The sequence below is a fragment of the Cuculus canorus genome, chromosome 1, assembly GCF_017976375.1.
Source record: "Cuculus canorus isolate bCucCan1 chromosome 1, bCucCan1.pri, whole genome shotgun sequence".
Taxonomy (NCBI): Eukaryota; Metazoa; Chordata; class Aves; order Cuculiformes; family Cuculidae; genus Cuculus; species Cuculus canorus.
In genome coordinates, this window is record NC_071401.1 from 191,537,612 (window position 1) to 192,114,327 (window position 576,716).

General features: G+C 41.3%; 8 protein-coding genes and 1 long non-coding RNA gene across 19 annotated transcripts; 4 read left to right on the forward strand and 5 right to left on the reverse strand.

The window, feature by feature from the left end:
- Positions 1-9,418: 9,418 nt before the first annotated feature.
- On the reverse strand, positions 9,419-90,391 carry GRAMD4 (GRAM domain containing 4). Of its 2 annotated transcripts, XM_054063009.1 has the most exons (20): positions 90,252-90,391; positions 65,074-65,284; positions 54,721-54,841; positions 40,127-40,247; positions 32,604-32,665; positions 30,545-30,677; positions 30,030-30,055; positions 27,915-28,006; positions 26,358-26,449; positions 25,310-25,358; positions 24,385-24,456; positions 23,001-23,044; positions 22,792-22,901; positions 21,513-21,667; positions 18,236-18,253; positions 17,564-17,711; positions 16,995-17,088; positions 15,844-15,928; positions 14,325-14,393; positions 9,419-13,322 (listed from the first exon to the last, which is right to left on the reverse strand). In XM_054063009.1, exons 1-20 carry the CDS (start codon positions 90,278-90,280, stop codon positions 13,221-13,223), a joined length of 1,833 nt encoding a protein of 610 aa, XP_053918984.1. In that variant the 5' UTR covers positions 90,281-90,391; the 3' UTR covers positions 9,419-13,220. The 2 variants fall into 2 exon arrangements, with proteins under 2 accessions (XP_053918984.1, XP_053918991.1); XM_054063016.1 differs by lacking the exon at positions 18,236-18,253.
- Positions 90,295-106,419, forward strand: LOC104056058 (histone H2B 5). 2 transcript variants are annotated; one of them, XM_054063030.1, is made up of 2 exons: positions 90,295-90,628; positions 105,459-106,419. In XM_054063030.1, exons 1-2 carry the CDS (start codon positions 90,295-90,297, stop codon positions 105,866-105,868), a joined length of 744 nt encoding a protein of 247 aa, XP_053919005.1. In that variant the 3' UTR covers positions 105,869-106,419. The 2 variants fall into 2 exon arrangements, with proteins under 2 accessions (XP_053919005.1, XP_053919012.1); XM_054063037.1 differs by lacking the exon at positions 90,295-90,628 and adding an exon at positions 95,218-95,356.
- A 29,399-nt stretch (positions 106,420-135,818) lies between these two features.
- On the forward strand, positions 135,819-309,782 carry CELSR1 (cadherin EGF LAG seven-pass G-type receptor 1). The gene is made up of 35 exons (XM_054084092.1): positions 135,819-139,002; positions 204,638-205,276; positions 226,776-226,998; positions 231,248-231,363; positions 234,361-234,449; positions 257,467-257,624; positions 258,797-258,960; positions 260,327-260,452; positions 266,788-266,954; positions 267,981-268,166; positions 268,484-268,597; positions 268,920-269,094; positions 269,818-269,959; positions 271,913-272,033; positions 273,200-273,383; positions 274,211-274,312; positions 275,808-275,902; positions 276,207-276,416; positions 278,984-279,167; positions 281,454-281,597; positions 282,798-282,996; positions 283,324-283,491; positions 285,866-285,992; positions 286,728-286,928; positions 292,396-292,570; positions 297,074-297,186; positions 298,458-298,537; positions 299,835-299,961; positions 301,889-302,014; positions 302,322-302,458; positions 302,968-303,071; positions 303,899-304,066; positions 304,953-305,195; positions 305,482-305,746; positions 307,571-309,782. Exons 1-35 carry the CDS (start codon positions 135,819-135,821, stop codon positions 307,593-307,595), a joined length of 8,781 nt encoding a protein of 2,926 aa, XP_053940067.1. The 3' UTR covers positions 307,596-309,782.
- A 3,385-nt stretch (positions 309,783-313,167) lies between these two features.
- Positions 313,168-331,736, reverse strand: TRMU (tRNA mitochondrial 2-thiouridylase). 4 transcript variants are annotated; one of them, XM_054079022.1, is made up of 11 exons: positions 331,600-331,736; positions 330,887-331,052; positions 328,537-328,643; positions 327,873-327,995; positions 326,810-326,982; positions 325,808-325,861; positions 325,216-325,282; positions 324,311-324,411; positions 323,046-323,190; positions 322,731-322,813; positions 313,168-316,338 (listed from the first exon to the last, which is right to left on the reverse strand). In XM_054079022.1, the coding sequence occupies exons 1-11, from the start codon at positions 331,682-331,684 to the stop codon at positions 316,267-316,269; spliced, it is 1,176 nt and encodes a 391-aa protein (XP_053934997.1). In that variant the 5' UTR covers positions 331,685-331,736; the 3' UTR covers positions 313,168-316,266. The 4 variants fall into 4 exon arrangements, with proteins under 4 accessions (XP_053934997.1, XP_053935012.1, XP_053934990.1 ...); XM_054079037.1 differs by lacking the exon at positions 313,168-316,338 and adding an exon at positions 316,345-321,957 and having other exon boundaries at positions 330,958-331,052; XM_054079015.1 differs by lacking the exon at positions 313,168-316,338 and adding an exon at positions 316,345-321,957.
- Positions 331,737-333,261: 1,525 nt separating this feature from the next.
- GTSE1 (G2 and S-phase expressed 1) lies at positions 333,262-346,267 on the reverse strand. Of its 2 annotated transcripts, none has more exons than XM_054056913.1 (12): positions 346,208-346,267; positions 344,688-344,771; positions 343,976-344,039; positions 343,283-343,895; positions 341,940-342,110; positions 340,437-340,581; positions 338,896-339,273; positions 338,644-338,716; positions 337,984-338,232; positions 336,703-336,880; positions 335,349-335,489; positions 333,262-334,484 (listed from the first exon to the last, which is right to left on the reverse strand). In XM_054056913.1, the coding sequence occupies exons 2-12, from the start codon at positions 344,764-344,766 to the stop codon at positions 334,401-334,403; spliced, it is 2,175 nt and encodes a 724-aa protein (XP_053912888.1). In that variant the 5' UTR covers positions 344,767-344,771; positions 346,208-346,267; the 3' UTR covers positions 333,262-334,400. The 2 variants fall into 2 exon arrangements, with proteins under 2 accessions (XP_053912888.1, XP_053912889.1); XM_054056914.1 differs by having other exon boundaries at positions 346,022-346,231.
- Positions 346,268-355,166: 8,899 nt separating this feature from the next.
- On the reverse strand, positions 355,167-361,072 carry TPRKB (TP53RK binding protein). Of its 3 annotated transcripts, none has more exons than XM_054082600.1 (5): positions 360,960-361,072; positions 360,277-360,421; positions 358,617-358,739; positions 358,153-358,329; positions 355,167-357,171 (listed from the first exon to the last, which is right to left on the reverse strand). In XM_054082600.1, the coding sequence occupies exons 2-5, from the start codon at positions 360,415-360,417 to the stop codon at positions 357,085-357,087; spliced, it is 528 nt and encodes a 175-aa protein (XP_053938575.1). In that variant the 5' UTR covers positions 360,418-360,421; positions 360,960-361,072; the 3' UTR covers positions 355,167-357,084. The 3 variants fall into 3 exon arrangements, with proteins under 3 accessions (XP_053938575.1, XP_053938566.1, XP_009555563.1); XM_054082591.1 differs by lacking the exon at positions 360,960-361,072 and adding an exon at positions 360,805-360,865; XM_009557268.2 differs by lacking the exon at positions 360,960-361,072 and having other exon boundaries at positions 360,277-360,673.
- An 81-nt stretch (positions 361,073-361,153) lies between these two features.
- Positions 361,154-371,449, forward strand: ALG10 (ALG10 alpha-1,2-glucosyltransferase). Its single transcript, XM_054082570.1, has 3 exons — positions 361,154-361,329; positions 362,022-362,219; positions 366,323-371,449. Exons 1-3 carry the CDS (start codon positions 361,165-361,167, stop codon positions 367,376-367,378), a joined length of 1,419 nt encoding a protein of 472 aa, XP_053938545.1. The 5' UTR covers positions 361,154-361,164; the 3' UTR covers positions 367,379-371,449.
- Positions 371,450-468,259: 96,810 nt separating this feature from the next.
- CPNE8 (copine 8) lies at positions 468,260-558,345 on the reverse strand. 3 transcript variants are annotated; one of them, XM_054056477.1, is made up of 20 exons: positions 557,769-558,343; positions 546,285-546,325; positions 539,486-539,532; positions 529,903-530,006; positions 526,662-526,701; positions 521,381-521,457; positions 514,780-514,843; positions 512,759-512,862; positions 510,870-510,974; positions 504,752-504,793; positions 500,376-500,451; positions 494,579-494,632; positions 492,882-492,943; positions 486,880-486,926; positions 485,945-486,126; positions 484,028-484,155; positions 480,353-480,455; positions 478,126-478,183; positions 475,133-475,206; positions 468,260-470,196 (listed from the first exon to the last, which is right to left on the reverse strand). In XM_054056477.1, exons 1-20 carry the CDS (start codon positions 557,906-557,908, stop codon positions 470,008-470,010), a joined length of 1,737 nt encoding a protein of 578 aa, XP_053912452.1. In that variant the 5' UTR covers positions 557,909-558,343; the 3' UTR covers positions 468,260-470,007. The 3 variants fall into 3 exon arrangements, with proteins under 3 accessions (XP_053912452.1, XP_053912455.1, XP_053912454.1); XM_054056479.1 differs by lacking the exon at positions 468,260-470,196 and adding an exon at positions 471,986-474,497 and having other exon boundaries at positions 557,769-558,345; XM_054056480.1 differs by lacking the exon at positions 475,133-475,206 and having other exon boundaries at positions 470,030-470,196; positions 557,769-558,344.
- Positions 558,346-558,737: 392 nt separating this feature from the next.
- Positions 558,738-572,385, forward strand: LOC128850948 (uncharacterized). The gene is made up of 3 exons (XR_008448214.1): positions 558,738-558,874; positions 559,826-559,905; positions 560,459-572,385. It is a non-coding gene; the product is annotated as an uncharacterized LOC128850948 (long non-coding RNA).
- Positions 572,386-576,716: the final 4,331 nt, after the last annotated feature.

Here is a 576,716-nt window from a genome sequence, read left to right on the forward strand (position 1 = left end):
ACCTGCACACTGATCTGTAGCCAGATGCTATTTTCACTTCACTGCTGGCAAGCGTGTAGAAACTGCTGATGAGCGGATCTAAAGCAATACAGTTCTTCTGGGTTCCTATCCTTCATTATTAAAAACCAGCAGACAGACTCAGCTCCAGGTTGTACCCAGCCATGCCCAGGGCTCGAGGAGGATGCGAGTCCTCCCAGTGAGTTGAATGCAGCAGGACGCACCACGTGAGAACTCACATGAAAACACATTGGTTAAAATACCTACCCCAGAGGTCTCAGAGGTGCCCAGCCAAGACTTCCAGCTTCAGCACAGCACAGCAATCCTTGTACCACATAGGCACGAGGGATTCTTTACCACCTTCCCCATCCTTTGCACAGAAGCACGTCACCCTCACAGCTCAACAGGCTCCTGTACATTACCCACTGCAGCAGACAACCGTCATGTGCTGGTGACAAAGGTACCTGTTGCTCACTAAAAACATATAAAATTAGACAGATTATAACGTAGCTTTTCCTAAAGAAAGCATCAAATCCAACATCTGGTAAATGCTTTTCAAATTCATCCCCTGCAAGCGGTTCACTTTAAACTGCTTAGAAGTCTCATTCATGGAGTTATAGAATGCTTTGTTTCGAAACGGACCTTATAGAACATCCAGTTCCAAAATCCCCTTGTCATGGGCAGGGACACCTTCCACTAAACCAAGTTGCTCAAAGACTCACCCAACCTGGCCTTGAACAACTCCATGGGTGTGACATCCCTGGGCATTGCCCCTGGGCAACCTGTTCCAAGAGCCTCACCACCATCACAGTAAAAAAATTCTTCCTAATATGACATCTAAATCTCCCCTCTTTCAGCTTAAAACCACTACCCCTCTTCTTATCACTGCACTCCCTGACAAAGAGCAGTCCTACAAGCTTTCTTGTAGGCTCCCTTTAAGTACTGGAAGGCTGTTATAAGGTCTCCCCAGAGCCTTCTCTTCTACAAGCCAAACAAGCCCAACTCTCCCAGCCTGTCCTCATCTGGAGTGGTCCAGCTCCCCTGGTCATCTCTGTGGCCCTCATCAGCTGTATTTCAGCAACAAATTAGCAGAGAGAATTAGGTCACCACGGCCACATCAAAAGGAAAAAGAGAAAAAGAGGGTGTCACAATCCAAAGCCTGCCTGGCACAGCACATTTCCCTGGTTCTGCTGGCAGTGCTTTGGGTCTGCTGACTTGGGCTCCAAAAAGGAGTGATCAGGTAGTTCCTGCACTTCAGGAACTACAAAAATCAGACAGAAACAGTTACCCTCATAATAGAGGACAAACTGTGCAGGCAAGACTGTCCTCTGTAATGGTGCCATGCTCTCCTCATCACGGCTACTCTCATGACCTTGGCACAGGCACAGTGCAAGCACCGCAGTCCTTCCTACGCAGAGCTGGTTGGCTAAAAAAATAATGGATGTGAAAAAATGTAGAACAAATGTGGAAATGAGAGTATCAGCCTAAACAAGTACTCTGTTTTGCTAAGAGAAAAATTCAGTTTCTGACTGAAACCTCTCTGGCTGCAGCCACAGGAGAGAAGAGTAGGACCACTTCCGCCTCTGCCCACCCACTGGTGGCTTGGGGGTGGCACTGGCCCAACATGCCAGTTGCCACAGGTGCAAAGCCCAGGCACTTCTGCCACTTGTGCCAGCTGGGACAAGCTCAAGTGTGATGACTTTCCTGGCCAAGACGATAATGAAGCAATGACTTGCACCCATCTGGGAGCTGCAAAGGGACAGCTCTCTTCGGGCTGGGGGGACCTGAGCTGCACCCCCCACCTCTCTGTACAGCTGTGCACAAAGCTTCAGCCAGCTCTCTGCATTTGGACAACTGCAAGGCTCAGTGCCCAGCAAAGGAGTTTTAAAGCACTGACACTTGGGATTTAATCTCTCTTGGAGACCCAGCCTTGTCAGAAATCAGAAGTCTGAGTTTGTAACCACCACGCTCGCCCCCGTCTGCGTCCCATTGCACAGCATGCAGCATCTCACACTGGGTGCTCAGGTCTTCTCTCATTGGCCAATCTCTTTCTCAGCAATCTGATGCAATTGCCAAAATGACACTGCTGAAAGCAGGGGAAAGTGTCTCATCAGGGCTTTCTTGATAAGTAATGAGAAAAACCTCATTCGTAAAAACAAGAACCGAGACTTAAAAGTAACTGAAACCTGGCACCTATATTTTGATTTTATATTCACCAACAAAAATGCTAGCAGCAAGGAATCATAGATAAGGAAGATTATAATAGTGTTATGAAATGTCTCAGTCATAGAATAACATAAATAGCTTATAAAGCAAATTGTGTAATGTGTTTTCACATGGAGCTTACAGGTCAGACACCCAGAGCTATCATGAGAACCTCTCAACAGCCGCAGTGCCTCAAGCTGCAGACAGTGCCAAGCGACAAACCAGACACTTTGGCCACAGCCAAACGGTCTCCGTGCCTGTCTGGTGCAGTGAGCTCCATGAATCAGACAGTTGATGCTTGCAAAAAGCAAGGGAGTAAAATCAGAAAGAAAAAAATAAATACAGCAGACACTGAAATAACCGCCACCAGTGCAAGGACACAGATCTAGGCGTGCTTACCAGTGAGACATTATATTCTTTACACAGTAAGCATGCAAAGGTGTACCATGAGCAGGATGTATCCAATCTTAGAATGTGAATTATGTCGGTTTTAAAAGTACCAAGTGTTAGAAACTGTATGGCTGAGAAAAATGCTTGTGCAGGTGTGTGCTGAATGCAGCTTGGGAAGCCCGAGCTATTCCCAAGCAGCCACCACTGCCGGTATAACCAGTACCGGTTATACCTTGCAGCTTGCAAGTCACGGATGAGACTTTGTGCAAAGATTTAAGACACCAGTACCACCAGCAGCTTCCTTTTCACACAGGCTGACCACCTGGGCCTGTATCTACCTGCATTTTATATTATCCCATGTCTGAACTGCAGGAACTGGATCAAGTACAGATGTTGCACCTTCTGGGGGGCACTGCAAGAAATAAGATAAAGCCATTTCTGTCAGTTACTCTCTCCATTCCCTTTTGCTAAAGGAGGCACTGTTACTTCCTTCTGGCAAAAAAAACCCCGCATCCCAGACCCAACTCTCTAGAAGCCTAATTTCTCAGCAGATTAATCTGAAAAGAGATTAACCAGCTAAAGGAGGCAGGAGACTCGCAGCCTTGCAGTATCGCAGATTCCAGGCAATGCCAGAGAAGTCTCCCAGTGACAGGAACACCTAAGCAGTGCTTTTCCTATTTAAATTCTTTATTTATTTCAATTTAACAACATCCAAGATCCTCATTTCTGATTTTTAGGAGAACATGTTGCCCTGCAGATGACAAGTCTGCTCCTCCTGCACAGGTGCTCTCAGACAGCAGCCCCTACTTGCCCCTGGCTTCCAACGCGGTGCTGCCGCAGAGCCACAGCCCCCAAGACAACGTGCTCAAACAGAAAGCCCGTGACATCCCCCGGCCACACTTCCTGGCTTCCTTACAACCACCTCTGCTCTGGTGGCAATGAACAAAAAAAAAACCTATTACAGATGAGCAACTCATCTTCTTTTTTTGTCAGCAGTGGTTAAATTTTGAGAGAAGAAGCAGAGGAAAAGTCAGTACTTGAAGGAATCGGATTTAGCAGATTAAATGTAGCTCTAACGACAGCATATCAACTCTAACACACAATCAGGTCTTGTGCAGAGATAACTTGCACACACAAATTTTAGTTTTAGCTCAGTTTCTTTGGCCTAATCTTTCATCGGATGAACTCAGGACTGGCCTTTAATGTTTATCCAATCTGTATTCAAAAGCTGCCTCTGAAATCTGATGGACATCGCAAAACTGAAAAGGGGAACACAGAAGCATTTATACATATCAGCTCCTTTACAGTCACCGAAAACATAGCATGGGCTGCAGGTCCAAGGGCTGCTAAGCCAGGCTCTAACACCTTATTGTGCTGGAAAGGGGGATGTATACTGCTCTTCTCATCGCTCTCTAGTCCTCTGCTGAGTTTCTCACATTTCAGGAAGATCTGGTGAGCCCCAGTGCTGGCACAAGGTAGGCAGCAGGAGGCAGTGAGATCTCGGTTTGGTATGAAACCGTAGTCAGCTTAAACTGTTGCTGAAGCACAGGTCAGAGTTTGGGCTTTTCAAAAAGGAATTTGGCCAGTCAGACTTTGAGCCTGGCATACCTGTAGAAGTAGGTGTCGAAGAGCTCCTGTCATTTACAAGTTAGTAGAAAGCTGTACATTGCACGCTAAGGCCACTGAGCAGTCTACATTGTCTGGAATATAAACAATAAAACCACCTCAGCTATTAGGAAAAAAAGCATGATTTAGTAGAGCAGTATGTCCAGATTGCTGAGGGCATATATGATCCTTATGTGTATTTTCCCCAGAAGTCACCAAATACAACTGATATTTGCCACAGTGACCTTGCACAAAGACCTTGGTGGTCATATTTGAAAATGGCTTTTAAGGCAATACAATAAATCCACATTCTTCGTATAAACATCCTTTATAAACTTTTGGTATATTTAAAAGCAGAGTCTTAACATATTTATGTACTTTGGAAAAGGAAAGGAGACGCTCACTTCAAAAAGCCCTTCTGAATTCTGCTCAGCAGCCACAGTCATCACAGGTCCAGTTTTAGACTCAAAGCTGCCTGTCCCCAGCATCCCATCTATCTAACCTTCCAACACACACCACTTCAGTCCTGGATCACCTAGACCAAGTCTAGGGCTCAACTTCCCTCCGCTGCACTTACCTTTTCCTTGGAAAGTGTGCAGAGCCACTTATGTTGCAGGATTTGAGCCCAGACACAGATGCCACCATTCCATGAGTCAGGGTTGCTTATTTCGGGAAGTCATAAGGGTCAACGCACCATGAGAAACAACCAGCAGCTCCATCTCTGAGCAAGAAGCACTCCCCTGCCAGGTGAGCATTGTGAACAAGGATGATGCCCTGTGTAGCTCTGGAAATTTTCCTAGAGCACGTGTGCTAACCAACACCATTCATACATTTCCTGCAGGCATCCAAAATACAGGGTATTGCAAGAAAAACTCATCTGAATACAGCAAAGCCCCACATCAATATACCAGACCCTAACCCTAAGAGTAAAGGAAAATAAATTCTACCATTACGAACTCCACAAGGAAATGTCAATTTGACCATTTGCCCTACAACTATTTCTGTAAAGAGTTTTTTTATTTTTTTCCCCCAAATGCTTCTCAGACAGCATCTCTGCAAATTTATAGACTCGTGTGGTATTTTTAGAGATTATTTGGTTTAGAAACAGCTCATGTGAGTCTTATTCCTCATTCCTGTTAACAGGAATGCTGGTTAGCATTCGTCAGTGGCTAATGACATTTCTGGTCCGAGATGTTTTTCTTCAAAAATCAAAAGCAACAGCGAATACAGTTGCTTGATTTACAGACTTCATACTAGGAGCACTCCTTCCTGAATATTTATGTGACCTAAAAAACTAGGGAGCAGATTTTTAGAAGTTCTTACTGACTTATCTGTAAAAGGTTAAAACCTCACCCCTGTGCTGAGGAGTAGCATGGGGATGCCTGAGCAAATACTGGCTTAGGTTGAGTCCTTCCCAAATCCTATTTTGCAGCAGGCAGCTACTTCGACATATACTTCTCTATGAAGATATTTTACTTTACATAGGCTTGCATTAGTAAGAAAACAAGTTTTGCCAAGAAGAGATTGCTTTGAAGAGCTCGCTCAATAGTTTCAAACAGCATTCCCTCCCTTCAGTTGTGTAGGAAGGTCATCAAGAGCAAAGACACGGCACATCAGTGTGAGAAAATGGAAGCCACTGAGTAATCCAAACCAGCAGAGATAGTAATTTAGTTCCAATTTACACAAAGTGGAACATGTAAGAGCTACGAGACAGCTTTAGTGAACTTGTGACATGTTCATCAGCACATGGTCAACGGGTATTTCTAAATAATCAGGACTGAAAGTATAAGGGTACTTTTGCCAGAGGAAGAAAACTGGAACAACATTGAAGCAGAAAAAGCCAGGTGTGAGAAAACAGAAGAAAGCTGTCAATTCAAAACAGGAGTAGTCACAGAGACAGCAAACCAGAAATTTGGGCAACTTAAGAGTGAAAAAAGAGCAGCTTCTTTTTGGACTTAATTCTCCTAGACTTTCAGCAAGGCTGTAAGGTAAAAGCCAGCCACAAATTACTAAATGAAGTGAGGATGAAATTTCTGGTCTAGGCATGCATATGCTAGTAGAATTTTATCCATTCACACAAGGTCATCCAGAGACGAAATAAAGAGCAGAGGATAAAGAAAAGGGATACAATAAGCCAAATGGGCAAAATGGTTTGGGAGGAAGGTTTGTATATGCACATGAGAAGCAAGGAAAAAAACATAAAGGAAAACAAAAGTAGAGAAAGAGGGGAGGGTGAAGCATAAAGCAGAAGTTATAGAAAAAAAAAAGTTATTTAAGAGAAAAGCATAGTGGACAAGGAAGACCAAAGGAAATAATTCTCCACGTACAACTGTTTTGGGTGAACCTACGGACATGGGTAAACCAACAGATGTAATCTATCCAGACTTCTGTAAAGCCTTTGACACAGTCCCCCACAACATCCTTCTCTCTAAATTGGAGAGATATGGATTCCATGGGTGGACGGTAAGGTGGATAAGAAACTGGTTGGATGGTCGTATTCAAAGAGTAGAGGTCAATGGCTCGAAGTCCAGATGGAGATCCATGATAAGTGGTATCCCTCAGGGGTCTGTACTGGAACCAGTGCTATTCAATATCTTTATCAATGATATCGACAGTGAGATTGAGTGCATCCTCAGCAAGTTCGCAGATGACACCAGGCTGAGTGGTGTAGTTGCCACACTGGAAGGACGGGATGTCATCCAGAGGGACCTGGACAGACTGGAGAAGTGGGCCTCTGAGAACCTCATGAGGTTCAACAAGGCCAAGTGTAAGGTACTGCACCTGGGTCAGGGCAATCCTTGTTTTCAGTACACAATGGGAGATGACATGCTCGAGAGCAGCCCTGCTGAGAAGGGCTTGGGGGTGCTGGTCAATGAGAAGCTCGACATGAGCCGGCAATGTGTGCTCACAGCCCAGAAGACCAACCACATCCTGGGCTGCATCAAAAGAAACATGGACAGCAGAGCGAGGTTAGTGATTCTGCCCCTCTCGTCCTCTCTTGTGAGAACTCAACTGGAATACTGTGTCCAGTTCTGGAATCCTCAACGCAAGAAGGATATGGAGCTGTTGGAATAGGTCCAGAGGAGAGCTACAAAGATGATTGGAGGGCTGGAGCACCTTCCCTAGAAGGGCAGGCTGAGAGAGTTGGGCTTGTTCAGCCTGGAGAAGAGAAGGCTCACAGGAGATCTTATAGTGACCTTCCAGTACCTGAAGGGGCTACAGGAAAGCTGGAGAGGTGCTGTTCATAAAGGTTTGTGGGGACAGGACCAGGGGGAACAGGTATAAACTGGAGATGGGGCAGATTTAGAAGAGACATCAGGAAGAATTTCTTCACCATGAGAGTGGTGAGGCACTGGAACAGGTTGCCCAGGGAGGTTGTGGCTGTCCCATCCCTGGAGTTGTTCAAGGCCAGGTTGGATGGGGCCTTGGGCAGCCTGATCTAGGGGTATGTCCCTGCCCATGGCAAGGGTGTTGGAACTAAATGATCTTTAAAGTCCTTTCCAACTTTAACTATACTATGAGCCTAACTATTTTCCATGGAAACTGGCAAGTGATAGGGCTTCAGTAGAGGGTTCAAAAGCAGAGATTTTGCTCAATTCTCATCTCAATATAGGCTGCAAAGCTCAAAAGGTACAGAGATGAGCCAGCTATTTAAACACAGAAATACATATTTATCTTCCCCTCTACCTGCCAACCAAATCCAACCTGGTCACATACAGCATCCGTTCAGGCTAAATATACCAAAGGCATGTTCACAACTACATCTTTGAGGCACTGGATTAAACCAATTTAACTTTTAGAGCATCCACAGCCCAGTAAGGACACTGTTGCAGCAAGGGACTGGTCCCCTTTGCAGTGCCCTGATTTCTCCAACACAGAAAAGGACTCCTCACGTCTTTAGTACGTTTTACTTAGGATGTAGGAAAAATATTTATAAGGCCATCTGCTCATCTGCATTCAGCCAGCATGTGCTGGTGACACCCTGCAGGCCACTGCCAGCACGCATCCTTTCCTTGCACAGGTGCCAGAGTTACACGAAGAGCAGGTAAATGACTCATTCCATTCTATTCTATTAATTCCATGGGCTACTAAAGGGAGCTTGAGAAAATAAGTGGCATTTTCAGGATGATTGTCCCCTCCTCCAAGTGCCAGGCAGTCTACGGCTGAAATGAGATTTCCAGGCTCCACACTCCCCACAATTCAGGCAGGGTTGAATCCAATCTCTGTGCTACAGATATAACTACCTTGTACAAATATTTAATGAAAAATGCACTAAAGTAGCAAAAGTGTGAAGTTAAGTAGTCTCAGAACACATAAAATACCAGCTTAAAAGCACCATTCCATTGCCAGATGCATTGCTGCCATAATGAGAAAACTAAATACTGGAATAAATAGGGCAGCACATATTCAGGACTAGAGGATCAGTCACAGACTGATCTATGTCAGCTGAGCAAAACACAGAAAGGAGCATTGTAGAGGCAAACAAATAGGTCTGGATTAGATGACCATGCAGCTCATACCTGGTATTAGATTCCTAATTGCAGACAAAGGCCTGTGTACCCAGTGAAAGAGCGCTGTGCATCCACCATGGATAAAGAAGCCCTGCCATTTATCCCCAGCAGGGTTACAGGTTATGCAGAAGTACAGCCAAAGGCTCGGCAATTCAGTACGTGTCCATGTGACCAACGAGCCAAAGTGACCACAGATGCTGCAGAAGAAGCTGTGTCTGGGTATGCAATACTTCTGCTGAAAACACCTCCTGCATACCTCTGGGGTGGAAAAGGGCGTATTCTTATCTCCAGTGCCCATCTGCAGCACAGCTTGCAGTGATTTATTTCATGCTCTGGCAGATACAGGTTTGTACTCCTACCAACAGTCTCATGCGACCCATGCCCTTCTGCAGTGGCAGCATCTCAAAAATCCCTGGTTGCTCTTCCATCCCCTAAATTAACTGTATGATGGCAAAGTGACAGATGCACTTACAGACAAAGATCTAACCAAAAAATATACATACACTCTCCAATATATTAACAGGATTATTTAAAATAAAAGCATGTTCCTCAGGCTCCAAGCGCAGTGGGAAACAAACCCCACCCACCTCCCAGCCCAGTAGTGGAGGTGTCTATGAATTTGTCAAAAAGCACAAATTCATCTTCTTTCAAGAAATCACACAGTTTTGATAGATAAGTTATAAAGTTTGTAAAAAGTGTTAGCACAAAGCATTTTTAGGTTTATTTAAATAAAAATTATAATTTATACAAGACTTTTTAACAAACAAGATTTTCTTAAAAAATGTACAGGGCAAATCATTTCATTATTTCAATTCTTCGTACAGTATACGTCTTTTGTCAAACAAAAGTTACACTGATAATGAATTATTTACAATTTCAAAATATAGACTCAAACTTCAGACATAAAAATTTTAACATCCATTATCTTTCAATAATTAGTAGAAATTAAACATCTGCCAAAATGTACAGAATTCAATAAAAACTACCAGTGTTTTTAATACAAGTTTAAGTAGCCCAAAAAAGTACATCCTTTCATCTCTTCACAATTGGCTAATATCTCTTTCCTCTTTGTGTGCAGGAACAAGGGTAGGGTTTGGCTGCTGGCATCCTGTGTGATGTTGCTACCAATAAATAGCCTTGTTTCATTCAATCTTGCCTCACAAAAGCTACAGTGCATGGAAAGGCATGATTTCATATTTCAGCTTTTTTTTGTGGTTTGAATTGAAATGGTCACTGATAAAGAATTAACGCAGTCAGTTTTCATCTCCCTTTTTTGTTCTCCTTAAAAGGGACTCAAACTAACCAATGCACTTCTAAAGAAGTTAAATCCAATTACACGTGAATGATCCAGCAATGAACCACAGACATCAACAAAACCGCAAATATAAACAGCAAACAGACGAAAGACAAGAACATCACCTTCTGCTGTTAGAAAGTAGCACTTCACATTAAGTGGTATGAGGGAGCCTGCTACTGAAGGACAGTAGGCTACACTGTAAAACTACATATGAAGACTGGAATTTGACTTCAGTGTAATAATACAAGTTAAGTGTGTATTTGCTCACTGCCCATCCCCTCCCGCCCTCCTAACCTCGGAGGGTGTCACAGGAGGAAAAGCACAGGTACCTGTGAGCAAACACACCAAGGTTATCTTCTATGATCTCCCACACTACATACGCCACAGGAGCAGTTCTGTAGCAGGAACCTGGACAACCCAATGTAAAGTGAACTTTGCAAAATATGTACAGATGTTTGTCAGTTATATTACAACTCTATTTAAAAAAAAAAAAAAAATCCAGTCCATTTTCTATATATTAGAATGAAACAATGTTGCATTGCAGCTTGCAGTAGGTTTACTGCTTTAAGAATTGCTAAGGTTTAAGTCCACACTGTTGAAGTGCAGATTAATTTCAAACATCAACACATTAGATTTTATAAAAAGTTTCTAATTTCTTCATCCAGAAACAAAAACGTAAGGGTGTATTGTATGCATGGGGCATTTCAGTCTGGGAAAAGGATAATGATTTTTCTCTCTCTCTCTCTGAAGCCTAGTTATGGTTAATTGTCCTAGCACCATCAGCACAGGACCTACAGCTCCTCTAGGAACCAGAATCTAGGACAACTCTATATACTAGGGTCAACCAGTGAAGGGTGGGAGGGGGAGAAGGTAATAACTCCAAGTCAACTGATTTCCTACGAAACTCCTGTTATGATCAGAGTGAAGGTATAAATTACACTTGAAAAATGATATAAAAATAAGAAAAAGAGCATGCTCTCTGTAAAAAATATATTTTTTGTTTCTTAAAAAAAAAAGAATAACTTGAAACACACTCAATGTTTTTTTCCTTAAGACAAAATTAATGAATCTGATTAAGATTTATATAACATTAAGCGATTTTAATGTCTATTTGTTAGCCACACATACTATTCAAGGAAGTTTCCAGAAAGGAAGCCAAATTATAATATGCAGCACTTACAAAAAGAAATTAACTGATTTTAAGGTAGGTTTGATGAGAAAAATTTAAGATAAAGGATTTTTACTTAAACAGAAAATCTGCATGTGTAAAATGAAGAAACCATAAACTGTCAAGCTACAGCCATATCAGATAGCGGCAAAATGGATTTCCCACCAGCTTCACTTATATTTTAAGTATTCAAACACTGAGTATTCTAACACCTCCAATACGTGAGGAGGTGTTAGAAATTCACCCCTTTTTCAGGTCACAAAGTCATGCTGAAGTGCTGCTCTAAAGGGAGAACTCAAAACTAGCCTTTTAGCCATTATGGTGGATTCTCCCCCGCTCTTGTTCATGTTTCTACCCAGGGCACAGACTTTTGCCCCATCAGTGCTTCCCTTTACAATACCCAATACAGATCACAGTATCCAACAGCATTTCTTCATAACAAGTTCATATTAAGCTCTTCTTACCATACCTCTTCATGACCAGACTGAAATAAGGTTTGTACAGTTTGATTGCCACCTCCTTTTATTACTGCTGCATTTGTTGAGTGACTTAAAGTAAAACTGTGCTGAGTTAAACACCCTTCAGTGCTTGTCTCCACTCTCCCTTCTTTCATCTTACCCCTTTCCTTATAAAGAAAGAAAACCCCCGTTTAAAAAAAGAGAAAAAATACCTTGATGAAATTAAGTCCTATTTTTACAAAGTATTTGCATCTCCATTGCTTTTTTTGGGAACATTCGCATAATGTCTGGAGACATCCATACTACTCAAACTCAAAAGACACAGCAAAGGAAAAGGCATACTGGAAGGCTTTGCATAACTCCTACTGTGCTTTCATGAAAATGGAAATAAAATTCTAAATCTCTCAGATGGGTGCTATTATATAGAGTATAAAAGCTTTCGAATATTAAAAGACAAAGGTCAATATGTGCTTTGCTGTTAGAAAGGCCTGAGAGAGTTTAGAGAAGGAGTACAACCTTCCTGTTCTACCTGGCAGTTGGTTTTAATTGTTAGTAAAATTTAATTTTGCAAGGGGAAAGACAGCAACATACCAATGCCCCTCAAATTATGCTCTGAAAAGGAACTAATGCTTTCAGCTGTTACATTACAGTGTTATTTTATTACAAGGTAACTCAAGAGAAAAGCCAAATTAAAGAGTCGTATCTCAGTTTAGTTTAATTATTCCCATCTCCCCCAAGTCTGCAAGTCTTTTATGCACTAACATACAAACACCTTGTACATACAACATGTACAACAGTTGAGCCCTTCTATGACAAGTATCTATAGAAATACAAATATATGACGCCTAACATTTTAGGAACAACATTTTGGTGCCCTCTTTTATAAAAAGTATCTGCCTGCCTTCCTTCCTCTTACTTTGGATAATTAGGAAAGGAAGATATAGTTACAAACTTTCTCCTCCAGTTTACTGTATAAGCCATTTAAGTGTCTATGCTGGAAGAATTGAACCCAATCAAACCAGTAAAATATCTTTCTGCATAAATTAGCAAGAAGGAGTTATTTTAAGTGCAGTTATAAATATGGAAATACCAAGACGTTAATACTTCATTGGTGTTGCTATCAGCTAAGAACAAATTAAAAACTCAGAGCTGAGGAAAGAGACTTCATGCTGCTGCAGTCATCTCACATCTTGGGGAAAAATAAATAAGATAGAGGGACAAACATATCCCTAGTGATATTGGTGGAGTTAAAGGGTTCAATCTATTTCACTTCGATATTTAGTCAACTCTCAAGTATCTTCCCAGCTTTTAATGTCAGCAAATAAACATTAAAAGTGCTTAATGTGCAAGGCTGATAGTGATGATAGCACTTTCACTCTTCTGTTTCATTTTGTTTTTTCTTTTTTTTTTACAAAAACCTTAAAAACAAACATGAAGGCATATATAAAATACACTTGATTTATGTAACAGATAGAATATAAACCACCAGACAAGAAAAATTATTGCAAAATAGATGAGGATGCTCATTTTTTTTTCACTACCAAGTTGTAAAATAAGAAAGTTTCCTTTATATCTTGTAAGATAAGATACTAGCTCTCACTGCTTGATGATGCAGAGGTTATTTTCACATATTGGTTGAAAATAGTTTCAAAAGCTTCATCTCTGTGTACCATGGCACCAAACACCAAAGGCTAAGTGAAAGAAAAAAAGATCATGTCAGTTCAGAAAAGAAATATCTTCCTCTAGGTATAGTTTTGGCCAAATCAACAGGAACAGGAGATTAACTGTACTCAAAGTAAATCAATGAAGACATAGGAATAGCTTTCACTACTAAATCCTTGGGTATATGGCGGAGTTTTTAGTATTTGTCACTTTTCCATCTTCTTTCTAAAACAACCATGGCATAAAACGCACCTGCACAGAGTATAAGCAACTAAGAACACTTCAACTCTTTCCCCTCCATCTGCTCAGGACACAAGGTTTTCATGATTGACCTCTGCCTCCATTAAAGATTTTTAGAAATCTTTTTCAGCACTTCTTCATTTTTATTCATAGAGTATTTACTCAGGTAGATGAACATTTTCAACCTCGTAACTGAGAAGCACTTCTCAATATCAAACAAAGAGCAGAAAGCCTGGTACAAGAGTCATGTACCTTGGAGAAAAGTTATTTATAGTTCATTAGTTTAAAATAAGGTTCAATCATATGTTAAGAAAAGCTTCAGTCACCCAAAAGGTATGTGAGACTTAGAGAAGCTTAAATCTTTAGCGCCATTAGACTGAAACAGGAAAACTGCATGAGGATCAGGCCATTCCACCCCAAAGCCTCCTCACGCACAGATATTCTCAAGCCATCAGCTTTTTGTTTCAGGCTGCAACAGAGCATCCTCTCTGCTCCTTACGAAGCATGCTTGGGAATGGTCAACGGAGGTCGTGAAGTAATGGAGCAGAAAGGATGGAGCAAATCTTTCTGAAGTGTTATAGTCAAGATGCAGCAGAACAAGCTAACTGTTTAAATCATTAAAATTCTGAAGTTAAATATACTAAATAAAGAAGTGAATTAAAATTTAAAAAAGAGCCAAACACTGGCATAAGGGGAAAAAAAACCCAAACAAGCCTTTATGTTGGTGCTAGCCAGAGAAGGAAGACAAAAGGGGCATGAAGTCAGGCACAGCAATACCGCCAGCTACTTACTTTTTGTGTAGATGGTGTTGATACAGCAATACCCATCCCTGATCCCGGGAGAACAGAGAGTACTTTATACTAGAAAGAAAAAAGGTGCTGAGGTTACAGAACTTGTCACCACTGTCATCAGCCACAACTAACAAGCCCCTGTTAAAACCAAGGACAGGCAAGTCGCTGTTCTTTGACCCTGGAGCCAATGGGTACAGCACAGCAAGAGCCTGTCTTTCCTCTTCGTCTTATGTGTATATAGGTACATGAGAGTGTCCGGTGCATATAGCCAAGAGATTTCTCTAGAAGTAACATCCACAAAACTTCTTTTTCAAAATTAAATAAACAAACAAGGTATCTATAGGTTGGTTGGGGTTTTTTGGCTTGTTTTTTTTTTTTTTTTTTTTTCAAGGAAGTCTGTAATGCTAAGAAGAAATATAGTTGGCTGAAATCAGGAATATTCCCAAGCGGGAAAAGACGCCGAATCTGGCCTGTGTTTCCCACCCCGAAGTAAAATCAGGCACAGCACATTTTTATGCTTGGCTGCATGATCCCTGTCTCATCTTCATTAAAAAAACTACAGAAGTGCAAGAGGACCTTTATTGTAGAAAAGACTTACTGAACAACGAGCCAACATTACTTCAAGTATGATATAAAAATCCATCAATATGAATTATTAATTCCAACAGGAATGTTCAAATTATTCATAAGTTGTCTGCTTTATAGACATGCCATAAAATAGAATGAAGTAATCTAAAAATCTGGAGGTACTTCAGCAGCAGACACGGGCTGAGGTGCTTCTTTGGAATCATGCTTCAGCATAATTTAAGCCGTGGCACTCACAGCCACAAGATGTAGTAGAAAGCAGAAGTATCTGCATTTAAGAGTAGGACAAGTTCAGAGAGGATAACAGATAGTGACATTAAGTGCCATATAGAGTGCTGCAAGGTACAAATAAGCCGTTGTTGACTGCAGGCAGATAAAACTCAGAGGAATTATCATATTATACTTGCCATGCTTCCAACCATCTACTTCTTACATTTGTTACTGATGGAATCCCAACTAGACAAAACTCCAGCCCGATCCAGTCTGGCTATTCCGATGCTTTACCCTTCTCCACTGACAATAAACCCTCATCCCTCTAAGGTATCTATGTTTAAGACGGCGCACCTACAGACATGGACACCCAAACTAAGATTAGTATTATACCATTCCTGTTAATAGCAAATCTTCTTAAAGTCTACACAGTTCTAGTCAACACAGGATTTAAGGAATAATACAACTTTCATTTTAAAATAATTCAGGAGTGTAGGGGTTTAGTAAACTACCTTGGGTTTATGCGCATAGTGAGTTTGCTTGTGGGGTGTTCAAATGGCTAAACAAGCAGTTCTGGGAAATATTCTTGATCAAAGAACTACACCTTACTTATAAAATGATCAATGGGATGTGCTTTCAAAATAATCTAAGTAGAAAAGCAAACATGACTAGATGAACAGAAAAATCAACTTTCTCCCCTACTTCCAACACAAAACAGACATACCTTCTGAATATCTGTTATGTCCGTTAGCTTTATGACTTTATTCCTTTTAGATGAGCCGGATTTGGAACTTTCAAAGCACAAGTAACTGAAGATAAGGAAATGAAAAGCTTGTTTTGATACAGTATTTCAAACCAAAGCTATCAATATCCCTCCTGTCACTTCTAAAGTTTAAAATCTCACAGGTTAAAATCAGCTTCAAAAAAAAGACAGAGGCGTACTATACAATTGAGTTAGTTTCTCATTTAGAGTGAACATTCATAAGTTCTAGCAACTGGCTAACTTGTCTGAAAGCCCAGAACATACAATATGCGTCCCCCCAATATTCTTATAATTATATTAATGCACTGAACAGTTAAACCTGACAAGCATTTTGAAGACACAGGAAACGCATATATCCTTACACAGTGGAAATATCAAATCTGAAAAGGCTTATAAATCTTTTACCATCCTAAAAGAAGATTAAGAGAAAAAAAGAGTTTCATATTATTGTGATGCAGACAAAAGCTCAGATTTCTAAATGCTGGAAAAGCTCTCCATCAGTAGGTGACACTGCATACAGATGAGCTTTACTTCCATTCAATACACTCCAAAGGAATTTGAGTGCAAGACTCAAACAGTAGTGACAATAGCCTGGGGAGCCCAGGGGAGTAAGTAGGATTAAAAACAATAATAAAAAGAAATCAAGTACTAGTTTTGAAACCAAGACTTGACTTTCTGGTTTGGTTTTTTTGTTGTTGTTGTTGCACATTGTTTCAAAGACACTACACATTCAATTTACTTTAAAAAAAGAAACTAAGAGTACCTGCCAAATAATCATTGAACACAACTCTCAAAATACACTTAGCTTTATAGGTTTCTTTTTTAGTGTACATACATAGTTAGTATATTATCCACATCAAAAATTGCAGCTACTAACAACTGACTATATAGAGCTACTCAGACCTTTCCAAGGTAAAAACCACATTTGTTAAGTGTTACCACACCCCAGATTCAGCCTTCTTTCTCTCCTATGCTTCTTTTTTTGAGGTTTTAAAGCATCATGAAAAGGCACTTTTGTTTCAAAATATTGTTAAAGGATTACTTTTAGATTCAAATTTTTTAGTGACTGTTGCACTTCCCTCCTAAGAAACGTGTGCAATGCAATGACTCACTTTTCTGTGACATAAAGAACTCCATTCCTGATGTAATCTGTAGGCATCTTCCGATCTCTGTTAATCAAGCAACAGCGCCAGCCATTTTCACACACTGGAAAAAGTCGTAACAAGAAAACTTACTTTAAGAAAGAGAGAGGCCTTACCCCCAACAGCTTTCTTATAAAACAGCAGAAAATAGTCAAAATTAAACTTTAGATACCTAAAACTAGAGCTGTTTACACAGAAAAACCTAAATAAGGTGGCTTTAGGCTTCACAACATCTGGGTTTTGTGTTTTGTTTTTTTTTTTTTTTAAAAAAAAAGCAAACCAAACCACCCACACAATTATTCCTTTTAGCTTCACTATTCCATTTACTTTACCACAAAAGGCACATCAGACTCTGCTTTCTTTCAAAAAGCTGTAAGGACGTAGAATGAAAGAAACAACCTCCATTCATCCTAATTTAAAGCAAGTCTTTTTAAGCAAAAGCTTGTACCTGTACATTGTAGAGAAAGGGAATTCAGCTTTAAGCTACCCTTGGCTTTTTAGAAAATATTCTATTAATAAGACTTCCTGCTGTGCGATACCTGCCAAAGGACGCTCGGTTTCCGACAGATTAAAAACTTCATGGAAATTCCCTCTCTTGGTGGTATGAAAACGACTTGTGTCTTCATCTTTACTTACTCCAGTTGGGGTGCTTGAGCCCACATAACTTCTGGACGCTGCTGTTTGAAGCTGCAGCAAAATAAACATGATTCCAAAACTTGAACAGCAATATTTAACCTGCTTCGCTCTTAAAAATAACTTGGTTAACTATTTTTTCTAAAAAAAAATAATAGATCTGTAATGCAACAATTTTCATTAACTACTTCAATAAAGTTAACTTTGGACTATTGTACTATACTACTGCTACAGTAAAAAACTCTAACATGCTATCTTAACATAACCTTTCAAAGTGCTGCCTTTTGCAGAGGTGAAAACACACCTATCTTAAAATATAATTTTTCTACAGTAAAGGGTCTATACATACAGCTAAGTCACAGCACACAACTCCAATTATTATATAGGTCAAACTAACAACAGTTAATATTTCTAGTACATGGCTTGTTTTCAAGAGAAAGATCATGCACAAAATATCATTGAACAAAAGTTTAGAAAGAAAAATGTGCAAACAAAGAAAAAGCCACAGAAAACTGCATTAGCTCATTATGAATACCAATGTTGAAACTGAAAGAAGTTTTCCACGCTACGATCCATACCTTTTCATGCCCTGACAGCTAGCAGGAAAAGAAACAAACAACACAAATGTGACAGTGACAAAAGAAAAAAAGTGATGTCTGTTTAATAGTATAGTACATAGAATAAAACATGAACTGAGTGAAGCTGCAAGATCTTGCTCACAAACCAAGAGAATACACACAATGAAAGCAATTAAAGAAAAAGAAGAGTTATCAGTGGTTAGAGCACACCAGTTCAATTTATTCGTGTTGCATTAAGAGCCATTGATCTTTCCTTTGCTTTGAAGATGCACTGAATTTTGAGAGTGTTGACACATGAAATAAAATAGGAATGGTTGTCAGCATCCTTGCAGGGGGGGAAAGGTAGCATGGGGTTCTTAAATCAAAGTACTCCAGTAAAATCTACTTTTAAACAGAGTTCCTGAACCTCTGGAAGACTGCCCTAGCAAACAAGTCTTGCTTCTGAAAGGAAGGTAGACAGTTTCTTTTGGAAAGCTAGACTTCGTTTGCTTTTCATCTTGGTGGGACATCACATGATTCCAAAGTCTGACTTTTGTCATCAAAGCATTAACATCTCCATTCTTAGCCCTACCATACACATGCAGTTACACAACTGGCAAACTGACAACATGCAGATTCAGGACTAAGCCCTTCTTCTGTGAAGGCCTGATGCTGCCGGAAGCCAACCAGTCTCCTCTGCGTTTTTTTGCACATTAGTTGGCAGCATTCAACACTTTGCAAGATTTAGTGCTAACAAAAGAAATCCAAAGCAAATGAGAAAATCTGCACTGCGATTGCTGACTAGAAATCAGACTGACAAAACAGGCACAGTAGAGGGCATTTACTATCCAGCTTGTTTGGGTAACAGTAATACAACCATGCCTCGGTAAAAAGAATAAAGGTGGTTGACATGGAAAGCAAATGGTTGATAACTGTACTATTGCTTCAGTTATTGCCTTTTTGTGGTGTCCTTAGAAATGATTGAGCCCCTGGAACAACGTATGCAAGTAAAGATCAGCTGAATTTTTGGAGGGCTTTCTTGGACAAGTTATTTGGCTCCGTACACATGCAACGAAATGAAGCTCCATGGCCCAAAACACAGAAACGGTCAAGGCAAGAGGTCTAATGCCTTTAGCGCTGGAATGAGAATTATTTCTGCTCTCTGCTACACTGCTTCCCACCTACCTGTTATATAAAGACTAAGAAAAGGTGTTTATATTTCAGTATCACATCCCGTCTGGTGGCTGAAGATGCGAGAGAGTTCTACCCTTACTTCTAGTCTTTCCTAAAACAGGCAAGTGTTTCCTTTGCCCTTAAAAAGAAACAGCTATTTTATCCATAACCACCCAGGCTTGAGACAACCTACAGTCGATTACTAAAAGCAGTGCATCCGATTTTGACAAGCTTAAATCTAACTGGAAGCGATTGGACTTACAATGCTGGAAGAGTCCTGACTGTCTAAAAATGTCACCGACAACCTAGATGTAGAAATACCCGGAGGTATTCCTTTTCACTTGGTCTGTCATCAGCTTTTGACATACAAACTTTACCCATCAGATACCATTGCCAAAATTGTTCTTTTAAGGACACTGGGTAAGAGTGGTGCTATAGGCAATGAATACTGCATTGTACCTACGTTTACAGCACCTTGTATGCTCGTTAATAATAAGAATCTGAAGAAAATGTGCACACGCTGGCCCTACCTGCTTTTGTGCTCTGCCTTTTGTATGAATAAAAAGCTCAAACCTACTTGTTTTTACCTTTTTGCACAAAAATCTAATTTTTGTACTATAAGGTTCCCAGAAATCTCTCCACGAGTAAGAATGTTTGTCTAAAACTACTGAGAAGAAGTTAATGTTTCCCAGGACATTCGGAAGCAGATAACACGGTCCTGCATTTTCTTTCCAAGGAGTAAAGCTGAGCCCATCCAGTCAGACGCAGCATTATCAAAACCCTGGCCCACTTGTCAAAACTTAAGCCATAAAGAAAATCCAGAAGGGGCTATTACTCTTTAAGTTTATGGATTTAAGTTCAGTAATTCAGAGCCTTTCCGCCCCTAAGGCAGATTAGAGAGCAACTGAGCAACAAGCTGCAACAAACACCACAGTGTGAGCAATAACCTGTAAACTCAAGAGGCACAGAAACTTTTAAGCCCATCTTCTGCTAGCAACAGAAATACAGGCTACAAGCGGCTCTGTTCAAACATTCATTCATCTCTCTCATTCCCAGGAAAACAGAAGCAAAAGACTCACATTCAGTCAGACCTTCTTCTTCTGTTTTCTTCTGAAATATTCAAATTATGCTGCAGTTATCATTTTACCACCAACTGCTCCACTTTCCCCAGAACCTCATATTTCTTCTTCTATTTGACAGGTCAACAACCAATGTCTTTACCTCTCCTGCTCTCCAGCTGTATCATGTATCTCCAGGCTGAATTATTGCTAAGTCTCACACATTTTAGTCAGGGAGTTTATGACAGTGCTTAAACACCCTATGAATGCAAGCAGATATTATGATTGGAGGCATTAAGCAAATGCTATTTTTTTTAACTAGTAAACACTGACAAATTCAGGGATATGGAAGTGCATGACTTGCTTTTCGTTTATCGTGCCCAGCCCCAAAACAATCTGCAAAGATGCACAAAACACAACACTTAAAGATTTAACTATGAGATATTAACGAAAGAAAAATTTACTGTTGGAGTACCAACATAGTTAAAAGTAATTCAACACCACTATGCTAAAAGGTGACCTAATGCAAATAACCATGTAAGACATAATGCCTAAATCTGGAAATTACTTCATTACCTCCGTTATTGCTTATCCCATTAGTAAGCTACACATTATACTCACGCCTTTATTTTTTTTAACTAACTGTTCTTCAACCTCAACAAGAATTTTAATTTCCACTGGAAAAGAATTTCTGAGAATGGAGAAGTGGAATAAAAAAAAAAAAGAGAGTATTTTGACAATAAAATCACACAGAATGTACATTACAGAAACTGATATGAATATGGAAGGTGTTATTTTTGTGTGTGTAGCTTCATAAGATTTCTAGTATCTATAAATACATTTACATACACATTTTGATAACAGATTCTGTTCATACAAGAAACTGAATCCATATAAAAGCTCTGCGAATCTTGAAAATAATAGAAAAATAGAGCTAACATTGACTGCTAGGATTTAATTAACTTTCTCTTTAATGTGCTCTAGTCACTGGGGAAAAAGGAAAGAGAAAAAGGGATCTGATTTTCAGATGTTGGGAACAGAGGGACAAAAAGATTTATTACCCTTACCCGTCTCGACACTGTAGCATTAGATCTCTCTTTAAGCTGAGGATCTGTCGGGAGACTTGTCCAGATGATATAAGGAGTATCATACTTAGCTCTTAGTCTGGGGCATCTTTTGAAGATAAAATCAATAAGGAAAAACTTGATTCCAGCGTAGAGTCCTGAAAAAAAGGTCACCTTAGTAGGCAAATTGAAAGGGCATTAAAATACCATTGTTTAGATCATGTTTTAATAAGTTTATGAATGAAACCAAATTCTCTATCTTCAGTCATAGTGATAAGCCATTCTCTTGGTTTTAATATTTTGATTCTTCTTTCAAAAACAGGAAATTATTTATGTTTTCCTACTTTGCCCAAATTCCTTCTTCACCATTCTCAGTTCTTTTAAACTGCCTATGTAGCTTCTTATTCTGCTGAGGAACATTAAAATAATTCAAAGATACATTCCTTATTACCAGAAGCATTCTGAAAAACGTAACATGCTTCCAAAACAGAAAATACGTCAGAGCATTCAACTCTGCAGCTCCTTGCCAGAATTTAAATGGCAACAGAGGGCTCTCACGTACTACAGTAAACTCTATCTTCCAGTCCAGCATGCCTTCTTATTTATACAAGCTATTTCTTTGCGTTCTGACACATTAAAAAAGGGCTTGAAATACCTTCTCAAAACTTTACTGAGGCAGTTCAGATCTCCTTCTAAGAGTCAGAGTAAAAAAGTAATTCCTCAGATATCCAATTCAAGCCATGTCAAGCAAATTTACATTTATGTTCAAGCTAGCATAATTTCAAGTTCAGTGTACACTAAAAATAATACTCATTTGATTATACCATTACTTCAATGAAAAAAAGGAGAATTCTTCGTTCACATGACGATGCTTCATATCATGTTCAGTTTTTTCCAACCCTGTCATCTTCATGCCTTCTGTGTGGTCCCACATACTAAATTTGCAAGGATGCAAGCGAAAAAAAACTCCAAAATATAGGATTTCGTGGAGGCCTTATAGCTGACAGTCTGAAGAGCTCTGCTAACAGCTCATCATAAACTTCCCCTCCTCAAGCAGTGAATGCATTATCCTGTCTTTTTCTATCATAATATGTTTCCAGAGGTGGTTTTTGAAATACACATGATTAATGATGCCAAGCAAAATGGAAACACTTTAAAACACTGCATTATTTATTAACGCAGCGTTTTCTTGCTTAAACTCTAAATTCTTCCTTTAAAAATCACGATAAGTTTTAACACATTAAGTCTAGACTGTAACAGGTTAATTATTTATTGTGATTACCCATTGCAAGCCCAATAATCCTGTAGGGCAAAAAGCAGGACGCAATAAAAGCTGCCCATAGAGTAATGTAGAGCTTCTGTGTTATTTCTGGCTGGACCCACATGAACAAGCTGAAAACAATAAAAGAAACAAAATTTTATTACTAATGTTTGAGATATTGGTCAAATCTTGTTTTAACAAGAAAAAAAGACTCAGGTCAGATAACTTACTTTTTAATTTTTTCCAGTATGTCTGCCATCTTACCAAAAAGGTTCTGCATAAGAAGCAAGAGAATTAAAACCAAGTCCTGCATTATTTTGGGGTTTTGTCAACATAACAGAAAACAACAGTTATTTTACGGAATAAGCAGTTCCCAGAAGTGATTTTTTAACCCATTTTCAGAAATTTATGTACTTCACAATTGAGTAAATACAGAACAGAATAATTATTTATTAATGCAGAGTTTTCTTGCTCAACTACTTTCACCTCATTTAACATCTTGTTCTGTAACTCATGACTGACCGTTAGAAGTGAAGAAGCTATTTGAACACACTGTCACAACTGGAAAGCGTTTACATCACTGCAAATATTTTAAATTAAGCTGTCAATCTGAGTTAAGAGCTTCTGTCAGTAGGTAACAAAATGGGAAGTTTCTCCACACATTGAGCACTGAAATTTCAGGAAGTGGTTACTGAGTTCATCAAATGCTGGATTGTAGCTTCTCTTGGAAACACACCACTATCAGGCTTTTATAACACACCCTTGGAGTTACTAGATTCCACATAGTTTCAACAACTACTGTTGCAAACTGACCCCTGCTCTGGACTAAGAGCCATCTTCTGACCGATCCTTGCTGCCACAGCACCCATACATTTTACCTTCCCAACAAGTTTCCAAAGGTATTCTTATAAACACATGTACCATCACCAGCAGAAGGAAGGAGATGAGTGTACACAGTTGGCAAGGTAAGCAAGCTACTTTCAGCAGCAGCACATTGTTAGACACGGCACAAGGCCGCCGTTCAACTGGATGGTGGAGTCACTCAATTACTAGAGTAGCTCATCACACTGATGGAGCCGTCCTTCACCCTCTCTCACACAGGCAGAAGATTTCACGACTTAGAGAGGGGATGATGGTGTTTAAAACAGGCTATTCAAAAGATGCCACACAAACAAATGAATTAACACAGCTAAACAGTGGCCTTCACGTAAATCTTGAAGGAACAGGGTCTTCTACACCAGTTTTGCAACTAGCAGATTTGGGGTAGGGATCCAAACTCCAGTAGAGATAAGATTCACCACCTGATCTACATTATCAGAAGCTCATACACATATACTGCGGGAAAAACTGCCAGAAGCTCCTTCTGTTCACCTGCCGATCTTGCTCAGAGCTGTGACTGGAGAACCTCAACTAGTTCTCGGCATCGTGCCATTTCAGAAGCTCCACGAATCTGACTGAGATCTCTATTGCTCGTAAATAAAGATCCCTCCGCAAGAAAAGTATGGCTTGAGTGTTTGTTTCAACATACTGCATAACAACAAGCTTTGACAACTTGGACTGTGAACATTCTTGTTTCTAAGGAATCAGCCAGAGAGGTCGAGAGCAGCACAGTACCTGTGCCTTCTGAGCCACGTCTAGAACAAGCTGAAACTTTTCAGACACAGTCAGGTCCTCTTTCGGGGGTTCCTTGGGCAAGAAAGAGACAATCTAATTAATTTTCAGCTCAGCTGAAACTGCTATTTGACAAAACTCCTTGTGACAAGGCAAGCCCTCAACTTTCTTGGCAATAGTCTTCTCAGTTTAAATAGTCTCTAAATTCACCAAGTTCTTCCTTTATTTCAAATCTACTCTTTATGTCTTTCACTGCTGGCTACCTTTAGTTCTCAATGCTTTTCCTCCACGGTATATGCAAACATATTGAAATGAGGCTGTGAAAGACACAGTAAGTCTTCGGAGCAGCACAGTTACAATGGCTTTCAATCTATGACCACAAGCTTACAAACTGACCTGGTCTAGCACAGAAATGCCATTTTTGTTAGAAATTTGACACCTAGAGGTTTCCAATTTATTTAATTAAATAGATTATTGGCCTTTTAAGAGTAACAAAATTATCCTGGAAGGAAGGCCTCCCTAAGACCTAGTGAAAGGTCTGAAGTTCAAAGAACTCTATCTTACATTAACACCCAAAAATCTTTCCTACTTAAAGAAGTGTGTGTAAACATTAATTTCAAAATTTTACCAAGAAAGCAGAATGCAAAGCTTCTTGAAGTTCCTACAGGATCTAACCTGTTCCAAGCCCATATATTAACACTGATTCCAGAAATGTGATTCAAATTTGGAATAATTTAGGCTGAAACACCCAATTCTAAGTGCTGTTAGTGAAGATTTCTAAATTGCAAGAGAAAGAAACAAAGTTTTTATGTCTTTATTTGCACCTCACTCTTCCTTCCTTTCACAACTACCCACGTAAGCACACAGGAAGGTTTCAAAGATGCAACTTTTAACAGAGGCGTACAGGCTAAGCTGATCAAAGACCTACCATGGGTTCAGAAACTTCAGGCACAATGCTCCACTGTATTCTCCAACCCCTAGAAGTTACAGAAATAGTTAAAAAGAGCAAGTACTTCTTCTCCACCTGCCAACATGGATTATTTGTAAGAAGTTAAAAAGCAGTTTTCTGCAATAAGCACTTAGGGCTTAAAAAAATAACAAAATAACCCCCAAATTAACCAGGAACCAGAACATAAAAGCACAAGTTGCCAACCATAGACAGCTTTAAAGGTAAATATATTTTAAAAAAATAAAAAGTTAGCTAGGTAGATACTAAACAGAATCACTGCTTGTGGGTTTTACAATAGAAGTGAACTGTGTGCACAGAGTAAATAATTAGGAACACTTTTTTTTGCTTTTTTCATGTAAATAAAATCACATCAACTTATACAGCAGCCTATTTGCTACCAGCAGTTTTCAAAGAACAAAGTGATAGACAGTAAGTATCAATTAAGAAGTCAAAGTTATTTTAAAATATGCATATTAAGCTCTTCTCCACTATTTTAAGGGAGAAAACATCATCAGCCTAAATCAGTGTTTTTACAAGATCTTCTTAGTACAGAAAATGTACATTTTTTTAAAAAGCGTTAGTTTTTAATAGAGAGTGAATTTAAAAATGGAAGATACTTTGGATAAAGTATGCCAAGAGCTACAAAAAAAGACAAAAAGGCAATTTTAGACCTAGGTGAAAATTCTCTCCAGGGAAAAGCAGCAGGCTTCAATATTTAAAGTGAAGTTCTCCACTATTCTGACTGCTGCAGAATTTTATTTTAGAATGTTCATATGCTGAAGGAGTTTTCTGAGGACATGCAGCATCATTTATGATGACCCAAGTCACATGCTACAAATCTAATTCCTTAGAATAGTAAAAAATTATACAAATTGAGCAATTAAATTAAGGATATTACAGTTTGAATTTCACTTTATTAGATTTAACTCACAACATTAGAAAAAGTTACAGTTTACAACTCAATATAAGAATAATAAAACATATTTCAAGCAAAGCATTGTAAGAAATCTAGTATTTAAGTAAATACCTGGCAATGAGGTAATTTAGGGACAACCTCAAAATTGCTAAAAATAAGAACATAGGAATGGCCCAGCCATGCCATACAGCATTCATGTAAATCTGCAGATTAAAAAGAAGAAAAAAACAAAACAAAAAAAAACAAACAAAGAAAAAACACACGAAAGAAAAAAAAAGAGATGTGGATTATAAATGGAGTACAGTGAGTTCCATGAAATGTTGCTTCTCACTGTACTACTGGATTAAGAATCATGCAATTCAGATCACAAAAATTAATAATTTTTTGTCACATCATGACTGACAACAGCACTGTATTTATGAATTTAAAATTGAAACTAAGATTGAACCAGGTCGCCAGGGACAACACTTAAGTAGTTCTCAGCTGCTTGAGAGAGAGCATAGAGTATTTCCAACACTGCAATTACATAAAGGGGTAGGAAAAAGTATACCCTAAAAAGTCTGTGACCTCACCTCGTGCAGTTGAAGCGATGTTTTAGTAGGAGAGTTATAACAAGTAGCCGCATACAGAGCAACAGAATAAACTCTCACTATTATTTCAGGTAAATTAAAGTCCCTATTTTTATAAGCATAAAAAGATTGCAAGAAAACAGGTTTTATTTTACCCAACAAGTACAAACACGAAGTGCTTCAAAAGGTATTCTGAACCTTCCCCAGCTTCTGAAAATATAGAGACTACAGCCTCCCTGATTAGGCTTTTTACTGACAACTCCACAATGAAGCATTGCTCCAGGTCCCAGAGCTTTCTGAACAACAGCTGAAGTTTCTTCTTTCAGCTTGCATCTGAAGAATGGGTTTGTTGGCAGGGGCAAGAGAAAAATTAGTAGATTAGAAGAAGGGACTCACACAATGCACTGGCGAGGGGGGAAATTTCAATATTTCTTCAGCTGTTCTGTACAAGGTAGCATCAGGATTTTAACTTACAGGGAGGGATCATTTAATGAAAAGGTGTGTGACATTTTCATCAAATGTGTTCATTTAGCTACAACTAACAGTAATTATTTCCTTTGATATCAAAATATTTTATATGTGCCGTGACAAAAACAATTTAGATATAGAGAGCATGAATTTAGGTAACAGACCTGATGCTTGCACACTAAATTATACTCAAATCAAGACATTTTGTCTCTCATCAGTAAGTATGATCCTAATGAATGACAAAGAGCATTGATGGTAAACAAAAGTTTCTTATCAAACATAGCTGCTATCAGCATTTCAGGCCTAGACAATGGGAGATTTTGAGGCTGAAGTAATCATCAAATCACAGGACTGGGAGACAGGAAACAAGAAATGAGAGCACAATGACCAGATTGTTAAGGGTTGTTTTCACAGTAACAAAACCACTCTACAGTAAACCCAGAATACACAACATAAGTGGCTCCAAAATATAATTAAAGCGACAACTACTGGTATTGTGTTGAATGAAATTACACTATTGCATTTGACTTAAACTGTAGCACAACCCCTACTCAGACATGGCAGTTTCAAAGAACTTTAATAAATAATACATTCCAGTTCTTACTACTCCTGGAGAAATAGGATAACTTACAATAAAGGCAATAGCAGAAGTGTAGATAGAATACCAGTCTGATAAGGCAGAAAGATTCTTCACAAAATTAGTAACAGGTTTGGCACCTCTCTCTAAACAGAAGTGGAGAAAAATCACAACTATTAGATTTGGCTGGCAGTGGTTAAATTACTTGTAAATGACAAACAACCAAATTAGAAAACTAATAGGAATATTCAAGACACGTAATGATAAAAAGGTTTATCTGAATTAAGAAAAAGTAAACCTATCAAAGTAACTGAACAATTAGTTAAGGAATGCTTTTTCAAAAACTAGCGTTACACGGGACAAAAGGTTACATCTAAACTCTTAAGTATAGCAAAAAAGCTAAACCGAACTCCCAAAGATCGATATTCTTTACAAGGGTACCCTGGATGCTGACAGCAGTGTGTTCTGAATCATGTTCAAAGTACCATACTACCCCAAAGATCTCCCCACAGGTCTGTTCATCCCACTATAAATCAGCCTGACTACACTCCAAGCCACAGAGAACAACCTACTGCTGCTTGACCAAGATAGCATAAACCCTGGCTAGATCTGTTTGCTGTACTTCTGCAGGAGTTTGCCCACTGGTAGCACTTCGCTGCTTATAAGCCAAGAGATACAGGACCTTGCTCTCGCTGTCACTGCACAGGAGACAGACCTGTGCCAGAAGAGGAGGCACTCTCACTCGCAAAGCCCACAGCCCGTCAGAGAAAGCAAGAGGAGCATTTCCACGGCTCTCTAAAAACCACTTATTCTCCACCCTTCCTAGTCCTCTAAGGTCTTGTACCACTTAGGCAAACTAGCTAGGGGATATAAGAAAACAGGAGAGGGCTGCTGCAAGACCACCTTTGCTTCCTCTGCTAGAACACATGAAGTTTGCCTTCCCTGATCACAAGACTGAAGACTCCACTTGAGCAGGGGATCCCAGGAATCACACATTCTCATTTGCAGTACAGCTTACAAATTTGAAAGCCTTCCTTAAGGCAGCCTGAGACTTGCTGTCCTAGTTCCCTTAGCTTGAAATTCAGCTATCCTTGATACATTCCCTATGGGAAGTAATTAAACAACTAGGACTAAATTTCCTTGAGCATCAGTGGCACAAACAAAGCAGCAGATGAACTAAGCAGAAAGGTAAGCTCAAGGCACTGAAAGAGGTCAGGGGCTCAAGCACTGCTCCACTATCCTACACCAAACCTGAAGGGAAGGTCAACATCTGGAACACTGTTGGCAACAACAGGAACGTTGAGCAAACAAGGGTTTCGTGAGCTCCTGGTCATCAGACACCCCTCGACAACATGTGTCTAGATTTTGTTGTTCACTTAGCGGAAGTTAAGAACCACTCAAAGCTTACACTTAATACTGCTTTTTTTAAAGCTGTTCTGAAGGCAATGCGTGTCCATCACAGAGAACAGGTCACAAGTATTCTCCCAAATGAAACTAGACTGAACACTAGTATTAGAATAAGGAGAACAAAACTGACCTTACATGGAGATTACAGACCCTCATTTCAACTGTACCTTATCCTCTACAATAATTTAACAATTTGGAGTACAAGTTTGACAATATTTTTTTCAGGCTAGCAATTTTTTACTGGTAGAACTTCGGGAGAGCTAAACTACTGTTTAACTTCCTGTCTTGCATCCTCCACCTTCCAAAAGAATTTATCAGCTATCGAAGAGAGAGAAAAGCAAGACGCACTCAGGATATGCATCATCCACATCCTCCTTCTTTGAAAGCCTCCTTCTTTGAAAGCATAAGATAACAGACTAGCAAGCAAACTATGGGCAGCTCAGGCATAACTGTGTGAACACTATTACTTTTGTCATTGGACAAATACTCTGCTGTCATTTATTACATGTTTACATATTTTAATTAACATTACATTTTTAGTTCAGAGATGCTCTATGTAATTCAAGATTAAAGGCAAGTTTCTACCACTGCTCCTCTAAGTTACTTTCACTCCAAACACTAATTCAAGGTTTCAGAATCATTTCTGCTTATGAGCTGGGAGAAGTATTTCAAAACACTGTATTTTAAAATGCAGCAACCTTCCCAATGAAGTTACTAAGAAATATTTCTACTTCCAGAAAATAAATACTGCTAAATACTTACTTAATCTTCTCATATTTTCAGTCAATCTGAAAAATAACAGAAAAAAGTAACTTGTTAAATAGGCAAGTAGAGCACAGTTGTGTACATTTGGTCACTGAAATACTGCTCACAGTTGTAAACCAGATGTTTGTGCACAAAGCTTCCTTCTTGCCTGTTAGGAATGTGTTTCTAGAAATTAATACAGCCTACCTTGCATCAGACCAAAAATTGAAACATAAAAGCTCTCCAATCTAACTAAGACTTTGCTCACCGTTTTCAAGAGGCATATGACTGAGCCTGGTGAATAATATAACACGTTCTACTTCAGACAGCAGATGAGATTCAGATTTCATGTTCTGACCAAAGCAGTCACAAACCTTGAGGTGGTTCTGCAATTTATTTTTTTTTTTTTGTTTTATTACATGTTACGTAAATACTTGCTCAAACCATGTAAAAGGTTAAAAAAAAGAAAAAAGGAGCAAAAAAGTGACTTGTAAAGAAGCCAACAATTTCTCACAATCATGTTAGAGATTTACCTTCTAGCACTAAGTGGCTCTTCTGTTTCCACTGTATTCTCTTCTGGCTGGAATCTGAAGTCCTCAACATACTCCCCAAATTTGTCACAAAACCACTTCTGGAGTCTCGAACAGACTGTGTTACTACGCTTATCTAAAAAAAAAAAAAAAAAAAAAGCACTAAGTATCAGGTTAATACTAGAATACAACTTCATACAAAGCCTGCCTATGTTCCCATACACCCTATTTCATCGTGAAGCAGACTTTGTGCTGCTTTCCTGTCCTTCAACACTTCACGGAAACTCACCATGCAATTTACTTTTGCCATTGCACAGAAAACCCAACTGCATTAAGCTGGTAAAGCAAGACTAAAGGTGATTCCTCATTCGCTCTGAGCATGGCACATAGAATCAAATTATTGTACAGAGATTATTTAAACATCCTAACAAATGAGATTTTTTAGCAAACATTGTAAATAAGTTTTCTGGTTAAGAGCTTCCTATAAACAAAAGACTGATGCAGATCTTAGCACTCCTGTTGTGCTGAAGGGTCATCTCAAGAAAAGCAAATGTAAAGTAAAACACTCCTGAGCAGAGAGCGGGACAACCACCTTGCAGCCACACAAGTTTGGCAGGAAAGGGAGGTGGAAACTCTAAGCAAGATTCTGCAAGAGGCATTTTTACTACTGCTTTCCAACCATATTTAGGCTGTAAAGATTGTGAATATGTGTATACAACCACAAATAATATATATTAACATTATATATATATTATTATATTACTGTTTATATTATATATATTATACATTATATTATTTTTAAAACCAGGCTACAGAAATTATGCTGTATGTGCCACTTTATATATATGAAATATAGTCATAAAACTGCCTGGCAAAGTAATGAAGCAATGCACACTTCCTGTTTGTGAGTTTCAGTGGAAAAATATAACACACGAGTACAGAGAAACAATATAAGCACACCAGCCTTTAGGCAGTGCAGGTGAGAACAAAATCACCTTCTGCTTTCTCTGTCACTCAAAAGCACTGGCTAGAAGGAACAGACAGACTATTCTGTGGAAAGGTAGGTCAATACAGCCATGTCATGAAGAGGACAGTGATCACAACCATTGCAGAACCAAACTTAGTAAAGAACTCTATAAAAATATGATTAAACAGAGGCATGAAAGATTAATCAGCCAACTTTAACAGCCAAAATGATGCCTTTATAAAACCTGTGAGAAAAAGCAACTTGTGCTCAGAAAATAGAATAAAACCATTAATGAATGACAGTGTTCTCTAGAAAAATAAGAAATTTTAGTAACCGCTTACAGCTGAGACAATACTTCCATTTGAAAATTTTAAAAAATGTGAATTAGCTTCTCACGTGGAGCTTCAAAAAGTACTGAGAAGGAAATTTTGAGTGTACAAGCCCAAAAAATGGCAGGCTGTAGTTCACATAACGGAAAGTACTGACATTACAAGTGTACGTACAGGAAAGTACAAGAGTATGTACTGAAAGACCGAGAATCTGCCTATTGCCTTGGTTCTTACCGAAACCACCGTATTATTGAATGAATAATAAGCAGCAGCTTGAGAAATGTAGATGACTGTGTGCGTGTACAAAATATTAGTAACTCATAAGCTTACTCCTTCTCCAGAATGTCTTTTCTTTTAGAAAAGAGAAGAAGCAATACAGTTAATGGCATAAAAGAGATTTTGCAGTTGAGAACAAAATAGAACATCTTTTCTATGCACTACACCTGTTTTCTGGTAAGTCAAGGATCATCATTCTTGCATGCCTTGATGAAGTCAGGCAACAGGTTTCATCACATTCCTAAAGGCTTTACAATGCACAATAAATTCCTTGCTCAGGTGTGCAAAGTCAACTACAAAAAACAAATGTCGAATCGTGTACAGAGTGGTAAGAAGCTGCTCAAATGGTTTTTCATATTTGGCTTCTTCAAAGACCTGCTTCAGGACCCACCAAGATTTCCAGCAAAGTTTGATCTTCTAAGGATCAAAAGAGAGGGGTGAAAAACATCCAACTGAATCAAATTGGTAGTAGAGATCTGACCAAGATTACCTGTTCCGTTGGCTTGTGTCTGTGGCTTTGCAGGTTGCTGAGCTGCAGGCACCTCTTCCGCTCTACAAAGAAAACCCAAAAAATGTGAAGTGTTACAGATTATTTTTTCCCCTTTTAGGTATAAAGAGCACCAGCACCTCCATGGTTTCCACAGCTGAGATAATACAACCATGACTAGAGAAAAAACAAACTTACGTCAATTTGCAACATTCAAAATGCTCATTGCATATTGCACTTTGGATCCAGGGAAATACTGCCCACTGGAAAGAGAGGTATGGTTTAACCATTTCCTGTCACTGACAGCTCAATTCCACCTTACAACTACTACATAATTTAGTATCAAAGTTGCTGCATTACTTATGCCTTTGTGTTGTATATTCATATTCAATGCCTGCCAGGAAAACTCTTCAGAGCCCCGGCTTTTCCCACAGTAATAAATGAAAAGGGTTCCCAGACTGCAAATTGATAACCACAGTAACAGAACAAAACTATAATCTAATGGATGAACTTTGACTTCTTCCATCATTACCAGAGTCAAACACCACTCATCTTCAGGAGAGGAACAGGTGTCAGGAATTATTTAAAATGTTACATAGTAAGATCTTGAAATGCACAGATACCAACCAATTTTAAAAATACCTTTGTGACAAAAACTTCAAAATTTAAATAAAAGTCAAAAACTTAGACAAAAATGTTCTAAAAATATATGGCAAGTAGCAGGCATCATTTGTCTCATCTTTCAAAACGAGTCAAAAATAATATTCTCATCCATTAAAAGTGAACAGATTTTGAAAATCTTTTTGCCATTCTGCACCTGTGCAACGCTTCAAATTACATTTGCACTATCCACAGCCTCTACCTGCCAACCTATCTTGAGAATACTTCAGGCTGCAGTCCAAACGTCTTCAGTCATCATGTAGATATCCTACAGAAAGCTTTCTCTAGTAAAGCAGGAGCTTTGACAACATAACACCAGCCACAGCAAGCTTTACTTGACAGGGAGTTGTATGATTGAAAAGATTACTGCTCTAAACAAAACCCAGCTGGTTGTGCAGTTTCATTATCACTCATTTATAGGTGCTTTCAAATGTTCCCATCTTCTGCTCCTCAGGAAGGGAACCAAGTGGGATGCCAGTCAAGTAATGGTGAGCGAGAAGAGGGATCCCACTGCACAAAGAATTCACTGTATTGTCTGCACATGGGAAAAAACATTATTAATGTGTGCTGCCTCAACATCAGTATACGTCAATGAGTATGATGGAGTTTCTACAGAACTAAATACTTCCCCTCCTTCCTAAAAATTCCCCACATTGAATGAGCTTTCCACATACTTGTCCATTTCTAAAAGAAACATTTAGAAATAATTTCCTGATTTATAAATTATGACTGGACATCTGTCAGTGTGCAGTAGCTAAATTCAATGGTTTCTGCTTTTAAAGTCACTTGTTTTCATGTTTCTTCAGGACTTTCCCATATGGCTTCTGTATACGCAGCAACTTTTCAAAAGCCACTTGAAATTCTACCAGTTTATTTTTTCTAGCTAAACTTTAACTTTGGTTTCTGTGCCATTTTTCCTCAGTTTCTATTCATTCATCTTACCCATTTCCAGCTCTGTCTCTCTAAAGACAAAAAGACATTAAAGTGGTCAAATTTGCACAAACTATCATGCAGCAGCGTCTTGATTTCCTCTATCACCACATCACATGGTTACACCACACAGGTGGACATTTTCATTTGCAATTTGCCACTGCTGTCGTGTTTCATTGAAGCTGAAGACACATTTATGTAGAATGGGTTTAGTCACTCACAAGCAGGTTCACGCAGGCAGGAGCCAGTTACTCCATCCACTCCAGTCATACAAAGGCACTGGGAGGGCTTCTCACACCTGAGAGGCTTCAGGGACAGAGCAGAGATGGGATTCCAATACTAGCAGTTGTCAGAGCCTTCAGACTGGGTCTTCCTTTGACATGCTGGGATATATTTTCAGAAACAGCAGTGTCACTACTCCCCATGTTTCCCAGGGAAAATATCCAAAAAATCTCATGAAGGATGAGTTTAGGATAGCAGTCTCATCAGAAGTACATGATGGTTTGGCTTTCGCCCTTCCTTTCTGTTTCATTTTTTTGGCAGCGTCTCATTTGCCATCTGTCTGTCACTACTTCCCCATGAAGAACCTGACCTTTACGAATCATCAGGTTAATGACAGCTCATTACTGCATCTGTGAATCAGGTTATAATTAGCCACTTCAGACAGATTTGGGCCAGGAAGCTCAGAATTCATTGTTTAGGCTTGCACACCCAATGGGAAGCTCATCCCCAAACCAGGTCATGTTGAACCAGCCAATACACCAAAACCACTGACAGAAGGCAGGAATTCTCTCTCTACAGTTTCTGAACCACTCTTCAAGCCAGAGATCACTTAAAAGGCTGGAAAACATAAATGGTACCCCAGAACAACTCAAAACGCTGTTTCTCTGAAGGCTTCTTAAGTGCAGCCTGCACCAAAGAAAATGAACTGCGTGAATTCTTCTGGGAGTATGGTTTCCACCCAGAAAAAGAGTATGATGGACAACACTAACAGATCCCAATTCCTGAGGCTAGCACGTTCTTAGGTAACTAGGGATTGCACTCATTTAAAAGCTGATTAAAATGTGTAACAGCAATGAGAAGACAAACACAAATGTGCTCCCCCTCTATTTTTTTAAGTATACTGAAGTATATTTAAATGCAGTGTCCACTCAGTACTGCCCCACAGAACACCGCCAAAGTGGTTTTTTGTAGCTGCAAATATGACACAAAAGTTAAGGGAGCCTTGACTCTGAATGCCATTTATCTTAAATAAGCATTTTTGGTTTGTGTATATTTGGCCTTGAACACAGTTCCAAATTGAGGTGTACATGAAACAACAGACTCGCCCCCAGAAAAACTGCACAGAAACCAGACTTGCTGCATACAACAGTTACAGTTACTGCTGGGATGTTCTCAGCCACATTAAAAGCAATTGTCCTACAGGCTAACTTCACATTCACAAGCAAACCAAAGCAAACCATCATCATTTTTTTGACAGTTCTTATAAAAGCTGGTCAAGGCTGTTACATCTTTCTTACTGCTCAAAGCAACATGAACTTGTGGATACTTCCATTCAAAGCACCTCCCAACCTCATAAACGCAAAAATAAACATAAAGGAGGTATTTTCACAAACTAGTTCAAAGATATATCAATCAGGCGTGCATTGCTTCTTAACCTGAAGAGCTGTCACAAAACTGAGTTAAACCATTTTCATATGCTTTACATCTCCTTCCTATTAAAATACACCAAACACTTCAGAAACCTTTGGGCTTCTCATCCACATTTTACATGGCTAGCATCCTAAATTTGTAGCTTCAGAAACAAAAGGCTTCCGAACAAATGTCAGCAACCCAAAGTCACATAAATGTTCACAGGCAGAAAAAAATTTAAAAGAAACTCCTGCCAGGAGCTACTTCATCAGCAGCCCGTCACCAAATCTACTAAGTTAAAGACATGCGCGATGTAGAGTCAATTGGGCATATCAGCAATCACAAGTGTATGTCAGGAAGCCCAGTGCAGCACGACAGCCAGATAAGAAACTTTTGACTCATGTCTCAGGTGTTTGCTACCCTGCAGAGTCCCAGCTTGTCAGGAATCCCTTCAGGACAAAAGGCTTCCAGCCTCCAGAGCAATCTCAAGCTGAGGCATCGTCTCAACAAAGTCAGTCATGCTCAAAACATCCCATGTGTGGGAGATGATGTCATTTAACAAGAGTCCAAGAAGAGCTAACCAAGACAAGCGGCATAGAGAGACAGAGGCTTATGCAGAAACATTGTCTATTTGCTCCTCTTAAAAACAGTTCACAATGATACTAATAACAAATCTGCATAAATCACAACTTGTTGGTAGATCCTGTTACAAACCTATTTTTGGGTTTGTTGCTTTTTTCTTCTGTGTGATGGAGCTAGCTCACAATTTGTAAAGTAAGGCAGCAAGAGCCCACAACTTACGCCAAGCAAGCATAGCTCACGCAACTATTCCAAATTATTTACTCACTGTTCCACTAGCAAAATGTCACAAGTTTCAGCTGTCATACCCAGTGCTGGAATGTCCCAAAGTGCTTTTATGGAAATCGTCAGCTGATGCCACCATGATTCTAAATACTCAATACAGAAAACAAACACCATGACAAACAAAACCACTAAAAATCCTCTTATTCATTGCTCCCTCCTCCCTACGCACAACTCACTGAAAGAAGCCCACGTTCTTCACAAAAAAATTATAATAATAATAAAACCCTAGACTGTTAGCTTATTGTTTTCTACTCATTGAACACTTTGAGGCATGCATTTATATAGCTAAATCTATTGTTCTACCTCACAAATACTTTTCAATACTCCAGCTACTAATATAATTCCCTCCTCCATAAGCTATAGCATGATTTGTTTCCTATTAGTACTTAATTTCTGCAAGCAAAAAAAGAGTACATGCAAACATGCTTATATGCATGTGTATTTACAGATTACGTGAAAAATTAGCTAGCTGAGAAGTAGCAAAATTTGAGTGTGTTGACACAAGTGAAGATGACTTTTTGCTGTAACTTTGCTTAATAAAATTAACTTTCCATCAGGTGTAAGTTTGGCCTATTAGGTATTTTATTGTGTCAGCCAACATTTTGCCTGTAGTCTTAATAAAAGTATTTTAAAACGTCTACAGTAAAGTGCAAAAAGAAAAAGCAGTGAAAAAGAATTTCACACAATGGAACACAAGATAAAAACACAGGCAACCTGCTGCTTCTTCTTCTAAGCAGAAACTGGGAAAGTATTTTTTATTTGTTGAAATCTTCCATACACCTTCCTGCCCCAAAAAGGCTGGACTATTAGCAAAGCTAGTCAGAAAAAGACTCAAATATCTGGAATAACTGGGTGAGTGCAATATCCAAGCTAACAGGGCTACTGTGATCCTTGAGATAGCTAAACGGGAATACAGCATTGAAGCAGAGAGGTCATGCTATCTTTGTGTAGCAGTTGCACGCCTACTAGAGATTTGCTACTGCCCACAATCCAACGAGACCAGATGTTGACACTAATATTGATAAACAAACACCTTCAAACACTTTTTTTCTATAAAACACATGTACTCATAAGTCATAGTGGCCGTACCAGACCCTGGGCCATCCTCATTACTCTGAAATAGGAGAGGACAATGGGTACCCTTCCTGCAGAGGTAGGCAGCTCCTCATCCTTCTCCAGGACTCCCAGCAATGATGGGATCACTCTCCCCGTCCCCACTCTCTGGTGTAAGATCTAGAGCCCAGGCACACCTGCTCTTGGGAGAAAACCTTAAGACCTACACTAGTATTAAAGGTTTAACTTGTACTGTACTCAAAGACAAGTATGTAGAATTTACATCTCAAATGAAATCTCTGACTTGAAGGCAGCAAGTCAGAGACAGAAGGTATCCCGAAGTGTCAGCTTTATCTACCAATAGCAGAACACATTACCCATTGTTTCATACTGCTGTTATGGAGCTAACAGATACTCTCAACATGGGGATGGGTCCAAGTTTGTCCTCTTCGACTGTCCTCAGCAGCCCACTAAGCCGGGCAACATCAGTCAAGATGGAAGTTATACGTACATAGAGCCATGCCAATCAGCATAGCCAATAAAAATGTACTCTCACTTCCCACTGTAAAAGCAACTGTAAAACATCATAAAAAAAAAACCCAAATCAAAGCTGTTCAGATCAGCTTCCCAGTGCATGGTCACAGGGCTGGCCAGGGAACCTGACTCCTTTGCAAGGACCTCACAGTGCCCCTTTCAAGCATGCAACTTGGCAGCTCAGGTCAAGAGGGTACATGGATCAACCTTGCAAGGAACCACTGATTTTGGAAAAACGTGTGTAAACATTAGCCACAAAAATCCCACTGTACTGAGTACCGGTAATAAGAGGGAAGGCCTAATTTATCTTCTGTGTAGAGCCTTGTTGAACCCACACTTTGAATACTGCATAAACTCAGGCTCTTCATCTTAAGACAACAGTTAAGGAATGGCAACTGAAGTGATGAAAAGGATGGAGTGCTCTTAAGGAGACACTGGAAAAGCTAAAACTCTTCCATCTGGAGAGGAGAAGAGCAAGAGAGGAAAGAACTGATCAATGGTGTTAAATAAGCTGAATTCAGAACAGTTATTCACCAGATCTCACAATTTTCTAACTATGGGGCCCTTCTTGAAACCACCAAGAAATCTGTTATAAAGGAAGGAAAATAAATTGCTTCTTTTGAGTCAAGAGAGGACTTTGGAGAGTAGTGCCTCCACAGCTTCCAGTGGTAGATAGTAACAGATCTTTCAAGAGCAGGTTAAACAAATTCGTGGTCTGTGGACAGGGAAATGAAAAGGCAGCAATGTACCTTCCGATACCCTTAATACAGTGTTTGTGGATGCTATAGAAATAAGAGGTAATTAGACCACAGAAAGTAACTAGACTCATGTTTCCTGTGAATGGCTGCTATTCCCACTGCTACAGAACACCAGGGAATATGGCCTACTGGCCTGACCAGAAAGGCGTTTTTACTCTCAGGATGAGTATAGAAGCAACTAATGGGCTGGGAAGAGCTTGTACGGCACTGAGAAACCTCCTACCCAAGCAAAAAGTTTCACCTGTTTATTCCTGCTTGTCACCTCTAAGTAACTGGCTGTGCTTACTGCGTGCAATTACCAACTCAGCCTGCACTGCTTCCTGATGACAGTGAACCACAGATCCTATTGCTCAGCCAAAGAATCTTAGCTACAGCTGAGGAAGATTACACAGGCAAGTGCCCTAGACCAGCAAGGCCACCAGGCAGCTGCTATGGTCTTAAGATCTAAAACGCAAGCAGCTAGGCAGACTAAGGAAAGACAACATCAAATGTGATGTTTTGCATCACCAAGGAGCACATACTCAAGGCTGAAAGAACTCAGGGGTACAGGGAAGCATGTTTCCATTTTTCACTGCAGTGGCAAGGAAGGCCCAAACTCCAGTCATTCCCACATATTTAGGATTCCACTGTGATACTGGGACAGCTTTGCTGCAACTAGAAAAGGAGTAACAAGGACTGGACAGCAGGCAGACTGGAGATGACACAGCTTTCGAAGAGTCAAGCTTATGCAATGGCACGGCAAATGTGCTGGCATTCAATAGCACACAGGGCACATTGATAAATCCAGGTAAGCGAGAAGGAGTGCATCAGAGAAGCTAAAATGAAGAGTACCCCAACTAGATGAGTACCAGGACACCTCTGTAGCTAGGGCAGTGTGCATGGTCAGTAATTCAGGTGCACATGGGAATACATGATGTACTTTTATAGGAAAATATAGACAACTTATCTCTCTGTGAGCTACTAATTTAGTTGAAGAGACCCTTGGCTGGAAACATGCTTTCACCAGACCTCCTCAGAGAAAGTAAGAGATCTCAAGTGGCTTTTGGTTTTACAGTGAAAACATTTATCTTACCTTGCTTTAGATATTTCTCTTACCTTGCTTTAAGTACTTCATTGACTTTTTGTTCTAGTTCTAATCTCCTCTGCCGTTCTTTTTCTAGCTCCTGCCTTAAAGTTTCAGCGTTTGTTTCTTCTCTCAGCTTCCTGAGCTCCTCCTCTGTCAGTTATGGAAGAACAAAAAGATTTAGTTATCTTGAAGTATTTATATAAGAAAATTAAAATCCAGTAATGACAGATTAGGTGGTGTTTTTTTAACCTGTGCTATACGAAATATATTCACCAGAAAAAAAACAAGAAATCAAGAGCTAGAAAGACCTCACAAAAAGCACACAGCTCTATCACATAGAAATTGTTTAGTTACAATTGTTAAAGCAAGGAGGAAAACAACTTTAAAATTTTGTTTTCAAGAGGCAATGTATCGAAAATAAGCCCTTGGTACAAGCTACCTTTATCTACACACATTGTGATGTACCCTTCATTCTCCCAAGAAAAAACGAGCAGGAAAGTCTGCCTATTACTAAAATCCAGTGGTGATACCAAGAAAAAAAGTATCTACTTTCTTCCTCCATGCTTATGGCTAGGAAAAAAAAAACCCAGACATGCATTCACATAGTTATATGATACCATATAATCCTTCATCCACCAATTCCTGGCACCCATGTATTTTTATATGTCAGATGGCCCCATTATGGACCTGAGTATCTTACAGTTTTAAGAAGTGGTTAAGAGACAAGGAACTAAATTCAGATTCTTACCCTTTTATGAGGTTATAGGGTGCCCTATTAACTTCCACGTAACAATTTACGTACGAATATATATATACACACACTCATATATTGATTTATTCAAACACGTACAGACTTACAACTTTTTCATGAGAACTTATTATCAACTATGTGTAAGGCTTTTTTGTGGCTAATTAGCCTTGCTTCTCTGTCACTGGCAGCATCCTTGTTAATGACTTTATTTTTATCTAGAGCTACAATGGGGTCAGTATCACAGATCACTTTTCCCACTGGTATGCAAGAGGCATGACAAAAACAGGATTGGTCTCTGGGCTGTTTTTTAAGCTCAATCTTGAGAATAAATAGTAGACCAGCAGGTGTATTTCAAGCTTAAAACAAACTAGAACAGAAAATACTTGTTAGTTTCACTATTGCAACAGACACCAGGGGCTCAGACTTCATGCCATTTTAGAAGATTTATATATGATGTTCTCCAGCAACCTCTTCTATTTCTTTCCACGTATTGCCTTCTAACTCTTTGATAATCAGATAATTTTGATTTCTGAGTCTCTCTGACTCCAATTACTACATGTTTTGAGAAGCTCTGAAGCCCTAGTGCAAATACTCATGGATAGGGAACTTTCACTGTTTCAGCAGGTATTGTCTCTACTGTAATTAAATGGAAAGTTATGAACATAAGGGCATACCTATACATGGAGCTGTTTCTAATTATGTGTCCACCAAGAATTTTAGATCCAACAAGAAAACTGCACTTATAATTAGCTTACCCTGTTTTCAAGGGCTCATCTTGTTTCAGAATAAGTGCGTGGTCACAGCCAAAGGGAAGCATTCAAGAGCACTGGAGCTTGTGCAATATCATGAAGGTATCACAAAAAGTTCCAGAGCTTGATAGGAATGTTATCTTCTCAAGACCATTTAAGGGAAAAAATTCTTCATTAAGCACTTTTTTTTTTTTTTAAAGAGGAAGTGACTATGCATTGTGTGTATATAAGAAGATCACAAGCAGTGTAAATTAACCTCAAAGGCACTGAAAGTCTACTCAGATCTTCCAGCCTCCGTGATTCTAGCTCTTCTGACTGCACTACCTCTTGTTGTATTAAAAACAAAACAAAACAAACTCTCTAGAAACTTAACCACTATGAAGACAAGGAGTGCAGAATTTAAGTTGGCCTCTTTGCATAAAGAAAGAGTATAGAATGAATTAGGCAGAAATCCTATAAAAAACCCAAAACTATAGCATCTCATCATTAGGGATTTTCACAGCTTCACATTTCATGGCATTTCTTAACTGTCAAGTACATGACTTTGAAATTGAAATCCACCCCAGTATGACTGTTCTGGCCCCTCCAACTCTTTAAAGCAGTGTTTGTTGCTACTTTGGCAGCAGTGTGGTCTGACATTGTAAAGCCTCTGTTTGGTTAAATACATTACATTTGCTAAGCAACAGAAACCACAGAGGGGGATCAAAAAAAAAAAAAAAAATAGCGTTCTTCCTTGCTCTCTCCCCTGAAATAATCCACAATTTGACCAAGTTCAACTTGGACATTTCTCTAGCCCCGAGGGGTCCTCCTGCAAAACGAGTGAAGTTGGCTACAAAACGCAAAGGTCACAGACCCTTGAGAAGAGTCTGTAAGAACATTTCACCATGGTATTCTACCTACTGTGCTTTACAGATGAGTCTCATCCTTGACAAAGAGAACAGACTGCTCCTTGGATTTCATCTTCAGATAGTCAAAATTCAAACATCTTCCCCCCTCCACATCCACACAAAAGGGTAAAACATGAAAGGTCAAGCTGCTGCTACAGATTAATCATCTTCCACAGTTTCCCTCCCAGGTATATCAACCTCAGCTCATTATCTCCCACTAGCCAAGAAAATTTAAAATATTACCAGAGGCTCAGTGCATGTTTTAGAATCATAGAATCACTTAGGTTGGAAAAGATCTTTAAGCACAAACCTAGCACTGCCAAGTCCACCACTAAACTATGTCCCTGAGCACACAACTACACGTCTTCGAAGTATCTCCAGGAATGGTGATTGAACCACTTCCTTGGGCAGCCTGTTCCAATGCCTGGCAATCTTTTCAGCGAAGTAATTTTTCCTGATATCCAATGTAATACACCCTTGACACAGCTTGAGGCCATGTACTCTTGTTCTATCACTTGTTACTTGGGAAAAGAAACCAATACTACGACCTCACCAGTGGTCACACCATTTCTGCTACAAGCCAGGATGCTTGGCACCTGGCCACTCAGCTGGCTCATGTTCAGCCAGATGTCAACTAACACACTCAAGTCCTTTTCCACCACACAGCTTTCCAGCAACTTCTCCCCAACCCTGCAGTCCTACTGAGGGTGCACTCAATCTCCTGGTCCAGATCTTTGATAAACATATTAAGCAGAACTGGCCCCAACACTAAGCCCTTGGGTAATACTGCTTGTGACCAGTCGCTAACCGGATTTAACTCCGTTCACCACAACTCTTCGTGCCTGGCCAGTTTTTCACGCGGCGAAGAGTACCCCCACCCAAGCCATGAGCAGCCAATTTCTCCAGGACAATGTTGTGGGAAATCGAGTCAAAGACTTCATTAAAGTCCAAGTAAATAAAAACCACAACCTTTCCCTCATCCACTAAGAGGGTCAGCTTGTCATAGAAGAAGAATCAAACAGAATCTGCCTTTCCTACACCCATGCTGACTGCTTATAGAAGAGGGAAAGAGGTTTGATGAGGGATTCCACCAGCTCCCTCAGTACCTCAGTACCCATGGATGAATCCCATCTGGCCCCACAGACACCTGTATCTAAGTGGTGTAGCAGGTCACCAAACATCTCCTCTTGGATTATGGGGGCTTCATTCTGCATCCCGTCTTTCAGCTCAGAGGGCTGAGTACTTGAAGAACAACTAGTCTTAATATTAAAGACTGAGGCAAAGAAGGCACTAAACCTCAGTTTTCTTCATCCTTTGTTATTAAGTTCCCCCCACCCCCACATCTGATAAACAACAGAGATTGTCCTCAGCTCTCCTTTTTTTGCTAATGCATTTATATAAACATTTTTTATTGTCTTTTATGGCAGTAGCCAAATGAAGTTCTAGCTGAACTTTTGCGTTTCTAGTTTTCTCCCTGCGCGACTTCACAGTATCCTTGTAGTCCTCCTGTGTTGCCTGTCCCTCATTCCAAAGGTCATAAATTCTCATTCGTTTACCCCAAGTTCCAATCAAAGCTTCCTGTTCAGCTAGGCTGGTCTTCTTCCCTGCCAGCTCATCTTCTGGGCACATGGGGTCAGCCTGCTTCTGTGCCTTTAAGACCTTTTTCCTTGAAGATTGTCCAGCCTTCCTGGATTCTCTTGCCTCCCATGGGACTCTGTCAACCAGGGTCCTAAACAGGCCAAAGTCTGCCCTCCAGAAGCCCAAGGTGGCAGTTCCGCTGCCCCTCTCCCCTCAGCTTATTTATCTGAGAACCAAAAACTCTATCATGTCGTGATAGCTGTGCCCAAGGCGACCTCCAACCATCATATCACTCACAAGTCTTTTCTGTTTGCAAACCAAAGGTCTTAACTGGATCAGCCATAAAGGTGACCTGGTTAGAATGGGAAAATTACTAAACAGAAGAAAACATCTGCTGAAATTATAACAGAGAAAATGCCTGCCAGCCTGGGAACTAGAAGCATCCTTAAAAAGTGCAGCTGCCCTCTTAGAAGTACACAGTTGGGAACCCAGAAACTGGAAACATAGAATCATAGAATCACAGAACCATAGAATAGTTACCGTTGGAAGGGACCTTAAAGATCATCTAGCTCCAACCCCTCTGCCATGGGCAGGGACACCTCCTACTAAAGCAGGCTGCCCAAGGCCCCGTCCAACCTGGCCGTGAACACCTCCAGGGATGGGGCAGCCACAGCCTCCCTGGGCAACCTGTGCCAGTGTCTCAACACTCTCATGGTGAAGAAATTCTTCCTGATGTCTAGTCTAAATCTGTCCCATCTCCAGTTTATACTCATTCCCCCTAGTCCTATCCCCACAAGCCTTTATGAACAGCCCCTCTCCAGCTTTCCTGTAGGCCCTTTCAGGTACTGGAAGGTCACTATAAGATCTCCTGTGAGCCTTCTCCAGGCTGAACAAGCCCAACTCTCTCAGCCTGTCCTTGTAGGGAAGGTGCTCCAGCCCTCCAATCATCTTTGTAGCCCTCCTCTGGACCCGTTCCAACAGCTCCATATCCTTCTTACATTGAGGATTCCAGAACTGGACACAGTATTCCAGATAAGGTCTCACAAGAGAGGAATAGAGGGGCAGAATCACTTCCCTCGACCCACTGGCCACACTTCTTTTGATGCAGCCCAGGATACGGTTGGCCGTATTTAAGTTTAAAGACTCAACAATTCAAAAAGTTTAGCTGATGCCACGTAATCATTAAAAGGCAAGCTATGTACCATTTTGTTGCATCATCATATGTCATCAGCCAGCAAAGCAATTGAAAAAATTTCAATTTGCTCCTCAGGATACAGAAGCTTGTAAGAAATGTTTGATAAAAAATACTTAGTTTAGGTGAGAATGAACAATAAGTATCTGGGTAGTATTTAGAAAAGAAGGATGATGCATCAGGCTGGAAAGACGTGGCAGCAGATTGGATTTCTAATTAAATACTGCATGTGCGGTAGAGAGGATGTCTCCCTTAATACTGGGATTGGAAGTGGATTAGGGAGTCTTCTAATAGCTGTTTTACATAACAGCATTCCTTCGTAGGCCTACAGGTACACTGCAAAATCGCCCCAGGACAAAATGACAAAAAAAAAAACCCTTCCAGAGCATAGAGAGAGACTACAGACCACCGACTTTAGCTACCAGAGCAGTTAAAACTAAGGAGACACAGTCAAAAACCAGACATGGCAAAAAGCATACGTGCACTCTGTCATATATACATGGGGAAACACCAGTACTTAACAAGACAGAAATAACCCTTCTACGTCTATGTTAATTATGGCAAATCTCCCTACGACCCATTGAACGTTACCACAGTTCAAGTATGTTGTTTAATTGGTACTAAACGCACTAAATCCCAACCACACACCGTTAAACTGCATCTTGCCAGCCACGCTGACAGAGTCAGATGTCACAAGTTTTTTCCAGCGCAGGCAGCTTCTACACTTGCCACACTCCCAACTCCTACAGAAAGCTAATATTTTAACTTTGTCCCAACTAAATCAACTATATGGCATTACTAACAAAATGTCAAGAGTCTGAAAACATGTCTATTTTCATCAGCATAGACATTGAAAATCTTCTAGTCTTCATCTTAAATACCTCCAGCAAACAGCAGTGCTGTGAAAGAAATGGAATGGCTCCACCACTTGTGGTAAAGCAAACACATGCAAAGAACACCTGACCAACAAGCAGTGATGGAGGAAGAACCCACAAGAGAAATTCCTAACTTGTTTTTTTCCCCATTTACATTATTTCCTAATTTGTCTACTCCTTGGGAGGTAAGTTCACAATTCATAGCCATAACTGGATACAACTTAGTTGCGTACTTTGAGTTACTGTTTGTCTTCTAATCTCTGAGCTTCTCCAGAGCTTATGCCCTTTCCACCAGTGACTTGAGAACCACGGAGACTGCCAAAAACTTACCACAAATCTATCCAAAAGACTTCAGACAAAACATTAGCCTTTGTTCACAGACACTGTATGTCATTCTATTTCTTTGCATGTCTGACGCTTGGGAAAGAAAAGGACTTGTCCAAGACATCATTTTAGCAGCTCCACTTTATTAGCTGTCCTTTCTTCTTTAAATCACCTCTTAAGTTCATGTCCTCTTTCATGCTTGGACTTCTACACTTCACTTGGGAAGCACGAAGCTCGCCTGCTTGGGAGGACTACTCTAAGCATTTTAAGAAAGAAGAACCTAAAAAATCTTCCTCCTCAAGCCCCAAGCTCCAAGCTGACTGTCTGACTCTCCCTTTGTCTGGTGTGGTTAGGTGGTCACTTACAAAGTGGGTACATTCTTGTTCTTCACAGCTCTTCTAAAGCTGGACAAAGATTGGTCTGGAGTCACCTCAGTAGACAGACAGCAGCAGCGGTGGGAAGGGAGTGAGAGAGGCAGCTTGACTGTGGTGTTATATGATAACAGTTTTAGAAAGTCATTCCTACTATAACAATAATTGATACTATTACAAAGATGATTCAGTACAACACCGTAAGCTGACTGTATTTTAAGCAAGAGTTTTTCATGCTGTTTTTTTCTGGACACTATCTTCACAATCTTTTCTGGAAAACTAGGAATCCACATTATTTTGACTCTTAAGTCCAGCAACACTTTCACAGGCTAAAGCCAACCTATGTTCCTACTCTAGATTCTTACTTTTCTATTCCCTTTAATTCAAATGAGTGAGCTGGGTGATGCATAATGATGGGTTTCAGCATTGCTGATCCCTCTTTCACCAAGTGCTTCCTCAGAGTTTGTTTTGGTACCTATGTTTTATGTGGACTCTATGCCATACCACCTAGTTAAAAAAAAGTACATTAAGGAAGGTCCTGTTAAAGCGCAGGCAGAAGCTCTCAGACTTTGTCTAACTCAGAGGTGATTTTTCTTCTCAGGCACAAAGATGAGAATAATTTTATTTTTCTCTTTATCTTGCCATACGTATTCTGTGAAACAACATGAAAGAGGCCAAGTGTCTTATATGAACATTGGTCAGGAAAAACTACTCTTCCACTGGCACAAGAAGACGGTCTTGCGGCAGTACCCTCTGAACTATCACGTGCCTGCAGTGCAGGGACTTCCTCTGCCAGGGATGCTGCACACTGCTAAGAAGTGGAACTTGTTAGAGCAAGTTCAATGTTTTTTTTATATTACAAAATTACAGCAGTCAATGTTAGAGCACCACAGAGAGTAAAACACACAAACTATTCCCAATACATTGCAATTACAGTTTCTTCTTTCTAAAAGCATAGTTCAAGGTGCCAGTGCAAGCATTAGCTACTTGGAAAGAAGAGAGCCATTTATAAGCCCTGATTCACCTCCATAACCTTTAGCAGTTCATGTCATAGTGAAACCCCCCACAGCAAGAGTGAACTTCTGTCACATTTTTTGTAGCATTCAACAACTTATTTATACAGTGGCAAGCAGCCCTAGGTAAGCAAAGAAATCCCTGTACAGAAAAAGTAAAATCAAGAGTAAGTGAAAGAAAAAGAACTCTAAACCACCCCAAATCTAACCCCTCGCAATCTACTACTGTACAGGGATCAAAATGTTTTGTCCAGACCTTCAGCTGCACAACTAATCCTCAATGAACTCTCATTTCTCCTTGCTCAAAAACTTCTTTGCCTATTGTTCCAAACAACTAATCCTGAACTACTTTATCTTCAGCTGATCTCTGCTCAGCTATGCTGTGTATAAGAAAATAATGCTAAAAACATAGGAAGTGGGTTTTTTTTAACCAAACCGGTCTATGGATGGGGACAAAAGGTAAGACATCCAAATGCTAATTAGATGGGGGGAACATAACACAAACCCCAAAACAAGTCAGTAAAGAAGGAAAACTGAAGGAAAAGCTATTCTAGGTTGCTTTTTTTTTTCATTCAAGAATACTTTGCTTTATCAACTTAATGGTTTTCCCTTGATGTCAGGCCTCTTGCTTGCTTGCACGAGTCTTTCATACAGATAAAAGGAGAAAAAAAAAAGGAATTTCTAATAGGAATGGTGTCATAAAAAGCAAAAAAAAGCAGACAGAAACACTGAAGATACCCCACATTTATTGAGTGCATATCCTTTCCTTCTCCCTACCTTGTTTTATATAGGCATTTTGATAGAGAAATTAAATGGCTAAACATAAGAAACACGTGCACTATAACCTTTCTCCAGTTCAGTCTGGTTTACCTGCACACATCAAAACAAATGGTGACCCGCTGTATTCAGAAACAGTAACACAAATTTGCTTTATGAAAAACCAAACAGTTTTGGCAGTTAAATAATCCTCACTTGGGAGTTAAACAATCTCTCCTTTTACTTTTTTGTTTCCATCATTCTGTTGCACCTCTCTTTGCTCTTTCAAAGGCAAAACTCCTGCTCCAGTACTTACAATAAGCATAACTTTTGAAGACCAATTTTGGAGTCTCTTTGCATACGCCTACAGGGTGGGGAGTAGCATGGGCTCCCTCTACGCCAATCAGAAAAAAAGCCACCTCTGATCCAGAAGCACCAGAGAGAAGGCTAAGTCTGAACGATCATCATGTTTCTCCGAGCAATTAACATTCCCCTAGTACTAGTCTCCTCACCTCAGGAGCAGAGTTTAATGTGAAGTGTTCTTCTATTTCCTGTAATGGAGAGTGAGTTACAAAGCACATCATATTTGACAAGACGATCTTCCTCTGTGTAAACTGAGAGAGGATGCTAGTCTTCCTTCTTGTTATATCCCACTTTGAGTGGCTGAGGTTAGAAAGATGTCATTACTATGTACAAAATACTTATGTTAATAACAAATTAGTAACTTCGCATCGACATATTGTACTTTCAGTGGACCTTTATTGTGTTATAACAGACACAGGATCATTTCATTATCTCTACAGAAGGATTTTAAATTAAGCTTCCTGAAAATATCTGAACTACATTAAAAATCAATTGTTTACCGAGACACATCCTCTTCTCAAAACGTCAAGTGGGAAGTTTTCTGTTGCTAGATATACTTTTGTCAGCTTAAAAGTCATGAAAAGAACAGCTGCTTTATGAATTTTCAGAGATTAAAAATGCCAGAAGAGTTGCAGAATCCATTTAAAATGAAGAGAACTGCAAAAATTCTGTCATTATTGCAGGAACTGTTTTCACTCCCTGTGGTTGGCAGAAGTGAAACAGGCTACAAACACATTTCAATGACTGTCTTGGGAACAGCAGTAGGCTCTTCCAAGGCTTTTACAGTACCAAGTTGGGAAGGGCATTTTCCACATGGGGTTCCTGAAATCTCCAGCCCAATTACATAAAAAGGACAGGCACAGCAGTGCTGACTGCTGCCTCTTCTGAGTTTTCACACCAACTCCACAATTCATGAGGCCCCAAAAATGCAGAAGAGTACACACCACCTACATAATGCAATGTGTAGGCGGTATCTGTTTGAGCCAGTGGAGGACCTAAAACAATACCAGCGTGGTGGCGCACTTTGGTTAATCAGCCCCACAACAAGGTGGCATGACAGCATGTGAGCATTCTAGTCTGGGCCCTCCAGCATTCTGGCATCTTCACACCACCACCATTCACATGCTTTGTCCAATGATGATAGAACAAGGACACGCCTAGGACTCCAGCTTGATGCCATGCTGGGCTAGAGTTGCATCCCTTCCCTCTCGCCTGGTCTCAGAAAGCTTGTGCCCTTGGCAGCCAAGTTGAGAGCAAGCAAGGGTACCACTCATTCTCCACCAGTTAGACCAGAGCCCTTGCAGAGAAGTGGAGGTCTGAATCCTCCTCTATCTGTACTGAGTCCTTCTAAACTCCAGGTGAGTGAGCTAACCTGGCTCATTATTGCCTTTTCCAACAATACTTCCAGGAAAGCTGAGCCAGAGCTTTGGAGGGTTTTTTTTGTCCAGAAAGGACATGTACTCAATATACATGGTATGTGATGTAAGCACCTCTGGGTACAAGCAGAACCTTCCCTACACCTCTTAATAAACTTTCCCCAGTTTTATGAGATGCCTCTCAGTCAGAATTCAGATGCAGAAAAACTTCCGAACAAATTTGTTAGTACAAAGCAAGTGTATTTGCTTTTCACCAGAATGGCTCTGGTGAACAGACAGTTCCACAGCAAAGCTGGACTCCCATCTTTTTCCTGCAGTTTCTCTGGGTGTTCAGGGAAAACACTCAAGAAGATTCCCCACCAGTCATCACATGTAAACCAAAGCCCTCAGAGGAACAACGGTGAGGAACAGGTGCAGATATAATTTCATGAGATCTGTATTCTGCTAGGTTGGTCTTCTTACAAAGAATCACCAGTTCATTTATGCTGAAAAACAGTACTCAGAAAACACTATGTGCCTCACATAAATGGTTTAAAAAGGCACACGAGAATGAAGAGTGGGAAGCAAAAATTTCAATGGGAAAGTCACAATCCTGACTTTTTTGTGATGCTGGTTTAAAAAAAACACCCAGCAGTTTTGTAAACCCCTTGTGACTCCTGCCAGAGCCTGCTGTGGAATGCAAAATCCTTGTGGGAAAGGACCTTACTTCATCCTAAAGCTGTTCATCATCACGTGGTGTTTCTTTTGCTTACCAGTTCACAACTAAAGCTCCTCTCTAACAGCCACCTGGTTTGTTTACTCTTAGCTGATGCTACCACTGACTCCTCTTCCCTGAGCTGCTAAAATTAGCATTGCAAAAGGCTTTAACATCCTTAAATGACAATTAGCTAATACTTCACATAAACCAGAGGATACACGTGTGCTTGCAAAGCACCTTATAGTACCACAGGACAGAGTGCTGATATTGGCACAACTACCCTCAGTAAGCACAAACAGTAATGCGAAGAAAAGCAGAACATGTACCTCAGAGAGGTGCAAATCATTGCCTATCATTTTCGCTTTCAAATGCAAGAACAGCAAGCAAGCTTTTATTCCTTGCTCCAATACAACTAGGTTTTGAAATGGAAGCACTAAAACCATTAATCTTAGCACATAAATCTAGCTGCCCCAGTGCAGTAGCTGCCTCCCAAACCTGAGTGTTCAGTTAGCACCAAAGCAGTGTTCACATTCATTAAAATCAAGGTTATAATAATAACAGTCCTTTAGCAATGGACAATTTCTACGGTGACAGCTCCAAGACAAAGCTTTATTATCCATCCACATGCATTCAGAGGTCCAGCAGTCTGAGCTCTCTGAATTTCTTGTTCAGCAGGCATTAAGCCTTGTTCTGCAGGAACCCACACCAATACGGCAGTATCGCCAGATCCACCAGGCATTGAATGTTTTTAGTGTTCCTGTACTACAAGGAGCCATTAGATTACGGAGATTAAAACCATTCCCATACAGACAGGAAAAACAACTTTAGCCCTTTCTGGTTGGAAAAGTCAGCTGATCCCTCCCCTGCTTAAGACATCCTTATCCAAGATCCCCTCCTCCACATGCCTCATCCTCCTGTCAGTCTGCAGCTTAAACTCCTCACATTTCCAGTCACATTTTATTTGCATTTACAGCTATGCAACAATTTGTCTCCATCTTCACTTCTCTGGATGCTTAGATTATCTCTTTGCTAGGATGGAAATTCAACTGGCATCTTAGATGAAGATATTTCCCCTTTAGTTGCAACCATTTGCCTCCAGTAACTAAACTATTTGCTCCAGTTTTCTTCTGCAGCTTGTAGAGGCTCCAGTTTGGATTGGGATGTGTTTCACTGAACACACTGCTGAGCCAAACTGCACCTTTACTTGTGCCTACTAATGGCTGAACAGTGTTCAGGGAAGAGCAACAATCTGCTATTCCTTTAATTAGGCACTTGCAGCTACAAACCCACACTAACTTGCAGCTGTGTTATATGTTGTGCACACAGTACACAGCTGGGAGGAAGTCTCTCCTTTTTAAGCCTCCTTGCTAATAACACACCTATATAAACAAGAGGTATAGAAGAAGCAAAAATAAAGTTACGGGTCAGGCTAATAACAATTAGAAATGCAATACACTAAATAGCAAATGCATGGAACTTTAAATATTTCCCCACATACACTCGCAATTGCTTTGATTTTTGCACACCTAGGTGGAGGAAATGGCATAAAAGGAAATGGCAAACAGTTTATGTAAAAATACAATTATAGCAAGGTGTCCTTCAGGAATGTCATAACTAAAAATAGTATGCAAATAAAGCTGAGTGCCTAGCCTTCTTCAAAAACACCTATTGCAGCAACAGTATTTTAAAATATATATATATATATATCAGGCTTTCTTCCAACAGTAAACTAAAGTAAACAAACCACACATTTCAAGAATGTTTTTCTGCTCACTTTTGAGAAGAAAAAAAAAATTAAGCATTTCCAGTATTTAAATTACTCAAACAATGCAAAGAGAAGATGGAAAAAAACAGAATACAGGAATCATATTCAGAAAGTGATCTTCAACTTCACTCCAACTGACACACACAGTTACACATTTCAGCCCAAAATTTTGACCAGGGTATAGGAGAATAATGAATAAGCTTTTCTGTGCTAGTTTCTCCATCCGATTATCATTCTTTGTCTTGTTTTTACATACAGAGTTACAGCCAGCTTGCCAGGACAATACTACAATTGCAGCCATAGCAAATGTCAGGCTTTGCTGAAGAGCTCTTGACCTAGTAGTAAGGGCTGGAGACACCCAGGACTGGCTGACACCACTCAGTTGAACTGCTCTGTCGGCCTGAAACTCCAACTATCTGCTCAGAGTTTACATGAAAGGGTGAGCTTCATTACCCTTTACCTTGGAGACTGCTACAAAGGTCTGTACAAAGGAAAGAGATGCAGCTAAAAGTGGTAACATAGTTGATCAGAAGGTTTTCAAAATACAGCATGAACCTGAATAATAAAAACATTCACAAATATTCACAAAAATGTTTTTATGACACAAAGCATTTCCTGGTTCAAACCAGAAATCAGTTCCTGGAAGTCCTACTGTTTGTGTTATGCATCAAATTACATCAACAAATCACAACTGTTCCATCTAGTTTATAAAACAATTTGATAACAAGTGCTTAAGCAATGTATCTTTTAGGATGGAAGGAGTACATTGTAACTCTGTGCTGCACAGTTAAATAAGACTTCAAGTAAATAACTGGAACAAAACAAACAACAAAGGAAGTCAAACAGAGCCTTCCATTTTCGCTTGACATTCGAATCATGATACCTCCTCCACATACCAGTGGAAGCTGATAGCAGCTTGCTATAAATTCTTGCCCAGTCTCCTTTATCATGATTCTCTCTCATACACATGGGGAAAAATATCAAAGAAATATTGCTAAATGATAAAAAAGTTACAGAAAATTAATTCAAAATCCTTGAGAATATGCTGATGATAAAACACAAGTCTTGTTGTTATATTATAATTGGGAAATGAAATAGAATCTATAGCCTTGTTATTTCTACCCCTTAGAAAATATCTGAAAAGCTCTGAACACACAAACACAACCCTCATTCTGAAGTTTGAAAATAATCCATTAAAACGTCCATTTGGAGAAGCAACTGAACAAGAACTTTCATTGATTTATTAGAGTACTCTACTTCAATCAAGGTAAAGGAATGCTTGTCTTCCTTTTTTTTTTTTCTGTCTTGCGAGTGAGCACTTCAGATCTTCTGAGATAAAACTCCAGAAATTTTACAGGTGCTTCCAGGCATAAAAGACAATTTTGTCTTATGTATACATATATATAAAAACAAACGTGTAAAATCAAACAAGTAACACTTGAAGTCTACAGATAATCTCACCTGTGTTTCTTATACTATTTACCAGTAACTTAAGTACTCTTAAGAGAGGCATCTTCTAAGATGTATTATTTATGGAAATGGCTACCAAGTAAATGCATTGGTCACCCCTTCAGAAATCTCTTCCTTCTTACAACTACTACTAGACAAAACCCCACCTACTGCAACCACCACTAAGGCTGAGTTCATCCTAAAATAACCTGAAGGTGTCAACATCAAGACTTCAACTAAGCAGCTTTTGTCATGTAGTGATCTACACTGTGAGGAATGTAATGAGGAAAAAAAATATCCAAGTGACCCAGAAACCCTGGGAACACTTTTAAGTTCCTCCTAGGGAAGTGTCATCCCACATGACATCCATACATCAGCATACCTCAAAATTCTGATGCCAACTTCTGCAGTTGAGAGAATGCTTATTTCAGCAGGCTTAAGCCCTTCCTTTCCACAGCGCACTAATTTTATACTTACGTAAAAAGTGTTTTTCCAGTAAGGCTATTTCCAGGTGACCTTTGATCTCATTCAGTCTGTCAGACTCTGTTCTGTTAAAATCCTGGACTCCTGAAGCCATGATGATGGTCCCTGGACCAGCCTATAAGAAAGCCAGAACACATCAACAGCTCAGAAGCACATTTCTTTTTTTATTTTTTTGTCATTTAAATACATCAACTTACTTCTGGGGCAGTAAAGAAACAGTGAGAAACATGCAAGTATCAACAGCTCTGCATGCCTCTTATTCAGCATTAAATTACTGAAATAAATGAGTGAAAGCTGATCAAATGCATAGCAGCTCTCCCATGGGAGTTTACAGAACACACCTCATGGAGTTACAGAAAACAGAGATATTCCCCACCCCCTTAGAATTCTGCATCATCATTTAGCCTTTCTTCTGCTGATTTAAAAGACATACTTGTACTACCCCTGTCTTCTTTGCATTAAATGAACGGTGAATGCAACATACTTTACATATAAAATTGTGAAGCTGGCAAAACTAATATTTTTCTAGATATTTACTAAGCTATTAGAAAACACATCTTGTATATTTTAATATTCATTTATGGAATTAATAATCCTGAAGACCTGTGGTCTCTCTGCACAGAAGATCAGCACAGGGGTCCTCCACTCCCCCACTCTCCACACAGACCTTTTATGGCGGAAGGATGTGGCTGGTGCCCAGAAGTTCACTGTGGCAGGCCAGGAGAGGGGGGAGTCAGGAGATTGTGCTTTGACAGATTTATTAGCACCCTTCCAATGAGCTGGGCACTGGAAATATCACAAAATGCAGGCATTGAGGAACAACTTTATTAGTTAAGAAGTGCAGCAATAACTGCCGCTTCCACAAAGTGAGCACAGAAGGATCCCAAGTCACCACAAGCAGAAGGTGAGTGATGCTGTTCTCCTCTCAAAGTCTACTTTTTCTGACAGCAGGGAAAAGGGTGGGTGAGAGCATCTCCCAGGTAACGGTTATTCAGGCACTGTGTGCAGTCCCCACCAGTTACAAAGTCTGTCAACCAGAATTATAAGAGCTTCTCCAACAGTACATATTCCAAACTGAAGCACTAGATTACAGATGCCCACACCTAAGAAATGATCTCAAGACAAAAACGGATTTATTTACCTGTCCTAACCACTCCCCCAGCCCTTGCCCTGAAAACATAAAGCAACTACATTGCTTTCAAAAGTCAGCTCGCATATATTTAACCATGGCATCTTAAATTACACACATATATAAACTCAACTAATCTACAAGAGAGTTAATTAAAAGACATTTTCTATGTTTTAGAAAAGATGTACTGAAAACTCACTCAAAGCAAACTACCTTCACTACTGGGAATGATTTGCTCTTCTAAGATAACACAGCATGCAGATACCTATTAAACAGCTCTTTTCCTGTTTGAGTTGAGCAGATGCTGAATTTAAGCCTTGGAATTTGTCTACACAGGCAAATTAGCACTCTGTAGGCCTTTACTGCATGGTGTTTACCTGGCAGCAACTCGCCACCTGGGCTTGCTCAATACAGCACCAGGCAGATATGCTATTTCAAGTCCCAAAAGCAGCACAGTTACACCCCCACAGCACTCTGTCAACACTGCCAGCTCTGATGAGCAGAAGCTGTCAGCTCAGCAGCAGCCTTGTGCTGCTTCCCGTTTTGGAGCCAGCATTAACCATGCCACAGCAGAGACCGACAGACCCCAGGGCAGTCCTTAGAAGGGGACCTACAGCAATTTGGAGCATCTTCCTCCCCATGCTCCAAATTTCCCATTCACACATGCGTTTAGCCAGAGAGGTGCAGTAAGACATGCCGTTTGCACCCACTCCAGCCACTGCTGAAGAATAACAGCTGCCTGTTTTCAGATTAACCTTTGCAATGATTTCTTATCTATAGAGCTAGGTCTTATTTATATATGTGGGAAGATTTAATGTTATCACTTGCCAGGCACTTAGCCCCAAGAAGGAAGGTGCGGCTGAAGTCAAACAGCAGCACCTTTACAACATGCTCTGCAGACAGGCAAAAGGAAAGTGTTATTATTATATAGATTACTGCCTAGGCATTAAAGCATGGCTTTCTAAATTGTACACCCAAGTCTAGTACAAACAGACAATCTCTGCCCCTAGCACGCAGCACTTCATAGAGTGCTGTCTAAAAGAAACAGTGTCATTGCTTAAAATTAAATAAATAGTTAACTAAAATCTTAAAAAAGATGTTGTACTCGTCAGGAATGCTCTCAAGCTCTGTGCATGTATTGGGTTTGTGTGGCAACGTTTTGATAGTGAAGAGCTACAGGGGTGGCTTCTGTGAGAAGATGCCAGAAGCTTCACCCAAGTCCAACAGTCAATGCCAGCCAACTGCAAGACAGACCCACTGCTGGCCAAGGCTGAGCCCATCAGCGACGGTGGCAGAGCCTCAGTGATAACATATTTAAGAAGGGGGAAAGTTGTTGCACAACAGTAGCTGCATCAAGAGAGAGGAGTGAGAATATGCAAGAGAAACAACTCTGCAGACACCAAGGTCAGTGTAGAAGGAATGGGAGGAGACAAGGCACTGGAGCAGAGACTTCCCTGCAGCCTGTGCTGAAGACCATGGTAAGGCAGGCTGTCTCCCTGCAGCCCATGGAGGTCCACAGCAGAGCAAACATCCACAAACATCCACCTACAACCTGTGGAGGACTCCATGCCAGAGCAGGTGGATGCACCCAAAGGAGGCTGCAACTCTCTGAGAAGCCTGCAAGGCTCCTGGCAGGACCTGTGATTCCCCAGACAGAGGAGCCCACGCTGGAGCAGTTCTTGAACTCTAGCTTGTGGGAAGGATTCATGTTCAAGAAGTTTGTGGAAGACTCTCTCCCGTGGGACCCCACACTGGAGCAGGGAAAGAGCATGAGGAAGAAAGAACAGCACAATGTGTGATGAACTGATCACAACCCAAGCCAGCATTCTGGCTCCCACCCAATCAGTCCTTGGTCCCCAACGCCCAGGCTGCAGTGCAGACAGGAACACAGAGACTGAGGTAAGAGAAGACAGGAAGAAAGGGGCAAATACCTAACCATATTCAAGTTTTCATCCTCACTGAAGATACTAAAGGTATTTTACCAAGAGATGAGCCACATTTCAGAAACCCATCTAAAGAACCAGCTCCACTTTTACTTCTTCAGGGATGTTGAGTCAATAACTAAAGGCCAGGATATCTTGACTGTACCTCTTAAGAAGTAGGAAAAAGCAAAAGATGCCTAGGACTGATGAGTGAGTGACATGGGTGAACAGAACTATTTCTGAAAGTTTTCAAGTGTGTCTATCTGTTAAAGCATTGGACCCAAGAAGTCTGACATCAATTATCATGTTAAAAATCATAATTAAACTAAGCTCAAAAGGCTACAGTGACCTTCTAAGTTAGAGAAAAAAGGAAAAAAAAACATCCACTAAGTTAAATCATAAGGCTGCTTGCTAATACTAGAAGCAAGATGATGCAAATATTGGATCATAACAAAATTATTTAACCAGCATAGTAAGATACAGTGATACAACGTTGGTGGAAAACAAACATGCAATTTCCAAAATTAGAGACACTATAATGTATTGATGAATACAAGTCAGAGGTATACAGAAAACTGAGCATGTCCAGGACAGTGATATGGGAGACTTTCAAGTAGATACTTCTTTTGTCCCAGAAGATTTTCCCCCACGCCAACACACCTCATGGTGTCGAGGTGTTAACAGGCTAAAAAGATAATAAATAAGGTCTTTACATTTGCTGGAGGTCAAATGACTGCCTCTGAACTCATAAGTACCTCTGTCTAAAGTTAGTATAACTGACTCAACTCACAAATTAACAAAAAAAAAAAAAATAAATCTTGTATTAACTTCAGCATTAACAGGGTAATGTCTCTTTCTCCTGCTGTCTCTGCAGGCTAGTGCTGAGACTTCAACTGGATTACCAACACTTAAACTGCAGGTGTCCTTTCTTGCTTCTGACTCACAGTAAAAGCTTGAAGGCTTCCACAGATTTCTGCTTTTCCAACTTCGACAGTATTTAACACAGAAGCCCTCTTAAAACATTGGCAATCACTATTACTTAGCAAAGATCAAACACAAGGCTTGGCAGTACCTAGGAAGACAGCAAAACACCAGAGCTGAGCACAGACAATCAGAGCCAGAGGGGTTAAAGGAAGATTTCTGATGACGACAGCTTGCCCCTAACCCACTATCAGAGCTCAGAGCTGCTGCTCCAAGCCACATCCAGCTCCGGATATAAAAAAACACATCTACCACAAGTGTGTTTTTCAAGCCATGTGCAGTTCAGGTTTTTCATAACAGCACCCCTCCCAACCAGAGCACTCTCTGACTTCCCTCCCTAAACCCTCTTCACTCGGCGAGCCCTGAGGTTTTGTTTTGTTCACTGAATACCAACACCACCTTCACTGTACAGGCACAGAAAAGGTCTAAGTCAATTCTTAACCAAGCAGATATGCATCTGTCCTCTCCATCTACATCACAGCACATCTTCAGCATCACATAAACATATCTGGTGAACTCCCTCCTATTTTACTTGCACATCGTATGTGGATGATTTCTCTAGCTATATCTAACAAAATGCTGGTCCCCTTTCCAAGTTTGTAATTAACTTTGGAGCATTTCTCAAATATGGAGGGCCCGGAGCAGCAAGGACACAGCATGCCAAACCCAGGGGTATAACCATCCACCCAAGGTACTCCTCAGGGCCTGGCAATTTTAAATTGCATTCATTTGAGCAGTCAAGAGTGGGGTGAGGGAAGAAAGGGAGGTAGAGCCTGCAGTGGTGAAACACTGGAACAGGTTGCCCAGAGAGGTGGTAGATGCCTCATCCCTGGAAGCATTCAGGGTCAGGTTGGACTCGGACACTTGGATGGGGCTCTGAGCAACTCAATCTCCTTGAAGACGTCCTTCATAATTGCAGGGGGGGAGGGGTGTGTGTGAAATCACAGTAGATGACTTTCAGAGGTCCCTTACAACCCAAACCATTGTATGGTTCTTCAGTAATGCAACAAACCACAGCTTGTCTAGAGAGGTCAGTCTCCTGAGTGCCTCAACTGACACTTCATGTGCATTTCTTCAAGTTATGAAAGGGTTCCCAGAGGCTGCTGCATTCACCCATTGTGAGGAAATGGAAAACCCAGCAACACCGCTCAAGAATTAAAGCATCTGCATGAACAGTTAATCCTTAGCAGCAATTCTGGGAAGCATACCCGTATTGGCAAGCTCCTAACACAAAGACATGGTTTACACATATTTAAAAAATCTAGTGCTAGACAGGTTTAGAGACTTTAATACCTTAACCTGTAATGTTTGCATTGTGCTTTATATCTTCCAATCACTGAAAAGGAGGTGACAGATACAAAAGTGTTTAAGATTTTAATTGACATGTTTCAGGAAAAGCCAAATTTTACTGGAACAGCAAGTAAATTAATGTTTTCTGTACCACAATAACTCAAATTTAATCCTAGCACGCTGGCAGGAAACTTGCATAAATAGATTAGACCGCTTTCAGCACAATATGCCAGGTACAAGAGAGCTTCAATCTGCAAGGCTCACTGCCAGGTTAGCGCAGAACCTCCACAGGTTTAAACACAAATTTGTTCTTTCTTCTCCTCTGCCAATGGAGACATGATCCTCCTCTGCATTCAACTCCTTCACATACATGCACATAGAATCACAGAATAGTTTGGGTTGGAAAGGACCATCTAATTCTAATCCCCCCTGCCATAGTCAGGGACATCCCACTAAATCAGGCTGCCCAAGGCTCCCATCTAATCCAGCCTTGAACACCTCCAGGGATGGGGCAGCCACAACCTCCCTGGGCAACCTGTGCCAGTGCCTTCCCACTCCCATAGTGAAGAAATTCTTCCTAATGTCCAGTCTAAATCTGCCCCTCTCCAGTTTATATCCGTTCCCCCTGGTCCTATCCCCACAAACCTTTACAAACAGCTCTTCTCCAGCTTTCCTGTAGGCCCCATTCAGGTACTGGAAGGTCACTATTAGATCTCCTTGGAGTCTTCTCTTCTCCAGGCTGAACAAGCCGAATTCTTTCAGCCTTACTTGTAGGGAAGGTGCTCCAGCCCTCTGATCATCTTTGTAGCACTCCTCTGGACATGATGAGGATGAGGTCTCACAAGAGAGGAATAGAAGGGCAGAAGCACTTCCCTCGCCCTGCTGTCCATGCTTCTTTTGATGCGGCCCAGGGTACAGTCGGCTGTGAGCGCACATTGCCGGCTCATGTCGAGCTTCTCGTCGACCAGCACCCCAAGTCCTTCTCTGCAGGGCTGCTCTCAAGCACATCATCCCCCACCGTGTACTAAAAATGGGGATTGCTCCGACCGAGGTGCAGGACCTTACACTTGGCCTTGTTGAACCTCATGAGGTTCTCAGAGTCCCACTTCTCCAGTCTGCCCAGGTCCCTATGGATGACATCTCGTCCTTCTGGTGTGGCAACTACGTCACTCAGCTTGGTGTCATCTGCAAACTTGCTGAGGGTGCACTCAAACTCGCTCTCAATATCATTGATAAAGATATTGAATAGCATCGGTCCCAGTACGGACCCCTGAGGGACAGTGATAGTACTGAACATTTTCTCCTCTTTTATAAAAACAGGACATTTGTCACATTAAGAGTACATAAATTCACCTACAGCACAAAATGAGGAGACATAAGTTAAAACAAGGCAAATCATTGCAGACCTGGCAAACACGAAGGCAATCTATGATTTTCAGGGCACAGTCCCCATCCCTGAATAGTTACATCTTAGTAAATCAAGTTGCCAGAGCAATGTTTTAAAGCTTTTTTTGGTGCAGAATTGTGATCTAGCGGGAACAAATCCATGTTGCATCTACAGAACAGAAAACTATGATGGTACTGAGTAAAGGGGACTTCACTGAGCAAGTAACATTACCTGAATTTCCAAGATCACAAGACAAATATTAATTTTTTCACTATTAGCAAATAAGAATCAACCAGGTCACCCCACCCACCTATTTCATGATTGTGGTGTTTTTACAAAACAATGCAGAGATAACAGCGCCAGTGTCCTTGCTTTAAGAAAAAAACCAACCAACCACCTACAGGGAAGAGGGAAGGGAGGAAGAAATCTGGGAAGCCATTCAGGAACTGAAAGAAATGCTTAGCTAACAGTTAACTTGTTAACCAACACCGCTGTCTTGGAAACAGGATCAGGATCTGATCAGAGTGTATAAGTACCCTTAAAGACCTAAGAAAGTATCTGCGATCCAAGAAATACTTGGTAGTCAGGGCACTTAGAGAGGGGAAAAGCAAACAGCTAGCCTGTAAGTTGAGACCAAACTAGTTCAAATGAAGGGTAAAACACCTTTTGAACAGTTCTCAGAAACCACTGAGAAGAATACGAAAGAAAACAAGAAATCCAACCCCAGAGCTTTCCTACTAGGAGCTAGCTGTGTGCTTTACCCAAACAGGAGCTGGGATGTTTTACTGAACTAAACAGTTACTCACAGTTTTAAGATAAAGAATCTAAGATGACCTCATCTGACCTCGCTTCTTGTCCTTCCACAGGGTGTAAATCTTGCACGTACTACTCTAGTAAGACATGTGAAGTGCTGGGACTAAGTCTCACTGCTGTGTCTGACCTGAGAATGAACATTTACTTCACTTGTTGGAGATGTCCAACAGAGGATGCTTTTCTTTGACGGTCAGGACTCTGCAATCACAAGCTTTTATGGCAAGGCTTTTTACTCTAAAACTTCCATTTGTGGCAAGTTTTTGCACACACTTGTCAAGTTCAGACAAAATATATAAAGAAGAGGCACCTAATGTGCACATTTGTAAGTCCAGTAGTTATCCTTGAGGCACAATACAGAAGGGCCTTTCATTCATATGACTGTGCTGTACTGTTCTAATAGACAGAGATCTTTCTTTAATGGCTCTATAATGACTGATACACCCGAGGGGAAAAAAGAAGTAGAGAAGGGCAGAGATGAAGCCTTTGTCAAGGGAATGGCTGACAGTGGAGTCAGAGACGTCTGCGTATTGAGGAGGCGGAAAAGGGGACCAGAACTCAAATTTTGCCTATGCTCAGTTCCAAGCTACCAATCTTGCTCTTTCAAGCCCATGAGTTTTGTACTCAGATCTTAACAGAAACAGTGAAGCAACCGAAATGGAAGCACAGTACAGCTCACATCTATCTGAAGAGACGTGCAGCCTAACTCCAATATATGCACAAGACTTGCATTGACTTTTGTAAGCTTTCAACTGTTCCCCAAACAGGAAGAAAGCAATAAGACACAGCCTTCTCATGAGCAGTGTAACAAAAGTATAATGCTAAGTTTCTTATAGAACCTATAAGAGAAAACTACCTTGTATAAGCCATTTAAGATTTGAGTTTAAGTCGTTGAATTAAAAAGAATTCAGGCACAACTGAGCTGCAGGAACCTCAATAAAAAAGGCATAATCCAGAATTGCCCTGTTCACATGATCTCAGCCACTATTTCAATATTGCCTTAAAATTACAAGCATCACTTCCTTTACCTCTGACACCTCTGCAGCACAGGAGATTATTTCTTCTCCCTTAATTTTATGGATGCAGTCATTGCTAATCACCCATAATTCCCATCTGAAATTCATTCATTCCTTATACATCAGATCTCTTTCCTTGTAAAAGTTTGCTTATTTTGCTCATAACTAACACAGCTGTTGCTCTTAGGCTGTTTCAGCATCACACTGCATTTGGAGCTCCCAAGCAACAGGAATAGGGCAAAACAAGTCTGATGCTGTTGCTGCTCTCCTCTCTCCATTTCTCCCTATTTTTAAAGAACTATAATCAACTGTATCCTAGGGACTGAGATCGCGACAGCCTACTTAACAGTATGCAATCAGCCAGGAGGCAAAGTGTTTCTTCAAATTACATTCTCAGCACATACAGCTCAACAATTAGAGAAACAGAGACCATGACCACAGGTGGGTAACTGTAAGGCCTTATAACTAGTCAAGACCGCAGGTTTACCTCGCTATTCCCTCAGCCATACCATCCTGGAGCTGCTATCTTTCTTAAGAAATACAGAGCAGAGTTTAAGACAGATCTTTCTGTAGCCTCTAGCTCCGCCATCGAGATCTTTCTTGCTTAGATACAATGCCTTAAGTTTAATGAAAGTACGCCAGTATTTACCTGCAAAAATACTCAGCAAATATCATGCTGGAGGGGCAGCAGCACAGATTTGTCCCAGGAAACACAACATGTACATCTTAAGTAACATATGTCTTCAACAAAATAAAAGCAAAGGAAAAGCATTCAACAGACCTTCCTTGTCTGAGGAGCATGAGCATTTGCATACAGTAGATTTCTTGTGTCTGAAAAACACTCTTTCATTACCACTTGTTTGCTCCATGATTTCAGGAAAAAAAATCTGGGAAATGAGGACTGTGATACCATACAAGCCCACTTAAATTTAAAAAAACCTAATGGCTACAGAAGAGTATACAAGCTGCCAATACCAAAGGAGATGCGTAAGTGCATAGAGCTTGAAGTCTTTTAGTTTAACACTTGCAGTGAGCAAGCCCTGTGCTTCTAGAAATGAGCTTTAAGACAATGGCCTGACCACATTCTGGGAATAAAAACTGCACGGTTAATTTCCAAATAGGGTGGTACAAATTCTGACTTCCAAGCTCAACAGACAGATCATAATTTAGATTGTAGCATTCCAAGCTCAAGGATCCACAGCCATTTTTTTAATGGTTAAAGCAAGATTAATTTTTTTAACTTTTCCTGAAACAGTTGTCTTTTTAAAAGGCAGGTCTGTTTGAGGGCTTCTGTTTACAATCACCAAAAAGTTTTAGCAGCTGAAGAGTATTACTCACATCCTGGATAGGTTTAAATCAGCTCTATAGCATAGAAGCATTACTGGATACAGCACTGTAGTAAAGAACAAGATGGTAATGAAGCCACCAGAAGTCTTATTCTTATAGGCCTGGCCAGTGCCATTTGAGCAGATCTGAGCTTCTCGGACTGGGAAGAAGCCTTCCTTCAGATATTTTCATTAGTAGTTAAACAAAACAAATAAAAAACCAGACATTATTTGGAGGCACACACAAGGTTAACAAACCAGTCAACCCACAACATTTAAAATGAGCAGGAACAGGGAACCCCAATACTAAGAAATTAATTTGAACTTTCCACAGAATGGAAGCATACTACTGGAAGCTTACTACCTAGCCCACAAAACTTCAAGTGTTAAAGCCAAGACATAGGGACAAAGAATCATTAAATTTCTGTTATTTTTATACCCAACAAGTATATAAAAAAATATAACAATGCTTAAACCAAGTACTTACAGGGTCTCTCAGCTCTTCATTTTCTCGAGCTGATGTTCGAGGTATTTTCACCGGTATTTCATCTCCACATTCAGTGTCTGAAGCATTTGGAGACTCTGCTAAATCAAGGAACTCATCTCTCTTGTGACCTCTGAACCTTATTTTGTCCAACTTCTTTAGCATGTTCAGCACTGCACTTTTCTGCTTTACCTTAACATGACGGTTGGAGTCTCTGCAAGGAACAAGACATCAAAAATACTTTAGAAAGTTTGCAATAAAGCTGATTACATGCATTCTAATCACTAGCTACTTCTAACCATCTTTGGAGGGCTTTTTGTTACTTTGTAGGAAAAACATGCTGCAGCTTAGCTTTTTAACAGACATTTTTATCCACAGTGTAACAGATGCATGCGGTTCAGTAGTTGATGATTTACCATCTTCCCACACTATTGCAGTTTCTTTCTCACGGCTATTTTTAAAGCCAGTCAGAATGGGCAGAGGCTAACAACCTCCACTCCAAAGAAAGATCAGGAAGTCAGTTCTTAACAGGTTACTTGAAACAACAACAAAAAAAAAAACAAAATCGTTCAGCTGTTCACATTCTTCAACTTGCTGATACTTGCAACCAAAGACATGAAAATCCACTAAGCTTCACAACCATGCTTTAAATTCCCAGAAAAATTGGAGCAGAAAAATAGCGAGGCTATCATATCTCCCTACTGCTTCTGGCAAAGAAAAAAAAAACAGTGTTTATTGAAGAAAGCTACCAGACAGATCCATGCAGAAGATCCTACTAAAAATTAGAGATTGTTGAAATTAATCATAAACCACAGTCAAATGTACAGCCAAGATCCTTAAAATTACCACTACTGACAATCTTCTCTACCCTTTGCTAGATTTTTTTATTACTCCCTTTGAGATGTAAAAGGAAACTGCTTCATTAGCAATGCTTTTGGTTTTTTGGTTTTTTTTTTTTTAAACTAACATGACCAAAACTTTAGTGTCAGAGAAAGAGCACAGCCAGTACTTTTGCATAATGTGTAGGTGTCACGTCACCTGGAGGAACAAGAAATGCCCAGGACATTTCACTTCCAGAGAAAGTATTTAAAATGACCAGTACTTAAATTATAAGTAATAAATTGTACTGGGAGAAGCACTTTTCTTTTTAGAAGACAAGAGAAGAAAGCTTGGTTAATGTACATAAACTCATTGTAATGGTAGCTTTCCAAGACATCACACTGTATCAACTCTGATTCAAGCCAGACCTGCCAAACTGCTCCGATTCAATATTCTATACATATCAGAGTCTGTACCCAAAGGTCCCAAGCTCCACCTTTTTTTTAAAAAAAAAAAAAAGTTAATTCTTTGATCTTGCCACTCCAGCAAGCTACTGCTCTGGCATTTTACAGCAAAGACAATTTTCTCTCCTACCATCTCTGTTCCTCATCTCAGAGCATTCCATCTGGAGAGTGCCGCAACTGTCTCCCAAATGGACTCTTGCAGTAGTAAAAATTTATTTTGAGGCACTCATTCCTGTTACTATCCTTTTTTTCCCTATGGCCCATACTGCCTCCTTCTTTGTTAAAAAACACACTTAGATCCATGGCACATCATTCCAGGCACTGGTGTGAGATAAAAAACAAAAGGCAGATCCAGACATGCATCACTTCAGGTTTATAAATAAAGGGCAAGAAAGAAGAGCCTTTGGCTACTTGGTTCCCACAGTCACTGCACTTGAGGCAATTTTCACCTCCTAACGCAAATCTCTTTTCAACAGAGATCTTCCTCTATCTCTTGCAGAGTCTCCACTTACCCTAACACTTTGGCAGTGACTGTTCATACCAAGTTCAAACCAGATAGTTCCCTTAAAATCTGCCTTAGTTTGCATCCTCTGCCAAGGTTTATTAACACCCTTCATTTAAACACAGAAGTTTAGAACTCATGTAAATCCCCCATAGCGCAGCTGGCAAAAAAAACCAAACCCACAAAACTCTTCTTTTATCAGGGATCCTTAAAGTTGCAGCCCTGTGTTTAATAAATTTCACTTAGAGAATCACTTGCGGAAGCTCACACCAAGGTTTTTTTCTACAAATAGCTTTTCTTTGAAGTTCTATTACTTGTCAAAGCTGAGTTTGAAAATAGAAACACTTCTTGCTCATTCATCGACTATTTGATGAAGAAACTTGTCAGCTATCACATCCAGAAGTATCTCTAGGCCCTACTATTAATAGTAAGTACAGAACAAGTGCTATCAGGGAAGTTTAAACCTCTGATAAGCACCAGCACAATTGTATCACGCTCCCTCCCTTCTCAAAAGATCACCATCTATGTTCAACCAGTTTTATGTACCATGTAAGTCAGGCCTACAAAGCAGTTGCAAACCAAACCCAGTTTGTTCATCATCCAACACTGTCACTCCTAATGATACAGCTATACAAAGAAGTAAGAAGGATGGTAGAGGACTATCCCTTTTCTGACTGGCACTTATCAGCCCACACCAATGGAGGATAAGCCTGCATTCCAGACCTTCGCCATCCCTCTTACAGATGGAGCAGCTAACTCAAGGCTGCAGATGAGTACTGCTCTCCTGGGCAGAATCTGGAGTCCTCAATGTTCTCACATTCACCTATCATTGACCAAAGACCAGGCCTGGATTGAGACCTCTTTTTACAGCCTGGCATATACAATACTTCAATGGACATTAAGATCCGAATTCAGTTCTCCCCTTACGGAGCAGATCCACAATCATTTGTCACACAAAAGAAGTGAGAGGTAACAAAAACGTCTTCAGAGAAAATACTCTCCAACCTTTCTCTTCAAGCTTTGCCTTCAGGCAGTGAAGAACTAAAGACCCAGGAGGCTGTCCAGCAGTGCAACTGCCTGTCTGGACACAGAATCACGAACTCCAGCCTCCTCCTAAGATGATGGTTCATGCACTTCAGCCCTAGTCACAGTATAACCTGGCCAGAGGTACCCATGAACACAACTGTGGTATTTGTCACTAGTAACACTGATGTACCTACCCTTGAGTGTGTTACCAACTGGTCTTTTAAAAACACAAACCTTTCATTAAAGCAGTAACAAATCACTCCAGTCAACACAGTCACTACAAATTCCTTAACACAGCAGCCAACAAAAAGAAATGTCATCAATGTCAACACTTTTAAAGTATTATTCAGTAGGTTGACTATTCAAAGAGGAAATAGTAAAAAATCATGTTCCTAGGCATTTTTAAGTGCTTTCAGTACAAGAAGCTGGTTGTATAAAAATATCAGCTCAGTTATAACTGAAAAATAAGATAATTTTGTCTAAAAATTTTTTGGAGCATACCAGGCTTCCAGATTACTTACAGTTGCATTTGATTAACCTAAGCTCCTATAGAAACTCATTATCTGGCCTCCAGCCAAATGCCTGATCAAGACAGGCTTTTTATGTCAGCAGCCTGTTCTTGCAAACAGTAACAATTTTTTTAGATAAAGATCAATAAATATGGCAACATTTTAGCAAGAATCTGACTCAGAAGTAGCTTTACTGTAAAATACATTAACTAAATATCAAAATTACTTGCTTGACTATCATCGCTATTCAAACCCTGACCCTCTCCCAACTACCCATCCACATCCTGGGCTCAGCTGGTTTGGTTCTGAGTTTCAGGCTGCTTCTAGCAACTCCCCATACCAGAAATGGCAAAACAACAAGTGGTATTGCATGTGCAGAACTCAAAGCATGATTGTAGACCCACATCTCCTTCTGCTTTCAAAATAACTGTAAACAAATACTATGAAATCATAATAAAAATGTAACTATTAAATCCATGCATTGTAAACACTCTTGCTTCCCAACACCATCTTACATGTGCAAATAATTGTTCTCACTACCATAGAACAAACAAGCTATAAATAAGAATTAAGACTGGTACCATGCTTGCAAATTATTAACTTGAGCAAATTAAATAAATTTCATCCTCCCCGATCAAGTTTATTTCTCCACACAAACACCCTACCATTAATGTAAGTAACAGAAGATCCTTCCCACACCCAATGCTGTAACAGCAAGTGCCGCAGTACACAGTAAGGCAGATGCTGACTTTGCAAGACTGATTTAGGTCCAACTTCATTGCACCTCAGTCAGATCTAATAATACTAGCACGCTCTCTGTCATAATATAGTAAGGATATCTTACATTAACATGCTTACAAACAAGGCTGTTCAGGCATCCAGGTTTTAAGAAGGTGGCTTTGTTTCTCGTGTTGCAGTAGCAGAGGTCAAACCAGCAAAATTAAACAGCAGCCTATAAAAATCATCCTGAAGTCCCAAGCTGTCTAGCAGAAACTAGGCAACAGTTTCTACATACAGGGCTTGATTAGTAAAAAAGGTCTGTATTTTCCACACTTTAAAATAAAAAAAACGACAGAAAAACCCCAACAAACCAAAATAAAATAACCTTTGAAGGGGTTTTTTTGTCTTTTTCTTAAATTGCCACACCCAGTTGATAAAGCAAATCCTTTAAGGCTGAAGTTTCATTCCTTCTACAGGCAGCCAGAGAAGAAATGACTACATTTGAACCTAGTATGAAAATGCTCAGTTGACCCCCAAATAACTCTCAGACGCTCAGTTTAAATGAATATATCAAGACCCAAAACTCCAAACCAACACTCTGAACTTATGCCAAGCAAAGAAAAACCAAGTTTTCCCAAACTTTCACATAAAAATCATAAGGAGATCAAACACAGCTTCTTGTGCCTATGTTTACAGAGAGGCTTCAGCAAGGAGACAACGAGCTGTTGGGGAATGACAAGAGCCAGCCCACTAACGCAGTCCAGAGGGGTATCATTTACAAGATTACTCCTACTGACACCCCCCCTTCCTGCCTCTTCATGCCACTGCTCCCCCCATGCTCTACTGTTGCATCAACATGGCAGAGACTTGGATGCAGAAGGGAGAAGGGAACTTGAGGAAGGGCAGCATTCATTGCATCACTAATGTCTGAAGCCTTAACTCACCCCAGAGTCACCCACAAATGGCTTACAGGTTTGGGCTTTCTGTTGTTGCATCTAATTTTTACACAAGAATATGCTGAATCAGAGTATGTGGCCTGGCAGACTGGGCAGGCATTGAACAGATAAATCTTCACATGCACTTTGTCAGAGAAAGAACCCTGCTTTGCAACATGGCAACTCAGTTTTCCTTAGCTGTTAAAATACAAACCAGCTACACAAAGTCACACAGCATTGTCTCAGCAAGTGCTTATCTGGAGCCTGGAGGGAAAAAACAACAAAAAAAACCCCTCACTAAATCATGGATGAATTTCACCTTAGGTCAAAAAGACCATACCAGACTATGACGCAGCACAGTAACCTTCAAAGCACTTGTGTTCCTTTTGCTAGAAAAAATGGCATTTCAGAAAGCTGAAGATGACATCAGAGTTGAAGGAAATCTAGCATACCCCTAGTTCTAATCTTTACAACTCATCTCCTTCACATTCATCTTTTAGTCTCAAAATTACTTTCAGTAGAATTCCTAGGTAAGAGATCTGATATTCAAGAGAAGCTAGTCTGTGTGGGGGTGAACAAATACAGACATGGTGTCAACACCAGGATGTTTTGGTCTTACCAGGAAGGAGGGATGCGCAAACTGAGGAAGTGCAAGGTATCAGTATTACGTTAGGTATTCATTACTTCTTCACTGAAATGCTCCTTCATATTATCCTACAAGAGTTGACAGGAGAACAGGAACACAAGAATATACACTAGGCCATCCATATATCAGCTGATACTGAAAGCAAAGCTTGGCGTGTTTTTTTCTAGGCGTGTCTAAATAAAACTGGAAACCTCAATGAGTGTATCTAAGCCTACAACAGATTCATGGTCCAGCTCTATATACTGTTCCGTGCAAGAAGTTCCCTCTTGCTACATGATTTTTATCCCCGTGGTTTCTCATTTTAATAGACAGAATCTCAAGTCACTGTCTGAACATTTTGTACTGATTAATATTTAAGAAACCAACCAGAGAAAGATCGATTTACTGCACTTCAGAGCTCCTTGTCTGCTAAGCTTTTCTTCCCCCTGGGCACACATTTCTCCCAATTTGCTCTCCAGTAGGCTCACATCTGTGAAGAAAGCCAAACCTGACCCACAGCACCTCTTCTTGAGCAACGGGGAGTGGGTTTGTATAGACGAAGTTGGCACCTTTCAGGAAGCCTTTACATCAAGTTCAACTCAACAAGATGCTTAAGCATAGAGAAGGTACAAAAACCTCACACAATGCAGCCCTTTCATGAATGGCACTGACATGATATAAATCACGCAGGACTACACAATATGTGAAGTTCTCTGTATCGAATGATGTCATCATTTCTCATTAGAAACCAAGAAACAGCAATACTTTGGACCAAACACCCAGCTGGACTGGCCAAGAGCAGCTTAAAAACACTCTCCAAAAGTTACAAGCGTTGTGCAAGTGCCCTTAATTTCCTAAATCAGCAAATACGCAAGGCTTGACCTTCAGAGCTGAGCTCTCCCCATGCTTAACCCATCACAGGTTCATCCTGAAATTAGTCATAGCCTTAGCATCACAGTCTGGTAAAGTCTTCCTCCAACTACATCATCCTTTGGCTCCAGGGTTGTAACATGATGTAACGCATACAGAGCAAACTGCTCTCTAGTTTTGAGTAACATCTACTAAAAGCTCATGATCCTTTCAGGCTCAGAAGTCCTTAAAACTCTAGGGATAGACTAGACTGGATAGGGCTAGACTAGGGAAATAGATTTAGTTGGTTTGGGTTGTTTTCATGAAATATGAAGTTATCAGGTTGCTTGTGGTGTGGAGAAATACACTTAGTAATTCAAGTTTATATTTCCCTTGTGTTTAAAGGGAGATGAACAAAGAAAACCCCAACAGAATTAACTCGTCTGTGTTACAGACTGCTGGCAGAAGCAACACTCAATTAACACTGGTCGGAAACGAGCAGGAAGCTGTGCTCCAGTGTTGCAAGCTTAATTAGATGCAGCTATTAATTAAGCATCAACTCTGAAACAATTTAAATTGTCCATTGACTGGGGGAAGGATGGGCGGGGAAAAAAGTAGAAAGCTGTGTAACATGCGCTACAGTACAACAGAGGAACTGAAGACAGAAGTTCAAGGTACCAGTCTTGCCTGTCACTGTCAAGGTTGTCACAGCAACCATAATGCAGCTTCATGAATATGCATTACACTAAAATCTATTTTTTTCCCAAAAGATACTAACATGTCATTCAGCTCACAACATGAAGCTACATGGGAGACAAATCATAGTTGTACAATAAAAGTATCTTGTCTTCAAAACCTTCAGCTCAGCTGCTGCAGACAGGAGAGACTGGGGGAAAAGAGGAGACAGAGCATGGTGGCATGGGGCAGCAGGACTCTTCTGTACCTGCCTCAACCAGAGGCAGACATATTTGTCAAACATTTTAACACAGAGGTTCCCAAAATGACTTGTTCAGTCCCTGTAAAGTTTCAGACCTGTGCAAGGCATCAGCCTTAATCCTTTAGCCACCTAGGGATAGGCCCTTCAGCAAGCCAGAGGAGGAGGCACCTGCAGTGATCCTCCACAGAACAATGGAGAAGGAGGAGCTGCTGCTCCCACTGCTAAGGACAGTGCCTAAGCCAGATGAAACTGGGGGGGTTGGCTTGATCATCACTAGAAAATTGTGGGTGGACGGGCCGACAAAACACAAACCTCACACGTGTACCTGTACAGGTCCCAGAGGTGTGGCAAGAAAGAAACCAAGGACAGTGACTATTTCAGATAAGTGGCTGTGGGAGGTATACTTTGTACTTAATCCCTCACCAGAAATATTTTATGTCCAAAACCACACCCCTTCCACAAAGACGTCCACATCCTACAAACCTCTGTCTCTCTTTCATCACATAACCTAAAATTCCCAACCTATGTTAAATTAATTCCTCTGTAAACCGGGAAACTCAAATTTTAATTCCCAAAACAGGAAGATAAAAGCTCAATTTTTCCTTTAAGACACCTGTATGGGGGGGGGAAAAAAAAAAAAAAGCAAAACATTTATTATGCCATCTGAAGAGCAGCACAAAACAACCCTGGCAAGATTATGACTGCCTTCAGAGGGAAGCTCAAGCAGCTTGCACAGACTGGAGGAGCCACCAGCTCAAGCCATGGGGCAGCAAGCAGTTGCTTAGCACTGGTGTTTGCCAGCCACTCTGCCTGGCAGATACCCCGTGAAAGAGTCAGCATGTAGTGATAGTAATAAAATCATGCCACCCTCTGTGTGAAACTCTCCCCTTCCCGGCCACCCACTGCGGTCCCCCCTTGCAACACCAGTCCTCCCTGCTGTGTACCCACCCTGATCCTGGAGGAGGAATTCAGCCAAGCCTGAATCCCACTTGATCACGGGCTGACACCCAAGGGAGCAACTCTGTTCATTTCTGCTATGGCCTTCACGTCACTTGACCACTCATGCAGTTTATCAGCTCATTGCTGATACAACTGATTTTTGTGTTTGTTTTTTGGCAAGGTCAGTCTAACTGGAGCAGACAGCTACGCAGCCCCACTCATGGTTGCACAAGCTATTAGAGCTGTTGTGTCTCCTGCACAGAAACGTTTCTAGTCAATAGGCAGAGGGAGCAAGAAGCATCCTTTTACTGCAGCCACCTGCTGTGAAGACTGTTTATGAAGCTGCCACGAGGCATATTTCAGAAATCATTCCTATGTCAGAGCTTCAGTCCCTCCTCAGAAGGAGAGAGGAAGAGCTTGTCACAGCCTGCCTTTGACGAAAGGCTTTTTTCTGCTTCCTCACGCCAAATTTTGTCTGCTAGCGAGGGCAAAGACAGGAGGATGAACATCACAGGGTCAGCAAGAACCTCCATGTTCCAGAAGGCTCAGGCAGCTCAGGTCTGTCTGGCCTTCACCCACGTAAGAGCCAGGGCACAAAGGAAGCACTGCCATAAGCAAGCACTACAATTTCTGCCTATAAAAACAAAGAGACACAGGGGTGGTGGAATGGGCGGAAGGGCGGGACACGATTAACCCAGGGTAAGATGAGGCTATCACCGCACCTATCTCCTCTTCCACTGTTCAAGTGGGGTTGTAAGAAGCATAGCTTGACATAGCATTCAGGATAAAATATGTATTCTACAATCTGCTTTAAAATAAATATTTGAAGTCAGAAGTAAACATACTAGCATGGAACATCTTATTCAGACTAATGAGCATATTGTAGAAGGTGATCACTAAACTGTTTAGAAAGTGTGAGCCCTGTCAGCCCTTAAAAAGAATTTTAATTACATCCTTTCAACAAAAAAAAAGTGTGAATTATTGAGACCAATGCAGTTATAACTCTTTGATGCTGACTGCGTTTTTCAGTATCTCAACTGCACTTTCATCATCTTTGGATGATACAGACAAATCAGAGAATGGGGATACTGCCAAAAAAAAACCCAAAACCAAACCGTAACATAGGCTTAGAGAAAGTCACTTTGAGAACACCGTTCCTAGGTCTATGCAGAATGGCTTGGACCTAGCACGTATTTCTTGAAGACGCCTCTCAGCAGCCGGCAAGCTCTTCATTAGCTAGGAGCAGTCACCCTGAGCACACTCAGCAATCTTCAGAAACAAAACAAAGCTATAAAACATGGTCTAGTTTTGAAGAATTACTACATACTCCTTTTCTGATAAAGATTTCACCTTGCTATTCATTGGGGTGAAAAGGGAAACAAGAGGTACACATTTGAAGCAGCCAACATGGCCTAGCATGGCCAACAACAGTAGCCTGTCTCTGCTGACCTCCATGTGGTGCATGTACCCCCACTGAGCATGGCTGAGTCTTGCACCCATCGCTGAAAGAGAAGACTGCCCCAGCCCTTACCAACAAATACCCCCAGCACCACATGTAGGCAGCCTGCAAATCCACAGCGTCACAATGCCAAGCTACCTATGCGTTAGTTTCAGTTACATCAAAACCACGCAGAAGGAGTTACTAAAGCCATCAGGCAAAAGACTACAGTCCTACAATTGCTGTGTTACATATGCAATAATAAAAAGAAACCTCCCATCTTTGTGGTTCACAAAGCAATCTCAGGGCCACATTCACAGTCCCCAAATCATTCAACTATCAGGGCATCTGTCTGCAAACAAGGCCAAAAGCCAGGGTACAACAAGCTGGTCTATCTTGAAGGGCTTCCCTCGGTTTAGGTAGACAATTCAGCAGAAGCCAATCTGAACAGCTCTTAAACCAAGTAACAGAAGTTATCATGAAACCGCCTAGATGTCAGTTTTCAGAGAACGATTCCCAGGATGCACTGAGTTTATGCACAACACTTCATAATTTGCTTCTGCAGGCTTCAACCATTCCACTGCTGAACTGAGAATCCATTAAGGCTTCAAAATATCTATGCTGCAAAAATAAACCATATAAAGGGAACAGTTAAGTGTGGGAGATGTCCACCATTGATTTCTGTAGTCAGCATACAGCCAATGGAAGGAATCTAGTATTTTAGCAAACACCAAAAGCTCTCCAATAGCTACACAGAAAAAATAAATTAATAATAAATGAAATGTTTTAACCTTTCCCCTCACGAGTAAAGAAGTTCAGCATTTTTGGTACACGAAGAACTACAAAGACATAGCTAGTTCATACAGAATTACAACCACCACCACAATTAAGAACCTTTAATTTCCTTCCTATATACTTGTTTATACTTGAGTTTATAAAGAACGTCTATAATCCCCAAATCCTGCACATTTCCATGCAAGAAGCAGTGCTGCTTACTCTGTTCCTTCTCCCTTCCCCCCCAACAAAAACCTGAAAATGCTCCTCAGATTAGTGCTACAGGCACAAAATGTATAGAGCAGAAAAAAAAGAAATAATTACTATGCGGATTACGCAAGTTTGTAGTGTTCCTACATTCCTCATCATGTCAACTTCTAAATGAAAAGGTATGCAGGATTGCGTAAAAAACTTGCACGGATAATATGTAAATGGGCACTGTGTGAAAACTGCTCTGCTGCGCAACACACAAAGGAGGGATTTATCCAAGCAACACACAGAAGTAAAGGAGAAACTGCAAGTTTCATACAGTAAGTCTGGCTTCAGACATCAGTTTCATTTCTGGCACTTTTACTACAAAACTGCTTGTAAAAGCCATGAAACTATTCCTTGAAATCTTATCAGAGTAAGAAACTCAAGGTCAAGCTCTCAGCAGACCGCCAGAAATGCAAGCAGCAGCTCCACTGCAAAGTGTCACTCTAGAAACAGCCTCCTCCATTCCCACCCACACAACTTGTCAAATATGAGGGATATTTTTCTCCACAGAGCAGAGTATGGAAATAGCAAAGGAAGTTGCATGACACAGGAAAGCACCAAACTTGTCCTCTAGGTACCACAGAACTCTCCTCCATCTCTTCAAAATGTAATTCTTTACGTAAGTCCATCTGTACTGTCAGCACATTTGCTATAAACAGGACTGAATTACAGCACTCAAAAGGCAGGTTTGATTACTGGATTGCAATTACTTGTTTAAATGTTTTGGCTATTTAACTAACTTGTCTTAACATAGAGAAATGGTAGGCTCGAGGCTGAAAGGCTCTGCTGTTCAAACTAATCTCCCCCACAGGAACAAACCTCTGTTCCCGTACATTTCCAACTACATCATTATAGTATCATAGAATCATTAAGGTTGGAAAAGACACCTAATTTCTTCAAGTGCAAGTGTCAGGCCAACACCACTATGCCTAGTAAACCACATCCCGAAGTGCCAGAGTACCTGCTTTGGCCCCATGCTTACAGCAGTAATCCTGAATTAAAAAACACCACCACAAACAAAACAAAACAACTACCAAAGCTGTAAGTTTAGGTTCCAATAAGCTGGTATAGCCACACCAGGCAGCACAGTATCCAACCCTATGAGAAACTGGAAGGGCCATAACGAATATAATCACCATCCCGCACGTTAGCTCTTTTGTTTAGAAAAATGCCCAGCTATTCTGCCATAACAGCAGACCTTTTATTTCACATGTTGTTTTTAACATGCTTTGGATGGCAAAAATAAGTGGAAATGTTTGGTGTTGAGCCCAATTCCCTCAAGAGTCACAGTCTGGGCATCTCCTCCATGCTCTTTCCCAATAACCTTTGTACATATTATCAACTGCTGTTAAAATGATATTGGTGACATCTCTAACTGCTCTACGTAGAGGATCCAAGAGGGGCACCAGTCCAGCCCAAAGAAAGGCAGCCACACAAGTTCAGCAGTTGTGACTGGTTAAATAGGCAACTGACAGAAAAGTTGAAATGTAAAGCTGAGCAGAGGCTGTCCCCACAGCCCACCAGCAGTTATCGACAGGGGAGACAGCATGGGCCTATGCTGGGAAGTGGAATAATCTCAGAAAGAATGATAGGGCCCATGAGCCAGACAATCCTAGAAAAATACATGGGAAGGAAATAAATAAATATATAAATAAATAGACTACATTCCTCCAGTTGTTTCCCATGCATTCTCATCTCTTCTCTAAAATTGTATTAGTTCATTAAATACTTCATTTTGCAAACAAAACCAAAATAACAAAATACCAAAATAATTAATCACTCAAATCCCACAACATTGCCACAAATGAGCTCCAGCCAGCAATGGTAACCCACTCCAGATATCAAGAGTGCACCTCAGCATACACAGCTGCATGCATGGCTGATGGAGGAACAGCGAGGAAAGATGGAGATATGCAGCCATATGAGCAATTGCAAGGCTTCCTTAAAGCACACAGAGTTGAGGAAACAAACAAACAAAAATATTTCTATAAAACACACAAATGATGCACTACATAAAGCTGGAAGGAAGGTACAAAGCCTATTCCTAACAAGTAAACCAGTCAGCTGAGGCTGTTACCATAAACTAGCCCAGTTCTTATGAATTTGGCCATATTTGTAGAAAATTAACATTTTAATGGTGCTTGTTATAGCCTATTTACAAAGGCTTGTAGTGATAGTGATAGGACTAGGGGCAATGGGTATAAACTGGAGAGGGGTGGACATGAGGAAGAATTTCTTCACCATGAGAGTGGTGAGACACCGGCACAGGTTGCCCACGGAAGCTGTGGCTGCCCCATCCCTGGAGGTGTTCAAGGCCAGGTTGGATGGGGCCTTAGGCAGCCTGGACTAGTGGGACATGTCCCTGCCCATGGCAGCAGGGTTGGAATTAGATGATCTTTAAGGTCCCTTCCAACCCAAACTATTCTATGATTCTATTGCCTCATAACTGCAGACAGCTGAAAAATCATACAGAGGAGTTAAGAACTACAGTTTTGAAGCTGCTTAAAACAACTGGAACAAGATATCCCAGAAAAAGTCTTCGAACAAACCAGGGCACGTCAACATACTCAGCTTCCCTCCTCTACCAAGCATCATAGAAGCATAGTTACGTGTTTCTCCCAAGACAAGCCAGCTTCTCTCTTACAGAGCTATATTAGCCAGGTTTCCACCATGTTTAAACATGAGACACACTGGATACAAGGACAAGGCAGAAAAAAAATCCCTGCCAGTTTGAGATTTTTTTATACTAAACGTGGGGTAACCTATGAAACCAACAGCATTCACACTTAATGGAGCGGCTCTTCAGTTTGTTAACCAAGCCTGTAAAACCACTCCGATCTACCCTACTTTTTGCATGCTTTATTTCAAAACAAATTATTTTCTTATCTCAATATGTCACAAATACACGTGAAGATTGTCAGGCTGCTAAAATGATTCAAGCACAATGATAGTAAACAGCAACCTGGCACACTGCTGAGCCTTCAGACTTGAAATAGATTTAAATTAACACAAAGATAACAGGATGGAGAGTTTAGTAACAAAACCAAGGGAGAAGAAATAAAGTTATTTCAGTCATCATTTCAATCTGACTAAGCATCTTAAAAGCCAGCTACAGAACGGCATTTACATCTGCCTCTCAGACTGGGATGAGGGACAGAATTACGCTACTTGAGCTGACAGGTTTATTTATGCCATAATGACACTTCAGTTAGCAACGATAAAGGTCCAAAGGTCAAAGCACTTTAAGAAAAAGAGACAGATACACACAGTATATCTTTCTGAGCAGTCACGGTTGGGGTGGGGAATGAAGATGCAGGAAGCATTATTCCCTGTACAAACTCACCTACCCCACAAGCCAACGTAAAACCCCTTCAGCTGTGCCCATTACAAAGCTTCTTAAGTGCACAAAAGAGATTTCTGTAGAAATCCATCCTTCTTCATCCAATCACTCCTAAGAAACAGTTTGGTTTTCCAAGTCAAAGGTAGAGAGAAGCCAGTGGTGCCTCATGGCAAAATTGAGAGGCAACATCACCAGCTGAAGTCCGAGACAACCCACAGACCTCCAAAAGACCTCCCAAAAACTCCGGGGAAAAGAGTTGAAATGAAGTGTGAGAGCAATATTTTTTTTATATTTCCAGGAGTCTCTTAACTAGGATTGCTTCCAGCCCTAGCTTATTCCCAATTACTTTATTAATATTCATATAATAAAACTTAGAAATTTGAAAACTAAACTATGGATTTCACTTTTCAAGAAGGATTCTGAAAGCTTAATTATCAATTAAGCGCAAATCCTGGTTTGGGGATATCAAGCCTTTTGCTTGCATTACACAAATGTTTTAACAGATACAGTCTCTGAAAGTCATGGAAACTTGGAATTCTAAAAGTTTTTGCATTAACGACAGAAGTATGCTGAGGATTGCAGGAGATGATCAAACCACCAGCTAGTACTAAACTCCCACCAACTTCTGATTTGCTTATATAATTGCCATCTATGTTAAAAAAAGAAACAAAACCATTAAAAAAATTATATGACATTATTCTTGAATATTTTAGGGATTCCAAGAGGCTCCTATCTGTGCCAAAAAGCAAACTACAGAGCATCAAATTTGCTGAAGGGAAAAAGAAAGAAAAAAAGAAGGACAATATCTTTGGATTTCTTTGTTGCAGGCAAGTAGGGTCTTCATGCAGCTGCATGATCTAGGCAGGCTGACTTGGATGGCTGTAAATGCCAGTCTGTTCTAAGCAAGCCCTAAGTCACAGAAAACAAGATGACAAGAAACGGGCAGACTGTCTTTAGGGTGGAAAAGAAAGGCTGTTAATACACAACAAGAGGATAGTTCATACCCTACCAATACTCATGACAAACCCCCCTGTTCCTAGGATAGTACAAAAGTCTTCAGAAACTGAAGAGCGGTCTTAAGCAAGGACTGTTCTGGGGTTTTATTGCTGCACTCAACTTTGATGCTCCACAGCACGCCAGAGGCTGCAGGACTTGCTGTACTGCAACAAGCAGAACAAAAAAACACACTCTGCCACCACCTCTCCTTCAGAGGAGGCAGCCACACAACCTGGAAGATACAAAAGCAAGTTCATTTTTTTTTAACTCAAAGACTGTTTTCCAATGAGTGGCAAAATTTCTGGGTGCCCAGGAATCACAAGAAACATTAAGATGGGAAAGCTGCATCTGATTTGTATATAATCAGCCCTAAGACCTTTGACCAAGAGCTTCACACGTACAAAAAAAAAAAAAAGACACTCTGCATTTGGTATGTAAGTTAACAAGGCTACAGAAGAGGTAAAACCACATCACACCGGCATTCCTACGCTCAACTGCATACAAGAGCACATGGGGGATGGAAGAAACAGTCTCTACAGGAATGTCAGGACTGCTGAACTGCACAAGAGTGAGTGCCTTTAGTGGCTTGCTTTAGTGCTTTCCTTAGTGGACTGGCTAGCTGGAGAGCTTTCCTGTCCACCTCGCCATGCAGAGCATTTTGCTCTCCTCCCAGCCCCAGTTACAATATTCACATTACTAGCTACGACTGCATTTCACAAAAATTTCTACTTTCAGAGCTAAATCTACTCATTCATCTTTATTTAAAGAGAAAAATAAGTTATTTTTTAATTATTATCAACCTGTGAGAAAGAAAATCTGCATGCTTGTAGCTAATCTACTGCAAGAGTTGGTGTTGGCATTTCCTCCACAGTTTAGAAACACCAATGATGCATCTGCTTCCTAAACACAATTTCTCGTCTCTCATTTCAGATAACGAGCAACCTGTGGCCAGACAGCCATCTTCAAGGTCCAACCCCTTCTTAGCATTTTCACCTAGCATATCTGGTTTTAACTACTTTTCTTCTGACTTCTACACGAATACAGTATTAACGTCATTGCAATTAAATAGCTGAATTTTAAAAAAGGTCTAGAAAATACCAGTCTATATAACAGCAACACTTGTTTCAGCTGGAGCTTTTGAAAAGGGAGGAGAAAGTAAAAGAAGCAAATCACCGCCTTTAAAGCAAACAGACATTCTCTTTTGTCAGTCCATGTAGTGTTTCCAAAACTCATCCAACACAATTGTTCAACAGTTAAGCACGCACATGAGATTTTTTGGGTAATGAGTGAGATCTGCTGTACTTTCGTATTAGCTCTCAGATATTATGATGAACTTTCAGCCAGCTGAGAAGAAAGCCACCTTCAGGGTAAAATAAACAGATGTAATTGGCTTCAGACAATAAGGAATACAAACTGCAAGGGAAGATTTTCCATTATTTAACAAAGATAAACTGTCACCAACAGTAGACTAATGAGTCACAGACAACAGCTTAATACTTAAAGCTTCTCTCTGAAGAAAGAAATACTAATGCAACTTCAAAGTATTAAAGACAAAACAGAAAATTAGTTTTTAATTGATCCCATAGTCTCCAACCAGGATAGCTGTGTGCATACAAGCAAAATCCAAAGTGGATACTGTACACAGCCAGGCTTATGCTCTACCGGGAAAACCTAACTGAAAATGCCAGCCATTGTTTCTCATTCAAAAGCATATGCTGTCCCTGCTCTGCTTTAACCGGACTGCCAAGGGCCGCAGAGCTTCACCAGACAAATTCAACTGCTAAGCATTCATATTCCTCCTGTAAAATATTCCAAGAAGTGGTGTTTGTTCCTCACTTGTTTTCAATACATGCTGTAGAGGAATAAGTGTTTCAACACTAGAGGAAATCATTGTTGGCAGAGCCCTCAAACTGGGGAAAGGTTGCTGCTGGAAGAAACAGGAAAGAAGCAGAAGTTGCTTTAGAATAAGTGTTAAATGCTGTAAAAATGCTTCCTAATACAGTTTTCTGCAGAAGTCAGAACTCTTGCACTCGGGCTTGTTTTTCCCATAACTGAAAGTAAAAATAAGAGTTGTTGAATTGCATGTACATTGATCAGTCTCACAAGCAATTCAGCTGAGGAGGGAAGGCAAAACTCTTCAAAACAGGCCTAGATCCTTTTATAAACATCAAAAGCTTTATATTCAGAATGTTTCTCTGAAAAAAAATAGGGCTATCTCCAGGTAATCTGGAAGAGACCATGGTCCTCATTTCTGCAGTGTTTTGCAAACTCTTGATGTTAGTTTTATTACAGCAAGTTTCCAGAAAGCTCTGACAGCTGAAGAAAGTCCTGGGAGCACATCACCCTGCAGCAACTGGCAGTTCTCAGAGGATCAGTGTACCCAGCCAGGTTCTCTACAGCTTGTTGGGAAGGACAGCCCTCATTGCACAATCCCAGGTGATCCCACAGAGCTGCTGAGACCACGCAGGGTTTTTACACAATACCAAGCCACACTACATTTTCATACAAAAGGTGATCTCGGACACTCTGGGATATCTTTTGAGTTGCTTTGTCAAGGAGTGCAAAGATCTTGGACAAAAGCATGAAGACCTTGGACAAAAGCACTGCAGAACTGCAAGGAATTATAAAGTTAATCAAATTAAAATAATGCTTAGAAGTGGTTTAATGCTTTGAAAAGTCAGACTACATAAAGGATGTAGTTATACAGACTCCACTTATTCCTACTACTTCCCATGACATGATCCTTGCAAGCTGATGTAACCAGTCTACAGAGCTGGTTTTTACTATTATCTGATGATCACAATCCACAGTCACCCTAATATTAGTCACACAAGGATGCTTTGCCGCTCTCAGGCCCCTGCCAGCTACCTTTGCTCCACACAGGGGGGTACAGCTACCTTTGCCCCACACAAACAGGACTGCAGCTGCTGGGAATCAAATCTCCCAGCTCTATGCAGCAAGAGGAAGCAGCGAGGTTCTACAAGGATAGCATGTGCAGGCGACTCCCTCAACATTCCTCTCCATTTCACAAGGGAAAAGGTGAGGAAGACTAAGAAAGCCTCAAACGAAGAAGTGAGTTCAGAGATAGGATTACAGACTACAGATAACTTACAGCTTAATTTTAAGTCAAGTAGCCCAAGTTATATTCATCAAGGGCTAAGTGCAAGGAACATCACATTGAAGGTACACTACATTTCATCCTTGGATGCTGAACTTGCTATTTTTTTTCCTGTTGCAATGTGCTATCTTGTTGAAAATCACTGTCCATCTTCCAAAATGCTCGGAGTCCAGACTACTGGTCCCTTCACCTTCAGAACTGGTCACTTCTCTGCTGCTCAGATCTCTAAGGCTTAAACTGGGCATGCTATCCTCTCCAGCCAACCCAGAAAGCATAAACTCACCCAGTTTCTGGCAGCATGTTTTCCCTAGAACAAAATCTATTACTGCTAGTGGTCCCAATGCTACAGGAGTGTCTCGGGAAGCAGGATATGCCCAAAGAACACAAACATACAGCTCCCTAGACTCAGATCTGGAATAGATTACAGTAAATTACAGGGTTCAGACACCCACATCAGTCCTAACTCCTCCTAAACCTAGGAGGAACCCTGAAGCTGTACAGCTACAGACATCAGCTGGCTCTACCAAGAGCAAGATGGAATAAAACATACCCTTGTCAGGCTCATAGCACAACATCATGGACTACTCACAGCCTTCAAACTACGATTTAAGAGCTCTTTCTCTAGAGGTTTTCCATTTCCCCGCCCCCATGGCTGTGACATTGCTTAAATACTGCTGACTATTATAAATCCTCACACCTCTGTGTAGCCCTGCTACATGTCCCCAGGAATTACAACATGCTGTTAACCTTGAGAAGTGCAGCAAATTATTTTAAAATGCAGTTACTGTACACACCTGGAAACACAGAGATGAAATCCAGAGAGAGGGGAAGAAAAACACACAAGCCATTTCCTGAACATAGAAAGAACCTGGAACCTCAGTAAAATCTGCAGTTAGAGGCTGGAGGACCTTTTTTTCATGTAGCTCTAATAAATGTAACTCTCAATAAATTCTCTTTTACGTATGTGTTTCTAACTTGAAGAAGCTACTCCTCAACATTTCAGCAAATTATAAACTTCAGATTATAAAATAAACTCTTCTTTCAATATTTAAAGATGCTTGTGTATCCCTCATTGAAAAATCTGGTACTACCTTTCAGCCTCTGAGAACTGCTTGGTTTCCAAACCAGTGAATTTAAAGTGCTCTGTATATGAGTAACCTGATACCTGAAATGAATACTGAAGGAACAAGTGGCTTTTACAAAATGGTAAAAAATGCCAAGCATTAGTAATGCCAGACACTAATACAAACTGCTGACAGTCCTATTGAGAGCTCTGATAAGACAGTTTTAGCAGCTGGAAACTAATCACACTCAGTCACTAATTACATACATCAGGCCAGCATGCAGTGCATCGCTTTGTGCTCTTTAATTAAGATAAGTATAGACCTCTTATGCTGTGTGGTTACTTTCAGGGGAGTACTACAGAAATTTAAAACATGTCTATTAACCATTGTATTTGGACACAGAGAAGGCGAGCAACTGCTAACCACTTTTCCCATGCAATTTTGCCATATCCTTTAAGAACCGTTAAAAAAAAAACAACCAAAAAAACCAACCACCCACCTTCACCAACTACACACACAGGAGGGGACAGGAGGGGACAGTCAATGGCCAAGAAAGAAGAGTGTCTCCACCCATAAAGTTTGAGAATCACAAGAATAAAGTGATACTCTTTGCTTTATGCCTTTTTCTTGTTCTACTCTCTCCCTCCTGTCCACAAGCAGTGTTACTGGCATTACACCAACAGTTTTACTCTGCACCTGAAGAGATGACCTAAAAATAAAACCCCTGTTTACAAATTCTATATTTAAAATCTACTACAGAGTTATCCATATAAGCATACAAAACAGCTGTGGTAGAATAAAGATGCATCCGAACTTTACTCAGTTTAGTTTATGTGAGAGATGCTCACCTTCAGACACCTCAGAAGGAAAATGCAGTACCATAGAAAGAGCCCACAGAGCAGACAGGTCTGCCCCAACAGAGCACAAAGCAGCACGGGATGGCTGCTGGAGAACCAAGCCAGCTCACAGCAAGGATGTACCCTCACAAATGTAAGCAAGCATTTCCTCAAAACAGAAATGAGCTCCGTTTCAGACAGCAGTCTGTATGAACATACCCCAAGAAACACACTTACCCCAGTGACTCAGCATCTAATGATTACACTTATGAGGCATGTGTAGCCAGCAAACCCCTTAATCACAAGTCAAAAGGGTTGCCAAAGACCACACTGACAGGATGAGGAGAAGGATGAAGTCTGAGGGTTTTTTAAACAAGAAACGTCAGCTCTTGCCAAACAGCAAAACTACTCAGAGGAGCTGCATCAGTGACTCAGAGCTCCAAAGTGACCTCTAGAACCTACATCCTGGGGAAAAAAAAAAAAAACAACAAACCACAACAACTTCAGAAGTTTCTTGTTTTTACAGCATACTGAGAAATACATTAAGGCCACAGCTGGAGCGCAGCTTCCAGTTCTGGGCTCCCCAGTATGAGAAAGACATGGACATACTGGAGAGAGTCCAACAAAGGGCCACAAAGATGATGAAGGGACTTAGGAGGAAAGGTTGAGAGCTGGGACTGTTCAGCCTGCAAAAGAGAAGGCTCAGGGGGGATTCCATCAATGTATATAAGCACCTGAAGGGAGGATGCAAAGAGCATGGAGTCAGGCTCACTCCAGCGGTGCCCAGTGACAGGACCAGAGGCAATGGGCACAAAGTGAAATACATGAGGTTCCCTCGGAACATCAGGAAACACTTTTTCACTGTGAGGGAGATGAGCACTGGCACAGGGTACCCAGAAAGGTTGTGGGGTCTCCATCCTTGGAGATACTCAAAAGTCATGTGGCCATGTGCCTGGGCAACTGGCTCAAGGTGGCCTTGCTTGAGTAGGGGATTGGACCAGATGATCGCCAGAGGTCCCTTCCAACCTCAATCATTCTGAGAAATAAAGAAGCTAGTTCACATCAGTCATTTGTGATACACCTAGAACAAGCTCTACACTAAGTTTCACGCACTCTTGTTAACACATATATCTAGAACAGACAGTGTGGTCTTCAAAGACCTTCGCAAAGCACTTGCTGTGCTAAATCAGGATTTATAAGAAGCTACAAATAAATGGAATTCCAGTTTCTACTGAGATGCAGACACAGCTTGTAAACTAAAAGAGACAATATTAAGTACTCTCAAAACGTGTTTAGAAACTACTGCCACCAGTTTTTTTTCCCCGCATTAATACATGCAAGTATTAAACACATACGGTGAGCCAAGATGACAATAGACAAGATTTTTCAAACGCAACTGAACACATTGGGAATCCTTATCTTCCACTACTCTCAGAAGCAAATAACTACATCTTCAATCATTTAAGCACTTCTGAAGATCTGGTCTCGTAAGTCAGGCGATTAAATCTACTGCTACCAGAGCGTGCATCAGGAGAAAGGATTGGGTGTTAAAGAGAGGAGGGGAAAAACAGCAGGAGCACTCCTAACCACAACTAGGGTATTTTTGTTTTGCATCCGATAACTGCTCTCTCAGTTCAGCCAAGGCAAGAAGATTTACTGTGCAAAATAAAATGTACTGTTAAGGCGAAGAAAAACATCCAGAACTTACTCTCTGTGAAAACTGCAGAGCTTGTTAATATTTATGAAGTCTGAAGTGGCTTCCAAGACTCCCTTCTTCATTTTCTTACATCATAATACAAAGCAGCACTAACTCATAAATTTTTTAGGTGAGTTCACCACTAAACTATAACTGGTTTAATAAATTCTGACCTCCTAGGAAAAGGCCTAACTTTCTTGGTCTGTGTGTGTTTCTGTCCCCCATATCAATAACAATGACCATAAGATGAAAAAAGAAAACTCGTATTCGTTCCGAAACTTGAAAGATCAAAACATAGAAACCTTAGAAGTACCCAACTTTATGACCCAAAAGCTATATCTGACAGCTGTATTTCTGTGCTAAGATTATTTTACGGATTAACATCACACCATGTGTGGCCAGGGCAGTGGTGAGAGACAGAATCTCTTTTGGAAGTCCCTGATTAAGCGCTTGCTGTCAAAAGCATTCCCTCTGATCAAACTCTGTGTCATAAAAATAATACATTAGAAGAAATCATCTTTCCTCCTAGCATGGATGCCGCCACACAGATATTATTTCACTGAGGAAAATGTATGTAGGAAAGAAAAGGCAACAGTGTTATAGGATAAAGCTAGAAAACTGTGCACTTCATTTGCACCTGACACCACCAGGTTTGAAGAAAAGAGCCTCCGATTTCGGATGGCAGATTTTTCCACACGAAATACTGGAGTATTTTGATAACAGCCAGGGCTTTGGGGACTTCAAAGTTAAAAAGCATCACTGCTGAACCTGATAAATACTGGAGGGGAGGAGAGGAAGAGACCAAGGCAAGCCATTACATAGCTTTAACCCAAAAAATCCAGCAAGGTACATGTTGCCCTTGACTCATGCATTCCTGAACAGCATTTGTTTTCCAGACTTATAAGAAATGAAACATCAGGAAATATGATCTAGTACTACTTAAATAAAAATATATTCACCATAAAACCATTGATGGGACCATATGTTACACAAAACACAGTATCATATCTTCTAGGAATCCCTATGGATTTGGGGGTGACCGAGTCAAAAAACAAAGTATGACTTCTCAGCAGAAAAAAATAGGGTGAAATAGGGTCTTTTTCAAACAGATATGTCCTCTGTTTGGAGGTCAAACAGTTAATGCTCCTCCTTAGCACTGAAGTCTCGGTATCAAGGAGTGAATACTCAAGTATCAGAACAAAGCTGAAAACACGTATATGTAGTATCACACATATATGTCACAGGAATCCACCACGTTCCATATCCCAGAAGTATAACTGACCTTCAACAGCAGCACTAATCACTTCTCAGACACTGAAGAAGTTCCCTTGCCAAAATAAAATGTTATTTTTTTTTCCCAAGTTCTCAAACTATATTGAATCTCTTGGGCATTCACTACTCCCACAGCCATTCACTCTTATAATAAACTTCAGGTCCTACGAGCTTTAAATATCACGTGGGGGGAAGAAGCGGTAGGGCCAGGGAACAGCTTTGGCACTGGCTACCTGTAAATCACCAAGAATTATTTTCCAGCCAGGAAGCCAGCAGGGCTGTGTGTCAGCCTGCTGATTTTGCCTCCTCAATCGGGATCTCCTCCCCAAAAGTCTCTCCAAAACCAGGTCTTGTAGAAGAGCCGAGCCAGGACAAGCTTTTCCCAGCTGCTGTCCTTAATTCCTCCCTCCCCCACAAGCACTGACGTCAGGTCACCAGGACACAGCGATGCTGGCAAGGCAGGCTAGGAGGGAGGTCAAAGCCTGGATGATGCCTTCACCCAATGCAGAAGCTGTACTGTGCCTGGGAGTGGCACCAGTACATTCAAGCAGCAGCCACTCCCCCCACCACTGCTCAACAGAAATGACTCTAGAAATGCTGAGCTGACCAGGACTTACTAGCTACAGTTAAATGAGAAAAAAACCCAAACTCGTCAGTCTGACACTTTAGCTCAAGTTAGTCCCACCTGCCACCGGCCAAGACCATCTCCAAGAGCTCACCTGCAGAGCTGGAAACACGACATGGCTCATCTTCAATTCAGTCTGGCACCTCAGCCCCAAACCACCTTTATTCTAGCAGAGAGATGAGCCAAACATACTTGTGGCTAGCATACGAAAAACAGTGAAACATAACTCAGGCTTTCAGGAGTTATTGCACAATTTGCCATCCTAACACCATCAAATTAATTTTATATTTTATCTGTTTGCACAGACTAGGACTAAAAAAAAGCCGTCTGTTTCTGAATAACTAGATATGGCATTTGATAACTAGATAAGGCATTAAAAAAAAGGTTTAAGACAGCTCACATCTGTAATTCTGAGGAAGGAAACTATTTAACACATGTTAAAAACTAAGGCAGGCTACTGTCAGATAATGCAGAGCGCAGGCACCTGGGATCCCTACTTTATTAAATACTTCCCCTCCCCACCCACATCTCGGTCACCACTGGAAATGCAGTACCCGAGAACTTGTCCATCATTCATTCCACGTTCACACCAGCTTAACAGTACCACATCTACTCAACGTAAAACTCCGCAGCTGCAGTAACGGAGCATGACATAAAAACATGATGAAAATCTGTTATTTAGCATTAAGCGCAGCGATGACCCACAGAGCCACGCAGGAGGCTTGTGTACAAAATCCGTACACAGCTACTGGAAGTTTTCTGAAGGAATCCAGGATGACAGCCTGGACAGTAAACAGCTCTTTACCCAGCATCACAGGTCTACCATCCTCTCAGTCTCCTTGAAAGTAAGCTCTCCAGCAGCATTTCCCTGCCCCTGCTCCCCCAACCCTCCCGTCCCCCAGTCCTCACCGAGATACACCCCGACCCCGCAGGCTCTGAGGGATCGCTCCGTTGCTGGCTGTATTTAACCTGAAGGCGCATCCAGCCCCTCGTTCAGGCGGGCTCACCTAAACCTCACAGCACAAACGATGCTGCCAGCTGTTATTTCCAAGCCGGTCGCCACGCAGAAGCTGCGCTGCCCAAGGAGGGGGGCTTGGCAACCCGGGGATCCCTGCGGGAAACACCGCCGCGCGGCCCGAGGCAGCCGGGACGCTGCTCCGTGAAGGTGTGACCTTCGCCAGGCTCGCCGCCCCCGGCCCGCAATATGTTTACTCCGGCTCCACGGCTCGCCGGAACGGCGGCGCCTCAGTGCCGGGGGATGCGAGGGGCCCCCGGGCAGCCCCGGCCTCCTGCGAGCGGATGAAGGCCCAGAAAGACGGAGGAGACGGAGCCCCCGCCAGGCTCCCCGCCGAGCCGGGGACGGAGGCGCTCGGACACAAATAAAGGGAACAGATAGTCGTCGTTACCGTCTCCCCCGCAACCCCACCCCGCGGGGCACTCACCCCACTCGTAAATCGGAGCAAACTCTCATCCACGCTCCCCGCGATGCCGCCGGAGCCAGGCGACGCCCTGAGAGCCGCGCCGCGGCCGCTTAGCCCCGGACAAAGCGCGGCGGGCGAGGGCGGCAGCAGGTGCCCGTTCCTCCGCCGCGGCCGCGCCGAGCGCCCTGCGCAGCCGCCGCCGCAGCGCGCACCCGCCCCGCCCCCGCGGCCCCGCGGCGGAGCGCCCGCAGAGGCGGGGGCGGCCCGGGGGCGGGGCGGCGGCGCAGAGCGAGCCCGCAGCCCCGCCGGGTCCCGCGGCGCCTGCAGGCTCCGTGCGGAGCGGCCCCGGCGCGCACCCGCCCCGCGCTCGCCTGCGGAGGAGCCCAGACGCCTGGCAGGCAAGATCCTCCTCCCCCCCACCGCGCCGCTGCGCTCCGCTCCGCGCGCCCGCGCGGTCCCGCTCGCTGTGGGGCTCGTACTGCGGCGCTGGCTGCGGGACCGCGGCTTCGCCGTGCTCCGGGCTCGGCCGATGCGCAAACGCGGCAGCGGCTTCTGCCTGTGCTTGGGTGCAATGATAGGAACCGAATCGCTGGCCGCGGTTCGCCGGGGGATGGAGAAGCACGTGCCCGAGCCCGGGCGAGGCGGTGGGGCTGCTGCGGGCTGCGGTCCCGGCGGGTCCCGGGCGGCCCCTGCCGCCTCCCGGCACGCGCCGCGGAGCTCGGGCCGCGGGGAAGGGCTCGTTCCCGTCTGTGTCGACACTACGTGTGTCTGTTAATTGTTTAGCAAACGTAGGGGGCTGCACAGCGGCGTTCGTGCGGCGTTTGTCGCCTGTCGCACTGCTTCTTGTTAACCCTGGTCTTTTTATCGTAGCCTAAGAAACACAGGGAGTAAATGCCGTAAGAAACCCTTTTATTTCTCATTCCTCTCGCGTCCCACGGACTGGGTTTGGCGATGCGGGCACTGCCTAGCGGAGCAGCTGCCGCGCAGCGTAAGCAATATTACACAATTTTGTAATGGATTTGTCCACCTGGAGCGCGCCTGTAGCGCCGCAGGGACGAGCCCTGGTTTGCTGCGTGGCATCCCGGGGTTGGAGGGGACAGCCCTGGCTCCGCTGCTGTGCTCGGCACATCTGGGCACCGATGGCACATTCTGCTCTCGCCAGACTCCTCTTATTTCGCATCATCTTGTGCCCTTTGCATGCCGTCTTTGTAACTCTTTTTTTTTTTTTTTTTTGAGATGAAGAATTTATGAATCAAAAGATGGGGGAGTGGAGCCGTGTGGAGGCTGAGTCAGATCGCGAGGAAGGGAAGCCAAGTGAGAGTGTGCAATTGCATATCACATTTACAAACATAGTTTCATTCATCTCCATATGCTGCTCCTGTTACTACTAATAAAGCTCTGATTTCTCAGACTGGTGCTACCCTGGGAACACCGTTTGATCTTCCTGGGGTTTATATTCTATAGCCTCCGTAGTATTTGTGTTCGAGCATGTTATTTTCCTGATTATGTTTCTATTACCTTGAACACAGGTTAATAACAGAAAGAATTCAATAATAGGAATGTACTTCCCACACTCTCCTCTCTTGTCTCTCTTGTTCCTATTATTCAGTGCACAAAGGAGTGACAGATTATTTACCAGCAGCACTTTTTTTTCTCTCTTTGCTTTCCTAATTGCAAGACAAAAAAAAAAAAACAACAAAAAAAACCCCAAACATTTTCCCTGAGCGTACACTCCTTTTTGTCTTTCCGCATCCTGCTAATGATGCCCACCTCCGTTACTGTAATCCTCGAGCTACAGGAAATCTGGCTTTGTCTACTCAGATATTTCTATGGAAGCCTCTATAGGCAAAGGGAGCCAGAGAGCAAGGTCTGCTTTAGGCGTAATGGTGTCTGGGGTTTTCTTCCTTGGCAGGAAGGTGTAACTGGGGAATGTACAGTAATTAATTTAATCCAACACTGGGATAAAAGGAGAAAGAAGGATTTTATTGGAAAAGATAAGTGATTTTTAAAGTTTCAGATGTTCAGATGTGAGATCTAAGTGACAATTTCAATGACCGTCATGATTTCTATTTTAGACAAAAAGCAGTAACCTGGTGCAGTGGTATCGTTTGTCTTCTCCTGGCCTCATCCTTTGATCTCCTTGGGTTTAGCCTGTCACTTCCCAGGGATGACTGTCCCTCATTGGGTCAGCAGCACCTCTCACCCCTGACTGTCAGAAATGCTGTTCTGGCAAGTGATCTTTTTTTTCTCCAGCTGCTTATTCCACATCTTCTCTGCTGTGCAAGGTCTTTCCTTCTTTTGACCTTCTGCGTCTCTCTGTGTCTTATTTATGCCTCAGTATTTCTGTTCTGCCCAACATTGTGCTGGTTACTTTACCTTGCCCCTTCTCTCTGCTTTTTGTCCCCTCATACCTTAGTTTTATCCCATTTCATATATCCTCTCCTTCTCCTATCTTTTTATTTATCTTCTTCTGTCCTTTTTTTTTTATATCCTGTCTTTCAGTCTCCTTTCTGACATCTCACTTCCATTCACTGCAATACTCTGCCTTCCTCCTGGCACTTTTTTTCCACACTATTCCTTTGGTCATTGTCCTCCATCCTTTCTCCTTACTTACATTTACATGTATGTTCTCCTGACTTACATTTACATATGTGTGTATATTCAGACATCTCCACTCCAGACCTTCCATTCTTCAGCCGAAACAAAAAAAATTACTTATGCTGATAGTCTGATCCTATTGCATCCCTTTCTTAGCACCTGAAATACGCTGTTCCTGTCCATCTTCAAACATGTGTTGGGTAGACTGAGGAATTAAGTATGTGGGAGATGTTTGTAAATTGAGAAGTGAACTTGAGAAAGCAACTCGCTCAGGCTGCACTGTGAGCAGAACAGTTATTGTGCTTCCACTGACAGTACCAGAGGAGGATTGTAAGTTCCCTCAACTCAAGAATCTGATGGCATTTTCTTCACATTTCTAGATTTCTGATTTTTGGTAATGAAAAGTCTATAATTTTAGGTAAGGAACACTGCCATCTGTTTGAATTATCCTTTAGACTGATCAACAATAAGACCCCCCACAATGCTTTTCTTTTTTTGCCAATTGTTTTGTTTTATTGCATGAGAAATGCTTTTCTCCTCATCAGAGCTGAGCTCTGCCTCCATAAAGGGCACTGTGTGGGGTGAGGCTTGGATCTCGGCTTACAAGCTTCCCTTTTTTTCTGGAACCAGAGGGAGAGAGCCATGACTGTAGCATCATACGCGTTGGGTGGGAGATGGAGAAATAGATACATAACCCAAAAAATGCTGCATTAACCTCCAGGGGTGGGGGTGGAGTTGTTTGATAGTATTTCCTCTTGACTGCCACTGACTACGAGCAGCATCATTGGGGATCAAGGGCAAATGTTAGGTTTTGCTATTTAAATAAGATGCTTAGTTTAAAAAAAAATCTGATTTAATAATTAAACTTTTTTTTTTTCCTTTCAAAAAGCTTACTACTATCTGGCTGGAATAAAAACAGCTCCATCCCACAGATTCCACCTCCGCTTTCTGGAAGCTTACCTGACTCATAAAGAGGGTGGGGGATTTTGTATGCCACCTACATCAACTCAACATTTTCCTTTGTGGTGAGAGTTAATCACCACCCTTGTCATATTATTTCACCGACCCTCTTGATGCAATCTGTCGGGGGGATTGTTAATTTTTCAAACCATCCTTAAAACTTCTTGTAGAATAGGGTTTTTTTCTGAATTTGGTTAAAATACACAGGCAGGCCATTGCAATAAAGTTTTCTGTGTTATCTGTTAAAAACTGGTGTTTATCCCAGGATCAGGGACAAGAGAGGTGCTGTTTGCAATGGACTCATCTCTGACATGAGATGTGCCACCTGGAGAGTTGAGGACCATCTCTGAGGTAATCATCGCAGGAGGTGTGCACTGAGGAAGAAACTGGGGAGTTGGAGCCTTGATGATCGAGAGTGTAAGAGGACAAAGTTTTGTCTGCAGAGACAATGTTTACGTTAGACCAACAGACAGTCAGGAACAATGGACACACTTAAAAAAAAAAATATATATATATATAAAAATTTTCTAAAAATTTTTTCATAAAATCTCTGCTTATAACCTGTTCGTATAACCTATGTGATCCAGTCTCTTGTGAGGAGAGTGACTGTATGTGTTAGGCTGATATTTGTCGAATGGAAATACTACAGAAATGAAGACAGGAAGATAGGAATGAGAACAAGACACAAAGGTAGCAGTACAATAAATACAGTATGCTCAGGATGCAGTGGAAGAAGGGATAGGAAGAACTGAAAGTGCACGTCTAGGAAGTTATTGGGAGTTATGAAGAGCACGTGAGTTACCTTGGAAAGCAAGAGGAAGATTGAGCAGAAAAGCATGTGACATTTTTGCAGAAGAAATTATTTAAATGAGTTGCAGGGTGGGAGGAACAGCTGAGACCACTCTGGAGCTCAGTGCTTAGAGAGCAATCTTTGTGTGTAGGAGGGCCTTGGGGAGCATTTGACAAGAGTTTCCTCAGTTCTCTGTCACCAGGTCAGACAGAATCGAGGAATGGGGAGGAACAAGGAAAACACAAAGGTCTGAAGTGAATCACTGAGGGATGTGGGTGAGAGAGGAGTAGGGAAGCTGCTGCCATGTTGACAGAAAGGCAGAAATCCTCTGCAACCTGGAAGATGATTGAATAACAAGTGGGGTGCTACAAGACAGGATGCAGGGCGCATCCCATCACAAACAAGCTGTCTGACTGTATGCAATATAAATATGACAATTCCATTCTTGATGTGTGTAAGACTTAAAATGCATTGCAGATACAGCAGCTCTGCCCTGAAGATACAGATGCTGCAGCTGTCTGCCCATTCCTGTCACACCTCCCTTTTTCTCTGCCACCAGGATTAATTCACATACTCTTTCCTTTTCTGCACTGTGGGTCCTCAGCCAGGTCTAATCCTCGTCCTTATAGATTGCACCTGCATGATAACTGGGGCACAACTCAAGATAAGGGCTGAGGAGTCACCCACAAAGATATGCTTCGTGAAACGGAGGCACTAATGAGCTCTGTGGAGGGTGCATGCTGAGAGAGGCACCAGCAGGGAGGAAGAAGAGCAAAGGGTGAGCATTTCATCTGAGGCAGAAAAAGGTTGGGAAACCATAGCTGTGGGGAGACTAAAGGTGTGGGACCATCAGGAGGAAAGTGAATGTAGGAGGATAGAGCCACGGAGGGTTAAAAGTAACGGTGTCATACAGATAATGTGGCACTCCACTGGCATTTTAAACCTCCTGCCTTTCAAGTCCTTTTCGTATTTTGAAAAGCAAGCCCTACATTTAGTTGTTCTAATTGCTGCTGACCAGCCAGGACTGCTGACATTTTGGGGCTGTCATTTTGTCCAGTAACCAACATTTTCTTCACTGGAGATCTAGTGATTGCAACAGAGTCTTCAGCAGAGAGGTCTGTGCACCCCTCCCTGATATAAATATTGATGTATCCCTAAGTATGCTTTGATTTCTCTGAAAGGGAGATAGCCTTTTTTAGCTTGTATCAGTATGGTGACTAACACACTAAGTCCATGTGATAATGATGCTATCACAAATTGGGGCTGACTTAAAACACCATTGACGGGCAATTTGTATGATGAGGAATTTGGGCATGGGCTAACCTGGCCTGAAAGTTGGTTTTTTTCGGTGTTTCTGGAGAACTGCAAGCTTTTCAACCCCGTGGCTGTGCAAAATAATGTGTTAGTCTCTGTGCAAATATTATATGTTGGATGGGACCATCTGGCAGCAAACCTGCTGGGGCTTTGAACCTCCTGGCACTTAAAATGGATGTGAGAGGAAGAAGGAAGAAATAATAGAGAAAAGAATAAAGGAGAGAGAAGTGCAAAGTGGAGGACCTCTGTGTGTTTTGATTGCAATTCTTAAGTAGCACAGCAACATAGGACAGAAAGACATTGTCTGGTTAATGTAGAGTAGTTAGTTGCTTTTTTTTTTTTTAAAAAAAAATCAAGTTTTGTTTTTGAACTATGGAAGATTCAGGGTTTTTTTGTCTTTCTGGCCTTCTCTGTTGCTCTCATCCTCCCGCTTCCAAGTAAGGATGTAAGTGAGGTTCCTTCTTTTCGTCTCTAGAGCAAATGTTTCCACGAACATTTTCAAATGGTTTATTGTCAATTCTTGTGCTGGAATTACTTTTACCTTCAATAAATCTTGTGTCCCTCTTAGGTGGAGCTTTGCTGTGCTGTCCCAGCCATGCTTGTCTCCTGTCTTTCCATCTAACAGGCTCTCCATTCTCCTGCTTCCTACAGAAGATGACCTCTAATGCTCAGAGGACTCTCTGCCTGTAGTAATGCGATCTAGAGGCTGCGGCAGAGCAAGGTGTCAGCAGTCCTGGATCATATTCCTTTTCTGGTTATTGGATGATGTGAGAACCGGAGAAGGACATTTATCTTTGTTTCCCTGTAGGCTCCAGTAGTAGTCACACATCTCCACTTTACAGTGAAATTGCTAATACTGTGCCAAATTATGTATTGATACGCACTTTACAATATTTTCAGTATCCTGTAGCAATGATGCCCTTTAGCATGGCATCCAGGCCTTTTGGATGTACCTGTGTGGTACCCACAGCTCCTGCATTTACACTGTGCTTTCCCAGGCACCCATGCTTTACAGCCATGGTTGAGCAGCTTTTGCATATCCCTGACTTCTTCATTAATTGCGTGCTTTCCGCTAATATTTTTAGTCACTTTCAAGACTTGCTAAAATGTGAGTGATGTCACTGGGAAGCAATGATTACAGTTAGAGGCTCTCATTTAGACTAAACATCAGTCATGACTAATTACAGCTGCACGCATCATGCCCTCACTTGGCTCTTTCTCCCCCCATAGGAGGAGAGTTGGTGATACTGCCCAGGTCTGTTGAGCGTATGTGCATTAAACCGAGATACATCACATGAAGCTCGTTAAAAAGTTTTGGTGGGATGATTTCACCCATGCCATTGAGTATATGTGGTAGTACTTGTGTTGTGATGTACTCATCACGTCACTCTTAAAAGTTATAATGACCTTGATCTGAACTTCAGTTTAATTTGGCAGCACAGATTTCCACTTCAGTGTGGTTTTATATCCGTACATATTATTCCAGTCAATGTGGTATGGCTAGAGTAAACATTTTAGGCTATGACCTCTGCTGTCGTCCTGTTTTGCTACAGAAATTATCTGGAGCACTGGAAAAGGTCACTGAAACCTGGGGGTGGAACATGTCGGAGGAAGAACTATCATACATGTCTGCATGGTTCCCACGTAACTCCCCGCCTTAACTCAGAAGCAGCTCTCATCTCTTAGGGCTTCTTCTCCCTCTCCTACCCACTCTGTCCTTATGGCTTACAGATGCTGGCCTGTAGCTTCTGTCATATTTTTGGCCATGGCTGAATTAGCACATTTTCAATGGATGACTTTTTCAGCACCAATGGAAATAGTCTAGAATTGTGGTAATTCTCTGTTGCTCCATAAAAATCCATTAAAATAGTTTGCTTAAATGCCATAGCAGTTCTTTATGTTTGTTATCGTTACTAGTTTAGAGACCGTGGCTCCGTTGTAGAATTAGTTATTTAGATATAGCAGATTCAGTGAGTTCGTGGTATTTTGCTTTTCCAGAGAAATCGATATGATGAGGTCAACGCTCAGGTGATTTTCATTTTTGATATGGCACAAAGCAATTTATTTTGACCCTGCACTTTTTATTTTCAATAGCACAGGGCCTCATGGAATAAGTAAATCATCTTTATGGTGTGTAACAGGTCATTAGTTTCAGAGGCCCCATCACCTATGATTTTTGTTCTCACACCCATCATCAATAGTCTGTATTTTGCAAGTCTCCAAGAAGATATGTAGAGCTTGTGATGCTGCTGAGTAGCCAAGCTGCTGTGTGTCTTGCTTGCTTCTGGCCAGCAGGATTGTTCCAGGTCAATTGGGGATCATCTGCCAATACGTGGTTAGCAGGTTCTGACGTCTCCTTGCCTTCAGAGCAACTTTGCTGAGTTAGTCTAAAGACAGGAGCAAAACCCTACACCAAGACACGAAGTTGCTACAGAAAGGTTGACCCCCAGTGAATCCAGTTGAGTCCAAGTGGGATGTGAAGGGAACAGAAGCCTGTTGCTTATGGAAAGGATCCATGGTAAAAGAAGCAAACCCTCATGACTATGAAACTTGGAGAGGAAGCTTGTGCTGAAGCTCATGTTGTGTTGAGGTTTTGACCTACTGCCAAGACTCCAGGAAGGGAGTGAGCCTGATTGTGTTCTCAGTTGGACTGTTAGTACTCGGGGCTTTCTAAGGACAGCTGTGATAATACAGGTCTCTCTTGAACTCTAGTGCTCGGTGGGAAGCCTGACTGGAGTGTAATGGTAGCAGATGCTGGTACTGGGTGTACCCTTATTAAACACTTAACAGGTATTGATCTATAGAAAGCATAATTTCTCCTTTTTGCATTTATTAAATACTGTTGGTCAAGAGTGTAGATCAGAGATGTTCCAAAGCAGATAGATAATGAGTGCTCTTCTAAAGAGGAAATGAAACTCATGCTAATGCTTATTTAAGTAATCTGTTATTTATTCACAGTAACAAAATCTTGATAAAACATGGAGTCTGATTTTTATAAAGTACTCAACCTTCTGAATTCCAGTGGAAATCAATGTTAGCTGATGGTGCTAAGCATCTCTAAATATCGTATTTGTGGTTTCAGACCCAGGTTAAATCCCCATTGACTTCAGGCACTCCTTTAATAAGAATAAGGACAGCAGTATTTAGCCTCCTGACAGTCATTCTTCTTTTAGTACTGTATCTCTCTGTTGCTGTGCTTGAGTCATGGATAAGATTTTCTTTTCTTTAAAAATTCAATATACGTTCTCTGCAGAAAGCTCTGATCTAGTGTCCTGTTCCTTACATGGTACATAAGCATCTCTGATTGATACCCCCACAATCCTAAGAAGTATTTACGGCTTGGGCAGAAGTAGCACAAGAAAATACAGCTGTTGCTGCTGATTAAAAATGTTTTTTTCTAAAATTATAAATGGAAATGCTAGAAAAGATTTCTCTAGGGAGTATTCTGTACTGAACTGCCAAGCAATGTGTTAACAAAAGCGATGGTAAGGATCAGTCAAAGAGCTAGGATGCCAGCGAAACTCAGTGGTCTGTTCTACTTGTATTTCTTCTTAAGAAATCTAAAGATCACTTTGAACATAGTGTATCTGTGTCAGAGATTGAGTTAGTAGCATTTATTTCTACGCTAAGGAGGAGTGGGCATCTTCAATTTTAACATACATTCATGGTCCAATGTGCAAGCCTGAATATCTTGACTAGAAAAGTTGTATGTCTATATCCAAAGTTAAATATTAGCCATTTAAATGATAACTTTACAGGAGCAGTCATATAAAATGCAGCAGAGCATGTGGAATTGGAGGTAGGGAGCCTTAGTATTACCCAGGAGGAGACCTAGGATCCCAAAATTGATCTCTGCCCTCCTCCACCATGGGAAGAAATCGGGCATTTTAGACTAGTTTATCTTATTCCTGGAATTTCTCCTTCTCATTACTTCAAAGCAAATATTACCTCATTGTCACATGCTAGACAACATACCAAGTGAAAAACCCTTTCCAGTCCAAAATATGACTATCAGTTTTTGCACATGAGGTAGCATCACTGATGCCTCACGGTGACTCATCATGCTTCTGATCCACTTTACTACCTAAGGCAGAGCTTACTGCTAAATAACTGTAAAATATCTGCTGCTTTCTCCAGTATTACTATTTAATGGAGCCTGTTGAGTGATGAAAATCATGTTTAATAACTTGCAGGTAGATGGCTGTACATTAAAAAAGAGCATTTGCAGTTTGTGGTTCCCAAATATGCTGTTCCAACAACCATCATTTGCTGACATCTGGTAATTTGGGAAGTCTGGGTACCAGATCTGCTATCAGCCAGCCATTAGAAAGCCTTTTCCTTTCTGTGGAAATGTTCCCTAATTTGTTGTCCTTCTTTGTGCTTAAGAGTGAGTAAAACAAAAAGCAGCAACAGATTTCACTTTACATTTCTTGAGGTGTAGGATTAAAGTCAAGTTTTCTATATTCTATATAGCAAGAGAAACTAAGGAAAGGGACAGTAATTGGACCGAACTAATAGGATGTCCCTATTTAAGGGGCAGAATAAACAGCAAGTGCCCATTGGCTCACATTTACTCTAGAAAGGGTTAAAATAGGTCATCAGAAGATTAGCAAATATCAGATGTCTGAAAGATGAGAGCTTGAGTTTTTCCTACAAATATTTAATTATTCACCAAAACCTCCTAAGAGCAAAGTACTGATTCTAGAAATTTAATATTTGTGCTTGGTTAGGAAATTACAGCACGACAACAGCCTGATGCTGATTTATAGTGGATGCTCATCACAGCAAGGACAGATTTTGATAGGAAAAAGAAGGAAAGAATCCAAGCGTTGTTTTCCACCCTTGCATGAGGGAAGGTTCAGAAGGCCAGCTAATAGTCCACCCATGGCCACCCATGCACGCCACTGGCACCAACTTGGTACTAATCCTACAGACTCTGCGGCAAAGCCAAAAATGTAAAAAAAAAATGCTACAGGAGCTTCCCTGCCTGTCTCTCTCTCCATCAATATATCAAGGCCTAGGGAAAACAGAGACAGCATCAGGCTTCACGTGGGATTTCTCAGCAGGGCTCCTCTCCCATCTCAGATACGAGAGTCTGCGGTAATTTGTATCTTTGAATCTGTTTTCGGTTCATTTTCCTTTTAATGATACTGAAGAAAGGGGTGTCAACACAAAGGAAGATGTATCTGTCATACAGCACTGCTCTGTTTTTCAGCAGCAGGCAGGCTGCTGTTTGGAGCTGGTGAGGAAAAATACTGTGGTTGGTTTTGTTGTTGGTTTTGTGAAGAAGGAAAAAAAATGCCAGCACTGATAACCGATTGACCCATAGCGTGCAAAGCCATAAATTAAAAAATATGCCCAAAGGTTTTTCCTGAGAAAGCTGAAGCTTTCCAGATGTCACTGTGATGCTTGGGAGTAGCTCCTCTTGTATGGCCGTTACCTGTATCACAGGGACCTTGGTGTCTGCAGATAAGGACCATCTCTCCTCGATAGAGGTCCTTGTGGGAGTCTCTGGTTGCAGTATTCCATAGGAAATGTCCATCGGGGAATACGGCTCATAAAGCTTGTTCTAGGGTAGAGGCACCCAGCTTCAGTCTCCAAGAGACACAGAATGGCTGAAGCAGGAGGTACTTCTGGAGAATATCTAGTCCAGCCCATGCTCAGAGCAGAGTCTCAGCCACTGTGGGTTACTCAGAGCCACAAGCAGTTGGATTTTGAGTAGCTCCAAAGATGGATGCTCTGCAGCCTTTCAGAGCAACCTATGCCAGTGCTTGGTCACCCTCACAGTAGAGAAGTCAGTCCTGATGGCAACATTTCCAAACACTAAACCTAGTAATTATTAAGTTTTTAACCTCTTCATGGTTTCGTGCTAGGTTTGGATTGCCTTTTTTTAAAGAAAAGAAAGAATTGCAACTTTCTTTTTAATTAAAAGAACTCCGCATTTTTTTAAAGGTCACCTAGTTTTTTTCTCAACAAACTTTCCACAGACAGCTTTAAAATAATTGATTCCACTACTTACTTTTGTCTTCATACAAGAGCAGCACCTATCTGTGGATTGCGTTGCACTGTTGACAGAAGGGTTAGTGATATGTTGACCATTATTGACATTACTTATTTAGCACCTGGCAGACACAATCTAGCTCTTTGTGCTAGGCACCGCCCAAACAAACTGGAAGGAGGACAACCTGTTTCCCAGAGAAGATGTTATTTACCTGTTAAGCGTAGCTGCAAAGAAATGGGTGGAGGGAGGCAAGGATGCTGAAGCTTTTGTGAGATTTAGTGTTGTTTCCCTCATTGCAGCTGTACGTGGGAGAAGATCGAGATCCTGAATGCACTACCCAAGAGTGTTAGCCAGTCAAATGGACAAAGATGTCCTATAGGTGTGATCTTTTCTGAAGACATACAAAATCATTCTGGTTCCTGTTGTGTGCTGTATTAATTTTTTAAAAGCTGCAGTACCAGTGCACTTAACAATTAATGCATATTAAAATATGTATAGGGGATGCACTTTTAAAAAAGCCTGAGAAATAGTGATTTACATTTTTCACTTGATGGGTCTTTCAGTGAGGAAATTAGTTCATTAGAGAAAGAAGCAAGTACACAGTTATTTCCTCTCTTGGAAAAATGCCTTTCCATTGAAAAGGCATATTTTTGAGTCTGCAAACAGGAGCAGTAGGGGATTTCTTTTCCTGATATGGATTCCCAAGTAGGGGGAGAAAAATTGTGGTTTTACTAGAGGAAGAAAATGTCGTGGTTAAGGCAGGGAGAACTCAGAGTTTTGAAAGGTGTCCAGGACTTTCGGAGCAGTACACCACCTGCCCTTCCAAATGCCTCCATTGGGATGAATGCCTAGAAAAATTAATAAAGTGGATGAGGTGGCAGGGTCAAGTCCATAGCGAAAATCATACCTTTGGAGATTTTAAGGAAAAGGTAAGAAATTGATCAAGCAGGGCACACCTGGGTACCCTCAAAGCAAAGCGTGGAGCTCTGAGGCTCCTTCCAGCTGCACACTTCTAGCATTTCTGTGACACTTTTTCATATGGTCAAACTGAGCTTTTTGCTGTGCCAAGTCTGGAGAGTCCACTGTTCTCTGAGCATCCTGCATATCTCTGGACATGGTCTTTGTCTGTAGTTTTCCATCTAGATCAGCTCACTGGGTCATGAAGCTTCGCCAGGGACTGAGTTTACCTGAAGTAGATCTCCTCTGACAATATGTCCATTCCCTCCCTCTATCTTTTCCCTTAACTTCGAAGAGTTAGCAAAATGTGTTAGTTTATGATTACCAGCTGGCATACGTTGCGACTGCAGGTTTCCTGAAACTGGGAAAAAATATTAATATTCATAAACCAAAGCCAAGTAGAAGAATGCCTCAACAGCTTTCAGTACATGTGTTTGTTTTTTTCATCTTGTTTTTCTTCCTAACCTCCATACCTGATGTGAAATTGCTAGTTATTCTAGGGATTTGAGAGAGATTTATACTCATTTACTCAGATTTGGTGAGGTGGTTTTAATATTTGTATGCTTAGTCGCGAGCAGTTTGAGGGAGAAGTTAGTGATGTGCTTGCAGCCGGTTACATGACATTTTCCTCTATGCTGGCCTTTTCCGCCTAGTTAGACTTTATGCCATTTTGGACAAAATACTTCTTTTTGCAACACGAAGCGAAAGATACTTGAACAGGTCTCTCGGGCCTCACAAATTCAAAACTCCCATTAAAGCCAAGGAAGACTGCTTGAGCAAAATCTCAGTGCTGAGGACACTGGGGCCAGCTTTCATTTTTAGCCAGGCAGACGTTTTGGAGGGTTGTGGTGGAAATGTTGCCTCCTCACTCCATAGCATCCCAAGCAGTGCCAGCCTGCCCTTCTACACGAAATGCTCAGCGTTGCCCTTTGCCCATCACCTGCCTGACCATGTGGCCGCTGGAGCCCGGCCGTGGTGCCTCAAGTGGTAAAGCAGCTGGCAGCAGCCTTAGTGCTTGCTGCAGGTTGAAGGCAGCATCTCACATATCAAGAGTTTGGAGCTGTGGGAGTTTCTCACGCAGTCTGGAAGTAGGAGCTGGTATCAGCTGAGACTTGGGCATGTAAATCCAGGCTTGCTATGGAAGGTATCTGCTCCCAAAAGGAGCAGCCAGGGACTTTTTGAAGACATGGTTGCAAGTCAACTGCTGTCTCTGGCTTTGATTGCAGATGTGGACAATAGTGGAGAAACCAGGCCAAGATGGAGGGGGGCATCTCATTCCTTCCCAAGGATGAGAGGCAAGGCTGAGGATGCAGTTGTTGCTTTGGCACAGGCATCATTTAGGGCCCTCTCTGGTGCTCTGTGTGCAGACCATATGTTGCATCTGAGATTTTTCTCTCGTGGTTACTTCTATCCATTTTCTGATGTGCCATCAGCCCTGAAGCTCTTTTTTCTCTTCTAGTCTCTCTTGCCAACAGCCTGTAATTCATAGGTCAACTTCAAAGGAGGTGCAGAACATAAAAGCCTATGCCCTGGGGTGATCCTGGAAGCTGATCCTTCAGCAAAGCCTGGAGAAGCCTTGCCTTCATAGGAGCACTCACAGTGTCCTCTGAAACACAAAACTCTTTACAGTTACCACAGAGTTTTTCCCTTGATACAGGTAGTAAAACACATGTGAATTTGTAGTAGGAGAGGCACCCAGTTTTATGACAGGTTTACATCCTGTCCTTTTGTTACTGCACTTCTGGATGACAGCAGTCAGCTGCAGGTCAGGGCTCTGCAGGTTGTGGCCTAATGAAGAAACACTCAGAGAGATAAGGTATCTTTGATATAAACTGCCCAGTGAAGGCCTGCTCTTCTGCACCAAAAAGGAAACAATTTCAGTCTATGTAACCTCTCTCTGTTGACATGTAATACAAAAGCAGTTTGATTTTTGCCTCCTACCTACATTTCTGTTTCTCTGTCAGGTGATTTCTGGCACTTCCTCAGATTTTTTCTACCCTCTGGTATTTTTGCTAGCGAAAGTGAATACTGAGAGATTCCAGCAGCTCATCTGGCTAGCGTTAAACTACATAATTTTTATGTTCCACTGGAATATGTGATGTAAAACAATAGCCACAGAAATGGAGGCACTCTCAAAATAAACTTTTACCTAGATGAAAAGAAAAGGGTCTGTTGGAGTTTGTAATAACCATATAAAATCATCTTGATCAGACTCATATAAAGGTGGCTTCAGCAATATCTTTAAACAGTCTCTGGCCCTTTCCAGAAAGACTTAATTTAATCCATGCTGCAGTTAGTGTTTTCTTTGGAGCTGCAATGTTCTTCTCAGAAATATGTTCGCCCCAGCCCGTATTTACTAAGTAGATGCCAACTAGGCTTGGGTTCAGGGATGTTTGTAAGACCAGTGGTATAGGGATTTAAAGAGAAAATGAGAAAACCATACAAAAAAAACAGAGCAGTTCTCATTGGCTGTTCAAAAATGCTTGAATGGGGTCATACTGTGTTTATCTCGGATTCAGAGATGTTGCCTGTGTGACTCAGACTCTCTCGGTAAAACTGTGCTATAGAACAAAAAATAATTTGATTTTTTGGTGTTCTTTCCAATCAGCCTCAAGACTCAGAGAAAGAGCTCTCAGGATGCCGGAGCCAGCAAAGTCCACCTCTGCCCCCAAAAAGGGTTCCAAGAAAGCCGTGACAAAGACCCAGAAGAAGGGTGACAAGAAGCGACACAAGAGCAGGAAAGAAAGCTACTCCATCTATGTCTACAAGGTGCTGAAGCAGGTCCATCCTGACACTGGCATCTCCTCCAAGGCCATGGGCATCATGAACTCCTTCGTCAATGACATCTTTGAGCGCATCGCTGGAGAAGCTTCCCGCCTGGCTCATTACAACAAGCGCTCCACCATCACCTCCCGGGAAATTCAGACTGCTGTGCGTCTGCTGCTTCCAGGAGAGCTGGCCAAGCACGCTGTCTCGGAGGGCACCAAGGCCGTCACCAAGTATACGAGCTCCAAGTAGCCAGACCCCACCTCTTCAACAGGACCATCAAGCACCGGAACCTCCGCACAAGCACAGGTAGGCAGCCATGGTCTGGATAAACATCAGAGCTATTATCCACAGCAATTTACAGCCTTGGTACGGGCATGAGAAGTTGTCAGGTGGAAGAGGAGATGGTGATCTGGATGTCAGCTGATTTTCATAGTTGGTTCGGGACGTGCAACGAGTTCTGGGGGGCTGATGGAGGCAGCCTCTGCTTTCACATCTCATCCAAAGGACTGACCAACTGCAGTATATCCAAACTCTCCTCTATGCTTGGCAAACGTGCATGTTTTGTGCTGTTGAGGGAGACCGGCAGTGGCAACACAGGATTGCCATCTCTGAAGTCTTCCTGTTTGGCTGCTTTCTCACAGTCATCTGAGACGGGCACCGAGAAGGCAGCCCTGGTATCCTCTCCCTTGCAACCTGGATCTGTCCTGGTGTATAGCAGCATAGCCCATCCTGTGCTGGCAGAAGTGTCATCAATAGCCACCAGACGTGGGCTATCGAATAAAGTCCATATTGATTCAACAGCTATCTGTGCTTGACCACCTGTTTTAAAGAGCAAGTCTGGCGAGTAGGCAGGTGCCCAGGATGATGGGAAGTACTGTTCCTCCTCATTGCTCCTGATGGATGAACCATCAAGCAGGCTGAACATGCCAGCACTGGAGCTGCATGCTACCTCCCACCTTGTGCCAAGGTAGACAGACAGACGGACAAGGCAGGATGTTTGGGCTGGGTCTCCCCAGCTGCTGCTTTTCCTGCTTTAGGACTTGCTTTGATGTGCAAGCTGTTGCTAATTCTACTGCATTTCAAAGACACTTTCTCCCTCAACACTGCCTAGGTGCTCCCTTCCATTGTAAGTGTGGGCGAGACAGGTTGGTGGCTGAGGGGGTCCCTTCCCTGCAAGCGCTGGGGTGGTACAGGACAAACAGCACACAGGTGTCAGGAGGGGACTGAGGATTTAGGAAGGCATGTGGAATGAGAGCAGAGGTGGTTGGCACAGTCCAGGAGAGAGGGGCAGGCTCCCCAAAGAGACTGCTGCAGGTAGCTCACCTGGCCTTGCCTTCACTGCTTCACCAGTTAGAAAGCAAAATAAAAAACTGGAGCTGGTTGAGTCTGTAGGGACATTTGCCTGCTTTCTTGTGATATATTAATGATGAAATAATTTTTAACTACTTCAGCTACTCCCCACGTCTTCTCAAAGTCCACAGTGTGGTGAGCAATAATAAAATCCTGGTAAAAGCCATAGAGATTAGTGGAGGGATGTCTCATTTGCAGGTTATCTTGCCCAAACTGCTGGATAGCAGAAAAAAGCATGTGTAAAATTGGTGTGAAGTTGAAGCTTCCTACTCAAAACACAAAATTAGCCAACATTTAAAAAAAAAAAAAAAAAACCACAAAATCCCTGGTAGGCAGTAGCACTCAAAAAATATTCATGTCTTTAAAATAACAACTGCTTTCTGCAGTGTACTCTCTAAATAAAAAATAAAAAGAGCAGCAAAGACACAGGATCCAGAACCAAGCGCAGGTTCTTGCCAAACTCCAGGACCTTGTTTTTAATGCAAAGGTGCATTCATACCCCAAAATAACAACCTTGCAATACATCTCTCACTCTCCCTTGCATTTGCCTTTATGCTGTTTCTTTATTTGTTGAGAATGATGGAGACTTCTAACAAATCTATGTTGCTTTTGGAGCTGTAGGACTCCGCATTTTCTGAAAATTCACTTATTTCTTGGTTTTGTAACAGTGTTGCAGACCTTTTGCAGTTGATCTGCGGAAGATCAACTAGGCCTACTCAACCGAGAAACCCAAGAGCAGCATGGGGTCCTAAGTGGTCTCTGCAAGAATGAAGGTGAAGTTTCTTATGGGTTGCTCCCATCCCTCTGCTGCAGCTTGGAGTTTGAACACCCCACAACTGAAAAGGGGCTTTCCTCTCATACTTTGCTGAGTGATAGCACATTCAGCCACGTTTCATACTGTAATGCCAGCACTATCTTTCAGAAGGAGCAAAAGCCAGGTCCCAGGTGTCCGCACCCACAATGAGCAGCTCCTAGCAGCAGTTCCTGTACTTTGTAGTGTTGGTAACCTGGACCACTTGGCCAAAACGCTTTGGAGGTCACAGCTTAGCACTTCCTTTTGTTTTCTAATCGAATGGTCAAAATAAGATACCAAAGATGAAAAAGTACTTCCAGTGGGCCTAAAGCCACCGTCCTTGGGCCCTCTCCTACCAGAAGTCAGACAGTGGATGATGTAGAATGGGAATATGTGGAGTGAAGGACTGGCTGGTAGCACTGGAGCTTTTTCCTCCTGTCCCTATGAGCTGAAGGTCAGAATTCATGCCCCTGGGAAGTCTCTGAAGGTAGGGATTCAGGGTGGAGTAAATCTGCTCCAATTCAATCTGTGTGTGGGAGCCTGGACACACATCTCCCAGGATTACCCAGCACAGCCTGTAAAATCCTCACTCTTTCAAGCAGAGAAGAGTCCTGCTCCAGTGTCAGTATTCTGCAAGAAGTCATGAAAATAAAGTTAAGCATTGTCTTTCCAGTGTCTTCTGAGCAGCTTGTGGAGCTGGGAACAAGGCTGGGCACTTGGACAAGAGCTGCTGGCCCCATACACATACTCACAGAACTGTTCTCTTTTTCCTCTGCTACTGTTGCCACTCTCTGTTTTTGGAGATTATTTCAGAGAGAGGAGAAATAGCGATTTAAGGCTATAAAAATACTTGAAGACTTAAAGAGGATTTTTATATTGTCTAAAGAGGGGTAACTGAGACTTTTTGACTCCATCCGTTTATAGTTTAGGCTGTCATTTCACACCTCATTTGCTCTTCCCATTCCCATGATAGCTGTTTTTTATTTGCCCACAACAATGTGGAGCACAGGATTTGAGGAACTGATCCAGGTTATAATAACTTTTTTTTTTTTCCCTTTTCTTGCAAGCTTCATTTTAGCCCTGTTCTGGTGGCTGCCCTGATCTGACACTGTGGTACAGGCACTGTGCCAGCCAAGGGAACGGCTGATCCAAGGCAAGACTGGTATAAGCTAGGACTGTCACAAAAAGCAGTTGGGAAATTAATGGCCTTAGTGTCAAAGGAAAAATGAAGAAAGGAAATCTATCTCCTGCAATGGTTCAGTTAGCAGAAAAAATATGGCTTTTAAATACACCACTGTGGGTGTCGTCCTTGTGATGTCCCACAAGCAATTTCTCTGACAGTCCTGACACTGGAAATCAGACACATCCCGTTTCTGCAGTTTCCAGAGAACTCAAGTGTTACACAAGGTAAAGGGAGCAGATTGTGAAAGGGATTCTGCTCCCGTTCAGCCACCAAACTGTAGCAATCGGAGGCTCCTTGCTCAGTAGGCAAAGAGCGTGCCCTTCCTACAGCTGCCTGCTACTGTGGAGGCACATGCTTACAGCAGTTTAATGGGAGTTATTTTGACTGTGATCAACTAGACTGAGCGTTAAAAGTAGACCCAGTCAGCTAGTGTGTGGCATATTCCACAGTTGCCTAGTAAAAGAGTTTGCTGCAAAAAAGGGCTTCAGGACTTATGCCTTTAATTTTTCTTTATTTTCAACTCTGGAATTGATAAAACATTTTAAAAATGAAGATAATATGTTGAGCCCCACTGTCCCTACCTGATTCCTACTGCAATCCCAGAAGCATCTCTGGGACACGCGTGTGCTTTGCCAATTAAAAAAAAATCAACTGCGGATTGAAAGTTTGAAAAGGAAGCTAAAAGAGAGTAATACAGCCTTGATACTAACTCCATAGTAACCCCATGGAGGTCACTGCACTGAGTTATTTGTTTTCTTGTATAATTCAAGAGATAAAATTAGTTGCTATAGATCTACTCCTGATTTTTCACACTGCTTCCCTAGAAGGGCCTAAAGTCCACCTGCCCTTCATGGCAGACCTCACCTTGCAGAAGAACCTAGTGGCCATGTGCACAGAGGTTTGTTCCTGCTCAGAACAGGCAGGTCTGTAGTCCAGTATGGCGAAAACGAGTAAAAACAACTGTGAGGGCTGAGTGCCTTCCCTGGGCACTGCTGCATGTCCTAGGAAGGGATGCATGAGCTGACACCGCTGGAGAGCCCTGCCCCTAGGAGCTATGTGGCTGTGTGCACTTCTGCCCTGGTGACAGGCAGCCATGTGGAGGTAGCCCCAAGTCCCAGCCACCCCTGGAGTCAAGCTTGGCATGGCCTCTGCACAGCCCTGAGCGTTTGTCCCGTCATAGCATTTCCTGATGGTTTACATCCAGACCAAATTGTTTACAAGGAAAGGAAGAATGTGAACTAAACCATAAAAGTCACTTGCTGCCAGAATTTTGGGAGTTCCCTGGGACCGGCACCTGGGGAGCAATCTCTCATGCTTACTCTCCATGCATGGTATCTTGTGGGCTTATGTACACAGGTTTTCTGACAGTGTTACATTCAGTATGATCTGTTATATGACTGCTGTTTATGACCTACCTAGTTACCTGTTTTCTGTTACATGTATAAATAAAATGTAAATGCCAACCTGTTGAAAGTCAGGTGAGACCCAACTGTCAGAGTGTCTTTGCTTCTACCATATCACCAGGGCCCTCCCAAGCCCTGCATTTCTCTCTCTCCATCATATTTCCTCCTGCCCCGGAGTGAAAGCAGCCACCCTTCCAGCAGCAATGGAGCCTGACTGGTCCTGGTCAGCCAAAAAACAGAGCAGCCCCTCACTGAGGGCACGTCACAAGCTTCTGCTGTCACTCCTTGCAGGGGTGTCACTAGCCCCAAACATGGGTGCAACATGAGGGTCTGTGTGTTTTCAGGTGCTTCCAACAAGCTTGCCCAGGGCAGAGCCAAGCCTGCAACCCGTCCTCACCACACTCCTGCTAGGGCTGTGCTCTGCCTTTTGCCCATCTTTTAACTTCTGAAGGGGCCACATTTTTTACTTGCACAGACTGAAACACCATGAGATTCTGTGGCTGGAAAGGGCTTTATGCATGTTCAAAATTTCTGGTTATCTGAATTAATGATTGCTGCCACTAGAAACATCTTTCCCTGGAATGTGAGATGTTTATAGGCAACACACATGAAATAAGATGTAGTGTCTGAAAACCTTAGGAAGAAGACAGTCCTTTTGAAGAGGAATTGGTAAATACACTCAAGTGAAACACTTGCCTGCTAGACATCAGCGTCAGAATGTACTCACTGGAGTGCATGTGCTGTGCTATACACTGTGTGCTGGAGAAACAAGCTAAGACCAGATATGGCATATAACATAAATCAGAACTAAAAAGATTCAGAATCTCTTTAGATAGACTTATAAGCTTAGTATAATTGGGAAAAAGGACTATTTGGGGGGGGGGGGGGAAAGCAAAACTCTTATAACTAAATGATCTGAAGTATTTCTTTCCAAATAAATAAATTATGCTACTTCTAATTCTGATTTCTGTTTTGATAGCTCTTTGTAGAGCAGCACTGACAAAGCACTTTCATAACAGAGCTGACACCTGGGCTTTGAGAAGACCCAAATCAGGTTACTAAAGGTAGAGCATAACCTATGGTCATGATCCTTCAGGATGCTGGGAGATAAATAACTGTTTTTTAGTTATTTGGTTATTGTTTAGTTAATATTAACTGATTACTCAAAGACCATTAGCTTGACTCAGTTGCCACATGGCTAAGGCTGTTGGCAGAACCAGATACAAGAACACAGGAGCATCAGAAGAAACTAGGAGAGAGCAAGGTTTAAAATAAGTAAAAGGGAGCAGCACTTAACACAACAAGCAGTCCAACTGTTGAACCCTTTGCCAACAGATGATAGAGATGCAACAGTTCGGTTCAAGAAAAAAATAATGGAGGAGTAATCCATTAAGAGCTGCTAAACACATATAAACTATATTGAAAATTATTAGAGGCTGAGAGAATAGAAGGAGGATGTTACTGTACGTGTCTGCCATATTCCTACAGCCTTCCTTGCCTGTTTTCTCCTGGTCACTGCTGGAAACCAGATTTTGGGTTGGATGCACCAAAGGGCTGATCCATGTTGTCTGCATAAATTCAGGTAATGTCTGCCTTGTACTACCCAGGAACTGTGGAGGGTCTCAGGCAGTTTTCATAGGCCTCTGACATTTAGAAGAAAAGCATGAAAGAAAGCTTTTTATCTTCCTTTCCTACATGGCTCCTGCACTTGCCTTGACGGTTATGTCGATATGGCTTACATGAAAGACGTAAGAGATGTTTTGTTTCTGAAATAATCAGAGTTAATAAACACAGATGGTGTAAGAAAGAGAGAGGAATAGAGCTTCTGCTTTCTCATATAAAGGAAAGTTGTCCTCAAAAGCATTACTCATTTGCTCCCTTGAAGCAGTTGATTAAAAAAAAAAATTATACACAACTTCCTGCCTTTTAATGTCCATAATTGTAATTCCATGCACAAAAAAAAAAAATCTGTTACTAATTTCTTACAGAATTCATTCAGGAAAATAACTTAGAGATTTATCTGTCTTCTGAAGACAGAAGATTGCAATAGTAACAGAAATGGGAAGATCGGTAAGAATGGAGAAGGAATGGCAGTGGCTGGATATGAGGTAGTAGAAGGGGCCACAGGGAGGACACTGTAAGTGAATGCTGTAAGAGTGGCAGGTGCTGATGGGAACTTAATGAGGACCCCACCAAGATGCCAGCACACATTGTGTGCAGCTGCTCAGGACACAGTCAGGAAACAAACGGCAGGGAAGAATAAATCCTGGTAACTCTCAGAGGTGAAGCAGATGGACAGTGTAGTTACTGCCAGCAACTAAAGAGTACCAAAGGCATATTCAGAGAGAGCACATAGTCACCAGTCTAAGGGGAAGCCAGGAAATTTGATGAGGACATGATGGTACCTCACCCTCAAAGTCATCGCAAAGATGGACACACACATCTTGGTGTCTGCATTTCGGTCAGACAACTTGGATGCACCCATCTGGCTAGTACGTGGGTACAAAAATATGAAGATGAGTGAGTCAAATGGTACTGCTTTAAAGAAAATTCATTGGCCTGTAAGGTGATAAAGTCATCCTCCTATAGGGACTTGCATTGAGTTTACTATGTGGTGTCTGCTCATCAATTATTTGGGTACATTCGACTCCTGTGCACCTCTCCAATTTGTTGCCCATTGAACCTCTTCCTATGCAAGTGTGGAGAACTTTATACAAAGTGGATCCATATTTGCCAACACCGGAGAAAGTGTCCATCACAACTTTTTAAATAGACCAGGAGATGCTTCTCACCTAACATGTCTCTGAAATACAGAGCTATAGATAGGAGAACCACAAGTGCTGTCAATATAAGCACTCAGTCTCCTCTCTTCACCAGAAACCATCTGAGAAGACCAACAAAAGGCTGGGAACATGAGTGCGCCATATACAATTTCACTAAAATGAAGGAAATTTGAGACTCCTGTTGCCATTTACCATCTTCTTTTTGTAGGCTTTGTGTTTCTTTGGAGTGCTTCCAAGTTCCCAGGAAGCCTGGTCTGGCAGAGAGTAATGGAAACAGGTTATTGGACTGCTCCATCTTAATAAAACCTGCCTTTGCAGAAAGCTTTTTCAGTTAAGGCCAGTTCTAGCAAAGTGGGAAGTATGTAATGGCAACGACTGCTGGCAGATAGTTGCTTTCATCAAGAGATTACTTTGTTGGAACGAGTCTTTATCCCACAGCTACTTCCTCCAGTCATCAAGGCAATAAAAGGTCACATCCAAGTTCTGACTTTGGAGATGCAGCATCCTTCCCTCTCCTCTCACAAACTCCCTGCAATGCCACATCTGTATGATCATATCCACATGATCTCACATTAAGCCCATGCTGCTCCCATACTGACATGTGCTCTAGCCCAAACTGCAGCTTTAAGTGGAAAACTCAGTAGGAGAGCAATATAAGAAAACACATATTTATCCCGTAACCCTTTCTGCAGCCTGTGTTAAGAGGAGAGGAGAGGACGCAGACACCTCTTGCCACAACTGATCCTGTCTAACAAAAGATCTGTCCATGAAGTCCCCCAGCAGCACCTGGCCACTTAGCAGGAGAGAGCCAGAGCTCTTTTTAGCCCAGATGATTCAGCACAAAGAAGCCTTTATAGCTCAGCAGCAGGCATCTCACACCTCTTCTTATCACGCCTCTTCTCAAGTTTTAAATACAAGGGGACAAGAGTTCTTACAAACCCCTGATTCTGTCAATTCCCTGAACATATGTCTGTAATGCTGTTTCTGGCATTAAATTACCTTTAAATGGACAAGATAGAGCTTTTAGGAATCACGAGACACCGCAAGCACCATCTCTCTTTCAGAGCCAGCATCTTCTCTTGCATAAGCTAATCACCATGTGTGATACTCTGCATTTGAAGGGCAGGATACTGAATAACACTGAACGGTAGAAGAAAGTTCAATGCAAGCAGCTGCACACCATGAAGGACAAACAGAAGATCCTCCATGCCAAAGGGTATCACAGCAACCAAGAGCCCAGCATATTTTAAAGGGATTAGATATGCATAGATGGCAAGAAGAATTTTAATAACAAAAGGCCGAAGAAATGCAAGTTTGCACGCAACAGGAGCTCTCTGCTTTATAGCAAAGTTACACTAGTTACAAAGGAACAGCAGGAAGAAGACCACTGCCAGCTGCAGTGAGACTTGTGGCATCCTCCGAAACAACTCATTCCTGCTGCCTCTGGCAAGGAGCCTCTGCTTCCTAAACCTTCTGCTGAGGTTGTGCAACTATTTGGGAAAAAAGAAAATCAAGGATAATACATGAAGGAAGAAGCAAGTGTTTCTGAAGTAAGGAACAATAGATCAGCACGCTAAAAACTGTTTGCTGATATCCCTTCAATGCGTAATGAAAAAGGTACAGGTGACTTGGGCAGGAGTCCATTCCCCAGCGATTACCATCTCCTCCAGGCTTGGCATCAGGCACGTTTTCACTTTCTAATACTTCTGGACAAGATGTCAATCTAGGAGGGAAGCAAGGGTGAGGACCTCTTGGAAACTATGCACAATAAATCGTCCATGCATCTAACACAGATATGTGCTTCCACATTGGTGGAAATCCAACCCCACTTCTCATTCTAGATTCAAAGCAGTAGTCTTCTTCTTAGCTGTGTCTCAAGATCCGAGCACTGGTCATAGCATCATCTCTTGCTGTTGTTATCAACCTTCATAAAAGGTCTTTTACTTGTCCTTACGGAGAGTTTAATAGTGAAGCTCTCGGTAGTATTTTAGCACTGAAAATAGTCTCCTTTCCATATCTTGGTTATGTAGTGTTCCTGCATTTATCAGATGAAGACTCTTAGAAGAGAGAGAAGCAATATCACACAGTCATCTCAGTCCCCTACAGTCAGAGAGGTATAAGGGTTGATAGAGTATTATAAAAGATTTATTGGAAGACACATGGTTGAGTCGACATCTCTGATCACTTGTGGGATTTCATGGCACAGCACATGTCAGCTTTTGTTTCACTGTGCAGGGCTGCTCTTTTCCCATATTGGCATCACTCTGGCTCTGTCACTAAGCACTCACAATCGAGATTTAAGATGTAGATGTGTATTGTCTAAACCATACCAAGTGTTACATCATGTGTGTCTCACTAGAGGCCGAGCCACTGTGCTCAGTAAGCTCCAGTATGAGATCCTACTTAGATTACTTGAGATTTTATTAAGAACTGAACTTATTTCTAGCAAGGTGGAAAAAGACCTTTTTCATCTTCTGAAACTCAGTTCTTTCCTTCAAATCAAACAGCTAGGACACCTCTACCAGGGTGCTGAGTCACACATCCTGTGACGGTAGCACCTTGTCCTTACAGAAATGGGTGTGACAAGCTGTATCACTAAGACATCCAAAGGGAAAGAGACCTTGAGCACTGCAAACACATTCACCCACAATCCAGTCCAAAGCCCTGACCCTGAAGGACAAAACACACAGAGCTCCTTCCAGAAGCTCCTATATGAGCTGACTTAAACCTGCTGCTGACAGTTATTTTCATTCTTGTAGATAAAGATAAGCTGTGGATATGGCAGGGCAGTATTCAGTACATATCACTCCATTGAAACTGAGCCAACTTGTGTCAGGGCTGAAATAAAACTGAAAAGAATAAGTCATCCATCCGAATTATTTTATTTTTATTTCAGCAGTGCTAAAATAATTCAAATGAGAGCAGACCTTGACAGCAAAGAAAACTGCTTCTGTGCCAGAAAGCCTGCTCACAGGCACAAGGAAAATCTGGCAGGACAGGGCACGGCAAGGAAGAGCGCACAAAGGGCCCTAGCCAGGCACCAGACATGCAAGGAGAATGTGAGTGCCTGTCCTTGCCTCTGCTGACCTGCCCTGTTTTTCACCAACACTTTGCAGTCTGTTCAGTGTTTGGCAGGTCTCAGCAGTGTCGAGTTGATGAGGTACAGCAACACATGCTCCAGGCTCATGGTGAGAGACTGCTGCAACACTGCTGTGTGCAGCCATTTGTAGATGATTTCAGACAGCGCAGATTTATGCCTGATGCTTTGGTCCACTTGACATAGAAAAAGGCTCTTTTCTAGGCAAATATAGCCCTATAGGGTCTTGTCCATGATCTCTACTCCCATATTTCATTGTCTGCTGTAGCAGCAGGCTGTAGGCAGGACCCAGCAAGCAGGGTGTGCTGGCTGTTCTAGTTCACTGCTAAAACCAGAGGGAGCCTGGGGCTAAACCCAGCCACCTCTACCTCAGAATTCACAGATGCTCCTCTCTGATTTAGCACTGACGATCTCAGCCCATTGAGGAAGTCTTCAGAGAGGACCCCGGTGTCTTTCTTCATTTAGTTTTCTGCAAGCCTGTAATTGTGGCATGGCATCAGTTGTTGCAGCCTGCTCAGTCAACATAAAACCACAGTGCCGATATCTGCTTATATCCTACCTCGTCCCTGACAGCTTTCCAGCTTCTCCAGCAAAGTGCTGGCCTCATCAGGTCTCTGTTAGTCTCAAAATCCTTTCTGCAAAATTTCTTCAAGCCTCACTCGCTTTCTTTTCCTCACCACAGGTTGCTTTGGCCAGCTCTTCCCTAACAGACAAGGAGGTATCATATCCCTTTCTTTCTGAGCCTTGCCTCTAGAAGTAGACTAAACTTGAAGAAATGAGACTTCTTACCTGTTTCAAAGCCCCTCACAACAAAGCACAGGTGAAAAGGCCTCAAAGGATCACTTATCATGCTGCTGCGAGGGAGGAGGCTGAGCAGTTCTGGTGCAGTTGAAAGGGGAGTTGCAGTCCCCACATGTATTGGCAGCAGCAAAAATCTAGCACTGATGAAATAACTTTGCTTTGCTTTACTCTGCTCTGGATAAGTAGCGCGGGTGCCAGTATCTCTTGTCTTAAGAGCAAAGAGCAATTTCCGTGCTGTGAGCCAGCTGACTTGTGTGACCTACAACCCGGGAGTACACTTTTCTCTCATTTTACAACGTAGGGAGTCTGAAAACCTTCCTTGAAGACCAATTTCTGAAATTAGGCAAGTTTGTAATAGATAGGACACAGCACAGGGGGAATACAGACCCACAAAGGGCCCACCCGGCAGTGCCTGGTGGCTGTGCACCCCGCAGGATATCAAACCCCTGACCCTCTCACCAGCAGTCATATGTAGGCTATTAACTTCACCGTGGCAGGCCGCTATTCTGAGAGATATTGAATCTCATCTGATCCACCTCAGCATGCTAAAGCCCAGGACAAGGTATGCCCTCTCCAGAGACCAGGAGCTCACCAGAGTCAAGGACATATTCCAACCAAACGCCCTTCCAGAGCTGCAGCCCTTCTGGGCCTCTTTATCATCTTTGTGTGCTTTAAGGCAAAAACCGTGCCTGAGCCACCTCTCAGAAGAGTTTATCTGGAAGCAGCCTGTCAGGTACTTGGGCTGTGCCCTCATAGGCAGTGGAGAGCTCTTTGAGAAGATTATGACTGTAGTTCTGCTCTTCATCACCTGCTCAATGGGCAGAGCCGCCTTACCTTGCCCATAGGAAGCCTTTATGCCAAAGGGAAAAACTCAGCATTTGTTTCTGAATCCCACAGAGACCAAGACAAATCCACCTGTGAGGAATAAAAAGAAATTAAGCGTCTGTAAATTTTGCAGGCAGCTTTTGCAGGCACCTGTCTTCAGTCTTCCACCTCCATGCTGCCTGCAGCCACGGCCAGAACAGGTGTTTCTGCTCTTTGCAAATCCACCCTGGAAGTGGTGATGTTTCTGCTGTTCAGAGACGGTGAGCACAGGCAAGAGCTTCCAAGCTCCTTGTCCCAAGCTTGAACTTCAGGATTTTCATCTTTACCTGCCTGCCACATAGATTTGACAACAAAAGGAAATCCCTAAGCCACCTAGCTGTGCTTCTCTTTCACTGAGCCATGGCAGGAGCAGAACAAAGCGGGGCAAATTCAGCCAATGGCTTCTCAGGGACTGAGTTCATGCCTAGTGCCAGTGGTCATGAAACAGCCCAAACACACCCTTCTGTTTTCTGGTTAGAAATGAAACAGAAAAAATATCCTTCCTCTCACCATGTGTCCCATAAGAAAAGGGATAAGGAAAGCACAGATCTCCTGAAGCTTAAGGAGGGTGGCAAATATTGATGTGGACTGACTGAACATTGTATTCAGCCATCCCCACTCTCACTCCAGTGTTTCTTCCACTTAATGGTACTGGTCAAACCCATGGTGCCAATGTGGGTGTACCACCACGGGAATATTCTGCAGCAAAACTTTTATTCCATTGTGTGGTGGGTGTTAGCTTCACCCAGTATCATCAGTTGGAAGGCAGGAGCACAAGTTCTCTCCTCTACTGATGTCTTGGAGATGCCCTGAGGCACACAAATCTGTGCACTTGCACAGAGGCAGCAAGAGTATTAGGGATGGTTATTTGAATCCTGCGTCACTTCTCCCCTTGCAGCAGCGTGGCAAGGACAGCAGGTGTTTCAGTTTGGCTTCCCTTAGCTGGGAAAGCACCGTGCAATTCTCATACAGCAGAGCAAGCTGTGTTCCTTCAGTGTTTAGATCCTGGAGATCTGGGTTCTTTTGATTTTTTCTTGCAAGTTTTATCCCATACTTTGCAACTAATTCCATAAGGTACTTGTGGGAACACATCTTTCCCTACAACTAACATGATCCTGCTACGGTGGGAGTTTGAGGGATTAGTAGCACTTAATTACACAGTTCTTTGAGCAATATGAATCCAACTCAAACACAGGTTGGAAAAGTCACATCTTAATGAGAAATATTTGTTCTCTTTAATTACATGAAGCGAGGGAGGACAGCTCAACTCCCTCCAGCTTACATCCTCCATTGCGCTGACAGCTTCAACACCACCTGCTCTTGGAGTAAAGTGGACACAGAAAAAAATCCACGGTCATTTTCGGACCAGGCATCACAAGCTTGTCTTGTGGGAGGATACACTTTTTTTTTGAGCACCATTAAGGACCTTGGGCACACTTAAGACATCAATGACCTTCCTGGTCACTAGTATTTTAGAAGGTCCGCCCCTAGCAAATGCTTCCCGGCCCAGGTGAAACAGGGAACTAATGCATTATTTTTTTGTCACTGAAGCATTTGTAGGTGTTTTAAAACTCAAAGGCATCACTGCTGTTTTTCCAAAGTCAGACAGAAAGAAAGGGCACAGGGCTGTAGCTGTTGTCAGTTGTGAAACACTCCTTGAGGTGAAGGCAAAGCCATACCTGACAGCTAATGAATAGTCTATATGGCTCCTTTGGGCATCTATGGGAAGAATTTTGAAGCAGCTATACACGAAAAAAACTTACCAGCAGTGGGCAGATGGACATCAGCCCCTTTATTAAAGCAGGATGGTTTGTTGTGACCCATGTGCCCTCTGGGCACAGGGAGCTCATCCAGGCAAAGCAAGGGCACTTTCCCATGCCTGGAAATGTTCAAGGTCAGACTGGACAAGATTTTGAGTAACCTGATCTATTGAAAGTTGTCCCTGCCCATGGCAGGGGGGACTACATGATCTTGGAAAGCCCTTTCCAGCCCAAACCATACTGTGATTCTAAGGGAGCAAAGGCAGCTCTCATCTGCATCTCCAAACCACTGACCTAGCAGCTGTCAGCACAGGACCCTCTCATCTTGATGTCATGCTCATAGGCTTAAAAATAGGGGGTTTATATGCAGTTACGTGGCTGAGACTTACCCAGCCCATCCTGAGCCTCTGCACACACAGGGTACTACCGCTGGCACTTTGTGTCACAGCTCCCATTTTAGGATGTGTCCGCTTCTAGATAGCAAGTCCTCAGGCTGCTCAGGTCTTTTCCTGAGGCTTGGTTAACCTCATCAGTCCAAAAAGGCTGAAAATCAATCCTTCTCGTCTCCCCTCTGGGCTGCCTTTCCTGTACACTGCTGTTATTCTTCACCACCATTCCTCCAGGTCTCCATCCCTTACAAGCCTCATTGCTGAAGCTCCCTGTGGTGCCGGGACCAACCTCGCAGACTCCCACTGCTTCCACTTGCTCTTCATCTGTAAAGGACCGCTGGAGAAACCTCCCCTGCCTCCCAGGCTCTCTCAAAAATGGTTTCTACTCCCCAGCAGCTCTTCTCCTCCTTGTCCTCCTACTCATCGTCGTGTGTTCACCCCACTCCTTCATTTGGGAAGACATATAAAGCTTCTCTCTGATTCTCTCCAGCCTAAAAGTGCTGGATCATCTTGCTACTGAGTTCACTTTTCAGACTAATTGATTTTCAGCTGTTAGTGGTAAATCCCATTATCTCATCTCTGACTCTGTTGGCCAAAGGGTCTTATAAATGTCTTCTTGGAAAAACAGAGCTTCTCACTCATGTCAGGAGAAGCAAGCACTGATAATCCCTCTTCTATTTTGAGAAGGAAAAGGATTTCTTAAAAATGTACTGATACTTGTACAGAAGAAAACTCATAAATTGATACAATGACATCACTCCTGGACATGGGGCCCAAGGTATTGTTCATCTAAGTTGTACTGCAACTGTAATACATTTTTAAGGCTTTTGGGGGTTTTCATGGTTTTGGTTTTTTTGACTGGTGAATGAGCAGTTTTGTACTCATTCAATTAAGGGAGAGAGCTGAAGATCTACAACTCTGCTCCTCCAAGACAGACATGGACTATAAGCTGTTTTGTTCAAGCTTATACATGAATAGTCTGAGGTGTAACGGAGTCCTGATCCACATCAGGGCCTCCATTGAGCTCCTGCAAAGTAAATCATAATAGGTACAGCTGACGTGTAAGGTCAATTAAAGATTTGTCTTTGAAGGACTAGGATTGATGCTGTTCCTGCACAGGGAATAAATCACATATCAAAATTTTGACCTTGGCAGCCCAATGATTCACATTTGCTGATGTTTCTCCTCCTTACAAGTAACCCTTGAAAACTCCTGGAAACAGTGTGAATGTAATACAGATAATGTTGTGTATAATTAATATTTAATATCTTTGAGTTTCAGTACTAAGACTTGCCCTTTTTTAAAGACTCTCTTCATAAGGGCAGATTCGAAAAGACTGTGATTTAGAAAACTTTTAATGAGCAAACTATTAAGTTTTCCTATGAAAAAGTAAAGACTTATAAAGATTTTTTTTCTGGATGCTCTTTGAGAGATCTAACACTTACTCTACTGTTTTTATCATGGTCTTAAAAGGTAGAGCAACTCTACTACAATTAATTTTTCATGTGTTGGGTAGGCAGGGATAATTAGAATGTGCTTCATACTGATTGTCTGCAACTGCCTTCTAATTAACTAATTCACTGCAGAGCTTATTAGATTAAAAATTAATTTTTATATTTTAATTTGGCCAGACCTGTTTTAAGAACCGTGAAGACAAATTGGTCAGAAGCTTCCACTTAATGTCAATCAGATGGGTATTTTGGAAACACATTCTCTCCCGGGTAGCTATTTTACAATGGCTTTTGCCTCTACCTGGTGGCTGGAAGATGAATTGCATGATTCACAGGTTTTATTTGGTGGGAGACTGGCAGTCTTTTTTGGATAAGAATATATATAGAAACATGAAAAACACTGAGTTATCACCATCTAGGGACTCTCTTATTTCTCTCCTATTCCACAGTTGGGTAAAGAAATTATTGGAAAGGATTGGTGGTGTAGATATGTGAATAGATATGATACATTCATCACATCATCAGCAGTCATGATTCACACAGCAGTAAGAACTCTTTGAAAGCATTGACAACTGCGCAGACAAGAGAAACCCAAGAGATGATACATTCAGCTCAATTCTCAAAAGGCATTGAGGAAATCCTTCAACACCAGCTTGTAAAGTAGCTGTCATGGATTAAGAGAGGGTGTCTTCATGTGAGCAAGCAACTGGCAAAAAGCAGGAATACACCAACAATATTCACAGGGAAGAGGAGTCCCAGCTGGATTCCTATGCTGGCTCGTGCTGCAGCTGCTTGAGCAACCGATTTCTGAAAAATCTATAAAAGAAGGTGAATAATAGACCTTCAGGGATAACAGGTGTAATCAGTCAACTGCACACAACTGCACAAAGTAATAAGTATGAAAGTTACTTCAGCAGCTTCAAAAGGCTTTCAGAATACCCAGAAAATGGACAGTAAAATAGGAGATGAAATTTTCAGATGAAAGTTTATATCAAACCCATTAGCAAACGCAATTCAAACTTCCAATATGCAGACATAAAACCTGAACTAGCTGTTGCAAATCAAAACACAATGAGCAGTTCCAGGCCACCATTTCAAAGCAAATATAAGGGGAAAAAAACAGTCTAGAAAAACATTACAGCCATTAACCCTGAAACTACATAACTGGGGAGAGGTCTATGACGGCTGCCTGTGAAGTCCTCAGCAGGCTGAAGAAAAGGAGCAGAGGGCACTGTCTGAGGGTGTCCGAGGTGGCAGATTTTATAGGGGTGGAAGGGGAGGGTTTCATACAACACACACCAAAGCTGCACAACAGCTGGTGGGAGTATGCCAAAGATTATAAGGTTCAGAAAGCAATCAGAGAAATTAGAGGAAGAAAAACCCATTTGGCACTATAAAGCCATCATTTCTGCTCCGGAAGTCTTTGGACCAATCTGAAAGCATTTTTGGGAAGCACCAGTACCTGATTTTCCTCCCTTTACACTCTGCCTGCAGGACCTGCTACCGGCCACCGTCAGAGACAGAGTAACAGCCAGGCAGCCCTTTGATCTGCTTATTCTTGATTTTTATGTATCACTTGCATCCGGTTCCTTCCACACTTGAGAAAGACCCCAAAGGCTAATAAGCTTTTCCTGAAGCATGTCATCTCCCACTAGATTACATTTAAAACCTCAGCAGGAGCTGTTTATCTGTAGCGTCCATGGTAGGGATGGAGAAATATAGCCAGAAAAGCCTCAACTAAATGGAAAAGAGGGCTAAAAATCTTTTGTATTAATACGGTAACACGTGCTACACTAAGAAACTGCAAAATACTCCTATAATACATGTACTTGAGGAGGCTGTACAGCATGCACTGGTCACCTCAACTGAGAGTTTAATTTTGCAAAGGCAGTAATGTTCATTTAATTTGTTCTGTCCGTGTTTTTTGAGTGAATCATTACTATGAATAATTTATAAAAGCAGTAATGCTTTACATTTGTACTCATTTTGAAATTACTCTCCTTTAATGGACCCAGAGTGCTCTGTTCCTGTAAATGGAGGCAAGGCCTATGCCAGACAGACCCGGACTTGTTGGAGGGTCCTTCAGTCAGATTGTGTCTCAGGGGTGTCAGTGCTCTTGCAGTGCTGAACCCTCAACATGGTCTAGGATGACCACTGGTGCTTGATGGATCTAAAAGAAGCTGAGCACCTGCTGCTGTGGCCACCCCACCTGCAGGCATGATCCTCACTGCACGGGTAGCCTCTGAAAGCACCAAGAGCTAAAAGACAGCTCTGTGTTGCTTTCAGAGACACTGGTGGGTGCCAGACAACATCTTGCAATGTCTGTACTAATAACAGTAATACAGTGGCAATCCCATCCTAGCAAGGAAGCTGGGCTCAGACCTGCCAGCAGATAAAATGTCAGCTATGATTATCACATTCCGGCGTATCTCACTTAGCAGAACTGTCAGCGGATAATTCAACAATCTAAATGAACATTGTCAGTGAGGCCTGCCAGGGAGGTCCAAGCAGCACTGTGTGTGTTTGATGTGCCAGCTTCTTCTGTTTGAGCATTGCAGCACTGCAAGTTCATGTGCCAAAGCAGCTCCAGGTGCTGGGATTCAGACTCCAAGTAGGACGGAAAAGCACAGAAAAACACTTGGTTAGGAGCCACATCTCTTGGGTCATCTTGCCATCACCTCTGCACATCCACAGGAATCTTCTGTGTCTGTACCCAGATGATGAATCATAGAATCATGGAATCACTCGGTTGGAAAAGACCTCTGAGATAATTCAGTCCAACCATACCTGTCCACTACTAAACCATATCCCTGAGCACTTCACCTACCTGTCTTTTAATACCTCCAGGCTTGGTGACTTAGCCACCTGGGCAACCTGTTCCAGTGCCTAATAACCTCCTTTCAGGTAGTTACAGACAGTGACAAGGTCTCCCCTCAGCCTTCTCTTCTCCAGGCTAAACAACCCCAGTTCCCCCAGCTGCTCCTCATAATGTTTGTTCTCCAGCCAAGGGCAGGCATGAGACATACTGGGCAGCTCTTCTGGCACATGCAGTTTCCACTGGCTCGGTGACACTGGAGGATGGGCTGACTTGGCACAGGCTGACTACAAACCACTGACAACCATCCCAAGAAGCTCAGTATCAGGTAGGAAGTCTGCCAAGCTGTGAGATAGTTACCATTTTCCAGTTTGCAGCCACTTTCTACTGCAACACTATATCTCAATAACTCCCAAGAGATACTGGTCTCAGGGCCAGAAGAGGGGAAACACTAACCAGTGATCCATGCCGGCAGTCTTGTCCTTCTCTTCTGCTCTGCCTCAGTAATTTGCCTAAATCCATCTCTCTTGCCCTGTTTTATCCTGCCCCTTCTCCACTATTCATTGCCTTGTTTTGAATTACAGAATTTGAGAATGGTTGATTTTGGAAGGGAACTCTGGAGATCATCTGGTCCAACGCTCCCCTGCTCAAGCAGGGTCGCCTAGACCTGGCTGCCCAGCCACAAAGCCAGTTATCTTATAAACATCTCCAAGGATGGAGACCCCACGACCTCCCTGGGCAACCTGTGCCGGTGCTTGGTCACTCTCACAGTGAAGAAGCATTTCCTGATGTTCAAAGCGAATGTCGTGTGTTTCATTTCATGCCCATTCTTTCCAGTTCTGTCACTGGGCACCACCGGAGCAAGATTGGTTCTGTCTCCTTTGCAGCCTGGCTTCAGATACTTATATATGTTGAGATCCCCTCGAGCTTTCTCTTTTCCAGGCTGAACAGTCCCAGCTCTCTCAACCTTTCCTTGTAAGTGCCTTCATCATCTCCGTGGCCTTTTGCTGAACTCTCTCCAGCATCCCCATGTCCCTCCTGTAATGAGGAGACCAGAATTGGACCTAGCGCTCCAGCTGTGGCCTCACCAGTGCTAAGCAGAGGGGAAGGATCACTTCCCTCAGCCTGCCGGCAATCCTTTGCCTAATGCAGCCCAGGATACTGCTAGCTCGCGTTGCAGTGAGGGCACATCGCTGGCTCAGGAGTCCTGGCCTTGGCCCAGGCCATGTGCACAGTAGGCCAAATTCTGGTTTCAGCTATTCCCATGATTTAAGAGGATTTCCTGGATGAGGCTGAGTTTGGCTCTATTAGCTTAGTCACTATAACAGGGTAGGCAGAGAAGCAGAAATTTTCCTGTGAGTTCATTCCTGGTTGACACATTCAGTACTGTGTTTCAGCTGAAAATTTAATCAAAATTTAATCAAAACCAAAACATTCCTCATGAGAAGCAGCAAGAAAAATGAAGCAAAGAAACACTCCGCAAAGTCACAAGCAGAAAACCTGACAAACAGCACTTTTCTCACTGCATGGGATCAGAATAATGTTGCAGAGCTTCCCTGAGAAGAGAGGTTACACTGGATGTACTGCAATAGACACCAAGTCCTAAGTAACTCATTAACAAGGGTGACTCCTTTTTTGTATTTTAGAAAAATGCCGTCTTAGAGGTAAGCAAACCATCTGATTAAAAGTTCCAGTATACGAGAAAAGCAAAGACTTTTCAAGAGAGCCATATGGCAGTACAATGGCTGGGGATCGCGGATTAGAACAGGGAGCAATCTTGGCTGTATTAGAATAAGACACAGTCACAGGGCAATATGTATTCACTAGTCCCAGATGCTCTGGTATATGCAGGCATACATACAACATGCAGTTGGGTGAGAAAGCAAAGGGAGAGTAGGAAAATTCCCTCTCTCAGACAAAAAAATCAAAGGCTTTCCTTCACCCCCTTCCTCAACAAGCAACCCACTAGTGCCCAGTGATTTCCACCCTTGCGATGCTCAGCATCACAGTGCCATGCCGCATGAATAACCTAGGACCTTTCTCTATTTCTGCCTGTGCTGACAGCATGATTTGCTGGTTAATTTTTTAGAAAAAGCCAATTTTGACAACTTTTTTCATCAGTGACAGTAGCAACTGCAGGAATATTTTTAGTTCTGAGTCTCTCAGCCTCCTCAGAGTTCACAAAATATTTCAGCTTTTGCGCTGTGGGTAGAAATGGAGACTAGTGCTTCCTAATGTTACAGCAATGCTCTAATGGTGGTGGGAGTCCTAATGCTTTGCCCATGGACAGCAAAACCCAAGGGTACCTTTGCATTTACCTAACATGACACTGCAAAAGGTGAAACTAATTGTAGAGGCAAAGGCTGGGGGTGATGCTGCACACCCCAGTATGAAGGTAGAGTGATATTCCCAGATGACATTTTGCACCTGAAAACATATTTTGTGCCCTTGAGGACAAAGAAATCATCAAGCCAGCTTTTATCGCTGTAGGTTAGCTCTGGAGAAGCAAGCAGGATGCACATGGTGCCATTTTGGCTCTGCAGAGCCCTGTCTTGTTTATCTAGGAACTGCTGCTGGGGCAAGAGCAATGGTGGGATTTGAAACCAAAGCCACCCCATGAGAAACCATCTTGCGTGACCCTTGTTACCCTGAGGACTGTGGGACCTGTGTTTGTAGGCATAGAGAAAAATGTCTTGGCAGTAGCGGTAGGAATGGAGTACAAGCCTGACAGCCTAATGACCCCCCCCCCTCCCCCCAGACAGTACAACTGGTGATTATTTTTCCTGACTCTTTCCTGACTTTTTCCTATACTCTTTCCTGACTACAGCTTCCAGGCTGGAACATCTGAATATAAGGGTATTTCAGGGAATGCCAGGTAGAATAAGAAATGACCCCTGGCTGCACCTGAACAACAAAGCTGGTCCCCTTGTTTTCACGCAGCACATCCTCCCCCAGCTGCTGTGGGGCTGCCGGTGAGACTGCTGTGTGCAGAGGGGCTCCAGTCACTGCAAACAGGCTTGGCCAATTTTACTTAAAAGCAGAATTTGGATGATTTCCCAGATTATAATTACCTATATATAAATATAATGATAATTATGCTACCTAACCAAGACCTCAGAGCACAAAGCTGACAAGTGATGACAACTAAATTCATTAAGAGTGCAAATGTTCTTCCTCTCTTTTATGAAACAATACTGAGTGATCCCTGAAGAAATCCAGCAATCAGAGACATGATCTACTAATAAGTGCTGAGCTCAGTGAAGGCTGCTGGATAGGCAGAACAACCAATACCCCTCAGGAAAAGCACTGGTGCTATATAGCAAATAGAGAGGCAGAAGAGTTGACAATGGTTTTTAAAAATGTGGTATATTTCATGCATTTGGAGTGAAAACTATCTTTTCACTTTGTTTAAATTAGGAAATAAATCAGGGCAGGGGCTGTTTATTAGCACAGAGGCCAACTGGAACAGCATGGCTTACACACAGAGAAAAGCTTTTTTGCTTTTCCCAAAATACAGAGGGTAATCACATCTAAATTGCCCACAGGGCACAGTCCCAGAGCTGTGCTAAGCCGAACCTGGTAGGGAGTAGCTGGGAGAGTGAGCTGGCTTTGGGCAAAGCTCAGCCCGAGAGTGCAGGAGCCACACAAGGTCCCGCACTAGCACCCAGGCCTGACGCATCTGGGTGTCTGCAGGAAGGTGTTTGCATATCCATCCAAGAGCCAGAGATCCCCTCGCAATCTTACTGATGATTTTTAAAGTGATTTGGTACACTGATTTTTTAAATGCTTTTTCTTTTTGCATGTCCAGAAGTGCCAGACCCCAGGGATGATGACAAATCCTCAGAAATAAGGGATGGAATGCATCTACAACAAAATAATTACTTTTCTAGACCTCTTGGGAAAAGATGAAAAGTGATTTTAGTTCATGGTGTGCTTTCAGACCAGGACTAGAAACCAAGACTATATCTTCCCATCAAACTCTAGGTATGAAATAACTCTAAGAAATGGGAGAAAACAGTAGTGGCCATAATAACTCATCTGTAAAAAATACAGTGATTAAAAAAAGTGCTGAACACCTACACCATCTTCTTGGTCTTTTTAATGCGACAGACACAAACCCTCAAACCCCAGTGTTATCTGAGCAATTTGTTATGCGGACTTCATATTCCCAGATTAAGCATTTCAGCTGATGTTTTTTTGTTTTTCCAAATCCACTGCCTGCAAGTGCTTCATTACAGCTGTGTGTTTCTTCCCTGAGTCTGAAATTTCTTGTCTTTGAATGTATTTGAACTTCTGTAAAAGGAACAGCTTAGACCAAAGTCACAATGTCCTTGGTTTCACTTCACCTTCCATGTCCATCCACCAGAAGCTGTTTGAATACTCTTTTATAAACAGTTGAAAGAATTTCCCTCAATGGTTTTCCTGTGCAAATGTTGCTGTGTCCAAAGAGCCCACGGCAAGCCCATGGAAAACAGGCTACAAAGACCCACTGCTGGGAAAGAGCTGAACAGAAAGCTGACTGAGTGTGTATATGTTACAAAAATAGCCAGGTTTGTTGGATCTAACAACTTCAAATCTAATCGGCTTCTGGAGGGCTGAGGAAGAATCTTGTGGTTCTGCGTGAGTGGGCAGTATAATGGCAGGTAGTGCTTGGTGCTAATAAATACAAAGTAATGGAGATTGGAGAAAAAACCCTAATCCTGTCTTTATGCAAGCTATTAAAAGTTTGGAAAATATTAGCTCACTCTGAAAAAAGATATTTTGGAGGCATTAAAAAATCTGGAAAGCAAAATTTCAATACTAAATGGGTGTCAAAAGATGAGAGAGAGCTTAAGGAACTACTAGGGGAGAAACTGGAGCAGGCTGAAAGTCTAACAACATGTGACAAATATTCAGGTGTAGTCACCGATGAGCAGTTACTGATGGTGGTACAAGGACATTATGCCATACTCTCATGTGAATGCAGAGCATGCCTACCCCATGAGCACGCTGTATAGTCCTGCAGAAGGCTGCTTCAGAGTCAAAACCATCTCTTTTGGTAGTCAAACCGTACTACTCAATCTACTTATCTTCCGTGTCATCTCATTGCTCCTCAGGTTCTTCTACCACTATCAGTAACTACTTGTCGATAACTGCACTGGATGTTTGTAACATGTTGTTAGACGCAAGCATGCTCCAGTCATAGAATCCTAGAATCATAGAATAGTTAGGGTTGGAAAGGACCTTAATGACCATCTAGTTCCAGCCCCCCTGCCAGCCCATAACCTGTCCCTTAGCCAAGGTTGACATTTCTATCTTTTGCACTCTTTTCTTAGTAGTTAGTCTCCCTAATCCCCTGGGTAAATAACAGAAGTTGGTAAAACAAGGAAACCTGTCCTGCTGCACCTTTATTTTGATAGGCTGGCAGCAAACTTTCAGCTGAAACCTCTTGGGCAATGCCATGAGAGCCGATTTCTTAATCTGTTTGTACAACGTAGGGTAAGACTCTGCAAGAGACAAAGGGCGAGTTCTGCAAAATAAACGGTAAAAGGTAACTTCCAAGGGTTTGTCTTTCACACAGTACCTCTGTTAATGTATAGGAGATATCTGAAATGAAAAGAAAATCTCATGAATCAATAGACCTGGGCTTTCTGCTCTGCTTGCTTGAACTGGAGCATTAGTTTTCATATACTAGTTTGTTACAGAGTTTGTTACAAAGCTCGTTAGTTCATGGGACTGCATTTCTGATGCATTAGCTTCTGCATCACTTTTCCCATAAATAAAAGTGGAGCCATATTCATCTCTTGTTTGCTCTTAACCACTGTGCGATTTTTGGGCATGAATTTTGCTCTTCTATTGGTTTATTTGTCTATTTGCATGTTGTAACTAGTGGAGCTTTTAGCTAACCTCAGTGAGGAGGGAAAAAAATACCCAAACCAATTTAGAGTGAGGAAATCCACAGGCAGTGTTTGAGAAGGGTGGAGCTGAGCTCCTTAGGGTAAATTATAAGTGGATGGTATTAAGTCTAAGGATATAAACAAGTTCCAACACCAAATCACTGCTGTCTGCACAGAGGATTTTAAAAGAGGCAATAGTATGATTGGCTACAACAAACTCTCTAAGAGCTCGAAATTTTTTCTCCTCTTACTACAAAAAAAAAAAAAGCTAAAAAAAAGAAGCTGCATACAGCCAAGAAACCTTGAACATCATTCCTGCAATAAGTATCCTAGCATTTTGGATTCTCTTCTTGGCTTTACGAATAATGAATGTTAGCAATAAAAGTATTTCTGAAACGTTTCCAAACCCATGTGGTTCCTGCAATAGGTGAAGGTTCAAGTTTCACCTTATGGAGCTCAAACTACTTCTTCTGTTCTTCAAATAAACTCATATGAAACATGAAAAAAAAAAAAAGTAACAACTTCTGCTCATTTAGGATTTTTTGCACTGAAAGTGGAACAGATTCATATGGGGTTTAGAAGTTCAAATGCCTGTTCAGAGAGAAACTCACTATCATGTTTCTTTCTGTGGCTGGAGAAATTGTCTAAAATCCTAGTTTTGTCTCATTCTAATTCACTGGAGTGACACTGGGATTCAGCTCTGGTCCTCAGACCAGTTTGACACTCTGCACAGGGTCCAGGTCTCCTGTGGATGCTTTAGGGTGACGGAGACCCTCACAGTAAAGCCCAGCCCCAAAACACCAGGGAGGAGTCAGATGGTGGCAGGCAGCCCTGGGCTCCCCCCTGCCTCCTGGCACAGGCCAGGGGAACATCAGGCAAGGCTCACCTTCCAAACTGAGAAATTCCTCTTATCTTACCCCTCTCTCTTTTAATTAGTCTTTTTCAGGGATCACAGAAGACTGATCTCTGGTGACGTGCAGTCCCAGATGATGAAGACACCAAATCCCGAGTGCAGGATGTAACAGCAGCCAGCACAAGTAGCCTAAACCCCAGCAAATTATTAGTTATTTTGGGTATTCATGTCTAATTTGTTTTTAGTTTGTTTGAAATCATGGATAATAAATAACATTCCCTTCTTAGATCCTAGTTTGTTCCCTTCTGACATATGGCACAAAACTTCTAGTTTCTTTCCAGGTGCTGGAAAATTGGATGGCTGAAGCATAAAGTGTGGTTAAAGACTGCTTTATTGCTGCCTGTTGTGGTTTCTCAGATTATTTTCTCAGTGTTACTTTAGCAGAAACAGATCAGGGGTGCCTTGTGAAGTAAATAATGCCCTTATGAATATGCGTTACATGTATCAATTTCTGTTTAACACTATGTATACAGAGATCCCATACAAGATACAGTTTGTGTTACATGGATGGCTAAATTTGAGTATATTTTTTCTTTTCATGCATAACCTCCCCCCAGCAAGAGTTTAAGAAGATAAACCCACTGGTTGATGGGATGTGGGACAGACTACCTATCATCATCCACAGGGATGGATATTACACTGAATCTCTTCATTCCAAACCTTAGAAATTGTTATCCAAACTAAAAGCAGGCAACCTCCACTCCATGTTCTTCCTCTGGGCTACAGATCTCACAGCAAAGTTTCGATTAGAAATGATTCTTTGTCTTTTCTCTGGTCTTGTAAACATCACGTTTTAAGAAAATCCCATTAAATTTAATTACATATTTTAAAGCTGAGCACTGAAGGAACCTGAGTAACACTGCTATCCTTTTCTGGGCTTTTTTAGCTTCCTGGTTTTGTTTTAAATTCACTTTGGAAAGGAACTTGAAATACTTCACTCCTAGACAAGTTGAAACGGATTGGGTTTTGAACTGTGAAACGAATATGTCATCGATTGGTACCAAGGAAACAAAGGGTCAGGCAAAACCTCACCCACTTGCATATTTTTATGGACATCGCCCATCATGGTGATGTCAGTGTGATTCTTCTATAGAAAAAAGGTGGAATATACCATAAAATCTGCAGAATCAGACCCAAAGGGAGTATCTGATTTTCTTAGAGCGATGAAGGATCAGCATTCATCAAAAACTTGCCAGTTAAAACATGAAACAGATGCAATGACGATTCCCCCCCCTCCACCTCCCCTGGAGTTGCCTTTACTATCTATTCAGCTTCACTGTTGCCTTCTCCAACTCTTCTGGACCCACAGAAGCAGCAACAGAAATGGATCAGGCCAGCCTCGACCTCTGAGCAGCAATCCCTGTTTCTGTATGGAGCAATATTGGGACAGGTGGGAGACACCTCAGCATGCCTGAAAAAAGATTTGAGTTGCCAATGTGTTAAATAACTCACTCCTTTCACTAGGACAACAAATTGGCCTTGCATTTCAATATCATATCCAACTTTTTGCATTTGAAATCTATTTTTTACAGTAAAATTATATGACAAGTAGTGTAAGGTGTGAAAGAAACAATAGAGATTCCACAGCTGATGAGAAAACAGTGAAACATCATATAAACAGGACATATTTAACAGAAAATAGAGGACAAGTCATATTAACAGGAATAGGATGGAGGATTTTGTGTAATTCTCCATATAACTAGTTTCATGCAGGTGTTTTTACAATATCTTCCCTTTCCAGGTCCAGGCATGTTGCCCTTTGTTGCCATAAAATGGCAAGAGAAAAGTTCAGAATGTCTATTTTATACAGTAAAAACTCCTGAAGCATGTACTTGGACCTCACTTCTAAAAAGCCATAAAAAAAGATTATTTTGTAATAAGATCTAAATTTTTAAACTATGGGCATTCAGTATCACAGCAATAAAAATGTAGAGAGAAGTGAAAAAAGTGCAGACTTCAAGTAGGGTTTCTTATGCAGATTCCAAACTAATATTAACAGGATTTAAACCAGCTACAGAGTGACTTTCTTGATTTGTGGAGTACAAAAGAGATCACTACATCCACTCAAACTTGATAAAGGAGAGATTATGTTTATTTTTTTTTAACCTATTTCTTTCCTCTTCCTTTTCTGGAACTATCATTTTCATTGGGGGATCTGAAAAGCCAACTAAGCTTCTAAATTCCTTTATAAAAAAAAAATCTAATTGAGTAAAGCTGAATCAGCTCAACACCTTCCAAAACGGCAATTTATAAAGCTTTTTATCCCCTGACAGACATTTTGGCATTAATCCAGGTGGGTTTTTTGTATCCTTGCAATAATATAGTTCCGGGAATGGAAAAAAAAGTTGAAAGAATCTGCGTCTTTCCACAGTCGTCTCGTAAGTGCTGAAGAACCTGACCTGACAGTAAGACTGCTCTAAAAGTTGCCTTCCAGCTCCTCCAAGGCACAGTGTTTGGCAAAATTTCAGGCAAGCAACCTCTGGTGGCTTATTGCTCGCCACCTCTGGTCTTCTTTGGGGGCTGGAACTGGATGATGTTTAAGGTCCCTTCCAACCAAAACCATTCTGTGATGAGATGATTCCTCACGGATAAAGCTCTTGTACGCAGGTGCTGGGCTGATGGTTGGACTTTATGATCATAGAATCATAGAATAGTTAGGGTTGGAAAGGGATCATCTTAAAGATCATCTAGTTCCAACTCCCCTGCCGTGGGCAGGGACATCCCACGAGATCAGGCTGCCCAAGGCCCCATCCAGCCTGGCCTTGAACACCTCCAGCGATGGGGCATCCACAACTTCCCTGGGTAACCTGTGCCAGAGCCTCACCACCCTCACAGTGAAGAAATTCTCCCTAATGTCCAGCCTAAATCTGCCCCTCTCCAGTTCATAGGGGTTCCCTCTCATCCTGTCCCCACAAGCCTTTATGAATAGCCCCTCTCCAGCTTTCCTGTAGCCTCTTCAGGTACTGGAAGGTCTCTATAACATCTCCTCTGAGCCTTCTCCAGGCAGAACAAGTCCAACTCTCTCAGCCTGTCCTCGTAGGGAAGTTGCTCCAGCCCTCCAATCATCTTTGTAGCCCTCCTCTGGACCCGTCCCAACAGCTCCATATCTTTCTTATGTTGAGGATTCCAGAACTGGACACAGTATTCCAGATAAGGTCTCACAAGAGAGGAACAGAGGGGCAGAATCCCCTCCCTCGCTCTGCTGGCCACGCTTCTTTTGATGCAGCCCACGATACGGTTGGTTTCTGGGCTGCGAGCGCACATTGGCGGCTCGTGATCTTAGAGGTCTTCTCCAAACTTAGTGATTCTATGACCCCTGCAGATTAGCCCCCACGTTTGCGAGGAGAACCAAAGGGAGGTGTCCCACCCCTTCTGCCCCCGGGAGGCACCGGGCGGGCTGCGGGTCCTTCTCGCCGCCCCCAGCAGAGGCCACTGCAGCCGCGGGGATGAGCGCGCCGGCGGGAGGGAGCGGGGGAGAAGGAAGAGACGGGGAGCGTTCAGCGTAAATTCAAAGAACGGACTCTATAATCGCCGGGGCAACATTTACGTGCGGACTTTGGCTTCGCTTCTTCCCACAAACTCCCCAAGTCTGCATCTTGTACGTGTTTGTTTGTCACTGCCCCAAAGAACCGCTTGTTTAGGGGCTCGGGATCCTCCGCACCTGCCGCTCCGCGAAGCTCCGGGCAAAGCGCGACCGCGGCGCCCGGGCTGGCCCCGAGCCGGGCGGCTGATGCCGATGTGGCCCTGAAAAGTCATTTTACTTTTTTTTTTTTTCCCCTCCAAAAATCAGTTTAACTTTGTTCGGGACGGCGGATCCGAGCCGACAGGTGGCGAGGCCGGGGTAAGGGGAAGCGACCGCGTCCTCCCGCAGCCCCTCGGAGCGCCGCGGGCGGCAGGACCCGCGCAAACAACGCACAAGCCCCGCGCATCCCCCCCTCATTCCCCCGCGCAAACCTCCCGCATCCCCCTGCGCAAACCCCGGGCATTCCCCCCCGCGCAAACCTCCCGCATCCCCCTGCGCAAACCCCGGGCATTCCCCCCCGCGCAAACCTCCCGCATCCCCCTGCGCAAACCCCGGGCATTCCCCCCCGCGCATCCCCCCGCGCAAACCTCCCGCATAGCCCTGCGCAAACCCCGCGCATCCCCCCGCGCATCCCCCGGCCGGAGCGGCAGCCCCGCTGCGACGCAGGCGGCCCGGCCCCCGCTGCCGCCGCCCGGGAGGGGCCGGGCGGGGCCGTCAGGAAACCCCGCCCCGGGCAGCGCCCGGCGGGTGCGCGGAGCCGAGCGGAGCGGAGCGGGGCGGCAGCGGCGGGACGGGACGGGACGGCTCCGCCGTGTCGCGCAGTCACGCGGGACCCGTGGGGCGGCCCCGCCAGGGGGGGAGGCTTCGGTGTTTGATTGTCCTCTTTTTTTTTTCCTGTGGGTTTTTAAAATTTTTTTAAATTATTTCTTTTTTTTTTTTTTGGCGAAGGAGAGGAGCAGCAGGTTTATGATAATCACCTTCTCGGGAACGGCGGCGGGAGGAGGAGAGAAGCCATTTTGAACTCATTTCAAAGTTTAAGGTGGAAAAGTTGGAGCTCCGCAGCCCGGTGCCTGCGGCCGAGGGCGGGGCGGGGGGGGCGAGCCGGCGGCCGATGGATGAGGACGGGCGGGCAGCCCGGCGGGTGGATGGATTGTGCGGCAGCGCTGCGCCCGGCCCCGCTGCCCGCTGAGCCGCGGAGATGCCGCGGCTGCCCGCCGCCGCCTGCCTGTCCTGCGCCGCGCTGCTCTGCGCCCTGGCGCCGGCGGGCGGCGGCGACCCGCACCCGCCCCGCGCCGCCCCGCTCCTCCACTCGCCCCCGGGGGCCGCGGCGCGCCGCGACGCCGCCGAACCGACGGCGCTGCCGCCCGCCGGGCACTTGAGGGCGGCGGGTGCCGCGCCGCGCCGCGCTCTGCCCGCCGAGCCCCGCGGCAGCCCCTGCCCGCGGCGCGCCCGGCAGCGCCCGGACCCCCATCCCCGCGGAGCCGCCCCCGATCCCCGCGGAGCCGCCGCCGGCTGCGCCCCGCGGGAGGGCGGCGGGCGGCGCTGGGCGCGGCGGGCGCGCAGCCTCAACAGCCCCCCGCAGTTCCAGCTGCCCAGCTACCAGGTCTCCATCCCCGAGAACGAGCCGGCCGGCACGGCGGTCATCCTCCTGCGGGCCCAGGACCCCGACGAGGGGGAAGCCGGGCGGCTGATGTACTCTATGGAAGCGCTCTTCGACGAGCGCTCCAACGACTACTTCTCCATCGATGCCGAGACGGGCGGCGTGGTCACCACTCGCAGCCTCGACCGGGAGACGAAGGACACCCACGTGCTGAAGGTGACGGCCTCCGACCACGGCTCCCCGCGCCGTCGCTCGGCCACCACCTACCTGACAGTGACCGTGAGTGACACCAATGACCACGAGCCGGTGTTTGAGCAGCCCGAGTACCGGGAGAGCATCCGGGAGAACCTGGAGGTGGGTTACGAGGTGCTGACCATCCGTGCCACTGATGGCGATGCCCCGGCCAACGCCAACATGCTTTACCGCCTGCTGGAGCCGGGAGCTGCTGATGGGGTCTTTGAGATCGACCCCCGCTCTGGGGTTGTGAGGACCCGAGCGCCGGTGGACCGGGAGGAGGTCTCCGAGTATCACCTGGTGGTAGAAGCCAATGACCAAGGCAAGGATCCGGGGCCACGCAGTGCTACTGCTATGGTGCACATAACTGTAGAGGATGAGAATGACAACTACCCTCAGTTCAGCGAGAAGCGCTACCTGGTCCAGGTGCCAGAGGATGCTCCAGTGAACAGCCAGATACTGCAGGTGCAGGCCACAGATCGGGACCGGGGCAGCAATGCCCAGGTGCACTATAGCATTGTGAGCGGCAACCTGAAAGGCCAGTTCTACATCCACTCTTTCTCCGGTGCCATCGACCTGATCAACCCTCTGGATTATGAGACTATTCGGGAGTACACGCTCCGGATCAAAGCCCAGGATGGGGGTAGACCTCCCTTGATCAACTCCAGTGGCATGGTGTCGGTGCAAGTTGTGGACGTGAATGACAATGCCCCTATCTTTGTAAGCACTCCCTTCCAGGCCACAGTGCTGGAGAATGTTCCTCTGGGCTACTCGGTGCTGCACATCCAGGCTGTGGATGCTGACTCTGGGGAGAACGCCCGCCTGGAGTACAAACTCATAGAGATGGCACCATCCACTGGAGGTAATTCTGTAGCGAGTGAATCTGGGTTCCCTTTTCAGATCAACAACAGCACGGGGTGGATCACAGTGGCTGCAGAGCTGGACCGAGAGACTGTGGAGAACTACCACTTTGGGGTAGAGGCCAGAGACCATGGTGTGCCGGTCATGACCTCCTCAGCCAGCGTGTCCATCACTGTCCTGGACGTGAACGACAACAACCCCACCTTCACAGAGAAGGTGTATCACCTCAGACTGAACGAGGACGCAGCTGTGGGCAGTAGTGTCCTAACCCTGACAGCAGTGGACAGGGACGTTAACAGTGTTGTGACTTACCAAATCACCAGTGGCAACACTAGGAACCGTTTTGCCATCACCAGTCAGAGCGGAGGGGGGCTGATCACACTGGCCTTGCCCTTGGATTACAAACAGGAAAGGCAATATGTGCTGACGGTTACTGCCTCTGATGGCACTCGTTTTGACACCGTCCAGGTCTTCATCAACGTCACGGATGCCAACACACACCGTCCAGTCTTCCAGAGCTCCCACTACACAGTGAGTGTCAGTGAAGACAAGCCCATCGGCACGTCTATTGTTACTATCAGTGCCACCGATGAAGACACTGGGGAGAATGCGAGAATCACTTACATTTTGGATGATAACATCCCCCAGTTCAGTATCGACCCTGACACAGGCACCATCACCACCCTGATGGAGCTTGACTATGAGGACCAGGCCTCTTACACACTGGCCATTACAGCCCATGACAATGGCATCCCTCAGAAATCAGATACCACGTATGTTGAGATTCTCATCCTGGATGCAAATGACAATGCGCCTCGCTTCCTGCGTGACCGCTACCAGGGCTCAGTTTTTGAGGATGTGCCCCTTTCCACCAGTGTCCTGCAGCTGTCTGCCACTGACCGTGACTCAGGCCTCAATGGCCGTCTCCTTTACACCTTCCAAGGTGGTGATGATGGAGATGGAGACTTTTACATTGAACCCACTTCTGGAGTGATACGCACACTGCGCAAGCTGGATCGTGAGAATGTGGCTGTCTACAGCTTGCGGGCTTTTGCTGTGGACAGGGGCAGTCCACCATTGAAAGCCTCTGTGGATATCCAAGTGACCGTGCTGGACATCAATGATAACCCCCCTGTATTTGAGAAGGATGAATTTGATATCTTTGTGGAGGAAAATAGTCCCATAGGCTCTATTGTGGCACGGATCAGTGCAGCTGACCCCGATGAGGGGACCAACGCACAGATCATGTACCAGATTGTAGAGGGAAACATCCCTGAGGTCTTCCAGCTAGACTTGCTCAATGGAGACCTCACAGCCCTGATGGACCTGGATTATGAGAGCCGGACAGAGTACGTGATTGTGGTGCAGGCTACTTCTGCCCCTCTTGTGAGCCGTGCAACAGTGCATATCCGCCTTCTGGATCAGAACGATAACCCACCTGTACTGCAGGACTTCCAGATCCTCTTCAACAACTATGTGACCAATAAGTCTAACAGCTTCCCCACTGGTGTGATTGGCAAGATCCCAGCTCATGATCCTGATGTGTCTGACAGCCTGGCCTACACCTTTGTGCAAGGCAATGAATTAAACTTGCTCCTTTTAGACTCTGCCACTGGGGAACTCAAACTCAGTCGTGATCTGGACAACAACAGACCCTTGGAAGCCCTTATGAAAGTGTCAGTCTCAGGTAAGCAAGTGTTTGAAGCTTGTAAAATGTGTAATTCTGCTTTGGTAGGCCAGTACAGGGGCATGGGCAGAAACAACCCACTTGCAGTTTAGTGCAGAGCTTTTGGTTTCCTAAGGTAGCAATTTATCTGAAATTTTTGGAGAGGAACCACAAAAAAGTATCAAGCCCATGTGCTGTGGGTTGAAGTGGTGCATTGAAGTTGTTTAGTAAATGTGGATCACAAGAGTAAATAAATACAAGTGTGCATGGAAGGGTATATACACCCTCAGTTGAGGTAGTACCTTGGCTGAAGCTTTTCTGATGTGGTTGCATAAAGGTAATAAATGATGTACTTTGCAAAGATGTAGGGAATGCACACATGGCTTTAATGCCATCCCCCTCCCTCTTTTTTTCCCCCCATTCTTGAAAAAAACAAAACAAAAGAGGAGTTGAGATTTGTTATCTCTGCTTTTTTTTTTTTTTTAGCAACAAAACATGTTTATTCCTTCTGCATACCTGGAGTTCTGACTGGTAGATCCTTAGACCTCGGGCCAGTTCTGCACTGGTGTGGCCTGGGTGGGTGTGTGGAGCTGCACTGGTTTGCATTGCTGACGTGTGTTCCTGTGGGAAATGGTGAAGCTGAAAGCCATGAGTTATGGCTGTGTAATAGCTGTGTAACGCTGCTAATTGCACTGGAGGTGCTTTAGTAGAGCTAGAGGCAGATACCGGCCAAATACAGCCCCAAAATCAGCGCGGTTAGGGGAGGGAGGGGAAGGGAGAGGGAGGAGTACTGAACCATTAACTTCCTCAGAGGATTTCTGTCTCTGTGTGTGTGAAGAACTGTTTGGTATCGTCCATACCGTTATATGAGCACATGTGCTCTTAAGATATTATTCTTTTTTCTGCTCGGCTTGTTTATCATGGAATTACTTTTTATGCCTCTAATTGTGGCATCAGTCATGCAATGAGTAATTTCCTCTGCAGGTGCCACTTTATAAAGTTTACTGTGGACCTGATCCCATACTTCTGTTGACTTTCAGAAGTTTAACCAGATGCATTCTTTGCCTCCTCTCTCTGCAACCTAAAGCTAATATTTGTATTCTTTCTGGGAAAAAAAAAATAGCTGAAAGTACTAGGTACATAAAATGACACTTTGGGAGATGCTTCATTTTGGATGATTGTATTGAAAAAATTATAATGAAACTGTGGCATAAGCCTGGCAGAGCTTGTTTTACTGTAAATAGTCCTGGCTTGCAGCAGGGCCTCGGGGGAGCCTGCCCTGCTCTCTCTTGTGTTTGCAGGCTTGAGGGCTTTTTTGCTTCAGGAAAATGAAAGTGATGTTAACTGAACTGATTGAATTTACTGCCGTTTATCACCTGACAAGCCACTCCTGTTTCTTCCAAGATGCTGGGGGGCAACTAATGTGGTAAGGTAGCTCATAAATGCCGTTTCCATGTCCTGTGAGGACTTGCAGAAAAAACAGACAGTTGGCTTGTGACCTTAAAGAAAAACATTTGGATTAAGAAGCAGGTGATTGCGTGGTCATTGTCTGAACCAGTAGCTCTTTATCTAGCAGCAGAAGATAAGAACTCAACTCGGAGCAAGAGTCTTGGAAAAGACCTTTTGTTAGACTAGATGAGGAGAGTGTTCAGAACAGAAAAATAAGTGACATGAACTAGTCCTTTCTCAGTCTAATGATTTACAGAGTTTAAGTGGATGAAATCTCAGGCAAGAATGGAGACCTCTGTTTTCATAAGTAACACGAGCTTGATCGTTCCTGCATTGTTTTCATATTTGGTGAAGGTGTGAACTTTGAAACTCTCTTGTGATGTTGATCAAAACTGACTGTCTTGCTGTATGTCTTGAGAGATTTGAAAGATTAAAACTGTTTATGGGTAGGATTTTGAAAGAATTATGACAAGCACTGAATTCATTTGATGTTAATTTAGAGAAATTTCTTCTTTGGAAATTGAAAGAGCAGAGTTTGGCTGTGTGTGATTGTGTCCCGGAAAGTCTCACCTGCCTGCTTTCTCTGGTTTATCTGATTCAGTCTTTTTAAAAAAGCCGGAGAAGAAGCTCAGACAGAAGTACTCCACAGGGTTATCTCTCAGTGTTGCAAAATATCTGCAAATCATCTGCTAAAATGACCTGCCAGTTAGCTGTAAAACGTGTCTGTGGAGTAGCCATTAACCTCTCAACCCAGACAAAGACAGAGTCCTACCCTGCTCGAAGCCGGTCTTCAGGTCAGGGAAGGATTGGAGCTCTTTATAGACCCAGGGAATTCGATCTCTATACAAGTCGGAAGTCACACTGCTGCTATAAAAATCTTGTTTCCACCTAGTGATGTGTTGTGCTATGGAGGCATGTGAGAGTGTGAGATGCTAGTGAGAAGCCGTGCTACTCAAGTTTAATTAGTTTGGGACATCGATTCTTGGTTAAAACCAGCATTTTTTTTCATTTGATTTTGGGATTATTCAAATAAGCATCATAATTTTGGCCCTCTGGATAAACCAAAGCCTTAAGAATCGTGAAAATCAAGCAAATGAAGATAACAGAGTTCATAAAACCTGAGAACAGTACACTCACTGTTTAAAACTTACACTAACCGTCTAAACTTTGTCAGATCCTACATGGGACGGTGGGCAGCCCTGGGCAGGCTCGGCACGTGTGTGGTTCTGCCTTTGCCCGTTGCTGTACCATTGCTGTGGGACCTGCTTGGTTGTGCCTCCGCAGCTGATCAGGAACCGACCCAAGGAGAAGAGGGAGGAATGTGGGTGTTGTGGGTATTATCATTTTGCTTTGGATTGGGAAGGAGCTTTTGAAGTCAGTCTCTTTTAAAGTGAATCTTTCTGAGTGCCCCTCTGCCCGTGCCTGTGGACCATCTGAGTGAACAAACCAGACCCCTTTTGGAAGAAACTAATCTAGATGTGCTCCAGGGGTGCTCATGGGGTCCCTTAAAAGGCACATTCTCCTTTTTTGTTGTACTTTCAAGACTCTCCTACAGAAAGACGGGGCGCATTGTGTTGTTAGGTTTCTGTTAACAACTCGGGTGAAATCTGGACTCTGCTGAAATCCTGCCCTTGCTTTCCAGGAGGGCAGAATTTTACTCTGGACTTTTGAAACAGGTGGTCAAGAGTTGGATCAGCCTGTGATTTCTTAGTGTTACTAGTAAATATGTGGCTTAAATTGACAGGATCATTAAAAATGATTACTTTTCCTCACAGTGATGTTCATAATTAATAATAATATTAACTTGGGATTTATTTGGTAAAAAAATGGGTTAAACATTGCTCAAGTCACATTGCATTTGCCCATGTTAAACATTATACCACGGGCTCTGCTGGTGCTGGGGAGGAAGGCTGGTGCTAGCCTCAACTTCGCACAAATGTTGCACAAGTTTGTCTGGGTATCACATTGCAAACACTGCTGGCACCTGCTTGGCTGTACTGCCACAAGTAGTCCCACTTATCATCAACGACAGCTTGCTGGGATACAATAGTTGTGTGTGCAAACTCCTCTGGGAACCCAGCCCAACTCACCAGTGCAGACAAAACTCAACCTGACTGTATGCTAGTTTTCCAGTAGTCCAGATAAACGTATAACATGGTATAACATACAATTTTGGGAAGGTGGTGCTCCTCAGGAAAGCTGGTTTCTTCACTGAGGGATAGACACTCAAGCATTTTTGAGGGCATGCAAGTTCAAGTATCACCTTCTACATTTCTTTGGCTTTTAATCTCCATTGCCATTGGGTGAGGTTACTATCAGTAAATACAAATTAAGATAGAGCTCATTTGTGCTGCAATGAACTTGGGATTTTTACTTAAGGCTTGTTAAAAGATCTTCATTATTATTGTAAATTGAAAGTTGTTATGCTAATGAACCTGGATTTCCAGCTCTGTGCCTTCCCTATCAAATGTAACAGAAGATGCAGTACTTTGGGTTAGCCCTTCTGATAAAGGTGAGGCCATAGCTGTGCCTGAAATGAATGGTATTGAGGCATTATTTGGGTGTCTAAAGAAGATTTGAGCTCAAAGGGAAAAAAGAAACTTGAGAGAAAAGGCACCTCTCTAATCACAGGGTCACCTTTTAGTGCAGAGGGCAAGTGCAGGGCAACCATTCGGGATGTATTCCAGACACCTTCGCCACACTGGGATGTACCCTGGCCTCATGTCCCTGCCTTTGGGGAGCAAGAGGATGCTGAGGCCTTGTGAGATTTGGGGGTGGATTTGCAGAGCAACTGGTTCTTTGAGGAGTGATGTTTATGGCCGCCTACAGGAACTTGCTTTCAAGGTCAGCAAGGGGCAGTAAGCACCCAGACTGCTGTCCATGGCTCTCCTCCCAAGGAATCACATTACTGCAGGCGACTGTGGTGGGATCCATGTGGATTATACTGTTAGGAGATGGTGGAAACAAACGGATGGGTGGAGGCTGCTCTGCTCTCCCTCTCTCCGGATGGGAGGAGGTATGTCAGCATGTCATGTGGCAGCAGGGTTTCTGCATGCTGGCATTCCAGGGGCCTTGGGTGCTTGTCCTTGGCATGTGAGTCCCACACTAAGGTGAGGTGAGAGAAGGCAGCGACTCAAAGGCCATGGAGACCAGGGAGGCAACAATGAGTGACCTCCTTGAGAAAGCTGGTGTGATACCATGAGCTGTGGGGTTGCAGCCCGGGTTGATACTTGGTGTAGTAAATGGAGCTGAAGTGAAGGATGACCCATAATGGTTAGTAGTGATGGTTTTAAACACTTTGGTTTATTTTCCTAAAATCAAGAGTAGCACTGGTCGTTTTAAAGTTAGAGTAGCTCCTGGATCTACTTTGGCTACCTCAGTCCTTAATTGCATCCATACAAGTTCTACATTCTGTTCCGTAGGTGAGATGCTTTTTACATGTGCATCCCTCCAGCCTGCAGGAATGTGACTTTCCCTTTTCAACTGTATGATCTGTTCCAGCTGATAAAAAGCGGTGGTTGCCATTTTGCTTTTGTATGTGCTTCCTTCCATTTCATCCCTGGATTTCATAGGAGTGGTGTATTTTTGTTTCAAAAGACAGGAAAACGTCTATGGCTATGAGAGGAAAATATTTAGTGGAAGGATGACTGACAAAATAACTTTTTGCTGAGATAAAAGCTATCTATCTTCTGCATGGAAATAAATAAAATAGGGAGTTATCTGCAGCTCAAGCTGCTAAAATGCTTATCCCCAGTCATAAAAAAAAGAAATGTTTACCATAGCACACTTTAGAAAGTAGATGAGGTGTTTTATCTCAGTTGAAAACTATTTTGTCAGTCAGCTTCTTCCAGAAAATACTACTATGCAATGTGTCTATCACAAAAAAATATTTATTTCTCCTTTTTTTTCTGTCTTTGTGCAGTGCAGGCTGTATATTCCCATTTTTCGTTACACAGTTTTTAACAGGATATTTCTATCTTAATATGTCTTGATGGTTGAATCATGCACAGATGGCACACCTTAACTTCAGCCCACAAAGTGAAACTTCGAACCATAAGTACTAGAGGTCAAAATCGGTTCCTGGAGAAAAAAAATGAAATAGTGTATATCAAAGCCCGACATAACCCCAAATTCAGCAGTGCTGTTTTAAAACCCATGTTTATATTTGCGGCATCTTCTTGTTAAGATTTCTCTACGAGCTGTTGGATTGCCTTGATTGAGAGGGTATGAGAAATGGCTTATTGAGGTTGTGTGTGGGGGAGTGGCTTTGTACACACCTTGCTTGGTATACTGATATTTTTTTTTCCTAAATGTTGATGCTTTTCTTGGTGATTTCTGGGAAAGAAGGAGACTTCAGGATAATACGGAGAAGGTGTAAGAATTGAGACTGAAGATGTGAGAGGGAGGAAGATCTACTAGGCTTTACTTGATAATTCAAGTCCCAAGGGATAGAAGTTAAATTTAGGAAAGTATGATGGTGGGATTGTCTGGAAAACCTTTTTCCGCTGTTTTCCAACTATCTGCAAATGAGTTGATAGTTGTAATAACCTTTTTTTTTCCAATTGGATTAGTAATTGTTTTATATTTTCGATTACTTTTTAAGCTCAAGGTGTACTAATTAATGGTTTTCCTTGGTGTATTCCCTTGTTGTGATTAACTCTCAGCAGTCACTGAAGTGCTCTTCTGACTTGCACTTGTCAGTTGGGGAGAATTCTTTTTTTATTATGTTGTTCTTGTTACGTTTCCTTGCAGTTCAGAATTCGTTTAGGCTGGGGTTGCAAACTGTCCAATACAGAATAAACATCAAATTGTTGTCAGGGGTAATGACAAAAAAAACCCTTTATTGAGAATACAGGAACAATTTTGTAGGTCTGGATGTTAGGATGATAGTAAACCTGCAGTAGAATTAATGGTGGGGGAAGTAGATGATGCAAAGCAGTGGGATTTTGTACTTCATTATCTCCAACATCCCAGGCACTGCCCGAGGAAGTGACTGTTTGCAGATAAAGTGTATAAGTTTACATTTGCTCATTGAATGGTCCGATTTCGTTCAGTGTGTATACTTAATATCTTGAAACTCCATTTCATCATTGGCTCCCATCTTTGAGCTGGATGGTTTTGCTCAGACATCCCATGACTGAGGAAAGTAATGCTGGATTTTGAAAGTAGGATGGAAGGTAAAGGCAGTTAGTGTGCTCACCGGTCTTGTGGTGAGGGCTCTTGCTGCTGGGACCTTTAGCAGATGCTTGGATGGGAACCCAGGCATCCATGCATTTCCACGATTCTGGTCAGGGCATGGCGCTTGCGTCTCCAGGCATCTTCGAGAAGGGGTTGGGGGACAGTCATCAGTGGTCTCCTGCCTCCTCCTCCTCCGGGCATGCTGCAGGTCTGCCAGACACCCCTGCAGCTGATGGGTTGTCTTTGGCATTTTGGCTGTCTGGGTGCTCAGGGTTCATGGGTTCAGGGGCATGTGATAGCACGCAACACCTATGACGGTATTTACAGTTCAGCTGAATGTGTAGCTACTGCATATGTTGGCATGTCTGAGCTCACATTCATCTGGTTATTTTGGATACAGACAGCAATGACTGCATCATAGCGGAGCTTTGGCTTGTGATTTCACTGAGCCCTTTGATTCCTTTGTGGGTCAGGTGAGACCTAATTGTGGTAAATTGTGGAGATTGTGGGAATGTGACTGCTCTAAAAGTTGGGAGCAGAATTATGTTCTGGGCAGGAAGCAAGCAACTGACTGTGAAGTAGAAACCTCTTCTGAACCTACATGCTACAAATACCTTTTCAATATTTAGCAGCATAGGCAACGCTACCTGTAATGCTCATGCATGGAAGATGAGTAGGGGGAAGATCAAATGTCGACACAAGATCTATGCTCTCCTTTCCTTCTGCCTCTCTTTTATAAGCACTCAGGGTTTTGAGAGCCCTTGGTGGGGACACAGTTGCTACATTTGAGTGCTGGAGATAACAGCACAACTTACCTGCTCACCTTAGTAATGCCTGACTTAGAGGATTTGGGCAACTCTTGGCTTCCTTTGGCATACTGACTTGTGGTTCCAAAAATTTCTATGGAAAGTCTCTAGGAAATGTAGGAGGATTAGATGATCTGAAGATAGTCAGATCAGATCTAATGACACTTTTTGGCAGTCTTCCATGTTATAATCTTTCTGTCCTGGTTTCTGTGAGAATGATGGTGTTTTTAGGTAAAATAGTACTCCAACTACTCTGATAGTGACTTTGCTATTTAATGAACAAGTATGACAGTGCTGTCTTTTATGCGTGGTAGGGTTTTTGTTTTCTGCTTCTTTTTAAAAGATATTTGGCCAAAAGATTGCATAAATCAGAGTGCAGTAGAGGTTGACGGGGGACTCCGTTCTTCAAGGCCTTATTCACGGTGGTCATTCACTTTAAAGAAAGAATGTGAGACCTGATTAAATTCCCTTTTGCCACTTTATGTTTCTGTGACAAGCTATGATTTTATTATTTTTTCTCCCTGCTCTTTTTTTCAGTGTTGAAAAACGCTAAACTATTTATAGATGTAACACAAGTTTCCAAAAGGATGTAATCTTCATGGAAAATTTTGAAATCTGCCATTGTGCGATCTCTTGTTTGTTTGGTGAGGATTTACCCAACACCATTTTTGTAAGACCTGGTGCATACGATTCAGTTGAGATTTCATTACAATGTGTTAATTGTGTTAATTTTGTTGGATTGAAACAGCGTAATCAAAGGAACGGCTTGGCTCTTATGGACAGATCTGTATCACCTAACGTGATCTGCCTGAGAAATCTCTTCGAAGGTGGTCGTGTAGGTTGCAGTCATGGTTGATAGGCAAGAGGGCTGCTGGCTGGAGTTGCCCGTCTCACCCTACTGATTACAGAGGGAACATAAGTGACTGCTTCGTTGTTAGGTGGCTAGAGTTCAGTGGGATGAACCCACCCTGAATGTATGTGCCAGGATGGAAGGGTTTGTTTTCTTTAGTAGTGATGATTGTGCTTATTTCTGTTACAGCAAGCTACTTGTACTAACAGGCTCAGCAGGCTAGATGGAAAGGATGGTGGAGACTATAGTTTGCAAACAGGAAAATGTTTTTCCATTAATAATGTTAGGAGAGACTTTAAATATTTGTCAAGAGTTGGAGTGAATGAAGAGGGAAAGTATGCTTTTATGGGGATTTGGCATTCAACAAAGAAATAAAAATTTAAAATACTTCAGAAAGATGACCTCTGCACTTGGAAAAAAAGCAATTGGACAGAAAAGTAGGATTTGCCGGAGAGAAAGGAAGGCTTCTGGACTTTGTTTCAACAAGTCTTTAATGCTGCTAAGCTGTAACCGCCTTCATATTTATTCCAGTATTTACACTTGACAAGCACAAAAAAAAAAAAAAAGCAAATAAATGAAACAGTAAACCTGTAATAAATCCTCAGAGGACCACATAATAAACATAGACATGTTACACTTATCACATACAAAGGAAAGTAATCTGTTTTCAGCACCATTTGCTGAATGTGTGATAGATGCAACATTCCGTCAGCTCTCCAGCACTGTTGGAAATTATGGAGGGAGGAGAGGCCATTGTTAACAGCCACTGTCAACACAGCATCTCCTGCCTGCTGCGGAGTCTGCGGACTATGTCTGGTTTCAGGGAGAAGCAAAAGCATCTGGACCCCACCAAAAGGGGCAAAGCAGGGACTGCGTTGTAAGACTTGAGTTTCACAGACATGTGGCCAGCCTGCCTTTGCTGTGAAATTCCAAGGGGCTGTTAGGTTTGGAGCCAGACATACTCAAGGTGATTCTCTGTAGCTGCTTTGCCACTGGATCATGTGTTGTGTATACAAAGAGCTGCTGGATCAGTTGAGTTTGCTCTTTCCTTTCACTACCTCTAGATCAGACTGCTTGGCCCTATTCAAAACTGATGTGTCTTTCAGTTTATTGAATTGCAGTCATAGCACTTCTAGACTTTCTAGGAACCAGCCCAGTCCAGCCTCTCTGGACCCATTTATTTGTGTGCTTGCAGCAGTGTTCATGCTGGGTCTGGTTCTAAAGGAGACCTTTTAACGTTCAAGCTGTGATGTTTATGTTTTATTTTTCTTTATTTATTTGGCTGTCAGAATTTTGTTTAGATCATGTAAAAACTGTCCCACACTAGTGCATTGCCTGTTTCAGCAGTGTGGGGTTGCCATTCTCCAGACACTGCTCCAGACACTGCAGGCACAGCTCAGCATGGCTAGGAGGAGGCGTTTGGCACCTTGCACAGCTTAGGTCCAGTAGAGAACTTGTATCTAACCGTCAAATGCCCCGATGCCTCACTTGTAGGTGCCTGTTCCCTGCAGCAGTATCCTGTTTTAGGCAATTAAGTGTCCTTTAAAGTGGGAGTACTTGAAATACCATCCCGCTACAGCTCGGGCACTTCACTCAGCACGGCAATCAGGACACTTGGCGAGGGCAGAGATGGGCTGGGCTCCAGCCCTTGATCTCAAAGCTCTTACTGTGCTATACATTAAAGAAGAGCCGAATAAGGTACAGAAACACTTCTGAGACTCACGTTTCCCATCTCTTAGGTAAGTGCCATAAGCTACGGAGTCATGCTCACACTTGCAGAGTGCCAGAGAGGAGGCTTTCTGGCTCATATTCATGTATGTGGACACCTACGCTTCAGCTGAGCAGCAGTGTGGGCAGTCTGGCTTTGACCCTCAGCTGCTGGATTTTTTTAGGGTGTAATTAAAGCTGGATCACAAACCCTTCAGGCCATGTTGGGACTAGGTCAGTTCTAGTAGTAGCCAGGGACTTGGATCTTCCCATCTTGGAACTCAAAGGTGAAATAAACAAGAAACCCAGGGCTTTCCCAGGAGTAGTTTCCTGTTGATCAGAGCTGATTTGTTTGTCTTCTGGCTTTACCTATTTGTAAATGTATTTTGCTTTTATGTGGAGAGGCCTCCAGATGGGCAGAAGGGTCAGTATGGAAGGATTCACGGCTCAGACTTAAATTACACTGCTAAATATTCAGAGTTCAGCCCATCTTCACCTACTGTTTAATCCTCTTTCTCACTGCAGTTAACCATGATGATAGACTTGCTTGTAATTATCAACATGTTGCTGCTCGTCACTTGGATCCTGTGGCTTTTCCAGCAATGTGCTGGTTGATGTTACAGCTAGCCAACATTGTCCTGATACATACGGTAAAGGTCTCTTGGCAGCAATGGTGGAACTATCCCGTTGGTTGACTCAATTTCCCTTCTCATGGAGTGTATTTCTGATGCTAGCCTCCTTTTATTGACACAGTGTAATTTAGAAATGTATGATCTGCATGATGAGCTCTCCATCTGGCAGGTAATTACCTGTTAGTTTAAATCCCATCTTAACTACAGTTTCTCGAGATCATGAAACCTGCTGGTGCCTTCTGGTTGCTTTTGCAGGCTGTCTGCAAAAGGATTTGTTATCAGTGAAAGCAGTGTGGGTATATTTCTGTGAGTTTTTAAGAATGTTAGGTAGGACAGGTTGACTTGTCGGTCCTGCTTATGAAGCTACCCAGCATTATTTGGCATTGAGTTGGTGATCTTAATGCTTGAATTTGTTGACCAAGCTGCCGGCAGCAGATTGTTTGCACTGCTTCTTTGCTCTATTTATGCAAAGTGGGAACCTTGGGTACATTTTAGGACCTGGTGGATGCTGACAGCTTGTTACACAAAACACACTGGTGTTCCTGTTTCCTTCTTGCTTATCTGCTTTTCCCTGCTCCCTTTGCATTCATTGGATGTGTTTGCCATGTGCTGTTCTGCAGCCAGCGGCCACGTCTGTGGAGTTTGCCTGCTGCAAGTTTATACCAGGCTGTGTGCAGTGGAGACCTCATAGGATCCGCTTTTGTAATACCTGCTGTAAATAGCTAGGATAACCACCAGACACCAACTAACAGCCTTGTGAGATAGCCAGATAGAGATACAGATGGCAGTGCTGGGGACTTCCCTGGGCCGAGGTAATGGTGTGTCTGGCAGGCACGGGGAGCCGGCTGGCAGCTGCCCACCAGGCATAGTGCAAGGTCGTGCAGTGTCGTTCTCAGGGAGGTGGAGCTGGTTTCTCATCCACCCCTCACCCTCTTCAGAGCACTGTGCTATTACTTGCTATAGGTGGGTGCATTGGCCCAAGGTGAGGGTCAAGGTCTGTCCCTTCCGGGAGTGCCCTGTGAGATGCTTCCAGTTAACCAATGACAGTCATTGCATTGCCCATGCAGCCCTCATACTTCCAGTGGCCATTCTGGAGTTGGCAACTCAGTGGTGCTGGCTGCTAGATGCAGCTCCCTTTCACAGAGTCTCAGGGGGAACAGCATGAGATGGTGATGGTCGCACAGAGGTCTTTCTGCCCGGCACGGGCACTTATCGCTGTGGCCGACCCCAGGTCGCAGGACACACTTCATCCACACTGAATGTCAAAGCTTGTCATCTTTGAAGTCTGGGGAAGCAACACCTGTACCCATAAACTGGGAATTTGGCCCACTTTTGGTATAGATGGTTTGGTATTTATTCCTATCTCTGTTTATTCCTAGATTTATTCCTATCTCTGTGGCAAGTTGCAGTGGCCTTTACTAGCTGTTTCCTTCATGCCTCAGCTTCCTTATGGCTCAGTAGTGTCTGGGACTTTATTCAGTTTTAAGAGGCTTTAAACTAATAAATGCCTATTTTCTATCAACAGCATTGATAGATATGACCGATTAATGGCAATAAACTTGGGTGAGAACTGAGAGACAAGGACATTCTTTTCTGTCGTTTGCAGTGAACTTGTTTATTTTGTATGAATGAGTTTTACGAACTTTTGTACAACGTGCTTTTGAAATATGTCCCTTGCCAAGTGGTTGGGGATTTCTTAAGCAGAGCTGACTGACTGACTCCTTGGCACAGCCGCTATGCATCAGGCTGCGCTGAAGCCAAGATACTGAGATGATCAGATAAAATTACCTGAATTCTTTGTGCCACCCGTGGCAGCTGAGCATCTATCCCTTCTTTTACTGTGTGAAAGTCCTCCAGGAGAGGCCATTTCTCCTCCTCTGAGGTGATGTCAGTAACTCTCTGGGTTCTTGTGCTGCCTGTCCTTGGTCAGACTTTAGCTGTCAAAAGATCCTGTTGCTCTGCTCAAGGCCTGAAGGAAGGGTAAAGTGAAAACTTTCATGGCTGATTTGAAAGCTTTCTCAGACTGGAAATTGTCCCACGGGGTAAACAACTCTGTTCTTACTCTACACATGCCATACTGATCATATAGGATGGCAATTTACTGGCTTAGTGCTGTGTAAAGTTGGGATACTGTGCATTTTCAGGTATTTAAATGAACTTATATTAATGAATAATGATAAGAAAAGGCTAATTAAATTTTTTTCCTGTGCTGAAACTGAATTTTAAAGAAAACACTCTGAGATTTCAGCAGTTGTGAAATTTGCAGTGTTGTTCTTTGCACTGTAGAGCCTTTGTGCTTGCTGCTGTAGTCATATTACATGACATTGCCTAATACTCGGCAAGGCGTATTCTTGGCTCATTCAGCAGGTAATACTCCCTTAGGGTCACTGAATCCCTCTAAGTACTTAGCAGAGAGCTCAGCCTGATGATTTTACAGCCACGTGTCTGTGTTCGCATTTCCAGTGATTTTTCCTTTTATTTGCAGTAGTTTTCCCTTTTACAACACAGTGGTTATTAAAGGAAGGGCTCTGACCGATTTTGTGACCAGTGTCATCTGGCTAATTTGCTGGTGGCCTGTTCTCGCGATGGATTTTTCGCTGCTGAGCACTCCCTCCGTCCTCATGGTGTGGTGGGAGAGGCTGACTGGTGTAGGCACCTTCTGGGGATGCTCAGGTCCTGGGGCAGGGGCTTGAGCTTGCAACTGAGAGCTGGTCCTCTAGCAAATGAGATGCTGATCCATTAAAGCTGCAGGGTAATTTAATCACTTTTGGAAAGCACAATAGTTAATAATCCCACACTAAGGAACTGCTACTGCTTCTGTTCCTTATTGGATATCTTAATTAATTTCTTTTCCATTTCTGTGTAGTATTTAATTTTCTCTACTATAACTTATGAGTCACAAAATGTCTTGAAACAGATTTGCCTCCATCTGATGGTGTTTCAGCACCTCTTGTGTTTACTTTGGTTGGATTATGTGCTGCTGCTTGTTTAGAGGCAACACTGCTGCTTCCTGAAGGAAAACAATATAGTTGTCTTTCTGTGATATGCTGAGACCACACTGCTTTCGCTTTGGGAATGGGCCCTCCAGTTACTTATGTAGTATTTGAAGTGCTTATTAAATACCAGGTGGAAAATTATTCTGTTTTCTGAAATGACACTATTTGGGTGACTTTTCTTGTCCAGTCACTCACTGTTTGTGTGTTTGAGTAGGTTCAGAAAGATGGAAGCAACGGATCAGGTGAAAAATGCGTTGACGCATGTGGCTTCCAGCCACAGTTTTATTAAGTGTGATCAGTTTATTAAAGAAATGAGGTATTACATACTGCTGTACAAGGCGCTGTAAATATCGCGTGTGTGTACTATTCTGATAGTTCCTAGTTAAGATAAATTAATTTATAGTGTAAAGAGGACAAGTTCTGGAACAGAGAATTTGTTTCACTGGAGGTATCGTTCATGTTAGAAGGCTGCAGCTTTTGTATTACAAAATGAAAACTGAAGAGGACTGTGACTGCTACCTAACACTCTGAAGTACTTATGGAAAACAAAGTGAAAAGAAGGGCAGTGTAAAGGAAAAAATGAACTCACTAAGGACCAACTCTCAGTAAATTTAGTTGGGATGTTGGAAGGCAGTTTGAAAACTGTAGGGAGGCAAATTTCTGGAACAACCTTTCTGTGAAGCGATCCAAAGAAGAGTAGCTGGGTTTAAGATGAAGCTTGGTAAACTGATGAGCAGTTGGTGGTTTATAAATAGCATTATGTATATACAACATACTTCCTTGAGAAGCTTCTTTGAACAGAAAATGGAACTTGGTGGGAAAATTATTTCCCATTCTATTTTTTGCTGCAGGAAATTAAACACACATATTAACAAATTGTAAATGCATTAGCCCTTTGAACTGCCTCATCTTGTGTAAGTTGTTGTGTGGTGATAACAGCATTGCTATCGTCTCCTAAACTTGGTATCAAAAGAAGATAAAGAATCCACAAGGCAGCGTGGTTCAGCAGATGAATGAATGGGTCTGGAAGTTATTTACAAATGTCATAGCCTGCAAGTTGCAGCAAATCTGAGCCAATCTAGCTTCTGGCTGTTACAGTCCTTCCCTTCCTAGCACCTGTATGACTGTGCTGGGCTGTTTCCATGCACAAAATTGCTAAAAAGCCAACCTGCCATCAAAAAAAGTAAAGGCAAAACAAACTTCTGACTTAGGATGAAGAAACAGCTCAGTGCATCAAACATATATCAGAGTGCAAGAGAGTATGAAAGCTGATAATAAGCCAAACTACTAGCGAAAACCAAGCAGAAGAGTTCTGCCTATGGGCTGCTATGGATTTGCAACCAAAGCCTGAAGAAAAATACTATTTTTTGTTGTTTTTTGTTTGTTTGTTTGTTTGGTTTTTGAGTAGGATTTTTATTACCTTGTGCTGGAACAGTTCAGCACATGGTTGGTCAGGTAGCACAGACGGTGTAAAAGAGAAGGCAATAATTAGTTGGGTTTAGGCTCTGCCCTTAGCTTAGTGGATTCTGTGCTGCTGCTTCTTTGAGAAGATTATATATGTTTGCTCATGCATGCATTTTGTCCCTTCATACGTGTCAATGTATGAAAAGGTTGTGCTGTCCCTCCTTTAAGCCTGTGTGACCACATTGACTCAAACTAAGGAGAGCTTGTTCCAGTGGTCTGTGCATGATCTCGGCACCTAACCCATGTAGGCAAGTATGTCAGCAACCACCAGTCTCCTCTGTGGGTACAAAACTCCCAGTTTTCATTTGTATGAAGTTCTGCCACCTAAAAGTTGTAGCGCTACCTGAACATACCACAGATAGTGTGATGGAAAATGCAGCTATGTCATGTTAACTTCAGAATCATAGGAGATGCAGTAAACCTCTAAAAACACTTGTCTTGAAAACAGAGAGCACAAGAAAATATTGTAATAAATTAATGCAAAAATGAACAACTGAATATTTTTTTTTAGTTCTTAATTCCCTGTAGATTGCTGCCTTTCTAGGTTTATTAATTTTAAAAAATAACAAATTTTGATTAAAAAGGTATGGTATTCTCTGATAGTAAGGATTTTGTATTAAGAAAATGCATGTATTCATGAGCTCTGGCTCAGTCCTTTGAATTATCTAGGCACTACTGTAACTGATAAGTAAATGCTGATAACCCTGTTAATATTTCAAGGACTCTTGCAACTGTAGGGGAGCAGTCAGTAACTATCACATTCCTTTGCATTGCAGGACAGGCTTTTTATTTGCTATGTTAATAGTGTTATATGCATACATTTTTTTTTTTGAGCTCTGTTCACCTTGTCTCACAGCAGCTCCTTGGCAAGCAGCCTTATGAACTCTTTAAGATGCTTCTTACTCACAGAGGCTGGGCTCATTGCCTGCCTGGTGGTGGCTGGGATTTGGATTGCAAATTCCTGGTATGAACAAAGAGGGGGAATAGAAAAGGCTGGTCTCTGGCCTCTCTCACACTTTAGGAAACCTTGCTGGCTTCAGAGAATTGTACTCCTAACTCTGGCTACACTTCAAAAAAAAAAAAATCTTCTGTCTTTGCAAAGATGGGTGCAGCCCCACCAGTAGGCTCGTTGCTAGAAGAGGGAAGAGAGAGGTGGCTCCAGGGAGGCTGCTGGGATTTCAGGCACCATCTTATCTAGAGTTGCCTCAAACCTTGTCCACACTTGTTCTCATTTTTTCTCCCCCTCACCTCTCCTTGATTCCTCAGAACCATGGGGCTGGAAATCTGTTTTTAGGAAACGTGGAAGGTGGACAAAAACTTGATAGAGACAAACCATGTATGCAGGATGAATCCACATGGCGTTCCTTCTCTGTGCTCATCAGCTGCACCCATAGGCCTTACAGTCCAAGAAGCAGCTTGCTGTAATTGCTTTCACGAGACAGTATCAACTGGGTAGGATTTGACCTGTACTGGCTTGCGTTCGGCGAGCAGCAGAGGAGATGAATCAAACTAAACAGGGTGACTCATTAGAACTGGGCTTATGCGATGGTTTGTATGTATAAAAGTGCTCAGAGTTGGTAAATGGGCTGTCACGTTCACGAAATCATTATCTCCCTTTGATTTGCTGCTCTTCAGAGCCACTGAAGAGGACCTGTAAAGTCTGCATTGGCCATAGTCAGAGCAGAAGGTGGCTGTGCTTGACTGGTATCTAATTTTCCAGGGGCTCTGGGCAGGAACACTCCAGTTACTGGGAGGCAGCCACCGAGACTGCAGTTGTGTCCTTGCATCTAGGGTTGCCTTTCTGCTGCCTGTGGCACCAAAGCTGCCACAAAAGCTCAAATCATTCATTTTTTGTGGAAACTTGCATTGAGGACTTTGCACAATAGGTAGTGCTGACCTAAGCAGCCTGTAATTATTCATTGGTTTGGTTTAGAAAGGCTGGCAATTGCTTCCCTGAAGCCAGGCTTGTGTAGTGTGATGAGGAAAGCTGCTTTCATGTCTCCTAAGCTGTTTTGATTTGAAACCAGCCTCCTTCTTACTCTTCTCTCAGGCAAACTTGTGTTGAAGTTATTCACCGCACAGTGAGATCTCCACCTGTCTTGTGGCATAAAGTCACAGGTCTTCCTTTTAAAGGAATAGGAGGAGCTGCGTGAAGGCATGGAGAGTGTGACCATATGGACACCAAGATTACTCTACTGCTCGCCCTGGGTTTTATCAGAGGAAAGCCAGTCAGGGATGCTTTTCTTCTGCATGAGAAACCCTCCAGGTGAACTGAAAGTTAGACCCAGCTGTGAAACCTTGAGAGAAGAACCTGGTTTGATCTGCAGATGAGAACTCTTGCAGATGCAGAGCCAGTGTGGCGGCCAGGAGCTGCCACAGAGGCCTGGGGGCTGTGCTCCATGGGAAGGAGCCGTGGGGCTCCCTCACACTGATCTCTGCAGTTGGGAACAGTGTCTCATAAATTGTTGTCTTGAATATAATATGCACGAAACCAGCCTCTGGGAAAACCTAGTGTTCCCTGGAGAAGTTTTTTGGGTGTATCCTGCTCTGTGAGTGAGTTATGATTTCTGTGAGGTACAACACACCCTGTCTTGGATGTATTTGTTAGTCAAAAAGTACACTTAACTTTCTTTTGTTGCAGGAGAAGTGAGTGAGTCTGAGGGAGAGGCAGGTAAACAGTGAAAGAAGATCTCCTGGCACAGCTAATTTTAGAGCTAGGAGGCTGCACAGGGGCTGAGTTTTAGCTGGGCTGCCTGATTCGGCACCATGTGTGGGTAATTAGGGTATAGCCCCCAATTAGTCTGAGTGGCCCTTTTCCTGATGTGTGAGATCAATAAGCCTAACTGCCATGCAGATAGCAGAAAATAGTCTGGACTATTTTAACCACTGTTTTGCATGTTTAAGTAATTTAAAGTTAGAAAAGACCTGCCCTGCTAATGTGTACAGAAGCTCATTAAGCAAGGCAGGGATGCTTGTCTGCCCTGGAGGCTAAATGTCAGAGTCTGGCTGGACCGCACGGGTCCCTCAGCTTGGTCCCCTCCCGGCATGGCCAGAATCCATCCCTGCAAGCGAGCCAGCTTGGCAAGGTGCTACTGCACCAGCCAAAAACTGCACCAGGTCCAGCACTGACACTGTTGCAGGTGATCTTACACAGTGCCTTGTTTATCTTACTACCATAAACCTCAGACCTGCTAAATCGTTTGAGACCAAAGGAGTGTCTAAACTAATATCCCCACTCTAGCTCTGCCTAGTAACAAATATTAAAGAAAGAGTATGAGAAACAGGACAAGTACAGACTGGTTCTTCCCTTCTTGCACTGACCCAGCTCCCAGCAGCTACATGTTCAAGGGCTTTTGGGGCTACAGGCTTCCCCTGGATCATGCTGTTTACTTGCCGTGGGACAATGAGGATGTTTAATCCCTCTCTGAGACTTCTGCTTTCCCCAGTGCCTGATCACAGTCCCCGCTGTATAGATGGACGTGCTCACAGAGAGTGTTTTCTTTGCTTCCGTTAAAAGATGTTGTCTGATCAATGTCACTGGGTGATCTCCAAGTTTTTAAGTTGTCACGGGCAGGGATTATTCATTCTTTGTTCTGCTTCTCCTTGTTGTGATTATGTTTCTTTGTCATGCCTCTTATGAGCTATCTTCCCATACTACAAGGAGTACGCCTAGTCTTGTAATATACTGTGGAGATGACTTCTCCAGATGTGCCTGACTTGTCCAGGAGGGTGTAAATTAAAGCATCCTGCTGTAAATGAGTGTATTTATTCCCAAACCATTTCCAGGGAAGGGGCAAATTACACAGAGTAATTTTCTGCTGTGTTCTCAGGTGCTTTGAGCTTCATGTTTTTCTGCAAAAAAATTACTGTGTTTACATCATTCTTTAAAACTCCTTTGCAAAACTGCTAAGCTTTGACCAGAGAAATACCCATCCCTCGGTGGCTGCAGCTGGCTGCTGTCTGAAAAGCAGTGGGATGCCCCATCTAGTTTTTTGTTATTCTCTTTGCTCATCCCTCTAACTGGGGTGTTTTGGATACCCATTTCAATACACAAATAGTAGCTATATTGCCTCCCCATTCAGGTTAGAGCAAAACTTAGTTATATGTTTCAGAGAACAATAAAGAACCAGGTGCAGCGAATGTATTTTTACATTTTTATTTGTGTTTGTTGGCACTCTTTTAGCCTGCAGATTGCCAACAGAAACAAGCTCTGCCAAGCAGGGTTTGCTCTACTCCCTATGCTACAGGTGATACAGGATAACCAGAACCTGGGATGAGTTTCTTGTCAAAATTTAGATGTTTGTCCCCATTTGACTTTTGATTCCATTTGGGCCCATCTCTGGGTAATTGCTGGTTGTGAAAACAACCATGAGAAGGGGAGAGTGGGAGATAACCCATGACTTCAGAGTCTCTGCTCACCTTAAGCCAGCATATGTGTATCACATCTTCTGACCTGGCGGTTGCACAGGGATAAGGGACCATCAGCCCTGGAGGAGGAGCACGACTCACGCTAAACATTTCACCCTGTTTGCCTGGGTTTTTTTAATATCTATTGTGATACTTTTGCTATTAAAACAACATTAACTGGGAGTCATCTGAACCTGATACTTTAATTGTTGTATGAATCACCTTTGAATCTATAAGGAAAATCACTGTTATTTTCCTTTAACAATTAATGCTGCCTTCCTGATCATGGTTTTGCTCTGTGGTGGGATGGATACGGCTGCCTGGTTTCTTAGACTCCTTGCTGAGCCCTTTGTCATTGAAAGACACTCACACACTCTCCTACAAAGTGAGTGTATGTGGCCAGCTTTTATTATATGTTGTCCTTCCATAAAATCAGAGCATGCTGAATTTCTTTACTAAGCCAGAATCAGTTCAGGAAAGATTTCCATGGGCTTCAAAACAAGACCAAAGCAATGAGAATATTATCTAGATAGCCTACAGATTTCAGGCCTTCGGGAGCCTTATGCTGGGGGAGACGCTCTTCACAGGGGCCCTGTTACCAGCCTGTCAAAGAACACTTTTACTCTAAATGGGACCTCAGAGCTTGCCTCAAGGCTAATTACATTGGATGCATATTATTTTTAGGCATTAGGTTTAAATTTGTCTCTATTTACTGTTTTAAAAGAAGGCAAAGCCTAAAAACCCCCAAAAATCTTCAGCAACATTGTTCAAAGGGCATCAAAAGGAAAGTATTTGCTGTTTTTCTTGTGTTTATTATTGTAGTGCGTAGGGTCTTGGTCCCATTTTAGATTATAAATCACTACGATAAAATTATGAAAAAAGCCAGCAACTCTGCTTTGCCTTGCACACAAGTATGATGGAGCATTTGCTTTATGTAATTTTTTAAAGTTTTCTGCATATGTTTTTTACTCCACTTTTAGTAGGTGAGACTTAACTGGAATCTTACTGGTGATGTCTCAGTCACAGATGATTGAGCAGGGAATTATTAACCCAGCATAAGAGTTAACATGAGGATTACTGGAAAGTTCCTGTCTGCGTCAGCTTTAAGTGAACTGTGTTACTGCAAAAGCTGTAGAAAGTTCAAATTGCTTGAGATCGTGCCAAAGGACTGTCAGTGGTCTTTTGTTAGATGCTGACCACCTCAGGCAGGGCTTACAAAGAGAGCTTATTTTGTTTAAACTGAGCAGTGCTAGCTCTGTATTTGAGATTTACAGCCTAGCTACCTTCCCTGCATCAGTGTCTGGCATATTAAAACTGATTATCAGTGTCTCTCCAAATGCCTCCAGGAGGGAATCTGGCAGCAGTGTGACTCAAGTTTTCCCAGTTTTTTTGGGAACTTACTGCAAAGTCTCTGTAGTCTTGTGGCCTACCTCCATCTTTACCTGCGTCATAAAACTTGATTTTAACCAAATACTGCTGACTGACCCCTCCATATGGCTGGTACCTGGGTCATTGGTCCTAAACTGGACATCTCTGCTGATGTTGGGCATTGCCAGATTGATATACCATTGAAATAAAGCAATAGTTTGTATCCTGGACAGTCAAGATGAGGCTCTGTCTTTTCTTCAGCCATGCAAAGCTGTGATTGAGACATCTTCAATGCCCCTTGTGTGATTGAGATCTCGAAAACAGTTCTCCATAGCTACCAGTTCCCTCCTCACTGTTGCTGAGAGATGCCCTCTCCATTACACATTCTTCCTCTGTACAGCCCATGTAGCTCTGGGAGATAGTTCTTGTGGAGCAGAGGAGCCTGCAATGTCATCACCTGCACTGAGGAACAGGGTCTCCAGTGCCAAAAGCAGCCAAACCTTTCTTATCAAGTTAACTGGATTTGGGAGGCTGAACAACCGCCCTTTCTTGTACTGTCGTTTAAAGTATCCACCACTGTAGAAATTGTCTTTGATGCCAGTATCTGAAACATCTGGATTTTAGATCATTTCAGGAGGAACTTGTCTAGGTTGACAAACGCTGGGGAAGTGGTGCTATCAGCAGAATCAGGAACTGTTCTTCACTGTCAGCTCCTGAAGAGATCAAGGTCACCCCCCAGGAAAGTGGAGGATGTTGAAACTTGTACCTTGCGATGGGAAACATCTAAGTGGTTCCTACAAGAGGCCAGTAACAGGGCAGAGCAGTGAAGGACTGGAGGGGTTTCCATTAGTTTCCCACATGCTCACATCTACCAAGCGGTACATTGCTAGCAGCTGCCCTGCATATGTGACCAAGGCATTCCCATGTATTCCTGGAGGACATTGAGAACACCAGCTGGAGATCTGCACACCCTTGTTGCCAGTGGAACTTGGTGCTCTGACACAAGTCTCCAAGCATGAACACATTTTGTTGAAATAACCTGGTTGGTGGCATTATGTTGGTAAAGTTTGTGAATTTCAGCTCTTGCGTTTTCACCTCTTTTCTGGATTGATTGACCCATGTCTTCATCTTTACCTTGGGAGATGTTACCTTCCGGCCAATTTATTTTTTTCATCGGTGTCAGCACATCAATGGGGCTGTGCCTGACTTTCTGCACCTGTGCCTCCGTTGACTTTGATGGATGCACGAGTTTGTTGCTGTTTGAGCCATTCCCAGCTTGGCCAGCATCCATCCTGGAGGACTAGACAAGGAGCACCCATTGTCTTAGCTGAGATACAACATCATATATGTTCAGAAGCTATAGATAGCTTGGAGCTAAATGCACGCTCACATAGCTCTGTTGCACTCAGAGCAAGAGGCTGCATTTCGGGAAAGTAATTTGTCAGTCTCATAATTACACAGAGAGCAGCATCACCAGTCCTGCCCCATTGGCATGTCCTGCCCACTCCCAGAGGTCCTCATTAAAGGGCTTTTTTCTCTGTTTGGGGGGCTGTGGACACACAGCCTTAACTGTGTCATGTCTTGCAGAGGGATCTGGCTGCCAGTCTTTTTACTGATGTAATTTTTCTGACAAAGCTTATTTTCATTAGCCAAATGTATGGGCATTCATTAATGTTTTGTAGAGAAATTCCTCAGATCCCTTTGCTGAACACTTCAGAGCTTAGGTTTTGGGGTTTTTTTTTCTGACAATAGCATGGCAGAGACGCGACAAGTATTAGCAGTTACTTGGTGGTTTATATATTCTAAGAGATCTGTGGATATCCTTATATTGCAACATTTTTCATGTTTACTCTGTGTTTGTATGTTAACTTGTTCCAGTATATGACTGCAACTATTTTTAAGGTCAAAATATTGAGACATCAACTATTCTTCTGATATTTTAACCCATAAATAGTGGCAGTAGCATGAGAAAAGATCTTGTATTAGTTTGACCCTTTCAATTACTTTCTGAAGCAACAGATCCTAGCGAGAGTCACGGGCACAGATATACAGGTCTATATTGATTCTTCCAGAAACAGAGGCGTTTCCCCAACCATTTTATTTGTTGTGGGTTGTATTGTAACATCTGTTTTCTTACAACGTACGTGCTGCTTCTAAATGAGGAGGCTTAGTATGGTAGTTGTACTCTTAGCAAGTTAAAGACTACCCTGCAGGAGCATAGTCTACTCAGGCACATCTTACATAAAATTGCCTCCTTTCTTTTAACTATTATATCTTGTATAACACTGTGTTGTTATTGCATTGAACATTGAAACTCTCTTTTTTGTGTGCATACCTACATGTGTGAAGAGCACCGCTGCGGTAAAAGTGAACAGTTCTTGCCACATGTTACGGCTGTCAGCCACTGGTGCAGGTGGTTGACTGAGTGCGTGTATAGCCTTTCCATCCCACAGATTCAATAGCAACAGCTGCTAGGGCTTTTGTGCCAGATATGGTTGCAAAACTGTTCTCTGCTGTTTCTTCCCATGCTGATCAGCCACCCCTGCAGCAGGCTACATGCAAGCTCTTGGTAGTGAGACCATTTGTACAGGGTGAGGCTCCAGAATACTCATTTTGCACTTCAGCATCTGCTGCTGATTTACTGCAAGCTGTTTTAGTTGTGCCACACACATAACCTGCGTAAATTTATTTCCCTGTGAAAGTAGTAACAGGTCAGAAATCAGAGAAGAAAATGAGGTCGCTGGAACCTGGCTGGATGCAAATCCTCCCTGAAAGGGAAAACTGGACAGCCACATGGCTGTAGACCATCCCATGGGAATGCAAAGCCCCTCAAAATTGACACTGGGCTGGAACTGCACTGTGAATATTGAAGAATCTCTTTTATTGTTATTTCCCATGAGGTAATTCTTAAGGAATAACATGAAAACACTGATGAAAGGGAAACCCTTTATTTGCTTATTCTAGAGAGAGATGGTAGTGTAGTACAAGAAATTCTCTGTAAATATGAATTGTGAGAAGTGGTTGCATTTGATTTTGTTGCTAGAGAAATAGCAGAGATTTAGCAGATAAAGACTGACAAATGTTAAAGGATCCTTATTGTGGATTGAAATAAAATGCAGGTATGGAGAGGATATCTTATGATCTCCTTATCTGTCCCTATACAATGCATCTTCATAGGCTTGCAAACTCCCAAGGCACCAAAACCGTTAGACATCAGAAGGCCCATTACACAAATTATGCTGATGGCAAATTGTTTTTATTTTTCTTATTCTATTGTTTTTCCCTTTACAGCAGGAATCTTTTGGCCAGCAATAATGCAAAATTCCCAGTTCTTTTCGAAAGCTGATGTTTGCCAAAACAGTAACCTCATAGATTATTTTCTTGTCGGTAGAGTTTTTAACCACAGTTTTGGCAGAGCCCTGAAACATGCCCTTTCTCAGGAAAGAGTTGTCTGGGCTAGAAAAGCATTGGCATTAAAAAGAGGTTGTCATAGTGATTGAAACCTTCTTATAGACATTCCTCAGGAAAAGTAGGCTGCAAGATGCACCTTTGTAGTCCCTTTTTTAAGTAAGGGACCCTTTAAATTGAAGAGCCTATTTCATTGTCTAAATGCAGATTTCTGTCACTTGTGAAACAATAGGACTCTGGAGTGCTGTTTGTGTATCAATGCTTAGTTTAATTACTTTCTACAAGAAATGACTCAATGGGAATTAAGTTCCAATTTTTTGCTATTGCAAGGCTTCAGGATTTTAGTTCTAAACCAGGACCACAGCTTGGTTCCCTGGATTAATAGGAAAAGATTCGAGGAAGACACTCGAACTGAGCCCTCAATGACCAGCTCTGAGCAGGCTTGAAAAGCACAGCCTGGGAAATCTGTCCTCACCGATATTCCGTCTTTTGCCTGAAAAGACCTAAAAAAGGTCAGGACTTCACTGTTGTCTCCTGAGCAGGCAGGTCCACATGTCTGACCAGTGTGTTTGGGTCTGGACAGAACCGTGTCTGGATAAAAAAAGAGAGAATTTAGAGTATGAATAAATTGGTTTTATACTAAATCTAGAGCACTTAATTGGTGTGTTTTTATATAGATACAGTTATTAATTTCAATCACTGTTATATCTGAGTTACATTTCTGTTTACCACAAGAAGATGAGGAAACACGTTTCTAGGATAGGACCTTCACTGTAAAGGAAAATTAAATGCATACTGGATAGTCTGGAAGAAGATCAGAGACAATTAAGCTAGGAATGAAATATGTCCAGGGAATATGGTGAAGTTGTACAAGTGTGCTGGCAGTTACAACTTTCGATGCTTGGAGTCTCTGGATGTGCCTTATTCCATACAATTACTTTCAATTCTTTCATAATATGGTACACGCAAGGAATATTAATTAGATGAAAACTAAACTCATGGCTAGCCCAGAGCCATCTGTTAGAAACCTCTTTTTTTTTTTTTGTCTTTACCTTGCTGCCCAAGAAGAAAGCTCTAATCCTGAGACATTCGGAGATGGTGGCAGAATGAGAGGTGTTGATGTGAGCTGCACTGGATTTCAATGCCTACTCCTGCAACAAAATTAACCCCAAATTCCAGTCCTGTTGTGATTAAAGGAAGAGGCTAAGAAAGAGACCTTTGGGAAGATCTTGTTATTTCTGGAAGTACCCAAAGCCCCGCTGGGAATGGGGCCTAATGAGAACCTATTATTGTTCGTATTGTTCTCTCTGAAAGTCAAAGGGACTTCTGCAATCAACTTGAAAGGAGCAGGACCTAGGAGCCATTTATTTTACTTTCATCCCCTGTGTGAGAGTTCCTCAGTTCCAAAATAGTGACTTTGGGGTTTAGGGGTATGGGAAAATCCATGTAAGCGAGAAACAAGGGCTGGTTTTTATGTTGCATCAGGGTGTCCAGGGAAGTGGGCAAAGCTGCAGTGTAGTTTAAATCTGTCTCACAGTGGGTGTATCTACGTTACCATTTTAGTTCAGATCACAAACGTGCTTTTGAAGTAGATCTGCTAGTCATTCACACTTACTCCACTTTGATGTGCATCGTGCAGTGCCTAGAAGGACGTGAGCTGGGCTCCTCCCAGATGAAACTAGTCCAGAAGATGGCTCTAACATCTGCCAGCCAGTCCTCGGGACCGAGCCAGGCCAGGTGAGACCAGGAACCACTGAAATTTCAGTGTGCAGACAGGTTGTCAGACCCTGCTCTTTCACCCTACAGTTTCTATTACACTGCCATGTCTACGTTATGTGCCTGTGCTGACACAGCAGCCTGGAGGGGAATACGTGCTCGACCCTGGGTTTCCCAGTTGACTGTCCTTGCCTGGGTGTCAGGTTGTAGCCTGGAACAAGTTTGCAGGGTCTCACTAGATGAGGAGAATCCACAAGAGGGTCACTGAACTTGCAAGACCCTCAATAGCAGGAGATGGGTTTTGTCATTTCAGCATACAGCTCTGCTTCCCCAGCATCTTCCTTTCTTGCTCTCAGGAATCTTCAGCTGGCACTGAGTTGCTGGTTTTGTAGAAAAGTTTTTCATTTCACATAAGCAGTTGATTTAAAACACAAAATATTTCTGTGCTCATTGAAATATGTCAGGTAAGAGGTTTTTAAAGCAGCGCAAGGTGATTGGGCTTGGAGTTACACTTGGCAAAGCAGTTGCTACAGGTGATCTGTGGTTGAAACAATGTTATGAACAATTTTTTGTCTGCCCTTTCTTCTTGAAAGCCCAAAGGTCAAGAAGGACCAAAATCTGGATCCAATTCAGAGTTTTGTGGCTGAAGTTCCTCTTACATGTTATTCTCCATATGAGAAATTAATGTAAATGCTCATTCAAAAATCCTTTAGGAAGACTAATAAAGGCATATAGCAAAATTTGCTTTAATATTCCCTTTACAGCAACACCCACCAGCTACAGGTGTCTCTCCAGCTGCAGTTTCAGCTTGGCAACTTTTCTGCTCTGCCTTCCCTGGGGTTTGTTATGTACTGCAGCCTTTCATCCCTCATTGCTTGCCGGGCTAGCGTTAGGGACCTGGTGGGAGTGCTGGGTGTATGCCTTTGTCCCCAAGTTACTCATCAACTGGAGGGGCTCAGGGGGTGCCTGGTTACTGTGGTTACTGGCAGCATCGTGCTCTGCTTGTAAATGTGATCTTTGACCCTAGCCACTGCTCTGGAGGAATTTTCACAGCTCCCGGAGAAGACAAAACTCCGGGAGCTGGGAGGTAAAAGGTTATCTGATACAAGACGGATGAAGCGCAGGCTTGTTCTGTGGGAAAGCGAATCCCTCTGCCTTGCAATGAGGGAAACACTGGAAGTTTTTAAGTTTCAGGCATGTTCCTTTGCAACTATGGTCTTGTTAAATTTGTTTTCTTTCACTCTGGTACAGGGGTCGTGCATGACAGTGGGGCTTTGGTTGCTGGCTGTTTGCAGAGGTATAAGGTCACTCAAAATTGTTCTTGCACTTATGTGTTCACAGCAAGAATATTTTAATGAGTCTTTCATTGGTAGTAGCCAGATCGTATCTGCTCCAGAGTATCACTCCTCTGGCCCCAGCAGAATTAACATATTGAATGCCCTGAGCTACATGCTGAATTTGCAGAAAAGGAACTCAAGAATTTGGCTTGCGTAGTCAGAGCAACAAAACAGCAGCTGAACTTGAATTGTCCAGGATCTAACAATAAATGCGTTTTAGCCTGAAAGGTTGTGGTCACCTGCATGTGTGTGAGGGTGTTCTCAGTCGAGACTTTTTTTATTTTGTTCCTGTCTGCTGCAAAAAGATATGTCACTGGATAACAGAAATTGGGGCCAGGGCACTGGGGATGCAATAATACTGCTTCATTTACCATTGTACCTTGTCTTACATTCACTGTTACATTACTTTAATTACCTTATTTTTCAGAGGAATTTGTATCCATAGACCGTATGTCTCTTTTCCATGTTGCATCATTATTTACTTGAATTACCTGAAATGTTTAGTTCCAGGCGTCGATGTAATGAGGGGGAAGGGGCTGGTGCTCCCCAGCACTGCCCTGGCTGAAGGGGAAGCACAAGGGATGTAAGTGCTAGGATTGCCTTCCTTTGCTGGGACTCTGCCCCCTCCTACCTGCTTCAGACACTGTTTTTTTGAGCTCTGCTTAGGATTTTGGGAGCAATTCTTGCTTCTTATCATTCCTAGTACGTGCCTGGAGTTCAGCTCTTCACTTCTTTTATCCTTTCACTGCTTACATGGAAAATACACCTACATCTGTGCAGTTAATGAAAACACCGAAGAAGTTATTGCCTGCCTCAGTATAAACTCTGCTTCATGGCTCTGAGCAGATCCTCAGCGTTTCTAGTGGGAAGATGGCAGCTTGCAGCCAACAGTAGAGGGTGAGCAACTGGTCAGTTTTGGATCATATCAGGAACAAACCCAAAGGAATTAATGCAGTTAAACCTGTATCCATTTTTCTCTCAGTTCCCTCTTTGCTTCTGGGGAAAGTTCCCAAACTGATATGATTGAGTGGAAACCAGCAATCTTTTTTTTGAAGATGCTCACATTGCACCATGAACAGAATTGCAGATGCAGAACTGCAAGAATGGTGCGAGGAGAGATGTCCCAAGACAAAGTGCAGGTAAAGGCAGTCAGGGTGGTATAGCAGGCAGGGGCTGTGCGCTGCTGCAGGATTACAGAGATGATAGGCCAGATAGAGTTTCACTGAGGCTTGTTCTGTGGCATAAAGGATTCTTTTTTAGTGCAGCCAAGAATCCCTTTAGCCTTTTCTTTTCCTGAACAGCCTGTCTTCTATCCATTGGCAGTACATTTTGGTTACCTAGCATCATATGCATATAGTGCGTCTTATGTGGTTTAGCTGTAAAATGCACCTCTTTACATTTACTCACATTACAGTGAAGTCTGTTGCTTTACTACAACCAGCTCCCGCAAACCTTAGTCATGCAGAGTGTGCTGCCTGACTCCATGGTCTGTTCTCAGCAGGGAGGTGAGCAGGATTTGGCGGCTTGTGTGACCACAGCCTGCCCAGCAGAATCTACATTACTAAGGGCATTAAACATATTGAAGAGATTCAGTTGGTCTGTAGTATGAAGCCTAAAGGCTGCAAAACTGCAGTGCTGTGATCATGTGAGGTGTTTGACTTGATAGGAAGTATTTTGCTTCTTCCTTGTTGTTTTGAACATCTATACCAGTGTTAAAGACAGAAATCCCCCACTTCTTCCTCCTGAATACACAGAGAAAGAAACTTTTCCTGTGTCATAAATGTTATACCATCTATGTGTACCCTCTAGTTCCTATGATTTCACGTCACTCTGGACTAGGAGTTTGAGAAAAATTATTCGTTACTGGAAAGACAACTCAAAATGTTCAACTTTTATGTCATCAAAATTTTAATAGTAGATATTAGGCAGTACCGCTCTTAGGTTAGTAGCTTTAGAGGAAATCCATCCTATGAAAAAATTTTTATCTGTATGTAAGAGTATCTTAAAACTATTTATATTCTTGCTGAATTACATTTGACTGGTCTTTCTGCTATGACAGGTAAATTTTGATTTGGTTTCACTTTTTGGTGAAGGTCTTTTAGTTCCCATGTAGATACCAATGACTTATAACTAGTCCTGCCATCACACATCATCACAGAAAATAGACTCTCCAGTGCTGACTCTTCAGTATAAATTGCTTTGAGAAGTTGTCAGAAAATAGACTATTGCAATTAGACAATTTAGAACAGTGCTAATGAGGATAAATCTGCAGGGATACTCAGCATGATTCAGTGTGGCTAGCAGCAATGGCCTCTGCTGCTCCTGCCCGAAATACTAGAATAGACGTAATTTGGTTGCAAGTGGTGAAACAGTTTTCAGGTATAGACAGGTCAGTTCACTATAGAGCACAGAGACACAGAAGCCTATTATAAAAATTTTGTAGTTGAAAAATTCTGTCTATCACTCATAAACGTCTCTCCAGGCACGGACACTACAAATTCTTCACTGAGTGAGCTGTCTTCTCTTCCTTGAGCAATTTCATTAACTTCACTCATAACTACCTGGGTAGGAAGAGGTTTGCAAGACCAGGTCAACAGTTTGACTTCCTTTCCCACAGGGTGCTGGAGTTTATTATAACAGATCAATTTGGCCATTTTTAATTAAATTTAAGAGGTTTTTTTTTTAGTAAGCTTTCTAGTTCCTGCTTTTTATCCTCTTTCCGTAATGGATTTTGCCTGCCTGGGGATTTTGTAATATTTTTCCTCTGTTGTTTTCTATTCTTATCAGAATCTTCATTTTGGTAAAAGCCCTATGCTTGCAGCCATTTGCATGCCTAAAATGCTGAGGTCGCCTGTACAGTGATACCATTAGGTTTCTGTGTCTCGCGTATTTGTCTCCCTGTCGGATTAACCATTTTTGCTTCACTGAACACCGGGAACATCTGTCAGTCTTTTCTGCACTGTCTGGCAGCTTCATTAAGGTTCTCAACTGCAAGTAAACACCTTGAGGCTGAGGCTGTCTCTGACTTTCTCTTAACCAATGCAATGCATTTCGCCAGTGCTTAACCAGCTACAGTTCTGAGTAATAATGACACAGACATTACATGAGTACTCATAAAAAGCAGAAAATTCATCTTCTCATTTTGAAGGGCTTGGGAACCAGCCAGCCACTCCCACAAAGATTTTTAGGGTAGTGGGAACTCAGACTTTACTATATTCAGTGTCAAGTGTAGTTTCTCCCTAAAATGCCTGCCTCTTGGCATTTTTTTTGCTGTGGAAAATATGTTATGTTTTCTGACTTGAATCAAACAGTTCCCTAAGGCACAGTATCAAGAAGACTGCTATATTCCTCTTGCAAATTTGCTGAGGTCAATAGAGTTTTCCTGCCTGAGCCCTATGAACTGACCTTACACAAAATATAGGTGCTTTATCTTGGCTGTGATTTCTTCAGGATAGGTGACGTGGACGAGTTAACAGCAGTTAAAATAAAACAAAAACCTCCCTCCCATGAATTCAGATCGCAAATACTCTCCTAAACTTCCTTCTTGTGTTACTGCTGATGCTGCCAGTGCTAGCATAGGTCTTTGCTGATGAGTTCCCTCATGGGACCTTTCTCTTTCCCATTGGGTGTGATCTAGGAGAAGGACTCCGATGTAGCTCACAGGAGAGTTCATTTTGCTTTTCACTGTAGGTCAGTTTTTTCAGCTTTAGGTCAATCTGTTTTCCATGTCACACATTTGGCCCGGTTCTGAATAGCATACAGGCTTGCATTTCCTCTGTTTATTTTTCTGTATATGTTTGTAACTGTATTAATAGATGTTTAGGTTTCTCTTACAAAAAAGTTCTTATTAAAAAAAAGTTCTCCTATAAAAAGCTCCATAGAATTTTTTAAGGCAGTGAAAACTACGGTGTTATTAAAAGACAGAAACATGGCGCCTTGTTCTTATATTTAGCCCAGTTTATAGTGAGTGGAGAGTGATTTAGTAGGGCTTTGAAGATGTAATGAGTACATTAGCAGCCTTAAAAAATCTGTTTGTGAATCAAATCCTGACTCACGCACAAGAACTTTTGACTTGCTGCATTGGTCTGTTGGATTTCACAGAGCCAACAAATCCACGAAGCATATGAATTATTGTCCTTTCAGCAACTCCTTTTTTCCTTTTTTTTTTTAAATATGTCAAAATTGATAATAGTTAAAAAGTTTCTTTCATTCTAAGTAGGGATATCTCATATTATAAAATAATTTTGGTAACTGTAGACTCCTAGTTGGCATTTTAGTTTCCCTTCTTGGTAAAACAATGCTCAGGTTTCCAGGAGATTTGCGTGGACACAAAGAAGCATCCAGGCTCAAAGGGCTGCAAATGCCTCCTGCACACAGACTATGCATCTCCTCCTCCCTCCAAGCTGCTCTTTGCTCCTTGAGGAGTTGTGGCATGGTGAGGATGGCCAAACAGGTTCCTTAGCCAGAGGAGAGTGCTGGAGACATTACCGTTTGTTTTTTTTTTTTTGATGTGGAGTCTGTGCAAGCAAGCACATTTACTGGTTCTCTTAATGCCTTGACACCGGGGGCTCTGCTGTTTCACAGCAACCTGTTTCCCATTTTAAGAAACATGATTTTCTTCTAGAGAAGCTTTAGGAGCCACCAGTCCCCAGTGTCATTTAATGGCCTAATTTAACAGCACAAATACTAAGATACCAATATTTATTTTTATTTAGATAAACCTCCTTTTTCTTTTTGAGGCTTAGCTTCTGATCTTTGAATACGTGGCAAATATAGTGAACAATAGAATACTTCTGTAAATGAATTCTCTTGGGCTGCAAGCAGGGACAACTAATATATTTACATTAGCATGGAAGCGCCTTAGGCCTTTCTTCTTTCTCCTTTATTGATACCATCTGAATCTTTGGAGTCAGGTTCTAGATTCATTAAGTCTGGGTTTATATGGGTGAGACATTGCTAATGAGCCATCTCACTCAGTTTACAGTAGTCCAGCTGACACCGCTTTTCATGGGAATGTGTAGAATTATGTGATTTATGTGTATCACTAGAAGCATGTCTCCCCTTGCAGCGCGTACAGTTTGGCAAGGTCACGGGGGTTTGCCAGGTTCAAGCACAGAAGGCTGGGTGACAGGCAGCAACTTCAATCATTGCTGGAACATGACCATGCCTTGCTGCAGCACCTCTTCTCAGTGTGTAGTGTGAGTTTGATTAACATGGCTGTAAAGCTTCTCTGACGATTTGAAGTACTGCTGTTGCAGTTAACGGGACTCACACTTCCTAATCCTTTAGATCACTTTGAGTATCTTAGACTAAATTTAAAAAAGAAAAACAAGGGAGAGAAAAAACAGTGGTAAGCTAATGTTAAGGATATAACTTAAGCTCTCAAAAAACAAGGGGATTTGGCATCGTGATCTCTGCCTGTTGTTCTGGTGAATTACTGCTGTTATGATCCCTTGTAAGAAGAACTCTGACCTTCATGAGATTGAAAGCACAGGTGAAAAAAATAAACTACTTCAATGAGCAAATGTTTAATAGCTTTAATATAAGATTTCCCAACCTGCTGCAATTTCGTTTTAAAATCAGATGTTGTTATGAAAAAGCCATACTCTGACAGTTGTACTGCATTTTAATAGAGTCCTACGGCCTAATTCTGCCATGTTTGCATTAAGCAACACTTTTTTTCCGGGAGCAGTCATATGGCAATTACCAGGAATAGGTTACTGCACACCAAGAGTAAGTATGTGATTTAATTACCTGTGGAAGATTCTCATTAGTGTAAAAAGAAATATTGACCTTTCTGTAGTATAATACCTGAAGTTTAGAAAAACTAGATAAAGCTACTTTCTATCTAAAAGCCAAGAGGATTCATTGAGCATTGGGAACTTCTTGTAAAAATGTGATGGGAAAAGTTGGCTCCTGCTTTGGAAGAAGTGCAGGACGGGCTGGAGCCTGCATCATTCCTGGGGATGGGAGTTTTCCCTTTGACTTGGCAGAGAGCAAGATAAAGATCACTTTGATGAGCTCTGAGGGACCAGTTAAACAACTCTGGTGTTGGTCACATTCTCATGGTAAACCTGTGGACTAAATGTACAACTACTTCAACAAGTGAATGCCTCTAAATTAACACTGATAAATTAACTAACCTAATCCTTTACTGCAATTAATGCCTGTCGTGTGCCACATTTTAGCATGTTGGGATCTGGAGAGTTTTATAACAGAAGAGCAGAATATGTGCTCCAGTGAGGGAGAGCAACAGTCTGTAAACACACCTTACTTTTGGGGATCTTACCTGGGCATTAATCAGTATATGCTTTCTTAGCGCAGTTCTCCTCTCAAGTCTATTTACGTACAATACTCGTCGCCTTTCATCAATTTCTCCTTCTGGAGAGCAGAAAGCATCTCTGATGACAAAACTCATCTTGGTGCACTGTGTTTGCAGGTAGCTTGAAGGAGGGAGGTACATACTGCAGAGTTTGTTCTCATCAGGCAGACATAAAGATAAATCAGCTTGTCGCTCACATGGGGTTTTTTTGTTGCTCTTCATTTAATGTCTTGATGGTTTTGTTTGAAAGATGTTTTGCTGCCTGTAGCTATCTCTATGGTTTCTTGCTGTAGAACTGTCCAGTTCAGTTCTCAGCTAAGATTTCTTCTGATTCTGGAGGTGCATCTTCTCAGATGATGATTTTGAAGTTGGAAGCCAAGGGAGCAGAATGTGTATGCTCACACAGACCTGGACTGGTTCTGACCAGGACGGGCGCTGGGTGTAGCTGTGGTGTGACAGTTATATTGGCCTGGGAGGAAACAGTGCTGTCTCCTAGGAAACCCCAAATTATGTGTGGTTTGCTTCTGTTGGTGGAACTCATTTGGTGCACTGAAAAGATTTAGAGCAGCAGCATTAGCCAACACCATTTCACAATTTATCTTGTAGTAGTTAAAGTGGTGTGTTAATGGCATGAGGAATCAGGATCTGCGTCCTTTTCTCACTGAGTCCTTTCTCATTCAGAGACAAGCCAGGCTGCCTGTCTTATTTTCTCCACTTAACCGTATTGCAGCCACAATTGTTGCCCGCCCATGCCATGGTTAAGAAGTGGCATCAGGAAATACTATGACGTGAAGAGCAGGGACAGCCACTAGCTGTCCAGAGTTTCCATTGCTTCCCAGATCACAAATCCTTAGTGTTACACAATGTGTCATTTGTTTATTGTCAGAAAAATTAATGTGACTAGGGAAGTTCATAAGCTACATTTATAATTTGATTTATAATTGTGTTTATTCATAAATATCAGCCTATTCATTTTGTTTAACTTTTCTGACTTTATTTTGGCAAATAGATATCTGCAGAGGCGTAGATCATAAATACCTGTAGATGCTATATCTTTTTGAATAGCGTTTTTATCAGGGTCTTACCTTGGCCTTTAAGAAAAGCAGAGAGAAATTGTACTCATAATTAACCATATAACATCTGCTCAGGTGACTTACTGCCTGACTTGCAGATGTGTATGCATTCATATGCAATGTTGGTGTGTTTGCTTTGCAATATATATGACCAAATTGGTCTGTAAACTTGCTGGAATACAGTAGACATCAAGTCTACCATACCTTCTGTATAGTGCTACTGTCATATGGAAGGTTTATTTCTTGTGCCACAGAAATATCTCACGTAGTTCTCGTTCTGGCACAAGGGAAATAGGTTTCTTATTTCATTACTTTTGCACCTTCATGAGTATTGAGGGAAGACCGTGTGTCAGGCAGCATTGAAATGTTGAAAAGTAGAAGACAATAGAAGGGAAAAATACATTCCTCTCCACAGCAGGAATCCATCTCTGATCAAGTAAGCAGAGAAAGAATTAATCCATAAATTCCCTTTTAAAACTTCCATCTATTCAAATAGGATTATTTGAACAATATAGTACAGGAAGTTTTGTAAAGTTTTTTAATGATATGCCACATACCACTTTCAGTTTTCAATAGAGATCTCTTTCATTAATTGCATTTTGCTGTTTTGATGAGTAAGTGTTTTTATCTGAAGACGATGAGTGAAGACTATGAAAGTTTTGGCGAAGCATGCGTCACTCTGGCGGAGGAATGGCCCCGGGCAGGCTCAGGACGGCACTTCAAGTAGGTGCCCATTGCTCCTGAGGTGTATGTTGGAGCTGCTTGCAGGGAACATACTGTTTGACTTCTCACCCTGGTAGCTGCCATGCTGCTTTAGTGAATACTGCAGTAAAAGAGCTCAGTTTATGCTGTTTTGAGTAAGAGCTTGATCATTACAAACCTTATTTCATCAAGTTTGTCTAGTTAGACCAAGACCGGAGTGTTTCTCTGAGATGTAACTCTTACAAAGGTGGACCTGAGTTGACTCCTCTGGCATGGTCTGTAGCACCTCATGGTTTAGGCCTTGCAGTGAGATTCCTCAGGCATGGGAAAGTTTCCAGAATCAAAAGTGTAGATTAACATAAAAATGTTTAATATGTCTATTTATTAACTTTCTGGCTTCTCTTTTACTTTCTTTTCTGGCTTGCGGAGATAGATCACTAAAGTGACTGTAAACAGTATGTGTTATACAGTTAGAGGTATGTATCAATCTCTCAGCTATGGCACATGGGGCAATATAACTGTTCCCTTTGGTCACTGCTCATTGTCTTCAACTCAAAATGTTACCCCTCTTATTTTTTTGTTTTTGTACTGCTTTTATAAACCTTTGGGCAGGAGCGCATTCTTGGCATTGTTAGCTGGTTTTGGGGAAAGCAATTCCACACATTCTTAGCTTTGGGAAGTGATCAGGCAGAAAGTCGTGAACTAACGAATGATTTATCATTGTTCCACCAGAAAAGAGACACAAGACCTTAAACAACTACTGATTGTGTAAGCCCAGAAAGTTCTTTTACATAGGGTTGTTTAAACCCAAAATGGGAATAGTGACATCCTTGCATACTGGAAAAGCACACTCCAGTTTGTTTAAAACTGAAGATGTTATATATATACTTACATGTTAGTTTTGATAATGCAATAATGGGGAAAAGTCTGTAAAGGAGAGATTTGCTTTTGGGAAAAAATATTAAGACTGTAAGGCTTCATATGTCAAAAATGTTTGGTACTTTGTTCACTCCAGGAGGTCTTTGTCTTTGTGTTTGTAACAATGGTCATCTCTAACCTAGGATTTACGTTCATTGATGTGCTGTCTTGGTAAATGAAGAACTCTGTTTCTGTGATGCTGAGAGAAAGAAATCAGCCTGCTGTGCTGAGGTTCTTTTATTAGATCCAAAATCAGTTACTGGACATCTGATCTTATGTTCTTTAGTGATTCCTAGCAGAGACCTTGCGTTTGAGCTCTTTTTTTATTCAGCTGTGTATATTGTATATAAGAAATAGGCTAATTTGAATACAATAGTTGTGAAAGGAATATGTCAAGTACTGTCTCAACTTCACTATCTCCCAGAAAGCACTAGCAAATAGGCAGTAAATTGTTATAATTTGCTTATGAATTCAGTAAGGATTATCTACAGAGCCATCACACTTCTAAGTTTTCTCAGACAAGCCTCCTTTCTCTTCTCAGCAATTTTGTTCAGGCAGAAAACCAGGACTTTGCCTGTATGAAAGCGCATATGTCAGGCCCTTGGATATGTACTTGAACTGTGTGAAAAATTTGCCTGAGGAGATATTTGATAATTAGGCTAATTAAAAGCAAGCACTAAGGCAGATTGGCTAAAGGTATTTATAGGAGTTGTTTCTCTGTATAAACAGAAAGAGAGAAACAGGAGTAAGAAAAAATTCAGAAGTAATTTACAGAAGTAGAGGGTGAACCTTACTGTAATGTACAGCTATTAATTAGGTTTGCTTATTTTTTTCCCCTTCCTTTACACAGTTGCTGGACATTTTCATACAACAGTGATGCAAAATGACCCACCTTCGCATTTGTCTATCTTTCATGTCAGAACTGTTGCTTAAAAGGATGAAAGCTTTATTTTTGCATCCTTCAGGCGTGAACCAGAACAGTAGCTAGCTGGGCTGATACTTTGGCTTTAAAGATAACACTACTGTGAAGACTGGTCTGGTTTTAGGTACGTAGTTTTCTGGGTGATAGTCTTTTGAAGTTTGTGATGGACTACTTTGTACAAACACACGCATGAAGTGTTTCCAGCCCTGGGTCATGATAAAGCCTCTTTAAAAGAAACCAAGCAGAGTATTTTGTTCTGGTTCACAAAAGTGTTATTGAATAACATATTGAAAACCTTTGCTGCTTAATGAATCGGGAGAGAAACAGCAGCCTGGCCCTGGTGAGAAGAGAGTCGTGATGTGCAAAGCCTTGAGAAGGTGAGGTCCCTGGTCCTTTGGGTTTATATTCCAAAAGAAATAAAGTGCATTTTCTTTCAGAGACAAGACAGTCTAATTCTGATTTCCTTCAAGCAGGAACCACAAACAGAGACAGGGGGTGGCAATGAAGCAAAGCAGCCCCCCCAGGGTGGGAGAGTGAGAACTGAGGGAAGTGTGAGAGGGAGGAGAAGGCTATTTGTTTCAGGAAGCTGCTGGTATTGGACATGCTTACTTAGTCCTAAAGTTTTTCCTTTCCTGACTGCCCCAGAGTTCCCTCCCAGCCCTCCTGGTTCAGAAATACCTGGTACCTTGGACCTGGCAAAATGTCTCTACAGGCACGGAGATTCCTGTTTACAGCTTTATAAAGAGAGCGAATATGTGGAAGGGGAGAGTGGGAGGAGAGGAATATGTGATGGGTCTTGGGAAACTTCTTGTGTTACTGAGCGTGTGAAGGACATGGGAGTTAAACTCACTGCTTGGAAGACATACTTGTCAATATATATGTTTGTCCTCAATCCATCGTATATCTATCTATCTATCTATCTATCTATCTATCTATCTATCTATCTATCTATCTCTGTGTCTTATGTTGGAATTGTATATGGCAATGCAACTTCCAGTTCTGTAAAGAGAGTGTTGAGTGAGAAAGTGGCTGTATTGTTATATAATTACTTAGTAGCATTTGGACAAGATGGAAAATCTTGAACAAAACACTTCTTTGAGTTTAAAAAAACCACGAACAAAACAACAAAGAACTCCAAACAAAAAAAAAAAACCCAATTCCTATAAATTAAAAATTATCATATTCAGCATCTGCAGCTGGAAATGGTTCAGCTTCAAACCTGAAAGTGAAAACTCCTTAAAATGAGGAGTTGGGGAAAAAGAAAAAATCATAAACCCAGAAATGTACATTTAATTTTAGAAATCTGGGCTTTAATACTCTGAGAAAGGTGAAGGCATTTGTCTTTTAGCAGTATACATACATATGTGTCTGGTTTCAGTTGCAATAGTATAACTTTATCAGACCCACTAGAATTACTTCATGTTGGCATTTGTGAACATGAGAATACTGTTTGGCTTGGGCTCCTAATATTTTGGCCAATCACCAGAACTCAAATCCGCAGGTCAAACACACTGATATTTTCCTGTGAAAGCGTGAACTCACAAGGGAAAAAAAATGAGCACATGGAATGATATTGTTAAAGTTGAAAGCTAAAGAGAAATTGTGCAAAGTCCTAAAGCACAAATAGTTGGGCTTAGATTTGCTTCCATTAAACCTAATGCCAAAACTCCTATTGTTTTCACTGGGAGCTGGATTAAGACTTTTACTGATATCATGCCAGTTTGAATTCCTTCTCTTATTCTTGATCTTGATCTTGATCTTGACAATCAGTTTTTCCATTACAGTTCCATTAAAGTTTTAAAACACAGTATAGTAAAAGTCAGTGAAAAAAACCTTATTGCACCCAAATTATCATGCAAATGGATACGAATTTGAAATCATTCACATAATTCTAGTTCTCACTGAACAACAGGATTTTAACTTTATTCTTTTCTCTTGCTAATCAATTTCTAGTTCACTTTTCCCTCCACTCCCCAGGGGTTTCTGGGGTGTCAAAATAATTGAAAATTACCCTTGTTTCACAGATAGGACTCGGATAATTAAAAATGAAGCAGATTACAGACGTATTTTAATAAAACAATTAATTGTTATTCAGGGCCTCTATGGAGTGTGCCTGGCAGCACTCAGACCCAAACCGATGGAGATCAGACCAGATCACAGAACTGGCCTCTGTATTTTGGCAGCAACTGAATTGCTATTATCAAGGCTCCACAGGGAAGCACAAATAAAAAGACTGAACTGTCCAGTTTTTTCCTGGGAGAAGTTGCTGCAGCAGAGATTTGGAAGCCAGGGCAGTGCAGAGGCTGCAGGTGTCAGAGGAAGCCAAGTCAGGCTCGTCTCTTCTTCATTCGCTTTGGCATTTTTTCTGAGATTGAGGTTGAAGTGTCTATCTTAGGACCGTATGTAGACGTAATTAAGTAGCCCTTAGTCTATATCAACACAGTAAATTCAGTCACAGGTGACCTCAATATAGTGACTTCCCATCATATGTATTTACATAATTCTGAAAAATTATAAACTTGATTTTAAAGACTATTTACTCAGAATTTGCCTGTAGAAATGAATGGGTATTGACCAGAGCTGCCGTTGGCTTTCAGGTAACAGCAGCTGTTAATTTAATGTCATTCAGACCAGTCATGATTTATTTTTATTTATTGACATGGATTTGAAGATATGATACAAAGATATGGTTTGAAGAAAATTGATGCACTGTGTCTAAAATGTTTGTGGTGGAGAACCAAAGCATTTTCTCCCATTTTGGTTGTGGGTCTCCATGATGTGAGTTCATTTCCCTCCAGTTTTTCCATAGGATTGCTGTACTGTTTTACCACTTCATTTGGCAAATATTGCAAACAATTAAAGACAGTTGGAAAAAATGACTGTATTTTTCAGATGTGAAAGAGCTTTTGTGAATAGACAAGCTACTTGTCCACAGTCAATATGCAATACAGCTTTCATATTACACCAAGTAGTAGGGCCTGATGCAGACAAGGGAAGTTCTGCAAGTGCTGACTCCCTGCGAGCTGCCAGGAGCTGAATCCATTTTGGGACATTCCCACCACTTATCTAAATTCACAGGGTCTGCAGGTACTGTGTACAGATCCTGAAGAACAGGGTGGAACAGTAAGAGGCATTGTTCCCTCTTCTGTATATAAGGGCATACAAATAATGGATTCAGAGACTTAAGTCAGTTATGGCAGCCTGTTGTTCCCTATGAAGCTCAGGCCAGTACATATGCTGGTCAATGAATCATAGAATCATGGAATGATAGAATCACTGGATCACTAGGTTGGAAAGGACCCACTGGATCATCAAGTCCAACCATTCCTAACACTGCTTAAACCATGCCCCTCAGCCCCTCATCCACCTGTCCCTTAAACACCTCCAGGGATGGTGACTCAACCACCTCCCTGGGCAGCCTGTTCCAGTGCCCAATGATCCTTTCTGTGAAAAAATTTTTTCCTGATGTCCAGCCTGAACCTCCCCTGGCGGAGCTTGAGGCCATTCCCCTTGTCCTGTCCCCTGTCACTTGGGAGAAGAGGCCAGCTCCCTCCTCTCCACAACCTCCTTTCAGGTATTTGTAGAGAGCAATAAGGTCTCCCCTCAGCCTCCTCTTCTCCAGGCTAAACAACCCCAGCTCTCTCAGCCGCTCCTCATAAGACTTGTTCTCCAGCCCCCTCACCAGCTTCGTTGCTCTTCTCTGGACACACTCCAGAGCCTCAACATCCTTCTTGTGGTGAGGGGCCCAGATCTGAACACAGTACTCAAGGTGCGGTCTCACCAGTGCCGAGTACAGAGGGAGAATAACCTCCCTGGACCTGCTGGTCACGCCGTTTCTGATCCAAGCCAAGATGCCATTGGCCTTCTTGGCCACCTGTGGGCACACTGCTGGCTCATGTTCAGTTGGCTGTCAACCAACACCCCCAGGTCCTTCTCCTCCAGGCAGCTTTCTAGCCAGACTTCTCCTAGTCTGTAGCACTGCATAGGGTTGTTGTGCCCCAAGTGCAGGACCTGGCATTTGGCCTTGTTAAACCTCATGCCATTGGTCTCAGCCCATCAATCCAGCCTGTTCAGATCCCTTTGCAGAATCTCCCTACCCTCCAGCAGATCCATGCTTCCACCCAGCTTAGTGTCACCTGCAAACTTGCTAAGGGTGCACTCAATGCCTTCATCCAGGTCATTGATAAAGACATTGAACAGGGCTGGACCCAGTACCGAGCCCTGGGGAACCCCACTTGTAGCTGGCAGACATATATGGCCTCCAGAAGTTTTGGCTGTTCTTATGACAGCACAGTTCTTTAATAGGGATAACATGGGGCTAGGGAACCTGTCCTGCTTACCCGTGCTGGCTCTGTAGTGGCTGTTAGGGAGCATGAGCATGTTCATGTATTTTCCCTGTGTGGTTGGACCAGGAAAAGTAGAGTAGATTAGATAAACCCAGTTAATGGAAATATTAGAGACACCTTATACGTAGGTATTCCCCCTTCTTTTCATACATTTTATTCTACATGCATTTCAAGCAGAATGAAAATTGCCAAAAGGGAACAAGCATTGTGCAGGAACAATGAAACCTAAGTTCAGTAGCCCACAGCCTGCCGAGGGCTGGGAGCTGGGAACTGCGGCATTCACGGGCCGCCAGACCGGGTAGGCTAGCCTACATGCAAATCTTGATTTCAACTGTAAAAGCACTTTGGGGATAGGTCTTACTGGGACAGGCTTTCCAGATCATTCTTGTATTCCCAGGGAGAATAGACATTTTAGCAGCACTTGTAGCAATAGGACAAGGGGTAATGGTTTTAAACTAAAATAGGAGAGATTCAGACTAGATAGAAGGCAGACTTTTTTTACAGTGAGGGTGGTGAGACACTGGAATAGTTTGCCCACAGAGGTGTTAGAAGCCCCATCCCTGGGAGACATTCAGGGTCAGGTTGGACAGGGCTCTGAGCAACCTGATGTAGCTGAAGATATCCCTGCTTACTACAGTGGACATGGACTAGATGACCTTTTATGGTCCCTTCCAACCCTAACTAGTCTATGATTCTGTAATTACTGCATTTGAATGACACTTAAAGAGCTAAGTGAGCTTTACTGTTGAAATCAGGGATCCCAAATTCTCTCCTCAGTAACAGTTCTATAAACCTCATCAAAATCAGTGGAGTCACTTCGTATTGGCATCTTTGGCAGTGAGGACATTGATGTTTTAGCTTCCCTTCGGACATCAAATACACAGATAAAATGGGGCTGGTTTCTTTTGCCTTGCTACAAACCAACCAGCTTTTCTCCGAACAGATTTGAGTGGTTTTGGTGGCACAAGTCTTTTATTCATCATGCAGAGAGCTACAGTATGAAGTTTCTGTATTCAGGCTCTCATGCTCCTTTGCTTTGCAACAGCTCTGTTAGCATGCTCACAGATGAGATGATTTGCTTGGAAACATTTTCATTCTTGAAGTGTATTCTAACCCTCCTGCTAAGAGTCGAGGATAAAATTGTCCTTTCTCTTCAGATTTAGAAAAATCTCTCAGCTCTAGTTCAATTCAGTTTGCATTATCTAATGGCACATGGTGAGAAACCTTAGGTGCTGCACAACACTGGAGTGTCTTCTGCACCTGTGGCTGGAGAGGCAGCTCCTGCCCTGATACCCCTTCAGGGCAGCAAACAGTGCTGCCTCAGTGCCACCTACCCAGCCCCAAACAGTGTTACTGAATTTCTCTAGCAGACTTTTGGTATTTTTTATCGTTTTATGCACACACATATTGAAGAATTTATTTCTGTTAATAACAGTGTAGTTTTATGGGCTATGCAAAGGGATTTCCCAGGATATCTTCTCTGGAGATTTTCAGAATCCACCTGGACACATTCCTGTGCAGTCTGCTGTAGGTTTAGCAGGGAATTTGTATTAGATACTATCACCAGAGGTCCATTCCAACCCCTATCATTTTGTGATTTCACTAAGGAGGGATTCTGAGTGGGAAGGTGCTCGTCCGGGCTGGTGCACCTGCAAGGATATCAGCAGAGCCATTGCTGGCAGCTTTTTGCTTTCTTCCTTCAGAGGCAAGGCAGATACTTTCTGGGGCCAGGGTGGAGTGTTGCCTGCCTTAAAAAAATCCCCTGGTCCCTCATGCTTTCTGTGAGGCCTCACAGGTGGGTGAACATGAGCTTAGTAGAACAGAAAAGCTCAAATAGTAATCAGGTGGTTGTTTGCATAGTAATAATTTTTTATCCTTTTCTTCACAAAAGGCTTCATCAAGGTGTGGGTTACTTGTTAACAGCTGAAGTCAGGCAGTGAAAGGTGAATGTTTTTCTCTATTTACACAACACAACACAAGAAAGCTGTGTTTTTTAAATAGTCTGTAAGGACTGTGAAAACAAATATCTCCACCCTTCACAAACAAAGGCTTTACTGGAAAGGCAGCTTGTCATGTATAGAGTAAGGAAAAGGAAAGTAAAAAAAAAAGGGTAAAAATACCCTCTCGATTGAAATGAGAATCCTGGCCATTTCTCCTGCAAACACATCTCTGGCAATTCCATGAGCTCTGCAGAGCTGGGCATGAAGGAGAGAGAGAATAGCTTTGGGGGAAGAAGTCTTCACATCAACCATCTTCCAAACCAATGCTTTTCTGAAACAGGTTTGAGAAGAGGCTGATGCTGTTTGGCTCGTCTGTGAGTTCCTCAGCATAGATTGCTGATTGGGGGACTTAGTTTCTGAAGGTTGATACTTCTGAAAGCTGATGCTTGACTATACCTCACTTATATCCTGAAGATATGCTACTGTGCTTGTTAGTTACCAGTATTATATTTTGTACATGTTAGTTACTGCGTCCCAAGCAACCAGAGGTGTACCACAAACAGGTGGCAACAAGACCCTTTAAAATGCTGAAAGGTTAGTATGCAGCAGCTGGGATTTTCAACACGTTATAAAAAAACTTGTAAACCTTTTATCCCCAAGTTTTTAACGTATGTTTCCAAGTGCATGTGTATCTTTCTAGGGAAAAAAATTACTTGAGGAGATCTAGAAGTATAAATTTAACTGTATAATAAGTTGGGAAAGAACATCTTGAGACTCTACCATTTTTTAAATCATGCAGCAGGATACAGGAACTGGTAAGGATTTTTCCAGTTGCTTACTTTTATTCTTTTCAATATGGCTAGTTTTCTGTCTGCCTCCCATTCTTAAAAAATGAGGTTTGATATGAATTGGGAGATATCTCAGAATATAGGGTATCTGAGCTCTACATCAGCTGCAGTTGCAGGTCTTCTTGGCATCAAAGATCCTGGAAAGGAGCATTTTTCTCTCTATGTCCATACAGAGCAAAGGAACACATGGTCTTCTTCTTCCTTGCACTGAAAAAAGATGTGCCATAGAGGCTTCGTTTACAGAACAGAAGGCTGTTTGAAGTCTCAGTCTCCTGTTTCTGAAACAGTGGTCTGCAAAATAGCACAGAGAGACAGGTGCATTTCGGAAACTCTGTAGTGTTCTCAGTTTCACATTTGCTGTTAATGTTGCATTTTGGTGTTCAGAGAAGTCGGGTGGCCCAAAAAGCATGGACATTACTTCTGCAAATCTTATCTAGAGGCAGCTTTATAAGGTATTAGGTGAGGCGGTGCTCAGCACCCCACAGTGTGCCAGAAGCAGTGCATGGGCAGTGTTTGCGTGCATGGGGCAGCTGATGGGAAGCAGAGTGGGAGATGCCGCTGCCGTGGCCCTGTGTCCTGCACAGGGATCCTTGTATGTGGGACATAGGATGTTTTAGGCAAGTTTAGTGCTGAAGTGCAAAGGAGCTGAGCAGCCCAAGTTGGGAGCGTTAGAGGGAAGGAGTGAAGAGCAGTTTAGGAGTGGACTGTGCTTGCTAATAATAATAAAACGTGAACTCCACACGACACAAAAACCCTGCAAGCTATTTAATTTTCTTTTTGTAATCTTTTTTTTATGTGCTGATATAAACAGTGGAATTATAACGTTAAGCCAAAAAAGCTGTGGAGGCAAATGAAATAACCATTATAAATGAAAGGCTGTTACATTGGCATTCCTTTTTTTCTGTTGAAATGTGTTTACCTTGTCTTTTTGTTCTTGAAATTGCATAATTACTATGTTCTGTGAAGGTATTCTTTTACTCAATTTATTATTCCTTAATTTGCAAGGTAAAGTTTCATTTGGTGCCAAAAGGTCAGCAAACTGATCTTTTTAAATTTTTAGTTATTTAACTTTACTTTTAAGAAGTCTTTCAGTGACCAACATCTGCAGCTTAGCTTTGCTAATTCCTCGAGTTCTGTAAGATAACTATTGAAATCAACTGACTAAGGTAAGGAGTAAGAAGCAGAGTAACGATCAATAAAATTTATCAGGTGTGGGGTGCCACTGTCTTGACCAGACCTAAACGTTATCAGTCACAGGGCCTGCAGCATGTTTCCCCGTGCAGAAGCACCTTCTCCAAGAACTAGCTTAGTTTCTCTTGGCAAAGGTAGTAGTTTCTGAAGCAAGGCGGAAGAACATTCTCTGGGTGCCAGCCTTGAACGGCTACCGTCCTCTGAGCTAGCCTGCCTTAGTCTAGTGGAGACAGATCAATGTGTTTCTCCTAGCGTGTTTTAAAAGTGTTGCTAAAACCTTCCAGATGCTAGTCTGTACAAGTTAATCAGCTGAATTTTCTCCCTTGTAAGTGTTATAGGAAGGCAATGCTGTATGTGTCTGAGCTTCACCTGAGCTTGACTGTTTGCTCTGGTTTGGAGCAATATGAGAATAACAGATTATATACATTCTTTCTCACAAACGTATTCTTTTTTCCATACTCCTCCTTGAACGAGCTTGTGCCAGAAGTTGCTGAGATGTTAGGAAGGCTCCGGAACTCAGTAATTTGCTCACTTAGAACTCCACAAAAGATACCAATTCTTTGTATGATTCTTACCATTTAAAGGCAAATTTAATTAAGAAATTGAGTCAGTTTACAAATAGGTCATGGATCGTGTAATCAGCTGCAATTGTTGACATTTATGGAGGCTTTTTCTCCCAAACACTCTTTATGAAAGGCAACTGGCAAAGGCAATGAGACAAAAACTGCTGTAGGCTCCTTTTCTGGGCAGCTTTCTGCCTCCCCAGCTCCTCCTTTCTTCTTAGAGTAGCTTTTGAAGCTCCCTTTTAGTATTTTCATGTATGTACATGTGCTGCACTTCAAGTGGTGCAGTAGTTGATTTTCTTGTACTGAGAGCTGTGGGATGTTAATTGCTGGGCTGCTTTTAATGGGGCTGGGTTTCACCTGAATGCTGGCTTTCCCCTGGGAAGGCTGCAGTGCAGGTCCGTGATTTTAGTCGTTGTCCAGGGCTTGGGAGAGGCACCCAGCATGGGTGTCCCAGGCCATGTGCAGAGTGTCTTGTTGAGCTGCCAGGTGTCCTGCGGGACCATCACCTTCACCAGGTCAGTATGGAGGTCTCCAGCTGTCTCCAGCAGCACAGATGTTTGTGAATTTCAGCCCCGAATCAAGCTCTGGAACAGCTGTAGGTGCATGTATGGTCTTGCTCTTTGCAGGAGAGCAGGTGTCAAAAGCACCACAGCTGTTGCAGGAGAGAAAGGGTCAGAGTAGAGCCTCTTCTTGAAGCACCCAGTAAATTAGCCACTAGGTTTTTCTTACTTCATTTCCCTGTGAATTGCATCCCATTCTTGTATCAGAATCATCTACTCCAGTCAGAGGCAGCTGATCTGAACTGAAAAAACTCTTGCTCAAGGCAAAATGCATATTCTGTCTTCATTACCCACACCAGACTGGTGAGAAAAAAACGAAGGCAGGGAAGGCAGGGAAAACCAGATGAGGAAAAGAGTTGAAAGACCTGATGCTGAACTCAACCCTCATCTGAATTCAATTTTTCTCCCGTGATCTTGTGTACTCAGAGGTATGGCTAGTTGGATTCAGGAGAAGGAAAATAAGGGTTAGCCAAGGAACAACCTGGAGTGGAGCTTCTCCAAAACTGGCAGCATTGGGTTGGAAAGTTGTAGTTCAGCCCCATTGGTCAGGAGGTAAGGACACAGCCAAACAGAGTGGAAGCTGCATCCTGTGGGGATCTTCGAGGAACAATTGCATCTTTCATACTCCATAGGTATAAAATGCATGAATCAACTCACCTGAGGCAGGAGAATTCAGGAATAGCTGACATCAGCTGCAGGAGCAAGTCGCTCATTCTTTTGGGTTTGGCGCATTTCCTGACCTATACAGTCTGCAATCTGGAGGCGGTCTCCCTCCCTGCCTGCTGCTACGAGCCGGGGATGCATGTTTTATATACCTCTTTCATTGTGTTGGGTGACTCACCACTCCTGCAGAGCCCAGTGTGTGGGAGCCCAGTGAGAGGCGTGGGTGAATGCTTCTGTTGCTGGACATAATGCTAAGCAAGAGGCGTTGTGTCATGTCCTTGGTGCTTCCTCACCTAGGTACAGTACCCTCACCAACACTCCTAGGGTGTTGAGGAGAGTCCTACTCCTTGCAGTAGGCACGAGGCACAGCGTTCCTCTCCCTCCTGACAGGCAGCTGGGCGTCAGTGTGCCGGGCTTGGCTTTTCTGTTTGAATCCTGCGGATAGTAGCGTCACTAGAATTAAAGATTCTCCTGTTGTATTTGGCAAATCACTTTCAAATATGCTGGCTGCTGTCTTCATTACTAGCCCATGACTACTAAAACTACCATGTTGTTGCATCACTAGCTAGTTCTTGGTTTCATTTGTAAGACTTCTCAAGTCTCATATCTTGTAATTAGATTCCACTAGTTCTGTACCACAAAACTGTTATATAGCTCTGCTAGCAGAAAATAAAGATATTTTTGTTACTGTGAAAACACGTACTGTGTTAAAATTCCTTACCTCTTTACACGATGTGAAAAGTCAAGCAAGTTTATATTATACTGTGATCTTTTCTTGATGTCAACCTTCAGTTGTCTCTTACAGTTGCTTTGATTTTTCACCCCGTTTATTCAATCTCACGTTTCACCTTTCTTCTTCTGCACTGTTCTGGGGTTTTTCTTTTGATAGCAACATCCGGCATTGTATCACCCACCCCTCTGCCTTTGTGTCTGTTCTCTCTCTCCATTGCAGGTCCAAGAACCATTCTTCTCTATTTAGTGGTGTTGCCTAGGTCACAAATTGCATCATTTATTAATGTTTCTACCATAGCTTGCCTGTTTTGCATACACTCTACATTGTGTGGGGGCACTTTAATGTAGCTGTCACCGAGTGCTTATATTGCATTCTTTCAGCTAATATTTTGACTTTTGAGGGATTTTTAAATCATAAAGAGTGCCAACAGAGAGTTGGATTTGCAGAGTTGTGTATTACAGAGCCATTCCCCCTGGCTTGCAGGAAATCTGGATTACATAGACCTGACAGGTATGTGTTAGGAAGATGTTTACGTACTGTGGGGCTGACAGCAGCAGAGGCAAATCAGCATACGTGTGGCTTAGCTTCTTGTAATGTGTATTGCAACGTGCAGTTGTAAAGGGAGAATATATATTTAGGAAGTTAAAAAAATAATTCATTTATCTTTTCCATTATGTTGGAGACAATGATGTGACCTTTGAGCCAAGTGTCTGCCCTGTGTTTTTCCACTTATCTTGAAGCTCTTGTGAATTGTCAGCTGTGAACACAGGGAGGCTAGCACCCTCTTTGCCTAAGACCATTTAATCTTAGTGCTAGCCATTCATCGCACAAAGCACCTGTGAGCCCTGCCGATGCAGGTCCATTTCTGTGGCACTTCTGTATCCTTTGACTGCTGTGCGGTGTCTGTGCTGACCTGCAGTGGGTACCAGAGCAGTCTCAGAGAGGGCTTCTCCTTCGCTTTTCTAGTTTCATGTTTCTAGCATGATCCTGTTAAGCATTGACTTGCCTGCTGCTCATCTCATTAGTTTTCACTTGAAAATACTGACTCAGAAAATTCCCCCGTTTTCCTGAGGTGATCTTTCCTCCATACGTTTATTATATTAATCCCATCGTAGCTCCCAGAAGGCAGTATCATAATCCCATTCTCAGGGATGGTTACAGACCATGGATCTGGCACTTCACCATGAAGTGACCAGTCACAGTCTCTTACTTCCTCTCCTGGCTTCGTCTCATGTTTGCTTCTTGACTGTGAGTTTGGAGAGTTTAGGGTACGCGTGTCCTTTTACGTTTATTTTTCTCTGTGGGAGCTGCAGCTCAGTCAGTCTGAGCAGTCGCTAAGCCCACACAGTAAATTCTCCTCAAACATATGCACTGTGACAAATCCTTTCGTGCAGAGATGCTTCTGCTCTGTTACTGTTATCTTCTTGTGTGCGAGCAGCCTGCTGAGACCCAGAGTAAGATGTACAAACACAGAACAGACATCCATCCCTTGGGGCTGACAAAAGTGATGATAAAAGTTTTTAAGGTTTGCCCAGGGTGAGAGGTGGTTGAAGGGCAAGGCCAACAGTCAGCCATGTACATTCACATCTACATTTATGGTTGAGACCCTTCCTTATCCAAATTAGCTTGTAAAAAGGTATCAGTAACTGAAGCCCCTTGTGCCAGCTCTCACCTGCCATCACAGGTACCTCAGAAGAGAGAAGTTTACACTAGGAATAGGAGGTAGGACTTCGAGGAGATGGAGAAAGAGGCAGACACGAGAGAGGAGATGAAATCCAGTATTGGGAGATGGAGCGTCAGCAGGCTATCAGAGCAGAGGTAAGTGGCAATTCATCATGAGTAGAGGCAGCAGAGTGGCCATAGTGGTCCAGAAATCTCAATGCTCCGTGCCTGCAGTCCACTTGTATGGAGGACTTCCTACAGTTCCCAGTTTTCTTTTACGTGAGCTTTGCAGGTCTTTTAAGCATCTGCTCCAGACAAAGGCTGGCAGGACTTGAGCCCACACTTGGTAGTACTGAACAAAAGCCAATACGTAGTTACCCTTGAGTGATTAATTTTCATATCTGCATTCATGGTTTTCCCCTGCATGTGCTTCTCTGCTTCACTTCTTTACTGACTGTTAACAATTTGCATATGAAGTAGTTGGCATCAGTATTAGTAGATGTTTTGTGACAGTTTGGGATGCCAAACTGGGCCTTGTTCACCTCCCCAAATGCGTGTCTGCCTCCTTGCCGTGCCTTGCAAATCCAGCAGCTGAGGAGAGAGGGATTAGCCTCTCTAGACAGGGCTTTCAGAAACAGACTTTAATTAAAGGTGCAGAATGCAGCTCAGTGATCACCTCTGATTACTGGTGCAAGTGCTTTAAGAATAGAAATTAGAGCAATGACATATTAAGAGGTGGGTTCTCAGGTCTTACTATCTCTAAAAGTTCAGTCTTTTTAAAGTGATTTGGCCAGATTCTGCCTTCTGGTACCTATGTGCAAATCTGGGAGTAACCCCAGTAAAACAAAGATGTTGCAGGGCAGGGTGGTTACTTTACTCTTTCAGGTAGAGACTGTTTTGAGTTTTAGTGTTGCTGAGTGCATTGCTTGCTACACACTGATAAGTGGTAACAGAACTATTCTGTGTTTCATGCTTGTATAAGCTCGTTGTTGTCATGTTATTTCTTACAACATTACTCAGTTTCTGGTGATAACTTGGGGTTACTGTTTGGTGTTTTCTGGGACAGTATAATTACTCAAATCTCACCACTTAGACACACAGCAGTGCACTACATGCATGGAGTGAGATCAGTACTGTTGAGGTAATTACAGAAACATCATGGCTTGATTGGCGAGTTAAAATAGTTGTGAAAGGGAGGGTACTAGATGCACTCAGGAACCTAAGAAACCCCCCTGACTTCCATGATCTCCAAAGTGTCCTATGCTTCCCAGACGTCTCAGTCAGTAAAATGCAGCCCATGATAAATGATGCTGTATATAAATGAATTCCAATATCCTATCTGTTGGCCTTGAGTGTCTGGGTATGAGTCATGAGCCTGTACAAATAAAACCCAAATTCTGAATACAAGTGTGGCTGTAAGAGAAAAAATTGTGTATTAGGTAGTTAATATTAAAATATTTCCCCTTTTTAGGTGCTGACTTAACTTTAGCCACATGTTACAGCATTTTTTGCAGCCTCAGGTTACTGCTGTAAAAACAATATGCAGGAGATGTCTTGAGCCAACTGAGAAAGCAAGTCAAGAGGGGTCATTTTACAGAGTTTGAGCTGTTTTAAGAAAAAGTTGCCCAGCACGAGAGCCCGGTGTCACCGCACAGCTTCCTGTTGGCAAGAGCCTCTTTCAAAGACAAATGTGAAAGGATTTAGCTATTAAACATGCAGCCAGCAGCAGCCCTGGAGCAAGAACATGGAGTTGGATTTCTACAAGAGGAGACTATGAAAAGTCTTCACCAAACAGGTCTTTGGAAAAGAGGCAAAGACAAATTGATAATTTTTCAGGACTAAAACATTTTAAGTATAAACGTTCTTTGAAATTTTAGTGCTTATTTTTCTTTTAATTATACATCCATCCTTAATTATAAAGGTGTTCTTTTTTCCTAAAGGAAACTGAAGTAGAAGATAAGTTTGGTAACTGGGAAAGCACTTTTAAATTTTAGTGTAACAGAATTAGAGTAAGTTAGAGGTCTTGAAGTCTCTAGTCTGGCTAAACAGACCCCAGCCCGCAGACTTCATGCCTATGAGCTGTCCCCCCCACCCCCCCCAAAATGCACTGTCAGCATTTGTTTCTGCTTCACTGCTCAGCGTAGATCACGCGTATGAACTGTCCTGCTCCACCTCCGCCTCCTTGTAGTTATAAATGCAGCATATTGTTTTGACTGAGAAGGCAGAAGAAAAAAAAAAAATAGACGAGTAAAAGCCAGCTTCTCTGGGGCCATTGTCTTCTCTCATGGGGGTATTGAAGGAAGAGCTGCATCTGCCTCTTGTTAGCAGCCATGGGAGCCAGCTGTAATGGGGATAGCCTGAGCTGGAGGTCAAGAGCAGGGACTCTACATGGTCATCCTTACCAGGATAGGATTTTGACTTCTATCTAGATATCAAAATATATATACAGAGTGGTAGAAATTATCTAAGTCATTCACAGTGAAAATCTCACTGGAATGGATATGTTTCTGTTGATTTATATTGGTGTCAGTGTCATGATATCGTGAGATTTCAGGTAGAGGTGTGTTTTCTCCACTAGATGCTCTCTGCAGACATTGCAGCCAGCTGTCATGATACCTTTGTGTGCATCTTGCTCTGTGTTCATGTGACATGAGGGATGATGTCTGCATGACAAGCTGTGGAGCTGGGTTAGGTGATGGCTGAGCATCACTGCTGACCACCACACTGACCGCAGCCCTCCTGCTGTGCTGCCTCTGACCTGGAGTGTGCCAAAGCTCTTTCCCTTCCTGGCACATGATTATGGGAATTTTGCTGTCTTTTCCATTAGCGTTGCCCCATGCTGAGCCGCTGCTCGGGCACGCCAGCAGCCCTGTAAAGCTCTCCTGATCTTGGTTGCAGCTGCTTTGCCTTTCTCCCCATCACCAGCTGTCACGTCTAGAGAAAAATACTTCTTTTTTTTCCACACAAATGCTGAACCTCTGCTTCCCTTTCCCAAAAGTACACCTGTGAGACATTCAAGGAAACTAATGCTTCAAGCAGCCAGCACTGTGAGGTGCTGCAGCTGTGGACCACCATGGGTAGGATTTGGCCACCTCAGACATCAGCGGGTTTATTGCAGGCTGAGAGGCAGAGATGCGTTTCTGGTGTGCCCTGTGGAGAAACATTTGCACAGGTTATTAACCGAATACAGTGACTGTGGGTGTTTTAACTGGGTTCCCTGTCAGCCTTTAGAAGGCTCAGCTTGGCCAAGTACAGTAATATCAGCGTAAATCTAAACAGTACTGAAGAGGTTTTTGAAATTTGAGGAAGTTTTAAAAAATATCTAAAATACACTTCTCTTCCAAGAACTGTGTCACTGGATTAAGGCCATGACTTAAGTGTAATTTTATTGGTAGAGAGAGAAGTGGCTGCACTCAAGGGCACAGTCCAGAAAGCCGATGTCCCATCCGTACAGATGGCCCCAGAGCTCAGGTGGTAAAAGAGTGTACCCTAGACTCTGTAATAGCAAATCCTTTCCACTAATTAAACTTCAGCAATTATCTGAGCTCTTGGGAAATGGCTACAGTATGAAGCATCCTGCGGGAATTCAGATAAGTTCTTTGCAGAAAAAATCCTGACTTACAGGCAGCTGCTTTTCACAGCGTGTGGTACAAAATTTTAAAAAGGAGGATTTTTTAAAATAAAAAATTAGTATTTATACCCATTCAGGGATAAAATTTATCCCATGTTGTGTGCCCACAAATGGCTGACACAGGGACTGGTGTGCTTTATGGAAAGGTGATAGGACCTCTTCTAATGCATGGTGAAATCTTGCCTTTCTGACTCAGTGGTTTCTTGGGAAGCCATGGTCTCTTGGTGTCAGACCAAAGCACAGTCTGGGAGCTCAGGCTGTAGGCTTGTCCAGCAGTTCTCTAGTGCTTAGTCTCTGCTGATAACAGTGGGACTATATGAGTAAGAATTCCTAGAATAAGGAGTTTCATGTTTTTCCCAAATGATTTGCATTTTAAGGCTCATCATTAACACTGACAGTTTTTAAGGCTATTTTGCATCGGCTCAGTAATTCTGTTTTTCCATAAAATACAACTAAACCCATGAAAAATAATGCCTTTAAAGATATTAATAGCAATCTACTGCTGCTGTGATGAAGGAAAGTTATATATTCATTAAAATTTGTAGAAAATAAAAACAGCCTTTAGAAAACTTGTGTACAATGAAGTTTTTTTTCCCATAGGTAGTTTATTTTGTGGGAGTCAAAAAGTGCTTTTTCCATGGCACCGTTAAGATCACCATATGTTCAGCTTTCACTGAATATGTCCTGTTTTCCACCTAGAAATTTTGCCTGGATTGAAAAAGAAGGCTTTGCTACTAGATGTCAGGATGTCCAGCGATCTTGTAAGAGTGATAGTTTCAATGGGATGGCTGGAAATGGTGGATAAATTGTCACTGCACTGGTAAAACTTTGTGCTCTGCATGATGCACATGACATGTGGAATCACCCTGCCCTGCCAAGATGCGCTTGCCCATAGTGAGCCTCTGCTTGGCTGTGGGATATCGTGGGCTCACCAAATAATGCGTGTCTGGATCATCTGCAGCCTCGGCAGAGTAGGAAGGAAAGAACCATCACCCAAAAGAAAAAAATACAGTCATCCTGCCTTTGACCAGAAACACAGGACTGCTGGGCAGAGTCTAGCCTAGTATGCTCCTGGTGGTGCCCTGCTAATGCTATGGTAGGATCAAGGATGTATTGAGAGCACCAATGTTTTCCTGTGATATCCAGTGTAGTAAATTCCTTTAAAGATAATCTTTTGCATATGGAAATTGTTGAGTAGCCTTACATTAGTTCTAGAATACAAAATATCTGTTTCCCTTGAGATCTGTGTCTTACAACATGTCTGGCAAAAGTTTTTTTCTGATTCTTGAAGAAGTGAATCATGTAGTTTTGAATCCATTTCTACAGCTCAGCTGAATAGAAATCATTAGATAGGTATTTGAGATTACGGTATCATTTCTGAAGATCAGTGTAGTTTCTGCATTTTGCCAGTAGCTCCAAGTCACTGATGTTACCCACTTCAGTCTGTCATAACTCGACCTGCCCTTTCTCTGTATCAGCTTCCCAAGCAAGCGATAGGAGGCAAGCTCTTGCATTCCCTTGATTTTTGTCTGCGAGGCTGCTTTTCTGTTTGGAAAAGTTTAGGAGAGAAAAATAACTACTGGAGGTTCAGGACTATAGAAACAGGAAACAAGTGCTTTGTCTGTTTTGATTTGTGTCCAGCATAGTAGTTTTAACGGCAGGGATCCAAGAATAATCTTCTCAGTTGACCATGCGGCCAAAACCACAATGATCTCATTGCCAATGGCTAGTGACACATAGATGGTTACCTAATCAAAGCAGGTTTTTGAGTTTTGCTTTGGGTTTTTGAAAGATTGTGTGGATTGCCTGTCAACAGAGAGTCTGCACGAAGTACGTAGTTTTTTCTGTAAATATAGCCTGTGCCTGGCAAGTCTTTTCAAAACTACAAAAGTTTGGTAATAGTGTTTTTGCCTGTTTATTTTATCTTTCTGTTCTAATTTCTTTATTTTAATTACATGATGCAAGCAAATATCTTTTGTTTACATTCCTTATTTTTTTAAGTTTATTTCCTCAGGTTTCTTATTTGCTTACTTACTTCTTATTCTGCTTCACTCAGCAGACCTCAGTTAACAGAAGAAATCAGCAAAAATAGACAGTTGGAAATCTAGTAAGAAAAAAGAAAGCGTGTTCTCTTTTAAACCAAAAATGAGGGAAAACATATTTTGTGGAAGAAATTATTTTCATTCTGGGTATTCCTAATTGAGCTAAGCTGATTGAAAATCTCAGTTCTTCTGGCTGTGAGAGGTGGATGTATTTTGTGTCAGTTTCCAGTGGATGAACCTTGATGCTCCCCATTGCTTCTCTTGATTTTGGTCTACTTCTTATTAAAACCTCTTAAACATTCATTGCACTTGAGAGAGAAAGAATGACAAGAGAGAATTACAGCGGTTCTGAAACCTTTCGTTTAGGACACCATGTGTTACAGGTGGGACATCTGTGCCCCAGTCATTGCTCCCATCAACAAATTTGATGTGAACTGAAGCAGCATGAGAGGGTTATTCTGCTTCTGTGGGTCCCTTTTCTTTGAGCATGTTTGAATCTTCTGGGGCAGAAGGAGTAGCTGAACCAGCCTTTCCCATGCCCAGTGCGTGTGGAAGCTGCCACATAGCCATCACTATTTCTCCTTCTCTGGATGGCTCGCCCTCTGTTTTTTCCTTGTATTAATTTGCAAATGGTCTTAGGATGACTGAAACTACAGAGTACTGAAATAAATGCACATATGCCTAAGAATCCTGAGAGGGTTTCGCCTAAGAATCCTGAGAGGGTTTCTTGGGCTGCTTCAGCAGAGCAGGAACAGTCAGCAACTTGTTGAGCTACCACAGCTGAATTTTTCTCGTGGTTTTTTTCTGTTTCAGGGAGCTGGGCAAGTTTCTGCATTGCCCAGTATACGAATAACTCTTTCAGCTGATACGTAGCTTGGCTGTAAACAGAAATGATGTCAGAAAACTGTGACCATCATCTCTTTTCATTGTTTCCTTCTTTGATTTCCAGTCAAGATAGCAAACTTGAACTCCATCCAGTGGGAAGCGTCCCAGTGATCTCACTGTGGGTCACTGCAAGGAGCAGAGTGTATCTCTAGGCAAAAGGAACACGGAAAAATGGAGACTTTTAGATAAATAAGCTTGATGGATTTTGTTTCGCTGATACTGTTTTGAAAGCATCCCTTTGAGGTTACTAATACGTAGTATGGATGCAAACACTGAGGCAGAGGAGCTATTTCCTTATCGCTAATCCCAGTTTTGAAACTTCTAAGCCCCCACCCCAACTTTTCCCACCTCCCTTGCCATCCCTGAAATAGTTTTTATCCAACCCTGCTTTAAAACTGTAGAGAGAGATTCAAGTGGAGCCCTGGCTTGCCCAGGGATTTCTTGCTTTAATCAGAGAATAAAAATGTTTGCAGAGCTTGTGTGGCTACAAGGAGAGTGGAGGCTTTTGTAGGGACCCACCAGTTGCTCTCTGGCAGCATGGCTACGCACCCCGAGTGAGGCGTCTCTTTCACGAGAGACACAAGTTGGGTTAGTGACTTAAAAGTGTGTCTCAGAGTAAAGACACTGCTGTTATCTTACTTTGTACAAACTACACTGTTTACTTGAAGACTGTGTCCTGACTGGAGATTAAGGCTGGGGCATCCCATGACTGCAGTTTACTTTGTCTGGTGCTCTCATGGATCTTTAAGAAACCTGTTTTGAGTTGTATATACAACTCATTACACCTGGGAAAGTAGAGATGCCCATGAATAGCTGTTTGGCTGTGGGGTGAGCAGGTGACTGTGCTGCTCGTGCCCAGACTTACGTACCCTGATGCCCGCCAGCATCTGCCCCTGCCCAGCAGTGCCCTGTCCCTGCCACTCTGAACAGCCTTGCGGTGCTCTGCGAGGTGTGGCTGTGAGCAATGTGAGACTGCTGGGAAACCGATGGCTTGTCTTTTAGCCATGGACATTTAGCTATGCATTTAATTAGAATGAAAATGTAAATGATATTAAAGCCCTCTCCCTTTGAAGTCCAGAAAGGCTTAAATATTATTATGGTAGTTATGCAATAGGTTTGATTATATATGAAATGAGATCAAGCTTTATGGGAGGTGGCGGAGCCCCCAGGAAGTCAGTCTGTGAATCTATCTGGTGTAGCAATCTAAAGTGGAGTTTTTCATCTGAACTCGTCTGATGAGTCCTATAAGACACACAGTCTCTGTAGACATTATCATGAAATGGAAAGCTGCCTCTTCAGGTGGAGTTTAAAAGCTGTGTTGCAGCTGATGTACCAGTCATAGAGCAACAGCAGGGTGGGCTCCTGCCATCCAAGGGCCTCTGCATCTGGGAGCTGGTGAAGCCAAGCAAGAAGACCGCCTGAGCCATGACACTGGGGTAGGCACACCCCTGGTGCCGAAGAGTCTTACCAGTCCTTGCTAACAAAGAAAAACAGCTGAGGTACACGGATATGTGCAGAGCCCAGGAAGGAAAATGAGTTTGCATAGAAATCTCATCAGTAAAATGGTCTGGAGGGAGCTAGTTATTAGCATGCTCATGCTATCTTCCCACGCATCATACTTCCTTCTAAGTATCCTTCATCCTTGTGCTTTCTGCTCTGGACAGGGTCTTGTTTCCACCTGCCTGCCTTGTCACTGCTGCATCCCTGCCAGCTTCCCCTGCCTGCAGCTCATCCCCCGCGGCAGTTATACCCTGTGTGCATTGGGTACCTGAAGAGCAAGAAGTGATGCTGCAGGAGCATGTTGGGGAAGTTAGAATTCAAGAGTGCTTTTTCCTGCCAGCAGATCCAACCTGCCTTACATCCCACCCTCCGGAAATATTCCCCCTGAATAGTGTTATCAACCCAATTAACATTTCAAAATTCTCAGCTTGCAGGTACTGGTTTCAGAAAATCTAATGGCAGTCTTGTACAATGTTGAGCAATACAGTTGGCATCAATTTGTTCTTAATCCTCTGTTCAAACTATAAAACAAAATATGCTTTTTTTTTTTTTCTTTTCAGTTTTGTGTACAAAGTAAATAATCCTGAACAGCCCAGGCTCTGTTAAAGATAATGATGCCAAAATTAGCCTAGTCTTTTTTTCTCTTATACACGTCAGGGATTTGCAGTTGCTTTATGCATAGTTTCTCCTCCCACATCTTGGGTTTATTTTAGCTGTCTGATTTAGCTGGTACTGCTGTGGCTGCTGCCGAAGGGACCATGGAGTGAGAGCTGCCGTGACTTGCAAGCCCACCTTCCCTGGCTGTCCCAGATATCCATCTCTGTCAGGATGAAAAGATTACTCATCTTGAAAAAAGAAATACATGAACGTTTGATTTCAAGTGTTTTTAAAGAGTGTCTGCAGCTTGTGAGCATTAGAGGTGGAGTTTGGACAGACTTGTCAGGGTCCTTTGCTTGCACTGACCCCAACATCATTTCACAAGTTCCTGATGTGGCTCATGCTGTCACGGGGCAGTGCAGTGGCAGGGCACAAGCTGGCATGGCCACAGCCCTGGTACGTGCGCCAGGGCAGACCCCGGGAGTGCTGTGAGCTGCTGCAGTGGCAGTGGGATGGTGCTGGAGGCAGTGTGGTTAACACTGATGTAGGGAGAGCTGGTGCAGTCATACATAGGCACTCACTCTGTGCCAGTTTGACTGCCTTGAACTGCCAGTTTTCCAGCCTTGAACTAGTTAATTCTAGATACTTTTCCCCGTAAAGACGTGTTTTCACTGGGGTGCTTCCCTCCCTTGTAGCTGGGTCAGGACTGAGCCCGTGTTGCTGGTGCACTTGCATACACCACAGAGCTCAGCTGCCTTCTGTTTTACCTCACCCTGTGATCTAAAATCCCCCCCATAGCACCAGGTAACACATCTTTCTCTTCTTCCTTAATCCCCCCATAGCACCAGGTAACACATCTTTCTCTTCTTCCTTCCTGTGACCCTTCCAAACGCTCTTTTTTCCGAAGCGGGCTGGGCAACACTGGACAGTGTTTTCAAACCTGAGCATCTGCAGTAGGGGGCCTGCAGCTGCTCATCCTTCCTGGAAATTTAGAGATGTCAAGCTACAGATTCAGACACCTGATTTTAGGAAAACCCTGACAACCTGTACAACTCATACTATGCAGTCCATGTTGCATGTTTCAATTGTCCATATGCTTGTGCTGCTCACCCCTCATCTTTTGCTCTCTGCTCTCACTGTCCTGATTTTCAACCCTCAGCCTTTTCCTGGCCAGACTGTTGCTCTTGTTTGGGGCTGCCAGGTCACGGGTGAAGCTCTGCGTGAGTGCACTGGCAAGGACACAGGGAATTAGGCTCTAAGCCCAATTTTGGCCAGGAGCAAAGCCCACTGAAGTCAATGGGACTCTTGCTGTTGACACAAAGGGCTTTGGAGCAGACCTGGGCTGTGACGTTCTTCAGAGCAGTGGTTCCAATGTGAATCTTTGGCACTGTGTGAATAGTAGATAATTATTTTTATATATCCTATCCAAAGCCCACGACTTGTGTTGGCAGTTACTGCTCCTAAATGCGCAGCACTGAGACTGGCAGCCTAAAACAAAAGTACAAAAGGAATAACATAAGCTTCCTGTGGCCAAGGGGAATCATTTCCATGTCATTTCATCCAGCTTGTAGAAGGAATTGTTCATCAGCAGCCTTCCCAGTTCTAGGGAGGGCAGGCTTTGGCAGTTTAGTGCCTGTCTAAAAATCAAGTATGTTATATAAAATATTTTATGTTTTTCCAAAGGGAAGGGATGGAATATATTTCTCATGGATGTTACTTTTCTGTCATTGCATCATTTAATATCACTTTTCTCTAGCAAAAGAGAAATTTGTATTTTCATCTGTCTTCACTCAAAAAAGGGAGTGCTTAGGGGTGCAGAGGAGACATTTGCCACTGCTCATTGCTCTCGCCTTTTAGAGACCTAAGACCAACACTAGCCCCTGCATCCTTTGCAAGGTGCCCTGGAGGCACTCAGTTTCTGTCCTGAAACAATTCTCCAGGGTGGCTGCTCACTCACCGTGTAGTATGGTGTCTGTAAATTCAGTTACACCTATTTTCATTTTCTTTTTTTTTTGTAATGTTTTCTGCTGTTTTGGCAAAGCATCTTGCTTGGGTTCCTACACACTATTTTATGTGCAGTTTACTTTCAGGATATTTTCTCTGTGCTATAAGCTCCTGAACTTTTCCATAAGGGAGAAAATATTTTAAGGAGTTTGTCTTATGGATGCTCATAGGCTTCTTATTTCTACTTATAGAAGTGAAGCTTTGTAGTGTCTACAGCAGTGTTTTGGAAGGGACGATATTAATAATCTGATATTTTGTGCATTTTAAAACTGTTTGCATGGTGTGATGGAAGCACACATGCAAGGGGAGGACATTGCACTGCAAGACTTGCAGACTTTCTAAGGCAAACTAAAGCTTAGCGCACCACTATACGTCTTACTTTTATGGAGATCTGCTGATTTTTTTACTGCTGTTTGCTCACAAACAACTGCGTTGTTTGGGTTCCAGCTCTGCTCAGGCAGGCAAGTATTGCCTGTGGTCTCCATTGCTACAAGCTGGTGTACTTACATGCTACTGCTGTCCAAGTGGTGGAGAGAATGCTAAAAGCATGGCATCCTCATCATTAGTTCAAGACTTAGTACTGAACTAGGTGTATATTAGATCCCGTATGTAAACACATGGCTGGAAGCAATGGGGGATGGAGGTTCGATAATTAAAAGGCACGTTACCAGTTGATGGCTGCTACCCGTGGGCATGTCTGCTCTTATGAGCTGGGAAGAGCAACCTATGGAGTGTCCTTATTGTACATTTTGCTAGCTGAGTTTGCCTGTGGTGAGCTCTGACATCTGCTGTTTCTAGAGGCATTATGGAGTAGAATTAGAATACATGTGGGTTGGGCTATCCATGAAAGAAGGTGCTGATGCTGAAGTATTAAATAAAATATTCAGCTTTGATATGCACCCCTAAGATCGTCATATAATAAACCAAAAAAAGTGGTAGTTATTTTATTTCTGCGAACTTAAAGAACAAAAAGGTCCTTTCTGGCCAGGTACTGCCATTGCCAAATACACATTTCAGTTAAACTTTGCTGTGTTTACATTTCTATATAATAAAACTATTTGGTTTATGGACTGCCAGAAAATAGAAAGGTGAGATTAAAGTCTGAGATTGATTGAGTTTGTTGTAAAGGGAAGGTAGTCATGAAACAATAACTATTTAATAAATTCTTAGTTATTAGTTTATTTTAGAGAGGCTTGAGCTTTTGTCAGCTTTACTCACTCCTCTTTTCTTTGTCAGGGCATATAATTTCTATTAAATCTTTTCATTAGTTTGATGGAGGATGAAGATGAGTAGTTCTGTTTTTGAGGAGCCTGTTCAGCACTGACAATGGTGCGAAAGACAACAGTCTGCTTTGATTTCTACCTTCTGGAGTTCTTTTTTGTGGAAAGCATACATAAACTAGTATTGCCAGGATATAAATTCAGTGTGCAAGGACTATGCTTGTAGTGCATACTCTTTGTCCCGTGTGCCTTCCCAGCCATCCAAAATCCTCTTTGTCCATTCCCTGATGTGTTAGTCATTAAGAGTCTTTTTTTTTTAAATCTTTCCACCTTGTTGTAGGTTAAACTTGTCTGCAACAGCTTTTGAAAGAACCCTTTCTGATTTGTCTAGAGTATTTATGTTGCCTTCATTACTGCACTATCTCAGCATTTCAACATCTGCACCCACTGCTCCACAATATACCTGTAAGTGCCATTATTCCTGCTTTACAGAAAAGAAACCTGAGGAGAGAGTGACAAAAGCCATTGGTACAAGGGTTTTAGGAACCAGCCCTGCAACAAGACAGATCAAATCCTGTCTTCCTCCTTGGTCAGTCCTGTGTTTCCCTGTTCTCAAGCTATCCAGGTGGCAGTGGCTTGGGCTGCTAATGTCCAGGCTGTCTGCTCAAGCCACTCTTAGCAGTGTGCCTACGCATCCCATCTGCCAGCATGACTCATGCTTTTAGAGCTGCTTCAGGAGACTCCTGCATCCATCCGCTTTGCTGAGGCCAAGCAAACGATGGCTGTGAGGACTGGTGATAGGTAAGCCTTCCATATGTGTATGTATTCAGCTGCGCGAAGGTCTGCTACAAAGAGCAAAGCGTAGCCAGAGTTTCTCCTGTGTAGCAGCACTTGAAGGGTGCTTCGCGCTCTAGACTGAAGCCATCTTGCATCTGCCAAAACCCACTGGAGACTTTGTGTAGCTGTGTCATAAGACCTTTGAAAAATCAGATTGTTAGAGCAGAATAGCAGATTGGTTGTGCCTCTCTAATAAATAGCCACGTATGGTAGGCATGTCAGACAGTGAAAGGACATGAAGTATTTCTGCTCCATGAAACACTACTTCCTGATACTATTTTTCTGGTATTTCTGGCAGTAAACATTTGAAGCGTCCAGAGAGTATTTCGCCTATGATTCACAAACACATATATTATCATGTATGTCGGGGTTAATTCAATTCCAAATAAAGACAAGGACAAAATTTCCACTTTCTTTATTGCACTTGTTCCAGACCCTCAAAGTAAATGTTGTCTATTGAAAGCAGAATAGATACTAATTTGGGCCCATAAAACCACAGATTGTTTCCACTTTCCACGAATTTCTGAATGAATAGATGATTGGATCCCATGATGCTGCTCTCAGACTCGCTGGTGATATGAAAGAGGCGCTTGTCCAGCAGGCTGTATAGCCATTCCGCTCTTTTGTTGCCTATACTACACATGCTCAGCTCCTTTTTACTCTCTCTCTCTCTTTTTTTTTTTTTTTTTCCAGTGCTCTGCAACAGGGCTGCACAAAGCTGGACTGGCTTTTAAAACTCAACTTCAGTTTGCATCTATATGTCTGTGCCCGGTTTTCTTTTGTGCTGCCTGCAGAACAAGGAGGCTGTGTGGTATCTGACACCGGGCTTTTTGCAGTGATTTATTAACTGTGTCAGAATAGCTGTTGTGAATGCTGGGAAGCTCTTGCATATTGTGACAGTTGATATTGATTATGACAGTTTGTAGACTCTAGTGCGTTGTCAGACAGTGGATTGTATTTTGTCGTCTTACTATACATACCATGGGCTATAGATCATAGTGTTTTCTTAAGAAAAGGACCCATTGTCCAGCGTTCTCACTGGTATGAGGGATCTTCTGTGGTGTATTGTGCAATAAATAGCAAAATAGTTCAGGCACCCTATGGAACAGGCAGGAAAATGTCAATTGCTTTAGGAAAAAAAAAGGTGAATAGTTTGTGCTGCTTCTGGCCTTCCAGGAGAATGAGCCATGCAGTTGACAGAAGTGGGTAAACAGTCTGAGGGTGTCAGTTATGAACATATGTTTGGCCAGAAATCCACAGACAGCACAGGAGAAGGTTGCAATGAGGATTTTGGCTACCAATCATTTTTAAATGTTGATTTGGGTCTTGATGGAGGTCAAAACTACGTGTTTCTAGACTTAACCTGAGGAAGAGGAGATAAAGATTCCTTTAAACTTGGAAGAAAGTGAAAGTCGGCACATGAGCTGCTGTGAGGAGCACATCAAACAGACCACCCCCATTGTGACCTCTTTTGACTATTTGGTTTTAGCTAGGCAGTAGGAAAGTAGCACACAGGAGAAAAGATTTTTCTGTTTGCTTAGAAACTTTTATAGCGTGGAAAATAGTCAACAGCTGAGCTTTTACAGACAACCTGATCAGGGGGAAGGAATCAAAAGCCATTTAGTTAATTATGGTGCTGTAATTTACTATACTGCTACTATGTTATTGAGGGGAAAGTCTTCCAACAATACATTTCTTTTTAAAACAAATCAGCACTTGAGGTGTAGTGGTAACAGTGAATAGGAAAGGAGCTATTCTAATTTTCTGTTCTTGAAAGACCTTTTTTAAGTCACCATAGTGGGTCATAAACCTACAGTTTGAGATAATAAACCTTACGAAAATGACCTTTAGCAATCCATGGTATTAGAATTTTGATCTCACACTGGGTTTGTATTGATTGGAATGCTATTTCTGCTGCGATTTTACATTGATGTGATTCAAAATCCATTTCTGCATGTACCTTATGGTTTAATTGAAATAAATGCTATAGCAGGTCACTTGTGAAATGGCACTGAGCTGGGACCTAAAGGAACTGGACTGAGTTCTTAATCCCCCTGTGGGCCTGATATTGGCCATTGAAGACAGTTCATCTCGCTCATGAGATGAGCTCACCCCCATTTCTGTTTGATTATTTACACTGTGAGATCTTTGAGAAGGAACAGTTCCTGTCAGAAGCCAGTGTTGAGTTCTCCTGGGATTTCTAGATGCTGCTGTAATACTAACAGTATTTTCTGTAATGTGATCTGTATTTTCCTAATGAGTCCTAAATGTTAACAAGGAGACAGAATTAAAGTAAGTGGTTTGTTTTCAGTGATGATGCAACTTCGCATTCCATGCTTACAATGAATTTGGGTTCATTATAGCACTCATTGTGTCATAATTATGTTTCATAATGATAGAATGCTCTAGAGTTTGTACATTCATAGCCCTGCTGTAACTCTCAGGGTGTATTGAGATTTTACAGTGGCATCTCTTAGTCTAGGCATAAGTGTTCTATTTTTATATTTACGGGTTTTACTGCAGAACATCAACAGCAACGTCAGAATTGCTTTAAATGAAGCATAAATGCTTCTTTTCATTACCGACATATTTTATTTGATTTTTCTTCTTTTTGTTAAAAGTTTTTTGAAGAAATTAGGTATGAGGAATGAAGAAGCTCATGTGTTCAAATGTAAAGTCTTGTTCCCATAGGTGACCTTTCTCTAAAGCTCTGGCAACAATTCTCTGTCTGTGCATAGTTCTGGCTTCTTAAGCCTGAGACCATGCCTGGAGAAGATAATTTTAGTGTTGTTCTGTGAAAAGTGGCAGCTTCCTAGCACCGGTTGTAGGCTAGGAGTGACTTGTATGAAGATCCGTTCAGTTGTTATCAGGAGAGGCTCCTTCCCCTTGGCCATCTCAGGGCTATCTGTTTGCTCATTAGCCCTTGCCTGTGATGTTCTCCAGGTGTTCTGGGCTCTTCAAGATGTCTCTGGTCCTTTGAGTTGCAATCCTTAAAAGGATTTTGTTTCCTGAGTAAAGGCATCCACCATGGAAGGTGGATACATCCTCTCTCCCATCCCAGTGCCCTAAAATGCCACACAGGTCCATTTTGTTTCCAGGAGAGTGCAGAAGCCACCTTATCTGTAGGTTGGAGACAGCTTTCTGCCATTGCTGATACCTTTCTCTTTTCCCTTCAGATGGTGTCCACAGCGTTACAGCAGTCTGCACCCTGCGTGTCACCATCATCACAGATGACATGCTCACCAACAGTATCACAGTGCGACTGGAGAACATGTCCCAGGAGAGGTTCCTTTCTCCCCTCCTGTCTCTGTTTGTGGAGGGGGTGGCAACAGTGCTCTCCACTGCCAAGGATGGCATATTTGTTTTCAACATCCAGAATGACACGGACGTCAGTTCCAATATCCTGAACGTGACCTTCTCGGCTTTGCTCCCTGGTGGCATTCGAAACAAGTTCTTTCCCTCTGAGGACCTGCAGGAACAGATCTACCTCAATAGGACCCTTCTGACCATGATTTCCACACAGAGGGTGCTGCCCTTCGATGACAACATCTGCTTGCGTGAACCCTGTGAGAACTATATGAAGTGTGTCTCCGTCCTGAAGTTCGACAGTTCAGCCCCGTTCATCAGCTCCAACACCGTCCTGTTCCGCCCTATCCACCCCATCAATGGGCTGCGGTGCCGATGCCCCCCAGGTTTCACGGGCGACTACTGCGAGACGGAGATCGACCTCTGCTACTCCAACCCTTGCGGGAACAACGGGCTGTGTCGGAGCCGAGAAGGGGGCTATACTTGTGAATGCTATGAGGACTACACTGGTATGTGTTTATCTTATCTTTGACCCATGATTTATATGTTAGACCATCAGCCAGGGCAGCTCTGTGTCAAGCTGAAATTACTGACATTCTTAGTCAGAGGGAGAAAAACTCCTGGCTCTGCCTTCTGGTCAGGAGAAGGCTTGTCAGTGTCATGTGTCACTTACGGTAAGTCCTGTATCTCTGTGCATGCATGGTGGTAGGAACCATGACTTCTGTCAGGAAGGAAAGAAGTGTTAAATATCCTTGGTTCGTGGTTTTGCACATTAACACCTTCCTGACCCCTTAGCAGTCCCCTTGTACCAGGGGATAGTGGGGATGCATAACCTTGCCAGGATGTCATCAGCCCTTGGTCGTCTGCAAGCGTAGAGCGTGAGGATGGTTCATGGTCCCAAGAAACTGCAATAATACACATTTGTGGGAAATATTGCAAGTCAGCTCCAGTTTGTAAAAGTCCAGATAAACTCCAGAAGAACATAGCTGCTTCCAGGCCTGTCTCTAGCAGGCTGCTGAGGAACATACTGTGCCTCATCATGGACTTGACAGCTAATAAAGATCAAAGTGCTGCTTCTGATATACTCCTGAGACATTATGAAAGAATATTAGCTGAATATTTTCAGGCACTTCGGTAAAGTCAGTGAGATTATTTATGTATTTGAGATTGCACATGCAGTTAAGCGTGCTGCGGTGATGTGCTGCCAGCTGTAATTTCTGCTGGTGGCTCAGCAGTGTCTTCTGTGACCCCCACAAACAAGGGGTGACACAGAGAGGGCTGTTCTCAATGCTGCTTCTCACTCCTGAAATTACAAAAAAAATCAGAAACATCAATTATTTAAGTCTCCATCGGAAAAAATAATCTGAATAATTTGCATGTTTACTGGGCTGGATCCATCCCTCTAAGTAGAAGGGAGTTCCTTCACTTTCCGTGGCTTTTAGCTCAGGGCTGTAATTAAAAATGTGACAGTGGAAGGAGCAAGCAGTCAGTGAGCAGGGACGTGGCAGCAGCAAGGGCAACAGGAGATGATCCCCAAGATCAGAGCAAGGCTTAGGACAGCAAGACCTTCCTAAAGAGATGCAGACAAGCTTTTTGTCTGACCAGTGAAGCCCTGAACAGAGCTGTGAGATGGTTGGGATATTTGGTCTTCGTTGAACAGTTATTTCCTGCCAGACTTCTCATAAATGACTTCCACGATGAAATACATTATAAAGTCCATTATCTATTTTGTACTGCTAATGCAAAATACGTGCAGGATTGAGCATCACCAAATAGATTTTATGACCAGTTAGATTCATTGATATGTTTATGTACTGTTATACTGTAAATAGGAATAGTTAGAAGTAGCAAGTTGTGTTAAACAAAGATATACATATAAGTAGAGTTATTTCATCTATGTCTTAAGTTTTGGAATGACACGCATTCCTACATCACATCTTGAGGGTCTCTTGCTAGAAATCTTCAGAGGGAAAAGCTACGTGTACTTTAAAAATGAAAGAGAATAATTTTATGTTAATAATTGATGAACATATTTAATAATTAAAGCTGTAGTCAGACATGGTACATATTTAGAGGAGAGGCACCATTATTCATACACAGAGAAAGATTTGATCTGTAACTGTATTTTCAGTCTGTAAAATTATCAGGATATTGAAATGAAGTTAAGGAATGAGCTCTGCTTATAGCCATGCCAACTTTAGGTTTCAGAGTTAACTACATTTGACTGAAACACTTCATTATTTAGAAGAACATTTTGGGTCATGATCACAGGCAGGTTCACCAGGGGAAAACACACCCAGCTGTGATCAAGAGGCCTCTGGAATCCCTTATCCTGTAAATTGATACAAATATTATTGAATATTTCTGTTTTATTACTGAAGAGTGCAGTAGAAACTTAGTATCTACTCTATGGTTGGTTTGTGTTACTTTAGTATCTTTAGGTTCATTGTTGCATGACAATGTTTTTTCCATCAAACCTGACACACTCACCCACATGTGGTGGTCATTAGTTGGTTGATTTTCATCCCATTTACAGAACAAGGTGGAAAATGCGATCAACAAGTAATGTATTACCAGAAATATTTTATGAAGGTGCATTATTCAATCTTGTCCCAATCTCCTTTAAGAAATACTATTTTAACTATGATTTTTGACCTTTCTTTAAATACACTCATACCTATTTGCAAGTTCAGTTTATATTTGTTAATCATAATACTGTGTTTTCAGCTTGTATATAAAGATTGTTTGTTTACAGCAATCTAGATTTTATATTTATTTAATATTTAAACAGTTTAGGTTGGTTTCAGTAGCAGCAGTGTGTATTAATTCACAGAATGCAATGATCATAAATCAGAATGAGCTAAAGCTGAAAGTTGGGAGATTCTGGTGCTACTAAACTGTTACCACGCAATTAATTCAGTGTAGTAACATACCAGTATGAGGTCCTTAGGAATCTTGAAATTAGTTGTAAAAGATGAAATATGAATGGCAATGGTCCATGAAATGCAGCCTGCTCTGGGAGCTCTCGTGTTTCCATTTCCCAGTTAAGAGCCTACATACAAAAATAATTACACAAAAATACTAAGATCTGTCATCTCTCTGGGGAACTACACTGCAACTCGATGAGAAATCACTACACAATCATAACCCTGTGCTGAATCTATCCAAATGGTTACCTGTTAAGTATAGAGTGTTTGTTTCCCGTAGAAGATAATTATGTCCTATCTTAATCGGATGGAATTTCCCCCCATTTTTCCACCCTGCTTTGAAGCCCTCTATTTGTTTTGATGTAATTGTTAGTCATTTATACATGATGAAAGTTTCTCTGTCTTCAGGAGTCTTCTGTTACGGGTAAAATGAGCTTCTACAAGATATTTCTGAAACCTGATTACTGGCTAGTTTGGGGTCATTTGGAATTAGATTCACTTCCTGTGATGTAAGGAGGTGAGTGAAGAAGGACATATATACTTCTAGTCATTTTTTTTTCAGAAAAGCTACCCATTTAACTTCTTTTCCGTATATACGAATTAGTGTAGAGAAGTGAACAATGTACACACTAATAGTCGTGCCAATAGTGGCAGGGAGCTATATGCATGGCAGTGGGGTTAATGGATGTAATTTAAGCTAAGCAAACAAATTTAATGAACTTGAACACTGTGGAAAGCCCATGTAATTTTTCCATCTGTATTTCGTTTATCTTTGAGCACTGGAGAAGCAGCTGAGATGAATTGTAGGTGAATGATTGTTGCGGTGGTTTCCACATGAGCTGAAATTTCAGCCCCATCCTGGTGCCTCTTATGGGACATAGCACTGTGGCTATGCCATCACCTTTTTGGGTGTGAATTCCCACAATTCCTGCACTGCTGTGGGCAGGTGGTTCCTGCCATCGTTGAATCCTCCTGCAGCTCTTGCCGCAGTTTGATGCCCACGGTCATTCTGCTCAGCAGCCGCTGCACTGTTCTCCTCTGTGCTTGTGCTCCCAAAAGTGACATCTAATTTGCACAAAACAAAAGCACTCCAAGGGGAAAATTAAACCCAACCCCTGAAACAAGGAGGAGATTTAATGTTCCCACAGTTCTCCTTAGCACAGGACATTGTCTCCTTTGCTACCTAACCCCTGCCAAGGAGCAATTTCTAGGGAAAAAGATCATCACAGAATTTCCCATATCCTTTGCATCTCTCCTTGGATTTCACTTCAGAGAACAGAAAAATCTTAAGTGGTTGTAAATCTTCCAGTAATCAAATACAGCAATTAAAGATCTTTTATATGGTGCACTTTTTCCCTCCTAATATATGTTTGTGATACCATATTGAAATGAGAAATCATGACATCTAACTTGGCTGCTATGAATTCTTACTTTGTGTCATAAGAACGTAATTATAGTTGTTTTCACAGCATCATGCCAGAAGTTACTATTCATATTGTTTAGTAGAAACTCAGCATTTGGCTCTTGCAAATGACATATAACAGTAAAAGTAAACATTATGATTTGCTACTGCGTTATCTTTACTTATGTCCATTCTTCAGGTAATTTCCTTGCTTGTTCTGATACTAGATTCTCATTTTCCAGGTCAGAGAGATTTATTTGGGAGAATTTCAGCTTTCAAGTAAAAAAAATCTGGCAGCGAGGGTAGCTGTAATAAGAGGTTTTATCTTGGGTGAAAGGGTCTGAAATTCCACTCTCCATTACACTTCTGCAGCTCTGCTGGAGTGGTGGCATCACAGATGTGTAACACCCAAAATCCTGTGCAGCAAACCTTCATTTGATTCCTTCAGGTTTGTTACTGCCTCTTTAGCTCCTTGTTTAACTAATGAAAAGCCGTGTGTGACAGAAAGGCTGAGCAAAGATTGTGGGCATTTCAAACAGCTGTGACCAGGTTCAACTTTAATACAAAACACCAGACAAGAAATTCGGTCCCCAAACACTCCCATAAATGTGGGGATGTTGTCCGTGGCGTGGGACAGCTTTGTGGGTCATCTCTCTGTGGTACCTCATTTAAATGTTAAGGCAATGCAGTGAAGGTACTGAAATATTTTGTATCATTGATGCCTTAACAATGTACTGTGGTCCAGGTCTTCAAAGTTATGCTACTGGATTCCAGGTGTATTTAGATAAAGAAGAGACAAAAACAGCCTAGGCAAGGTCTAATACTGTAGAAAAATTGTATATTCATTTTCAAGACTTTAAATATAGTTACATTCACTAGGTGTTGGCTGATTTGCACCATTTTCAGAATTTAAAGGTTGCATATTTTCCCATTTTCAAGTAGTCTTAACAATCTTTTTATGAAGTTTTTCTGCTGACTTTGGATGCAGGAAAAGGCGAGGCAGTGTGCTGACTACCAAAACTATAATAACTTCCATTGTTTCTTAGTTGCCTCAGAGGAGAATACCTGGTTGCCTTTCCTTGCAGTTTCTGTATAGCAGTACTGTGACACAGCTTATGGAGAGTGGTTGCACACCAGTAAATGTCTGTATAGTGTTGAAGGTCTGGAATTTTTTCTTATTTTTTAGTAGTGCTACGCCATGCCATTGTTTGGATGTTTGTAGTGAAACTAGGTCTTCATAATCCCAGCATAATTTCCTGTTGATTGTTCTGAACCTGTCACTCTGCAGCTGAGATGAGCTTTTCACTCTGGTGGGAAGATAAATAAAAGCATGCTTACAAGATGCTTCCTTACAAGTAGTACTCCTCACTTTGTCATCTGCACAGATGTCTCAGCCCAGTCTTTTCCATCATTCTTCAGTTTTCTTTGTCTTACCGGCATGAAATTTTTGAGAGACAGCCCTCTTCTGCCTTTATTTGAATAATCAGACGTGCATAGATGTAGACATACGAGCCATGTCCCTGCTGATGGCAGCAGTCGGGTACAGTTGGGTACCTCTCCTCCGTCCCAGCCTGTGGACTGTTCCATGCCCCCTGAGGCTCCAGATGGTTGTTGAGGACCCTGTAAGCAGTGCAGTGGACAGTCCAGAAGCAGAGCTTAACTTCTCCAAACATTTTTCAGGGCATAACTAGGGCAAAAGCTGGACAAGCCTATTTTTTTCTTTTTTTTATGATCTTTACCACTCAGCTATGTACTGTGAGACATACTGTCTCATAAATCTTACTGTTGGTGTTTGAAATTTCACTGTAGTCCATTCCATTACCCATGCCAAAGAACAATGAACCCCAGATGTTGCCTTGTGAGCTGACTTTATATCTACACATATAAGGAACCCATCCAACCTATTCTTTGCAATTAGCCATGGATAATAAGTCTTCTGTTGGTGCTTGGACAGTGCGTGCTGCATTTGAATAGCACAGCAGTCAATTGTGATATTTGCTTTCCTTTCTATCCTTTTAGCACAATGTCAGTTTTGTGTTATGAATTCCTGAAAATAAGTATTAGTTTTGCACATTCAGATTAAGAGGTATCACCTGGCAAAGTTCTTGTTTTGCCGTCTGTATATGCGGTCAGAGAACTATTTCTTCAAATTGTTACAAACTGTACCTTTACAAAACACTTTTCGTCCAAGGATTGCTGTGGACTCAGCAAAAATTATTAATAGCAAAGAAAGCCCGAGAGACATCCCTTTGAGGAAGAAGGTGCTGTCCCCCTCACCAAGGGGGTGGGAAGCTGAGGCACAGCATGTTCATCTCTTCCAGGTCACATAAAAGCAGTCAGCGGCAAAGTCCAGAGCTGCTGAGGCAGCTCTTCTGTGCCATTCCTGGGCTGCCCATAGCTGGAAACCTGAGGGAGATCCCCATGAAAGACGTTTCTTTCCTGACACAGACTCTCAGCAGAAGCCTGTGTGCCCACTCGCCTGCTGTGTTTAACTCAGGGATTTATTGTGCATGTTAAAATGGGTCCTTGCTTGTTTTTCTGGCAACGCTCACTGTTAATGCGTGCAGGGATGGGGCCAGTGTGCCGGACCCAAGTGATGATGGATTGAATTTGAGTCTCTGGCCTAGATAGCACAGCTGCATGACGCCTTGCTCCAGCAGATAACTGAAACAATAAAATGTTTATATAAAATAGTCAAAGCTGAAGTCTATCAAACTTCCAATTACTGTCATGGTTCTGTTGACTTTATTCCTGTCCATGTAACAAAGTCACAGAAGGTGAATGTTGGGAATCTGGAGTTTATGTCAGATTCACAGGACTCAGTGCAGACGTCTACCACTTCTGTAAATTGATTTTTATCTGAAGAATATGTCCTTTAGCTAATCTTCAACCTATGCTTGCATGTCAGGGTGCAGAAAGCCTTTTCTAGTTGGATAGCTGTGATGTGTTTGTTGACAGTTTAATTCTTGAATAGTGTAAATGGCCTGAAGCCTTCACATCAATCTGTCGTGCCTTTTCCTAAACCCAAGCAGAGAGTTTTATCGTCATCCTGATGTGCATAAACAAACTACTGTTTAAAGTTTGAAAGTTCTCCAAGTCATGTTTGAACCTTCCCTTGCCCCCCGCCTCAAGATGCTGCATGTGAGATGATCTTTGATTCAGCCGAACTGCTGCAAATGCTGGAGGTCGGATGCCTCTTCTGGAGCTTTGCATCTTATCCTTCTTCCCCGTGGAAATACTTAGGCTGATCAAAGTCCTTTGCTGTCATGGGGAAACCTAGCTACAAACCTACTGTGTTTGTTTTAATTAGTTTAAGAATGGTTTGACAAGACTTCTGTTCTTACTGAGTGCTCCCGCAGTGGAAGTGTGATGGGCACTTTGTAAAAGCAAGTAGCAGATTACACACCAGCATAATCCTGGCTTCAGAAGCTACGTTAGAAATTCATCTCCAATATACTTTCGAATTCAGTCCCTCCAAACAGCTCAGAGTCTAGGAAATCCTACTTAGTCATTACAGCTTATCTTGTTTTGCATCTTCTTGAGACAGCTGTCTAACTGGCCTGTTCTTCTTTTTTTTACTTGCTCCTCTCATTTGTCACTTGTGGAGTTTATTATTGATGATTTTACGCCTTCTGTCCCATTGTTGATAGTTTCAAGTACCATATAGATAAAATTCAGTGTCCAAATAATTTGGACAATAACCTATTCGAGGATGGTTCCGTGCTTGGTATTACATTTTTACAGCTACTTGCTTTTAATGCCATTCATGTCTGTTAGATTACTTCACAATACAGGGAGAAGGTAGGTTCTTAATGGCAGGCTGTACAATAAAGTCCAAGAGCTTGCAGACACGAGGTCTGTGAGCACACACTGCAGCGTTATGGCATTGCAGCTGTTGAACAAGTGATGCCCAGCTTTTCTACAATGTAGGTGTTTACCCTAATAGTCAGTTATAGTTGTAGGATCGTAGGATGGATTACGTTGGAAGAAACCTTTGAAGATCATCTAGTCCAATCTTGTTAAACTCCTCATGTGAATATGGCACATTTGACCCTGAAGCCAAGCCAAGCTAAGCTTGTGTTCAATGTCAGGCAGCTGTCTTTACATGAGCAAGGCAGATTGTTAACCTGGCTTGGGTACCTGCCTGCCTCTGGCACCTGACCTCTGCTTCCTACCTCTTGGCAAGAAAATATCCAATGAGTTTATCGGCTGGTGGTGTTCAGTGGGAGAGAGATACCTGCTGAGCATCTCAGGTTTCCTATTGGCATTCTGACTAACAACGGACCAGTCTGAATTTAGGATTCTCCTTGTTCTAACATACATAAAATCTCTTCTATTGTTTTTAACCTGTTGTACATATATTTAGGTTTTAATTTTCTTTATCAATTTTCAGCAGTCTTCAGGCTGTTGGTTTGTAGGCCTGGTTTTATATTGATAGGATTTCTGCTATTGCACCTAAATAGGAGTTGCAATTCTCTCAGGCTTTTTGAAAACCTTTGTTATAATGCATTTGCTTATCTGGTATAACTAAAAAAAAAGTAGAAAGTGGAATGTAGGAAGACAAAGTGGAGCTGTTTGGTATTGTAACTTTGTAGGTGCATGTAAAACCCATCCTCACTGATGTAGCTATATTCACACACACTGTCATAATTGTGAACATATGTATGCATTGCAGAACATAGATCTGAGAGAAACTCCGCACACTGAGATTTATTTTAATTAAAAGATTTTAAATAACAGTTTATTAAACAACAGCCAACTTCTCTGTGATTGTAGTTTACAATTGGGTTTTTATTAATTAGGCCAAGTTGAGCCCTGTGTAATGTAAGACTTGGGTTTTTTTCTCATAGGTTTCGGGTTTTTTTTAATATCAGGCGGGTTAGCTGGATAACATTTTAAACTCTGTGTAAACCACACAGATGCATTCTAATACATCACAACACAGGCTTGCTAAGTGTCAAAATATCCTATATAATATACAACCTTTTACATGTTTTTTTTTGCCAGTGCCTAAGTGTGTTGGTTGTTGTTTCCTACTGAAAACAAATCAGGTAGGGGAAAAAGGAGAAGAGAAGGGAAGAGAAAAAGCCCAGCAACTTGCCTTTAAGTTATTTGTGGAGAAGATAAAATCATAGTGAGATAGTATTTTTTCCAGTATGCCTTATGTTCTGGAAAGCCCCTTGCATTTTTCACAGCTATTTTCATTTTTTCTGTGTCAACGGATTAAAAAAAAAAAAATCCAGGAAGTCTCGAATTAAATGTTTTAGGTCTTCCAGAGCAAAAAAGAAATATGACTTCCAAGGAACAAACCCGGGAACCGCCCTTACAATTCAGTAAAACTAAGCTATAAAGAACCTATTGGCCTTCTTTATGTATTTATGATTCCCAAGTTAGACATATTTATTTTCATCAGTAGGTAAACAACAGGAAAGTGGCAGGAAGAGTTGGATGCAGAGATGAAGGTATCAGGATGATGTCCTGTTAGGGAGGAAAAAAGTATAAAATAGTTTCTTGTGTGTCTGCTCTTTGTGTGTTACATGCATTGAAAACTTCGACAGTTGAGCACCAGATTGAGACACTTGGCCTTGATCATCAAGTTAATTACAGTTCTGCAATACAGTTGTGCAGAACATGGTGGGAAACACAACTTCATTGTTGTTGCAAATGCTCTTTTGTTTAGAGCATCATGGTTCAGTGCCTGTATCCCAACTCCTGCTCCTCCTGGGACAGGTTTTGTTCTGCAGCCACACTCTACAATCCCTGTGAATCTTGGCTTCCTCAAGCAATCATCAGCCCAAATTTTCACTTCCTAAAAATCAAGGTGAAGATGCTTCACTTAGAACTGCCTCTCATATTCTCCATGGCTAAGCATATGAGAGCTGTTACACAGCATTTTCCAATATAGTAATTAAACCCCATGTTTTAATTAGATAAGGCCACTCAGCTTCAAGGGGTCAGTGTTAGAAAACTTATTATGAAGGTGAGTATCTTGTATTAATAATTAAGCATAGTCTAGATGACACAAGGAATTATAGTAACAAGAAGGTAATTATTTAAGTAACTTGAAACAAAATTTTACAAAAAGGCTGAATTTTAATCTACTAAACTCTTGTGATGAGTTAAGTACAAGCTATAGAAGCTGATTGGATTCATTTTTGCCGAGTCTGTTTAAAAATAGAAAAGAAAAAAGTAACTTTTTAATTTCTACTGAAAAACACGTTGATTTTGATATTTTCTGTGCAAGATATGTGTGACATTGTCAGCCCTTTTTCAGGAGTCATTAGGAAGAAGTCAGTTTCCCTAATTAAGTTGGTTTTTGTTTTCGGTTTATGTTCCTGATGTGTGTATGAAATGGTTTTGAGGCTACCAAAACATAAGATTATGTGATTATCTTTTTAACCCTAATCCTTTTAATTTGACAGAAGGGGGCATTTTCAATTTTTTTCGAAATTTGTCTTTAATATATAACAGTGGAAATCTTGATGAGCATCAGATTGGTTTTGCCAGTTCTATCTACTCTGTCAAGCGAAACCTCTGACCTCCTACAATTCTCAATGAAGACAGTTATACAGTACTTTTAAGTATAATTTCCTTTTAGCCTAATATTTTTTGTATAAAACTAAAATATAAAGCTCTGAAATCCTAGCCTCCTAAAGTGTAATTACAACAGTAAATTTTACTTCTGCATGTTTTTCAGTTGCTTTGTTAAGGTTTTATGGCTTCTTTTCAATTATTCTCAGAAATTGGCAATTGTACTTCTTTCCACTAAATCTTCTGGGACCACCACGTTAAGGGGGATGATATAGTTTGAGGTTTGTATATTTCTAAATGCCATCATTTTTACTGTGACATTGGGTTACACAGAAGATATGAAAGCACGATTTTTCTTGTGAAAACTTATAATTCATGGGAAATACAAAATGCAGGCTCTCATCTATCTTCCTTTAATAGATATGTGCGGAGTTATCTGCTTGTGCAGTTAATGGGGCTGCTGGGCACCAGGGCAGATGGTTTCTTCTGTGCTTTGTCTCTTGTTCTGAGCGAAAACATCAAGTCTGTAGCAGCTACCTGGAGAAAATTAAACTGAATTTAGTGGAATAAGGGCTGAACTCTCCTAAAGAAAATAGTGATGTTTGCCATTGACACAAAGGGAGGGAAAGTTTTTCCTCCTTCCTTCCAGTTACAGGCGGTGACATTGTAATAAGGATCAGATGGGTCCGGCCTATTAATACATGGCTTTGTGGCTGATGTCACCACAATAACTGTGGGGGTTTTGACAGTGGGATGGCCTACATAGCATCAGGTTTACAGGTATCAGATAGGAGTCACCTTTTCAGAGGTGGAGGAGGGTCTTTGCTCAGGAGCTTGCAGGGCTCATTGATAGGGTTTTAAACTAGATGTGAAGTGGCCCTGGTGTTGGAACTAGGTGATCTTTAGGGTCCTTTCCAACTCAAACCATTTTATGATTCTTTGATTGAAAGAGAGACCTTGATCTCCTTTTTCCCATATTCCTGAGCCCTTTTCTTTCTTCCTTCCTCTCTTTCTGAGGTCAGTTATTTGCAGGTATGTTCCCTTTTTCAATTGCTTGAAGAGGTTAACTGTCTCAAAAATAAGTGCTAAAGCATTCACCTTCCTTACCAATGTGGGAACTGGGAGTTGCAGCCCTTTGGTATCCTCTTCTGTGGAAAGCAGCTTAGGAAAAACAAACAGAAAGTGAGCGGGAAGCCTTACGGTGCTTGGGAGCACGCCTGGTTTTCTGACCCCCGAGTTTCTGTTCATAAAAGATGTTATGGCACACACACGCCTGGCACAGCCACCACACCTTGCTTGCTTTCCTCGTTCACATAAATAATGTAATATATTTTGAGAAGCCCCATGTGAGGCCAAAACCCACCTGTGGATCAACAGCCTTGGGTAATTAATGTACCAGTGGTGATATTCAGTGCCCAGTAAAAACTATAACTTTGCATGATGAAATAGTCTCTTTGGTCATCTGAGCAGAGTCATACCAAGGCTGAAAATGCTCCTTTTCTTTCTCACTTCTGCCTGTGGAAGGACGTGAGAAGTCGGATTGGCAGTTAGTTCCCATCCTGAAGTGCCTGCAGATGCTTGGGCATGCAAATATGGACCAAACTGTGAAGGATGTCTGGAAGGGAACGTGTCCTGCAAGGTGGGGTGGCCGCTCCAGCCTTCGATTCCATCCATGCATCCCTCCAGTAATGCTCCTGGAGATGAATCAATGGGCAGAGAAAAAGAATATAATATCAGTGTATATAAAGTAAAGGTAAAGGATGATTGTTTCTCTTAAAAATAAATGGAAGGGGGATATTCCTCTGTAAATGAATATCAGTATGTTATACAATGTGTTTTGGTTTTACACCCCCAGGTTTCTCACTGGTTTTAAGATGGAATTTGTAGGGAGAGATTTTTTTCTAAGTAAGACATCATGCAAATTGTCTGCATAATGGTATAATCTAATTTGGATTTTATCTTTGACATCTACAGTAGTGTTTTCCCCCTACTAAATGATATTCAGAGATGAAGCTTAGGGTTTTGAAAGGTGCTGCTTCATTACCACATTACCCCAAATAAGTGCAATTTGCATTATGATAAATTGTCTTACATATAAGCCTGCCACATAAACTGGAAATCTTGGTGCATTTCTTTTTCCATTTGCATAGATTTGTGCTGTGTGTAGTGCTGGGTGAGAGACAGAACCTAAAAAGGTCTCTAAAGCTCTAACTTCCAGGTCAAATGCAGAGGGAAATGTCACCTTGTAAGGACACTGTACATTGCAAGAAATGGTTCAATAATTTACAGAGCTTAGAGATAGCTATAAAATCAGCCAAGAGTAAAGATAAAGACATTAAGAAATTAGCTGTTGGGTCCCAGAGAGCAAAAACTATTCGTAGGTAGCTGTGGCAGGCTGGAGGCATGGCTGTTTTATTTCTCATTCTCCTCCACCACATCTAAAAAATTCCAAAAAAAAGGTGCTTTTCCTCAGCATTTCCTTAGAAGCCTGGGGGTAATTGGGTCCAGTGCTGCGGGAGCAGGTGGAGGGGAGAAGCCATGCACATTGCGTGCACTTCCTTTTTGCTGTAGTGTCTGGCTCCTTGATCATCAGAGCACTGTAGGGAAAAACTGCAATAGCTGCAATAGTTGTTGGTGTAGCGCTTTTCGTGTTCATACCACTCCTGCTCTTGTTGCTGGAAAGTGAAAGGTGAGCTATGTGGAGTAGACTGAGTGGAAGCTTAGTGAATGAGAATTGTTAATCCTCAACAAATATACAAGGAAGAAAGCACGGGTATTCAAGGCTCAGTTGTGACTTTTGTCTGTGCTCTGTTCCTGGCAGTGCTGGTGGAAGTAGTGTGGGAGGACAATATCCAGTGACCATTCAAATTGAGCATATATCATCTTGAGAACATGCTCATAATTTCTAGAATCCACAGACTAATTCATTCCTCCAACAGATGTGCCCCAAATATCACTAATCCTCCTCAGTATTGTTTCTTTTCTTTCCCAATTATTCCTTCTCATTTAAATGCAAAATACACAAAAAACCCAAATCTCAAATCATCCATTCATCCACCCATCCCTGCAGGGTGTCTTTTGTTTTGCTTTGTTTTTATGTCCAGGGAAGGGGAGGAGACAAGAAGAAGAGGAACATCTTTGCTCAGGCTGGTGCTGTGTATAGGATCCTTGGCCTGATTTTGGGCTGCCAAATAGCTGGGTACCATTTCCGTGGCTGACCTGCATGTGCAGTGCCTCAGTGGTCACAGCCCGAAGTAGCCTGTGAAATGGAGTCTTGAGCTTTCACTGCTTTGCTTTGTTAAAACCAGATTAGCTTGCTTGCTGGTCAGGAAGGGTCGATAAAGGGGATGAGGTCCTGGCCTCTGCCTTGCTTGCTTGGCCAGGAAGTTTTTTGTCATGGTCCTCTTCCTCCCAGGAGCTTGTGAGACCACAGAGTGGCCACAGTGCAGATCCTGTCTCCAAGAACCCCAGCAAGAAGAAGATCTGGGAAAGGTTGAGGGACATCTTGCTATTGGACTAGGAGTGGGAATGGGTGCTCCATCAGAGCAGCCAGTTTCAGTCATGTGTTCGGGGCTGGGATTTGATCACCGAGAGCTCTCACATGCCTTGGGTGCTGTAGGTGCCACCCACAGTTTCAGAGGCAAAGAAAAGAAAATAAAAAGCCTTCCATTTCCTTAGTTTTGGAGCATCTCATGATTAAAGTTCTCATGACCTTTACTTAGCTGAGTCTCATGATATTTGAAAATCTGATTTGTGAGTTATCGGGGATGCCCCTGGGGGTAACTGTAGAAGGCACAGGAAGGGGTGAAGAATAATGGTAAAGGCAAGGAATGATACATGGCTGAGAAGGCAAATAGCAGTTGTACCCTCTTTTCCCACCAGCTCAGATCTTAGTGCTTATGCCTACAGAAAAAATAAACCCGATCTAGAGATAAAACAGTGTTTTCCCAAGTATCTTGTTATAGATCATTTTCTATCTATCACCTTTCTTTTCACCTACTTGGAAAGCTATAAATGCATATATAGCGAGAGAAGTGGTTTTGTTGTTGTTGTTTTGCTTAGTGATTGTGAGTGCTTGTGTATTTATGTATTATTTTACTTTAGCTTGTTTCTCATAATCTGCCTTTATAGTGGAGTAAGCAGCGAAGGGAGTGGAAAGCAAAGGGGAGGAGAGAGACCCCAAAGTGAATCTTCAGCTGGTGTTTCTCTGAGAGGGCTGGGGCGGATTTTAATTTTCCTAAATCAGTTCCAATTCTGAAAACATAAAGGAATATGTAAAAGGAAAGACCAAAGTATATTTCCAAATTTGAACATTTATTAGCAACATAATGTAGAAACCTCACAAAGTGATGACCATCAGTGTCAGTATTGAGTCTAATGAGCGCGTCTGCACGGCCTCTCTGAAGTGGCTGTAAGGGTTTGGCCATTGATTTCAAAGCACTCAGATTTTTATCTCTGCTCTTCAAATGATACTCATAAGTTATCTGTGTAAAATGGTACACGAGTATAGTCATCCTGTAATTAATCATGGTGACTATTAAAGCTATGGCACCTAACTTTTCTTTGATCCAGCTTCTCCTCCATTCAGAATGACTTTTTCTGGGTGTCTGCGCTCTAACTTCTCTCATAAAACCAGTGGATGTTTGTTTGGTTGATTTTTTTCATGCAGTGTTTCATGAGTAAGTGGTGTTTGCTGGGAATTAAGGCTGACTTCTCCTAATAGGTTCTGAGAGTAGGCTCATGCATGACAGAGCCACTGAAGTTAAAAAATTCCCTTTATGGGCAAAATCCCCAAATAATTTTAATTATTTGACTTGCATCTGTGTTTTAGGCACATTTTCCTGCAGTATATCCCTGCCTGATGAATGGAGAGAGGTGGGTGTCTACTGAAGATATTGATCCAGTTCACCTAAATGAAGGATAAATGAAGCCACTACATTCACACTTGAACTATCTAAAATGGCTTAAAGCTTTATTTCCTTAACAGTTAGACAATGCTAAGACCATTCCTCATTCTTATTTCTGGGTGCATGGTCCTGCCTCTTTCCCTTGTGCTGACTGTGCTGTTCATCCGATCGGTCCTAGGAGGGACCTTATCAGAAGACCAGTAACCCTACAATAAAGAAATTAATGGCATTTTGCCATCTTCACTCCGCAGGTCAGTCAGCTGCAGGATTGCATGAATACCAACGCAATGAGTCTAGGGAATGGAGAGGACTATGGTAGCTGTCACTCAGCCTAAACTATAGTGAGCCACCTCTAAAGTGGGTGTGTTGGTTCCCAACTGATCTCCTGTCCCAGTAGAGATTTCCAGGCTGCTTCTGCAGCTAATTTGTTTTCAACAACTTTCTTATTACTTAGTGCACTGATTTCACTAGTGCTGATTGTCATTTCCGGTTAGTAGTGGTTTAGTTACTAGAGGGGAAAAAAGGATTGATTGACCCATAATGTGCAAGAGAGTAAATACATTTTTAATGATAGTTCGGTTTTTATTAGGGCAATGGATCAATGGGAATTCTTTGAAGAATTTAGTTGCCCTATTTTTTGTTGTTTCTACTTTCCACTTTGAAGTACATCATTTTGGGGTGGTTGCTTAAATCAGCTTCTCAAAATGCTTTTCATTCTGGTGAAGCAGCTACAAACATGGAGAAGATTAATATGTATCTAGAGCAAATGTCGGGATGGAGGGAAAAAGAGAAGAATGAGTTCAAGTTAAACAATTGCAGATACAGAGTGAAAAATTAACATGTGTCTAGGGAAACTTGAAAAAAAAGAAACAAGAGCATTAGTGCAGGTCTGATTCTTCATGTAAATATACACTTAATGTAGCATCTCAGTTGAAAACAATCAATGATTATGATTAAGTACACTTCAGTGATTATGTATTTATTCCAATGCCATCATGTTGTTTCTAGCAAGCTTTCCAATGTTATACATTGCCTGTAGTTGTAAAGTCAAGTAACTCACTAGCAAAACCACAGACAGATTTCTGCAAAAACCATCTCACCGATGCACAGCAGCGTGCTTTTTCAAACCCATAATGTTTGTTTCACAAGGTATTTTTTCATTTGTCAGATAGCTTATTTGTATTTCCTTTGATTTTTTTATAATCATTCCTTGTTTATTCATTTAGCCCTGCCATTACTTTACTTGGAACAGGTCAGAGGAAGTCCAAATCTTCTAGCCAGTCTTTTGCTTTGCCTGTTCTGGTTATGCTACACCTGATAGCATGTTGTCCTCTCTTGAATAAAATTAGTAGGAGAAATTTTATGATCAGTGTCTTTGTGAAATTAGTCCTAAGATTGGAGAAGCCATATATGATGGTTAAGAGTAGGAAGCCGTGTTAAAAGCAGCTATCACATTGTGTTCTCAAGGGCTTTAAAACCAGGAAGCACTACCTAAAGGGCCGTGTAAAAGCCACAGGACTCATAGCTTTAAGAGTTGTCAATATTAATTGAGAGCATATAAGATCACTTACTGTCCTGTAACAATAAACCGTTTGCTGGCTAGGGCCAGAATTTTTTCAAAGCCGAGGAATCTGCCAGCAGATAATAGGCAGCCACGGTTCGCGTTATCTGACAGTGCGTGCTTTAGGTACAGCAGCTGGAGGAAATAATCTTCACGTCTCTTGCCTGGATTTCAAAGAGTTGTGATATATAAGTAGATTTTTAAGCGATTACTAAAATGCTGGCCAATGCAAAAAATGACAAGGAAATGCCATGAGAAGCAAAGGGGAATTTCATAGGCTTGGTGAGGGGGTGAGCAATGCCAGCATTGCCAGCACTGGAGACTGACCCCAGGCTGTGTGTAGCAGCTGTCTGCACTGTGCTTTTATCACTCCAGCTCCTCCACACTCTCACTGCACAGCAGCTCTCTCTCCTTCTGTACTATTTTTTCCCACTAGACTGCAAGGCATCCCCTCCAACAGCTTGTCCCAGCCCTCTGACCTTCAGCTGCAAGCAGGCACACAGGCACTTTTCATTCAGAAGGCTGGTGGATGCAGATCCCTTCCTTTTCAGATCTTCAAGTATCTCTTCCCTTAGGGCCTTCTAACTCCATCTCCAGCCAGCAACCAGCTCATCCTTCAAGCCCATGCAGACTTCTGTTAACGTTTTGAGGGTGCTTTTCAGGCTGTGCCTCAGAGCTCCCACAGTGCAGTGCTGTGGAGTGGTGATGTGTGCAGGATGAAACCCAAGAGCCACACAAAGGTATGTTGTGTGGCCCAGAGGAGTTAGGTGTTCCTCATCAAAGCCCTGCTTCAAATGTTTGCTTGGATGACTACTTCATAAAGCCAAAATGACACATTTCTAAATACTTTCAGACTTTACTGCTGGAAAAAAGGATAAATAGGTATTTATCAAGTTCCTTAGTAGACCTTTGTACCTTGAAGCATGGTGATATCTTGGAGTTACTGTAGAGATTTCAAACCCATTGTTTTAATATATTTTGGTAAACGTACATAAAATATGAAAATTCAACATCAAAGAATGTGTATCAAGTGCAGTTCTCATTTGCATTACAGACTAAAGAGAATTCAGAATAAATTCAGTAACTGGGACATCAATGGTGCACTACAGTTGAATGAATATAGGATAAAGGAGCTTATCTAAAGTTGAACTGCATTCTTTTAAATTACTTTTTTTAAGTATCATAATGAAAAGCAGTAATAAACATCAGTCAGCAGAACTTTTCTGGTTGCTTTCTTTTTTCCTAAATAGTTTTATGCCCATATAGATATCTAAATAAATGGTCTATACATTCTTGTTATATCACAGAATTAATACAGAACTTTCAATGTCTTCTAGCTTGGGCTTTTATGTTTCTTTTTTGTATTGCCATGACATTTCCACAGCATGCAACAGTGCCAGGAATCTCTCCTTTCAGCTCGCTCCTTTTTCCTTCTGTGTATTCAAGCCTGCGTGTTATTTGCTTTTGCCAAATACATCATTCCGTTTTCAGAAGGCCTTGAAGATTACATTCCTAGCTAAGTTGGAGAGTTATTTCACAAAATATCCTACTACTTTTTTAAAGTGACAAACCTGTGTTTAGTCTTTCTATGGGAGTTGGGTTTTTCCAGGGTTTTTTGAGGGTTTTGCTACACAAGATATGTCTGTTTTAAGGGAGATTGGCTGTGCTTATGCAGTGCATCATCAAGAAGCTCCTTCTGTAGTGTCCTCTTACAGCTTTGTTTGGCATATCCAACACACTGAGGGAATTTTCTGTTTTGGATAATATATACAGTTTGACCCAAAAGAAACATGTTATAAAGCATTTTGAAGTATCAAGGAAGGTGTATTCACCTAATCTTTTTTGATATTCACGGATAATAAATGGAAACAGGAAGATATTTATCAAGTGGTTTTCACATCATTTAATCTTAATATGTTGAAGTGAGACTGTAGGAACATCAGTGCTGAATCAAGAGAGCTCTAAGCATAGGCTTGGAGTTAAACTCAGCTATATGGTTTATTCAGAGGTTTTGGCTTGCGCTCCCTCCAGGATGATGGGAAAGATTTATTTCTTAACTATTTAGCTATGAGAATTATTATAGACAAATGTGTTGAGCTTCCCTGTGCTTTGTGTTACATCCTTTTTAAATATACTGAATGTTACAGTTTTAGCCCCAGCCTGGCTAAAATCTTAGCAGCTAAAACAGTGCAGTTGGTCTCCCGAATTCCCCCCCACACACACCTTCAGGGAAAGGGGAGAGGGAAATGAGAGGAAAAAGACTTGCGGGTTGGAAATTGAAACTACGGCTTTAATGAAATGATAATAATAATAATTATGAAAATAATTGGAAAGTCATAAAATATATACAAATATATGAGATCGCACGCCTACCCCTTGATGTCTATATGTCACCACTAATACTATAGAGCAGACATGAGGGAATGGGTCCATTGCTAGGAGGGAGCTGAGCTCAGTGGATTCAGGAATGCGCAGATTGAGGATCAAACAGAGGAAGTCCTCACTGGTCATCAGCTATCACAGAAGAGAGGTGAGACCCTTGTGATCTCTCAGTTTTATGTTGAGTATGATGTATATGGGATGGAATACTCTCGTTCATCAGTTTAGGGTCGCCTGCCCTATTTGCCCCTCCTGACAGGTGTAGCCCTTTTCCACCATCTCAAGGATGGCCTTGATTACTATAGGGATAAGTATAAGCATTGGCCTTTTTGCATACCAATGCCTTGCATTTTCACTTTGGAAGAAGAACACTGTCTCAAAAACATGTGGTTAGCTTTCAGAGAATTAAGTTACTTACAGCAACTGAGTTAGTCACAAAACTAACTCTAATTTAGCTCAAACCACAGCACTGAAACACCCCAGTATATTGTTTGCTAGGAGATACTCAAAAAGGCATTTGTCAGGAGGCAGTTGTACAATGGCTCTGCTTATCACAGGGAACACGGAGCAGGACCGGAGTCGTCTGGAGCTGAGCCCGCCTGGATGGGGCACGCATTTGACTGGCTGCATGATCACAGCACTCTTGTATTTGCTCCTGCATTTTGCCAGCGTGCATTGTACGTGCCTGAAAGGCATGCGATGTGAATGTGAGAGGAGAAGGGCAGCAAACTGCAGGGCTGAAGCAGCTGGACTGTCTCCCTCACCTTGTCTCAGAGATTGCTACCCCTGGGGCAGCGGCTAAACCAGCTGCAAAACATTGCAGTTTACAGTCTGGCATAGAGAAGAGTTGCAGATCCAGGCAATGCTGCCGGCTGCAGCGTGCCACCCAGCACAGGTGGCTTCGGCATGGGAACCTGTGGGAGCAGAGCTATGGGGGCAGAGACTGGAGCAAAACTTCCCATTTTAATTTGCTTTTGTTTGCGAGTCACTGCCTACAGCTCCTGCTGCTTTTACTTTCCTCCAGGAATGTGTTTGCATGGTTTTAACTGTTATTAACTTGAATTAATGTAATTGTGTAACCTAGTAGTGAGTACTCATAGAAATATCAAAGTGTTGGAAAGGTATTCATTCCTTCAGCTGGCTGTGTTGTGTCATTTTGCTCTGTGTTTATTTCTCAGACGTTGTTACTGGGTAAAATTAAACTATAAATGCCATCTTCAATTTCTCTGAACAATTTTAAATGCAGGATCTGAACACCCTTTATATCTTAGGAAGACACATGCCAAAACATAGATGTTAACTAATTAACTCACATAGAGGGTTTAGCTCTCTGTACAGTGATTAATTCAGCATCTGCTTTTGTCCCAGCTGCAGATTTTTTAACTGGAAATCCTTGCTACATTAACGAACACGAATTATTATTATTATTATTATTATTATTATTATTATTATTATTATTATTATTATTATTATTTGAAATTATGATTCACTCAGATTTTGGGCAAACCCAAGAAAAATTACAGCATACATACAAAGCCAGACATCCGATTCTTTAGCACTTGCATCTAATACATCTTGATACAGACTTTTGAATAGAATAAAGTTGAGGCATTTGGGGGCAAAACAGCCTCAGCAGGCAGTACACAGAATCCTTAAATTCTGCAGAGAGTTACTGTGCACATCTCTGAAAGGTTCAGAAAATGGCTATCACCTACAGGATACATGGTAAAATGTGGAAGCAATACATATGTCACCAGCACCCTTCTTATTCTTTCTATAAATGTTTGTGAGTGTCAAGCTCAGCTGTACCCTGCCACCACCATAGGCAGCAAAGCCAAATTCCACTCAAGGCGAAGTGCAAACACTTAACTGTTTACACAGCTTCCAGCCCATAGTGAAATGCTGAAACAATTCACACGTATTTTGGTTGACAGGGAGCATGCAAGGTTTTAACTGGTAGTATTACCTCCTCACATATAAACCTGTCTGTCACCAGCTTTACATTTATCACTGGGTCCAGAAGCAGCCAAGGAATCTGAACACCAGGGTTAACATTGTTTGATACTTGCAAGAGAATTGCTCAGCAGATCATATCTTGCACCTCCCCAAAAAATTTAGAGCTCAAAGACGATGCAGCATCCTTCATCCCCTCCCTGGCAGTTACAGGCTCATACCTCAGTTGTGGAGGGGTCAGGTGCCAAGTTTGGAAGCCTTTATCAGAAACACTTGGGTAGCTGACTGTCACAGCTTACTGCTGGCATTAAATGTCATCTTCCCTGATGCTTCCTTCTTCCCTTGCAGGAGAGTACTGTGAAGTGAATGCTCGCTCTGGCCGCTGTGCTCCAGGGCTGTGTAAGAACGGAGGAACCTGTGTGAACCTGCTCATCGGGGGCTTCAAGTGCGAGTGTCCCCCAGGCGAATATGAGCGGCCGTACTGCGAGATGACCACCAGGAGCTTCCCCCCACAGTCATTCATCACCTTCAAGGGGCTGCGGCAGCGTTTCCACTTCACCATCTCCCTCATGTAAGTCCCAGTAGGGAAGGGACTCTGTGGCTGGTGGCTTTTCTTCTTGAGCCTGGGGGTGTTTGTTAAATATTGTCACCAACCACATTATCTACACGTAGAGGTCACTGTGAGTATTTCTGACAGTGACTACTGCAAATGGTGCAGAACTGTTTGAAAGCATTTGGTTTCTGCCCTGCTGAGAATGCAGCTGAGGTGCTGCTGCTTACCTGCCTCTGCTGCAGTGCAGTGTGATGTTGTGGAGAGAGGGACATCAGGACCTCTCTGGATTCCTCCCAACAGCCCTTGGCTGGAGTGCCATGACGGGGCTGGTAGATTTGCAGCCTCTTGAGCATGTCACGTGTTTTTCTTTTTGTGCCTGTCGCCTCCTGACGTTCATGTGGCAGGTGCTCATTCATGCTGTTGGTTTGGGAGCACTTTTCCTCTCTTCTGTTTTCCAGCCTGTGAGAGGACATAGTCTCCTCAGACCATGGCTGTGCACACACCGGTCCTCCTCAGGCCTTTTCTCTCCACCTATTCCCAGCCTTGGGCTTGAGACAACCCCAGCTGCCCAAGTTCTTTGCCTCCCTCCTCTTGGCCTTCACACCAAGCTTCTGCTTCTGTCTCATCCTGGCTGCCAGGCACAACTAGCCTCATCACCATCTCATCCACTCCCACGTCAGACAGTTTTCCTGGGTGAGCTGTCACTTTTCCCATGGGGGTGCTCAAGGAGGTGAAGGAAGCATTGAGGGCAGCCACACTGTGTGAACCAGGGCTCTCTTCCCCCAGTTTACACACCCTCGGGGAAGATAAACCTCTTCTGGAGAAGACTTCTTGGGTCAGGTGTAGGGCTTGCCTGCCGAGGAGCCAAAGCTTCAGGTAAACACACATGCCTCTCCTCTGGAAAAGGCGTGGGTTCACAGCTTTCCCATGGTTTAGCCTGTCAAGATCAACCTTTGGTTCTCCCTCACGGTTGACTGTGAGTAAATAGCACAAAATGTGTTAGCCCTGACCCCAAAGGGCAAGGCCTTTGATTTGCTGGTTGTACAACAACAGCCATAGTGAGAGACATGTTTGTGCATGCATTTGTCCAGAAGAAGTACTCAGGGAGGACACTACCAGGCATGCATCCCATTCAGCACCCAGCAGTTACCTACATCTATCAGGAGCCAAGCAGCTCCTTCCCATTTTATTCTTCATCTTCCTTAAATCCTAAGGTCTGAAATTTTATAGAATCTTGATATTTTGATTAAATTAGAAAGTGCAGGCATGGTTTGCAGACAAGTCAAGGCAAGGAAGAGTTGCACCTGTAAAAATCGCTCTAGAGCATCAGGTCTAAGTACATGGAAAAGCTGAGGAGCAAAAGGCTCTGTTGGACTTGTCAGACTTTAGAGAGTGCAAATAAAAGAGCAGTCTGGGCTGTCTGCCAGCATAAATTACCTGCACTACCCTTGGCTTGTCCCCTCAGCCACGTGGTGTCATTTTTCAGGCTTTCAGGCAGAGAATTTTGACATGTAGGGTGCTTCAAGTTAAAGTGACCGAAATGCTCTGTGTAGGGGTTATTGATGAATGGCAAACTACTGTAGGAAGGTAGTGCTTACAACAGAATTTCTTCACCATCTTTAAAAGCAAGATGGCATGTTTAGTTATGAGCTAAGCGCTGTTCAGTCCACTCAGTATGATTATAAAAAATCTAGACCGTCATGGGGTTCATCCCACACTGTCTGGGATAACAACACGTTTAGCTTTTCGTACTTGAAATGTACTTTTATTTACACTGGTTATTTCTTTGGCTTTTATTATATTTTTGTGCAAGTCAAAAACATTATGTGAGGGTAAGCAAGACAATGATTTGCCATTATGTATTTTCTGACTTGGGAGCATTCATAAAATCCCAGGGTGTCTTGCTTCCCGTAGCGTCGAGTTACTCCTGACCTGCTTCTGGCAAAGAGCAGGATGTGTGCATTGTCCAGTCTCATCGTTGGACTCGATGATCCAAGAGGTCTTTTCCAACCTAGTGATTCTGGGTTTCTAAAATGTCATGCTTTTAAAAAAGTATTTAGGGTTCTCACCAGATAATGTCTTTCTGCTTGCAATGTTACATATTTTCGTTGCTTCCTTCCAACACTGGCTACTCCTTCACTCCAAGAGACACTGTAAGTGGAGAGGTTTTCTCACTATTTACTCAAAATTCTTTCATAAAGTGTCTTTTGTGTCCTATGTCCTGAGATTAAAAATATCCCTTACATTAAAAAAGAGGGTTTTTTCCCCTGATGGTGATAACCAAACAAGTTCAAAAGCAGTAGTACTTTAACTATTAGTATAATACAAAAGATGCTTTTGGCTAGTGGCAGAGAATGAAACTGAGCACACACGGAGTAAAGAAATGTAAAAAATAGATTGATAATTTAATAGTTTAATAATTAAAATGATGGTAGAGAATTGTAACCGTATCAGAAAAATAGATACAAACAGAGCTAAGGTTCCTGTTGTAACTGATCAGACCAAATCTTTCTTGTCCCTAACTCAGCATCACTCATATTCTCATTTCTTTTTCTCATTTATGTTCTGGATAGACCTGATAACTGTTTCTTCAAAACTTTTTTTATCCACTGAAAAATGCAGTCTTGGGAAATGCTTTACAGGAACTGTATTCTTCTGGATGAAATGTTTGATGGTGAAAAGTAAAAACTAGATCTGTGTTTTGATAATATTGAAATATTTTTATAATAGTGTCAATTCATTTAGTTTATGTTTTACTGCTATGATATTATTTATATTATGTTAAATAAATTCAGAAATAAAGATATATTTTAAAACTGATTAAAAGCATTCAAATTGGTTGTATAGTATTTTGATGGACTGTAATGGATATTCTTTGGAGTTTTTATTTTATTGGAAGTATCGTGATTTTGACTTCTTTTTTTTTTGAACAGAAAACAATTCATTCTCTTTCGGAAATACTGCGAAATATATGGAGTAAAAAAGTCCCATTTCTGTAGCTAAAATTAAGGCTTTTGCTTCCAGAAGTTCTCTACTCAATGTGATCTACAACATACATGTGTCTGACAAGCAACTTCTGTTAAAAAATATTTACTGGTTTTGAAATTTTTTATTTCAAATACCAGACCTTGATGTTCTAAAATACTGTGTCTTTCACATTCTTTGAATGCAAGTTTTGTTGCATCACATGAGAGTCTTACTGGTAGATGTGACAGGGCAGGCACAAAAAAAATTTATTCTGTCTGTGGAAGGCAGTTTTCATTAGTTCTGTTCAGCGTTTGAGTCATTTCAAGGGAAAGTGGGTTAATTTAAATCAGGCATATTTTCTGAAGTTCAAGATACAAAATCAAACGGCACTGCCCTTTGGAAATACAGGAAATCCCCATGGTTTCTCTCTCTTTCTCTCTTTTTATAATATTAATCTTTGTTAAAATGTTTGTATAAAGTGTAATAATTTTTTTTGCATTTCTAAACAGATGAAAGCTCATATAAATCCCCAAAGATCATAGGAATTAAAAATGAAAAAAATGCATGCAACATGCAGAAATTGGCAAAAATTTGGTACTGACGAAATAAAATCCAGGCTTTTTTCAGAAGTGCCTCTTTCTGCAGGAAAGATGTGATACATCACATATTAGAAGCACAAGAAAAATAAATAAAATAAAATAAAATAAAATCCACCCATAGGCACTGAGTTAGGGGAATCATTTAAGCATTTATCTTCCTTTCTGATAACTGACTGATCTGTTGATTGATGAAACCTGATTGTCTACATGGCATTATTGAAGTAACTCTTATCTTTCTTTTTTGCCTTGCCTCCCCATCAGGTCTTTTTAATCAGTTGATGACTCTCCTTGTTCCCTGTAGCATTTAGACAGCAAGAGGCAGAAAGTATCCCCCCTTTGATTTGAAAACGCTTTCTAGCTTTTAGGCTGTTTGCAAAGTGTAAGTGCTACTGTGGTGAGTGTCAGATACTCACACTGCATCGTATGTCTGCCTAATTTTACTCTTTGTGAGGGTCAACATCCACAGCAGATTTCTGCAGAGTAGATTTCTGTAATTTCTGTCTCGTTTGTCTCTGTTGATTGTGAAAAAATAGATTTATCCTCTGGCTTACTCCTCGGTTTTATGATTTTCTCTCTGAAGAAAGATTCAGAGGCTTGCTTTTCTGCTAAACACAATGCCATCTTTCTTCTAGGCAGCTTGACTGTCAGTCATCAATTCATAAGCTGTTAAGCACGAACTAACCCTTGTCTCTGTGTTCTAGGTTTGCAACCAGGGAGAGGAATGCTCTCCTCCTCTACAATGGGCGTTTTAACGAGAAGCATGACTTCATTGCCTTGGAGATCATTGAGGAGCAGATCCAGCTCACATTCTCTGCAGGTGAGGTGTTGCTTGAGTCAAGCATTTCTGCTTGCAGTCAGGAGATCATCTCAACCTGTTTGGAAGCACACTTCAATGAATTTATACAGCTATTTACTGCCTCATTAATTGAGTAACCTGCCAATAATGTACAGTGAACAATTTATGCCAGGCATTGCAAAGTACTCCAGATTGTAGCAGTTTGTGGTGGTGACACACACTATCGCAGGAGCTTTTCAATATATCAGTTATAAAAGCCAGAGTTTATGACTACTATAAAAGATTGTCGCTAGCCTGAAAGTTGGCCTGCCAGCTGATATTTGCTTAAATGAGACTTCATTTTATCACGCTGTGATAAACGTCTGTTGTTTCTGTGTTTTTACACTATGCAATCAGTGAAACTAGGTGCGTAAATGTTATCTGAAAAATACATGCAAACAAAGTAAAATCTAGCAGTGAAGTGAAAACTGTCTGCCTAGTTGTTAGCTAAGGAATTGGTGAGGAGCAATGCTATCACTGGTATCCATGGCTGTACAGTAGAAGCGTGTCCCCTTGGAAAAAGCTGTAACCCACAAGGAATTTAGGAAAACTGAACTGTCCACTTCATTGCTACAGTGGGCTAGGAAACAAAAAACGGAGGCCTTGGCATTTGTTTGCTCTCTGCAGTAAGACAAAGCCAGCATCTTTTGGTGTTTGTGGAAGCAGAGGGGAAGGCAAAGGAAGCTCAGGGTGGCAATTATCCCTGTGTCTTGGCCTTCTCCCAGGGAGAGGTTTCCTCTAGAAAATTAGCCCTGGCAATGGCAAAGCTCTTCCTGATGAAAGTGTGATCGGAACAAACCCTGCACAGTCCCAGCCTCAGCAGAGGGGTGTTTCCCAAGTTTCATCCAAAACCTCATGCCCAGCTGTGCTAATTTCCATGACAGAGGTAGCAGGTGAAGCTGTTAGCATGCAGATGTACAGTGTGGTTGAAGCACGTTGCAGCCACCAGTAATCACCCCTGGGCTTCAGTTGGCTTGCTGAGGCTCTTTGTAGACTTCTTGGTCGACCACATGTGTCCCTGCTGCAGCCCAGGAGTTGGTCTGTGAATTCAATGGGAAGGCTTTGGTGCTTTTGCTAAACCTCAGTAGGGCAGACAACTTCTTGTCACAAGTTTAGGGGATGTTTTCCATGGGGACAGGAACAAATATCTGGGAAGGGCTGTTGTTGTGTAGGTCAAGTGGAATTATGTGTAGGTCAAGTAAGACATTTTTATCTCAGCACTAGGCATGTAACTGAGGAAATAATCCTGTTATTTCCTGTTATCCTTATTCAGGATAGTCAACTCTTACTTTATGTTTTGTGAAAAGTGAGACATTGCAAGCAGTAAAGCAGTAGAAGCAAAGGTGCAACACACGTCGCTGTTGCACATCATCGCCAGTGACAGTCACTACCCTCAAACACCATGGTAAATCCTATGTGACCCTATCGATTTACCACTGATGCGAAGTGCATATCTGGGCCCTTTGGGTTGAAAATATCCGGTTTCATTTCCCCTTTATTATCTCAAAGTTGTCCAAATTAGATTTTAAGGCAGGCTATCGAATGGATTAGTGTAATGAAATAACATACTGCAGTCAGAGAGATGTGCTTTCTTCTGTAGCTCTATTCTGCCTGTCTAAACTTGAATCAAATTGCTCGGAAGACACCCTGAGGATGAATGAAAAAAAAAACAACCTTCTACTTGTACTTATATGCATTTAAATGCGGAGGAGCTCCTTCAAAATACATGGAACTAAATTTAGATTTGCACTCCTCCACCTGAGAGCAGGTCTGGTCCTGTATATTACAAATGGTGTTTTCTTTGGAAGGAGAATGGTTTGTGTTTTATAGTTTTAAGTGGCTTTTAAGGAAAAATACAAGTTTTGGACATCTGATCTGACTGTTTTACCTGTCGCAACAACTTTTTCACAGAAAGCAAAGCAAAAGGATTGGAGACCGGTGATCTTCCTTTTGCAGAAACTTTCTGGCTGAATAAAAAGCCCAATTTTTACTACAGATTTTTTTATCACTAGATGATAAAAAACATTAGAGCAAGATATCAGACATGCTAGGCTGAAGTCTGTATTGTTTAAATAATAGAAGCATATAGAATGGGAGTTAAAGAAGTGTAAGGGACATGGGAATCACGGAGACTAAAGTATTTATTGCAGATAGAGAATAAAAAGTACACTGTACGCTTGACAATACTGCAGACTTCGTTAGCTTATGGGAGGGAGTTATTCTTTCCTGTGGTTTATTATGTAGACTTTTCCAACTGTTAAAAAAAAAAAAAAAAGAATAAAGGGGAAAAAAAAAGTTGAAACCCTACAATCCCTTGTCTGTGCCAGGCCTTTTTTCTGCTTTCAACAAGAATGTTTATTTTGCTGCTGCCTCAGAATATGCCTGGTTACTGAACTGATTCTGCTCACTTAGACCTAACTTAAAAGCTTCAGCTTTCCAGTCACAATGGCAAGGTCTTGCTTTCAAATTTAAATTACTGGTAAAATTTTGCCGAGACCAAAGTTACAATCCATATGTTTTATATTAGACTACTTTTGGATTTCACTTTCTCAGCTCTGACAAGGAGGAGGCTGCTCTTCCCTGACAAAATATCCCAGGACAATACTCATAATTTTAAACAAACCTCAAAGTGCTGCTTTTAGCAGCAATGCAGAAAAATCCATGTAATTTTTTTCCTCAGTTGACTACTTCAGCAACAGCTGTATGTACCCAAGGCACTGCTACTGCACTCTGTTGAACCATAATAAAAAATAAGATAATTCATTGAAATGTGCTAGAAGCTATTTTTGTATTTGTACACCATAATAATTCCATGGAACTGGGGTTACTGTCTCAGAGGACAAACCCCCAAATTCCTACATAATGAAATAAGACAGCTGCATTTTATGCCCAATGAGGGTCTCTCCATGTTTTGATTTAGTACAGAGTAGAGTTTACAGTGATGTTGACTTATTTTTTCCTTTCTGCCTGCCCGTGCAGGGGAGACAACCACTACGGTGGCACCATTCGTTCCAGGAGGGGTGAGCGATGGGCAGTGGCACTCGGTCCAGGTGCAATATTACAATAAGGTAAGGCTAATTGTGTTGGTGATAACCGTATTATATGTGAAGTAATAGAGGTGTGGGTCATTGAGCTCTGACCTGATGTATGCAGGTGACCTGAATTTTGTTTATTTAACCAGGCACATTGCTGCAGCTCTGCACAGATGGTACTGGTCTCACTTACCCTGCCTGGGACAAAAATTTCCTCTGAGGGTTTTTGAATTTTGTCTCAGGAATGCAAAACCAGACCTAGTACATCCTTTTAAGAAGTACTGCCAGGGAGACCTTCAAGTGCTTGGAACTATTTTAGTTTTCAGTTCTTTAATTCCTCACTAATGTCAGTGTGTCTATAGCAACTAATTAACTGATTTGGATCTTTTTAAAGAATTGTGGGTGCAGGAGCCTTCAGTGTAGTAGCTACAAACCACTAGTGTAGAGTTTTCTGAAGCAAAGCAAAATCCTTCTCTGTAACCGTGTTTTCTTGTGTAAAATGACCAGTTTAGCTAACACAAGGTTCTCTGGTTTGGAAAATTTGGTTATTGACACTCTTCAGTAATCAAGGGCTATCTTACTACGTCATTTTTTTGACTGCTGTATAAAAAGATGAGAAATGCAAAAGCATCATTGTGCACAATGATGAGTCCAAGGCACTCAGGGGTGGACTCTGGGGTCCCTGTCCCACCACTGTGGCCTTGGTAACCGTCAAGAGCAGGTTCACTTTGACTGAACCAGAGGCAAAGGCTTTGTCCAAGCCAGCCATTTTGCGATGAACCAAAAGGCAGGCTTTTAGGGTCTACTGTGTCACTGTTTACAGACAGACACCAGAGCTCTTCTATAGTCTATAACAAAAATTACAGAATTCATGTAGTTACTGAGAAGCGTTGGTTTTAAGTCTGACATGATGGCATTATGGGGGATCACGTAAAGAAATAGAGCAGCATTGTTGCCTGTTAAAAAGGAAACAGGATACTGGTGGAGGAAACTGAATGGAAGATGAAGGATTAATATGATCAGCAAGTTCTTTATTTCCCAGTGCTGCATCCTTTCATCACAGATTGTGTGGCAGTTTGAACGGGAGGATTAAAATTTTCTTTGGACTCTTAGATAGGTCCTCCTAGCCAAAGGATATTTTATTGAGGAAATAAAAACCTTTTTTATTAGTTATTTTATATTAAAAATAAAAAAGTAAACTTATTTTATAAGTTTTGTACTTAATATGCTCGCTATTATCCAGAGCTCAGAGAAATAGAAACGAAACTTGGTGTGTCACCGTGCATGCATCTGTGGACACTGAGGGGCTCCTCCTTACATCTGTGACATGCCATGTTTCCGTAGTCTGCGTATTTCTTAGTGAATCACTTTAGCAGAATAAGCAGCACTTGCTGAGGCAGCGGAGGGACACTCGAGCTTCCAAGCTTCTCAGTGGACAATGAGGGGACTGCACAGCCACTGGAACTGCTCACTGAAGTGCTGCTGAGCAGATAAGGAGCCCAGGCAGCCCCAGGACACTCTTTAAAAGGCAAAGCAATCTGACACGGATGTTAAAAATAAACCCATTCTTCATTTTCTTGCTGCTGTTCAAGCAGACTGGTACGTGAGCAACGTTAGCAGCTGGTGCTTTCCTATCGTTAACACGTGGACCCTGTCATAATTTTCTTCTTTTGCCCCAGTTTTTGAAAGGGAAATGAGACGGTCCCCGCTGCACAGTAGGAAACTCAGGGCAGAGAGGGAGTGTAGAGGGCTTATGGCAGGAAACCACTGACTTCACTGCCTTTGCCACTTGCATGACGTAAAGGTGATGAAAAACAGGGTCACTATGTGGAGAGCAGCTCTGTGCCCTTTGCTGTCTGTGTCAGACTGAGGTCATCACCTTCCTCTTAGCAGTGTTTATTCCGGAATGGTTAAATTTGGGCTGATAGAGAGGACCTCACAACATTGAGTAAACGGCACAAATAGGATATGCTAACCTTTATGTAGTTAGCATGCTCTCAGGACTTGCCAGCATGTCTGAGAATTGCATATGTTGGCACCAGTTCTCCAGCAGTGAAAGAAGGAGCAGACGCTGCAGTGCAGCAGCAGCTGGAGGCGGCTCCGTAGGCCTGCCTGTCAGGCTGCCCACCACAGCCTGCCACAGGGTTAAGCCTTCACCCCAGCTGGTATTTGTAAAGCAGTTCCATGGGTACTTCATGTTTTAACAAAGCAGGAAGAAAAGTTCCTGCAAAAGGGTTGAAAAGACAGAGAGAATTTGGGGATTTGAGTTTTACTGAAAACTCAGGAGTTGGCTTGAATTATGCACTCATATTATTTTGCAGGTATTGCATCCTTCCACTCTTTCCAAAATCCTGCTGCACACTGTCAAGTCCTCATCCCATCACTGCTCAGCCCCTTTGCTCCACTCAGACACTGCACAGCCTTCCTGAGCAGGCAGAGACCACTCAGCTGTCTTCCTACTCCCTGCCTCCAACTCATGCTTGATCCCCACCTCCAGCCCCTTCTGAACTCCCCTCCCTTCTCTCTGCCTCCAGCTCACTCTGCACTTGTGCAGGAGCACCCTGTCCCTGCCTCCACCAGCATCCCCACGGGGCTCTTTGTCCCATTCTACTGTTTGCCTAGGGAGCTTCTGATCTTTGCTCCTTATTAGACATCTCTTCCTGATGCTGTCCGTGGAAGTGTGTAATTCATCATCACGGATACCTGTAGAGATCTGTTTTGTTCATTCGTCTGTTTTGCATTAAGAAGACCTTAAAGAGGTATTCATACCTGTTCTTTTTTTACCCCTCATGCTGATTTTCACCTCACTCCATCTGCCTTTTGCTCCATCAGCAGGTTTTCTTTATGTAGTAAATAATCACCTTTGCCTCTCAATTCATAAGGCCCTTCCTATGTCACTTTGTGCTTTTTTTGCACAGCAAAACCCATACAGACTTTTTGAACTTCTCTTATTATTCACACTCCTACAGCTGAGCACTGCCAGGCTGCTCGTCCAGCTGATGGGGTCATTACAGGTGTGCCTGTCCTCTTTCTACCCACCACTGTGTCCTCAGGTAGTGAAAAGGCTTCTTTAAGCTGGACACTTTCCTCCTGCCTTGGAAACACGAAACATGCTGTGGTACAGGTTGGAATAAATAGCAATTAAAAAAATTCCTGTTGTGCTCACAGCAAGTATTTGGGGTCAGGTACTCTCTTAGCTTCATCCTCCTTTCCCAGGTCCTCTTTTTATTAAGTTTCTTTAAAGTATCTTTTTGAAAACTAAACTAGAAACTGTTCAGTTTCTTTCTGCATTTGTGCAGCATCTAGCAAGGAAAAGAAAAGGATTCAGTCTTTCAGATAATGCTGAAATTCAAATAAGGAGTATGAGGTTTCATCACCACCAAGGTTAATTTTTCATCTTTTGTTTTTGAGGAGAATGATTAACAAGCTTTGATACGTAGTCTAAATCACTTCAGTCCAAAGCAACTTTTCATAGATGAGTTTTCACAGCTCTGAAAGCTGTTTCTGCAATCAGAGTTGATCGTTGTCAGATACAAGCAAAGGTTGAGTAAGTTTTGGCACCTGCAGCTCTGTGGACAATATTTGGCTGAGCATCACTGGAATTTGGACTCCAGGAGTGAGTGACTTGGATGTGAGGGGCACCTCTGGCAGGAAACTTCTGCAGCAGCTATTTCCTTAATACAGCATGCAGGTCTGTGGGATCCTGGTGATGCTGCCATCCTGCGCAAAGTCAGTTTGGTAATAAGGTAATGAAATAAGAAGCAAGTGTAGAAGTGACTCCTGTAAAGTATTTTCTGTACTCAGCTCAGCAATTTGCTTGGTAAAATTTATCTTTAATATTGAAAAATGTTCATTTATAATTAACTCTGTATCAGGAGGGTCCCCTGCTGCTTAGGAGCAAATACTGGAGCTGTATTGGCAAGAGGTGAGTCCAGAGCTGGCTTTATGCCACTGTGTTTGTAGAGAAGCATCAAAACAATTCTCTGTCAGCTCAAATATTTGATGCTTTCTCACAAATGCCTGGTACGTAGAGGCACTGTGAAACGTTGCAGTAATGAAATGGGTTATCTCAGGGGAGGAAGGGAAGCAATGTCATCTCATTTACTGTGCAGTGATGGAAATGAATTCTTCCTTCCCTGGTAATAGTCGACACACTTGATTTCAGTGGAAGTGCCTAAGGGAAGCACATGGATGTTGTACTAAGGAAGTCTTGGCTCTGTATTGAATTTCTGCAAGGGAAAACACCAAGGGGAAGGGATCAGTAGCTATAAGAGAGCAGCAGTGAACTAGGAGTGTTTTATAACCATTCTGTATTTTCACTTACATATTATAATCTTTTCAGGTACTCAGTATCAGTTTCCCTGTTAGTAGTGTCGCTTGCCATTTTAGATGTTTGCTGGCAGTTGGGAGAAAGAAGGGAGGAAAGATACTCACTGACTCTGGTTGTTTAAACAAGTTAGTTTCTGGGATCCTGATCTCTCAGCCATTAAAATCAGTGGGAGATATTAAATAAAAGCACATGATCTGCATTCTCAGGAGGTATATAAATTGATAAGAAATTCAGAAGAAATGTGATTTTTTTAATTATTTTTGTAGGAAAGGTGGGAGAAGGGGGAAGATTTCAGCCTGGCAAATAAAACTGATAAAAAAAAAAACCTGTAGAAACAACCTGCTGCTTGTTCACAGGGTTGCTGGTGTAAGGGTCAGCAATGATGTGAGCTGCCCCCTTTGCCTTGGCAGCTGCCCCCTTGTGCCTCCTCCCCCACAAATTGCGCACAGTTGGTCTCTGATGGAGTGTGGTCCTTATCCTTTGGCTCTCCTGAGCCTGCCAGCATTAGTGACGGTTGATAGGCTTAGCAATGCTGGTATTTGTTTGGAATAAGTTTGCAGGCATACCTTGGAGATACTGCGAGTTCAGTTTCAGACTGCCTCAATAAAGCAAATACTGCAATAAAGTAAGTCACACCATTTATTTTTGTTTCACGGTACATATGAAAGTTGTGTTTATGTGATACTGTAGTCTGTTAAGTGTGCTATACCATTCTGTCTAATAAGCCAACGTACATAACCTAATTAAAAAATATTTTATTGCTAAAAATGGTGAAATAAAAAATGCAGTATCTGCAAAGCACAATAAAACAAGGTATGCCTATAAAACCATCAGGTTGTCTGATGGTAACAATGCTCAGTATCAGTAATATCATATGAACTATCTGGCATTCATTGCACATACAGATTATGTATGATTGTAGTCAGTGTTTGGGACAGGAGATTTTAATGAGCCCGGTTGTGGGTGGCGTTTTTAATTAAGTAAAAACTTCAAGTAACTCTCGCAAACTTATGATAGAAACACAATTTTGTTCAGAATTTAAGATATACCATCAAATTTATGCTAATGTTTTACCTGACTCATTACCTCAGGGTAGAATTCATCATTTGGCAGAAGATAAAATGTTTTAAGTATGGACATGTTTCTTTAATTACAGAGGGTATGTACATGTATATTTATATACTGTGTATCTTATATGTTACTTACATATATATATATGACATCAAAGTCGCTTAAGGACATCACTGTTCTGTAGGTGGAAGTTCCTTCTGCATCTGTTTAAGGGAGCACAGGATAATTTTGCCTAAATGACAGAAAACCTGAGAAGGACAGAGAGAAACATGCTATCGCTGATGTGCAGTACAGTAGTTCTGGGGGATGGGATGAACAGATCCCTGAATGACTCACAGAATGAGTCACGAAAGAAATGACTGTAAGACTGGGCGGTGTTTGTGTGTATGTCTGTGTGATCCTCCTCCATGGCCAGGGAGTGCAAAAAGGATGGGTGCCTCGGATAGCGTCGCAGCTGTACTGGTCACTCGAGCCTGCAGACTCCTAGGATCAGATATTCAGGGCAACCATTAACTTTTATTCGATAACTAGGCTTAGGTTTCTTCTCGCATTTGATAATCTATAGTAAGCTGACGTTCTTTCACTCCTTCCTTGCATGTCTTTAGACTAAAGAGTGACGTGGTTGTTATTTCAGATGTTTGACTCTCTTAACTTTCACCATAGTTGCAGTTAGCAGGGACCTGTTGACCCCTGTGCGCTTCGTACCCAGCAAAGCCCAGACCTACGTTTAGCCTGAAGACAGACACCGTAGAAAACAGGCAAATTCTTCAGTTAGAGATAAACTAAAAAGAAATGAGGAGTGCTTGGGGCTGATATTCTGTGTGGTTTGAATTCGAAGTGCATCGCTATGTGCATTGCTCTAAATGAGATTCACATATGCTTTTAAAAGTCTTCTGCCTCTGGTAAGTGATGGTTTCTCTTGAGTTAACTGGCCTTCCTCTGGGGCAAGCTGGAGCTTGAGTATTGCCGAAGTCTGAACTAATGCTGTAGAGATTTAGCTCTCATCCCACTCATGCACTATAATTTGCCAGTACCTTTTCTTCCTGGAGAGCTTGGGCCCATCCCTCACCCACTGGCTGAAAGCTGTTTCAGGTGCCAAAACATCCTCTGATTCAGTGCCAGGACCCATGCTGTAATTGATTTTCTGTACCTTGGTGCGTGCTACAGCTCTCCTGTTGTGCTGGCTTTGCAGGCAGGTTAAGGTGGCAGCTTTCTCCCTCGCCTGTGGGTTCCTCAGCCAAAGTTGTTCCCAAAGGGTTATTTAACCATTCCTGTACAGTTATGGTACGGTGCCAGCAAGACCGCTTTGAGTCTGCATCCACAAATCCTCCCCACTGCAGTTCACTAGTAGTGCCCCACAAACTGATTGTCAGTGCCGGATGGTAGCACAGGCCTGGGCAAAACCTACCAGCTCTGTATTAGGGGACACCTCAGTGAGCCCCAGTTGCTTGTGCAGTCTCAGTGGTGGCTCTGCAGCACTGCTGGGCAGAGCTTGTGTGCCCTGCTGGGCTCTGGATGGAGTATGGGGCAGCGTAGAATCTTGAGGGTGATGTGGAGTTGAGACTTCTGCCAGCCCAAAAAGCCCTGGGACAGAGGATCAGATCCCATCTGCACTTGCCTAGGACTTGGGAGGGAAATGAAAGGAGTGAAAGTTTTAGGGAAGAAAAAAGCAGCCCTGGGCCAGGTCAGGGCTTTGCTTGCTGCTGTTCCTGTGGTTATGCAACGTGTTGGTCAGAAAGTGGAATGTCATGTGGGAACTGTGTGCATCTAGGCTTGGCTGTAGGACTTGGGAAAGGCTCCACTTCTGCTCACCTTCAGTATCCAAGGAGCAGGTCTGCACCACCACTGTATCCCCTGATACCACTATTCCCTGCTGAAATCCTGCCCTCTCCTATGACCATGCAGAGATTGAGCTTCAGCAACCATCAGGTCCGCTGAGTTTGAGAAACCATTGCCGTCTTCCAGTGCCTCAGCTTCCTGGTGTTCTCACGCAGGATTCATAGTGGGCTCCACATGGGCTGGAAAAATCAAGTCCTTTAGTGGTGGCTCATTTGCAAAAAGGATGTCCTGAAACATGTAGATGACAGCATTCCAAGAAAAAAAACATGAGAACAAGTGTTCTTTTTAAAAAAAAACCCAGATCTGGGGGTACATCCATCTTGAGGTACTCTACTCTTTTCCCCAGCAGCTTGTTTATTTTGGCATGCATTTTACACTGGTCTTTGAGACAGATTCAAGGAGCTTCTCACCAGCACAGTTTCGTGATGGCCTTTCATGTTTTCTGGCAGTCCAAGCTTCTCTCTCCTGGTTTGCTAGAGCTAAGATTCCTCAACAGTCACTTTTCTGCCCATTTTTCGGTAGGTGTCTGAATAGACATAAATTGAGAGTTTACCTAATGGGAGACGGTATCTACAGTAATTGTGGTTGAACCTGCTGATCTTAAGGGTCTTTTCCAACCTAAATGATTCTGTGATTTTATTCTATGATTCTATGAACTGTCAATGCTTTTACTGTGAAAATAAAATGTAAAGCATCTACAGGTCTGTTCCAAATCGACCACCTTCACTTCATGCACACTCTCCATCTTCATGTGCAAACTTTGTCAGTTTCAAGTGTGCTGATTTTGAGTGATAATTAATTAAGTTAATTTTCTTCATAGTAGCTAGTATGGGGCCATGTTTTGGATTTGTGACCAACACAGTGTTCATAACATGGATGTTGAGCAATGCTTACACAGAGTCAAGACCTTTTCTGCTTGTTTTGCCCTGCCGGAGAGAAGGCTGGAAGTGCAGAAGTTGTTGGGAGAGGACACAGCTGGGACAGCTGACCTCAACTGACCAAAGGGATATTTCATACTATATGATGTCGTGCTCAGCAATAAAAGCTGAGCGACGAAGAAGTACGGAGGGGGTAATGGGACACATTTGGAGTTATGGCATTTGCCTTCTCAAGTAATCATTATATGTGATGGCGTCCTGCTATCCTGGAAGTGGCTGAACGTCTGCCTACTGATGGGAAGCAATGAATTAATTCCTTGTTTTGCTTTGCTTGCGTGCATGACTTTTGCTCTGCCTATTGAACTGTCTTTATCTCAGCTCACGAGTTTTCTCACTTTTACCCAATTCTCCTTCCCTTTTTGCTGTCAGGCAGTGAGTGAGCAGCTTAGTGGGGTTTAGCTGCCGACTGGCATTGAGCTATAATGCTAAGCAAGAAATAAGAAGCACTTTACAATAGGCTTGGTGTTTAGCAACTTCAGGATAAAGACCTTCTATAATGGGCAGGAGGAAAGGCCTTAGGATAAAAATTGTAACATTTACCTGGACATCTTGGCGATGTAAAGAAAAATTGTTGGGCTTTGGGTTCCTCCCCTCCATTATCTAAATGAAACAGAAAAACTAAGCCAGTTCATTTGCTTGAAAGGCTTTTCTGCACAGGTGCCTTCCAGAGCTCCTGCCCAATGGCAGGTGTAGCAAAAAGAGAAGAGTGGGTAAATATATGAACTTGATAGGAAGCCTGATGAACCCACTGAGCTCCCAAAGAAGACATGAGCTGGGAAGTAGCATCCTTGCAGGGCAGCTGCAGAGGTGGTAGGAACAGGGACTGTGGCCCACCAGCAGGTATGAAGGGGACAGTTGCACACTGCAGCAAAAAGATGACACAGATTTGCCTTAGACATGGTGTGTCCTGCTGGAGTGTGCCTTGCTCATGCAGTACATCTGCTTCAGCTGACGTGTGGTGAACATAAGCTCTTGGGTTCAGTCTTGTAGACTTGCATTTTCTCTCTTGCATTTTCTCATTCTCTTACACGCATTACTCTTGCAACTCATTAGCAGAATTATCTTTAAGATTATCTTTATAGCAAATCTGTAACATCCATCACTGTCTGTTTTACTCTAATCACAGAATGGTAGAGGTTGGAAGTGACCTCTGGAGATCATCTAGTCCAACTCCCCTGCTAAAGAAGGTTCACCTAAAGTAGGTTGCACAGGAACGCATCCAGGGGAGTTTTGAATATCTCCAGAGGAAGAGACTCTACAACCTCCCTGGGCAGCTTGTTTCAGTGTTCTGTCACTCTCAAAGTAAAGAAGTTTTTTCTTATGTTAAGGTGGAACTTCTGTGTTCCAGTTTGTACCCATTGCCTCTTGTCCTATCACTGAGCACCACCGAGAAGAGCCTGGCCCCAGCCTCTTGACCGCTGCCCTTTAGCTATTTATAAGTATTGATAAGGTCTCAGTCTTCTCTTTTCCAGGCTAAAAGACTGACCTCACTCAGCCTCCCCTCCTGATGCTTCAGTCCCTTGATCATCCTAATGGCCCTCTGCTGGACTCTCTTCAGTAGTTCCCTGACTTTCTTGAGCTGGGGATCCCAGAACTGGGAATGGTACTCCAGATGCAACCTCACTAGGGCAGAGTAGAAGGGGAGGATAACCTCCTTGAACCTGCTTGCTACTCTCTTCTTAATGCATCCGAGGATACCACTGGCCTTCCTGACCACAAGGGCACGTTGCTGGGTCATCATGAACTTATTGTCTGCCAGGAGTCCCGGATCCTTCTCCACAGAGCTGCTTTCCAGCCGGTCAACCCCTAACCTGTTACGGTGCATGGGGTTGTTCTGCCCGAGGTGCAGAATCCTACACTTGCCTTGGTTGAACTTCATTAGGAACATGTGTCACGCAACTGACTAGTCGTGACCAGAGACAGAGCACTTCTGAAGAACTTAAGGATGCATACACAAAACTTCTCTGTTGAAAACTCAGGTCCACCCCTGTTCTCCCACCCGTGAGCCGGATGGGATCACGTTTCATCAAGCTAGCAATCACTAGGGGAGTGACACAGCTGTATCCTAAAAGTCTAGACATATAGGCCTCTGTGCTGCTGTGTTCTTGGGCACTTGGAAGCTTGGTGGGCACTTGGAAGCTTGGTGGCCACTTGCATTCCCCTGCCATGCGCAGACAGGACCTGGCCTTTGATTCAAACCCCTTGCATAAGCTAAAGTGGCACAGGCAGTCACAGGCAGTGGGAGTAGTGCTGGTGGGTCTTGAAGAGGTTAATGTAGCACTTTGTTTTGAAAAGGGTGGGGTAAAATACAGCAACCTCTGACAGTCTGCTGCAGAAATGAGCACAAACCATGCTGCCCATGGCACATTGCCCCTGAGCTGGTTGCCTGTGGAGCTGACAGATAGTCTACCTCATTTCTTTCTGAAAACACAGGCCCTCTCTAGTGGTGGCAAATTCACCTCTTATGGAAATATAATTATTCTTTATTCAGGACCAACAGTCAATCTCACCCCTTTGCCTTGGGGTGGGGGGAGGCAGATATCAACATTTTAGTGACACTTATATTATCACAATCGTGTCAAAAGACATGGATAACATTGGTTACTGCTTTCTCTCCTATAAAGGGGGCTAGTTCTCATCAGAAGTGCTGGCTACACAGCACCCTACCTCCCCCCCAGGACTGACAGGCAAACAGCATCTCACTGCAGGCTTCCCTGTGCCACCCCACTGCCGTACTGCCCCTCAGGTGGGGGGCTCCCATTCCAGCATAAAAGCCTTGTTTGCTCAGCTCCTGGTCTCCCTGTCGAGCCTGCCAAGGAGGCTGCCAGCACCATGGGTGACTGATGGGGCAGGCACATGCCTGCAGATGAATAGGGATTGCCAGCGCCTTGGAGAAAAGCCATGTATCTGCCACCAGCTAGGCATAACTTGTAGTCATTGTACCCAAGGTGAAAGACATTGCCTTGAAAGTATCCAGGACGCCATGCAGTATCGTTTACTTCTTAATGGAATGGTCAGGAAAAGCGGTTGGCAATTAAATTCATAGGTAGGTATTAGGTATCAGACCGTGTGCTGGACACAGCTCTCACACCGGGCTATGGTTGTCCCTGCCGAGTGCTGCATTTTTTAACTTGGTTGGAAAAGACAGACCTCAACAGAAGTCAAATCACTGCAAATGCAATTAGTAATAAAGGCTGAGTATGACTTATGTAAATATCTATCACTCGTGCCATCTGAGTAGATGTAATTGCGATCTGAGGGAGAATTTCTTAAGTTAATCCTCCCGGTGGCTTCCAGACTAATTTGTTAAGGGATTGAGGGAGATTTTCTAAATAAACAATGCAGTTGTTGAAGATTATGATAATGCCACTGTTGAGCAGATGTGGGCCCCGCCAGAGTTTGGGTTTTGCTGGCTCAGAGTGACTTGCTGTGTTTACAGCGTCTGTGATCAACACAGGCCTGCTCTAGCATTGCTTGGCATTGTTTGGTAAAGGAAAACACAGAATGTTAATTGCAATCTTAAGCAAATATCAGCGGGAGGGGGAGGATACTGTAAATACAATACTGAAAATGTCATTCAGTTAGGAACAACCTACTTCTCTGAGCATATTTTTCCAGGAAGAAATACAATTTTGTGGATCTGCATTTCCAAATCTAAATCCATAAGATCTCTAAGAAATGTCAATATAGCTTTTAAAGGCTCTTTCAAGTATGCAAGGCAAAAAGTATGTTAAGATTTAGTGCTTCCTCTTAAAATAAATCACATATTCTTACTTAAGATTTAGCCGTATTTTTAATTTTATCATTTATGTATCTCTCATCCCAGTGTGAATATTTAATAGAGGAAGGTTCTGCAGGGTTGTAAAGGCTGTTGGTGGCATAGCGAGGAGGAGGCAGTGGACAGTGCTAACTTCTAGCAGAGCACTGATGGTATACTTCACCAGATCATCAATTTGTACTGGATTCCTTTCCTTCTACGGTGTTTTCATAGGATCAAAACTTCTGTCGTAATTTAAGCACAGAAAAGTTTGCAGGACACCAAAAACATAGGGAGCATGACTGCAGTCAAGTCATTAGCTCTGATTTTGAGAAGGACTTAACTGTGGTTACATGTGTTAAGTGTGGGGCCTCTTCTTCACAGAGAAAGTTGCAAGGGTTTCTTCACTTATACGAGGAAGAACAATTGGAAAAGTCACTTTCTTTGCTAGCCACAACTGAAGTTTTTAACCAGCATCCTGAAAGACAGGCACTTTTCATTTATGTTTCAATTCAAGATGTCAGGGAGTTTTTGCTGTATTACCAACATGGTTAGTCAGATGCAAGTTATGGTAGTTTTTTCACAACTTTTTTCTAAGAACAAAAGTTACAGTATCAGCAGATAATCATTGTTTTTGTGTGGTAGGTGATCATGCAGGCTCGTACATTTGTGAAGCACGCAGTAGGTAGTGCTGGAGGCACACGTACAATGTGGGGGTATTAGGAATACGTAGCTATGCATTTCTGCTATTTATCTATACTACATACTTTTGGTGATATTGGGCATGGCCATTTAATAAAAAAAAAAAAAAACACAAAAAGCTAGCAGTTAAAATTGCAAGCAGCTAAAGGAAGGGAAGGAAATTAGATTTTCCACTGCTGAATGCTTGCCAGGGTGTTACATTTGAAGCTCAAAATGTTGTTCTAGTCAAACACATAAAATATGTTCATTGCATCTGAATGCAAAACATATCATTTTCTACATGCTCAGAACTCAGTTTTTAAAATGCCATGAGAAAAGGTAATCCCTGCAAAAATAGTTCATTTGTGAGTCATTTCCTGGCATTCTGGTGGAAGATTCAGAGATTTCTGTCCTTGATGAGGCCAAATTCAACCTCTTCCACCCAAATCCAGAAGATGATTAATTTAAGTCCTGTCTAGGTAAGACCATAGATTTCATATATAGAAACTGAAGATTGACAAATTCTGATTAGAAATAATATATAGTGTCATTGATGGTGAAGGTATATAGTCTGCACGATAATCTGCCCACAGTTTTTATGGTCTTGCTGGCCTTTAAAATCTTTAAATCAATTCGGTATTTGCCTTTCTAAAGGAGAATTTTAGCTCAAGTGCAAGCTATGTTTTTGAGGCAGGACTCACTGAGTGAGGTTTTGTGGTTGAAGAAGGCAAAAGGCTGATTAGAAGATAACATGAGTCCCTTCCATCCATAAAATGTGGCAAGATGCTGTGAAAACCTGTATCAGGCTCTGGCTGTGGTATTGCAAGTGGGAAGCCAAGAGGACAGAAGTGTTGCATGTTTGCCCTCTGCCTGTGCTCTTCCATGTGCACCTACCACTCCCTCAGCGGGACTTTGGTCTGGCCTGTGGCAACCATTTACATTCCTAACATCTCCTGAAAAGCACTGAAGGGCCACCTGGCTAATATTTACTTTTTCTTGGTCCTGCTTGGATGTGGTTGCTGAGCCCTTGCAGGTGGCAGTGGGTGTAGTGAGTGGGGTGGGGGGAGCTGATCTGCCCTTGCAGAACAGGCACACATGAGCCTGGACTTTAAAAGTCCCCTCCCTGTAATTCTACCAGTATTTATTCATGTGGATTTCAATTAGTAGTAATTGTTTTTGTTGATTTTGTGGGGTTTTTTTCTGGTTGAGGGTAAGTGCAAAGTGACTGATATCTGGGAGAGGAAATCAGGATTTGGCGGCGGAGCAACATTCCGTTGTCTTGACATGAAATAACAAATAACTCACCTCTAAAGCTGTGTCTCAGGAAATGAAAGTGTAAAACAGTGAAAGTCATTTAGAGGTCATTGAGATGCAAAGTGTGTCCTGCTCTACAGCCCTGAGTTGCTCAGCTCTCAGTAATGCTGGCAGCTGGGGAAGCGCAGGGCAAGCCGGTACCTGGTGCCCAGCTTTTTCTGTCTCCCACTTGCTTTTGGAAGTGATGTTCTTGCAGAGTTTGCTAACATCACCTGAAAACACTCCTTCTTGTGGCAGTGATTTTATACGCAAATGCAAACAGTAACTTTTCAGAAACCATCCCCAGGGTTTTTGTTCTGAGTGACAGTAGGGGCCATGCCGTTTCAAAATCAACCTGAGCCTCACTCCTAGTCTAACAGTCTCATCTTCAGCAAGGCTGCTCAAAGCTTACTCCTCTCACTCCTCTCCGGTTGTAAAACACTCAGTTACAGCCATGATGCTTCTAGGTTTGTGCCCACCCCACACCTGAGCTGGATCTCAGCTGCATGGTTTTCCCATGGTGTGTGGTTCTCAAATCAACCTGGGAAGGTTGGCACCTAGTGGTGCTCCTTAAGACAGTTTTACTTGAGTTGAGCTGTCTTAATACCTCCATGCTGCAAAAGTGCTCAGAGGTTTAGTGGTACCTCCCAAAGTGGTGATTTTCAGGTCCTCCTGAAGTCTAAGGAGATGTGAGGGACCTCCACGAGAGCTGTCAGAGTCTGAATGGCCATTGGCTCACCATAAGCACAGCCTGGCAGGGCTTCTGCAAAGGCAGCAGAGTCATTGAAATGGCACCTCAGGAATTTGGTGTGGGGGCTTTGAAGTGCAGTGTTATCTCCATTTAATCACACACTAAATCTACAGTAACTCACTGATTTGCAGTAACTTTTCAGGTATTTTGCATCTGTCTATGGATTGAGGGGAAACAGCACTTTGGAACTACATGGCTGTGCAGGAGTGAGTGCGTGGCAGGAGACCCTTATAAAAACCCAGCCATGGAGAGAGTAGCTCATAAAGCAGTGTGATATTCCTGGATTTTATAGACCCATTTCTGTTCCCATCACCCATACTGAGCAGCAGTTTGCTTGACAAGGTGTCACCAGGGATGAGTCCAGGGAGAAGGAGTTAGTTGCTGTGACTAAGTGTCAGGTTGTGCTATTTCTAGGTATTTCTTGGACTCTGAGAGCAATGACATTTGCATCCTGGATGCAAAATTTAGTCGCAAAACATACAAGATTTATATAAAGCTGAAAATTTTTCGGAATGATACTTTGGAAGGTAGATAGGGACAGGTAGCAAAGGGAAAAGGATTTTCTGAAGTGGGAGAGGAGAGCACGTGAAGGAGAACAAAAATACTCTTCCTTCAGCATTCCTTCAGCATTCTTCACGTGCTCTCCTTTTCCAGTTCTCCAAGGATGCTGGAAGAGCATCCTTGTTGATTGAACAGTTGGTGAAAGGGAGAAAGGCAGCAAAATAGGCAGAAAAAACGTTCAGAAGGCAGGGAGAAGGTGCACCAACCAAGGGGGCAGATCAGAGGAGAGGAGAGGGCTGCAGAGGGCAGACAAGGAGATCTGCAACAGCAGAGCACTGTGATGAATGGTGTCTCACACATGGAAGGCTTGAGGAGTGGGTGTGGTCTCTCACTGCCAAAACAGATCCTTCTTGCTGTATCACTGATTCAGCATCGAAGAGTTGAGAATCATCTGGGAATACAAATTTGAGGATAAAATTTCCATTTACAGGTAGGGAGAACTAATTCTTCCCATCAGCACTACAGCAGCCTTTGCTAAAATTAGTCAAATCCAATAATATACAATTTGAGGAGCTGGATATTTGTGAAGATACTGGTCACACTCTGTGGAGGGAGGTCATCTGGATGCTGTTTGTGTGTAACCATGGCTTTTCACAGCTTCAGCACACAATTGCTGCGTGGTGGGACAGAAGACCTGCTCCCTGTTTCTACCCTACCACTGAAAGAGCAGCAGCAATTCCAGGAGTGTGGTTCGTACGTGCCATGTCTCATAGCTGCCCAAAAGCTTTGAATATCAAAGTTTAGCCTCTGGATGTGGCTGTGAAGGAGATAAATCAGGCTAGTAAAACTCGCTTGACTTTGTGGCTCACTGGATCCTAAGATCGGTGTTGCAGGGAGTTTGTCTAGGAAAAGGAACTGGTCTGGTGGCTTTTCAGGATTTGCATTTTTCACTCACCAATGAGAAGTTTTTGGTTTTCCTTTTTACTGTCACAGGCTCTCAAGTTTCTCTACAGGCTGGAGCCAAGTTTGTATAAAGAAATACCATTAAAATATTCAGGTAATAAAGGAGATACATACATCAAAGGGATAAGGGGTTTATGTGAAACGATTTGTCCTGCCTTTCCCTGGTGACTAGTCAGAATGTGTAGAAGATTCTCAGTTCGTCACACCGTCTTATTTTAAAGGTGCTCTGGAAAGCTGCAGGGAGAAAGTTTAAAAAGTAGCGATTAACATTAATGGTTTCTCTTAATCTGGACTAATTTGGGGCTTTGTGATTAATCAGAATGATCTGCAAGTCCAGCGCTGAGTTTCTCTGGCATTTCCCAGTCTCTCCCCCTGGGACTGCAAGCATGGTGCTTTCTCCATTAGGTTTTTTTCCTGTTTATTTATTTATTTTCCTTGCGGGGAGGGGGCTGGGCTCGGACGCTTGCCCGGGGAGACCACTGCCACGACAGGCCATTAATGAGCTTTTTGACCACTGAAGCAGCACAGCATCGCCTGGGAATCAGAGGGGTTTTCTCCTTTCCCTGTGTTAGATAGCTGAGCAGAGGCCGGCAGGTTAACGAGGGAGCGAGGGGCGGCTGGCGGGCTGCCTAATGAGCACTAGGGAGCCGACGAGGGGAGACCCCAGGCGTGGCTGGAGTCCCATCAGCAGCCTCCGACGCCAGTTGCTCCATTTTTTCCCATTATTGCTGTAGCTGGAAGCATTGAGAAGCGAAGAGCCCCAAAGGAGATGAACAGGAAGAATTTTCCACCCAGCTCCTTTCGGAGTGGTGGGGTCTGAACCAGCACATTAACAATGCAGAGGAGTGCTTTTTTTGTGTTAAAAATAACTAGGAAACAGATTCTTTTTAACCTTTAACCACTCCAAACAGTCAATAAATCACTAGCTACTGATTAACAAAAACAGAAGGGTAACTTATTGTACAGAAAGCAAACTCTTGGAAGTGCTGAAAGGCTGGCACTGCCTTCAGGATGGCTTTTCTTTTTGCACATTAACACTTAGTAAAAAGACAACGAACCCAAGCACAGCATATTAAGCCATGCTGCACAAAGCGTTTTTAAAAATACCAGCTTTCTAAAACAGATGCTTTTTTTTAACTTGTACAGTGAGCTGAGCAACTGCAGTATTTATGATATGCAGCTTTATTTCTGTCCCTCAAGAAAACAGGTCTCCTTGGGCCAAGCATATGTGGGTTGTGTCTCATTTGCAAGGGTTCCCAGTTTGTGTTCTCAGAAGTCTTGGCCATACTAACAGTCTGCTGCTGAATTGTCTCCTCAGCTGTCAGCTCCTTCCAAATACTCAATAGGTGGCTACAGCAGGCCGAATTGTGGCTGAGGTTTGGGCTGGACAGTACAGCTTTCAGTTTGAGTCCAGGGAATATCTGTGACTTTGGAGCAATTTCTTTCTTTCCATCTCTGTGAAAAGTTAAGTGGCAAATTTTTATCTTAGAGTGGAAGTTGGGAAAAAGTGAAGGAAGTGCTTGTGGGACCTTTTGAAAAGCCCTGTTGTCTTGCAAATTAATTAATAAAAGGACGCAATCCAAGAATCTTAGTGTCATCACTGCTGCTGTTTGACTAAACAGACGTTTGGACTTTTTAGTATTGGTACTACCTGTACAGTCTAATCTTGTTTAATTGAAAATAAGTCTAATGAAGATTGAACTACTTGCTTGAACTTCTCCGACAGTTTTGCATCATGTCTCTTGAAAACAGTAGTATTAATAATGTAAAAATTTAATGGTTAAGTATGTAAAACAGGGCTTCTATCATCCATTAATCTGTATGTCTTTTCCATTCACTGTGTATTGTTAGACCATCTGTGTCCTTAATAAGTAACAGTGCGGGCTCTCACAGTTTTAACTATTTACTTTAAAATAATAGAAGATCCAAATGAAACTGAGATACCTGAGAATATGTCTCTGATGTTTTAAGTGGAATGGGAGTAGATTTGTGCAGTAGATTTGCAAACTATGAACAGATGTGTTTTGATGACCTTCTTTCCTCTGTCTGGTCTCAGTTTATAAAACGCAAATTTGCAGATTAAGTTTCTCAGGGTTTTACATGCAGCTGGGAGAATCTACATGTGCCTCTTTCTGCTGAAGTTGTGGGGACAAGTCCAAACAGTTCATTGCTCTATACTTGAGTTCCACAAAAATCAGATTTGGCGTTGCTAGTGAAATACCTTCATGGTGGTGTTCTCTCACTGCAACCTGAGAAAGTCACTGCAGGTGTCCAAAGGCACTTACACGCACCTTTGCAGCTTGAGAAGGTCACTCCTTCAGGTTAGCACAGAGGACAGTAGAGGACTTTTATCTCCACTGTGGTCAGAAGGGGAGCTGCAGTTTTCAAAAGACAGCCTGGCAGACTGTCATTCCTGCAATTGCAGTTCGCCTGTGACTCTGTGTGGGCAAGGGAAAATGTCGTGGGTTAGACCCAAGATTCGAGATTGTCCACCTGTAGATCATAACGACTAATCTCCTTCATGAAAGCTCAGTCAGGCAAAGTTAAGTTTCTTAACATCGTGTACAGATTTAGGTACTAATTGCCATAATTTGAGGAACAAAAATGTTCCTTGTTTTAGATATAGAGAGAAAAGTAGGTGGCTTCTGCTCTCAGTTGTGGATCCTGAGTCAGTGCTGCTTTTTTCTGTTCTTCAAGTGACTCTGTACGCATTTATAACGAGCAAACATCAGAGTCAATACAACAAACAACCTACATCAATAAGGGGTACACAGAATATTTGAAGGATCACCATGTGATGGTGATAATACACTGCAGCACTCAGCGCTGGTTGGTTTCTTTTATTTTTGAGTTCAGGATGAATCAACTTCTTTCATAGTTTATTTAAAGGAGATCTAATTTCTCTTGCAGGCACTTTTTGGTACCTCTTCTTGCTACTCACTGTTACAGCATGTGGTCTTTGAAGTCTGACTTCCAACCTCTTTCTGGACAAGCAGTAAATAAAAAGGCAGCCTTTAGAGTTAGGCAGTGCAAGGTAAATTTTCAGCCCCATGAGCAGGAACTCAGTTACATGCATTACTGTTAATGGGGGTCATGCTGGTAAATTCCTATACACCACATTGAACATTTACTCATGAGTGCAGAATTGGCAGAGCTAATGAAACTTGCCTTTTGGGCAGCATGGTGTTTCAGGAGATGGGTTTGACAGGCAGAAAGGAGGGCTAAGTACCCAGATGAAAGTCTGGCTTTTAACTCCTTGAACATATTTCCAGAAAATAATAGTGTGAATTAATGCTGGTTAGTATTAGCTATTCCTAGTGTTAGGAATCAGTCTTGCTGCAGTAGGATTCCACAGAGACAAAGATCATGCCTGACATGTAAGTGTATGTGTGATATCATTTAGTGTTGGCGATTTGCTTTCTTGTGTGTTTTCCGGGTACTTCTTCGTGTTACTTATTTTCTTTCAAACCTAGGCTAGTCCTCTGCTAACACCAGCTTCTATAATCACAAACAAATTAAGTTCTTTCTTATAATTTCCACCCCTACAGCTTTCTCAAAGATGACCCATTCTATGGCTGGGTACCACCTGGTGATTTCCAGCCTGCATTACTCATGGGCTTCTTATCTTCCTTTGTTCTTTTACTGTGTCCATTACAGTGGTAGCATCTTCTCATTTCCCTTCCTCAGCCTTTACTTTGCTGGGCTAATAGTCCTTTTTGTTTATTTGATAAGGAAAGCTTTCCATTTTCCTGGCTGCAGTTCTGTGTATCTGCTCTAGCTGGAAGTTATTTTTTGTAAATTAAATCAAAATTGCCCGCAATACTCTGTCCTGTTCAGTGTCACCAAATTTCCCTCATACTCATCTTTTCAACAACCAACTGTTGAATTGCTTTTTTTACCTTTTAATCACACCATGGTTCATAATTATTTTGTAATCAATTAATAGGGTTTTTTTCTTATTTTTCATCATTTATAGTTGATGGTTTCTGAGCCTGCACTAGGAAGTCAGGCTCGAGTTTCAACAAGTTCCACATTGTGTGATTCTCTTTCTAGTACTCAGCTATTCAAAGTGATTCTTTTTTTAATACATGATGCTCTAAATATCCTTTGCATCATCAGCAAACTGTATTTAGTATTAATCAAGATATTAAATGAATAAGATCGGTTTCATGAGTCAGTTCTTAAGGTCTCCGAGCTTAGGCTTCCTCTCTTCAGTCTTTTATTTATTTCACATTATTTCAGGTATGAGGTATTCCCTAGACTTGCTGCCGAGAAGATGAGTAGCGTAGTACTTGCCTGATATAAGAGAAAAATGAATCCACATCACATTAAATCACTCAGAAAATCTTACTGTTCTTTCCCAGCAACATATTCTTCCATTTCGGGAAAAGCCTATTCTGTCAAATAGACCTTTTAACGTGGTCAGAAAATCACTACTAAGTATGGCTTGAACTACCAATAGGTCTCTCTTCATTCACCAGAATACTGCCTTTCTTCTTCATCAGCTTGTGGTTCTGTGGGGCTGTCAGAGCTGAAGGGATGTCGAAGGTCTGCACTGTGATGACCAGTTAACATCTAGAGAAATTTCTATGTTAAATAAAAGTGGTAGGGATCGGGGTGGGGGGGAATCAATTTGCCACTGCAGCTAGTTGACTGTGAAGGAGCAGCTGCAAACTGCTGAGTCTCATCAGGTTGCAATCTTGATTAACACTGGGCAGATCTCCCCTGCTGTGAGAATAAATACCCTGCCTTTGTCACGACTCCCATGAAAGAAACAATGGGTTATTTCAGTGAAGCACAAGAACATAAATGTTAATCGAATCATTCGTCCAAATGGATTGAAGTAGCACCCAGAATGTAAACATTTTAATTTTGGAAAGGAAGGTCTGCCTGTCAGTTGGTTAATTTTCTATGTATTTTTTTAATTTCCTTTGAAAAACTGCTCACTAACATTATCATAATTACATATAAAACCATTTTCAGCACTGCAAATATGTGTGCTTCCTGTCATTCCAAGCTAGGCAGTATCGGAAAAAAGAAAATCTGCCTTAATATCACTCAAGAGAGGTCAAAACCTTATACTGTATAACTGCCAAACTATGTGATCACATTAGTTCTTGTTAGAGGAAGTGGAAAATACTTTCCACCTGGAATTGACACCGGGAAACATATTTTAAAACTGAGTTTTATACATCGGGATAATTACCCTTAGAAACAAATCTGTATCGCTTTACACATGCTGAAGTGGCTTTAGGTATTTTAACAGATCTATGTGTTTACAAGCAAAACAGAAAGAATAGGCTTTATCCCCTTACTGCTTCCTTGTTTGCTGTACAAATAAGGGATTTCAGTATGTAGTTGAGCAATACATGTTTTAAAGCAAGTGTACAGCAAACCACAGTGTGATGCCCAACAATCTTTCATTTTCATATAGTTACAACTATTGTTGATCTAACACATCATAAAAGTGTCTCTGGGCTTTCAGTTGTGCGGCCTGTCTGTGTCAGATCCTGGTAAGATGACTTCTGTGGGGTGTCCCTTTGGCTGTAGAGAAGTAGCAGCAAAGCTAGGGGTGTTCAGCTCATTGCTTCTCTTGTACTCAGAGATTCTGCACCAGTGGGAAGACTCTGTAGCTCTTATGAACGTTGAACATGGGAAATGGTTTTCCTGCACAATTTGCTAGCAGGCTGATATGCTGCTCTTTGTACATGCACCGTTTTTTAACAGTCATAATGTGCTTTGCCACTGGAGGAATCTGTCTTGAATTTCTGCATAGCAGATATCATCTCCTGTCAGTCACACTGGGGTACACCTCATCAGTTAGAAAATTAGTGGAGATGAAGGATATGTTTGTGGTGGAGACTCAGCTTGGTGGTTGGGGTTGGATTTCTAGTGGTAAAACAGGCTTTCCTGTCTGTCGTGTTCTCTGAGTTTCCCCAGTTGTTGGTAGTTGCTGAAGTGGGGAGAACAACACCTGCCATCAGGGTGATTAGCGGAGTGAACCAGTAACTGGAGGTCTGAAGCCGAGTGTGATAATTGTAATTTTGTGGCTCATGTGCACTAGGGCACATTGTAATTGGGTGGGTATAACTTTCTTACCACCCGGGTGAAGTTTGGCATCTCTGAAGGGCAAGCCTGAGCATTTATTGCCACTCTAAAACACACTTTCTTCCTGTCTTCCTGCACCGCCCTTGGTGTCAGTCTGCTTGCCTGAATCAAAGAGGCTGCATGAGCAAGCTCAGATCCATCCATTATTTTTGATTGTCCAGCTCCAAGGGTCACTGATCTCTATTCTCTTGTGACTTGAACCAGGGAGTTCTCAGCTGGCTCAGCAATAAGCAGTGGTTTTCTGTGCCCTCCATCTTATAGCTGGAATAAGCAGTCTTCGTCTAAGTTGCTTTGCAGTGATCAGACAGCCGTTCACTGCAGTCTTTTTAGGAACCTGCAGTCATTTCCTGGTGGCCTTGGGAGAGTACCCCATCAGAGAAAATTTTATTTAAGCCTTTAGCTTTGCTTGTGATACATACATCATGTTATGGTTTTCAGTCTTAGGGCAGAAACAATGTTAAAATTGAAGTGACTTCATTCATATGAAGTGAAGAATTGCAGAATCAGCAGAATTTAGTAGTTTTCTGTGCAGAAGAAACACCTCTTGGAAGTTATTTGAGCTGAAGTGGTTCAGCAGTGGAAGAGACCAAAGCCACTTGTGACCATGCTGTGAATCACATTGAGCATGTATGAACTTCCTTTGAAGACATCTGTTTGGGTTTTTTTCTTGCCTAGAAGTCATAGGTAAACTTAACTTCTGTTATTTTATTTATATGTCCTGTTTTAGCTAGGAAGAAGTACGTTGTTGAGTTGACTGAACCAGCATTTAAACTCTGTCTGCATGTAGCATTATATGATGTATGCCATGTTATTTCTTGAAGCCCAACATTGGGCGATTAGGAATTCCTCATGGGCCTTCGGGAGAGAAGGTGGCAGTGGTGACCGTGGATGACTGTGACACGGCAGTGGCTGTGCGCTTTGGGAGCCTCATTGGAAACTACACCTGTGCTGCACAGGGGACTCAGACCGGTTCAAAGAAGTAAGGATTCCCTACATACGCATGTTCCACTCATTCTCTTCTTCCAGGAGAGACACAACAGTATGTGATTAACCACTAGGCAAACTAGGTTAGAAAAGCAGTTATGATTTGACAAGAAAAAGTGTCAAAGTTTAGTTTGGTATATGGTGTTTCTTGGAGGCTACTGCAAATGTCAGCACCCTGGGTGAAATGCACAATCATGTGACCAAATTACTTGTAAAATGCAAAAAAAAAAAACAAACCAAAAAACCAAAAAAACAAACAATAAAAAAAAACTCTATGTAGGTCAGTCTGGATGCCCCCCAAAAAGTATTTACCTAGTATGAAAATGTAGAGAGCAGGGCAAATAAAATGTTATCGACTTTATTAATGAAGGGAATGGCTGAAGAGCTAATTACTTCCATCATTTGAGTTAACAGTCCTATCTTGATAAGGGATAGAAATAAAGGAGGTGTAGAAAAGGTCACTGAAAACCCATTAGTTACCAAAAAAAACTAAAAACCAAAAAACTTTCCTGCCTGTGAGGAAAGACCGAAACAATTAGTAGCATTGAGTTTAAAGAAGAGATGGACAGCAAGCAACATAGCAGAGATATAAAATTATGAGTGATAGCAGAAAGACTGTTGATATGCACATACTGCTCTAAAATCCCAGGAGAATGAAGGACCATAAAAATGAGGGTTGGTTCAAACTGACCAAATTATTTACTTGTCACACAGTGTGGAGTAGCTCAGTGGAAGCTGCCTCCAACAAATGTTATTAAGACTAAGATCTTCAGAGGATTTAAGGATGGTTGGCAGTATATAATAATTAAGTCATTACATGAAAATCTGCAGCGTCTCAGTCCTTGTGCTGAGGAGCTTAAGGCAGCCCCTGGGTGACAGGAGTCAGAAAACAGTGGCATGTGGCTGCGGATTTTTTCATAATTTTAATTTTCTTCTTCATATTGACCACATTTAGGGACAGGTCATTGGATTCTGTATGCTTAGGACAGCTCTTAAGTTACGATGTTTCTGAAAGGTCTTTTTATTACAAACTCTGGAAGTGCTGATGTAGCAGAGGCGACATGGGTAAACTAAACACCTCAGATGTGCTTATGGAAGCAGTAAGATAAAGAACAAACCAAAACAAACTATATGCAAGAAATTATGAGCATATCTTTGTTTCTGCAGGTCTTTGGATCTGACTGGCCCTCTCCTTCTTGGTGGTGTCCCGAACTTGCCTGAAGATTTCCCGGTGCACAACAGACAGTTTATAGGCTGCATGAGGAACCTCTCTATCGACAGCAAGCCGATCGACATGGCTAGTTTCATCGCCAATAATGGCACATTGCCAGGTATGAGTGACAACAGCCTGAAAAGTCAACAGGAGAAAGCTTTGTGCCATAGCTGTATGTGTAACAGGGCTTGGGATGTTAAAGGAGCCAGCACTAGGGGAACCCCAGGAAGGGGCAGGGGACAGAGGGGCCTGAAACAGCCTTCGTTCCCCTGTTAGCATCGCTGAGTATGAAGCGTTTGCGCCAAACTGAGAGGCGGAGGCTGGAGGGGCTGCTGGGCATTGTGCTGCCTCCACGTCAGTGGCGTGACTACATCCAGACCTCATGTGTTTGAGCAAGGTGCAGTCTGCACCGGTGCCAGGAACGCACACAATAGTCCATGGCACAACACACACTTACAAGATTAAGCAGCACACAGAAAAAGATAGGGCTTGTTTAGACTTTCTGCATTGCAACAAGTTTCACCCAGGAGTTCACTCTTAAATGAACTTTTCCTCTTTTTTTTTTTTTTTAATTACCTTTTAAATGTCACTTTGATCTGAAAGCCAGTGAGATTAATTCGTAAGAAAGGTAACATTTTTAATGAGTTTTTCATAAATTATGTTTGTTCTGTAAATTAAATTCTGCAGTCTTCCAAATTTGAAACCTGCTTTATGAAGCAGCCTTTCGGAGTTTCTGATTTGGTTTTCAGTACCTGGATCCCTGATAAGGATTAGTTCTGGGGTACAAAATATTCTCATTGTCTTCAAGCTGGCCCTTACACACAAGACTAGCAAGTCCCTTCCTTCCACTCTCCTGAAGTTCTGCGTAAGAGCTGAATTGTGATTCTTAGGTATGTTGCATTGATTGTGGATTAGAAAGAGAGTCATAGTATAAGCTTCAAACTGCTCTTTTGTCTTGCAGCCCTTTTTTAACAGTTATGTCATATGGCAATATGCATCAAGAGGAGCTTTGAGTGTTTTCTTTAAGATGGATTTTTTTTTTCCTTGTTTTGAAACATGTTTCCATGTGGTTTAAAGCAATGATGTACAACAGGCACTGTGTTACACTGCAGATTGACTTTCCCTGTGTAGTGTCTCAGTGAGATGACAGTAAGTTGCAGACTGTGGATGCCAGATGAAGAGTATAAAAGCAGGACCAGTATGCATTGATATTTCCTAAAACCTTTCTTAGTCCCCACAGATACACAGCTCACTGACTGTATGTAATATCCCTTGTTAAATTTGTCTTTATGAATTTGACACTTGCTCAGCTCATATAAACTTCTTCCATCTACATTTTGCTTCACTGACTTCAAGGATATTATAAAAGAATGCCCCAAATTTATAATGGTCATGCCTTCTTTTTACATAAAATCTCAGATACAATCATTCAGAGCCTTTTTCTTGTTAAAACCATGCAAAGTAACTGTTTTCTTGATTTTCAGGCTGTGCAGCACAGAGAAACTATTGTGAAACCAACTGGTGCCAGAATGGAGGCACATGTGTCAACAAGTGGAACACGTACATCTGCGAGTGCCCTGTACGCTACGGAGGGAAAAACTGTGAGCAAGGTAGGATGCAAAGACCTCTTCATGTGTAGTCATGTGTGCACCTGTCATTAACATCCCATAGCATGTATGTCAAATTGTAGGGATTAAGGAACAGGTAAGGGATAGGGATAAGTAGCAGAAGATTGCAATTAAGACTGAAAATCACCCATTATTTATTTGAAATAACTTAGAGATTGTCTATATAACAAACATGATAGCTGGCATGCTGTCACAAATAACAGCAGCTTTCACTACTTACATAAGCAAAGTAATTCCACAGAACTTGGCAATATTTAGTGATTTGTTTATAGTAAAAAATGCTTGATCCTATGCCCCTTCAATCAGTGGAAAGAATCCCACTGACTTTATGGGTTTTGACTCAAATCAGGGATGAATGTGCAGCTTTAATCACCACTTTCTTGGCAAAAAGTCAGTCTCTGCTGAATAAGTGCACTTTCGGTTTTATTGGTTTTCTCTTTGAATACAATGTAGGTAGATGTGTAAAACCTCAATAATAAAGGATGAGGAAGGAGCAGCAGGTGTGTTTTATAAGGCATGAAGAATGTGCAGCTAGTTTCTCCCCAAGGAAGTGAGGAGTTGTCTGCATTAGGGGTCCCATGGGGTCAGTGCAGCGGCAGGCTGCCTGCTGTAAGGTGGCATCTCCATGTCTGGTGGAGGGTTGCTGATTTGGAGTCTTCCTGAAGGCTTCCAGGAAAGAAAATATGCTGAAACTAGGCATGACTTTCCTAGAAACAGAAGGACAGATTCTGGCCTCTGATGCAGATGTAGTAGGTCTTCATTTTGGATATTCCCCCATGACACTTAGCACAGAATACTTTGCAGTGTGATCAAGGATTTTATTCTTTTGCTGTATTCACCACAAATCAGATGTTCTTGATGATTCTCAGCAGGGTGTGAACCCTGGAACAGCAGGTCTCCAAGATGAAGTGCACACAGCATGGTTATTTTGCAAACCATTTTTAGCACAGTGTACCTCAGCCAGGGCCAGATCTAGGTGGTGGAAACTGTTGTCCCCTTGCCTGAGAAACAGCATCTCAGGAGGTGAGAATGCACAGTTAAGTTTCTGGTTTGGAAATAACAGTCTGCAGAGAAAGGGACAGGGGAAAGGAATGGTGGAGCCCTGTTCCTGTGTGCCACCTCACACAGCCCAGAGCTGCTATTACTGCCCCTACCAAGGCACCTGCTTTCTGTTGTAGCTCCTCAAGTATTTTGAGCACTCCAGCTTTGTATGAAGATCTAATTCTTCCATGTGTCTCATGACAGGTATCTGTATTAGTGAAGTTCTGGTGTTTTCTTCATTATAGGCTGGTCTCTGTGGTAGAAATTCATGCTGATGCATCCTGAGAGAGTGCCAGGGCCCAACTGTGGTGTGACCTGTACTGGAGTAAATAGGGAGTAGTGCTATCACATGCGGAGATTGTCCTTCCCTCTGTCTCTATCTCAGTTTTGAAATGGAATTTCAAATTTCTATCAAATATATCTTTTATTTATCATTTTCTTATCCCACACTCAAAATCAAAACATGAAGTTTGAGATTTAGAAATTCACCTCAGAAAATCACCTGCCCATTTTTAAAAAGGGTAGAAAGGACGACCCTGAGAACTACCAACCTGTCAGCCTCACCTCTGTGCCTGGTGAAGATCATGGAACAGATACTCCTAGAAGCTATGCTAAAACACATGGAGGACAGGGAGGTGGTTGATGGCAGCCAGCATGGCTTCACCAGGGGCAAATCCTGTCTGACCAACTTGGTGGCTCTCTATGATGGGATAACCGCAGCAGTGGGCACGGGTGAACTAACGAATGTGATCTATCTAGATTTCTGTAAAGCCTTTGACACGGTCCCCCACAACATTCTTCTCTCATATCTGGAGAGATATGGATTCGATGGATGGATGGTACAGTGGATAAGAAACTGGTTGGATGGTCATATTCAAAGAGTAGTGGTCAATGGCTCAAAGTTCAGATGGAGATCCGTGACAAGTGGTGTCCCTCAGGGGTCTGTACTGGGACCGGTGCTGTTCAATATCTTTATCAATGTTATTGACAGTGAGATTGAGTGCACCCTCAGCAAGTTTGTGGATGACACCAAGCTGAGTGGTGTAGTTGCCACACCGGAAGGACGGGATGTCATTCAGAAGGACCTGGACAGACTGGAGAAGTGGGCCTCTGAGAACCTTATGAGGTTCAACAATGCTGAGTGTAAGGTCCTGCACCTGGGTCAGAGGAATCCCGGTTTTCAGTATGTGATGGGAGATGATGTGCTTCAGAGCAGCCCTGCAGAGAAGGACTTGGAGGTGCTGGTCGATGAGAAGCTCAACATGAGCTAGCAACATGTGCTCGCAGCCCAGAAGGCCAACCGTATCCTGGGCTGCATCAAAAGAAGCGCAGCCAGCAGGTCAAGGGAAGTGATTCTGCCCCTCTAGTCCTATCTTGTGAGACCTTATCTGGAATACCGTGTCCAGTTCTGGAATCCTCAACATAAGAAGGATATGGAGCTGTTGGAATGGGTCCAGAGGAGGGCTATGAAGATGATCGGAGGGATGGAGCACCTTCCATGCAAGGACAGGCTGAGAGAGTTGGGCTTGTTCAGCCTGGAGAAGAGAAGGCTCACAGGAGATCTTATAGCGACCTTCCAGTACCTGAAAGGGCCTACAGGAAAGCTGGAGAGGGGCTATTTGTAAAGGCTTGTGGGGATAGGACGAGAGGGAACAGGTATAAACTGGAGAGGGGCAGATTTAGACTGGACATTAGGAAGAATTTCTTCACCATGAGAGTGGTGAGACACTGGCACAGGTTGCCCAGGGAGGTTGTGGCTACCCCGTCCCTGGAGGTGTTCAAGGCCAGGTTGGATGGGGCCTTGGGCAGTCTGATCTAGTGGGATGTGTCCCTGCCCATGGCAGAGGGGTTGGAACTAGATGATCTTTAAGGTCCCTTCCAACCCTAACTATTCTATGATTCTGTGATTCTAGCTGCCCTATAGCCATCACTGGAAATTAGTTTAAAGTTCAAGTAATACAGGTGACGACAACCACAGCATTGCTGTCATTGTCGTCATTACGCCCGCCAGCAGCGTCCAGTGCATTTCATTCCTGCGTGTCCCCTTTGTCATTTGGTAACCCTGTGTTCTTGCTGGTGCCTCAATTTGTGGGGTTTTTTTATAGTTTCAGCACAGCAGGCTGCTTCCTTCTTCAGTTTTGTTTGTGGGGCAAAGTGTCCCTAAGGAAAAATTGCAAGCCAAGAAAGAAAAGACTTTTTTTCAGGATCCTTAAGTTAAAATCAGGAGGAATCACTGATGTGATACTCCTGGCTTTCAGGTTGCTCATTTGGGTGCTCAGATATGATCCAAACAGCATTAGCTATTATTAGGCAGCTATTTGTTAAAAAGTCTTAGCTGCAATACTTGCGTTCTTTTGTAAGAGTGATTGGCTGATGCATTTCTTCAATCCCTTTGGGAGTGCTGGATCTGCTTACAGTTCACAGTCAGCAATGGCTTTGACAGGTCAAGAATTCAACTTTTTCAACTGCCCACTCTTCAGAAACTCTGGTACCTGGTCTGCACTAGTGAGGATGGGGTGTTTTAACTTCACCACGCTCCTAAGACCGTCTGACTGTACTTTCTGGCAGCTCTTTCTGCTTGACATATACAAGGGAGATAAAATTAGAGGAAAATTATTTTCACCTTTGTTGTAGTTTAATTCTTTAAAAAACTGAGCTGCTGCAATGCTGTGAAGAAGATCTAGCAGCTGTTCCCGATTCACTCTTGGCTGGCTGATGTCATTTTGCTGGCCTTGGGCTGAACACCACAGGTGTGCACCAAAACATAAGCAGTCACATGTCCTACACTCAAACTGGAAGTGAAATCCCAGTGTCGGCAGTGTGTTTCTCCAGCCCTTCTGCCTCCACAGTGAATAGTCCTCATGTCTTTCTTGATGTTTTTTTAAATATAGGTGCCTTTAGAAGTGTCTGTAGACACACAGGCAGCTCTTCAAAGTGACAAACCCTGAGAAAACCATTAGTTTGCATCACTGCGTCACTGATGGCAGGGAGATACTGTGATTGGAAGCCCGTGCCTCTGTGGTGACAGGGGTAGTCGGGTCCTGTGTGGGTACATCAGATGTGGCCACCAGCCCCTCCATGGAGACCATGAGTCCCAGGCACGGGGAAGGGCTTGGAGGAAGGGAGGTCAGAGGAGGCTGATGGATGAGGATTTCTGTTTTACTAGTAGGGAAGGGTGCACCCTGGCCCCGGGGAAGGGAGGGGAGTTGGGAGGAGGTGTGGGAAGGGAATGGTATTTGCAATCACTGAAAGTCACCACCAGTGAGAAAAGGAAGAAGGTGGTTAATTGCCATGATAGTCCAGCTTTCCCAGGAGCTAAGCTGAAACACTTGCAAACAGAATTCCTAGCCTCCAGCAGGTGGGAAGCCCACAAAGTTTGCATCCTGGCTCTGCTCTCCAGAGGCAGGCAGGCTTAAAAATCGGAGCAAATGGGGTAGAAAACCAGTAGCAAAGAAGTTGGGAGTTGAGGTTAATGTGAAGGTCAGCATGGTACAGGAGGAAGGAGAGGGCTGACTTTTGCAAAGGAGGAAATGATGGTGCTCTACACTGATGTCCCAGTTACTTTTACATAGATGTGGTGCAATGCGGGCTGATGAATTGTGCCGTGGCCCAGACAGCCAGAGATTGAGCACCTGATTCAAGTTTTAAGCAAGCTGGGAACATCTGTGTCTGGTGGCAAACCAATAAATCGCTGTCTGGGTTTCAAGAGCAGGCTAAGTTTCAGTTGTTCTAGCACATGGCCCCACTGGCAGTCTTGGAGGATTGAGTGTGACTGCAAGGGGGAGATCACAGCCTGAAGCAGGAGGGACAGGAGCTGCCTGCACTTACCCCAGGGTGAGGTGGTTGAGTAACCACATCTTGGAGAAAGACAAGTCAAGTTACACCTCTAGCTTGGCGGCAGTAGTCTACTAGTCACTAACATCTTGTTTCTTACAAAAAGGAAGCTGAATGTCTTACAGACAGCACTTTCCTCCAACCCCTGCACACTCCCACACACAGCCTTTACCCTTATAGAGACCAGCAAATCAAAGATATTAGAATTTAGGGTTTGAGGTTTTTTTCTTCCAAGGAATGCAACTTCATACGAACCTGACTCCATTTCTGCAATGATGTCATCCCTCTTTTATCCGTTTTAAAGTAGCACGTACATGTTTGTATGTACATGATCTCTCTTACTACAAGAAAATCCAGAAGGGTCAGCAGATATGGTAGTGTGGAGCAAACAAGGAAAGAGATTTAAGTCATGTCATCTCACTGCCCATTCACACGGCCTCAGTGCATAAGGAGATACAACACTAGGTGCCAATCTGTGGCGGTTGCACCCAGTCTCCAAAGCCTGCTTCCGCTTGCAAAAAGCTGCCATGAACTTCACCAGCATGTCCACGAATGAGGACACCGGGCAGGGGCTGACTGTGGATCCTACTACAAGGTTCCACGCGTGGTGGAAGTGCCATATGACATGCTACAAATATCATAGAGGTCCCATAGCTTAATTTGTGCTTCTAATCAGTGGGATCAACTAATACATGTTACTGTAGCTCCTGTTATCCCAGGTAGCTACTTTATGAGTTCAAAGGATGGATATTGCCTTATTTTCCTTTAGCAATGTGCTTTTCATTGTAGGTTATCATCAGTGTCTCTCTGTAGGAGCTGCATTCGTGCAAGGTTTGAAAGGAGGGCAACACTTCAGCTGTCACCTCAAGCTATTTAAGACAGATGATTTAGGCAATTCCACACGATCTTTCTCCCTGTGAAAAGGCTGCATAGCTGAGACAGCTGAATAATCCAGCTCCGGAGTAGGAGTATTTATAATTAATTAGTATATCCTGCTGCCTGCCAGCTTTTTTCCTCTGTGTTTAATCTGTTAATTTGAAGCAGGTAATCAAGGCTATGTTGAAAACATCTGCAGCAAGTGTTGCCCTCGTACTTCCTGCTCTGTCCACCCACTCATCAGCAGAACAGTAGAGATCCTTAGTTTACCTTTCTAGGAACATCTCTTGCCTGTGTAACACCATAGCAGTGTGGAGATGCTTCCTTGGAGTGCATGCACTGAAACAAGGTACCTACCCCACAGTAAGGATAGTTTGTGAGTTTACGGTACTATCAGCTGGTTCATAGTAACTCCGCTAGACTGACTCTTTATAGTAGAGGAAAAATACTTCAGTGGAAGAGGGACTAGCCTACCTTGCACCATCACTGCTATACAGTGTCATTTCTCCTCTTAACCTTTGTCCTGAAGGATATCAACTGTTTCTCTCCTGTCTTTTGATTTACAGCAATGCCTTCTCCTCAGCGTTTCAGTGGTGAAAGCATTATCATTTGGAGTGACCTTGACATTACCATCTCTGTACCGTGGTACATTGGGCTGATGTTTAGAACCCGGAAAGTCAGTGGCATGTTAATGCAAGCCAATGCTGGGGCTGCATCCAAGATCAACATTCAGGTAAAAATGTGGCTGCCTTTGGTTAGAAAAGAACTAGGGAATTATCCCCCATTTCCATCGGTGGAAGCCCACATACATTCCATCCACCCAGCTAAATGCACATCAATAAATACAAATTATTTCTTCAGTCTTTTGCAAAGATCAAAAAAGCAGTAATAAAAGATCATTGTAAAATTCAGATTTGTTGGTGTCGTGGTTCAACCTCAGCCAGCAACTAAGCACCACACAGCTGCTGGCTCACTTCCTCCTGCCAGCAGCATGAGAAGAAGAGAATTGGAAGGGTAAAAGTGAGAAAACTCATAGGTTGAGGTAAGAACAGTTTCATGATAGAAATAAAATATAATGATAATGTAATTAAAAGGCAAATAACAAAGAGAGAGAAATAAACCCCAAGAAAGACAAGTGATGCAAATGAAAAATAATTGTTCCCTACCAACCTACCTATGCCCAACCAATCACTGCGCAGTGGCCCCTTGGCCAACCTTCCCCTGGTTTTATTGATGAGCATGACTTCATGTGGTGGTCAGGTGGGGTCAGCTGTGCCTCCTCCCAGCTTCTTGTGCATCCCCAGCCGCCCCAATAGTGGGGTGGGGTGAGAAGCAGAAAAGACTGACTCTGTGTAAGCACTTTTCGGCAGTAATGAAAATCCCTGTATTATTGATGCTGTTTTGGTCACAAATCTAAAACATAGCCATGTACCAGCTACTATGAAAAAAATTAACTCGACCCTACCCAAACCCAGCACTGTTGTTTTAAGAATATTTTTTTAAACAAAAGTAGTAGTATACTTTAATTTAGGTGAAAAAAATGTCTCTTGATTTTTTGAGTGTTTGGTATTTTTTTGTCAGTAGAGGAAGTTAGAGTCCCAGTGTCCAAACTTATAATGAGAAGTTATTGCAAGTGTTCCTTTCTTTACTGTTTGGGCTTTTTTCACTTTGGACTTGTCTTAGGAAATGTTATTATCTTACCCTTTCACATCACATACAAATACATAGCAAAAAATAGACATGTTTTTTTCTTCAACAGATACTGAACAACTACTTGCAGTTTGAAGTGTATAGTGGCCTAAGCCAGGTTGCTAGTTTGAAGATGAACCAGTTGCGAGTCAGTGATGGGGAGTGGCATCATTTATTAATAGAGCTGAAGAGCGCTAAAGATGGTAAAGACATTAAGTATCTTGCAGTCATGTCCTTGGACTATGGGATGTACCAGGTAAGGCAGCATCATAGCTTTGCCACTAAGCACTACAGAAAAGTTTTTAGGAGAAAGTAGGATAAAGATTGTGGACAAATACTGTGAGCCATGTTCTGCAGTGATTTGTGCCTAATGAAGTTACATTAATTTATTATGCCTAATGATAAGATTTTGAACAAGTCTGAAAAGCCACATTCAGATGTCTAGCTCCTCACTGCTTTGATATTTTTTCTGTAATCTGCTCTCGGTTGCTGCTTGACTTCATCACTAGAGAAGGTAGACTGTCTGTGTTGCAGAGGAGGGTAGTTCTTATGGACTGTCCTTTTCGTCAACAGAGCACTGTGCAGATTGGAAATCAACTACCTGGACTGAAAATGAAAAGCATCATTGTGGGAGGTGTCTCTGGAGACCAAATCTCTGTTCAGCAGGGATTTTATGGCTGTATGCAGGTATGGAATGAAAAGTGTAGCAATGAACTTTGAACTTGTAAGAAAATACCGTGTGATTATGTGGAGTTTTCTTTTTCATTCATCCCTGAACATTTCTATTTTCTCTATCAAAATACCTAAGGATCCAAATATTAATATACAGCCACTTTCCCAGGTACAAATCTTGTCTCACAGGGGAACAGCATTTCAAAAAAATCTAGATTTGGCTTATCAGGTGTTATTTCTTTAAAACATAGCCTCGTGTATTAATGGAAGTAGTGAAACACATAGTACTGTATTCTGAATGAAGGCTAATTTAAAAATAATTGTCTTTTGTCACAAGGGAGTAAGAATGGGAGAGACATCTACAAATACAGCTACACTCAACATGAAACAGGCTATCAAGATCAACGTGAAGGATGGCTGTGAAATTGATAATCCCTGTGATTCCAACCCGTGTCCCCAGCACAGCTACTGCAGCGATGACTGGGACAGCTACTCCTGTATCTGTGATCCAGGTAACCCAATGACCATCCTGTGCACTCATCCAGGGGCTAGATCACATCTTCATGCGCTCATCAGAAGAGCAGCAACAGCAGCAGTCTTGCAAAGTGCTCATCTTCTGGTTCTTCCTCTTCCAGTCAGTGTTATCTTTCTCAGTCTTGCCATAGCACACTTGAAACTGCAGTCATGGACTAAGGATCATCAGTTCTAGTCAATGTATCTACCAAGCTGAAAGACCATTTCTGGTCCAAAGGGCTCTTTCTATGCACCTCCCCTTTTCTTTTTGAACATTTTCTTTTTTTTTTTTTTCTCCTTCTTTCCCAGCCTTTTCTGTTGGATTTCAGTCTCACACCCTGCATCCTAATCGAGATACTTTGAATGTTTTCTCTGTTTTGGTGCATGTAACCAGCACATGCTGTCAGCACCCAGCACAGTCACCTCCCATACACACAGGGAGAGAATACAAAACTATTTGTAACACATGCCCCAAATATGAGGCTGGAAACCAAAAGCACAGAGGTGCCTCAAGCATGTTAACAGATTGTCAAAAGGAATAGCCCACTATCTTTTTTGCTGAGGGGGAAAAGAGTACTTTCTTTCTAACAGTATCTCAGGAGGAATCTACTGATTATTGAAGATGTGTTGTTAGTGTATGAGCTTAAAATATATGGTCTTTTGGAGACATGCAAATCATAAATTACAATATTTGCAGTACTTTTATGACCTTGTCTCCCCAGGGTACTTTGGAAGAGACTGTGTTGATGTATGTAACTTGAACCCATGTGAGCATGTCTCCACGTGTGTGCACAAACCTAGCTCATCCCATGGCTACACCTGCGAATGTGGACAAAGCTACTATGGACAGTACTGCGAGAGCAAGTAAGAGAATTAGTTTTGTTCTTGGTTTCTTGACCTTTCCAGATACCTCTTCTCCTCAGGCAGCAGTCCTCCTGCGTCCTTTTCTGCTTTGGTTAGCTTTCCTGTTACAATTTGAGTGTTCATATTTGCAGGCTCCCTGCCCTTTGGCACTCCTGAGCTCTCTTCCCAGAGGCCAGTAAAACTTCTATGTACTCTGGGACCATTTTTCTTCAGGAGGAGCTCAGGGGCTAGACCAGTTGTTCTGCGTTATGCAGCACTGCATCTGACCTGTACCTTGTGGTGGGCTTGGCCCGAGTTTGTTCTCTGTCTCTCCTTCAGCTCCCCCAGCACACACACAGAGTGATGCACCCAGTTACGTGGCCTGTGGCCAGATAAAATGGCTTTGCAGTTTGGTTTCAGTCCCTGGACTGGCAAAAAGCCATCTCTTTGAGATGGGGGGGCCTATGTCCTGTTGCTATGTGGGGAAAATGGGCTGATTCCCTTGTCACCAGCTTCCTGGTGTCAGATAAGCATTCAGAAAACCGCCTCCTTTTACCCCAGAGACAGCACTTTGATTTACTGTAATGTGGGCAATTCATGATGTGCAAATGGAGTGCATTTGTCTGCCCATTTAGAAACTGCTCATGTGATGTTTCCTTCCCTTTGAAAACTGCAAGCTTCTTCCTCTGCCTTTTGTTGTGTGGGCTTGCAAATGTTGGCTGTGCTTTTCCTAGGTTCATCTTCCATTCCTCTGGATTAGCAACGCAGAGATTTTTGTCCTGTGTCATTATTTGCTGACATCATGTCAAGTGCCACATTATGCTTTTTCATATTATATAGCATAGAAGTACAAATCTGGCAATTACTGTAAACAAAATTTGGTGTGGTCTTTGAAACGGACAGCAAACAGCTTTTCTTTCCTAAAATGAACAGCAGGGAGAGGATTCCTTGTGCATTATGCTGGTCACAGACTCAACAGTGTCATCCTTCAGACTATTGCTTGACAAAGACTTCCAGATAGCAGAGACTTTGATCATTGCCCTCCTCCCTTCCCAAAGTTCTCTTTGTGAACAGTAGTGTGAGGCATCTGTGGGACAAACCTGCTGAGCTCACCCAGAAGAAACAGACTAGTGAAAACAAGGGTTGTCCTTCAGCAGATGCAGCTTTTGGGTTGCTGCACAGCCTCCAACCGGCTCTACTGCTTCACTTGTGATCTGAACCATAGTCTTTGATTCACAGCCTGGATCAAAGCTGCCACCCTTCCCTCTTCCATGTCCCCAACCACGTGTGTCCTCCTCTTCCTTCTCTGTGGCAGAGAGGGGCTTTTCAGAGCCCATGATGAGAAAGGCAGGTTGGCAGAAAGCAGTGACTTTTCTTCATAGGGTGAGCGTGCAGCCAGCATTGCATCTGAGCTGGTGTCCCTGCAGGCTGAACAAGCACTGCTGCCCATGCCAGGGCTGGGACAAAATCCCATGGGATATGAAGTCATGGGGAGCTGTGTCCTAAGGCTGGTTATGGTGGTACATAAACCAGGGCATGGGCTTAGCACTGCCTGCAGTTGCCTGAGCTGTTGAAGTGCTGCTCAGCACAACACAGGCTCTCCAGCCTTCCACGGTCAGTGCTTTCCTTGGCAGGCGACTGGGGCTGGTGGGGCTGGAACTGTTTCTACTAGGCAGTGTGGGCCCCACCACCCTCTTCTAGAGGAAGGAGGGCAGATGTATACACCTTACATAGAGGAGCTGATCTTGAAAAAATTTAGAGAAGCTTTCCCTCTAGGGTTTTATAAGCACTGATAATCTTTATTTCTTTTATTACAGTGTACGTGTAAATGTATATGTATTGCTTGTTGGCTGAAATGCATTACGTTCCAGAACCTGATGGAGCTGAGTGCAGATTTGGCCCAAAACCGTTTTTCCCTACCTCTTAAAAGGAAGCTTAAAATATCTTTCTTTCAATTTGATTTTTTTTTAATAGGAATGACCTGCCTTGTCCCAGAGGCTGGTGGGGAAATCCCATCTGTGGTCCGTGTAATTGTGAAACTAGTAAAGGGTTTGATTCTGATTGCAATAAGACCAACGGAGAATGCCGCTGCAAGGTAAGCAAAAGAAGCCAGTTTTAAGTAAAAATGTATTTAGTTTAAAAAGTAATTGTACCACTAGTTAACTAGAAGAAGTGAGTATCTGAGACAAAGTACACACAATTGTTCTTTGTATCATGCATATTTATGTGCGCAGTGTAGTTAATCTTTACCTAAATCATTTTGCTGGCACCGCTTTTCACAAAATCATATTATGCAGCTCTTATCTTTCGACTGAGAGGATGAAAGCTTGGCTCTGATCTCGCTAAGTACAACCTAGTTTATCGAGGAGATCAGACCTGGGCGCAAAGGAGTGCCAGTGGTATTTTGTATACCACAAGTGAGTAATAGCCGTGGAACAGCTTGGGACAGCTGAGTGAAGCTCTCCGCTGTGCAATGGCCAGTAAAAGGCCTAGCAGCTGGAGGGAGGTAAATAATACGAGAGTCTAAATGCTTTCCTCAGAGCAGATGGGGGATGTGGGAGGGGAGGCGACTCCATCCTGAAGGTTTTACAAAGGACTTCTCACAACAGGTTTTACAATAGGCTTGAATGACATCAGAGGAGCTGTGCCTGTGCAAACTGGCAGCAGCAAATCTGACCCACTAGTCCTTTCCGAAATGCCAGCAGGACACGCAGCTACTGTTGCGTTAAATCGAGTCAGTGGGGTGCCAGCAGCATGCTCTTGTGTAATCGTGTAATGCCTCAGATCAAAAGCATTTACAAATGCGATTTGAATACGTGATCATTGGTTGCTCCCTGCAAAAATGGATGGTGCAAGAAGTTTATGGCTTGCTCGTGCCATACAGGAGTGGAATTGCAAAGCGGAAAATATTGTAAATGCTCCAAGAACACATTTGCTGCGCACTGGCAGCAAGTTACATGAGGAGTAATATGGGCCCTCTGCCTCCACTGCAAATGAAGGTCCAAACCCCCGGTCGCTGGGGCACAGGGCAGCCCAGCCATCCCCTCAGTGCTCAGCTCTGCTTCTTTACTTTACTGGGGCTAACACAGCACACTTCTGGTAGCTTTTACGTGTTCCGTTAATAGTAATAACATTATTATACTCCGCTTTTCAAAATTAGCCCTTTCACGGTGCACATGCTACTAGAGCAGGATTTCAGAAACACAAGCCATTTGGAATACAAGTCAAATACCTCATGTCTATCATTTTGTTTTCTTCTAGGCAAATTACTACAGGCCCCAGAGCAGTGACACCTGCTACCCCTGTGACTGCTTCCCATCCGGCTCCCACACGCGTGCCTGCGACATGGAGACGGGACAGTGTCCTTGCAAACCTGGTGTCATAGGGCGGCAGTGCAACCGCTGTGACAACCCGTTTGCTGAAGTTACTGTGAGGGGCTGTGAAGGTACCTCCTGTCCAGCAAGTGCTGCTGATAAGCTGGGCTGTAGTGGCAGAATAGGACGTGCTAGCAGTGGGCAGATGTGGGATGCACAGCAGCAGGCACGCAGTGCATCCTGGGACGCATGTGAGCCCGTTGGGGTGGCTCCAGCAGAGGCAGCAGCCTAAACATGCATCTCTCCTCCTAAGTCTGTGCCGCTATGACTCGTGGGAGCTAGGAAAAAAAAAAGAAAAAAACCTCATATTTCTTTAATTTTTATCAAATGGAAATACAGCTAGCTGGGTTGGGAGGGTGTGGAGCAAAACACTAATCTGGGTTTTGCTTGAAACCTGAGTTATCTGCCCGTAGAGTGTTGCATTGCCGTGCTGTAGCTGGAGAGGCGGGCAAGAACCCTTGCACCTTCTTCCCACAGAAGTTATGCTGTGTGCACAGTGCTTTCTGGCTTTCTTCCCAGTCTTGCTCATCCTGCCTTTCCTCTCACCCACCCACCCTCCCTCCTCCTGTGATCAGCACAAAGCTGCTGCAGCAGCCGTATCCCACAGCGTGTGGGTGAAATGGAGGGGAAACATTTTCCCACAATAAAGGAGAAGGCAGGGATAGGTAGGGCCAAAATCTAGAGCCCTAATCATCATGAGCTCTCCTCTGCCTGTACGTGTCTGCCCGCACTGCTGGATAAGGAGCAGCTGATGGGTTACAGCTTGGAAGGCACTGCAGAGGGCACGTATCCTCACGGGGCCTGCAAATTACAGGAAGGTCCTTTAGGCAGATTGATATATCTCTTTGTAATTTTTATCTTGTCAGAAAAACTGCATGATTTCATTTTCTGCTTTCAGTAATTTATAATGGCTGTCCCAAAGCTTTTGAGGCTGGTATTTGGTGGCCACAGACCAAGTTTGGCCAGCCAGCTGCTGTGCCATGTCCTAAGGGATCAGTGGGTAAGTTCCCTGGCTAAAACATTAACTGTTTAAATGCATGTTGGGTGTTTTTGGGCGGGGGGGTGGAGTACAAGGTAGGGGAAATATGTACAAAGGGAATGATGTTAAGTCATTGAGTCTGAATTACAGCATAGCTCCTGCAGGTTATAAACAAGAATGTTTACCTAGCTGACACTCAAGAACTGTTAAAAGAAATTTGGAATAGTTGCAAAAAATAAATACAGAAGTGCAGCAGATAAATACGTATAAAAGAACAGGAATTCTATATTGGTATTTTCGAAAAAGCACAGTCCAACTTTCTCTTGTCTCTGTCAAGCAGTTCTTACACATGAAACTTCTGGTTTCTAGCGACTTATACAAGATCTTTAGCAAAACAGCTCCTTTGGGCAAAGATAAAATGAGGAAAATCATTTACGTGATGATTGCTTTACTAGCATTGCAGGCTAATAAAGCTAAGAGTTACAACAGAACTTGTATTTCCACCCAACATCTTTTCTCTAACGCATAAGTCAGATGACTGAAAAACGTATTTTATGAAGTGCATGAGCTGTGTCAAGCGAATGACAATCTGCTTTTTCACACGTCCCTGAAAACAGTTATCTACTGGAATATCAAACCAGACTTTTTAAAACAGAGTTCACAGTCTTTCCCAAAGTCTCTTATGTGGGACATGAAATGTCTGCCTGATTTCTGAGTCTGGTAACTCTCTGCTGTGAGCACTCCTCAGGCTCAATGAGTTATAAATGGTTATACGACTTCCTCAAATATTACCAGGGGAGGTCACTGCCTGTAGGTGTGCAGAAGATTTGTGGTCGCTCAAGCTCTGTTTCTGTGGATTTTAGGAGATAAAATGATTTTTTTTTCAAAATTGACACCTGCAATATGTATCCACTTCAAGTTAACTAGGACAGTATAAATTTCGAATGTGATAACTTGCACTTCACTGTGAAGGATCAACAGCCAACAGTCACATTTTAAAATTATTTGACAAATAATACAAAGTAATAGGCTAAATTAAGCAGTAAGCTGTTCACAGACCATTCTCAAGTGGCAAAAGGCAGTTATACATGTTGGCTGAAGTGTTTACCGTGCTGCATGCAAAAGTGCTAGCATGTTTTGACATTTATCTGGGAGGCCTTCCTATATAGAATAGGATATTGCACAGAAATCTGAGCAGGGGTGTTTTCATAGATATTTAGGAAGTACATGGTCTTTTTCAAATTTGGTATAAAAAAATTGCTGAATTCATTAGAGAACTTTAGGGGAGTGAGGCTGAGAGCAGTTGGGCAAATCTGAAGCTTGCATAACTTTTCCATAAGGCCCAGGATAAAATGTTTCATGAAGAACAGTTGGTTTTAACTTTTGTCAGATAGAAATGCCAGTCTGGAAAGTGAAGTACGTGCGTATCTACAAAGTCTAGGAAATTTAAGATCTATGAAGATTTATCCAGCACAATTCAGAACATTATTTACCATTAATGCTCTGTTTCCTTTAGGAAATGCAGTTCGCCATTGTAACATTGAAAGGGGCTGGCTGCCTCCTGAGCTTTTCAATTGCACCACCAACACTTTTGTGGATCTAAAAATCATGGTAAGTTGTGTTTTCTCATTTCTGCCTTTATTATATAAACAATCATCAGTTCAGACTTCATTTTGATATCCCTGCTCTCCATCTTTGGATTAAGTCCTTGAACCCCCTCATTTCCCATCTGTACCCTTGTGCTTTTCGGGCTGTCAGTTGCCTTGTCCACTGAGCTGTCCTGTCCACCCTTTCTCAAGACAAGCACTGCTCTGATCAAACAACTTTGTGCCAAAATGATGATTGTCTTTGTAACTAGAATAAAAAAAGCGCAATCCATCATTGGGTTTTTTCTTACTTCTTGTCTCTGATTCAGAATGAGAAGTTGCACCACAATGAGACCAAGTTGGATGGACATAAAACCATTCGGATCGTGAGAGAGCTGCAGAATGCCACCAAATACACACAAAGCTTGTATGGCAATGATGTGAGGACAGCTTACCAGATGATGATCCGAGTCCTCCAGTATGAGAGCCAGCAGCAAGGATTTGACCTGGCAGCCACGAGGGATGTGGAATTCAATGAAGTAAGAGAGATAATGTATATTGTGCTGAGCCCTTATAGTTCCCTGTGAAAGTTCTATGGCAATGGATAATTGACCAAGGTGAAGCAAATATCGTATCATTCCTTAATATGTTTCACAAATGAGTCAGTCTTCTCAATTTAGAATGAGAAGTTGGTTATGCTTGTGTATACACACACATAATAAATATAGTGTTAACCAAAAGCAAAATTCCCCAAATGAAAAAATAATCACATTGATGTGCTGTTATTCCTGGATAAAGTAGCTTTGTGTACCATATTCAGTTTTGTTGGAAAACCTGCCTAGTGTGACAGTCTTCATTTAAATGTGCAGTGAACGAACTCTGAACTAGTTACACACTCTGAAGGTTTCTTATAATTTGGTTTGGAAACACTTGGGTCATGTGTATTAAAGAGTTGGTGCATTGAAAGACCACACTGTACTGATATTTTTAAAGTGATGCAGACACATACAAAAAAAGCATGCCAGAGAGCTTCTGCTGGTCAGAACATTCACGAAAGATCCAGTTATTACCGAAGACCTGAGAAGGTCTAGAGAACAAGCTGTAGCACCCTCCCCGTCTAGCGGTAACACATAGTTGTGGCAGAAGAATGTAAGATGTGGAGGAAGTCGGGAGTTTTCTGTGGTCTGAAAATGTGAAGGTTGGATTAAGCCGTGTCAGGCTTGTAGAGCTCTCCTTGTTCCAATGTGTGCTGCAAGACGCTGTTTTGCACGCTTACCGATACTATTTCCAAGATCCCAACCAGCACAGAGTTCAGTCTAAAATGTCCTGCTGTACCTATGCGAGCAGAGCCCAGAGCTCAGGCAGCAGTGTAGGAATGCTTGGGACAACCCTCCATGGGCCAAGACTGGCCTCTGTGCTTGCCAAAGGTAGTCTGGCTCCCTTTAAAAGTATGCTACACTTATAGTACTTCAGGAGGACCAGCCAGGTCAGGCAGACTTCGGAGTGAACTTGGAGACCCTGTGCAAGGCCAAGCGGTACCAGGGGAGGACATCCTTGGAGAGGTGGGAGCAGGAGGAAATGTGACAGAGAAAATTCCCTTCTAGATGCACCAGATTTTAAGAGATTAAATTTTTCCTTTCCTAAGTAGGCACTGTGCTGACAAACTTTTGCCTGCAGGCAGTGGAGTGAACGAATTCTCCCATTCAGATCTTGAGAACAAACTTCATTTTTAGCAAGTTCTGTTAAATAAAAACAAGAACAATAAGCAGAAAAAGTGATTTGGAAACCTCTGCTTTAATTTATTATTCTCTGCACTTGGCATTTAAGCTCATATAGATAATGTTTTCAGGAACTCCCTGAATATTTTTAGGATAGGTCAGGTATTTGAAAACTAATCAGTAAAGCTCATGAGAGAAAGGGGTAACGTCCTTGGCTGAGGGAGCGTAAGCGGAGAAGGAATTTATTTTTTTTAATAGTTTCGGGTAGAATTCTAAAAAATAGGTAATAAAAAACCATAAATAACATTCACAAACACCAAGGAGGCCTGGTACCAAGTACAGCACATGTCTCCTGCATTCCTGAGGAACCACATGCTTCTTGCCCTTGATAAAGGTAGTCATACTGGCAGCATCTTTTATCTCAGACACAAGCTTGCATCATCAGACAATACTTAGAAAATATAGCATCTTCCCCTCTGCTTCTAAGTGAAGGGTTACATGTATCCAAATATTTACCTTGGCTAATTTAGACCTTGAGGTGATTAATTCCTACCATCATTTAAGCAAATTTTACCTTAGTTAGGAATTAAGTTTTGACACAACAGTGTAATTCATGAGTACTCCAAGATTAAAAACTTCTTAGCACCTTTTCCATTTGAGCCATTTAACACTCTTGCGATCTTCTTCCATTCAGCCTGAGGGTTCTCTTGGATATCCTTGTAAGAAAGGGCAGAAGAGGCAGATGCTCAGCTAGAAATTCCATTTTAACACCATTTGTAATCAGCATAAAAATAGGGGCAGAACAACATAATTTGAGTTTTTGTATGGATCTTCAAGTTTCTATATGCGAGTTAATATTTGCTCTGTCATTCTTCACAAAGTAAGTCGTGTGGGCCATCCAGAAATCAAGAAAGTTAAAAAAAAATAAATAAATAAAAGAGAAAATGATATTGCTATCTATGGCTTTAATTTGATTTCGAACATATAACATTATTTTGATTTCTCTGGAGGAGTTATTCACTGTATACACCAAGCACTCTGCTTTTCTTGTCTCTCATCTTTCCAAGAAAAAGAAAATATGGTTAGATTTCCCTTCTACGCTTTTCTTGTCTTAAAGGGGAAAGAAAGTAGGCAGATCTCTTATGGCCTCCAGTTTTGGCTTACTCTGCTCATAAAAAGTTTGGAGGGATTTGCTTTATGTAACAAAAAAACCTCCAGATGAGTAACTGGTGTGCATATTTTCATAAGGCTGCTGTAGAACATGCCTGCATTAAAATATTTCATTAAACACTCACCTAAGGCATTAATGCCAATAATTTTCAATATTCCTCACTTGAAACCCAGTGCTCTGTTTGCCTCATAATTTAAATTTGTACTTCATTTCTCAGAATATTGTCAAAGTGGGTAGTGCTCTACTGGACCCCAGCAATAAGGAGCACTGGGAACAAATTCAGCGAACAGAGGGTGGCACCGCTCACCTTCTCAGGCACTATGAGGAGTATTTCAACAACGTGGCCCAAAATATGAAGAAAACCTACTTGAGACCTTTCGTCATTGTTGCCACTAACATGAGTGAGTATCTGTGTTGAAAACTGCCATTTTGTATTGGAGCTTTAAGAATGTGATGGATAGAGTTGCTAGCTGTTTGTTTTAGTAGTAGCCACTAAGAAACAATATGCTTGGATTTTCTAATCTAATCAGTGCATTCATTTCAAGTCAATTGAGCCTTGATCCATATCTCTCAGTTGCCATGGGGGCCTCGTGAGAGGTGTCTGAACTGCTTTCCCCCTGGGCTGTGCCACTGCTACATGAGGCATTTTGTCGCAGCTGTGGTACTGTACAGATGGTGGGAAGGACAAAGTTTGTGAGTAAAGGTAATGCTTTTTGAGACCACCTACTATAGTTGAACACAAGTAGATCATGTTTTTGAACGAATCACACCACCACCACCTGAAGAATCGCTGCAGTGCAAGAAAAAGCCCTACTATTGATTGTATACCTCTGATTTTCATGTACTTTCCTACCCTGGAACCTATTCATAAAATCATCTTCTGTAGAAATACCTGTGCTGAAAGGTGTTTTCTGAGAATCACCCATCCAAGACTTTGTACATGCTCCCAGCCTTGGAAAACCCACCATCAGAGCAGAATGTGTGGGGTCCAAGATATCCAGATGGGTCTAAACTGAGAAGGAACATCAGACATACTCAGATAATTTCCCCACCTATCACAGTAAATGCCTTTTCTGACAACCAAATAGCAGCTTCTGCACTTGTAGGACTGTGATGTACTTCACAGATGTCCCTGTGGCACATGCAAACAAAACATAGCAACCACGGCTTGAGCAGACTCTTTCCCCTTTTTCTCCCCTGCCCTTTCTATTTCGCTCTCTCCCAGGCACCAACCATCTGAGCTGATCGGGTATCAGTGATAGTCCTGCTCTGAGTGTGAGGTGGGACTGAGTTGGGTGACCTTCAGAGATCCCTCCCAAGCACCATTGCTATCTAGTTTTTCTTTCAGAGGTGGTCTAAATTATTATCAGCCTGAACTTATGTTTAGCTTTTCAAGCTGTTGCTTTTATGTCAGACCTGAAGAAGGGCTTATGTACCTAAAACCCTGTCTTATTTTCCTAACTACCCCCATTGGTATAAGAAGTGAATTTACCTTTGCCTACAAATCTTGCCCTGAGGACTCTTCATGTCCACGGTTGTAGGGGCATAAAAAAGCAAAGGCATGAAACAGTCAAGCTACAGAGATTATAAAGTCCTGCATTAATTCCAGGGGGATCTATTATTTTTGAACTAAGCCAAACTGAAATACTTCGATTTCTGTTTAATAAACCAAACAATATATTTCCTTTTGATTAAGGACTGACAGAATCAAAATATTTGTATCTTCACACTCAGAAAAAAGTAATGCTCAGTATTTTAACCAAATTCAACTCAGATAAATTAAAAAAAAAACCAGAAATTTCTTGCAGCTTGTAAATCCTGATTTTTTTCAGACAGCTCTTTCTCAGTACAAAGGTGTAAGCATGAGAGGGATGAGGCAGCCCTGGCCTGAAAGGGGTCTGTTTTCTTTTGAACAGTTTTTCCAGGTGAACATGGTGTTTATATAGTTTCCTAATGGCTCATCTGGGAGTCATTTAGAGACTAGGAAAGAAATGGGAATTTGCAGATCTTAACTTGAATATTTCTTCATATAGAAACTTGCAGTGGATCACAGCTTTCAGTCTAGGGTTACCCCCAGGACTTCCATATTCTCTCTTTTATTAGAACATCTAAGTTGGCACTCAATTGACTTCTCTTAAATGGGAAAGTTCAAGCCAACTCAGCTGCTTTTAAATATTTTGGCAGTTAGACAACTGATGAGGTGAGCCAGAGAGGAACTGCTAGTGTAGAGGACGGAGAGCTGGAGGTCTAAAGAGTAGTCTTAGGTAAAATCCAGATTATTTTCTTCCTTAGCTGACTTTGCAATTTAACAGGCATAGAAGTATACTTCTGAAGCAGCAGAATTTGCTTTCCTTGCAGGAAGAAAGTCTGAAATTGGAATGTGCTATTTATATATTCCCAGTGTTTGCGGTAGTGTTTTTGTAGTGTTAGATACTATTTTGTGAATTCCTTTCCACTGCATAATAAATCTATAATTTGATAAATGTAACATAATGCTGACAGTGAGCTTTTAGTTGTCATTTAAGGTATTATTGAGAGAAATTAAATTTGACTTTGCATTTTGGGGTTTAAATGTCTTCTCTGCATTGCGGAGATATTTTAACCTTTCAATCATGTTTCATTTTGTCACAGTATCATATTTGAAAGCATTGAAGTTAATTTTATGGGGAACTTTTTTTTTCCCCCAGTTATTGCTGTTGACGTCTTTGACAAGTCTAATTTCACGGGAGCTAGAATACCACGATTTCATGAAATTAAAGAAGATTATCCAAAAGATCTGGAGTCATCTGTTGTCTTCCCTGACACTTTGTTCAGACCTTCAGACAGGAAAGGTAAAACCCTTCTGCTGCTGTTCAGAGGGCAACTGTGACTAGCTCCCAAGGAGCATGATTGATCCTTGTGAAGCAGGATGGTACTAGGGTGAGAGTGGGGCAACTGTCTACACAAACGAACATTATTTAGGGATAGAGCAGCTGTGCATGCTTCTGAGGCATTTTGCCTGCCGGCAGGAATGGGAACATGGGGGGCTGTGTAACTGGCTGTACCTGTCTGTCAGGTCTCTTTCACAGACCCTCAAACAGCCCTGTCAAAGCTGGAGAAATGCTCTGCCTCTGTTCCCACCGGGCTGGAACAGCTGCCTGGAGCCTGCAGCCCCACAACCACCTTCTACTTGTCCCTGCAGAGAGGGAGGAGGCAGTGTAATTGATGGAGAATCCAAATCTGGGAGCAGAAATATGTTATAAGAACTAGACAGCAAAGAAAAAGTCTTGAGCTATGTAGAGAGATGGGTGATAAAGGAGAATACACAGGGAAGTGCCTGCTTCCCAGTGTTTTTAAAGTTCCCCAAGATTGCTGAGAGGAACCACAAGTTACCTTGGGCAAAGCAAAGAGACATAGGGCAACTCAAAATGCAGTAATTACATAGATGCCATGGCTGAATATTATCCAAATGGGGACATAGTAACACTTGTGAAAATAACATGTAATAATTAATAAACTAATACAACTTGATGACTTTTTTTCCTCAGAAACAGGCCACTTTATTGTATGACATATCTTTTCTGTAAGAAAAAAAAGTGAATGTAAATTTTAAGAGATACTGCCAAAACTGCAAGTTCATTATATGACAGAATTAGCAGGAGGCAATCCCATGTCAGTAATTGATGTATTCATAACACAAATTTTGTTGCATCTAAAGATAAATGCAGTTTAATAGCATGCATGTTTCTTAATATCCTCCTTAAATCATGCACAGAATATTTATATACTTGTGGATCTTTTATCCTAGAAATGGCTTATTTTCTAGCTAGACTATGTGGTTATTCATGGTTCCATGTTGTATGATTATGAGCTATATAACTATGAAATGTGCTAAAACTTTTTTAAGATGTCAAATACAGCATGCTCAGTGCTGTAAGCCTAGAGTTATAACAACAGTAACATCTCTCTGTCTTTGCAAAGCGAGACTACCAAGTTAAGGGGTGGCCTCGAAGCTGTGTGGAAACAATTTAAAATTTGTGTTAATTCCATAGCAGTGCCTACAATGAAGCCTTCAAATCAAAAATCATCCTCTAAGGTTAACAGTGCACTAAGCCCTGAAAGTGTTTTTGCAAAGAGAAAGAAGCGGCACCCGGATGACTTAACACATCATACTGTAGCCATGGTCGTTATATACCGATCCCTGGGACATCTCCTGCCTGAAAACTATGATCCTGACCGAAGAAGCTTGAGGTAAACTTCAAACCTGTTTGTGAACTGTGCAGGCCTCTTCTTCCACTTGCTCTGAGTGTGTGAGTGAGGCAGAACAGCTTTTGTAGTGACAAAATGTCATCTGTGCTAGAAGTGTCACCACAGCACCTCCTCTGGCACACTGTGGGAGAAAAACCGTGGTAGCAATGCCTGTAGCTTTTGGAAACACAACTGTGTGGAAGGCTGATGGTGCATCTGCTTCATTTTCTGAGTGGAAGCACCTGGACATCTTTTATTTGCAGAACCTACCAAATCAGTGCTTGGTATTGTAACGTTTAGTTGACTGTTCAATTTTTTTGCCTTCTGCAGATTGCCAAATCGCCCTATTATTAACACACCTGTAGTGAGCACGGCCATTCACAGCGACGGGGAGCTTCCTCCTAACCTGGTGGAAAAGCCCATTGTAGTGGAGTACACAATGCTGGAAACAGAGGAGAGAACGAAGCCTGTCTGTGTCTTCTGGAATCACTCTATCACGTATGTGTCCTGCTGGTTTAAAGGCTGTGCCTGGCAGCTCTCTCAGTATCAGAGAAGTTCCTCCCGGGAACTTTCTGGAGGAAAATCCTTTTTGCACGTTTTATTCAACTGGCAACTGATGCCTGGTGAAATAGAGCCCACCAACCTGACAAAAATGAAAACAATTATAATAACTGCTCAAACAAAGGATATAGTTTATAACAACACAGCATCATCGTGTCTTTCTGCAGGGTTCATTTGCACCCATTAATAAAAAATCTCACAATTTCTTTGTATTTACTCGTGCTTTTGGCCAGCAGATGTATATCTGGACAGGCATAGTCTGACGTCAGTGCCTGAAAACATGGGTCATCTAAGGTCCCTAAGTCAGGACTCTCACTGCGACCTGCCTTCTCTTTAGGGGAGTGTATCCAGGAGGTAATTCAGTTCTTACATGGCCTTCATCTTCTCCTGTTACACTCCAATGACTATGGACAAAGTACACGGCAAGCAGGCATCCACCCTGGATGCCTCAGCCAGGACCAGCACAAACAATTACAAAACCAAGTCTTCACACTGTTAAAAAGGACTGAGGTTTTGTAGGTGAAATTCTATGAATAAGCATTATACATTTTTTAATCTCAAATTTTTTAATCAGAAGTCAACCCAAAGAGAGTTGCACTGATAAGAAGCAACATACCTTCCCTTCCACCAGGTGTTGTGGATTTGCTTTCACTTGTTTTAGTGAAGAAATGGAGGGAGAAAAAATAGCTTCTTTCAGACCTTAGACCTCTTCTAGTTGTTAGGAAGCGATTGTAATACATAAGCAGAACATAAGCAGGGAGTATTTGACTCTCTGAGAGGGAAGTGTGTGGGAAAAGATGAAATATTGTGAAAATGGCTCACTTAGGTCTTTTGGATTCAATTAAAGTCACAGACATATTTTTCTTCAAAAATGTGAAAAATGTTAAGAACTATAGATGCTCATAAGCTTTTTATCAGATTTCTGGCATTGTGGAAAAGGCACAGTCCTATTGGAGATCTTTCAGGAGTGTGGATAAAACAAAAGAAAATGTGTTGAGAGGTAACTACATGCTCTGCATGTTACAATTTTACAATATTGTAACTATTGGATATATTCAAACATAAAAGCAGGTTTACAGTGAGAAGATGATATTGTCTGCCCAAAGAAAGAGGAATAGCTGTTACTCATTTCCTAATGATCCAGAAACTCTAGTACAAAAGTATGGAAAAACATATTAAAAGGCAATATTCTGTGCTGGATACAAAAAAACCAAACTGACCTTGGAAATGTTTGCCTCCTAGTCAAAAGTTTCAGGACATTATATTGTTGAAAGGATTGAAGAGGCAACAGAAATCTGTTCCATTAGCAATAACAGACTATTCTCTTTGCCTGCATGTAAAGTAGCGTAATTGCTGCTGAGTACAGATGATTCTGCCAACTATGAGGGAATGGCAGGTCCTTTTTCATAAATTTTTAATCATCGTACAGGCCTGCATAAGTCATTAGCTCTAAAGTGATTCATCTATCAGCTATTTGCTGGCAAATACCATGGCATTATAGTCTGTGGTACATCTTCCTACAGCCACAATTAAAAAGCAGCTCTTAAACTGCATGTAACAAAGATTTTTTTCTTAAGGTGCTTTTCAAGAGAAAGTAAGATTAAAATTGATTAATGAATATTTTATTACTGAATGAAAAAAAAATCCTGTACTATCTAATTAAAAACTCTTTCAGTAACAAGAGTATTTTTATTGCTCATTGACTTCAGAATAGAATAATTAATATTGATACAAAATAATTTCTGGAGTCACTGGAGCTAACCAAGGCTGAACAGGGAACAATTTTTAAGAGAGCAGTTTCTTCCCAGTGTTAATACAAGAGATATCCTGATAGAAAATAGTATTTACTGTTTTTAACTTTTCTTGTCTACACTATGATAAAATTTTATTACTGCTGAAACGTATTTCACTTAAGAGTTTCACAAGCAGTTTCCAGAGAAAGAGATATGACTCAAAACCATGTGTATCTTTGGGTTTTGGATTTTTTTACCTTTGTTGGGGCCAGTTTGCTCTGTGCATTCACTTCTCTGTATTGCTTGTGTGGTTACTCACCCAGAAGCAATGACTTTTTTTTTTTAAAATTCAAAATAAATTGTTATAAAATGACAAAATATGGACAGAAAGCCAGGTGTCATATCAGAAAATACTTCAACTGCAGGCTTTTTAAGTTGATGATATTCTTTCAGGCAGGTGACAGCTGTAAATATTTCTGTCTTGGTACTTACAGTCCTCTTTCACTGTGGAGTAAGAGCTGCAGGAGTCAAGGGGAGATCAGAGGATGGTTCTCAGCAATGTCTTTTTTTCCCTGCAGGAGTGGTGGGACAGGTGCCTGGTCCTCCAGAGGATGTGAGCTCTTTTCCAGAAACAAGAGCCACATTGCTTGCCAGTGCAGCCATCTAACCAGCTTTGCTGTCTTGATGGACATTTCGAAACGAGAGGTGGGTGATGTCAGACTCATGATTTCTGAGGGCTCTGGTTTCCAACGGATTTTGTTTTCATATAAACATAGAATCACCAGGTTGGAAAAGACCTCTTGGATCATCGACTCCAACCATTCCTATCTGCCACTAAACCATGTCCCTAAGCAAATTTCAAGAGCTTTGATTCAGAGCTTGAGCTTGAACTTTGAACAGGACTCAGAGCTTCAGCAGCAGATTGTTCCCATGTTACAGTGTGTCAGGAGCTTGTTGCCCTTGTCTGACAGCACCCAACATTGGGTCTGCTGAAAGGAGCTTCTTGCCTAGTTGGTGCATGGCATAGCTGACGATGCAGAACTGCGCCCGACTGTGCTGCGGAGAGCCGTGCAGAGAAGGGAGTGAGACAAGGATTACAGACACATGGTAGTTGCAACATCGCTTGATATTAGGTCCACCTAGAATTAAGAACAATGACATAAATGCCATAGTTTTTTCAGCATCTCGGGATAGCCTCAACAAGGGCAATACAACATCAAATTCACTGGGATTCTTGCTTAACTCTCTGCTGCCTCTAGGTACTGCCCATACACACTGAATGACATAAGAGGTGGCGTCATCCCCTCCTGCTGATCCTAAAGCAAGTCTATATGTTGACTTAGAAGTAATGAAAATTGATTTTCTGAGTAATAGATTTGTTTGGAGGAAAAAGAATGAAAAACTCCCAGAGGTCCTATCAATCTGTCTTTCTACATACAGAATGGGGAAGTGCTTCCTCTGAAGATTGTCACTTACACAACCGTATCCATCTCACTGGTGGCTTTGCTGATCACCTTCATACTGCTGGTCCTGATCCGCACACTACGTTCCAACTTGCACAGTATCCACAAAAACCTGGTGGCTGCCCTTTTCTTCTCCGAACTCGTCTTTCTCATTGGAATCAACCAGACTGAAAACCCGGTAAGAGTTACTCTGTGCTTATTGCTAGAGCTGTTGTCAAGCTTTAAATCGGGTGGTTCATACCGCAGATTTTATCTGCTCACATGTATTTCACTTTCTGTCCTTTTTGACTTCTGCTTGGCCTCAACAGTCATTTGAAAAAAAATCACTTTTAATATATTTTTGTGTGTTTTACATGATAAATAACAATGCAAGGAGGTAGGACTATATCTTATTTTCAGAGAACAAATGACTGGAGCCCTGTTGAAGACTTATTGCAGGAACTGAGCCCTGAATACTGATTTCTTCCTGCCTTTCCATCAGTATGTTTTCTGTCTTGCTTTGTCTGTTCAGTAGGAGGCTCTCCAGTTTCTCCTGCAGCAGGTACCTCACAAGTCCAAACAGCTCCTGGTGCTGACTGGTAGGTTGTCAACTATGTATTGCCATGCAGGGTGCTAATATGCATGTTGCGCTCCCACCATGGCCATTCTGGAGAAGCCACTTGCCAGGCATGGGGCAGCTTGCTACATCCAAGAATTAGTAGGAAACCTGTCGCTTTGCTTTGTGCCTTCCAGCCACAGTGATTGTTGGCTTCAGCCCATCATAACTGTTGCCAAAGCTTAGTGCAGGCACCTCCAGCATTGTGCATGTCAAGAAACACAAACTACGAATGGACTGAATATGATATACACACCACGTATGAAGTGTGTGTGTTCTGTACCTAGCACGTCATTGCTATCTTAACTATGTAGCATTCTATGTACTACTGCTGCTAATTCGTAGTAGCATCCATCTCAGAAGTCGTGGTTACCATGCAGTAAGGTAGGAGACAAGCAGGCAAGGGTTCCAGCACTGCCAAGCCTCACAGTTGCCTTTACCAGTCAGTAGACAGATGGATGACATGCAATAGAAAGTACATCCTTAACAGATACGAAAAATATTCAGAATGTTAGTGTAGGGATTCTCTGAACACTGTGAAGAAAATTTGTTTCATAGAAATGCTTTACTGTGCATGTTTCAATCTCAATTTTGAGAGGAAAGTACAATCATGAGATGAAAACACACAATAAATATAATAACCACACTGATCCCACAGCGTTGTCCAGGCAGCAGAAATGTGAAAAACCACTTGCATTCAGTGGGTAGCATCGCTGTTCTGGTAACGACACCATTGTGCCTGAACGTGTAGCCTTGCTTACTGTATAACTTAAGCCAAAAGTGTCACCTGGGATTCTGATATCCGTTTGAGTTATAACATGCATTTTAGAAAGTATCTGACCTTGACTTAGAGATTTGGTGCAATGGCACTGTCGCTTAGCTTTGTTAGTGTAAAGTGTCTTATCCCAGTTAAATGTGCTGACAAATTTTGTCTGATTTCAACTTCCAGTAGGTGGTTGCTGTCAAGACCTTAAATTTAAAAGACCACTCTTCTAAAAATTGTCTTCTCTGGAATTCTCTGTTCGATAGTATTTCTTTTGGAAAGCTAAATAAAATTAAGATACTAAATTCTTCAATTTCAGGTTATTCTGTTGCCTTTTTTCTGGGCTTTCTTCCCCAGTTTTCCTTTTGGGAAATTGTGAATGCTAAACTGGACAAAGCCTTCTAGCTGGTAGTGTGGCTTCTAATCCCATATTCTGATATTCTCCTGCACTGGGACCTCCGCTTATCTGCTGCTGTGGTGAGGTCTCCTGTAGTGACCTGCCCTTTGGGATATGGTCTCACATTATGTGTGCGGTGTGTTGTCTTTGTTTCATGATATATGAGTTTGCATATTAAAATATCTTTGCCCAAATGAACTCACCTTGCCAATTGATCCACAGCACTCTGTGTGACTTGACTTTAGCACTATTCATTTCTGGCTTCATTTCACTAGCAAGGAGTTATACTCTTTTAGTTCTCCAATGTGAATACTGAGGAGCAGGGGGCCAAGCCCACGTCACTGCAGGATCTTATAAAAAAATATGTTGTAAATGATGGGTCCACATTTCCAGATTCCTTTCATAGTATCATGAAGCACCAAGCAAATGTTTCTAAGAGTAGTAAAACAGTTCATTATAGCAATACCACAAGTCCTGATGGTCATACTTGGTGAGATTTTTGTCTTTTGTTCCTTCTCATTTTTATGCTTTTGGGCTCGTGGTGTGATCATGTCATGTACTGTTACCAGGACTCAATGAAACACCCCAAACCTTTAACCCACTTACAAAGATCTTTACATTACAGAATATATTTCATACAACAGAAGGCCGCTCCTTATAGCCTACCCAGTCAGTTTGAGAACTTAGGAGGGCTGTAAGCCATGTCTCCTTGAGACAATTATTCATCTGTCTGTATGGAATGAGAGTTGTCTAACGAGTCATGCACTGATGAACATAAAGAGGGAAAGAATGCTGGAGCACAAATAATGCTGCACTGCTTGGCATCCAGCCTGGCTTTTATGGGTTTCTGTAAATTAACAGTCACATTTCTGGGCGAGGTTTTAATCTTTCCCTAGACTATTGATAGAAAGTGATTTATTTTCTTTCTTTTTTCTTACCTAAAAAAGGTAATGTTCAGGGCAACAGTCTACTCGTATGCATGTGCCAGTAGGAACAAAAAAGCCCTGCTTACATAGAGGGAAGAAAAGTCATTTATTTGGTGAGCTACATTTTCAATAACACTTGCTGTTATAATAAAGCTGATGCAGTAAGTGAATCCAGAGAGTTGGCAGTCTTTATATAATTTCTTTGCTCAGCAAAGTTAAACAGGGAAACTTACGTTTCTGAGCATTATACTGTAAAAAAAAAGCACCAAAAAGTCATGCCAAAATCTGAAAGCAGGATCAGTGCTGCATGGAAACAAAAGGATCCAAAACACAGTGTAAAACACTTTGAAACAAAGTGCTTTTAGTTCAAGCTTATCAGCAGATCCTTGGTAAAGGTTTTGCTTCTGAAAGAAAGAGGTTAATTGTGAGATTCCAATTCAAGTGTCAGATGCTTGTGGTCATTCCTGTCTTCACCCATCAAACTTCGAAGTTGGGAGGGAAGGTTGGTTAGCAGGTATGACAGAAATGCAGGTCTGTGAAGGTCAGTGGTTTCAAAGTGGACATTTGGTCACAAAGATGACCTCAGCTACCAGTTTGCCCACTGCAGTTCTTACTCCTAGTCACACTAAGGACCCAGTCTCTTTTGTTTCAGCAGGCCCTTCGTTTTTGTTGGCCTGGCAGACCTGAGTGGTCTTGGACCGTTTGTCAGTGCTGACATAGGATAAAAAGCAAATCCAAGCCTGGGACTGGAAGCTTCGGATTCCCTTGTTCCTAGCCAAAGACATGAACTACCTGGCCAGCACTAAGCTGCTTTCTCTTTGTCTTTATGACTTCAGTGCCTGGCTGCAAGTAACACAGCCTCAAGTGCAAAGTGGAGCCAAGCATTTCTGGATCTAGAATACCCTACAGCCTAGCGGTTAGGGTGGTTTTCTGCAGTGGACAAGAAGGGAGTTAACCCCCCCCCGCTGAAGCCAGGTAGACCCTAGAAGCCACTCTGCCACTTTGTAGTCACAAGGATTTTGACATCAGGTAAAAGGTTGAGCTGCAGAATAGGTGGTGATCTGCATCATTTTAGTCTAATCATAATGCCAAGGCATCCTCCATGGCTTGTTGAAGTATAGATGTGCAAGATCTGCAGGATTCATCAGTGAAGGGCAGAGCTGCAAGGACTAAAGAGACAGCCACTGCTGTACCCCGTGGATACATCCATGCTTTTGCTTCTCAGTTCATTTTTTAAAAGACTCTCAGAAAAAGATGTGTAGACAGAACATACTTTTTCAGACCTATGACACAGTAGGGGCAAAATGCTCTGCTGTCCTTATGCTAGATTGTAGGGTCACATCAAATTTTGCCTGTTTGTGAGTCAGCGATTTAATTTCATGTCAAAATTGCTCAAAAAAAAAAGGTGTATTTCTTTGGTTAAGGTCTATAGATAATCTGCTGCTCATGTTCAGTATGCTTGCTATTCCTGGCTTGGAACTTCATGGATTTCTGTCCCCAGAAATGAAGTTTTTCAGAGCAAGGACTTTCTCGGGGACTTGTCCTAAACTGAGTACCAAAGATCTGTCTTGCACCTCCCCTCGACCTCTGCCAAACAGAAGGAGTGTTTCTTTGTACTTCTTTATCTACTAGTATCAGGCACAAAACAGTGTCTACTTTAAGACAAAACAAAACTGTACCAAAATTGCACACTTTCCTGGAGGGAGAGAGATCTCTCTCTCCCTGGAAGGAGCGAAGTAGCAGAAAATCCCCATAGGATGGTCCTTGATATGGAAATGGGAGACACCAAGTCAGTGCAAGGCTAAGGGTGGCCGTTCTCAGGAGGAATTTGTTGGCTTTGCAGTGAGACCATTTTAGCTGATGCAGTTAAACACACTGTGACTAAATCCACTGGAGTGGCGTTATGCAGGCAAGACTCACATGTGAGGTGTAGGGCAGAAGGTCTGAGACTCCCTGGGGGCATCCCCACATAGAACCATAGAATAATAGAATTATAGAATCACTGAGGTTGGAAAAGACCTCTAAGATCATCAAGTCCAACCATCAGCCCAAGACCACTATGCCTACTAAACCATGTCCCGAATTGCAGCTCTGTGTGCTTTTTGAACACTGTCAGGGATAGTGACTCCGCTTCCCTGGACAGCCTGTTACAATGCTTGACTATTCTTTTGGTAAAGATTTTTTTCCTAATATCCAGCCTAAACATCCCCTGGCACAACTTGAAGCCATTTCCTCTCATCCTATCATTTGTTACTTGGGAGAAGAGACCAGCACCCACCTTGCTACCACCTCCTTTCAGGTAGTTGTAGACAGTGATAAGATCTCCCCTCAGCCTCCTTTTCTCCACTCTAAACAGTCCCAGTTCCCTCAGCCACTTCTCCTAAGACTTGTTTTCTAGACCCTTCACCAGCTTCATTGCCTCCTCTGGACACACTCCAGCAACTCAATGTCTTTCTTGTAATCAGGGGCCCAAAACTGAACACGGTATTTGAGGTGTGGCCTCACCAGCACCAAGGAGCCTCCTGCTCTGCATCAGGAGAAAAAGGCAGGAGCTCTGCCAGTCTTGCCCCTCCTGTGAGCAGAAGGAATTCAGTCAGAATAGACAAAAGTCTCACCTTTGTAGCAAATATGCACAGAGAAATTAGCTACAGAACATAAAGGGCAAGGGCAGTGACCAAAAGCATGTTGGTTTGATGGAGTAAAGCTGAACCAGACTCAGAACAGGCCACATAATTAAAAAAAAACCAAACAAACAAAAAAAAAAAAAAAAAAACAAAAACCACCAACCAGCTTTTGCAATATGAACTTTTCTGAAACTCTGAAAAACTTGATTAATGGCAGTACATTTGTTCTGCCAAAACCTTCCTATTACACTTGCTTCTAGGTTCATGGGGGAGATGGTGACTCACCAGGTTGTGATTCACAAGAGCAACTCTTAATTTCCCTGCCCTTTCCCTTCTGCAGTTTGTGTGTACCGTGATTGCCATCCTCTTGCATTATTTCTACATGAGCACCTTTGCATGGATGTTCGTGGAGCAGCTTCACATCTACCGGATGCTGACTGAAGTGAGGAACATCAACTTTGGGCACATGCGGTTCTACTACGTCGTTGGCTGGGGCATTCCTGCCATCATAACAGGTACCCTCAACCACCCCTAAACAGCTTTGTTTCCCTTCCCTGACATCTTGACTGGCAAGATTCAGGAAAGTTACCCCGTCCAAGACTGCTGTGGGTGCACTCAACTACTGCAATCACTTCAGTGTTTTTCTGAATGAAGGCAACACCAAATCAAGTCTAGAAGTCTGCCTGAATTTGGCAGATCTGTGCACCAAATGTCTGTTGCCCCAGGTTAAGTGATACTAAGGGTTTTACAATAACATAAACATAATTGTTCCGATATTAAAACGGAACTTGATAACATTGCTTGGGAATAACAGTAGTTTTATTTTAACAGCTTTGCTGGTAGCCTTCAGAAGTTTTCCTTCCCTCTGCTAGAACCTCAGGATATAGACTCATGGTCTCTTGGTGTGGTAGCTGCAGTGGCTTCAGAAGAGATGCTGCCCATAGGACATCACTGCCCTTCACTGGGCACTCCCATTGCCTACCCTCAACCAGCAGTAAATGCTCCCTAAAGGGGATTTCAGTGGTTCTGTTTTACTTGGCATAAAAATGAACTGGGAATACTCAAGCGGCCTTTTACTTCACATCAGATACAACAGCAATAATTTTTGGTTGAGGAAAAGTAATGCAAAGCTGGAGGCTGTAATCTTTTAAATTGTTCCAGGGTGATCCATAGGACCATATCCATCTCCACCCTCACTGTGCCTATTTTTGCCATCAGACATTTCCAGCGCCACGCTGAGTACATGGTGCTGCGTTAATTCAGGCAGACAGCTCCTTGGGAAGTGCACTTGGCAGAACAGTTGGAGTAGGGGGTTTCTTGTTCAACTGTTTCAGCATGGATCTGTTGCCATATGGGAAATCAGATCATAGGCAGACAGTTAACTTTTATCCAATTATTTTTATTCTTACAGATAGCAACATACTGTCATCAACACCAATGCTTTAGATGTCTCTCACATCAAACAAATAGCTTTCACTCATATACACTTGGAAAAATACTATGGAACAAGTTAGAATTTTAAAGATACATGGGTTTTTTTTCTATGTGACTTAAGAAAGTGTAGTGCAGAAACATAACACTGGTTAGTACAGGGCAGCTTTCATTCTGCACGGCTCGTAAGTTTTTTTCCATATCACCTTGTGCATAAATTATTTCTGCTTCTATCAATTTATCCAGAACGCAGTGGAAGGTACAGCCCAGAAGGCCCTACCACCCTGGATATATCTCTGACTTTTTAAGTAGAAGCAGTCCTTGAACTTCTAAAATATTTCAGACCTGCGTAACTTTTATCACTACATACAGGACTACTGCAATATATTTAGGAATGTTCAAGTGCCATCAGAGAGTTGGCAGCATCATTTCTGGTAGAAAAGAAGTACCATTAAAAAGCAGTAAATTATTTGCATTTCAGAGGACATAACTCTTTAGAAGAGTTTTGTCAGAAGGATTTTCTATTTAATGTTTAGTTTCTCTCCTGAATTTTAGATTAATTCAGACCTTCTTTAACAGCAGTATTATGCAATCTAAATATTACAAGTACACTATTTTTACATTTTTCTACTTAGATATTGTTCTCTGGAACAGTGGAATAATTTTGCACTTTTAAAACTATGAGTTATGGTTTCAGGTGGTCTTCTGTAATTTAAACTCTGAATCTACTCAATTTGCAGTTAATTTAAATGAAAAGTCAGATCTGTGTTACTGAGCAAGTCAGAGGATATTTTGAAATGATGGATGAAGAAAACTAAGCCTCTGGTTTGCCCTAGCACATTTAGAAATCATCTGCAGAGAAAATTATTTCATTATGAATAGCGCAATGCGGGATTTCTTGCCCCTGGAAAACTTTGTTTCTGTACATGTACAAAGGTTCCAACTTTATAACATGCATATTAAATGCAATTTCTTTTAAATTGTTTTATGAGAGAAGGATTGTGTATGTTTCTTAGTATTGGAAATGTCTGGATCTCTGAAGGGATTTTAGTCTTGACATCGAAAGGACTTGTATTTTTTATTTGAAAGATAAGTATCTAGTCCATTTCATCTTCGTCATAGCTATCCTTAAAAAAAAAAAAAAAAAAAAAAAAGAACCTACAGTAGCAGTGACTTTGCTTTGTTTTGTGTATTTAGTTTTTCTACTTTCTGTACTCAGACTGACATTCATTTCAAGCTGGGCCTTTGTGGTCCTAAGGCATCTCTGATGGGACTACTTGCAGAAGGGAACCTTGACCTTGGGGCCAGCGGGGGGAACTTAGCAAAATGTTTACACAGGGAAGACTCAAGCAGCGGAGAATCACATTTAATCACAACATAGAAAAGCAAATTGCCATAAATAAAAGTAAAAACGGAGATTAGGAGAAGGCTTACAGCCTTCAAAAGAGTACAGATCTTTTGATACTGGAATATTGCTCCTTGGGGAGTGATAGAGGAACATTTTAAATTTGCTTTAAGCTTGCTCATTTTAAAATGCAGTTTGATCAGTCTAGAAGAGGGATTTTATAACTTCCTTGCATCAGGAGCAAAGGGCTGGATTTGTCACCCAGCAAGCCCCCTCCAGTTCTGCATGTCTTTGTGGCAACACACTAACTGTTTGGCATATGTGTGCTGTAACTGCCTTACTATGGGGACTGCAGTGCTCATGTTAAAACAGGTTCGTTCTTAGCCCTAAAAGAAATATCCCCGTAGAAAAAGGCACTTTCTGAATCTGCTCTTTGCTGTGAGTCCTAAGCAAAGCAATGAGTCAGGAGAGGGTTGAGGCTGACACACAATCACTTAAGTCACACATGGCTGAGCCCACAGAAGCTTAGAAGGTTCAAAACATACCCCTATAGTGCCACCTCCCCACAACATGCTCTTGACATGTACCTGGGATGGGTGCTGGTCCCCACAGAATGCTCGGCGCATCCATAGGAAATAAGCCTACACGCTTTGTCTGTTCAGAACAACTAGTCTGCAGCATTTAATTCATGTGCCAAAAGGATTCTCTATATTGTGTTACACTGGATTAATTCTGCCTTTAGGTAAAGTGTTATTTCACATATTGTTAACTCCAGTAAGATTTGAGCTGTGTACCTGAAAACTGCAATTTGCCCCACTTGTTTAATGGAGAACTTTAGGGTAAGATTTTGAGAGTGAAAAAATGTTACTGTCTGCCAATTACTTTAGAGCCAGATGTTTGGTCAGAACATAGTTTAAGTCACGCTAATGGGGAAATCAAGTCCTGGGAAACAGGCTGTATCCATAGAATTACATCTGTATAAAATACTTTATGGTCCTTAAATCATTTATGGCTAATTCTTTCTGGATGGCAACTGCTGAAGGGGGCGATGGAAGGGCTAATGGGAGCAGAAAGGGAGACCAATCCTATCTCATTCCACACTTCAGAGAAAACAGATCCAATATCCACTGCTTTGCCAAATAGCCAGTTTAATTTTCATAGACCATAGGCTTGCACCAGATGTGAATATTGGCTGTGGGCCAGCTTTAGGCAGTGAGAGTGAAACGCAGCTACCTCTCCCTTTTTCAGTGTCTTTTCTTCGAAGAACATGTCCTTCAGTTAAAAAAAAAAATGGTGTTTATTAATGCACATAAATTCTCTTTGCAGAGAAGGGCACGGCCATCAACCTTGGCCACCTGCTTGAGTCAGGACATAACGCTCAACGCAATAGATGTCTCTGATGTTCAGATAACATGCTGCAGCCATTTACCATATGTCATTGACCACAGGCCTCGTAAGGATCAATTTCTGCTTCTTGAAGAAGAAAGTATTTTGCAGGTCAATGGCAGCAATCCCAGTCTTTGCCATATGGGCAAGGTGTAGGTCACTAAATAAGACAGCACTGTAAATCAGCATGTGGAGGTTGGGCTCAGAGACTCCCCTGGAATTGTCCAGGCTTTGAAAAATAAAACAATAAAAGGTGTGTTCTTAACTGAGTTGCCTTGGAGGCATTAGCAAACTCCATTTCAAACAGAGCTGAAAGCAAGGTGAGGTACCTGGGATGGCAGCTGAAAATGAATCCCACCTGAGCTCAAGTGGTTAACTCCCATGAGTTCCCAGGTTCCTTTGTCTCTGGTGTTATTTTAATGACAGCAAGCTCACGACAGTTAAGAATGCACTTTTTTTGTAATATAGACATCTCTTCAGTTATGATTCATGTCATTCTGCTGCATAGGCTTATTGAAATTCCTCAGCCTGTCACTCATCCTCAAGGCTTCATCACACTGTGCTGAAGCAGAATTAATTTGAGTCTTGCATTTATTGTCATTTTTATGCAGCTGAGCTTGGTTCTGGTAGGCAAAAAAATCCTACTATCATTTTATATGGAGTGACCAGCATTAAGGTTTTGATTTACAGAAGTTTTATTTCAATATTTGCCTTTATTTTTACTTCCTAGGCTGTCCTGTTGAACAGATGTTGCCATTATCATTTTTTTTGTGTCAAACAGTGATGAGAAAATGTTTCTATATATACAGGAGATCTCAGCAGTATCTTTCTGATGTACTTTAATTTTGTGACCCAGGGCTTGCTGTTGGTCTGGATCCACAAGGCTATGGGAACCCTGATTTCTGCTGGTTGTCTGTTCATGACACCCTTATCTGGAGTTTCGCTGGCCCCATCATAATTGTTGTAGTCGTAAGTATGGTAGAGTTGGCATCCTGCGCAGCCTCTTCCTTACTGCTGCCTTTTCCGTTGTATGTTGTCAACCAGTAGTCATAGTGTGAAGCAACTGTATTCATTACATTTAAGGCTGAGGTACTCAAGCTTCTTTAACTTTAATAGTTAAGTCACGGAAATCAGGGCTGATTGGCAGTGTGAAGGTTGCTTGTGGAGCAATGGCTCTATATCCAAAAAACTATTTATTTTTTCCCATTTGCTTTGTTATGTGTTTGAAGAGATAATGGGCTTAAAACAAATGAGCTATAACAAGTCTCTTAATCCAGAAGTCCTAAAGGAATATTAAATAATTCCAGTTTCAGGAATGTAAAAGAATTGGCTGGTGTTAAACCTCTCCCTTAAAGCATCCTTCAGTAACAGAGCACCAGAAGACTCGTACCCATGGTGTGACTGTATCTTAAATCCCAAGTCTGGTTTTCTCATCTCAAAAACTATGAAATAGACCTGGAAGTGGTGTATGACTGGGGTCACAAGTCATCAAATACACGGGACAGCCCCTGCTGGAGGAGCTATTAAGTGGACTAGGAGCCTTCAGCCTAGAAAAGAGAATGCTGCAGAGCAAGTGTTAGGGAGAAGATTTGTAATAGCATGGTGGTCTGGAGAATATGACTGTGGAGCCAACCATCCAGTGTCTCCAGCACAATTAGTAGTAGGAAGTGGTGGATACAGAACAAACAGGACGAGCTACATTGTCACTCTACAGGGAGTTAATTTAGAAACTCACAGAAACATGAGAATGGTGGTGGTAAAGCTCTGCATGGTTTCAGAAAGCAACTGGACAAATTCCCAACATTGATATTCACAACGAATGATTAAGTACAAACTCACAACCCCACCTAGTACATCCCAGCTCTGGAAATCTGTGGAGGCTGGAGGAGGAATTATTGCTGTACCCTTGCTCCATTACTGTGTTCTGCTTTGGCCTAAGATGCTGGGCTAAATGGATTTTCATCTAGACATCAACAGTCATTCTTGAGCGTTTGTGTTTCCCTTACGCTGCTTTGCTTAGGGCTGTCTTATGGGGTTTCTTCCAGATCAAGTCCCAGAATTTTCTTAACTATGTTAGCTTGAAACAAGAAGAATCTTGGAACTTAGGGACATGTAAAGTGAAGGAAAAATATTCTTGGCACCACAAACCATTTTAGGATAAAAATTGCATTGTCATTGAAAACTGAACCCTAGCAATTTTATAGAAGGAATCTATGGTGTTATTTTGATTTCCTTTTCAGGTAAACACTGTCATCTTTATACTGGCAATGAAAGCATCGTGCAGACAAAGGCAACGTTCATTTGAAAAAACTGGAGTCGTGTAAGTTTGAGTTCAAAAACCTGTAGAGAAAGTTCTGGCCAGGAATAATAAAGGGAAAAGATTGCCTAACAGCAGGTGTCATGGTGGGAAATCAATAAGATATTTGCAGGGGATGTTCAGTGCTGGTAGAGGGGAGTGGAGCTGCTTCACCAGCACCTGCTTTTGGGGTTCCCTTGGAGACTCTGTACCTCCACCATGGGGCTCTGCACCAGTATCAAGTGCAGAAAGGAAAAAGGAGGGAAAGATCTGGTCTCCAGATAGTATCGTTACAGTCCTTCCAGATCTTTCATTATACTCCCTACTGTACTTTACTTCACCTCCACTGTGGCATGGCCTGGTAGACACAGTTCTGGGTCTCCCTGTGTTCACTCGTGGCTTAGAAAGGTCTCCCCTCATGAATGCCTGGGTGAACAGCCATATCATGGCAGAGACCTTTTGAGGATCTCGTGGTGAAGGCCAGGTTCCCCCCATCCAGCTCCCTGTGGGACAAGCAGAAAGCCTTGCAAGCTGCAACCTGCCACCTTCCCGAGCTGCTGTGGAGCCTGTTCCCATTAATGTGTGTTTTGCCCAAAGCTCAGAATTTACCTGTGAACTGAAACGTGATTAGCTAGTGGCAAGACAGCACACACACACCCTTTTTTTTTCTTTTTTTTTTTTTTGTGCAGAAAGGTAGCTGTATGAGATTTCAAAAGGCTTCTTCTAGCTATGTATTCAGCCCTGGCTGCTGGGTAATTTTTTAAACTTCTTTTTTTAAATTTCCCTTAACGAATGGAGTATAATTGCTACTTAATGGCAGCTGTTTTACTTATAATGCAAAACTTTTACCACTAGAGTTGTGACCATCTTTTGAAAGTATCTGTGGAAATAATGTATTTAAGCAAACAGATATTCCTCTGAGTGCACTCCTTCCAAAACCTTGGGCTGTAATGCTGAGAAGGAATGTGAAAGTGAACTCAACAAACAGAAATGAGACAGACGTGGCCATTTACTGCCCAGATCTCTTCCTCAGAATCAACAAGGGGCTGAACAGCATGGCCTGGGCGGACCGCCTGGTTTGTGTGAAGAAAACCTTGAAAATCAAAAGAAATCATCTTTTTTTTTACCTAAATATGTTAAGTCACTGAGTAGTGCAGTGAGAGAGTTGGGAACTAGGAGCTGGTGAACACTGCCTTAATTCTCCCAAAGGTCTTTCCAGTTGGCGAATCATCTCAGCACGTGGCACTGCCCATGCAGAGAAGTCAGGCTATTCTCTTGTATCCTGTCGTGCTGCAAATGCACATATTTGTTTGCTTTACAGCTCTGTCCTGCGAACAGCGTTCCTGCTCTTGTTGCTCATCAGTGCCACGTGGCTGTTGGGGCTGATGGCCGTGAACAGTGATGTCATGACGTTTCACTATCTTTTTGCCATTTTCAGCTGCCTGCAGGTAAGTTAGATGGCATCTTATCTGAGAGAGACCTTGATGAGCATACTGTTGCACCCAGACCTCCAAACACCTGCTAAACGTGACCTGACTGAGGAAGAACAGAGATGTTAAATGCAGCTTTTGCTCTCTTTTCTCAAAGTGAAGGTTCTTTTCACCAAAACCATAACTTTGAGTAATTGCATCTCTCACTTCTAGTCATTCTAAAGATATGTTCTACTATTATAACCTGTAACAAACAAATAGCAGAAAGCAATTATACCTCTGTCTTTTTGGAGACAAAAATGTTTGTTACTGTGTTCTGTTTGCTCTTTGTTAACAGTTGTTCTGATGCTATGGCAGAAAAGAGACCTTTGTTTCACCCAGAGTGGATGGCTTCAAGTTCAAGGCTTTTGCAAATTAAGTTACTATTTAAAGAAATGAGCCAAATAATGATTTCCAATTACTGTTCATTGTATTAGGGATTTACTGGGTTGCCTGTCCTAGTGTGCACACTTGTTAATTAAAGATGCAGAACTAGTTACTTGTAGGAGACCTGGCATGTATGTAGTCTCAAAGCTTCATTTGGTTCACAACTTGAATGTGACCAAGGATAGCAGTAACTGTCATGGCAAGTGCCTGCAGTATTAAACCAGCTGCTGCTAGCAGGCCATTCTTGTCAGCTGCAGCAAAACAGCCACAAATTGCAACCACAGTGTGAAAGTCATTTGATGGGTCTCCTCTTGGAGATGACTGTCCGTGCCCTGGAAACGCACCACATAGGCCAGCCTGGAGCAAGGTTATTTTGCCACTGCAGCTGGTGTGCTCTGAAATAAATACACCTACTCAGGCTATAAAACCAAGATTCCACAAGCCTAAAATTAAATTATATTAATGTAAACCTGATGAGAGGGAGGGAAAATCAGCAGCTGGAATTCTCCATACTTGCCCAGAGAGGCACAGTGGTATGTGACGTTTCGCGTCATTGCCTTCTTTGAACTTGTATTTTTAAAGAGATATTTTTGTGACTTTTATTAAAGAATAATCCCAAAGTAGTAATGCCAGCTAAGATCGCATTTGATTTAATATTTAGAAAGTGAGCTTGGTGTTTAAAGTTTCTCTAAGTCAATTGCCTTGGCTGAAATCATGAAATTCAGGCAACTTGTGATGTTGGTACAGCTGCAACTTTATGAGTGATTGGCTTCTATATACTGTATCTCCAACCAAAATTGATTACAATTTGGCAGCTGCATGAATTCCCTCAGAGCAAATATATCTGAAAGCACACACGTGTGCCCGCTGCCCCCAGTGAAAGCTGTTAATGGGTGTTCCTGACAGCCAAGTACTGCCTAGCCCTGAGGATTTCAGTGATTTTCCCACCTGTAGTTATTGCTGAACTGAGGAACATGTAGGACAAAAGTTGGGACCTCTGTGCCCTCAGTATCATTCCCCATCTCCCAAGGCTTTCTAAAGTTCTCTAAGCAACAACATAAAGGACACCTGCCACAGCAGTTTTCCATTTCCAGAGGTTTTCATTGAAAGCTGTGGTATTTTAAATCTGCTGCTATTGATTTTTTCTCATTATCAGTGTAAAAGCTCTAAAATCTTAATGCAAGTACAACCCTGAAACTCCCTTCAGTGTCTTCCAATGGGACGCTGAGGTCCCTGTTAGGTATCTTATAAATCATGGAAGAACACATCATTGTCTGTATTTTTCCAGGCTCGTTATGCACATTTTAACATGGAAGCCTATTATGAATAAGTCCTAGGAGATCAATCAGTGCCATTTCAGTCAAAGACAGAAAATAGTTATTGCTATTCAAAACATGAACTACAAAATAGAATTCAGGAACTGTTTCAAGAAGGCTGTTCTCTAGTATCTGATTTTATTTGCAGTTTGATAATAATGAATCATCCAGATCTTTTTCTTCCTCTCTCTAAAATGATCCAGGGGCTGTTTATTTTCTTCTTCCACTGCGTATTTAACAAAGAAGTCAGAAAGCACTTGAAGAACGCTTTAACTGGAAAGAAACCTCTTCCAGATGATTCCAACGCAACAAGAGCTACATTATTAACTGTAAGGAAAAAACACTGAGAAAAAACATCCAATTACTGGTAGAAGTTACCTAAATACACTTATAGGTGGCTTGCCTGTAGTTATGTGAATTGTCTGATTGATTTCAGTGACTTGTGCAAAGATTACTGATGGCCTCTGTCAAAAGTTTTGATTACTGTTTTAGTTAAAACTTTTGAAAGGAAGTATTCTTTTTCCTTGCCATTAAAACCACTTGGTTTTCCTTCAAGGCTTTTAATGCACTTATGGATAACATGGGGGTTTGGTAGCATCACTTACTATTGTATTGTGTCTTTATTTTTCCCATCAGCGATCTCTGAACTGTAACAACACATATATAGAAGAGCCCAATATGTATCGTACAACTATTGGGGAATCAACCGTGTCCCTGGAAAGCACCGTCAGGTCAGCCAAGAGCCACAATAGCTACCTTGCTTATATTCTCAGGTAATCAGGTGGCAGGTGCATGGCTTTCAGGTGCTTGCCCTTCCCTTTTCATTGCTCCTGTGGAAAACAGAAATGTTTTGGTTCAAATGCTGCTTGTTTCATGTCTTAACAGTTCTGGTTTATGTGACTGTCATTTTCTGCTGTGCATTTTCTTTTGCGTGCATCTTCAATGGGGAGTTCTAACAATGCAATGGTTAACATAACTATTACCTTCACTATGTGGGCTGTGCTGCTTACCTGGTAGAATTCAGTCATGTCCCAAGGAGTGCGATGTAGCTTGTTAACTTCAGGCTTTTTCAGAGTGTGATTCGTTTCGCCAAAGGCAGACAGCAACATTAGGATAACCAATATCTTGCTGTAAAGTGACCACATTGACAATCAAGCACAGGCTGGCTAGCATCAATTGCAGCTGTCTGCATTTGGCTGGAAGAATCTCATCTATATGTCTGCCTTGTTGTTAAGAACAGTAAAGTGACCAAGAAAATTGTACCTCGTTTATATTCTCTAAGGGATGAAGCTGCTCATAAGCTCAGTGGATCCTCAAGTCAAGCCAGGGCTGGTCAGACTGAAGCAGATTCCTCCATTTTTCATAGGAATCCATCAAAATCTAATGGTAAGAGTTATTCCTAAATGCTTTGACCCATTTGTTCACCTTTTCCTTCTCAGCACTTTTTCAAAGGCTTCTGTAGTGGGAAGAATAGTTAGCCTAACTCGGTGTGTCTGACTGTCATTGTGCTCTTGGCATAAGGAGCTATGCGATGGTTGCTTTACTAGGGGATCTTGGAATGGAAATATCATGTATCTACTTCTTATGATGGTTCAGTTTGAATATGACAGCTGTCACTGCTATTGAAATTTTCTGGCGTCCCTTTTCTTTCTCACAAATTATGGGCTGTTGGTCTTGATTTTTAATTGGAGATCTTTTAACGTTTGAGACCCTGAGGCAATATCCTCTTTTACTGCTATGTGTTTTGTACAAGAATATGGAAAGTGTCTCCTGCATGAATTTCTTCCATTTGGGGTCTTTATGTTAAATCTTGTTGCCTTGTAGCATTTTCTAAGAGTGCATTTGCAGATTCTTGATATTTCTAGGTACCTTAGTTTGCCTGTGTGATGTGCTGGTTGAAGTCCTGTAGAATTACTGCTCTGCATAATGAATAGGGTGAAAAGTGCCCCCATTCTGTTCTGCACCTCTTATGCACGTAAAAGTTCCTCCCCGCCATGAAGCCAAGCAGCTGTACTTCCCAGAATTACTTAGATGGATGCCACAGTCCTTGTGAATGAATCCGGTGTACACTTACAGATAGATGCAAGAGCTCATCCCTGGCACAAGCTGAACCAGACACCTGCATTTCCTTTCTGCTTGTGCATTTGTCAGATAGATTTGTTCCACTCCTGTCTGCACTCTCATTGCTGTGTTTTCCCTTTCTGCATTTGTAGAGCATGATTCAGACTCCGACAGTGAACTGTCGCTTGATGAACACAGCAGCTCTTATGCCTCTTCCCATTCATCAGACAGCGAGGAAGATGGTCTTGAGCCGGAGAAAAAGTGGAACACGTCCACTTCCAAAAACAATGAACATGGCCCACTCCACAGCACACCCAAAGGTACTCCCAGTGTGATGGGACAGCAATGGGCTTATTCCCTTCTTTAAAATAGCTTTAGTGTGGATGGGACAATTTTGCCAGGCTAGCAATACAATTGAGACAGCGTTCCTACTGCTGTCCTTTGCTTTTTCTTCCACCCAAGGGCTTGTTCACGGGAGTGACGGCAAGTAAAAGAATGCTTGCATAAATCTGTGACTTATGGTCCTCAAGCACCAATCAGTAGGTTTGCAGGTAGGTGCTGCACAGCCAGGAAGGTGCCATATGAAGGAAAAAGAAGACTCCCATGATCATCAGTAAGGAGCTGGTTATTTCAAGGCAGGGGAAAGAAGTAACTGCCTCTCCCCACACAATGCAGACATACAGATTTAGTGAGGTCGGGGAAGTCATGAACCTGAAGAGTGGGAGATTGCTGGCCATTGATAGCAATACTCTGGCAGAGTGCAGGCGTTTCTAGTCACAGTTCATCTTGTTCTAAAGATAAGACAGTTTAGAGTGACAAATGTCCAGGCTGTGTGCTGGTGCTCTGTACAGACACAGCACGAGGTGCCTCAGGTACCCTCACCCTTCAGAAGCCGGCATCCCCAGGGAGCTGCTGGGGTTCCGGCCCTAGAGAGCTGAGAGAGCAGGTTTGACTTACTTTGCAGTAATGGAGCCTACAGCCCTAACCTTGCTCTGGGAAGGGTTTGGACACCCTGCTATCCTACCAGGTATGTTTTGTGGGTGTTTTTGCACCCCAAGGGTAGTGCAGTCCAGCAAGGATCATCTGAAGCATTACTCTGATTTGACACACTGCTCCTCGCCAGCCACAAGGAACAGGACTAGCTGGGCAGAGACTGAGAAAACCTATAAAAAGTGGGTTTCGAGCTAGTGTTTTTTTCAATTGCAGTTGATACCCTTCCCAATCACGTGAAACCCTATTGGCCCACAGAGTGCATAACAGCCAGCGACAGCGAGGACCCCAGCGGCAATCAAAAACTCAAAGTCGAGACCAAGGTCAACGTAGAACTTCACAGAGAAAACCAGGTGAACCACAGCAATGAAGCACCCCAGGACAAGGAGAATGAAGGGCAGCAGAAGGAGAACAGACCTCTCTCCCACCAGAATAACCAGCAGCCGGAGCAGAGGAAAGGTAGCATGGCAACCCAGCCTCACAGCTGGGCTGGGAGATGGGATTAATGAGCATTAATTAGTTGATATGGTATCTCTGTCAAGGAAGAGGACTTGCCAAATTACTTCAATCTATGTAACCAGTAGTAGGTAGTTGCTGAAATCTAATATTTTGGATTTGAAATAAAGTGACAAACTAGAAGTCTGATTAAGAAATATGAAATGACACTTGTTGTATGTGTTCAGCATGATAGATGAAATTACTCATACATTTCAAATTTCTCATTATTCCCTCTTTTCTGTAACAGGCATCTTGAAAAATAAAGTCACCTACCCTCCCCCACTGGTGGATAAGAATATGAAGAATCGACTGCGAGAAAAGCTATCGGATTACAATCAGACCACAATCTCATCCAGGGCTACTTCCTTGGGGACAAATGATGGGGTCCGTTCTCCCTCGGACTCGGGTGTGACAGTAAAAAATGCTCGGAGGGAGCAGTCTCGAGACCAGCTCAACGGCATGGCTATGAACCTCCATGTGGGAACAGGACATGCTGACACTTCAGACTCAGAGTAAGTGCCACACCAGGATGCCCTGGCAAACCTCTTGTGGCTCTGGCCTCTCTTTTTACTTTCCATCACCAAACTCCCACTGAGCAAGGAATTCACTGTACTGGGTGGTTGTCCATACTATGTCCACAAGCCACAGTGTTTCACTGGTGAGAAGGCCAAAGCCAGGTATCACGAGCAAGGTGCTGGGACAGTCACCTGTCGCTAGTCACTGTAGTGTGCTCTGAATTGGCGAGCTGCTGTGCTACTGGCACGCGGGGGACTGGAACAATCTAGCTGTGCCCCATCTCCTTGCTGTGGGACTTGCTACAGTGAACTTGGCATGGTGAACTTTGGTCACAGTGAACCAGGCTCCCACATTTACACGAATTATCTATTCCCTCACTGCCTGGTGACCTGCCAAGGTCATCGCCTTCCCCAGCCCGTCACCACAACAAGGGTGGCTCAGCAATGCCCACCCATGGCCTCAGGAGCCGTGTGTGCCGTCAGGGGTGCTCTGCTCAGACCTCATTCCTGCTTCTCTGCCCTCAGCCCCTTGCCTTCACCCCCCTTGGACCATGGGAACAGTTGGTTTTAATTCTTCTACCTGTCCTCCCCTTTTGCAGCAGGGAGTGTGTTTGGGGCCATTAGACTTACCACTAACCGGGTACAGTTAATTATAATGTCGTCAGTACCAGGCACTCAAAGAAGAGGATAAGTGCAGGGCAAGCATCCAGTAAGACCAAAAATAGCTGTTGTGGGTGTCCGGCAGCCAGCGTGGAAGAGGGTGGCTTAGGGCAAGACCCCAGTGGAGATGATTCCTGAGGAAGCCCATTGTCTTAGGGAAGAAAGGCACAAGGCTGAGGGGAGCAAGGAGTGGGTGTCCAACTGGGTGGAGGGAAACCATTGCTGGGGCAGGAGATCCAAAGTCTGCAAAGAAAGTGCCATATAAAACTAGTGACTCTAAATTACCAGATGAGCAATTCCCACCCACTGCACAATGATTGATGTGTGCATTTACCAGTGTAAACTAGATCGAACATTAACAGAAGGCTGAGCAAGCTTTCAGCCAAAGGGTATTCTCAAAAACCTCGCTACTCATCATAATTCTCTCATTTAAAATGAGGACAACAGCCATACATAAAGTCTGCACAAACATTTTATGCATATAATCTTTCTTGTAGTAACACAAATAATACTCTCATTCTTTTTACAAATCAAGAGAAAATTTCTCAGCCAGCTTTAACTCTGACATTGTCCCACCATTCTTTAGACACCCTTGTTGTCTGGGTGCACAGACCATTCCCAGCTCACTATAATACATCTTTGGACTGCTGGGAACTGGCTGTTGAAATATGTCCTGGTTAGCCAGTAAAGAGATGTCTTTAACAAGTAATAACTGCTTGATGCTACCACATGAGACATCGATCGCTGGAAAATAACTAACCAGTTTATACTAAGCAACTGTTTTATGTCCACACCCTTTATGTACTGTAAGACTCTGCTGTTTGACAGCAGAATGCATTAATCTGTCTGAAATACCAGGTTTCTAATACTTTGTAAGATTGGTGCGTGAACCTCACGTCTTCATCTAAGCACTAGCCCAATACAAACCCTCCGTAGTGCTTCCTCTAAACAGTGCATCTGTTCCATGCTGCTCAGAACTGTTGCTTCCAGCTGACCTTCTCCTCCAGGGTAGCATCCCCCTTGCAAGCACTGGCTTGGCAAGGCATGGTAACTTCAGGGAGCATGAGCCCTTACTAAAAAGGATTAGGTGGTTTGGGGTGGAGTGGTTTGCCTCTGCCTGTTTAACCCTAAGCCTACATGGTTACTTCTTCTCACTGACAGAGGCAGTAATGAAACTTCAATTTGAACCATCAGGAAACTGTGATCACTGCTGCGTGGTTCTGGACTCCTTGCCGCGGGGTTACCGCCTGCCTGCCTCAGACTTCATCGGAGTGGCTGCACAGCGAGGAAGAGGTGGGCATTGATTCCCACATGGTTTCATGTTATGGCAGACTCCTGACCACTCGTGGTGGAGACACAGTATCCGATGTGCCTGCGATAAGGCTGCTGTGTGGTATGCTCCATGCGGCATGAACCTGTGCCAAAATGCATGGAAATGGCCACAGGGATGCACTGTGAGGGCTGGATACCTGCTTGCAGTGTGGACAGTGCGGCAGGGATTGCTTATTACTGGGGAGAACCAAGGAAAAACACATTATTATCTCAGTGGACCTACAGTAAGTCCATCCATCAGTCTTAAGACAAGCACCAGGAGGCGTCCATCATGGGGTTTTGTCCGGCTACAGTGTGAACCCTTCGGCTTGCGGGGCTCTTGGGAGGAGTATCCCAACAAGTGTCCTTTTGTTTCTATGCCAGCATCTCTATCCACCCTTTTATGGACATGTTGTCTTAAGAAAAGAAATCCTTTATATATATATAAAAAGTGTAGATACTTTTATATATTTTGTATGGTGTTGCTAAAGAAAAAGTTACTTTGTATATTTTACATTTATACTGATCTTCTTAATTTGATAATAGGAAATCAATTAAAAGAGGTTTTGATATTTTTTATATGAACATTGCACAACATTACTTGAATTTGGCATTTGATAAAGTAACTGAGGTTTGCGTGGAAGCCACCTTAAAATGCCATGCTGTTTTCAAAGTAATACAGTAAAGACTACATCAAAATCCACGACTTTAATTTATATGTTTTGTAGACAAATTTTGGAATACTTTAAGGACATGGTATGGGTTTTTTTGGAACCTCTTCTAAAACCCACAAAATATGTTCTGTGTTTTCATTTCTTGGTGTTTTGGCCTCTTCTCTCAAGTGCACTGAAATGTTCAGCAGCTGAACTTCAGGACTAAAAATAAGTCATATCTTCTTTTAAGATTTCAACACAGTCCTTGTCTGGAAGAAGTCAAATCACTTATTTCCTTTACCAAGACATGAAAACAAGTGGTGTCATTGTATGGCAGGTTTTGACTTTGGCCTGGGTCTGCGAAAAAACAGTGCTCTGTGTGTCCCATGAAGAGGGTCGTCCTCCTGTGGGGCAAGTTCTGCCGTAGGCACAGTATTTTATTTTACTGTTAGTTTCTTTCCCACTGTAGTTAAGTGTGTCGCTAATCAAAGGAGATAGATGATTCTTTAAGGATGTCCAGGTTCATCGCCCAGCACTTTGACAAAGCCCTGGCCGCCTTGGTGTTTCAAAAAGCACATGGAAGGCTTAAGGTTTCATTTTTTCCCACAAATATGCTGTTTTCACAAGTATAGGAAAGCTAAGCATGGCATGTCAGTCATCTTCACCTTCCTACAGTGTTTACAAGAAAAGGAAAAAAAAAAAAAAAGATGTGAAAAAGTTTGCGTCCAACAGCGTGGAGCAAAGCTCTGCTGGCAGCTCTCGACAGTGGGAATATGCGACTCAAAGGGCAGCAGTGGTGAAGTTGTGACCTGTTCTTTGCTGCCAAGGCTTTCAGGAGCTCCTCACTCACCATAGCATCCATTTGGGGAAAGTATTGGCTTTTCTTCCTGTAACTGTGTGCATGAAAGGGAAAAAAAATACAGAAAATCAGGCTAAATAAAATGCAGCAGTTGAGGAAAAAAAAATTGAAATAATATATACTGTAATCATGGTTTCATTATATTCCTATGCATTTTCAAATTTATTGAGGAGGCCTTTGGAAAGGGAAAGGGATGCTGTTCCTTTAAAAATTGTGCAACATACTGTGTGACATGTTCTGACTGAAAAAAGTTCTGAATGTTTTAAGGGTCTGGCACTTGGCTGTGTGCTCAGGCATTGTGTATAACCCATGCTAGTTGTTTTTACATCTGTGTATGTATATTTTGTCCCAGTGAGATGTAGGTAGTTTTATTTTGATCAGAATTGCTGCAGTAAATGAGGGTCAGTTGTATTAATGACAAAAAAAAAATTAAAACCTATTTTTATGACTTTTTAAAAGCTTTATGGCAGATTAGACACTGGAGGTTGTTTTTTTTTAACAAATGTATATTTATTAATGTGCAGAACACTGGAATTGCAGCACAGATGAAAGGAGAATTTACAATAAATTAAGAAATTTTTTTGAACTTGTATTGGTAATTTGGTTTTTTTGTTTATTTTGGTTCATTTTAAGTGCAGGATAGATGGATATGTGTTTGGTTTAAATGCAGTATAGATGCTGAGGCCCCAAATGGCATTTCCCAGGATCTACAAAGTAGCAGGAGCGAGGACATATGGGTGCCTGCACACACACACTAGAGGGGGTGAGGCAGCCAGCCCAGCCCATGAAAGCCTGCAATGAGCAGAACATATTTGGACTTTCTTGGCTACAGTCTTGGTTTTCTCAAGCCAGCTGAGGCCAAGCTGTGGTCTTGCTTACTTTTCAGGCTGTTGTGCAGGTCTTCACTCATGTGCCTCATGAGGCACAGCAGTGACCTGCACATGCCAGCTTTCTGGAAATGAAAGTATTTCCCAGTGTCATCTCACGAGCTTGTCCATAAATGTGTTTAAACATTAGGCCATAACATTAAACGGGGAGGGTGCAAGATCAGAAAAAGAGATCCTGGTTACTGTCATGATTTAGGGGCAAAATCAAAGACAGGTTTTTCTGTTTGCAAACAGCTCTGCCAAAACTTGCCGTTAAACAAACCCAAGCTGTTAGCACAAAGGGAGACTATTCTAATTTTATTGTAGAAGTTGTACAAGTATTGTCCCTGCCCATGGCAGAGGGTTTGGAACTGGATGATCTCTGAGGTCCCTTCCAACCCAAACTATATTATGATACTGCAATACAAGTTCATTTTTTGTGGTTGTTCTCAAGTACTACTTCACTGTAGTAAAGCATAAATAAGCACATGGGCTGCATAGTTTACAAGACAGACCAGCCCATGATCCTGTCTCCAGTAATGGCCAACAGCAGATTTTTAGGAAAAGAGGATTATCAGCCACATGTTACACAGTAAGGCAGCCCCAGAACAGTCCACAGCCCCCAGCATGGTGCCGCTCAGGATGTCTCAGCAGGAGATGTTTTGCTTGTTTCCCGTAGTCTGTTTTTTATTTCCAGCAGCGTGTCCTGTTGTGTTTCGGACCCACATAAATTTCTAGTGCCTTCTATTATTTTGTCATTTTAACCATGAATGAAAATACCAAATGTAACTAAGCCCAAAAGGGCTCTTACAAAACTATCCTTCTTGCCAAGCAAATTTGGCACCTACCTCATATTGATTAACATCAGCCTGCACTGACTATGTTTTGCCTATCACAATACCACGAGGGAACGATATCAAACCATTTATTGAAGATGCCCCATCTGCTGCTGCTCCTCTACCCACCATTCCAGGCACCGTATTAAAGAAGAAAATCAGATTAATCTGATGTGTATGTTGCAAAGAGACCGTGTTAAGTCATTATTGTCTTCTAAATACTTAAAAGTATTTGTAAGTGCCCTCAGGATCCCCCCTGGGGCTCAGTACTGGGCGGGTGTCTCCTCTTCTGTCTTGGCCAGACATCTGCTGCTGCCATCCCCCTGCTCAAAACCCACTGTTAATAGGATATCCACTCCTTCAAACTCAAATATTATTTACTCTGAGCGTATTTTCTGTATTTAAAAAGAAGCCCAGACCAATGTCTCTCTAAACTGGTGCTACATGAAGACAGCTGAGGCTACTGCAAGACCCCAGTCTCTGCACTGGTCAGGAGACACTGTACAGTTCAAGCACCTCCATATGGAGAGGACTGGGCTTAAGCTGAGAGCTGCTCTGCCTCTCTGACAGCTGCCTTGTGTCCCAGCATGGCCTAAGGCTTCAAGAGCCCATCCTGACCTTTGCAAAGCCATAATTTTAAATCCAATCCACTTGTGAAATGAAAAAGGAACTCAAAGCTTCAGCTTCCCAGGTGCTGCTGCTCTTTTTCATTAAAATAGTTGCAATGCATCCAGTTGGGTTGTTTCCAGTATTGGATTCTTATGAGGTTGAGGGTTTTTTTCCTGTAAATGTAACAGCTTGCAAAAATGCCAGACCTCTTGCTCTTGGTCTTTTGACAGCAGCTCTGTGTCAGTCCATCTTGCATGATCTTGTTCGCATGTTAGGCCTGTATCATGCTTTCCAAGCGAACAATACAAGGTTGGATCTGTGTTTTTGTTAGATACTCATATGCTCAAGGAAATAATAAGCATGTGATGTCCTGTGCATGTATAAACACGGCAACTGGATCAGTGGCTCCCTGTCTATGATGTTAAATGCAGTGTTATGAAGCAATAGTGATTCTAGCACCGGTTCTGCTGGGTGAGAAGCAGAGAGAGGAACAGGTCTGCCCTCAAACCCCTGCAAGCAGATGCTGCCCAGCTGCTGTTCCTTGTACATGGACAAGCAGAAAGGGACAACTCCGGGCAGCCAACTCTCTGTGGCAGACAATACTCCACAGGACAACTCTCCATGGCTGACTCTCCATGGGGACAACTATACGCATGGAGGGTTAGAGCTAGAGTGAAGATAACCCTAACCCTAACCTTACTCCTAGCTCTAACCCTCCCTGCAGAGAGCTGGCTGCAGGGAGTTGTTTTAAAACCTTGGCAAGTGATGGGCATGTCTGGTGGGGCAAAAGGAGGCCTTAGAAAAGCACTGGTGAGGAGAGCCCATGCTGGTGCTCGCCCGTGCAGCCACACAGCCCCTTCAGAGCCCGCTGCACTGCGTGGCTGAGGCAGGAGTAAAAGGGGAAGAAAAATGCAGCAGTGAGACAAGCTCCATGTGCAACACATCAGATCATCCTCAGCTAGTCAGAGCATCGGCAAGAGGAGGCAGGTCCCAGCTGAGCTCCCAAGGCAACAGCAATCCCAAGGGAGCCTTGCAGCCCACAGCTCCTGCACTGGGTTGCTGGCGCTGCTGGAAAATCATTCCGCAGCACCAAAACCCCCCATGCTAGTGAGCGCTCATCAGGGCTGACTGGGGTGTTTGCAGCAGAAAGCCAAACAGGCAAGTTCTGCAGTGACATGAATACACAGAAAGAAAAATAAAACATTTATGGCACATCACAAGCCACCCATAATAAACTAGGTGTGCTGGAGCAAGCACCCTGAAGGTACAGAGAGATAAGAGCATTCTTCAATCAAAGCAGCTGCGTTCCTAGTTAATGCACATCAGATTAAAAAAAAAAAAAAGAACCTACAGCAATAATTTCATTAGTTATAGAGCAGTTCCCAAAAGGCCAGCGTGTTTTAAGAGGGGTAAGAATACCTGATTTTTAAGAAAATAAATATCTCCTTCCCTGGATCCATTCCATGTGGTCCTTTCAGGTTAGGAACATACTGCTGAACCCAATACAAACCAGCAGCAGCTGCGGTTAGGAGCCAGCGAAGTGAACAAGTTTCCAGGTGAAGCAGTAAATCACAACTTGACGTTGAGAAAAATTGGTTCATTTTATTACATGTTTCAGTTTTCTGGATTAAACAAATGAGAAAGCTTTGAATGGTTAACTCCTTCACTTCTAGCTGCACAGGGAACAGGTTTTGGGGATGAAAAGGGTCAAGGGAAAGCCCTTCTGGCTTAGGGCTAGGGGTTAAGGTTAGTAGTTAGGGTTCATTCCACCGGCACGAAATGGCCAAACTAACGGGAGCGAGCAGGTAGGAGCAGGTAGTCAGAAGGGACCAAGCTGCCATGCAACCAAAGCGTGTCTGACATACAGCTCTTCTTCACCAGGTTGTCCAAGGGAATACACTTTCCTGACCTTACCTAGGTCATGCCAAGCACAAACCAAAAGCAGCTTGTATATCTTCTTTCTCACTCATTTGAGTGATGTGCCAGCATCCCAAGTAGCCCTCCGCCCCATGCATGGCTTCTCTGTGGGCAGCACTGTGGCATTGCAACTGAAGTGACCCCAAAGAGGTTTCTGTTGAAGCTACTTCCTCTCGCTGGAAGAGACCAGCAGCAGAGTGGTCCTGTTTTTCACAAAGCATTTAGCTTGCCTTTGTAGGCGATGTAGACACATGCCATACATCCTTTGGGATTTGGTGCTAGCTCTGTCATAAAACAGCCTCTCTCCAGCTGGAAAGGAGCCTTGCCTCCGATAGGCTGGATTTTCATAGCACGTGCTCAGCACAGCACTATTAGCATCAAGGATGAGTTACAGCTGATGCCCATTGCAATTAAGGAGTTAAACAGTTCTGGCAAGGGTCACATGAGCAAAGTTGCCTGCTCTGATCCCCAGGATCAACCTTTTGTGCTTAGAGAGTAATTACACCGTCCTCTTGATCCATCAGTGATGCTCAGTCTCTGAATCCAGATGTGAGGTAACTTGCAGAGAGCCGCCTTAAAAGTTATCAGTCTGAAATCCTCTCCTTTCAGTAGTGAATTCTCCTACTTTCTCTGTAATTCAAGCACTACTGTTGTATTGCAGTGCAGAGGAGACACACCAGATGAGGATGGCCTTTGCTTCATGTGCCTCAAATAAGCTTCAACACCTGGGTACTAATCAGTTCACAGAGCTGAACTGTGCTCTCTCTTATTGTGCTATCTCTTTCATCCTAAAAGCCAGGTGTAAAATTAGCCCAGTGTAAAAACCTTATACCGTAAGACACAACATTTAAAACAGATGTAGGCTATTTTAATTAATTTCTATTGGTATTAAAATAGCAATAAGTATTAATAGTACATAAAGTGATCTTCAGTTTAAAAGGGACGCTTGAATCTTTCAAACTTGTAATAAATTGATCACACAGTTTTACTACATATAGCAAATATCATAGAACATGGAATTGAAGAATGATTTGGGTTGGAAGAGACCTTAAAGATCATCTAGCTTCAACCTCCCTGCCATGGGCAGGGACACCTTCTAGATCAGGTTGCTCAAAGCCCCATCCAGCCCTGAACACTTCCAGGGAGGGGGCATCCACAGCTTCTCTGTGCAACCTGTTCTAGTGCCTCACCACCCTAGTGAAGAATTTTTCCCTTATATTTGATTGAAATCTACCCTCTTTCAGCATAAACCGTTACCCCTGGTCCTATCACTACATGCCCTCCCCTACAGGAAATCTAGAGAGAATCTAGACTTTTTTTTTTTAAAGTAGGGGTTTTCCATTCATTTCACATTCTGGTGAACTTCACCAGACTACCACAACTTCTCAAATATGATGCATAGTGGCTTAGCAACTTCATTCACCAGTCCCTTCAGGATTCACAGATGCATCTCATTAGGTCCCATGGACTTGTGGACCTTCACATTTCTTAGATGGTCTCACACCCAATCTTCTCCTACTGTGGGCGGCGGTTCTTTGATCTCCCCTTGCTCTCCATGACTTGGGCAGTGTGAAGCCTGGCTGGTGAATACTGAGGCAAAAAAGTCATTGAGTACTCAGGCTTCTCTATATGCCAGGAAACCAGGCCCCACTTTTCCTTCCAGAGAGGGCCTACATTTTCCCTAGTCTTTGTTTTATTGTGAATGTAAACATATAAGCTTTTCATTTGCCTGTGATATCCCTGGCCAGATTAAATCTATCAGGGCTCTAGGTGGTTTATCAGCTCTGTTAGCTGATGTGCTAAGAGAGTTCCTCTGCCTTGGAGCTGTTTGGTGTGACAATCTGCAGAGTCCTTCATGTACTCCCAGAAAGGAGTGATAGATAAAAATGTGTAAACAGTGTAAAACCACACCATAAGTAACTAGCTTAAAATAAAAAATACCTTTAATTCAGCACAGATCTTTAATCCAACAGATGCCTCATATCTAGTTATCTCATTTCTCTATACCAGTCCTTTTTATGTTTATAATCCATCCTTCTTTCATGTTTATAATTTTATACAAAGCCTCATCTAGTGTAACAAAGCCATACCAGACCATCTGAGCTTGCTTTGCCATCAGGGAAGAGCTGCAGCAGGGCTGGAGATGAAGCTTTTTAGATGTACAGATTGCCAAAGAGACCTGTGCTACTCCTCACTCTTTTTTTTAGAGGCAAATTTCCCTGGAGTCCTTCAAATAAGGAAAAAAATGTTACATTGCTGGTTTTAACTCCTCAGTCTCTCCTCCGACATCGCAGTGAGCGCAGCCCAGGATTTTCCTGCTGGTGTTCATCAGCCCTGGAGAAAGCAGCAGACTGGGAGACAGAGAGAAGGAATCTCCTCAGCACCTGCCCCAGAGGAGAGGAGGCCACAGGGCATCTTCCCTACTCGAGAGGATCTGGGTGAACCTCTCATCTCTGTTCTAACCGAATTTCATTAAAATCAGAAGAGAACTGGATGCCCAGAGGAATGAAACAGCTGTCTGCCATCAAATTGATGCTACATACCTCTGAGTCTCCTCTTTCCTATCTATGGGTTTTCTCAGAGCAAAAGAAGGAAAAGAAGTATCCAGCATTTGTTCTGGAGTCTTCAAGTTTGGCAGGACAACCCAGATGGCCCATCCACCAGTCAGAACTGCTGGGTAACAGCCACTGCCGACACTATTTGCAGAGTAAGTCCAGCTCATTGCAATGCCAGAGACACAAACCCAGGAGGCAAAAGCGCCAGAGGGATTTTCATCACCAGAGAAGTCCAGGATGGGGCATTCGGGTCACTTTTCTCTTGAAGAAACTTCTTGCTGGAAGTAGGCCTCCTGTTTCTTGTCTCCACAGGAACTGGTGTGCTGTAATGACAAGGTTAGTGTTTTCCTGAGAGCATCCTCAAAGTTGGTGCTGCTGAATGGGAATGGCGCTACTGAATTATCAAAGTCCAGAGTGGGGCTGCTTCCTGGGAAAATTTCATTTCTCCAGGTAGGGTCTAATTAAGGGGAATCTCTATGTATTTCATTGTTTCTAGGATCTTAAAACTTCTAGAGTGAGTTTGAAGCTCTTTTGTGTTGAAGAAATTACTCCACATGCTGTAAAACTGCATAGAAGGAGGATTTTTCCATTCTCAAGCTTCTCTGGCTGATGCTGTATGTTTAGTAAAAGGCAAGACATTTTAGAAAAGAAAAAAAATCCTAGAGATTCAGCAAACTAAACCCAGAGGCCAGTGTTCATCAGACTCCTCACACACCCAAAGAGCTGTAAGAATCTGGTGCTACTACCCAAAAAAACCCCAACAACAGAAGACTCCTTTTTACCTCCAGCCATTCAAGAGCTGGATGAAGTTTAACTTACTGTGAAGGTGAGTGACCAGCGCAGCATGGTGCAGGGGATGGGGGAAAGGCAGGACCTGAACTCTAAATCCAAACTGAGTGCTTTCCCTGCTGCCGGGGCTCTCACCGACCTGACTTGTTCAGTGATTGCTGCTCAGCCCCAACTGGAGTCAGGATCTAAAAACCTGCTCAGCCGGCTCACCAGTGTGCTGACACCACAGTGCGGATTTGTCGCTATTTTGAGCAAACCCACCGACTGATAATTCTTCCAATGTATTGGCTTAGCAAAAATCTGAAAAAAAAGGGGGAAAACTTCACAATTACGGATGCGGTAACTGCTCTTCCTACAGCCTCCACCTCCCAAGGAGGAGTGGCACACAGCTGGGGGGACAAATGCGATGTCCTGGTGCCTCCTGGTGCTGGAGTTGGGAACTGCAGGCTGCCTCACTGCACCATGCCAACATGCCTCGTTGGGCTGATCACTGCGTTTACGATGGATAATTTCATTGTGTTTAATTCATTAAAGCATAAAAATCCAGCCGTAGAAATGTGCCTCTATAGGCTGCTCTGCCAGACTCCCCTGAGAAGCTGTGTCACCGTGAAGGACAGAAAAATATTCCCGTTGCCAGAGACCCTACGTACGAGAGGAGGAAGGAGCTTCATGCAAGAGGTCAGTTAAGACAAAGGAGAAACACATGAGATGGAAAGAGAAACGTACCTCCCCCTCGGAACAGTACAAGCTATTTGGAAATGCTGGTTTAAATACACCAGCTTCATGTAGGTAGGCATGTGCAACCTGTTGCAAAACACTCTGTTGAAAAAACTATTTGCAATTTGAATTTCACAAATGCTCAGTGGTTCCCAGCTCCCAGCAGCGCAGTGAGATTCACAAGGAGCAACAGTAGCAATTGCTTCATCACGTCTAAGCTCCTTGCTCATCATCACAGCAAGTGGCTGAGCTGCACTGAAGCTGAGAAGAAGCCTCCATCCTTCTCAGATAACGAGTCTTTGCTAACCAAATACTGTCCATACCCACCTCTTCCTCAGATGCAGTTTCTTCAGTAGCATCACAAAATTCAGCTCTGATGACAAGTTCAAAGTCCCTGAGCCTCAAAAGTGAATTAAGGCCATAGCTAGTGACTTGGCCACCAAAGAGCAGCATGTTAACTTATTAATTTTCTACATTAGTTATTCTGGATTGCTGCTGTATCCAATGTTAAGGATGCTTAAAGACAAAGAGGGAAGTTGAGCATTACTTTAAAAGCCTCCATCCTACAAGAGCTGTAGCAGCTGCTCATTGTACCGTATGCCAGCAACACTGGCTAAACTTCCCTGCTATGAGACACTGGCTCAGTGGATCTTCACAAACTTGGGATCTATTGCCAACACTCCTGAATTCACCATAACAATAGTAAAAGCCCTTACAGCTTCTGCAGAGTGTACCTTAGCCAAGTGAGCACCACAAGTCACTTGGGCTTGGGATACAGCTGGCATCATACCAGCAATCCCTAACCCACTCAGAGAATTTGTCCTCAGAATGGGATTTAAAAGCAAGCTCACTTGATAGAGAAAGAAAGAAAAGCCGAGGAAGGGTGGAAAAAGTATTTTCCTCTTCAAAGGTTAAAGAAATGCATTCAGGCTGTGGGAAAACACATCCCCTCTCTTGAATCATAGAATACCTCGGGTTGGAAAGGATCCATAAGGATCATCAAGCCCAACTCCCTGCTCCTTGCAGGCTACCTACAATTGGATCATACGACTAAGCGTTGTCCAGATGCTCCTTGACCTCCGATAGGCTTGGTGCCATGACCAATTCCCTGGGGAATCTGTTCCAGTGACCAAGCACTTCCTCAGAACGAGCCATCCCCTGGAGTAATGTGCTTCCTCAGAGAGCAGCAGCAGCTGCGCTCATAGACAGCAACACTTCCCCCAGGCAGTAAAGCAGAGCTCAAAGCGCCCAGCAGCTCTACCTATCACTGAAGTAATGCTCACATCCGAAAAGCCTCTAATGACTACTAAGCACCTAGGCCAGGATGAACATTTTCTTGAAAAAAAAATAGCAAACCTATAAAAACTATTCTGTGGGGTTTTGTTCTTAAAAGAATAGGTTGAAAAGACTAAGAGCAAGTGAGATTAAAACCAGGATGATGGAACCCAGGTGTATGTAACTTGGTTCCTTGAACTTGAGCTCCAAGCAGTTTGGTATCTCTGTGTCCCCAAGCTGATGTGATTTCAGTAGGTTTTAGGCAGGACACTTTAACAAGTCCAGGGATCACAGGTGACTACATAATAGCTAAATTCTGGAGTTACAGAGCCAAAAGAACATACATGTTTAAATCCTTTGAGGCACTTGGGAAAGGAAGCACTGTCTGGTAGAAACATGGTAGTGAAAAAGAAGTAAGGGCACATTATACAAGAAAAATATTATTGTTTGGAAACTAGTGTCAAAAAGAGTCACCAGGCTGCTCACTCAGGATAAAGTGGAGAGAAAAGTGGTGGATGAGGTTGACAAGCAAAGGCAGTAGTGATCCAGCAAGAAGAGACCTTTAAAACAGCAAAACAGACAGGAGGGGCTTCTCTAGGTGACTCTACACACACAGCACAGGGAACATGCAAGAGGAATTAAGAGGTATGTGCAGAGGTTGATCTTATTGGGATCATGAAGACAGTTGGGACAGCTCACAGGGCAAAATTGCTGCCATGGATGGGTACAGAGCCTCTAGGAAGGATAGGCTTGGAAGGAGAGGTGGGGATATCATTGTGGTTGTAAGGATGGAGCTTTGCCAAGGGAAGGAGACAAAGAGCCAGATGAGAGCACATGGGTTACCATTAGAGGGGTAACCTACATGAGTGGCATTGCTGTGGGTATCTGCTACAGACTATGTGAACAAGACTTGGAAGAAGCCTCACATTTGCACACCTTCTCCTCATGCAGGTCTTAAACCACTCAAGATACCTGCTGGAGGGACCACACTGGAAGGCTCAAATAGCTCAGGTGGTCTCTGAAGGGCTGATAACTTCTTGACATGGACAGAAAGGAGCTGATGAGGTGGGATTGGAGCATCTCTCATACAAGGAGAAGCTGTATTTGTTCAGCTTTGAGAAGCAAAGGCCTGGGGAGATCTTAACAATGCCAGTTGTGGAGTCTTCATTCTTGGAGATATTCCAAACCTAGCAAGACATGCCTGAGCAACCTGCTCTGAGCAGTGGAGTTGGGCCAGATGATCTTCAGACACTCTTACCAACCTCTGCAATTCCATGAATTTTAACAGGAAGTGAATTTTGAAAACATAGGAACAGCTATGTCCTTTTCAATGTCCTCACAGTTGCACCTACCTCTACCAGCAAAGTACCAAGTAACAAACACGCCCAAGAGCATTGCGAGATGCAGTAATAATAAAATCCACACTAGTATAACACAAAACATCTGTGAAGATTTTATTAGGGACATTTATTAGAAAACTCAGATGAGGAAAATATGCAGCATTATCTCCTTAGTAATTACTTCTACGCTCTGCAAAGATAAAAGTTTCAGGAAAGATAAGGAAAACATTAGGAAAGACACATAAAAGTAATGACCATAACCCATAACACAATTAACACAAATCAGGAGCTGACGTGAAGCACCAATAGTCTTTAGAGTTAACCTGTGCATGGATACATACTCTGAAGACAGACTGCAAAATTGAACTGCTTTTGGCACTGGTGAAATGGGATAGCTTTCTACTCATCTCAAACAGATCTACTATAATGTCAAACAAATATAGAAGATTTTAACGGTCTATGTTTTTCCCAAGAGGCTCCATGAACTGTGTTTAACTTTGCCGGAGGTAGACACTGAAGAGTACCTTTTCATTCTTCTATTTCCACACTCTGGAGAAAAGGCACTACCTTTTACTTAACTTACAAGATGGAATAAAAGGAATTCTTATTATCTTCTAAGATACCAAAAAAACTCAGGCTACACGAAAACCAAGCCTTCAGATCTGCTGAAAAGAGCCAAATTAAATGCAAATCTCAAAATTCTACACCCACCTGAGAAGTCCTCATCCTGCACAGCTGGACTTCAGTGAAAGTTACCTCCTACTACTGTGCTGAAAGGCAGAACCTAATTTTCATTGACTTGCTGTAATAAAGTTTCACTATAAACTTAGGGTGCCCTCAAGACACACTCAGCCCCTGTAACCGCGCATAATTTGGACAGAGGGATTCAGCTCTTCCTAATATCACTCCATTTTTACACATAGCACTATCTAAGATCCAATTATTACTGGGTCTACATTAAGTCATAGAATATATAAATGCATATAAATGTGTCTTTTGTTGAAGTATGACAATGCACTACCTTGTCCAGGAGACAAAACAAACAGCTTCTGCCCTCAGAAGTTAACTGAAAAAAATGAGTCAATTGTGTAAAAAATTTGACTACTAAAATTCATTTTAAGCCCCTAGACTTGTAATTCTGAATTATGTAAAGATCTGAAACCACTATTTAATACATCTTAAGAATCTAAAGCGTTTCTTATAAAACTATATCAAATGAAAAATAAATATCTGTGGCTCAGAGTTCATTCAAAATGCTGAATATCATTCATTCCTTTTCCAGAGTTCAAAGCACAAACACACATTTGCCGTAAAACAACTTTACCGAGAGATAGGTATCTTCAAATAAGAAGTATTCAGTTTATGCATAAAAGACAGATCTATGATTTCAGACATGATTCTTATATTAAAATTCTTGCATGTATAACTATTATTGCCGAACAACTTTAAGACGTCCCTTGATACTTATTAACATAAATATCACCAACCAGTCCAGTAAAAATGTACCATAGTGGCTTTAGTTTTAAGCCTGTTCAGTGCTAACAGTCCAGAACTGGGACTTGATGGTCAATTAACCTTTAGGATATACAAACCAACAGAGAGTATGTTTATTATTATTTGTATTATTCTCAGGCCACAAATTCTCCGAAGTCCTACAATACACAAACCCATGTGTTATGTTACTGGTTCTATCTTGTCAACCTCTTCCTTCTTTGGACCCTCCTCTCGGTTTTTGCCCTGTTGCATGGTATACACCGATGGGCCTATCCTTACGATCTTCCCACTGCCCAAGCACTCGTCACCCTTGTAGAACACGGCAAACTAGGAGATAAACACAGGGAGAGTCTTTTCAGCAGCTGTAAAAGGCCTGGTGAGCAATTGCAGGCTGTGAAAGACCTGCCAGGCAGGGAGTGTATTCATTTATATTTGTTCTGACAAATCTCAAAAAAAAAAATGAAAAAGGAAAAACCACACAGAATCTGTTGTCTCACATCAGTGCAAATATAAGCACGTTAGGAAAATTCCACTGTGAACTTCATCTTCTCAGCTCAGATCAGTTCTCTTAAGCGCATCTCTTTCTGTTACACACAGCTCTCAGACAATTTGCCTCCTGATGTTTTCGGGGAAAGAGGGAGGGTAGAGCACATCCTGGGAGAAGGCATGCAGGAAATGGTTGAGAACCTCTGGTTTATGCAGTGATGGAGTACCTTTACATCAGCAGCGTTAAAAGCCATCGCTACACAGTACTCCTTCTCAATACTGTTTCGGGATAATGAAATTCACTGGTCACAGATCCTCACTAAACAAATTTGAACACTAAAGCCATATACGGCAGCCAATTACCAAACTAATGTATATTTCAATCTATTTCTTGAAGGCAACATCATCTTCCATTTCTGCATATACAACTGATTACCAGAGACGTTCTCGTATCTTTCTAAAACTTGTAAGCCAGTTTCTCAGACTATATGGAAAACAGACTATGGTTGAATAGTCAAGATAGAGCCAACTCCTCTCAGCTAATAAAAATACTACTCTATTTTATGAGCCAGATAAGCCAAAACACGAAAAAGGAAAGAAACCTAGTAACTCACCTGCCCAGGTGTGATAGCTCTTGCTGGCTTCACTAGTGTCACCCACACGCTTCCATCTTGGTTCAGAGTCAGCACACAAGGCACTAGAGCAGAAAATGGTCAAATGCCTGCCAGTTAATCCTTATGTTCATAGTAAAAAAGAAAATCCTTCACCGCTAGGTTAAACAGATGTAAGTCAAGATGCTACTACAAAGAATTGTTTAATAAAGACACTACAGAAACAGAAAGGCAAGCCAAAACACTGTGACTACACTGATCACACTAACACAATTTCACAAACTGAGTAAAATCAAAACCAAATCAAGGTTTGATTACCCAATGCCATCTGGTGCCGAAACCTGAAATGACATTCCATCATTTTCTCTCTAACGAGCTCTGGGGGAGGCTCCTCTGCTATCCAGTGCACTCGATTTGTTCGCAACAGGTCTCTGTACAGAGCAGGGTGATCTGTTGATGGTGCCTTAAAATACAACATTTATTTAATGCTGATGTTTTTGCAGAGAGCATGTAACTTGTGAAGTAAAGCATCAAATACAGAAGAAGCATCAAGTCATATCAAAATGAAGGCAAAATGAGTAAGAAAGCAAGCACTTAATAGCACTTAATCAGCTTCAAGGTGGAAGCCTTCAATGAAAAAAACAGGCTAAAGCAAGTCTGAATTACCAGTCCTATATATATATATATACACACACATATATATACACATCTATATCAAAATGTGTGTGGTATGTGTTTATCACTTATAAATTCATTTATGGTATTCATTTTCCTTCCATCATATTTCTGCCTTCTTCAGGCAGACTTCAGATGTCTACTGCTCTCCTTATCCCACCTCAACAAGATACTACTCTCCCTCTTCTCTGATTTCCCAACTCAAAACCTCCCCAACAAAGGCACTGCCCAAATGCAACCTTACCGTAAGGCATAAAAAAATTTCTTAATGGTCCTGGCTGTTTTGTCTCAACTCTCTTTCGATCATAATTTTTCCCCACAGGCACAACAACAAGCAGTAGAACATCTCTTTATAATCACATCAGTATCAACAAAGATTAACAACTGCATGAACAGCAAGTAACATTAACAATGTCAGCAAGCGGCAGAACTCCCAGACACCTCATATGATTAGTCATTAAAACACCAACTATTTGCAGTAATGTATATACTATGCCTCAGTTTTCAAAATTATAAAACTGTATTATTAGCTACTAATTCTTTTATTAGAAGAAGAAAGTAGCAATACATAGTAAACCAAGATAATACACATTTTATACGCTGTCATAAAAGCTACAATAAAAATCTCACGGCTTAGAGTAGAAAATGAGAGCTCAGTATACTGGCTGATTCTTTTCAGTATTCGCCCTTTGGTTGGAAAAGTTCTATGCCAAAATCTAGAACAATTTTCTACTGAAGAAAAGCCAGTTGGACAGGATATTTCATGTCTGCTGATGCTGCAATAGTTGGTTCTTGTTTCCCCAAGAGGAAAGCCAAGAATTCTGCCCAGGTTAGAATCACATTCTGTACACCAGGAGTCACAAAATGCTTGCATTAGTCATTTGCAGTATCAGTGATAATTAACTCACCACAAAGACATCTCCAGTGCTGACATCTTTGTCTACAATGAACCAAGCCTCCTTCAGGCCTGCTAGTCGGGCCCTCTGGCCTATGGTGTAAAGGAACCAACCTAAAGAAATGCAAAAATGTGATGCTGCTAGCAACTTTCAATCTCTTACTTTCAGAAAAATACATTAAAATCATTTCCCCAAAACTTTACCACTAAACAAAGGAAACCAAACCAAGTTGTCTTTGAGAAGTCCGCCAATTACATCTACTTGAAAGTTTTCATCTGTACTGTAGGCACATGATTTCAAACAATCCACTTCAGCTTCAGTGGTATTCTTAGGGTTTATAAAAGACAAATATTTCTTTATTTCAGCTTCAATTTGTGGTTTTGCTACCACTCGGTCTTAACAGTTTCCCTTACTTTTATGTACTAGTAGAATATCCTACTTCCATAAATTACTTGGGAGAATAACTCAGTTCTGGCAGCTAGAACTGAGAAGGGCAAACGAAGGGGACGCAGAAGGAAGAAAGGAAAAGGTAAGTTGCCCATGTTGGTCATGTTCTACTGTGCATGGTGCACCTTTTCTGCAAAGTTTAGGTACTAAAGAAAACGAAACTGAAGCACAATCATTTAAAAGAATTAAAGGAAAAATAGTCTCTTGGTATTAAATTAACAACCACTTATTATCAACAGAGTAACTCTAATAATTATCACTTACTTAACTGCAATATGGAACAAACAGTCATGAATCAGTTATAGTTCAAGGCTCTATTATTGTATAAATCAAGTTTTCCATGATTATTAGTTATTAAACTGGAAAAAACTATAAATTGGTTTGGAATTCCACAAAATGTATTGCTCCAAATATAAGCAGTACTGTTTCATTTATCTAAAAGCAGTTATTAAAGTGGGTTGGCCAATTACCTTTGTGTGTTCCCATCACCTTCTTATCTTCAATGGAAACAAAGTTACCTGGTTGAGGTTCTATATACTACCAAACAGGAAGAGATTGTTTAAGTCACAAGACAGCCCCAAAACCACTCACAGTATATTTCATTTCTTTGAAGATGAAAAGTAACTTTTCAAGAAGCAAACTCTGCCCAAGCAGCTTACTGCCTCTTCCTTGATGCTACTTTAGAAAGAAAAGTAGGAAAGGCAACCCCTATTAGCAGTAGTTCTGGGCTTCACTCCTCCCATCCTCACTTATGTCAAGGGACAGCAGGATTCAGCCATTTGCCCCTCTCACAACCCAACCATTTGTTGGAGCCTGGTAGGCACAGGAGTGCAAGTTCATGCGCTCCTTTTGCTACAGAAGGTAACTGACTGTACTTCCTACAGGATGCTGGTGAGAGTTTCTGGGGAGGCTGGGGACTGCAAAGGGAGAAAGGACATTGCTACTTAGTGTGGGCCACAAGCTGTTGGAGAATTTTCTATAGACTGTGTTACAAATTACTACTGAAAACTAGAAAAACAGAAATAGAAATAGAAACAGAAATAGAAATATGATGCTTCTCACCTCAAGCAGGAAATTTTCAAATTTTCTTTCACCAATGAAACAGATTCCCATACTCTGAAAAGGAAACACGGTGCTGAATCCATAAAAGCAGTGAAAAACATCTCAAATCATGTCTATTAATAATCTGTCCAAGATGGAATCCCCCCCACCTGTATTCCAAACTATGCTATCATCTCATAAAATAAACAAACCCACAATATCTGCTCTAACACAGGTAAACTAATCCTATACAGTACCAGTGAGAGCACAAAAACCAAAAGAAACAATTGGAAATAGAACACATGTTCAATAAATACATTAACCTTGGTGACTATATTGCATTTATTAAAAATAGAAGTGTCTTTCAGATTAAAGTACAAAAGTAACACAGGTGATACAGTAATGGCATATCTCTTGAAAAAAAGCTTTCAAAAACATATAGGCTTTCCTCTTCCTTTCAGTTACTGCCGTCATGCTTCAAACAACTATTTACAGTGGATGAATATAAACATTAAAAGCAATCAAGACAGCATCAGTAATAAAATTGCTGCCTGTATTTCATTTGTTTAGGATCAACTCATAAAGCATCTGTTCTTAGAGAAAGAAATTTTTCTAAGAGACCAACTGTGGAAAACCAGTATGAACTAATTTCTATAAAAACACTGAAAACCAATTCTAGTGAGGAAGCCTTTAAAAGCTATGGAAAAACAAAGACCAAAGGCTTCTCACTTGCTCTGACAAAGAATGCTTTCCTTAAGGCTCACAGCATCCTAACACTTCCACCTTCACCGTAGTTCTTCTGAGATACAACAGCAGAAGAATTATCTGCAAGCTAAAATGTACAACTAACCACAAGTTCAGAGAAGTACTTTAAAGCAAGCAGACAGCTATAAAACTGCTTCCCAACCTATTCTATTAAGGTGCTCAGAAAGAGATGAGTTGTCACAGATTAAAGTTCAAAGAGTTCAGGAAAGTCTATTTTAGAGAGGAATACAAATCAAAAGAGTTTAAGTGTTACCATGCCTCTTTTTTCTTTAGCACGTGATGAAGACCATGTTCCGCTGCTATCTTCTTTACAAAACTTTTTGTTAAATCCCCTAAAGGGAAAATGGTTTTCCTCAAAGCGTCCTGCGAGATCTGACTTAGAAAGAAGGTCTGGTCCTTAAAGAGGTCAGCTCCTTGAAGGAGTTTCACAGCTGCAAAGTGCAGAACACATAACGCATCTCAAGATAATGCCCTTTAATAGTTTTCCTTCTTTTAGTGTTTTGTTTGACAATCACTAATTTAGTTTTATTGTTTCTGTGAACACATGTTAAAAGGCATTTTTCAAGCTTTTCAAAATCTAATTGAAAATGGGTATTTTCTCACCACTAAAAAGACTCTGATCTTGTACAATGCAGAATCTTAGTCTTACATTGCCCCTTCTACTACAGTACTGCATGTGTCATTAGCAAGAACATCAACAATAGGAAAAACAAAAACAACTTTCATGAGATTCAAATATCTTAGTCTATTGTTGTTCAAAAAGACAATTCAGTTTTGCTCTGAAATCACACTGCCATAAACCAATTATTTCAATGATCAGCAAAGTTTTTCCCAATACTCAGAGTCCAATTACTGTATAAAAGTATGTCACTAATTTTAACGTTTCAAATACTGAATTCTAAAATTCAACTTCAGCATATCCCCAAGATGAGTTCTAGCTATACATTCCCTAAAATAGAAGAAACATTGAAAAAGAAAATTGTACTGAAGTCATGGAAATACTTGATAAATACTTCCTGAAATACTTCTCCAGGATATAGAAGATAGCCTCGTCTCTTTAATCCACATTACAGTTCTTCTACAATGCTGATTACTACTGAAATGCTTATTTCTACCTCTGCACCTGGATTAGAACTCTTAATGAAGAAAAAGTAATACCTGGTGAGTCAGGGTAATTTTCAGTAATGTAATTAATTCCCTTGTTTTATGCAATCAGCCTACAAAGGCTAGGTAACAAACTTCCCCAGTTTTGTGACACCAAATATAGTTTGAATTTCTCTTTCACATCTAGAATGAAATACAAAATGAAGGAACCACTTACGATTTCTAACTTCAAAACGGTTTCTGAAAAGCCTTTGTGGTCTTTTAATATGCTTCTGTTGAAACACTTCCTCATCCTCTAGTGAGGTCCTAGCATAATGCCCAGTAGCAATTGCATCTGCACCTATGAAGAAAAAAAAACCACAAAACACAAAGGCACACATTTGAAATTCATAGTTTAAAACAGGATTATAAACAGCCAGTAAGAAAAGTAGAAAGCAATAAAGGAAGAAACCCTACAGAGAAGTCTTCTACTGACAGTAATCGTACTCCTGCCATTTAAGCTATTCATCAGCATGCTAGTACTTGCACTTTTGTACTTTAAGAATCACTTAAGACTGTAAAACTGCTGAGGTCAACGTATGTCCCCGAATCAAATATGTTCCTACACATAAGCAACTCAGTCTCATGAAAGATGTTCTAGCCCATGGCATGGGCGGTTGGACTAGATGACCTTTAAATGTCCTTGCTGAACAATTCTATGACTCTAAATGTAAAAGCAAACACAAAACCAAATACTTTGCAAATATCGAAATACTGACACAGAGACACGTGAATTAGGCATGCAGGAGAACTCATGTTTTTCCCCACCTTTTCAAGAGTTTGTATCCCTTAAGCATTTCCATGGCACACACTCTGTACTGACACACTTGAAAACGCCTTACCAAGGTTATCCATTGCATAATGAAGAAAGTAGTTGAATTTTATGTGCTTGTTACACACAATATCAGGATTAGGAGTTCTCCCCAACTCATACTCTTTCAAGAGGTCACTGTAAAATAAAGATTCGAATATGCATCGTCGTTATTAATACTGCATAACACTCTCCAAGACTTGAGGGATCTGTTTAAACATGAGAACTTATGACCTAATCATACTAAGCTTTTTATGTAAGAAATAAAATACTCACTAGATTTTAACCTCTAAAAAATCCCAACATGTGGAAGATTTTCTGCAAAGTGCACTCAGGGCAAGGTCAAACGATCACTTACAATCTCTTAACCATGTTTTAGTAAATTCATACTCCCTCAGGGTAAACACAGCTGCCCACTGTGCACATCCTACTCACCTGTTACAAAATACTTACTTCCGGAATATTAGACAACCTTATTTGATTTTTTAAAGTGAAAGTGCAGTGGGGTATACACTAGGAGTTACTGTGTTTCAACTGCATGGACAACAACTTAATACGCAATAATGACACCATAAGCAGTCACAGGGCTTAATTTTATAAAGACTTTTTCCTTCCGTCTTTTTTTTCCCTTCAGGAAATTCAACTAATTTCAAGTATTCAGGAATTTCAAGTAATCTCAAGGTCAGCCTGTACTTTTACACTGTTGCATAATTAAAGTACTTATCACTACTTGCTTGAAAACACTGAAATAATAACTAATGAAATTAAACTAGTACACAGTGACATGCTGAGATATCAAAAAGCCTGATCACTGAATTATTTTCCTTGTTCACAGTAGTGACTGAAGTCAAGAGGAACTGAGAGCATAGAATGGATTTAAAAGAACACCAGCAACCCTAATATTCGGGTTTACTTTTCACCCTCTGAAACAGAATCAATTGCTTCTCCCTTACCATGTTACACGTTACATTCATAAATGGAAAAAAAAAAGAACACATCTTTTATTTTGTCTAGTTCCTTTTTAACAGTTCTGAATACAACAATGCATACTAATAACTATATCACTTGAACCTCACCAGAGCTCCCTCACTCTTGCTGGCCCAGCACTGTACTCTTAAAATAACACAATACTCCTTTGTAAAAACTGCAAGAGTGACCTGGAAGCCTTTTATAACAGACTCGGCATAAATCCAGGTTTGCACCAGTCCAGAACTTTAAGCGAAGTACACAACTGGAGGAAAGGCAAGTGATCCTACTGAATCCCTCTCAATGTAAAGATGTGAAACAGACCTTGCACAAAGTATGGGAAAGACAAGACCTGGAATAGTTTTCTTGATAAAAGGAAGTTTTTAATAACTTTTTAAAGAGAGATCCAGAGGAGGAGTAAATTCAAGGACAGCGATGACAACAACAACAACAAAAAAGGATACTGAAACAAATAAAGACACTTGCAACAGATTGTTTGGGAACATTATTACTAAACAATGAGAAGTAAAAGACAAGATGATCTTCTATGATCTTTCATTCACTGTCATTTAGAGACATTCCCCACTTCTCAGGGTTTTGATAACACACATTCATTCTTTCACATAAGGATGGAAAAATGGACCAAACTTTCCCAGAACAGGACTGTTTCCTTCACTGACTGTATGGAAGTTTAGTGCTCAACATGACAACTTCAATAAGAAGTAGAAGTAGCATGAGTAGGTTACCCCTCAGCCTTTTCTAAGGCAAGGTAAGAGCACCACTTAAAGGGGGATGATGAAGACCAGGGAACAACTTTTATGTAGTTATGTTGAGTGCCTAAAAGATCAGCCATATTGTTAAACCAACAATTTCCTTCTTTCTTGCCTCCAAAGAAAAACTCTCAGTATTTCCTAGATAAAACTTTCTTCCCTTAAAGTGGGACTAAATCACAGAAAACCTGAACTCCATTTTTATAGAATAGTTTCATATTTTTTGTAAGTTTAAGGAAGCAAGGGTAGTTCAGTGTATGTTAATGTAAAATGCACTCCATAAATCACAGACGCAGCAGCCCATTAAATAGTTTTTTTTCTAGTGTTGCAGTAAGGTTGGGCCAGTATACGAGAAGCAGAAAAAATGAGCTGCAACAAAGCAATTGCTACATGCTCATAGTAACTACAGAGAAATTGCCTACTGATTTAAAAAATAAAACACACAATAAACACAACACTGACATTCTGATCTTAACTAGGAATGAGAGAAAAAATTTCTCCTGTATTTCAGAGGCTTCAGTATTTTTTCTTAACACTGAAGATCCCCCAATGTGTTACTATTGCTCATTACCATCCTTACTTTTCACAATAACACAGTTTGACACTGGTATACTAAAAAAGCATCTATTTTAAAGCTGTTTCTACCTGAATACTTCATTCCAGTATTCTTTCACATAGGAAACCTGATGAAAAGGAATATCAAGCTTCTGACAAACCCGGTAAGCATCTTCACAATCCCTGTCAATGGAGCAATCTCCCTGTTCATCCAGAGGGTCCCAGTTCTTCATAAAGACACCCGTCACCTCATAGCCTACAAATTAAAGAAAGAATGATTTATCAAGTGAAATTCCTGAGTCAAATAACTATGTTTTCAAGACTTGCACGGGTAACTGTGACTTTCAGAATCAAAGAATAGTTTGGTAGGCACCTTAAAGACCATTCAGTTCTAACCCCTTTGCCATGGGCAGGGACACCTCTCGCTGGATCAGGTTGCTCAAAGCCTCATCCAGCCTGGCACTGACCAACTCCAGGGACGGGGCATTTATGACTTCTCTGAATAACCAGTTCCAGTGCCTCACCACCCCCACAGAAAAAAAGTTCATCTTAATACGTCATCTAAATCTCCCCTCTTTCAGCTAAAAACCATTAACCCTCGTCCTACCCCTGATAAAGGGCCCCTATGAGCAGTCCTCAGCTCAGCAGCCATCCTGCTAAGTTTCACAGCGCGGTTACTGTAGGATTATTTTCCTTCCGTCTCGCTAACAGCTAACCCTAACCGAAGCTCTTCTGGCCACCTATCGCGAGGAAATTCCATAGCTCCGAGTTCCTCCCACCCCCTCCCCCGCCGCCCCCCGCACCTCGGCGACGCAGCAGCAGGGCGGCCACGGCACTGTCCACCCCGCCGGACACAGCACAGGCCACCCGGCGCGCCGCCGCCATCATCGCCCCCGCCTCGCAGCGGCTTCCGCCCGCGCCCCTCCCCCCTCACACTTCCGGCGCCCAATGGCGCTCGGGGGAAACGCGGCGCCCCGCGGGAGTTCCGGCGCCTGGGGTTCCACCCCCTTCCTGAAGGTCAGCGGAGACCATTCTGGGCATTTGTGACTAGAGACTACCCTCACAATAAAACACTTCTCCCTAATACTTCATTTAAATCTCCCCTCTTTTAGCTTAAAACCATCCCCCCTTGTCCTGTCCTCGATGTTAAAAGAGCACCTCCCCAGCTTTTCTGTTGGCCCCCTTTGAGGGCTGGAAGGCTCTCTCCAGAACCTTCTCTTTTCCAGGCTGAACAACCCCAACAATCTGAGCCTGTCCTCCTACCAGAGGTGCTGCAGCCCTGACGATTTTCATGGGCCTCTGCTGGATTCATTCCAACAGATCCACATCCTTCCTGTGCTGATGACTCCAGAACTGGACACAGACAATGCAGCTGCCTGCACCTCTCATGGCAGGGAAGGGGAGTTGGGGCCATGGTGGCAGGACGGGAGAGCAGGGGCTGTGTGAGGCAGATGACGTTGCGTTAAACTAAGCAGAAAGTGGGGAGAGGTGGAATGGGTTGCCCAGAGAGAGGGTAGACACCCCATCCCCAGAAACATTCCAGGTAAGGTTGGACAGGGCTCTGAGCAACCTACTCTAGCTGAAGATGTCTTTGCTCCCTACAGAGGGCTCAGACTACCTGAGTTTTAAAGGTCACATCCAACCCAAGCCATTCAATAATTCCAGGAAAAACAGAAGTGCTTCCTGGCCCACAGACCTCCCCCACAAACCCCTGCTCTAAGCAAGAGGCCTCCAAATGTCCACAAGCAACAGGACTCAGCAAACTGAATTGGACAAGGGAAGAGCAGAAGAACACATTAGTCTCCCTTCACTTACTTCATTCTTCACTTAATACAAAGGTTATTTCACCTGGCTCCAGTCACTACAGCAGAACCATGCAGTCAGCCCTAGGTCTGTGCCCCAGACGGACATCCTGGGTTAACCCTGCTTCCAGAACCTCTGGATGTCTGAGCAACTGACTTCTATCTTGAAGGCTGGAATATGGCTCTTAGTTGAAGACACATTGAGCTGTCAACTCAATGTCTGAACTCCAATAAATAGTTAGGCTGTGAATCCCAGGAGAATTCAGCTAGCCAGTTGCCTGCTTCAGGACCACGCATTTGGCCTTTTCAGCTGGCAGATGACTCCACTTGTTCATAAGTTGCCATGGTCATGCTTAAAACCAAGATTTAGGTCTGCTGCCTGCAAAAGCATACATTCATAACACATAGTTCTCAAAGGGCACAGAAGACTGGGTCTCCTACAAGTCCTTGGAGTATAAGGCGTAAACCCATTTACCTCTTTTGGAAAAGAAATCAAATACTCATAAGAAAAAAAAAAGTTTGTTGTTTTTTTAAAAGTATCTCCAATGTTTCAATTTAGCAATACGCAACCAAACTAATTTCTCCCCTCATTTAAAGACCAGCTGAAGAACTGATTTGAGGACTGCTTTTAATTGTACAGCACTGGTTCAAAGTTTTAGTAAATGCTTTGGCTGAAGCAGCTCTCTTGCTTTTCACAGAAGGAAACCAGGAACAAGCAAAGAAAAATACAAATTCCAGATTTTTATGTTTCATATTTTACAGGTTGCAGGATTGTTTCGCCTGACTCAGAAGAATCTTGACAATCTGACCAAACGCCTTCAATTCAGTAACCACGGAAGAGGCAGGTGAGAAGTAGGCAAGTGCCTTATGATAAAACCAAGACAGCAGCCTTGTTCCGCATCCAAATGTTTGATACTCACCTGAACACTTCTTCCTACATAAGCATTTAGATTCCCCATCTTCTACCACAGCTGAAAATCCATTTCAATCTCTTGATAAATTTTAGTAAATAAATTAAGCTAGTATATATGCGTAGTCTCCAAGACAGGCTTCTTACTTCAACATTTATGAGCTGCTGCCACTACATGCATTTTCATTTCCGTTCACCTCCCTGTATCTAAAATCTCCATGTAGTATCCAAGTGTGTCAAATCTAGGTAAGAAAGCATTTTCTATCGAGAGGAGAAAGTTCAAATCTGACTTTCAAATATTAAGACTTAAACCATCTGGCAATAACAAGCTGTAACTTTCTCCTTTGGATTACACCAATTAAGCTGTTGCTGTTAGTGTATTCCATTAGCAGTCAAGAGTAAAACATTTATTCCCAAACTTGCTATACTTTTGTATGAAAAACCACCCTGAGCCCACTAGCTTTACCTGCATCTTAACATTTGCTAGTGAAACACTAAAATAGTGCAGCCAAAGCCTGTAACAAAAAGATTGCTATTTTGCACAACAGTTCAGTAAACAATTCATTTATTTTAAATTAAATCTGTGGCACATATGGGATAAGGAATCAAAGAACAATTGGTAGGAAACAAAAAGTGAAAGGCTTCCAATACGGGGAATATCCCTTTTAGCCTTAGGGCAACACAGTTTAAATACATCCATTGCAGCATATCCATTAACAGAACCCTTAATCAGACTCAGTTTGACTATATCAAGACTACTAAAATTCTATGGTGTTAATGCAGTTAATCAGATAATCTATAGCCGCCTTCAAAAAAAACAGTACCAGTGAAACATAACACCTAAAGACTTTGAAGATCACAGATGCCAAGAATTCTTCATTTCAGCTAACATTCAAAACTTGATTAGAGGGGAATCCAGATTTTCTTGGTTTACATCGGGACTCAGAGTGATAAGGGGTGAACTGAGATCAATTAGCTGAAAGAAAAACAATAAAATTTAGCTATTGTAGTCAGCTGTTGTAAATAACTACTAGCAGCAATAATCTCTAACATCATCTTCAAGTACTTTTTTTGTCTAGGATTCCTTTTAGTATCCAGGAGACAGATACAAATACCACACTAAAGCTTTCAAGTTCAAGCCTAAAAACCTTTTCTGAGTTTCACTATTATGCATAGCCAAGTGACTGCCATCCAAGCAGGACAGAGCACTCCAGTCTCCTCTGAACACACCTCCAGAAGTCAGGCTCCTGTGATGGTGTTTTGAGATACTTTGAAGGACCAGATATTAAATTGATCCTAACTACATCTAATGTTGTCAAAGGCTACATCCTCAGCTACCACCATTAATCTGACAACATATAAAGGCATCTACCTTCAAGCCACTAGTGTACAAAACACGTTTCCAGAAATGCTTGTTAGAGTAGATTTCAACACACATCTTTCAGCTAAGGAGGGGATTAGAAGAGGACAGATAGCCTTGCTTTTTTTTCTGAAAATGAGCTGCTGTTACCAAGAACTTAAAATCTGCAAGAAAAGGAAGACAGCATTCACTTCCTGCTTCAGAACAGTTTCATAACTGCTTTAAGCATTAAGTTGTTCCTCCATCCTCCTCCTTTTCCTATTTGCAGATTGCTCACCTTCTAGTTTAGAGCACATTGATTCTAAACATTTTGTCCTCTTTACTTAAGAGCACCTTTGTATGTAGTATCATATTAAACATATCAAGCTAATATGAAATAATTCTTACAGTATTGTGGAGCTGCTTTGCAGGCAAGTGTATGCAGCCAGTTGACATTTTTCTGCTAGCATATTTGCACCGGAAGACTTGACTATAACCTACCTTTACCTGTGCTGAGAACACAGGCTTTAGAGGAGTAATCTTATTCACTTCAGGAGTATTAGAAAGGTCAAGCAGAGGTCTACTTTCACATTCCAAAGTGTGTAGGAGTGATTTGCCTACTCCAATATCTACCAGTAAGGCCTTAAAAAAAAATAGATAGTTCAGGTTTTTCCCTCAGTTCTCCATGCTTCCTTCATAAATATTTAGGCAGTCAATTTAGCTTATACAGTTGTAATTATCACAGGATAGCCTTAATTTACAGGTTAAGTATTTTTCATGCAGGATTGTTTTCAGAGTGTAAGAACCTCGTCTCTTGCTCTGCCAGTGGCTAGCATCTCAAGCAGGGAAAATGCAGCAAGATAAAGCAGAAGAGCTCCTGGGGGCATAGAAGTTGTTCTCTTAAAAGCAGAGTTAAGTCAAATTTTACATAGAAGAGTAAGAACTCAATATTTAAATGACTTGACCACAATTATTGTGCAATGTTATTTAGCCATATAAAGTATTCTGTAGAGCTCCAAAGTTTAGTTACATTTTTCTCCAGTTTGACTATTCTATACATGTGCTAAGTAATTCTACCACACATACACCCTGTCATCAAATAAGCTAACAATGAAAATACTGATGCAATAACATCACATAATTAATCTATAGATTTTTCTAAACCTGAATATTTGTGAATATTGTCATCAAATAAGCTAACAATGAAAATACTGATGCAATAACATCACATAATTAATCTATAGATTTTTCTAAACCTGAATATTTGTGAATCAACAGCCACTTTGACAGGTTAATATTTCAAAAGTACCAGCTCGGTTTTCTCCCTAATGCCTGTGGAGTGCTAGCTTTCAACAGGAAGCCAGTAGATTATTGGGAGAGGGGAAAAGCATTCACTGGATTAAGTACACAACACTTAAGTAAGTTCACAGCTACATGGGCTTTGGGGTTTAATCCTCACTTATCGTAGACAGATTTGCATTGCTGTTCAGTGATTGAATTTAGCTACATCAGAGTATTTTTTAATTTTTATCAAAAGGGTTTTCTGGCTACAATAGGAACTACTCTATGACACTGCTTTTTTTAAATCAAATCCACAAGGATTTCACAGCACTTATCTAGAAGTGAAAATTTAATATAGAATCTGCAAGGATTTACCATTCAAGCTTTGAAATGGGATCAAAATTAGTGGAAACACAAAACAGATGTTCAGTGCTATAGACAGGCACTAGAGGGTGCAAACACCTAGAGTGAATGCATTTTAACCTTGTATATACTGGTTATCGCTTTGTCTTGAAGTAATTTATTTTCAAGCAGTTTACTTAGTTGTGTAGCAAAAAATATTTTCATTTCTTACCTCAGTTTGTTTCTCTTCAGCCAGCTGATTTTGTACTTCAGCCTCTTTTAATTCATTTTCTACTACTCCTGTAGTAGCTTTTTCTGGTGAGAAGTTAAGTGCAAGAGGTAGCAAAGGTGGAGGAGATATATCATCTTCTGAAGAAGTTATCTGTGTCTTCTCTTTTGTCCGTTTAGAACTAGGGAAAAAGAGCATTGGCAATAATTCAGTTTTCATCAGCATCAACTACTAAAGACAGACAAGCCAGTGCCCTAACCTCATTTTCTCCTTTATTTTTTTCACCTTGCAAGTTTTAGCAACCTAAAAGCTTCCTGAGCTGAAGACTTGAGGATGATGAAGAATTTTAAGATTAAATTGACATATAAATGCAACCTAAACTTCACACATGGGATTTTGGGATTCTGGTTTTTAGACTTTGAAGAAACTAGCAAAAAAGTACTGATACTTCATACCACTGTGCCAACTCACTTCAGTCACTGCTGAGAGGAAACAATGACACCAGCTGGAGCACATAGGGTTGTAATCTGACTAGCATGACAATCATTGCAGAGACAGTAAGTTTTTCCTCGAGAGAAGAGACTATATTGGAATTTAGCCTAAGTAACATGACATATAGGAAGAGTTTTCTAGCTATTAATTATTCCTGTTTTCATACTGCTCACGTCCACCAACCACAAAGCAAGCTTGAGTAAATATATATATGTGTATATACATACAACTTGTAAGACATTGGGCTGATAATGTGAAGGTAACATTTTCACAGAAAACAATTAACAATGTAGGATTCGCCCATTCTGCAAGCAATTGTTTCAAATAAAACTTGCTCAGAGAGTGAAGTTCAGGCAACTAAATCCTTGGCTTTTTGACTGATGCTTTAACAAAGTGTAATTTTACTGAAATGCTGGCAACAGCATAAAACAAAGTTAACAACAATATGTATTTTAACCAGCTACTTCCCTTCATCTGAAGGCAATAGTAACATAAGACCAAATCTGTTTCCAGCCAGAGCATCAGATGCAAGTCTTTAGTTGTCCGTTAGCTCAATAACTTCCTATTAGAAATGATAATTCTTTAATGTTAGATATTGACTCATCTCAGTAAGGCTGACAATATTGTACTAGTCACAGGATATAACTCTTTATTTGGCATATACAGTATTTATGCTCAAATGCTTTCTTCCAATATTTAGCAGAGGTCCATGAAACCTGAAAGTCATAATTAAAATTCATTTAGAGGCAATTTGTCTACAGTAGTCATTTAATATATGGAGGTCTGTCTTACCCAGCTGTAAGAGTCTTTTTGGTAGAAAAGCTGGAACTTTGGCAAATAGATGCAGCATGTGGAGAAAATGCCATTCTTGGTGTAGTTTTAGGAGTCACTGCTGGAAATCCTGAGATACGACGAATAGGCGTAGGTAAGCCAGACCGTTTCAGACTGGCAGGAGTCATGGAGACAGACTTCATACGAAAACTAGAATTCTGAGAGATCCTGTCTTCTGAGGCTTTCACAGGAGTGCTGACTGCCATGGCGCTAAAAAAGGAACTTGTGTTAGCGAAAAGTTTCTAGACAGTTTTATTCAAACTATTTTATCGAACAATATTAATCAGTTTCCTTTTGGTCAGTAAGGGAATGGCAATCATCATAAAGTTCATGACAACAGCATAGTAAGGGCCTTACCTTAAAAGAATTTTTATGAATGACTAATCTATTTACCACTGCAAAGAGTGCCCTCCTCTTCTAAAGCGGGGTGGGTGGTGGCGTTTGGTTTAGGTTTGGGGTTTTGTTTTAATTAAATCAGTTCCAATAGGCAAGAACATTGCTAGACTAGAGGGTCTCAAAGGACTACATGAAGTTAAAACTTTTAGAGATTGCTGCAACACCCAAGCATGGTACATTCTAAGAAGTATGCTTCAGTACATCCAATTTTCAGTCAAGGCCTACCTTCCAAGTGTGCCACAAAATGTCAATCCAAGAGATGATGTTGCTTTTGGTGCTGATTTTTTTGGTGGTGTATCTAGAGAAAAGTTTTGTTAATTGCTATCCACATTCATGTATTTTATTTTTTTTTTATAACAGATACCTTTCAGTTAAAATACTAATTTCTTCCAAGAGGTGAAAACAAATAACCATTCAAGGCAACATCGGCTGTTAAGAGCAAAGCTAGTAGACAAATAACACAACGTATGTGCTTACCTCCAGTCTTCCCTAGAACTTTAGTCTGACTTGCAGGAACAGACAAAACTCTAGCCCTGGGTTTTGGACACAGGCTTCCTTTTGTTGCACTTCCATCTTTATTCTGCTGACATAGCTTCTGCAGACTGTGAACAGAGCTCAGTCTCTGAATTCCACTGCCTACAGCCTCAGATGATGTTACAGAAGCTGAAGATTTAGCCAGGCTTGCAGCATTAAATGTTGTGGGAGTACTAGATGATCTTGCTTGCTTCCTGGATTTCTCAGTATTGGCAGATGGCAGAGATGACACTCTGGTAGGTTTGACAAGGGCCAGGCTGCTTGAACTAGATGAAAGCCTAGAGCCGCTCACACTAACCTTCGAAGGCATGCTTGATTTTCCTGAAATAGCAAGTTAAGTTATACTTCTGAATCATTGCTTATTGCTAAGTTTTTGACTGAGTACATTAATTATACTCACAGGAAAGAAAAACAGCAGTTTGCAGCATTTAAATTTATGTTCAAACTACTCAGGCTTAAGGAGAACACATACAACTACTGAAAACTGAATTCTTCAGCAATGTTGTCTGTTTTAGAAAGAATCCTCACCAAGTTCCTGAATTACTGCAACCAAGTCCAAGAATATACTTCAAGGAATGCCAAAACAGCTTGCAGATTCAAGTTACGTTTTCAACTTTCTCCCCGCATAGTTGGCTCTGTTCCCACCAAGTTACACTGATTAACACCACAGGCTGAGCTTCCCCACAACTGCTTTTCTCAGTTTTCTGTGTGGTTCTAACTTTTAGTCTGTAGACCACTTACATTAATAGGATGACTCTTGACTAGGCACTGCTATCATAAAATAATTCTTAAGCTTTAACCTTTACTGATATATTGTTATCAACCCAGAAACAAAATACAAAAAATTTGCAATAACTCAGTATCTTTATAAATCTACAAGAACTGTGGTGCTTACATCTGTCAGCATTTTTAGGTGACTGTTTTCCTAATCCTTTGAGGATAACTAAAATGGTCAAATTGATGTCCTCATTACAGTATAAGCATCTTCGTTGTATTCAGTTATCTCCCCAGTGTTTTTTTGCAATCTGCTTGAGTAAAGCTCATCCTTTTATTAGGCTTACAGAAACTCGTAACTTGGAACTAAGCCTTCCACTTTCCTTCCATATTTCATTTTTGGTGTTTTTTTTAAAAAAATCAAGTTAGACAAGCTTACAGCATTCAGAAACTCACATACTTAGCTATAATACATATCATGTACAAAAAGAAAAGGTTTCCTGAGGCACTGCTTGCTTTCTAATTGTGTCAGACCCTCACATGTAGACATCAGGCTTACATGAATCTAGTTTTTACCAGAGATAGAAGCTTAAGATTTATCTTTAGTCCACAGGGATTTATTGGACTAGTCTACAAAAAATTTATTCTCCATTTAAAATATTTCTTACTGCTTGTATGTACTGGCCATCATTAAAACAATGCAAACCCACAGTCCAAGATAGGCATAGCTACTTAAAAATTGATTTGTGGCACAAATCCGTAGTGATTACCATTTTTTCCTGTTGGAGAAATGGGTAAACTTGAACTCAGACTTGGGTCCATGCTGGAAACTGACGACAAAGACGAAGTAGTTTTTCTTGTGAGACCACTGGCAACACCAGGAAGTTTTAGGTGCGTTATCTTCTTTAAGCCAGGCTGAATCAGAGAATATAGTTTATTCAAAAGCAAAACCAACCCCTAACACATTTTGCCATACTTTTTCTTGGTATTATAGCTTTTTCTTTGTGAATATTAAAGGCACTCCCCTTCCTCGGGTTACAGTTTAAAAAGTGAATTTTCTTAGAAAAAAATCATTATACCTGCATCCTTATACAGAACGGAAACATCAGATCTAGGAGGTGGATTCCCACAATAAACTTGAGTATGGACTTAAACGGATTAAAGAATCAAAGGAGTAAGCCGAGGCACCAGTATACACTGGGCAACAACCCGCTGGAAAGTAGCTTTGCAGAAAAGGCCTTTGGGAGCACTGGTGGACAAGTTGAATATAAGCCAGCAATACATTCTTGTGGCAAAGAATGTTAACGGTATCCTAAGCTGTGTTAGGAGCATTGCCAGTGGTTAGAAGTCATCTTTTCCCACTGCTCACCACCTGAAAAACCTGTGTCCAGTTCCAGGCTCCCCATTATGACAGCAACTTGAAGCTACAGAAAGGATCACAGCAAAGTGTCACTAAGATGACTAAGGAACAGAAGCATCTCCCATCTAAGGAAAGGTTGAGAACCGGGACTGGTCAGCCAAGAGAAGAGAAGGCTCAAGAAGGATCTCATCAATATATACAAATATCTAAACAGACAGCATCTGGTGATGGCCAGTGACAAAACCAGAGGCAATGGACATAGACTGAAACATGGGAAGTTCCACCTCTGAACATCAGGAAGCACTTTTTTAACATGAGGGTCACTGACCACTGGCACGGATTGCCCATAGAGGTTGTTGAGTCTCCAGTCTTGGATATTCAAAAGCTATCTGGACATGGCCCTGGGCAACCGGCTCTAGGTGGCCCTGCTTGAGCAGGGTGTTGAACCAGATGACTCCAGACATTCCCTTCAACATGAACCATGCTGTGATTCAGTGAAGTGGCATGCAGCACAGACATAGGTGTCTGAAGCTTCAAAACACCTCCTGACAGCTATAGGTATTCTACCTTCATACAAGTTATGGCAACCTTTTCATATGGTATATTTAACTGCAGACATCAAAAACTTTGTTTCTTGCAGAAAACTGCTGATCACTTACCTGCAGACCTTGCTTTAAAAACAAAGGTAATGCTTGTTAATCCAACATATTTACAGTTGTTCTATAACACAATGAACATACTTAAAACTTAGAACATACATTCAAGAATGGCAATTACAGAACAGAGACTACCTTTCCTTAAAACCATTACACAAAACAGTATAGCTTTAAACTAGCAAGTAGACTATATTCATTTTTCATTGTATTAGAACATCACAAAAAATTCTGTTCATATTAAGAATGCTTGCCATTACCTTACTAGGTGCAGGAAGGTTTTTTTTATCTTCTGATGAAGAACTGCCACTGCATGATGACTCAAAGACATCTGAAGCAGCGCTAGATTTATCAGAAATTATATCTTCAGATGATCCCATGCTGTTCAAGTCTCTTTTTGTAGAAATGCTAGTTCTTTTTCCTTGTTTAGGCTGCAAATTTAAATGTAACATTTTAAAAAGCTACTAGTGTTTCTAGAAGCCACTATAAAGATTTTTACAGAAATTGATTTTAAGAAACCAAGACAAGAATCAATGAAGAAGCCTTTGAACCCAGTCAAATACTTAATCTTTAGAGTAATGTAGTTTAAAGTCAGTCTAATATTTGTTAAGTAATAGAATATGCATGAACTATAAGGACAATTCTGCAGCAACAGTTCATCAGCACAAGTTTTGTACCATCACATTCACCTAAGTCCTGTAATAGCTGTTCCTTACAACTATGAGATCACCATTTAATTCATATTCTTCTGCTTTGCTCTAGCATTCCAGACATTACAATAGTAGACTGCATCATCCAAACTGTCTATTTAGACAGTGGAGTACAATTTGGCTAGTTAAAGCACTAAGACTGTGCCTTTTTCAGTAGCACCCAAAATCAAGATGACTTATACCACAAAGGAATCAAAGGGTTCTCTGTTTTCCATAAGGGATTGTTCCCAAGGAGCCAATATTGCACTTTCAGTAATTACTGAAGCCTAAGCCATAAGGTGTAGAGCAACAAAATCCAAAAGACAGAATGCGTAGAGACTGTGTCAGTAACATAATTATTTCCTTGCTATCCTAGAACACATTTTCAGTTGGTCGCATACACCTTAAATGTAATACCATTAATCAGTGTTTTTCATTACTGAGACAAGTTGTGTACAGATCTAGAGCTAAAAGATTTTCCTGTCCTATCAAAATAGTTGTGGGTCCCCCCTCTCCACTTACAATAGTGATCAGTAAACAGGGCCATTTTTGCACATTACTAAATTGCTATCACTAAGAACAGCACAGTAATTTTATCAGCAACAGAACAGTGTTTAAACATAAGACAAGAATGATGGCATTCACAAAACCAGAATGCAATGGAAAAGAAACTTGCCTGCAGATGCTCTGTTGTCACAATAGATAAACTAGTTAGCTACTATACCATAGTATCTGCTCTGACTTTTCTTTTTGATATATAATAATGTTTCCTGCCTAAGGATCTTATGAGGTAAAGAAACACCAGAAGATTAAAGTTCACTTCTAAAAATAAAAGCTTTTAGTCAGTTTAGCATTCCTAAACCACACAAAGGCCATACTTAAAGAAAATACTGTTGCCCAGAAGCTGTCTTTACCTTTTCAGTTGTCAATGAATTGCTTTTTCCAAGAGTAGATGAAGGTTTTGCCATTGGCAGTTTGCCAGTTGCCTTTGTATTTTGTTCCTTAGTTTTCTGTTCTTCTGTCAGAGGTGAACTGGCAATTTTTGTAGGAGGTACGCATATTCTAACAGGACTTCTGTTTGAAAAAGCATGAAGAGCTTCTGTTTTGGCATCTGACAAAAGTTTATCCGATTCCTTCTGAAAACAAGGTGGCAGCTGACATGCTGGGCTATCCCACACACAGTATGTCTCTCTTTTAACAGCCCTGGGACTATTCTTTATATTTTGGTTTCTCAGTATTTTTAGTTTTGACTCTGACTCCTCCACAAATTTTTCTATAATCTTGTTTTCCTGTTCTTCCGATTGGCTTATTTCAGTCTGTTCCTTCTTGCTTCCAGTCTCTATTTGCAGTGCTAACAAGCGAGCTTCTTTGAAAATTTCCACAAGTTTCTCTCCTGTAAGTGGGCTCCACTTTTCATCACAAACAGATACAGTCTTTTCTTCAGCATTTTTTTTTGCTTCAATATTGACAGCAATACATTTTTCTTTATGTCCCAAAGGGCCAATAAAAACTTCATCTTCATTTCCACTACAAAGAAAAATAAGTCAGCCCAGAACCTTACATGTGTCAATTTTAAAGGTATATTTACCAATAGACCCTTAACTTACCTTGCTGGAGAGAGTGAAAGGTCAAAATCAAACTTTTCATCACACAGAAGAATAAGGTCTGAAACTATAACAGTAAGAATTTTGTCACAGTAGGGATTTGCAATAAAATATGATTGCATTATACTTTGACAATTTGGTGAAGCTCATGTCAGATGGCAAAGAAAGTTTAAATAATGACAAAAATAAAAGCATAGTTTAGGTCAAAGAAATTCAAGGCATGGCAGTGAATACGAACATAATATTGATAGATGACCAAATATCATAAAAGATCACAGCTTTAATTTCTAAATATCTGTAATAGGAACATAGGATCTGGCTGTGGGAAATGGTATCAGCAGCCTCCAATCAAGAAAGGTGAGAATATATAATCTAGGACAACTGCATTGTCATATGGATCTGTCAGTCAGTTCTTTTCCAGGTCAGACCACCACACGACACTAACAGGAGCCAGTGAGAAAGATTAGTTTTCCTGTTAGCTTATATAGAAGAGAGGTTGATAACATCATGTTGCTACTACATATGCTCTAGCACCAAGGCTTCACAAGCTCTTCAAGAGGCTTGTAAGTCTGAGACTGGCAACATTAGCCTATGCAATGAAACAAGTACAGAGAACAAGATATAAAGCAGGCACAGGAGGTCTACTGATCTGAACTCTCTTAACTTTTAATAAGGGATACAGCAGGGAGACTATCCCAACATGTTCTCTACCTACCATTACTCATGTGAATACTTGTTTTTTCTTCAGTCTCATTACTTGAGCAACATGCTGCCATCTCTTTTCCTTCCTCCATAGCGTCTGGAAAACATAGAATTGGCTATGCAGTAAGTTTAAAAAAAACCAAAACAAAACAGTAAAGTCACAGAATTTTATGATACTGCAAGACTAGAATGGAGGTAAACATTCCCTTTGAAGACTCCCAGATGTTTAGGGACAGCCTCGCAAAGAGTTTATGGCATGCCACACATCTCTCCCTCCTCTCTTGAAAAATGCTGCCCAATCATCTTAAGTTATGTATATATGTAGCGTTGCAGCCTCTGAAAAAAGCCTTCAAACACAATAGCGATGCCTACGATTTCTGAAGTCCCTTAACACAAACTCTGTGTTCAGCAACTAAACTCCTTCCACGAGTGCAGCTGCAATGGGCAGCAAGGCTAGACAGTTGCAGCTGACCACAGGCTAGAAGAAAAACAAAATTCTTTGCAGCACTGATTCGAGATTGGCATAACTGACACCCAGCACATAGAACCATAGAATAGTTTGGGTTGGAAAGAACCTAAAAGATTATCTAGTTCCAACTCCCCTGCCATAGGCAGGGACTTGTCCCACTACACCAGGCTGTCCAAAGCCCCATCCAGCCTGGCCTCGAACACCTCCAGGGATGGGGCAGCTACAGCTTCCTTTGGCAACCTGTGCCAGTACCTCACAACCCTCATTGCAAAGAAATTATTCCTTATGTCTAGTCTAAATCTGCCTCCCTCCAGTTTATACCCATTGCCCTTAGTCCTATCGCTACAAGCCTTTGCAAACAGTCCCTCCACAGCTTTCTTGTAGCCTCTCTCAGGTACTGGAAGGTCACTATAAGATCTCCTCTGAGCCTTCTCTTCTCCAGGCTGAACAAGCCCAACTCTCTCAGCCTGTCCTCGTGTGGGAGGTGCTCCAGTCCTCTGATCGTCTTTGTAGCCCTCCTCTGGACCCGTTCCAACAGCTCTATATCCTTCTGGCGTTGAGGATTCCAGAACTGAACACAGTATTCCAGATGAGGTCTCACAAAAGAGGAACAGAGGGGCAGAATCACCTCCCTCGCCCTGCCAGCCACGCTTCTTTTGATGCAATCCAGGATACGGTTGGCCTTCTGGGCGCAGCCCGTGCTGCGCTTAAGCCAGCGCCTTTCATTTGTGGACAGAAACCTATACAGTACGATCCTCCCCGCTTTAACACAGCTCGCTCGAGTTTTGCTGAGCTACCGGGACTGGTCCCTCCCGGGGCAGCTCTTCAGGGCCCACCGGAGCCAAGGGGGCCCCATGGGCACCGAGGGGCCATCTCACCTCAAGGCCCCCCACCGGGACCACAACAGCCCCTCCAGTCAGGCCTCAGGGGAGGCCTCCGGGGGCCACACCGCGACGCCGAGAGGAGGGAAAGGGAAGGCTGGGCTGGTCCCGAGCCGGCCGCCGAGGGAAAGGGAAGGCTGGGCTGGTCCCGAGCCGGCCGCCGCGGCCCCGCCACCCGCTCACCTCCGCAGCACCGCCGAGCACAAAGCAGCGCTGCGCTGCCGCCACGACGTTTGAAAGCGCTCCCCGGTCACGTGACGCGCCCCGCGCGCTCTCATGGGTCCGTTCGAACGATTCCGTCCCTCCCAGGGCATTCTGGGACTTGTAGTTGGCCGAGGCGCCCCAACGGCCGCGGGTGACGCTGAGCGAGTACGGGCGATGGCTCGTGGCTTGGTCGAACGAAACAGGGGCCTCTGGGGCACCACAGCACCCAGGGGCAACAGAGGCTGTGATAGACGAAGTAGCTACTATAACAAAAAGTGGAATAATTTTGAATATTGAATATTTTTTATTTTTTTTAAGGTAAAGTAATTTTCATCTAAGTAATTGTATTATTTTTAGAATTAGACAGAATATCCCTCTGAGTCATAGAATCATAGAATGGTTGGTTTGGAAGGGACCTTAATGGCAGGCATGTACTGAAAATGGGATTGCCCTGACCCAGGTACAGGACCTTACACTTGGCCTTGTTGAACTTCATGAGGTTCTCAGAGGCCCACTTCTCCAGCTTGTCCAGGTCCCTCTGGATGACATCCCGTCCTTCTGGTGTGGCAACTACTCCACTCAGCTTGGTGTCATCCACAAACTTGCTGAGGGTGCACTCAATCTCACTGTTAATATCATTAATAAAAATATTAAACAGCACCGGTCCCAGTACAGAACCCTGAGGGACACCACTTGTCACGGATCTCCATCTGAACTTTGAGTCATTGACCACTACTCTCTGAATAGAACCATCCAACCAGTTTCTTATCCACCTTACTGTCTACCCATCAAATCCATATCTCAGCAATTTAGAGAGAAGGATGTTGTGGGGGACTGTGTCAAAGGCTTTACAGAAGTCTAGAGAGATCGCATCTGTTGGTTTACTGGTGTCCACAGCTGTGGTTACCCCATCATAGAAAGCCACCAAGTTGGTCAGACAGGACTTTGCCCCTGGTGAAGCCATGCTGGCTGCCATTAATCACCTCCCAGTTCTCTATATGCTCCAGCATAGCTTCTAGGAGGATCTGTTCCATGATCTTCCCAGGCACAGAGGTGAGGCTGACAGGTTGGTAGTTCTCAGGGTCGTCTTTTCTACCCTTTTTAAAAATGGGCACAACATTACCCTTCTTCCAGTCACCAGGGACTTCTCCTGATTGCCATGACTTTTTAAATATCATGGAGAGTGGCTTGGCAACTACATCTGCCAATTCCCTCAGCAGTCTGTGATGCACCTCATCAGGCCCCATGGACTTACATATGTTCAGATTCCTCAGGTGTTCACGAACTTATCCTCCTCTACTGTGGGAGGGAGTCTACCCCCCTGGTCACCATCTTGCTATCCCACGACCCAGGAGGGGCGAGAAGAGCAGTTATCGGTGAAGACTGAGGCAAAAGAGTTGTTGAGTACCTCAGCCTTTTCCTCACCTGTTAATACATGATCCCTATTTCCAGTCATCAGTGGGGGTACGTTCTCTTTGATCTTCCTCTTTCAACTGATGTACCTGTAAAAGCCTTTCTTGTTGGCCTTTACTTCCCTTGTGAAGTTCAGCTCCAGCTGCACCTTGGCCTTCCTGACTTCATCCCTACCCAACTGGGCAGCGTCTCTATACATGTCCCAGGTTCCCTGTCCCTGGTTGCATTGCCTGTGCAGTTCCTTCTTTTTTTGGTTTAACCAGCAGGTCTCGACTCAGCAATGCCAGTCTCTTCCTTTTCCTGCCTGCTTTTCTACGTATGGGGACTGAGCGCTCTTGCGCCCTGTGGAAAGCTTCCTTAAATATTTTCCATCTCTATTCCTCTTGCTTGTCTTGGAGGACCATGTCCCAGGGGGTCCTACCAAGTAATTCCTTGAAGAGCTGGAAGTCTGCTTTCCTGAAATTTAGTGTCCTGACTATACTCCTCACCTGTCCCGCATCCCTCTGGACCTTGAACTCCACCAGTGCATGATCACTGCAGCCCAGGCTGCCACCGATCCTAACATCACTGATGAGTTTGCTTGTATTGGTGACCATAAGGTCCAGTATTGCTTCTCCTCAGGTGGGGGTGTCTATCAGCTGGACTAAGAAATTATCTTCGATGCACTCCAGGAGTCTCCTGGATTGCCTACAGTTTGCCGTGCTACTTCTCCAGAATACGTCTGGGTGGTTGAAGTCCCCGAGCAGGATGAGAGCTTGCAAGCTCAAAGCCTCCTATAGCTGGAGGAAGAAGGCTTCATCAGTTGTCTCACCTTGATTGGGTGGCCTGTAGTATACACCAACCACAAGGTTCCCGTTTAATTTTTACCCACAAGCTTTTAACCTGTTCGTGGCTATTCTTCAACAACAGGTCTTCATATTCTATCCCTCTTCTGAGATAGAGGGCAATGCCTCCACCTCTCCTTCCTGGTCTGTCTCTCTTGAGCAGCCTGTAGCCGTCGATAGCCACATTCCAGTCATGGGACTCGTCCCACCATGTTTGGCACCTGGCACATGATTGGTGGAGAATGCTTTCTTGTGTTGCTCAGTCTGATAAAGGATGCTTGCTTTCTAAAACTCCAAAACAAGTCTTACGGAGTTTATTAGGTGGCATTTTCGGTCTCAGCTGCCCCGAAGGCTGCAGCAGGTGCCCGTGGGTTGGCTGATGGCTGCTCAGCCATGTCTGGGGCTGCAGCCCCTTGGGCTCCACTTGGGCTCACAGACAAAGCCACTCAAGCACATGCCCTGGCCTCACTGATTCATCCTCCCTGCTTGTTGCAGCAGAGCTGGGTTTGCCTGGCTGACCTTGGCAGCGATGGGAGTATTTCTTTCTGACAGGTTGCCCAGGGAAGTTGTGGCTGCCCCATCCCTGGAGGTGTTCGAGGCCAGGTTGGATGGGGCCTTGGGCAGTCTGATCTGGTGGGAAGTGTCCCTGCCCATGACAGGGGGATTGGAACTGGATGATCTTTAAGGTCCCTTCCAACCCAAACTATTCTGATTCTATGAATTGGTCTTAGCTATATGAGGAGTGATTCACAGCCTGTGGTAAGGAAAAGAGAGCAGCATACAGCTCCCCTTCCTTCTAGTCTGTGTCAGGCCATGCTTCATTTGCCACTCTTGGGGGCCAAGCTGGGCTTTGCTCTTGGCCATGAGAAGGCAGAGGACAGATTGGTGATGCCCAGGGAGAGCTTTGAGGTCACTGCAGGATGGAGTGAACCCACAGCCATGGTCTATCACAGACCTAGACGGTTACAAATCATACAAGTGATGCCTGGAACAGCTGCCATGCCAGCTGTGGTGAAGGGCAGAGATGGAGGAAGTCCTTCTGTTTCCTCCACACCTTTGCTGGGTATCATTGTCCAAGTTACTTAACTGCACAGAAGGGATATGTACTTGTTGCTAAGCTGATGTAAGGAATAGCAAACTTCCTGGATGTCAGTCAAAGCTACTGCCAATTACACGGGCTGACTGATAGAATAGTTCTAAAAGTAAACCCATGTCAGTAAGAAACAGCAGGAAAACACCACTCTTCCATGTGTTTTCTAATGTCTCATAGTGTCCAGTGCTTAGAGTTTTCTCTTAATATATTAGGACATGAATCAGAATTCTTTGTTACATGAATCTACCGGAGAAATGGGCGAATAGGCTGTAAGTGCTATAGAACTTAGGATTGAAGTAGAAAAAATATATGAATAAAACTAAAAATATACAGGAAAATTTCAGTGTACAGCTTTTATTGTGATATCTCCCATTCTATATGTGTTAATTCTTTTGGCAGAATCCAAATGTTGTAACTGCCTGTATTCTCAGGACTAGGTCTGAAAAATCCAGAAATTATTTAAGTCAATAATTCTTCACAGATGTCCAAATTTCTTCCCCCAAGTCATTGCAATATTGATATTTTCTATATTTAATATATCAGTAATAATAACGATATGATATTCTCAGTAGCTCCACTGGTTCCAGTGACACAGTTGTACTCGCACAGCCATTAGAAGTAAACAGTACCTATGCTTCTAGTGAAGTGCACATGGATGTACTTAATATTCTTACAGTTGTAACAAGTTTACTTAAAGTAAATGGAGGCTCAATCAGTTTCGTTTAACAGTCACAGTCTTAATGAAATAAAAATTTTACGAATGTTATTTATGGAAAAAAGTTTTAAGACTGATGTGAGTATGAGTAAACAAGCTCAGTCTTAATTTCTGGAATGTAAATAACATCCCAAGACATGCTTGGAAATTGCTAATAGGTTTATTAAAACTAAAGGATCCAATTTTATTTATATACGAACATAAATGCCATGTCTTAACTGAAACTATATGTGGCAGTAAACTCAACATAAAGAGTGAAATGAGGAAGATTTTTTTTTTTTTTTGGCAGATAAAGATGATGTTCACATTTTGCTTTGGAAAAGAAGGGCTTTGGCCTTTTTTTCTAAGCTATGAATTTAAATTCATAAGCCCTACCAATAGCTGCTGGACCATTGGATTTATTATGCTACAGCCAGCATTAATCAATGTAATGCACAACTTTTGGGAGACCTTCTTCATTGGCACAGCCTCCTGCTAGTTGTGGCTCCAGGTGGCCAGGGAAGCATAGGATATATGTGACTTTGTTACTAAAACTAAATGTCCAAATGTTTTCTTTTGTGCTGCTACACTGCTTATTGACCACTTATCGAATATGATTGTGTTACAGAAGTCAACAGACTATTAAAGAAGACACCAAATTTTTCATAAAAATATTTGACTATTAGAGCACATCTAAGTGATGGTGGCTTGAGATTTCACTCCACACAAGTTAAACCAAATTACAGTTGTAGAAAGGAACTAAGTTTTACCTCAAAATAGCCTGTGATCTAATAGAAAGTAGTTCTAAGACACAGCTCATTCTTCATTTTTCATCACCAGCATGCTCCATCTGTGCATTACTGGCGTTGCTGTGAATTTGGCAACATTTTAGCAGTGAGCTACTGTTTATAAGAAAGGATCCCAGCAGCTAAAAGAAGCCAGTCCTTAGGATTACTCATTACTTGCCTTGTGAGCTGCTCCAGGGAATTTCTTGAAGAACTGTGTCAAAAACAGCTTTAGAAAAACAGTAATTTTAGAACTTGGATTGGCACAGATCAAGCGCTCCCAGATTAGCGTTGGTCAAGTTGGTGGGCTTGGAATGAAGATTTTTTGCTGATACTGAGTGAAGATTTCCCTCTTTTGTGCAAAGAAACAAGAGGATAAAAAAGGATAACATTTTCCTCTGTGCTAGAAGAAATCTGATTCATCGGGAACTCAATCACCAAAACATGAACGCTTCCAGGAGGTAAGCTGCACATACTGCATTGCCCTCAGGTAGGAACGGGAAAGCAAACTACTGACAGGGAGAATATTCCTCTCATGGTCTTCACATTATGTTCGCAGACGATCATGAACTATGTTATTTTAGATTATTGCAATTACATAAGACAGAAGGTAGCCTTGTCCTAATACGAATGTTAAATGTGTATTTCTAATTCCACGGCAACCTTCTATAAGCTTCTAGTTTATTCATTAATTCCCTTTTGCAGATTACACTTCCTAGTCTTCAATTTTTATCAAATCAGTCTTGACAGCTGTCTTCCAAGTATGCACAAGTATATAAATATAATCTGTTTTTAAAAGCTCTTTACTCACAAACTCTATCTGTGGTAACATTTTTGGTAACTCCTACTCTCTGTGATAATAACAGCAGGAGCATGTATGAACCACAGCTGTAATATATCTAATGACTACTCAGACCACTTCCTAAGCTACATGAAAATCACAAACTGACTGATCTCCTTTTGGCATTCTAGTTCATATGGAATTGTGGACATTCAACATTTTTTTTCTCTTAAAAAAAAAAAAAAAAAAGCAGCATGCCCAGTGGAGTTTAGCAGACAATTTTCAGTGGAGATAACAATAACTAGAGGTCAGTGGCCATAGGCTAACACTTCTACTTTCAAACCATTTGGGAAAGGTATCAAAGAAATGTGAAATATTACTCCAGAGAGTCCAGATACGGTTTATTTTATGTAGTTACTCCTGATTGGTATCTTTGGCTAATGAATACCCTGACACAGACTGCTGAGGGAAGTCTGCTCTGAAAAGCAGGCAGAAACACATTATCAGAGCAGCATGGGAAATTAACATAGCACATGCTGTGCTTGTTCCCATGGATTAAAGCTTTGGAAACTGATTTTTTTTTTTAAACCCTTCCACTTTCATAATATTGCAAAATAAAAGGGTATGTTTTTTCTCCTACAACTGATCTGTATCAACAGTGAAGAGCAAGAGCACTGTGCATCCTCTAACAAGCTCATAGCCTGTCTCTCTCCGCCTGTCAGTGAGAGAGAAATACCAAATGGCTGGTAAATGTTTTACTTTTCCAATTATGGAAATTACTTTACTAGCCCCATACAGTTTGAAGAGCTCTTTCCCAAATCTAGTCAATGATATAATGCATGCTCTAGACTTCATTATAAACACTACTGAACTGTTAATAGAAAATAATAATTTTTAATCTTAATCTTGCTTTTGGTTATGGCAGGATACAGTCTCTCCGTGCTCACAGACAGAAAACCAATGGGAACAAAAGTGAGAACTGGCACAGTACCCCTGGATTTAAGCAGCAGCATGGAGATGACCTTGCTACAGTCCATACTCTTTACACAGTGATTGTCATGATCCTTCTAATGGCAATTTGGGGAGCCTGGTCAAGAAAGGATTCATCTTTGTAGGAGCAATATGGTTTCTTTGTCAAATATTTAAAGGAATATTTGTGTTGATTATCTATACCCAGGACGTACAAAAAAAATGGTGTCAGCATATTACAGTTTTCTTGAAACTGCTTAAACTGTTGCTACTTGTGGAACTGAATCTGTGAAGTGATTTAATAGGCAATGTACAGAACAAGACTTTGTGAATAACATATACCTGTTTGCACTGTATACATTTGTATTTCCTTTCATGTGTATATGAAATTTACTCAATGCACAATATGCTAGCAAGAAGAAAAGTTCAACTTATGTTTTTATTGGTCAATGCTTTGTATGTTCACCCCAGCTTTCCATTTTTTAACTTAAGTTGTCTGATCTCTATCTTTTCTAAGAATACCTGTCCAAATCCATGGTAAAACATACACTATAAGCAGGCAAGTAATCTGACATGTCATAACAACATAGGGGGAAAAAAAATCAATAAAACCAGCTATCTCGCAGGCAAAGGAAGGTCTCTGAACAAATCAAATTCTCATCTCAGTTGCTGAAGATAGCTTATATGGGACTTGTATCTGCATATTTTTAACTTATGGCAATGCCTTTGTAAAGTCAGGAATAAAACCATGAAATAAATGTATTTGTTAGCATCGTTTGTTGCAGAGCCAGCTGGCTCAGTCTTTGATCTTGTACTAATCTATTTAATTCATCCTCAACCACTGCTTGCTTCTCCATAATTCATTAATACCTCATGTCAGTACCAACCTCTACATACACCAGCCCATCTTCGATGGGGGACATTCCATACTCCCACTCTTTCAGGGAAGTTACTCCACTTAGGAAACCTGCAGGCTTTCTGGAAATACAGCCAACTGGCAGTCTGTGTTAAGCTCTTTGTTAATTGTATTGTTGTCTACTCCTGATAAGCTCAGGTCAATGGACCAGCAGAACTGAGGGGCAGAGGCTGTTGGAAACAATTAGTCCATGCAGTACTCTGCCAGTGTTACCCTACTCAGGCAAATACCTTTGTTAACGTACCACCTCATCACAGTTCATCATGGAGCATCATTGATCCAAACTTTATAAATCTTGCAGGTACAATCCTGCCTCTGGAGCACTGGAGAGCCAAATAAAGTATTGAAAATGCTTCAGCTTCCTCCCTTCCACATTGCAATAGAGAAGATGAGGTATGAAAGTTCAGAGGAGACAGCAGCAGAACACGAAGTGCTTTGAAAACCTCCAAATATCAATCTTGATTGACAAAATTGTTAATTTTTCTTAAGAACATGTAGAGATACCTGGAAGTTTCAGTTGCTGTCAGGAAAAAGGGCAGGCAGACAAAGCACAGCACAACATACCTGATGAGCCAGCATGAACCTTTACAGACTCCTTATAGACAATGTTCGCTCATGATTACACCTAGATGTATCATCAAATAATATTTTAAGCTGTAAAAACCATCTCGGCTTGCTTGGATGCCTCAGCTAAAACTCTAAGCTATAAAAATGTAACATATGTATTTCCTTAAACTTTTGCCTTGGTGGAAAGCAGGAATGGTTGATAAACAGTTACATTATAGATTCAAATTTACTAATTTTTAGTGTGTTCAGAAAGACAAGTGTAACTTTGCAGGTCAATGTAATCTGTATTTATGGCAAGTTTTTGTAAATAGTATGTTTAATTTAGTTAGATAAATGCAGTGAGGACCAGGGGAACACCGTGCTCTAGCAGGGCAATGGCAAAGTCTGTAACTGCCAATAGACCCAAATCATCTGCCTTACTGAATGATACTATGGAGGCTATAGCTCCCCAAATAATTTCCAGTAAGTCCACCCATGAAAATAGCTCATTCAGTTCTCACAGTAAATTACAATATCAAAATTCAACTCACTTCAACAGTAACAAACTATTTAGTGTTTCTACACCAACAAAACAAACTGACAAGAATGAAAAATGGAACCCAAGTTTAGAACATGTGCATCAATTGTTACACAGCAATCTTTTTATTAATATTCCTTTTATATTAAACAGACCAGACTGATGTTTTACCCATGTTCAAAAAAGGCTGTGGTTTAAGCATACCTGCCTGCTGTTATTTTAAATTACCAAAAACAATGTCAGCAGTTCAGCAAGCAAGCCTGATGATATACTCCATGTACCAAGTGGACTGTCAGAAAATGAAAACAAGTTTTTCATTTTCCGTGATCATTCTCACATTATTGTTACGCATTTTATTTCAAAATACTCAAGCAGTTCCAAGCTCCAGCTTTTACTACTGCCTCAAATTTCCCTTTAGAGAGGATGATACATTCTGTAAAACCACCTTTAAATCAAGAAATAAGCACAGACACTTCTCTGCTTTTTTTCTTTCGATAACCTTTTGCATTCCTGTGGTACTTAGTAGGTATTGGCTAAATGCTAGAAGATGGCTACAACGGACCTCACACAAGTTCTTAAAAATCTCCAGCTACAACAGTACAGAAGAAGGACGTAAACCCTGATGTCATCATAATGCTTTTATCACAGGGCTACTTGGTGACTCACCTAGTTGGCTCTGTCCCATAATGCATAAACAAAATATTTCCTAAGTTGAATATGAATCTCTACACCTCAAGTTTGTTTACAAAGGCTTGTAGTGATAGGACTAGGGGCAATGGCTATGAACTGGAGAGGGGCTTATTTAGACCAGACATAAGGAAAAATTTCTTCACCATGAGAGCAGTGAGACACTGGCACACATTGCCAAGGGAAGTTACGGATGACACTAAGCTGGGTGAAAGTGTTGATCTGCTTGAGGGTAGGGGGGGTCTTCAAAGGGATCTGAACAGGCTGGACTGAGACCAATGGCATGAGGTTTAACAAGGACAAATGCCGGGTCCTGCACTTGGGGCACAACAACCCTGTGCAGTGCTATGGACTAGGGGAAGAGTGGCTAGGAAGCTGTATGGAGAAGGACCTGGGGGTGCTGATTGACAGCCGACTGAACATGAGCCAGCAGTATGCCCTGGTGGCCAAGAAGGCCAATGGCATCTTGGCTTGTTATCAGAAACAGGTCCAGGGAGGTTATTCTGCCCCTGTATTCGGCACTGGTGGGTCCATACCTCAAATACTGCGTTCAGTTCTGGGCCGCTCACTACAAGAAGGATGTTGAGGCTCTGGAGCGTGTCCAGAGAAGAGCAACGAAGCTAGTGAAGGGGCTGGGGAACAAGTCTTACGAGGAACAGCTGAAGGAACTGGAGTTGTTTAGCCTTGAGGAGGCTGAGGGGAGACCTCATTGCTCTCTACAACTACCTGAAAGGAGGTTGTAGAGAGGAGGGAGCTGGCCTCTTCTCCCAAGCGTCAGGGGACAAAACAAGCAGAAATGGCCTCAAGCACCACCAGGGGAAGTTCAGGCTGGGCATCAGAAAAAAAATTTTCACAGAAAGAGTCATTGGGCACTGGCAGAGGCTGCCCAGGGAGGTAGTTGAGTCATCATCCCTGAAGGTATTTAAAAGACAGGTGGATGAGATGCTCAGGGGCATGGTTTAGTGGTTGATAGGAATGGTTGGACTCGATGATCCTCGAGGTCTTTTCCAACCTAGTGATTCTATGGATGCCTCATCCCTGGAAGTGTTCAAGGGCAGGATAGTTGGGGCCTTGGGCAGCCTGTAGTAGGACATGTCTCTGCCCACGGTAGGGGGGTTGGAACTGGATGATCTTTATGGTCCCTTCCAACCACTGTATTCTGTGATTCTGTGATTCTATGTAAGTGTCTTAGCGCCTCAGTTAGGCAGCTTGTATCTCTAACAAATATTTAGTTACATTCGCAAAGCAGAGTTAATCACACATGGAAGATGCAGGGCACTGTAGTTGGTGAACCTTACGGGGACAAGGAAAACCCCCTGCACACTAGCAGTGTAAGAAAACCAAGCCCAGACAGTTGTTCACAAAAAACTTACACACCTAAGGACAGAAATGCCAATGGCAAATTCTGCTTTACACAGCAGAACTGCTTTCTGCTCAGAACACAGCTCAGATTACCCCCATACTCAGGCTCACTCATTTATGTGCAGATGTCGTCAAACTTCTCAACACTACAACATTTCTCTGGAATTCAGGATGAATTCCAATTAATCAAATGTTTTTACATCTTAAAAGCACCTTTTTTTCCTTTAAAAAAATTTATTTCCATATTTTCATAAAACATCTTTTGTTGACATTCTGCAAACAATACTATCCACTAAGGTGCCGATTTTTTCTTCCTGTGGAGTAATTTTGTACATCTGCAGAAAAAAAGAACAAGAAAAACATAAAAGCTGAATAAGGACGAAAAAAATTGATCACATATCTTCTAAAAGTATGTACACAAGAAAAGATTTCCCCTTCTCCCTCACTTTTTACATTGGAAATTCCTATCTTTTTGTGACTGAAAGACAAAATTGGGACTGAGGAACCAAGCAAATTCTGAAACTCCAAGACATAAAGCGAAAGCTAAGAAACTTTTAGCTCCACATCTTACATGCTATGGTTTGTCCAGTTTTATTCTTCTGTCTCCCATCACTACTTTGACAGACATGATCAAGATGACTTAGCTTACTTGAATTTTATAAAGTGAAACATATGCTTCAAGATACTCATCTATAATAGCATATGGTAATCTGTAAAGAGCACACATGCCCCCCCAAAGCTCCTAGCAGCTCATCAACACATTTATATTTCAGCCGCCCATGCTGGGACTATTTACGTACTTAAGATTATGAAACTGTTCAGGACTGAACACTTATTTTTAACTAAATGGATTATTTGCCTGAGAAAACAGGAAGCAAATATGCCTGAATGGGAAGCAGCAATATGGAATTTATTTTTATGTTCCAACTTCCTGACAATGTTAAGAATTTGGAGACTTAAAATTTGTACTGTCAGGGTGTGATAACTAGACATTTTTTCAAGTAAAAAATTGTAAGAAAGAAATAGTCAAGGTGCCAGTTGCGCTAAAGAAAGCATGGGAACAGGCTGCCCAGGGAAATGGTGGAGTCAGCATTCCTGGAGGTGTTCAGAAAGTGTGTAGACGTGGCACTCTGGGACATGGTTTAGTAGCCATGATAGTGGTGGGCTGATTGTTGGACTTAATTATCTTAGAGGTCCTTCGAACCTTAGTGATCCTATGATTACAGACTCTAAGTTAACTGTCCATTTATATTTAATCAGACAACCAAATAAACTATTTCTTTTCTCTACGCCAATTACCTCTCTTGGCTACATACCTTTTTAACTCTGGCAGTGTCTGTTAGCTGGGGGAGTTCATCCAGAGAAACCTGTTGGCCTTCTACCTGAGATACTATGTCTTCCAGATTTACAGGTTTTTTCCCATCTGCAACCAGAACAATGAGCACTGCTGTGTCACTGTCTGAAATGCCAAACTTTTTAAAAGCATCTGAAATCTAAGAAAAGAGGAAAAATTATCCAAGTAGCATGAGTCACTTTCTCACTGCATATAAGCAGCCTTTTCAGTTACTGGGTCAATTAAACCAAGAGTATAAATTTACATACGTTTTGTATTAATGGAATTCTGACAAGCTACAAGAGGTAATAGCACATTATTAGTGTTATTTAAAATGATAACTTATATGAATGGCTAGGTAAACAGTTATACGTATATTTAGTTTGGCTACATGGACCTTAGCAAGCTTCTCTGGCCAAAAAAATACATTTGTTTGGTAAATCTTACATTGTTGTTTGGTGAAAGGCTGAAAATAACTTCTGCATAGAGAGTTCTGGTTTTCATTTTACCAATCTTGTGTAGATGAACTGCTTTGTTGGCCGCCACAAAAATTTGAAAAGGATCTACAATCTGTGAAACACAAGAGACAAAATTAAACAGAAATTTAACATACTATCTTGAATTTTGAAAAAAATCCTGACCACTTAATTTTGATAGTCTGCAACCACAGAAGGGAGTAAGACAGTATTCTGCTAGCTATTCTAAAAATTCTTGCTCTTCTGAAGTCAATGATTATCACTAGATATAGTGATAGTCTGTATCTTTCCTCTAGGTCCCCTTTAAGTACTAAAAGGCTGCTATAAGGTAGCTGCTATAAGCTTCTCCAGGCTGAACAACCCCAACTCTCTCAGCCTGTCCTCATATGGAAGATGCTTCAGCCCTGTGATCCTCTCCTTGGCCCTCCTCCGGACTCACTCAAATAGATCCACATCCTTCCCGTGCTGAGGACTCCAGAACTGGACACAATACTCAAGGTGGGGTCTCATGAGAGCAGAGTAGAGGAGCAGAATCACCTCCCTCAATAAGCTGGCTATACTTCTCTTGATGCAGCCCAAAACACAGTTGGATTTCTGGGCTGTGATCACATTGTTGCACCCCGAAGTCCTTCTTTTCAGGGCTACTCTCAATCCATTATCTACCCAGCTGGTAACTGCACTTGGAATTGCCCCGACCCTGGTGTAGGACATCAATAAATCTTCTGTCAGTAAATTGCCTGGTTACGTTACTTTTTGCCTTCCAAGCTACTGCTTTGTCAACTCTAACAAAAAAGACTAGATTCAGAAACTAGTTAGGGGTATAAATGAGAACAAAGGCTCCAAATAGTAGACTGTTGCCAGTGTTAAGCATTTAATAATTTCAATACTATTCCTCTGTTGTGAGACCTCATCTGGAGTACTGTGTCCCGTTCTGGCTCAATATAAGGACGTGGAGCTGTTGGAACAGGTCCCGAGGGCTATAAAGATGACAGGAGGGCTGGAGCACCTCCCATATGAGGACAGGCTGAGAGAAATGGGCTTGTTCAGCCTGGAAAAGAGAAGGCTCCAAGATCTTATAGCCACCTTCCAGTACCTGAAGGGGCTACACGAAAGCTGGAGAGGGACTGTCCACAAAGACTTGTAGTGATACGACTAGGGGGAACAGGTATAAACTGGAGAGGGGCAGATTTAGGCTAGACAGAAGGAAGAATTTCTTTACTACGAGAGTGGTGAGGCACTGGCACAGGTTGCCCAGGGAAGTTGTGGCTGCCCCATCCCTGGAGTTCAAGGCCAGGTTGGATGAGGCCTTGGGCAGTCTGATTTAGTGGGATGTGTCCCTGCCCACGGCAGGGGGGTTGGAACTAGATGATCTTTATGGCCCCTTCCAACCCAAACTATTCTATAATTCTATGATTTTACAGACGAAGATACTCAGAACAGCTGCAGCAGGCAGGATGCGAGGCGAATCCAGCGAGTGTTGTGCCCGCCCTGCCCAGGCAGGAGCCCCGCGCCGCCAGGAGAGGAGCAGCAGCAGGAGTGAGGCATCACCGCAGCGCCGGTGGCGGCTTTCCCAGAGCTCCCACGGGGAGGGACGAGCTCCGGAGCTCCAAGCGGTGCCAGCCCCGACTCACCATCGCGGGGTTTATTAATGCTCCTTCCAGGGCTCCCTCCATGGCTTTTTTCCTCAGCGCGGCGGCGTTTCTCACGCGGGTGAAGAGCAGCAGAGTCACGCTATACCCGGGGAACAGCTCCAGCGGCTGCCTCAGCTCCATCGCGCTGCCCGGATCGCCCTTAGAATCCCCCGGAGGGAGGAGGGGCGGCCCGGGGTAACCGCGCTCGCCGGCCCCGCACAGCGCTCGGCTACGCGCTGCTCCCGTTCCCTTTCGCCTTTCCCCACCTCCGCGCTCCTCTCTCCCTCCCCCTTTCGCCTCCCGCGCAGAACGCACGGCTCCGCGCTCCTCCCTTCTTCCACCCTCGCACAGGCTCCACGTTCCTCCCTCCCCCTTTCGCCTCCCCCGGCTCCGCAGAGCGCAAGCCTCCACGCCCCTTCCTCCCTCTTCCCCGACTCCTGCAGAAGGCCTCTCCACACTCTTTACTCCCCCTTTCGTCTCCACAGCAGAGCACGCGGCCGCACCCTCCTTCCTCTCCCTTCCCCGAACCTCGCACGGCTCCACGCTCGCCCCCTCCGCGGCCTCCGCTAAAGGCACGGCTCCTCCCTCCCCCTTTCTCCTCCCCCGACCGCGCAGAACGAACGCCTCTACGCTCCTCCCCCTCCCTTTCCCCAGCAGAACGCACCGCTCCTCCCTCCACGCACCTCCCGCGTCCTTTTCGCCTCCCCCCCGCACCGCGGAGCGCACGGATTCACGCTGCTCCCTCTCCCTTCTCCGCAGAACCCGCGGCTCCGCGCTGCTCCCTCTCCCTTCCCCGGCGCCGCAGAGCGCACGCCTCCTCCCTCCCCTGGCCCCCGCCGCCCTCCGTGTAAGGGCCGCCCCTCCTTCTCTCCCTCCCCGCGGCTCGGCATGGAGCGCGCCGAGGCGTACGGGTTCTGGGCTGCCATGAGCGCCGCCTTCCTGCTGTCGTGCCTGCTGTTCGCGGGCGTCAGCCGCCGCCAGCGCGGGCCCTACATGGACGAGGCCTTCCACGTGCCGCAGGCGCAGGCCTACTGCCGCGGGCGCTTCCTGCAGGTCTCTGGCCGGGAGCGATGGTTTCCACTCGCATCCCCTGGGTGCTGCGGGAAGGGAGTGGGGTTGTTGTCCAGAGCGGTGCTTCACCCCTGGGGTATTGTGCTGTTGGAACGGGTCCAGAGGAGGCTGCAAGGATGACCAGAGGGCTGGAGTACCGGCCATACGAAGACAGGCTGAGAGAGTTGGCGTTGTTCAGCCTGGAGAAGGCTCCGAGGAGACCTTATAAGTGACCTTCCAGTACCTGAAGGGGCTACAGGAAAGCTGGGGAGGGACTGTTTACAAAGGCTTGTTGTGATAGGATGAGGGGCAATGGGTATAAACTGGAGGGGGCAGATTTAGACTAGACATGAGGAAGAATTTCTTCACGATGAGAGTGGTGAGGCACTGGCACAGGTTGCCCAGGGAAGTTGTGGATGCCCCATCCCTGGAGGTGTTCAGGACCAGGTTGGATGGGGCCTTGGGCAGTGTGATGTAGTGGGATGCCCCTGCCTATGGCAGGGGAGTTGGAACTAGATGATCTTTATGGTCCCTTCCAACCCAACCATTCTATGACTAAAGCACTCAGAATTCCATAACGGTGCCTGAAATTAGCTAAACATCCAAGCTAACCCAACGGGGCATGGGTGGGAATGGTCTGTTGCAGCCGCTATCATGTCCCTGGTCCATAACCCTCTGCCTTTTTCCCCGTGCAGTGGGACCCCATGATCACCACGCTGCCGGGGCTCTACCTGGCCTCTGTGGGGGTCATGAAACCGGCCGCCTGGCTCTTTGGCTGGACAGGAAGCGTGGTGTGCTCTACAGGGATGCTTCGGTTTATCAACCTGCTTTTCAGTGCTGGAAACTTCTATTTATTGTATTTGCTTGTGTTCAAGATCCATCAGAAGAACAAGGTATGGTAAAAGAACAGTAATTTTATGTGCTCTTAGTGATAGAAGAAGTAGTTGCTGTTACAAATAGTGGAATATTTTTGGTTTAAGCTAAAGTAGAGTTAAGTTTCATCTAAGTAATTGTATTTTTTAAAGTTAGACAGAATGTCCCCCTGACAGCATGTTTTCTTTCAAACAGTGTTTTGTCTAGACACTGTTAATTCTTTGGAGGGGACAATGTCTTGCGTGAAGTATGGTCTGTACTGAACAGATGTCTCTTCTTCTCTAACCACTTCTGTTTGCAGTCTCTCCCTGAATCTCAAATGCAAGGTCAGGCAGAGAGCTGGAGCCAGCTATGAATTAGCAAAAATTTTGACTGTTGTGAAGTTCATAATAACAGTAAAATTACTCCTTGAAAAGTAATAGAACATGCATAACATTTCTGCGAAAATTTATTCATGTGCATCTAAGTGGGAAATATATTCTGTCTCTCGCTTTTGTCTTGTTGCACATGATTGGTGGAGATCGCTCCCTCATGTTGCCCAGTCTGACAAAGGATGCTCACTTTCTAAAACTCCAAGATGAGTCTTAGAGAGTTTATTTGCCGGCATTTTGGTATCAGTGGAAGCAGCTTAAATGTCCACGTGTGTGTTCACCTCACTGCATATGTGTGCTCTTCTCAGTTTTGTATAACTGCAAGTACCTCTATCAGTTTGAGTAAGGAGGCATATTCATTTTCTCTAATTTTTTTTTTTAATATCTTTTTTTTTCTCTCAGAGTGCAATTCTCTAAACACCTACTCTTGTGCATAACTAAAAGCAGTCCCATTGAAATAAAAATAAGTTTGTATGCATATAGACTTACTATCCAAAGGTCTGACTGCTCACCTAGTTAGAGTTGCTAAAGACTACACAAAACTTCAGCCAGTGAATACTGAGTGAAGCCCTGTGAACTATGTTTAAACTAAAATGTTGTCTTTTGAAAGATACTAGGTTTGATGTCAGTATTTAGAACTAATGAATAATTCAAGTTGGGAAGAACTTGAGAGTGATTCAGGTTGGAGGAGACCTTAGGAGGTCCACCCTCCAGCTCAAAGCAGGCCAGCCCTGAGATCAGACTGTGTTTTTCAGGGTGGGAAGCTCTCCTAGGATGGAGAGTGATTGTTTGACCTGTCTAGGCAACCCGCTCCGTAACTGAATGGACTTACATTGAAGAAGGTTTTTCTTATATCTGCCCTGAACCTCTTGTTTCAGTTTGACTGTTGTCTCTTGTCTTCCACCTGTGTACCACTTCGAGGAGCTTGGCTCCCTTTACCTGTTGACATCCTTACAGGTATTGGTAGGCTGCTATTTGGTTCCCTCGAGCCATCTGTTTCCCAGGCTGAACAAGGCCAACTCCCTGAGCCTCTACTCTTGGGGCAGGTGCTTTGCCATCACTTGTCTTGGTGACCCTCTGCCATTGCTCCAGTTTACTAGTGCCTTCTTTGTATTGTAGGGCACAAAATTGGACATGGTATTCTAGATTGACCTCGCTATCCGCCAAGACTCCCAGATTGCTTTCCTCAGAGCAGCAGCTCCTCACTCCATGCCCAGTCTGTATCGTTGTGGGGATTTCTTCCTTTCCAGGTGCAGGCGTTAGCATTTGTCCGTGTTTGATTTCATAGCATTTCTGTTGCCTCTTTCCTCCAGTCTGCTTACGCCACTCTGGGTAGCAGCTCTGCTCTTTGGTATATTGCCTGATACCCCCCGCTTTAGTGTCATCTGCAGACTTGGTGAGGGCGTGCTCTCGCTGCCTTCAGGTCATAGAATCATTAAGGTTGGAGCTCTTAAGATCATCAAGTCCGACCATCAGCACTACCAACATGCCTACTAATCCATGTCCTGAAGTGCCACATCTACATGTTTTTTTAACATTTCCAGCGATGGTGACTCCACTGCTTTCCTGGGCAGCCTGTTCCCATTCTTCACCTCTCTTTACTCTCTTTCAGTAAATAAATTTTTCCTGATATCCAGTCTAAACCTCCCCTGGTGTAACTTAAGGCTATTTCTTCTTGTCCCGTCACTTGTTACTTGGTTGAAGAGACTGGCATCCACCTCACTACAGCATCCTTTCAGGTAGTTGTACAGTGATAAGGTTGCCCCACCAGCCTCTTCTCCAGGCTAAACAATCGCAGTTCCCTTAGCTGCCTTTCATAAGACTTGTGCTCCAGACCCTTCACCAGCCTTCTTGCCCTCCTCTGGACATGCTCCAGCAGCTCAATGTCTTTCTTATACTGAGGGGCCCAAAACTGATCACAGTATTCCAGGTGTGTTGTCACCAGCAACGAAGATAGGGGCACAATCCATTCCCTGTTCCTGCTGGCCACACTGTTTTTGCTACAAGCCAGGATGCTGTTGGCCTTCCTGGACACCTGAGCACACTGCTGGCTCATATTGAGCCTGCTATTGACCAACACCCCCAGGTTCCTTTCCACTGGGCAGCTTTCCAGCCCCACTTCCCCAAGCCTGTAGTGTTGCATGGTGGTGGTGTGGCCAAAGTGCAAAACCTGGCACTTGATCTTTGAATTTCATACAAGTTGATCCAGCCTGTCCAGGTCCCTCTCCAGAGCCTTCCTGCCCTAGAGCAGGTGGACACTTCTGCCCAATTCAATGTCATCTGAAACCTTAATGAGGGATCACTGAATCCCCTCATCCAGGTCATTGATAAATATATTAAACAAGGATGGTCCCAACGCTGAGCCCTGGGGAACACTGCTTGTGACCGGCCGCCAATCATTGATAAAGATGTTAAACAGGACAGATCCCAATATTGATCCCCTGATACTCTAGTTATTACAGTCACCTTTGGATGGACTGTGACCACTTAACCATCCAGTCCATTCTTACCTGTCTAGCTGTCCACCCATCCAGACTGTAGTAACCTGCATTCTAGATTGACCTATAAGTAACAGTTCAACTTGGATACAAGAATATTGTATGTTTAAAGTGGTGGAGCATCCACTACTGTAGTAGGTGAATTATGCCAGTGGTTAATGGCCTATTCAAATCTTTCACCTTAGTGAAGTAGTTTTACTTCTAACAATAAGAACAGTTTTTCTTATTCCATGATAACTGAAGGATTCGTTTACTATAAAGAAAATTTCTTCTGATGCATTTTCTTTCAGGACACTCTTCATGGTTAAGCACATGATAAGAGTGTGCAAAATTGGGTCAAATGAAATAAATTGCTTCCACTTTTGGAATACATGTAATTTTCTGCTTGGAGGTGGAAATATAAATGTAAGGAAATAGAAGGATTCATGACAGTAGTCTTAGCATTAGAAAATGTTATATTGTTGGCACTTCTTTGAACTCAGCATTTTCTTTATTCTTCTTTTCTGTAAGGTGGTGAGTGGTTGTTTCACCCCATGCTACATCATTAAGAAACATCATACTGTGTTTTTTAGTGTTGTGAATTGCATCGCATCATGTACTGGGATAATTGGGAGGGGGTTTTAACTGTGTGTTTTCCTACCTTCCTTAAAGTTCATTTTCTAACTCATGAATTGTAATGAAGATAAGCAATGAAAGCTGCACGAAAGATTAGAAACTTGGAACTGGCTGCTCTGTGGACTGGCTTCAAAAGAATGATAGTATAAGCATGCAATGATGTGTTCTGCTGTCTCACAAATAAACAAAATATGATGGTATTTCAGGGGCATCAAACTGAATTTCTTTTCCTTTGCCTATTAGTGCAGCTCTTTTATCCTACTGATGGAAGCAGTTACGCTCCTGCAATGATTTTAATGTCCTAAATGTGTGAACACCTGATGTATGGAAGAAGTTGGTGTATTTTTGGAGCTGTATTTTTAACTTATCTGCAGTAGCGTTCCATACTTTCATTTGTCTTCTGACATTTATGTAGTTTGACGCTCTGTATTAACAGGAGGTTAACAAAAATATAGCATGCATGCTTGTGCAGCAATGGAACCAAAGAGCATAGGAGATGTTATTGTGTTGATGGAATTCTCAGGAATGATACTCTTTATTTGGCTTTTTTTGTTTGTTTTATATTTGGTTGTGGGTGTTCTAATTTTTTTTTTTTTTTAATTCAACGTTACTAACCACATTTTTATGCTTCTTCTCTAGGCTGTGTCTGGTTTCCAGAGAATCTTGTCAGCATTAACTCTTGCAATGTTCCCCACTCTTTATTTTTTTACATTTCTTTATTATACGGACCCAGGATCAGTATTTTTTACTCTCTTTGCCTATTTAATGTGCCTTTATGGTAACCATAAAACTTCAGCTCTCCTTGGATTTTGTGGCTTCATGTTTCGTCAGACGAATATTGTGTGGACGGTTTTTTGTGCTGGAAATGTTGTTGCAGAGAAGCTCAATGAAGCCTGGAAGACAAAGTTACAGAAAAAGAGAGATGAAAAGATTCCTTCCAGGAAAGGACCATTTTCAGATTTCGTCAGAATATTGCAGTTTCTTATTGAATATCTCATATCACCTAAAAACTTAGTTACACTTAGTGCTTTAACTTGGCCATACATTGTATTAGTAGCTGTGTTCTTTGGTTTTGTCTTCATCAATGGTGGAATAGTTGTTGGTGACAGAAGTAGCCACGAAGCCTGTTTGCACTTTCCTCAGCTGTTCTATTTTTTGTCCTTTACTGTCTTTTTTTCATTCCCTCATTTATTGACCCCCATTAAAATCAGGAAATTCCTTCTGTCGTTGCGAAAGCACCCTGTGCACTACACCTTAATCACTGTCATCTCTTTATTCCTGATCTGGAAATTTACCTATGTTCATAAGTATTTACTAGCGGATAACAGACATTATACATTTTATGTCTGGAGAAAAGTCTTCCAAAGACATGAGCTTGTAAAATATGTATTAGTTCCAGTCTATCTATTTGCTGGCTGGAGTTTTGCTGATATGCTAAAATCAAAATCAATATTCTGGATCTTACTGTATTTTGCATGTTTATTAGCAGCCACAGTTCCTCAAAAATTGCTAGAGTTCCGTTACTTTATTTTGCCATTCTTAATATATAGGCTCAATATTCCATTTCCATCTCTATATAGACAGCTTCTGGAGCTGGCTTTTTATATCATTGTGAATGCAGTAACTTTTTATCTTTTTCTAAATAGAACATTCAAATGGCCAAATAGTGATGAAATCCAGAGGTTTATGTGGTGACTTTTTTTTTTCTTTGATACTTTCATACCGTTAGGAAAACCCAGTTCTGTTTCAGGACTGTGGGCTCTGGAATGAAGCAATATGTTTTACTATGTAAGGACATTTTTCCCCAGCTGGAATTGGGGAAGTAGGCTCTTTGCTTATTTCTTGGAACTGAATGTGAACTCTTGATTTATTGTAGTGTGAAGACATTACATATATGGAATTTATAAGCTTCTGGAATTAATTCAATATGAGGGGAAATTTGTTAACGCCTTTGTGTAGTTATTGTGAAATAAGGGAGATGTTTACAGTGATTTTTCATTATAGTAAAATATTATATAATATGCCCTTGAAGGTATTAGAGTTTGTTTCAGAGGTTGCTTGCTCTTAAAACAAAATATTTAAGCGTTTGACCTTTTTATTACCTCTGGATGCATACTTACTCCTTGGATCAGGCCACTCCTGCCTAGGTTTGCTAGCAGTCAAGGTGTAAGTATAATGTTTTCAAAGCCTCCTACGTCCCACTGAATTTTCATTTTTTTTTGTCAGTAAGTCCTTAAATTGGTTTTGGAAACAGAATGTAATCTCTTAAGTTATTAGAGCATTTTGAAAATCTTATTTCAAACTGCTACATAGTGGAGGCTATGTGCATGTACCTTCTTTGGGGGAATTGATGTTATTGTACAACGAAAGATAAATTGCAGTTGGTAGTATGACCTATTAGAAAGGGAGTAATTTGTGTATGTCAGACTGAAACATGTCATTACACAGTGGAATACAACCTAATGAATATGCTTTTAAATAATCAGGCTTTTATGTCCTGAGGTTGTGTATTCACAGATTTGTATTGGAGTAGGATATGAGTGCATTCCGAAGTTGAACTGAGTGTTTCTTAAGATCTTTGATGTAAAATCTTAAAGAAATACTAATGGCCTTACTGAATTGTTCTTTTAAATGTTTTTCATGTATATACAAATCTAATGGAACTAGGGAGTGTGTATTTTGTTTTACAAAGGTAAAATAAAATGTGTATATATACCTATATATTAGTTTTTAAAAGCATCTTGTGCATTATCATCAGAATAAATGAAGGTTGTGATGGTCCCTGTTGGTAAGTGACTTTGATTAAACTTGAAATACTTGATCTTTTAAAGTTAACCATTCAACAGTTTTAGAAATACAACTTAATTCTGTGATAGGGGGGTATCCAAAACTTCTCATGCTGTGTAGTATCTTTGGAGCACAGTAGAATTTGGAGCACAGTACTTTCTAATGAACTTCACATCACAGGACACTAGAAAAATATCATGTAGAGAGATGTCTATGAGCTGTTGGGATTTTTTTAACCAATATTGTAAGGTGACATAATATTTTATCAGGGGATTTATCGTTACGCTTACATATTTTATTATAAAAGTACAGTTATTCTCTACATATTTTGCTAAGTTAAAAACAAGCTGAGGAAAGTCCATGAATTACTGAAATATGAAAGGAGATTGTATTTTTGGAGTAAAGCTGTATTTTCATTTTTGCTGATGAATCACAGGCAATTTGTGGGTAATATTCCATGTTAGCCTTATTCAGCCTCAGAAATCAGTATGGTTGTAATTACATCACAGTTAGTCACAAAGAAGGGTCTCCAAATTCCATCAACAGCTCTTAGAAATTTAACAAATACCAGTAGCAGTACCATTGCTTAAATATTGATATAAGAATTAATTAAACTTACTTTGTAATCCTAAAGCAAGAATCTCTTGGAGAGCATTTTGCTCCTGAAATATTTCCGTTGTGGTTGTTTGTCATTTATTAGCTATTTGTCTTAAAGCATGCAGAAAAGACTGTGTTTATCCTGCTTTGTGTTGCCAAAGTCTTCTAGTTTCCGTAGGACCATAATTGCTTTCTTCAGGTTATTTGCTCAGCAGCTGTCATTTGGCAATGAAATTACTTAAAACAGCATTAGAACAATAATTTATTGTAAATTTTATTAATCGGCCACCTGTTTAGGAAAAAAATCACACTAATATATTGAAATGTCCGAGATGAAACCAAAAATAGCGCGGCTAACATTTTAATCATCACTATTTGGTAATAAAGGCTCAGGTTCAGTTTTTCTCAGGCAGAAATAAGATTATTATTTTTCAATAACTGACAGAATAAGTAGAGAGATGAACAACCAGGGCATGGCTGAATTGTTTTGAGCTAGGGGAAAAAAAAACCAATCAAACACATTCAATTTTTTTTTTTATCTAGTTACAAACAGGTAGTTATTTGGGAGGATAGGACTTTTTTTGATAATCCTTTATGCTGTGAATGTGTTTTCTGATTTTGGTGAGCGTTCTGTCTTTCAAGTTCTTTGACAGCACATGTCAATGTTCAAAATTAGCATGAATTTTACACTGTAAGCAATATGTGCATGCTGAAATATTTTCTTATCTGTTACTTTTCTTGTGAGTAGATAAGTCAGGTGGATTGTCTCCATTAAAAATATTGTAGGAAAACATATTCTGTAATCTCTGGACGCAGATGATTTTTGCCCTGTTAATGCACGTCTCGTTTATTTTTCACAAGGTGGCAGTCTTGTGCCAGCCTAGTGAGGTGACCAGCTGCTTAATGCAAAGCTGCTTGAAGTCATGACGTCAGGTGTTTCAGCAAGACCAGAGAATTAGAAAACTTCACGTTCTGTCACGGCTGATTGCTTGTTTTATTAACTAGCAATTGGTTTAGCTAAATATTACTTCTATGTAATTTTAAATACATGTTGTATGTCTAGTTTTAGAAGAAGAACAAGTTTTGCTCATCTTTAAATGTCTTATTTTGATATTTTTGGTATTTGTGAAATTTTCATGTCTGGTCCGAGAGAACAAAATGAAACTTGAAAGCTTACTTGAAATAATGTCATTGTTTTAAACAGTGTAGTTGCTTAGAAAGTTAGCATGTTTTCTTCTGCTGTTTTGTTATTAAATTTCTTAGCATTCTAGTTTTCTTCATGTATTCATTCTGTTCATTGCTGAAAAAATGACAGGACAAATTCAGGAAAGCAAAGATATTGCACTTGGGAGACTGACATATGGTGATTTTCTGAAATATTCACTCTTTTTAATTGGACAATGTGCATATGAAATATAAATGCCCAAATGTCTGTAATAGTTGACATACTATAAATGTTTTAAATGTGTCATCTAGTTTTTGTGTAATGAAAAAGGTGGTAAAGCCAGAATCTGTGAAAATGATGTGCTTCCAATTATCTCAAATTCTTAATTTATATTCACCATTCTATTTTTTTTTTTTTTTTTAAAAGCTTTGCTTTCTTGGCTTATGTCTTGTTAGATGGGATATGGTTTTTATATTTGATTCAATGACATTTGTATCTCAGCCGAGGCATTTTTTTATAGAAAAACATTCTTCTTAAAACTATGCTTTAGATGGGTGCGGATAATTTGTTTTATTAAGAAACGTCATTTTGCAAACAAAAAGAATCATTCCATGAGACAGAAATGCTGGCAAAGCCATGTGTAACTAAGATGCCCTTAATTTATGAATTTTTGTTTTTAATCTCAAAATATGCTCAGGACCTCATGCTGTTCCTTCAGCTTCAAGGGGCAGTTGGGATAAGAGGAGCAGGAAGCAAGAGGAGAAAGATTTGTATGGGTAATTGCCATTGTGGCACTAACGTAGCCAGGAGTGTGGAGTGGTACCAGGAGCAGAAATGAGTGGGGTACTTTTGGGGTTTGGGGACACAAAGGTACTTAGCAGTGTGCTTTTGCTTGATAAAGCATGTCGTGATATGGCAGAGTGGTTGTCATACATGAGAGGAAGTGTTTTCTCCAGCTGGAAGGAGAAGCTGCTTGTTGTTAGAGCTGCCGTGATCACTGTGAGAATGATCTTGCTGAAACTTCATAGCGAACTAGTTTATTGACAAATGTTTTGGTACTTAGCTGTGGATCTGTAAATAAAAACTGCTCTTACTGTGTTCAAGAAGTGTTGTGAGCTTACTTGAATTGGGACTGTGTATCAGTAATAGGGAAGGGGTTTCTTTCATTTTCAGATTGTTAGTTGCCCAAATACTCTATAAAGCAGAAATTGTCGTATTTTCTGATAAAAATAAACACTTTTAAAACAACGTCTTCCCATGTGCTTTGAATCCAGGTTCTGAGTAGATGTAAATTAATATCCCATGCATGACTCAAATTGGTATGACCCCCTATTAGCAGTAGCAGTGTACGCCTTTTGAAAGATGCGATTGCAAAAGTTCGTGTCTTTAGCTACCTTCAGATCTCCTGTAATGAGATTGGATTCCCGCATTTTCATGTCAGCCCTCCTTAGAGTATTGTCATAGAAATAATCTTGCGAATATACAATACAAAAGGAATGGTTATGGTGATTATTGCTGACAGGAGTCTCTAATTTTAGGGCACCACTTCAGACCTGCAAGTTTAATATACCAAAATCATGCTGCATTTTCCTGCGTTCCATCAGATCTCAAACAAAGCATTGCCTGGCTGAATTGAAAATTAAATTACAAGCTTCAAAAGAACAAAAGAGACGCAGTCAGGAACATCGCCAGTTTCAGAGATAGCTTTCACCCTCTGGGTCAGTGCTGTACAAATGCCACAACATTGTTAATGAGTGGGAGTAAGCACATCATAACTATAGTCCTGGTGAACAACAGTGTGGGTGTTTTATACCTAATGTTTTCTTTGTTGCATACAGCATTCCCTACTTGCTGCTTTCGGCACCCCTGCGCTGCTATGGCACTGTATACTTTTCGTTACCAAGAGGATCATTGTATGTCCATTGAAATAGTTGTGAAGGTGGGAATTCATCTGCCAGACATCTTGTCAAAACTACCTGCTAGTGTTGTCTGCTTTCTAGAGCACAGCCTCTTTGGGCAGCACATTCAGGTGAGCCGGGGAAGCCTCACATCTGAGATTTACGCCAGAGTGACCTGTGTTTAAGCTAATTTTCCTGGTAGCCACTCTGTAGATAAATTTCAAAAGTTTCAGCCCAATACATATTAACTTGCTTTAAAGTCTTACTAAGCCTGTGAAGTAATCTTCCATGTCCAGTTCCAGTCCCCCAGGAAAAGAACTAAGGACATGTCAAAGGAAAAGGAATTTATTTGCTGGCTAAAGAGTTGTATGTATCCTTGCTAAAAATGTACCGGTGCACATTTGTTTCAATAACAGTTTATTTTCAATTCTTTATTGCTAAGATGGAATTTTCTGCATTCTTTTCTGAAACAGGGAAGAATGGTAGTTTGCTTAAAACAAAAAAAAAAAAAAAAAGGAATGAAGTGCTTGCACTTTTATTAAGAGTTAAGAATAAAATATATATTTGGGGCTTTGGAGCCATCTGTTGTCTGAAAGGAGCTTTAAGTTTGCCTTTGAAATAAATACTGGTAATTTCCTTTTGCCCTCCTTTTCTGCTTATAAAATATACACTGATTAAATTTTGGAGAGGGTGAAGGAGGGAGGTAGCATTGCTGTGGCCTGATCTGACTGGCTGCCTGACAGGTGGCAACAAAACTTTATCTGGGAACTTCCACAGAGGCAGAAATTGCTTTCGACATTTTGTAAGCGAATCCTGTAGAGTTTAATATTTTGTAGCTGCAGTGGAGCACATCTTCTGGAAATATGCTCTGTTTACAGTCATCTAGTAGTGATGAATTTGCCATATCCTTGACAAGCTTTTTCAGAGAATAATTGCTTTTACCCTTAGGAAACTTTTTTCTCTAGTTATGAGTTTTATGCTACATCTGAGCAAAGACAGTTCTCCTCATTTTCCTTTTCTATGTGCACGGATGTGCACCATCTATACTGGTATGTCCAGATCACAACCCAACAGCCTCTTAACCTACTGACCTACAGAAACATGAGGACTCTTACACTCCAGATGGTTTTTCTCTGGCTTTTTTTTCAGTGTGTAGAGAAGAATGATCACCAGAATTGAGGACTTCACGACATTTCTGAACTCTTCTTTTTTTACAGGAAAAAGTACCATATAGCTAGAGCTCTGTACTTTGCTCTGTTTGACCAAAACACCTATTGTATGGGTACCCTTAGTTGGAAGACCATGCTGCCTACGTTGTAGGCGAAGCATCACTTTTTGACTTCCAAAGTCGTGCTAATGGAAAAATCAAGCCAAAATAAATATATTAACAATTCCCATAACATCTGCTTTAATCTTTGATAGTGAAATGGCTAGAGAAATACACATCAATTTGTAGGAATAACCAGGCAGAAACAAGCAGAGTTAGAGCATGTGAAGCTTCAGTTTGACCAAGCAGTTTATGATTTGGCTGTTTCCTATAGAGCTTGTTGAAGTTAAATGCTTATGGAGGTAAATTGAGTTGATTGGCTACCGTTTTGGTCTGTAAAGCCACGGCTAACTTGAGTAGCTTGCTGTCGTATTGAGAAGTTGGCTGTGTTTGTCTTGAGACATATTTTCTTTGTGGATTTTGAGCACAAGTATTTCCCTTCTCTGTCTAGTTTGAAGTAGAGATATTCAGACTATGAGAATGGGGTGGTTCTTGAAGGAGACCCTCTTCCCTTTTCTTTGGTTGACTAAACCAAACTGCAGGTGCTTTGATGGAGCTCTAAGTACTCTCTAATCCATTGAATCAATCTGCTTGAGGGCTAGAGGGCTTTAGGGCTTTGTTCTAATAAGCTATCAGATCAGATGACTTTACAGGAAGCCTTTGATTCTTTAAAACATGTGAACACCACCACCACCAAAATCAGTGGCCACATTCTTCTTGCACTTTCAAATCCTATCTTTATAATTACAACTTCTTTGTGAATAGAGAGTCTTTCTGGGAAATAAATGCCAATCCTACAAGCAGTTAAAGCTTCTATAAACCTTAGCATACAATTATGGCAAGTATCAGTTAATCTAAGTTGTTTGTGACTGAATATGAGTCAAAGATATTAAACATCTGCAAGGATTCTACCTTGCTGTTTAAGTCATATGTAATAGACTACATGATGCTCTTGGATTTTCTTGCTCGTTGTTTTGTCAGAGAATGTACAAACAAACAAGAAAAGCCTTTAAAGTCAGTTATAACATTTTGATAGTCTGCAGTTACTTTGCAAAAAAAACAGCACGTCAAAATCATCTTGTAGCCAACACTTTTCTTTCAGTGAAGAACTCTAAAACATTTCTGGTAATTTTTACTGTGATGGATCTCATGATAAATCTTCTTCAGCCCTTTTTGTATTTTCTTTCACAATGCATAATCCTCTTTTCTGGACTTGGTGTTATTGACTTCTAGATGAAAAATCGATTTGAGGGTCTTTTTTATTAAGTTAAAGAAGTATATACAATTACTTGAGTAGTAACTAGTGCTTGGACCAAGTAGACCTACAATCTGCAGTTAAAATGCAGCCAACGGTATATCTTGAAAGAATACATTCAATACGTTATTTTCTCATAAAAATAGCACAAAGTGAGCAGGATAATTGGGTATCAAACTTAACCTTTTATGTTACTGCAGCTGTGTGGATAGTGACAATTTCTTTGGTGCTTTGAACATACACTTCCAAGGCAGAGTTGAAGAAGGTAATTACAATCTAACTCTCTTTTACATTACCCACAGACTAAGTTAATTGAAATTGTAGTAAGTACAACTTCATGAGATGGATCTATTTTCGTTTCAATACTGCATTCTCCAAGGACGCTATCTAGAGAATCTAAATCAACAGGAGCTACACACTGAAGAAATAATAGTGCCCTCTTGAAACACTTCAGTGGCACGCTCTCAATCTTATAACCTGAAAGAACAGACTTAAAGACCTTAAAGATTTTTGTATTTGGTATATTCAGTAGAATGCATAATGATATAAAATAAACTAAAACTTGCAGCGGTGGCTGCTTTATTGCAAAGCTACCATTTGATATTTACAACAATGAAAAAATACAGGGAAATGCAAAGCTGAAAAGATTTTTCGTAACAGATTTTCTGTTGCCAGCTTATATAAAGTAGAAAGCAGCTGTGCACTAAATCTGAAAAGATAAGATCTAGTTGTGCAGGTGCTCATCTGCATTTTTTTAAGTCCTAAGTACCTTTATAAATCTGATCTTTCTCTTTGAACCTTCATTAAGACTTTTGTATTTTGATAACAAATAAGAGAATGAAGTGAGGGGTGTGCCTGGTGGGTTGTATGGAGAAGAAAGATAAAAGTAATGCTGTGTGTGTTTGTAGGGAGATTGGACCAGGAATAAATTCCATGATAATGTCAACCCTACTTCATCCTGGCCCCTCAGTCTTCAGTTTCTTTCCTCTCTAGGGCAGATGTTCTTCCTTTAGTGCTATCCTCTCTTCTGCACGTAAGCACGTGCCACAGACAATTTGCAGTTGTAGCTGCCTTTGTCCTGGCCATCCTAGCAAGCTGAGGCTTCCTTTGCCTCATTCTTTCTGCTGAAAAACAAACCTTGGTGCTCGTTCAGGCAACGATTTCAAGAAATCTAAATGTCAACTGTACTTATCATCAACTTGGTGGGATGGCATCAATAAGACTTTCCTGGGAAAAGACAGTGTGTGTGGCAATTCTACTCTGACTGTCAGAAGAAAAATTTGCAGAGAAGTTTCATTTGTCTTGATTTTCATAGCCGAAGTAGGGCCTCTCTAGATGATTGATCCTTTTTAGCCAAGATGAGTTAACAGCCCTTTTTTTTTTGCCTTGTCCTGAGGTGACAGTGACAAAGTGACTGAGGTCAGCAGATGGGATTGCTCCAAGCTCAAGAAGCATTAGAGACAGCCCTAAAATTACATGTTTGTTGTTAGCCCAGCCTGCCTTCTTTGCCTGAGATGTCGCAGTATCAGCACCTCCTCAGCCTGGAAATGGGTGTCTCTTTAGCCAAAAGTGGCTCAAAAGCCAAAGGCTGCTTTTTGAAGTTTTCTGTACTTACAAACTAAGTGACTCTTTTATGTGAGCTATCATAAATTGTGTCACTAAATCACATATGGAAGGTGTTTTCAAAGGCACAAATGCAGACCTGCCAGTCTTTAGCACTTCAGTATCATGGTTCAGGCTTCAGAAGTCCTGAGATTTAAAATCAAAGGAAGGGATAGTTTTTGTCATGCTTTCTTAATTTCTCGTACTCAGACATACATTAAATGTAGTTTTGTACAGAAGTGAAATGGATATGGAAAACTTAAGTATCTCAGCTGACCTTGTAACACTCTACTCTGTTCCATTCTTTTTGTAATGTCATTTCCCATTGAAGGTAGTGGAGAATGGATGAGATGATGCACAAAAGATATTCTGTACTAGGCATGTGGCTACAGAATAAAATTCACTTTTCACTGCTTTCTACGTACACACATCCCTGTGAAATATTAAAAGACCTTACACTGGTTTCTGGTTTCTTAAGGATATTTTTCCAATTTTGTTTCTGTTGCCTGTATTTTTCCCCTGCATCTTATAGAAAAAAAAAATAAAAGCTTTTTTATAAAGAAAAGGTAAGAAGTAATTGCATAGGACCAGCCTTGTTCTCTCATTCTATACTTTATTTGATTTCAAATGGTTAAAATTTGCTTCAGATTTCCAATACATATAACCAAACTAATTATAATCAGGATTTTTTGAAGGAAATATGTTGGATAGTCTCCTTTCTTTGTAGGTTTTTAAAAAATACAGGTCTTCACAGAAGGAAAAACATTAAACTGAAGATTAATCTTTTATCATTAATGATAAAAGAGACTTTGCTTTAAAACAGAGTTGTAAAAATTAACCTTTACATTTTGGCTCCATTCATAAAGCACAGATTGGTATCTTTCCCCTCTTGGATAATGAGAATCAATATCCTCTATTTCCTGCTGCACCTATTAAAACTTAACCTATTTTGTTCAATTAAAATAAATAATTTGCAAATAAATAATACAAACAACTCTGGCTTTTGTGGCCATATGCCCAATTTTATCACTTCTCACCCCAGTTTGGGGAAATTACCAGTCTCGCTTTTTTGTAGTAGCTTGTGATCTGATCTGGCATACTGCACCATCGTAGCTAAGCACTGGTCAATAAAACAGTGTGTTACTGGAACTGGCGCAAAACCAGCACCATAAAACCTGTCACTTGGTGGTGTGGTCTAGGGCTCTTATCAGGGCTCTACAGCAGCTGAGGTTCAAGCAAGAGGTAGTCATATTTACCGGAGAATGAAGCTACTGAAAAGGAACAGCCTCTGTTGGGAATTCCAGATTTATCAGTAACAAAGCTGTCATGGATATTTTTCAATATAAAAATATAGTTATTCTGGATTGTTATTCTATTGAACATTGCTAAGAAGACAGCTCCTTGAAGCCTTGGATTTGGACTTAAACGTTTAAGTGGTGACAAAAAATGCACAATGAAAACTCTTATTAATACTGTAATGAAGTAATATGTAAAATGTACTATATAAATATCCATGTAAATGAAAATGCTGGCGACTGGAGGCAGTATGTATGTACAATAAGGTGAAAGATGTGTGACAAAGGTTGTCGTAGGTAGTAAAGTTGCTCTTTGCACCTTTGATATTGTTGCTAAAGAACGTCAGAGCATCACAGAAACAGATGACACCATCAGTATCCTGCAGCTGAGCGAGAAGCAAAAGATCCAAGCTCCAAAGCACACCAGCCTGCCACAGAGTGAGAGGAATATGTAGCAGCAATTAAAAAAACCAGAGGAATAAGTCAGTTACTAGAACTTGTCAAACCTAAATAATTACAAGAAAAGGAAACCTACTTAGAGGCAGACTGATGTTTGTCAGGTGTATGTAGAAGTGGGAAATACAAAAGGTGAAGAAATGGGAGCCTGGCAGTGCTGTGGTTTGAACCAGATGTTGGAGCTGCTGGTGGCAGCCTGAGGGGAGATTCATGTCCTGCTCCCTCCCGTGCTCCTCCTTTCCTCTAGCATCTTTTACCTAAACTTTCCCTGTTAAAAACTTGTCATGATTATAAGCTCTGGCACAGATTTCTTATAATGATCACGTAAAAATGCTGCAATAGCTCTTGAACTGCTGCTCTCAAAGCAAGCCAGCTGCCTACTGATAAAAGCAGACACTTACTCTTTGGGGTACAGGAGCTACCCCTGTAGCTGCTGTACGGGTAGCTGCATCTACCTTTTATCAACACACCTCACAAGTCAAACTGTAGGTGAGAAATTTAAATGTTTTCAGAAGGAAGTGATGTTCATGTAGAAGCTCAGATGAACAAGAAGACAGAGCACATGTCTGAATTTTCCTAAGAATGTGATTTTTCCACAGTTGAAACTGTGGCTTATGTAGATTAGACAATTTGGAAAAGTTAGATAGGATTTCAAGGTGCTTTACAGCCCACTGGGAAAAACAGCTGTAAAACAGCTGGAAACCATACACTACACAGATCAGCTCCACAGTACACAGAAGTCAGTTGGGAGCACTCAAGGCAGGCTGGGTTCTGCATGATGAGGTACAAACACATATTTCCACTTGGAAAGGTAATGTGGAGACATGGAAATCACTGCAACAAAGTGGCAGGGAGAGGAGGAGGTGGCAGTGCTTGTGCTCATGAGGACTATGGCCAAGGGGCAGCAGGCAGTCGTGGGATGGGAACGAGGAATTTCAGTGCAGAGCAGCAATGGGGATCGCATTCTCTGATTAATATGGTGGTGGTACAACCCTCAGTGAGAAACTTAATGTGTAAGTGAAGATTTTATTTAGGACGGTATACATCCACCAGTGAAAAAGAGGGTTCCTATCCAATTGTTATTTTAATGGCCATACAGGGATACATAAATCTCAAGTCCAGTCAAAATGAATACAAGAAACTCACAAACCCGTACAATGCAGTGTTAGCAAACATAAAGTTTTCCTTTTCTGTGATTATCTGGGGCAGTTTTCCTTCATGGAAACTTAAAATAATTGCTGACAATTTAAATTCTGAGAGCAGGTAGGTAACCTATTGATGAAAGCCACTGCTCTGAGAGATCCTGATTCAAACAATGACATTTTTTGTTCTTCACCTCACCTGTTACTGTACAACACAGATAATAAGGAAAAAAACTGACACCTTAGCACTGACTGTCATTTCAGCTTTTCAGTTCATTGCAAATAGGACTGTGTTGCTCTTAAATACTCAGCGTTTCTATAGTATATTTCTATTAGAAACTTACTGTGTTTCATTATAGGATTTCTCTAACACGAAGCAGTCCTGCTCAAAAAGTAATCATTTTCTGTCTAAATGAAAATAAAATGCTGGTATGCTTGGAATTAGGTGTTGCCTTAGCAGAACATCTTGAAAGTTGTTCCTTTATAAAGCTGTTGCTTGTTTCTTCTTTTTTTCCCCTCTCCTGGGGAGTATGAGATTTTCATTACAAGTGGCACATGTTGTAATAAGTCATATCTTCTCTACAAGTATCTATGTTAACCATAAGCATGACCCAAGGCACATTAGTCAGCCAGAAAGAGCTTGTCAAATAAAACCTGTCTGCAGGAGGATAGAAGATGCATATTGGAATACAGTGAGTGTTGGGGGCAGTCCCTGTTGCCACGGCCACTGCTCCTCCAAAGGCATGTTAATTAAATGAGATGTGAAGAAAATAAGTCTATCATGTTCTGGTGGTCAGAATCCAGGAAAAGACAACAGCCAGTGACTTCACTGGTTTCCAAGAGCTTTGGTTTGCTTTTGTTTATAAATAAATTTTTTAATAGATTTCACGTTCCTTGAAATTAATCTTAAGGGATGATTTAACTTTCTCCTTTCTCCTTGTGTTTAGTTCCTCCTTTGATACTTTAGACATATCATTGGATAAGAAACTGTTCCACGTATATCCATCTTTCACAAATAATTGTGACTATGCAGGGAAAAAGATCTTTCTGATCCCATGGGAATCAAAATGAAAGTATACACTCTTAAACTTTGATTAGAATCTTTGTAACAGTTGAAAACACACACACTTCATAGCTAATATCACTCAGATTTTGATCCACCTGACCAGAGACAAATTATTGTAATTGAAGGTGATGGTGAAGTAGTGATCAACAAAGTCCTTGAGTTTCACTGTTAATGTTATGGGCATACATCAGAACCAATATGCTGAAGCCTCACCTGTAAGGATTCAGAGGATATCGCTGTAACTGGCTCAAACCGTATCTAATTCTAATTCTAATTTAGCTATTTTATCATATGTTCTTAAGCAACCCTTAAATCTAGTACCAAGCATAGTGCAAAGAGAAACTCTATATTCCATAATTAAAAAATAATTGTATTTTCATTTGTATTTCTCTTCCAAAACTGTAACGTTTTACTATAGTGTATGCCAAAACTTTGCCAAAGTATTCTTTTTTTATGTAGTACCCTTCCCCGAAAATAATAAAGAATTTGCCTGTAGCATTGTGATCCGAAAGGAAGACTTGGGTAATGCTAAAAATTATATTCCCAATATAAAATAACAATGACTTGCAAGAAATAGAATTAACGTATAAATGCTACCTACTAACTGGAAGCCTATTTATACACACTAAATAAGTCTAGCTGGGTTAGAAGATTGCTAAGTTATCAATGACTCTGGTATGTCTACAAATTGATTCACTATTTCAGTAACAAAGCTTGTAATTTACTTTAGGGAAGGAGAAATAAATAGTCTTTGTGTGGGAGATTAGAATTATAGTAAGTAGCACTTTGGATGTTCTATTTTAATCATCCACAAAACAGTGAAAAAAGTGTCTTGTATTGTATCATGGCATCATCTCCGCAACACTTAAAAGCTGTATTCGCAGAGCTATTTTTAAAAGCATGAAATGGAGGAAAATAGAACCAGGTTTGATGAGAATGCATAAATAAGATGGGGAGCTGTATCAGAGAGACCTGAGTTCATATTTTCTTTTCCTAATCTTTGTAATAAGGATGGAGAGAGGAGTTTGCTTTTCATTTTAGTGTTCTTGCTAATAAGCCTTTACGTGCTGAGCATCTTGCATCCCAATCAAGGTGCAGGAGGTGTGACACATTGCCCCTACACTGAGTGTCATGCCCCGCGGTCATCTCCTGCCACCTGAGTGGGGTGGGAGAAGGGGCTTTCCTGGAGCAGGATTGCCGGGTGAAAGAGGGAGAGCAGAGAAGGCATGTATTTTAATTACCTCTTCTTGCCAGCTTGCCTGTTGTCTATAGGTCTTGCCAAAGTGAGTTTTAAATAGCATCGGACAGTCTATACAGACTAATGAAATAAATATTTGTTGATGTTGGCACTTGAGCTTCTTTGTTTCTAATGACTGTTTCATGTTCTCCACTGGCCAAGATGGGATTAACACAGCCACGACCCCAGGCACTGGCTTGAAAATATGACAATAGACAGTAAGCTGACAGGAGAAATAGGTCAGGAAGAACATCTACTTGCATAGATATCCTTCGGTTCAGTCAATAACTTGTGTGAGTCTGCAGCTCAGTTAGGGGGCGATTTCTTCTCTCTGACTTGAGGGTCCCAAACCAGGGAAGGAGATGGAAAGCTGGTCTTGGTGGGCTCTGATACGGTCACCAGGGGCAGGGTGAATGTTCCTCAGGGGCACTCAGGACACTCAGGTCAGTAAATGTATTTCTAGATTATAATAAAGTTTGAAAGTGGCATTTTACTGTAGGAGTTGGGTGGGAAAGTGAAGAGAGATATTCCAAAGGGCAACCTACATTTGGGAATGACAGTCTCTCTCCTGCAAACCTAAGAAATCAGATCAGCTTTGGCCAAGTACCTAGTTAACCTTGGTTAAGTGAACCACAGCAAATTCGGGATTTTTGAAAGTGTGTTCAAATATACCTGAATTAGTTCTAAGACTGTCTGTCTGTGTCACTGTGAATGTCTGGCTGCCTTCATTCTAGTGGTGGTACACATTGCCTGAATTTGATGCTCAGCTGAATGCTCTGGTAGAGATACCTACTACAAGGCTGGCTAAAAGCCGCTTCTGCTCTTGGTTTGCTCTAGTTGAGCTTGTGGTTGCACACCTAAAATAAGCACTCTGAAACCAGCATTTCTTCAATCTGTACTGAAGTGCATCTCTTCCAGTTAGAGTCAAAGGCTGCACGTCATCTCATAAACAAATTGAAGGATGGCATCAGATTTCTAAGTAAAATGGGAGAAAGAAGGCTGTATATACCAACAGGCCACTTGTTATTGTTCTAGTGAAGATCTTCCATTAAGAAGACGAGATCTTCCATTAAGAAGACAACTGTATTACTACTGTTGTTGGCACTTGGTGTTGTGTATGTGCACGCAGCAGCACCAGGATTGTAGAGCCACGTGTTTACAAATCACAATTTTTAACATAAGGTTAATCACTCAACTCAAGACTGCCAGAACAGAGACAGACTATTTACACCTCTGTGTTTGACAGAAACCTGCTCCTTTCATTCTGTCATATTCTCTCCCTACTTGCTCAGCATCTCCTCTGAAGAGTTCTACTTCAAACAATTTAAAGCAGATCACTCAGTGTTTGACTGAGTGACTTGGAGCTGGGAATTCTGTCCCAAAAAGGATGCCATTTGTTACTGGCAGTTCTCAGGTTTACCGGATCCTTCCAAAATTCAGTTTCTGAGCTGACTCCAGCATTCTGGCATTGCAGCTTTTGCAGAGAGCACTAAGATGTCACCCCCTCCCCTTTCCCATGCAGTACATGTTTCACCTGCTCACTTAAACCTTACAAAACCTGGGTGTGCTATCTTTTGCCCGCTTCCCAGCATCGCTGCACATGGTGCATGTTCATACAAATATTTGGATGCCTCTGAGTGTACAAAAGAAGAGGGTCACCCTGATTACTGTGTTCTGGTGTCTACGGTGAATTTTCTCCCAAAGAGCCACAGGTGCTTGGCCACTTTGGACTGTCAGTTGCAACCTTAAGAGCAGCCACTGGCTTCCAAAGTTTTCACATCTCATGCTCAACCAGTTCCAAGATCTTATGAATTTTGTTTTTACAAGTACTTTTAGGACAAGCCAGTAGGCATCTAATAGTACAAGCATGTTTCTGCAGAAGAAAAGGGATCCTTGAAAGATCATTGTACAGAATACAAAGATTTCATAGACCTTATGGTAAGTGCCTTGTATTAAAATAAATAAAAAGAAAATCTGTGGGATCTGCCTAAGAAATCTTAAAATTACCTTTGTATTTAGTTCTGGGACATTCAACAAGGTGGAATAATTTAACTTGATTTGACACACTGGCCTGAAAGATCACTGGGATTCATATTGATACACTCATGTGGACTGACAGTATTTTGATAGTCAGTTCTTTCCTTGTATTGCCTTTCTTCCTCTCCTTTTATTGCCTTTAATTTCCTTCTCCTCTACCTAAATTCTGAAAGTAATCTTTTGTTAAAATAGGTAATGACCAGATGACCAGGAAGACGTGTCTTAGCACTCAGGAGTCATCTAGTCTGAGAGCACTCCAGTCTGACTGCCTCTAAAACATGATTTAAATCTCTTGGTATTGGAACTACTAGAGCTCAGTCACATCTATATCTTGTAACACCACCATTTAAATTATTTTATGATTATATAGTATTATACATTTCTTTTACTGGAGCTATCACACTTTGTAACGTGAGGAACTTCTCTGCAATTTAATGAAAAACAAGTTTGAAGTTTCAACAGTCATCCTTTTCCCAGAAAATGAAGTATTTTGTAAAAGATACTTTTGAGCTTGATACTTTTTTGTCCATGAGCTCAGCCCCATGACAAGACACTTCAAAGCTCCCTTTTGTGTTTCTCTTGATGTTAGCTGCTGGTGAGAACAGTGTGATTTGTGCAAGCATTTGCACTGTGATGGTACTGATTCACCACCAACAGTCTGGCTGCTTGGATGAGCAGCGACATTATATATATATACTTAATACCTAATGCCTTCTTTGCCTCAATCTTCAAAAGTAAGATAAGATTTTCTCTGGTTTCTCAGCCTCCTGAGCCAGAAGACAGGGAGGGAGAGCAGAACAAAGCTCCCATGACCCAAGAGGAAATGATTAGAGACCTGCTCGACCAAATAGACATTCACAGGTCTATGAGGCCGGATGGCTGGATGGGATCCACGTGGGGATGTTGGTTGACAGCCAGCTGAATATGAGTCACCAGTGTGCCCAGGTGGCCAAGAGGACCAATATCATCTTGACCTGTATCAGAAACGGCATGAACAGCAGGACCAGGGAAGTGACTGTGCCCCTGTACTTGGCATTGGTGAGGCTGCACCTTGAATACTGAGTTCAGTTTTGGGCCCCTCATTAGAAGAAAGACAGTGTGTCCAGAGAAGAGCAATGAAGCTGATGAAGGGGCCAGAGAATAAGTCTGACGGGGAGCGGCTGAGGGAACTGGGGTTGTTTAGCTGAGAGAAGAGGAGGCTGAGGGGAGACCTTGTCACTGGCTACAACTACCTGAAAGCAGGTTGCAGAGTGGTGGGTATTGGTTTCTTCTCTCAAGTGATAGGTGAAAGGACGAGAGGGAACAGCCTCAAGCTGTGCCAGGGGAGGTCCAGATTGGACATTAGGAAAAAATTCTCCACCGAAAGGGTTATCAAGCACTGGAACCAGCTGCCCAGGGAGATGGTTGAGTCATCATCCTTGGAGGTATTTAAAAGATGGGTAGACGATGTGCTTAGGGGTGTGATTTAATAGCGGACAGGTACAGTTGGGCTTGACGAGCCAAACAAAGGTGTTTTCCAGCCTAGTGATTCTATTACCTTGGAGGGAAAATACACCTGTGTTTTAACAGCCACAAGCCAAGATGGTATTCAGTCAAGTCATAAAAATAGGAAGCAAAGAGAAATTGCAGGTGGAATGAAGTATATTGCAAAAAGTAAAATATTTATATTTCTGGACTCACCCAGTCTAGCATGTATTATTCATTTGTGACAGAATCCATGTAGAAGCTGAGGAGGTGAGAAGACAAGAAAATATATACTGTATATGTTTATGTTTGCACCATTCAGTGTCATTCTGCCAGAACGGACGTGGTAATGGGCTGTGTATTGACATCCTCCATAGCCCTGCTCCCAGCAAAATAAATGCCATCCTTTAAGTAATTAGAATATTTGTACTGTAAGTCCTTGGTAGGGATACAACAAGAGTTTAGTGCTTTAATGAACATTTGAACTTTTAAACGCAGAATTAGCTTTAACATTTTAAAGTAAAATAATTGCTCTTATGCCTCAGACCACTAGCTATTTCTTAAAAAAACAATCATCTCTTCTAGATTAGTTTATTTCACATGGGACAAAATGTGGGAAATGTCACCAAGAAAAATGTGTTAATAAAATCAGCAATTTCATTATATGAAGAATCCCCTGCTTCCTCTGCTGTTAATGAATGTTTTTCTTTCTTAAGCTTTGGCTTCTCTCAGGGTCATTGTCAATGTGTTGAGAAACTGTTTTGTAGCAGAAGGACCCACCTGCCTGGTCTCTCTGGCCTCCTCCAAAGGACAGAGAAGCATCTTGTGGCTTGCAAGTCTTGTTCAAGGTAGGAAACGTGTTAGGATTAGTAACCCTTATCCAGCTCTGGAAAAGCCACAGATGAAAAATCCTTCTTAAATATGCTAGCAAGCAAAGGAAAAATAAAAACCAAAACCAACAAACCAACAGCTTACAGGGATGGACAAAGCCTGGCAAACACTTCGTCTGTGAGCAGACATGCTTTCAATTCGGGATCTTCTAGTTTGAGCTGTCAGAGTAACGGATCGAACAGCCCAGCCAGAAAGATGTGAGGAAAAAGCAAGACACACAGAAGAGTAGATTTAGGCAGGAACAGAATTGTAAATATGCATCAATGAAATGTAGTGACTTAAAAAGGGATCACCTGGTGAAGGAAAATAGAGGTAGCCACTGCACAATCCTCCAGAATTCTCTATGCTTCCTCGTGTCTTGGAAGTAAGAGCAGGGACTGCTTATTATCTGCTAAAGGCAGAAGATCATGTTTACTACCCTGGTTTTTATACTCTTGTGGTGATATGCAGGGACTTTGAGTATGCATCCCAAGGGCATTCACGTCCCTGCCTGCCCTACCAGGACCTCTCCATACCCTGCCCATGGCCCAGGACCCCATTTCAGCTCAGCCTGGGGCTGCCAGCCTCTGCCACAGCGGAGCTGCAGGCTGCTGCTCTCCAGCCCTGTCACAGCCCTGCCTGAACAAGAAAATGAGGGCTTTTCCTGCTTCACTGGATAAATTGCACAACTCCTCTAGGCATTGAGGGGGCCAGGACACGGTCTGTGGCATAGTTCCAGTCATCTACTGTATGGTGTAGCAGGTGATCAATTTAGCTCAAAACTAATGAGATTTTTGAGCATCTTGTTTCTATAATGCATCCTCATTTTTTAAAAGATGTTCTCTTGAAACAGACACAGCCTCTAATATTTATGAAATATGTTTTTCCAGTTAATCTCCAGTCCATAACATTGCCAATACTCTCAAAGATGATCCAATATATATTAGTTGTCTTCTTAGGATGACATGGTAGAGGAGTTTTGTAATCTCTCCTGTAACATACCCCAAAGGGGTATGTTTTTCACTGCTGATTGAAATGCCCTCTGAATGCCAGAAATACACTCATCAGCATTTCAAGTGACGTATTTATCTGAAGTAGTTTCCTCCTGATAATTTCATTTGATGAATAGAAAATGCAGCTTTCAAATTGCTGTAGATCAAGACAAGAATTTTTGGAAAAGGTTTATAAAAGCAAAGATTGGGTCAGACATACTAGCCTTGGATGTTTTATTTTTTTGTGGTATTTCTACCTTACAGCAGCCCATTCAAATCCAACATCAGCTTATTACAGTTCATTACTCAGCAAAAGATATAGCTGTATCGCTCATGTGAAGAATATGGCCATGTAATTCAGCTGGCTTCAGCACACAGGGATCTACATCAAGATTACATGAAGGCACAGCTCTCTCAAAGCTTTTACCACTAAACTGTCATTAAGAGAGTTCTGGTTTATGTTTGGGGTTTTTTTTTTTTTGCCACCAGGAACCAATTATTTGAACGATGCTCAGTCTCTCTCCCAGTGCTCTCAATATTTTACTTTCTCTCTTCACCATTCCTTCTGCTGTGCTACATCTCAAAACCAGCTTCCAGCACTCCCCACAGACTTTATTATCCTAAAATAAGGGAAAATAAACATTTTATCTTACATATTTGATATGTGGAGATAAATCTGTGAATTTATTTGCAGTTTCCAGCAAAAAGAAAATGCTTAGGATGGATAATGAGCAATTGAGGACAGTAATCTTACAATATTAAGCTAGAAATCTGAATTTACAGCCTAGCTTTCTGTAAATGCAATTACTGGGATATGCAGGTTGATTTTATTAACTTCCAAAAACCCCAAGGCACACAAACCCAAGAAGTGCCATAAATTATTCTAGGAACTTTTTCATTTAAAATGACATAAAAAACCAAGGAAGTCCCAGCTACTATTGAAGAACTAAACTGCACTTAGAAAATTTTACAGTACTCTTGCTAGCTGCTCTGTCAAAATACATTTAAAATTGTCAGGAAAGACAGCTGTTTCCCTTCCCACATACTCTGCTGTGTCTTCATGTGCTGAAAACCAAAGGAAAAGTTTTCCTAAATTTTCCTTGAATAAAAAGAGCTTCAATAGCGGCAGTGTAGAGAAATCAGAGGAACCCACTGAACTGATGCTTTTTGTTATGAGTCTTTCCTTCTTAAGCCTAGCTGCATGCTAAAATTAGGCCACTTGTTTTCACCACCAGTTCGACCATGGACAGGACACCATATCCACAGCCAGTTCGACTGCAGTGAGGTGTGTTTGTGCACATATAGCATTTCAATGCTGCCTCACCACAGGCTTCTAGATGTGACTGTGATGCCAACCCAAGGGTCTGCATTTCTCTCTCTGTCTCTACCAGTTCTCCTGGGGCTTTGCTACAGCGGAGTGGAGAAGGAGAACTATTGCCTGCCCTGCTTTGTGATTAGTGGCTGGTTGAACATCAGGGCAGGTGGACTCTTGGAGGTGTCTGCCTTCTCATCAGCTTTTCCAGCCCACCTTCTTGTACATGCAACAAAGCATCATCTGAATGGGCCTTCTGCACTTCAGGATACAACCCCTTCCAAAAATGTAACCGTTACCTGCTGGAGAGCTGGGCAAGGGCTGGGCAATGCTGTTGGTGCCATTAGTGCCTTTGGTTAGCAGAGGGTGCTGGCACTGCGGGTCTGCCATCATAACCTGCTCAGGCATGTTGCCAGCTCCTCTCCTACCTCCCCTCTTGGACCAGAGTAGCACTGGTGACTGTGTGAAGTTAGGGATGCCAGAAAGGTGTATAAAATAAGAAGGAAGAAGAGATGCATCTGGTATTTCACTAGAAACATTAATGCACACAAAAAAGCATTGTTTACCGCTGCAAACCCTTCTGTGGGTCAGCATTCTTGCTATGCACTGGCAATTTCTTCATGAGCTAGGAAATAATTTGCGAGGTTATTTTTGGTAATGTCCCGTTGTCTTATCATGCCAAGATTAAATGGGATAACAGATTGAGTAATTAAAAATGAAAAAGTGACAGTTATTTTTGGCTCAAATAATTACTATTGACTAACATGGTAGATGAGTTTTTAAAGCCAAAAATTTATGCAATAGCCATCAGAATAGCTGTTATTTCCTTGCTGTTTATGAAAAGCTTATGAATCATTACCTACACCCAGCCGATTGCATACCTTTCTTTCAGATGCTATTTACATTACATTCCATTTAAATGAAGAGAAATAAACTAAAGAAATATCTGTGGTTTTTTTCAGGCTTTGTCTGACATGAAAAATCAGATGACTATGTATCTTGATTTCCAGAAGAACGTATGAGACTAATTAATAAACCAAAATAAACAGGAGATGTACCCCCTGCTGACCTGTGAAAAGACCACGTTGAACGACTCTGCATATCTAAAGGCAAATGAAATCTGTGTGAATACACCATTTTCTCACTTTGTTTCTGAAACATGCACTTATTTTGAAGTCTTAGTTACTATTCAAAAAATTGCATCAGAGAAACAAGCTGTGAAGAACAGATGAATACTAACCAAGAAACACAGAAAACAAGAAATAACAATGCTTAGCACCCCTCATATTAAAAAAATCACATTCAGGGTGGTGTCTTGATACTAGTTAGCCCTGTGACTAATTTCCGATGTAGGGTGTAGGGACCTGATTGCACTCCTTCATTAGTAAGGACATTGGAGATTTTTAGAATGAGCACACGATCAGTGCTCAGCAGATAGGAAGTAACAAAATCAGTTGTTTCTTTCAGCGCAGAGAGCTGCTTTGTTTTTATTTTGTGTATGTAATAACAGAACCTGGAAGACATTCAGACATTTGGTTGCATGCTTGCCAGTCGTGTATGCTGTAATCTGCTTTATAAGTGCTTACTCAAATACCTACCTACCCACAATAACAACAACGGTGTGTATGTGTATATATATATATATAAAATATGTATATTTATGTACCTATAAATATACACACATAGTTAATTATTTTAGAACTTTAAAAGGAATTACAAACTTTAAGGCTATTAAAAGACATAACAATTTAAACTTAATAACTTAAATATGTTAGATTTGAAATGTAATTATTTAAAATTCCTGTTATTTGTAACTGTAGGACCAGGTCTGTGATGTTTTGGTACCTAAATTTAGGTGGAAAATGTCTTCATTTGGAGGGTCTCTAAGTCTTAGGTACTTACATCATAAGGAATGATTCACTTGGAAGGACATGGTGCTAGCAAACAAAATGTTCTCAGAATCAGCCCCTGCCTTAGATGCCAGCTGCTATAGTTTGATTAATTGTATTAAATCACCTTTGCCTCCCCCAAAACTGGTACCTGTTAGGAGAGGCTCCTGGCCCAGCTGCCTCCTGAGCTAGTGTGTGCGCCAAGGCTGTGCTGGCTACTAGGGTAGCACCTAGCCCTGCCAACAACCATGCTTCCTCACCTAGGGATATTCCCTGGCATCATTCAGTCTAGCAATAAAGGTGTGACTTGGAGATATGCCTGCACTGCTAGTTGAAAGAAGGTCAGGAAAAGAGAAGAGCACTGAATCCCTGTCAGCCATTCTCCTTAACTGGCTGGCTTGCTCTCTGGCTCTGCTTTGGGCTACCCGACCAGCTTTTTCTTGGACAACTTGGACACGGTTGCAGGATAATTCCCTACAGGTACAGCTTCCTGGTGGCAGAGTGAGCCAGACTGCAAGTCTGACTCCTGCTGCTCTCCTCTCCTCTCTTCTCCAGCACTATATGAGTGGAACTTGCAGCCTGAAATGCCTTGCATGTCTCATGGCACCCGACAGCATGTAATATGTACTGATGGCACCAGGTTATAGCAATGCAAGCATGGCAGGCAGCAGCATAGCATAAAAAATAATGATGTTTTTAAGTCCATGGGTATATCACACTGAGCCCAGCAGAGACTCTTGGGCTTGGGGTGACACGGAGCTTATGTGGCCCCAGAAGGACAGAGCACCAAGTAAATGAATTAAGGGCAACCTCATTTCAGAGCCAGGAATCAGAGCCACTTTAGCAATATAGACATGGCCTCGCAGCTAATGAATCTTGAATTGAATGGGAAAAATCCCACCTCGTGTCTCTAGATGTTATTGACGTCCTTCCCTCTTCTCAGCCCCAGACCTTTGCCAGGCTGAACCCACCCAGACAAATCTGCATGCTGAGACTGACTTGGCACTCACATAGTTAAATTTGTCAGGGTTGGGCCCAGCACTAGTGAGGTCCAAATGTGGCTGCTAGTTGGTAAAACAGGTAGGGAATGCAAATAACTTTAACTTTCAACTTAATCCTGCCTTGGAAAAAAGGATCACAGAATCAAGGAATGGTAGGGATTAGAAGGAACCTCTGGAGATCATCCAGTCCAATTCCCCTGCTAAACGAGGTTCACCTACAGCAGGTTGTATAGGAATGCATCCAGGTGGGTTTTGAATATCTCCAGAGGAGACTCCGCACCTCTCTGAGTAGTTCTGCCACACTCAGAGTAAAGAAGTTTATCCTCATGCTGAGGTGGAACTTCCTGTGTTCCAGTTTGTGCCTGTTACTCCTTGTCCTGTCACTCGGCACCACTGAAAAGAGTCTGGGCCCATCCTCTTAGTACCTGGTCTTCATAAACATTGATAAGATCCTGTCCCAGTTTTCTACAGGCTAAATAGACCCAGGTCTTCCAGCCTCTCCTCATAAGAGAGATGCTCCGGTCCTGATCATCTTTGTAGCCTTCCACTGGACTTTCTTGAGTAGTTCCTCAACTTTCTTGAACTGGATAGCCCAGAACTGGACACAGTACTCCAGATGCAACCTCACTAGGGCAGAGTAGAGGGATCTGAACTTGCTTGCTGCACTCTTCTTAATGCATCCCAAGATACCACTGGCCTTCTTGGCTGCAAGGGCACATTGCTGGGTCATCATCAAGTTTTCCACCAGGACTCCCAGGTTCTTCTCCACAGAGCTGCTTTCCAGCCAGTCAACAAATAACCTGTACTGAAGCATGGGGTTATTCCTCCTGAAGTGCAGGACCCTACACTTGCCTTTGCTGAACTTCATTATGTTCCTCTCTGCCCAGCTCTCTAGCCTTTCCAGATCTCACTGAATGGCAGCACAGCCTTTCAGTGTATCAGCCACTTCTCCCAGTTTTGTGTCATCAGCAAACTTGCTGACGGTACACTCTGTTCCATCATCCAGGTCACTGACGAATATATTGGGCAAGACTGAACGCAGTACTGACCCCTGGGGAACACCACTGGCTGCAAAGCTTCCATCTAGACTCTGCTCTACTGATCACAGCCCTCTGCCATCCAGCCAGGTCTCAATCCACCACACTATGCACTCATCTAACTTACACTCATTAATCTTACCCGTGTGCATGTTGTGGGAGACAGTGTCAAAAGCCTTGCTCTCGATAACTTTTACTACATAGTGCTGTTCCTGCACCCAGAAAAATATCATGAGAATCTATCTTCTAGGGTATAATAGTCCCCTCTAATGTCCTTAAAAAAGTCGTGAAATGTGGTGAAAACCACTTCAGAATTAATAGCTACAATGTCAGTGATAATTTGTATTCCCATAAGATCAGTTCTGAGAATATACTTATTTTGCTTGTCAATATTATGTGGGAGAAACCTGTCTCTTATCCATCCATCATTTCCAGAGCCTTATATTAACATGGATCAGTGATAACGGCACACATTTGTTCTCATTTAAAAGAAGAGAATTCAGTTCTACTTCTTACGTACTCCTAAATATAGCACTAGAAAGAAAAATCATTAAACACTACCCCTTCCCCCTCAAAAAAAAATAATTAGGGCATATCCTATAAGTAGACTTCAGGGACTTTCTTTAGCTATAAGGACTTGGCCAAGGACTGTATATCTCTGAGATCATTTGCACTGACTGCGCGTAAAGGAAGCCACATTGCAAGCCTTGGATAACTTCTTAGTTTTAAAAAAGGTAATCATGATATTAATTTATCCCTTTTGTCTGTAATGCCAGGTAATGTATCTTGGCAAGCATCACTTATAGCTAGAATTATTCTCTGCTGAGTAGCTGCAAATGGCTCCTCTCCAACCAAATATGTCTTATCTGTATACACAGAGAAGCACAAGTTATCTGTCTTCCTACTTTAATCAATATTACTATCAACACTGAACCAAATTAAAGCATATTTGCTTGGCGTTTCAGATGATGAAGTAATGCTTTTCCCCAACTCTAGCAAGACACCAGCGAGTTGCAGTAGGTAGCTGGGAAGATTGATCTTTGCCACCTCTCCCTGGAGCTGTGGAGGTCACTTCATCATGCATTTGAGAGCCATGGACGATGCCCATTTTGGCTGGCAGAGGACCAGGTGATGAGGGTGAAAGCCTTTCTGGCACTGTCAGATGGAGAACTGCAGTGCTACAGATTTCTCCTTGGAGATAGACACAGGCAGCTGACAGAAATTTATGTGCAGCATCCGCTGGGGGAAGTCTACCACAGATAAAGCCCTTAACTCCTCTGGTCATCTGTTCTTGCGGCTCCACAGGGGAAGAAATGCGGCTGTGGCTCCTGCAGCAGTTGCATTTCCTGACTACACTTTGGCAGGGCTGCTTGGCTTAATTTTAAATATTTATTGGACATTTGGTCTAGTGCCCATTACTTGGGAAGTGTCTTACCTGATGTGTATAAAAACAAAGACCAAGTTTTTGTGAGAGTCTGGCCTACTAAAAAGCAGTCTGTGATTGTTCGTTGCTGGGAACACACATCTCTGGCTGTAATTTAGGCATTCCCTTCAGAGTGGCATTTCTACAGTGCTTTGCTTTACATTAAGTGAGGTTTATTCTTCAGAACCTGCAGAGCAGCTCTGCTAGATTACCCTTGAAAAGTAGACAGTAAATGAGAATTTATTCTTGATAAACATTTGAAAATGCTATACCGGGACTGAACACTTGTGACAAAGTAACAAATATCTGATACCTCCTTCAGGACTAATTGGAGAAGCCCAGTTAGAAAGTTTGCATAGAAATCAATCATTTCCAATTTTACATAAATGCTCACGTAAATTCTGTACTCTACAAAACCAGGAGAGTGAGCAAATTTCTTACCATTAGTCACACACATAGCAGTTCACAAAATTATCTAGAGAAGCAGGAAAGATTCCTTCTGCTGGAGCAATAGCTTCCGGATCAAAATGCAGATCATGCACCACAGACTTTATTTATGGCCTTTATTTCTGCTTCCTCACAAACAGCAGGGCTGGATGGACAAAATATTAAAAAGCAGTATCAGAAATCTCTGGAAGGCTTAGGAGAGCAGCTACTGTCTTTTCTCTGGAAATCTTCTCGTGCTGATGTAACAGCATTTGAATGTTATTTTTTTAGAAAGTGTCTAAAGCACAATTTTCAGGTCTAAAAGGCTGAAGTAGGTTAGTATGCAGCTGTACCAGCAGCATGCACTGAAGTATCAAAGTGTGTGCAGCAAAGGGTAGAGAAGCAAAGGGAGTAGAGAAGCATTTCAGTGTCATACAGTGAAGGATGTCTGGCACCTGACATTTTTATCTCAACTATCTGTCCCACACTCCACAGCTCACCTTAAACACTCCCCTTACAGTGGAAAAAACCATGACCCTAAGAACTTAAACAAAACAGCCAGAGCTTGATTTTCTACTTTTTTTAATGTCTTGCAATGATTTATGGCTCTCAAGAAAGAGAGCAAAGTTTCTCTGCAATGTGAAGAAACACTTTTCACCAGTTTTGTTTCCCTGCTGTAAAGCATAAATCATCACACAATTTGCAAGGCAAGCTTTCCTAGAAGACATGTCCTCACTTTCTGCTGTTCTGTTTTAAACGCATTTCAGAGTTTAATTTCCAGCCAATGCCACTGAGAATAGCAGAAGGGGAGCTGGCTTGTAGGGACTTTGTGCTCTGCTGGCTTGGGGAGCGAGCAGTTCCAAGTTAAATCAAGGGCATGAACAGTGGAGAAGATGAGCATTACAGGGAGCTGAACCCCATTCTTCTGCCACAGGCTGTCCCCAGCTCCTGATGGGCAGATTATGCTTTGCTCAGCAGTCAAAGGTACACATTTCAGGTGTTTGTGCTCCCTGAGAGTGCAAATTATAATGGTGTTTTTTGAAGATGTCTGTGACTCTAGACATTGCCTACATAGCTTTCCCTGTAATTACAGATCTGTAATTATGCACTTAATGATAACAGCCCCTCTGTCTGATCATAAATACATCTTTACATACTAGCACTTCAGCTTTACATATTTACTAATCAAAAAGAGATTCTTACTGCAAATGAAGAATTACAAAATAATTATACCATACCTTTAATTATACCATAAATAATCTGGATCATTTCCCAAGAAAGCATACTAGAATTCTAGTAAGGCACTTATCCTGAGTGCTTGCAATGGTCCACACTGCATGCTTACCATGCCAGTATAAGAAATCCAAAAAGTTAACTTCTTATTACTACTGCCTCTGAAGTAAAAGCAATGCACTTAAAATAGATGTACAATTCATGAAAATGAATCATTAAAAGGGATTGAGTTGAATTGTGCCTGGCAGATGTTGTTACAAACATTGCTGGAAAACACTTCTTCCAGCAAGTGATGATAGGATGCTGGACAGCATAACTCAACAACTTCTTTGCCTGGACTCAAAAACTTTTTTGTCTCAGTCTTCACTGACAACCATTCTCCTCACCCCTTCTGGGTCAATAGACAACAAGATGGGGACCAAGGGGGTAAAGCCCCTCCCACTGTAGGGAAGGAGCAGGTTTGTGACCACCTGAGGAACCTGAACATACATAAGCCTATGGGACCTGATGAGATGCATCCCAGAGTCCTGAGAATTGGCTGATGTGGTTGCCAAGCCACTCCCCACGGTATTTGGAAAGTATCAGCAGTCAGGAGGAATCCCTGGTGACTGGAAGAAGGGTAACATTGTTCCCATTTATAAAAAGGGTAGAAAAAATGACCCTGAGAACTACCGACCTGTCAGCCTCACCTCTGTGCCTGGGAAGATCATGAAAAATCCTCCTAGGAGCTATGCTAAGGCACATGGAGGACAGGGAGGTGGCTAATGGCAGCCAGCTTGGCTTCACCAGGGGCAAATCCTGTCTGACCAGACTAGTGGCTTTCTATGATGGGGTAACCACAGCAGTGGACATAGGTAAACCAACAGATGTGATCTGTCTGGAATTCTGTAAAGCCTTTGACACCGTCCCCCACAACATCCTTCTCTCTAAATTGGAGAGATATGGATTTGATGGGTGGACGGTAAGGTGGATAAGAAATTGGTTGAATGGTCATATTCAGAGAGTAGTGTTCAACGTCTTGATGTGCGGATGGAGATCCATGACAAGTGGTGTCCCTCAAGGGTCTATACTGGAAACAGTGCTGCTTAATATCTTTATCAATGATATTGACAGTGAGATTGAGTGCACCCTCAGCAAGTTTGTAGATGACACGAAGCTGAATGATGTAGTTGCCACAAGCTGGAGAAGTGGGCCTGTGCAAACCTCATGAGGTTCAACAAGGCCAAGTGCAGGGTCCTACACCTGAGTCAGGGCAATCCCTGTTTTCAGTACACGATGGGGGATGATGGGATTGAGAGCAGCCCTGCAGAGAAGGACTTGGGGGTGCTGGTCGATGAGAAGCTCGACATGAGTCGGCAATATGTGCTCACAGCCCGGAAGGCCAACTGTATCCTGGGCTGCATCAAAAGAAGTGTGGCCAGCAGAGCGAGGGAGGGGATTCTGCTCCTCTATTCCTCTCTTGTGAGACCTCATCTGGAATACTGTGTCCAGTTCTGGAATCCTTAAGGCAAGAAGGATATGGAACTGTTGGAACGGGTCCAGAGGAGAGCTACAAAGATGATTGCAGAGTTGGAGCACCTTCCCTACGAGGACAAGCTGAGAGAGTTGGGCTTGTTCAGCCTGGAGAAGAGAAGGCTCACAGGAGATCTTACAGCTACCTTCCAGTACAGGAAGGTTGCCTACAAGAAATCTGCAGAGGGACTGTTTGCAAAGGCATCTAGTGACAGGACTAGGGGGAATGTCTATAAATTGAAGAGGGGCAGATTTAGACTAGACATAAGGAGTAATTTCTTCACAGTGACAGTGATGAGGCACTGGTTGCCCGGGGAAGTTGCGGATGCCCCATCCCTGGAAGCATTCAAGGCCAAGTTGGATGGGACCTTGGGCAGCTTGATCTAGTGGGAGATGTTCCTGCCCATGGCAGGACGGGAGGAATTAGATGATCTTTAAAGTCCCTTCCAACTCAAACCATTCTATGATTCTATGACGCTCTGATTCAGAGCAAGAGGAACGGTGCTTTTCGTGCTGATGCAGGGAGGCCTTCATAGGAATCCTTTCAGAGATCTACTGCACAGTTACAATAGTGCTCCTTCTTCAACTGTTGGATAGCTTCGGGCAAGGCTACAACATCCTACCTGTAAGTGGTCCCACACCTCAGCCCTGGCAACATTGGAACTTGCAGGCAGAAGAATGCAAAGGTCTCATTTGGAGGCTGTTCTACTGGCAAATGACACCAGTCTGGGCTGAGCTGTACTCTTTTGCCAGGGCTCTGTGTAAAGCCCTTCCTACTCACTCCACTGAGCTGGTGCACAGGGCTCATCTACCTCTCTTATCTAGCAGGATTTTGGTGGAATAATTTTTAGCCAAGCAAACCTGAATGGGGCAAGGAAGGAAGAAATCTTGGACAACTGCAGTCTAGCACTGGGTTAGTTTAATCTGGCCAGTGCCCTGAAAATGAGATTTTGAAACACATGTTATCTTTCTATGCCATTCCTGCTGAGCAGCTTGGTTAACCCCAGAAATGCTTCTGCAATGGCTGGTTTGCATCGTCTCTTTGGATGCAGACATTTTGTTAAGAGGGCTTGATTGTAGCCAGGTCTACAGGATCTCCAAGACATTCCTGTGGGTTTGATTGAACTCCATCATGTGTGAGTTTGTTTTGGTGTCTAAATATGACAAGCCCACGCCAGACTCTTCTTCCTGTCACACACGGTAGAAGCCCTGCCATATTCCTTTGATCCAGGGAAAACACACCAGTGGGTAATGCCACTCACATGATACATGATTTTTCACTTGTTCACTAATGTTTCCCCATATAAGACTAGTGTACGCGGGGGTGACTCTTTACTGGCAGGAAAACATGTAGGTTTGAGGCTCATTTTACCTTCTGTAGGAAAAGAGCTTTACCATTTTTTTCAGCAGTTGAACAAAGTATGCGGTATCCCAGCTTATCTAGGATTGAATAAGATCCATGCGAACTGCTGATGACTTCAAAGCACATGGCACCTAACATGCTTTGACAGTTTACTCTTTTTCTCTGTGTAACTGAAAAGACTGCACCCTGGCAGAGGAGTTTATCAGTTGTTTTAGCCTACCTAATAAGCTTAGTCTTGTTGCTGTACTGCTAAAATTATACAGAAGGAATGTCTGCCTGAAGGACGCACATTGATCAAATCTTACTTCAGCTCTGAGTACCAAGGAGATAACTCACTCTGATCTCATATGTGGGATCTTCTGGAAGGCCGGGCTGTTTGCTGCTCTCAGTTCAACTCTGATCACCTGGTGATCTATGGCGGACTGGTCAGGTAGCCAGGGAAACAGTAAGTGGTTGCATAACCGTTAACATTTTTTCTTGTGCATTTTTCATCTGTGCATGATAGGGAGTAGTCCTCCAAGTTGAGTGTCTGTCTTATGACAGATATCCTTTGTGTTTAAATCCCACTGTCTTCATGTAACCTCGAAGATGCAACTATTCTTGTTGTGAGATCGATCATTTCTTCTGCCTCTGGGTTAGTAAGCTTTCTAATGACTAGGAACCACTTCTCACTTGGCATTTTTGATTTCAGCATATTCAGAATCTGAATGATCCATTAGTATTTTACACTAATAATTTTGTCCTCTTCATCTCTGGTGCACAAAGGGTAACAGCTTGAGCAGTGAGGAGATTCTGCAGCCACAGCCTCTCTACAGTCCACCAACTCTAGGCAGTGCTATCAGTGCTTGACAAAGCCTTTGCACCTTGTTTTTACTTATGATGAAAGGTCTGTTTTGTTTCCTGGGTTATGAATCCCTGCAGAGCCTCTTTTAGTAGCTCCTTAAAGCTTTCTCCTTTCTCAGAATTATTGCTGCTGTGCTCTTATATAACACCACCTAAAAGGGATTTTTTTTCTGCTTGAGCACATAGTGATGTTTCTAGTTCCTCTGGACCTGTGGCCCATCACCCTCCTCCATAGTTTCACCAATATCCATCAGCGTGACATCACTTTTGGAAAGCTATATGGTACCTGGCCTGGCAGCGTCTCTGTGACCTGCCCAGATCAGATGAGACCTTGGGCTCATTGCACATGACTGGTTGCTATGGCTGGTGGTTTCGTGCGTCTTTGGGTAAACCCATGTCCCATGGGTAATTCCACATCTAACGGGGCAGCCAAGAGTTGTCATCGGTAAAGCAGCATTTGGCTTCTCTCTTCTTAGCTATGGCATGTCTTGCCCGAAGACCCTTCTGAAGGTGAGGAGGAGAAACTGTGTCAGTCTGAGAGCATTTTTAGAAGTGTAAGAAAAATGGAGGCTGCAAAATGTTTTTTTACATCCTACTGCTGAGCACACATTAGACTCACTTGAAAATGCAAGTGCTGCATGTGTCATACATGCTGATATGGGTTTGCCTTTTAACTGAGAGCCCTTCTTTCCTGTACAGCTGGTAGTAGGGATGCCTGTTGAAAGATTGGTTGTTGCCTTGAGCTTAAGAAACCCATCTATTTATATTAAAAGATTGAGAAGTTCCTCTCATTATCAGAGGTCTGTAACTGAGTTCCCCAGAGGAAAAACTAATCAGAGAGCACCTGTATTTTCCTGAGCATAACAAATAACAAAGCTTTCAGGGGACAGCTTTTTTTTTTTTTTTTTTTTTTTTTTCAGAAAAGGAGCTATATTTTTAATAATTTTAGGCAAGAAACAGCATGAAAGTGTTTGAGTTTTCAAAGTCACTCCTGAAGGAATAACTAGCTCTTCAGAGGGCTGGAATGCAAGGCAACACCGTGGGGAATATCCTGGTTTCAAAAAAAATGCTGTTAGCAGCATTACACAGAGCCCTAAAATGTTTTCTCTTTCACTATGTAAAGGCATATCAAGTTTTGTTTTCCAATTTGAATTCCTCACTAATCAATGAAAATTAGTAACACCACAGTATATTTCCATGTAAGTGTGAATTTAATATTCTTTACAATTTGATAAGAAAACTGACATCCTTGTTTTAAAATGGCCCCTGTAATTTTCTTCTGATGGTAATCACTCAATACATGAAAACTCCAGCTCCACATCCCTCCTCTCTCCTACGAAATACTTGCTGAAGAAGTGATTTCTCCCTAGTGACAGCCATAGCACTTCTGCTGCTCAGTCGATGTTCAGCCGCTAGCATCAAGCGGAGCAAACCCCACCGCAGGAAGGTGAAGAAGACCCCTCGGCCAGCCCAGTGAAGATTACATATTATCCAAGTCTGAAAAAGTTCAGAGCAGGAACTGTTGTTTCATGACTTGCATTAAGCCAAGAATATAATTAATGCTTAACAAACAGCACTAATGGTAACAATTGTACTCCTGCACTAATAACTTCATGCTTCTCTTAACATTGAGTTGCACCATACATCTTACCCTGGTTTTAAACCACGAATCTCAATCATTACAACACACAGAGAGGAATTATATCCTCCTACATAGTGTATGCTGCAAACAGAGTGACTGCCCAAGGTGCCTCAGTAACAGCATTGTGCGACACACAAATGCCTTTGATCACCCCTGTGCTGTTCCCATAGGGTCTTGTTCAGACTACTTAAAATAACTTCCCCAAATTATGAATCTTTGCATAAGAAACGATTTGTGTTTCAAAACACAATAAGGCACATTTTGCACAAACCTTTGTCTGAAAGCAGGGGTGGGACACAGGCACTGAGGCAATTCAGCAGAGAACTTGCATTGTCTTTAAACACTACAATTAAACAAAAACATTGTCCTTGTAAATAAAAAAGATTTGCTGTGTGGCCGCTGCTGTGGGAAGCTTTTGATGAAATATTTAGCAGGGCGCTTTCTCAATGTGGCTAATTTTCAGAAGGCATATTAAAGTTTTATAGGGGCACTAATTTAATCACATTTGATGAATGATTTTATTTTTATGTTGGGTTTTAATAAGGCTGGATGAATGTGGGGTGGCTCAGCAAGTCTGTGCGTGCCGAGGACTGCCTGAGTCACAGCTTTCGGAGAGCCTTTCCAGCTGAGCACATCATGTCATCCTTAATGGAGCTCTGAGCCCTCATGGCTGCTTCATAGCTGAAACTAAGCACAAGGAAACCTGCCAATTATGAGAGGACTTCACAACTGGTGGCCTTTGGTTAAACTCTCACTAACCACATCTACCTGCCCCTCGCCCAATCTTTCCAGACACAGACAAATCATGTTGAGCAAAAAAAAAAAAGAAACCAGAGAGTATGTTTCTGTAAGGCAATGTTGTCTATTTTTTATTGGCAGGTTGTCTTCATGCTCTCTGAACCACCTCAGCTGTGGTGGGCATTGCAGTGCTGTGCAGGAGCAGCACATCTTGTACTGATACTCCACACTGCTCCTGTGCTCTCATTGCTGTGTTGCAAAAGATCTGCTCCTTCAGCCTGGTCAGAAAGTTCAGGAAAGTAGAAAAAATTGTCTTTTAAAATTGCAAGAATGGAGTGATGTGGGATGATGTGCATAATGAGCCATTTAGGAGATGGTACAGCGGACCCAGTTTCTTCTTCTGATCAAATGAAGCCTACATGGCAAATTCAAGCCTGTCATATTTCTCCATCCAGTGAACAATGACAACTTCATCATGATCTGAAGTGAGTAAGTGAATTTCAACACGAGCCTGTTCCCCAAACCCAAGCCCCAGGGCCACCTTTGCTGTATAGCTACATGACTGCATGGGCATAGAGCTAACACAACCCCGTCCTTCATTTCCCTCTGATCCCCTTTGACAGGTGGAACACATTCTTGGCAGTAGAAATGTTAGCCAGGGGATGGAAATGGGGATCAGCGTTGCTCAGGGCATGTTGAAGCTGTCCTTCCTCCCATCCTGCCTCAGGGTCAGCCACACCAAGGGCTGTGCAGGGGAGCATCCTACGAGCATGAGGAACATGCTGCTCAAACCACTGGTGCTGACATCTGGGCCCAGTTACACAAGGAAAGTGCACAAAAAAACCCAGTATGGTGCTGGAAAGGGAAGGGGGAAACTGGCCAGATGGGTGGTGGCCTTTTTACGTGCAGTGAGCTTTCAGTGCTGCCTCAGTTGCACAGGGAACACAAGTATCTTGCTATTGTGCCATTGTCAAATTGGTTACAGCATACGATGTCTCTGCTGGTGTTTTTTGACTAAAGAGAGATCACTTGATGTCAGCGGGATCTTCAGAAATTGCCATGATATTAGATATATGTTTAAATCTTTGCCATTAGTCCATCGGACCTGATGAGATGCATCCCAGAGTCCTGAGAATTGGCTGATGTGGTTGCCAAGCCACTCTCTATGGTATTTGAAAAGTCATGGCAGTCAGGACAGGTCCCTGGTGACTGGAAGAAGGGTAACATTGTGACCGTTTTTAAAAAGGGTATAAAAGACGACCCTGAGAACTACCAACCTGTCAGCCTCACCTCTGTGCCTGGGAAGATCATGGAACAGATCCTCCTAGAAGCTATGGTAAAGCACATGGAGGGCAGGGAGGTGATTAATGGCAGCTAGCATGGCTTCACCATGGGCAAGTCCTGTCTGACCAACTTGGTGGCTTTCTATGATGGGGTAACCACAGCTGTGGACACGGGTAAACTGACGGAAGTGATCTATCTAGATTTCTGTAAAGCCTTTGACACAGTCCCCTACAACATCCTTCTCCCTTCTCTAAATTGGAGAGATATGGATTTGATGGGTGGACAGTAAGGTGGATAAGAAACTGGTTGAATGGTCGTATTCAAAGAGTAGTGGTCAATGGCTCAAAGTCCAGATGGAGATCCATGACAAGTGGTGTCCCTCAAGGATCTGTACTGGAAACAGTGCTGCTTAATATCTTTATCAATGATATTGACAGTGAGATTGAGTGCACCCTCAGCAAGTTTGCAGATGACACCAAGCTGAGTGGTGTAGTTGCCACACCCGAAGGACAGGATGTCATCCAGAGGTACCTGGACAAGCTGGAGAAGTGGGCCTGTGCAAACCTCATGAGGTTCAACAAGATCAAGTAAGGTCCTGCACCTGGGTCAGGGTAATCTCCATTTTCAATACATGATGGGGGATGACGTGCTTGAAAGCAGCCCTGCAGAGAAGGACTTGGGGGTGCTGGTCGATGAGAAGCTCGACATGAGCCGGTAATGTGCGCTTGCAGCCCGGAAGGCCAACTGTATCCTGGGCTGCATCAAAAGAAGTGTGGCCAGCAGGACAAGGGAGGAGATTCTGCCCCTCTATTCCTCTCTTGTGAGACCTCATCTGGAATACTGTGTCCAGTTCTGGAATCCTTAAGGCAAGAAGGATATGGAGCTGTTGGAACGGGTCCAGAGGAGAGCTACAAAGATGATCGCAGGGCTGGAGCACCTTCCCTACGAGGACAGGCTGAGAGAGTTGGGCTTGTTCAGCCTGGAGAAGAGAAGGCTCACAGGAGATCTTATAGTGACCTTCAGTACCTGAAGGGGCCTACAGGAAATCTGCAGAGGGGCTATTCGTAAAGGCTTGTGGGGATAGGACCAAGAGGAACGGGTATAAACTGGAGAGGGGCAGATTTAGACTGGACATCAGGAAGAATTTCTTCACTCTGAGAGTGATGAGACACTGGCACAGGTTGCCCAGGGAGTTTGTGGCTGCCCCATCCCTGGAGGTGTTCAAGGCCAAATTAGATGGGGCATTGGGCAGCCTGATCTAGTGGGATGTCCCTGCCCATGGCAGGGGGGTTGGAACCAGATGATCTTTAATGTCTCTTCCAACCCTAACTATACTATGACTATTAATTAATATGCACTGATTAATATGCAGCACAGACTTGGTCTTAGGTATTAGGAAAGTTTATAACGTAATAACATTAAAAGCACAGCAACAGGGACATATTACCTCACCAGATGGCACAGTTTGTTAAAACAAACCAACATATTTCTGAAAGAGTGTCCTAATTTCCACTTGAAATAAATTTTAATTTAAAATGGAGGGATATTTGCATAAAAAGAGTTCACAGAACAAATATTTCAGAAGTTCATTGTTAGATAAATTCGGTTTTCGTTTAAGGCAATAGATGGTGGGAAAACATAAGCTAATTAAGTTATCCTCAGTGCTGGAATTTCAAGCATAAAATTGTTGGTGAGGGAATCAGATCATTATGGGAAGTGTTCCTCTGGCAGGTGACAGCCAGTACAGTCTGTGTTTAAGAACCATCAGCAAAACTTGGGTATTGAGTTGTGTAAATAATGATTGATCAGATAGGAAACCAAATATGTTTCAAAGGACTGAATCCTTTAAGGATTCTTAGAAACCTTAGGTTACCCATGGAATGGAAATACCATTCTGTAATGAAATTCAGAATATTTTGGAACAAAAAAATTAAGAAGAACCAAATCTGTTTTTTTTTTAAGGTTTTAGTCTGATGAGGCCAATTTAAACAGAGAAAAGAATTAACATGTCTTGATGAATTCACTATTTGATGTAAAAAAGGTTCCCAGATCTCTAAATGTCATGGAAGTAGGTGACAAAGTCAAGGGAAGACATAGGCACTTCACCTTATTCACACCTGCAGTGTTAAATCAAATTCCTTGGGTTTTTTTCTTTCTTTTACTAATCTGAGGCCAGATTATGCTGACATGGGTGCCCAAATCTTTGTCACTGTAAGACCTAGGGAGGATGGCCAGGCCCTGAGGTCACGCTCTGAGGCTCTCCGTACTTCTGCCAGGAGATGTGGCTGCTTACACTGCCTGTGCAGAGCTCCTTGAGACTGGTAGCACCTGCTCAGCTGGGAGCTGAAACTCCATTCTTGCAGCATCTCCCTCGTATTTCCAAGTGGTTCTCCAACAGAGCAATGGAGAAAATGACAATATTTTTTTCTTCCAAAAAGGGCACAGAAGTTGGTTGTGGTTCTGGTGGCCAATAGTGTGGTAAACGTGATACAAGGTCTGGTTTCCAGCCTGCGCAGGGGTGCTGGTGTCTCACTTCTGTTCAGCTCCAAACTTTTGGCTTACAATACATGCAAAACATGCCTCTGACATGTTCTCCTTCTGCTCATGCAAAAGGTAAGAAACTCTCTCTTGGTCTTTTTCTTATGTTTTTCTTTCTACCACTTCCCCTGTCTGGTCTCCCTCACTCCATCCTTTGGCTGCTCAGCTCTTTAAGCAAGAACTGTCTCTTTACTGTTCCTGCCATGACTAGCACAGAGCCACTCTGATTTTCATGGGAAACATTTAGCACCTTCATATTACAGAAAAGAAAGAAAAGTAACTGTTTTCTATTTTGTTGCTGAGAGGTAAACCGTGAGACACATAGTTAAAAGACATTTTAATGCAGAGGCCTTTTTCTCTGCATATGAATTGCAATATTTTTGTGCTCTCCATGAAGAAATGGTGTGCAGCAGAGTAATTCAGAGAGGTGATGTCAGGTTCCCTATGTCTTTCTTACGGAAAGATGCAGCTCCAAAGGGGATGTTGTAGTGACTGAGAGAATTCAGAAGAGCTTGACCAATCTATACTTCCAGCAAGAAGATGTGCCTTGGGAAAAGTTTAGGGGTAAAACTTTAATTTCATCGACAGGGTTCTTGTTGGGGTAGAGCAGACCTGAGATTTGCTCTTGATTCCCTGATTAGTTCCTGACATTTTTTTAAATGTGATACATAAAATACATGAACAGTCTCGATGGTCAAGGCCAGAAACAGAATTTTGGGAATAAATGGTATTTTGTAGATGAGCAAGACGTTGCCTCTTATTGACTAATGTAGGTAGATTTTTACTGCAGCTCACCTCTAAGACCTCCTCTGTCCTCAGCACCTCAGTGTCTTGGCTGTACAGCATGCGTCGTTCTTTTAATTTTTTTTTGATGTCTCTTACATTTTAAAAATATTTTTTTCTTAAATATTCAATGTAGGATTCAGCATATCCATATGTTGACCACACTCCACTTCCTTGAGAAATTATGCTCAGAGAGTGTTATTTTTTCACCTGGAAAACAAGCAGGTATCCCAAAGAGCTGAAGTTCCTGGGTCTCATAAAACTCATTATTTTGAAATACAGTGAAAGAAAAAGGAAAGCCTAAATCAAAGCAAGTACCAAATAGTAGCTAATCAATTACCACCTCAACCCCCTCTTAGTCTGCTCACATCAGCAGTACAAGCTGTACCTATTTAAATAAAACGTGGGCCAGTATTCATAGTCGTGTGTATCCAATAAGTTCACTTTCCCATCTTCTCAATAGCTCTTAGGAACATCAGAAAGAACAAAACCCTCACATATTGAGTGTTCTTTAAAATCATCTGGAGTTTTAAAAACACTTACTTCCCTTTCTTTTCCTACGTTCTCTATACACATAAAGAAACAAGACACAACAAATAAGAAAATAAATGACCAAATACATGAGATACGGGTATAAGTGTATTTGAGAGCTCAGAATTATTTCAGAGAGATGCTTTTGACTGGTATCAAATGCATTATGTGTAAATTTTAAGTCATTATTTTTTGCCCACAGTGTGCTAAGCTGCTAGAAAGTTGTCTGCTATCCCTTTTAGCTGGATGCCAGGAAAATAAATAATTATCTGGCTCAAGCAAATTAAGGAAAGAGTGTTTGTGGGCAGGTGTTTTTGTTCAGCATGTGGTATATAGATGTTTATTAATGCTGTTAACTTTGAAAAATGTTGAGGTAAAGGAAGAGATTATAGCAAATGTACAGATTAAAACAGAAACATTTATCAAAAACAAATGTGCATACAAGCAAATAGTAAACAACTAGATGAGTTCGCTGAAGCCAAATGCTCCCATTTAATAAATTAAATGCTTCATTAATCCTTTCTGACAGAAGTAATGCTTGGATTGGAGAACAGATCGGAGAGAAAATGTTTAGCTAACTCACAATCCCGTGAGTCTTCCCCAGCAGCCCGGGAGGAACTGCAGTCACTTCCCAGCTTTGCCCAGGCAGGGAGAGGTTTGTTAAGGCAGACTCACTGCCCCACTCCTTCAACCTCTGCCTGCTGTCAAAATGTTTGGGGCTGACAATAGAGCAGCTGGACAAGATATCAGTAGTGTGGGTAGCCTTCATTTACAGCCTCCTTAGAAATGCTCCTGTTCCCTGTGTGCAGTGCACTGGCAGTGATCCAGCTGACAAAAATGTGGTTTGAGAGTTGACCCCATGCCATACTTACAACAAGACATCCATTTACCACTGTGGCACTTTTCCTTTGAGGGCTACCCAGAAACAAATAATATGGTATGGCACACCCTCTTATTTCAAGTGAGCCATCCATCATTGGGGGCATATCTGAAGGCATGCAGAGCTCTGTGCTTAGCTGCATGCCCCAGCTTTAATTTAATACAACACTTTTCTGTTTCTCTGGGTTAGAAGAAAAGTTTGCAATCAGGTCTTGAGTCTCACAAGCAAGTTGCTTAGGTCTTGAAACACAGGCTGCCAATGCAATTGGATTTATCTTCTCTGAGATCCAAGCAGGATGGAAGTGACAGGTGCAGGGCAATATCTTGAAAGAAATCTGTCCACATGCAGTGTCTTTTTCTGAAGGTACACCTCATGGCATGAGCCTCAGCCGTAACAGTTCTCTCCCATTTTCCGTCTATGTCCAGTTCTGTAGCAGCACTCAGGAGCAACACCCTCCTCTTCCATTAACAAATAACTTTAAGCAGCAGTGACCCGGCCTCAGTAACTCAGGCCTCTTGGCTTGCCTATAGCAATGCAACATCCGCTGGGGTGAAGCCTAAAGAAATCCCTGCACACTATCTGGCACAGAAGTCTATAGCATGGCTTGCCATCACCGTCCTTAAAATGCATTCCCATGGAATAGCTCACCAGCTTCCCAGTCCCTGTGCCTCAGGCTGCTCCATGAGGAGGCTCACGTACCCACCAGATGAGCTAGAGGATCAAGGTAAAGAACACAAACAGTTACTCTACTCAACTGAGACAATCCATGGCAGCAATGAAAGAACTTATCTCTGTGGCAAACTGTAGACAGAATTTGTCTAGGGATGATGACTGTCACAGACCTCAGTAAGGTGATCTATGAAGTCTTCTTTGCCAACCATTGTTCTTCTGGAGCCAAAGTCCCACCATCTGAACTTGCTTCAGGTTCTGCCTGAGATGGGAGATGATAGACACTTTTGATCTCCCTTTTTCCTGGCCATCATCTTAACACCTTGTCTTCAAGACTATTGTCCCTCTGTCAAATCAGATTTAAAGTCAGCAGATGGTCTGGTAGTATCTGGAGTGGGGAAATGACAGGCATATGCCCTGTGTTAAGAACACTGAGCTTAAAATAAACAGGCTCAAAGCCAAGATACTCCTTTGCACACACTTCTTCCCCAAAGTAGAGGAAGAAAGTGTGGAGAAGTGACAGGTGCCAGTCACTTTACTTTGTGTATTTGTGGAAGGAAATTAGATATTGTAATGAGAAGAACAAAATGAGAACTTGAACTAAATACCTATGTCCTCTGCCTTCCTGGGAGATGGACTGAGTTAACACTGTAGGGAGAGATCTGGGAGGAGAAAAGGGCAAACATTTTCCCTTTTTTTAGTATGGAAAGCACAAGGTGTTTCCATGCTGAGGATCCAAGATCAGCAATGAGTCCCTCTCCCCAACGAGGGAAGCTTTAATAGGAAAAATGACTAAAAATCTATAGACAAAGAAGTACTGGGCTATCGGCTGAACAATGTACTAGAGTAAATTGTTCCAAGGAGCCAGCCCAACTGAGGATCCCAGGAAGTTGTTTTTTTCAGAAAGTTAGAGAAAAAAAGAGGCTTTGAAAGCCAACTGTGATCCAGGGAGCACATCCTGGGGTGAACCCAGAGAGAGGAAGATAAGAGCTATGGCCATCCTGGAGACATAGGAGACCGAACCATCATCTCATTCTACCAAGGAGCCAATCTAGCTCTTACCCACACTATGGTACGTGCCATGATGTCCTGAAACAAGTATGGAAATATCATATGGAAAGAGTAAAATGCTCTTCTTTTTGGGTTAAGGGAGCTTTGATAGAGGGGCTGACTTGTTAAACATTTCTGTACAGGGAAGTGAACAGTAATACAGATCCCACCAGAAAACTTCATGCCAAAAATTGATCTTGCAGCACACGAGAGCTAACGCCATATGGCAGCTGCGGTGTTAACCTGACCTTGCAGTTGTTTGGTGTATTGTGAAGTGAGCCATGAGATAGTCAGTGCCGCAACAACTGACTTGCACTAAAAGAAGCCCCTTTCAATTTGGCAGCTACATTTTTTTAGCTTACTTTGTGCTGCAACATGCAAAGAAAATTTGGTTTGCCCTCTGCAATTTATTTTAATTTTGCATGTGTTCACAGCTCATAGGAAAAAAATGACAAATTGAGAAAACATTTGTTTTCACAGAAGCCCAGACTATTATAGCAAACAGCCAGACAAACAGAACACAAATGCCAAAGCCTGAATGTTTCCGCACTGAGTGTGATATACATGTTCAGCTTTACTGGCCTGAAGAGTAATAGGAAATTCAGTCAATATGCTGCCTTGATCACTGCATTTTCTCTGCACGAGGACTACCTGTTGCATCCCTTTGCAGTGTTTTGGAACACCACGCAAAAGGAAACCTTAATTCAGCAACCACATTTCATTTATCCCTGCCAGCTGACTCTAAACAGATTGAAAAATGACCCGCCCAGTACATTTTGAGGCTTACAGCAGAAAATAACTCTGAAATAGCCACTTATGTTTACTGGAGAAAGATTTATTTCTGATCTCGGAGCTTAAGTTACAGTGGTAGACAGAACCACCTGTAAACCATTACCTGCCATGCCTCACTGCCCCCATGTGAAAAAACATGCACAGGCATTGCCTGAAGAGGAGCTGGTCTAGTAAATGATCAGGAAAATGGAATGTTTTCCCTCAACAAGCAGCAAATAGAGAGGAGCTGCTGCATCTGAAATGATACTACCTTGTTTAAGTGGAAGGTCCCAGCTTTTGATGAAAGGCTCATGACTCCAAAATTTGCTTTCTCTCCTGCTGTGGTGTAGCATGAGTCACTTTGCCCTTCACTTTGTACTGCAAGAGGGGTTTTGGTGGGGAGACAAGCTGACCTACTGTACAAATGATTTGGAAGGGCTCTGCACCAATGAATAACCAGAAGGGAGAAGGACTCCATATATTACTGCAGCTAGTTGTCTTTTTACTTAATTATCATCTATTTACTCAAGGGGCTTTTTTTTGATTTAGTATTTAACAATTGATTTTGATGCCATAAGATGATACATTTCATGGGAATCCCAGAAAAAGCGGACCTTAAATATGTCTTCTTGTAATACTGAGTTATTTAGGTCCATGGTTTTGTTACCAGCCACCCTCAGCATGATCTCCATCCACGGACAGTGCCAAGATTCCCTGGTCTGTGGCATTCTAGATCTAGACAAACACAACACAGTATATTTTGCCTGAAGGTATTTGTTTAATTCCACTGCGACTTTAGCCTGGTTTCCTAAGGAAATAAAATCGCCTGAGCATGTCATCTTTCTTCCCCTCCCTTCTTCTCTCACAACTCCTGAGCACATTGGCTTATTTAACCTCCACGAGACAGAGGGGGAGAAGCCTCAAAGGTCACTTTTCCCTTTGGATTCTGTAAAAGCTGATGGGGAAGTCTTTTCAGAGCCAGTAGGAAAAAAGGCCTTTTAGTGTTCCCACCACAGATACAGCACAGAAAACACTGGTATTACCCATTGCTTGGCAGCTCCTAGCCAATCAAGCAGTAAGTGTGAGGCCACAGCTCCTGCTTCATTTCAGACTAACCACAGTGCATGTTGCATCCTGCCAAGTGGGAATGCCATAGAAAACAGGGGAGTGGTGGAGGTTAAGGTAGGAAGAAGGTGTTTAGGGGACAAAGGAATTATATTAGTATTTTTGTATTAGTAAGAAAATATTTTCTACTGATTTGGCTGCTTACAAATGTACTTTTTGGAATATTTTCTAAATCACTCTTTCTTTCTACTCTGAGTCCCACAAGGTTCTGCAATCAGTCCTTGGAAGATGTGATTACAGGGAGGAAGCACTTTAGAGAATGCAGAAGTGAAAAAACACCTCCCAAGGTCTCGCCCTGAGCTGCGAGGAAATGTAAAAGTACTGTTTGCACATCCACACTGCCTCCTGCAAAAAGAGTGCAGGTATGTGATCCTGTCCTGGGACTCCATAAGAAAATGAATAAACACTGAGGGGGGGGGGAAGTCAGGAGCACCCAGAACCTGGAGCTGCAAGGTTATCCACAGAGGAACAGGCTGTAGAGTTGGCACGGTGCACCCTGTCAGAACACAGGAAGCTCCTCCTAAGGGATTGCTTCCTATGGGATTTCATATCCAGGGTGCTGGATATGAAAGATGAGGTGATGTTGCTCTTGTATCTTGGTATCTCAGTGTTGCCACTGGTAGCTCTCCATCACTCAATAGCCCTTGTTCTCTCCCCCAGGCCACTCGATTCCATTAGCAGCATGTCAGGCATTTGTTGCTACATGCCTTTCCTTTTCTTCTGGCTTATATATAAGTCCTATTGACCTTGATACTGGTGTGACACACAAACAAGTTACATAAAGACTCTCCAGGTGCATTTTTACAGATCACAGGTCCCTATAATTCATAGTCTAATACTTGAAGAGGGTTGCTGGGTTCAGCACAGGGTCAGATCTCCTTTACAGTGCTGTGGTACCTGTGCCTCATTTTGGTTTAGTCCTCTCTGATGTCTTCCTAAACAAGAAACCATATATTTCTTGTTTGAATGCTTTGTTTGTGTTATGAGGCTTAGAAAAAAGCAAGACCCAGAGTGATCGCAGCATGTAGGAACTGAGCACATGACTTTGCCATCATGTTATGCCAACAGATGATAAGGGGGAAATTCAGGCATTGAAGTTACTCAATTCTGTTCACGCCTGATTCCGCTGAGAAGTTTAAAAACTGCTTCCTTACTGTGGTATACACTGAAATACCCTGTGTACTATGTGAATTATTTCAAAAAACTCAAGACATTTTCCACAAAAAACTTGCATATAGATGTTAAAACAAAGCCCAGTCCGAATGTACTGAAGACTAGGCTGATCCTGTCCCTCTTCAGTGTTGTTTGATCTGTGTGACTAAATACAGAAAAAATAAAAACCAAGAAATGTTTCAAGGTGGGGTCAGGAAATGCTGATGCTTTTAGTGGCTCAGCTGGACCTGTATACTCACTAAACTGCCTCTGAGCTCCTGAGGCGACTGAACCACAGACCAAATGAACCATTGAAACAAGCCTCCGCCTTCTTATTGAGACGCATTTGTTCAGGCATATCTGTGAATCATTAGAACAAAAAGCACGCACATAATTCATTCCCAGGTGCATTTCAGATGCTGTTGAAGCAATATCAGCAATGTGTGGGCTGAACCCCCCCGTCACTGTTCACTCAAGCGGGAGCAGGTCTGATCCCTAGCCATTGGAAGATGTTACGTGAATTTTATAGGTCCATGAGAATAAATTGATCCAAGTAATTTCTCAACAGTTTTTCCCCAAACCAAAACTATTTTAATTATTTGAGTGTCAAGCAATCAAATGCTGTGCCTCAGACACAGCTATTCCAGAAGATAATTAGAAGCACAGAGGAGCAAACAATACGCCACAGAAATGATCATTGCAGTGTGATCTGAAAGATAACTTTAGCAACGCAAGTGTTTCTCTGCTGGGTGACTCACACAAGGAAACAGAGGCTGGAGCTGCTGAAGAAGGAGCCTGCTCCATGGGAACATGAGCGAAGGTCAAGGATCAACTGTGTAAAACTGACTTTTTGTTTGATGATAATAATCTTAAGGAAATGGATGGAGTGAGAGCAAATGTCACCTCCAGTAATGACTATGTAAGTCTTGGATTGTCTAGAAAAGCAATGGCCCAGCTCACACGCTGCTGCTGGAAATAATGGGGAGAGGTGAGCTGAGAATTCAAGCCTTGCTTTAATGGTGTCTTTTGAGTTTCTCTGTGAATTCTAATTTATCAAACGGACAGGCAGCTCTTGTCCATATACATATATTTAGTATATATGCATTTTTTATTATTGTTTTTCTTCTATGCAAGTTGAAAACCTTTCCGAAGCTGTATAGAAAACCTTGTCTCAGTAACTGTATCTCAGTAACTGATACTGTCATTTATTACATTTTTTAAAAGTATAATTATCTAATAGTTGTAATGTTAAGGTCCAACTGGCATGTTATCACATTTAATACAAACCATAAACAAGTTATAATAATATATGTATTATATAAAAATATGTGTTAAACTGTTAAATTTTATACATATCGCTCAGACCCACCTTACACATATTTTTTTTCAGTTGTTATTTTCACAGTATCTTCTTTCAATAACAGATTGTCTAAGCCTCGTTCCTTCTGTCTCTTGCCAAAATAGCAGCAAGTTTAATTTTGTTTCTGCCCCAAATTTTGGCACAGCTGTCAGTGTGTAAACACCCAACAGCCTACTCTGCATTTGTGATTGTGCTCTTCCCTCCAGAAGAGGGGTGACAGCTTTGTAAATTCAGAGGCCAGGTCACATTCTAGAGAAAAATGAGATTACTGGGGTAGAAGAAGGCGCCATGTCACTCTGCCATCGGTTATTTTGAATTTAGTGGCATTTATTTTTAAATGGATACTTATTAGCTTTTCATCATACGATCCAACTTTGCTTTCCGTTGACGAAGAGCATATCACTTTTCCAGACAGCTGGCTCCACTGCTGTCCTTGTGTTGGAAAGATTCCTTGATACCAAACCTTCCTCGTGGCAGGTCCACTGTTGCTTGTCCTACTTGCAGTGAACATGAAGGTCCCAGCTGGAAGTCTCCAGGCTGAGGACAGTGTGGGGCTGGCGTGTTTTGCGGGAAGCATTTTTCATATACTTTCCTTGTTTCCTTAGTTTCCCAGACATCCGCTTCGGTGCTGTCAGAAATGTGATCCTGGGAGGCAAGTTTTTGGTCTGATGCAGTAGAGATATTTTTATCACACAAAATCCAGTCTCTTGCATTCTTATTCACAATAGCCTTTTCTGTCCCCGAGAAGTGTTAGTAATGCTCCTCTCCTCCATTCTACTGAGTTCCAATTTTTTTCATTTTTCCTTCACAGGACAGGATCGCAGACCTCTCATCTCTGTCCTCTGAACTCCCCCTTGTCTGCACCACGTCTTCCTGGGGGCACCTTACTCTCAGCAGAATACAGGGCTGCAGCAGAGTCACTGGCAGTACTGGGAAATACAGCAGGGGTTAATCCTTCTGTTTTGCAGTCTAAGTAAGCTATCCACCCTACAGGGTGTTTGCCCTTCTTCAGAGCGGGTCAGAACAATTGACTCATGCTGCTCTCTAATTCACCCCAGACCCTTCTCTGCAGAGATGTTACCCAGAGCTTATTCCCCATCCCATACCTGTGCAGCTGGTTATTCCCATCTAAGTGAAGGGAAATGTGTCTGATAAGGATATGTATGTATGCAGGTGCTGCAAATCTACCTGAACTCCCAGCACCCTGATAAAATCTAAGGGAACTCTACTAGGCAGGAAAGGTAGATAGAGAGATGATGAAGGAAGATAAAACGAATATGTTCTCCAAATCAGAACTGGTTACTGAGTTTTCCAGCATATAATACAGGCTTTGTTTATTGCTTTGGAATTTGTTTTCTCTTTTTTTTTTTTTTTTTTTTTTTTCAGTTCATCGTTTTGCATTTTTAATCTGACCCCACCTTCCAAATCAGTTTACTCGTGCACCAGCTGTGGACACTGCATATGCCCTGAACTCTGATGTCTGAATTAGTAGACATCCTGGATTCAAGTATTTGAGCCATAATGCTGACTCCCAACCCTAGTACAAAAACAGAGTCAAAATCAATGAAGCGATTAAGTTTAAAACCAAACTTAATCTTCAACTGGAATATTTTTAAATGAGAGGGTAGAAAAATACATGTTGTTTATATCAAGAGTATAAAACTACTTTCCTGCTCTTCGTCAGTGCTCAAGGATATAGAAACAAACCTTTGCTTGAGACTCTAGGAAGGAGACATTTTGGTATTAGTAGCAAGGCATGTAATAAAAATGACAGGTTTGCCTGTTGAGGTGGTAGGAAAAACACAGATCTTGGGCATGAAGAAGAAAAGGAATCTGAAAATGCCCAAATGTCTGTGGTTGAGCCAACCTTGGAAAGACTGGAGAAGTGGTCCAGTAGCCTGCTTGATCTGTGTGCTTTATTTGAATTGGCCGGTTCTCAGTTTAAGCCAACCACTGTGAGTATTTTTTGTGCTGTCTGCCACACAACATCTTGTCTCTCTGTAGATTTACAACACAATCTGCTTGACTCTCACAAAACAGATCAGTGGAGAAGCAGAACCGGATGCAACAGAACAGATTAAATAGATTACGAGCTGCTGGAGTAGAAGACATTTTCCAATGGATATCTTACAGCTGTGCCATTTCTGTTGCATTTAATTGACTTTTGATTTAATTACCTGGTACAATTTTCCCTTAAAATCTGCCTGCTTGTCTTCTTGAGAGTTTTACAGATTTTGCAATAACTATTGAACTAATACTAAGTGTAGAAACAATTCCTTTGGATCCCTTATTCTAAGGGCAGTGGAACACTACAGGTTTCAGGGATAAACATGGTTCTGCTAAAGACACCAGTGTCTCTGACTGAAGAAGCTCAGCTCCTAGAGGATGACACTAAGGATAAGACAAACTCTTGTGTTCTAGTCATGTGGAAGAAGACCAGACTGGATTCCTGTCATTTTAATTTGGGGTCTGTGAGACAGAAGACTTTGTCTTAGAAGGAGGCAAAAGCCAAAAGGAAAATAGCGTATGGAGGAGGTGGAGATACCTGCCAATTTAACAGGAGATGCAAAACCATTAATTTGCTTATATCCAACCAGCAATGGGGTCAGAGGGATCACAGTTTGCTCTATTGACCTGATGGAAAAGTTCTACATGATGTAGTAGATTACATAATTCTTATAATTTTTTCAACCATTTTAGACAATTTCAAAGATGTCTACAAAGGCAGTGTCCTGTTTTCTACTATGTTCTCTAAGTTTTGAAGTAAACCATTTTTCAACTCTATTCACTGTCCCTATAATCTCTGAATTGTAGTACTTTCACTGTGACTTTTGAAACAAACAAAAGCTATATCTATTTAAGAAGAATACCTTAAAATAGATTTGAATTTTAATGCATATTCTTGTTCCTACACTTCTGAGAGAGTCTAAGATAGTCTGAAGATAATTTAAAATGTTCTTCAAAAAAGCAGAGTTTTTATAATCTGTATCTGCTGCTAGATGGCATGGGAAATCCTTAGAAATGTAATAAAACATAACACATAAAACTCACGGAGCCAGTGTAAGCCACTGTCTAATTAAAGAACCAGATTCGTAACGACAGGACATCATTAAAAATCCAGGCAGAAAACTTCTTGGTACTCTTATTCTGCATTTCTTTTTGTTGCTTCAGGTCTTCATTTAGGGAGTAATGGAAGTGAGCTGAATAATGAATGCAGTTAACACAGTCTCAAGGAGCTTTCCTTCCAAGATTTCTTCCTGTTGAGATGAATTGAAGGTCAAATAACTTCAGCATAGTAGAAAGCATCAAGATTATCCTTTTTAGACTCTTTTATTGAGTACAATTTAATGGTGACAAGGCATAATAATGGATAAGGAGAAGTGCGATATTTTAAAGCTTTATTTTGCTTACAGCAAAATAAGAGAGTAATGCATTTCAGTTACCTGGGCAAATGACAATAAAATAATAATCTTGCCAGTTTTAGGTCTTGCGGTGAATGGCTCAAAGTATGGACAAGCATGTTTTCCTTAATGGGCTTATGCCAGTACTTAATGAAGATGAATCAAATGACCCAGTTATTCCTCCATTAACTGAGTAATCATGGCTTGTTACTGAATATAACCAACGTGAATTTCCATGTATCTAGACCCTAGCAAGGAGCTTTTTCCTGGGCTGGGCATCTTCTTTCCTTGTGCTGTACCTGGGGAGTGAGTCTGCAGAGCATAGGGATAAATCAGCAAGTGCACTGAGCAAGGAGATCTGCAGTGTCACAAAAGATGTGCACATATATATTTCATACATATATAGGTTATGTTCTGTATGCATATAACAGGTGTGAACAAATGTGAGTCAAGGAAGCATGCATAAACCACGACATATGGGCTTGCTCTCACTAAGGTCATAAGAGAAGGGAGCAGGAGCGGGCTCAGTGCCAGCACTGGAGCTGTTGAAACACTGAGGCAGGACTTGTGAGGAATGGACAGGAGCCACTGAAGGCTTAATTTACAGCCAGGAAGAATGCTAATTGCAAATCTGAAGGGGGATAATTCATGAGTGTGCGTGATGCTGTCTCTGTACCTGCAAACCTAGAATCCCACAGAGCCTTCAATTTGACCAAGAACCAAAATGTTGCCATGAGGCATCATCTGTACACTGTTGTTTCCAAAAACCAATGTCTCCATGGTCAATACAAGTTTTTCCACTTCCTGTTTTACACATCGACCAAAACATATAACGTATTACATTTCTCTCTCAAATTATTCAGCACTTTGTATCTGTTTTGCCCTCATATCTGTATGTTCCCACTCAATGCTTATTGTATTGAGCACTGTGCTGGCCTTGGAAAACTTTTTTCCATTACTTGTTTTCTTCAGAAGATGTTCATATTTACCACTCCATTGACCTTGTTAGCATACTACCATCGTGTAAACGGTTTGTACTCTGCTCAGATTATGAAGTCTATTTTGATCAATACTTTAGCAAAGACTTAATGCATGTGCCTACTAATCTGTGCACCAGAGAAATCTGCATATTAAAAAAGAAATGAGAAATAGAATGTATCATAAAAATGTAATTAAATAGTGAGTTTCCCATGATCTCTTATAGATGGCATATGGAAAATATTCAGAGCTAGATATTAGGTCACATGTCTAGGGAGCTGCATACAAGAATAGCACAAGCATATAAGGAGAAAGTTAGAAAGCCCGTGTATAAAATGTCATACAGCTAGCAAGGGACATGAAAGGTAACAAGAAAATACTCTAAATTTAGATTAATGGTGAGAGGATTGTAAAAGGAAGAGTTGGTCTTGTGCTCAGAGGGAGAAAAAGCTATTTATAAATGATATTGAGAAATCTGAAATGTTTTGTTTCTTTTTACTTCAGCATTCCCTGGAAGGCTGGTGAGAAAGCATGCAAATCTGGGTTAGAAGACAAAATAAGCTAAGAGCACAAATCGGTAAGTTATTTCCATCCCCCACCCCCTACTATTCTCTGGAGCTAATGAAAATCCACAGGAAATTTTGATGAAGCAAATCTGAGAGCAATCAGAGGCTTATCACTGAAAACTGGGGAGGATGGGTAATGCTGGAAGCCTGCTTTTCTTTACAGTGGGGAACAGGATCCACTCAAGAACTGCAAACTTGCCAGTTTACCTTCTTCTCACAGAATGGCAAGAAATGGGGGTTGGAACTAGGTGATCTTTAAGGCCCTTTCCAACTCAAACCATTCTATGATTCTATTCATTCTACAGTTCTATGATTCTATGAAATAATTCAGCTACCAGTAACACCTAGAAGATAACAAAGGATACATAACAGCTGGCAGGGATTTTTTTGGAAGATATGATCTTTAACAATGGTCATTCCCATTTATACCAGCACAAAAGGTCATGCAGACCATGAGAAAGAGGTAAGCACTGTTTCAGAAAGGCTGTGACACTAAGCACCCGATTCTGCAGTTTCATGAGCTGGCTGTTGGACTGCAGTCCAAGCTCCAACACAGTCAGTGGTTTCCATGAGCACCTCTCCAGGGCTCCATGTGACTCAGTATTTTTCCCAGTGACTCAGATGATAAATTAAGGACCAAGTTTATTCGATTTTCAAATAGTAGAAAGCTAGGAAGGGTCGTGACTGTACTGGGAGATGGGATGAGATCCGACAATGGTCTCAATTGAGCAGATCATCCTGCCAAAATGAGATGCGTTTTCTGTTAATGTCATATAGCTGCCTGGGGTGGTCTTGCCGTGCCAAAAGCCCAAGCACTGAGCTTGCACTGAAGGCAAGGGTCTCCTTGCTAGTTCCTGACCAACTCATTGTGGACTCAGCATGTGGCTCATAGAGAGGGTGGGCTTAGAACTTGCCTCCCCAATTCCTGCCCAGAGGTACCTACACTGCCAGCCTGGATGACTCCCAGTTTACCTCAGGACCTCAGCTCCCTGTTCAGCTGCATGACACACATCTCACTTTGCTACCAGTCTCCGCCTACAATGACCTGCTGCAACACCGTCAGCATGGAACAAGGAAAAATCATGGTCAAGGCTGAAGAAGGTCTCCAGTCAGCTCACTTGGCTGCACATAAGTCCTTTGCATGGGACATATCCAGGTAGTCCCTTCTGTGGGACCTCCTTAGCCCAGGAAGGGCTATCAGTCCCACACACCCGCCAGCCAGCCTGCTGCCATAGAGACAGCCTTGGTGTGAGACTCAGTGGAGCCTGAAAAACATCTTAAAATGCAGATTTAAGTATATTTAATAATGAGCTTTACTTTTGCTTGGAGTTGCATATGCTCTTTGCATTTTATAGGGACACTTGTTGTCTACTTTGCTGATCAACAGCTTTGTGCATGGGCAAACAACTGCCCGGGCCCATGGGAGGGTAGTGCACTCAAAACCCCAACACATTGCTGCAAATCTGCCACTGTCAGGAGCTGGAAGAAGGAGAGCTCGGCTCTGTTCCACCTGCCAAGCTGCTTTGTGCTCTCACAAGTTCCTTAGAAAAAAACCAAACCAGTCAAAAATTTCCAAGCCCTGGGATAAACTTTCTAAATGTGATGCAAACTTTGAAAGACTTCAATCCTGAGTTGCCTCGAAGTGATGTTTTTTTAATGTTAAGTTTCCACTATTGACCTAAAAAATCAGTCATTTAGACAACTCCGCTCTGCGCAGGAAGGATAAAGCTTATCACAGAACCAAACACAATTTTTCAGGGGCTGCGGCAAAGTGGAAAAGGCCATTCTGATCACACTGCTTGCTGTTATAAATTCAGTGCATTCTTCTTTGACCCTGTCCTCCTCTAAGGAGAAGCATAGTGCATGTGCAAATAACAGTAATAAACACCATCAACAAGCAAATGGAAAATAAGCAACTCTACCAACTAAACTAAGAACTTAAACAGAAACATCTGTCTCTTCCAGAGAGAAGATAAAAGAGCTAGCAACTGACAATGTGTTGGTCACCTCTCCATGCTCTGTGAAGGGTATGGCTAAAGGTTAAATCCTGCAGTAGTTACAGCACTTTTGCTGTCCCCCAGCCCACTAGCAGTGGTCCTCCCTGAGTGTCACCTCATGGCCATCCCGTGGCCATAAGGCCCAGCAGCATCAGTACAGCCACGTCATTTCTGGGGACATGGGTGAGGAAAAGACCAGCTCATCTCTGTCTGCTTGGCTGAGAACCCAGAGAGCCCAGCATCATCTTGAGGGCCCAAGAGTGCCAGGGCAGGGCTGTAGCACTGTTGTATCTGCAGTGCTCAACGCTGGACATGGGCTCAGGGTGGAGATGCCCCATGTCCAGAAGTCAGTCTCCAGTTGCTCACTACTATTTCCGCTAAGAATAAGATTTATTGCTTTCATCCTTCTATCTACAAACCACAGTTTTGTTAAAGGTAATTTTGAGCACTTGGTTAAAAAAATCCATGCCTATGTTTAATCTGCATTAGAGGAAATATTTCCTTCAAGTGGCTACCAGTGATACTCATCCTTACTGAAAACACTGCACACTAACACACATTATCAGAGCTGTGTGCCTCGAGGGCCTCTTGTACATCATCCCATGAAAAACCAGATTTCCCTTCATGCAAAAACACTAGCAAGAGCTTTCCTAAAACCTCAGATTTATGTAAATATTTGTAATTTCCTCAGCTTTTTCATCCCATACCCTCAAGGTCAGAATTTAGTGCCAAAGTACTGACATCTATTTCTGCAGAAGTATTCCCAAAAATAAATCTATGTGCTTAATATATCCCACAAGCTGAATGAAAGTCGTCAAGATGCATTTAAAATGGAAGTCTGGTATTGAACAACAAAGAGAGTGGCCTCTAGTATCTGACCTGCAACAAAATACTGTACTAAACACTTAGTCAAGATGTGTTAAAAACAAGAATGCACAGCTTGTCATTTTACTAAGTCAAGAGAGAATGTTGCTACGGGTTTTTCTACATGGAGGAATCCAGTTTTCTCAAAAACTAGCCTCTCTCTCCATTCGAGCTGTTGAAAACATTTCTTTCTTCCAGTCATTTTAAAGTGTAATTACAAAAATGATAATGCTAACAGATTTCAAACCACTTCAGGACATTTCGCCTATTAGAAACATGTTGACTTTTTAAACTAATGGCTTGCTTTCCCTGTAATTAATTTTAAAAGATTCATTTTTGCACTGACACACATTAAGCAGCTATTCTGCAGCTGTCTCAGGATTCTTGAGCTTGACCTACATAATATAATTTTTTCTTCATTTGAAGAGTAACAGATGCTTTTTCTCTTCCCCACAGAAGTGGAGACATTTCTTTTTTCTGCAGCCAATGTGTCTGCTGAGACAGCATATGCCTTTTGCACGGTATGATTACCTTTATGTGGGCAAGCAGGCAACACCATTAGCAATTAAATATTTCCAGAATTTTACATTTAAACAAGATAAAAAATATTGTATGTCCCCTCCCCCCTTATATGGTGGGGGATATAGACCACAACCAGTGTTTCTTAGAGTTCTCTTTGGCCATGGATGCGCTGCTTTTAGAAGCTGATGGCTTTCACTCAGCACGTGCACACCCTCATGGGAAGCAGCAAGGATGCAGCTGGGACATCAACACAGCCATGTCCTCAGGAGAGAAGGGTTGAACAGAGGCACTACTAGCGTCTGAGCTGCTCTTGGTGGGTCTCCGTGAGTGTGGACCCTTTTCCTCATCAGTTGTGTAAGTGACATTGTGTTTTTTGTCCTTGTTAAGTATCTAGCAGTTTCCTGGGTGCAGATGAAGGGACGTAGACCACCAGTGACGCCAGCAAGTGCTGGTGGCCTTGCGAAGACCTGGTGGAGACGAAGTGCCCTGAGCTTCTTGTTTGTTTTCATTTTTTGGGTCTGCCACTCTCCAAGCCCAATCCCTTGGAAATCTCCAGATTTCAGATTTCAGATTTCACAGAAGCTGTGAACAGGTACCTATTGAGCCCAGTCATGCAAACTCACTTTATAAAATTCGGCACCTTTTAGATATGCTACTTTGAGGCAAACCAAGGAGATAGGCCCAAGTTTATGTTAGACATCCAAGAGTCAAAGCCAAAGAGTGCCATGTGTTTTCATTTAACTCTTTTGCCATTGTTGTTTGGTCCTGTAAACCGTCTCTTAGTTCTGCGGCAGACTCCTCGGTCTGAAGAAGCAGCATGTTTTGTTAGAATACATCTCAGTCTACAAGTATGCCAACCAGTATGCACAAACAAAATCTCAAATTCCATTGTGAAAAGGTGTTCTATAACATAGCATAACAGCTCATTCTTGAGAGGTTGCTCTCTCTCAGGAACAACAAAGAGCAGCTCAGGATGCACAATGCATGGGGTCTGCCTCAGACACTGGGGCTGAGTTGGAGGTTTCCCAATGGGATACAGCTGCTGCCATAATTGGCAATTTAACAGCACTTCTTTTGTCAGGCAGGTGTGAAATGCTTTGAAGACCCCTTAGGGTTGGACTTTTTAGACTTCTGCTCCCAAAGGCTTTCCTTTCCTCTCAGGGGCATTGGAGAACATTGTCATGGAGGCTTTTGAAAAAGTTCTAAAGTGCAGAATTTGTAATGATAATAACACACAAAATAGTCAATCTCACATTATTGTGGCAAAGATACAGGACATGAGGAGGAGGAGCACAGTAACCTGCATCAGTATTTAAGTACATGAAACTGTGTTTAGCTGGCCCCTCAGTTTCCTTTGCAGGGAAAAGTTTTTGGCACCAAGGAAAATATTGATTGTTGAAAAACAAATTGTGTGATCTACTTGCATTTCTGGTTCCCATCCCCACGTTCGGAAGTCACCGGGCACGTTGTGCCTGTTGGGGCAGTGGCCTGGATTGTACTGCCCAGTGTCATTGCAGGGAAACACCCACTTAAGGTAAGCGGTGAAACAGCTATAATTTTGCTGAAATTTACCTTATATTTTCTTTTTGTTTCAAGACGGATTTTCTAGTTCTGTCAGTGGGAAATTTGCCTGGAAAATATTGGTAAGGGAGACTCTGGATTTATTGTAAGCAAAATAATAATCAGCAACAAATATAGAACAGTTCATTTACTGAACAAATCCTGTACGTATTTATGGACAGTAAAATTGCTGGTAAAATGAAAATCACATAAAAATATACAAATGGCCTAATGGAAGAGAATGAGTGGTTTAATAAAGCAGAGGTTTACTGCATTGAGGAAGTATTTTTATTATTAAAAATGGGTAAAGATGGGCTGCATTACTTTGTTTAATTACTCGCCAGTCAGCTGGAGGATTACAATCTAGTGCGCTGGCCAACTAACCTGGAACATAAAACGAGCACTTCGCAAGGTTCAATTATTCTGTGTCTTCAGGTACCTCCCAGGGTCAGTAGCAGTGCAGCCCCTCCAGGAAGACAGGATAAGAACAAGCAGCCACTGCTGTTTACATGTTTCTTGACTTTCTTGTAACTGAGCCCTTCCCAGCAGTTATGGAATGGCTAATGAAAACAGTTGACTTAACTAGTACATTTTTTCCAACATGATTTCTACTTTTCTCACTGACCTGCAATACAACATCCTGGGATCCTCCCTTGACTCTTTTTGACTCCCCTCTAACTCCCTTAGGGTTTGTGACCCCCAGTTGCAGGTTAAAAGCTGTTATGTCATCTGGTCCAAGGTGTATTCCGTGGGAACCTGAATGCTTGTTGTACCTGTGAAAGTCTGAAGCCATCCTTCAGGTTTGCAGGAGAGAGGTAATGCTGCCCTCTCCTCTGCCTTGTGCAGCATCAGAAAAAATATCCTTTTTTATTTTCTCTTTTTTTTTTTTTTTTCCCTCTGCATCTTCTACAGTGGTTAAATTCCACAATATGTAGAGGGAACTTGACAACTAATAATAATGGTAAGGACAACCACAATCAGTATATTAATGTCCTAGGAAGTAATTTGAGGTAGTTCCAGAACTAGAGCCCCAAAAGAACCATCATTTTTTAGCTGTTAGATCCTTTTCCCCTTAGGTTATGCACCAATGTTTTCAATATTAACAAACCCTGTTAAAATAAGTAGACCCATAGGAATTCTAGGCCTTCAAAATTCTGGATATAAATCTTCAGTGTGTCTACGACAATAACAGATCCCAAACAGTTGTACCAAATAAAGTAATTTGTAATGTATGAGAGCAGCCACCAGCACATAAGCTGTGATTCCAGCATTAGATAAATATTTTCTCATGCTCATTATGCCCATCAGGCTTGCAGAAAACTTAGCTGTGAGGAAAAATAAGCTGATGTTGTTGTTTCTACAGACTAGGAACAGGAGGAACTGATAGCAAAAGGGCAAGGGCTGGGGAATCAGATCCAAACTGGTTTTGCATGCTGTCACAGACAGGTGAGCAGGGGTGGGGGTTATCCCAATCAGCTTATGATTCTCAGGGCAGGCTCAACCACTTTCAGGGTGCTGTATTTCTTCTGTCCTTGGTGGTTCCCTTGGGGAAAGTCTTACCCCTTCAGCCCAGCTGTGTGATGGTGCCCAGGAACCTGATCTCCGCATCTGCTCCTCATGCCTGTGTTTCCCTAAGTATGCCCATGTAGCCCTGCTCATCATCCATACCCCACTAATCTCCTATGGTGGGAGAGATTTTGTGGCCATCATGGGCTCTCATTTAAGGGGGTTAAAAATCAGCAAATGACCATGGGGTTTGCTGTACAAAGAGTCATTTTGGCAGAACACGGTGACTGCTCCCTGGGGAGTAGCTTACTGCTGGGAGATGGTGAAGGCAACATTGTCACCCAAATGTCAGCACTCCTACCCAAGGTGCTTCAGTACTTCCCTTAAACTATCATGATATGGAATTGAAGGAAGGATCAGCAAGTGGCATTTTGGATCAAAATAACAAGCTATTTTTGAAAAAGACTCTCTGTAAAAAGTAAATGCGGCTGATGGTCTCAGTGACAGCTAGGAAATGTTGACAGGCACAGTTCCAATAACTAGTATGAAAAGATTCAAACAGCAAGCCCCTTCTGGGTAAGCTCTTCTGTCCCATTTTGTGCTTTAGCAACAGTTAGGCACATCTGATTCATGATCTGGCTTTAAACTTAGTGATGGCTTAGAGGCTATATAGATTTCTTTGTTACTGGTGGCTGCATTCACAGGAGATGTTGATATGACGCTGTTCATTAATCTATGTAATGGCTGATGGAGTGATGCTGCATCTCACTTACTGGGCGTAGAGCACCTTGGTCATGATTTATATGAGCTCTGGAGAGACTTGAAGATCTGCTGTGGATGTTTTCCCTCTATCTTCTCACTTCCACTGTGCCGAAGCATTCAAATTTGTATCTCATTGCCTGCTCTGTTTAATACATTTGTGTTGCCACTGAGGTAACAGAGGGCTTTGGAGAGAAACTGCAGGATTTTGTGGCTACTCAAGCCTCTTTTCTTTTCTATTACTCAGGCTCCTCAGTTTCACTCTTCTCCCTCTGTTCTCCAGACAAGATGGTGATGACAGTGCTAAGAGGGAGAGATCCGTAGTAATAGGAAGAGTTGGAGATTGCAGCAGTGATAAAAACAAAAGCACTCAATTTTTTTCTTATCTTCCTGTCTTAAAGGCTACTGCAATTCACTAGTGTGGATTTAACTGCATTTTATCCCTTGTAGCTGGACATATGTCTACACTTAAGAAACTATGGAGGATCGAAAGCCTAAAGTACATGCATAAGGAGACTCCGGTATGACAGAAGTCTAGAAAATGTATTCACGTTTTAAATTAAATTTTCAAGTTTTTTCCATCCTTATCTTTTACTTCCCGAGATAAGCATTATGCAGTAGAAGTGAGCTTTTACTGAAATCCAATTCTTAATTATCATTGACAAGATAATAATTTTCCCAATTTTAGGCTCAGGCACAGTAAGCCTGCCTTTCACAGCAGTCTCTTCTCTGCGCCTCTGCCGCTACATCTCATTTAGGAGGAGGCACTGCTGCTGGTGAGTCAGCTGTGCAGCACCCTCTGCTTCTCTGTCAAGAAGAGCAGCTCTCCCTCCTCTCAGTTTTCACATTTCCAGTGAAAGAAAATGTCTTCAGTGACAGACTGAAATAAGACATTTTCTCATTACAGGAAAAAAACAGGTGCCTAAGCCCCCAGGTACAAAGCAAGCCTCATAACTGTAGACTAGATATGGGCACCCCAAAGGCCATCTTCCAGCATGTACCTTTTCCAGCTGGATTTATTTTTCACCCGTCTCTCTCTTCCTACTGAGTATGTGAACCCAAGGGAAGAGAAACCTCTTCATTAATGAGGCTTGAGCCGAGGTGCTGACCTGTGCTGCCACCATAGCTGGCTTCCACGAGCGGCCAGATGGATGAGGTTGTGGGGCACTGTCCACTCATGGCACCTCTGTTCTCTTCTCCCACACTGTGCCTCTGCTTCTGCCCCAGCATCTGGAAAGCAGACAGGAATGGAGCTGAGGATAAAACTGGGGATGAACTGGGAAGGCAGAGGAAGAAGGAAAGAGCCTCAGCCACAGAGGAAAGATGAGGACCTTGCCAAGAGTTCTATGTACACTGTGCAAATGCAAACCAGGACCAAGAATCCACAATATACATGCTTTCCAGTGGGAAAAAAAAAAAGTATTTTTCACATCAATGTGCAGCTTAGGGAGCCAAGATATTACTTGTCTACCATGGAAGGATGAATGATAGAAATGACCCTTTGAGAATCTAAAACTTGCAGGAAATCAAGGTATTTCTCCATGGATTTTTAAACACAAAAAGGCTGTCCACAATTTAAAGTAATCCTCCAGGCCTCCAAGGTACGACTACACTTGGGGGAAACAGATTGGAGGACCACATCAGGCCTCAGCCAAATGCAGCAGGTGAGGAGGTAGCAAGAGCGTTTTAAGACAGGGCACTGAGCAGTGAGTTCTGGGAGGCTCCCTTTGTTCTTACACATTTGGGGAACTTTTAAGATTTGAGGGAAAATTACTGAGAGAACTGGCTCCAAAGACTTTTGCAATTCTATCATTTCAGGTTAAGAAAAAAACAGGAAACTAACACTGTCTCTTAAATCTTTAAGATGTCAGTAAATAAATTATGTGGTTTTCAGAACTGTAAAGCATTTCATATCTTCTGCTGACTTCAGCTGGAGCACTGGGTGCTCAGCACTTCTGGAAATAAAATCATTTGTTTACCAATCCTCGGAAGGAAAAGCTGAGAAGGCTGACTTGAAGTTCTTGTTCTTACAAATATGAATATGAAGCAGGATATAAAAATATGAACTGAATATGAATTGAAGCAGAATTGAAACTTAAATCAGTAGCGTTCCCTGAGGAAGATCATTATTTGTAAGAAAAGAAGAAGTGCACAGAAAGACAAATTTGTAAACACCATAGGAAAGGAGGAAGGATGGAACTTTCTTGGCTTTATTATTATTTCCTGTCTTGGAGCTGGTCTGCCTCTGCCTTCGCTTTGTAATATTTGTAATAATTCTGCATTGAACTAATTGCTTCTAGCCCTGGGGGCTGTCATGAAAATGTAGGCAGTGCTAATGCCTTAAACTGTTCATTAACACGATAGAAAAGCCGTTGAGGAAGAGACTAAAATGTCGAACAGTGGAGCTAACAGAGTATGAAAAATGCCATCCTCTTCTGTGTTGAAAGACAGGGGCAGACTGGCACAGATACCAGAGAGGGACCCCTCCTTGAAGCTCGGGTTGTCCTTACCCACAGCAGCTGTAGCAAGAGCTTCCTCCAGCCTGCCTTTCACAGCACAGGTGAGATGCTGGGAAGTATGGCACAGCTTTCAGGTTCTCTGATGTGTTTCTATCGAGAGTAACAGTTAACAGGTAAAAAAAATCTTGAGCAATGAGAAAACGTAGAAATCATGTTAGAATACAGAAATTGTTACGGAAGTGTTTCATAGAAACTGACATTTTCTGCATGATTTCTTTCTTCTTTAATATTCCACTGGGCAACAGAAATCTCTTAGTCAGTTAATCTGAAGTATCCTTAATGCATTTTCCTTCCACTGCAGCTTCCCAGCAATTAGGAAAAGCTTGAAATGGGACATGAGAGAGGAAACGCGTGGCAGGCTAGTACCAAAAGGGAGAGAAGAGCGTATGAGATCCTATAATATGATTTAACTAATAAGATGTCCACTGGGAAAGCCAGAGATTGATGCCCAGTTAAGTGAAAACATTTTGTCCTGGCCAACATAAAAAAATTAAGATTGGGAATGTTTGATGCATTGACTCCTTGGTTCTAATTTGGAAAGAAAAAAGTGTCAAAATGAGAGGTCTTCCTACCATGCAAAAATATTAGGATGATTTTTTTGTCATTTCTTCAAAAGACTAATATTTGCTTTTCATGAGTGGTAATTCACACATTTCATTCACACATCCTGATAGAGAAATGTTTATATAGATATTAATTTTAATAAATGATTTCATAGTACTAATTTTCTACTAAAGAGCACCATTCAGGATCACCTTATTATGCAGTTTGCCTAGGAAAACATTTCATCATGTAGAAGTCAGAAAAAGCCTAAATGTAGTTTTCTGATTAAAAGAGGAGAAATAAGATCCAAAGGCTGAACAAGATGGTGAGGCTATAGGGAATAAAAGGCACCAAAAAGCTGCTGAAGAAGAATCACAGATAATGGAGTCAAGATGATCTAGGATGAACTTGTATGGAGTTTGCTCGTTAATGCATTGCAAAAAGCTTTACAAAGGGAGGCTGATATCAGTGGTACAGGCAAGGGACATGAAGTGAGCTTGGTGAGTGACTCTTTTACTCACCCTGTGAGCCAAGAACAGAGCCCAGACTCATCAGGCATAGCTGAATGTACCTTATCTTTTGTGACACGACATGAAGTTCAGAGTGGCTTTTCTCTCTGGACCTCAACACAAGACATGAGTCAGAGTGACAGAAAACAATGATTCATTATTCAGACTTTTTCCTTAAACCAAGCTATGCATTGCGTTAATTTTTTCTGCAAGTCTTTTTGGCAACACGTTGTGAAGATTTGACGTGGGCCTAAGAGATAAATGATGTTCAAGCTGTGGGCTCCATGTTCCTTGTCCTGGAGTACTATGTGCAGTGATTTCCTGTGAGCTGCTCAGTTACCTGTATGATCACTGGGCTTTAAATGCCAAAACACCAAAACATCCCATCATTTCCAGCCATTGTCAAGGGAAGAAGGATTTAATGGATTTGAGAACCGGATGCAATAATACTGTAAATTTGGGGACAGGAGGGACCCCTGTGATGTTAGTTGCCCTAATTGCCAGTTGACACATTTTCAGTCAGTATCAGCGATGCATAAAAATATTCCTCTTGCTCCATAACTGATCACTGGCAGGCCAATAACTTGCAGCTGAACCAAAGAGCATCTTTTGGAGTGAGGCTGCTTGGTGCAGTGCTCAAATATACCACGCTGTTCTGTTTCCAGCACTTAATGAATTTTTTATTTTTGAAACCTTAATTCTTAGTCTTGTTTAAAAATGTGATTTCTTCTTGCAAAGCTCCATCCCAGGGTGAGCCTGTGAAATACACTTCGATTTCCATGCTCTGTAATATACTATAAGATGCCTAGCCCAGAATTATGTCATATGAAACATTGTTGTAATTTCTAAAAAATTATGTATATCTGCCTATTTTCTCTTTTGTATCTATGTTTTCTTCTAGGCTGAAAGTGCTTTCCTGAAATGTGCCAGCATTTTTTGCAGTACATAAGTCAACAGATCAGCTCGTGCCTCCCACTTTCCCTCTAGGACTTCACAGAGCAGGGCTGTGGCAGCTGGGCTGAGTGCTGGGGCGATCCTAGACATCTGCCTTCTGAGCAGGGAATTGAAGATGCTCCACTTTGCATAACCTTTACCTTAGGGTCAAAATTATTTTTTTATTTTTGAAGCCAGACGTGGCTGTCTTTCTGGGGCAGTGCTCACATTTAAATCTCCCACTTAGGAATGTATTTGTTTTTATTTTCATGAGCATATTGTTCAGCAAAAGTTGCTCAGTAACAACTAACTTTCGCATCCAGCTATGCTTTTTATTCTATTTCTCAATGCCATGGGATTCACATGATGTGTATTTTCATAGGATTAATATCAATGTGATGTTCTATATCCCTAATGTATCTCAGCTCATTAAGTACCTTAATTTATTTTGTAAGAATGTCTTTTTCTTTGAAGGTGTACCCATTTGCGTATCATAATTTGTAGGCTGCTCTCAATCCCAGAACACAGAAGAATTCTCCTGGTATTTAGAATCACTCAAAAGTGGTGGTCTTATACTTGCATTCTGGTAGATCAGCTTACAATGTACTCACTGTATAAAGCAAGCTGAATTCTTTGCCTGTCACTAATTGTTTTTGTATGTGATTGCTGTGATTACATCATCCTCATTTTCAGTGTCCTTTTTGAAACACAATATTAGTTCATTTATTTTCTGTGTCACAAACCAATCTCATGGTAAACATTTCATTGCAAGTTTATTGAGATAATGTTTCTCACGAGAGCTTTGTTCTGCTGCTATCTTTGTGCTTTTTTGTAATGGTAGTGTCACCCTTTTGTAAAGTGAATTGCTTTGACTGGAAGTAGAATTCATCCCTTGTGCTGAATACATTTGGGTGTTATTGTGACTATAGTCTTGTTTATGGCTTCTGGACCTACCTGTGTGTTCACCCTGAGTTCTGTCTTTGGTTTCGTTCAGATGCACATCAGCGCTGCTGCTGCAAGATCCCTTGCTTTTCGGGATCACATTGTAGCTGTGCTTCTGCAATGATTCAAGCCAAGTCCTTTTCTGACAATACCTCGCTGCGTCCAGTTGATTCATAATATCCAAAATGTTTTAAGTCCTAGTTAGTCCATGTGGTAACGTGGCTCAAACTGGGGTGTTGCTTAGCATCAGGCTCAGCCACATCTGGTGGCTTGCTTGCTTTGGCTTTCCACAAGTGTACTGGGGAACCCATGAGAGTTCAAGGACATAAACGTTGTTTTAACGTGAAGAGTCTCGCTGCTTTCTCACATGCTTAAATAACATTTGAAATCTGTCCTCAGACATTAGTTCTTCTCATTGAAATGATTTTGAGAACACTGTTATTGCACACAGAAGGATTTTTAATCTGTGAAATTTCTCTCCAGAGCCTTTCAAAAGCCTTGAAAGCTCCCAGTCATCTTCTCAGCCACTCTGTAACCTGCAGCTTCGGACTGAGCAGTTCAGAGGACCTCGTTGTTCCCTTTTTATCCGAAGGTTGACCTGACTCGAGCAGCAGACAGGAGAAGTGACACAAGCAGCTCATCGGACACTGAACTCCATTCCTTCCCTTGAGCGCTATCCATTTGCTATGCTCAATTTTTAGCACTTGGTCTCAGGGAAATCATGTCCTTCAAGACTAGAAGGGACCATCTTTATTGTGTGCAATGCTCTTCACACATAGCCATGGGGTTTCAGCAAAATGTTCCTGCACCCACTCTGCATCCTTCATTGCACTAGAAAAAATCATATAGACAGATACTCACTTTTGATTTAAAAGTCTCTGCTGATAGGGATGTTGCTGTATTCCAAGGTACGTATTTCCAGTGGCTAATCATTTTCACCTAAAGATTTACACGTGGTGTCTTGCCTGAGGCCATGGCAATGTTTTCAGAGGAAATTTCTGATGCTGAGGCCAGGAACAATGTGCTGACAGAGTGGTGACTGATGCATGTGCTCCAGGGATGTCAGTGGTCCTTGGCCCTTTCACTCTGTTCATTGCATTTGTAGAGCTGAGGAAAATTCCTCTTGTGTCCCAAAAGCCTCTGTTTGAAAACTTCCTGTAGGAGCAGGCGCCCATACTGTCCCCTCAGAGGGTACCTTGGCTCCTCCAGGGACTTGACCAAAGCTAAACTTTCCCCACTCTGGAGATGACAACCACGGACAGAGTCTTTCCTCTCATCACTTTCAGCAGCACCTGTGCTAGGCTTTGCCTAACGGAAATATAAAAGACCCAAAGAGAGAAAGCCTTCAAGTCTGTGTAGAAGAGCATGTTCTTCCTTAACCTTGCATCACATAGTTTTTAAAACTGAACTTCTTTAAGCTCTCATTGCATCACATTTTTACCTTTTCTTGGGAAAAACATTTGTAATTTTCCAGTAGCTTTTTAAAAGCATTGAAATCAGGATTCAGCTAGACATAAATGGTGATAGCCTACCAAATGAATTTGGGCTGTCAGAAGGTGTAGCAAGCTCTGTATGACTCACCTCTGCTCACCAGGCAGGGGCTAACTACAGACTTTCCCAGGAACAGCTCTAATGTTTTGGATATTTTTTCCATTTTCCAGGTTATTGAAAAAGATATTGAATCACACTTGCCTTCGCAGGATTCTTGTGGTAGTCCATGAGACATGTGGTTGAAGCTGTTGAGAGTAAGATGCCCTGAGCTCTGAAGAGGAGCTGGTGGCTTTCGAAGGTTTTTACAGTCAGGTTTATGTTTAGATTAGCAAATGAGAACTAGTGACAGAGTGGGTGAGCTATCTACAATTGCACATCTCTCTGTGCCAGCAAAGTCACTTTTCCCATTTCAGAGGGATGCTGCATGGGATCTCATGGTGGAAAGCAGCAGCTGTGCAGAACATGCATGCTCCAAATTTGCAAAGCAAGTGAAAGAAAAATGCACTGAGTGTTGTTCTCCCTGTTCAAATTACAGAACAAGATGTGCAGGTGAAAGTTCCCCATAGGTGAGAAGCTCTTTCTTTGCTGTGAAATTCTGTATGGGACTGTCCAGTAACTTGGCTCAGCTGAGTGTGCACCAAGACCCTGGGCGGCTGCTGGCTCCGATGCTGCCTGCAACTCTCTTCTTCTGCTTGGGGCTTTCTAACTCCGGTGCTCACCCTGCCCATCCATCCAGACCTCAGCAAGATGTGACAAAAGCACTGCATGACACGTATCCCCAGGTGGGAATATGCAGTGGAGTTCAGTGTTGCACAAATTAGTCATTCTCCCATGTCAGAGTGTGTTTCTTAATTTAGCTGTACTGTGCTATGGTTCCTCCAGATATTCACCCCTGTTACCAGCCTCAGTGGGCACCAAAGATCCAATTGCTTTATTGCTGGTACTTTGATGCCCTCCTGTGATTTGCCACAGGTGACTGACAGCACTGCTGGGGTAACAGTAGGTAAGGAGGAGCTGTGTCGTGAAGGGAAATATTTCCACAGCATGAGCAGAGGAGCTGTATAAATTGCTTTAGAAACATCATTGCTGGCACTAAGCTCCAGAGCATAGCCCATGAGTCATGTTTCTATCATAGAGATGTTGCCCAGATGATTCTGGAAACAAAGCATCCAAACAGAATGTGTCCCACCTTAATTAATACACATTAGGGACTAAGATTGCACTAACGTCATTATTAAATTCTGTTTATTTAAGTAGTGGCCTATAGTACAGGAAGGTCCATCTCGCTAGCCACTGAGGCAAGCGATGATGATTTTCTTTTCAAAGTAAAATCTTCCTAATGATGTCCCACAAAGGACAAAATGACACTCCTAAAATAAAGCCCCTCAATCGCTGCTTGATGTTGTAGCACAACAGCAGTCAGATGTCCACCCTGTTTAGCTTACTATTTCTCTGGCTACTGTTTTCTTGCTGCACTTTCAGACAGGTTAATAGTGAACCTACAGAGCAAGCCATAGAGAGAAAGAAGTGAAATTTTAATATTACAATTATTAATTATTTCCATTATGATAGGTCTTAGCAGCTAAGGCACAGGATGGGTCCCTGTAGGGAAAGGCATTCTGCAGACACAATGGAAAGTCAATTCCTGCCCCAAGCAGCTTAAACATTAAACAAAAAATTACAAGAGCAGAGACTAGGTCCCAGTGTCATAAAGCTCTATTTTCCTTCTGCAACAGCGAAAATATGAAAATCAAAGATTATTGCCTGACAGATGTTTCCATAAAGCAATAAAACGGGCAAGGAGAAAAGCAGTCTTGCATGAAGACAATTATTTCCCTTTGGATGTTTGATTGCTGCTTCACCAGGAAGTTTCCCATATCCCACACTGCCCCAGTGACTGGCAGCCATTTCTCTCTGTAAGCAATTTCTTGAAGCCAACAAGGGAAAGCCTTGGAACAAGAAAACCTTTTGAGTGGGAAACCTCTACAACATTCCTCTCCAACCATGCACATGGTCTGCAACCTTATCCAAGGGGCTGTTTCAATACTCAACAAAAGACCCCCAAATCTTCCCCATGGTCTTTGCAAAGCCCACACGCAGTGTAACGCTGAAGTCTCAAAGCAGCTCTTATCTTCTCAGTACCAGCGACAATGCTTATATAAGGGTGACTCATGCCCTTAGCCACTAAATCTCTTGCATGCTATTTTCTCCTCAATAACAGTACATGTAAGCTAGGGCCTGCTTTTGGAGCTGAAAGTGCTTATTTCATCCCCCAGTATTTCTGTGGCCAGTAGGGAAAAGGGAGTAATGCAAATTTCTGTTTTGTGGTAAAAAAGAAGAAAGCTTCATTTAGTGATGCCTATGTATTGTTTAAAGATTCATCACTTTGCTCTTTCTTAGAACTAGTTCTCATCAATTTATCATGTGCCTTACATTTTGCTACCTTCATTTTTTGATTTTTGGTAAATCTTTTAAAAGCAACATGAAAAGGTAAAATAACAACTGTGATCCACTTTGCAAGTTGGTGGCTGGGGTGTCTGAATGCCTCCACTGCTCAACACTGGGAAAAAATGTGTCTGAAAACTCCAGTTCCTCTCTTCTGTTGGTAGCATCCCCATATTTGCCCACAACCACCACCCTTCCTCTCTATCTGGACAGCCAGCCACAGACCAGGCACTGAAATAAGACCCCAGGGAGGTGGAGGAAAACAGCTTTGGGTATCTCCCTCTGTCTCCTCTGCCCACCTTGGCATCCACGTAGTGGGCATCATTGGCTGGGGACACATAGTCATATCCATAAGGGCTAGAGCCAGTCAGTGCCCAGCTACAGGGCTGTGGTGAACAATACTGGATGAGAGAAAGGCTGTGGATGTAGTCTTCTTGGACTTCGGTAAAGCTTTTGACACAGTTTCTCACAGCATTCTGCTTCAGAAACTGTCTGCCTCTGGCCTGGAGAGGCACACACTCTCCTGGGTTGAAAACTGGTTGGATGGCCGGGCCCAGAGAGTGGTGGTCAATGGAGTTAACTCCAGCTGGAGGCCAGTCACAAGTGGAGTTCCTCAGAGCTCAGTACTGGGTCCAGCTCTGTTCAATGTCTTTATCAATGACCTGGATGAAGGCATTGAGTGCACCCTTAGCAAGTTTGCAGATGACACTAAGCTGGGTGGAAGTGTGGATCTGCTGGAGGGTAGGGAGGCTCTGCAAAGGGATCTGAACAGGCTGGACTGCTGGGCTGAGACCAACGGCATGAGGTTTAACAAGGCCAAATGCCGGGTCCTGCACTTGGGGCACAACAACCCTGTGCAGTGCTACTGACAGGGAGAAGTCTGGCTAGAAAGCTGCCTGGAGGAGAAGGACCTGGGGGTGTTGGTTGACAGCTGCTGAACATGAGCCAGCAGTGTGCCCAGGTGGCCAAGAATGTCAATGGCATCTCGGCTTGGATCAGAAACGGCGTGACCAGAAGGTCCAGGGGGGGGTTTCTCCCTCTGTGCTCAGCGCTGGTGAGACCACATCTTGAATACTGTGTTTAGTTCTGGTCCCCTCACCACAAGAAGGATGTTGAGGCTCTGGAGCATATCCAGAGAAGAGCAATGAAGCTGGTGAGGGGGCTGGAGAACAAGTCTTATGAGGAGCGGCTGAGGGAACTGGGGTTGTTTAACCTGGAGAAGAGGAGGCTGAGGGGAGACCTTATTGCTCTCTACAACTACCTGAAAGGAGGTTGTGGAGAGGAGGGAGCTGGCCTCTTCTCCCAAGTGACAGGGGACAGGACAAAGGGGAATGGCCTCAAACTACACCAGGGGAAGTTCAGGTTGGACATCAGGAAAAAATATTTCACAGAAAGGGTCATTGGGCACTGGAACAGGCTGCCCAGGGAGGTGGTCGAGTCGCCTTCCCTGGAGGTGTTTAAGGGACAGGTGGATGAGGTATTGAGGGGCATGGTTTAGGGAGTGTTAGGAATGGTTGGACTCAATGACCCAGTGGGTCCCTTCCAACCTAGTGATTCTATGATTCTATGATTCTCTGAATTGCGGCAATGGTATCACAGCAGTGCTACAAGGGGTCTTTTTCTTGACAAACACTGTGAGCTGTTCCTTTGGCTCTGGGCTCAGAGTGCAGGATAGCCTGCAAAAGCTTGGCTGATTCCTAGCCAGGGGAAACACCCCAGCCACCACAGTTAACTGGCTGCTCCCACATCCATATGTGTAGTGGGCACCCAAAAAGGCAGGTGACTCTCTCTGTCCCTTGGCAGCAAGTGTATGTGGGGCCAAGCAGCCCTCTTCCCACACTGGCATGGGAACAACTGGGACAAGACATGATTCCCATGCCAGTCTCCCCAAAGGGTTTAATTCTGCACCAAATTCCAGCTTTGAAGATCTAAGAGTGGGCTGGCTGCTACCCCCCACCACACAGGAGTTGTTTCTTTACAACATATGTTTTATTTATAGATTAACATTAGCATTTGCAAGAGGAATGGTTTGGGCTCTGAGTTATCGCTTCCTATTAACCTGAAGTCACTGAGTGTCTGAAATCTGTGAGGAAACCCAGTGAGCAGAAAGTATCAGAAAAATGTTCCTCTCCTTTCCTTGAAGCACAGAGAATAAACCACCTCCTCCCTTCGGAGAGCTGTGCAAAACCACAGAAACGTCAAAGGAGAGTGCCAGGCAATTGTCCTTCTAAAGGACCATGAACATTTTCCTTTATATATTGTATATTATGTACATTACAAATTTCTGTGTGCCATTAATAGCTGATTTTAGGCTGCAAAGGTCCTGCAGCCCTCCATTGTGTGTTACAGCCCTTGCTCCTATGGAAATGTTTCCCTTCAGCAAAAGTGCAGTAGTCTTGGGTTTTTGATTGAACAGACTTTGAGGGGCCTGGGGAAAAAAAAACATTCCCATTCAGCAGTGCAGGGCTGGGCATACGGATGGGGAAGAACTGCAACAACTCTCTTATACCACTGCTGTGGGGCCAGTGGCTTGGGGCCAACTTCGTTCAACAAGGCCAAGTGTAAGGTCCTACACCTGGGTCGGGGCAATCTGCGGTTTCAATACAGGATGGGGGATGATGTGATTGAGAGCAGCCCTGCAGAGAAGGGCTTGGGGTGCTCGTCAATGAGAAGATCAACAAGAGCCAGTAATGCACATTTGCAGCTCAGAAGGCCAACCGTATTCTGGGTTGCATCAAAAGAAGTGTGGCCAGCAGGCTGAGGAAGGTGATTCTGCCCCTCTATTCCTCTCTTGTGAGACCTGACCAGGAGTATTGTGTCCATTTCTGAAATCCTTAAGATAAGAAGGATATGGAACTGTTGGAATGGGTCCAGAGAAGGGCTACAGAGATGATCAGAGTGTTGCAGCACCTCTCATATGAAGAGAGGCTGAGAGAGTTGGGGTTGTTCAACCTGGAGAAGAGAAGGCTCTAAGGAGACCTTATAGTGACATTTCAGTACCTGAAGGGGCTACAAGAAAGCTGGAGAGTGACTTTTTACAAAGGCATGTAGTGATAGGACTAGGGGGAATGGCTATAAATTGGAGAAGGGCAGATTTAGACTAGACATAAGGAGGAATTTCTTCACAATGACGGTGGGGAGACACTGGCACTGGTTGCCCAGGGAAGTTGTGGATGCCCCATCCCTGGAAATGTTCAAGGCCAGATTGGATGGGGCCTTGGGCAGCCTGATCTAGTGGGAGGTGTCCCTGACCGTGGCAGGGGAGTTGGAATTCGATGATCTTTAAGGTCCCTTCCAACCCAAGCCGTTCTATGATCCTATGACTCCCAGCCCCAACAGGAGATTTCAGGTAGCTTGGGACATAAGGCAGGGCTCATCACGGCAAGCTTAGACACCTATAATCTAGTCATCTTCTTAATCTGATTGCCTAGGTCCTTCCTTCATCCCATCTAGGCAATTGCTGCCCCACGCAGAAGTGGCTGAAGAGTCAATAAATAAATGGTCTGAGCTGCTCTCCTGTCTTTCTCCATGATGAACAGGGAGATCTTCACTGACTAGCATATGAGAGATGTCTAACTGGTTTTTTTAGGTGCCTAAGCAATCCAATACGAAGCCTAGGCTGTAAGGAGGTGCGAGATCGTCATACTTCCACAGTTGTCCCTGCAGTATGTGAAAGGGCATTTGCTGTCTCTGAGCCCAGAAATCAGGGCATGGCAAGGGAAGAAAGCTTACTCCTGTTGTTTAACCTCCACATCTGAAACGCAATATTTTTAGTGCCTCATTTTCAAGCATTCTTCCTCATCATTCAGCCAAATCAGGAATAATCACTTGCATTTATGTAGCAACTTTCAGGCAGAAGAATCCTAAAATGCTTCACATATCCAAGATGGCTATTTACATTGCTTTTTATTTAATGCTCCTTATGTTCTTGGCTAGGAACAAACAGGTACCAATCAATTCTTTCTCTGCTCATGAACTTTCATGGTCTGTGACTGACAACTTTAATAATCATCTTTATGAAGCCTCAACAGCATCCAGAGGAGCACCTAAATGGTCCCCAGGAGCTGTAATTAAAATTAAGCTGCCCACGGGTTGCTTTGATTACAACAGGGCAGGCCAGCTTTACCTTCAATTTATGCTGACTTGAAAGATGGCTCATATGGAGAACCTGTAAGCCAGACATAGATTTGAATTAATTATGCTGATTCTCTGGTTTTATTTTACTATCTGATTAGGCTTACGGATGAAATCACAGTCCCATGCTTTGCAAGAGCTTTCGTGCAAATGCAGGCTGCTCTGGGGTACCTGCCTGCTTTCCACTCATTCTCCAACAACAGGGACACGTCTGGGCATCTGCAGGAGGTGGTGGCCTGTCACACACCCACTGCAGAGATATTGCTGGCTGCAGACACAAAGCTTCTAATCTGATCACATAACTGATGGGCTGCAAATGTGTACTGAGCATGAGCAATTCTGGCAAAACCCAGCTCAGCCTGATCCCCTCTTTCCTCCTGCTTCTCATAAATGCAGCAGGCTTTTCAGTGTCCCATGTTGTCCAGCTGCACAGAATAGGTGCTTAATTAGCCTCAACAATATCTGAAAAACTGATCAGTAAATACGGTTACTTAGCTAAGGGTATTTTCTAACTTTTGTGTACCAAAATATAGCTTCACATAGGGCATTTTGCATAAATTAATTCTCTCACATCATGCCATTTGAACAGCTAGAACTGAAAGGTAGTGGATACATTTCAGCAAGGCTATAATTTTGTTACAGTCACTTCTAGAAAATGTCAAAACAGAGATACGAAACCTTCCCCCCCAGCAAATTTACCAAAGCCACTCATACCAGATGAGTGGCAAATAGCACAGCTTCTTATCAACATTCTTGCCTAACTTCTCAATGATTGTATTTTTCAAAGGCTTCTTTCTTTTCTTTCACAAAAGTCTGGATTGTGTCACCAACTGAACTACGGTCTCCCTCATATGGCATTGTCTTACCATGGCAAAGTACACTGGGTGGATTTCTTCAAACGCCTGTTTTTTCTCTGACAAAACAAGACAATTTTACAGCAGCAAAGATGTGCCACGTACTTCTGCTGTATCTGTGATAGATCCAGCCTATCTTTTTCATTGACATCTTTTAGCTCAATACAGACAAAAAGCTGCTACGTTCTATTATTGGTAAATGTGGCACAAAATAGGGTTGAGCTCTTTTTCTTGTTGCCTCTCATTAGTCCACAAACAGACGTGTAGGTTGAGACCAGAAAAATAATTTTAAATAGAATCGAGTGACTGCCAGTGCCTATGACCATGATTTTGTTGTTCCCATTGTTGTTAATTCATGGGGTACCACTGTCCACAGCTGACTAGCTTGAGCAACTGGCTTGCCAGGGCAAAGCTGGTACTTGCACCTCTTTGCTGAGCAACAGTCAGGTGTGCTGTCTTAGCTAATAAGAAAACCTCATCTATCTTTTTCATCTGTAGTGATGGATCTCTCTTGAGAATGAGGGCACCCTGTGATCAGACTGCAGCATCAACATGGGCTTGGTGGCAAACAGGACTTTTGTAGAGGATAGGAAATTATGTCCAGGTCCAGCTTATTCCTCGCATGCAATTTTTACAGTGTCTCCTTAAACTGAAGGCTTTTCAAGGCAAGTCCAGGTTGTTGATGTGATAATTTCTGCTGCTCTTCTGTTGAAATGAGGATGTCCTTATGGAGAATGACTTTGTGTCTCCTGTAAATTTTTCAGTCCGGCGCCCATGCAGTTCCTCCAAACACTGACTTATAAAGTCTGCCACAAAGGTGGCAGAACACCAAGAGTTTTCATAGGCAGTCTTTGGAGGGTTTAAGCCTAAAATTCCTCTCCACTGTCAACTTTAGGCACTGAGCTCTTGCAGTGAGAGGCACAGTGCTGTAGTTGGAGTAGGTCTTATGCTGAAAAAGTAGATCAGAAATTCACTAGACATTTGGCTTATCCCGCACTGTCTTCCTGGTGTTTTAGCCAGGCTTTGTATACATTTCTTGAGCTTTACTTCTTAATTTCCACAAATTATTGAACTGCTAGTCTTCATATTGCTGGTGAAATCCTATTAAAATATTTCAAATTATCCTTGCAAATTGAATCTTCTCTCACATGTCTCATGTACTATGAATCCTATTTTATTAATGCTGCAATACTTCAGGTCCAGAATTAAAGCCAGAAGGGCTAGTATAGTAATTAGTCCTTGAAATAATTTCATCCGCAGTGCTTTGATGCCATTTAATATTTGGTGAGTTAACGACAGGTCTTCCCAGCAGCATTTCTGACTCTGCATTATTGTGATACTGTTTGAAATGGGAATTGGTTTAGCTGAGAAAGGGCTGGATCGTAATTGTCTGCAGTTGTTGAGAAATGTCTTTGGACAGTGGTTGTAAAGCTAAGGAAAAGGAGAAGAGCTGGGCTTTACCTTGTTTTAGACAGCCTGGGACTCATGGTCAACCTTACAGCCTGTCAAGGACAGAACATTTCCATGGGAGAGAGAAACAGTGGCGGGAGAGGAAAGACATGAAGAAGGAAGAGGCTCAGAGAATGCTATGTCAGTCTGTGTGGTTGTCTCAGGGGCTTAAGGATCCTCTGCACTCTGCAACAGCAAGGGAAGAGCCCAGAGCTTATCTTTGTCTTAGCTATATGTGACATCCCAGAGATGTTTCTCAGTGACTGGGTACAATTTTGTGTCTTCTGGGACTACCTTGCTGGCGTCCATCACCTTTCGGCTAAGTCCCGATCAGTGGCAACTTGAATCATGTCCCGTTTCTAGGACAGCTTCTCAAAAAAGTTAGTGTAGACTCAAGCTCTAGAAACTTCAGACACAGAATCACACCTAATTGGTGAACAATAAATCTCTAAGAGGTCTTAAACAAGCAAGACTGTGCAGGGAGGAGGAGGAGAAAGGAGAACTACAGTCATAAACCAATTTTGGAAGCATGAATTACCTTCAAGAGCAAACATATCACTAGTAGTTGTTAATGTTTCTGGAGCAAGGAAGCTGCTAGTCCTTTTGTCTGCATAAATTCCAGTCTTGCACTGGCTCAAGAAGGCTGGGGAAATGGCTTTGGAACTTCACAGGTGTGCTGGTGGAAAGGACTTCAGGAGACATCCAGCCCAGCTTCAAGAAGAAGTGAGAGAAGATGCAGTCAGGCCTAACAACTCTTCATCTACCTGAATCTTGAGGACATTCATGGATGGTGCTTCCACAGCCTCTCTGCACAACCTTTCCACCACTGTTCTGATGAAGAGAGTGCAGTCTTACCACGGGTGATGTGCCGGGCAGGGGGGCTTTGTGAGTCTTCTGTCACCAGGGAGCAGCTTGCACTGCTGCCATCATGGCAATGGGGATTACTCCACTAAGGGATTTCGCTCCACTGCTTTGAATATCGAACCACAGTTGGGTTTGATTGCTCCACCACTGTTGGGAGGCACAGCTCTTGGAGTTAGTCTAGAGACAACACTTTTTTTCTCCCTAATGTCAGTAGAAGCTAAAGCTGCAGTTGTTACCATTTATTACCTGAATATATCTTTTGTGCAGGTAGGTTAAGTTTTAATTTGCCTCCTGCTGTGTCAGTAAAATGTCAAGAAGAGAAAGTACATTATGAAGCACTACACTATGAAGAGCCAAGGTAGATGTGGGAGGTTGGTTAATAGTTCAGGTCCTCTTGAAATCTTTTAGATTTCTTTTTAATAATACAGATTAATTAACTTTTTTTTTGGTAGCTGCTTTTATTATGTTGTTTCTTCCCTCGTAGTCCTCTTAAAGCACCATCAATGTGCAGCAGATAGGCTGATGGTAACAACTAAGGGACAGATTATTAAGTGAAACATCTCTTAGACAAAGAAAGTGAGAAAACCAAACAAAACAGAATCAAGTCAATTGGCTTCAGGAAAGAGATTTCGGTAACCAAAGAAAGATAATGGATAGTATTTTCACAAAAAAAGTTTAAAATAAGAAATGGTTCAGGAGAACTGTCAGTTTCTTTTAGAAAATAATATTATGATACAACTGGAAACTCTACCAACGTGTAGGCAAGCTGGAAACTGCAGCAGGAGACCAGTTTGGATAAATTCCAGCTCTTCAGTGAACTCATACAATAAAGAAGTACAGAGAAAACAAGCATGAGGTCAAGTGAGTAAGGATGAATATCAAAGGACAGTACGTGCTGGAGGGGAGAAAATCAAATTCAAGTGAAAAAGAAATAAAGAATAGCAAAACCCACAGTCTATGAAGACATTAGTCAAAAGAGAAATATCAGAGGACACATTGGTCCACTACTCTCCACAGAGGGAAAGTTAATGGCAAGTGATACTGAGAAGGCTGAACTGCAGAATGACTTTTTTGACTCATCAGCCGTGATAGAACAGCTAATGTAACAGAGGGGAACTTGTACAAATTCAGGCTAAAAGAAAAGAACAGGAAAACCAAAGATATTAGAAAGTTCAGCAACACATAAATTCTTTTGAAATTCTCGGAGTCTGATGAAATTTGAAAGTCAGATGCTCTCCAAGGATACTTTGAAATTTGGCTGTGCAATTTCAGAGTAGAAGTGAGGAACCAAGAAACTCTGTAAAAGAAAATTGTATCTCACTCAGAAGAGGTAGAAGGGGGCTCTGGCACATGCACATCATTCAGATTAATTCTGATTCCTAGAAGAACTCCTGGAACAAACAAATATCCTATTTGTAAGGGCTTCAAAGATAACAAATATATGAGTAACAGCCTCTGTAGATTTGTTATACACTAATAATGGGTATTGATAATTTTGATACTATCTTACATGAGATTTTCGTTAGTAAGCTAGGTGAATAAAGTAGAAAAAGCTGAGAGTGAGCACATATGATGTGGAGATCTGCAGCTGTCAGTGAGGCACTGCCCAAAGGAGCATATGGGTCAGTTGCAGTTTCAGAGAGGTCTTGTTGTGACCAGGGACCCATCAGCGTTTTCATCCACAACTTTGAATAAAGGGTTTGTGCATTAGGCTTTCAAAATTTCATGGAGGTGGAGGAGTTACTTAGCGTTATCTGAACAAATTGTGAAAATGACCTGAAATTGTGAAAATGATCTGAAATTTTGAATTAAATTCAGCAAAAGGGGAGTCCCGTGTCTGGGTATATGCAGTCAACTGCACAAATAGATGGGGCATAATGCCAGGTACATGATGGTTCTGCAGAACAGGCTCTAGGGTCTCAGAGGACCAGGTGGGGCAAGGGCACAAGAAGGTTGAGGGGAAGTGGGGCCACATCTGGGAGAGGAGGGCAGTAGCAACGGGTCAGACCAATGTCTCACCCTGCTGCATGCCCCAGCCTGCCTTGAGTGGGGCACACCAAGGTGCTTCCCTGCCAATGATCCTATGATAACCTGAATTCAACCCCAGGCACATCTCCTGCCCTGCAGAGTGGGTATTACCAAGATGTCAACAACAGCTGGCGGCAGCTTTTTGGTCTCTCTGCCAGCTAATGAGGGAGGGATTTCAAAAGGGTGAGGGCTAGTTCTCTGCTTGCACTTCCCTCTGCACAATGCACCTACAGTTGCTCCAGAAGGATCCCCCAGCCCCAGACTCGGCTGTGGCAGGCACCTGCCAGCTCTCCCATCTCCTGCTCTAGTGGGTGTAAGAGGAGATAGTTCCCTTGCTTTGGTGTGGGAACAAGAGGGATCATGCCTGCATGAGAAATGCCTGAGAATCAGGCCTGAGAAATTTTGTCCCTAGAGACACTAAAAATTTGGACAGGCATTTCAGTGTGGAAGTAAGTGACATTGAGCCAAAACCTGTTGCAGCACCTATAAGGAATTAATTCAGATAATGGTCCAACACCATTGATAAAACGATGGAGCAAAAATAGTTTTACATGCATCCTGCTCTAACGGGTCTTACCACTTTGGCCTTTTCTTTTCAGCTGATTTTTAGGAGACCCATGAGTAATTTTAACCCTAATTAGAGAGTACCGAATAAGGGTCCTTCAATTGATTTTAATGATCATAAACACTGTCAGTGTTTTCCAAGTTTCATTACCCAGATGCAGCTAGCAAAGCACACTCCACAAAAAATCAGACTGCTTGATGTGAAAATTAATTCATGATCACTGTCAAGGAACTCAGTTGTAATAAGGGAGGAAGAAAGTGTTTCTTGTAAACCTTTCTTTGCCTGGCATTAAAACATTGTTCTTTTCTGTTCTTCTGCAAAGAACATTTTAATGGGACTCTGTAGATGAAAAATGTATTAAAAGCAATTATCTCTGTAATTACTATCTGGCTTCTATTGACCTCAGAATACACAACCCTGCTCTCACTGTTAGGGAATTATTCCTGGGACGGATGCCTGTGTAAATGGTGTCAAATATGTGAGACATTTAAGACCAGGGGATAACAGGAAAGTTAGAGCAATCAAAGGCTATGTGCGTTTTTCCTCACAGTGGAATTTTGTGGAGGCTGAGATCACGTTTCTCACCCCTGCCACTCTAAACACTCTCACACAATCACCGTATCTCAGGCAATGAACAGCCAACATTCAGGCTATCTGATTGCAGCATTATTCTGAATTGCTTCCAAATACTGCATTATTTACAACTGCAAATGAGTGCACACAAGCAACTGAGGCTTACCCTCCCACCTGGCACCTGGCATTTAGTCAAATAATCCTGGCAAAGATCTTCATGTCATGAGACAGATGATGAACCTCACCCTTGATTTGCTGTGCAAGCTGCAGCTTTCCATTGGGAGACATACTAAAAGAGAAAAGTTTCAGCGTACTTTTAAAGTATGACTAGATTAATATTTGTGTTAATTGGCTGCTGAATGAGGATTCAGGATTTGTTCTCTGAAGTCCCCTGTGCTGTTGGGGAAGGGCTTTTCTGTACCTTTGATGGAAATCAGCCACTCGAGTTAAAATGAAGGCTAGGAGCTGGATTTCTTAGAAACCTATTCTTTTTCTGCCGTTGCTTTGGAAATTGAGGAAGTATCATCACGTTTATGTTATTTCAAGCTTTCTGGCAGCACTGCTCTCACTAATGCTCAGCCACCTCGTTCTCAGCACTGATGACTGCCTCCCCGCTGGCCCACTCAGCTGGAGCTGTCACAGTGGCACCATCACACCTGACATGAATGTCCCTGGGCTGGCGATAGCTGAGGAGGCTCCAGCACTGCTTGGCTTTTGAAGAGGTGCAGCTGCTGAGATGCTTGGAACTAAAAGCTACCAAGAGCTATCCCTGTCACAGCTGCTATTTTTAAGCCTTTAACCAGTGCAACTAACTCAACAAGAGGCCCTAAAGCACCTGTTAGCTGTGCTCAACTGGGGAATCTGGGAATGAAAAGCCGTCTTTTTTTCCCATCATAAAAATGGGTATTGGGTGCTCAGCTGCCATTAGTGGCTTGGGGGATCTATTCCCTTACCTTTTGCATAAGATAAATGGTGTTTCTAGACCTTTTTGTCTGCAAGGCAAACAGGGAGTACTCTGAAAAAACATCTGTTGTTCCCATGAGTCTGCAGATACCCCGAAGCACCAGCCTGAGGGGTGTCCATCAGCCTGGGGCAGTGTCTACCATATTCACCTGCATGGGATACCAAGTGTTAGACCTGGCTGTGCTCCAAAGAGCTGAGCTGCAAGCACTGAAGAGAACATCCTGATCCTTCCTTGGAGCTAAAAGTATTAAAACTGTCCCTAATGTGCTGGGACAGACAAGACTGAATGCCCTGGGGAGAATTACAGCCCATCATGCTCAAGGAATCGGGGAACATGCAGGGAAAGAGACACTCTTGGTCTCTATTTTTGACTTATACCAAGGGCAGATGAATGAAAACAGCACGTGGCAGGGTTTGTCTACAGGTATGACAGCTATCAATGAGTAGCTCTGTACATGTCAAGCATGTCATCTTGACATAACACAGTTACAGCAATCTCCTCTCCATGTAGCCAAGAGAAACTGCTAAGGAAATGTTCTGCCTTCACAGATGACCTTGTTGTAAACATCTTTTGACAGAAATTAAATCTTGCCTTTTCAGAAGAAAACTCCTTACTCCTCCTTAGAAGGAGAAACAAGCTGCCAGTAACACCTGTACTCCCTCCAGGTGAATCTCCTGCTCCCAGGCTGGAGGGAACCAGGTGATCGGCATTACAATTCCTGGGTCACATCAGCAGTGAAGCGGCTCCCAAATGATGTCAAGGGATTTTGCCAGTGATATAAAATGTGTATTTGAGATAAGAGTTAAAAATTCCTTCACTGACTTCATCTTCCTAATCCATATATTTTATCCTCAATGTTTGTTTTGGCTATCAGCAGGGACAGAGACTGTTTGGCACGCTGGGTGCTGGAGCTGGAGAGGGCATTGTCAATACTATTGGGCTGATCTCACCCCTTTGAAAAGCTCAAAAGCAACAACTATTTTATTTCTGTTTACGCTTTCATTGCCTCTTGCTTCCAGAAATTATTTTTTCCTTTGCTTCGCCTAGCAATGTAATAGACAGAATCCTTTTTACAGGCCCCTTTATGCATTGAAATTGGTTTTACAAGCAGGCACCTTGCCAGTTATTTTTCTCCTGTTTTCTTGGAAAAGGATCAGACGTATTTATTGTCCTTGTATTCGTAGCCATGGCAAAATATCTTGCCTTATCTTCTCTGATGTGTATGTGGTAACACTGCTATTTTCTACTGGAAGTATGTCAAATTGCCTCCCAGTGCTTTTAAGTCTATTAACATTTTGATAGCCCCCTTTCTCACAGCTATATTGGAGTCAAACTATACAATCTGCTCAGCAGATTTTGGGCTTTGTGTTTTGCAGTGACAAAAAACCTATGCTTACATGACCAGGGCTGTATTTTTCCTTGGTGGATATAGAAGAGAAAGCAGGAGTAACATCCTCTTTCCTCAGAAATGTGAATGACCCAGAGCAACGCTAAATCCCTTGGGCTCATCTGCTGCAGAGAAAGATGATATTTTCAACAGAGATGTACCAACAAAAAAGCAGAGCTTTTGGGGACTGAAAAATAACACTAAAGCACAGAAAAATAAGAGCGTACAGGTGCTAGGAAACTGATTTAAAAATTGTTTGAGTTAAGGTGTCCTATGAGGAAAACAGCTTGTAAGAAAAAGAGGAAACATTCTAGAGGCATTATGAGGCAATGAGAACTAGAAGGAAATGTATTGGAGGAATATTGCTAATTTCCACCTCCTGTATTTAAAAATTATCTCCTATTAAAGTCTTTGACACAGCACATTTTCTTGTTTAAATTTGTGACCTCATTAAATTTCAATTGACTAAATGCAACCAAATGAATTTAGGACATCTTTAAAGATGGTCTGAAAGGGAAAGAAGCCATATCACTTCTGCTTCATTACTAAGGAAGCATTTTTTTTTGAACGTCACATACAAAGGTATAAGACTTCCTGTTGTTTTTGTTATTTTTAGTTCTTCATTGCCCTTTGGAGATTTCTAATCAATTTTCACCAGGTGTTTGTGTACTTTTAGGTGTGTGCATGTATAATCAGATCATGCAAGAAATTTTTCAGCAGATTGGAGAGCAAATGATTTAGTAATACATAGAGAATGACGTTTGAACAACTGGGAGAGGGAGATGTTTTTAGTTAAACTATTTTAAAAGGTTTGACTTTGCTTTCAACACTTACTGCCTCCTGCTTCCCATAGTGCTCTGGGAATACCACTGCCTGCAGGCAGATGTAGAGCCCAGTGAGCTGCACTATTAAAAGGTCCACTATCACAGCCAAAGGCAGCATCTCGTTTCGTCCTGGGCCCTTCACTCTGCAACATAGCCCACATCCTCACGAACCTGAAGGAAGGGTTCGAGCCTCCTACATCCTGTGTTATTGGGATGGCAGGTTTAGGAGTTGCTATTTCTGGAACAAAATTGGGAAAGAAAGAAAATGACACAGGCTGCCTCAACAAGCATGAAAGACGCAAAGATATCAGAGGGCAATGACAGTCTGCACGTGTAAATACCCACATCTGAGCTGGTCTTCCTTTATAGTCACCAGAGAGAAACAGGCACAGCCTGTGTGAAGACTCACTTCATCATAATGAAGCTGCCTAAAATAGTCTAGCGAAGTTATATGCTAGAAGAGCCCCTTTCCTGCTCTTCCTTAGAAAGGGACCTTGGGGTGATGAGCTCACCTGTAGATATTTCCATCACAGACACCTAACATCAAGGCACATGAATCCTTTGATTCCTCCATAGCTGGCTTCGGTTCCAACACCTCATGCCTCTATGTGTACTTTTTCTGTTTTCAGAACTATTTTATGACTTACAAGATAAGCTTCCTCAGGAAAAGAACAAACAAAATTGATCAAAAACAAATGTACCCTCTTGATACAGCAAATAAACTTGGATTAAATTAGATGAGGTGAAAATAAGTCAATATTTAAAGGCCTTGTAAGTGGATAATTTGGGCACAGTTGTGCTAATTTGCAGCCTGTCTGCAGCCGTAGAGTTCAGAAGTGGCCCCTTGCTTCTGTTATTAGCAGTCATTGATTTCTGCTTTGCTGCAGACAGATAAATTGCTTCACAATGAAGAAAAAAAGGAAAAAAAAAAAGGATCCTTGGAAGGGTGCAGAGTCCAGAAAACCTGTTGAGAGCCCTGAAAATTGAGACCACTCAAGCAGGAGGCGAAGCAGGCTTCCAGTCAGTGTTCAGAGCTCTTCCAGCAGCTCTCTTCCTCTGGAGGTTTGAGCCTAATGAATACTCAGGCTGGTATTAATGATCTTTCCAAGGATTCATGCTCTGAACATCCCAGCAAACAACTTCTATTTAAAAAGGCAGTGATACAATACTGCAGAATATCCTACACATACAAGGTCTTGCCTATATTTTCATTTTCTTCCACTGTTTGTTGGCTTTTGGCATTTGTTTGTTGGCTTTTAGCTTTGTCCAGAGGGATGTTAGTTAAAGGCTTTAGTTGTTCTCCAGCAGTTCTGAGCTTTTTGCTGATGCTGGGCTGTTGGTGAGACTAGCTTGACGTGATGGGACTGAATGTTGGGAGAGAGAAAAAAATATGTGGTATATGATCCAAGCTCTTTAGAAAACAGCTTAGCAGCTATCACTGAGAGGAAGTGGTTTGTGCTTCTTGTTCCATTACAGTTGGAAGAAAACTCTACAGGGCTTTGGGATCGCAGAAGAGAGAATTGAAACAGATTCAATCAGTAATTTAAGGACAACCTTGAGAGATGAAGAAAAAGCCATGTTGTCTATAGCTGACCAGAAGCATGAAAACTGTGTTCACATTTGACTCGTGGCACAAAGGTAGGAAGGGGGTAGATCATTTAATGCAAGACTTGGAGTCTGGCAGTATTCAGGACCAAAAATTGCAGCCTGAAAAAAGAAGTCCAAGATTAGTGGAGTCTCAAACCAAAAGACCCCTGTACTTGATGCTAAAGACTGCCAATGGATCCTGGAGGACCATTGGCTTCTCCTGCAGTGCAGCCGTGTGCCGTGGTAAGGAGGAGGCAAGCAAGCATCACCCTACCAGAGACAGTGGGGCTTCTGGGTTACACGCAAAGTCTTGATAGCACTTTGGGAACAGTGAGATGCAAAGATTTATTATCTAGCCTGTTTTCTGTTATCAGTTCTAATTAGGACAGGGATTTCATTGTACTCTTTCACTGTATCGCCCTGTTCTTTTGAGAGAAGGCTCAGAGAAACACCTGACTTATCTTTCCTCTAGCACTTACTGCTTTGGGCCTACTGCTGCACCTCTTTCTTTGTCTTAGCTAAAACCTAATAGGTCCAACCTTCTTGGTCCCTTCACACAGCAGTCCCGAGATATTGCTAATGAGAACAAACTAAGTTTTGAGATCCAGGGGGAGGCCTACAGCACAATGATCAAGAAAATGTGTAGTATCAGTTTGTGCAATGAATGAGCCTGCTGCGATGATAACTAGGAAGGACACAGACTCAGCCTTGTGCCCCTCTCTCCCTGTAGTTTGACAGAAACTACATGGAGCAGACTTAGAATTTAATTAACACTCAGTTACTTTAGACAGGTTGGACAAACCTCTACTGGGGATGGCTACAGCAAAGGTACGGGATCACTATCCTGTTGGCCTCCACAGGCTCTTGCCAGATGATTTTTTCAGAGTTATCTGCAATGTGATCTGATTGGCTCTTTCATTGTGTCACATATGGGCCACCAAGACCCATGATGCTTATACAGGGACTGGATTGAGCCCACATTGCCAACACCTGTCTCTTCTGCTTCATAGTTTGTGCAGATTTTTAACCTCTGGACAGAAAACACAAACCAGTGTAGCTCAGGACCTCCAGGGAAGCTTGGATCTGCTCAGTCAGCTCTTGGTGTCTCTGGTCCCACCCTGGCATAGACATAGGCTTCCACCACCATACCATGCAAGCAGGGATAAGCTGCTGACGGACTTCGTGGAGCAGTGGGGTCTGTTACTACACTCTACCACATCCCCTGCATGTGCAAGAGGAGCAGTGTTGCCCTCTTCCAGATTAAGAAAGGGTCAGCTCCCAAACTCTCTTCTGTGTTCTGTTTGCTTGACAGTATCTCTGTCAGGGAAAGTGCTTTGGAGGAGACAAAACACGAGCCTGTACCAGGTCTGGCTGATAGACATTTCTCATGCGTTCCACTGAAGGGCTCCAAGCCAATGGACCTGCTCTGTGCGAGGCAGGACAGGAAAACAGCACAACTGGGTCCACTCACTGCCAGAGGGAGCTGGACCAGTGTTTGGAAAGTGTTGGCCCTGAGCTCAAAACAGGTATAATAACATTCGGTGTCAGGATTTCAGGAGGCCATGGCTGTACTTGGGAAGAGTGAAGGGACGCCTCTTCAAAAAAAAAAATCTTCATGCAAAGATTCTCAATCAGCCTTCTTGAAAATACAGGGCACATCAGCTTTCACTTGTTGAGATTGTCTTAGGCACCATTAGGAAAAGTTCTCTGACCTATAATAAAGAGAAATGCAGATTGTAAAGCCTCTTTTACTTTTAAAAATTACACTAACATCTCTTACAGCAACTCCCTGCAGACAATCCTGCGGGTGGAAAGAAAACAAGAAAAGGCACTATGTTCCAGCCAGGGCACTAGCAAACATCTTCCAGGAGTCACTGTTGGTGTGGCTGTCTCCACAGTGGGAGCTGGGGAAGGGCTCACACTGCTGCAGACAACGCTCTCCGAGTCAGCCAAGAAGAACAACATGTCTCCTCAGTGTCTACTATTGCTGCTAAGAAAAAGATAATTTCCAAGTCCTCTCTAGCTGTCAGCAAGATTAAACCTGGCCAGGTCCACAAGGCTCAGTAAATGAGACGAGAACCAGCTGTCACCCAAAATATATGGTAATGGCCAAAACCAGCACAATGAAGTGTGGTGTCTCACCTGAAATCTTCCCACTCCTGGCCAACTCCTGACTCTCCAGACAGCCATGAGCTCTTGCACCTCCAACAAGTTTCTGGACAGTCAACATGGTTTATTACCATCTGTCTGTTGTCTGTTACAGTATTCATAACCAAGGGGAAGGCCTATTCTTCTCTGACAGTACATCTACACAACAGAACAGAAGAAAAAGCTTGTTTTGAGTTGTAGTCTGAGTAAACCTGACAAGGAGGGAACAGAAAGGCAAAAGAACAAAAGGCCACTTCTATAGCATTTAAAAAAATGAAACAACAAAGCCACAGTAAGGCAGCTGAAATGTTTGAAGTGTTGCTGTTAGAGCTGTTCCCTCTTTTCTCTTTTTTTTTTTTCCCCCAAAATCACTTTATAAATAACTAATGCAGCTATCACCTCTGTATCCACGTGAAAAACATTTGGCTGCTTGTTTACAAGTATTCAGGATTTACAACAAAACAGGAGTAGCATATCTGAAATTCATTCTCAAAAGAGTTAAAAATAATCTAGCAGTGCAACCTGATGAACAAGGCAGCAAGGTGCAGCTGGCCCCAGCATATAAGCTGCATCTCATCTCTATGGCTGGCGTGTACGAGGACTTATACTTTTCAACATCTGTTCACCTCAGACTCTCTGTCTTGACACATTTTTCATTCAAATAAAAACTCCAAGCATACATGAATACCATATGTAAATTTTGCCATACACGATGGAAAAAGTGATCTTGAATTTCTGACTATGACATTCACAGGATGCAATGTACGGTTTTAGAACAGCAGAGAAGATGGGCATGAGATTTGAATCTGGCCTTTGAAGACAGCAAGCTTCTCCCATTACAGTGGGCCTCAGAACAAGTTTTTTACTGTGCATGAACAGATAAAGGAGAGAGGAATCAAGAGACAGCAGAGCTGTGAGCTGAAATAGGACATAAGAGCCAGATGAAGCACAAGAGGGACATGTACAAGAAGTGAAGGCAACATGAACAGTGCAGAAAGAGGACATTCAAAGGATATATATTTTCCTTTAACAACTGTTTTAGTCGTGATGGAAGTTGAATGGACCAGTCAGACATCTTTTTGTACAAAATCCTCTCACAGAGTCGCCTCAATCAGTCTTTGTCCTTGTACCTCCAAATGGAAAGGGCTCTGCTTCCCCCACCAGGGACTGTTGTGGCATGGAGGCATAGACCAGGCTGAAATGGCAGTGGTGCTTCCTCCAGCCGTTCACTGAGGGTGAAGTGGAAACTTGGAGACACAAAGAACAGCCATGCAAGGGCTCTAGGCTTAATAACGCCTTCACAGCCCTGCCCTGTGCCCTGCTCTGCCTTAGCATCAATCTGCTCACAGCAGCGATTGCCCTGTTGCCCTTTTCTCCCAAACAGGGAGGTCAGCAGGAGGCAGGCAGTGAAGTACTGTGCTCCCCTTGCCATTTTCATCTCCTCTGAAGAGGACGTAACATGTGCTTGCTGAGAACACGGGGCCTCACAGCTACCCAGAGGAGACAACAGCACTCCAAGTTTACAAGCAGATGCTTCACAGCCTCTTGGAGTGACAAATCAAACACAGCAGACTAAATAGATCACGCTAATTAAGAGATGGAATATCAGAGAAGAACAAGACCTTGTTTTCTTTGGTGGACATTAGCTGTTGCCCAGGTGAAAAATAGTTTTCCTAACTGATCTGTCCTGGCTGATGTTTTGGAATGGTTTAGAATATGGTTTGGAACAAATTAAGCAGTGTTTGCCTTGGATTTTTATCTGCTCAGTTATCCCACACCCTCTAGGGCTTTTCCTATGTATGCTCAATCATTAAAAGAGTGAACAAAAAAATACTCTTAATTGTTGAAAGGAAAACTAATGTTTCTTTCCCAGCACTTGGAAACGCGGGATGCTGTCTTACATTCAGGTAGATGGGAGCTAAACCTTGTCACGTAACCATAGCTGTAGGAGGTTTTGTTCTGCACCTCTCTGGCCAGAAGGCTGCTGTGGCTGCCCTCAAATTCATCAGTTTCAAGCATGATTTGTAGAACTGCTGGTGCAGACTGGGGTTCAGCCCCTCAGTCTCAAGCCTCTTGATGCTGCAGTTGCTGACAGCTGTACCAGGATGATGGCTGCTGGTGCCAGTAATATCTGCCACCACTTGTGCTTCTTAAATGGAACAGCAGGACCTGAACCAAGGTAGGGGTGGGGACCAGAGCTAGGAAATCAACAGGGCAAAGAGCTTGCTGGTGAATCCAAGTCTGTTTAACACTTCTGAGTGAATGGCAATGCAGTGGGCTGTGAGTAGATAAATACTACAGAGATCTTCAGTTTGTAAGGTTTAGTGCATCTCTCTGGTGTGCTAGAAATCCCACCACACTTGACACAAACAAACACTACACTAAGGGACAAATTAGCTGTGGAGACTTATTTGGATTTCAGTCAGAAAAAGGAGCTTTAACGCTGCCACTTGAACTCCTCCAAATTTTGCAAAGCCAAACTCAGCCCTAGCAAATCATCCCTGGATGTGAAGAGCAGAAAGACGTTGCCAGCAGTCCCACTGCGGTGCTGTGAGGGTGTCAAGCTCTCCTTTCTCCTCTTCTGCTGTCCATACTGCTGGCTACAGGTCTAGGGGAGCCTCGTGACTCCTGCCTGCACTGGCTGCCCCAGCTATGTGAGGCTCTTCTAGGCTTGCTGCTAGACACATGGGGATGCCTCCTCTCCACAGTGTTGGAGACCTGTCCTCATACCAAGTCACTTGCCCCAGACACCTTGCTCTCATGCAAGCTGCTGTTTACAGAAACTGTGTGCTTTCCACTTTTGTCTATGTTTTTCCCTGTGCAGAATCTTCCCAAATAGTGATAGTTTTCTGATTATTTAGTAGATGAGGCCTTTGTTTATATATTAAAATTTTCTTCAGCCTGTTTGTTCAATGTCCAAATGTTTAATCAGTTATTGCACTTAAGAATAGTCTGTATTTTTATTACCTACTTAGATGATAGAAGGCTCTTTTTTCTTCTTTAAAATTTATTTTTAATTAAGAAAATGCTTAGATTTGTTGCATAAGAGGAGCACAGCCTTCTACCTCCTAGGCAGGAGCATTCACTGCTGCCAGGGGAAGTTTCTTGTACACAATCTTCCTTTCCGATGTGGCTATAAAAGATAAGTGACACTGACACGATCAGTGTGATAAATGCCAACTGCTGACTTACTGAAGCCTCCATCAACCTTGGACAACTGAAAATGCACTTATTAGTGCACCGATCCCTATTTATTTCTATAAATAAATATATAAACTAATATATGTAATTAATACAGAGAGGCTCCTTTAAGGCTAGCATTGATTTCAGCAAAGTATGAATATGCTGAAAGAGAGAGAAAACCTGAAATATAAAATATATGGTTAAATGAAATTTAAAATCCTCATGATCAGTTCTCTGCTCTTCCCAAGCCATCTGCTTCTCAGCAGGGTGTCTCCTGCCTTACAGCAGGAACACATCCTTGGCTGGACACCAGGCACCAGGAGAAGGACCAAATTTTACAGTAGCTTTCGCACCACTGGTTTTAGGTCAGCAACAACTCATCAGTTTTATCCCTTTAATATCCTCTTGACAGCTTTCTGTGGCATTGCTGTTCCTTTGTGGAACTGGGCTGTGCTCAATTCCTTTCCCAGTTGCTACAAAGAATTAGGTGCTGATACCTCTACAGGTTCTCCTCTCCCTTAGGGAGCATTCCTTTGCTGTTTGCTCCCCCACAGGCTGCAGTCATTTGGCAATGTCATTGCCAGTGTTGGTCTCTACAGGATTGGCTGTCTACCAGTGCTGCAGTGACCACCAGCAACTGCAGTGGTGATGCTGCACCACTCTCTTTGTGCTATGCTTGTTCCTCTATCTCCTACATCCTTGCCGCAGCACCCACCACCACCACTCTCTGAACATACACTCACCCAACCACCAACCAGCTGCTGCTCCTATATCCAATCCTACCCCAAGCCTGTCTGTTGGCTATTGGGCAACCTACCAATCTAGGAAAGACGAGACAGGAGTATCAGTGTCTCTTTGGAAGTTCTCTTGCTCTTCTCTAAGACCAAGATGGATGCTCATGCCTACAGAAGTGCTAGCATGTCTTCTCTGTCCTATTTCTTCCACTGAAGCCCATGATAACAGCTGAAATCCTCTGAGACAACTTTTTCTTGCATTGCATCCCACACTTGATTGGAGAAAGGATTTCTATCATCTCTGCAGAGTGCTAATGTAACATTACTTCAAGTACCAAGTGCGTCTATTGAATTCAAACCCTGGAGACTCCCTTGGAGAGGCTCCTTGCATGCTAGGGCCCTCTGTGCAATCACTCCTGGATCCTCTACTGAGAATTGAACATCAGTTGAGGCTCCAGGCAGAGTATGGGTTGGAAGGGACCTTGAAGATCATCCAGTTCCAACCTCTCTGCTATATGCAGGAACACCTCCCACTACACCAGGTGGCCCAACGCCCATCCAACATGGCTTTGAACACCTCCAGGGATGGGGCACCCACAGCTTCCCTGGGCAACCTGTGCCGGTGTCTCACCACCCTCATCATGAATAATTTCTTCCTAATGTCTAGTGTAAATCCAGCCTCCTCCAATTTAAAGCCATTCCCACCTCATCCTATGACTACATGCCCTGGTAGACCCTCCCCAGCTTTATTGTATGCCCTCTTCAGGTACTGGAAGGCCTGGAAGACTATAAGGTCTCCTCAGAGTCTTCTCTTCTCCAGGCTGAACAACCCCCACTCTCTCAGCCTGTCCTCATAGCAGAGGTACTCCAGCCCTCTGGATGGACTTGAGGCTCCCTCAGCTCTGCCTTAAACCCAACATTTGGAAGGTCAGTGCTCATGACTCTCCATCTCCAGGGCAGTCTGCACCCTCTGACCTCAGCTGGTGGGGCTCTCCCAGCTGCCTAACCAGTCTTCAGATGTTGGCTTTCCTGACAGATGGAAACAGTGAAGAAAACGAATGTTTTCCCAAAATAGTGCCTCCCTTTGTGGCTTTCAACAGCCATGGGTCACCCACGCTCCTGCTGTGTCTGACTTTGCATACAGCTGGCTGCTCTGGGTAAGGAGGACTATTACTTCTTCCCAGAACAGATTGTCCATATGATGGACAGACTTTGTATGCAATGACTCAATCTCTATTAAAATAAAAACAACAAACCAAACTACTAAACCAGGAGAGGAGCTACTGAACCATCGCCCTGGGCTGTGGTGGAAGCAGCACGAGGCTGTGCCAGCCAGACAGGAGCCCAGGAGGGGATCTGTGACAGGGCTGCTCCCCTTGCCTGGAGGCTGCTGAGGCTCCGTGGGTTAAGCCTGGTTGCTGCAATGCACCAAGGGGTGACTATCATGTTCCCATGCTCCAGCCCTAGGCACAGAAGATGCTGGACAAGCTGTGAGGGTGGAGGGATGAAAACCATGGCAGAAGGAAGAAAGGGAGCAGAGGAAGGTGCCACTGCTCTGAGCCTCCACTGAAGCTCTGATTTGAGGTTAAACACAGCACATACACTCAAACAAGCATGTGGGAGAGTTTTCAAAGCATGCAGGGCCTTTTCTCTCCTCCTCTGCTCCTGTGATACCTGCCTGGGGAGAGTGGGCACAGCCACAAGTTGGCAAAGGTGGCAAAACAGCACATCCCCCTCAATCCCTGCACTCCGGCTTCTAATGAAATACACTCAAATTTTAGAAAACGATGGAGCTGTCTGGAGCTTCCTCTGCCTGTCACTGGTTTATTTCTAATGGAAGCCATAATGAGGCACCTGGAGGACAGGATCATTTCATTTTCTTTACAGTAATTACAATTTAGATGCCCCCTAATACAATAAGAGCAAGAAAGGAACAGCAACTGGAACAACTCGTCAGCTTGTCAGGCTTGATGAGCTGCAACACAGTGGCCAGGCAGGCCCTGTCCTACCACATTGGGCATACAGCTTTGCAGTCCTATCTGGTAATAAATACTACACATTGCTATCCTTGTTGGTCAAGCATGCTAACCAGAGGTGCAACCATCCTGAAGCCGCAAACCACAGTGTGCCAGGTGCCTCATGGCCCCTCTCACAGCATGCAGCAGCCCAGCACACGGTGAAAGCCATGAGGCTGCTGGAGGCAAAAGCAGAAATTTCAGCTCCTATTGGCTCAAACAGGGCTGTCCAAGGGCCCTTAGTCACCTGAGTGTGTGCCCAGCGAAGCCTGAGCATCCGATAGTGCTGAAGCCAGAGCACAGACGCATGTCTGCCCTTGGAACGTTCCAGCTTGCATCGCAGAACAGTGCCTTCAAGCTGGGGAATGTTCAAGACACAAACACATAGATTGGTGCACCTGCTTATATGTTTTATACACAGATCAACCTGCAGTTATCTCTTCAAAAGAAGTAAAATCCCTCATGTACTGTGCACTCATTTGGTTCCCTTTCCATCTGGGCAGGACTGGTATTCTTCATCTGGGCAGGAAGCGAGCTAACATGCGTGTAACACATAGCGCAGAGATCAGTCAAGTCGCACCCTTACCTACTTCTGCTCTGAAAAGAAAAAAGTCTCTTTTACTCATTAAAAGGCCAGGAAAGGGCTGGCCCTTCCTCTGCCCGGGCAGCTGCCATCACTCTTAGTGCAGGACAACTCTGCTGTTTTGTTTTTTCCTCCTGAACATGCAGGAAAAGGAGCAGCAGCAGGAGAGAGAGAAGCAAGAAGTGAGGGAAAAGTGACAAGGGAGGAGAAAACAGTGTTTCTTGGTTTCTTGGGAGGTTCTCAGCGAAGAGCAGGGTTCCTTGAGAGCAGCTGTCAGCAGGCTCTCAGTGGCCACCAGCATGGGGAAGATTGGTGCCCTCTGCCCCTCTCCCCAATGCAGGATGCATGTGGCATCTGGGACTTGTTGCCTCCAGCCCTGTAGGGTGTAAATCATCTCAGACACGAACACTGCAGCAGCTGCTCCTGACAGAGACCGATAATCAATTTGTTTCACCTTCCTCTAACTCTTACACATTTACAGCTTCATCAAAAAAAGCAGGTCCAGTACCATTTCCCTCCGTCTTTGGCTTCTCCAGCAATAACTTGTATCACTGTAGATGACAGAAAACTAAGGGACCACTGGCAAGGATATACTAAACTCTCATCCACGCCCACCTGCTGTTTCTGGGGGATCTAGGTATCCTTAGTGCAAATTCAGTAGCATCCCTCACTACACACCAGCCACTCAGGAGCAAAGCAGAGCCGAGGAGTGGCTCTGCCTCCTTCCTGTTGAAGCCTGTGCCTATCATAGCATCCCACTCTGCCAGGCTCAGCCATCTCCTAAAAATCTGGTTTATAATTTTGCAGTGTGATTTGGGAACCTCTGCCGGCTGTGAAGCACAGCAGGAGCCAGGCTATCAAAATTCCTGCATGATGGAAGAAAAGTGTCCATCGAGGAGGACACCCTGTGCCAGGAGATGTCCTAGGGATATGATGGTGGGCAAAGAGGCCCCAGCCTGGGCAGAAGTGGCCATGCCCTGGCAGCTCTGCAGCAGACAGCTGCAGGGCTCTTGGTTGTGGTGGCAGCTCCACCAGTGGCATTGCAAGAGGAGTATCTGCTCTCTGATGATACAAAAATCACAAATCCATGTTTACTGTGTTTTCTTCAGCAGCTTTTTCAATTGCCATTCCTATCTCTCTCCTGTACCAACCTGTGAGCTCTCCATCATCTCTCAGCTGCCAGACGCAGCCAAGGTACCTGCCAGGCTGCTGGCAGTCATCTCTTTCCACCCCTCAGTCCCTCCTGTGTTGCCCATAGCCCAGTGCTGCCACGGAGAGGAGCTGAGTTCAGGGTCTCTCGTCCCCATTGCTAGAACAAAAGGAGCCACAGGGTCCCAGCTCTGATGTTGTGAATGCAACAAAGTCAACATGGGTTTTGCATGTGACTGCAGTGGAGGGTTGCAAGTTCATACCTTGTGCTGGAGCCCCTTTCTTTGTTCATGGAAGTTACTAATTAATTTACGTTAATTCTTACACTAATTAGGCCTGTTGCTATGATTCATCATTGTAAAACTGAACTTAAAAATGAGGCTGCCCCTCTTGAGAAGGTGGGTGGAGTAAAGCCCTGCTGCCGGCACCAACCTGGCTCAGGCCAGGGCTGCCCACCGCCCGCCACCGCAGAGCATTGGGCTTCCAGCCCTCAACTGCCTGCACTGCTGGAGAAATAAACTTTTCATTACCATAATCACAGCTAGTCATTCTCATTTATCTTCCACCCACAATCCAAAATCAAGCCCTAAGTGTTGTATTTAGCAACAGTGCACACTCACAAGTGATGGTGGATATTTTCCTCTTGCTTTCCAAATCTTTCTATACTCACTGATGTCTCTTCTGCTCTGGGGTGGTCTTACAAGGCGCTTTTCCATGAGAAAATGGTCCTGTACGTTTAGTTTTTACGTTATTTGTTGTGGTGCTTATGTGAGTATCCTCAAACCCAAAACAGAGCTAGGGGTGTGTGGGATTACCTGGGGCACTGGCCACAAAATCCCACCAGCGTGGGATGACCAGGGCATGTGTACTGGGAGTGAAATGCTGTTCTTAAATTGCTGTCCAGATTCTGGGACATAAATTGGTGGCTCTGCTGGATATGATGTATTTCCGTCTGGTTGTCCAAGCTCATTTAGTACCTTTGTTGACTGTCCCTGCCTGGGCTGCCTGGCTCTGCAAACACTGCAAGCTCTGTGGGGAGCTGCCGGGCAAGCATTGGGAAGCAGTTGCTACCCTGTGCCCTTCATTTCATACGGCACTTCTGTGGCACCAAGAGTTCAACATCAATTTCATGTGGTTTCTTTTGTTCAGCCTCAGATGGCGAGTGCAAGGAAATGTCTGCACGGATTCCCCTGTTGGGGTGGGGTGGGGTGAGTGCAAAAGCTCATCAGAGCTGGGGGGAAGGAGCTCACCTCTGAAATGGATCTGGGATGGAACAGAAGGGAGGAAAGGGAGGGAGAGGAAGAGAACACCTGCCAACAAAGCACAGCAATACTTTAAATACTCTCTTTTTCCTATTACAGCCTAACAGATTTTAAATAAAGCGACATTTCAGCTTTTTTTTTTTGCCATTGTTAAAAAGAATTTTTGGAAGCCTGGTACTTCCTTGCAATGACGGGTCATAGACAGGTCTATTGATAATGACAGAATGAATGCATGAATGAGCATTTAAAACATCTTTGCACTGTGAAATACCTAAGAGTGCCAGAAAAAATCCCCATTGCTAATTCTGTGGGTGTGTGCTAAAACATGTATTTCTTTTCTTGCTGATTCTTTCAGGGCAGTGGGAAATGTTGCAGTGCAGCTGACGGCATCTCTCAAGTAATGTAATGCTGCAATTCAGTGGTTTTCCACACTTGCAATGGCATCACCTTCTTCCCATTTGTATTCCTCCAAGAGGCTTAGCAAGATGAGAAAAACTACTTCAGAAGTAATTGCAGTGTGTCTGCAATTGACTTGTGGGTTTGGGGATTTTTTTTTAAGGTTTTATCTGCTGTAACACCTCTTCATATGCTGGAGGGAATTTAGCAAGGGGTAAATAGCTAACTTCATTAGCAGATGTAATTTCTCCGTAGTGTGAGTTCTACTCATTGAATCACAGAGTAAAATGCTAAGAAGGCCTTTTATTCTAAACTTTTTGAAGGGCTACCAAAGTTGCATGTGCAGAGGACATTTGTATAGGTCTAAGTTAGAGAAAGGTGACAAATTTTGAGGCGATCTAGGGAGAAGAAAATGAGGATGGCTCAGGCTTAAAACCAGTGGGGGTTTCTTTTATCAAATACTTGTCATGGTTGCAACAGAAGAGTGTCTGTAACTCCAACTGGAGGAGCAATCCATTAGCTCAGCAGAAGGCCAGTGGGGGACACCATTATTAACTGACAGGTTGCCTTGTAAAATGATTTTCCCTCCTCACAAAGGAGGCATTTATCTCTGAATTTTTACACGATGAACATGTAAAGCGCAGATTTAAGGGCATCTGATAATGTTAATCCAATTACAATTCTATTCCAACATCCCTTAAATGCTTCAATTCTTTGATAAGGAGATTTAATTCTCTATTGTGGCTGAGAAAATTAAAGATATGAGGAAAATACTAGTTCTCGTTACTGGAGAAACTGAGTGTTTCAGTATTGCCTGGTGCTATGAATCCTGCGGATCCAACAGCACATTCTGTGTTCCTCCCAGTAAGGGAATTGTAGGGAATATTTCTGATGGTTTTTAGGTTTACCAGCCCACATACTTAAAATGTGAGTTTTAACTCCTAAACCTTACTCACCAGTAATGGTAACATATGTGATGTTCATTTACTGAATGATGGAGTACATTGAGCCAAGGTGTCCTGATTGTAGAATTGACTGTAATTAATTGTCAATACAAACTGGGGGCCATTGACCAGGAGCTAAAGTACACAGAGATTTTGGTGCCCAGTTCGCAATGCCAGTGACCTGGCTTCCTGAAGGACCTGGCACTTTGTCAGCCACACTGGACATAACTCCTTCTTGGCTCCATTGCTTCCAGCTCATTTCTAAGATTCCCTCAACTCTCTGCATTTCCCTGAACACGTCCTTTCACATCCAGCTGGAAGCACTGATGACAGCAGCAAGCCGGCCACTCTACCTGCCTTCTCCGCTGAACTCCGTGAACCTCTGTAAGCAGTCTGGTGTGGCGGAGAAGTCCTCTGCTGCAGGTGTGTCAGAAAAGTGGAACACTGGGGAATTAAATTCCCAGATATTGCAGGCAATAATGTGATCACAGCTCGTTCATAAACTCCCTAGGTTTCTCACAGAAAAAAGGCAGATTTACTGCTGCTCCAAGACCTCACTACAGTTATGTGAAACCTGAGGTGCACAGATGGGGACTGCTTGCTCCACACCTGACACTGACCATCCTGCTGTAACCACCATCAGACTGTATCCTCCATGTAGAGTTTGATCACACACAGGGGCTGGTCACCTCACCTGTCCTCTGAATGGAAACGTCCAGAGAGACTCTATTCGCCAACCCATTTGAGTCCATTCCTCTGAAACTGGAGGCATACATGGATTTCAGACAAAATCTCACCAGAGCCCTCCCAGTGCCTTCCTCCCACCTACTCACTCCTGTCCTCCTCTGCAATGTTATCCTTGCCTCTCTCTTAATTAGGCCATCTACATTTGCAGGACTGACAAACAGGGCTTTGGGAGGATATTTAACCATTTAATATGCTATTTCCCTGCTTGGAGGAAGGCCACAAAACTAAGCCATCCGTAGTGGCTCCAACCTATTCTTAACAATTTCTAAGACAGCTGATGTGATCTCTCTGAGGTGCCCTAGAAGGTGCCCTCCAGTTAGTTAGGGAGGTTTGTCTATCAGCCCATATAAGCCTTCCTTGCTGCCAAAGATGAGAATGTCACATGTCATTGCTGACCTCTAAGAACAGCTCATTATAGCACCCCTTTGCACAGACACACAGTTATCACAGCCCTGCTGGTCTGTTGCACACAAAACATACTCAAATGCTTTAATTTTTGCCTCACAGGTTAAAAACCATCTGCTTTTGCTCTCTCCTGGACTCTTTCAAAATTGTCTGCATCATTCTTAAAAGTGTGGCTTCACAGTCCAGACACAGTGCCAAGTGAAGCATTCAGCTCGGCTTAGTATGGAGCAATAATTAACTCCCCCCTGATACAAACATGACCAAACATCTTCCAGGGTGATCTTTGTTTTTTATGCAGCAGTGTCACAATTTAATTCATATTCTGTTTCAAGCCCAGCTGTAATCTGAAGATTATTAAGTCCAGAATTGCTGCTTATCCAGGTATTTTTCATTTTCATTTCATTTGTGCTTATTTATTTCCCTCCTGAATGCAGCATTTTCCACTATATTTTTTTTCCACAGCAGTTTATCTCACCGATTCCTGACCTTGCCTCCAATTTATTAAAACTAATTTTGAATTCTAAGCAGGCCTCCCAGCCTGCAACCCTCACAAGCATTGGTTTTATAAACATAGCCTCTAATTTCTTTATTAATTGCATTAATGACAATATTTGCCAGAAACAGCCATGAGACTCCTGCAGAGATCCCCTCCTCGCCTCTAGGTTTGACAACTTATTGATATTTTTTGTCTCACAGAAAGCAATCAATCGAGACTCAGTGCTGTGTGCTTGCTCTTCTACTGTTGGGGGGTTTCTGACAGCATCTGTGGAAGTATTTAATGACGTTGCAAAGAGATTATCTACTCTCTTCACAAAGAGAAGTTCCCTGGTCTGCAGAATTCCTATGCTCGTGGAAACTAGCCAGTTCGCTTCCCCTGAGCTCCCTTTGGCTGATGATTGCATCCTGATGGCGCACTCGGTTGAAGACAGTGTTCAGTGCTAATCACTTTGCACACGCAGTCAATTGCTTTGATTTCATGATCAGCTTGAAGCAAACTGAACTACATAATAGGCTGTGGCGCAGGGACGCACAGGCCACCCAGTTATTAGGACAATCATGTTCCTTTCAAGGCTGGGCAGAATTTTTCCTCCCTGGGAAACAGGCTAATGGAGAAGTGATGGAATTTCTTGGTGCACAGCCACAGCCTTCCCAGGCTGTCCCACCACCACCTACGGCTTGGGAAGAAATGGTTAGGCTGTTCAGAGAAATGCTGTTAGGTGTTCATCATTAAGCCAGAAAAATACAGTAACTTACATTCCAGAGGGACCTGTCTTGCTTTTACTGTTATTTAGTCATTTCCATTGATGACACAATATCTAAAAGATGTTTATTAATTTAGCAGATTATATTAATTGGAAATAGTTTAATTACTTTCAAGTAGTTTTTAAGATTAAATCTTGAAATTATCACTAGGAATTAGAAAAAAAACCTTAAAGAGGGAAAATTCAATCAGGGCAATAGATGAGGGCACTTCAGTAATAAAACTCTACTCACAGTTGCAGTATCTTCTAGCAATACAGCAATTCTGCGAAATCGTGTCTGAGGTTATAGTGGATCACAAAATAAATTGAAGGGAAAGTGTCTAAACAGAAGTTTTCAACATAGGGCACCTGAGATCACAGAATCATAGAACGATTTGGGTTAGAAGTGACTTTAAAGATCATCTAGTTCCACCCCCCTTGCCACGGGCAGGGACACCATAATCCTCTAATTGTTCTCAAAATAATAAGGCCTCAGCTAGTGTACCGGGTCTAGTTTTGAGACTTCAAATAAGATGTGGGTCAACTGGAAAAAGTCGCAGACAACTGTTGTAACAACTTGGGCAAATGCTCAGGGTAGGTTTCTATTAGGTTTCTGCCAGAGGCTGCCTCTAACTTTCTGGTGACCACGGTGAGTTACCGCAGGAAGGTCACCATGTGAGATTGTGACAACCCCTTCTGATATGAATGCATGCAGGGGAGCCAACTGATGCCCTGGTCAAATTTTTCAGGTCAGACTGACCATGTCTGTTCACATTGTTATGTTGTTGGTTCGTACTGCTCATGTTTTTCATAAGAAATTTGTTCCTACTTTCTTTCAAAATGCTTCATGGCAATAATACAAATTTGATGATACGAATTGTATGATACGATTTCAGGTTTGATTTCAAGCTAGCATCGTGCATTTATATTCATTACCATTACAGTGTGAGTGACTGTGGGTGACTGGTGTTTTCAGATTAGCCGTCTAAACAAAGGACACAGAGTACTGCATTTCTGAGCATGTGCCTACAGCCAAACACTTGATGATAAGAAATTTCATCATTGGGATTCTTATTTGAGGATTGTATTTTGGAAAAAAAAAAAATCACAGGCATTGAAGTGACTGACCATTCTTACAGATATCCCATGCCACAGGTGTACAATTGCTGTTGAGATACTGCCCCGCAAGCACACAGCATGGTTCCTAATGCCTTGTGTGCCATGGGTGATAAGACAGCTTTCCCACACTGCGGGTGGTGGTGGGACAGCCTTCCCAAGGCATGGCCGGCTGTGGCTGTGCACTGAGAAATTCCATCATTTCTCCATTAGTCTGTTCCCAGGGAGCAAAAATTCTGCCCAGCCTTGAAAGGAACTTGATTGTCCTAATAACTGGGTGACCTGTGCATCCCTAGGCCATTGCCTGAGGTGGTATTTCCTAACACTTCAAATAAGGCTGTTATCTCCTACTCTGCTTTTAAAAGGTCACATCAAAGCAGCTGTTTCTTTTACTCTCTAGCTCTTTATATTGCTTTTCAAGAAAATAATTTCAAAAGCGTGTTTATTGGTAGATGTAAACCTAGGTCTAGATTTTCTTTAATTGACTGTTTAATTCAATTGTTATCCCACCTCTGTGAAGCCTGAAGGAAAAAGCCATCGACCATTTCAGTTTTCCCTAGATTTACTACTTGCTCATTCTTCTGTTAAATAATGGACTCAACTTTCCTCCCCTTTCTAGTACAGGTTTTACTAGCCTTTAGCAGTAATAATTTATTTACCATTTTTCTGTCCTTTTTCACACATATCTGTGCTCTCATATTTATCCATAGCAATGTATTCTCCCTTTCTATTCTTGTTGATTTTTCTGTTTAAAGAATTTCTGATATGGCCATAATAGCCTCTTACTATCCTCCCTGGTTTCCAATGTATTGGCATAATTTGTCATAATGTTTCCTTTTATTAGTTCTCAAAGATTATTATAATGTATCATTCTGATTGTTTCAGCCATTTTATAAAGAATTCTGAAGTGAACTCCATCTGTCCATACTTAGGTGAGAATTTCTAGCTTTTTAAGCTGCGTCTTTTCAGAGAATACCTGCTCTCCTGAACTCTGCTCCTCTTCTTCAGTCACCTCCCTGGGGGATCACACTTAATACACCTTTTTGTGTATGGAAGTGAGCTGATTTTAAGTTCATGTAAATTCTACTGTGTTGCCACCATTGCCCAAAATTACAAAATTCTATTTTGTAACTTCAGATCAAACCAGTTTCTCCTTCCAGATTAGCAAACAATTCCTCGCTAGTGAGAATCAAACCAGTCACTTTCAAATTACATCTTCATGAGACGAGAGCCCTTTTGTACAGAGTAATTTGTACAGTTTGCAGGTTGCCCTAGCATTTTCTGCATGCATTACAAAGAAAACATCTGTTCCAAAATGGATACCAAAGGAAGAGAGCTTTCATTATCAACCATCTCGCTTCCAGGGCAACTAATTTCTCACTTAAATAGGTCATTTTTCTGTTCTTAAACATAAATACTCCCTGCTACTCTTTAGTCATAGGAAATCACCAAGTTTTGGTAGCAGCTAGCACTTCTTGGGCAGGAATATGACTTTTGTGTCTCATTATTCTTCAGAATAAAGGCAGATGTAAAAATGACTGCACACGTATTTTGGAGAAATTCAAGTTGTGACCATTAATCTCTACTAGTGAAATGACGAGGCTAGGATGTGAGCCTTCATAATGATTCTCACACACATTATACAGAATCAAGATGTCAAATATATAGAGAATGTCACAAGTCTGGGCAAAAAAACTCCTTTTCCCACTTAGAAAAATTAGTCCAATGATCACATTTCTTTCTTTCCTTTCAATATGTTAGAGTTAGAATCTAACACCAAACAGAAGGAAAAACAGCAGTGCAGAATAGAATAGGCTGGTACTTAGGCTGGAGAGAAAAAAAATAGTTTCGATTGAGTAATATTTAGCTTTAAAAATTCTTTTACTTTTTAAATTAGTTTTTTAATTAGTTTTGGGACTGATCTGTGGATTAATAAAAGGTGCAGGTTAAAGAGGAGTTGATAAACTTACTCTAAATTGAATAAAGAAACTTGTAGTTTTGGCCTTAGAATGAAAACCAGTTAAATACACGGGCCAATAGGAGGCAATACAGATGTCAGCATAAAGACTTATCTAACCAAACGAAACAACAGAAACGTAACAGTCAGTTATTTCTAAAGTGTCAACACTGTAAGTACTGAATGCAGAAAAATGCAGAAAATAGAAGAACACCACAACCATTCAGTAGATTTTAACTTATTCTTTATGATGCACTTTCATCAAAATTTGTAGTTGCCAGGTATCAAATTTCATTCATGCAACATCAATCCACTAAGAAATACATATTTTGGTGAGACAATTAAAGTCCATATTTATGTAAAAACTGTTTTGAAATAAAAATAAAACAAGATTTATTTTTACAAAAAACCTTTTTTTTTAATAACAGAATAATTATCTGGAAAAAGTAATTTCCCACATGAGATAGTTAAAGGAAGTTAAATATATTCAAAAATGGAAGAGTCTGCATTTACATAATTATATACCATTAATATTGAAGATATGCTTTCTGGCAAAAAACTTTTCATGCTTAAAAAACGCACCTTAGTTTTATACTGTACATTACAACATACAGTAGTAAGAAACAAAAGTAGTAAACAGTTTATATGCAAAGAAAAAAGTTACATTACAAGACAATTACAACTTTGACACAAAAAAATTAAAATATTCAGTTTTAACAGTATCTGAAGGCAATTCACAATCATTTCAGGAGTTTTGTGAAATTTAAGGCCATTAGTTCTAAATAAAATATATCTGACACAAACTCACAAAACCGTGTATTTTGTAAAAACTGTACATGCAAAACCATTTTATAGTTATATATGAACACGCATATAATAAAAATTTTGGGTAGTTTCGTACATAAAACTGTGCACAAAGCAATATGGTTGTGCAATTTTTAAACCAGTTAATTAACATTATCATTCATGCACCCTGAATGGAAACGTGATTAAATGACAATATTAAACCCAAATATTAAGAGCCAGCATCCCTTTGAATGGGCAATCTAGACAGAAAAAGTTACAATTTTAAATTAAGTTTAAAATGGTCCATTATAAAACACCTGCTGCAATCACCCCAAAATGAAAAATTCCCAGTCCTTTAAGGAATGCACGATAAGATTTAATGAGCTCAGCAAGTTAACTATAATCCTCTGATAGTTCTGATTTGAGGTAATTTTCTTTAATTACTTATAGCAAGTAACTCTTCTAATTTGCTTCACTTACTAGTTTAAAAAACTGTAAACTTAGGTAAACTTAGAAATTGAAGAATCTGTGAAAAAATACACATACCTCCCCCTTGAAGTTTGGAGTTAGTCGTAAGTCATATGTAATTATGTTATTCACATCTTAGGATTTCCTTCTCAAGCCGTGAGATGAATGGATTACTGAGCACTGACTGAAGCAAATCGGGTATTGGAAAACACAGATGTATTTGTCCTTTTCTCAACTTTCATTTGTGTTTGTCTGGACAAACATTCAAAGAGATATTGCTTCTCTTGTTATCTTGTGACAAACTATTGCAAGCTAGAAGACATGTGAGTCAATATTCCAAACTTTTATTCTTAAGAATAGTTATAAAAGTACTGAAATTTAAAAATAGTAACATGTAAACATTGATACAGAGTAACAGCATTCCTATACATCTATATACACACAGGATTCAGAGAGGACAATATCTTCTGAGTTGAAATCCTGACTTGTGCTTTCCCCTCAAATAAATACATCAAAAAAGTTGGATTTTTTTTATTGGAAAAAAAAAAAAAGTAAGACTCAGGGAGAACATCAACATTTTGCTCCTATCATTTAAAAGCTTTCCAGTTGCTCGTGCAACCATAGCAGAATTTTGGTAAGTGAAGAGAATTTTTATAGCTCCAAAAAGCTATCAGAAGCTACTGCTGCATTCAGAGACTCTTGACTCCCGGTGAATGCCAAGCACTTTGGAGCAGTTATATCTGAGTCTGCAACACATGAATAGGGGGTGTATAGGGTGGTGGTGCAGGTGATGGCTTTATTCCTCTGACTCTCATGTAGGACAGAAACTGCTCTGGGATTTCGGCTAGAACATCTTTAGCAAGTCTTGCCATGCTTAACACGTGGTTTCCACTTCTGTCAATGTAATCTCGGAATGGCACAAACTACAAAACAAAAGAGATGTTCACGCAGGTCATTGTGCAGACACAGAATGCATCTTACAGCTTGAAAATAAGAAAGTTTTACCTAGGGAGTCAGAGTACATGAATATGTTACCTTAAACATTTTATATATACATATACATACTTTGTATTTCATAGTACGTATTTTACATATACACATTGTGTCTCAATTTAAAAAAACAATCCATTTTTTAACAGAAACAGTGTCATGCTTTCACTTGGGTGAAGTTCTTCCTGTAAGCCATGGCCAGCTCAGATTGCTAATTATGTGTTTCATTGATAAATTTCATTTAACTCTCAATCATTTTCATAGAAGAAAGTAACTCTGCCCCAGAAAGCTACTCTTAGCTTATATTTCCTGCTCACAGGGATCTCCTACCAGACTGTCTCTGCACTGGCAGTTTGTAAGTAGAATTTTTACCATCTGATGTGAACAAAACAGAATGGGTGACTTTATATTCTTAACCATTTTGCATTATATCTAGTAGAACTATGAACCACCTGAACACTTTTATGAGATACTAACAAATGCATAAAGAATCTAAGCAAAAAGGATCGGATTGAAAAAGAACTTGTTATGTGATACACAGATCTGCAACACCTAAAAAGTTAACTACCCAACTCTGCTTGAATTTCCTAATAATTAATAAGATGCTCGTACTATTGGTATAGAAAAAAGAAACCATCCAGGCTCGATCTTTGTTCACAACAGACAGCATGCAGAGACGTTAAGCTAGCTAATAAGTTATGCCAAAGGGAAGGTTGTTTCCAAATTCTGCATTTTGCTCAGATTTTGGAGCCTATCTCAGCCCAATGGCTGGGTGACTTCAAAATTCAGATTCAATGTCCAAAGCCACTTCTGGTACTGATAAGCGAGGGTATGCTATGTTGGAATTCAAAGCCTAACAGTGTCTTCCCCCTGCCCCGCATCTTCACAAAACAGGGAAGATTTAACTGTTAACTGCTGTACTCTAGGATAAAACTAGAACTGATTGAGAAGTTGGATGCACATATCTCTCATTTCCTGGCTAAACTGTAAAATCTGAAGACTCTTCTGCTTATTCTATCAATCAGATAAATTTTGCGTTCGTGGATGCACAGCAACTAAGGCTCTAGATTAAATTCCACTTTTCTGGAAAGAACTGAAGTTTTCAGGATTTAGGGGAACACTGAATTACAGTGAGAGTTTAGCCTCCAGTGTATTTCTGAGATTGAGAGTTTTCCAGAAAAGACAGAAATAAACAAAAAGAAATCTACTAAATATATTAAATTAAAAAACCCCAAACTATATGAAAGTGTGGAGAGGTGTGGAATAGGACACCAAACCCCAAAAGAAAGACACTCCAGCAATAAAGAACTTTAACTTAATTAAATCACTTTTACAACAACTTTGGAAAGCACTTCTCACCCTGGAATTACAAAACCTACCTAGGCATCAATTTCCTACTAAAAGGTGTTTAGAACTCAAGTAAGAGATGCCTCTTTGCATAAGTCTCCTGAAAAGGATCTCATACTACCAGAAGAAAGCCTTCAAGTCTAGGTATTTGAACCATGTTGAATTAAACTGAAATCTGTCACCAAATTAAGCGTGAACAGCTACTGATTTGGGCATTTCCCTAGGAAGCAGTACATCTGCAGTTTCTTAGAAGATGATGACTTAGTCACAGAACTGTGGAAGTTGGAAGTGACCTCTAGAGATCCTTTAGTCCAACCTTGCTGCTCAGGCAGAGCCGGCCAGTGCAAGTCGCCACAGTCAGTAAGACTATAAGACTATAAGAGTAGTCAGCAAGACTATTCAATGAGAGTAGCCTTTATTGCAGACAGAAGCATCCTTTACTTTTTCATTGTGTTGTTCCCAAGAATGTATAAGGCATAAGGGCAGGAGAACAACAGGCAAAAAGGAAATGGATGTTAGGGTATGAAGCCAGGAAGCAAGGTGTCTGCAGTTCTGTAATTAGCTGCCTTAACTATTTCTGTGTTGATTCACTGACTCTTCAATACAAGAGACAAGCACATACTGTGACAGTTACTAGTACTGATTCCTCCATTTCATAAAAAGCTCTCACGGTTTTCAGAAGCCAGTCCAGCACTGCCCTATTTCAAGTGATTGCTTCTTCTTAAACTCCAGCTTTTCTGTAGGAATATATCTCACTGTCCCCAGAAGCATGAAGTTAGAAGAATGACAGAACAAAACAAGCCTCTCTGTTGCCTGCTGGTTTACACTCAGCTGGGAAAGGATAAGCTTGCTGTTTATTTCCACCTGATGTGGTTGTTCATTTTCTAACGCAATGTCAGTCTTATGTAAAAAGCACATGCGATCTGAGTTAAAAAACAAAATGAGTCCCATCCTAAGAGATCACTTTAACTCTTCTGCAGAGAAGAAAACTCAGATCACTGTTCTGCAGCAAAGGGAGGCTATTTCAACACTGTAATTGTTGAAATGCAATTATACAATAGAGTTGGCCTGAAATAGTTCTCCCTCTCCTCTTCTTATGCTGTATAGATGTTGGAGGATCTGGAGGCACTATGGACAGATAAGCACACAGATATGTGTACGGATATACAAGGGCAACTGGCAATGACAGCAAAGCCTACAGCTAACATGTATAAGTAGAGGTGGCAGAGAAACAGAATGAAGGACGTAAGAGAAACCAAAGGGAAAATGATAGAACGTACAGTGCTTTTTCTACAGTTGGGGTGTTTAATTTAAAGGCTAATATACAAAACTTTGAGAGAAACAATACACACACTACTATGAATAAGTATTTTCCTAAAACATCTTAAATAGAAAAAAGGTAACAAAGGACCAAAAGTGAAATAAACTGAGGAAAAATTGGTACACATGTAATAAGCATACAGAGTCCCTACAAGACACGTTTGCTAGCAAGGAGGGAATAAAGATCATGTCTTTACATTAATTGCAATCAGCACTAAATACAATAGATACAGCGACTCACTGTTAGCAGGCAAATTTTTACCTTTAATAATTCTATGAAAATATTTTACAACATTGACTGCTAGAATTAACAATTTCACTAGCTATTTTTAACTAACCTAATGCACACAAAAAATAAACTTTTAATATTACGGTGGTTCATTATAAAAAGTAAATCAGTTTTATCTTGCCAGATATAAAATGGGGTAATACCAAACCTAAAGGGTTTGACATCATCCATTTTTATTTTTTTTTAGCTAGCGTATAATGTATCTGTTAGTATTCAGACAGAAAAGAGCACAGAATAATACTGCCTTCAGGTAATTCAGCTTGGGGATAAGTTCTGACTGAAATATGTTAATAGTAAATAAGTATTTCTTATTACATTTCTAATATGCAATGAATTCTAAAGAAATACAAAAGAGTATTCAATGCATATTATTTTGTTATTTCTCAGCAGAAATTAGAATATTTCTGGTGCAAAGCATTTCCAAAAATCTTGTTTATAATATTTGAGGAATTCTATCCATTTATACTCTTTGGAGTTGCTGTTGCTTGCAGAAATTATGTATCATTATTAAATGTAACAAATGCACACCAGAGATACCTGAGTTAGCTTTAAAAAAGTCTGAGATGGCACAGGGCTTTTTGCAGGAATACTAGTTTGGACTCCAGAAACACTCCCAGCTCTGGAGGCAGATCTCCACATATTGCTCTGTTGAACAACACTGATATACAACGTCTGACAAAAAAAGCCCAGGACGAACCCTATAGCTTGGGAACTAAGTGTGAGAGAGTAGAGACAAAGAGACAGAAACCACGTTCTAACCTGTCACAATGATACAAGGCTCAACTTGATTGCTTCACTCAGTGCAAGTGGATGCATGTTCAAATATAGACATTTTCCTACCCTCGGTTAGAAAATGTTGATGTGCACTTTAGTATTCAATGAAAAAAATGCACAGCTAGTTAATGATCAAGAGACTAATAATGAAATTAAGTCTGTTCAGGAGGGCAGATAATCAAGAGGCAAAATAGGGTGTCTGGAACATGGATGAAGTACGTAGTCTGGACAGTCTGCGGAGCTGCAGAAATCTGCAGGTCTGAGGGGAAGGGGGATTATGGTGGGTGTGTATGTGCACGCAGAACTGCTGTAGCACCCTGCTAGTGTTTGTATGGGTTTAAATGACAACTACTGGGCTGACTGAATGACTGTAGAGAGCAGGAACAGAACCAGAAAACTTAGGCAGAGAAATGGAGGAGTCTGTGGAATCCAGATGACAGTAGCACTCTTAAGGCTTGGTTCAGTCACAAACACAGATCACAGAACGGTTTGCTTGGAAGGGACCTTTAAAAGCCATATAGTTCAAGCTCCCCTCCAATAAGCAGGGACATCTTCAACTACATCAGGATGCTCAGAGCCCTGACCAACCTGACCCTGAATGTTTCAGGGCTTCTACCCCCCCACTTTGGGCAACCTGATCCAGCTATCATTTGAGGTTTCATAAAGCATGAGGCATCTGCATGGTCACATACAGCAGATGCAACACAGGAACCAGGGGACACTCACGGTCTTCTGGGCTGGCAGCTAGAGGCAAGGAACTACACCCCAAGCATCTCAAATTTACTTGTTAGACGTCTAGGTATTGTCAACTTCTGGAAAAGCCACAGTTTTTCTTTATGGAATCATACTGAGATCACGATACAGAGGCAACTAACTCTTCTTCCATGACTGTATAACCCTAAGTCTTTATATCAGTGTGCTGCCAGCTAGGAGTAATTTCCTAATGAATGCAGATCCACTACTATGTGTTACATAAGGCCTTATAGGTATCACAGATTGTTTCTGAGCTTGTTATGAACACCTTGATAAAGTATGTCAGTGCTAAGGTGACAAGAAAGGCAGGAGTATAGATAGAAACAAGAATTCAAAACAAACAGGATCAGTAAATTCCAACTATCAGAGTAAACTTTCTCTCCCACCTGCACAATGTCTCTTTCTGCAAACTTTCCTCTTGAAGAAATCCTCACTACATCACCATCCAGTTCTTCCATAGCTTATTAAAACAGAAACAAAATGAATTCATCTATGAGTTCAGCTATCCAACAAAAACAATTTTACTGAGAAAAACTTCAGTCAATTTACACTTTAGGGCAATAAACCCAACAGTTGTTATTTAGGTAACACTTTAAGATCATTTGTGACATAAAGTACATCATGCTTTGCAGTTATTTTGCAGTTTTTCATGCTAACAATACACACTTTTTGCCTTTATTGTCATCTTTGGAACAAAACAGACCATAATAAGGTCCTTATCCTTCCAGCTCTCAACCAGCAAGTATATCTGTTTTGGTAAGGCTATATTTATATTTTCTTAGCTAGAGAAGATTTCATCTTCAGCAATTATTCTTACAGAAGATATCATAAGATAGAGCATGAAGAGGTAATAACTCACATTCATACTGGAAAAGTAATGACTGCATGGGAATGTGCAGTTTAGAAAAAAAAAAGTAAAAGTAAATTTATTGTGTAACTCTTTTTGTATCTTTCCAAGCAGGATCAAGGAAAACTCTAAAACTGTCCAGATACTCAGATGCCATTCTAGGTAGGAACACCTACCTGCTCTCTGGTCAACGCTGAAATGGATGGACTTGGGATGACAGGTTAGTGCTCAGCTGTTTGATCTGCAGTCCTACAAACCTTCTTTCAGCATATGCTATGAAAATCAAAGCCCTGCACCACTGAGCTTCTCAGGGCTTTACAAATTGGACCAAGTTCACTGAAACCAGAATTTCAAAACCTAGTTCTTCCAATGTCAGAACTAGAAAGCATAAATGACACTACTAGGAGCCAAGTTCAAGCCATAACAAAAGAGCATGTTTATTCAAAGAAAAAATTAGTAGCTCTGTAGAGCATGTTGCAGTTGATGCTGCTGATGCAAAAACTGTAAGTGTGTTCAAACTGGAAGACTGAACAAGTATTTGAAGAGATCCATTAAACATTTCCAAACATACAAAAAGTACATCCTGCCCAGAAAATTCAAATCTAAAAGCAGCATCCAGGAAACTATCATATTTGCCTGTTCTGTCCTTAGCTTTCTCTAGGTAACTACTCGCGGCCGGCCATATCAGATATAGAATACTGGGCAAACCAGACCTCTGATCTGACCCGTTAAGAGTCATCCTCACATCCTTAAGTAAAGCTCTGTCAAATCTACATGCCATCTGTCTGAGCTCTGGACTTCTAAGAAACTCTCTGGTAGCCACTAGGGACTGTAAGATCCAAGGGACAGTGATATCTGGAGAGAAGTAGCTTAGTCTCTCTACAGCAGAACTGAGGCTTGACTGGCATTTGAATTGCAAGACAGTGTCCCTGGAACATACACCCTCCCTTATACAAATGTACTTATTCAGCGTCCACATAAGAGATGGAGTCTGTTTTTTACAGAAGGAATTTCTGCAGATGGAAAAGTCATTAATCTTCCCTCTTGGACGTTGAAGGACTACAGATTTGGCAGAGGTCTAATAAATGAATTTCACTGAGGCAGCATACTCAAAAAGTGTGGGTGCAAAGATGGAATCATAGAATCATAGAATCACTTGGAAGAGACCCACTGGGTCATCGAGTCCAACCATTCCTAACGCTCCCTAAACCATGCCCCTTAGCACCCCGTCCACTCATCCCTTAAACACCTCCAGGGAAGGTGACTCAACCACCTCCCTCGGCAGCCTGTTCCAGTTTCAGCCCAGTGCAGAATCCTGCAGTACAACCAGAATCCTGCCTTGAGAAAAGTGATAGAATGACAACAAAGAAGTCTGCAAAGACAACATGCAGAAGTAAAAAGAATACAGAATCTATATGTCCTGTCTGAGTTAAGGGGAGCGCAGGCAAAACCAAGGACTGGACAAATGGGTTGAAAGGGAAAAGCCAAAGGCAGGGTGAGAGCAAAGTAAGTAATATACGACCAAAGCTGGAATTCTCAGGGGTAAAAATGAAGTTTGCAAATTTCCCCTCATAGGTATTTACAAAGATAAACTGTCTTTTCTCATCACTTGTGGCATACAATCATCTGAATATAAGTATCCACCTAGACACTCTGTTCAAGGAATAAGATACTTAGAATTACAACTAATATATCACTTGCTAAATAAGAAAGTCAATCCCCAATATTTTTTTTGGTGTCATTTTCTCCTCTTTTCATACTCTCAGAATATTTGCACAAGAATTAACACATACAGTAATTAGTGACGAGGTACATACATACGAAGGCATACTGTCTAACTAGAAGTACTAGAATTAAAAAGAAAGAATGTAGGATATTGAGGAATAGATACACTGGGAATATCTATGCTTCGTAGTGCAGTGATATACATGGAACAACATAAACCAGTTCAGAGAACAGAAGCAGCTTAGTTACTGCAACAGAGAATGGCGTTCTGGAACATTAGCTGAAAAAATACATAAATAATTCTCTTAAATAATTCTCTTAATTTCTCTTCTGCTGTAATAGTCTCACAACGGTGCTACACAGTGAGGGTCATTCCTGCTCCCTAGTGAAACCCAGTTCAACTCAGATCATCTCCTGTATTTATTTTTCTCAGTATTTTTTGCTTGAGTAAGATGATCAATATTCCTTCAACTGATACTTCATAAGGCAACTAAATACCCATGTTGAAGAAATTCAGCATTACTTGAGCATGCTTAGTCTACCGTAAGCTTTTTTTTCTGCTCATCTGCTGAAGCTCTGTAAATGCTGAGCCCTCATACGGTTCTGTGAAAGAGCCCGAGAGGCTACAGCTCTGCGTGGTAGCTTGCAATCATACTGAGTTATCAATCAATCCAGCTGGAAATATCAACAGTGCTTACTGCTTGTTCTATATTATGCTCTCTTAAAGAACAAAAATCGTTTGAAAAGCCACATATTACTGAAATGTAAACAAATACAAAAAAACTAGAAATACGCTAGAACACTTACCATCAAACTCTGCTGGTCCTACACCTACTATAATTATTGACATCGGAAGTTTTGAAGCCTTCAAAAGAAAAAGAAAAAGAGTTTTAATGCATTACATAACCTCTGTCAATAATATGTGAGATCTGAGGGCAATCTGAATAAAAAACAAGCAGAAGTTATGTTTTAAAGAACATTTTTTTTTTCCCTAGAAAGCCATTTGGCCATGGTCCTAGGCAAACAGCTAGAGGTGGCCCTGCTTGAGCAGGGGAGGAGGACACGATGACATCCAAAGGACCGTTCCAACATCAACCAGGCTGTGATTCTGTGATTATGAGCCATAAATACAGTGTAACTGCAACTGAATTATAGTGCCCTGCATAAGTCAGTTATAGTGAGTACAGAATATTTTTGAGCCGTCAAGGCATTTCATAGAACTTACTGGTTGATTGTAAAGAAAATATCCTTTAAAGAAATACCAACTCATAAAGACACAGTATTATATGATACAACATATATGAAACAATAAGTGGCAAGGACAGTATAAAGACAAAGAGTTAAACTTTTGCATATAAACTTAAGTGTTGGCATTTCCTGAATGACAGCATAACCTTTAAACAGTGGCAAAACAGAATGTGTCTGACACATGTGCTGTAATGAGAAGGGTGTCTAAAAGCACAATTAGTATTTAAAAAATTAAATACTTTCTTCCTGAGTTTTACACAAATCAAGTTGCATTGAACATCATTGCCCTTTTTGTTATTTTGGATATTATCAAGACAGAAAAACTGCTACTGAATAGCGTTCAATTAGTTCTGTTGTGGTATCCTAGAAGTATATGTAAAAATGAATGCACCTTCATAAAAAGAAAACACAGCAAATATTCCCAAGTTCCCATTCATTCCAAGCTAACAACCCATCTGCTGTATTTCCAGACAGTTGCAGGCTAGCAGCTATTACTCCTGGAAAAGAACTATTACAGGAAACAAGGTTTTTCTGTTATGTCTTAGTAGTAAATTACTTAATCTTACATAATAGCAGCCAACTGGACTTGCTAGTCTCTTACTTAGAGACTTCATACTAAGGGGTGAGTTAAATCAAGGGCTGCTCTTTTTTCTTCATGGAGCCTTTCTGCCACCGAAAAGAAGATCATCTAAAAGAAACTGCATTCTAAACTTCTAGGCTAGACCAGAGGATGAACTTACAAGCTAAAAGCTTGTTTATCTGCTTTAAAAGTGAAAGTCAGTTTATCTTATTTTAATATTGGAAGCTGGAAGAAGAGAGGAAGTAAACTGGTATCTTCAAACACAGTTATAGATTTAGGTGTAAAAATTTACAAGGCTGGCTGTCAGATTGCTTAGTAACACACAGACTGTCTATGTGCTTCTGGCTAGAATCTGAGGACAGCTTGCTCTCCAATATTTCAGCAATATTTTCATGTGCACCCTACAAACCTGAATGGTATTGAATCTCTACAAGATGTAGGGAAAGCTGTCCTTCAAAACTACCCCATCTACTTCTACACTTCCCATTTTGAAATGATGCTCAATTATTGTAATTTAGGCTTTTCACCTACCACTTCACTATTAAATAGATACAGCGTGGAATGTTTAAAACTATTGGTATAGAACTTTTCAAACCTTGTCTTGAAGTTGTTTCTGTGTGTACTTTCATCTGGCATTTCCCAGAGGCAAAATCAAAACAGAAGCTGTTCATAATACAGAATACTACTTACACGCATAGCAGTTTTGAAGTGAAAGATACTGAAAGTAATGCACAAACTCAGAAACAATTAAAAATAATCAAAATTCTAGCAGACTATTTAGAAGGAAATCAGATGACTAGTATGCTTGCCACGGGGAATCATAAAGTTTGGGGCAATTTTTAAAATGGAGGAGCATCAAAGCTGTCTGCAATTGCTAGAAAGATTAAGAACAGTTCACTATGAAAAACTGCACGGTGGGATGTGCATGAGAAAGGAGAAGGCAAGAAGCAGGTGAGGAAAATCACAAACATACATCGTTAGAGAGAAGAGTATCATTTCCCATAGAATATTACCTAATTAAGCCAAGATTCAACTTTTGCTTTCTTTTTGTCTTTATGAATAATAATTTTTTGCTGTTTGGAAAAAATAGTTGATTTATGGAGCAAATGTAGTGCATGAAACATTAACTGATTTATTGTATTTCCTAAAATATTAATTCCTAGAAACATAATTCTCTTAAATTTCAACATTTTCAGCAAAACTTACATTCACTATGGATTCTTTCGTCTGAGCCATATCGGAAATAACTCCATCAGTAATAATGAGAAGAACAAAATACTGGGAGCCATCTTTTACTGAAGCAGCGTATCTAAGGGAATTAAAAACACCCCATTATAATACTAAAAAAACCCTTTATACAAAAGAACTAACATGAAAATTTCACTACTAAGTACTAATAAAAATAAACATAGATGATGTAGTAGATTTCAAAAGTAAAGGCATTCATAACTAAGATGGACATTCTACTTTAAAATGAGAACATTAGAGAACTGCAACTAATACGATATTGATATTGATAACCTGCATGTGTTGAATCAGTGAAAAACGGGAACTGTATCAGTACCACAAGAAGCATGAACAGAACCTCCCTTATAGAATCATGAGTTGTTAGGAAGTCTCATTTCTTTAATAGTATTACCTCTGGGGAACAAACTGTGGTATGAAGGGCATACATTGATAGTAAACGTTCGGTTTCACAGGACAAATAAAATTTATCAGGAATCAGCAAATCACATAATTCTTTTTTTGTCTTAGAAAACTAGATTAGTTACTGTTGACCATGCTTGCAGATTTATAGTTCTCATTTATGTGCATGTTTGTAAAATGGCTGAACATGCACCCTGCAAACCTGGCTTACATATTCATCTCCTTGCACCATCCATAGATGTCCTTTCAAGACTCAAGCTTCTCCCTATCCTGTATACAAGATAAAACACATCCAGTGCCATTCTAGTCTCACCTCAGCCGAAGTACTCAAGAAGCAACTGATCTTTGAAAATTAGCAGCTTTTGAACACTCAGAAAGTCCTGAAAGACAGTGAGTCCACAGCAGCCCCAGTGAAGTCTACAGCCTGCATACCAGAAACTAAGACTTCAGTTCGTTTATCTTCAACTTCCAAGGGAAAACATGTTCTATATAGTTAGTGAAGAACTTTTTCTGTGTGGAGCACGCTGCTCCACTTGCTGCTTCACTTGATGGAAGCCAGTATAATTCCTACTTTCATGAAGGCTCTTGTTGCCGTGAAGGAGTCAAATAAAACCTTGTAACAGAAGTAGCAAGGAGTAGTATGGAGAGCCGTACAAAAAAAAAACCAACCCTAGTCTTGGTATGAATACTGGGGAATATATGCTCAAGTACAGAAAACGACTATCAAAGAACTCACTAGGTTTTTGGTCACTGAACATGAAAGGCCTGGGTCACTGAACAGGATATGTTCTAATGATGCTCATGATGACCGCACGTGCCTAGAAAATTCTAACTCTGATGTTATATGGTGCATCTGCAAGCAAGTACTACCAATAAAAAAGATGCTGCCACCACAAGATTTACAAGAGTTTCAAGGGATTTGTGTGAAATGGAATCTACAACTCACGAAAAGCCATCCCATTCTTCCCTCTCTCTCTCCAAGATACAGATGGGTAGAAAAACCTCACTGACAATGAACCTGTTGAACATATCTATTTGCATGCTGGCAGTAGGGACTGATAGTTAAATACACAGATTAGCAAGACCTACTGTGGAATACATTTTTACTATCATGCAGAAACTTTTGTTATATAATTTTTCCACAATGCTTATAATCTTTTCAATTATGACTGCAGTGACAAAGGATGACGAGAGAATAAAATAGAAATTCCTTATCCTTTCTAAGCACTTAGTACTGCTTACATACCTACACTGAAGAAATGAAACAGAAATTCAGTTATTTCAAATTTTCCACAGCATAAAACATTCTCAAGATTTTTACAACAAATATCTTATATGAGGACGGGAGATGACAGAAGACATTGGGTTGAGTATGGTGTAGCTTAGGTAATTCCCTAGTGGGGGAAGGAAAATAAACTCATTATCTGCTTAAAGAGCTTCTGAAGTGCTCTGAGATCACAACAGGATAGTAATACCTGACATTGTTTCTAGGGGCTTCACGAGAGGCATATCTTCAAATAGCAGGGGTGTGGGAAGAAGAAATTTCTGAAGGAAAGTTCAAAGAGGAACTGCAGGCTAGATCATCATTTCAAGTACCATATCTATGAGATATAAGATATCCATAGAATAGTCAAGAAACTGAACTTTGAAGGAAAACGATGACTGGCACATGATTTGTATTAAGGTTGATCATGCAGTAGAAATCCCCACGAAGATAACTTAGCTTTTACACTGCAATGTAGTGTGATTCTCTACCAGAAGGAGTTCCCAAAGTTTGCAACGACTTGATATTTAGACAGAAGTTCAGTGGAAGAACTACAAATGCTGGTGACAGGCTTCTGTAATTCTGCAAAAGTTGACATATTCCTGAGAAACAACTGGTTAAAAAAGGAACTCAATTTGTGCTGACTGTACTAGATCAAGAATTGCATTTTGTCAGTGACCAGCACGATTGAGGTTAATTGTGAAATTCTGAACCAGTCAGGTCAGCCGATGTGACTAGTTCTAAAGAAGAAGAAAGAGCCAGAGAAGTCATTGGGTTATACTTCTGGTTGACCTGTCTAATGCAGATGCTAAATGCCACATATAAGTGATTCAGCTGTATTGGTTTATTTCCTCACAGTTCGAAAACTGCTTCTGAAGAGATCCTGTGAAAGGAAAGATTAAAAGGAGACAGCTAGCTGCTAAAGACAAGCAATGGAATATACATGTACATTATTTGAATGGTATGATTTGAAGATGGAACAACTAATCCTAATGATAAATAACTGAAATCGGCTATTTAGCCACGCCATTGTGCACGGAAAATTCTTGGCACCATAGCATTTGCAAATTATTTTTCATTGGGCTGTAGAACTAACAACAGCATGAACAGATAGTAAATAAATATTTCTTGCTACTACAATTAATTATTTTGCAGGATCATAAATAAAACATTAGCAGTCCAATGATTTACACATCCCTACTACTCTGTTTTATAAACATTAGTTCTTTCTCTAAATCTGTAAATAAAATATAGTCTGCTCAGGTAGCTACTCAGCTAAATTATCTCAGCCATATCACTTATGCTGTACTAACACATGGAAGTATACTGTAAGTCGACATCTTGTCTGCCAAAATAAGGCAACATTACCCTTTTTATGAAGCTTCTACAAATACAAGGTGGGTTTTACTTTGAAAAGATAGATGAGATGTTACATAACACAGCACCATAGCTCCCCAGCAGTGGCTGCTCTACTACTACCTTAACAGTTCCACTACCAGCAGGGAATTGTCACCACAGACTGCCCTGGAAAATTTTGCTGACTTTTTGGATATTTTTGGATATTTTGCGATTAGAGGAACTATATATGCCTGAAAAAATGCATTTCATAATCGTTTGACAGATCTATGTCTTTCCTATAAAGCAAAAATCCTGTGCTCCAAAGGACAAAAAAGGAATGTGTCAGTGATCTCAAAATTTTTCTTTCATTATGAGATTTCCTAAGATTTTAACACGGGGAGGATCAACTAGATCGCTTGTATTTATTTTTAATCAGCAATGAAATTCTGCATAACCCTAGCATATATTCTTCAAACCTACTCGAAGGTACAAGTTAATCGTGTTAGACAGAATAAACAAACCAACTGTAAATACCTTTTCACTCTTTAGCATCATGTACCTGTCAGCCTTTTATATGTCATAGTTGTACTGACAATGAAAAGTTTCTGCTAAGTACCTGTTGTGATGCTTACCTGGCTACATGATTAATTACAGGGGCAAAGTTCGTTGGTCCATAAAGCTGTACAGATTTTAGACTCCTGTAATATGCCTCCATTACACCATCAATTCCATGGCAGTATGGATTTTGTGGATTTCCATTCTAATGAATATAAGAGATGAACAATCACTAAAAGTAATTATGAAGCAAAAATTATGTAGGTTAGTGAACACTAGCCAGTGGAGACTATTAAACGGCAAAGACCTAAGCATTCTAGGATCTATTCTGAGAGTTTAATACAAACACCCAATGACTAGGGAAGGAGGTTCTAGCAGCCTCATATTATATGCACTCTGAATCACCGGAACTGTTTCCTTAACATAAATGCCATCTTAAGTGCAATGTAACAGTAACAGGCATTTCCCTGTATGAATTACAGGGCAGATGTAAAAGTGGAATCATATTTAGGGGCACAGTTCTGGCTCAATGATTTCTTTCGTGTACTGTGTGAGTATAAGGCAAATTTCATTGTTTTGTTACAATGTTTCTGCCCTGGAAAACTGATTTTTGACCTAGATTAAACAAATGAAGAAACGAAATTATTTTTTGGGGACCCATCAAAACTGCAGGTACTGTAAATTCTTTGGGTATTTTACTACCTGTCTCCATAATGACTCTATAATGAGGATACCTATTTACAGATGTAAATACAAACATATGAACAAAACTCCACATTAATGACCCATGTCAGGCCACACAAATGATCCATGTAAGGCTTCAAAATCTTCCAAATCACCTTACTCTCCTTCATGTGCCAACACCTCATTGGCTTAATGTGCCAGTATCTCATTCTGAGGTTGAGTGTAACTCCCTGAGAATCTAGAAAAGTAAATGTGTTTTTTCATCAAATTGACCTAGAACAGTAAAAGACAGAGCTGAAAATACTGCTTAGCATTAAATGGGAGACCACTTTATATGTTTATATACGGAGGAAGAAAAATAAACTTGTTTTTTCCTCTGTAAAGGCATCACAATGCCTAATGAATTAACGGAATTAATTTTAGAAAGAACCTTAAAAACTGAAATTAGCCAGGAATAAGTCTGCTGTTTTAATAGCCTTAAGATTATACATCAATCTACTTCAACTTGCTACAAAGAAGTCCAAAGAAAGTCTGTGATCCAAATGAGTATCTGCAATTGCACCTGTTTTAAATTACTATCCCTGTGGAAAACCTTTCCTTGAGATACGACATGTGGCATTGTTTCCCAGCACAGGCTGACTGGTGATCTACAATCACCAGTATTCTTCCATGTCTTCACTGCTATCTAATTAAAACTCATCTGATATACTTACACTTACTGTAATTCTGACAACTTTACACTTCCCAGAGAAGAACAAAGAACTCAAAATAAGAAAGTAGATAAACATCCATACTAAGTTAAAACACATCAACCTTTCTGGCAAATCCTGCTAGATTTTAGGTTTGTAATTTAGCTGGCACATGGACCAGTCTCAGATTTGTTCTTGTCACCTCAGCTTATAGTCCTCTTACTTATCTCTACACCTCTAAACCAGCAGCCTGTAAAAGATAAAGAGATCCCAGAAAATGAGAAAGAACAATAACAATAATAATGAAAGACTGTCTCGTATCATGACTCATTTGCTTCTTAGGATAGATTAGCTTTCAACCATCTGTTTCTCATGCTGCTACAGATGAGGTTAAAGATGATTACTTTTCTTTATTACTATTTTTGGCCTACAGGGACTTCTTGACTCTAGATTTCTCTCAGTAACTTCACTACAATGAAAAATTTTGAAGCAGTCTTTTATACAGAAGAATTACCACATTCGCTGTTTTTCACTTGCCCAGTAAGTGCTTAATACTGCAATCTTAACCCCCCAAATTTTGATGTGGAAAAGAAAGAATATATAAATTTTTTTTTTACTTACCAGTGCAAATTCATGTGATACTCTTCCATCCGGAGGCAGTCTAGCTCCAAAACCTAGAGCTGGGAACATTTTATCACTATCATAGTCCTGAATTATTTCACCTACTGCTCTCAGTGCCATGCCATAAGCATTCAGCTGGTAGGGATTCATGTAGTGCAGCGAAGTAGGCTGTGAAGGGTTACCTGTTGAAGCAAGGATCAGATTTATGTTAAAACTGAATCACTTCAAAATTTTCTCTCTTAAGAATGATAGAAATCTAACAAGGAAGAAATTGAAAAGAAAATAACATGAAAAGAAAACGAACTTATTTCCTATATCCGTAACTGTGGTTGTATCAGGTAAAAACGCAGTGTTCCAAGTACATTTTAATAGGGTAACAGTACTGGTTGTAAACTTATTCAGCATTGAAAGAGCAGTAAAAACCCGTGATTAGACTTGTATATTTGTGTCATTTTATAATACGGTATACACTTTTAAGATGAAATTTACTTAAGTGTTATGACATTCTGAAAGCACCTTTGGAGGAGGATCAAAACTTATCTCTGCTTCACCCCACTTCAGCCTCACTCCACCCGAAAGTCCTTTCTTTTGACTCTCTCAATGGGCTCTTCTAAGTTAGTCAGTTTTCTCTCAGCAATAAAAGAGAATAAAACCCAAAGAACACAAATATTTATAAAATGCTCCTACTCATTCAATTTTACATGTAACTTTTTTTTTTTTCAATTTTTATCTGTTCAGTTTGCCCTGCTTTTCTGGACAGGAATTGGCCTCTAGTCTGTTGCTCAGCAAAATGGAGTCCTGATTCCAGGTGGTGCCAGTCATACAGATAATCAATAATACAATGAAATCAAGCAGAATACTGATATACACACACACGCATATATGCTTAAATCAGAACACAGCACATACATACACAAGATGTTTAATATTCTTACCATTTGAGGCTGTGAAATCAATAGCTACTGTGAAATTTATTTGGGTTCTGTAGAAAAAGTAAATATAAATCTTATTAATAGTTTTACTGCTGTGGAAAAATAAATAAGAGATTACAATGTTATTTGTGGACAAACTGTAAGACATTAACTTTCTAATACAGGTAATAAACACTGAATGTACTCTTTCTATAAGGTTCCAGCCAAGAGCTACCCAAAACTATTTTATTAAGACACTGAAAACAGTTATTTTATCCTATCCTTCCTTTTTTTTCACTGTTTCTTAAAAAATCTTAAATAATTAATAAGGTAATTAACATCCATAAACATTATTAATTCACTTTCAACAGTAATATTGATATTTCCTTGGACATTTTAGCCCTGGTCATGGAAGACTTTGACAAAGGAGATAAGGTTTTACTAATCTGCTCCTTTTCTTAACAATGAAACTATGTTTTTTAATCAGAACATGTTTGAAATCATGCTATGCATAAAATATTTGGATGGGATATCATAGTTCTTGGCAGTGGTTTTCTTTCATATGAATATAGTCGACACGTTCAGTGAGCATATTAAGATAACTGTTAGAAGACAAAAGTAAAATCTGAAAGCAGGAATATAATGATCTGTATTTGGAGCAGCAGCTAAATTAAGCCATTATTGTGCATGTATCAGTTGTTAGCATAGACTTATTGTCAAAAAAATTAATCACTAATAAGACTTTTACACAGAGAGACGATCTAATTAAACACTGTTCAGTTTTGCAACTTCCTTCAGGACAAAATACTGTCATGCATAATTAGACTAAACACCAACAACCTGACACCTGGCCTCGCAGAAGTGGTTCTACTGCTCAAATAACCTGAAATGCCCAGAGAAAATACTATTTATTCCCTAAAATGTTCGGCATGAAAAAAATTCACATGAAATAACATTACCATACTAATCAAGGCTAAATCAAACTAAGCTAGGTTACAGGTGGATTCTGTCTCCAAAAAGTGGTAGAAGCCCACCAATGCCCACAGTATCAAGGAGAGTCACCGTCAGCTCATACTATATCTAAAACCACTGTGGCCTCAAAATGGACTTCAGCAAAAAAAAAGTGAAAGCCGCTGCAATACATGAAAAGTTCAGAGACTTAAGCGTTATGAGAGTTTTCTGCCAATTCTTCTGCATTCTGCTTTATGCAGTTTCAACAATAAAAAAAAAATAATTAATGGTATGACAAGTCAGATTTTGTTTGATCTGTACCTAAATGTCAGACCCTGAGGCTTCTTAATCATAGCACCCTTCTGCACTGTCAGTTAGTTGTAAGAATACAGATCCTAAGAAGTGCACGTCAACTAGTTTTCTATCACCATCACACTATAGCATGCAGAAAATTTGTCTTCCTCAGATAAGAACAGGTTAGGAAAAACAACAACAAAAAAGTCCAATACAATACCATTTCTAGATTAACGCTTAAAGCCCCTACTGGGATAAGCAAAACTACTTTGAGGCTATAATCTCCCCATACTTAAATTTTAAGGTGCGGTACAATGTTTGAAGAGTAAAACAGGAGACTCCTCCAAGCATTACACATCAGATACATCAAGTCCTATCTCTTGTTACTTGAGAGAACAGACCAACACCCACCTCACTACAACTACAACTACAACTTTATAAAAACATTACGTATAACCATGTTGGGGTGACTGGGAAATTAATCTGGATAATATTTTAAGACGTGTTTTCATAGTAGCACATGTTGTTTTAGAACCAAATTAAGTGTAATGGATATATCAGAAAGTCCACTGTCCTGGTTTTATTTCTACTACGTTTCATTTCTTTTTAACATAGTAATTATTAGGTTGTATCAAGTACATGTTATTAGGTTACTGTTATTATTGACATATTAGCTTTGATCAACAATAACTTTTTTAAATAAGGTTATTGATTACTGCATGAAGGACACTAGCTGAAAAAAAATCACCAATCCAGATTAGGATGCCCCAAATTTTTATAAAAATATATATATAAAATCAAAGTCTTCGAGACAAATTTAGGTGCCTGGTTGCATGATGCAAATTTTAAACCACATCAAGACAACAAAACTTATCGTTTCTGATAAGGAAACTCTTCAGCTAAGGCTGTGTCCCTTCTTCTCCAGCTGTATAGTTCTCCAAAGAGCTACATGACACCAGCTACACATCAGTGATGTTGTGAAGTCATAAACCTTTGCACAAAAGCTGCTAAAACACTGACAGGCTGAGCTGATGAATGTCCCATCCCAAGGGAGGAGACAGCACAGCAATGTGCCGTATGGATTCAGAGCTGGATAGATCACTACTTCTCTGGCACAATGTAGTTGGTATGGAAAGCCATAATCTATTTGATACCTGGACATGTGATTTTACACTATGCTACCATAAGAAAGGAAGAAAACATCTTAAAAGGAACAGTAACCTTCACCTCACAACCAGAGCAGCCCTTTCGTTTGTTCTTTGGGAGAGCAAGATGAAACCTATTGTCTTTTAATAAGAGCTCTGTCAACACTGATATGCATAAGGGAACAAACTACGCCTGGACTTAGATTTTGACTATGCTTAGTAACATTTGTAATGATTAAGTTTTTTTAAACAGTACACTGGAAGGACACTTGAATACCCTTCTGTGGCTTTGGAGTGACAACAAGCTGGTCTGTTAGCGAGGGGAGCTGTTGAAGGTTTGAGGACCATTTATTGCACAGAACTCTACAATGGAGCTAATGGAGTAACTAACACTACCAAGAAGCTGTATCCCCTGCGTGGCATTCAAGTTTCCAGTGACAGTTATTTTATAACTTCCCCTTTGCAGATGCTTATTTGGCCAAATGCCACATCAATATTAAGAAGATTTTTCTCAGAAAGGTGCTACAGGATCTTGCTATTATATAGTCTTATCACTCACTATTCTCCAAGGATACAAGAAACACATGCCAAAGCCCCCAAAATATGTAACTGTGGCAGTTCTTGATTCATAGCTGTATCTCAAACCAAGTGTCCTCTGAACATCAAATATGCATGCTAAATACATTATACGGTGTACTGGTTGGATGAAAATAGCTCTCATGAAAGGAGTTTCAAATTTCCATTTTGACCATGAATGATTCAAAAAGTTCAATTAAAAATGCATGTCCACAATCCAAACAGCATGTGGGTACTCATTTCCAAAAACCTCAATGAAGGTATGGCTTTTAACATGATGGGAAGAAAACATTTCTTCTTAACTTCTACTAATATGGGACAGAAGAGATGACTTAATATTTTTGAGTCGCAAAAGGATTCAGCTCCTGAATTTTATTGATTTACAGATGCCTAGAGTAACTTGCTAGCTCACTCCCTACTATAATAAATCAAATAGGCTAAAAACTCCTGCACAGAAATATCCTTTCTGTCCACTAAGCCTTGCAGCACTTTGGCTACTGGTCTCTCTTCCAGACAAAATCTGAGCAGACTATAAACTGACAGTCATTCCTGTAAATCAGGATAATTTCAATTGCATTCCTCCTCAAGGCCATATCCCTTATATTCCTGAGCTTATTCATATATTTGGAGGTATTTTTGCCTACAGGAAAGCTGGGGAGGGGTTCTTTATCAGGGAGTGCAGTGACAGGACATGGGGTAATGGTTTTAAGATGAAAGAGGGGAGATTTAGATTAGATATTAGGAATAAATTTTTTACTGTGAGAGTGGTGAGGCACTGGAACAGGTTGTCCAACTTGATCTAGTGGAAGGTATCCCTGCCCATGGCACGATGATCTTTAAGGTCCCTTCCAACCAAAACCATTCTATGATTCTGTGAATGCGTTAATAATTGGTAAGTGTCAGGAGAAAAAGGATTTTGAGATTTTTAGCACAATGCACTTGCTTTAAACGTGGGAAGGTTAGTGGCAAACTATGTGATTATGTACCAAGATTTAAGGAGAAGCCAGGTAGTAAGATAGCACCATTTGATATAATATTCATTTGCAAGAGACATCCACCTCTTTGCTACCATACTGCTGTAAAATCCCATGTTACATAGTAAAACGAAACTAGAATTTATGGAGAAACTTCTATTTCATTCTTCAAAGCTCTTTAAAAAAACAACAGTCATATTGCTGATACTTATAATGGAATATCTCAATTAAACAGATGCAGTCTCTAAACATAAATGAAATCAATACCGTAATCCCAATTTGTCACAGTTAAAGTTGTCAAGATTTCCATTAAATCAGCATTAGTTCTTGACACCTCAAATCAATTACAATGAAAGTTCTGAACATGAAGTATTTCATAAGCATCCATTTATGGAAGAACCAATATTGTGCCTATTGCAGAATCAGTGTTTTCTTTCCCTTGCCTAAATAAATGGAAAAAAAAACATGGAACTAAATATCAATTTTGGAGGACATACTTGATGTGGAAACAGACTGATTAATGACAAAATCTTCTCTTCTTCCTTTCTTCAAAATCTTTTAACCAGACTGCAACTGAAGTGTAGTAGTATTAAATGAGACAAATGAAGGAAGAGAGAAGCCAAGAAAGCGACTCTGAGCCTCAGCCTCCTGGTCATGTTTACCAAACTGTGTAGGCTGCAGAAAAAAAGGTAATGTTTTATACAAGTACTTCTAGAGTCTTCACTGGTATGTACCTAGAAATAACTCTATGAGCCACCAAGCAAGATTCTATATAAAATAATTAAACAATAAATATTGCTGCTTATACTTTTAAGCACAGAGCACTCTACTGAATTATACTTTTTTTATATATATATATGGAAAAAAGCTTAAGTGGTAGTCATTAATATCACAAGTCTTCTTTGACTTGCAGTTACAGAAATATATATATATATAAAATACCAAAAAGAAAATTAATTACTATTAGTATTCAAAATTTCTACTATTTCTCTATAGAATGTAGATAATCAGGTTTATTAACTTGTATTGCAACATTGCAGTGAGAAATATGATAAACCACCCTAAAAAGATTACATACACACTCACTGTTATTTTCTTTCCAAATTTAGTTATAAAACTTAATTCCTCATTTCCTTATGCATACTCATCTTGTAGAGGTGAATTCTGAATGAATGGGGAGTCAGCTGGTTGTGGTATATATGTACAACGCATTTCAAAGAATAAAGAGCTACCATAGGTAAAACTGTTTCTTCACACATTTGTGTATACATATACTTGATTCGATACAAAATCTTGGTAAACACGAATGGATGGCTGTTTTCTACCTCTGTTAAAGTCCACAACAAGAATGTTCCTGATAAAAGCAAGAGCAGTCCTAATAAAAGTAAGCTGTTTCTCTCAAACTCTAGGATTCTTTAATAAAAACAGAACACTTCTACAAATCCACAACAGATTGACCACGACTGTTCATACAAAAATGACATTCAGAACCTTGGTCCTCCAAGTATTCTTCTGTTGTCTCAAGTAGCTATCTTACCTGTTACTTACAGTGACTTAGAGCAGGCACCACAAGTCATAATGATCATTGGAAATGGAAACATAGAAATGACTGGTTTCCTAACCATGGCAATCTAGATGTCTCAGGAACAGCTTGTGAAGCAAATGTGCTGACAGAATTCTTAATCATGGAATCACAGAATGGATTGGGTTGGAAGGGAACTTAAAGATCATCCAGTATTAAATACACCAAAGGTCAGCATAATCAGAAAAAACAAACCAGCATTTTTCCAATTTAATAATCGATAATTCCTTTTCAATTAATCCAGTTTTCACTGGCTGATCAGAGGTCATTATTCAATCTTTAGTACCAACACCAATTCCAACATTACAAGCAAAGTTCTTAACTTAATGTACATCAATAACTATCTGCAGATTTATGTAGGAAAGTACAGCCTCCAAAATGAGGAAACAATATAGCTCCTTACAGATACTACTTAGAGTCAGCATATGCAAAGAACATACACAAATTATTAGTGAATTACAATGAGATTGTGAAGACAAGAAAGGTTTGCTGCCAATAACGTACCCGCCTTTAATATAGTCAAGGAATGAAACTTCTGTTTCAATTAGGAAGGAAAGCAATGTTACCTGAAAGCAAATAAAAGAGAGTCAGACATGAATTGCCATTTTCCAGTTGAACAAGTAGAGACATAAGCACAATGTTTCTGGAGGCCTAATCATAAGATGCAGTTTCCTACAGTATTAAGGAAAAAAGACAATTTAAAAATACATGACATCATTTCAAGAGGCAGTTCTTGTACGGAAAGAGACAAATTTGGAAGTTTACTATAATTGCTTTTGTTTTTTTAAGCAAAAGGTAAGGGATGGAAGATAGTATTCCAGGGCAGATTACCACATGCGTGTCTTCTGATCACTGTGCACAACGTCTGCACACAAATATTAGAGGCTAGATGATAATGTGTCTCCTCTATGAGTATTTAAACACTGTTTAAAGAACTCATTTACAATTATTGACATTGTTTCTCATATCATTTTGAAAGTACTATTGAGTACTGACGCAAGCCAAGAATGCAAAAATCTACTAAATTATACATATAGAGAAAATACATTAAAAAGTTCAAAGTGGATTATACAAAAAATGCAAAGGTAAGAAATTTCTTCAGTCCCAGCTTTTATTCATTATCAGAAATTATTTAGGTCAAAACCACAGATAGTGGTCTAAAGGTGTTACTGGCATTTCCAGCACTTGAGTCATAGAAGTCTAATCTTTAGTGGAAAAGGTCCAGCATTTAAGATCTTCATATACCGCACAAAATTTACGAAGCGAAGAATTCAATTCAAATTACTTTTGGTAGCACAGTCTTGCATATAAAACTGAAATTTCTATGTGTTTTCCCACTGGACACAGTAATTTCAATGCTTCATTTGTTATTACAGCTGGTCATCTTGTTACTAATTAGTTTAATCAAATGTTTTCAGTTAAGCTGATTTAAAAATGTAAAAAATGGAAACAGGCAACACTCTTCCAAAGTGGCCAAAATGTTTACTTTCCTACAGACAACGACTACCAATGTTTCAAGTTTTATACAGTGAATTTTAAAACGCACTACTTTGCTTTGTTTGAAATAAATCGTGTATTCCAAAACATCTCCACTTAGTTTGTAGTTTGTCTGAATTCTAAATGACCCCTTAAGTAATAATGACACGGATGCCAGAACACAGAAGCTGAGAAACTGCTGAAGGGAATTATTTGCATTACTAGCAAATGGTTCATAAAACAGAACATGGAATATTAATGAAAGGACATTAAACTCCCATCCTGAACTATATGAACAGATATTTCAACATAAATTTACAAAAACCTGTTAGTAATAAAAATGGTGACTCTTTGATTTAGCCATGATAAGCATACTAGCTTTCACACATGCCAGCTCAGCAGTTAAATTTATAAAGAAAATTGACTTTTAAAAGTACATATATAGTTCAGATAAAAATTAAATGTTCAGTCCAATAATTTCAAAGACTTGACTGAAATTTTGGTATAACTAATTTTGGAAATCTTGGGCAACTTAACAGCATGCTTGAACATAGGTTTTATCAGACTCTTCAAATTAAAATCTGAAAGTAAACGCTGTACAACAGTAAACAATTTATTGTTGTGGCTTTCACTAGCAGTTTCTATTCTAATCCTGTTAAACTTCAAGTCAACTACACTCTATTTCAGAGAAAAAACATCCAGTAATATAAAATATATTTACTTACTGTTCCAGAATTAACATACTTTTTCTTTTTTCCTTTTTTCTTTGGATTTATTACCTAGAAACACAGATACAAATATTAAAGCAGTATGAATTATGATTTAATATGAAGATAAGTGTTAAGATACATTCAATACAGGAAGTATTCTATTTTCAGTGAATTCTAAATTATTTAGCATACTGTTTACTTATGCATCTCAATGCTGGTAAATACGCATATTTCAAAAATGGAGAATTTATCTTTATGGCACCTGCTCAGTAAGCCAGTGCTGTTATCCACATTTGACAAACAGGGGACTGGGGCAACAGAGGTGAGCGTTCGCTTGATCTGAGTGCTCAGTGAAACAGGTCTTTGAATTTTCACAAGATTTTGCATTTTTCTGTATTCCTGATTCCACTGTTTCAGTGTCCACATCACAACTTCTTCATCTCACAATGCACCACTTAACATTCCAGTCAATCTGTTTCCAACTTCTCCCAAATATTATCTGAGAAACAGCAGAGGTGTTGTTCTACTCCAAGTTTCTGTGTTTGGTGAATGACAGGATCTGGCTGACAGGAAGAACAACCTAGGGGGATGGATCGTATTGCTCCAGAATAGAAGCTAGTCACCAATTCCATGAAAATGGCACAGACCACTCCCTGACAGGCACACAGGAATTGTGGGGGCTCAGTTTACTCTCCATACACAACAAACTTCACAGAACTGGATGACAGAGCATTAAACCATTTTCTTGAATGCAATGAACCTACACTTATGAAATGTCCCACTGTAGCCACCAATAAAAATTATTTCCCTTCTGATTACCTACCCATCCAAACACAAATTTCAGTCAGTTTAAGTACACACACATTAAAATGTAATGCATTTTTCAAAACTGCACATGCAAGTGGAAGCAAAACATTAGTTTGTTAATTAGGTCAATCAGCGATCTCCTCTATAACTAGGAAACTCAAATCCTTGAGGCTTACTGCCAAGTTTTACTGTAAACTACTCACAGATGTTCTGTGAATGACAAGGAATGAAAACATTCCCAGTTGAAATCTCAAGTCACTTAACTGCTATAAAATATTTAAACAATTTTGCCTGAAAATCAGAAAAATCCTAATACATGTCGTCAAAAAATTCTTTGCCCTCATCAAAGTGAAATTACAGTTAAAGATTGTATTCCTTGCACATCACAGAACAGCTGTGAAAGGTAAGGCAGAAAGCGTGAACTATTATTCTTCCCAAACCACAGTGACTCTTTCTCTCCAATATGCCACAGTTATACATTAAGTATTCTTCAAAGCTTTTATTGGCTTACACATACATAAGCCCTTTTAATGCCTAAAACCCCCCAAATAACCCATCCCTTTTATTAACAGTGTCTTGACTGGCGAGCAATGGATTAAATCTATGTAATAGTGTTTTATACACAATGCAGTAATTCCTGTAGAACCACAACCCAAGCCAGAAAGTGGCTGCTGCTGACAATCACCCAGCAGAGGAAGATAAGGTAACAGACTGCCTGCCTCCCCCGTGGCCCTTCATTCACAGCTCTCCAAAATCTAGTGGTCAAACCTGAGTTAGCAGCATATTTCTTGATAGCAGTCATTAAATGCCAAAAGAGATTAATCTGAATCTTCTGCTTCAGGTAACTCAACAATTGGTTTCTTGGGAATTGCTAGAAATGCACTGGAGATTGGAGAAAAGTATCAAGGGAAACAAGGCATCTACTTGGGGTATCAAAGAGGAACCAAATCGCAGCTTGTCTTTCTCCTATAATTCCAGGTACTGTAATTACTATAATATTCGTGTGCCTTTCTTTTTTCCTCAAATTTGACATAACTTTATAAATAAACCAACATTTTTTTAGCCTCTGAAAGTCTTACATCCCTGCAGTAACCTAGGAAACTATATGATCTCTTACCTATTAAAAAAAAAAAGGTCTATTGAAAAGAGCTTGTTATAGAAATGTTTCTAATCCAAAAATATGGGACAGCTACTGAAACAGAAATTTCTCTACCTGCCTTAGGTCAGTCTGTAAATTCAAAACAATTTAGAAGAATTTGTCCAGTCTCTTTTGTTCAGATATTGCACAGACTGATTAAGTAGAAGCATTACCAAAGTACAAAGGATTGCAGTGTGGGGAGGTAAACAGGGGATGCTTAGAAAATGTATGATATTGCCGGAAGTAAGATATGGATACTATATTTAAGAAACTGCAAAATGACTTAAGATGTTATGACAGAAAATTCCTGATAGGGTAAGACTCATGTCAGTGATACAACAAGAGAAGACATTTCACTGCACACAGTAATCTGTGCTGTGACACTATCCATAGGAAACTGCTGTATATTACAGTAACTCTGGGGTTGATCTTGAATCTAAATAATAAAAAACCCCATGGTTTTCAGTTATCTTTGTCCTGTTTTGCACAGTAGCACCTTTGCTAATCTTAAAAATAAAAGTACAGCAGGGAATTGGAGCACCTTCCTTCCCTATCCAGAATTAGTGCTTGCTTCAACCATCACCTATATTAGGAATACGAAATTTTACAAAATACTTATGTTTAATGGCAGTAGTCTGAGACCACTTAGAGGACAGCTCTAGGAACAACAAATATCTGTACATCATACCAAAACCACAAGGCTATAGCCATATAAGCTTGCCTCCTCATTATTAGCAAGAATACGAAAAAAAACACATTTCAGTTCTGAGAGACACCGTGCATGCAAACTGCATGATGCTGGAACTCATGCTGCAAATACAGAAGCTGACCTAGATCCTTCAAACAGCATACCTAAAACGTGGAAGAAGGTCTTAAGTCTTTGTCATTACTTCGATGTGATGACAGTATTCTATTGCGTGAGGATAAGAGTCAAGGTCTAACACAAAAGCACAATGGTCCAAGAACCAAGGCAAAATGAAGGCAATTTCTAGTAGGATGCACTGTCACCTCTCCTATCTTTGCCTTAGGCACACTGATAGATGTTATATTTCCTGGGTTATGTTCATTACTCAACTGAAAAAAAATCTCGTAAGTTCATTGAAAAGGAGACTACAGCCTTTTCAATGTGAATGAAAGGAAAACACAGATAAACTCAAAACTGGACCATCCCTGTGTTCAACAATATTTATAAGCTCTGAAAGGGACAAAAAAATCTCATATTTTGTAATAAGTTTATTTTTATAAAGGATCTGTCAAAGACTTACAAGGCAGATAAATTGTCTGGAAATCATAAAGAAAATGCACATCAAAAAAGCCTACCCATTACACATAGTTCTTTGGGTTCATGACTCCATGACCTGAAACACTGAAGATGAACTTCACGCTCAGACTCTTCTAAGGTTCCTCTACTCCTGGTACATAAACACCTTAGGACAACGAATACAGCACAGACTGTACCTTGCATAAACAGTAGGGATTTTGTGTTGTACAAATGCTTGTATCCAGAAATGAATGATAGCAAAACCGAGAACATAATTGACCAAGAAAGACGACAAAATAGTTGAAAATAAAACAAAGGCTCATTGCAAATCTCAGTAAGTGAAACTATGAAAAACTTACAGAGCACAACGACAGCTTCAGCACTTCACCTTAGAGAAACTGGAAGTATCTGGCACAATCCATGCACTTTGTCTATCAGTATGAGTGAGACGGAGAGTCCTAGAAAGCTTTAGCACAAATGGCTGGAGATATACATATGTATGTGAAAATGCCATAGCATTTTCACACACAGGAATATACAGGAGCTTGGAATACACATATTATTCCCATGTGAGAACTGCTACTTCGGGCCCTTGCAGGGAGTTTTCTCTTTATGATAACGCTGCTCTAATGAAGCAGAATACCCATGCCCAAACACTACCCCCATATCAGTATCAAAAGACAGCTGTGGGGTTTTGTGTAAATGTACCAAGAACGCCTATCATCAGAATGGTGAATGAATACAACTGTTGTGTACCTAAGCTCTAGGCTACTGCCAGGTGAGAAAGGAATGGTGAAAGGAAACACAGGGCAATCAAGTAACTAGACATAGTTGTCTATTACCCGTTATCACCTATGGGTAATCCTTCTTGGCTTTTGTACACAAAACACACACACACAGACAAAAAAAAAAAAGAGGAGGCGGAACTTGAAACACTCCACAATGCTTTATCATGGGAAAGAAATCAAGCCCTTTCACAGGAATTCGGGAAGACAACTCCAAGTATACAATGCAATATAGTCCAGACACTTGATACAGAACTAGACAAGTCAGCATATATACACAGCATAGTGTAGGTTGACTTCTTACCTCTGGTCCAACAAGGAGGATAACCACATTATATCAGCACCAGAACTGATGATGACACTAAGACAATCTAGGCAGAACTTACTAGATCAGATGCAGCGTAAATCTAACTCACCTGTACTTCTTCTAGCTGCAGAGTGCATTCACAGTATTAGAAGTTACTGTACTATACACCATTACCTACTGAAGATAAAGCTGAAGCGATCACAGTTCTGCATAAAAATAACAGGGACTCAAAACTGAAAATGAAATTTCTCAGCTCTATAAAACATAAGCTGGAGCTTAACACTGCAGAACATAACATATTTCCTCAGGAAGAGTCTGCAAGTTGACACTTCTTCTCAATGACAAAATATATCTTAAATCTTTTCCTCCTATTGCCTCTCCTTATTTAACACATTTTGAAATTTCATGATACATTTCTCATTCCAGATTGAGATTCTTCTGGGATATTAATTTAAAAATGAAGTTTTGATGCAGAAGTCTTAATGCTTACACTTCCTTTTTTTCAGCCATTTTTTTGTGCACAAATATGGGATAATCTTTTAATAGACCTTTAAAAAAAAATCCCCGAATGCCTTTATTATACTTCGTGTTTGTGCATCTCAAATTTGCCTGCATACATTGATTGCTTCTGAGAATAAATTATAATGTATTTTGAAGATTCAGTAAAGTCTGATTTTGGAAAAAAAAATTATGTTTTTACAATCCCCAATATCTCAGACTAAATTAAGAAGTAAGTCTTAAACTAGGGATTTATTAGATCTGGAATAAATAAGCCTGCACAATTTTGTCTGGAGAGGAGACTAAGAGGGAATGTGGATGTAGTCTGCATTCACCTACAAGATATAATAACGTCTTGCCGCAGCTAGGATTCATCTAAAAATGAAAACTCTGAATTGACAACTGCCCGTCAATTGTAGTAACTGGCAGATGTACGAATCCTAAACAGAAAATGAGGTACAAATTTATAATAAAAGATGGTAACCAACCACAAGGAAAATCATATGAATAAGCCAGCTAAATTCCCTGTCACTTGTAAGCCCTGCATCAAAACTGTCAATTTTCTGAAGTCTGCACTTCAGATCAAAGGCATGTGAACTCTGCATCTGATGTAGGAATCATGAGATATTCTTTGGATAGAAAACCGCACACAGCACCTGTAGCAGTTGGCAGAAGAAAGCATAAATGACAAATTGTTCCTACACAAATGGTGTTAACCCAGTATTTGTTCCAAGTTATGTCATACCAACGCAGCTGCTTGAAGTGCTCTTCTTGCCGTCTCACAGCCCAGTGTGCATACACATGCATACATACCTACTTGCCTTTAAGTCTTTTTATGAAGCAACACTTCTAGATTCTGTTCTTCTTTATAAAAGGAGAAATCAAAACAATTCTAAAGTTTGATTTTGACTAACACTACGCATATTTGACCAGTTTGCCATGAAAACATTTATTCTTTGATTTATTCATTTATTGTTCTCATTTATTTCCTAAAAGTGAGTAAATACAACACTTACCTCATATACATTGAACTGAGACTGCCCTCTCGACAACTCTCTGTAACTTGTTGTGAATTCTCCGATGAAATCATGGCTGTATAAAAAGTTTTCAAATCAAATGCACAGCATTTAGTAATTTAAACATGTATTAAATATATTTATTAAAGAGAGAAGCACAACCAATATGAATTGATACCCAAGAAGGATGCAATATCAAAAGACGCAATTTTCTTAAAAATCTTTATTTCTCCCTCTGTAGCATGTTCACTACATTAGTAATAAAAAAACAGAGATGAAAATTATTAGTTTAAATCTTTCTGATGGCTTCTGCTTAACTTAGTTGCACAATGAGGACTAGGTAGTAAATTAGTGATCTGACTCCACTGCAAGCTTACAGAATCTGAAGAACCTGAGTGAGCTTTCAAAGACTATCACCATTTTCCCACTGGCACCACAGACTCTGAATGGTGTGCAAGACTATGTGAGAGAAACGGAGGTATTAACACTATGAAAGGAGTAACTTAAACTAGAAAACAACAGCCCTACCAATTTGATATTGAATGGTACTTTCAAGGGGAAGACCCAAAGCTTACTTCAGCTGCTATTGTCTTCCCATCTGAGAGGAGAAGAGCAATCCACTGAGGCTGCTCAGAGAAATGGTATTTGACCCTATTGGAACGCAGATCTTAATCTAACACTAAAGCAGTGGTTATCAAGCTCCTCCTTTCTAAATTCTATTCTTCTTCAAGAATACATTCACCACTCCTGTGCTGTCATCCACATTTTGAAAATCACTTTGTCAACTCTTAACCAGGGGGATATCATGCTGCAAGAAACCACTGCAAGCAGGGTGGCCATAGGGAGTGTAGTGGATGAAACATCACGAGAAAGACAGCTGCGGTCAGGGAACTGGGCGACAGAAAGCACAGGGCTGCCAGAAGTAACTGGACTGCAGGTTCATACCTCAGGGGCCTGGAATGAAAGCAACCGTGGCGGGGAGTGCCTAACAGCGATCTACACAGCTTCCAGCAGTCCCAAGACCTGTTCCATTCTCTCACTCTTCCCCGCTAAACTTTCTTTACTGCTACTTGCATTCCTGCCTGCCTCAGTCTTCCTCTGTTTTCACAGCTGTTCCCTATCAAGATCTTGTATCTCCTCTATCCTCTGCCTCTACCTCTGGTGAGCTATGAAATTAACTTTTTTACTTTCCCTCCAATGGTAAACTAGAATAAAAAAATCAAAGTTTATGACTTTGTTACTTGTAAAATTTGCTTTTAAGAAATACAGCACATTTCTAATTAAGCTATAAATATTAAAAGCAAATTTAAATAAATCTAAGTGTTCCAAGAAGAGGAAAAAGGGAAACAATCCATAGTGACATGAAAGTTCTTTCTCAATCTATTCATAATGAAATACAATGAAAAGAATAACCCCCAAATATAAATCTCACTGAAACCAGTATGAATCCACAGAATATGTAAAACAAACAATTAAAAGGCCCAGTCCTCATGCTAATGCACATGAAATAAGCAAAGCATCCTGTCTGAAAGCTTGAAAAATACTATACGGTGAAGATATCCCCAATTACACAGATTCAGGAGGGATCACCTCTCATGAAACACTGCCCTTCCACTTAGGGAATCAGGAAATTGGTTCTGAGATAACGACTTTTCTTGAGAAATGCATTTTGAAGGTATCATTTCCTTTGAACACATGCTCTCCAGACAGCAATAACTACTTAACCAGGGGAATAGAGGAAGTCATCCATACTTCCATCCATGAGACAAAGATATATTTAACAATGTTAATGTTATAAATGTTCAGTATTACCTTTCAGTCAAAAAAATTCTAAATGATGTTTGAAAATAAATGAAAGGTAAGAATATACAATTACTCTAAATAATTTAATTCATGGAAGTGACACTAAGAAGCTCAACCCAAAGCTGTCTTCATCTTAGTGCTGTTTTCCCAAAGCACAGATAACACAGAATGGGGGGGAAAACCCAAACTCTAAGTCAAGAGTCAAGTCAAAACAAGACTCAGAAGTCAAGTATATGCATAGTAATGTTGCCTTACTGACTGCAGAATCACCTGAAATATTCAGGATAACTTGCTTTGCTATCTTACAGGTGTTCTGACAGTCTTTGAAAGGTTGTTCCAGCCCACACTGCACATCTTTGGAGCAAATAGATTCAGCACAGTGAAGTCATCAGCTCGTGTAACAACTGCTTATAAACAGTCCATCAAAAATGGAAATTAATATAAACTGAGTAACAGCAGCAATGTACAAAAAATGATAGATTAATTCTTGAATGGGATTCACTTCAGATACATTTGACAATGTCAAAGTTAAATTAGGCACTTGTGTTCTTGCTATAATCACTGTAAATCATAGGCACCACCAAATAGCAATTTATTCCAGTTAGGATTCAATCAGACCATTTTCCCCTGTAAGCTACTAAAGTAGCTTATATGATTAGTTCAATCTAGTTGTCTGATTTTTACATTGTCTGAAGTTACGTGGAGTGAGTGCTGTCTCATCTTTCTGAGGCATTTAACATGTAAGATGTCAGTGCTCTGTCAGCTTCTAAATTCAAAAACGGTAGAAAGCAAATGGCAAATAAATCATACAATTAGAATAAAAAAAGAATACATATAAATAGCATCCTTCACTTTTTGCTTTTTAGATATTAATTTTATAGCTATTCAAAGGGGAATGTGAGTAAAAGCAGATAATATTTCAAAATGTTTCTGAGTGCGCAGAGGCTAATGATTGCCTGAATCCCACACTATGCTGAAGATTTCACTCAGAATTGCAGCTACATTATTTTTTGTCAGATTTGTTCCTCTTCTTTTTAATCATACCTCAATTTCAGATTTTGGATTAAATGAAGCAGCACATGGGGTTTGGTACCTTAATAAGATATTATCTTTGGCTTTTATTAACTTGGCAATATAATTTAGTTCTTAATTTCTAGGTTATTTTCAAAAAATATTGTAGATTAAACAAAAAACTGTAAATGCATCACAGTTTTAAGGATTTGGCAAATCCGAGGGAGGAACACAGGATGTTAATAGAAATTCATCATTACAGTGATGTAGAGTTTTTTTGCTAAGGCAGCTTTGTTAATTTAAATCCTTGTATTTTTAATTGCCAGAATATGTTACTTTGTCACTCCAGGGAATATCAAATCAAGAAGGATGAATTTGCACAAGCAGGTATTGATGGAGGGTAAACATGTGATAAGAATAATTATTAATCAACACGCTTCAGGATGGAACCAGAAAGACAAAAGTGTAAGCTAAGAAAGCTGAAATGGCTATGGACCTTGTCAGCAAGGAAACAAAAGGAAAAAAAAAACAGGATAACCTTGCCTATTATGATTACAAGATCTATTGGACCCCAGAGGCACAATACCATTAACTGTAGTGCTAGAAGCAAATTGCATTACCAATATGAGGACATTACTGTACAAAAAATAATAATAATATCCATCTATTTAAAAATATAAATTAAGATTATTATGAAATATTTAGGACAGATAGAAATCTACATGTTCTTGTATTATGTACAAGTTTTAGTACCATGATTTATGAGTAAAGTTTCTAATCAAAGTATTTAGATACAAGCTCAAACATCTTTTAAAGAACAAGCAGTATTAATCTAGTCCAATTAAAAAAAATACCTTTTTTTGTCAAAATAAAGGTAATTTGAAAGGCTAATTTATTCAGAAAAAAAGGAACATTTAGTAAATACAGCAAACAAATAACAGATCGCCCCTCTAAAACTTAGTAACAGAAATTCCACATCACCCTCTTTCAGGCAATGATTTAAAACACAGTTCTTCTAATTCCAGAGTTTACAACAACGTTTTGTTGAAGACACGCATGGAAATGAACATCCAAACCCAATCTGAAATTCTGATCATGAATAGGTAGTTTCTATGTTGGGATATTTAGGCAATGATGGAGTAGCAATTGCAGGCTCAGGTATTTCATCATACCGGAAAAGCAACAATGTATGAAGCAGCGTTGTAAGCAAAAGGAAGAAGAGTATAAAATGGATTATCCTTCTCTTTATAAGTGTTCCTTAACTGATAACACCGTAAGATTAAAAAAACTGATTTTACATCATGAAGCACCCCACTCTTGCTTGTTCCACGTATAAATACACACACATCTTTGAAATGGATTAATACATCTGCATTTACCACAACTGCAAAACAAAACAGAACTGTAGCACAGCAAAACTTTTTTTCCAGTACTTATACCTCTAAATATTGGTAAATACCATTTGCGGGTCCTGTTCTGGCCACTATATATTTATCAATTTTAAAGTGTGTATAAATATGCATGGATAACCCTGAAGTTTAACAACAGAATGAATGTCTTACCTTCCATCTCTATCCCAATCATATACTTCTACTTTAATTGTCCTAAAAAATAAGAAACACAACTATTAAAATATGTATTAAAATATACCAGGATTGCTTTTAATACTTGTATTTTAATAGCATATGGGTGCACCAGTGGTGCCAAATCCAGAGGGCAGAAATTTCCAGTCATTTCTCATGGGGCAGAAAATAGCAAGCTATTCAGGCTACCCAACATATCTTCACAAATTAATAGTAAAATACAGCGGAAGCTAAGGAAACAAACACATTGGAAGTTTACCCAAGATACTTTTACTTGCTGATGCTCTGGATTTTGTGAGTTGATTCAGAAATGATTGTTTAAACATTTAAGTATTATCAAAAATTTTAAGAATATTAACAAGCTGGAACGTAGTCCGAAGAATTCTTTGGTATCTTCTGTTACCTGGAAAAGGGATAACTAGTGTGGTTTAATAACAAAAAACCCAATATAACTGTAATTAAGAAGCGTGCAGAGATCAAGAGGGGCCCTAGTGACAACAAAGTACGGACTAAAAGCAATGTTCACAACACAAAATAAAGCACATTTAAAGCAGTAAGGAAGTCTAGTCCATACATTTTGGTTCCTAAATGAAAATAACTACTCCAGAATACAATAAAACTTCAATCTCTCCTAAGCATTATGCAGTGGTGAAAAATGAAAACTGTGAAACCCACACAAGATTTTGTGAAGACCATGTCTGTGGTTGCAGATGAAAGAAATTTGTAGTTCTTTAAAGGCTACAGTTTCACCCTCTTAACTCTCATCCTACCTCTCAGTAGAGGAGGAACCTGTTTGGCTATCTGACCAGAAAGGACAGAAAAGTGTAGTATAATTTTTTTTTAGTTCCTGTAAAGCTAAGAGGATAGTTGCTTAGTTCTTTCATTAGACTACACTAGACAATCATGAGATCATACAACATAATCATGACTCTGGCTTCTCAGAATAAAATTCTCAGAATAAAATTCTGACAAGCAGATTGCAAGGTATGGGGGGAAACATGACAGAGGCAGACTCTGGATATCAGCTTTTCCAAACTAACAGATTGATCTGCACACTGCAGGAATACGCACCTTCTTCTTAGTGAGTCCGGAACCAATGAGCAAGCTGGTTAATAAAATATTGAAGTCTGCCAACACACATGTACTCAATGCAAACATTTTCCAATAGGAGAACTAATAAGAATTTATTTCATTTAAATTAAAACTGAAAGCCAAACTCTTAGATTATACTACACACAAAATAACACATGGATCTAAAATATATTTTCACAGTATAAAAAAATAATAAATTGGCAAATTTTCAGAGAAGCACCTCATGAAAAATGTCAAATATGTAATAGTTTCACCCAGTTTCTCGAGCATTCCTCTGATGAATCTGTAACTGGCTACTGTGTGAATCAGGATACTGAGACAGTTCAAATAAAAGTATAATCAATAAACAAGCTCGTGTATCTCCCCTATGCGTTACTTCACATTTATGAGATTATACCTCTCTCATGAAGGAAGGCTTACGACAGTTAGGGTTTTTCAACCTGGAGAACAGAAGGCTCCAGAGCCTTTAAATATACAAAGAAGGCTTATAAGAAAGATGGAGACAGATTTTTTTAGTAGGGCATGCAGCAACAGTACAAGGCAAAATGGTTTTAAACTAACGGAGGGTAGATCAGGTTGCTCAAAGCCCCCTCAACCTGGCCTTGAACACCTTCAGGGATGGGGCATCCTCAGCTTCTCTGGGCAGCCTGTTCCAGTGCCTCATCACTGGAAAAATGAGTGGTAAAAAAATTCTTCCTTCTGTCCAGTCCAAATCTACCTTCCTTCGGTACTAGAAGGACTAGATGATTGCTAAACGTCTCTTCCAATCCAAACCACTCTATTACTCTATATACACATAAAAGCTGAAAATGGAAGATGAACGTGGAGAAGAACTTCTTCCCCATGAATCAAGTGAACCACTGAGGACATCTCTGTCTTGCTTCAGGGATGACTGGGCAACAGGCAAAATGTAGGAAACAAAAATTTCCCATGTAAAGGATCAACCTTATTTTAAATACTGACCTGAAGAGTGAATTTCTTAAAATGCAAAAATTGTAGAGCATATTATCATCAACATCATTAATCAGGAGACATATATTAGAATGGAGGTAGTTTTGTTTATCTCCTTTTGCTACAGCAAGCGTGTATATAAGTAAATTCTATGATCACTAATAATGAATCCTATCTGGCCTAACATGAACTAAACAGGACAAAAAAATTACACCTCTAGACTTCCTATATTTTAAGCAGCAACGCACTTTTATTCTTCAGAAGAGTCTCACATAAAGTGAAGTCATCAGGTCTGCAGTATTAATAAAGGGGATAGGAATTCAAGCAATTACTTTATAATTTGCTTCCACAGAAGCTATTCCTCATTCTTCCTGTGAGCCACAGTTCAATACATGTTGAATAATTTTCTTTTCCAGGAAGGGACTCTTTGGGGATAAGGTTGATCAATAGTTCATATTATGTACATCGACAAATTCATGCCCAGATGCTTTTCATATTTTTTATGATACTCCAAAATAGACAAAAAAGGAGTTGCTTTGTCTGGATGTTTCTCTTTTCAACTCAGATTTAATGGCATTGACCACACCATTTGTTACATTTTATCGCTCTTGTGGAATTTCAGTTTGAGGTTAGGGTACCTTAGAATGAAAACTGATTAAAGTGAAAGTTGTTCTGTGGAATAAAAGAACAACTCCAAATCTACTTTATCCCAAGTATTTGACCCTTGAAAGGAAACTGTATTCAATTTAGTAAGAAAGGCAACATAACAAGACGGTTTTTTTCCCCTAAAGAACCATTATTTTGCTTCCAGGTTTCAAAATCTGTTGCTCTTAATGAAGGTGGTATATGCTAGTAAGATTTACACAAGGTTTAGTGGGACTTAAGTTTTGAATTGTCTTACAAATTTGCATTCAAATAGTCAAAAAAACTCAGAGAGAAAACTTGAATTATTAAGATAAATTCTTAAGAGTTACCAAGAAAAAGTATTACTGAGAATGATCTTCAGACACACAACTTCAATAAGAGCAATTCTTCCTTGAATAAAGCTCCTACCTCTTGAAAATGATTTAAACTTAAAAGGACTGCTTACATATCTTGAGTTTTATCTACTTTGCTTTACGTGTAAGACACTAAAATACCTTTAAAATCTTCACATACTGTTATTCTACCCTTTTCACACTGCTATTTTATCTTAAAAGACACAGTTCAGAGGATGAGTCCTATATTTTAATTAAAAATATTTTAATTAAAAAAATCAAGGTTAGAGAACGTTAGGGTTTAGGATATCTGTCTTAAAACTTTTATGCAAAAAATAACTGTGTCTACGTGCTATGTCAGAGGTCATATTAGCAGAAAGAAAGAACAAGAATATTAGGGGTATTAAGTACTATTGCAGTACTGAAATCCCACCTCTGTGATGTCTGAAAACATATTTTCTGATTACATAGTTTGAGGAAAATTAAGCAAATCCTGGCCTTTTCACAATGAAAAAGTGGACAGAGCTCAGTCAGAAGCATACATTCTTCTAACTGAAGAATTACTCACGCTGAAACTAGAATGAATGTTTACTGTGATGCAATCTTAATAATTACATTATTCCCACCACTCACATTTATCATAGAACCCAGAGCACCAAAATTTGATCTGTGAAACTATCACTATCCAAAAGAAACTCCTGAGGTTTGTGTTTTTATGTATTACCATGCTGAGCTTAGGAATCTAATCCTTACCTTTAGAAAGAAAAGCTTTCAAATAAACAAACAAAAACTTTGGATGTTTTTCCTAGACTATCAGCAGATACTGATTTGAATTAATCTGACAGCTAATAAGTATTTCTTAATTTCAAACACAACTGCTGTAGGTAAGATTATGAGGTTCCATGGTGCCTTTTATTCATAAAGCTTTTACAGAGCGCATTATGTTGAAAGCATTCATGGCAGAATGAGAAAATAGTAGTTAACACAATAATTTGAGGCATGTTACAATACTTTTTAATTATCTTTTGGAAAGCTGGAGTTATTTCTATCTGCAGCTACCAAAATATCCATTTTAATTGATGTGAAAACTTATTTTCTTTAAATATGGACTAGCTTCACGTGTACTATTTTGCTTATGCATTTTGCACATGAATCCACATATATATTTATTCTGAAATTGCGATATTTTTATTGTATCTAATTGAACGAGTACCCAACATGACTGATGATGACTGTAGCAAGTAATTCACAAGAAGAGTGTTAACAATGTTGGAGAACCCTTTTTCCATCAGTTTGAATGAACATACAATCAAGTACTCGAACAGTATCATGGATCAAATAAAGCAGTTAAAATCTGGTAGGAAGATTAAAAATGGCCATTCTCCCGCCTCCCCCAAAAAATGATAAAAAAATACCAGTTTTCTAGGGAAAAAAAAAAAATCACAAGTCAATTAGCATTTGACTTTTCAATAAGCCACTTAGAGACAGAGTTTTAAACTTATTACTGTGAAAGCATTCCACTGAGCTTAGTGAATATAGGGCCTTCTCAGTCTCCTGCTTCTACTACTGAGATTCAATCAGTTGATTCAAGACATGGTTTGTTTATACCCTGGCATTAGCCACTAAATTACAAGTTAAAAAAAAGTCTCCCTGAAGACTCAGCTTTCACAGTAACTGATTAAAATAATTCTAGTGTACACATTTCACTGAATAATTAGCCTAATAAAGTAATGCAACAGAGTTATGACATGGCAAAATCATGTACTACAGTAACATAAAATGTACATGAATTGATGGTAATCACATACATGGAAGCCAAAAATAAAACTTGAGGTAGAAAAGACAAGTAACTATTTAAATTCCAAATTAAAGATTGTTTCAAGGATGCACTCATAGGAAAATTATTGATTCGAGCAAAATCTTACTTAATTTCTCTACATGAAGCAATATGTTTCAACAAATTATTTGGCTTCTGCTGATTGAAATATTAGTTCACGTTTAGAAGAATACAATACTAAACTTCCTTTTCTTTTATTCAGATTTTTGACCTTCTGCCTTTGAAATACCCAGAGAAGTACATTTTGCATCTCTTGTATTTTTCACACAGTCTATGTAAAGCTAAATTGAACCCTGGCACATCTGTGCATCTTTCTATTACATTCAGTTTACATATTATGCATATTTTTATTCCAGTCTTCATACGTTGCCTTTGTGATTTTATACTAAATATTACACTATACACTGCTAAAAGTATTATGACTAATTGATAAGTCTACATTTCCTCAGATTTATAATAATTTATAAATAATTTTAGCACTCTAGACTTCAGGCACAGACACAGATGAACTACCAGGCATTTAAATGGGTGCTTAATAATAACACCAATATCTAAATAACTTTCAAAAATATGAATGGTGACAACAGAACAAAAGCCATCGAAAAGGAATTGAACATTTTTCTTGTTGATATAGTTACAAGCTAACATATCCATTTTTTAAGAAGTCTAAAAATAGCCATCATTCCTCAACTTAACTAATTTGGTTGTTACCATTGGTAAAATATTAGTTAAAAACCATGGTATTATTTCCATGTTTTCTAAAGATGGACTCTTTTGCATGATATCACTGAAAACACTGAATCTGAACAAGATGATAATTAGCTTCTGTGTTTCTCATCTACTTACCTACATATTTTAAAGGCTTTCATTATAAACATCCTCTGACATTATGATGTCACCCAGGGAAGACATGGAAACACTATTAAAAAATACTTGTGGATGCTAGTGGCCCTTTTCCAAATTAATCCTTTCTTTCTGCTTCTTAATTACACCACAGAGAACAAAGAATTTTTTTGCAGAAATCATCACTAACACATCTTAGAGATTTAGCATATTGGCTTTATTTTTCTAAATTCTTTAATGTGATGAATATTTTTCAACATATATTGTCCTTTCAAAATGCTCATTAAATACACTAAATAACATCAGGTATTGCATCGAAAAACTTACATAAAAAAGAATACATGAATTAGAGGGAAAAAAAATGCCATATGCTAAGAAAGCTTAATCTATAGCTTACCGGTCATAGTCTCCATTACACAGTGCTCTGACAGAAATCTTGAATGCCTGCCACACTGGATTTAACGTATTTTTTACGACTTCTGTTTTGTGGCAGATTGTAAAACTGTAATTAAAAAAAAAGACATAGTTTATATTTCTTTACTTTCTCTTTTGTGTAATCAAACATGGAATCATAAGAGCTGTAAACCATATACACTCACACAATGAGAAAATTTAAGAGAAGAAAAGACATGCAGTGAAATCAGAGAGAAGGAAGGACTGAAGAGGACAGACCTGTTTGAGAGAGACTGCAGACTAAACAACTCTAAATCTAAAATATTCTTACACCAAATTTTGACAAGAATTACAACCATTCAGGGAGTTATTTCAGGCAAGAGCAGCCTCCATCCCACTTGTTTATACAGGCCTTGTATAGCCAGCCATCAGTTGTAGATCCACAAAGCAAGCGATATGGTAAAAATTTAATTCTTGTTTAGTGATTAAGAAACTGAGCCAAGGGAGTCATGTTTTCTTGATGCTTGTTTCTTGTTTTATATGTCTATGATTTTTTAATCCATGGCTGTCTCTGGTAAAACATATAAGCTTCTGTGAGATCCGGTGATCACGTTCTCTCAGGCAAAGTACAATGATGCATTTAATGCATTCTGCTTTCTCTAAATGATGCAAAATTAAAATACTTCTTTTGAATCCTCATCTGGGAAACTGAATTGTTCAACAGAAAATATAAGGCAAGGCCATCAGTGAAATTGCTACTGAAATGCTACATGAAGATGTGACTAAAGTTGTCCTTTGATGGAACATCCTTCCTCGCATTCTAAAGGCCTATGTTTTCATCCGGGCTATAATTAAGAAGCCATGCCTGAAGCTAAGAGACAGGAAAGAGAGGATCCTTCTGCCCATGGGTGCAAAAGTACTGCCTCAGCCTCCTACTGAATGCAGGAGACCAACAGAGAATCAGTGGCTCACCGTTCACTTCATTCCATTTTGGAAAGAAGTGGAGAAGCATGGCACTCCAGGCTAAGAGAAACTGCATATACCAGCACTCTCAGCAATGCTCAGAGAAATTCCACTAATTACCTTAATGCTACTCACAAAGGAGCCCTAACTCCTCCAGGTTTGCAATTTAAGATACGCAGTGCTTATTCACGAAGCTGTTCCTATAATCTTGTCCCCAAGAGGGAAAGAGCAGGGAATAAACACGCTTAGCCATCCACAGGTTTGTGTGGCTAATAAATTACTTATTTCAGTTAAGCTACTGAAATAAGTAATACCATACACGTCTAGCCTTTGGTTTGATATGATATGTGAGGACTGTAAATTTCCAAGAAAACAACCTGTCATTAGACCCCCATGTAAGCAGCATGTTGACCAAAAGTTAGCATGTCAAATTTTAGCAGCAGAACAGGAGAGACTGAACTACATTGACAAGTTAAAGCATGAATGAAGCAAACAGCCACTTGTAAAAAGAAAATCTTCTGTTTAATGTATTTTATAATTCTATTTCCTAGAACTCTGTAAAAAAGAAAGATATTCCCAAATTTGCACTATATAATATTTATTACCTAAAACAATTTCTAATCATTAGCATATTCTGCAGATATAATTTTCTTCGTGAATTGTTTTACTTAAAAGCATACGTCTCAGCAAAAGCAATGCTATTTAACTATTTTTATTACAACTAATTTTCATAGTGCTCTATATTTATCATACATTCAACTCTTAAAATCCTGCATTGCAATATTTGATGTACTTGCTACAATAGTTTTAGTCCTATAACATGCATAACATGATTACTTAATCCAACAAACATTCTAAAAACTATATTACCATCTGCAAATAAATAAGTTGTCTACTGTTTAGCAGAAGAAATACTTAACAGGCATCTACCTGCCATCTTCATTACTTCGATGAAATACAAGGAAAGGATCAGATTTCCCAAAGAAGTCCTTCTTGTCTAGTTTGTTCGCACAAAATTGCATTAAAACTGAATCCTGAAATGGGTAATACAAAAAAATTACACAGAACATGTAATTTGCTACACTAAACAAATAAAATAATGACTAATAACCATACAAATAGAAAACAAAATAAATGAGGTTAGCTGCCTTCTGGATGACCTGTACATATCCACATTCCTGCAATGTCCTTATAGTGCAATTTGAACTACTGGAACCAATAATTCCTTGGCTAAGGGATGCAAAGGAAGGCTAAATTTCTATACTGAATTCCTCAGGATTTTTCCAGTATTTTTTGACATCCAAAGTTGCATTCTTGGAAGTGCATGCACAGACATGGAACACATATTAGAATTAATTTTAAATACTCCAGTGAGACGTGACTAAGCCTCATTCCTTTATTGACTTAAACCTGTAGTTGACTGCTCCTGCTGTCTTTAAAGCAAATGCCTCAGCAGTTTGCTATTAAGAGCCTAAAGGCTTCCAGAAAATGAGCCTGGAAGATACCTAACACCCTTATTCTGATGACAGATAAGGAGAAAAATTTCTTTGCTCTAGAAAAGCAAAATACCGTGTAGAATCAGGAGATTGCCTGGAAAAGGTAAATAACATTTGAACTCGTGTGCTATTCAAATACATCACTTTTGTGGAGAAATAATACAAAACTGACTAAGCCGGAAAGAAGGTACTAATTTAAAGATTTCTTTTTACTTTAAATACCTAATGAAATTAAGAAAATAAGGCCTAAATGGGTTAGCTTAGTAAATACAGAAACATAGCTACTGCATAAATAGAAAAAAAATTAACCACTTATGACATGGCATAGAAGGTAGAAGTTATACAAAAAGCAAGGCATTACACACCACCAAATCACAAAAGCAAAGCCCCAGAAACAAATCTCTTCAAGCCTCAATGTATTTTTGTAGGTTTATATATCTATTCTTTTACCGTTCAGACCCCCTGTACATTCTCATTGAGTGACTGATACTGCTGCTTTCTTCATTTACAATTTGTTATCTTGTTATTGCAAACTCTTCAAAGACACCCGACAGGCTCATCCAATACATAGCACGCTTTGACAGACTACCCCCCTCCTCAGATCCCAACTGATCTTTATCATGTCATATGTATAATCCTTCCCTATTCTTCCTTCAAGTCTGTTTCCCTAAGATTATGGATTGCTGCTGGCTTATTCAGTGCTGGGAAGCAACTGAGTTGACCTGGCTGCCACGTACTTCTGACCACCAAGTCTCCTCCTCTGTCCAGTCCACTTCTCCATGAATCCTAGGCAAGTGAGAAGTGGTGACGCTCTTGAGGAAAGTCAAGATCACAACATGTCTCTCCCCTTAACCAGCCAAATTCCCTAGTGCCTTCCCCCCCCCGATATTCTTCTGTTTTCTATTAAATAAGTATCTGCCAAGGATGTATTCACTTTCTTTAAAGAAAACTATTTAAACTCTTCTTTTAGGGTGATTCTTTGAAATACCTTACTACTTTGTTCCAATAAACATGAATTTCACATTTTTTAAATAATGTGACTCATTATTAGCATAAAACCTTTTAATTATAAAGGTTAAAAATGCAAAGTTTTACTTTTATGTTCACATAAGATCAATATTCCATAACAGAAACATAATTTCATGGCTGAAACAAAAGAATCTTTGTTAAAAACTGGACACTAAAAGATTAAAATGTGATTAATTACTTAGGGAAACAAAAATTAGATTTAGAACTCATTTAAAAATCAAAAACTTTGTGCTTCACATTGCTTTCTGCTTCTTTCTGCTTCTGCTATCTAAAACTAAGAATGACTGACAGGGAAAAAAGTATCCTAACTTCTTATATTTATCACAAAATGCAAATTTATACATTATACCTTCAACAATCTGTTGCAGTGTAAGTCACAAAATAATTTTTATTTTATTTTTCAAAAAGCAGTGAACACACACTTACTCGGCAACAGCCCAGTTCCTCTGCTGTTACTATGACCGTTCCACATTTCTTTCCAGGAATTCCCCTGCAAGAAAATACAACTATATTACCTCAATTCCTTAATATTATTTATGAAAGTTACGGCTGACCTAAGTAAGCACAAGGTAAGCTTTCAACTGACAAAATTGATGCCATTCTACACTGTAACCCTTTCCTGTCACTTGTTCTGTATAAAAACAGTGGTTTATCACAAGTAATATAAATATGCACTGCATATTTATTCTCACTGCCAGGAAACATTCAGTTTCAATTTTTAAGGAAAGAGCATAAAAAGTTTAAATGGGATGAAACAACAACATCAGAAATCCTGTTTTCCATCCTTCCACTGATGTTTATTTAGGGATGACTCTACCTCTTCCTGGTTTGCGAAATACATCCTTTTGTGAATTCTCCTTAAACAAAATACTTGAAATACATTTAAAACTAAACATCAGCCTTATTTTACAGAAATTATTCTGAAATGTTTCTCAAGACACATAAAAATCTCACCATCCTATCAGACACAGCAGCTGCAAAACAAATTATAATTCAGCCAGACAGCAACTGAAAACATGTTGCTGAAACACCAGAGAGCACAGAATAGAACAGAACCTTAGCACAAAAAGAACAATATAGGCACAGAAAAGCTACACATAATCTGACAGTATGCAGTGGCAGCATCCTTTTAGGGGGCAGGGGGATGGGAATTTAGACGCAACTTTTTGTATGATGCTATGCAATAACTTAACAACTCTTAGTATGCCCACTAGCACACATCTTGGCATTTACTTCTAATGGTTTTCAAAACTAATGCTATTGCTTATGCTTATTTTATTTCTAGTTCTTGATCTCTTTACATCTTTCTTCAAAATAATTACCTGAATAAAATTACTTTCCAAGAAGACATGAAGATAAAATTACATTTTCAAAATTATTTTATTTTCTAGGTTTTTCTAGGAGAACTAGAGGGCACTCCTGTTCTTCCATTATGACAAAACATTTACTGTTATTCTTATTTTGCTTACTAGTTTCTTTAATATTTCCAATTCTTTTACAATGGTCTACAGCTTTAAATAAGTTTAGCAAGACTATGGTATAATAAAAAACTGGTGGTAAATAGTTTTTAAAAGTAGATAAAAGTTTAGAAATTATGAACACAGGAGAAACAAATGATTCCACGACAGAGACATCACATCTGCAGCACCTAGAGAAGTTTGAAAGGTCATTTTGAAGACCACTTGGTCTTTAACAAGGACAGAAAGAAGGACCTTTCCAGAGTTGGTGAGAAGGTCAGAGAAAGATGAAAATTTATCTAGGAATTCAAACCTGAGAGGTTAAACAGAGCCTCCAATTTTGCAAGCTGAATCTGTAATGAAGTAGAGGATGGAACATTTTCAGATCATTCAAAAATTTACAGTCTTATCCCTGAACTTACAGAATGACTCCTTTGTCAGTCACAACCACAGACAAGAGGATAGGAGAAATTAATAGGAAGTCCCAGTTCCAGGGTTCAGTTTCTCTTTCTCTCAGTTATGTTCACAGCAAGATCACAGGAGAAAGAACCTCCCAAAATAGGCCAGCTGGCTCCAGTACAGCCTCATTAGCAGGCAATGGCACTCAGATGAAAATAGCTACCATAGAATGCTCATTAAGCTTTGCAATGGCTCTGCCTCCTCATTAAAGGAAATCCCTTCAGGAACACACTTAGTAGATCCTAAAAGAAGTATTGCTAAGAGCTATAAACATGGCTAGCATCTTCCTTCTAGGAAGACAGATATGCAAATATCTAATTCTGAATAACGTCTTGTAAGATGATGCTCTTTTGAAAGGAAAATAAAGCTGTGTCATTTCTGGAAGTATAATGCATATAACTGCACCTCATCTTTTCACGCTAATACAGATGGGGCATGCAAGACCAGTCTGAGTAAATCTTACAGATGGAGCTTGACTTGAGAAGGCATTTAATGAATTTAGTAACCCAACAGGTGAAGAAAGTAAACATTACTGTTAAAATGTCAGATTCTCTATTTCACCTGCATTGTATGAATGGATTTATTTTCCAAAAGAAATTACACAGAGCAAATGTTCACCTCTGTGCCTGGCCCAAACTAAAGTGCAACACTAGAGCGTGATGAACAAACATACTCATAGTCACAGGAAAAACAGGCTAGCACACTACCACAGCAGGTGCGACAGTCTTCTGCAACAGACTGTATCAAACTCAAAGCCCTTAATGGTGTCAGAAACAGAGAAGGAGGATCAGGACATTCTCATACCTGCCAAGACCAAATGCTATTTGGCCGTTACCTCAGAGACAATTTGGCTGCTACTGGTGCTTGCAAGACAATGAAACTGCAAGTCATGCCTGTCAAAAAGGCAAAGAAGAAAAATGTGCATGCAGATCTTCACTTTTGCATTCCCCTTGAAGGTTAGTAGCAAGGTATGTTTCAACCTGCCTGACAGACCGCTGCAAGGGTGACCCCCTAGGTTTGAGATGCTTTACTTTCATTGTGATGAAGGGCAAGAGTAACCTTTCATGGTAGACTTTCTAAGGGAACTTCCCCTGGTGATAAACAATTTGACTTGGAGTCGGCCTGCTCACAGCAGCCACAGAGTCCTGAATCTCATGAGGCTTTTGTAAATGTCTCGAGTAGATAGATCTGAAGTTTAAGCTTCAAGTCTTTCTAATTTTCATTTTGAAAGAATGTCAGAGCTTACTTGAATAGAAATCAAAGAATGGAATTCAAGCTTCTCAAGCTGCTTAGGTACAAAAGTGCTACCTTCAGTAGGGTAGCTGACTGGGACTAAAACAGCCTTGGGCATTCTCTTCTTCGTACATCCATTGGCAGAGATCAGAAAGGGCAAAACATTAATGAACTCCAGAAACACAGTAAAGAGCAAAAGCTCTGTGATCTCAAGTGACATAATAAAGAACATTTAAGGTATATGAATGTGGACTTGACTTTGTAAAGATAACCTTATATACAAAGCAATAAATATCCTTTAGGAATGGAAGACATGCAATATTGTCAATTTAATTACTGTTATTTGAATATTAAGAGACATTAAGCATGTCTATAAGCAAACAATCCTGAAATGCAATACACTGGTTTAATGATTTAACTAAGACAACAAATGTCTCCCAGACACCAAGATATCCAGACTTCAGAAAGTCCAGAGCAAACAATCAAGTAGGCACAGTTCTAGCTACAGCACTGTCAAAAAAGCAGCAGTGACAAAATAAAACCTGAACACTGGGAAAAGCCAATAAAAAGTCATGAACAGCGTCTTATTAACATTAAACCTAAAAGTTAAGATTGCAAACCTTGATGACAACAAAAAAAAGATGTGGTTTTAAAGTGAGGAGGGCAGGAGAGATTGCAGGCGATTGCAGGCAATGGGGACAAGGAGACAGGCGTTATTACTAGGGACTTGTCCAAAAGACTGAGTCTGTGATCAGGTGACTGAACTTTATTTTGAACCTCTCAAAATTCAGAAAAAATGCATTCATTACTGACCTCAATTCTGAATACTAAAGAGAATATGAATCATTTGTTAAAGGATGTTGCAGTGGTAATGATCAGAGCATTCAGGGAATTCAGCAAGAGAACTAACAGCTTACATTTGTTACAAATCAAGTTGAATCATTTGCAGTTGGCTGTAAATTAGGGAAATTAAATCAAAGGCTTAATTTAATAAAACATTAGGTGAAAATGTTTTGTGAAGACTTCTCAAGTTTTTTCATGTTACTTGATTTTTCAGCATGAACTGTATGATACCTGAGTCCTGCTGAATAGCTGAAATTTACCTTCTTAAAAAAAAAATATTGGCAATAAGACATTTACACGCAGAATTTAAGCAGGGCTAATGTACTGGAAGGGCGTAATTACAGGAGTGCCTCACCAAAAAGCTAGCAAACTCCTGACATTTACAATTCAGAAGGATTTGTTTCAGCTACACATAAGTCTCAGAAATTCAAGTAGATTAAATCCCATTAAAATATTTTCTAAAATAAAACTATAGCTAAAGAAAGCTTACCAAAGATTTTGTATTGGAAATATTTCTTTTACTTTATTTTAAAGTTTTTATGATTGCATAAGGACCTTTAGATTAAATTAAAGGAAAACTCTGTAAATTCTCTTCCATTTCATCAATTTAAATGGTCTGTTCTGAGCTGCTATTTCATCCAGAAAGAGTTCTAGAGACAACCTGAAATTATTTTTGGCATAGAAATAGGAAACTTCCGATGCTTTTCCAAGCTTACACTTGTAATGAAATTATAAACATTTGGAATTCAATTGCATTCAAGTACTGAGAAGAGTTTTTAGCACGATAGCTCAACACTTCAAAGTTCTTGAAAGAGAAAATGATAGCTATCATATATGGGTCTCCTTGAAGCTGGCCACTGTTTTCAGCAAGATGAAAAGTTCAGGGCCACCTCCACAGAACATCACCACACTATTTGATAAAAACAAGAGGAATGCTCTTTTTTATTGAATTACTTTATCAATGACACTAAGTTCTCTAGTTCAACAAGAAAAAAGCCTCTAATAAAATCTAGGGGAAAAGGCTACCATTGGTATATTTTGGGCACTGATAACAAAATACTGATATTGAGATTTTTCACAGGACTTCAAAGCTGCTACTAAAACTAATGTTTGAGTTTGGAGTTGACAGGTACACAAAAAGATAACCAGTGTATAAACCTCATGAACTATATAAATCACTAAAAGCAGATATAGCCCAGAAGGCCAACTGTGTTCTTGGATGCATTAAAGAAGTGTGGCAAGCAGGTCAAGGGAGGTGATTCTGCCCCTCTACCACCCAGAGCACTGCATCCAGTTCTGGAGCCCTGAGCAGAAGATAGACATGGACTTGTTGGATCAGGTCCAGAGGAGGGCAACAAAAATGATGAAAGGAATGGAGCTTCTCTCCTACAAAGAAAGGCTAAGAGAATTGGAGTTGTTCAGCTTGGAGAAGAGAAGGCTCTGCAAAGAACTTATTGCTGCCTTTCCATATTGAAAGATGACTTATAAGAATGATCGGGACAAACTTTTTGCATGGCCTGTTGCGATAGGACAGGGGGTAGTGTTTTTAAACTAAAAGAGAGTTAGATTTGGACTAGACAAAAGGAAGACGTTGCTTGCAGTGGGGGTGGTAAGAAACTGGATCAGGTTGCCCAGAGTGGTGGTAGAAGCCCCAACCCTGGAGCTTCAAGGTCAGGTTGGTCGGGGCTCTGAGCAACCTGATCTAGTTGAAGATGTCCCTGCTAACTGCAGCGGGTTGGACAAGATGACTTTTAGAGGTACATTTCAACCCAAACCATTCTGTGATTCTATGATAAACGGGTAGCCTGAGTAAAACAAATGGTTAATTACATCAAATATATGCACAGAAGAAAATGTAGAGCTAGGAACGTATTTCTTAAGAATTTTATAGCAGACTGATAATGCATTGTTAATATAATTTGATTAGGGAGTTTTCTTGTATTTGCAATTATACTAAAACAATACCTAAGTACATCCTGAATTTTGCAAATTCTTGTCATTCATCCAGATCCTGGTTCTTGTTATTTGAATACAAATCCAGAATATGTGGCCTGTGTGGTGTTTTCACCAAAGTCTGGCCCACGATAATATAAGGCTTGCTAAGCCTTAAATCTTCACCTGCCCTACAAGGAAATCAGTTACGAAGAAAAGTAAGAGAAGTAAACCTAGTTTATTATTCATGATGAGCCCAGTAAAATAGGACAAGAAGAATGCTCCATCAAACAAAGTAGCCAAATTCATGATCATTCACCACAGCAAAATTACTACTAGAAGAAAAAACCAAACCCCCCAAAAATATTCCAAATCAAAAGACGTTACTATCACATTAAATGTCCCACTATACCTTTAAATGTTTGGTTTTAATGTCATATATGAATTTGTAGCATACACTTAGGTAAAGATTGTAAAATATTTTTAATTACTCAAACATTTTGTAGAAATAGAAAATGAAGATTGTTCAAATAATTAATACTTTAAACATCTGTACATGCCTATGAATAATGGTTTGCAAACACCACAATCGTCTCAGTGGGAAGAAAAGCCACTGATCATAAGACAGTTTTTAATAAATTTACTAGGATCAGTAGAAAATCCAACACTCCAGATAGCCACTTTTTCGGGGGGGAATTGTATTTTTGGGAACAATAGAAATATAAGTAGAAAAGTTTTGATTTGAAACAGTGAGGGTTTTCTTCCTTGATGCCTGAACAAAAAATAAAGATTTATGATGTCTTAATTTATGAACTAGGAAGAAAAACATTTTTAAGGTTAGTACACTCAAACTATTTCTAATGCAAGATGTAATGAAGTTGACAAAAATTTTGGATGAGTCAATTCCTTTGTTAATTGTCCAAACTGAAACTTAAATTCTCATAAAGGAAGACACTTCTATTATTTATTCACACAATTTATTCTCTCTTAGAAGCCATGTCTGTCAATTCCCTATATCAAGATACCTCACAGCAAGAAAACCCACAACTCTCAACTCATGAAGGAGTACGTATTCACCCAACATTTAAGAATGCCATACTTACACAATTGTTTTTTCCAGTCTGCTCCCTTGTGATCCAACTATTTCTCCCAGTGTACAAAACATTTGTCCCAAAAAATCCTGAAAAGCAGTAACATAAAAACTAAGCATTCGTATTTCACACTGAAACAAACTGGGTTTCCAATTTATCTGGGCTTTTCACTATTGCAGAACACATTCTGCTGAACATGTATTTTAATATTAATTATGCAATAATGAATCATAAACCAGACTCACTATCACATATTTTACAGAATACTGGTTTGCATTCACAGAAGTAATTCTAATGCACTCTACTTACTGGTTTTATATTGCTTTGCTCATCAACAAAAATGAAACTGAGATGGAAAAGATTTAGAAGAAACAGGAACTGTTTCTTTACCTTTTTTAACTGGAGCATTTTGATAAATTTATCTTTTATAAACAGACGAGATTCTACACTGATTCTATTAATTTCTTGGAAGTTAATTATGTTAGCAGAAATTCAAGCCTGTGCAGGATCTGCATGAGCATCCTTGACTGACAATTTTACACAAACATCACTTTAATGACAGACTTCATTTTCATGTTGTATAATGTAACTGTATTACTAAGAATCAGCTAATTATTCAGAATAAATCTCCCTGTGACATAAATAGCATAAAAATATGAATGGATTTTCAAGCTGTTGTATGTATATTGAAAAACAAAATGCTGCAGTTCAGCTCCTGATCTTGCAAGTAAAAAGAGCTTGCTAGCTCTGTTCTTCCAAGCATCACTGGCAGGAGTGGTAACAGTAGATTGTGAGATTTATTCCCGAACAGTAATGAGAATTGAGACACTAATTCCTATACAGCAAACTATAACTTTATGATACTGTGGTATAGAAGTGAATATTTGTGCAAGGAGCTCTCACTTTTCTCTCAGCCCAGGCCACTCATTCCCATCTCTGAGCTGTGTTGGTTACATGCCCCCACAGTGAACTGCATCTGACAACTAATGCTACTGAAGTGGAAAACAGACCTGCAAAAAAGAACTATTTTAACTATATCCTTTAATTGATATGACACTGCAACACTCTTTCCACCTCTGAAGGTCATCTACTCCAAGCCCCCTATAGTGAGCAAGGGCATCTTCCCCCTTTAAATACTGAAAGTCAGCAAAAAGTTCTCTGTGGAATCTTCTCCAGGCCAAAAAAAACTTAACTTTCTCAACCTGTCTTCAGAGGAGAATTGTTCCATCTCTTTGATTGTTTTTTGTGGCCCTCCTCTGGGCCAAATCCTGTGCTGAGGGCTCCAGAGCTGGACATGCTTTTTTTGATGCAGTCCAGGATTCAGTTGGCCTTCCGTGCTGCGAGTGTAATTGCTGGTTCATGTTCAGCTTTTCATCCACTAGTACCTCCAAGTCCTTCTTTGTGGGTCTGCTCCCAATCTCTTCATCCCCTAGACTGTACTGATTTCTTGACTCAGGACAGGACCTTGCACTTGGCCTTGCTGACCCTCATGATGTTCACACGGGCCCTTTTCTCAAGCTCGTTCAGGTCCCTCTGGATGGCACCTCATCCCTCAGGCATGCTGACCACACCACTCAACTTGGTGTCATCTGCAAATTTGCTGAGGGTGCATTTGATCCCACTGTCTATATCATTGATGAAAATATTAAGCACTACTGGTTTCAGTATAGACCCCCTAACCCCTAACCCTAACCCTACCACCACTTGTCACTGATCTCCATCAGGACATTGAGTCACTGACCGCTAGTCTCTCAATGTGACCATCCAACCAATTCCTTGTCCTCTGAAGAGTTCATCCATAAAATCCACATCTCTGCAATTTAGAGATAAGGATGTTGGAGGGGAGGGAGCTGAGTCAAAGGCCTTACAGCAGTCTGGACAAGTGACATCCATAGCTGTTCCCTTGACCACTGATGTAGTCATTCCACCATGGAAGGCCACTAGGTTGGTCAGGCAGGACTTGCCCTTGGTGAAGTTATTCTGGCTGTCTGAAATCAACTCCCTGTCCTCACTGTGCCTTAGCATAGCTTCTAGGAGAATATGTTCTATGATGTATCACAGCACAGAAGTGAGGCTGACAGGTTGGTAGTTCTCAGGGTCTTCCTTTGTACCCATTTTAGAAATTTTAAAAGTTCCTTTTTCGATTCATGAGAGACTTCATTTGACTGCCGTGACTTTTCAAACATCAAGCAGAGTGGTTTGGCAACCGCATGAACCAATTCTCACAGAACTCTGGATGCATCTCATGGGGCCCTTTAGATTTACATATATTCAGGTTCCTCAGGTGGTCATGAACCTGATCTTCTCTTACAATGGGAGGAACTTTGCTCCTCTAGTGTTTTTTCTTATAGTTCATGCACTCAAGAGGCGTGGGAAGAGAGGTTGCCAGAGAAGACTGAGTCAAAGTTGTTGAGTACCTCAGCCTTCTCCTCATTCACCATTACCAGTTTGCCAGTTGTGTTCATCAAGGGGGTTAACGCTCTCTTTGACTTTCCTTTTCTGGCTGACATAACTTCAGAAGCCTTTATTGTTACTATTATTACTATTATTTGCATCCCTTGTCAAATTCAACTCCAGCTGCACCTTGGACTTCCCAGGATACCTGTCCCTGCTTCCGCTGCCTGTGCTTTCCTTTCTTGCTTTTAATTTGAGCATCAGGTTTCAATTCAGCAATGTCACTCTCTTGCCTTCCTTTCCTAATTTCTTACGCCTGGGGATCAAGAACTATTGCACTCCATGGAAACCGTCCTTAAAGATGCATCAGCTCTATTCTGATCCCTCTTCTCTGAGGGAAGTTTCCCAGGGTGTCCTATTGACTAAATCCTTGAAGGGCTAGAATTCTGCTTTCCTAAAATTCAGGTTCCTGACTTTACTCTTTGCCTGACTCATTTCCCTCAGGGCTGTGAATTTCACCAGTGCATGATCACTGCAGCCCAGACTGCCTCCAAACTTGACATTGCCAATTAGGTCACTTGTGAACCAGTACTGCAACCCTCTGGTAGGGCTGTCTATTACCTGGATGAAGAAGTTTTTTCTCAATGCACTCCAGGAGTCCCCTGGATTGCCTCCAGCTTGCTATGCTACTTTTCCAGTTGATGTCATAGTGGTTGAAGTCCCCCAGCAGTATAATAGCCTGCAAGTGTGATGCCTTCTGTAGCTGTAGTAAGAAGGCTTTGTCAACAGGGTACCCTTGGTTGGGCAAGACACCAATCACAAGGTTCCCCGGATTGCTTGGTCTCCAATACTTACTCATAACATTTCAACCTCCTCATGACTATTCTTCAGAGACAGCTTTTCACAGTCTATCCATTTCTTGATGTTGAGGGCAATGCCTTCACCCCTCCTTTCTCATCTGTCCCTTATGAACAACCTGTAGCCATCAACAGCCACACTCCAGTCATTGGATTTGTGCTGCTAAGTTTCAGGAATGGCAACAAGGTCACAGCCTACTAGCAGCACAGTGGCTTCCAACCTTCCAACTCCAGAAATTTTAGGTCTTTAAAAACAGCTAAAATTAACCTGAAAATACTCTGCTCCTCATTAATTTAAAAAATATATATGTTCTAAAATAACATAATTTTCTAAAGTGAAAGCACTTGTTCCACAATTTTCTTCTTCTTTTTTTTTTTTTTGATAAACTGCTATTAGTTCCACAGTCTATTATTAATGATAACTGTTCGTTACTCTGTTGTTTTTTTCTTAAATTGGGAAGTTACCATGAATGTAAATGTCTAATTTCAGGTAGCCAGTTTTATAAACGTCATAAGAAACAGCTACAATGGCAGTACTGTCTAGTCTGCTTACTTCATATATCCATTATAAAACTTGTTTAAGTTGCTTCTCATTTTGCCAAAACAGAATAGCTGAAATTGAAATTCTCCAGGTTGACTCTTTTTTAATCCCCAAAACTGTTCCAACTATTAAATGACACTGAGGAGTATTTCCAAAGGAATGGGTCAACAGTTATTTTTAAGGAACAGGAAAGATCTTATTCCACATGAGGTGACCACAACACACGAGCAGTCTAGCTATGCAAATGCTACTGGCCTGACATTTTTCAGAAATACCAGGTTCCCAGTGGATGTATACGAGTCATGCTCTGCTCACTTCCTACCTACTCACTGGCCAAATTCTTAACAGCTATGGGAAAGAGGAAGTTGCCAGCAAAAGGAACAATCCAAACCTGGATTGTTTGAGTACTCAGGAAATTATGGAAATTAATTACTGTGGTTAAGAAACACACTTGTAGCTACTATCTTTAGAGGGTTCCCACAGTCATCTTCTTCTCTGAGTGCATAATATTGTATGGCACAGTTTGGATGACTTCAGCACAGACCAACTTGTACAGATTTCCTCTTAAATCAATGGAGAAAAATAATTATTTCTGATATTAATGTCTAAAGAATAAAGTTTCCCTCCACACCTGAAAATTCCAGGAAATTTGCACTATTGAAAAAAACAGGACCTAATGTGTCTGAGTATGCTTAGTCTGTAATTAGAATATAACAGGTACATATATAAATTCAAGATCTGGCTGAACAGTCTTCAGAAGAACATCGGTGTGTTTCCTCATTGGTTTGATTATTTTTCCCATGGGCTCAACAAGATACTCAAATCTTCAATTCGTGTTCCAGTAATCAAACAATTAAATCAAGGCTATATATTTGTATATATCTTTGCCTGCACTTCCATAGTGATTAACTTATCTTGTCTCTTTTTTAAAAGAACTTAATTATGAGGGATTTGTACAAAGAAGTATGTTTGAGGCAAAAAGAAAATAATTCAGATAAACTACTTCCTGCAGAAGTGCAAACAATCTTGGGCAGAAGCCCAGGATGAGTCTTTACCCATTGTCGAAGATAGTGTAGGGAAAAGTTCTATTTTATGCATCCTCCTAGCTAGCATTACAGTTATTCAGAGCACCTTTCCATGATGACAGAGATGGAAAACAGTTTGCCAGGGGCTTTAAATCTTTACAGAGAAGATCTAAGCGGAGATCAATGGCTAAAAGTCTTATTTTTCCACTGTGAAGCACGTGCGCATGTACACACACACACAATTCCTTCCATTATTGTCTTTTACTTTGCTCTAGATTCTTCAAGGTTCTCTTATCAAAGCCTTACTGTATTTCTTTAAAACAATTCACTCTGAAACCTCTGAATTCTTATCTCACATCTCTAAAATTCAAAATTACTATTTAAACCTTCCACATCAAGAAGACACAAGACAAAAGATTTCTATAAAATATAAGCATTTCAGCACAAGGAAGTATAATAGTGAGGAGAAAACTTACATGTTTTGATAGGTTAGGACTCTTTGAGTCAACATCATAGCTTTAAAAAAAAAAAAAAGGAAAGTTATATCAGAGTTGCCAGATGACAGAATTCAGAACAATGTTAAAAAAAAAATTCAAACAATTCTTCTACCTATTTCAATGTGTGAAATTTACAGAAATAGATATGTGAATGGAAGTCTCATCAGTAAGGAAGGTAAACTGAATCATCACAGATTATAGATTATGGTTCACCAGCTATTTGAAATGAAATTACTTTTCAACAAAGTGCAGGCTACTAAGGGAAATTATTCTGATATTTCTGTTTGAACAACGAAAGCGTCCAAAACCAAAACAAAAATTAAAAATTAGCCTTAGAAAACAAACTTGTGAATTATGTTCTTTGGTGCTTTTTCAGTCATCTGACTAATTAAATAGTAACTGACAATAAATTATATTGCTTTATCAAGAGTTAGACTTGTTGCTTTCGTCTTATCATAATCCCGTTCTTCTTCCAGCTACAAAATGCCATTTTTTCCCTTCTATTATCAAGTCAGATCTAAAAAGACATTACTCCATGGATTCAAGAGATTAAAAAAATAATGTAAATAAATTCTCGAGGAATTACTAATATCTATAGTTTCATTAGTTTTTCATCTTTATCAGATAATCCACAGTAATATTTTTATCAAATCCTACCTTCAGATTCAATACCAGCAAGTAAATGGAGAAAGTATCCCCTCTGCCCATCTCAGCCCCCCCTGCACACTTCCTTTCCCACAATGCGGGTGTGCTGCCGCAACTGGTTGTTGGAATGCATTATGGACCAGATGACAAGACAGGAGGACAGGAATTCCAGCAGGATATGGCGCGGCACAGTAGGAGTTTTAGAAATATATATGTAAACAAAGGAATGACTATAAAAAACACTATGGTTAGGGCTTTTTAATTAAAAAAAGCAACAAAGAAGTAATGTACTGTACTGGTGAAACTGAATAGAAAACTGGTAATTTGACCTGAGGGCCAGCTACACAATTTAAAGAAGTACTTCACTGGCAAAATCAGTAACAAGTCATCAAATATGAATAGAATGGGACCTGAGACATTGGTGGCTGTACAGTTCAGGAGGGGGCTCATGCTCATTTATCAGAACACCAAAAATCAGAGATATACTTGTCACTTTCTTTTTGTTGCAAAAACCATAAATCGTATGAGGAGTTTCCTTCTTCAAAAATTAAACTTTGGTCAATGGTAGTATACAATTTCTCTGAGAAATTTAAAAAAGTAAGCTTTCTAAAGATGCTTCTTTCCTGACCTAAATCAGTTTTAATCCCCAAATAGCTATATGAGATTCACATTTTTACCTCTTGGGCTCTACAATATTTCATTTCTCATCTATCATTGTTATAGGCCTTTAAAGTGAATTCAAAGATTACGGCAGTATGGTCAACCATTAAAACATTATACAGGCAAACATTAAAAACAGTTATACAGCTTTGAGTTCAGAATAAACCAGAAGAGCAGCAGACAGCAGTCAGGCCTTCCTGATAAGTAGAGTATGCTTCGTATCTACAGATTTTCCCTTCCAGGTCCAAGTCCTTTACAGACAGCACTTATCCAGTAGTTCTTTACAGACTTTCCTTTCTTTGCCTAGACCGAAAGCCTAGCTTTCTCTTTCTTTCTCTTGTTCTTCATTTCTACTGCCCCGCCTCCTCCCTCTAACACGCATGCATCCTACAATGAGCAGGAGGCAACCAAACTGAGATTCCTACACATCCCCAGCCATGTCATTTTTTTCAGCAATGCTTTACCTACACTCAGAGGAGGATCCTTTATTTCACAAAATTATTGGCTCATACTTAAAGGTATTTTAAATAGCAAGGAACAGTAATACTCAGTGGGTTTCGTGACATTAAACCCAACTTCTAAAATAAAAAACAAAGCCTGCAGCAGGCTTCTTTGCTGAAGAGGAAAGAATTTGTACAGTGCCATCTAGAAGCCCCCTGTAATTTATCTTGGCATTGAGTATTTCTTTTCACTCTTTGAAAGAGTCGAGGTCTAGGTGGAAACAGCTAGCTGCTATCTGTGTACTGAAGACAACTTCTCCTCTTTCATCCCTACAGCACTTCTTGTTAACTTAGGAAACATTCTGACACGCTACAAAAAAAGACATTTACAGCTAAAGAAGAATTAGATATGGGGTTTTATTTGCTTCCATGACATAGAAAATGCTGCCATTCAAGAGCATTTCAGTACACCCTGCTGGCAACTTTACAAAAGAAATCAGCAAAACTGTGTGTAACTTTATTAATGTTGCTAATATACATCTATCAGGTATCACACATTTTTTTCAACTACTATGGAAGAAGCCATGACTAATGTGATCACTGCCCTATTTATTTTGTGCCTTGCTTACTGTACAGATTTATTTGCATTCCAGAAACTCGGGAGGGGGAACCCCAAATAAAATCAAAAGCCTGTCAGAGTCGCTTCAAAGTAACTACTTGGATAAGTAATTGGCACATTAAGACTAAAGCCTAGAAGCTAGAAGTTTTAAAAATGCCTTTACCATGAATGTGCTAGGAGATACTACGAAATGCATAAAAACTTTCTTTATCTGTTTTGCTGTCTGTAAGACAGAAATGCAATAAATGCAGTTTCTATGTCAAGGCAAACTTACGATGTAACTTTAAATTGGTAAGAAACAATACTACAACTTACCACTACAATAACCTAAGTAGGATTTGTTGCAAATTCCATAAAACGTACCAAGACACCTCAGTCTTTCAGGTTAGAAAGTATGGGAAGGCAGACTACATTGTATCTTTCTTATTTATTTTGTAATTTAAGAGATGATTGTCCTAAATCTTTCTCAAGCAAAATAAACTACCAGAAATACACCTGAAGGCAGAAATAATAATTTAAAAATATTAAAAGAATTAAAAAAAAATTAAAAATAATAAATAATTTAAAAAAATTTAAAAAGTTTAAAATAATTTAAAATTTTGACATCCTTAGCTTTGTTTTCTAAAAGTAGTCATTTTGAGTGACTGCATTTTGACTAGTTAATACCTGTCAGTTTATTAAAACTTGGTCATTATTATGTTACACACTTATTTCTGAGGAAGCAATGCTTAATCAATCAAGTTTACTAATATATTCCATGTCAACTGATGCTATCTCTCTTCAAGTTAATTTTATGCTCAACAAAACTTAACATTTTTCCAGAGGCTGCAAGATTAGTCAAAGGTTGTTAACTTACAAATCAAATCGCAGATTCTCTCTTTCTTCAAAGAAGTAGTCCATTATAAATTTTCTTACGAAATCTGGATTTAAAGTGTTATCAATTACTTCAGTTCTTCCAAACTGCAAGAGAAAAGTATAGGTTTAAGCCACATGCTACAACGAAGTATAATTAAGTTGACTGCCAATACCAGCAGTATGCTAGCTATGAGGGTCTATAAAAAATTCTCCTAAACAGATGCCATGAAAGAAAATTATTGTCTTCAGATGAAAAGATCAGTTATCTGTGGATGAAGATAGACGGGCAGAAGACCTTGTATTTCAATATAAAGACTGTTGCACATCTTGTATCATAGATGTAAACTTTATAAACATCAGCTCCCAGAGCCAATCAGAATCCACAAAAATTTGGGGAAGAAATTAGTAACATAAAAATCCACTGTTTCCTCAAAGAAATGACAGCAGCAAGCAAAAGCTTGCATATATTGCTTATTTCAGATATCTTTAAATATACAGAACACAGTCCTTCCATTTGAAGTGTATAATTTTTGCATTATCCAGCCCCTATTTCATCTCATTTCATCTCTCTCTTAAATTTCTCCTTTCTCTGAGCTTTTCTTTGCTTTCCTGGTGTTTACAGGAAGCCCCTCAGCTCTCAACAAGCTGAAAATATTTTAATTAAAAAGAGAAATAAATAACTTTTGATTGACTTCAATTCATACACATCACAGATATAAATGACTGATCATAAAAGTTACGAGTTATTATTGAAATGAGCATTTCATTTTGTCCTACATGTTGAACATATCAAGACATATTTGAATATAGCCTACCGAAAAGCTTTCAGACAGTCTGCTGAAAGATCATTAGGAGTCCACAAAACTGAAGGCTGTGACTAGAGACTTCTGAATGACTCAAAGACTGCCAACATCTTCATTGACAGGGCCTAACTAAATCAATAAACATGGGTAAAGAAAGAATAAACCTTCTTGTAACTGAAGGGTTTTGAGATACATTTCCTAGAAATGTTTTCACATCACGGATTCGAATCCAACCCCTAAAACCTGCACAGAGCCTCTAAGCCTCCAACAGGAGCCTCCCTAACCTGGCCTCTGCACACTTAACTTACGCGTGGTATGAAAGGACAGAGCATACTCCACTGTCTCTCCTCTCTCAACTAAGCAATTTCCTTCCATTGCTTGAGACTTATTACAATAAAATGGTAAAGAACTCCAGCCATTATTTGTGTGCTGGAGTATTTATTTGACATGCATGCATTCAAACTGCAGGGGACTGACTCCACGCAGCATTCATTCACAGAGATCACCTGGAGAAATAGACCTATCCAACAGAACAACTGCTTTGCAAAAAGCAACTACCCATCCAAAAGTCTCACGTACAAGAAAATGTTCAACAAAAGGTAACATATCTTCAAGACACAGCTCTATAAAGTCTCAGGAAAACGAACAATCCTCAGAAGTGACACAGTAGTGGTTTGCATCTTTACAGAGTGTGCTTGAATCCTGTTAGGTTCCTTCACTTCCGCTATGCTGTGAGATGTTCAATTAGGACAGTCTTATTCAGAGATCTCCATACTCCAGCACTTCCTATAAGAGACAGAAAAGCAAAACTATCTTCCCAATGAATGAGACAATCTCAAAATATAAAGGCAAAGAATATTTAAGATATAGTCGTCAATCAGCATACCTCTTTGCCAAGACCCTATATTATTTCTTAAAACCCATGTGGAATGAATCTCTAGTCTCACTGGAACCTTGATATTCCCTCCAAGAAGGCTTCTGAATATGACCTAAGGCACAAATCACTTAGCAAGCAAGTTTACTCATTAGCAATCACTGTACTTCTTCAACTCTCTTAAGCCAAAGCATTATCTATGGAGGGCTAAGTCTTATACCGACACAGGCAGGAGAAATCTCCAGAAGCTCTCCAGAGTGACGAAGATATTGGATATTCAAAATAAAATCCCGAGTCTTTAGGAGACAAGTAGCACTGGATACACATCATCTCGGAAACAGACCTGAACATGAACAAATTGCTTGATCCTTACTGTTTGTTTTACAAGAAAAAATGTCAGTCTAGAGAGAAATGATTCAAGGTATTCTTGGAAACACTGACATAAAGTTGACAAGCAAAGTGTTGTAAAAAAAAAAAACATTCTTGAACCAATACTGGTGACTACAATGGCAAGTATTAACCAGTAAGAAACAAAAGCAGTGGTAGAAAGTTGGCATTTCTATAGGAATAAGTATGGCTGGAATACTTGCCTGGGCTAACAGGCCTTCCTGTGCCCTCTGAATAGTAGCATTGAAATTTTATGTACATCCAACATCTCTAATTAGTTTCCAGGTCAAATAAATCTTAATTGTTATTTTGTTGATAATATCCATTGAGATCTGACGATGCCCATCTGGCCATTTTATTCCTAAAAAGTCTACTGTTAGTCTCTGTTAGACTTTCTCACTGGCTATATGGGACTGTTGAAGAGTGATTGAGTCTCGCTGATCACTCCTTGATGCTGGTTGATCAGTCAGCTTATAGATGGGATCACGGAGCCCCAATTGGTGCAATATTGCCTATTGCCATTGCCAACAGTGCACTGTTGTGGTAGCAATTAGCACCCACTGCAGTCCAATCTACAACAGAAGGGTCCCCCGAGAGACAAGGCAAGGTAAACAGCTGTTTAATTTTGTCCATCTCCAGGGCAGCTATACCAAAAGGCCACCTGGTACCCTTTTGGGTCCTTGAAATATCCTCTCCTAAGGGAATGAGCCATGGAGGTGATTTATGATGACAATAAGGCGTTATTCAAAGATCCAGATGAAGTCCAATGCATAAGACTTGTATGATGGAATTTTTATGAAGCCTGCTATTGTTTTATGCCAACTCATTGGTAGTAATAACCTGGAAAAGGCTGAGAGGGACCAACAGTGGATGAATTGGTTGGTGAGCTCCAGCAATACAAAGAAAATCTCTCTTCCTCCCTCATCTTGGCTGTGGAGAAGCCAATCCAGCAACTGAAAGAGGATAGCTCTTACTCCCCATCCGTACAGATCAGTATCTCAGCTATTAGGAATAAGTGTTCCTTTGCTCATGAGAAAGGTTATAGAGGGTACACACCATGGACCAACCCTGTAGTTTTACCTGTGTGACCACAGAGAGGACATGAAGAAGTGGGATGGAAAAACTACCTCAACCCTAGAAGCACAAGTACACAAGCTGCAAGGAAAAACAACTACAAAACTGGATTCTTCCAGGAAAACTGTTGCCCTAGTCTCCAAAGGACAGTTCCCCAGACAGAACAGAATGCCAACCTTACTCCTGATCTTAATGAAGATACTTTATTTACAAGAAGAAAGTAATAAATGCTATGACCAGGATAAGAGGGGCTCTGCCTCCAGTTAGGTGGAGGAAAGGGACAACTGCATTTATTGGACTGTGTAGATTCAATCCTGGGATGTCAGACCCACAAGTGTACAAGACACTAATGGACACCAGTGCAAAATGTACCTTAATGCCATCAAGCTATAAAAGGGCAGAACCACTGATATTTCTGGAGTGACAGTGTACTTTCTGCCAAGGACTCCCTTGGACAAGGTCAAGTGTCCTAGCTATGCCCCCTTCCACCTTCTGGTGCACTTCCCTTCTCACTGGCAGGGTATGGAAAGCTGAAACATCTTTGATTTAGTGTAAGGACGGCTTAGCAAAACCTAAAAAAAAATCAGTGTGTTATCAACATCGTTCTCATATTAAATCCAAAACACGCAGTATACTAGCTAATAGGAAGAAAATTAACTCTATCTCAGCCAAAGTCAGGACACAGTGAAAGATGATAAATATGCAATATGCTGACGATTAAACAACATTGAGACCAGAGAAGGCTTAACAGAATACCTATTACATTCCCACCTGTATCTCTCATCAGTTATATTGAAATTGTTTTGAAACTCAAGAGACTGAATCCAATAGCACTGCTAACTTTTCTTTAAATTATTTTCAATTATTTTGCTTTAATTGAGGCTTCAGTTTTTTTGGTCAGTTTACTTTTTTCCAAGGGCTACACAAATGATTCCTTCACATTAAACTAATATAACTAATTAAATATTAATAGTAATTTTTCAGTTATCTTATAGATGACATTAAAATGCTGGCCTTAAAAATCACCAACCTACACTATTCAACTAAACAAAGCATCATTTTTAAAAATCTGTTTTCCCAATTACGTGTAGCCTGTTTTAAGCAGAACAGGTTATTTCTACAATTCAGTCATTTACGACTAATAACATAGCTGCTAATTAATTAGTTTTCCATATGGCCTAGTTTCCCCACTAAGAGTTGTGTAAAGTTAAAATCTTAACATGGCCAATAAGCAAATACCTTTAGAAATGTAATTCAGGAGAGTAACAGAATCAATTTAGCTATTTAAAGGAAAACAGATGTTCAACAACAAAAAAGAATCAAGAATAGTCTCTTTTCTGGATTTCCTGAGATAGAAAGTCTTTGTTACCTCATAACATTTTTTAAATTTATTTAGCCATTTTAATTTTTATAGCATCTCAATCTAGTGATTCACCCTAAGGGGCTATGAGGTTAATGGAAAATCCTAAGCTTAATTTTAACATCAGTGTTATAAAAGACTAGCAAGTTGGGTAAGCCCAATAAGAAAGATACAAAGCAACTACTGTAACAATGAGGGTCTGACCTGAATCTCTGCTAAATACCTTCTATATTAATTCCTTGATTTAATTCTTGCTTCAACTTTATGGCCATGACTGAATTTGAGAATAATTATCTACCATATCCACTTTTCTTAATTTGGTTTGGGTTTTTTTTTGGTTTTTTGTTTGTTTTTTTTTTTTTTTTTTAAATTTGCAGTGTTCTACCAGAATTGCAATGAAGTTGTTCCAATAATCAATCACTCCATTCTGAAAAATAAGTTCTTGTTTCTTGCCTGCTTTTTATTTCACTTCCTCTTCCATCTTTTGAATCCTTCTATGCCTTTGTCAGGCAAAAATGTTTTCCTTTACAAAATGTATGTTCTTAGTGATGATACTTATAGATGATTAAAATTATCCTTAATTCACTTTTTCATTAGGAAGATAATTTAAGCTTAAGTTTTTCAGTGTAGAATATGTAATTTAATCTTTTAATAATTCATTACTTTTATCTCTAGTCTTTTGTCTTTGAATACCTTTCTTGAAATCTGAACAGTCAGAACCTAATATTCTGTTATTGTGCAAGAAAACTAAAGAACTAAAAAATTATTTAAAACTATCACTAGGTTCTTCGCTCTGATCTAAATGGCTTTATGAAAATCCTTTAGGAAGCTCTTGGGAACATTCTCCATTGGAAGCTCACTGCACAAAATGGTGTATGAACACACAACAAAAGATAATCCTCTTCTCAGAGTTTTCAGTCTAGCTCCACTGCATGTGAACAGAACAAATCAGAAACGTGAATTGTGGAGAACGAAATACAGTACCAATAAAATGAGCCTGTTATAATAATGATTAATAGTCTCAAATCAGAATTATCGAGACTACAAGTAAACAAAAAAAATCATAAGAGCATAGTCATAAAATGTTCTGCAGTGTGTTTGTCCCAAAAGAAGAATAACGTTTTTTAGTATCTAAACCCATACTAATTATCAGAAAACCCACAACATTCCTCTAACATGCATGCAGGCACTCATATGAAATCTGTATACAGCATGTACATATGATGGTGATTTCTATGTAACCCTACTTAAATGATGGTTGAACAATTATAAGTATATAAAAATCAGAAGGGATTCATCTTTTTTATGTGCTTTGGGTTTTTTCCATTGTTTCCTTAAAAAGGAAACATTGCTTCCTTGAAAATATTATATTCTTTCATTCCAACTGTCTTAATTCACTCAAACGGTTCTTTCACAAAATCTGCTAAAGAAAGTTTTCCAGTGAACTAAATATCATGCAAGAGCAAAAATTCTTCACAACCGGGATAGTATAGGCTTTTTCCATATTCTCCATACTTTTTTTCCTTGTACTTAGACTCCTACAAACTACATTCCTTTTAATAGTAATTTGTCAGTTAAGTAATTAGTTACATTAGCTTAATGTGATGTAGTCATTTGTTCTGCCCTTGGGAAAAAAAGTAAACAGACAAAAAAACTGAATAAGGTAATTTCATTTGAATCCAATGCATTCTTAGAGTACATCGACTCACAGCCTCACTCCATAGGCAGCTCCTTAACATCTACTCCTGGTGGATACTGCCAGTAAAATTGCAGTTGGTCGAGTATTTTCCAATATCTATTATTTATTTAACATTTACCTTCAAAGTGCTCCCTCTTGTTTTCAGAATTAATGCCCTCTTTGAAATGAGGAGATTCAGATTCTTTCAATATATTATTCAAGGCTTCTGTAGATATCAGCAAGTTATACCTAGTAATATTTTCAAACATTTTCCACACAACTAAGGGGAAGTAAATATTTTAAAAAGCAAGGCTCAAATTCTGATGATGCATTTGTTGCCAACTGTATTAGCTGAAAAACCCAATGATCACACTGTAAGTGAAATGGGGAGGCTGTCTTGAAAAAGAACACCCTATTAAATTGAGAACAAAACATTTTTATTATTTGCTGAGGACTTGGTGTGCAAGAATAACACTGGGTAAAAACACTGAAATCTGTACTACAGGCAAACAGGAGACAGTGCCCAGAAAACGTCTACCCTTCATTAAATGACAGGTTTGATTTAACTACTGTATTGAATATGTCTGAATAACTTAGCTGAAGGGTGAAAAAAGCACACTGCTAGAATAGCATGCTAGGGAAATCATGGAGATTATGAAGCAATTTACTGTGTTTATAATCCCAGAGCATTTTCTGTAGTGTTCAAATGAAAGTAGTTAGGCAAAACAAGGAAGAGAACTATGCATAAAAGGATAGGGAATAGAAACAAGATAAGTATGTTGCCATGACTGAATACTATTCTTTAATGTCTATACATAACATCTGAGGCTTATTATTTGTCTCAGTTTTGTCTTCCCCAAACATTTCCAGTTGACTTCCACTTCTACAAGCTAGCAAAACATTAAATAAGTGTTTAAATGTGACAAAAAGGACATGTACACGTAATTTAATGAAAACCACAGTATTAGCATATTCACCACCGCAGGCAGAACAGCACAAAAATAAAAGATAGGAGATTACCCATCTAATGTAAATATCAACTAATCGTCTACCTATCACCTTATTTATTACCACTGGTACACATGTAATGCACCATAACACGTGAAATGCAATTCTGACTCAGCCCCTCTATCATGCCAACCTCTGAATTTTGACTGTCATAATAGCTACTAGGACTGGGATTCTACTCACAGAACTTTACACCTGACATAGTCAGAAGCGTAGGCTTTTGATCATCACCTGCAGGCACTTCTAAAGGATGATTCATCTGATCTAATGCAGACATCTAAATTAGGTCTGATGAACTGCCCTCAGGATGTTATCTTTTTCCACAAACTATAAATAGTTTAAATAGTCAACTGAGTTGTAAGTACCTGCATCTAGACCTTATCCTGATAGACATGATAGAGATAATTACATCTTAAATGAAAAAAAAAAAGAAAAAACCCACATATGATTTTCTAGCAACTGCCATGTCCAGATTCCGGTTTAACCCCCGTATTCCTAAACTGGCATATGCTACCATAACCATATGCCAAACTGCATCATCTAGCCAAGATACCCTCTAATCAGTGTAAAGCCACAATAGAAGCGATAACATTGCACACTGCCCTGTTGAGGTGTTTTTGGTTTGGTCAAGGAGATAAAATGGCAAAACAATACAAAGCTATGGGGCGGTGACACACTTCAATCATTATGAACTTGGATCTGTCAAAATCAAGAGCAGATGGAATCTTAACATTCACAATCTCCCATATCACCTCAAAACGAGCCCATGGAACATTTTCTAAATAAGGTGATAATTTTATAATTCGACCACCAGGACAATTATGATATCAAAAATGGTTACTATTTATTTTAGGTTACACCAGAGAATTATTAAAATTCCACAAAACTGTAATACATCCAAAACTCAGACAACAATAAAAGCCAGAATTTCTGACAAAATCCTCTTAACCCAAGACCAGAAAATGACCCAAATGTTCTAGTGATGATCTAGGCTTGACTACCAAACCACATCATTACACTTAAGCACTTGAACGCCTGAAGACTGTTTTCGGAGTTAGTTAGCCAAACACTTAGAACTCTGTATATGTCCAGTACTTCTGCCAATTTAATTAAGGTTAGTTTTTAATTAATATTAAGTAGTAATTAAGATCACATCAGGGGAATGTGATCCAGCAGGTATACCGAGAGGATGCCTAGTATACAGTTCAGAACAGAGAGCAGAAATTTAACTAAAAACTACAAATGAAATATATTGTATATTTCATTTTCATATATTTCATATATATTTCCAGCAGGTATAATGTTTCACATATTGCCCAGTTACATGAGCTTTTCTCAAAGCAGGAAACAAATTTAGTACTCTTATCTCAACAAGACTGATACCACATGCATCATGTTTCAGCAAAGCAGAAAATATGTTTCTCCAGTCAACTGGCAAGGACACAAAATGTAAGAGAAGAGGTCTGGTTTCTGTCCCCATGGCCACTCCACTGGAATTTTTACACAGTAGTAATCACATAAAATATCGGTTATGAAAGGAAGAACATCAAACCTCCTCTCTTCAGCAGAGAAAAACAGTAAGATAGTCCCCTCTTGGCTCTATTCTTAGAACACATGGCCACACAGCAGCCCACCTACAGTAAAGAGCAGTTCCATCAATCCTCTCTGTATTGCAGCTAAATAGCACGTTATCAGTAGAAAATACGACCACCCTTCGCCCAATACTGTCAACTCTTTCAAAGAATAGCACTAAAGGACAAAAATCAGATGACTAAGTACAGGTAGACAGTTCTAGGATATAATGTTGATCTGTTTTAGGTATCCAATTCAGAGGTACTACAGTTTCTTAAGACATACCTCTCCGGTACTTACACTGACAGGTTTAAGAAAAGACAGAGATCTACCTATCATAATACCCTCCTTCCTTGTTGCCTGGTGTGTACTCTGTTCAGCAACACCTAACTTCTCCCAAACACTACACGGAAAAAGTAGATCTCTACCAAAACTACAGGTTAGTTTTGCTGACACTGACAATCACCAGAATTGAATCTTTCCACAGCTCTTGTACTGTCCGAGCACACATTCACCCCAACTGAACTCTTGACACCTACAAACCTTGTCCAGACTGAGAGCCAAGTTTGATTTCATTTATCTCAGGGAGACTGTAGAACAGGAAATTAATGTATTTTGTCTAATTTCGTTTTCCTTTTGATGGAAACACGCAATACAGATACAGAAATTGAGATTAATGTGACTAGGTTTTTAGTGTTTGCTGGTACACAGGTTGTTCAGAACGGCATTTTAAGAGGCTATGACATGTTCTTTTCTCTTTTGTCACTGGCAAGTGACCAGCCTTAAGTATACTCAACGATTTCATACATCTATGAATATGTATCTTACCTCTCTCCATTCTTTGTTTCCAATGGCTTGTGTGTACAAAACACATACTGTGGGGGGAAAAAAAGAGTCTAGTTATTTTCAGGATTTAACAATACTCTTAATTTAAGTGAATCAACTTTGTAGTCTTTTGTGCTGTTAGAATTAGTACATAGGACAACCAAATAGTAATGTTTTCCCTCAGTTTTCAGTATGCCTAACCAGATCAGTGACAAAAAGGTCCAGTTGTTGCAGCAATGAGCTAATAAACACAGTGGTTCTAAAATGGGAAGCAACACTTATGCTTGAACTCCAGCAAATCACTTGACAATCCTTAGCAGTAAAATTGGATAAAAACAGGTCTTCACTAAATGTGGATGGTCTGGCTATCCCAGTTAATCTAATGCATAATTACCCAAAATTATGCTTCCTTCAAAAGATGAGAGCATTAAAATGAAAACAAATGAGAACCCTGGAAAAAGACACAGAGGAAATGAAAGTGAAAAAAGGAAAAAAAATAACTTCTCAGTGTTTCTTCCTTAATTTTGCCCAAATTATTTGTATATATTTAAGTATCTTGCATATGCATCCCTTTTTTAAAAAAGAAAGTAAATTAAAACCTAATGAAAAATGGAATCAATGAAGTCTGTTGACCTAAGCTGTTTTTGAAAGACCAAGTAGCATAACCCCACAGGTGTGACTCTCCTTAAAGAGCCATTTTTTTCAGTACAGGACCCACTACACATTAATTTGCAGCTTCTTCCATCACAAAGCCTGGTGACAGAGGTACAGTGACTATAATCAGGTCTTATAAAATGCTATTATAAATACAAATAATTTGGAATAAACGAGTACTACAAACTGTATTTTCTACAATCCTGAGTTAGTTGTAGCTGAGGACCATAAAGCAATTTTTACTTTAAACTCCACCCTTGTCTAAACAGTGGAACCACGGATACTTGGACACTTTTTTCCTGACAAATTCTTCTCCTCTGCTGATCATTATTTTTAAGCAGAAGGTCAAAAATAATACTGGCTTGGGTTGCAGCCTTGAACAATAAAGGCAGAAGGGGTTTTGTTCTCAATGAAGTTAGAATCATCATCAGACCAAAGCAGAAATGAAGTCAAGCTTCAAACTACATTTTCTTCTTACTTGAAAGGTATTTTCTCCACACCAAAAAAAAAAAAAAAAAAAAAAAAGCCATTCGGTAGTAGCAAATAAGAAGAACAGAAAAAAGCAAGTTCAATATCTTAGCTCACATAGAAGTTAAAAGTTAACAGAAATAAACCTTTTTCTTTTTTTTTTTTTTTTTTTTTTTTAAATAGAGGTCTTGGGGGGGGGGGGGAAGCTTTTTGAAAAAAATTCAAAATCCTCTTCTGGATATGTCTGTCCTTCTCCATTTACTCTAAATGAAACCCGGGGCAATCATGCTCCTAGCTTTGGTTCCTCCCTAGAGCAGGATGAATTCAAACCAAAAAAGCCTATTTTTACAATACACTCTTGAATAGATTGCTGAACTATATTACATGACGTTAAATGGGAAAATGTGAGAAAACAGACTGAAATGGAAGCTATGAAATCAGCTACAGAAGTGTCTAAAGGTTACCAAACTTCTGACTAACCTTTGCATTTAGTAAGATCTGTGCTAAGGTAACCTTGGGAGAAAAAGGAAATGTCAAAGGAAATTTCCATAGATAAAAACAAGCAAAAAAATTACTCTCTGCTGTAAAAAATTACCCCTGCTGCTGACACAGAATTAGGCAGGCTCTCACAAACATTCACTTTCACCTTCCCCATGGGAAACATTTTTTATACTAATGTTACCAGTTCTGCAATAAGGAATGTTTTCCATTTTTCAGTAGTGCTTTCCAAGAATGCAAATGTAGGTGTGGATTTTGTCCATTCTGCCAAGCGCTTACATGTAGGTTTTCAATTAGAAATTTCTCATATCTATAACCCCTGTTCAGAACAGAACTGAAATTCACTTAGAGGAAAGCCCACCCTTAACAAATAAAGTGTACTTTTTCTGTTCAGATATTTGTATTGTCCAGATTTTTCTAAAACATAATAACTTTTTACTACTGATTTGCTGGTTTATATTTTGTACTACATACTGCCCTGTGAATTAGTGTTAATACAGTAAATCAAGCAAAAATTGTGTATTCCAGCTGTAGAACAAAAAGAATATTTAAAAAATTGAGAGATTTAATAGGAGAAAAAAGCAATACAACTGTAAAATATTCACTACAATCCAATTTTCAGAAGACAGGCACTCTGGGACTACCTAGTTTATGAAGCCAAATAAAAGAACAGCTATGAATAAAAAGACCAAAAAACATCACCATAGGATAATTTTAGTTTCCTACCATGGCTGATAAGATAGAAGTCACACAGTACATAAGGGTTAAAAAATAGGTGTAAGGCTCCACCTTAAAACTAATTCAGTCTGTTACTGTATTCCTATGGAAGGCTGCTTATACCTGTCTGTCCGTTTGAATCCTATTTTCCAAATTCAGTTTCTTCATAGCCAGTTTACTATAACTTGTTTTAAGTTTTTATCATCTTTGGAGGACTTTAACCAAGCACTGCATTCTCACTTTTTAATTGCTGAGGCTTTAGTAGACTTATATTCCCCTCCATCAGCAGTTGGTCCCCAATACTTTCAAAGGTATATCCCAGGAGTGGGACCAACTCTCTAGTTTCATAATTTATATAGAACTTTAAATGAGGAGAAAAAGAGCTAAGAATGTGTAGTATGACTAGCAATTTCCTGATGTCTGTCTAGGCTGCAGATATGGCAGGTACTTTAAATCTAATAAAGATATAGACTAACAAACATATCATGTAATATTTATTTTATTACAAGTACAAGGTACGAGTTTGACAGTGACATATGCATACGCATCTCAAACTGACATTTCAAAATAAAGTCAGCCCTAACAAAAGCTATAGAAAAGACATGCATTCCAGGCTTTCTGATAAATACTTTGCAAATTTAGAATAATTTAAAAACTTCTTCTATTTTTCCTTTAAAACTCACCCCAGAAATTTTCAGGAAACTGTCCATGATACCAGTCTCCGTTGGTGGTAAGGTTCACCAACCTTAAAGACTCTTTGAAAGACGTTTTTATCCAGACCCTGACATCATACTAATTACAATAATCCCTCAAAAACTTATTCAAATCATATCCATCTGGAGAAATGCAGATAGAAATGTTGAAGTTGATCTAAAGCACGTGAACTGCTCAAACTAGAGATCTAAGGCATCGTGAAGCAACTAATTTTTATTTCTTTTTTAGCAGAAAATATTTAATAGCATTGTCACGAGGGGATGGTAAGGAATAAAGTGGGATAAACAGGAAATTCTTATGTTTCAAGAGCCAACATATAGTTAAACAATCAGTTCTTCTCTGATTCTCCCTCTGGAAAGCTGAGGGAGCAATGAGGAAGTTCAGAGCAGCACATTGATGAAGAGTAACATACCCTCACAAAGAAGTTGCCCGAGAGACCCTTTTAGAAGGCTCTGCCATATGAGCTCTTCCAAGGGAAGACAGATGCATACCTATAGTCAGAAATATTAACATTTAGTCATTGTTATCTCTGGACACTGATACCACAGTGTCAAATTCGAAGTAAATTTAATGATGTCTTGCAATTAAGAAGAGGGTGAAGCGTCAACAGATATCCTTCAGTTGTAGATTCAGTTCTCAAAATATTATAGCCCACACTTTCTTATTTTCCCAGATAGTCTGGGCTTCCCTTACCCTACTCTGGTCCTTTTCCGTTCAATTAATATATGCTTATCCTTTAGCCTGGCAACTACTGTTACATCTAAACTGTCCATCTCAGCTTTCCCAAACATAACAGCACATCTCTATTCCCTTTCAAGAAAGTCTAGGACACGGTAAAGTACACTTTTCTCCATGTTACCTAAATCTTTCTATGATCCTGCACCCAGTTCTAGCAGGGACTCCCCATCACTCTTCAGAGGTCCCCTTCTATATTTTCCAGGCAGATCTGGCTTCCTGAAGGTCCCTTTGTCCCAACTGTCATGAGATTCTTCACACTAACTTCCACAAGGAGATCCTCCAGGGAAGAGCTTTTACCTCTCCAGTCTTTCATATTAGACTCTTTCTATCATACTCAGAAGCCCCAGGTCTCAAAAAAAGACATTCCATCCTTACCACGGTGCCGCCACCACAGCTGCGGAGTGGCTTGGTTTGACTAGCCAGTACTTGGGAAGAAAATTATTCTGCCCAACCATAACTAGAGGAAGAAACATGCCAAATTCATTAATCTGTATCTCCTTTGCAGGTCTTTTGTCTGTTCTCACCAGGGAAGCGCTGCTTTAGCTCATTCTCTCCAAGAAAATATATTAAAAAAAATTGCTTTTCTCAAAAATATTCCTAGAAAAAATGGTCTTCAAAATGGTAAATGCTACAGTAAATCAATATATATATGACTTACTTCGACACTGAGGAGAAAGCACTGTCAGTAAGACATGTCAGTATTTTCTAAAATACTTCATGAACAAGGGCTATCCAAGTCTGTCCCATCTACATCTAATATTTCTACATTATTCCTGCAATTTGCCTCTAGTGAGGCAAAGTGCCAGCTTCCTCTTGGCACCGATACTCTAGGTTGCATAGAAGTGGTTGGAAATTGAGTAAATACTTAGTATCAACTACAGTATCTAAAACGGCTAAGCAAACCTCCTAAGAGAACCAAAGAAATCACAATTTCCCTTTTAAATATAGGGGAAGGTTGTTTATGTGGACATTGGAGTCAACTATATTCATGTGTGTGTTTCTCCAAGAAAAAGGGCAAGAGGATAAAATCAGATATTCACTATCATTGTGATCTCTAGATGACTGCACTGGAGCTGGAAAAGCATATTAGAATTAGCCTAGTCAAATCCAATGAGACCTCAACATAGAGTGACTCTGCACAGTTCTACCTTGTGAGACCAAACGTTTGCAAATTCTGCAAGTCTAAAAGTGGATCATGTGGAAGTGGTATGATGCTGGCTTTGACACGTTTATAGCTAATAGGACTAAGTTACTGTATACAGACCAGCCCAAGAATGGCCTTTGTCCAACCAAACAGATACTGAGGAAAGTTATCCAGCCATACTTCCAACTACAGAAAACAGTAGCACTTTTTATATTACATCCTTACCCCTTTTCACTTTTACAGCAGGCCATCTCTGCAGTCGACTAAAGGACTCTAGAAGCAAACAAACTAAACTGCCTAATAGAAAAAGCCTGCAGAACACAAAAGCTAAATGTTTGGACAGTACCCACAGTCAAAGCTGCTTTGCCAAGTGAGTACACAGTATGAGCACTTCCAGAGCCAAGAGTTTCCACCCTTCTATTTACCAAGGACAGTATTTCTATATTGCATGGTTTTGTACCACTGACCTGAGACAGATCGGCCTGACTGGCAGTGTAATTGGGTACTCACAACTTGAGACCAGATCTCTCTAGCACATCACCAATTTGAATGCTTTAAATAAATCAGCTATCTACCAGAAACAAAAAGCAGTATGTTTGATGGGCAAGGTTATGACACTTGAAAAAAATATTTCCATATACTTTGACTCTGTTAAAAAAATATAAATTTCTGAGATGTAAACTAGTGGCAAAGATACAGAGATTTCTTTAGGTTTTCCTGCCACTCTGTTTCTGTGTGTCTCTTACCTGGCATGGCTCACCCACCAGCCACAACTGCTTGGGTTTGCCCACCTGCCCCAGCTTGGGCTGCCCACAGGCTACAGAACCTTCAGAGGTCTACTGCCTCTTGCATGAAGCAACTCCTCTCAAGAATGCATCTCCAGCAGCGTGTCTTCAGAAGTGTGGCTCCAGCAGTATCTTCGGCAGCTGTGTCTTTAACTCCTACTGCTTTTTTTCCAAAATCCATTTGGGCAGGGGCACCGTGTTCTCCTCTGGCTGGCAGGAAGTCTGGCAAGCAATGGTTACACAGCTTTTGGAGCTGACTGGAACCAGCTGGGACAGTTACAGGGTGGTTCGTGGCCTCCTCTCACACAGGTCACATTGCAGTTCCCTGCTGCTCCTCAAACTCTGCAATTTATGCCTAATACAGTTCCCCACCTGACAAAATCTTAAGGCACCTGTCTCTAATAATAATTGAACTTAAAAACAGGACAGCTTTTCAAAATTCCTTAACCTAGACAACCAAGTTTTTACTGGCCAGTTGAAAAACAATTAGTAATACGCAAGACACTCCATTCTGCTTCTGCACCATTTCCTGACACCAGAGGCATGGTATTGCCTATGTCTCCTTTTTAAAAGAAATGTTTTATAGGTTAGGAATGTCAAAGGTGCTCCTAAAGCCATGCAGCTTTTCCAAGCAGAAGTTTTTCCAATCAAGTCTGTTGTGGAATCTCTCTCAAGACACTCTTGATTCAGAACAGACAAACATATTCTCACAAAAGTACTCAAATGCTTCATACTGTCACATGTCAGCATTGCAGTTTATCCCGCCAGGACATGGTTATATGTCCACACACTTGACAGAAGTGTGTATGTCTCCACTTACTTCCAATGTCATTAAGCACAACACATGGTATTCCAAGGAAGAAAAGTACAGGCTTAAAAAACAGAAAATGGACTTACAGAGAAAAAGATAAGGAGAGTTGCAGGGGAGACAATGTGACCCAAGACACCATAGTCTAAGAATTAGTAAATTAACACTACATAAGTACTTTGATTAAACACTATCAGAAAAAAAAGGATTTTTAACCCACTGCTTATACATTTGGAATATGTAAGAAGAAGAAACAATAGAATTCTATATACTTACTTGGATCAGATTTAGAAAACGTATCTCTGTCCAGAAGATTTCTGTTTAAAAAAAAATGATAAAAATAATCTTATTTGTAAAAAATGTTGAAAGATACATATCAGATGTCATGTATATATGTTTTCAACAATTCTGATCAAGAGTCAGCTTAGTTTTCTGTCCTCCTAATAAGTAAGATTTACTCAAACTCAGTCAGCACTTGAGTCATCTTACATTTTATTATACATTTTGGATTTGAACAAACTGTGGCTCATATACTCCAATATCATGAAATGAAAACCAACACACAATATACACAACAGACATCAGGAAGAGAAATACTTTTAAATCACAAATGCCTACCAGAGATTAACTTGCCAGTTGAACCCAAAAACTTTAAAGAATTGCTATAAGATCTCAGAGCCATCAGGAAATACCTGCAAGAAGTTGTCATGGATGACGCAGCTTAGTTGCATATCAATGGATATACAGCAGTTATATCCAAAATTGTAAAAAATGGTTCTAGACATGACAGAAGACCACAAACTGAAAGCAAGTCAGGAATCTCACACCTTTGGGAAAAAGCCATACTGGAATACATAAACAAAAATGCTACTTTATAGTAATTATCTGGTCTTCATAATACTGGTAAATGCTCAATTCAAGAAATAATGTCACAGGCACGCCTATTTCTTGCAGTCTAAGACAGACGTGGAGCCATCAGGGTCCCGTGCAAGCAGAAATAATTGTAAGTTTATAGAACATATCTATGAGGAAAACATTGCTGCAAACTGAAGCCGATGATCAGGTAGACAGAGCAAGTGAGAAAAGGTTTAAACCTTAAGCTGAATCTTCTGCACTGCAGGCACAGAAGTGGAACTTCATTCCATTCTTTCACCATCCTTCATTGTTAAAGGTGGCCAGAAGTGATACAAAATCTCCACAACTGAAGGTGTTTAAGAACATGTTACTACAATTCCTAATAAGCTCTTTGAGCTTACCCCGGAGCAAGATGAAAAATGAAATAACCAGTTTACATCCCTTACAGTTTATTATTTCTAATAATTAGTACAGCTTCTTCAAAGGTTACCATTTATTACTCATTCAGATCTAAATGACTTTATTTTTGTGCTACTGAACAGTGCTGAAAAACATATTCATAATATGTTCTATACAGGTGTTCTAAGCAGTGCACTCATACTTAAACGAAGAATAGATATTGTATTCCCAGTTTAGCTACTGCCAAGTCCACATTTCAGAACAAACAATATGAACAAAAGATAGCTTTAAAAGAATGTTGGGTGCATCTGTTTTATTTACTGTAGCCAATGTACACACTAGGATTAAAATCAGTATTTGAAAATGAACCTGTAAGTCTGCACATGCTGCTTCTTCAGAACCTCTCCAATCCATTCTGAAGTAAATTTTTACACATGCATTTAATTATACTCATAAAGAGAGTATTTCATCTTAATAGAAAATGTGCAAAGAGAAATTGAAATATTAAAAACCCAGGAAAATCAGCGATTCCAAGTCTGAATTTGACAATGACCACTATAAACTGCTTTAAAAGACAATACAGTATGTTCTAAAGTATGAGAATTGCCAATCCAATTGTAAATTGAAAATTGCCTCTGATTTCTCTTTAATTATACATACCTAAATATACCACTAATTCATGGTAACTAGGATTGGTTTTATTACTGCAAAATGAATTGCTATAAAAACCTAGAATTAGAGTTACATGAAAGAAATAGTACATTAGGTTTTGGGATAGACTTCCTATGCTTACTGTTGGGATTTGAAGCAATTTTAATTCCTCTGCATAAGTACTACACAATGACCTTATAATTGGAACGTTAGTGTTTGGGAGTGCAAATGAAATCATTTTAATGACTCTTATACCGAGCTAAGGTGCTTTGAGTTTTTTAAATATTTCTTACTCTTGTTCCTTTTTAAGTTTTCTTCCTCTATTTTCCCATAGACATAAGAACATAAAGACTGGCAATATCAGGTACTGTAAAGCTCAGTCTATCTCAATACTCTTATTCTAGTGCTGGCAAAAAGTGGCTACCATAGGAACAGCGTAAGAACAAGGTAAGAATCCATAACACTTCCTGAGAATATTCCTGACCACCAACCATTTGCCGCTCAGGGACTTCTTGAATTAAGACCATATCTACATAGCCAGTATCCTTGAAAGTACTGAAAGGCCAAGATACCACAGCTTGTAATATCCTCAATTCAACTTTCACACATTTTACCATAAGTAAACATTGTCTTCAGCAAAGTTTGCAAATATGCCTGATTTTCCAAGTTATTAATAACCAACGAAAATAGTAACGCAGGAACTTAACAAGCTGTTCAAGCAACATAGCCAGTTTGAGAAGGAAATGAAAGGCTAGTGTCAACAGAAAAACACAATAAAGGTCTAATTTCTCCACTTAAGCACGTAACAGCTCAAGAGGCTGCTCCATTTCATTTGTGCATATCCATTTTAGTGGATAACAATCAATATGCTCTTTTAAATATATGAAAACTGCATGGTATATAAACGTAGGACAATCTACAACCAAGAGAAATGCTAAAAGCAAAAGGAGACAGCTGTATTTCCGGAACTTTATGTAGGCCTTAACCCCTTAACAGTCAATGGCACTTCCTGCACAGGATACAGGGTGTTTTTCTGTCCCTTTTTCCTGTAAAAAGCACTCCCTTTGGTAGCACACTATTCCGTCTCAGGAAACAGTCCTAGGAAAGCTCACAAATTCAGAAACCATATACAACTGAAACTTGCATTTCCTCCTAATCAAAGTATCACAAGAAAAAGACTTCTATTTTGAGTGAACAGAGTGGATGTATGTTTTCCACCTCATAGCTACAGCAAAGAAGTTTAGGAATGTCTGTGCAGAAAACATTATTCTACCATCACAGATCCTGAAGGAATTCATTTTTGCACCCACCCATTCTACAGTGGACATTCCAAAATGGTTGCAATAGCATAGATGACTAAGGGAAAAAAACAAGTTGAAGCCATGGCAATAACACCTACTTAGTCTAAAATGGAAAGCACAAAACAGATTAGAAATGCTGGGATAATGATTTATCTTTCTGTATGAGAACAATTTCCTGAGAAACAAAGGAAAAGTAACTGGTAAATAAGAAGGCTTGCAGAATCACTTAGTTCGCACAGTTGCATGAACCCCATAAAGATTTGTCAAAATAACAGTTTCTGCCCCATGTTTTGTTTCAAAAATTGTTTTAGAATACAACAGAATATCTCAGTTGGAAGGGATCTATAACAATCATCCAGCCTGGCAAAACTTAACAACATGATTTAAGGGCATTGTCCAAACACCTCTGAAACACTGACAGGCTTAGGGCATCAACTACATCTCTAGGAAACCTGTTCCAGTGTTTGACCACTTTCTTGGTAAAGAACTTCACAGGAATTTGCCAGAATCTCTCCTGGTGCTCAGCTTTTTTGTTTCTCTCCATCTTTAGATCATATTTAAGCATGTGCAAAGACTCCCTGGTTGTGAAATAAAGTATTCAGCAGTTTGCAAACACAAAAGTTAGTTATGCATACAAAATTATTTTAAACTTTTTAGAAAACATACATTTTCAATATATTATATTCTCATAAAAGCATACAATACTTTTCTCACGGTACACTTGTATCAGTCCATGCGAAGAGGAATTGTCCCTAGTTCATTAAACAGTTCATTAAGCAAATGGATTTCACTTAATGCTGGGCTCATGTGCATTTTTCAAGGAAGATCCTGAAAAAACCCAAGAAGTATTTCCTCACTTTTGACTGTGCAGAACAGTATCCATTCTAGTATTAGTTGTAACATAACCCTATTGCATCCTAGTAGTCACTGTGCCTCAGCCTTAACTGATATTACTGGACTTGCAACGGTCACTTGTAGGTAAAACAATGTATAATCCGAAGAGCCTACTTGAGTGAAGAGTCCACTTGACTTCTTGCACAGTAATTTCACAAACAATTCTGTGAAACAAACAATGAAACAAACAATGTAGTGCTAGCTTAAGTAGCCACACTTCCCTAGCTATTTACCTTCTCCTTCTGTATTCTGTCAGAACACAATAAAAAGCAAGCTATTAGCGTCCTTATCTCTAGATTCAAAATGCCCCAGACCTAAAAGCAGGTTAGACAATTTCTCAGAATTTTGTCTTCTTATCAAAATAACTGGTCCCCTTAGGAAAGGCGCAGAGGTGAGAAAATGATGGCTCTCCTGACTAAGAGGCAATTAGGATGAACTCTTCCTTTCAGTTCAGACTGTCTTCTCTCTTTGGGGCACTAGAAGGACTGGGAAGAAAGTGAATACACCTCTGATATGCAAGTTTACAAAAATATCCACAATATCTTTTTATAACCTTTGGAGAAGTGACTGACTCTTCTTTTTCACAAGAAGATGAAGAAATAATTTTCAGCTTTACAGAAGCTTTCATTGTCAATTTAAACACATATTGGTTCAGAAGTCATTCTCTTAAGGGAGAAAGAAAAAGAGAAGCAATGCAAAAGGTTTGACCAGCAGTGCTTCCAGAAGTGATACAACAACCCACAGAAAGTCTTCTCTGGCTAGACGCATACAATTTTAAGATGAAACCTCTTATTAAAATTGCTGACTACTCCTGGGTCTTAAAAAAGCCCAAAGGAATTGCCAAGTTTATTTACTTAAACATAGCAACAGTTTTGCAGCAATTCTGTGGAAACGAATCACAAGCACCGGATTATGAAGAGATAGATACTCTTGTGGATGTAGCAGGCCTGAACACAATCTTAGACTGCTCCAGTTTAAACTAAAAAAAAAAAGTCCATTTCTGAATATCATGAACAGGTTGAACTTTGCTTCGGCACCAACCCAATTATTAATTGAAACCAACAAAATGAACCATCTACATTCATGTTTCCAAGGCTAGGGAGGTAAACACGCTCTGGTTCTGAGCCACTAGTGACGTATCCCAGGGGACGGCATTAAGGATTGACACTGGTCAAAAGACCTATTCAATCTAGTTTCAACTCACTGGTCCTTTCCAGCTACTTTCACCCAGCTCATCCAAATCCATGGATATGCTGTCCAATTCTAGATCTGATTTCTTTCGGAACATACAATTAATACAGTATTTCATTAACGTGTAACAATATATAAAAGATACAGAGTTGTTTTGCCCATATTTTCTGCCACAACTTTTTAAAAGGTATACTTTAATGAAGTCATTTAGAAAGCAGAAGTATAACAGTAGTGTAATATTCCCCATACTTCCTCAGCCATTGCAGGAGTGGTGGTAGGGGACGCACTGCTTGGATGAGCAATCAGAAAGAAAATTAGGAAAATACTACTACTACAAAAAAAAAAATATTAATAATAAGATACTTGAAGTTGTTACACACTTCCTAGCACCTAGCCCTTTTCCTGCTGCCAGGCTTGCCCTTATACCACCCTTCTGAGGCCTAAGATTGCTGGCTTCAGCTGTGGGAGGGTGTGACAGGGAGTCCACCAGTGTCCCATGTCCTGTCTGGGGAGAAGCATGAACTTTACCTTCATGGCAGGGGTGGAGCAGATGGTCTCAGGAGAGTATGATGTTGATGGCTTCTTCCTCCCCACTCCAAGGAACCCCACTTGGGCTACTTTTCCAACACTTTTGCTCATTTGCTTACATTTTGCTCATGCTTCATTGGTCTACAACTCCATTTTATGTGAAATTTCCTTTGTAAGAGGTTTATTCAACCTGCTTGAGACTTGCTCTTGCAACTCTTCTGGGTTTGCCCAGCTCCCAGCCTGTACTTCTTTAACAGCACTGATCTCTTTACAGAACTGGGGTCCACAGGGGCATCTCAAGGCCACTCTTGTCGGCCTCTGCTCCTTCATCCCCACCTCTGCTATCATATTAAGGCTCCTCTGCATTGCACTGCCTTGTAAGGATCAGATAGTTCACTCTACACAGAATAACTGCTTGCTACTACTGTCTGTAGAAAGAAATATGGTTATACCTCACAATTACACAAAGACAAGCCAAAGTGAAACTAACTGCTGATCTGTTGGAGGGTAGGGAGGCTCTGCAAAGGGATCTGAACAGGCTGGATCGATGGGCTGAGGTCAGTGGGATGAGGTTTAACAAGGCCAAGTACAGAGTCCTATACTTCGGACACAAAAACACCATGCAGTGCTACAGGCTTGAGGAAGAGTGGTTTGAAAGCTGCCTAGCAGAGAGAGATCTGGGGGTGTTAGTCAATAGCCGACTGAATGTGACTCAAGGTGGCCAAGAAGGCCAACAGCATCTTGGTTTGTATCAAAAACAGTGTAGCCAGCAGGTCCAGGGAAGTGATTATCCCTATGTACCCTGCACTGTTGAGGCCGCACCCTGAGTACTGTGTTCAGTTTTGGTCCCCTCACTATAAGAAAGACATTGAGGTCCTGGAGCATATCCAGAGAAGAGAAACAAAACTGATGAAGGGGCTGGAGAACAGGTCTTACGAGCAGTGGCTGAGGGTACTGGGGTCACTTAACCTGGAGAAAAGGAGGCTGAGGGGAGACCCTATTGCTCTCTACAACTACCTAAATTGAGGTTGCAGAGAGGTGGGTGTTCGTCTCTTATCCAAAGTGACAGGTGATAAGACAAGAGGAAACAAAACCAAGCTGTGTCAGGGGAAGTTTAGATTGGACATTAGGAAAAATTTCCTCACAGAAAGGGTTATCAAGCACTGGCAGAGGCTGCCCAGGGAGGTGGTTGAGTCACCATCCCTGCAGATATCTAAAAGGCAGGTAGATGAGGTACTTGGGGATGTGATTTAGTAGTAGACAGGTACAGTTGGAGTTGATGGTCTCTAAGGCCTTTTCCAACCTAATGATTCTATGATTCTATGAACTAAGCAGGAGCCACAAGGTCTTTAGAAAAAACACTGGGGTTGCAGCTCAGCAAACGCAAAGATCCATGTAGACAAAGACAAGTTTAGACAAAACCTGACAAGCCCTGAGGCTTGCAGAGTTAGTGTGAAACCCAGGGCCTACGCCTAGCAATTGCAAGGCTGAATTTGAAGGGCAATAGATCTGCCTTAAATTCTACAACTTACGTCTGTAAGCTTAAAGTTGGAACAATACAGACACAAAAGTGAAAAACAAACCATGCAGGCAATCAGAAATGCATCTCCATGATGCATATTTTGATGTAGACAGTCAATTGTTAATTTTTTTTTCCTGATCTATTTGTTATTTCTCATCTGAAGCCAGCTGATCATCTAGGCAGTTTCATTTCAAAGAGAAAACTCATAAGATGACTTTCTGTTGTTGGTCATACATTATCACTTCACAGAGTTTTAACCCAACCCAGACACACATACACAAAGAAACCAGGAAAATGAAAACCTGACTTAGAATCAGGATGAATTTTATATTCTGTTTTGTAATATACAGAGCTACAAGCTTAAATTTCTCATGGATATCTTTTTTAACCCTCCATCTAAGGGGATTTCTAACAAACGATTAATATTTCAAAGAAAATAGAACGTAAGTATACTGGCCAGAGAGAAGAGATCTTGCCAGAAGTCAACATCTAGGAAAATCAAAGATATAATTAACCATGAAAAGGAGTTTATGCTGCCATTACACACATTATACCTGGTGTGGGAATACAGTCAGTGTAGAGCCTATCCACCACAAATGCAGAATGATGAGGACAAACTGCCTGAACCAGTATAAAGCCTTACAGAGCAATACTACCGTAAGAAACTTTCTGAATTAGCAAAGTGACTCTGTACTGTGTTAATATTTTACAACACTTTTACCATCTTTCAGATAACAGCATCTTTGGTACTGCACTAGAAGTAATAGGGTGATCAAACTATAGCTTCACCTTCCTAAAGATATGACAAAAATACTCCCAGAAAGATCATTGTGACTGATTACTCATTACTGAGCAAGGGAACTCTCGCTTTTTCATGTAAGATAAGTTTTCATAAGGGCTGTGGCTCAATCAGAAGACCACAGCAAAAAAACTAGGTCAGTCCACACAGTAACCGTGATGAGCAGAAACCGTCATACAGATCACAACAAAAAGTGAAAAACTTCAGAGCTCATCAAACTTCATATGTTCACGAAGAGTACAAACTTCAAGATACATGATAACCATCATCTACATTAAATATGCTAGTTCAGTCAACAACATAGTAACCGCACTGACAGCAGGGAAGATGGGAACAGAATATGAAATTTTTCCAAGATTTAACCAGCTTGGAATCAGTGAAGAATATCCCCAGAGAGGGAGATGCAGGATGACAGATACATGGCCTGAAGTTTACCTTGAGCTCACATGGGACCACAAGTTTACACACACAGCTGGCAAGTGAGGATTCAAGTCTAGGCAGAGCCTTATAATCAGCAAGCAGTGTAAATACCCCTTTAGAGGGAAAGGAATGTTTGGGCTGGAAAACAGTGGTGGAGTAGAAGTTAAAGAGCAGCCTATATTCTCTCTTCCACACTGACTGGAGGGCCAAGGTCCTAATCCTTTCCTTCACCACAAGACAAAAGTGCAAAACTATGCCAGGCCACAACAAATAAGACTGCATAGCAGGTGACAATAAGATTTTCATCAGACTACAGATGACGTCCACAGCCGAGGGAGATGGCTACTAGAACAACTGATCAAGACAATAGCAAACTACTACCAACACCAGAAGATTCTCTGGGATGACATATTTAAGTTGTTCTGTCACATTAGATCTGGCTTTTGAGTCAAAGAATACAGATTCCTGATAAAAAACTCAAGAGATTTAGAAATACACATCTTACACAAATCAGAAAAGAATCATGAAATTTTTGTTTGAAGGCCCTGAGTAGTAGTAATAATTACCAAGAGTTCTCGATTTTCTTGTATTGTAAAACTACAGCCAATGCTGACATTCAATAAGCCTTGGGAATCATATGTAAAGTTTTAGTCATAAAATATCCTCGAAAGAGTGTCAATTGATTTCCAAAACATTGTTTGATTTCAAAATTATTATAGACAATTTCTTACCCTATGAGACACACTTCTCCTAAGGGCTATCTGGTGTGCCCCTAAAGCAAAACCGGGTTGGCTAGCAGAGTAAGAAGTAGTGCAGTGACATCTGCATAGAACAGGAACCTGGCTAATTTGATAACACTGACAATGTGAGTATATCAGGCAAATTAACTTGGGAAGTGCCAACAGACAAACTGTACAGAATTAAAAGCTAAGTGAATACAAGCTGTACCCTTACTGAATAAGATGAAAAGGAAAAAAAAACCCACCAAAACAAATGAAAGACTATTGTCTAGAGTCATAAGTTTATTTTGTGGCACAAACAGCTTTCACTGCTTCACTGACCACCAAGTTACACCACCTGTGCAAACTGGAAGAAGTTCCCATATTTCCTACAAAGAAAACAAGTAAAAAAAAAATCTAGAAAGAAAGAACAGCTATCACAGTTACCAGCTAATACTTGTTGATGTAAATTAATGACCAAATAGGTTCTACAAGTCTTCCAGTATAAAGGGAAAACTAATGCCACAACCCAAACTACATTAAAAGCTTTTCTCTCCAATACTGAGGAATAAAAACCTGCTAATTATTAAAGAATTTCCAGCATTCTCTGAACTTCGTAGTTTGCTCATGCTGTATTTCACAATTTTGTTTAACGCTACTTTTCCAGAGCTTTAACCAATGAATGTGTTTACAGATGAATCACAAATGTGTTAATCATTAATGTCTGCCCCATTGTAATTCATTTTACACTCTATTTTAAACACAATTTTGTTATCAAAAGCTGTCATTCCAGCACATAAATAAGAATGGAATCACTATGGAAATTCCCATCCTTCTGCACTTGACATCAAGACATACCAGGGTGAGAGACCATTTTTTTAAACAAGGGGAAAAAAAAACCCAGTTTTAACAAAACAGCTGCGGCTTTTGAAGATATCTACAGAGAAATTAATGTTATAAATTACATACTGAAATGAGTTAGAAGTAAGGTAACTAAGGTCAGAATTGTTTGACTGGGTCACATATACCTAGATTTCTTCATAACTAACCGATGGATTCTCAAATCTTTACAAAACTAAGGTTTGAAGAAAACATTAGTCAGTATAAACAAACACTACCTGGTATAAAAAAAACTCCCACTGTAAGTGAACTGGGTCAAATCCATCACCAATGTTCTCACATCTGTAACTGTGACAGATTATTTGAAGAGCCTAAAATAATACAAAAAGTTCTGGATTGTGTCCACACATAGCAGCACGCCTTTCATGGGACCAGGGTGTTCTGTGGCTGCTGCCAGTGAACTTTGCACAGCCAGGCAGTGTCTTCATAGGTCAACTTAGTGACTGTCTGAACGTTCCGAAATCAATCTTACTATCTCTCTCATCGTCTCAGCCTTCCTTTGAAATGCACCCTCGATAAAACATCAAAACACACACTTTCCTTACTAACGGGAGCGAGGGAGCGGTCTGACAAGCTGAGATAAAAGCGCTGCCGCGGTGTCCTCGGAGCAGCGGTGGTAACAGCAGCAGCGATTCCCGGGCAGCTACGTCAGAAAATAGAGAAAAGGACCGGGGCACAAACTTTGCTTCTCATTTCCCGACAGAAACAACACTAACAGTTCAAATTATCCGCTAGAAGCTACCAGCTCTGTCGGTGAAAACAACTACTGCTCGACAACTATTGGGAAATATTTAAGGAAATTGTATGAAGGTAAAAATCTCACAAACGAAAACATTTGCAGACCTCTAACGGGAAAATCTCCGTGCGTTAAGGGAGAACGCAGCATTTTTGAAATAGCGATACACAAACCGCGAGCAACAAATGTCGAGGAGCAAGAACCGCACACGTCAGGTCTGGCGCTACGCGCTGGCATTTCGGTAATTTACGGGCAGCAGCGTTCCGATAAAATGTGACACGCCCGGTTTCGTAATAGTTTTGCGAGAAAGCGCTACACAGCCCAGCCTCCGGATGGGGTTTTCCCTGTCCCCACCCGCGGCACTCGGGACGGCTCAAGAAGTTAAATCCCCGCTAGAGAACCCAGCGCCGCGGCTGCTGCTCCTCTCCGTTCGGCTCCTCCGTGCGGGAGCGGCTCGGGGCAGCGGCTCCTCCGTGCGGGAGCGGCTCCTCCGTGCGGGAGCGGCTCCTCCGTGCGGGAGCGGCTCCTCCGTGCGGGAGCGGCTCCTCCGTGCGGGAGCGGCTCCTCCGTGCGGGAGCGGCTCCTCCGTGCGGGAGCGGCTCCTCCGTGCGGGAGCGGCTCAGGAAGGGCTCGGGGAGGCAGGCGCTCCCCGGGCAGCGGGCTGGCAGCCGACTCCGCGTCTCTTCCGAGCTCTCGAAGCATTGGCAACTTCCCCGTGCCGGACACCGCGCTCCGAACGGAGACAGGAAAAGCGCCTCGCACCGCGCCGGGCACGTGCCCGCTGTCCTCCCCGCTCCGGGGTCCCCGTCCCGGAATCGCTCCCCTCCGCCGCCCTCGAGCCGTACCTGCAGGACACGGAGAGCTCCACCTTGGTGGCCGGGATGCTGGAGCTTAGCACGTTAAAATCCCCCACGGACGCCATGTTCGGGAACCCACCGCTCCTGCCCAGCTTCTGCGGCCCCGCCGGCTTCTCCAGCCCGAACATGGGGCACCGCGGGGAGGGAGAGAAGAGGCCGGCGGGGAGGGAGGGGAAGAGGCGGCGCCAAGCAGCCTCCGCGCCGCGGAGCCCCGGCCCCGGGGGCAGCGCGGCCGGCAGAGCGGGGCCGTGACGTCACCGCCCGCGCGCGCCCGTCCCGCCGCCCGTCCCCACTCCGCGCGGGGGACGCGGCACCGGAGCGGGGGAGGGTCCCGGCGGAGCCCAGCCCCGTCGCTCCCGCGCCTCCCCGCTCTGTTCCCCTCTCGGTCCCTGCGGGGAAACTCCCGAATCCCCTCCGTCCTCGTTTGTGAGCGAGCCCAGAGTAACTCCCGGCCGCTCGCATCCCCAACTCGAGCGCCCCGCGTTCTCCCTGCCCGCAGCGGCGAACGCGCGCCGGCACCGAGCGCCGTGACAGCCCGGGCAGCGGCCGCGGAGTGACAGGGCACGGCGGCCCTGCGCCGCCAGGGGGCGGCAGAACGGCTGCACCACGGACGGTGCGGGTTGGGGTGAGGCGCGATGGCGGGCGTGTTGCGGAGCGGGGCGAGGTGCGAGGCGCGGCGCGGGGTGCGGTGCGGTGTGGAGCGTGGTGAGATGCAGCGGGGCGGGGCGCACTGGCGGCGCGGTGAGGTGCGGCGTCGAGGGCGGGACGGGCGCGGTGGAGGTGCGAAGCGAGGTGAGGGTCGTGGTAAGCTGCAAGGCGGAGCGCGGGGGCGGGGCCGGTCGCGGTGAGGTGAGGGGCGGGGCGCGATGAGGTGCGGAGCACAGGGGCGGGGCGGGGTGCAGCATGGAGCGTGGTGAGGTGTGAGGCACGGGGTGGAGTGACAGCGCGGGGCGGGCGCGGTGAGGTGCGGAGCGCACTGGCGGTGCGGTGAGGGGTGAGGTGTGAGGCACGGGGCGGAGCACGGTGGAGGACGCGGTGAGGTGCGGGGTGCAGCGTGGAGCGTGGTAAGGTGCAGGCTGGAGAGTGGTGGCGAGGTGAGGTGTGGGGTGCGGTGTGGGACGTGGTGACAGTGCGGGGCACAGGGAGATGGGCGCACTGGCAGTGCGGAGCACGATGTGGGGCGCGGTGAGGTGCGGGGCATGGTGCTGATGCGGAGTGCAGGGTGGGGCACAGTGATGGTGAGGGGTGCTGTGAGGTGCAGGGTGCGGTGGCGGTGTGGGGCACAGTGTGGGGCATGGTGGTGGTAAGGGATGCTGTGAGGTGCAGGGCGTGGTGGCGGTGTGGGGCACAGTGTGGGGCATGGTGGTGGTAAGGGGTGCTGTGAGGTGCAGGGCGCGGTGGCGGTGTGGGGCACAGTGTGGGGCATGGTGGTGGTAAGGGGTGCTGTGAGGTGCAGGGCGTGGTGGCGGTGTGGGGCACAGTGTGGGGCATGGTGGTGGTGAGGGGTGCTGTGAGGTGCAGGGCGCGGTGGCGGTGTGGGGCACAGTGTGGGGCATGGTGGTGGTACGGGGTGCTGTGAGGTGCAGGGCGCGGTGGCGGTGTGGGATGCAGTGTGGGGCATGGTGGTGATGAGGGGTGCTGTGAGGTGCAGGGCGCAGTGGCAGTGTGGGGTGCAGTGGCAGTGAAGGGCGCAGTGGCAGTGCATGGGGCCGCCCTGACACTGCCCCAGCACTGCTGCTCTGCATGGAGCTGCCTGCTGGAAAAAACAAACCTAGAGAAGGACACATTAATGTTAATTGCCCCTGTAAAAGAACAATAATTATTACAAGAGACTCAAAGGAAAGACGTGGTTTTATCTTGGTTATTAATATGCATTAAGTGACACTCTGAAAAACGTGAATTTCACCCTCTCATGTATGTGAGCAAGCCCTTTTTTGAAAAAAACACTAATTCAGTCGAACTGTACGTGTTCATAAATTCACAATAATCATAACAGTTCCATTATCTTATTTCTCATGTATTTAATTTCTATTGTGGCATCTAAGGAGTCCCTGATATTCGTTTGACGCCAGAGCAGTTTGATGAGACTTGGAAATGCTGCCATCCCCATGTCACGTAAGGGAAGGTAGGGCATGAACAAATTAAATGCCGTCTCTGTAGTTGCACAATACGTAGGGCAGGTCAAAGATCATAGGATAACACCTCAAACTGTGTACAAAAGTGCTCTACTACGCTGTTTATGGTTCTACACATAGAAACAATGGAGTTTTTATTTATAAAAACCCAAATGTAAATCTAAAGGAAAAAACTTTGTCTGAGTACATTTATATTTTAATTTAATTTCTAAATTCTTGTTGGTATAATTCAAGTTCCATGTATGATCTCAGGTAGTACATCAAAATACTGATGAATGGTGAACTTGAATGTAGGCCCCTGGTTAGCTCCTAGCCAATGGACTAAGCAGCGGGAATGCAGAAGACAGTAGTGTGGTCTTATTTACAGCACGTATACTCCTTGTGTGCCTCGCATGTCTGAAACAACTTCAGTGGCAGAAGCTCACAGAAGATATCACTGATATTTCTATTCACAGCCTTCTAACTTCACACCCTGCTTCTAATCTTCGGCCTCTGTTTTCGGGAACGTATCACCTGAGTTTTCTTTTCTTTATTTCTCATCAGGTATCACAAAAGTATTTCCTCTTAAACCAGCCTGTTTGGAGTTCTCAGTACAGCCAAGCAACCATGGGTGTGTCTGCAGGCAGCCAAACCAGTAAGCCTACAGCTGAAATTGCTAAAAAAACCAACAAAGGTGAATTTATTTCACTATTATCTTTGTCTTTACAGCAGTGTGAAGGAATGGGTGAAGGACCACTGGTGTCTTGAGAGGCTGATGCTGAGAACAAATAAGGTATCATATGACTAAAAACTGAAGGACAGTTTTCAAGAAAAAAAATAAAACTCTTTTTTAGCTTTATGATACTGTTCCTCCCTCTTTTATAATCTACTGTAAAAATCTAAATATAATCAGTGGATTATGTCACAGGGTGTGACATGAATAACTAAAAGGCATGAAGTTATTATAATAGCTATGATATATAATAATATAATATATATGATATAATAATATAGCTATTATAAAAACTATAGGCATGGTTAACTTAAAAGTATATCATGCAACTGTGGTATAATCTTATATTATTCCCTACTAACCCACTGCTTTGAGTTAGGTGGTGGTTTAGTCTGATCGTTTTTACATTATCTAATCTTAACATTTTATTTTGCTTGAAAAAATTGATATAGGTGGCTATTGGTGGTTCCATAAATGGAGCATCCTATGAAAATAACAGAGGAGTTAAGTAAATTCAAGTCTTTAGTGTTGCTGGGGAGATATCCATCTTCTCTCATAATGGTTATAAAGACACAGCTATTTTGTCTTCTAATGTTTTGGCTTAGAGTAAATATATAGTTGTCAAGCAGCGAGAGTGATTTATATAGGAAAGAAAGAAACTAAAAACTGAAACAAAGGATAGTTAAAATTTATATACCAACGGGACTAAATATACTTTATTATAATTCCAGAGAGGCACCTTGTATTAATTCATTCTTAAATGGTATTGAGGTGTGGGGACTGGAACAATGCCTAAGTGCTAGGACAGTATCTGGAATTTACATACAAAATAACTATCAGATCACAGTGCAAAAGAAATATCAGGGCTATGTGATGTGTGTGCTATGCTGACATTTGAATGAGATCATTGACTCTGAAAATTCTGCAGTGGAAAGTGGATATATTTTCCTTGCTTTCTTTTGTGATTGTTACTTTATTATTGTAAGCTGTTGCTAATTATCAGATATCTACATAACTTGTTTCAACCTGTGAAACCTAGTTTAAGGAATGAGGGATAAGCTTGCAGTAATTACTGCATAAACTATGAACAAACTACATATTCCAGAATAGCCATAATTTGTAACACTGAATGACTGCTTTACAACATCGGTGCTTCCACATTTCAGCAGTATAATTGAACTGGAATGTCACAGGAAACATTGATTACTCCCCTCCACCCCCTCAGCTTTCTGCCTTGTAGATCATTAATTAGACATCTCAAGAGATGAAGTTAAATGATTCAGTCTTTGCACTCCTTAAAAAAAAAAAAAAAACAATCTACCACAAAACCAACACAAACTATTCTGTAAGGAAGTTAAGGAACTGGAAGCTGCATCTATTCTTCTGTAGATTTGAAAGATTATGTGGGTGAGTATAGGCATGAGCTTAAAATGGAGCTTCAGTGTTATTAGAACAAATTAACTGCAACTATAACACAATACCATTCTCGTAACAACCAAAGTACTGCTTACTAAGTCTGAATTTGTGATGAATATACCATGTTCCCTGGTTCTTCCTCAAATATTTGTTCAGTAATTGTCTTCATTAACATCCAGTAAATACCATCTTTTTATCCTGGCTGCTGTCAAACTGTTTCTTTCAAGAGCCTGAAGAGTGAAGTGAAGTTAGCTGTGACTTACTGTTAACTGAACCACACCGATAGCTGAAACAATGCCAACATCCTAATACATCCCACAGTGTGAAAATTGTTATATCTTTCTTTCCTGCCTTTGATTACTATACTGAGCTTCCTCTTACTTTACTACTGCTGGTTGTTTTAATCTGTTGAACGAAGACAAGGAATTTAGCATTTGCTTGGGCAAGTGGAACCACCATCATTACTGGAATTACCAGCAAGCAGTGTGGCTGAATCCAGACCATAGGCTTTAAAAATTGTCCGTGATACAACATATTGATGGGTATGTTTAGTGCTTTTATTCTCCTAGTATGAATTATCTCCTAGAACTCCATGATTTTGTAATCCACTTTCAAAGCACACAAATACTGATGAAGCTCTGTTTTTGTGACATTAAAGCCTAAAGGATGTGTCTGACTCAGAGGTTAGACATAAAGAAGAAATCTCCACTCCTTCACAATTTTCTCTTTAAATGCAAGTTTTTCAAGGGCTTATGTCTGCATCCTCACAGATGTCAGGGAGACTACATTCTTCAGTAAAAAGTATCTAGTCCTGTGTTTCAAAGCCTTTGAAACATATCCTTGCTGTTTGAGGGAGAAAAGAGCACCTTTTCACCATGGCAGAATCGTGAGAAAGTTAGTGAGTCATCAGTGCAGAGACAAGTAACAATTTCACCATTTCTGTAGTTTTGGTACAAAGTTACTAATGTGTTTGTATACCTCTCCACCAATTCCATGCAGAATAAAATCAGAAAGTATAAATACCACTTTCTCTCTCCAAAGGATAGCTATCCAACAAATATTCCCATCTGACTGTATTATCTACACCACAACTGGCTGTGTTAACTATCATCCAAAGAATTCTTCCATAGGATTGGCACAGCCATTCCAAATTAAGTGGTGTTAGCATCGGTTCCTGTCACAGTTTTCAGTTTGTTCCAGAGCTCTTCAAAACGGCAAAGACCCCCTTGAGTACTCTCAGAGTCATCTAGGAGGTGTCATGGAATCCATTTCAAATCTAACATTTAATACTACATAGTAAGGTTTCTACATTTATGGGCAGAGTAATTTCAGATCTACTGAGCACTTTTTCTGGCTCTCGTCTCAGGGGGAAGCATGTAGCGTGGATCTCAAGTTCTAAGCATGTGACTTGAGAATACCAGTTTTTGCATTTAACGAAGACAGATTACAGTTCAGGCTTCATTTGAAAGTAAAGCGAATAAAACTGATTAGGTCTTTTTGAATGAAGAAGTATTATTAATTCACCTTCAACTGTGTCACAGGCCAGACATTTAATTTATGAATGGATTGCCAGAAAAATGTAAGGGTACAGTTAAAGCCATTTTTCTAGATAGACAAGTCATGACTAGATCATGGCAGCAATTGCAGGTGCTGCTGGATTAAGAATGTTTAGTATGGCAGCAAGAGTGGTGGCCAAAATTATCTGCTCACAGAAGTCTAAATAAAAATTGAGGATTTTCCTTTGAATGAACATAGCATCGGACAGCCTCAGAATGAAACCTCAGCGTGTTCACCACAAAATCAGATGAGCATTTCAGGAAAGTATCTTAATTTCAGAAGAGGAAATCTACTTCTTCCTCTTCAGTTACTTTCCATGTTCCTGGACTACCTGTGAAGATTTGAATTAGTTTTTTCTATCCTTTCCTGGCATGCCCACTCACCTCTAGACCTTCCATTTTTCTATGAAAAATTTCTATGATTTGCAGGAAATTTGTGAGTATTACTAGTCTTTTAGAAATAATATACTTCAGAGTTTCTTTCTCTGCTTAATCTCTACCCACATCTTTTCTCTCAGCCTTCTTCCAGGGTGCTTATAAAATTACTGCCACCATTAGAAACAGGGCTTTGGAGGCAAAGTCTTTGTATGTAAAACTTGCTTTGTGAATTAGCTAATTCATAATAAATTAGCAGATTTAGACCTACAGGAAATAGGTATGTTTTCTAGTTATTTTCTTCATTGCCACTAAAGTCAAACTTGGTTCTTTCAGGAAAAAAAATATTACAGCAATTCTGAACCCTAAAGCATCAATACCCAAAGTGTTACAACTGAATTATCCTTGTCAATTAGTCAGGTTCTACCTTTCATTTTTCAAGCACATGATTTCATTTCCAAATACCATAGAGGAAAATTCAGTTTACACTGCTTACGTCATAGAATGTATCAGTACCTCTGCCAAAACAAGTACAGATTTTAATCTTTGAGTGTAGATTTTGAGTGTAGACTCCACCACAAATTGCATCAGGGAGCACCAGCTGCTGATCTATTACCTACCCGTAAATGTTCATACAAATGTGTGCACAGTGGGGGTGCATAGAATAATCAGGCTAAGTGTTGAATCCACTGCCTATCAGTAGTCACACACTTGCATTCATATAAGTATATAATCTGAATGATTTGTTGGGTTCATGTCTCATTTGTTTCCCAGATGGATCCCAGTAGAGTCAGGGTAACACTGTATATTCTAAATAGCCAGCAAGAAGAAACCCAAACATTTCTGTCAATTACTTTTTAACAGTTTATTTCACAAATTTGTCAGTGTAAGCAAAGATAGTGGAATTTAAAAAAAAAATGTCACCATATGTGCCTATACCATGTCTGTTGCTTCAGCATTTTGAAAAGGAGTGGTGGGTGTTTTTGTATTCCTGCAAAGATAAATGAAATCTCAGCATGTTGTCAGGTCCCATGTCCCCCGTTCCCCCCCCCCCCCAAGTACTATTTTTCATGCAGCCAGTCATACAGTGAATCGCTGTCTCAAATTCATTTTGAAAGCTGTGCTTGATTTTGAAGTCCATTTGTGAAATTGTGAGAGGATATAAATCGTCTTCTATTTCTCAGCTGAAAGACTTTCTGAGTGGATCACAGACACTATCGGTATCATGTATGATGTTGATGTGGCTTCTGCAATTCATTTTATGTCTCAACCTACAAGGACTAAAGCAGGAGTAACTGAAATACTAGGAATATATTTAACAACATCCACTTACAGAATTATCAATCATTAATCCTCAATGGGAGCTTTAAGGTCAGATGCTCAGTCAGGCAAAGTGGGCTGTAATCTGTTACATCACTTTGTCTTTCGCCTCCAGGAAAGGCCTCCAGCAGTAAGTTCTCAAAGAAAGTTTATCACTGTAGAGTAAATGTAATTTTCTGAGCTACTCAGTATGAATGGGTTCTACAGGTTCTATAGTTTTCTCCCAGGGCGCAGACACTAGGTTTCTGGGCAGGGAAGAAACTGTGCGGTGGTCTTGGTTGCTCTGCATCTTGGTGTGGCTGGAAGCCTGGCTATCGTGTACGCAGCTGGAAGGCTCCTGCAGCGAAAGGAGATCCTTGTACGCAAGATGTTTTGAAGAATTAGAGTTGTTGCATGCCAAAGTCTTCTTTTTCTGCCCATTTACCAGAAGCAAGCTCCAAATGAATACACTAACTCCCCAAGAAGCTGATTTGAATCACTTGTGACTCATCTATATCTACGAACAAAACTTTCCAACTTTACAGCATTTATTTTGATTGGATTTTATAATGACAGTCCCAGTTACCAAAGAGTAATTGACGATATAGGCTGGTTTTGTGTTATTAATGAAGGCAGTATGACTTATAGTAGTGACATTTAGCAACTCACTAAAATATCTAGAGAAGAAATGAGAACTTCAGTGAATTGTTTCTTTTTCTTTCATGGAAGCTTCATGATTGGGAAAGTGTTTTTTAAAAAATATTTCTTTTTCAATCCTCGTTTATTCCATCATTCATGAATTTAAATTTTATATATTTTCAGTGACATTGTAATACCTTAAACAGCTGACAGCATGTGGATTGTCTTTCAGGAACACTGTCCATCAGATTTTTCTCATTTCATGGCAACATTTAAACAATTAGTGTTTTAATGAGGCTGAAAATTTGTAGCCCAAATAATGTAACGAGTTTGACCATCTTCCAGAATGACTGTGGCACTAATGTGGAAATGGATTTAACCATATGCTTGAGTTCATATCTGTAGCGTTGGGCAGCAGCAGCCTTCCTGATTTAAGTGAGGTGTAAGCTGACACATAGCATTTTCTGAGTTTGGAGGATTTATTGTACTGTTGCTTTGTCTGTGTGAAAAGTACAGGTATGATATTTCCGTTTTCTCACATGTTGCATTCTGCTGTCTCAATTTATTTATTCATGTCTTCAAATTATTCAAATGAGACCTGATCCATTAATTATTTTCAGTCTTAGAGTACCACCTGGAATTGCATAATATTTCTTAAATGGGAGGTAAATTTGATTCTGCTACTTAACAGAATGTGAAAGATTGAACTGCATCAGTACCATAGTCTGAACTGTGCTGATGGCTGTCAGGTGTTCTAGTTCTGTACCTAATAAAAGAGACCGTTTTGTTTCCTCTTCTTTTCAGAAAGGTCTTGCATCCTAATAAAAATATTTTTTTTCCTAAAGTGACTTCATACACATTAGTTATCCAACTGTGGAATAAACATTCATCCTCAAAAATAAAGAACTAATTAGTGTGGGGCAATTGCCAGATACTAGCAGCATATATTCCACAGCCACAGTAGCAAGAATTCTATGAAAATTATCCTACTATTTAGGTAACCATAGCACAGTTGTGTTAAATTTATTCTGCAAAAAGTTGCTGGCTACTTGACAGCACAATCAGCCTTTTTCAAAGTTACTTTCATGAGAAAGTAACTTCATGAACACTTCATGGGTTTTTGTGAGAAAAGAAAACCCAAAAACAAACCAAAAAAAAACCAACTCAAATGTAAAGGAGAATTAAATGGCAGATGTTAAAATGGCTGCATTCTGAAATTTCCTCAGAGGTAAACACAAACCTCCCTGAAATTAAAAAAAAAAATCACTTCCTTGAATAGTGGTTCTGCATTTTGTATTTACATATTTGATATAGAATTCAGCCATAAACTGTAAAACACAAATTAAATTTGCTTGTTTAGTAGCTTTAAAACTGGTAAATTAATTTTACTTTGCATGACTAAGAAAAATTTGAAGAATTATTCTTAAACATATTGGATATCTCAGTCATTGCAGGAAATTAAGCAGCCTAGGCCAAATTCATACTTATAGGAACTTGACAGAATACAAATGAACAATGAACCAATTAACCCTCTTGAGTTTAACATTAAATTTGGTACAAGTTAATATTACACTTTAACTATTAACTTCAGATCCTTAGTAATTTTACAGTTTTGGAGTATCTTTTCATGGTGATATAATTAGTGTAGCTATGTAGAGTTATATAGTAAATTTAGAAGAAGACTGATTGCAAAGTATATTTTTAGTCCTGTTTATGTCTTTCCCAAGAAACATAAATAACCCTTTAATGAGGCAAGGCACTTTAAAAGTTCGTATTTTAAAAAACTTTCTAGTTTTTAAAACCTTTTTGGAAGAATATTATACATGCTTCAGTATTAAGCTTCATAAAGATCAAGGTTGGGTTCCTAATGCAAGGATAAATTCCTTATACATAATGGGTGAAGATGTGTTAATCCTGACCCTCAGTCGAGTTTTAGCCTCACGGCATGCCTAATTCCAAGAACCCGACTATGAATTCAGTACAGAATTCAATTGCTCTAATACCTGGCATCTTGTAGAAACAGACTCCCAACACAAGCATTCTCCTGGGTGCCAACTAGATCCCAAGAACTGGATCATGAACTGTGTATCAGAAAGGGTCACACTCAGCTATAGTTGAACTGTAACTCCCCATTCTTTTCTCTGCTTCATCTGTTATCCCAAATTTACTGTCAGCAAGACTAACACTTGCCTTGGCTTGACAATGACTGAGAAGCCACTCATATCACAGAAACTCAGTATGGCAAGGAAATTTTAGGAGTTATGCTATTTTATCATCCCTTTCCAAATTAAAAATGTGTTTTACCTAATTATTCTATGCTTCTGAAGTTCTAACATCTATGTTTAGCCTTGTGCATCCAGGTAGAGAATCTTAATGATACAAATTACTTACTTGTTGTTATCTAAAACTTAATTTAATCCAACTTTTTAAACTCGGTAACTTTTATTAATGTTTTACTTACTGCTGTAGATGGTTGTCCAACTATAAATCTAACACAAACCTTAAACACAGCTATGTGTCATGAGGCCATCTCAGCATGGTAGCTAGCTTAGCAGGGAAAGCACCATTTCACATTGTCTAACACATGAAAACCTGCAGTTTTTATCAAAGAATTATAGGATTAATTCTCCATTTTTCATCTAGTCCTGCTGCTCTGAGCATGGCTAGCTTCAAAGCTAGTTCAAGTTACTGAGGGCTTTGTTCAGCTGTGGTTCAAAACTCTCTGAGGCGGGGATGACCAGATGTCCCGTTCCAGTGTTTAACCAGTTGTAGTTTTTTCCCCTATATCCAATTAGGATTTCCCTTGCTACAGCTTGTAGCATCTCTCATGCTACCAGATAGCTCCACTTTAGTAATGGAAGACAGCCGTTAGACTCCTTGGACTTCTCATCTTCAGACTACACAAGGAGAGCTCCCTCTGCTCTTCTTACTTAATATGTTCTAATCATCAGCCCCCTAATCATCTTGATGATCCTGCACTGGTGTCTCTGTGGCTTGACTATCTTATAGCAGGGGTTACAGTACTGTACCCAGATGTGACCCAGGGGAAAAAAATCACTGCTGTTGCCTGCTGGCTATGCTACTGCTCACGCACCCAAGGTGGTGTTAACCTTCATGGCTGCCAGGGTGCCCTGCTTACTCATATTCAGCTTGTTGTCTGCCAAGAATTTTGCTGCAGAGCTGCTATCCAGCCACTCAGACCCCATTCTGGATCCATGCCTAGGCTTATCCATTCCCAGTGCAGGGCTTTGCATTTGTCTGCACTGAAACCCATGAGGCTTCTGCTGGCCTGATGCTCTAGGCTGCAGAGCAGATCAGTGCTGTATATGCTGAAAACCTAACCCTGACCCCAGCTGTGATACCTGATCGTATTTTCTGTTTCCAGTAGTACCTTTTCAGAGCACAACACAGTATGGTAAAGAAACAAATATTAGTCAGTACAAAAATTATCTCTGTATGTTCTTTCTAACTAAACTATTCATTTTTAGTTCATTCAGAAGAAGTCCAAACCATAGGCAGAATGTAGCATTGGTCTTAATATCAGCCTTGGTGCACCTTCCTAACCAGTCTGTGAACTTAATATAGTAATAAAGTCTCTTGGGCTGTAGAAGACAAGCCATAACCACCTTCAGCATGATGACCTTGTGTCTGCTCCGTGGCCTTTGGTTTTCCTATAAAGTAAACACAGCACGAGAGTCTATTTTAATTACTCTCCAAAACTCAGATATGTATTTCACTATGCAGTGAATCTTTGCACTTTACCTTTACCTTATTCTTTATATTGTCTGAAACTGTATTTCTAATAATACCCTTTCAGTTTATCTTTGAAAGCTCACTTGAAATATGCTATTTTTTTATAGTTGCTTCCCAAAATAAGCTTGTTAAAGACATTTGCCATCTAAATCTAATTAATTTAATTGATTCTTCTTTTGTAGTGAAGGAAGACAGATAGGGTGAGAAATGCAAGTATTACACATTGGATATTCATCAAAGGCTTTTTTCATAGTGTTTCTCCTCTTCAGTCTGCAATGCAAATGAAAAAATAGTAAGAGTAGTTCTATTGAACAAATGGAAAATATCCAGGTTTCTTTAATTCTCATCTCCTTCTCATTTCTTTAACTCTCAAATTCCCCTACCCCTTTGAGAGTGCAGACTTTTGAAACATAAATATCTCCTTTACAGCTGCAGAATTGTTCAGGTTTTAACTAGTTGTGTCCTATATCTTTGACACTACTTCTTTCTTGGTGTTAACAGAACGCATCCACTTTATTTACAATCACACTGAAAGTAATAGTTTCATGATCTGTTTCTCATATTGAGGAATAGATTAGATATGTATAAAAAGCATCCCAACAAAAGGGGACAGTTTCTCGTTTATAAAGATAATTTTTGCTGCAGAGTTTACAGTTGTAAAAGTTATTTGGCTAACTATGTGAAACTATGACTACAGAAAAAAATATCGCTTAAGAATTATTTGCTCAGATAAAAATAAAGATAAAATTTAATAAATTAAACTATGGTGTGGTAATTGCTTATGTTGCCACTGTTGCTGACCATGGCTACTGCATGAAAGTGAATTCTGAGGCCAGTATTTCATTCAAAAAATTGTTATGGGCAGGAAAGAAAACACACTTTATATGGGAAGCCAAGAATTTATAGTTAGTCTAATGAAAATCTTAATTACAATATGACCCTTACTAAGATTAGTCTTATCACAATAATACTATCTACCACAGTACAAATTATCTGTTTAATACACAGAGACATTAATAACAGAGTTAGAACTTGTACAAAACCTTCCTAGTATCTACCTCTGCTTTGGGGCTCTCTCTTAGGCTTCCATTTTTCGTCCTGTAGCTGATGGTGCCAGTATTGCTAGAGAGGAAGATGGAGATAGCAGCAAACCACCACTGTCCCATGCCCTTTGCCAGGAGAACTGTGATGTTCATGATGAAGTTTCTTCCCTTTCTTTACTGGAAGGAGGAGTATGATGTTGATGGCTTCTTCCTCCCCACTCTCAGGACCCCCGCCTGAGCTACCTTTCCAACACATTCGTACACCTTGCTCCTTCTTCATTGCTCTGCAACTCCATTATGTCCAAATTTCCTCTGTATGATGTTTATTACATCTGCTTGAGACCTGCTCTTACAGCTCTTTTGGCTTCACCGAGCTCCCTGCCTGCAGTTCTTTACCAACACTGGAGACCTCTCTACAGCACTGGGGTCCTTGGGGGCATCCTGAGACCCCTTTTGTTAGCCTCTGCTCCTGCTTCTCCCCCTTGCATCCTGTCCCCACCTGCAGGTCCTCTGCTATCACACCAAGCAGATGCTCCTCTGCACTGCACCATTCTGTCAGGGTCACAAATAGGTCATTCTATACAAAATAACAACTTGCTGCTGTCCATAGAAAAATTATGGTTTAGTACTAGGTGGTAGACACACATCCATTTTTTTAACGGCTGTTAGTTTTCAGGGGAACACATCTTCCTAGGAAGTCAACCTGACTGTCTCTAAGACCCCTTCTTCTTTAGAAGCTTACATTCCTTTTCCAAAAAGAGCAGCATATGCAGCTGCTGCTTGTCTCTTTCAAGGCAGTTTGATGTCACAACATAAGATGTGAATTGGAACTTCCAGACTCAGGAACAAAATGGATCTGTCTCAGTGCTCAAACCGCTTCTCCTGTATGCCAAAGACAGGAGAGAAGAATGTTTTTCATGGTTTACAGGAATACAGTGAATCTTAATCTCTTTCTAAAAGAATAAATATTCTGGGGTAGTGAACTGACGTGGAAAAATTCATCTGTCATGGAGAGTGGTGAGATCTCAAATACAGCCTTGTTTTCAGTTTTTCTTAAGAGGCTAATTTTAAATAGCTTTCTTTTCTCAGTGTCTTTATTTATATATGTTCCATTTAAGAGGCGTGGACTTCTACCATAGGCTTTACAATTCATCATGAGGGCAGAATCCTATAATATGGATACTTCAAGATATAACTTTAGGTACCAAAGTCCTTTTCTGGACTTGGTACTTAAATTTCTGTCCTGACTAAAGCAACGTAATAAATGTGAAACAACTAGATCACAGCAGAGACCTGAAGAATAGTCAGCATACAGCTATTATTAGTAGTTCTCTGAATTCCCTTTGTGTTCTGCACTGTCTTAACACTGGAATTGTTCCTGCCTCAAAGAGATTAAATTAGGCTAAGGTTCAACATGTGGATTTTTAAAGATAACTGCAGAGGATGGGCAACAGAGAGCACACAGAAAATAAATAATGCCAGATAATTACCTCTATTGATAAAGTCAGTGAATGGAGACAATGCAATGTAATACATCTAGATTTTACGAAAGGATTCGATATAATTTCTCACCAAATGATGTGTTGATTAAAAATTAGCACTATACAAAATGAATGCAGCATATGCTAAAAAGATTATGACTCAGAAAGTAATTCCAGAGAGCATTTATAACGGCATGTCGCGGGATCAGTTCTATTCAACATATTTATCATTTACTGGAAAACTTCAAAAATAAAACAGAATGGAGATCACTAATAATGAATAAAGTAGTTCTATCAAGTGATTGTAATTTCATGGTAAATTGTGTTCCCTGGAATAATGGTGCAATGTACTTAAATGCAAACACATGCCTCATAAGACGCAAATACACAGATTCTGCACATAATATATGGAGCTCTGTTTTAGAGAGTGACATGTCCAGTATGGAATTGGAGACGAGGTGAATAACAGCTGTAAAGAGTTTATAGTCCTGTAGATTAGGAGAAGGCGGGCATTTTGTAGCCCTTCCCTCAAGCAGGGACTGGCCACAAGCAGCAGATGCTATTTCCAAGGAGCCTTAGGATGAATGTCTGAATGTCAGCCTGAAACTCAAGGGAAGTAAATTAATGCATTTAAATTAATGGCACTTAAGACCAGACTCGAGGCTAGGTTGGATGGGGCCTTGGGCAGCTTTATCCAGTGGGAAGTATCCCTGCCCATCACAGGGGCTTGGAACTAGATGATCTTTAAGGTCTCTTCCGACCCAAATTATTCTATAATATGAAAATTTTTCCTCACTGACAAACAATATTTTTCGCACACAAGTTTAAATAATAGAAACTTTGAAGGGATTGACTGAGAAGCAATTTACAGCAAACAAAACTGCCCTCTCTCAGGATGTACTGGCTGCTGTCCTGATCTGGTGTGCCCTAGAGAGGAAAGAAAATATTAGCCACAACTCTCCTCCTTTAATCAGCTTTTCATCATATAATCCACCTGATGAGGGGTGGTGAGGTTGAGCTGTTGTCCTAGAAGACAGAGTTTGGCTGGTGCTGTATCAGCTTGAAGTGTCACAACTCTGCTTCCGTATAGAGAAGCTAGAAAGGACACTGTGCTCTAAGCTGAACTTCACAACTCCACTTGGCTGCTTGCCACCCTCTGGCCCCTAGACTGGCTCATAGCTGCTTCTGCCAGCTGTGCTTTCTGCCAGTTGTCCCCATCAGCTGTGTTTGCTGTTTGCAAGCTGTTTTGTAGTCTCACTACAAGGCAGAGCGGCAGCTTGGCTCTCTCAGCTACAGACTGCTTGGGTGTTTTGCTAGATTATTTCACATAGCAGTGCCTGAGGTGCTTCAGCTCTTCAGGAAGGTTCAATGATGCACAGGAATGCGGTAAAGTAGTTGCCACAGAGAGTCCCCAAATACTGTCTCTTAAAGATCACTTCAGTTACTCTCTCCTTGGGGTTTCTTCACCCTCTGTTCCTGCTTCAGCAATTATTTCCCATAAAGTCAGAGGACTGGCCAGGCTTTTCCTATCCTTATACCTCCACTGATTTTAATAGAAATGCTGTCAATATTACAAAATACCTGTGAAATTTAAATCTGTTGAGGCCTGGCATGATGTCTGTGGTAGTCAGCAGTTCACACTGTCCTACACGTGGACGGAGTGGGTACATCCTGTGCAACAGCCTGCTGCTCGTGAGAAAGGTCCCCATGTCTCCTCAGAGCTCAGGCTTACCCAAGCAGAAATATACCCCAGCAGATAATGTGTCCCTGTACTTGTATTTAACACAATAAACAGCAAAAAATATACTTGTGAAAAAATGCTTCAGATTTAGGGTTTTTTTGCATATGAAGTGTACTGCAAGAAACAGTCCTAATTCCTTGGGTTTGCTAATGACATAGTTAAATCACATAGTTAAAACACCTAAATTTTCCTGTCTGTAGCATTTGCTGCAGTACTGAAGCAAAAAGGAAAGAGCTAACATGTTAGGCAACATCAGTAAGGCTGATCACTTGCTTGGTTTTGGCTCATTGTCAGAGCAAGATTAAGGAACCAGTTATCCTACAAAATGTTAGAGCTAACGTTTACTCAGTACCCTGCAGTGGTCTTACAGATCACTTAGCTGAGCCAAACAAGTTAGATGGTCACTGCTGTCACACATACAAGATGCAAGTATCTCCCAAATTTAATGCTTAAACTATTAGCCTTGCTCTTTGCTTCTTCAGATCAATTGTATTTAAAAACACCTTTTCAAAGGAACTTCAAAAACCAGATATTGCTCTAAAAATAGTGTGATGGATTACATCCTGGGTTCCCCAAACCAGGCGAGGCTGGAACAGAAACACAGGCAGAATAGCAAAGAGAGGAAAAGCTATAAAACTACTGCTATGCAACCAGCCGTGCTGCTCTGAACAGTCCTGACAGGAAAAACTTAACCCCTTTTTCTGTTGCATAAATCTGCCTTCACTCTTTTTGCTTTCTACAGTCATTCTCTCCCTCCCTGTCTGTTGACAAAACCTTTATAATATGGGTACCGTAAATTACTTTAGCCACATGATTGCTTTTTCAGTGTTTTAATTAACAATATTTTTCTGCAGCACCATGCATTTCATGGTGAAGGACAGACAGACAGTATATGGCAGACTGTGGGCCACTTACTTGATGTGCACAGCTGGCTTTCCTGGGAACGTATGAAGATCAGTTCCTGGGAAGTGAAGGACCATCTCAAGCAGGAGCCCTCTGTCCTACGCTCTGTTAGGGATTCATCTAGGGGAAAAAAATCACAGTGAGATTGGCAATCCAATTCCAATACAGTGTCTGATGATCTGAATAGATGCCATTTTGAAGCAGCTGGAGCTGCTTTGACAGAAATCTTCTCACCTAGTATTAGCTGCCTACTGTGAGAAGGTGTATATGCAGGGGTAGGTGTCTGGGCTCCTACTGTGACCAGTGAGATCTGGTAAACACAAGCAATGGCATTCAGAGTGGGATTCACCCATCCAGAAGTAGGAGCCGGAGCCTGCTTCAGAGAGGAGTGAGGCACTGTGGAGGTGCATTTGTTTGCACTGACTGCGAGGAGCACTCCACTCATCTCCAAGTCTGGGTTGCAGGTACCTTCATTTAAGCAGCCGGAATATCCATATTTCTTTTATTTCCTCTGTTCAGTAAGACCAAAGAAAGTATAGTGCATACCAATAAGTCCATGGTAATTTATATTCCTAAATAGTAAAAAACAGAATTAAGAAAATGAACTGCAATAGGTTTGGCTTGTTAAATACATGCAGGCATCGGTTGTGTAGGAACTAACACATAAAACTCATTGTAATTATGTCAGTGATAGTACCAAGTACAAGGAAGATTCATTTCATACCATCTCTAAATTAGCCTCTATTTTCTAAGGGTGGAAAAGCATTTGTACTTGAAGGAATGGATTTCAAGATCTACTTATAATAAGATAATTATTGCTTTTTAAGTTTCGGCAGGAGATATACTTATTATACTTAATAATGACTCTATTAAGAACATGGAGCCAAATAATCAACAGCTGTCCTGTCTCACAAGATTTACAATTAAAGGGTGTGATCTGGAGCAGTAAGTGGAAAAAAGTAAAGTGAACAAAAGTAGGAGACAAATGGCTCTGCTTAAAAACTGAACACAGCAAACCGAAAGGCTATTATAGACTATCTAAAGTAGGTTAATAAAACTACTACGATGCCAGTACCTGTAATGCCAACCACAGAGCATATTTGCCAAACTAGAGTATCATTAAAACAAAAATTGATGCCATTTTTAAAAGGGTGCCCTTCATAAAGCAATATTTCAGTAGTTGCTGATTTGACCTTTGTGGCTCAAAACAAATTAACATAGCAGTATTATAAATGTAACATTAGGAATCATGAAAGATGATTCACTGTCCCAGAAAAATTTGCAGTGGCACACTAAATTAATAAAGCAGAAAGAGGAGCACTATGCAAACTAGGAATATTTTTAACATTCTGTTGGGAGTGCAGGGTTCACATTGTCTCTACAGCAATTAGGCTGAAAAGTTTTCAAGTTTCTGTTACAGGTGAGGTTTCAGAGGGGGGAAGGTAGTGCATGTGCATCTTACCTCTCCTCTCTGATGTGTAAGAATGAGCACAAACAAAACCAAAAAACCTAAACTTCTCTATAAATATTTTTTCCTATTTCTTTTTGTCCCTTCACCAAGTCTGTTAATCTCTAGGGTTAACTTCAAATTTTTCTCAGGCTATTTATTCAGCCCAGCTCCTGGACTAAATATGGCCTTGAAGCCAATGCCTACCTTAGAAAGCAATGTAGCACCACAGCAGCAGACTACAGAGTGAAAGGCTACATGCTGAAGAGCGAACACCTATCCTGTACACTTTATGGCAGATTTATTCTGTATGGCTGGAGTGCTCCTTGATGGTTGGAGTACATTGCATGCTGTCCTATAGAAACTGTTCTGGTTTAGCTCGTGTGAAAGAAATTCACTTCACATGTTCCTAGGCCCAAGTTCAGCAAATGAAGAC

Excerpts from the sequence above, each read along its gene's own strand:
- GRAMD4 (XM_054063009.1), bottom strand. The coding sequence starts at position 90,280 with ATGAGAGTTTGCTCCGATTTACGAGTGGG. Across the intron at positions 54,842-65,073 it reads ATGAAGAGCTGAGAGACCCT|GCTGGTCCAGGGACCATCAT; the intron begins GTAAGTACTTGG and ends GCTTTCTTATAG. Across the intron at positions 13,323-14,324 it reads CAACACCATCTACACAAAAA|CCTTTGGTGTTTGGTGCCAT; the intron begins GTAAGTAGCTGG and ends TCTTTCACTTAG.
- LOC104056058 (XM_054063030.1), top strand. The coding sequence starts at position 90,295 with ATGCCGCCGGAGCCAGGCGACGCCCTGAGAGCCGCGCCGCGGCCGCTT. Across the intron at positions 90,629-105,458 it reads GGAGCCCAGACGCCTGGCAG|CCTCAAGACTCAGAGAAAGA; the intron begins GCAAGATCCTCC and ends CTTTCCAATCAG.
- CELSR1 (XM_054084092.1), top strand. The coding sequence starts at position 135,819 with ATGCCGCGGCTGCCCGCCGCCGCCTGCCTGTCCTGCGCCGCGCTGCTC. Across the intron at positions 269,960-271,912 it reads GGACAGTACTGCGAGAGCAA|GAATGACCTGCCTTGTCCCA; the intron begins GTAAGAGAATTA and ends TTTTTTTAATAG. Across the intron at positions 298,538-299,834 it reads TTTGAAAAAACTGGAGTCGT|CTCTGTCCTGCGAACAGCGT; the intron begins GTAAGTTTGAGT and ends TTTGCTTTACAG.
- TRMU (XM_054079015.1), bottom strand. The coding sequence starts at position 331,684 with ATGATGGCGGCGGCGCGCCGGGTGGCCTGTGCTGTGTCCGGCGGGGTG. Across the intron at positions 328,644-330,886 it reads TACTGGAATGAAGTATTCAG|TGACCTCTTGAAAGAGTATG; the intron begins GTAGAAACAGCT and ends TTTATTTTACAG. Across the intron at positions 324,412-325,215 it reads GGTGATGGGAACACACAAAG|GTTGGTTCCTTTACACCATA; the intron begins GTAATTGGCCAA and ends GCATTTCTTTAG.
- GTSE1 (XM_054056913.1), bottom strand. The coding sequence starts at position 344,766 with ATGGAGGAAGGAAAAGAGATGGCAGCATGTTGCTCAAGTAATGAGACT. Across the intron at positions 340,582-341,939 it reads ACCTTCCTGCACCTAGTAAG|CCTGGCTTAAAGAAGATAAC; the intron begins GTAATGGCAAGC and ends TCTCTGATTCAG. Across the intron at positions 338,233-338,643 it reads TTTTGTGGCACACTTGGAAG|CGCCATGGCAGTCAGCACTC; the intron begins GTAGGCCTTGAC and ends TTCCTTTTTTAG.
- TPRKB (XM_054082600.1), bottom strand. The coding sequence starts at position 360,417 with ATGGAGCTGAGGCAGCCGCTGGAGCTGTTCCCCGGGTATAGCGTGACT. Across the intron at positions 358,740-360,276 it reads CATTAATAAACCCCGCGATG|ATTGTAGATCCTTTTCAAAT; the intron begins GTGAGTCGGGGC and ends TGTGTTTCACAG. Across the intron at positions 357,172-358,152 it reads ACACTGCCAGAGTTAAAAAG|ATGTACAAAATTACTCCACA; the intron begins GTATGTAGCCAA and ends TTTTTTCTGCAG.
- ALG10 (XM_054082570.1), top strand. The coding sequence starts at position 361,165 with ATGGAGCGCGCCGAGGCGTACGGGTTCTGGGCTGCCATGAGCGCCGCC. Across the intron at positions 361,330-362,021 it reads GCCGCGGGCGCTTCCTGCAG|TGGGACCCCATGATCACCAC; the intron begins GTCTCTGGCCGG and ends TTCCCCGTGCAG. Across the intron at positions 362,220-366,322 it reads AGATCCATCAGAAGAACAAG|GCTGTGTCTGGTTTCCAGAG; the intron begins GTATGGTAAAAG and ends CTTCTTCTCTAG.
- CPNE8 (XM_054056477.1), bottom strand. The coding sequence starts at position 557,908 with ATGTTCGGGCTGGAGAAGCCGGCGGGGCCGCAGAAGCTGGGCAGGAGC. Across the intron at positions 478,184-480,352 it reads CGAAAGAATCCATAGTGAAT|GCTTCAAAACTTCCGATGTC; the intron begins GTAAGTTTTGCT and ends TTTCTTTTGAAG. Across the intron at positions 470,197-475,132 it reads CAGAAAGAGACATTGTGCAG|TTTGTGCCATTCCGAGATTA; the intron begins GTGGGAGAGAAA and ends TTTGTTTTGTAG.